Source organism: Uranotaenia lowii, chromosome 3 (assembly GCF_029784155.1).
Source record: "Uranotaenia lowii strain MFRU-FL chromosome 3, ASM2978415v1, whole genome shotgun sequence".
NCBI lineage: Eukaryota > Metazoa > Arthropoda > Insecta > Diptera > Culicidae > Uranotaenia > Uranotaenia lowii.
The window spans coordinates 152930440-153388918 of record NC_073693.1 but is presented as its reverse complement, the minus strand read 5'-3'; the positions used below and the strand labels follow the sequence as shown (position 1 = coordinate 153388918).

Below are 458479 nucleotides of genomic sequence, written 5' to 3'. Positions count from 1 at the left end.
TAAAAATCACAAAAATATAAAACTTATATTAAATTGAAGAGAAAGATTTCGTTTTTAATACGTTCACATTTTTTTTATTTGAAGACCGCTGTTAACAAAACTCATAAATTTTGCAAAACCAAAATTTGTCTCCTTAAACCTACTTTAATATCCTAGGGTCTCGAAGTTTTTTTTACATTTTTAGCTTAATTTGGTACCTACTTTTTCAAACTATTTCGATGCATTGAAAAAACAATTTAGAAATTAGAAAAACTAGAAATAATCATTCAAAAATTTAATCTCGTTTCTTACACTTTTTAAAAAACTATTAAAAATTTCTTTTTTAGAGGTCAAAAAGTTTTTTTTAGTAACCCTAATTCGTCCCGGTTTTTTTTACCCGGTAGAGTTCTTGGAGTGTCATTTAGACACTGCTTACTGCACCGCAATATCTCTATTAAATTGTTTCTCAACCGATTTGTACAAAATTTATATTTTTAAAAACCTCGTGATGTAACTCAAATATGTTTCTCAAGCAATATTCAGCTACAACCATGGCCATAGGAAAGGGGGGGGGGGGGGTTATACTCCCCCACCCCCATCCCCTCATCCCCCCATGAGGGTCCAAAAATGCCAAAAATGTTATTCTCCAAACTCAAAATTTCAAATTCTTAATCAAATTTTGATGCACGACTAAAATGAATCAAGAGTAATAATCTCGACTCAGAACTTAAGCAAAAACTTCTAAATGTTATTCCAGGTCCATAATTCTAGAACAGTTTTTCTAAAAAAATTTCACTTTTTAATTGAAATTTAGTCCCGAATATCGATTTCAGTAACATAAGACTAAACTTGCCAGATTGCCCAGATGTGGTCCGATTTGCAAAATCAAACGAAAATTTGATTTAATTCATTGGAATTGTGTGTCCCAATTTTTTGAGCAAATTTCATAAAAATTAACATAAACGATTTTTTAGAAACTTAAATATGATTTCAAACTGACTGAAGTATTTAAAAAAAAAATAGTTTTCCAAATGCTTTCTTTATGATTTGAATTGAACCATTCGGATATTGGCGGAAAATATCTGATAAGCTAGGGTTAGAATAATTTCATAATTCCGGATTTTGTGGTTTCAAACTTTTTTTTAATTTATTTATTTATTGTTCACGGTCTTCGACAACTTAATATCATTCAGGCTGATTTCTTAATCTATGCTTAAAACTATCTTTACTTATATTATAATCAAAACAAACACAAACTTGATTAAACAATTTACACGATATATCAAATGGGTTGTAAAATTCGTTTCTTCCATAATTATTTGCTTTAGAGGCTCAAAATTCCATAGAGAGCGAGATGGGACATGATACGGTATCATTTCGACGAGGTTAGCACTGTCTATATTTCCGGATATAATGTCGAATATAAACAGGCGACGAAGAAGTATAATTCGTGAGCCGATCGGTTCGATGTTCAGGATCCCACATCGGTCATGGTAAGGTGGAAGTCTCTGAGGTTCATTCCATGGTAGATTAGGGAGTGCGTACCTTAATAACCGCTTCTGGACTGATTCGAGAAGTTTCATACCACCGATTGAGTTTGGTGCCCAGACTTGTATGTTGTACTCCAAACCACAGCGAACGAGCGAGCAGTACAATGCCTTCAAAGTGGTGATATCGGTGAATCCTTTGGTGTTCCTTACCAGAAATCCCAGCACTGTTTTAGCCTTCGCTATGGTTACAGCAAGATGTTCCTTGAAATTTAGAGACTTATCCACAATCACACCCAAATCCCGAAAGGATTCAACTTTCCGAAGTACCGTGTTATCAGCTGTGTAAAGATGTGCGATCTCAACTCTGCTTCTAGTGAACGTTATAAGCTTACATTTTTTCAGATTAACTTCCATCGCATTTATTTGGCACCAGCACATAAGTTTATCGAGATCCTGCTGCGGTAACAAACAGTCTGAATATTGTGATATTGAGCGGTACATTTTTAGATCGTCAGCGTAGAATACTAATTCAGAATCAATTATATCACAAAGATCGTTCATAAACAAGTTGAAAAGTAGTGGACCCAGATGACTCCCTTGAGGAACTCCAGAAGGAACAGTGAAGTTTCGGGATTTGATGTGACCCTGTCGAACAAATGCAGTTTTGTCATGGAAATACGATTCGAGCCATTTTACGATCCAAGTTGGGAATCACATTTTTTCTAGTTTATCGATCAGGAGATCGATAAACTAGAAAAAATGGGATTCCCAACTTGGATCGTAAAATGGCTCGAATAGTATCTCCATGACAGAACTGCATTTGTTCGACAGGGTCACATCAAATCCCGAAACTTCAACTTGCTTATAAACATTAAGATTCGATATCTGGATTTCGCATTCTTTATTTAGTGTTTCGTTCTTTAAATCCAGTATGGATCAGCATTGGAAAAAACCTGATTCGAATCTTGGTTTTCCATCTCAAACCTCAACATTTTCTATTTTCGAAACTCATCATTTTGGAATGTGATTAAAAAAAAATCTTTCGCAGAATTGGAACCTAAGAAAGTATGGTAATGGTGATACAGAATTGAAAAATCTGAAACAGTTTATCGTTCGCAATGTTCATTTAGATTTACGAATTGAATTTCAAATAAATAACTGAAGAAAGAATTTTTATCAAAAGCCGAAAATTCAGAAGGGTTTTTGAGGGTTTTAGTATAAATTTTTTTTATTCATAATTAATAGAAATTATCATCTGGAACTTACATTAGAAAATCATTTTCAGATTCGGAATTCAGAATTTGAACTAACTTTCAAAGAGCAGGATTCAGATCTGGAATTGAAATTAAAATTCAGAATCAGCTCGAAGTTAAGTTTAATAATCAAGATGAAAATATCAATGTGAGAATTTCATTAGGGGTTCAAATTGCTGCAAGAGGTCGCAGGTTTCATACTTAGTTTTGATTCTGGATTCGAAATTTAAATTTAATTATCAAATAAAGTCAGCTTGAAAAAAAACCAGACGAAACCACAAATTTAAAACATAATTTGGATCAATTTTTAAGAATTCAGTTTTTTTTAATATAGATTATAATTTGGTTGGTCTGGATTGCCACAAAAACCGGGGTTTTTCGTCCGTAGCTGCAGATACCTTGCCAGATCCAACACTTTCTTGCAAACTTGTCGGCCAAAACGAATTTGAACTTGGCGGGGGCATTACCCCGACCGGTGGCTTAGTAAAATTTTTGGCCAGGAAGTCGCCCAAAATCGATCTTCACATACTTTTCGTCATCCATGAGGATGCATCCGGCGTACTTCGTTAGAACCTTGTTGTATAACCTCCGGGCCCGTCATTTGGCTTCTACATTCTTCTTCAATGTCCGGTTTGGTTGCTTACTGGCCCGATAAGATCGTATTCCTTCGCGCAGACGAATCCTTCTGACGGTGCACCGGTCGGCATCGAATTTCTTGGCGATGTCATAGCCCGACTGTCCTGGGTTTGCCTTGATCGTTTTCAACACCTTCAAATGCAGTTTCCGATCCTTAGTCTACTATTACTCTTGCATCTCACGGAAACGTTTCAGAACGCTGCACATTGTCGATTTGACCGTTTTCAAATATTTCGCGAGTTTTGAACCTTACCACGTCGTTTTGACGTGGGCGTCCAAATTAATTTTCGTTTCGCGGCTTCCATCACGTGTAACTTTACGAACAAAACGAATCGTAATGAAATTTTCAACAGTGTAGAGGAAACATTCCAAAGTACTGTCATAGCTCATCATAGTGATATGATATTCAGTGCGTCCAGATTTAAGATGAACTATGCTTTAGTCAGGAGTTTTCAAATTGACGCTCCAAGAACTCTAACGGGTAAAAAAATTGGGACGGATTTAGGTCAAGTGTAAAATATCACTCTGTTCTCGGCATTGCATTTGTTACGCCGAGTTGTTTCTTGCTGCTTATTCTGGATTGTTCAACGTCGTTTGGGGTCCAATTCTTGGGAAAACCACAACGACATATACACCCGTAGAGTAATTTTGCATTTTGTTGATCTGACAGTCTTGGTCTAGACGTGGACGCGAGCAGACGTATTCTGTGCAGCTATTCGATCAAGTTTTGTTTCATTTCCACGTGTGTGGGAACGTTTTCCTTTCACTTTTTAACGGAAACTACACAATAAACGAAAATTACCGAGTTCGGTAAATTTTTTACCGAAATCCTAACATGTGTAAATCGTTAAACTGTTCGGTAATTTTTTCGGTAAAAAATAAACGAACATCGGTAAATCGATTCTTCGTTTACCGATATTCGTTATTTTTTTACCGAACAAATTACCGAACAGTTTAACGATTTACACATGTTAGGATTTCGGTAAAAAATTTACCGAACTCGGTAATTTTCGTTTACTGTGTATAGTGCATAGTTAATTATGGATAAAACGCGTAAGAAAACGGTGAAAATAGTTTTCGCATCGCCAGCTAAAGCTCCAGCGCATTTGGACGTTTTGCGGTTCACCATGAACGTTCTGAAACTACCGGCCACATGTGTTCACTCCACCTATAAAGATGAAAATGATCAGTGTTTCTTCATCAAATTCCTTGATGAGCTTGGTTTCAACCAGTTCTTAAGCAACGTGGCGGAAGAATGTCCCTTCAAGTATAACGACGGACAGACTACAGTAGTGAAAATTAAAATTGCAAACAGACTCTTTAGATACGTTCGCATCTTCAATCTTCCTCCCGAAACGGAGGATAAAGAGATCGCAGCAGCGCTGAGCAAGTTTGGGACAATCAGACAACTTGTGCGGGAACGATACCCCTTGGACTATGGTTATGCTGTTTTCAGTGGAATCCGAGGTGTCCACATCGAGATCACCAAGGAGATACCAGCAAATTTATTTATTGGCCACTTTAAGGCTCGCCTCTATTACGACGGTCTCAAGAACAGATGTTTCTTGTGCAACCAAGAGGGACATCTGAAAGCGGACTGCCCGAGAACGCCGAAGATTCAAGGTCGACTAGAAGACGCTCACAAATCATCCCAAACAACAACCGGAAAAGAAGAATCATACCGAAACATTGTTGCTGCCGCCATTGCCAACAATAATCGACCCACATCACCAACTCCTCTGGCCTTCACATCTCTCCCAGCTGTAAATAGTAGGACCGCTTCGAAACCGAGTGGTAACAACCCGACTCCAGAAAAATCCCCGAACACCACGATGCCAGCAAAATCATCTAGCGATAAAAACTCGATGGTGGAAGAAACTTTATCTTTGATCGCAAATGAACGTGATAATCCCGAGACGAGCCGAGACGACACCAACTTTGTGCTTGTTACGAAAAAACGCGATCGAGTCCAGCAGTCATCTTCGGAAGGAAGTCCCGAATCAGATATATTGGTACGTGGCCGATCGAGAACGAATCTTCGCAGCTCCAAGCAACGATGCCACATTTTGATCGGTATTATCAGTGTATCTCTTTCTGTTATATTGAGACTTTTATGGGTGAGAATAAGATACACTGATAATACCGATCAAAATGTGGCATCGATGGCTCCAAGGTATCGCGCACGAGGTCGCGCACGAGATCAGACCCTCGCTCGCGCACAAACGTGCAGTAATCATCGTTGGTACTCGTCGAAACTCTGAATACCTTATATTGGTTCCCGTTTCTATCATTTTTATTGTTATGTTTAGTGGTACTAGATTTTCATCTCCTATTTTTTTGTTATCAAAGCATAGCATAGGAAAGATGTTCGAAAGATTTTTGAATTGTATTCAATAACTTCGGTCAAACTTGGAGAATTTTTGTATTCTCTCTTATTCGTTTCTTATTCTTTAACTGGGTGATGTCGTTTATTCGGAAAATAGCCACAGCCAATTTGAATGCTATCAATTCAGACATTAAAAAATCTCTTCTGCGCGATTTTGTTTGGAATTACGATTTGGATATTGTTTTTGTTCAGGAGCTATCGTTTGAGAACTTCTCTTTTCTACCCACTCACGTGGCTCTCGTTAACATCAGCACGGTCAAAAAAGGAACTGGAGTTTTAATCCGTAATAACATAATTTTTTCTAACGTTTTATTTAGCTGCAGTGGTCGAATATCATCTGTGCGTATCGATTCAATAAATTTCATCAACATCTACGCCCACTCAGGCAGTAACTTTAAAAAAGAGAGAGATAACTTATTTCAACATGAAATTGTCACCCATTTGGCTATCGATTCCAAGAATTTTATCATTGGTGATTTTAATTGTGTTTTGATTCCTGATGACATGACTGGCACAGTGAAAAATTTTAGTAGTAGCCTTTTAAATCTTATCAATAGTTTACACCTTAAAGATGTAGAAAAAGAAATATTGAAAACAAGAAGCAATTATACTTTTATTCGGGGATCAACAAAGTCCCGCTTGGACCGCGCGTATACCACTGATTTGATTTTAAAAAATATATCTAACATATAAACAATACCCCTCGCTTTCTCAGATCATTACAGTTTAACTTTCAAACTCAAACTAGTAGATCAATCTAATATGATTCAACCGGTCGCGGATATTGGAAACTAAACTCCCATTTTTTGAAAAATGATTACATTACTAATGATTTTGAAATATTTTATCAAAACCTTAAACATAGAAATTCGTTTATAAATTTCAGTTTCTGGTGGAACTCTGATTTTAAAAACAATGTTAAAAAGTTTTTTGAGAAAATTAGTTTTCAGAGAAGTTTACAAATAAATCAAGAAAAATCCTTTTATTATAAGTGTTTATTCGAACTTATGGAAAAGCAAAAATTAAACGAAATAGTTAATGATGAAATTTCTGTTGTGAAAAGTAAACTGATGCAAATAGAACAACAAAATATTGATTTCTACAAACATAACTTTAAACCATCTTCCATTTTGGAGGATGAAAATATGAGCATTTATCATATATCATCAAAAATAAATCAAATTACATCTTCAAAACTAATATCGCTTCGCATAAATGATCAATTAGTAACTGATACAGTTGTAATTAAAAACACAATACAGGACTTTTACAGTAAAATTTTTTCAAAAAAACGAATCAAACCCAAATAGGGCTAACGATATTCTCAATTGTTTAACTAGAAAATTAAACGAAGAGGACAAATTAAACCTTATAAAACCAATAGAAGAAGAAGAAGTTAGTTTTGTGTTAAATAATGCCTCCAAAAATACTTCTCCTGGACCCGATGGTCTTAGTTATAGTTTTTATAAAAAATATTTCGATATCCTCAAAAATGATATGATTACGCTGTTTAATATGTATCTTGGTGAGAATATTTATCCACCAGGATTATTTACAGCAGGAATCATAACTTTAATACCAAAAAAAGGAAACTCCCATGACCTTGAAAATAGAAGACCAATCAGTATGCTCAACACGGACTATAAAATTTTTACAAAAGTGTTGTGGAATAGGTTACAACCTCTCTTAAGTAAATTAATTGGTTCAGGGCAAACAGCCAGCCTCCCGGATAGTTCTTGTATTCAAAATCTTCAAATCATTCGCAATATTTTAATTCAATCTCAGAAATCACGAAGTTTTAAATGTTTACTTTTAAGCATAGACCTTGAAAAGGCTTTTGATCGCGTCGACCACAATTTTCTTTGGAGCATCCTTGAAAAATATGAGTTTCCACCTGAATTCATTACATGTCTACAACGACTTTATTTAAATGCCACATCCAAAGTACTATTTAATGGATTTCTGACAGAAGCTTTTCCAATAAAATCATCAGTCAGGCAAGGATGCCCACTAAGCATGGCACTATTTAGCTTATACGTTGAACCTTTGATTCGAATGCTTTACGATTTAATCAGTGGCTGCTTGATAGATAACCAATTTGTTAAAATAATGGCATATGCAGATGATATCACTATATTGATAAGGAATAATCACGAATTTGATAAGGCTTTAGAAATTATTAACTACTTTAGTATTTACGCTAAAATTAAAATTAATATAAAAAAGTCACAATATATGCGATTTAATAACTGCTTATCAGGGCCGCATTTGATAAAAGTAGTCGATAAAATGAAAAAATATTGGGAGTTAATTTCAATAAAACCTTTCGTAATACCGTTAAGAATAGCTATTCTGAGTTAATAAAATATATATCTCTAACAATTTCTGTTCACAGTAAACGCCATCTTAACATCATACAGAAAGTTTTTGTTTTAAACACTTATATTCTTTCTAAAATTTGGTATATTGCACAGGTTTTTCCACCCGAAAATAAACATATAGCAAAAATTAGACAGATTTGTAGTAACTTCATTTGGAAAGGCTTCATTTATAAAGTTTCGAAACAACAATTATATCTTCCAACATTCAAAGGAGGTTTGTCTTTGCAAGATATTGAAATTAAATCTAAAAGTCTTTACATAAAAAATATTTTATTCAAAAATAAGCACTTAGAGCCAGGTGATGATAGTTTCATGTTGAATCAATAATACCAATCTCACAAGAAATGCTCGCGAATGGATATCAGTTGCTTTAAATTTAAAACCCTTAACTCATCTTTTTACTTCTAAATTGATTTATGATTACCTACTAAACGAAATGAACATAGTTCCAAAATGTGTTAACGAGTTTCCTAATATGATGTGGGATAATATATACAATTTTTCAAAAAATTGTATTTCAAGTGATAGCAAAACTGCACTTTTCACAGTTTTCAATGACATAGTTCCAACGAATAGTAAAATGTTCAACCATAGAATAGGAGGAATCACGTCACCAAAGTGTTTTTGCGGAGAACTAGATTCAATCAAACATAGAATTAAACTTTGTCATCATGCTAAAATAATTTGGAATTATTTAGAAGAGATTATTCAAAATCGAATAAAAATTTTTGTTCATGATCCAGAGGAATTAATTTCTATAGTAATCGGTGAAAACAGTTGCAAACTTAAGGCTGGGCTCTGGATAACAGTTAAGGCTATGGCATATAACCTTAACCATCACGGGAAAACGAACATTGACCGGTTAAATGATTTTAAGAGACGAATACGCGAACAACGTTGGAATAATAGATATATTTTTGAAAAACACTTCAAGAACTTTTTGAACATCTTTTTATTCGATGGATATGTGATAGCATAGAGTAGAAAAAGTTTTCAGATTTACAATAACATGTAATGTTTGGCTAGTTTATAAGAAATGCTTAAATAAACAGGATATAAAAAACGAAAAAAAAACCAAACTCAATAATCAAAGAAAAATTAAAGTAGAAGGGGGTTTTTACTATAAATTTTTAAACATTAATTTGATTGTAAAGACTAATTGTTTACCTATTTTCGACAAAAACAAATGCTGAATGAATTATTTTAAAACAACACGCAACATTAAAGCTATTAAAGCTGGCTTTTGCTATATTCCATCAAGAAATTGAAAATATTTTTATGCAACAGTGCTGAAAAGTGAACTTTTTTTCCTTACAGTTACAGTCCGCGACCTACTTGATCAGAAATTTTCAGGATATTGGAAAGGACGTTCAAATGGGATGATTTGTTAAAATGTGCTCAATTAATGATTATACAGGCGATTTTTTGAATTTACATGAAATTGTGTATGCAACTTGGCAAGCCTCATTGTTGAAAAAATCCACTTTTTGCATAAATAATTACTATTCTTTTATTTTGAAAAGAAAAGAAGGTTTTTTTTCTATAAATCAAATAAAAGTTGATTTTGTTAAATTATTGTTAAACTTCTTGGATCTTCAATAATTGAGAATATTGCCAGAATTTTTTCTGGACTGAACCGGGTAATCCGGGCAATTTCATCTTAAAACCTGGAAAAATCCGGCATTCAAAATTTCAACTCAAAATCCGGGCAATTTCCGGGTAAAGTTATTTAAAACCACACAAATTTAAAAAATCAAGAAAAAAAACCTTTGAAATATTTTTTTTTTCCTAAAACACATCAACAGATTTTCAATTGTATTTTAGGCTTTCAAAAAACCGTTAATGATTTCTTAGATTAAACTTGTTAAAAAAAATAGTTTTTAGGCGCAAAATTTAAAAATTATAACATCTAAATTTGGAAATTCCTTTAGATTTTGCCAATAAAGTGAACAAATCCGGTAAAAATCCATTTTGTGTCAAATATCCGGGCAAATCCGGACAAAACAGGGCATCTGACAAGTTTAGTTTACGGCAATTCTGTGATCAACTGCGTGTGGAGTTCAATCGCCTGTATCGTCAAAAGGCAAGAACTCGAGATTTGGGAATGTTTACCAGGATGGACTGAGAGGGACTGAGTATACGCTGCGAGAGATGTGAATTCATCGTTCAACAATAGGATTTTTTTTTTCAAGGGAATGTGTCATCAAAGAAACAAAATGCAAATTTCTTCAAAATCAGTTTGTATTTTCAAATCTTTCATCTGTGATGATCCAATGCAGTTACTTTGATACGTGTACTCATAATTGTTTGCAGCAATTATTTAAATCTTTTTTTTTTTTTATTTACGTAGTATGCGTCCCTACACGTCTCTCGAGTGCGAGAAAAATGCCTCTGAACGAAAATGCTCTTCCCAAAATATAGTCCTATATTTACAAACACGCATACCGTACAATGGTTTTATAATATAGTTTTTAGTTTTCCCTCGGTTTTAGCTTCTCAGCTTAATCATCATTCGTTGCCGAACCTAAACTCTGTTGTGTAGGCCATAATCTATTATAGAGTGCCTTTGTGCTATCACTTGTTCTTTTTGTTTTATAATTTTAACAGTTAGTATAAATAAAAAAGTTTCCTTGTAGAATTTCGGTTTCATTATTATTATATTTGCTGGTCAAATCTATCATTGTTCTAGGTTTTTTTTAGTATTAATTTTTGCGATCGCCATGTGATGCATTTTTTATCTATCTAATGAGCTATCGGCCAATCAGACGATAGCTGTTTTCACCAGGCACGATTGGGAGTTGTTCCCGATCGATCCGTCCAAACTGTCCAAATCAAGAGCAGTATCTATCATGGTAGATTCCTGCAGTAATCGCAGTCGGTTAGAGCCATGGGTCATGCCGCTGGTACCATTACTAGTAGCTGAGGAGGATGCTAGTGTATTAGTTGCGGTGGGATTGGTGTTGTTGGCCGTATGGCTTACAACAGGTCCCGCAGCCTGAATGATGACGCTCGGATCGAGCGTTCGGAGGACGTCTTTCATTTCGATTGCCGTTATTGGCTGGGAACTTTTCAATGGTGGCAATGGCATGCTGCCCGTTGTTGCAGGTGCCAAAGGTAACGATGCTTCAGTCTGTCCGGACGGAGCTGCTGATTTGGACGCAAATGAACTCGACATGACTGGATCATCCAGATCCAGATCGCTTGTGATGAATGAGGAATTGATCAAAGTTTGATCGTCGACATTGAATTTACTGTTAACTCCTCCATTGCTGTTCGCGAGCTGGTGGTAGTTACTTCCACTTGAAGTACTGTGTCTCTGTTGTTCCACGGTTACGTTTCCGTTGTTAATGCTATTGCTATTTCCTGTTCCAATGTTGGAATACACATGCTGATTGGGATCAATCGATTTGTTGCCGATATCACCGTTGTGCATTACGCTTAAAGTATTTAGGCTGGTACGTTTGGGCGATACCAGCATCCCGCTAATCGGGATAGTTCCCGGAGGACTTGAGGGTATGTTACTGTAAACATTTTCATGCCCACTGACACTGGACACCATCATAAGGTCGGACGCGTTGATAATCTCATCGGAATTCTGCATATGGTCGAAGCCCTCGACGTTCAATTTGCCGTTGACGAGGGAATCTCGATATAAATTACTGTAGCTGCCATTGGAATTGGCCCTTTTTCCACCACCATTGGGAGTTCCGGTCATCTCCATTTCCACCATAGTGTCGTCATCTACCAGTATGGTTGTGGCGGTCGTATCTTCTATGGCAGAAATGTGTCCTGTCGTAGAGAGTGGTATCTCATTCTCCACCAAATGCGCTATACTATTGGACTTTTCTGTAATGTACGTCAAAGATTGGAAAACAAATTGTAGATAGTTAAAAAGATAAATGTTTACAGCTTTTCGGGATTTCTATAAAAAAAAAACTACAAAATAAGAAACGACGAAATACAACTATGATCAGTAAAAGCAACAGGGTAAGGGCAAATAAAAATAACCAAATTGTGTCAGTTTTTACAAGCGCATTAAGTGAACATATTAATTGGATGAATTTTGTTTAATTACAACATATTGCATTTATCGTGTTGTTAGTATTTTGATATTATCCAATTCTCCATCAATATTTACATTTTAGGCTAAATTTATGAAAGCGGCATAAATCATAGAATGAACATAGAAGTTTCCCCTGGAATTACGTAAACTTGAGTTGCAACTTTAGTAAAATTTTAACCTTTTCCTTCTTACAACTTATTTCTGCTTCGGAGAGGATGCAAAAGTTTTGAAGTTATCTTATTCTTACATCTTATATAGTTTCACTTTCATCTCTTTATTTCTATTCATACATTAACAAAAACTTAATTGTGATTTTAATATTGACAGAAAAAGGGTAAGAAGTAGCATCAATACAATAAATTACATGATTAACTAAAAAAAATGAAACATAGCTTCTAATAAGTTCGACATCGTAACAAAGAAGAAAAGAAATCATACTTTCAAAAGAAAACTCAAACAACCAAAAGTTTCTTATAAACTCTAATGTATGCTTACAACGTTCAATTTTGACTTAACAAATAATTATGAAAGGAATTGTTATCAATTTCTCTTGAATGGTTTTTTAAAAGTAGGTACTGAATACAGACCATGAAAGATAAATCAGGATCTTTTAAGTGACTTTGACGTGATTTGTAAAAATTTCCTTCATCTCATGTATTAATCTGAAAAAAAAAAAACATTTAAACAAGATAGGGCAGATAAGGGCATAACGAGCACCCGAGGCATAAAGCACTCCTTTTTCCACGAAAGTACGGATTTTGTGAAATAAATTTTCACGAGGAACAGTTTTGTAGTTCCTATAGTATTAATTTTCTGCATAAAAGAAATCTCCTTATTATTTTAACAGAATTATTGAATAAAACCAACTAGATTCTCAAGTGACGAAAATATTATAATTTTTGAGCACCGGAAAATAAGCTCTTATGTTCGTTAAATCATCTTGATCTCAAAAATAAGCACTGCAACATGATGTACACATTGTTCCTCAATTTTCACCATAATTAAATTTTTGATTTTTCACTATAATCAATTTGAAACAAGTTTTTACTTAAATTTGTTGACTCGGGGCGAACAGAGCACTATCAATCGGGGCACGATGAGCGTTTTCTACCGTATAATCTAGCAGCGAATTCAACTCGATGTAGTCAACTGAATTATAGAGCTACAGCTTGACTTGTTTTTATCTGACGATTGGACCTCTGATTATCTCACCGACAAAAGAATAAAGCTTGCTCTTTACTCCTACACAGATTTCCATAAGAATGACAGCTAATCGGAGTGAAATTAGAGTGAAGGCTATTGCTTTCTCTGTTTAACGCATGAAAAATCGTAAACCAGGATATCGAGTGCGCTCATTGCCTCTAGACCAAATCGACAGATGGAACTAGTCAAGTTGTAGCTCTATAATTCAGTTGACTTCATCGAGTTGAATTCGCTGCTAGATTCCCCGGCAGAGAACGCTCATCGTGCCTCGATTAATGGTTCTTATACTGCCCCAGGGGTTCTTCTTATGCAGTGACTGGTTTTCAGCATTTCAAAACTTTTTAAATACATTTTTAAACGTTTTCATCTACTTTTTCAAGTTTCAGTCAATTAGAAAATAGGCTATTTTAGTGTCTGAACATAACACAAATATGTAATTCACATATTATAGCTGTTTTCCATGGTTAAGTAAGCGTTTTCCTTTAGGTGGCCGTTATGCCCTTATCTCCCCTACATAAACAGAAAAGTATATTTGTTTTGATATCTATTATTTTTACTAAATTTAAATCTTAGAACAAGTGTATTACTGGATTCTAGAAATTTCAAGCGGTGTCATTATTTAGTTTCGCTACATGAACTAATCAATAAACTAGCACAAAAACATTTTTTTTCTGTTATATACTTATTTGTATAGTAAATTCACCTACAGCAATGATTTCGATGCAATGGCAACAGAAATTTATGACACACCGCTTTTAGGTTTAGAATAAATTTAGCTCAGAAGCGTGGCAGCGCTCTTGATTATCATTCGAGTAGGGCGGATGTTCAAATCTTGTAGCCAGCATTTTTTTTTTAAATTATTAGTTTGCCTAGATGAACCATTACGATGCTAAACACAAAACAAAGGAATGATGCTGCAGTTGTGTTACAAACACAATAATAAATAAAAGGTGTTCGAATCAAAAGTGGTCAAATTAAATTACGTGTAAATTGATTATATGTATATATGTAGGATATGTTGTCCGGGCTACAAATATTCTAAATGGAAATAAGTTATATGTCAGTTTTTGTATTTTTTTTTTTCATAATTAAACTGTTTGTTTACATTTTGTTTCATACGACATGATGAAAGCTCACGCGAGATTTGTTTATTAAAAAAATAAAATATCTTTCTTTTTGAATTTCAATATGTATTTATAAAAACAGATTGCTTTGAACTGCCTCTCGCTGCTAACAGTTGTTTGGTCTTCTTAAGGTTCTGCTTACCTATTGCCCTATATTTTCGATTGGGCGAAGTTCTGATGTGTTGGGAGGGTTTCTATCCTTGAGCACAACCTGAATGTTGTTGGCGGCATACCACCCCATGACCTTTTTTCCATAATAGTAAGATGCCAAATCCGGCCAAAACAGCACAGACAAGTCATGTTTCTTCAGGAAAGGTAGCCAAGGACTGAAAAAATCGCTCACTCAGCGAAGCGGTGAGGAATATGCATCACCCACTAGTACTCGCTATTCGCTTGTGAATTCTACTGGATCGGATTCTTGCTGCTCGTATAGCAAATAATTCACGACCGAGCATGAGAAACGGCCAGACGAATCGTTGAAGCCAGACAAATCACTAACACGCCTCACGAAAGGGGTGGTAAAATATTCGTGAGCTGGCTTATTGCTACGTAATCGTTCACTCAGGCAAATTCTTATTATAATCTTCATAAGATGCGTCTTATGAACCGATTTTGAGAGTGCAAAATTGTTTTTCATAAGAGTCTTATGCAATTCTTTTAGTTTTCATAAGAACATCTTATGAAAAATTGAAAAACGGCATTGTGAAAATATAATGAATACATTCATTCATTCCATCAGTTTTTCATCATCTAACGAAGCATTCCCTTGAAGTTTTAAGTTTTCCTTAAGTGAAATGAAATTGTGATCTTTTGAATGGTAAGTTTAATTAGAAGTTTTTCTTGTAATGCTGAATATATTTGTAAACTCAAATACTTTTTCTGGTTTACTTCGCAGCGTGCTCTCTTTTTCTCTTTTTCTCTCTCTCTCTCTTTCTCTCTGAGCACTGCACTGGTTTCTATCATTCTATCTCAAACTCTCTCATTCACCCGCACAATCAGTGATGTCAACCTTCCAAATTTTGTCTGGATCTTCCAGACTTTTTGGACTTCTGCCAGACATATTTTCAGGTTTCCAGACTTCCAGACTTTTGTCATTTCTTCCAGACAATTCCAGACTTTTGGGCTAGGACATAAATTGTTCATAGAAACTATGAAAATTCAAAATGGTCATGGTATAATACGGCAGGAAATGATTAGAATTTATTAACTATGAATTCAACAGTGGTTGAAAGTTATTAATAATGGCAAATATCTTCGAAGTGTTAAATTGAGAGTCAAACAACAGAACATGTAACTGTTAAGCGGGCCATACACAAATGGCGTGTGCAAATTCGATGATTCTACGACGATTATTTGATCTATGCTCGCCCACACACCATACAAACATATTTCGTGCGAACACAAACGATTGCTGCCAAAAACAACAACAGCAACAAAATAACCGTCTCCTCTCCAGCTGAGGCTGAGTAAATGGCCTGGATTTTTTACAAACAGCACCATACCCCATGCCACAGAGGGTGGTTTGTACAAAATATTTCGATCTGGACCGATTTCACTCAAACCGTTTGCCTCGATAATTCAAGCAGTGCCATACACGATGCAAATCGTGTTCACAGCGACAAAATTTCATCGATTTTCATCGCATTTGTACATGTTGTGTAGTCTGTGGCCCGCTTTAGTGTCAGAAACAAACGATCAGTCGCTATCTGCAACATAGAGATTTGGCGACCTAAAAAAAAGGTCACCACCTTCAAATGTAAGCTATCCAGACATTTAGGGACATTTCCATACATTCTTTAAAAATCTTCCAGACTTTTTCGAAAAACAGTTGGCAACCCTGCGCACAATTGATCCAGCGCTTTCTCATGAGAAACAACCCTCGTAAGCAGGGTTGCCAACATTTTTTTTTTCAAAAATCAGGGACTTGAAATAAAAATCAGGATATGTCAAAGAAACGGAAATTTCGCTCAAAGTTATGACCTTTTTTGGTCGTCGATCCACATTTTCACTTCATCAATGGTATCTAATGCAGTTCTTACTACCCATTTTCATAACATTCGCAAAAATCAGGCAGAATCATGCGTATTTTCAAAAAATCAGGGAAATCCAATGGCTTATCAGGTTGTCAGGCTGAGCCTCGAAAATCAGGCAAATCCTGAAAAATTAGGAACATTGGCATCTCTAGTCGTAGGGAAACAGGTTTGGTCGCTCGTATGTGTGATTTTTTTTATCTTTGAAGGCAGCAAACGCGTCTGAAGACACTCTTTCACGTGAATTTCCTGGTTGACGGTCCCGGTTGCAACGAAAACGTCGCTTTTCAAACCACATATAGATTGCCAAACGAAATATTTCTTGGCAAACTTTGATAGTTTTAACATATGCTTGACAATATCTGCCACCTTCTCCGTTGCGGTTGCTGTATAATACTCTTGTCCAGGAGCTAGGAAGCTGTCTAAAGTCTGCCTCGGCGTAGGTTTCGTCGTACATAAAATACCACACAATCAAACTTTTAGTGTTTTAGTTTATTTTCCACTGGCACAAAGGCAGTGGCAAACTTCATAAATGAACAAAATCGTTGCCTGGGACTATGCAATAACTAAAGATCTAATGTCAAAATCCAAATAGAAGCAAAATAAGAGGTGTTCTGGTTTTTCAATGAATGATTAGTAGAAAATACGACGAATTTAAGTTGACTACTTTTTGATCCGAACACCCTTTAAAGTCTGCTTCATTTAATATTGGAACCAATTCTTTTGCTCATTGTGGCGCTCCTAGTGGACGGATTTGGAAACTTTTTTCACCCACGTCGGGAAATTCATTACCATTCACCATGTATTTATGTCATAACACCAAACGATAGCATTTTGTAAACAACCGCCATGGAAGCCGAACGGAGAGATCAAATTGTGCACAGTTTTCTTGAAAATCCATTGTTGTCGGCATCGAAGCTAGCTAAACAGCTTAAAATGCCCAGAAATACCGTATGGCGTGTTATCAAGCAGTACAAGGAAACATTGACGACGGCTCGGAAGCCGCATTCGAAGCGTCGGAGTGGAACTGTCGACCGGAAACTGCGTGGGAAAGTCATCAAGGCCGTCAAGAGGAATCCCAATCTTTCAGACCGCGATTTGGCCAATAAGTTCCAGGCCGCTCACAGTACGGTGCGACGAATTCGTCTCCGGGAAGGAATAAGGTCATTCCGTGCCAGCAAACAGCCAAATCGGACGCTGAAGCAGAACAATGTGGCCAGAATCCGTGCTCGAAAGCTGTACGACCAAGTGCTGACCAAGTTCGACGGATGTATTCTGATGGACGATGAGACCTACGTGCAGGCGGACTTTGGGCAAATCCCAGGTCAAAAATTTTATTTGGCGACGGCTCGGGGGGATGTACCTGCAAAATTTAAGTTCGTGTTTGCGGATAAATTCGCCCGCAAGTACATGATTTGGCAGGGGATATGCAGTTGTGGACAGAAAACCAAAGTCTTTCTCACTGACAAGACAATGACATCAGAAGTCTACAAAAAAGAGTGCCTACAGAAACGGATGCTGCCGTTTATTCGTGCCCACGACCGTCCAGTAATGTTTTGGCCGGAACTCGCAAGCTGCCATTACAGCAAAACGGTTATGGAATGGTACGCAACGAACGGGGTCAGCGTAATACCGAAGGACCTCAACCCCCCAAACTGCCCCCAGTTCCGGCCGATAGAGAAATACTGGGCAATCACGAAGCGGAGGCTTAAGGCAAAGGGAAAACTTGTTAGGAACATGACTCAAATGAAGAACTGGTGGAATCAAATCGCCAAAACGGTGGACGAAAAGGGTGTGCGCCGCCTAATGTGCCGTATTACGGGAAAAGTACGAGAATTTCTTCGAACCAGCAATGAATAATTTTTTTAATTTTTTTTTTATGAAAGAGTAAAGAAAATACTACATTTGTATGAAAAACAAATTATGATTTCGTTAATAAATGACTGAACTACACGCAATTGTTTGTGTTCCAATATTAAATGAAGCAGACTTTAGTTAAATAAATCTCAGGGAAGTTTTAGCTCTAAGATGTTCCAGTTCAGGGAAACGGATATTTTGGAAGCAGTCCGTCCATTATTGTTTTGAACTTGAAAGGTTTAATAAGAACTTAAATTTTTTAAATTAAACAGAATTTAAACTGATTTTTTTAACTTGCTGTGAAGGCTTTTTGGATGCTTGGGACTTGCAGAATCTTTCAGAGAAGGGCTAACGTTGGTTGGTGGTGTAGGAGTTCGATTGTAGTTAAAAGTTTTGGATGAATTCGTCATAATATTCGGGGAAAAAAATTAAAAAGAGGAGATCCCATGAACCAATTGAAAGAGTGCTTTCCATAGTAGGTAGGATTATTTATGTGAGCAGTTAAATGTATTTATGAGTTTAACCTTTACCAAACTCCTTAAGTCGGTCGAAAAATAGCTTAAGTTAGCTCGACCTCAGTCGGTATCGGTTTCGGTATCCTATAAAATTAACTGGGCGTAATTAAAGTCTTAAGAATAAAGATGATTTAACCTGAACTTAAATAATTCTACAAATACTTGATAAAGTAGGAAAAGTAGCAATTTAGCAGAAAAGGTTATAAAAACTATCTTTCGTGATACGATATAACCAAGAGAAGCCGAGGCGAAACTAAACTGGAATATAGGTATAAACAATATTTAAACAAGCTATAAATTTGACTGAGAAAAAAAAACAAACATCTGTAATCATAAAGAAAAATAGGTACCGTATTATCAAATAGCGTTTAAAGGCAAGCGAATTGGCAGAATATAAAGTTTTGATAAGGAAATAGAACAGAACTTTTCAAGCCGTTTTATGTGTCAGAATAGTTTAAAAAGAGATTTTTTAAAGGAAAAAAACAATTTGGAGAATTGGAAAGAAGTTAAAAAAAACTATAAACATGGTTCAACAAAACTCACCCTGCCAATTCCGCGTCTATATGCTTCCGAAGGATCACTCAAGTGTGTTGAATGGATTCTAGGGTTTGCGTAGTGTTTGAAAAAATTGTTTTTATTTCGGTACTTTCTTTTCCAGACATTGAATAAAACTTGTCGGTTTTGTTTGGTCTGAGTGCCATTAAGCTTTTATAGTCAAAGTTTTGCCTTTTTTTTATTGTACAACGTATCTGACTATGGAGACAAAATATTGAACAAACATTTCAGATCATATATATTTTAAATTGTTTTTTTTTTCACATGGTGAATTTTTATAAACATTTAGATAAAGGTTTTTGTGCACGCTGTATGATCGGATAAGTTACATACGCTTTGCGTTGATCGGAATAGAGCACTTCTGCAATGTTTTTAACAATCTTTATTTCAATGGTGTATTTCGTATCACTAGTTTTGTATAAGAAAATATCACGAAATTACAACAATATGTAATGCATCAATATGAAAGAAATACTTTCGTTGAAACTGTAAATAATAATCGTTGTTATCGGATTCGTCCTCAATTCACCTTCTCGAAATTCTAACTGAGTTTCAGCAGCTAACTTTCTAAACGCACTACGTATGATAAATACAGAAACACAACCAATATTATTGTAGTATATTCAAATCGATTCCAGAAATTAATGGTTAACTTTTTCTTTGGTTTGATTTAGTAGTATTTAAAATTTATAACGTAGTAAACTTCAACATGAAAAACTTTAATCTGTTTGGAAGCTATTTTTTTGTTCCTATCAACTACAAGCTTAACTTGAAGAACGTATCCGGTAAACTGAGCCTTATTTGATCCCGCGCTCGCTTCATCCATAACGTTGTTCACCTTTAAAAAGATTTTCAGCATCCCTCTGCTAAACATCATACACCCTTCTTCTGCTTCTTCAATCTTACCGTAGAGAAAAGCCTAATCAATTCCTTGAGTATTTTCATTTCATCTTCTGAGACCATCGAGTTTCTGTTTTATCTTAACTTCAACCACCGAATAACCTATCTTTTTTTTTATTTCGGATTTAAATTCTAATACCTACTATACTATTATCAACAATCTCTGTGAACAAACATTCAGCAACTTCGAAATCATTTCAGTCCCTGTGTGTTTCATGCTTAGTGCTATTCACCTTAGCGTTAGTTTTCTTTTGTTTTGTTTATTGTTGAATATCATGTCATCGAAATATCAGAAAAGAAAAACCAGCTACTAAACCAACAAACACCACCTGCTGGAAACTGAAAAAGTGCACATGTGAAATCGGTATTCGTGAGGGGTACGAGTAGTATATTTGAAGTGTTCGCGTGTTTGACTGATGTACGTGAAATATTCCCAAATAACTCACTACAGTCTTGAGTTTAACAAAACAATCTACTTTTTCGAAAAGCTAAACTGAAACGACTGGCAGTAAAAAGCTTTGTTAGCGACAATAAGAATGTATGTTTACTTACTGAAAAGAGAAAAAAAAACAAGAATCGACTAAAATGAAACTAAACAAAAAAAAAACGGGAACTTCAATCAAGCAGCGTGACGTGGTTGCAACGATTTTTTTTTCTTCTCTGAAATGCATTTTTAGAAGTTTTGTAATTTTTTGTAATCTCTCCGACCCTTAGGCTGGGGATCGGCTGAAGTAAGAACAGCTTATTGTGGTAGGCCTCGAACAACGTCCAGGTGATATTGGTAAAATTTTCTGTACCAGATCAGAAATAAATCAAACCGGGAAGAAACTTGCAGCCCAACAAGTGTTTAAAAAAGTGTTAACAAACATGTTGGAAAATTGACTCGCCTCTGGCGGAATTTAGTCCTAAATTACTCTAGGCTTACCAGAATTTCTGAAAAAAAACGGAACATTTAACGAAAAAAACGGGACATTTAAGAAACTCTTAAAAACCTAATTTTTATGATCATTCCTATACATACATATGCATGTTCCTTTTGCAATAACAGTTCATAGAAAGTATTAAAATATGGATAAATGAAATTTTTTTAAAAATTGAATTTTCAAGAAAACTTCCATATTTGTACTCTGCGAACACTTCAGTCGAAAATGTTGTGATTCAGAGTAATTTTAAATCCGAATTTGAAGGAAATTTGAAGTTTTTTAACAGCCGTTTTTGATTATCTACCAAGTTTATTTAATTTAATTCGTCCATTCGTTGTTGGATTGAAAATAGTTTTTTCTTCGCTCGGTAGTGCTGTTCTATTTTATCCGGAATTGGACTTTTTCCTTAAACTTTACATTCCGGAGAAACATATGGAGCCACCATCATTTGGAAGCAACTTAACTTTCCAAAGCTGTTCGGGTCTATATGACCCGAAATGGAAATTCAGATCATCTTAATCTTCATTCTCCTATATACTGAAGAACTGAGATTTGGTCTGAGAATGTTCTATCAAAATGATAAACAAATTGAAGAAAAAAAAACTAAAATATGAGTTTAAAAAATCTGTTCATTGAGAAATGAGATTTGTTATTTGATGCAAAAATAATAAGTTAGGTTATCTTAATTTAAGTTTTTGGTTTGGATTTTGTTGATACTGTACATAAGTCCGGGCATTTTTCCTTGAAATCTGGGCAACCAGGTCGCATCGGGTTGCTTTTTTTTTTCTTCGACCGGCCAATCTGGAATGCTTAAGATAGTCATATTTATGTTCAAATTAAAACTCAATAAAACCGATCCTGATTTACAGAAGCATTCTGTACTTGTTGTTTGGCGCGTAAAAAAAACCGCGTTAATTCGAAAATCCGCGTAAAAAAACCGCGTTAATTCGAAAATCCGCGTAAAAAAACCGCGTTAATTCGGAAACCCGCGTAAAAAAATCTCGTTAATTCGAAAATCCGCGTAAAAAAACCTCAGTGTTATTTAATTTAATTTTTTTCACATCTTTTCAAATGGCATCCCTGCACTGCATGTAAGGTAGGAGCCATTATACGTTGGAATCTAGCTAGCGTTTTTTCTCATACGCAGACATGTTTTCGTGGTTGATTCGCTTTTCTTGAATGTTGGTATTTATAAGGGGTTTTTGGGCCAGAAATAGTTTATGATAAGTCAAAAACTCTTCCCACCTCAGAAAGGAGGGGGGAAGGGGGAGCTGTCCTATAGAAACCGACTCAAAATATGAAACAAATCGATCTTGTTCGACATTATTTATATTAAATTTCCGTGATTCGCCTTATAAAAAAATGAATTGTTTGTTGTAGCTGATGCGAAACTTTTTTTTGTTTCGATATCCATCTTTATAGCATTCGCGACTTTATATCAACGATGCAGTTGGCGGACAGTTATTGAAAAACTTATCCGGTACAACTCGATGTTTACTCTAGGCCTCGAACTCGCGGACATCGGCTCAGGAGGCTACTGACTTGCCAACTGAGCTATATCACAAGCCACAGGATGCGAAACATAATAAACTACCTTCCTCATTAAAAACAGGTTTTTTTTTAGATACTATTGAAAAAAAAACTCCATTTCGCTGGTAGTGAAAATGGTTAAAATGCGTTGGGCTAAAGGGAACAGGGTGCCACCTTAAAGGGAAAGGAAAAAAAAACGCGTTTTTGTCAAGAAAATTGTTTTTTTTTACTGAATAATCTTGAGTTTGTTCGGTTTTCCGATTCGAAACTGTTCTCGGCTCGTTAAGAACTAAAATCTGATTATTTCAGCAACGTTTTATTTACAATCATAAAATGAATCTTAGGTTTACAAAATTGTGTTGCGTTGAATTAAATTTTGCTTTACAACTAACTATTTATGATTCATTTCGAGTTCAATCATTTAAGGTGGATGTGAGTAGTCAATCGAGCTAAGCTAAGCTAAGCTAATCTAATTCACTGGAAAAATGATCGATTATTTTAATAATATTTTGCGTCGATTTACTATAAGAGCCACGCTTTACCATTGTTGGGTGGCCCAAAAACCCCGTTATACAAACTTTCACGACAAATATATAAGCCAACCACGAAAACATTTCTGTCTATGAGAAAACACGCCAGCTAGATTCCAACGTATAATGGCTCCTACCCAAAATGCAGCGCAGGGGTGCTATTTGAAAAGATGTGAAAAAAATCAATTTTATTTATTCAATTTTGACATGAGACCCCAACATATTTTTGCATCGATGGATAGATTTTTTTCTTGACGATTCCAAAGATCAAAGAAACACTTGAATATAGCAAAGCTATCAGAAATTATGAATAATTTTAAAATTTTTTTTTTTCGTGATTTTTTTCATTCAAAACCAACTTGGCGAACCATATCTACTTTATTTCAAAATATTAAGATATTAGAGTAAATTACCTACACGATGAATCAAAATTGGTAAACATTTGCGGCCAGGGAAACGCCAACAAACTACAGGTTAAATTTTCCCGAAACTGATATTTTGCGAACAACTTTGGAGGGTTTAAATAAGGTTGCCACAATGCACGGTTTTATCCGGGTTTTTTCCACTTTTTTGACAAATCAAACCAAAAAACGATTTTTGAAAGCCTACGATCTAAAATCTTTCGATGAGTTATGATTTAAACATTTTTTTTTTTAATTTTTTTCTTGATTCTGTTGAGTAATTTTTGGGATTTGATAAAATTTGCTCGGATATTGCCCGGATATTGCCCGGATATTGCCCGGATTTTTGATCGTCAGTTTTAAAATCAAATGCCCGGATTTTGCCAGGTTTTTATATAGCCCGGGCCCAGAATTCTGGCAACCTTAGGTTAAAGAATATTTTCTTCAATCGAAAAATATTAACATTGCTAGAACGTATTTTGAGTCAAATAACGATTTTTTCTGAGCAAATTTAATCTGAATAATCAAGAACAGTTTTTTAGAAGCCTTAAATACGGTTTAAAATCTGCTTATGTGTTTTTATGCAAAAATATATATTTAAGTGTATTCTTTTCGATTTTTATAGAATAATTCCGTAGTTTCGACAAAATTTGCCCGGATATTGCCCGGAATTTGGGTGGAAAAGAATTATAGGCATTCGAATTCTTTTTTGTGTTGAACCAATGACTTTAAATTGAGGCTAAATTTAGGCTTTTCCAGTGTAACTTAGTAAAAACTTCATAAAAGTGTTGTTTAATTTTTACAGCCTTATGAACGTCCTTTTTTTTAATAAAAAGGTTTAGGGTAGAAAATTACCGAAAATTTCGTTATGTTACATTTGAACGATTGTAAAATACGGGAATTTCAACGAATTTTTATCAAAATTTAAAACCACATTGAAATTAAGATATCTTTTAAAGCCAAAATCAAATATGTTTGCAGGTTTTTTTTACTTTATTCAGTAATGTCAGAAATACTTTTCTAAAAACTGTGTAATTTACCTTTTTTAGATCATTCATCATCATGACTATCAAAATACTATTCCTAAATTGAATGAAGTATAAAAAAACAAATTTGTATTTTTTTTAACTTTCAAACAAAATGACCGAGTTTCATAATATATTTTTTCAAATTTTCACATAAATTTATAGAAATTTACAGGCAAACTATTTTAATTTTTTTTATAACTTCATCATTTATTTTCTATTTTGAATTTTTGTGTTCTGAAAACAAAATCTTTTTAGAAGTTTATACATCTATATTTTTAATAGGAAAAACATAGTTTCTACCTTTCACAGCGACAAAATTTTCAGAGCTTGAAATTTTAAACTATAAACCAATAATCTTTTAAATGCGTTTATGATTTATTCTGTCAGTCTATGAAAAGTTCAAAAGAGCACTGAGGTTGTATAGCGGATAGGCTGGCGCGAGTCTGATAAGCCAGGTGTACTGGGTTCAATTCCCGGTATTGTCAAGAAAAAAATTTGGGTACGAATCTCATAAGTTTGCCGACAGGTAAAATGCGTTTCCACATACAAATAAATATATGAACTAAATATTCTCTTAAGGTTGAATGCCTTCCCTCGACGAACCATCGTTCGTGGAAGCCTGATAAGCAATTCGAAGGCCAAGCCACACAGCCATGCATAGGCAGGACCTTTGCTACCGGGGAACATACAATCTATGAATAGTTCGAACAATTATTCAAAGTAGCAACTTTGAAGTTAAATTTTTAATGCGCAAGGTTAACTGCTTTGTGCGGGTTAGTCCGGATATTTCATACCAAATCTTGGAGTAGTCCGGTCCGGCCCGGCAGCCCGGATTTCATTGAAAAAAGCCCAGATTTGGCCCGGATTTATTCAACTTATTTGCCAAATCGAACAAAAAAATGGGGTTACACATTTTTTAGTATTTTTTCTTTAAATAATCATTGAAGATTTTATGGAATCCTAAAATAAGATTTTATTTCTTTATTTTTGTTTTGACCAAATTTGCCAGGATATTGCCTGGATTTTTGGTCGATAATTTTGAAAACAAATGCCCGGTTTTTGCCAGGTTTTTAGGGAAAATATCCCAGATTTTTCCGGCCAGGATGTGGGCTAAAAAATTTGGCACCCTTAATTTATATCAAAACTTCCTTTATTTTTATTTTTGTCATTTTCTTATTGATTGTTCAAGAAATTGTCTATTATCCCATCTGTACTTTGTTAGTATAAGCTGAAACCCCATTTTCAAAAGAAATCGGCCGAAGGGGACCAAAGTTATTCATGAAAAACTAGATTTTTATGTGACTCCTGAACAAATGTCTCAAAATCCCATACAAACTTTAGGCTCGTTGAGCGACCCCTTCCCGTGATCCGACCTACCCCAAATTTGGCATGAGACCTTTTACCAAGCTTAGGATCAATTTAAGCCTGCAGCGCATAACTTTTCACAAGCTTGAAATTTGGGGCAGTCTATGTACAAGCTGCGAAGAAAAGATATTTCAAAACATTCCTTGATCCAAAACTACTGTCCAAAATTCTGTGGCAGCGTTTAAGAGCATGTAAAGTTAGCAAAGTAGCAACTTTTGACTTTTGAATAATTTTACAGCTGACGATATAAATGATATTTTTTTTTAAATCATTCACTTGCAATACAATAATTGGCTTGACGAGTTAATAATCAAGTTGGAACTCTTTTTCTTTTATTCCGATTCAAAAGTTGTAAGTTTGTCCGAAATCGTTTCAAACGTTGTTTTTTTAAATGATATTCCTTAAAAGTTTATAAAAAAAATTATCCTTAGCATAATTCAACCACTAACTTACTTGTTAAACAAAATAATTACAACGAACAAATATCCAATAGTTGGAAAACATCAAAAATTCTTACCATTAGAAATAAGTCAACTTACAATACTATTGTGAACTTTCGACCAATTAGCATTCTCAGTGGATTTTTGAAGGTGTTCGATTTTTTTTGAAGAAGCAAATCAGCAGTTACTTGATGGAAAACAAACTAATTAGTGATTTTCAATCTGGATACCGCCAAAACCGTTGCACCAAAACTGCAATGATAAGTGTGTTTGATGACATAAGTGTTGAATTTGATAAATCCCAATCGGTTATCCTGATTTTATTAGACTTTTCCAAAGCTTTCGATTGTATAAGCCATAGTGTTTTTCTTAAAAAACTTTCCAATAATTTCGGCTTTTCAACTTCTGCGATCAATTTAATCAGATCATATTTATCCAATCGATTCCAGTCAGTGTTCAATAATCAACAGTACTCTACTTTCTCACCAATCACATCAGCGGTACCCCAAGTTTCTATACTGGGTCCGATTCTCTTTACGATGTATATGAATGATTTATCAAATGTTCTGAAATATTGCAAAATTCACATTTCCGCAGATGACGTTCAATTTGAATGTTCTAATCTTAGTGAAGAAACTATCAATATGCAGTTAAATTTGAATTTGCAACATATTTTTACTTAGTTTATGCGAAATGCCCTTCCTTTTAATGCAAGTAAAACACAAGCCCTAATATTGAACCGCAGTAATTTATCAAATATATCCCTTTCAATAAATAATATTCCTATCCTATCTGTATCCCAAGCTATCAGTTTAGGCTTCAAAATACAGTCAAATTTCATTTGGGATACCCATATTATGCAGCAATGTGGTAAAGTTTATTCTTCTCTAAAATCACTTAATTTAAAAGCTAATTCCCTTAGCACAGAATTGAAATTAAAACTCATCAAAAGCCCCATTTTTCCGCATTTTATATCCTGCGATTTCTTACTTTTTGAAATTTCCCAAAACGCTTTGAACAAGCTTCGGGTATCAATTCCTGTGTTAGATTTGTTTATGTCAAGTTAATTCAAACTAAAGAGCCACAGTATTTATATAACAAATTAATCAAATTAGGAATTACTAGGTTTATTAATTTTTTATTACCATGTCATCGGACAATATTGTATGGTCATAGCTTTTTTGTAAGGGGTGTAATCTATTGGAACTCTCTACCTAATTCACTCACATTAGAAAAATCTAAAACATCCTTCAAAAATAAATTTATTGAGCACTTTTATTTAAGTTCATGCATTTCACTTTTCTTATTTTTTTCATTAAAAAAAATCATTATTACCACACGTCATTAAGACATCAGAATCACACTTAGTTCTACAAAAAAAATATGGAACAATTAAAAAGAATTTCATTCTTACGTTACTGAATAAAGTCAAAACAAAAAAAAAATAAAATAATTCACACAAACTTCGCCCCGATAGACTCGTTGAGGTCTACAATACATATATTGAATTTTTGAGAATGACACACTCATCTCTCGTTCCCTCCCTTCATTTTTCACGATTTTCAAAAAGTTATCATTTTCAAAATGCAATATCTCTGAACTTATAAGTCATAGAAAATAGACAAAACACTCGTGTCAAGATTTTATTAAAATCTATTGATTGATTTATTTATGCTATGAAAAAAATACGTTCAAAACGTCAAGGTATCGATCTAACATTGAAATGTTAGTTTTCTCGAGGAAAGTATATTTTTATTTTCCTTTTAATGATTGCATCGCGTTTTTGAGACAATTTCACGAACAAACCAATCAAAATTCGAATATAATATTTCTTGTTTCCTAGGTATTAAAGATTAAATATTTTTCCGATATTTTTTTGTACATAGTACTAAGTGATTCCTCTACTGTCCATGGCTTTAAAAAATTACAACGTACACTAGAATCAAAAAAACTTGGGATCTAGAGTTGCTAATTGACATGTCCAGAAGCTCCCTACCAATTTTTAGCTCATTTGGCCTACTTTAAGGGATGTCTTACCAAAGCTCAATTGCGTATGAAATTTTGACACCTTTCATTTTAGCAAAGCTCAATGAATCACCATTATGGTTCTCATAAATGTGTGTTTACATAAACAACTCTTCAAATATGATTGACTGTATCTCAACGTGATTTTGAACAAGTCTGTTGAAGTCCGTAAGATAATTCGACCTAAGACAAAAAACTTATTAGGCTTGGAAGGAAGATATTTCCGGAGAAAATATAAGCTGAATTTATTGCTTTTAGTCTCATATAGAAACGCTCTCATCTTTGCTCTCTCACGATAAATTTCATAATCAACATCGCGGCGCCTTAAAAAATGGTGGCAAATAAATCAAAAGATGATCTGACATGGCGAAGTGAAAATTGCCTAAACGGTGGATGTTGCCTCTGTGCAGAAATTGATTGGAGGCATTCGACGAAAAATTCTAGAATTCATCAGAACAGCAGACAAATAATTTTTCTAGCATTTTTTCTTTGATTTTTGTTCTCCTTCAAGAAGGACCACTTTGAAAATCAATAGGTAAGCTTGAGAATACTGGAAAATTTTGAAACCCAAAAATTTCTATTATCTACTCTGCATTTCAATAAGCTGTTGATCACTTCGCCCTCATCCGGCCGCCCGCCATCGGTCGGAAATGATTCAGCAGAGCGTAAGCATTTTGAACGACGACAAAGAAAGTGTGCTTTTCTTATCGAGAACGGCTACAAGCTCTACCAGCACCATTGCTAGCTTATAAAAAGTTACAAAACTAAAAATGCAATATATGCTAGGTTTCGTTAGTGGCATCTTCGTGTATGGAGCTTAGATCGAAATTGTTAAACTTGTACTCGTACACGTTCGAGAAGCGTCCTTGTCCTTGCTTGTCGGCACGGCGTTGCGCGTAAGGACTGCTTCCGCTAGCACTACCGTTGCCGATCATTCCGACGCCCCCGTAGCTGTGGTGAAATTGTTGATTGCCCCCACTCGACGCCACGTTGCAGTCTCCGATGGTTCCTCCACCAGCACCAACCCCACCCCCAATGGAAGTCAGCGTTCCCGTGCTGATGACGCTGCTCCGGTTGCTTTGGGCGCTCCAAAAGCTGGGACTGAACTGACTGAATGAAGAAGGCTGAGGTGACACTGGATTGGTCGTCTGCCCAGGCCCAGGTGACGCAAATTGCTGCGCCGTAGACTGGTGGTGTTTCTTGAACAATTTATAGCTTCTGTGGTGCGAGTATTGGTGTTTACTTTTTTGAAGCATGGGATCCAATTCACTGCAACTGGGACTGGCGCAACGCGTCCTAGGACTACTGGGACAGGTGTGTGGTAGGGAGTTGGGATGCTGATCGGAGATCGTATCGTAGCTGTTGAGGTACGAAGACGATCCCGATGGAAGCGTATTCTGGCTTTGTTCGTGAGATGAGGTCATGGAAGTCGACGACGAGGAGATGGTGGTGGTGGAGGACGAAGACGAATCAGTCTGTGCTAGCAGCAGATTGTTGTGAGACAGTGCACTACAGTTATTGTTCAAGCTATTGGTACTCGAGTGACTATAATAGGGTGGATAGTTTGAGTAGAACAACTTGTTCGACTGATCGTGCATTTGGAGGTCGTGAGAAGACTTCCGACCAATGATGGCACGGTTCTTATGATACGGATACCTTGGCAGAGTGAGGTTGATGTTAATATTTATCTGTTGCTGTTGTTGTTGCTGAATTTGCTGTTGCTGATTGCGGAACTGCTGGAAGTCGGTCATGAGCTGACTCGGGGCACTCGCCGTCGACGATACCACCGACGATTGCTGCTGTTGGGGAACCAACTGGTTCTGACTTTCGCTGCTGTTGTAGGTATTGTACTTTGACTGCGGAGCAAAATATTTGAAATTCGTCGGTATCGGCACTGCCGGCAGATGGTGTTGTGGTTGCAAGTAACACGGAGTTGGTTGGTAATTATTAGCGGAAGGGATATTATTGGACATTGAAGTAGTAGTGTTGTTGAGAGCAGGCGTGAAATTCGACAAATTCACATTGCATTTCGCGGAATGGTACAGTTGTGGTTGCGGTTTTTGTGAGAGATTTGCATAAGACAACGATAGATTATTATTGTACTGTGATGGAGATTGTGATAATTGAAGATGCTTAATTTGGCTACTGTTATTGCTAGTGTTAGCTTGGTTCGAGTTAGTCACATTCAAATTGGTTAGGTTATTACTGATACTGCTAAGTGAAGACTTGATGGATGGTGACTTACCATTTTGTAAGTTATCGTAACTTCGTTGTCTGAACACGCCGGTACTGGTGTTGGCCGTTTCGTTCTGGAAAGAATAAATTTTCTCATCAAAATTCAAAACAAAACACGAATCAACAGCCGAACAATAATACAGTGAGCCAAACACACGCGTCTACAATCCATCTTTTGGTATACAATTTTATATCAAACAGTCCGAAAATAATGCAGAGCCAGCATTTGTTTCCGGTTCACCTGTTTCCATGTACATATAGTCAATAAAAACCGTGAACGAAGTTATAAAACGGGGCAGCCCAATTTTTGAAAAAGTCATTAATTTCACTTTTTTCCTGCCACATATCGGGTGCAATTGGATTGAAACGGCAAAGATAATGTATTCCACCAATGAATGAGTTTTACTCGCGATTTTCTTTTATGAGTTCATTCAAACGGATCTGGCAAATACTAATTCTCCCAACCAGGTCGCTGCTGAAATAATCGGTAAGGATTGAAAATGATTGAATTTTTTATATTTAACTTCGGAACTGAGCCATGGATCGGTTTTTGTGGCAATTGATCTATTCTCTAAAGGAAATTTTCTGCTGAATATTTTTATCGACCTCCGAAACTTCGTATTAGGAAATATTATGCTGAAATTTTTTTCCGAACTTTTTAACTTAGTATTCCTTAAGATAACCAAGTTATTACCTGTTAACCGGAGGTATGTTTTTTACCATAGGCAGTTCAATTAAACACGCAAGCATGAGCGTAGCATCGAATTGCTTTACAGAAAAAATGACTTAAGCTCCATAGTCAAGGCACTTCTCGATACTCTGCAGAAAGGTTCAGTTCCAATCAACAGGCTCTAAAATCATTCCCTTGCCAGCTGGCCTGCTCCTTCGTGCCATAGGAGACAGCAAAGGCTTAGAACCCAGAATAAATACACTCTGTTCCTTATGGCCAGGTTTTTTAGAGATACTATATACCAGTTTGGAGCAATTTGTGAACGTACTTAGTGCTCGAAGAGCAGCCTTGCTTTCGAGAACTTCCTCTTCCTAAACAGGTTAAGGTGCATTCTATATTTATTTCCGTCTCACGACATCACTTGATGAACATCGCCCCTACTCTTCTGGTCTAGTGAATGCTATCACAGTAGTTTTGAAAGGGTTTTTGTTCAGTCCCTCTTCCCTGCACCCTGTCCCCGAATTATTTATGCGTCTGCAAAGCCAGTAAGCTATAGAATCATTATTTATCATTATTTATTTATTATTATTAAATCAAAAGATCATATTTTGATCCAAATGATATTCAAAAATTAAGAGACTAACTACAAATACAAATCTACACTGAACTTAGAACAATAAGAATGCTTCTTCGGAATACAACCTTCGAAACGTCAAAATTAAAATGCTATGAGAAGCGGTTAAAAGTCTTGATGACGCCAATTATAGCAAAGTTGGCCCCGTAATTGTTTAGTCTAACAGAAACGAAGAGCTGAAGATCCCGATTCCTCAAATCACGAGGTCGGACGCTAAGTGGAAGAACTTCCAAAAGTGCGGGAGAGTCGATTCTTGATGAAAGCAGATCAGTGACGAAAGAAGCACGAGTGGCGGTCCTGCGGGCTTGCAGCGTGTCGATGTCGATCAGGCTGCAGCGGCTTTCGTAGCTGGGAAGTCGAAAAGGGTCTTGCCGGGCTGTGGGGTAGCGGCATTAGAATACTACCCCGGGGTCGCTGATCCATGTCGTAAGAGGTGACTAAATGCAGCAAAACTCCCACCTGACCTACGCAAACGAACTCGGATTATGCGGAGGTCACTGGCGCAGTGGACCGTATATTTCCCTAGCTACTCGTGAGACTAAACATGAACATAAACAACAACACTAAAAACAGAAAGAACGTCGAGACAACTGATGTTAGCTCGGACGAAGGAGGAAAAAGCAGAAGAACTCAGACGGAGGTCTTTGCTAAGAGAGGACTCCTTAGGTCTCCTCTACTGAGCAAGTAGTAAAGGAGCTAGGAAAGGAGATTGGCAGGGAGGTTGCCAAGGAAGCGGGAAGAAGCCCGGTCGCTGATGGGTCCACTGAAAACCTCAGCAGTTCCCAGCAAGAGGAGCAGGTCCCAATCACAGGAAGAGGTGCACCAAGGGGCATCAAAAAATGTGGCCTTTTGGAGGCAGCCGACATGGTCGACAAGATGCAGGAGTTTGTGCGAAGCACCAATAACGTGCAAACGCACATCAAGACCTGGGTGCCAAAATTGATGGTGCTCCTGCAGAGTGCCGTCAAGGAACGAAAGGAGTTGGTGCGGAAGGCCGAGGCTGCAGAGAAGGACCTGGAGGAAGCAAAATTGGTTGCTTCTCAAGGACTTTCGAAGGAGTCCAAGCCAAGAAAAACCGCAAAAAGAGATCGCGACTCCCCCGTCGTGAACGATTCCTCCAAAAAAGGAAGGGCACGGATTATGAGGATGCCGACGGTGAAAGCAGTGCTGAAGGCTGGCGAATGGTTCGCAAAAGGAAGGAGAACGTGAAAAGAAAGGTCGTTATGAAACCAGAACCACCCCCAAAACCCAAACCTCAACGGGTGATGTCCAGGGGTGATGCGCTTATCGTGGAAGCGAAAGAAGGCACAACGTATGCGGACTTGTTCCGGAAGTTACGCGCAGAGCCAAAGTTATCTGCTCTTGGTGAGAGCGTCACCAAAACAAGACGCACCCAAAAAGGCGAACTGCTCTTCGAGCTAAAAAAAGACCCGGCGGTAAAAAGCGCCGACTTCAAGGAGCTTGTCGAAAGCACCCTAGGCGATGAAGCGACTGTCCGAGCGCTATCACAGATCGCGTCCATTGAATGTAAGGACCTTGATGAGTTTACCACTGCAGAGGAGCTCGAGAAAGCTCTCTCCAGCATACCTGGCATGAGCAACGAATCGGTAGCTATTAAAATAAGAAAGGCGTACGGTGGAATGCAGATTGCAACGATTCGCCTCTCACCAACAGCGGCCAACACGCTTCTGACGGTAGGAAGTGTAAGAGTAGGGTGGTCAACCCTAATCTGGACTCATACGTGTGGTGGGACTTAAAAAGGTCTCACGTACTCAGCTACGATCTTTCCTGCAGCAAAAGGAAGCGGAGATACCATTCGGGGTGGTCGTGTCGGGATTCTAGCTTGGTAGTTTCTCAATCGGCCATGCCTTGGTGGTTAGAAATCCTGCGAAAGTGGTTGCTGTGACGGGCGCGAGTTACTTTGAAAGCGTTACCTAACCGGCACACGTTTCGAGGTCCCCGGGATAGTGAATGCTGTGACGGGCGTGAGTTATTATGAAAGCGTTACCTAACCTGCACACGTTTCGTACCAGTCTGAAGTTGGCGATAGAGGAAAAGGAGAAGGAGGAAAAAGGAGAAAAAGGATAAAGCAGAACGATGATCAAGGAGAAATTGAGGAAAAATTGAGAAAGAGGAAAAGGGTGAGATGTATAAGTGCATGAGCACAGCCTACCCCTTGATGTAGTATCATAGGGTGAAACCAAGGGCACATCTGGCACACGAAGCCCAAGGTGGTTTTAGTGGGACGAACCCATTCACGGCAGCAAACACCCGGCTGTTATGGTTTGAAGTCAAATTTCCATCTTGTAAAAAAAGGGTCTTGCCAGTTTAAGTGTCGAAGGGCATACCTCAATAAACGTCGTTGGATGGCTTCGATGCGATCAGAACCGTTTTGATAATATGGGCACCAAACCGCAGAAGCATATTCGAGGATCGATCGAACCAGACTACAGTAAAGACTCTTCAGGCATTAGATGTCCTTAAAGTCCTTCGTCATGCGGAAAAGAAGACCCAGGCTTCAGGAGGCTTTGTCAACGATATAGTTGGTGTGATTCTTAAAATCCAGCCGCGCGTCGATGATCACACCAAGATCTTTCACGTGTTGAGCTCGAGAGATTGCATCGTTTCCAAGGAAATTATTATTATTATTTAGTTTATTAGAGACACTTTAATTTCCAAGGAAATAAACGGTTGATAACGGGCGTCGTTTGCGGGAAAATGATATTACTACACATTTATTACGGTTTAAAGGCAGGCGATTGGCATCATACCAGGAGGCAAAGAGGTTAAACTGGTTCTGCAAGAAGTTCACATCCTCGGAGCCATTGATAGAGTAGTACAGTTTCAAGTCGTCGGCATACGCCAATTTTGGTTCATCGAGGAGTTGCAGCACGTCATTAAAGTAGATTAGGAATACTAACGGCCCTAAATGACTTCCCTGAGGCACGCCTGATGAAGCTGAGAACTGCCTGGAAAAACAGTCACGTACGAACTGTCAATTTACGTCCAGTAAGGTAACTGCGGAACCAGCCAATATGAGATCCACAAAATCCTAAACGCGCGAGCTTTCCGATGGCAATATCATGGTTCACCTTGTCGAATGCGGCAGACAGGTCGGTATAGATGGCATCAGTTTAGGATTTCTTTGCAAAACTTTCATGCCCATACGAGGTAAAAGTTAGTGAGTTAGTTGTAGTTGAGCGGTGAGGCTCCATGCTGGTCGTTGGAGAGGTTGTGCTAGCAGAACACGAAAATTGGGTCTAAAACCACCAATTCGAAAAGTTTGGCTATAGCACACAGAACTGAAATTCCTCGGTAATTATTAACATCTTTCCTATCTCCCTTTTTATGAACCGGGAACATGTTAGCTTCTTTCCACAGTGAGGGGAAGGTGGCCTGGTCAAGCGAAGCTTGAAAGATAAGCCTGAAGGAGTCAACAAAGAAGGCATAAAACGCTTCAGGAAGGTAGCTGGTATCCCATCCGGGCCCGTAGAGAAGGAGTTTTTTTAGCTTAGTGGCTGCTTTAGAGATGGTTGTGTCCTCGACTGTTATACCGTTTAAAGAAAAGCCCAGTGGTGAAACACTCCTGATGGCACAATTCAGTTGGTCGTCGGTTATTGAAGATGTATCAAAGATGCTCGAGAATTTATTGGCAAAGAGATCGGAGATTCACGAGTCAGAGTTCGCCATGATGCCATCCAGGAACATGCAGGACGGTGTTCCAGGTTCATTCCGCTGATTCGTAACGTGATTCCAGAAAGATTTTGGGCTAGTCCTCAGCAAAATCTCAAGACTAGTCCAAAATCCTTCTGGAATCACGTTAAGAATCAGCGGAATGAACCTGGAACACCGTCCTGCATGTTCCTGGATGGCATCATGGCGCACTCTGACTCCGGAATCTGCGAACCTTAAGCCTATTAAGAATCTGCTAATCTCGCGTGAGCTTTCATTACGTCGTATGAAACATCTTAAGAATTCACAGAAAACTGCAGCAAAAGTTATCAAAACAACTTTAAAATTGGTATTTCACATATAGAATATGTTGTCCAGGCTACACATTCTAAATGGAAAGAACTTGTGACTAGTTTATGTCAGCTTTTGTATTTATTCGTAATAAATCTTGTTGTTTACATTTTGTTTCATACGGCATAATACGGCATTTTTGAACTCCAATGCTCGGATTTTGTCAGGTTTTAAAATAAAATAGTCCGGATTTGCCCGGCCCGGATGCGTGCCTGAAAAATTCATTCAACCTTAGGCGTGGAAAAAATCTTTCTGAATTCAATTTTTTTTTTGTCTTGCTATAAGGCTTTGTACCCTTAGGTGGTCTCGCTTTCAGCGTTCCAGCGACTGTAATTACAAGGTCACGGGTGTATTGGCCCTATTCTAATTCGGTTCAAGCCACGTCCATTCTTCGGTTTGTAAAGCCAAAACCGTTTAAGCTGACGATCTGTGTATTTAACTGCCTTCAAGAATGTCGGAGAACATTTTAACTTACCTCTAAACTGAACGTCTTATTCAGGGGATCCATTACTGGCTGCATGACGACCAGTGGGGGCACTGGCGCACTATTGTACTTATCCGGAGGTTGCATTTGCGTCCGGTACTCATCAGTCACAACACCTCGCCTAATATTGGTGAGAAAAAAAGTACAAAATTTAAGCATAATAAGTCTACTAAAATTTTAGATTTAAAATGCACCTGTCAATTAGCGACGGCGTTATCGGGCCACAGAGTATGTGGAAACAGTTTAGACAGATGTTACCCTGTGAATAAGGGTTAATTGCCTGCTGACCACCTTTGGAAGTGAAAGATCCTTTGATCTGAAACAGAAAAATCATCAAAATTCCAGTCTTGTAGAATATAAGCTGTTCTCACATCTTCATTCGTTGTCTGATCACTGGTGGTAAGGTAGGTGTGGAAGCCGGCCAAGCCGATCACTGACCACACCGAACAGAAGCATATTACAGCTATTATCACACTGAACGGAGTCTTTTTGACAATGTCAAAAAATTGATCCTCATCTTTAAATACTGCAGAGAAGGAAAAAAGTAAACAAAATGAAATTCTGATACAAATGGAGATGTAATCTGATCACTTACACAAAACTATATGTGTCGTTGTACAGGAAAATATGAATACTGCTAGGAATGCGAGAGAGACGATAAACATATAAAAGAAACGATAGTTTCGTTTTCCCACGCAATTGCCCACCTGCAATGATGAAGAGAGAAAAAAAAATTAAAATTGTAAACGAATAAGGAATCAAACTAGTGTGTCTACGTACCCAAGGGCAATGATGATCGAACCGATCGACGCAATTATCACACAAGCTACAGTGGGAAGCTCTCGGCGGTCGAAATATTTTGCAGGTAAAGCAGTATTTGAGCTTCACCGTTTGGCCCTTGACGAAGACTTCCTTGGTGCGGGGTGGAGGCCGGTACGTCGGGCTGTTCAACGAGTTTGGCACTTCGATCTGCTTCTCGATGTAGGCTGCCTCGTCCTGGGAGGCCCGCGGGATGATGCCCGGGTCACTGAACGACGTTCGGAAGAGAGAGCTCATGGTGAACACAAACAAAATGCCGCCGATGACCGGGATGGCTGGTGTTATCCGTTCGGCTAGGAAAGGACAGCTGTAAAAAAAAATGAAAACATTGGTGAAAAATGCGGTGTTTAACTCGTTAAAGATAAATAGTGTCCACGATGAAATTGCCACACTATGAACTTGCTATAACTTTTTAACCGTTGGGTAGAATTTAATGAAAATTTGGGTAGGTTTAGTTCATAGTGCATTGTTTACATCCTGCAAGTTTTTAAGTCATGTGATCAAAACTCGCCAAAATGGAGTTGAAAGAACAGCTCGTGCGTGATAAATCTTATTCATCACGAGAACAAGGATCTCTCGCATCGTTCCATCGCTAAAACGTTGGGAATCGCGAATTCCACGGTGTCGCAAGTGATTAAGCGGTTCGAGGAACGATTGACCACCGATCGAAAGCCCAGAGGTGAAGGAAAAAGTATTCCGTACAACACCAAAAATTGCAACCTCGTATTTGGGCCTCAACCGAATCCCGAACGCCTCCATTCGGGATGTGGCTAAGAACCTGCACCCAAGCCGAAGTTTTGTCCAGAAAGCCAAAACTAAGGCTGGGCTTCGAAAGTTCTAGATACAAAAGGCCCCTAATCGCGACGAGATGCAGAAGAAGTCCGCCAAAACCCATGCCAAGAAGTTGTACCTCAACATGCTGACGAAATTTGACTGCTGCATCATGGACGACAACATATGTGAAGGCCGACTTCAAACAGATCCCCGGCAACCTGTTTTTTACGGCCATGGTTCCGGAGCATGTCCGCACTCGGAAGATGTCCAAATTTCCTGGTTTGGCAAGCCATCTTTAGTGCGGAAGCGGAGTGCACCTTTCGTGACCCAGGACACGACGAACGGACAGGTGTACATGAAAGAGTGCCTCCAGAAGCGGTTGCTTCCTCTCCTGAAAGCCCAGAACGTCCCAACAATCTTCTGGCCGGATTTGGCCTCATGCCACTACTCCAAGGACGTGCTGAAGTGGTATGCGGACAATAAGGTCAATTTCGTGCCGAAAATGTTCAACACTCCGGAGCTCCGCCCATCGAAAAGTACTGGGCGATTATGAAGCAGCACCTTCTTAAACGACTTAAGGTAGTGAAGACAGTCGAGAAACTGAAGAAAGTATGGATTTACATGCAAAAAACGGTTTATTCACAGGTTGTGCAGAATCTTATGGCCGGGGTTAAGGCCAATGTGCGGGCTTTTGAGTATGGACTGTAAATTTATTTTTCAATCCCTGAAAATTTGATGGCAATCGGATGAAAACTCGAAATTTGCGAATCCATTTTGTGTGTGGCAATTTCATCGTGGACACCTTTCATATTCAAATATTTTTCTAGCAATATGTTCAGATTCTGAAGGCTTTGTGAGAGCCAAAGCTCACAGGATTTTCTCCTGTAAGTGCTATGCCTAGTTGACCCTTGGTCTTGGAGGATTTGAGCACTAAGGTAAGACCGGCCAGGATCTCACGGTTTGGAGTTCGGTTATTCCGGGGATTTTGAGGCGTAGACCCAAAGAAGCAGGTGGCCAACAGGAGACAAATACTGCTATGGCAAAGCTGAAAGAAGACTTGGTGAATATAGTTAATACCAGAACCTATCACAGAGAATAACGTCAATCCAGCATAGATTCGGAAGTTCGGACTTCACGAGTGAGTCTGCGGCTTCAAGTACTTGATCAGGTAGACGAGAGTAGATTACAGGTAAACGCCTCAGGAAGACAACAGGCTTTTGCGCGGTTGTCACCCTAACTGTGAAGAACGCAATCACAGGCGTCAGTTGGCCAGCGATAGCGTCTTCGCTCGTCCGGATGAGGATCCCAGCATATCTCTTTAGACTGGGAGAAAGGGTTTTTCGCAAGAGTTTTGTACTTGACTCAGTCCCATGGGACATATCGTATGACAAATAAGTCCGGTAGAGACATGAAGTATACACAGTAGACTAGTACAAATTGGACCAAAAAAGAAACAAAAGGGTTTTGGGTTTTGTTTAGCTCAATAACAATGATGCAAATTTACTAATATTGAAGAATTATTGTAAGCTACAATATTGTTTTACTCTTTTCTTAGGAGAATTTAACACAAAAAACCCTCGGTTAAAAAATTTCTTTTTGTTCACAGTACCTATTTTGATGCTGTATGGAATAAACAATTGTTTAAACGAAAACGGTATAAAATACTTCTATTATACTTCAAATGGAAAAGGTCATTTTCTTAAGTGAAACATTGGGGTTATATTCTGCGAGTTGCGTGACGCGACTCGTCTTCCTAACTCTTCCTTACTACAGGAAACGCTTCATGGGAGAAAAATATGTTCATCTGTTCCAAAGACCGATCGCAGCTAATCCGTCAAGCATTTCTAGCCTAAAGAGGGGCTACTGGAGTCAGCACTACGAGCTGAAATTTGCTAAGTCACGTCACGTGCCATACTGTATGTTCTATGATTAAATTTCTTGTTTCAAACGTAGCTTCAATTCCATATCAATATCGTCCCATTAATACATCATGATTGGAAACAGAGCTGAAGAACCGATACACGAGGACAAAGAGAATAAATATCTACCGTGAAAGTCGTCCATACATGATAAAGCACTTACTCGAATGCGAAAAACAGCCCACTGGTTCCGGTGATGAGCACTACGGTGAAGTAGAACACGCCCGAATTCGGGGCCGTTATCAGGTACCCATCGCAGTAGAACTTGTTGCGTCCGGCAAAGATTTCCCATTTTTTCGTAACTTTCTGACTTGGGGCCATGCTGCTTGTTCTTCTGATTCTGCTACTGCCGGAAATGTATCGTTTGTTTATAGTAAGTTGTTGGGGCTAGTCGGGTTAGTTCTCAAACGGCTTCTAGGCGCGAATATTTTACACTGTCGGGAAGTTTCTCTCTCTGGTAGCTAAAGGTTTATTTGTTTGTTCGTTTCCGTTGTACTCTGCTGGCGTTGCATGAATTGAGTTGTGTAGAGGTTTATTTCTCGCAGCTGGCGTCGGTTCTAAAAGTTTCCAAATCTGTAAGCAGCGCGAATGTCCATTCGGTGCTGCTTCACGTGTTGTAGTTATTTTGCCAGTAATGAAAACCGACTCTGTTGATTGTTGTTTCTGTAGGAGAAAGCGAAAACAAGAATTGTGCGTTAATTTGAGTCGGGGTCGGTTCAATGGATAAGATTATAAGTTCAATATTTGCTTCGTGATTAAGTCATTCCGCTAACAGCTGATTAAAGATATATGTGACGTGATAAAGGCAACAAGGCTGACTGATAATATGAGTCATCTAACTGATACTGGATAGCTAGTCAATAAATAAAGACATTATTTGCGACAGACCTCATTATACATGGCCATACGTAAACAACTTTTTTTTCTCATGAATGCAACTTTAATATCAATTTGGTAGGAAAAAGTTTGGACACGAATTAATTACAATTTACACTATGCAGGAAATCACACATTTTTTAAACCACTTTTGTGCTACCTATCCGTTGTACTACTTAACCCTTTCAATACCGAACGACGATATATCGTCGTTGCGATTTTCATGACTCTATTTGCTCATCTCGTGAAACCTATGTTCGAAAAGATAAAATCTAAACTGAATGTTGTTATATTCACGGTTCTGTATACAACACATCCTTTTTTTAAATTTTGTAAATATCACTCCTACATTCGTTTCTATTAGATTAATTTTAAACATCCGCGAAAGGGACGATTTTGCTCAATATCAAAAGGCTTAAGCCTAATCCACACTAGTCGCAGGCAGATCTTCCATGTTGTTCTGGAGGTTCAAAACCTGCAACTGGCTGCAGCACCCGAAGTAGCGCTACGAAGAACAGTTCCAAAATCTTTTGAAATTTTTGCAAAATTGTGTTAAAACCATGCTAATTCCGAAGTCCTTGTATTTAAGACAACCAGACATGTAACTTGAAACGTGAGACCTGAGAAATTAAGCCTACAACTTTAGACCTGAGATCTGAGACCTCAGACCTAAGAAATCAGACCTGAGATATGAGACCGAATACATGATACATGAGATATGACATGGCCCCAGAAGGAATACACCGAAGCAATGGCGACGACCAGGTTACTGGTGGACCTCAGAAATTGCTAAACTTCGTACTAGGTGCCTAAAAGCCAGACGACAAGCTCAACGGGCAAAACATGAAGCCGATAGAGAATCGAGAGGTACCGTTTATCGAGCAGCCAGGGTGGCACTTAAGCGAGCTATTAAATCAAGCAAAGAGAACTGTTACAGAGTGTTATGCCATAGCGTAGATGATAACTCATGGGGCCAAGCCTATTGAGTTGCACTGGCGAGATTCGTCGGCCCAAGGTCGCCGACCGAAAAGTGTCCGAAAAAAAATGAAAGAGCTCGTTGCCCATCTTTTCCCGCAGGACGACGCGGGAGCCGTTTCACAGGATGCAGGTTCTCAATACCCTCTGCAGGATAATAGGAAGCTTCTTCGAAAATCACATCCTAACATACGAAACCGCAACGGGATTACGATCTACTGCCTTAACAGGGGGTGTTCCACAAGGTTTAATACTCGGACCTGTGCTTTGGAATGCCATGTATAATGAGGTGTTAACGCTGAAACTATCAGGAGGCGTGCAGAAAGTCGAATTTGCTGACAGTGCTTCTGAAAGTTCCCCAAACCGAGAGGAGCTGAGATATGAAATGGCCCAGAAGGAATATACCGAAGTGATGGCGACGACCAAGCTTACTGGTGGACCTCAGAAATTGCTGAATTTCGTACTAAAGAGTGTTCACGATGAACTTGCCACGCTATAAAATTGCTGTAACTTTTGAACCGTTGGGTAGAATTTAATGAAAATTCGGGTGGATTTAGTTCATAGTGCATTGTTTGGGGCCTTCAACTGAAACCCGAACGTCTCCGTTCGGGATGTGACTAAGAAGCTGCACCTAAGCCGAAGTTTTGGCCTTCTGGGCTTCAAACGTTCCAGGTACAAAAGTCCCTTAATCGCGACGAGAAGCAGAACAAGTCCGCCAAAATCCGTGCCAGGAAGTTGTATGCTGCATCATGGACGACGAAACATATGTGAAGGCCGACTTCAAGCAGATCCCCGGCAACCTGTTTTTCACGGCCAAGAATAAGTTCAGCGTTCCGGAGCATGTCCGCTCTCAGAAAATGTCCAAATTTGCGAATGGTTTGGCAAGCCATTTGCACGTGCGGGAAACGGAGAGCACCTTTCGTGACCCAGGACACGATGAACGGACAGGTGTACATGCGGCTGCTTCCTCTCCTGAAGGCCCACAACGTCCCAACAATCTTCTGGCCGGATTTGGCTTCATGCCACTACTCCAAGGATGCAGATAGTCGAATTTGCTGACGATAATCGTGCCCATGATTACCGGCGAAACAAAACAATAGAGGAGGTAGAAGACCTTGCAACGGTGTCCGAAGAAAGGTTTGGCATTTACATGGAGGGAGTTAAGCTTCAGATAGCTCACCCCATAAAACCCAAGTTCTGCTCGTGACCAACAAAAAAAGTTGTGCCGCACATGGAGAATACTGTCGGAGGTCACACGACACCTTCGAAACAGCAACTGAAATACCTTGGAGTAACACGAGTTACATCGTGTGCTCCTTTTGCTGTTCATAAAGTGGCCAATCAGAGGTGATCGACATACTTGTTGATTGGAGTGATCCAAAAATAGGGCTGTGTTCCGGAATCAGGACCTTGGGTGCGGAAAGCGTTCATTGGCCGGCCAGAAGGCCCCATGCCAAATTTCAGCTCATTTGGTTAACTGTAAAAGGTTGATGAACGAGTCTCAAGTTTTGAAACCATTTGTTCTTGCGAAACATCAAAATCTACATTTTTAGCTCTGACTTATGCACATGTACGATTTCTCTACAAATTGTGTTCTCTTAATTCAGACGTTATTTCACACACTCTGCATCTGTATCTAAACAAGCTAAACAGCTAAAATTGACCAGAAATACCGTGTGGCTCATTATCAAACGGTATAAAAAAACGACGATTCGGAAGCCTCAAGGCAATCGTGGAGTGGAAAGGAAACTGCGTGGTAAGATTTTGAAGAACAGAATTTGATTTGGCCAGAAATTTGGTGCTGCCCATAGAACCGTGAGAAGAATTCGCCTCCGGGAAGGAATCAAGTCGTATCAAGCTAGCAAACAGCATAATCGGACATCGTAAAACAGAATAGTGTGGCGAAAATCCTTGCTCGGGAGCTATACGACCTGATGCTGACCAAGTTCGACGGGTGTCTTCTGATGGACGATGAAACCTATGTCAAGGCTGACTTCAGGCAAATCCCAGGTCAAAAATTTAACTTGGCAACGGCTCGAGGGATGTTCCAGCTAAAATTAAATTTGTTTTTGTCGACTAATTTGCACGAAAATGTATGATTTGGCAGGGCATTTGCAGCTGTGGCAAAAACAAAAATTTTCGTTACAAATGAGACAATGACGTCGAAACTATACCAAAAAGAGTGTCTCCATAAACGAATTTTGCCGTTCATTCGATCCCACGACCACCCCGTAATGTTTTGGCCAGATTTGGCAAGCTGTTATTACAGCAAAGTCGTTCATGAATGGTATGCAGAGAAAAAGGGGTTCAGTTTGTTCCGAAAAACCTTAACTCAGCTAAAAAGATCAACAGGAAAAAAACAAGAATTCCTTCAAAATCGCGACGAATAATTTTATCCGTATTTTTTCTTAGAAGTATGAAGAAAACGCTACATTTGAATAAAAAAAGACCATGAATTCAATTTTAAAAAATTCAAATATGTATAGTAGACTAGTTCACTTTTCGGTTTTTTTCGCTGATCGCAACGCCACTTACAGGGTTTGATCCTCATTCATTTTCAAGTACTCTGGCCAAATTTGAGCTCATTTGAGTAAGTTTCCGGCGTGCGCTAGGAGTTTTATTGAAAAAAGTCCATTTTTGTGGAAAATTTTCGTAGATGTGTTCTAGCAAGCTGTTGTTAAAATAAAATGATGGTTCTATAGTGCTCGATGATTGGTGTGACAAGCATCTGTGAGGACCTGTTTTAGATAATTGACTAAATCAAACCGAAAAAATTTAAAAATTCATAAACTACCAACTTTTACAGAAAATTTACTTACAAGTTGAGAGCTTAAAATCAGTAGTAAATAGAAAAAAAATATTTTTGATATAAACTTTTCATAAAAAGATAGCCTTATTTATAACCTTTAATTTGATGTATAACACTTAATGATCACAAGAGTGGTAGCAAAGTTATTCAAACATCTATGCAACAAATTTCATTTGATAAAATATTTTTCATTCAAGTTTGCTCCACACCAACTTGTGTACAAGAAAGGATATTTGATTCAATCAAGTACCCCATGACGGGGCCAGGAGTTAAAAAAAAGCGCGCGCTTTGATCAAGTTGTAAGCAAGTCCTCTTGATGCCACGTTTTGCAGCTTGCATGGTGCTAAAACTTGAATGGAGACAACATTATGATTCAAAGAATGTGATGTGAATGTTTGAATATCTTTGCTTGTGCTGTTGCGATAATTAAGTGTTATACATCAAATTAAAGGTTATAAATAAGGCTATCTTTTTATGAAAAGGTTATATCGAAAATATTTTTTTTTCTATTTACTACTGATTTTAAGCTCTTAACTTGTAAGTAAATTTTCCGTAAAAGTTGGTAGTTTATGAATTTTTAAATTTTTTCGGTTTGATTTAGTCAATTATCTAAAACAGGTCCATACGAATGCTTGTCATACCAATCACCGATCACTATAAAATTATTATTTTATATTAACAACAGCTTGCTAGAACACATCTACGAAAATTTTCCACAAAAATGGACTTTTTTCAATAAAACTTCTAGCGCACGCCGGAAACTTACTCAAATGAGCTCAAATTCGGCCAGAGTTCTTGAAAATGAATGAGGATCAAACCCTGTAAGTGGCGTTGTGATCAGCGAAAAAAGCTGAAAAATGAACTAGTCTAATGTATAGGCAATTGTTTTTATACCAATGGGCAATGGAATCGAAAAGTTATCATTTCTCTCCTGAAGAAAAACCCGTAAGATCTGACAAAAGTAGTGTGAAATTTTAGCTGCATCTCACTTGCACTAATGGAAAACCTGAAGCAAGCTTTTCCTTTGAAATTTCTTCTTCATAACTTCTCTTTCCACCACATTTCTTCACAGCATGTTTTTTTCAAACGTATTTCAGAAAAATTGACTACTACGATTATTTTGCCTCCGAATGCAGTAAAACAGAGTAAAAAATAGCTAAGTGAAAATGGTTACGAGTGAGACGTGATACATGAGAAGTGAAAAGGGAGGATTTACAGGAATATTTTCCCTCAGTTAGAGCAAGTTCACTCTTGTTGGGAAAAAGTAGTAGAAATTTTGACACTTGTAGCACATTTTGAAAATTTTACCATCCAAAAATGTTTTCATGATCTTTGGGCTTTGTATTTTTTTTACAGCACTGTTTCTATTTCAGCCGTATGTGATAGAAATATTGCTATTTTTGCATCACAGCATGCGAAAATACAACACGTGTTGTAAAAAAACTTGAAGGCGACAGATCTTGAAAATGTTTTTGCATGGCAAAATGTCCTAAAAGTGTCAAGATTTCTACCACTTTTTCCCAACACCAGTGAACTTGCTCTTACCGTGTTAAGGCGAAAACCGTGTAAAAACGCCGTGCCAATTGCGAAAAATCGTGTGAAAAACTAGGTACATTTGCTGACTTCATATTTCTGAAAATTCAGTAGGGCAATGTTATAGTAGAGACGCGGGCATACCAGCTCAAAATACCACGCAAATGTCCTATCAAACGATTCAATCAAATCGAATCAAAAAAATGTGACTTTTTTCCTAGGAAGCCAAAAATATTAAAGATGTGGCTGTAATTCAAACGATAATCACGACGCAAACCATTAATCATACACACACGTAAGTCTTAAAACCACTGGATACTTACATCTGAACGACATCGTTGTCTTCCGAGTTCGGGTTATGCTCTCGATGTCGATGACGTAGTAGTGGCGTGGTGATAAAATGTGGCGTTCTGACAAAGTCATGTTCACTTTCCGCGTGAATCGTTTGGATTTGGTTTATTTTTTCCTTCCTTTTTATTTTTAGCGAATGATGGTGTTCTGCTGTAATAGATATCGTCAGCGAGTCTCTCCTGCTGCTGCAATCGCTTTTGATGCCGGCCAATTATCTTTATATAGACCGGCTTCACTTTGGGGTGTTCGGAATGGTGTGATTTTTATTTTATGTTGTGTTTATATTGTCACCAGATCGTCATCAGCTTAGAACTAAACTAACAACACTATGTTAAAACCAGAAGAAAATCACACATGATGGAGGGGCAATTATTACCTGCTACTAAACTGTAGAACGGGTATAGATGGACTTTTAAATCTGGTAGCATAGATGGTTGTAAGATGTCAGCAAAATTGTTCACATTCAACATGGAGGTGAGACTCTGTAAACAGAGAAAAAAACATTGTGAGATTGTTGTAACATTTTGAATGCATTACAATATAATACTACAAATAAGTACATATGTATAACTGAAATCATCATAACTTAAATTTATTTAAATTTAGAGCCTTTTGCCATAATATTATCACGTATCTTTTACTTTGATAAAAATATATGATAATGTATTAGCTGTGTCTTGTTATTAGACAACCTCATAACGAACTGTGTTTTTCAGGGTATTTCGTATATCGTTCTTATAAAGTTAGTTCTTCGTTTTGTGCAATTTAGTAAAAAATCATGGGATTGTTCTACCAAAATATATAAGAAAATCAAGTAATGTTTGTTGCAAATCCACGAAGACACAATTGACTTCTTGCTAAACAAAGTTAGAAGAATGAACCATTTTTTTGAAAAATTATTTTGTTATTGAGTTTTGCATGAATCTCGCAAGTTTAAACGATTTCCAAATCACACAGGAGCTGAATCTTGGCAAATCATTCTATTTTATACAAAACAACCAGCAAATAAATACTTTAATATGCTAGAGCTAGGGACTTTACCACGTGCAGACATGTAAAAGGATTCAAACGATGGAATTGGTTTAAAATAGGGTTTTCATAAATTTTGTCGTCCATCAATAATCGTCTATCTCATAGCCTCGGTACCGGCTATACAGCTTACGAGCTCTGGAACTAGCAAAAATTCGTTGTTTGAGGTTAGGTTTGAATACCTTATAACTAGGCAACACTCTCAGCTTCTTAGAAAATTTTTTTCGGACATTTCAGCTATCTACACTTAGGTTTTCGCTAGATCGAAGTAAGAAATGCTTGTATGAAACTTGACTTCCCTGATGACCCTTAACCGTAGTTGCCGATCATGTGATTCACTACAATGCTTGATTTCTAATTTTTGGACATTTTTGACAGTGTTGGCATACTTTTCAGCACTCACGCACAGGAATTTTCAACATGCGTCACGTGACGTAAGATTCAACATGATTCAAGCTGGTTTGTATCTATTCCTTTTCTTCATCTTCATCTTTTTCTTCTTCTTCTAACACCAACATGGCCAAAACTTGTAGGCATCCTGGAAAATGATAAACTTGCGTTCGATTTTTTGTTTCAATATAGTAGATATCTGATACATAGAACATGCATTGCAGATACTACTACGGCCAGGCCAACCGTATAAGATACAGAAACAAGAAGGAGGAATGAAGCGTGGAGTTCTCGGCCAAACGATTCATATGATTCTATACAATTCGGGTTTGAAGTGATAATGTTCAATTTGAAAACTAAAAAAAAAATACAAAAAATGGATTGATCTTACTCGAAACTTTCACAGTTTGACGCTTGTTCCACAGGTAATCCAATCTTCAAAATTTTCACTGAACCTCAAAAAAAGCTCTCGTTTCTTTAAACTAGAGATGTACCGAATAGTGGTATTCGGCGAACGGCCGAATACCGAATATTGACCTTTTCAACTATTCGGCCAAACGAATATTCGGCCGAATATTCGGTCGAATATTTCATTGAGTTTTCAATGAAAAAAAATCTAAGCGATTATTTCAATGCTTTCCATTTCTTCCATATTAATCCCCCTCATGTTTTAGTCGATTATTCTCCACCAGATGATGTTATCGGATGATGTATTACAAGATATTTTTTAAGGAGGGGCCTTTTTCGTTGTTGTACGTTTATTTAAAGAGGGTTTTAAGCCTTAAACTTTTACCCTCAGTAGGTGTCTTGCTGATTTTTAAAATGTCAGCAATAATTGAAAAGACATCAGATGATTAGTCGCTTCTAGGACGTTTATCATCAAAGAGATTGCGTTCCTATGAAATCTGGTGTAAAACATGTCGAAACAGGTGCCAAGCTTTTTGAAATTGCTTCTCTGATATTGAATTAGATGGAGGTCGACTTTTAGCAAGGTATCTTCAAAATAGTTGTTGAAAAGATAGATGATCTCTAACCTTAAGCATACCATACTTTCAACCACACGTATCCATACAATCAGGCATTCAGGACGATTGTAAAAAAAATAAAAAGTTCAAAATTTATGTATGTTTTTAAATTTTTGAAAAATCGTTATTGAACTCAAAATCTAAATAATTTTAAAGAGGAATTTGAGTTTTTTATTTGATTTAACAAATAATCTGCTTGGAGTTTACCCAAGCAAAACTCGGGAAGATGTAAACAATATCTGGACATCCCGGCCAGATTTGACTTATCTGGATTCTTTACTGGGTTTATGAGCAAACCTGAATATATCCAGAAAATCTGGAATAAACTATAATCTGTTTTGCTGAATCCATAAGTTTTTAATGATTGTGTAGCTTTTACATCATTACTTTTGGATATTTTATAAATTATCCAAAATTATTTGAAAAATTTACAAGTCTGTAGTAGATATTCGGCCTATTCGGCCGAATACTTAGCTCAACTATTCGGTGAGCCGAATATTCGGCTTAACGGTTTTTCGGCGGTATTCGGCGCCGAATATTCGGCCGACCGAATATTCGGTACATCTCTACTTTAAACTATCATTTGGATTTTTTTATCTTCATTATGATGTAGTACATTTTTGGGAACGACTGTCAAATACATCTTCGAGCGATCGGTGCTTACTTAGATCCCTCTGGTTTGTATCTTTTCCTTTAATAAAGATTCTTTGAGAGATTGTTTAAAATCTGTGTTGAATATCCATAAAATAACCGTTGGAAAACCGTTTATTAGACCCCCAAGATTTTAACATGCAAAGTTTAATGCTCCTTGAGTAAATTAAATTAAACGAAGATCATCAGCCAACAAGCTCAGAGAAGCTCGGAATAAGACAATCAATAATTGTTAACAGAGAGTTATCATTATTGAGTTCTGAGAAGCGATCTAGCTAGACAGATATTAACTCAGTTTATTTTGTTGTATGTAATTTAAAGAATGCCGAAAAAAAACTATTACAGTCCCCCTACAATCATTAGTCAATTAACGTATCCCTTCACCATAAAATGTTCGTTTATTCGGGTGTAAGTTTTCCATATATTAAGCTTTGCATGAATTTCACTCATGAAATACTTCCTGTTTGATTTCAAATATGTTTTTATTCTCAATTTTGTTAAAAAATAACATAATTTACCGAAACAATCAACGTTTTTCAAAACCACAATTATGGGTCAAAACTGTAGCTTATAACAATTATTAGAAAATTGACCACAATTATTAGTCACAGTCCATGCCAACACCCGAATATCAACATGAAAATCAACAAATTTTGGCAACCATTCAGGGGCATTCTTCGCCAGTAGGGGAGAATGAGGATACTTGATCCCTGGGGATACTTGATTCCTTAGCTATATCTCGAGACTGGAATGTTTTACAAAGATCAAATGTTCTAGAAAAATGTGCCAAAATGAGCAAAATAACAATGCTTGCAGTTTAAAAAAATTTAACAAAATAATTGTTTGAGTAATTGAACTTCGTTTGAAAAATTTCACAAAATGTAACTTGAAGATCTTTTTTCATCACTTTAAAATGTTCCTTACATGGGAAAATTATGAAAAAAATATTTGTTCCAATGTATCAATCGTTCGAGCGTAGAATGAACTTCATAATGCCATATTTTCAAAGCAATGGAAAACTCTCAACTATTTTCAGAAAAAGTTTTCTAAAATGTTGATTATGGGTACAATTGATCCCCTAGAGTTGGGTACAATTGATCCCCCTTCCAAACGGCATATTCTTCTTCTTGAATTGATCGTTATGATTGCTGATTACGAAATTACTAATATTTATCCAAAAGCTAATATTTATCAAACAATTGTCTGGAGAATAGAGCAAAATTAATTAATTTTCTCTTAATTATAAAAAATAGCGCCTTTAAGTATGCAATGTTATTAGCGTAGAGACAAAGTTATAGAATTTTCTTCTTATGTCTGCTATAAATTGTGAAATGAGAACAAACATGACCAAAATAGTCAATTGACATTCTATCTTGGGGTTTTGTTTGATTTTTATACAAGGATTAGGGCTTCCTGAATAAAAGATCCATTCTCCTTCAATAGGGGATCAAGCCTCCCCTAACTACAGAAAAATCGCAAATTGTTAACTCCCACGAAAATGCTTTTAGTTCATCAACGGATTCAAGTATCGTTTTAATTTTTGGAGCATAGAAACTTGAAGTTACAAGCTGTCAGAAAATGTCAAAGACGGCGAGTTGCTAAATTTTTCCAAAAAGATATGGTGAAAATAAGAAAAGGGGATCAAGTATCCCCACTCTCCCCTATACATTAAAGTGGCAATTGGGTTGAGCTAGCAACCATGAAATGTTTTGTTTTGCTTGCAAAAAAGTGACCCATGATTGTGTGGAACTTGGTGGATTCTGTAACTATTATGGGTCACTTTTATTTTGCCAAATATTATTGAATTTTCGCATTACATTCGCACAGATCCACTTGGAAAATGTTAACTCGTCCTTTGTGCTTATATGGGAACAATTCATTTGATTGGAATATTTGAAATGCGCGCATAAAGGGCTTAGCGGTTTAAGATGTCAACCTTATAACATTGTAATTTTATGCGAAAGTTCGACAGCTTACAGTTCACCTATGATAAAAAGTATTCAAAGAGCAATTCTACTGTTATCAAACGCACAAATAATATTTCTAAGACTCTGTTTCTTTAAGCTCTAAATTTATTTATTTATTTATTTATTATTTATTAATTCATCGAACATGATAGTTTAAGCTCTAAATAAGGAGGGTCCCAAATTAATCGTTCGCAAACTATCTAACTTATAAAATATGATTGTTTATGCTTGATATGTTCTGGATTTATGCAAAAAACTGATTAGAAAGCCCCCCCCCCTGTCCTTCCCTTCACCCCCTGCTGAATGGAGATCGTGATCTTTAATAATCATACCCATTTTTTTTTCGTTCCCAAAAATCCTCTTATATCAAATACAGTTCCATTGGTTGAAAAGTTTTTAAGCTTTACATCAAAATTTATATGGAGGCCTCTCCTTTCTTCCCCTCTCCACACTGTAAAGCGTAAGGGTCTTTAACAATCGTAGAAACATATATCTTAACCAAGTACCTTTCCATGCCATATTTGTTTCCATTTGTTGGCTTCGTTAGCATAAATTGAGAACTTATGCTAGTAAAATTGCTCACCTCCCTCCTCCCATGTACCTACTCACTGAAAGGAGGATGGTGTGTCAAATAATCATAGAATCATACCATATCTAATGATTTTTCTTGTTAAGTTTTGTCTATTTCTCGGATTTTGTAAAAAAAAGTTAAATGTAAGCTTTCCAAATGTAAGCATAAACTTGAAAGGGGGTACCATCCCCCCTTCCTTTCTCCCCATTGAATGCAGGGATGGAACTTAATATTCATAAAAGTATTTTTCGTACTCAAATACTTTTTGATGCCAAATTTGGTTTCATTTGCTCGACTAATTCTCGTGTCATGCTAAAAAAATTGTATGGAAGCCAGTTATACTGAAAATTGTAATAGAGACCTCTTCTCAACCGTTTCATCCACCTCTTTAAAGGAGTGAGGGATACCAAATATTCATAGAAGCATTTTTCGTACCCAAATATCGTTCCGTGCCAAATTTGGTTCCATTTGCTGTTGTAGTTCTTGAGTTATGCAATAAAAATTTATTTATTTATTTATTTCAGTCTTTGTCTAAATTGTATGAAAGTTCCCTCCCTCTTTCTATTCTCCCCGCTGGAAGAAAGAAGGGGTCTCAAATAATCATTAGAACATGTCACGTTCCCAAATATCCGCCCATGCCAAATTTGGTTCCATTTGCTTGATAAGTTTTTGAGTTTTGTAAAATATTAAAAAGAGGGCCCCTCCTCCCTTTATATCTCCCTACAGGAAAGAGGGAGGGGTCTCAAATAATCATTGAAATATTTTTCGTTTCAAAATACCTTCCCGTGCCAAATTTGGTTCCAATATCTTGATTTGTTTTCGAGTTATATGAAAAATTGTAAGGTAGCCCCCCTCCACCTTTCCTATCACCCCACTGAGAGGAGGGAGGGGTACCAAATATTCATTGAAATATTCCTCGTTCCCAAATACCACCCCAAGTCAAATTTGATACCATTTGCTTGATTGGTTCTCGAGTTATGCAAAAAATTGTCTTTTGTTTGGGCCCCCCTCCCCTTCATGTTAGGGGGAGGGGTCCCAAACCATAATAGGAACCTTCCCCGGCCTCCAATACTCCCACCTGCCAAGTTTCACGTAAATCGGTTCAGTAGTTTCTGAGTCTATAGCGAACAGACAGAATGACAGACAGACAGACAGACAAAATTCATTTTTATATATATAGATCAGCAGATCTAATGATCGGTGACTAATAATTGTGTGTGACCCGTGATTGTGGGGGGACTGTATATTTAAACTCGTTTTTAAACCTCCAAAAATCAAAATTCAAAAATATGATAAGAGGAGGGGGGGTTACGTAATTTTTATAGGGGGGTACGTCGCACCATTACGATTTGTGACATACGGGGGGCAGGAGAATGAAAAATACTGTCGGGAAACGAATTAATATTTTAAAATTGAAATTATATTGAACCCTCATCAATTTCTCATCAAATAAGTTAATCACAATCTTTGACCGAAAACCTTTTCTGAAGTGAAGAATGTAAAAAAAAAAGTCCATTTGTACCGACCCTCACGATAGAGGCGGATTTAAAAGTGCACAACTAACATAAAATCAATAAAAAAAAATCATTAAAATAATTTAAAAACTACTTAGTTTCGATTACATATACTGCGAAAACATTCGGACACCTGAGAAATCGGTTGAAAACGTTGAAAACAATTTGTTCTCCGTTTGTTTCCGATACATCTTGAGGACACTTGTAAGCTGATACTGTTGCCCAATCTGCCATAATCTTGAAGTTAAATTCTCCGGAAAGCTATTCCGGCCCAACTCCATTTCAATCAAATCTGGTAAATTTGGATGCACAATTCAATTCACTTATTGTTAAAACGCAATTTGTTGAAATTTTTCTCGGACACAACAAAAATTAATTCATCACGCGCTTACGCAGCCATCCGGTTAGCAACTGTTTTTATTAAATTGTACCTATTTCGCCGAGGATTCACGGATCATTCGGTAGACATCTATACATTTCATTCCAGCCTGCACGTTAAAACGCTTTTTGACATATTCTAATCTATTTTACAATGTAATTTTTATTTATTTTTTTAATTTTTCGAGGACGGACAGAAAAACGCGTGCGGTTGACAAAAGGTATCGCCTTCTCCCATCACAACTTTTCACTGGATTAACTCAATATTTCCTCAATAAATTTATGTTAACAAGAAAGACAATTTCATACCGATTCTAGTGGTTTAAGGGGGGGGTAGGGTCTAACGGGTATAAAAAAACACCATTTTCACGATTTTTTTCTAGAGCTATCGTTCAAACAAATGTATTCAAATTTTTTGCATTATACAAAGCATTGTTAAAAGAACATTTAGTAATTTTTTCGTAGAAAAATATTGAAAAATGAGCCGGTGACGGAGCATTTTCGAGGATGCCTTTTAGAAAACAGGATTTGCGGTGGACACTGTATCTCAGCACAGAATCATCTGAAATCAAAAAATCAGAGCAAAATATTTTTAATAGATGTTTTTCTGGACCCCAACGTTTTTATTTTACTTAAAAATATTTTTATGAAATTTTTGTGGCTGTTTGAAGTAAAAACTACGATTTTTCACTTAAAAATCCGCCATTTTTCACCTCTAAAATCTCCCCAAAGTAAAAAAATGAAAAAAGCAAAACGTTGGGGTCTGGTATTTTATATGTAGAAAATATGTTCCAAATTTGAAAAGAATCGGATAAGTAGTTTTCAAATGACGATGTCCACGGACTTTAAAAATGTGCTTTCGAGAAAAACGCGTTTGAAGTTTCTGCTCTTGCTTTCTTGCAGTATTAGATAGGAGGAGATAAAGGCCTATAACTTCTACAGTTTTGCTTCAATTGACTTGAAAATTTGGCACAACATTCTTGAAATGTTTTACAATAAGAAAATTAAAAAATTAAAAAATCGATTTTTTGAAAGTGTTAGACCCTACCCCCCCCCTTAATTAGATAAGCGCTGCGATACCTTACAAAAATATGAAATGGCTTTCCGGTGAATATAAATGTCTTGCGGAAATCTTGCGTTAATGTTAATACGCAAAATCCGGTGCAAAGTTGAATTTAAGTGCAAGTAAATCTGAGAAAATGCTAATTGACAAAAAGATCGAAAACAGCTACCTTTGTTAATTCGTCAAAAATGCTTTGTTCTTCTAATTTCAGCTTTCTTGGATACTAAGTGAATTTTTTATTGAGCATTCCATAGCTGATCTGCAGTCTTTTTTCCGAAGGATGTTTTTCGGATTTTTACTGTCTGAGAAACCTATTTGAGTTACATTACGAGGTATAAAATCTATAAATTTTGTAAAAAATTACTAGGAAACAAGAGAGATATATTGGTTTTAGCCAGGAGTGTCAAATTGAGACGGGTAAAAATTTTAGGGGGCGGATGTGGGTTTAATTAAGGTTGATAAAGGAACTCGTCTATGATAGAATGAAAGTTGAAGTCATAAATCGCAAGAACATGTTTAGATGTTTGTGTCAAAATTTTAATTCAGTAGTTTGTCGATTTTATCACTGTTCGATTTTTCAATACTCACTAAATTCACGTTCCTTTTGATCACGGTTATTGTTTCAATTTTATCACGTTTTTTTAGGAAATTATTCAGAAATCAATTGAATTTTTTCCATATTTATTTCAAGTTTCGCCACATTCACGGTTTTGCCATTATCACGGTGAGTTAAGCGTGATAAAATAAAAAAAACTACTGTTTTTCTATTTTGAACAAAACAAAAGTAAACACAAGTTCAGTATGCTGCTATAATACTAACAATAGTCTTGGTAGTTCCGTCTAAGCTGAGAGATATATGTACAAATATCTTTTAAATCATTTGCCTAACGGAAAACAAGGGAAAAACGAAATTTAAATTTATACTCTTAAAGATTTGGCTCGAAATGCAGATAATTAAGCATGTTGTCCGGTTTATGTAAATCGGCAGTATTGAAAACTAGACTCAGCTAAGCAAATTACGATGGCTATGGCCGTTGTTTTGTTAATTACCTATGTTTTTTCACCTTCCTCCGTTGCATAAGGCCTGCTATATCGTGTTTCATTGATACAAATTTCTTTGCACACCGCACCGCAGCCTGACTTGAATGTTAAGAAAACTGTAGCACTTGAAGTAGCCACACGCGATACTTTATGGGTACCCTCTATGCGGTAGCTACCGATTGGTGACTTTTTCGTGTGTTTGCGGACTTGAGGCTAGGTGTGTGTTGTTTTAGATTGTGCTTAAGACGTCACGAGAAACACCACTTTTCTGTTATCTGGGTCAAGGATAAGAACTATTGCTCGGTATTGTACCTTTGAAGTAGGGCGGAAATTGTAAATTCTTTTTAAGCACACGTTTTTTCAGAAGTGTGGAATACAAAATCGCCAAACTGAAAGCTAAATTTCTCAATTATGTTACTATACATTCACAATCGTAATATTGTTACTATACATTTAAAATTCGAATCAAATTCGACAGAACAATCCCGCCTTATTATATCTCCAACTAACTACAGATTAAAAAAAAAACAACTTTCCAAGTGTTCCATTAACTTATAATCAGTCTGTAAATACGGTAGGTACCTACCTCCAAATCCAAATTTATTGCTCGGTTTTAAAAAAATGACTTCTGCTTTTTTAATTAAAATTAAAAATACAACGCGATTCATTCGGTTCCATTCAAACGATACTTTTTGGATATGGATTATTATTGGCTAATTTGGGCTTTCGTCAGAAATTAAATGTAATTTCTCTTTGTTGACAAATGTATGTCCCTACTTATCTGTACCAACTGTTTCATATTTGTTCCCCATGCTTGACGGTGCAGGGAACTTATCGTATCAGTTGCCGGTTTTGATAAGGCATTGATCCTCGTTTATCTTTTAACCCAACACGATTGTTTGCCAAATGTTGATTTGGCGCAGTGAATAAGCGCTGCCAGATTCACAGATTGGTTTCCTCACAAAGATTCGTTTGAATTGAATTAAGTACAGTACATTTTATTCTTGGAAATTGTTTTGTACACGGAGAAAACAGTTCTAGTTTAAATGTTTTTCTAGTTGTACTGAGTAGAACGTAAAATATTATGTCCAGGAAAGAGGACAACGTGAAGCAGCGGATTTGTTAATCCTGTTCCGAGACAATGTCGTACTGCAAAAAACCAAGATTATGACGCAACATGGAAAACGATTTGCTGAAAATGGTGTTATAAAACATGCAAATCGAAGAAACTACCTTCAAAAAGGTATTATTGGTTGTTGTTGAGTTGAAATCTTGTGTTTTGTGATTTATTTGGTAAAGAAACTCAACAAAACAGTTAGTATGGATGCTAATAAGCGCTATCTAATATGTTCAAACATCCACTCCTCAGAGTCTGTGATTTTTTTTTATGTATAATTTTATAGAATGTCAACCACGCTATGTTTCATTCGGGGCATCTGCTTATGCTAATTATCGCATAAAATGAGAATGCTATTCCTGGCATTTGATTCGAGCTGTGGGTGTAAAAATCGACTAAAAAAGTATTTCTCGCACACATTTTGGGTGCCCCTAAAATATATGGGTCCAAATGACCCGAAATGTACCTTTTCTACACCCATAGAAGAGGTTGCAAAAATCCAATGTCTATTTAGCAAATCTCTGTGCCGAAAATACGCTGAAAAATATACATAATGTACAAATGATACAAATGATGATTGGAAAAGAACTTCTGGCATAAAGACTCGAGCTCCCAAGCAAAATGACCTCTACATTCAAGCGAAACAAGAAAAACATTTTATAAAATTTTCATTCTATTGGATAATTCATCAAAAAAAAAATATAGTGAGAATCGAACTCTCGACAACACCTCATCTCGGCTTGCCAGTCCGGTATCTTACCCAGTGCACCATCTGAGTTAGGTAAAAATTTCGCAATATTTCGAGCAGTGTGGCAAAAGTTATTGCAGATGAAAGCCGAGAGGTTATAAACAAAAATGTGCACACATATGTGTGCAATAAAATTCACGAAAACGTTGAAAACGTTGATCGATTTTGATAATATTTGGATTTGGCCAAGAAATAAAATATACATTTTTACATAATTTCACAAAAAATCGAGATAAAAACATGAAAATTAAAAAAAAGGTTATTTTGTGAAGCGTTCTCATACCCTTTTTCAACAAAAATAACTGTATCTCTCTTTCAAGAGCCTGCAAAATGTTCAAAGTTGAATAAATGATGAATTTATAAGTTTAACTAGCTTGTATGAAAGGTTCATGAAAAAAAATCAACTGTGTAAGAAATGGCTGCCTGTCGAAATTCGAACTATGTTCGTTGCTCCGAGTAGGTATATTTCGCAACAAAATTTGCTATAGATTCATATACATCAGGCATGTCAAACTCGTTTAGGTGTGCGGGCCGCATTAAAAATTTTCTATGACGAAGAGGGCCGCAGCCAAAATCAGTTAGAAAACATAACATATTAGTTTCGCGGAGATTAGATATAATACAATGGAATAAAGTTATAAGTAAACTAGGAATCTTATTTTGCGTTAAAGCTTTCAATGTTTAACATTCTCATATTATAATGCATTATAGCTATTGTCCTGATGCTTGACATCTTTTCTGAAATACTAGTTTATAAATATCAGGTTGAAGTTTATTTGCCACTGCTTTCATTATTGATGATAAATTTGTATCAGATAATCTCGAACGATGAGGATGGAAAAAAAAATGCTCAGACAGATACAAAGCAAGAATTCGGGCAACAAATTTCCGTAACTCAAAGTAGCGTTCAGGCAAATAGCTGTAAAATTTTGGTACAGCCACTTCCATGTATTTCGCTTTTCATAAAGATTCGCACTGCAGCTCTATCAACTCTAGTTGCAAATTATCAGCAGCATTTTCAGGAGCAAATGGAGATACATACAACGAAAATTCCCGCTCGTATGAATTAAAGTCACGAAAATCGGTTTTGAATGCATCTAGTAACGATTCTAGGTGAAGTACGTATATACCAAATGATGCAGCCTCATTTGATCCTTTCAGTTCTTGACACGTAGAGAAGTGCACAAGGATTTCTTTGGAAATTTGGTTGATCCATAACCGTAACTTTGCTTAAAAGTTTTTTACATCATCACAAGCAGTTATGATTTTTTTTTCTTTGAAGTTTTAGGTTCTAATCTTACAGGTGGCTAGTGAAATCAACGGTAAATGCCAAATCCTGAACCCAGTCGTCTGCTTGAAAATGTTCAACAGGTTCACCTTTCATTTCCAAAAATTATATAATTTCCTCTCGTAGCAAAAAAAAATCTTTTTAATATTTTGTGGCAGGAAAGCCAGTGTACTTTTGTGTAGTATGGAACAAAATCGAATTCATGTCTAATGTCTTTCAAAAATGTCGAAAATTGGACTGGATTGGACAAATTATTTCGGCAGCTTTAACTACACATTCCTTAATAAAAATCACCTTCGGAAAAAGATTGGTCATGGCTTGCAATAAGATTCGATCAAATGTAGCTGACTTTAACTGCAGACTCGTTCTCGTTGCTGACTTTAACAAATACTGTTTCTTGTCTTTTTGAACTGTTTTTCATTTCAATTACTTTTTCATCTCTAAGCTTTCCGGTGTAAGCATGACACGTTTTTTTTTGTGGCTAGAGTAGTGTCGTTTGACATTGTACTCTTTTGGCACACTTATGCAGAAATTACATATCAAGCAGATTATTTTGTTTGATATCGATGTGCAAAAATAATTCAACTCCCGTTTTGCTTGAAATATTCTTGTAGATGCTGCTGTAGTAACTAATTCTTTATCTGTATTAAACTCTATTTTTCTGAGAAATTAAAAAAAAAAGCTCTGACATATTGGCTTATATGAGGCTCTTGGAGCCAAAGGGGTGTAAGTTAAAAAATGATCATTTTTAAGTTAATCACTCTAAACAATTAGTTGTATTAAAGTCTTTATTCAGTGCTTATTTCCGATTTTTATAATTTTATCTTCAAACTTTTTTGAACGGACAAACACTACAACTTCCCAAAAAGTATATGTCTCGAAAGTAGCTTTTGTGCACTTATACCTCTTTGGCTCTGAGGGCCTCATATGATGTGATAGCAATTATTTACAAAAAACTGAACTTTATTTATTGACGTCAAGTTTCAAATTTAAAATCGACCTCTGAATCCGAAAAGAAGTGAAAAATACATGCGAAGTGCAGTTTATTGGTCAGATTAAAGAAAAAGATAATTTTATGAACAGTAGCTGAAGATATATTAAAAAAAACACAACTTTTTTTCATTTTACAGAATTTAAAAAACTGCTCTAATCAGATTTTTCGGGTTTTTTTTTAATTCAGTGACCAATATGCTATTAAAAATGACTCTCAATTTACGAATTAAAAATATTGTTAACTAGTGTTAGTAGAAATGTATGCTGTTTATACTCACGTATTAGGATAGGTTTGAGACAATAAGAAGACTTCAGCGGTGGGATATGTTTTTGTTCAACTCCGGTGCAACCAACACGCTTACCACAAAATTAACTGAACGTTAGACAAGTGACTGAAGTAAAATTATTCAGAGCTACAAATTTAATCACGGAAAATTTTTGATTATGAGGCTATTTTTTTTAAATCATTATAAGGCGCTTTAAATAATGAATTTCTAGACAGTTTTTTCAGTGATAGACACTACCAAGCCCAAATTTTATAAAAGATTTACCAAAAAAAATCCTTAAACTTTATCGCTTACCACTGAATGAGTCTGAGCTTTTAGGTTAGTTGACAACGTGATTGTCGAAAAATCTTACTTTGTCTTATCAGGGGGGAAGGGGGGGTAAAAATTTCCAAAATCGTGCTTACGTAATAAGTGAACGGCCCCTATTAAGGATGTGCTTTTTAACTATGAATAATGTTGATATTCACGCTTACGTACATCTTCAATGTAAAAAATATCACAAAATGTCTGTTGTTCCTTCGGCAAAACAAAAATAATAGAACCAAAATACTTGGAAGATACCTATTTATGTTGTTTACGCTATGAATGTATACACACAATCTTACATGGAAGCGGGAATCACCACAAACTGTGGTTCAGAGCAACAATGTTACGCGTGTATTTCTAAGAGGAAATTTGAATAACGAAAAACATTTGAATTAAGTTGAAAACGTTACATTCAACTTTAGTTTTTCCAGTAATATTTTACATAAAAGTCAGGGGAGTTTCTATTTTTGTGAAAATTTAAGACGGGGCTATGCGGGCCGAATTGACCAAGGCCGCGGGCCGCATGCGGCTTGCAAACCCTTAGTTTAACATGCCTGATATAGGGGAACATGCCCTATTATGCGCCACCTAAGCGAATCGCTCATATTCTATGTATTCCACGTACAAATTGTGTTAAAAATGGGTGTAATCGTTGAAGAAAACTGTTTTCTACAAATTCCTATGATTTTTCATTACTCTAATTGCTATAGTTTCTTCAAAAACATGATTTTTAAAAACCATATTCAAAGCCACAGAACAAAACTGTGTTGCGAATACGCGCCGCTGTGTATTCAATACGCGCCTAGCAGCCGAACACACCCGAGAGCAGCCGAAGTCCGAAAACACACCAATACTTACAGACACTTTGACTGAAAAGAAAATCAAAATGGACTAATAGAAATTTAACAAAAAATGAAAAATAGATTTTTTGGGCTGAATTAACGCTCAAAATATGGTTTTAGACTTTTTGTTCATTTTCAATGAAAATTGGCATTTTTGAAAAATTAATGCTATTTTCAGCCTACTACGATTGGCGCGTTATAAAGAGCGCATGGGTCGTGATAGAACATACCCATGAAAAGCATACCTTAGCGAGTTCAGTATGATTTTTTAGCATAAAATCATAATTTAGATTCTCCTCTATCGATGTGTCAGAAAATATTGTCTTATTCGTTTTTCTCCGCTTGGTGACACCTTATTAAAAGTGTTTTAAAATTTAGATCGAAATGAAGAAAAACCTAAATTGTGAAATTATCACGACACAGGGGCATTTTAAGGAAAAATTCATACTTGCCATGACCAATCACAGCATTTGAAACAAATTGGTAATATTTTGCAGGCTTAAAATGTGTCAGATTCTTCAAAACAATAGTGGCGCGTATTAGCCACATGGGGCGTTATATGAACTTTTCCCCTACATTATAAAATCATCGCAGAAAAAACAGCATTACAAAAACAGCATACCTACTAAAGTGGAGGCAATATATATACATATTTTTAACCTCTTGCTTAAACGATACGAATTATACAAATTGGTCGATATTCAACACCTTATTCGTGCATTCTCAAAGTTTATGAGAGAGCGCAAATTTTACTCTCAATACATGCAAACCGTTGCCAGCAACAATATTTGCTGCTTCTCTCATTGGACAATTTCCCAAATGAACAATCTGATTTTTTAGAAATTTGGTTGCACTGCACGAAAAGGTTGTTTTCTCACTTGAATCCCGCGCGGGAGAGTAAATTTGCAACATGGCGGACTTTTTATCATATCCGATTAATACCGACTTTAGTAACGATTACGATCGTTTACTTACATATTTGCTAGGAATTTCAATTCGCATTAACATTGTTAACGATTTGAGATATCATTTCTAATACGATTTAATGTTAGCTGGGTCGCCCTTCGATGGTAGGTAAGTGTTGTGATTCTCTACATCAATCACATAAATCTAAGTTCATGTAGAAATAAAGAAGGCATTGGAGAAGAGAAGAAGTGATTTGACAGTTTAGGAGTGAAAACATGAAAAATAGAAGCTGAGTAATTTGACAAAAGAATAAGCATTTTCGAATCGAGAAACTTGCCCGCATATTTTTTTTGGGATTTTAAACAAATTGGTTTATTTATCCCCAATTTAATTGCCCGCATATTTGACATAAAATTTGAGGGAAGTCCGGTCCGTCTAGGTTGCACGGATTTCGTTGGAAAAAGCTCGGATTTTGTTCGGATTTGTTCACTTTTTTGTGAAATGTAACAAAAAACTAAAACCGAATTACTATAATTTTTCGATTTGACGTCCAGAAATTTTAAATGACAAGTTTTATTCAAATAATCATGACTTGTGACATCCTAAATGAAGCCTCATTATTGCAATCAACTACCTCGTAGCTGTACCACGTGCTTTGAACAGTTGAAGGTACAAAAAAGCCCGCCAAAAATTTCGCTATCAAATTTTTAATCATTAGCAGGCTTTGATTTGCTGTCCAGTACACGTGAACTCTGCTTGATGGTCGTTTCTAACCGTTTCTAATGCCCAGCCTATGTTGATGGTGAAAAATCAACCGCCAAAGGAAACGAAAATCAGTTGACAAAATGGATGCATATGACTTTTGGTTCGTGGGAATGAAAACGATATTCCCTTTTCTCAGGCAGGAGGGGCCCAAAACTATTACCTCGACCTTTCTCATGTCCAATTACATTCACTATACCAAATTTCGTTCATGGATTGCAATATTGATTTTTAGTATAACTTCAGGCGTATGATTTAACCAAAGGAAAATTTTGATTCAAATCTTGCTTTCCTCTTCCGATCAACGCGCTCCCTGTACTCGGCATGCAAACATTGCAAAATGAAACCTAATTTTGCTATCACGCTTCGAAAGCCTATTTTTCTTTAATTTTGGTTGACTTAAGAAAGTAAACAGAAAAAAGAAAGCAAAATTTTCATACGCGGACAGCAAAGTTAAGCCATTTTTGCTAGTGATATATATACAGGGTCCGGCCATTGAACTGCTACATTACTTCAACAATAATTATTTTGTTGCACACGAAACAGTATTGAACGACCCCTCGTCGCTTTGTTTACATTAAGTCTTAGCTATCATTATTACTTTTGTAATCATATGTTATTCGGAAAAATGGATCTCGAACAGAAACGTAGCGCTGTGGTTGCCTTGTTCCTAGCTGGCAAACGGCAGAAGGACATAGTTCGTGAGCTGTCCGATATAAGTGTGTGCAGAAGTTTTGTATACCGCACAGTTAAAAGATACCTAGAGACCGAAAGTGCCAAAAAACGGTATGGTGGGTGAGGCCGACCTTCTGTGGTGACACCTACCATGACGAAGATCCTTAAGAAGCGCCTTAAGAGAAATCCTCGTCGTAGTGCCACTTAATTGGCAGAGGATCTCAACATATCGGATCGAAGTCTCCGTCGGATCCTGAAAAATAAACTTCAGACCAAGCCCTACAAGATCCAAAAGGTTCAAGACCTTACGGTGAAGCAGAAACAGGGGGGGTTGCTGAAACAGGGCGAAGGGGTTGCTGAAGAGGGCCCAACTTTGGATTGCGCAACATTTTCCAGGGTTCATTTCGAGCTCCGAGTGGCCGGCGAGTTCGCCAGACCTCAACCCTATGGACTTCGCTGCTTGGAGCATGTTGGAGGCCGAAGTCTGCTCTAAGAAACATGAAGGTGTGGAGGTCCTGAAGCGACATCTCGTGGCAGCCTGGGATGAAATACCACAAGAACACCTGCGGGCCTTATACGATGCGTTCCTCGACCGTCTGCGGCGAGTGGATGAATTTGAAATAAAAAGTTGTTGTTTTGATCAATTCATATGTTTATTTCAATGTAGAACTTCAATCGCCGGACCCTGTACCTCGTTTTGCTGTCGTTTTCTCAAACGTTTTGAAAGCATAATTATGCTAAATTTAGCTATTATTGGAAATTGCGTGATACCTTATATTGGCATCATGTGCTCTCCAAGCTGTCCAAAATCAAGGTGTAGTTGGGGTCTCAGTTTGAGCAAAATTAGGTATCAGTTTGCTAACCAAGTATGAAATTTGTGCTCTCATTTTTTCTGTGTACCTTCTTATGTCAAGCAAAATGAGAGCAAATTCGACACTCAATATAAATTTAAGAACACTAGCAATAAATATTTTTACAAACTGGATAAAGATTTTAATGCTTTCTAGTATTTTCTCTCTATAAAAACGAAGGTTTCATTAAAACTGTGTAGTTGTAAAAATAATAAATCCATAAGATAGAGCTTTGTTTGCAATTCTTCCTCGGCAACAATAAGTCAAGCTAATCTAATTTCGAAAGCCTTCTTCGGCAAAAATAGTTTTTTCACTTCAATCGTCACCGACTTCCACGATAGCGATGCACAACACAGAATACGGAAGTTGCTGATAATTTCGATAGTTTCTTGCAAGATGATACGTTTTGGTCAGATACAGAAAAAAGCTTCACTCACCTTCTATGCTGGAGCCACCTTATCACACCTGATGCGAGCACAGGTGAAAATGGGAAATTTGCAACCTCGACATCATTACAGCAGTGCAGTCATTTTGCCCCTAAAGGTACACCAAAGACCAACGAGTGAAGCTTGGCCGTACATCAAGCTTGAGTATCAAACGACGACGAAAAAATCCTCACTCAGGGTCACCGAAAAGGCAGGTAATCGATCATAAAAAGAAATCAGCTCCCTTTTCGTTGTGCTTCCTCTTCGTGTTGGTCACTGGAAGAGCTGCTCTTTAGTTGTTCCCCAAAAAACGACTCACCAACCACCGTACCACTTGCGGGTATAACACATAAAAACAATCACTTGTTCAGCAGAAATTTTCTTCACACAAAATTTCGTCGAAGCAGCTGACAGAAATTCATATTTCTGCAAGTCTTCGAATGCACTCGCAATTACTTCCGCTTCCCAAGGTTTTTGCGGGTCGTTAATCGATTGTTAAACACCATTCTGAACATTTTAGCAGCCTAAAATACAGCTTTTTAGATGACTTCCGAAGAAAGATGACAACACCCCGCAACCAAATTTTGATTTTGGAACACCTTGACCACTCTTTTCCTTATATTTTGTGACCTATTCTGTGTGGCCGTTTGACATCGCTCTCTGCTTCACACGCGTAACATCTTATGAAAACACACGCACTCGCACACAGCAAAACAGTGGCGTGTCTAACTCATACAATCACAAATACCAAGGAAAAGTAACGTTTTCCCTTCAAACTTGTCACGAACTGTCAGCAGATGGTCGAAAATATACCTTGAAAATATTTTCCATTCACTTTTAGGCTGGCCACATGCTTACATTCTAATAAACCTTTGAAGTAATTTGTAACAAAACCTTAATGCCATCCCTTTGATAAGGTGTTTAGTGTGTATAAACTACTATTTCGGGGACGAAACTACGAGATCAACAATCACCACATCACATCACAGACAGCGAGCAGCACAAAACTAACTGCATAACGGAGGACACATGGATGATTAACCATCATCAGCTCGTCCGTAACGTAGCTGAACCATACGAATGCCATGAAGGAAAACACAGATTTATCGTTTGAGCCCCACAACGGACGGTGTTGCCAGAATTTATACTGTACTTTGAGATCTGCAGATTTGCGCGAATACAGACTACATCCTTCGTACAATTCGTTTCATGCCCGTTTTGCCTCTAGTGCGAGCTGTTCGAAGATAGCAATGACGTCACTTGTTTACATTCAAAAGAGTGGTTTACTCGTGGGAGTAACCTGCCTTGTCTTTTTTACCGCGATGTAGCACAATAAACCCCATCGATAGGTGGATATTGGAAAGGTCTGTTGTGTTGGCTATTGATTACATTGTTAATGTTGAGTTTTACTCTCATAATCAATGATTATTGGCGATGGCTGCGCTCGAAATTCCGGTATACAATTTCACATGTGTTAAATGGAGATTTAACAACACTCCAATTTCACTTCGATTAGCTGTCATTCTTATGGAAATCTGTGTAAGAGTAAAAAGCAAGCTTTATTCTTTTTAGCAGGTCCAAGCCCAATAGTCAATGAGTGTATCTGATTGCAATTCATAACTGGAGGTACAGGAATTGTGTGGTTCGCTGCTATTGATCTAGTTGCATCACTAAGTTTGTGATTCAAACAACTTATCATAAGCAATTTTTTTGTGACTTTCACCTCAGCGAGATTGCAGTTGAGCAGTTGAGATTGTGTAGAACCGATGTTAACTATTTACTGTTTTCCATTTTTTTTAGCTTTAGATTAGAAATAAAAATGCTTCCATCAGAAGAATCTTTCACAACATCTTTAGGTACACTGGCAATATCATATAAGTTTACAGTGATGATAATTCTTCACAATATCAATGGCACTTGAGGTTTTCCGTAATCTTCGGTGCACAGTTGCTCAATTCTGATCTGTTTCTAAGACACTGTCGCGTGCTTTTATTTTGGGGATCTTCGATTTCCCGTACAACTGATTTAATTTTTCCGCATTCATTTTCAGTTCAGTTTAGTAGTTCGTTGGTAAACAAACCTGCAAATTCAAAATGGCTGAAGCGGGAATTGGACATACGGTAACATCTCCTATATATACACACCTTTGTCGTAATTAGAGCCTAGATGCCGTTTTCTCGCCGCTGCTAGCGTCCTTTTCTGGAGTGATGTTTACACTACAATATTCGAATTAAGAATGACCAGGTTGGCACAAGCATATTCTGCAATCGAAGTGGTTTGCTCCATTCTCGCATTATGTTCACATGTTCGTCGTTGATAAGAACGTGTTCAGAAACATTTGATTTCATATGCAATGTCGTATATTCTTTTTCCTATTTTCCATTACCTTCATATCTATCCTACAACCTGTGAAAAACCGACATCAAACTACCAGAGAAAATCTCTGATTGCTCGGTTGACTTAACTCGAGAATCTATCGAGCAACATTACTGCTTGCCGCGTGAACGCCGACTGACGCGAACCCCTTCAACGGTTTTTAATGACGTGACAGGTGGTCCGAGAGCCCGTGTGAGTCGGATGCCCAGTGGGAGAAATATTCGATATATTTTGACACATAACGAGGAGTGTTCGAATGTTCGTCGATTTACACACTGAGATTAATTCATTCTTACAAATCAACTCCTCACACAACCTTGACGCTAATCATTTTGATATCCAGCCTAAATCCTGAATGATGTCACATGGCTGGCATTTTTAAGTGGAACGCAGTTAAAATTCAATCTTCATCGACCTGTTTTTTTGGACCTGCGAAAAAAAAGACTTTTGAATATAACACTAGCATGCTAAAAACGAAATATATAACAATTTAAAAAAAATCCAGTTTTGTAGCGTTTAAACATCATCCACATACCAATTTGAATCTTACACTATGTGAAAAGTACTTTTCCGAATACTTTCAGAAAAAAATGCGAAATGTGCTTTTTTTAGAAAGCTTTTAGAAAAAAAACTCCAGTGTCTCTGAATGAATTTAATAAATCATAACTTGCACTCTGAAAGTAAAAAAAAACCCTCTAGAGTGCCAACTTGATACAACTAGGCAAAAATCGCCGTATTTCTTCTAATTCTCAACCGATTAATTTTTGTAATATAACTGTAATAAGATTCACAGAAGATTTTTTGCTACGTTCATTATTGTATTTCGTTTTTACATGTTTCCGATTTACAACATTAGAAGCTCAAATTGTTTCTAGATCTAGCAGAAGCTCCATATCAATTTTGAGCGCAACGACGCTTAAGTTTGTATGGGAATATGTATGTTACTGTGAATTAAAATCAATCACTTTTTCGCAAATCAGTGCTGAAAAGTGAACTTTTGACACTGAAAACAGTATCGAAAAGTGCTACTTTTCGATACTATATTTTATCAAAATATTTCATTACAGTAGGTTATGTTTACAACAAGTTGCAAGAAGTATTTCTTTTTGAAGCCCGAGTCGTTAATTTATCCAACGAGGCTTGCAGAATTTTGCAACAAGTTGGAAACAAAATTAAAATTTTATGCAAATTCGTAAAATTCAATCTTCATCGACCTGTTTTTTAGGACCTGCTAAAAAAAGATATTTGAATATAACACTAGAATGCTAAAAATTTAATAAATCACTTATTAAAAATTCAAGTTTTGTAGCGTTTAAACATCATCCACATACCAATTCAATACACTATGTAAAAAGTACTTTTCCCGAATACTTTTAGAAAAAAATGAGAAATGTAACTTTTTTCGAAAGCTCTCCGAAAAAAAATCTCCAGTGTCTCTGATTTAATAAATCATTACTTGCACTCTGAAAGAAAAAAAGTTCAGTTGTGTTCAGTGTTACTTGAACAATAAAATTGAGATAAACTTGAAACATAATAACTGTTATGTACCGGGGAATGCGGATACACGGATTAACCTTCCCACGCCTTCGGGTCAATATGACCCGAAGCGAACTTTAAATTCATCATAACTCTTTTGAAAAAAATCGGAAAAATATCAAACTTGGAACAAATTACTTAAGCCACGAGATATATACTCTGTAGAAAACAACTTCCGGTGACCACCGGAAGTGGCCCAACTAGCATGCCAAAAAAAAAGTTACACATTTGCCGTTCGTGTCAATATTATTAATCATAATATTAGACGAAATATGAACTCTTCGTGATGTTATGAGAATAAAAAGATTATTTTACTGAATTAGTAATTGCCATATCAATTTAAAGCAAAGTCGTGTTTTAAAAGGTTAAGACATTGTGTTCCATAAAATTGTCAAATTGCAGAATACTTTGAAAGACATCTTTTTTTTTTCAGTGATATTATTTGAAATAGACATGCTTCACTTACATAAGTGTGATTTTTATTATTTTACTCATATTTTCTTCAAAAAGATTCATAATTTTAACTTTATATCAGGATTCAGTACACAAATTTAAAAAAAAAACTTCAAATAAATTATTAATAATTTCTAATTCAACTTCAGGAATTATTTTATGGATTTATAATGCTGTGTTTCGAATTGTGAGTTCCAAACTAATTTTTCGATTTTTATAATTTAAATTTTTGAATTCGCAAATATGAATTTTGCAATTCAAATTAACATTTTTCTAAGAGTTCTTATAATTATAAATTCTAATGAATAAATTAATAATTGAAAACTTAGACAAAAGAATTGCTTATTCCTAATTCTAAATTCATAACTCACGAAAAATCAGAACTCGAATTCAAATTTGACAGTTTCGAATTTAGTATCATAAATATGAAATTTACAATTTTTGAGTATGAATTTTCAATCGTGAATTTATTCTTGTTTAAATCAGGGATTAACCTTCCCATGCCGTTCGCAAAATATCCGTTTCGGGGAAATTTGAGTTGTAGTTTGATTTCGTTCTCCTGACTGTAAATGTTAACCGATTTTGATGATATTATATTCATTGTGTAGGTAATTTGTTCTTATTACTCAAAATTTTAAAATAAAGTCGATATGTATTACCAAGTTATCAGAAACTGGTTCAGAAAGTAAAAAGTCCGAAAAATCAATTTTATTTTTAAAATACTCATAACTTTTGACAGCTTTTCTGTATTTAAGTGTTTCATTGATGTTTGAAATCGTCAAGAATCCATCTTTCCGACAGTGTATAGATATGTTGGGGTCCAATGAAAGTTTTGACCGCTATCTCAGATCTTCCGGTAGAAAGAAATCTAACTTAAAAAAACGATATCCAATTTTTGCTTTGCTTAGCTGTATTTCATTTCCCAATGAACCGATTTTCAAAACTCAAATTTCAATTTTTTGACGTTAATTTGATCATTATTTTCATAGAACATACTTGGTCAGTCAAAATTCCAAGTTCTTCAGTATATTGGAATGAAGATAAGAGATTTTAAATGTGCGCTTCGGGTCATATTGACCCGAACGGCATGGGAAGGTTAAAAAAGTATGGAAAATTGCTGACTTTTATTTCAAAATTCACCATTGGAAGCTTAGTATTGTGAACAATTAATTTTTGAAAGTGAATTAGAAGCTCATAATTTCAATTTAAAAGTATTTAATAATTTCGATTTTATTGTGGACAAAGAAATATGAATCGTGAATATTGAATTATTTATTCTAAAATTTTATTCATCATTCGGATTTGAAGTTCAGATTATTAATCTGAAATATAAACAGCAAATCTTATTTTAATACGTGCAGTACCGTTCATAATTGTATAAAAATTTGAAGCTCGAGCTCTGTCATTTTGACTTTGAACTTCCATAACTTTTGTTCTCTGATGATATTTTTTCATCGAGTTCTCTGCGTAAAAAATATCATCTATATAGCTATCACAGTATCGTATCACAGAATTTGAGCTTTCTAAAGATTTTGTAGCCAGAGATAGAAAAATTCTACAAAAATCGCTTTTTTGGACTTTAACCATTCAAACTGCAATATCTCAGAAACTACGCAACGTTTTTTATTGAAATTTTGCAGAGTGATCGTTGGAATGTAAAGTTAACTAACACTGCCGTAATCTGGCAAACTGACGTATGCGCCAATATTACCGATTTGTGTTTTTTGCATTTGAACGATAGAAGATACCAAACTCAACCTAATTACATTAAAAAATGTTCAGAAATGTTAAAAAATACCATCATAACATTATGAAAACAAAATGACGTATGCGCCATTTCCACTCAAATTGACGTAAGTTTAATAAAAAATATGTTTGCAACGCTTTGATTACGTCTCAAAGTAACAGTGAATGTGAGTACCATAATAAAAGACTGTCTTTGTTTAATTCTGTAATTCGACGAATTAAAATTACTATTAAATTACTAGTGGCAGCTTCAGAACTAATAGAAATGAGGGACAAAACTGTTATACCATTATACTTGTAAACTTATTATTAATTTCAAAAGGTGTCAATGGCTTTGCCTATTAACGAGGAGGTTGGGAAGGGTGGAAGGAGGTGTGTTTCACTTTCTTTTCGCAAGAAACAAACACAATAGGACTTCATCTATCTAACCTGATGATAAGATAATATGTGAAAATATTGACAAGCTGGTTGGATTATTAGATTTTTGATTTAATTTCATAAGGTTAACGTTAATTATAGAGGAAGAATGATATAATCGATTTATTTCTAATTTATTTCTAAATTGTTGAAAGGAATGATTTTATCAATATTCAGAATTTATCAATGTTATCGTTGACTTCAAGATCTTCTAAATAATGTCGTTTGTCTTCCGGCATCAAAGGATTACTCTGCTTAATAATATGTTTCTTTCATGACTTTTCGATACCTCTATCCAAGCGATTGAATAGGAGAGTTGATTGAAGACTGAATGTTGGCTTTTGTACTTCCTTCAACTGCGATTGAGTAAATAGTTTAACTTTCCAGAATTCTCCTCCAAAACGTGTCTTGTAACTGAAATCGAAACATCCTCGCGTGAATCGGACCTGTTTCACGTCGCACAGTTTCAGACGAGGTTTCAGTTTGCTCAGAACAGATTGTTTCATCTGAATGCTGGGTTAAAAGAAGTCGCTGCAGTTCATTACGGTTAAAAATGGTTCCATTTCAACATTAGACTGCTTTACACACTCAACAAAGTCTGAGAACGTGTAGAGTTCCCCTGACTGATATTTCTTCATGCTTCGCTCGACCGCCGCATGGAATGCAACAGCCGACATAAAGGTTTGTCCTGTTTTCAAATATTTGAAGGTGACCTTATCAGTTTTGATGAGCGGTGAGTTTACTAACAATATTGTATGAATAATCAAATTCCAGTTTTTGTTTTGGCTAGAGCAATTGTCTAGGTAATACAAAACTCGACTTGAAGAAGCAATCGACATCAGTTGTTTCGTGAAAACACTCGCCAAATCCATTGCTTTCCTGCCGCTTATGGTTTCATTCCACAGAACAGTGTTGACTGCTCCGTTCTTTCCCCCTCCAAGAGGCTCGAAAGTCTCATTAAGAGCAACGATTTGCTTTGAAAATATTACGTCCTTGAAACGTTCCATTCGCGAAAGTTGGATAACCTATTGAAGAATACGCTTCGTTAGTCCAGGCACCTGTTCTATTACCGGATTATCCTCAGGCTCACTTTCGCTCTCATGCTACCGTACTCAGCTATAAACTCTATTTTTTTTTTGGTTCAGATACAGCTCCACGAGCCACGAATATTTGACCGATTGTGAAAGAAAATATCTGGAAATCGTTTGTTGCATACTACGATGGATGTACGTCATTTGGTCTTGGAAACAGTGAAAAATAATAGCTGTTTCCACAACAAAATGACGTTGGTAACATAACTTCCGTTAATAAACCTTTTTCTAAAAATTATGTATTTGGCCATGTTTTGTCATCGTTTAAACTCATAGTGTACAGAGTTGATTATTGAAATTTGCTCGGAGGCTCAATAAAAAAACGTTTTTGCAAAAAGCTCCGTACTGAAAATTTTACTCGCTGGCGCATACGTCAGATTGCCAGATTACGGCAGAACATGTCTGAATTTTTTGAAAAGTTCTATTTTTTAGATCAAAAGTAACGCGATGTACAATATTTCAGGCATGAACCTAATAATGCGATTTCTATAGAGTTTATGATGAATGTTTCCATAGAAAAATCATATTTTATGTTCACAACCAGTCAATCTGTTTCAATCAAAAACTGATATCAAATTTTGTGAGATTCCGGTTTCAAACCACAAATGGATCATTTATTCATTTTAATTTGTTCATCATTGCTTCTGTCAGACATTATTTGACTGATTTGTATATGGAAAAGATATTGTTCTCATAAATCGTCCAAAATTCTATAGAAATCGCATTTTTAGGTTCATGCTTGAAATATTGTACTTCGCGTAACTTTTGATTCCATCGATAGTACTTTTCAAAAACTTCAGACATGCTAACCTTATATTTCAACAATAACTCTGCAAAAATTCAATAAAAAAAAGATGCGTTGTTTCTGAGATATTGCAGTTTGAATGGTAAAAGTCCTAAAAGTCCGATTTGAATAGTCGGTAGGCTGTGAACGTCGATGACGGAAGTGTTTTTTTTTTGTGAGAAAAATTTTCTCTAGCGTTTTTTCTTGGAAATTTCTTCGATAAACATATTTCTATTTGTGAATTTATAAGGAAAAGACAAACAAAGTGTAGTCTAGATTGTGATAGATGCTGAAGTGCTGGAGAGAGCTCGAACTAAGCCCTCCGGATCAATCCAGCAGAAGTACTTGTCAAGCGAGTATCCGAAATGCAGGGAGAACACCGTATAGAAACTTAAGATAAGTGGTGTTTTATGTAAAAGAATTGAACAAAGATATTGTTACCACCAGAATTTCCATTTAAACATAAATTGGTATTTCAGATACGAATTTGAATTTTTGACAAGTGCTAAAAAGCTGAAAAACGATTCGTTGATCGATTTGGTTCTTTAATGTCATACTACACAAGTAAACGATAAATTTCGAGTGCGTCAGAGACTAAAATTTAAAGAATAAACCTTGAAATTACGAATGGGTGCTGGCATTACACCTTCCGGACAGACTGAGGAGTAATTTCTTCAAAGTTACCATGACGAGTATTTCCATTCTATTTTTATTTAGATGTTAGTTCTATAATATTGTTTACTTGGATGTACTGGCTAAAATTATCTATCAATACATTGCAAAGTTACTATATTAACTTTACTAATAAGCCGAAATCAAAACTTAAAGAAAAAATCATTTAAAATTTCTTGCTAATAATGTTTATAAATTAAGGTAGTGTTATAATGCTTTCGGCTTCGAACTTCCGCCAAATGAAGGAATTCTGACACGAAAATCAAACTTTCCTTTTAGTGATGCAATGAATTCTAAATTCAAATCTTATTCGTTCCGAATAACACACATACATGCATCTATTTTGATGCAATATACAATGAGATTTTAAAAAGAATTAAGCTCATTTTTAGGCTTTATTGTACAATAGCGATATTATTATTTTTTTTTTAAATTTTCATGATTTTTTTTTATTGTTATTGTTTCTGTCATTAACTGGCATTATGAAAGCTAGAAAAGCTATGCTTGGAATTTTTCATGAAAAAGGCCCTCCGTAAACAATTGTAAACATTTTTTTCTAAATTTAGTAGCCTTTTTTTCGACTAGATTGATGAGAGTTGTTTTTGGAGTTAAAATTTGAATGATAGACAGAAGAATTAATTCATTTATATAACAAAGTTGTTTAAATATTATTTATTAATTGTATCTTTGTTGATGTTTATATCACTGGCGCTATGGATAGAGTTCATTTATTAGGTAGATAAAGAACGTCTCCATTATTAAAAGTTTTTATACCTAACCATTCTATCTAAAACAGAGATTTTCAGTCTGTTATTATGAATGATCGAATTTTCAAGTTCATTCATCATCGCTTAACTTGTTGCAATTCAAATTAGGGTTTTCATAGTCAGCGCTCAAATAAAAAATCGGTTAACCGTCAACTTGATATGCCATTGGATTATGCGACTATATAAAAGAAATATTTTTACAAATTTATTTTTACACTTGGTAATAGTCGTTAATTTTTTTTATCACCATTTAACCTAACATATCATGCCTGCTTCTATAGAAACTTTATGAGTCAGGAAAATAATATTTATTGTTCACCGCAACACTAGTCAAAAGTGTCTCCTAACCAATTCCTTTAACCCCTATCCCAACCAAAATTATTTTGCTAGGATGCAGAGGTGACCTCGGTCCTAAAGCACAAAATAGATCTTTCATCCTTTTCTCTTTCTTCCAATCTATCTATTGACTACTAGGACGTGGCCGGCGCCGTTATTGACGTTAAAAGAGAGAGCATCAGTTTTGAGCAGTGTGAATGAGCTGCTAATCCCAAGCATCATTCATTTGACCTCTGATCAAAATTGATGGCCTCGGTCAATCACGGAGTAGCAACCATTGGCAATGTGGAACTTGTTCTACTGAGCCACGCCAGCGATCGTGGACCTCGAAGTGATTGTTATCATAATATGTTTTTCGAACAAGCAATGCATACATTTTCTACAACCATGCACTTCGGGTTTTACGGTTTAAGGTGGATGTGAGTAGTTAATCAAGCTAAGCTAAGCTAAGCTAAAAGTCCTAAAAGTCCGATTTTCGTAGAGTTACTGTATCTCTGGTCACACAATCTTTAGAAACCTCAAATTTTGTTATATGATAGTGTGATAGTTGATCTTACGTAGAAAATTTGATAAAAAAAATATCATCAGTGTAAAAAGTTATGGAAGTTCAAAGTCAAAGTGACATTGCGCGTGCTTCCAATTTCTATACAATTATGAACGGTACTGTATGGTTTTGAAATATTTCAAAAATTAACATCGAAAATATTCACACTTGTGTAAAAGTAGTATGTATGTATGTCAATTTTATTATATATTAATTTAGAATAAAAATCAAAAAAGGTGCCACCAAAATTATTTTGCAAAATAAGGATTATTAAAAAATATCTTAAAACATTTCTGAACTAGGTCTCTGTAACTTTGAATAGCTGAAAAACAATCAAAATGATGAAGACAATGACCTAGCTATGAGTTACGTAAAAATATTCATACGTATCAGCACAAACCACCCTACGTAGCCATGCGGGCGATTCCTTCAGTCTGCTAGGTAGGGCTAGGTGGGGTAATTATGAACAAAATTACTAAGTTTTTAATACCTACTATTAGCTCAAACAAGTAGCTCTTTAATGTTAAAATTCTGGAAAGTAATCATAAATTAATGACTAGTTCCCTTCTTCATTATATGATTATATTTATAATTTTTAAATTGCAGCTTGTGGGCGTAAAACGCCTGTTCATAATTACCCCGTTTGTTCATTATTACCCCCTTGTCTATGGGGTACTTTTGATGACTTTTGATATTTGAAACCACCTCTAAACAGTGCATTGTAGAGCTTAGTTCTTTTAGAAATTGGACACTTTCTTTTGCTAATAGCTCATTTACTAGTAATCGGACATTCAAAATTTTGGCAGCATTTTGTTGCCTGTAAAAAGTACTATCCGACCTGTTTTTTCAAAATTTATAAATGACGCGTTTTTGAGATATTTACGATACAAGAGAAAAAGGAAAAAATAATTTTGCACAGTTTCATTCAAAATCCATCATAATCAAATTGATAGTTGACAAAACCGTTGATTATTCGAAGAATTACTGTATGTGAGTGGTGGAAAAGTATGCAAATACTGTCAAAAATGTCCACAAAGTTCAAATCAAGCATTGGAGTGAAGCATATGGTCGGCAACTTCGGCTAAGGGTCATCAGGGAATCAAGTCTCATACCAGCATTTTTAATTTTCAAAAAGCAAAAAACTAAGGGTAGATCGCTGAAATTTCCAAAAAAAAATTTTTCTCCTATAAGCTCAAAGTGTTGCCTGGTAATGAGTCATTCAAACCACATCTCAAACACTAAATTTTTGCTAGTTCCAGAGCTCGTAAGCTGTATAGCCGGTTCCGAGGCTGATTTCTGATGAACGACAAAACTTTAAATTACTCTTTTTTAAACATATTCCAGCGTTTGACTCCTACACCATGTCTGCTCGTGGCAAGGTCCCGAGTATATTAAAGTATGTATTTGCTGGTTATTTTGTATAAAATATTATGATTTGCCAAAATTCTGCTCCTGTGTAAAGAAATAACAATATTCAAAACGAAAACTATGGTTTTCGCTGTTTTTAAAGGCCTAAAAAGAGTAATCTTTTATGTACCCTTTGCAAACTACGATCTATACTAACCGATTATACTTAAACTTTAATCTCATGATCGTTTTACTTCGTTATTGCCAGATTTTGCCTGCAGAAATTCCATTAAACACGTAAAAAAGTGGCTCAAAAATAATCAAATTTGTTAATTTCGAAACATCTGTATTCACTAAATTGCCCTCAGTTTCTTTTAAAAGAGAAGTATTGGTCCGAAAAGTAGCGGAAATTGAAGGAAGAGGATGAAGCCAGATTAGACGAAGTGTTAGTTTGAAAAACTGATCAATATCATGACTGAAAAAAGTGTGCGCTAGCCGATGGGAGGTACCAAGAATAAAGTAGAATTTATTCTTACAAAAAAAAGATTAATATTTTTTTTTCAAATTTTTTCACGAATAATCATAATATAATCTTCATTTCCTTCATAGAAAGTTTTTAGATCAAACGAAAGGTTTTTGAGATACACGCATTCGTAACTGTCCCATTAGACTGAGTCGATTTGGGGTCATTTTTGAATTTCTCAAACCCTGGGGTCTTAAAAGCTTCGTCTTAATCCAAAACTCATCCATGATTTTTTTGCAGAATTTTTAAGTAACGTTTACATGAGTAAATTTGAGCTTTAAGGTTTGTATGGGAAAATTGAATATTTTGTACTGAAAAATCAACATCAATTTTGTTTCTTCTGTGGTACCGAGCCAGCTGATGGTTTTGGTGCCAATTTATAAATTTCCTAAAGGAAATTTTCCGCTGAACAACTTTGTCGAAGATCGTAACTTCGTATCTTATTAGGCAAAAAAGTTATTAGTTGTTTAACAGGGGTATATCTTTTCACATTGAAAAACAATAAATTCAATTGACATCACTGATGGAGCCTCGCGAGGTATTGCATGAAAAGTAGTTATGCAATACTTTGATGGGCACCCAGCAGTGATGTCAATTGAATGTATTATTTTTCAATGCCAAAAGACATACCCCTGTTAAACAACTAATAACTTTTTTGCCTAATAAGATACGAAGTTACGGTCTTCGACAAAGCTGTTCAGCGGAAAATTTCCTTAAGGAAATTTATAAATTGGCACCAAAATCATCACCTGGCTCGGTACCACAGAAGAAACAAAATTGATGTTGATTTTTCAGTACAAAATATTCATTTTTCCCATAAAAACTTTAATGTTCATATTTACTCATGTAAACGTTACTTAAAAATTCTGCAAAAAATCATGGATGAGTTTTGGACTAAGACGAAGCTTTTAAGACCCCAGGGTTTGAGGAATTCAAAAATGACCCCAAATCGACTCAGTCTACTGTCCCATTTCTAAAAGAACTAAGCTTTAGTGAGATTTGTTGATTTTTATAATTTGCTGTTGAAGAGTTATGGGCTATTTTAAGTTTTACATAGGTGGGAGGCATCTTTTCACATTATCACAGACCCACAGTTCTAAAAAACTTATAAAGTAATTTTTGGCTTATTCTCAAGATTTGAATGTTTATCGTGATTTTTATGGTCAAAAGTGAATTTTAATCATCAACCAATGCTCAGAAAAAACGTGTTCATAACAGGGGGCTGAGATAAACGGAGAATCATCGTCAATGATCAAACAAATTTTGCAGCCAATGATTGAATTTCTGGTAATTTGTGTCAATTTGTTAGAGAGAATTAGAAGGTTTAAGTTAAAATGAGAGAAACCGGTGCTCAGAGAGATTGAAAATGTGCTAATTGTTGCAATTTGTTAAGCAGTTGTGGAATGTTGATCATTACCGTTCCAAATGCAAAGAATTTTCTCTCCACTGCAATCCCTCGGTTCATTATTACCCCGTATCTTGAAAAATATGGGGTAAATATGAACACTCCTTTGTGCGTCGGTGGACATCTTTTTCAATAGAATATCTCCTGACACCATAGGGGGAGTATCAATTACTAAACTTAAAACTTTTTAAAAAGAACATTTTATCTCCATTCACATTGACGTGGGAGTCAATTGATAAGACACGTCTCAAAACGATTTTCGTTTCTCAGAGACATGAATTTTAGTAATAACTGTAACTACAAAGTTTATATAGTTAGGTTTGCAAGTTATTACTGTAACTTATCAATAGAACGACAGATTATCACATTTGATCAGTTTTGAGACCCTACTATGACCCTAACGGCGCTTACGGCTTTTTTTGGGAATTACCCCTTGTTCATAATTACCCCACACGGAAAATAATAAAAAGGTAAAATTTACCGAGTTAGCAAAGGTGAACGCTCGTGAAAGCCAAAAAGGTAACTTCTACCTCTTCGAGGTGAAACTCACCTCACAGCGAGGTAAAATTTACCTGAATCGAAGTTGGAAAAATGGTACAATTCACCGAGAAAAAATGTGAATCCAAAAAAGGTAAATCTTACCTCGTAGCGAGGTGAAGTTCACCTCAATTGAGCTCAATAAAAAAGTATAATTCACCTAGAAAAAAAGGTAAATCCAAATAAGGTAAAACTTACCTCGTAGCAAGGTGAAATTGACCTGGATTGAGCTAAACAAAACGGTACAATTAATCTCGAACAGAAGTAACTATTTGCCGAATCCGCGTTTATTGAGGTTAAGCTGTTTGTCGTTCAGAAGGGAAGTTATGTTTCGTGCCACTATGAGAAAATCGGAACAGAATGGTAAGTTTTTCCTTATACATCATTTAGTTGTGCTGGTTCTCGTCTTAATACTATGCTTTTGTTTCAGATCGGCCCAGCTTCGAGGTATATTTCACGTCATCCTCCAGATATCATTCCGGAAAAGCCGGATCTGACTGGATTAGTCGCCATTATGGCGCGGAAGAACGTGAAGCTGAATTGCCACGAGCCTGGCGAAAAAGAATTTACCTCAATATTTTTTTTAAACACGATGATACATTACAAAAATAAATATAATGAACAGTCCCTATTTATTTCAAATAAATATAAACATTTGAATGAATTTTGTTTTCATTTTTTTTGAAAAAACCAACCAAACCAAATAGCATTTACCTTTTAAATCAGTGAATGGGAAAACGATATTATTAACTACTAGCTGATTTTACCCGGCCTTGCTCGGGTTCATATAAAATATAAATCAAAATGAATCAGTTGACTTGTCGAAATTTTGGAAGTTTTATATTCATCATTATAAAAAATTGGCCCAAGTTTGGCCATGTTAGTTTTGATAGTCTTTTTAAAGTTTTTTTTATTGAGAATATTCACTGTTCATCGTTTTCGTATTATCGAAAAATTTATAGTTTTAAGATTTTAATTAATGGAAATTAAAAAAAAAATCCTGGTGTGCTAATTCATCTTTTCATGAAAAACATTTTTTACAACCATCATTTCTTAGGAAGATTGAATTGATTTGGCCCAATATTTTTATCTTCAAAAGATTAAACTGCTTTTTTATCTTTTCCATCCCCTATCTAATCAAAATATCTGTTGAAGATTATCCCACTTTTCAATATGGATGATCTCCCTGTTAAATGGTATATTTAAGTTTCATTCACTTAGAAATTTCTTAAAAAACCTCCGAACTTTGTTGAAGCATGTTGAAAACTCAATTGCATGTGTGAATTTTTTCGCTTTTCAATTTTGCACTGTTTTATTATAAGTTTACCTTAAATGTTGAAAGTTTTACTAATAGCTTTTTATAGTTATCGAAAACAAATCATCTCGAAAACACAATTTTTTTATTATGAAAAAGGTTTTTTTTTAGTTCTGTTTTTTTTTCATGGGCACAAACATCCCATTAATGGATGGTAGAGTCGACCACATTGGTCTTCAATGATAACTCTAAAGTGAGAAAATGGTCAGTGAAATCCAATTGTATAGAACTCAAAACCTCCAATTTTATTATCTAATCAATTTTCTAATTCCCTATTAAAATCCCAATTGAAGCGTTAAAATCGCAGCCTTGAGCTTTTAACTGTGAAACCTAAAAAATATTCTTTCTCAATGAGGAATTCCAAAAATATAAAAATGGTATTCTAGTCAATATATTCCTAACAGGCTAGTTGTGTTTTTCAATCAAAATGTAGGCTTATAATTGTATCCAAATATCTCGTACCTACCGATAGCACGTGCTTTGAACAGTAGAAGGTACAAAAACACCCGCCTAAATTTTCACTTCCAAATTTTTAATGCTCAGCAAGCTTTGCTATCCAGTACATGTGAGCTCTGGATGGTCGTTGTTTATAATATCCGGCCCATGGTGATGGTGAAAATAATCCCGCCAACGAAACGAACGGAAACGAAAATCGGTTCGCAAAATGGGTGCCATGACTTTTGGTTCGTGGGAATAAAACCGTTGTTGTATGGACGACCCCCTTCAAAAGGGGTCATCCGAAAATCTAAAAACATTTTTCATCATTCCTGGTCCTAATGAGCACCCATGCCAAATTTCAGCTCTCTAGCTTTTAAGGCGGCTGAGCCTATTGAAGACAAACATACAAACGAACAAACAAACGGAAATTACTTTTTATATATATAGATTTTGCTAGGTGAATGCGAAAATGGTAATATTTACCTTTTTGCTAGGTGAATGAAAAAAAGGTAAAATTTACCTCGAAAGAGGGGTGGAAAAAAATCATCTCGAAAAAAGGTAGATTTTACCTTTTTATTATTTTCCGTGCACTTAGCCCTATATAGAAAGGCAGATTTCGAGAGCACGACCGGGAGAGCAATCGATTTTGTTCGATTTAGGCTCTCCCGGGGGGTTGTGCTTGCTTGCGAGAAAACGTTTGAAAATCTGGTCGAATTCCGACATCTTTTAGTAAATTCGGAAAACGTTGCTACAAATTTTTGAAAAACCACATAAAAAGCATATCAATCGATTGTAGAGATTAAAATCTATCGTTAGGCATATAAAAAGTGGGCAGGTTGGATGAAAAGTTTTAAGCAATCACGATAACAAAATGAGAAACGCGCGCATCGTAACAGCCGGGTACGATAACTATGATTTTTTTCATGTTTTCATTCTCGTATTACGAATAGCAGTAATATTTGAGATACTATGTGTATTCAGTGAAAATGATGATCTTGTTATCAAAATAAAACTAAAATTTGAATTTTGAAAATCGGTTCAATTAAGAATGAGATACAACGCTGCAAAGCAAAAGTTTGAAAAAAGAAGCTTTTTTCGGAAGTTCCAGGATCGCTAGGACCGAAACTTCTACATGACACTCAATTTTAATATATGATTGGAAAGGTTTATTTTCCACAATTTCAAAACATATAAAATAATTTCAATACGCCAAAGCGAGCAGAAGATATGGGAATTCTGAGAAGACATCATTTTCGGGGGTTTTTTTCCGTTCGGAGCATAATCCAGACGTTCGGATAAGTTATACCAACTGAAATTTTACAGGTTCAGAAACTAGAATAAATTTCCTAACTAATGGAACCTGGTATACCTTCAAACATGTTTTAGACGGCATCAAGGCGAACTCTGATCGTGGAATCTGCGATCTCTTCGCCCAAAAATTTTCCAGTATCTTAACTTCAGCTTCAACATCCCCAGAACATTTAGCTAGTGCTGTCAGGAACATTTCTCCATTGGGCTTCTCAATAAATGGTATTGAAATCGAGGAGGCAGTCATCTCTAAAGCAGCTGTTGCCACGGATTTAATCATCGATAAAGTGTTAGAAGCTAAGCGTGTAGGAGGTAAAAAGAGAGAAGAATAAATAGCGGAAGTAGAAGATAGGAAGAGAAGCGAAAAAGTAGTTTGTCAGATTGGTGGAGATCGAAATCGCTTTATTATAATCAACGTGGTATAAGCCGGAGTGATTACTCGCTACAATTATAGTTTAGTGTTTTTGAAACTCGTGAATTGCCTGTGGTAACGATTGGACTTGAGAAGTCAAAGATATCGAAAACCATCGTAAGTGGAAAAAACCAGCTAATTTGTGAACTTTGCCTAAAATCTTGTCTAATTCTATAGGTTAGGTTACGTTGGCAATATCACCTCGTTCACTTGCTTTATTTGCCAATATTGTAGTCGCAAGACGAATCGTAAGTTACCATCAGATAAATATGATTTGTACCTTATTTAAAACATCATTCCTAACTCTAGATTTGCTCTACCAGAGTAACAACCACGTTGATATCTAAAATTAGATTGTTGTGCGCCGAGTATACGAGTCGCCACTGATATTGTAAGTAATAATTGCTTCCCTTTTGAAATTGTATCCTAATAGAAAACCATATTTCTAGCTTTAAAGCATAATAAAAACATTATCGCTAACGGAACGGTGGTGTTGAAATTTCGGCGGCAACAAACTTTAAAGAATATCAACATCCGGATTCGGGAGGAGCAAAATGTCCTGCAACCGAATCGCAAACGTTGATGGAAATGATGAGACGCATCATAACTGCATGATGTGCTCAAAACCTGACGACGAGCAGACCATGGTGGCCTGTGATGTGTGTTCCAGGTGGGGCCATTTTTCGTGTGTCGGAGTGGATTCGTCAATCAAAGATCATCCATGGACATGCGCGGATTGTAGCGCTGCAGCTAAAAAAGGAACGTCATCTCGTTCAAGCAAGTCCGGGATGTCATCAGCTTCACGACTCACTCTTCGGATGAGAAAGTTGGACGAGGAAAAGGACGTGCAAATGCAAATTCTGGACGAAAAGGAAAAAGTGCAGCTAAATAACGTCGCCAAAAAATACGCTTTGCTGGCACAAGAAGCTTTAGCTGAAGACGGCGATGTGAGTGTTCGGAGTAGGAGAAGTTTGAAAAGCACCGACAGTAAGGTACAGCAGTGGTTATACCAAAATCCGGTTCTGCAGATGGGTACGGCAGTGGCAGAAACAACCCAAGCACCATCTGGCATCAATGCAGGTATTGGTAAACAAGCTGGGACCCAGCTGCCAGCAGTCACTTCAACGAACAACGCCGTCTACACTGGAGCAATGAAGAAGAATAGGCCAGGTATGTTGCCGACGACGCAAGTGAACCCCGGTAGTGCCGAAGCTTTGCAGTTCCCTGCATATTTACAGTTTTTGCCACCAAATTCTTTTGTCCCACAAATGACATCCACACTCCACCAACCAATTGTAACGGGAAACAATTACCCGGCTTTTCCCATGGTGTCATATTGTACGGGAGCTCCGATAGTTTCGAGTTTGCCAACCATTGGGACCAAAGTCAAACAACCGAACATTCCCGCCGGCTACAATCAACAATGGGAACCAGTGCCCCCGCCAGTGAATGCCGTGCCATTCCCTGTTGCCCATCCGATTACGTCGATGGCTCACAATCAACCGATGGAATATCAACCGAGATATCAGCATCCGACGAATTACGACCAAGGAGCAAGAGAACACGACGGGAACTGGAATCGATTCCAACGTCAGCTAGCGGCCAGGCAAGTGGGCTATAAGGAGTTACCAGTTTTCAATGGCAATCCCGAGGATTGGTCACAGTTTATTTCCAGCTATCGGAACTCAACCAGTGTTTGTGGCTTTTCGGATTCGGAGAATCTGCTGCGATTGCAGAAGTCGCTCAAGGGAAGCGCACTCGACGCGGTTCGGAGTAATTTATACGAACCTGCGTCGGTTCCACTGGTGATGTCAATGTTGGAGAATTTATTTGGAAACCCGGAACGACTAGTACAAGCTTTGCTGCAGAAAGTCAGAAGCACGCCCGCACCTAAACCCGACCGGCTTGAGACACTCATCAATTTTGGTGTTGCGGTTCAGAACCTGGTGGGCCATATGAGGTCTGCGAATCTACGGTCACATCTGACCAACCCCAGCCTGATGCACGAGCTTGTGCAAAAACTTCCAGCAAATTATCGTCTTGACTGGTCTTTGCACATGAGAAGAATGGACAAAGTGGACTTGGAAGTTTTTTGCGACTACATTTCGGTTCTTGTCTCAGCTGCCAACGATGTTACGTTCACGTATGAAGCTCCATCGAATAGATCAACGAAACCGGAAAAGAAAGATCGAGACACGGCCTTCATTCACACTCATGTTCAACCACAGGAGGCACGTAGTGATCGTTTCACCAAAAAGGAACAACCTCGGCTGCAGAACGAATCAAAACCGTGTTTTGTCTGCCGTAGTACTACGCATCGAATTCGAGACTGCCTGGACTATAAATCGTTAACAGTCCCCGATCGTTGGAAGCTAGTGTCTGAGCACAAGTTGTGCCACAAGTGCCTGATTCCACATGGGAAGTGGATTTGCAAATCGAAGCGCAGGTGTGAGATCGCTGGTTGCGATCAGGAACACCATACCCTACTACACCCAGGTCAACCGAAGGAGAGCTCTTCAGCGACGATTGCATTTCATCAGCAGATGAAATCGGCTACATTATTTCGAATTGTGCCGGTTATTTTGTACAACGGAACAGCCAAACTGCATACATTCGCCTTCCTCGACGATGGTTCGTCGACAACGCTTTTGGAACAATCCGTGGCGGATCAGCTGGGTGTTAATGGTGTTCACCTTCCGCTCTGTATGATCTGGACAGCGAACGTGACTCGACGTGAAAACAGCTCAAAAAAGGTGAATCTCGAGATTTCTGGATTGCGCAGTGAAAAGCGTGTACCACTTCAAGGCGTACGCACGGTTGAAAAACTCGACCTTCCGGTGCAATCGCTTTGCTATGATTATTTGGCTCGACGATATCCCTATTTGGGAAAACTGCCAGTGGACAGTTACCAGGACGCAATCCCGAAAATATTGATTGGACTGGACAATTTCAAGGCTGCAGTTCCAGTAAACAGACGTGAAGGTCAAGCACACGAGCCGGTGGCGTTGAAATCCAGAATAGGATGGACGATTTGTGGCAACGTTAGTGGTTCCAGCAAGTGTTCATAAGTACTGAAGGTTTCTCCGTCTTTGCACATCTCTGAGTGTCCAGAGGATAAAAATCAGCCCAATTTGCACGATCTCGTGAAAGGATTTTTCGCTGTTGAACGCCTGGGCATCTCGGCGACCCCAGTCGCGCAATCAGGAAACGATCGACGGGCGGTGGATATTTTGAACAGAACCACTCGTTTTCGTGAAGACGGGCATTACGAAACGGGCCTACTCTGGCGCTACGATAAGTTTAGCTTTCCCCCGAGCCGTAGTATGGCAGAAAGGCGGAATCAATGCCTACAGCGAAAATTGGGTAAGGATCCCGAGTTACGTGTGAAGGTGAATAAGCAGATACAAGACTACCTGGCCAAAGGGTACGCTCATAAAGCTAGCGAACAGGAGTTAAATGAGTCAGACCCCTACAGAACATGGTATCTTCCGATTAGCGTGGTCACCAACCCAAAGAAGCCTGGGAAACTACGCATCGTCTGGGATGCGGCAGCGAAATCCGGAAACGTTTGTCTGAATGATATGCTCCTGAAAGGTCCGGACATGTTAACTGCGTTGCCGACTGTTTTGTACCGTTTCCGGCAAAGACAAGTGTGCGTTACTGGGGACATTCGAGAAATGTACCACCAGGTGAAAATTCGACGGGAAGATCAGCAAGCGCAGAGATTTTTGTGGTCCGAGGAACCGAATTCGCAACCGGAAGTGTACGTGATGGACGTGGCCACGTTCGGTGCTACGTGCTCACCCTGCTCGGCACAGCACATAAAGAATTGGAACGCTAAACGATGGGAGGAGCAGTATCCAGAAGCAGTCGAGGCCATAATCGAGGGCCACTATGTGGACGACTATGCGGATAGCAGGGACACCCTGGAAGAAGTCGTTGAACTTACCCAAACGGTTCGTATGATACACTCGTCAGCAGGTATGGAGTTAAGGAATTTTCTATCGAATTCGAGTCAAGTTCTCTCTCAACTCGGACAAGAATGTGTTACGGAACCGAAGCAATTTAGCGACAATACAGTGTACCAAAGCGAACGCGTACTTGGTATGACTTGGTACCCAGACAGCGATCAGTTCGGCTACAGAGTTCTGCTACGGGATGATTTGCAACAATTGATTGCCGGAAAATTAATTCTTTCGAAAAGAATGATATTGAAATTCGTCATGAGTCTGTTTGACCCTTTAGGCTTACTTGCGCATTTGTTGATACAGGCCAAGGTGTTGATCCAAACGTTGTGGAGAAACTCTGTGGGCTGGGATGATCCAGTTCCACCGGAGATCGAATCACTATGGACGAGATGGTTAGATGTGTTCCGAGAGATGGATGTAGAGAGAATCCCACGTTGCTACTTTCCCCATTATGCGAAAGATAGTTATCAAACGTTGCAAATGCACGTATTTGTTGATGCAGGAGAGAACGCATATTCAGCTGTGGCATACTTCCGGATAGTTGACTGTGGACAGCCTCGATGTATTTTAGTGTCTTCCAAAGCCAGAGTGGCTCCATTGAAGCCGTTATCAATGCCCCGCTTAGAGCTAGAAGCAGCAGTAATCGGTAGCCGAATGTCAAAATCAATTGCCCAAGGACACTCTATTCCAATCAAGAAAAAGTTCTTCTGGAGCGATTCCAGCACGGTATTGTCATGGATCAAGTCGGATGCCATGAAGTACCGGCCGTACGTGGCGTTTCGAGTGGGTGAAATCCAAGAACTGACCAACGTTGATGAGTGGCGCTGGGTCCCTACCAAAGAAAACGTAGCGGACGAGGCGACAAAATGTGGGAAAAGGTCCCTGTTTGAAATCGGATAGCAGATGGTTCATCGGGCCAGAGTTCCTGTACCTTGCTGAAGCGGAATGGCCACAGAAGGTGGTTAAGCCAGTTGAGATCGTCGAGGAACTGCGACCGATACATGTGCATCGAGAAGTGAAGGACCAGCTGTACGATTTAGGAAAGTTTTCCAAGTGGGAACGTCTTTTGCGAACCGTGTCGTTCATGTTCAGTTGGAGGAATCACGTTAGAAAAACTGGCCAGGTGAAAAAAGCAACTACGGTAGGCGAACTGAGACAGATTGACTTCGAGTACGCTGAAAGAGCTCTATGGCGTCTTGCTCAAAGTGAGGCGTACCCGGATGAAATCATCATATTGGAAAAACTCAAGTCGGATCCCAAAAACTTAAGCTGCAAACTGGAGAAAACCAGTCCTCTTCGTAAGCTGTCGCCGTTTGTAGACGAAACGGGAATTATAAGAATGCAGAGCAGAACCGAGTATTCGCCGTTTGCTGCGTATGATGCCAAGTACCCTATCATTTTGCCCAAAGGTCATCGTGTGACGGAGTTGCTAGTAGATTGGTATCACAGAAAATATGCGCATAGTTACGGTGAGACCGTTGTGAACGAGTTGCGGCAAAAGTTCTACATTTCCGAACTCAGAGCCGTTGTACGTCGGGTGGCGAAAGGATGCTGTTGGTGTAAGGTGTACAAGGCAAAACCGGAGGCGCCACGAATGGCGCCTCTTCCGGAAGAACGAGTGACACCGGGAGGAAGGCCGTTTTCCGTAGTAGGCATCGATTACTTCGGTCCATATTCGATCAAGATTGGGCGATCCAACGTCAAGAGGTGGGTGGCCTTATTCACCTGCCTGGTGGTGAGAGCGGTGCACCTGGAAGCGGTCACGTCATTGTCAACTGAAGCCTGTAAGCTTGCTATACGCCGATTCATCGCACGCCGTGGACCCCCACTGAAGGTGTTCAGTGACAATGGCACGAACTTTGTCGGCGCGAGTCGCGAGCTCCGGAACGAAATAAAGATGCTGAATGAAGGGTTAGCTTCGACGTTCACGAACGCGGAAACCGAATGGCTCTTCAATCCCCCTTCCTCTCCGCACATGGGCGGTGCGTGGGAGAGGATGGTGCGCACGGTGAAGGTGGCAATGAATGCTTTACATGAATCTCGTTCTCCGACAGACGAAGTCTTTGTCACTGTTCTTTGTGAAGCGGAATCCATCGTCAACTCCAGGCCGTTGACACACCTCCCCTTGGAAACAGCTGACCAGGAATCTTTGACACTCAACCATTTTTTGCTGCTTAATTCCCATGGTGCTAAACAACCAGAAAAGCGTCCAACCAGCGAACGAGAAGCATTGACCAGCGGGTGGAATCAGTGTCAGAAGCTGCTAGATACGTTCTGGCAAAGATGGGTGAAAGAATATCTCCCAACACTCAATCGAAGGACGAAATGGTACGATGACGTGAAGCCTATAGTAATCGGTGACCTGGTATTCATAGCTGATGATGGTATTCGTAACCGTTGGATCCGTGGCAAGGTTGTACGTACAGTTCCAGGGAAAGATGGAAGAACGCGTCAGGCCTATGTTCAAACTGGAAACATGGGAATCATGAAAAGACCGGTGGCGAAGCTGGCAATCGTGGACGTGAGAGAATCGGGTAAAGCTGCTGATCCGGAGCATCTTTACGGGGCGGAGGATGTTGCCACGGATTTAATCATCGATAAAGTGTTAGAAGCTAAGCGTGTAGGAGGTAAAAAGAGAGAAGAATAAATAGCGGAAGTAGAAGATAGGAAGAGAAGCGAAAAAGTAGTTTGTCATATAGACACTTTAATTTCATATAGTCTGGCAAAGAGAATGACGGGAGCCAATCGAACTGTCATTGGTGCGGAGCCAATCGAGCATTCTACGATAATGTTCAAGCTCTTCATAACTCTCTTCAGTTTCAAAATAAAAAATAGTTTCTCAAATTCGTAAATAACATGCTTTTTTTGTCACTTCAACTCGAAATCGCTTTTGAAAAATATATTATGATCTATAGGTGAAAAAATAGTGAAAATTAAGCTAAATAATTTTAGTTTATGTTATCAAAATTCCAGAAAAGCCTTGTGAATCACAATACTTCAACCATGATTTTCCAATATTTAGAAAGTTTCCTCGATTGGCTCCCGCGAATGACAGTTCGATTGGCTCCCGTCATTCTCTTTGCCAGACTATATGAAATTATAGTGTCTATAGTTTGTCAGATTGGTGGAGATCGAAATCGCTTTATTATAATCAACGTGGTATAAGCCGGAGTGATTACTCGCTACAATTATAGTTTAGTTTTTTTGAAACTCGTGAATTGCCTGTGGTAACGATTGGACTTGAGAAGTCAAAGATATCGAAAACCATCGTAAGTGGAAAAAACCAGCTAATTTGTGAACTTTGCCTAAAATCTTGTCTAATTCTATAGGTTAGGTTACGTTGGCAATATCACCTCGTTCACTTGTTTTATTTGCCAATATTGTAGTCGCAAGACGAATCGTAAGTTACCATCAGATAAATATGATTTGTACCTTATTTAAAACATCATTCCTAACTCTAGATTTGCTCTACCAGAGTAACAACCACGTTGATATCTAAAATTAGATTGTTGTGCGCCGAGTATACGAGTCGCCACTGATATTGTAAGTAATAATTGCTTCCCTTTTGAAATTGTATCCTAATAGAAAACCATATTTCTAGCTTTAAAGCATAATAAAAACATTATCGCTAACGGAACGGTGGTGTTGAAATTTCGGCGGCAACAGCAGCAGCGAAGCTCAAGAATTCCTTTCTTACGAGCCCGGACGGGATACCAGCTGCTTTTTTGAAAAGTTTCATACCTGTTGACCCCTGCTGACCCCTATTCGGCTCATTTTTCAAGCTTCGCTTGATAGAGCCATCTTCCCTCTACTATGGAAGGAAGCTTTATTACATGTTCCCGGTTCATAAAAAAGAAGATAGGAGAGATATTAACAATTACCGTGGAATCTCTGCTTTATGTTCTATTGCCAAACTATTTGAATTGGTGGTCTTGGACGTCCTGCAAAAATTACATCTCCAATGATCAGCACGGATTCATGCCCAAGCGCTCTACAACAAGTAACTTGCTAACGTTCACTTCTGTTGTGCATGAAAGTTTTGCTGCCAAATCTCAAACTGATGCAATCTATACTGATCTGTCCGCTGCATTCGACAAGGTGAACCATGAGATTGCCATCGGAAAACTCGAACGCTTAGGATTCTGTGGTACGCTACTGGGTTGGTTCCGCAGTTACTCAACCGGTCGTAAATTGATTGTTCGAACGGGTGACACTTTTTCCAGGCAGTTCCCAGCCACCTCTGGTGTTCCTCAAGGTAGCCATCTAGGACCGATCATTTTCCTAATTAATTTCAACGACGTGTTGTCACTCCTCGACGTCCCCAAACTTTGCTATGCCGATGACCTAAAACTATTCTACACCATAAACGACCACGACGACATAAATTTTCTGCAGTGTCAATTTAACCTCTTCGCTGATTGGTGCGACATTAACCCTTTCCTTCCCATGGTAGCACAAGTGATCCACAACTTTGCACAGCTCGCACTTGAACTGGGCGCTTTGGATCAACATCATTTTTTCACCGAATGTGTAGATATGAGTGAAGAAACATTGCACCAAATTTGAAGAAATTCGGTTCGCTAGGTTTTGCTTGGCAGATCAAAAGCTACAAAAAAGTCGGATTATTTTCGAATTTAAATCAAGTCGTCATTTGTTGTTCAATAACTTGACAAGTTTTTATAATTTCCCTCAAATAAAAATACTGCCGTGCAGAAGATTGCATATGCAAGCAGAATCAATTGATGGTTTACTTAGATTTTAACTAAAACATATAAATTTTTGTGTAAGTAAAGTGGATCACTGGTGATACACTGGGAACAAAACGTACTTTTCTTCTTTTGAAGCTTCTAATCAATACTCATGAATATCCTTTCGTCAACAAAAAAAATCGCTTCAGGATAGTTATTTCATCTTCTTAAATGACTACATGTCTCCAAAAATTTGTAAAAGTTCGTGATTTTCTCGAAAAACGGCATGTTTTGTTTTTCTTGCGAAAAGTGTCATGGCGGCCATTGTTCAAGGCAAGAATGAAAATTTCAAATATTCAATAAATAGATTTTCGAGGGATGCGTACACCAAAGAAGATTTTTATCAAATAGGATCATGTTAGTTTGTGATCAATAAAGTGATGAAATTCCACGTTTTTTTGCAATTATTTCCTGTTTTTCATTTGCACACTATGTGTTGTTATCTTCCCAATGGAGCACATATGATCCACCTCAAAACCCAAATTTATCAAATGGATCATTAAAGTAGGCTTAAATTATGCATCTTTTGTTCTAGAACTTCAGCTGCCTGCCATCAAACCGCAACAAATGTGCAGTCATCAGCTTTTCTCGTAAGCGGCAGCCTTTAATTGCGGAGTACTTCCTAGGAGACTAACCCATCTCACGTGTGAACCACGTTAACGATCTTGGCGTTATCTTAGATCAGCGCTTGGAATTCAAGACACACACCAACTACGTGATTGACAAAGCATCCAGAAGTCTCGGTTTCATTTTTAGAGTGGCGAAGGACTTCAAGGACGTGTATTGCCTGAAAAGCCTATACTGCAGCATTGTTCGTTCCATACTTGAATACGCATCAGCTGTATTACCAGAACGGTGTCGATCGGCTCGAGGCTATTCAGCGGCGATTTTTGCGATACGCCCTTGGACACCTGAACTGGCAAGACCTGTTTCGCTTGCCTAGCTACGAAAATCGATGCCGCCTCATAGATATCGATACTCTTCAAGTTCGCAGACAAGCAACACGTGTCTCATTCGTCGACGACCTCCTGACATCTCGAATCGACTGTCCCACGCTACTGGAGGCTATTCCGCTTAGTGTACGACCCCGTGGTCTTAGAAATCTGGATCTTCAGTTGTTCATTCCCTTTCGAATGAACAATTACGGAGCTAATAGCGCCCTCATCGGCGCAATGAGATCGTTCAACAGTTTCTCGGTGCATTTCAACTTCGACGTTTCGAAGGATGTTTTCCGAAGAAAAGTGATAAGGGCCTTGAGAACCCCATAGTTAGACTTTATGTTATGTTTTTAATTTCAATTTGAAGTAATCATTTGGATCAACATGTGATCCGTTGATAAGAAATAAATAACAAATAACAAATAATGAATCTAAAATCATGAAAATCATGAAAATCGGTTAATATGTATCATCAGGGGTACGCGCGCAAACTCTCGGGTCATATTGACCCGAACGGCAAATGTGTAAGTTCGGCATTTCAGTTCGGGCACTTCCGGTGGTCACCGGAAATTGCTTTTTCTACAGTTTATGTATCTCGTGGATTTAGTAATATGTTCCAAATTTCATATTTTTATGATTTTTTTCAAAAGAGACGAATTTAAAGTTCGCTTCGGGTCATATTGACCCGAACGGCATGAGAAGGCTAATTTCTATCCTTGATTTTTTTTTTCTAAAACAGAGAATTTATGTTGGTGATTGAACAAACAACGTTTTGAATTCTGCATTTGAAAACTATAATCGATGAAGTCTTTTTATGGAAATGTCCATACAAATTTAATTCAATTAGAAAGATATTTTTACTGAAAATTCGGCAATTCCAACAAAATAACACAAACAATATCCGCATAAGTCTGCTCAAAATAGTTTTCGTTTATTTATTTCAAGCAAAGTTAATGAAATTTTCTATTTTTTATGATATTATTTAAATTTATGTTTTTCTTAGACTTTTACATTCAACGAATTTAAAAGCTTTCAATATTCACACAATTCCTCTTTGATGGAATCATCTAAAACTAAAATCGCATTTCAGAATTATCCTCAACAATCAGATATTACTATTTTTTGTAGCTGATTTTTTTCACTCATAAAGCAGTCTATTGGATAAATCATAATTAAATCAAAAAATCTGATTTAAATTAAAAAAAATCCGATTTAAATTTAAAAAAATCCGATTTAAATAAAAAAAATCCGACTTTTATGATTTTTATCCACTCTGGGAGAAAGTGACATGTAAGATTTGATCAAAGTAATCTGAAAAAAAAATAAGGAGCTACATATGAAACGAAATAAATACACAAAACAAACTTCAATACTTTATTTACTAAAGATACTTTCACTAAACTATGTCAACTAAGATAAGTCGTCTTAAGAATCATACTAGCAGTATTATATATTTACTTATTTAGGAGTTTTTTTTCTAATTTCTCGAGTTAAAATTGATTTAAAAATAAAGTTAAATTTCAATAAAGCAAACTTTCGTGCTCAACTGTCATCATCGGGGTAAAGACGAAAAAATATTTATACAAGAGAACAGTCATCATATCCAATTCGTTCGCAACTCTCTCTCAGCCTGACAGAGGACAGCTGATATCGCATTGCTGTTGTGGTGTTTTTAACTGGTTTTCGGGAAACGTCTAGTGTTGATTGTGTATTTGCCCCATCATCACTGCCTGCCTGCATCAATTTGCCGAACGAGTCTGACTACCTACAATCGACTCGAACTTTGGACTCGTGGAATTAGTCTTGACTTGACTTGGTTAAGTGAGTAACGTTACATTTATACTTTCCTTTTTGGTGGCTCTCCTTCGGGAGACTTGTCATTGAATAATAGGTTGATAAGCTATTTTTTTGTTTGTTTCTGTGTAGGTCAAGCAGCAACGCACAGTGATATAATCTGTTTTGGTAATTTTGTAAGCGACCAGCATTATCAGTTAATCAGTAAAATGTCCGAGAACGTGAGCCCGATAAAATATTTTCTATCGGGAGGGTTCGGCGGTATTTGTACGGTGTTGGCGGGTCATCCGCTGGACACAATCAAGGTACGATTACAAACTATGCCCTTGCCAAGTGCTGGCCAGGCGCCATTGTACGCAGGCACATGGGACTGTGCGCGGAAAACGGTCCAGCGGGAAGGATTCAGGGGCCTGTACAAGGGGATGTCCGCTCCGATTGCAGGTGTTGCACCGATCTTTGCGATGAGCTTTTTTGGCTTTGGTCTCGGTAAAAGGTTGCAGCAAAGGACTCCCGATGAAGAGCTCAGCAATACACAGCTGTTTGCGGCTGGTGCATTCTCGGGTATTTTTACCACCACCGTTATGGCTCCCGGTGAACGAATAAAGTGCCTTCTACAGATCCAACAGGGTGGAAACACGCCGCAGAAGTACAATGGTATGGTTGACTGTGCCAAGCAGCTATACGCCGAAGGTGGAATTCGGAGTATCTACAAGGGAGCTTTCGCTACACTACTCAGGGATGTTCCTGCCTCGGGAATGTACTTTTTGACGTACGAATACGTAAAGAAAGCCATGGCCCCGAAGCCTGGCGAGAAGCAGGACACTGGCGCCGGATTGCTGGGAACAATCTTTGCCGGTGGAATGGCCGGTATTGCCAACTGGGCCATCGGAATGCCAGCTGATGTACTGAAATCGCGTCTACAGACAGCTCCCCAGGGTACCTACAAGAACGGTATTAGGGATGTATTCAGGGAGCTGATGAAGAACGAAGGTCCGATGGCCCTGTACAAAGGCGTGACCCCGGTTATGCTGCGAGCATTCCCGGCCAATGCTGCCTGTTTCATTGGATTCGAAGTCTTTATGAACTTCTTGAACTTTGTCGCACCGAATTTGTAACGAACGAAAATAAACCGCAACCAAGACAATGACCACCATTTCATAAACTCTGATATTAAGGCTGAGGCAGTTGTATTTTTCTCTACTTTGATGTTTGTTTCTCTTAGGTTTCTTGAGTTAAAGTTTTTTTTTATTACAACCTAGGAAGTGCAGAACCCCGTAAGACGTCATGTTTCACAATGTATTATCTTTAAAACCGTTAACTTTCACCGATGAAATGTTGGAATGTATTTTAGAAACTTTATTAAATATAGTTTCGTAAAAAAAACTTACACGTCTACTTCTTTCCTTAATCTGTCTTAGAATACTGAGAACTACCCACTTATTTATTCCGCCTTTCGACTTTTATCGAATATGAGTCTTTAATCTCAATCTGAATTCTAAATCTAAAAACAGCATCAGAATTTATGATCAGAACTTCGGATCTGAATTTTAAATCAAGAATATCAAATTTGAATCTAATAATGTAGTCTGAAGTTGGACTTAGAGCCTTAAACTGAGTTTCAAAACCGAATCGGAAATTAGAATCCTAACTATGATTATACAATTTGAATCAGACAAATGAACATCAAATGAAAATCTGAAGCTGAAATCTGAATCTGAAACCTGAGTCTTAAATAAGAATCTGCATCTGAAACTTTAACAATGCTAATAGAATTAAGACAGTTTCTAGGACGTTTCTCAAACAATAAGCTTTAGCATTTACAGTTGAAGCAATGGACCTTTTATGAATAATTGATGTGAGTTACTCGTTAAACTAGGATAGAATTATTTTTTGGAATGGTAGGTAGTTGATCACTTTAGATTATTAAAGCCTATCTCTACCAAGATTTCTGTCATTCCCCAGCATTTGATAGGAAGTCTTATGGTTAATCATTGTATTGTTTCATCAAATTAAGGATTATATCCTTAATAGAACTTACCAGAAAAAATAAATATTCTCACCCGGATTAATTTGAGTCAAATTAACCATTTCTCAGAAACAATTTCAACTCGGGTTAAAATATAGTTAAAACGTTTTTTTGAAAATCCAAAACGATGTGTACATATTAAGAATAACAGTTCGTGATAATTATTTAAATTAACTGATACCTACTTCAAAACATCTCCACCAAACAGCATTCGCACGGCTCGGGAACGATCACGTGTGGAGAACCGACTCCATGACCGATGCCAGCTCCTGAACGAGGCTCAAATCTTCCGGCGGAACGACATCCTCTTCGCGACATTTGTCGACCAGCTCAAGCAGCCGTTTTTCCTCTTCTATACAGGGCCCCAGAAGTTCGTACATTTTCAGTTCGTCCTCCAACCGGGCCAAGAATACACCATCCTGACGAAATTGCTTATCCAGCTCAGCCACCTTGGTTTCGAGAGCTTTCACCTAAAGGGAAAAATGATTGAAAGATAATTCCGAATAAGTGTATGGCTCGAATCTCACCTCTTCGACCTTGTAGCCCTTTCGTTGTTGCAAATCCTGGGGCAGCAGAATGTTGTCTGGGATGGTAAACGTCTGTCTGTAAAGCTGACTGAGGTCCTCCAACTTTTCGCTGCAATCATCGAACATTTTGCTGGCCGTAGGATGACACTGGGCCCGTAGCTCGATGGCCCTGTCGGCCGGAATCCGATGCTTAGCGATAAACTCTTCGGTGAAATCAATCAACGAACGTTTGATGAATTCTTTCATGAGAACCGAATCTGAAACAGAACAAAAAAAATGTTAACTTTCCCCTTGTGACCATTGTATTTTTTGGTTAGTCAGCTTACGTTCCGCAATGATGTCCTCGGTGCACATTTGAAAATGCTGCAGTTCATATTCTACCTTTTCCGGGTCCATTTTAGACACAATTTAAAACTTGGGGTGACTATTTGAAATCTATTTTTTTGATAAAATAAGTTTAAACAAAACGATTTGTTCGCCAGTTCGCATGCAACGAATTTTTGCTGAGCGCAATTTTGTTTATCAAAGACATAAACCACTCGTATAAAATTGCTTCGATTCAGGGTTGTATTTTTTTCGAAAAAAACTTTTTTTATTGGAAATTAATACACCGTATTCGTTTTCTCCACTCGATAGTCGTTGCAATCAGATAGACCGAAATTGAAAAACCATCTGCATCAAACATGAAAAAAACTTATCCTTGATAATTGATAATTGCCGACATTGCACTTGACCAAGTTGAGCCACGAAACTCTCCGAAACAACAAAAAAATAGCGAGCATTGTAAATACTGAATTTTTAATTTTTTTCCATAAAAAATCATTTTTGAGCCAGTAATTGCGCCACTGTCCTCAAATTCGACTTTCAGGATAGCATTTCTTCAAATCGATCGATGCGCACTCTGGAATTCATATTGCGTACTGTTGAAAAATTATCCAGTAAACCAAATCGAGTGTCCAGTCAGTATGGTCAGTGCTATAATGGTCATACTCTGCACAAATACCATGAATAAAGCGAATACAAATTTTCATTCATTAATCAAAACTGAAAACATTCAAGTTAAGGTTTCGCTGGACGCTGACGATTTGTTCGAGAAACGTTTCATTTTTTTCAATGCGGGTTGTTTTGCCAGTGATGTTCACTTTATTTTTAGACGAGTTATGATGTTCGTTTGGCATTTCTTTTTGAAAGAAAGTGTTCCCAATAATTTTGAGTTTTTAAACAAACTACTGAAAGTAACTTCTTTGTATTTTAAACGTTCTTCCTTCTACATGAGTCAGGCAGGACAACCATAAATGTAATCCAAATTAAAAAAAAAAATCCAACTATTATTTTGAATCCAGATTTTCTTATTGAAATTCTTGTTATTTTCCTTAAACTTGAATTCTAAATTTCTGATAACTTCTAATCGATTAAAACCCTCTCTGGCCTCCCTGGACTTTGAACAGATCCTCGGAAAGGATTGCACGCACACATCTACAGTACGGCGATTTTTTGTTGCTTGCTTTTATGCTTGTTGGTTTTTTCGTTTGGATTGGTTTTGGTCTCTGATGGGATGGTTGACGAGGAGAAGGTGAACCGATTTTTGTATGGAACGGCACTGCTAGATGGCAAAATCTTTCTCCCGTGGTTGTGCGTCGATGTGTCGTTTGTCGCGGTCCACGAAAAATTGCAATTTCTTGTGGAAAAGTGCAATCGGAACGTCTTGAAATGTAGTGTTTGAGTAAGTTTAATGTCGGGCCAGTGAGTTATCGATAAAATCTAGCGCAGTGGGAATCGGAAAAGTAGTGAAAATTGATTTTGAAAAATCGGCCCGTCGTCCGATTCAGTGGAAATGGAAGTTTTGCTTTGGCTGCACACAAAAGAAGATCCCACAGAGTAGTCCGTGTATTGGGACAACCGACGAAATTGCGTGAAGTTTTCAATGAAAGATGGGGGGATGGTTTTTTGCTGTGATGATTCTTCTTCCATGGCTTGCTTTGGAGATAGGATTTTTTCTGTTTCCTCAATAAATGGATGAATGACGACGGGGTGCTCTGATGATGGTTGCATCAGTTCCTAGTACATGGTGTTAGATAGCCAAAAGATTGGATCTAGTTGGCCAGCTTCAGTGTAATTCAGTGTTCATCATTATCATTATTTTGTCGGCTAACACTGCCAGTGAGTGAGTCGTTCTGCTACAGTGCCTGGCCTGCTGTCATTGAAACCAATTACGGCTAAGATTCCAATATGGGATGGATGGAATGGAAGAGAGCTCAACGATTTTCGATTTATCTGGGGCCGTCCATTGAAAACGTCTGGTATGAGGCGTAGTAACTAATTTCTCCCCTGAGGGGTCATCTATAAACGACACCAGGAAGGTTTGCTACAAAACAAGTTTAAGTTTAAGATTATTATTCGAAATTACGGTAGCAAAACAACCCGTACGTTCTGTTCTTTATTACCAAATTTGTTTAATAAATTAAAATTTCGATCATTGTAATAATAATATTATCTCCAATGTTACTACGAAATAACGTTCAACAATTTCGTTATAAAAGGTGTACTTATATAGATAAAGTAATTAGCTGCATTAATGCAATGTTGGGGATATTTTAATGTTTTGATTTATTTGTTCATAATTTTAATTAAGTTTTAACATATGTTAGCATATGATATCATTCAGATGCAACCACTTTAAAATGAGGGCTTAACCCTTTCCTTCCCATGCACTGTGGTCCAAAAGGGCTAAAAGTGGAACTTTTTTCGTAGCGACTCTGTCTTTCATATTTTCTCTAAAAGGTCTTCAGAATATTTGCTTCTTCAAACATGCTTCATAACTTGAAAGCATCAAAAGTTAGTCAAAGTTCACTATAAAAAAATTGAAAATTCTAACTTTCTTATTTCAATAGATGAAGCTTTACTTTATACTACAAAGTTGTAGAATACGTGAAAATATGAAACTTTGTGGAATACATCAAAACTCTATCTCTTTTCAGAGCAGAGTTATAAAGGTTTTATTTTGAAAGTTGTTTAAAAGTTAGTTTTTTAAACTTAACTATAGTTAGATGAGGATTTACATGAATAAGATGTTCTGAACATTTGTTGGGACATTCAAATCACACGTTTTGCACAAAATTTCAACATTCTACGACGTTTCCTTGCCAACTTATTGCAACTTTAAGTTTTATTTTTACTCAACTTCACGAGCGTTTATTGCAAAAACGTGCAAGTGAATTTTCAAAACTAATGAACCACATTAAAGCTTGAACTAAGTGCAACAAATTGGTGTTGTTTTCATTTGTCTCCACGCGCTTATATTTGAACACAACAAGCATACGTTTGATGTGTTTTGCGGGTTTCCATACAAAAATTAGTTTTCAACTGCCTTCTGCCTTCGTTTTGCGTAGTATCTGCGTAGCCTAGAAATCAATTTTTCCATTTTTCGTATGGAAACACTCAAAACACATCAAACGTATGCTTGTTGTGTTCAAATATAAGCGCGTGGAGACAAATGAAAACAACACCAATTTGTTGCACTTAGTTCAAGCTTTAATGTGGTTCATTAGTTTTGAAAATTCACTTGCACGTTTTTGCAATAAACGCTCGTGAAGTTGAGTAAAAATAAAACTTAAAGTTGCAATAAGTTGGCAAGGAAACGTCGTAGAATGTTGAAATTTTGTGCAAAACGTGTAATTTGAATGCCCCAACAAATGTTCAGAACATCTTATTCATGTAAATCCTCATCTAACTACGGTTAAGTTTAAAAAACTAACTTTTAAATAACTATCAAAATAAAACCTTTATAACTCTGCTCTGAAAAGAGATAGAGTTTTGATGTATTCCACAAAGTTTCATATTTTCACGTATTCTACAACTTTGTAGCATAAAGTAAAGCTTCATCTATTGAAATAAGAAAGTTAGAATTTTCATTTTTTTTTATAGTGGACTTTGACTAACTTTTGATGCTTTCAAGTTATGGAGTATGTTTGAAGAAGCAAATGTTCTGAGGACACTTAAGAGAAAATATGAAAGACAGAGGCGCTACGAAAAAAGTTCCACTTTTAGCCCTTTTGGACCACTGTGCCATGGTAGCACAGGTGATCCACAACTTTGCACAGCTCGCATTTGAACTGGGCGCTTTGGATCAACACCATTTTTTCACCGAATGTGTAAACATTGCACGAAATTTGAAGAAAATCGGTTCGCTAGGTTTTGCTTGGCAGATCAAAAGCTGCAAAAAAGTCGGATTTTTTTCGAATTTAAATCAAGTCGTCATTTGTTTTTTTTTTTTTGTAAATCTTTATTTGAAACGGCTCATACTTTCAGGTTTTAAAGAGCCAAACTCGTTTTTGTTTTTACAATTATGTGCTTAGCTTAACACTTTTATTTTAAAGAAAAAGAGGATAAGAAAGGGAAACATGAAAATAAAAAGAATTATAGGCGAACATCGATAGCTTTTAGAAAAAGGTAGATTTCGAACATGTAGTCCAAATCTAGCACTGCTAGTACATCTCTCACTGGAACATTAGGTGGTTTTCCTCGGGCCCGAAGGGAGTCTATTAAATTCGTTCTGGCGACAAGATGGACCTCACACGACCAGACAATATGCTCGATGTCATGGTAACCTTGACCGCAATTACACAAATTGCTGCCAGCAATGTCAAAACGGTAGAGTACCGCGTCTAAGGAATAATGATTAGACATGAGACGGGAAAATATACGAATAAAATCCCGACTCAGGTCCAATCTATTAAACCAGGGTTTAAGGCTTACCTTTGGGATAATCGAGTGGAGCCACCGACCCAACTCATCCTCGTCCCATTTGCGCTGCCAGTTGACAAGAGAGTTCCTTCGAACTAAGAAGTAAAATTCGTTGAAGACGATTTCACGGTGATACGTTTCGCCTTCTATCGCCCCCACCTTTGCCAGAGAGTCCGCCCTCTCATTGCCCATTATCGAGCAATGTGAGGGGACCCAAACGAAGGTGATGGCAAAGCAACGTCTTGATAAAGTACTCAGAATTTCCCGTATCTTCCCGAGGAAATATGGTGAGTGCTTTCCCGGTCTTATTGAACGGATTGCTTCAACAGAACTAAGGCTGTCCGTTATTATATAGTAGTGTCCTACCGGCCTTGAAACGACGCTATCCAACGCCCAGTAAATGGCTCCTAATTCTGCGATGTATACCGAGCATGGTGGAAGGAGGTTATATGAGGCGGTAACTATTTCGTTAAAAACTCCAAATCCCGTTGATTCCTCTATTAGCGACCCATCTGTAAAGTACATTTTGTCAGCATCGACGTGTCTATATTTAGCATCGAAAATTCTTGGAATCAGCAGTGGACGATGCGAATCAGGGATTCCACGAATTTCTTGCTGCATAGACAAATCAAACTGGACAGAAGAGTTGTCGTAGTCAGGGATGTAAACACGAGTTGGGGAATATGAAGAAGGATTAATCTGCATGGACATGAAGACATGGTATATAGACATAAATCTGGATTGAAGATTTTGCTCAAGTAGCCTTTCGAAATTTACGATCACCAATGGGTTCATGACCTCGCACCTGATGAGGAACCGAAGTGATAATAAATTGAATCGATCTTTAAGTGGGAGTATTCCTGCCAAAACTTCAAGGCTCATGTTATGCGTTGAGGGCATACAGCCCAAGTCGTCATTTGTTGTTCAATAACTTGACAAGTTTTTATAATTTCCTTCAAATAAAATTACTGACGTGCAGAAGGTTGCTTTTGCAAGCAGAATCAAATGATGGTTTACTTAGATTTCAACTAAAACATATAAATTTTTGAGTAAGTAAAGTGGATCACTGGTGATACACTGGGAACAAAACGTACTTTTCTTCTTGTGGCGCTGCTTATCAATACTCAGGAAAATCATTTCGTCAACAAAAAAAATCGCTTCAGGATAGTTATTTTATCTGCTTAAACTGGGTTGCCAGGTGCCCAGATTTGTCTGTAAAACCAAGACTTTTGACCCTTCGTCCAGATATTGGCCAGACACAGATTTTGCCCAGATTTTTGCTCAGAGTGCCCAGATTTAACAGACTTTTGAAATTAAGTGATGAAATCAATATTTAGGTATCGGATTTGATCCGTAAGTGCCAGATTAGACTGTAGATCTCACTTGTATTCATGGGTATTCGACCAATCATTCATAAACTTTTTTTTCGGCATGGTACGTGGTAGGAAACACTGTTAGCTATGTAGTTCTCAACTCGAAAATTACCCGAATACAACACCCCCCTCTCCCAATCCTCCCAACAGGCATCGAAAATTTTTTTGTTCAGCACCAAATTTGTGATCTTCCTTGTGTACAGACACACACAGACTTTTTTTCAAAATTGACCAAATTTTTTATCCTCAACACCTGGCATCCCTGTGCTTAAATGACTACATGTCTCTTCTTCTTCTTCTTCTTTCTTGCTGCATCTACACGCTAGAAACTATTAAACCATTTATTATTCAAAAATAACCATTTTTGACCTTTTCCCGGGAAATGCCATTTTATGAGTTCTCCGTGAGAACCCATAAAATGACTTTTCGGGGAGAAGTAGAAATATGGTTGTTTTTTAACCGCATGGAAGATTACCGTAGAAATTCAAAAATGGTTATTTTTCAACCGTAAGGGCTGTTTTGTGCGATTTGATTACAATTGTTGAAGGAATTAATAAAATAAGAGTTATCAGAACATTAATTTTATTGTTTTTGTACTTAATACTTATAAACTATGCCCCATTGTAGTAATTTGAAAGCCTTTTTGTATATTATGACTGCCACCTAGCTTTAAGCAAACGCCAACAGCAGCCGAATAACCTGGTAGCAGGAGTAAAATTCCCCCACGAGCGCTACCGAAACCTGATAAGACAGCGAGCTCTTGCGGGATGGCCAATACCATTATCCCTAGTTTGCTATCTTTAACGGGGTGAAAGTGAAGGAGGCGGGTCCGGCGAATAATCTTTGACTCGCTGGTGATTTTTTTCAAATATTTTGGCCTCCTTCCGGGTGGTGCTCCAGCTCCTTCCGGGCGGTGTGAAAAACAATTCCTGTATTCCATTAGCAGTGGCTGGTAACGATGGACCGGTGTGTGAGTTCTCGTCCTATGGAATGTTGTTGGTTTATCAAACTGAATCGAATCGGCATCATCCAGTCGGCACCCTGAAATTTTTCTTTGTTCATGATGTTGGGATCGACAAATAATTGGAATAAATCACTTACCTTTCTCCATCTTCGACAAATCGGAGGTTTGTACGATTTCCAGAACTGATTTTTGAGGAAATTGAATGCTGTTCCGCGGAAGAAAAAATTTTCTTGGGCGTCCGGCTGCAGTTTGAACCGCTTTCAAAATGGCGATATCAAATTATTCAACCATTTTATGGTTTATACTCGAAAACTACCAAAATGGTTAAAATTCTTGCTAGAAAAATTATTGAAAAATAACCATATTGGCAGGGCTGGTAGCGAGTCACTTTTTAGTGACTTCGTCACTTTTTTTGGGTCAGTCACTAAAAAGTCACTTTTTTCATCATTTGGTCACTAAAGTCACTATTTTCCGAAAAATGGTCACTTTTATCACCAAGAGTCACTTTTTTCACCGAAAATAAACCAATGAAAGAGTAATTTGAATTGCGCGTGTTAATATTGACGGTAGTAACGGTAAATTACTTGATCAGTCAGTCAGAATTTTTTTTTGCCTCCGGCGGAATTTCGGCATGAATCACCCTTGGCTTGAGACATTTCGATCTACGACTTTATTTGACGTTCGTGAATTGAAACTAACTTTGATTGTAGATTCTAGATTTTAGTTCAATCAACCTTTTGTATTGGAACTCAAAACTTGATATACAAAAACCCTATCTCATTATTAGTTAGAATGGGTTTTTATTAAGAAGTGTAACTAAGATTGAGATTGAAACGAACCATTTTTTTATGAAAAAAGATCTTTTATGTCATAACAAATGTTATGATGATATGAAATATTCTTTAAAAAACAATTTCCGACTCAATTTTATTTCGTGTTTTTTGTTCTTCTATATACTTAAAAAAAAGTTGTAAAAATTTACACAAGGCCACAAAAATTACATTTTTTTAGGTGCAATGAATTTAAACGGTTATTTCAACTAATTTGGGTTCCCCGAATCTAAATAGGTATGCAATATTTCTATCAGCTTTTATATTTATTATTATTTATTTCGTCTTTGGTTTAATTACCGTACAGACTGATGACTTAAAAACTAGGAAATTCTTCTTAAGCCTATTTTAAAACGACGTTTGCACATATTAAAATTAAACAACCTAAACACTTAATTAAAAAGTTCACAACACTTGTCAATAGGGTGGTTTTGGCCATAGGCAGTACGGTGGTGAGGAATTGAAAGAAACTGACGTTGTCGAAGTGTTCTCGTTGGTACATAAATGTTAACACGTTGTAGAATGTAAGCACAGTCAATACGGTTGGTCAATGTGTCGAATATAAAACCTTGCTGCAGTTCGACGCGCCGCTTTTCGAGTGAGGTTAGACATATCAGAGCACACCTTTCCTCGTACGGTGGGTTTGTTATTGAAATGACTTTGAAAATATTTTAAAATCTTTAGAGAAGTTTCTGCACTTTCTTTTTACAAAAACTCAAATCAAAAACATATTATTTAGAAATAAAAGTTTTATATGAATTAATGAGTTTTAAATAGAATCAAGTTTTTTTTTACACTTTCTGCTGTGATATCAAAAATACTTGTAATGACCTTTTTCCATAATCAGTTATCTATCAATTTTACTAGTACTAAACTCTTTATCACCAAAACTAAATGTGTTCGGCCGAATTTGACGAAATTTCTAGTTGAGGACACTATTTACCAAATCAATAATTAAAAAAATAAGCACCAAAATGGTTATGGTGAAACATGTTTATTGAAAAAACTCTTCCTGAAATGTTTTTAAAAACTATTATTTTTTATTTTCATATTGTTTTTTCAATTTTCAAATAAATTTACCGAATTTTATTGTACGTTTTTTTTTGTCAATTTTCTAATCAACTTGCCGGATTTTTTTCAATCAAACTTTTTAAATTTTTAAGACATTTTTAACAATTGTTTCCTTGTTTTTAAATTCTGAATTTTCGTGTTCTTCAACCATAAGCCTTTAACTCCAAATTTTTAATAATAAAACATAATTTCAACCTTCTGTTCTTTCAGGACCCAATATTTTAATCAAAAGAAACAAAATACTCAGAGCTTGTAATTAAAAGCTTAAAAACCTACGATTGAAAATTTAAACACTTTTTATTAATATTTTTTATATGAAATCATGTTTTTTGGATCGATCATGATTTTTAAAATTATCTAAAAAGTTTGAAGAATTGTTCTAAGTAGCAACTTTAAAAATAAATTTTAATACGCAGTGTTAACTAACTTGATTTGTGCTTTGAATATTAATAACAAAAGTTTTGAACTCATTATTTTTAATTTTTTATCAGTTTTTATCATTCACATAATTACTCATTTACTAACATTTCTTTGTCAGTGTAGTTGAACATGGAGCATTTTACTTTATTAAAGGTTTTAAGTCTGGCTTCTATAACTGGCACTTTTAAAATAATTATAAATATATTCTTCTTTTTATAAAATTAAATTAAAACATCAAAGAATTTAATCAATTTCTGTTCAAAATTAATTTCTTATTCAGTAATTGGTAATTTACATTTTAAATCGTGATTAAATATTTTTTGTTCAAATTAAAAAATTACAGCGGAATTTCTCACTAAACTTCCAGTTAAAAATGAGGAAATAATTCTAATTTAGATGAATAAAAATTAACAATTATTATCATTTTCCTAACATCTATTCATGCTAAGTTTTGTACAAGATTTGACATTTATTTTAGAATTCAGATATTTTTTAATTTTAAATTTGCTAAGAAATTCTTTTGAAATTAATTTATTTCTTACTTTCTTGACTTATCGAAAATTTGAAACATTCATTGTAATAAGTTTCCAAAATTTTGTGAGTGACAAATGGTGTAAAGCCTAGTCCACACTAGGCAACTTGGACTGCGATTTCGGTTGCTGAGACTTGTTTATGTTTACATTTGAATTCGTCTCGTCTCATGTCTCCCGACTAGTATGGGAGACCTTCAGCAACCAAGATGTAAACATAAATAAGTCTCAGCAACCGAAATCGCAGTCCAAGTTGCCTAGTGTGGACTAGGCTTAAGAAAACCCTTTCCTTTTCAATTGTTTATTTTTGGTATTGTTATTAATTTTATTTGAATTTTGAAAACCCCCCCGGAAGGGTCCATCGCACGGGCCTGACTGGTCACATTTTTTGTACTTCAAAGTTATTTTTTTTCGTTCTACATAGTCACTATTTGGTCACTTTTTTCGATCCTCAAAGTCACTATTTGGTCACTTTTTTTCAAATTTTGGTCACTAAAGTCCCTACTATTTCATTGTCAAACCGCTACCAGCCCTGTATTGGCGATTTTGAAGTAAACATCATAAAATGGTTATTTAAGAACCATAAATGGTTATAAGAAAATGAGCGTGCACGCTAGAAATTATTAAACCATTTATGTTTCAAAAATAACCATTTTTGACCTTTTCCCGGGAAATGTCATTTTATGAGTTCTCCATGAGAAGTCATAAAATGACTTCTAGGGGAGAAGTTCGAATATGGTTATTTTTCAACCGAATGGGATTCTGGAGGAGAAGTTGAAAAATGGTTATTTTTCAACCGAAATTCAAATGAGCTGCTTTTTTAGATTCATGAGGTTTTGTTATACATTTTTCGTTCAATCGCAAAAGCAAAGAAAAGATTGGTGATAGTATTTAGCATATTTTTATTCTAAATAACTTTTTGACGACAGGAATCAAAGTCCTTCTGGGACAGTACATTGATTTTGTGCCAGCAGTTGTAGAATAGGCTCACTGCAAACTGTTCCCTGAAGCTTGCTGTAGGGCCTAGACAAATGGAAACCTTCAAACGGATTGGCTGACTGGAGGACGTTCTTTTTAGGTGCTTTCAGATTTATTTGGGCCGGATGATTGTTGGCACTGGTATCTGGTACAGGATGTGAAGCCATCATCGGTGAACGTGGCGCAAGAGGAAGTAGCTTGTAGTTGATGAATCGGCTCCTGGAAGTAGCGTACGGGGTACCAAAACATGTTCATCTTTTCAGAAGGTACGTTTACTGTTCCTGAGGCCAAATTTTTGTATCGCTGGCCAGCAGCGAAGTCAAAACAGGAAACGCTAACAGCTGCGCTGGAAGTGGTGACCTGTTATGCTTTTGATGACAATTGTACTAACACTAGAATTTCGACGTCCTAAAATTAAATGAAATATATGTAATAAATGAAACATATGTCAGAAAATATGTTACCAATTTTCGTTCCCAACGGGGCCACTTGTTTGATTGCCCTCGGAGTCTTCTTGGCAGGGACACATGATTTTGTTGTGCATTTGCGATTTTGCAATGCCAGTTTTTCTTTCTGACTTAACGCGGAGTTTACTTCCGTTAAAAGCGGAACTGCTGACGATCCACATATTGCCTGCCAGCGGTAGCCCGCTGTAGAATGTACCTGGGGGCATTTTTGTGATCCTAAACAGGATGGCCATAGCACCTGTTAGCTGACTATGAAAGGAAGAATGGTATTGAAGATCGGTCATAAGTTTCCTACAAATAAATTTTGTTACCTGTCGAATTCAAGGATAATATTAGCAATGAATTACCTTCCAGCAGCGGGTGTGCTATGTTATTTGATCCTACAATTGAAATAATTTTAACCCTTCCAGTGAAATCCATCCGATATCGAATAAAAACTTCCGAACAACGCGTACAACTTTGCCATTATACAATGTTTTTTTTCGATTGAGGTTAAATTTTCATTCTTTTTTTGGTTAATAATCCAAAAGTCAGAATATGGTTAAAATTGTAACATGAAATATTCATGAAAAATACCCATATTGGAAGTTCTGCAGAAAAAACTAAAAAATGGATATTTTTCATTCGAAAATGGTTTAATGAAAATGAGCGTGTGTATGATGCAGACTGTTTCAATGGGACCGGTGACGAGAGCATATGCCCAGCATTAGTATGTTGCATATTTGATGAGGTTTATAGATTTTCGTACTTAAACCTTTTTAATGCGACTTCCTTGGCGTGTACTTTTTCGATGGTTTTTAGTAATACAATAGTATTTGTATAATTTTCAGATGGTTATATTAAAATATGTATCAAATCGTGTAGGATAATGTAATGCAGAAATTATTGGGTGTTTGTTATAGAATTTTCCAAAATTTCAGGGTTATGGATCATATCAAAAGGTAAGAATTGTTTCGCAATATCCTTAATGTTTTCCCGGACCTGGCCTTTGGCCTGAGCGTCGTTCATGATTGCAGTGTAAAGCCTCATGATGTGTTCCTGAATGTCAATAAGGTGGTATTTTTTGGGTTGTTGCGGATCAGATTGCTGCGACTGCTGTCTTACTTTTTTTTGAACTATCTCCAACTGTTCTCCTGTCGTATTATTTTCTTTGCGCTTACCTGCGGTCAGTGCTGTTACCCATCGTTCCTTGTCTCCGACTCTCTCCGGGTTATTTAAACAGGTTCCCATTATCTCTGGCTCTTTATCACTCCTGGCGCGCTTACGGGAAAGTTCGTCGTTGACTTTGTAGGCGGGTTGTGCTATGGGATGTCGTTTATTTTCCACCTTTCTCATTGGGACATTCTTGGTAACTGTTTTGGCGAAGCTCTCCTGTGGGGTTGGTGAATCTACAAATTCTAACAACGCATTGTACTGGTTGGACGTTGGTATTGTAAATTTTTCTCTGGCTTCCAGGAATGTAAGCCCGTGTTTCGCCATTACTGCTTTCAAGGTGTTCTGGCGGGTCTTCTCCGGACACTTCACGTCGGTTGTGCTGTGTTCTGTTTTGCAATATAGGCAGAAGGGTTTCTTTTGGCAATCGTCGAATTTTCCATCTAGGTGCTGCTCTCCACAGGTGGAACATCGTTTGGCGCTTCTGCAGTCTTCAGCCTTATGGTTGTACCGTAAGCAATTGAGGCACAATATTGCTTTACGGTAGTATGGAGTTACTTTGAGTACACAGCAGTACAGCTTGATTGTTTCCGGAAGACGGTTTGTCCGAAAGGTGATTTTAACCCGATTGGTTGGTGTGGGCTTATTGTTCTCAAAACGATTGAGCCTGTAAACATCCATTACAGGAACCGCGCTTTGAATATCCTGTAGGATGTCATTATTGTTTATCTCAGTTGGGACGTCCGAGATGACCCCTGTTACTGTTAAAAGATGTTTCGGGACATAGGCCTTATATCCATAAGTTTTGACTATTTCGCTCTGTATCAAACGGTTAGCAGAGTTGTGATCGGTCAAATAGACCATCACTTTTCGTTTTCCGGCGTTTTTTATCTCCGACACAGCATTCTCTACACCGAATATCCTGCGAAGCATTCGGCCTACAGAAATCTTATTTATTCCAGCTAAGTCAGGGTGGTTTGAACTTTTGGCTCCTTCTTCTACTACTCCCTTCTCCACATAAACTCGAAAAGGCAGTTGATCCTGAGAGTTGTATGTGAAATTCATTTTCTCTTTTTCAGGTTCCGGTTTCCGTTGATCTGGCAAGAATGTTGGCTTCGGGGTGGGATCAGGTGGTTTGGGGGGATGGGGAATCTGTCCACTCGCAAATCCCATGGAAACCTCCATTTTTTCTCCGTTCATCCTATGCCAAGCTACACCATTCCAAGATGGCGGGCCGACAGGAAATTATTTTCGGAATTTCCACTAATATAGCACTTGTTTCGAAGTAATTCAACTGTTTTATGCTAAAATGGCCGGCGTAGCCAACGACGAAGAGGAGCCACTCCCAACGATGAGTGAAGTTAAGGAAGCCATTCGCCAGCTGAATAGAAACAAGTCGGCTGGGAAGGATGGCATCGCAGCTGAACTCATCAAAATGGGCCCGGACAGGTTGGCCGATTGCCTACACCGGTTGATAATCCGGATCTGGGACATAGAACAGCTACCGGAGGAGTGGAAGGAAGGGGTAATATGCCCCATCTACAAGAAGGGCGACAAATTGGACTGTGAGAACTACCGAGCGATCACTGTCCTCAATGCCGCCTACAAAGTGTTGTCCCGAATCCTACTCCGCCGCCTCACGCCACAAGCAAACAGATTCGTGGGAAGTCATCAGGCCGGCTTCATGGAGGGACGGTCTACGACGGACCAGATATTCACATTACGGCAAATCCTCCAAAAATGCCGTGAACACCAAGTCCCTACGCATCATCTATTCATCGACTTCAAAGCCGCATACGACACGATCGACCGTAACGAGCTATGGAAAATCATGGACGAGAACGGCTTTTCCGGGAAGCTAATCAGACTGATCAAGGCGACGATGGATGGAACGCAGTGCTGTGTGCGGATTTCGGGTGAATTGTCGAGTTCATTCGAATCGCGCAGGGGGCTTCGACAAGGTGATGGTCTATCCTGCATGATGTTCAACGTGGCGCTAGAAGGTGTTATTCGACGAGCGGTGGGCGAAATGCGGGGCACGATTTTCAACAGATCCAGTCAACTTATCTGCTTTGCCGATGACATTGATATAGTCGGCAGATCATCTGCGGCGGTGGAGGAGATCTACCGCAAACTGAAACGCGAAGCAGGAAGGATTGGGTTGATGATTAATACGTCCAAGACGAAGTACATGCTGGCCTGCGGATCCGAGACCGACCGAACCCGCTTGTCCAGTAATAACAAGGTCACGATCGACGGCGACGAGCTGGAGATAGTCGAAGACTTTGTCTATCTCGGCTCACTGGTGACCGCAGACAATGACACCAGCCGTGAGATCCGGAGGCGAATTATCAGCGGAAGTCGTGCCTACTATGGACTCCACAAGCAACTGCGGTCGAGAAGACTTTGCCCTCGCACGAAGTGTAACCTGTATATGACGCTTATTAGACCGGTTGTTCTCTACGGGCACGAGACATGGATATTGCTCGAGGAGGACCTGCGTACACTCGGGGTATTCGAGCGACGAGTGTTAAGAACCATCTTTGGCGGCGTACAGGAGAACGGAATGTGGAGGCGAAGGATGAACCACGAGCTCGCGCGACTCTACGGCGAACCCAGTATCCAGAAGGTGGTGAAGGCTGGCCGGATACGCTGGGCGGGACATGTTGCGAGAATGCCGGACGACTGTCCTGCAAAACAGGTGTTTGCCACGAATCCGGTAGGAACAAGACGAGCGGGGGCGCAACGAGCGAGGTGGTTAGACCAAGTGGAGCGTGATCTGGCGAACGTGGGGTGCCCGAGAAATTGGAGAACGGTTGCCATGGACCGAGTGAATTTTAGGAATTATGTTCGTCAAGTTATGTCGTGAGACGGAATACTATGTAAATAAATAAATAATGCTAAAATGACTCGCGCGTCGTCGTCCGCTATCGTTTCCGCTACAATCTATCACTTTTCGACCAAAAAAAACCGACAAAAACTTATCTCGCGAAAAAAACGTGACCTTTTTCAACCGAGGTACAGTTGCCAGCTCATTTCTTCACCGCACGAATTCCAGAACTCTTTTGACTACATGTCTCGAAATATTTTTAAAAGTTTGTGATTTTCTCGAAAAACGGCATGTTTTGTTTTCCTAGCGCAAAGTGTCATGGCGGCCATTGTTCAAAGCAAAAATGAAAATTTCAAATATTTCAATAAAAAGACTTTCGAGGGATGCGTATACCAAAGAAGTTTTTTAACAAATAGGATCGTTTTAGTTTGTGATCAATAAAGTGATATTATTCCATGTTTTTTGCAATTATTATCTGTTTTTCATTTAAACCCTATGTGTTGTTATCTTCCCAATGGAGCACATATGATCCACCTCAAATCCCAAATTTATCAAATGGATCATTAAAGTAGGCTTAAATTATGCATCTTTTGTTCTAGAACTTTAGCTGTAAATCAATATTTCTATTTTTAAAACGTAAAAAACCTCGTGGGAAGGAAAGGGTTAAACGAACATGATTTTTTTTTTCAATTTTTAAAAGCTGATCTAAATTTTTTTCTTTAATCATTGTTTTAAATTTCTCGAGTTATGCACAAAAACTCCCTCACATCCCCCCCTCTGAAAAAAACGTCCTGAATCATTGAAGTAATATTTTTCGTATGCATTTAGGCTGGAACAAATATCAATTTCTTCTTTTGTCACCCCCCCCCCCCCCCCCCCTTCGAAATTTTCAAAAACCCGAAGGGGGGAATAAATAAAGTTTGAAGGATTTAATGTAAATTTCGAAAAAAAGATTCAAGAATCCAAAAGATTACAAGACGATAAAAACAAATTTTGGAAGATGGAAGTTATTCCACCTTTTGTATTCTTGATTTTATTGAATTTTTCGATAAAATATTACATTTTTTTTTTTGATTTATTTGAGACACTTTACCATCTCTGCGGCATTCGTGTCTTATAAAATATTACATGTTTTTTAGGTTTTGTGCAATGATATTCTATGCAACTGTGTTGCATACAAGCTTTCGTGCAATTTATTCCAATTTATTTGTTTTTCGCATTATTTTTTATTGTCCCCCCCCTCGCGATGTTCCAACTCCGAGAGACAAAAGAAGGATTTGAAATTTGTTCCGGCCTTATGCTCTCACGTTGAATATGGTTCCTGCTTGATAAATTCTCGTGTTGTTACATATATTAATCTCGTATGGGAGCCCCCTTACTGTCCATCTCCTGGAAGAAAATAGAGGTCTCCTTGGCAAATTTGCTTTAACTTTCTTGATTAGTTTTTTAGCTTTACAACAGATTTTGTAGGATTAGTTCTTGAGCTACACAAAAAATATTTTTAGAGAATCTGTCCTCCCCACTGTGAGGCTGATGGGCATTTCATTGAACTTATGAGTTCTCGAGATATGACGAAAAATGTATTTTTCTCTTTCCCACTGGAAAAGAGAAGAGGGAGGGGTCTTGAATAATCATAAAAACGCCCTCATCCCAAATACATTCCCATGCCAAATTAGTTTGCTTGATTAGTTCTCGAGTTATGAAAAAAATTTATATACAGGAGCTGCTCTCTCTCCTTAGAATGTTCCGACTCAAAGGGGGATAGAGAGGAGTGCCAAATAATCATAAAAGCTCTTTTTGTACTCAAATATCCTTCTTTTGCTAATACGATTTCTGTTGATTAGTGTTTAGTCACGCAAATAAAAATATATGGAAGCCTGTCCCCACTTTTTGTTCTCCCACTGAAAAAAAACGGGAGAGGTCTAAAATCGTTGTTCAATTTGCTAGTTATTTATAGGGAAGAATGCCACAAAGTGGCAAATTCCTGGCAAAAAAAATCGAGTTATTTATAAATGTATGAGAGACCTCCTTTTCACTTCCTATTTCCACATTAAAATTATAGGAGGGTACCAAATAATCAAAGAAACATTTCTGGTGCCTTAAAATCTAAATATTCTTACCTGCCAAATTCGGTTCCATTTTCTTGATAAGTTTTCAAGTTTTACAAAAAAAATGTTTCAGAGTCCCCCTTGGCACTTTGTATTTCCCAATTAGAAAAGAAAGGGTGCTTAATCGTTTTGGAAAAAACATACCATGAACGGTACCATAATTGTATAGAAATTGGAAGTACGCGCACTGTCACTTTGACTTTGAACTTTCATAACTTTTTACTCTGATGATATTTTTTGATCAAATTTTTTGCGTTAGGTACAGAGGGATGAATGACCCCATAGATGTTAAAATCCCTATGATCAAATAAATAAAAAAAAAAGCGTTAGGTACATCAACTATCACACTATTATTTCACAAAATTTGAGCTTTCTGAAGTTTGTGTGGCCTGAGATACAGTAATTCTACGAAAATCCGACTTTTTGGACTTTTCTCATTCAACTGCAATATCTCAGAAACTACGCTTCATTTTTATTGAAATTTTGCAGAGTGATTGTTGAAATATAAAGCTAGCATGTCTGAAGTTTTCGAAAAGTTGTATCTATGGGATCAAAAGCTACACGAGGTACAATATTTCAGGCATGAACCTAAAAATGCGATTTCTATAGAATTTTGGACGATCCATGAGAACAATATCGTTTCCATCCACCAATCAGACAAAAAATGTCTGGCAAAAGCAATGAAGAAAAGAAAAAATAGAATAAATGTTCCATTTGTGTTTTGAAATCGGAATCTCGCAACATTGTTTTGATTTTTTACTTGAAATATATTTACTGGTTGTTAAACAGAAAATAGGATTTTCCTACGGAAACATTCGTCCAAAATTCTATAGAAATCGCATTTCTAGGTTCATGCCTTAAATATTGCACCTTGCGTAACTTTTTATCTCATCGATAGAACTTTTCGAAAACTTCAGACATGCTAGCTTTATATTTCAACAATCACTCTGTAAAATTTCAATAACAAATGTTGCTCAGTTTCTGAGATATTGCAGTTTGAATGAGAAAAGTCCAAAAAGTCCGATTTTCGTAGAGTTATTTACTGTATCTCAGGCCACATAAACTCCAGAATGCTTTGTTGTATAATAGTTTGATAGTTGATCTACCTAACGCAAAAAAATTGATCAAAAAATATCATCAGAGTAAAAAGTTAGGGAAGTTCAAAGTCGAAGTGACAGTGCGCGTGCTTCCAATTTCTATACAATAATGAACGGTACTGTACGTGCTCAAATATCTTCCCATGTCAAATTTGGATCGATTATTTGAAGAGTGTTCGAGTTACGCAAAAAAAGTATTACAGCGCCCCTCCTCGATTACTATCCTCCCAATGTAAGGAGGGAGGGGTCTCAAATAGTCAAAGAAACATTTCTCGTATTCAAATACCCTCCTATACCAAATTTGATTTCATTTGCTTGATTGGTTCTCGTGTTGTGCCAAAATTTTCATTGGAGACCTCCACCACCTTTCCTATCTCCCCACTGAAATGAAGGGGGTGTATAATAATCTTAAAACATTTTCCGTATATGTCAAATTTGGTTCCATTCAATCGATAAGTGTTCGGGTTGCACAAAAAAAAAAGGAGACCCCTCCCCCCTTTCTATTTTTCCACTGAAATGAAGGAGGTGTACCAAACCATCATAAAAACATTCCTCATATCAAAATACCCTTCCATGCCAAATTTTGTGTACAAGTGCAACATATGCGTATCACCATATGTTATATAAGTTATCGAGTTTTGAACAAAAAAATATATGCAAGCCCTCCCCTCTTCTATCTCTCCACTGCACACAGGGGAAAACGATGTAAAAAGGTGATCAAAATTGTTTACGCCGAAACGGAGCGTTTTAGACCCATAGTGTCTTCAGGACATTTTACCTGCATTCAAAGCACTTTAAAATGAGCTTTTGATAATAATGAATCAACCACCTAGCAGTGAGATAGAAAAATTATTTTTTGTATTTTTCATTTTAGAGCATTTATGTCTTTGGCAAGTTTTTAGATTGTAAAAAGTGTAGCAATTTTGTTGAAGACGTCAACATCGTAGAAGCTAACCGAAAAAAGTTAGAAGGGTTCAAAATAAAAAAATATTTTTTCATCAAAATTTTCAGTATTTTAACGATATCTTTCCAGGCCGAGCTTATTCGAGCAAGATATGTTTGAAAGAGTTTTGAGTCATTTAAAATCGAACAGTTTTGTGGAACACACTTAATAAAAATATTCAGACTGAAACGAGTTAGATTGGAAAAACTAAGAAAAAATAGCTGTTTTCGAACACCTGTATCTTTCTAGTTCGGTTGAGTTCGGTTCATTTTTTGGTTGCATTAGAATCAGGCAGGTTTCAACGTTGTAAAAACATAGAGTTTACAATGTTATGTTGTTTATTTTGTAGCTTTATAAATGATTAAAGTTAGCTATTTTCAAGGAATCTAGAGGACAAATTCCAAGTTTATTTAAACTGATAATCAGCACCCTTTTTTATTTTGGTGAAACTTTAGCCAAATCATTATCTCGTACGCGTATGACGTTTTTAAGCCTCCATTGACGAACCTTATCATCTACCTTTACGCTTACAATACAATATACTTGATGAATTTGTTTTTCGGTTAGCTAATTTTAAATGCAAAAAAAAAAATTCCTCTAGATTCCTTGAAAATAGCTAACTTTAATCATTTATAAAGCTACAAAACAAACAACATAACATTGTAAACTCTATGATTTTACAACGTTGAAACCTGCCTGATTCTAATGCAACTAAAAAATGAACCGAACTCAACCGAACTAGAAAGATACAGGTGTTCGAAAACAGCTATTTTTTCTTAGTTTTTCCAATCTAATTTGTTTCAGTCTGAATATTTTTATTAAGTGTGTTCCACAAAACTGTTCGATTTTAAGTGACTCAAAACTCTTTCAAACATATCTTGCTCGAATAAGCTCGGCCTGGAAAGATATCGTTAAAATACTGAAAATTTTGATAAAAAAATATTTTTTTATTTTGAACCCTTCTAACTTTTTCCGGTTAGCTTCTACGATGTTGACGTCTTCAACAAAATTGCTACACTTTTTACAATCTAAAAACTTGCCAAAGACATAAGTGCTCTAAAATGAAAAATACAAAAAATAATTTTTCTATCTCACTGCTAGGTGGTTTAATCATTTTTATCAAAAGCTCATTTTAAAGTGCTTTGAATGCAGGTAAAATGTCCTGAAGACACTATGGGTCTAAAACGCTCCGTTTCGGCGTAAACAATTTTGATCACCTTTTTACATCGTTTTCCCCTGTGTGCACTGGAAGAAATAAGGGAAATCAAACCTTAATAGAAACTTTACTCGTATTCAAATACACTCTCACGCAAATTTTGGTACCATTTACTTGGACGGTTCTCGAGTTATGCAAAAAAAATTCTTTTGTTTGGGAGGCCCCCTCCCGGCTTCCTGTGAGAGAGAGGGGTCTCAAACCATAATAGGAACCTTTCCCGGCCTCCAATATCCCCGTCTGCCAAGTTTCACACAAATCCATTTTTATGTATATCGATAATTTTGAATGGGTCCGAAAAAATAGAATCTCAGACTTTTGAACATAATCCTGCCCAGCTTATCCGGCCAGCCTTCACCACCTTCTGGATACTAAGTTTGCCGTAGAGTCGCGCCGCCAAAGATGGTTCTTAACACTCGTCGCTCGAATACTCCGAGTGTACGCAGGTCCTCCTCGAGCAATATCCATGTCGCGTGCCCGTAGAGAACAACCGGTCTAATGAGCGTCATATACAGGTTACACTGCGTGCGAGGGCTAAGTCTTTTGGACCGCATTTGCTTGTGGAGTTCATAGTAGGTACGACTTCCGCTGATCATTCACCTCCGGATTTCACGGCTGGTGTCTTAGTCTGCGGTCACCAGTGAGCTGAGATAGGCAAAGTCTTCGACAATCTCCAGCTCGTCGCCGTCGATCGTGACCTTGTTATTACTGGACAAGCGGGTTCAGCCGGTCTAGGTTCCGCAGGCAATCTTATATTTCGTCTTGGACGTATTAATTAATCATCAACTCAGTCCTTCTGTTGCGCGTTTCAGTTTGTAGTAGATGCCCTCAACCGCCGCATATGATCTCTCGACTATGTCAATCCCGTCGGCAAAGCAGATAAGTTTACTGGATCTGTTGAAAATTGCTCGTCGAATGACACCTTCTAGTTTTACGTTGAACATCATGGAGGACAGACCATCGCCTTGTCGAAGCCCCCTGTGCGATTCGAATGAACTTAACAATTCACCCGAAATCCGAACACAGCACTGTGTTCGATCCGTCGTTGCCTAAATCAGTCTGGTCAGCTTCCCGGGAAAGCCGTTCTCGTCCATGACTTTCTATAGCTCGTCACAACCGATCGGTCAGCATTTTTTGAGGATTTGCCGTAATGTAAAGATCTGGTCCGTCGTAGGCCATCCCTCCATGAAGCCGGCCTGATGACTTTCCATGAGCCTGTTTGCTTGTAGGCGGCGGAGTTGGATTCGGGACAACATTTTGAAGGCGGCATTTAGGACAATGATCGCTCGGTACTTCTCTCACAGTCAAATTTGTCGCCCTACTTAAAGGTAGGGCATATTACTTCCTCCTTCCACTCCTTCGAGAGCTGCTCTGTGTCCCAGATCCGGACCAACAACCGGTATAGGCAATCGGCCAACTTGTCCGGGCCCATTTTGATAAGTTCGGATCCTTCTAAGCCGACTTGTTGCTATTCAGCTGGTGACTGACTTCCTTAACTTTACTCATCATATTCGCGCTAGTGCGCTCCAATGCAATACTCATTAACGAGACCACTTTCAGCAAAACCTCTCAACCTTACGACTCGACGCCCGAACTCTCCTCTAACGACTTGAGAACCGACATCTCCTCGCAATGACTCGAGATTCCCACACAAACTTCTCCTCTAACGACTCGAGATCCGACCCCTCCTCGCATCGACTCGAAGTTTACCTCTCCTCTACACGATTCAAGGCCCGATCTCTCCTCAACGACTTGAGATCTGACCTCTCCTCGTAACGACTCGAGGTGATGACTTGTACCCCTCCTCTTGTTGATACAGAGCCTGGTCCTTCCTCTTACGACTCGAGACCCGACCCTCTTTCGTAAAGACTCGGGGTTGACCACACAAACCTCTCCGCCTGGAGGTTCGAGGCCTGACCTCTAACGACTCGAAGCCCGACCTCTAATCTCCTGGTTTCGAGGTTCGCACACCTTGCCCGTCGTGTGCCAAATCGAGAGCAGCTTATCCTAGATTCGCGCCTGTCACGGCACACGCGCGGGACTTAACGCAACGACTCGGATGATTCCCGACGAAGACGTCATCCTACTCCGACTCGAATGGCTCGCCCGGCGTCGAGAGCCACTCTACCCGTGGGTATTCCCCGATCGTGGAATAATCCTTTCCCAACGATTTCCACTGCGAAGAAGGTACAGTCTCATCCCCGCAGCTTCTGTCGTTGGAAACCGCCCAACTCGAATATTCCCCGAAGGTGGAGCATCCTACGCACGAACGCGGCGCACCCACGGCATCCGCTACGCAGACGGTGTTGCCTTATCTTTGTAGCTTCAAACCGTGGGGTCGGACGCACTCTACTCGACAGCCCCCCGTCGATGGGATCAGTCTACTCCGACCGTTGTCCGATCTTCTTTATCCCCCTTGGCTGGCAACCCTAGGATTTTTGGCCCGCGGATTTTTCTGCCCGTTGTGTGCCAGATCGAGAGCAGCTTGTCCTGAACTCGCGCCTGTCACGGCACACGTTCGGGACTTCGAACGCTACGACTCGGATGTTTTCCGACGGTGACGACATCCTACTCCGACTCGAGAGGCTCGCCCGGCATCGAAGCCTCTCTACCTGTGGGTATCCCCCGACAGTAGTTAACCCTCTTCCTTCGAGGTCCGCTACGAGGAAGGTATCAAGAAGTATAATCGATATATAAAGCTATCTACAGTGAAAAATACACGGGTACACCTAAAATGTTTTACTTAAATCATAAGTTTTTGGGTATTTTAAAGCTTTTTCAACATTACTTTTGGATATTTTATAAATTATCCAACATCAGTTGAAAAATTTGACAAGTCTGTTTTTGTTTAAATTTAAAAAAGAAATATTCGGCCGATTCGGCCGAATACCTAGCTCAATTGTTTGGTTAGCCGAATATTCGGCTTAACGGTTTTTGGTGGTATTTGGCACCGAATATTTGGTACATCTCTAAAATGTACAAAACCATGCTTCTTGATGGTCTCAAATACCCCACTTGTCCATGCTTATTGATAGAGATTTTTTTTAAAATCTCTTTAATATTAAAGTGTTAAACAGTTCATGATTTCATTTTCTTTTGAACCAAAAATTGTTCCCATTTTCAGAAAAAACATTGTGGCAGTGCCAACATATCAAAACAATTCGGGCTAGAAGCTACGTCCTACGTTATCGAACTGCTTAACCGATTGAACCACTAAGTGCACAATCGATAATGAGAGCATTATCTATCTAAATTTCTCCCAGAAGTCTTGTAGTGCGTCTACCGTTTTCGATTAGTGTTACACCTGGCGCAAATTCATCCGAGTCGTATACACAGATCGATTGAAATTGGACTTTGGTGGTTCGGTGAACGAGTGTTTTTTTAAAGTTTTTTTTCTAATTTCATACTTTACTCTTTGATGTGTACCTATTTGTAAGCGTTAATTTTCCCCCCAATTAAGGTAGAGCACGCAGCATTCGAAAGCATGTAAACGAGCCGTTTCGTTTTAGACGCGTAACCAATGGACGGCCCCACTCTTTGCGCAAAAAGAAGTACGGGAAAAAATCGGACGAAACTACGAAACAGCTAGAGGATTCACAGCCGAACTAGCTCGCTACCTAATATGAAGGTACTTTTCGCTCAGTCAGTAGCAGTAGAGTAAGTGTTGTGAATGGGTTTTTGGCTGAAACGGAGCTGCCGGGAAACGAACGACAACAGACGACGATGACGACGACGGACGGATGGAAGGTTCGAAGAAGAATCGGAACGTGACGAGACACGGGTGTTGGAAGCGCTCCAGTAACTTTTCTTCCTTGCTCGCTCGGGGCAATACGGGAAATTTGGCTTTGGCGAGAAGAGAGTAGCAAGTTGTGTTAGAAACGGAAAAACTAACAAGGTGCCCTGCCGGCAAAAGCACCAGTAGCACCTCTATAACGTGAAGGGGGTTTCAGTTTTCTCGGTCTTTCCGATACCGCAATCAGATTTTTCTTTAATTTTTCGCTAAAACAAGTGGAATCGGTGGAGGGGAAAAGTGTAAAATTTTCTACCGTGCCGCTTTGCAAGAAGTCTAAAGAAAAATAGAAAAGTTTAAAGGCTGTGCAAATTCTAGAAAATCCCAAAAGCAGTGATAAATTCGGGCCAACTTGAGTGGAAAGTTTTCCAATCGGATGAAGGTAGGAGGAAATTTTCTAGCCCAGTGCCGAGTGAAAATAAGGGAAAAGTGAATAATCATAACGCGAATTATTGTCGGCTACCTTCTCAAGTGTTTTTTTTTTCGTACGGTTGTACCTAATGGAATACTGCATGCTACTACTGCTCCAGGTTGAAAAGTCGAGGATTGATTTTTAGGGGGTGCGCTGCTGCTGTGTTGGGTTTATTTGTGTTTGTGTTGTTTGCCCGAAGAAGAATCATCAACAGCAACAACAGTATTCAGTTCAGCAACAACAACGACAAAAAAGCTGCCATGCAAGAGGGTTATTTTGTGTGCTCCATTTCCAAATATTTGCAGCTATCGAAGAATGTGTGATTGGAAGGCAAAAAAGGAAGCAAAAATCTCTGGGGAAATAGCATCGAATTCATACTGAATCGAATCGCTGAACATTTATATCCATGGGGGGCTTAGATTTCCAGTCAAAACAATAATATTTGACGAGCGAAACGGTCGCTCGGATTCACCTTTTCGATGACCAGTGTAAATTAATACGGGTGAAACCAAACCTGGAACAGTGATAAGCTTCTGCTTGTAGATGTGTCAATATGGTTCATTGATTACATCCTTATTGAGTTATGTATGTAGTGTCCATATTCGCATGACCGTCCTAAAGATACGAGTGGTATCTCAATAACTATAACGATTTTTAGTACCATTTATGTTTTCCACTAAAGATTTGGTCGGGTTTCAAGGAACCTTGAAGAACGTTATGCCAAACATTGGAACAATTGAACATCAAAGAAGTGCCTGGAAAAAAACTTCGTTTCACAGGGGACTTATTTAATTCTGAAGAAGAATTTTTGTTTACTGCCTGACGACAGACGACATACAGCCTGAAGCTAGGGAATCTCGTCATACGGTCTGATTACCTACGGCCTGATGGTAAAGATCTAGACAATCTATGGCTTGACGGTCAGTCAACCAACGTCCAAATGATCACGGCCTGACCTCCTACTGGCTAACGACCCACGGCCTGATGATGTACATCCTGACGACATCCTGATATTTACGGCTTGATGGATTGCGGCTTACATTCAACGGACTGAAATTTGTATGGTCTAACGAACTATTCGCATTCGCAGATACAGTCGCCTAAAATTTCGGTTGGCGCTACGCAGCAACTCTCCGATTACAGTCGGTCGGATTTGCAACATCTTCTCTTTCGAGATTGTGGTACACTTCCTGACTTATAACTTTAATAGAAGCTAAATATCCCATTTCATTGTCTCAGATTATAAAATCTCTTAAAATGGAAAACCAGCTTCCACAGAATGTTATGTGACCCAAGAATTTATGGCATGAAGCGACCTACGATCTTATGATCTAAGGCTCGACGGCTTACGGCCGGACAACAGACGAAGCTACGGTTACTTTGTAACTCGCGTTTTACGACTTGATTACGGCCTGATGGTAAACTATATGACGACTTTTGGACGGTCAGACAATCAACGGCCTGACGGTTAGTGGGCTGGAATTCGGTGACTGGACCTGTGACTTCAAACTCTATAGTGGCGATCCACGACCTTATGGCATGAAAACTCAGGTCCTGAGGATCTACGATCTTATAACCTATGACCCTGATGACCTACGTCAATTGAATTCATGGTTTATCAATCCAAAAAGACATACATCTGTTAAACAGCTAATAACTTTTTTGTCTAAAAAGATACGAAGTTACGATATTCAACAAAGTTGTTCAGCGGAAAATTTCCTGTAAGAAATTTATAAATTGGCACAAAAACCATTAGCAGGCTCGGTTCCACAGAAGAAACAAAAATGATGTTGATTTTTTAGTACAAAATATTCAATTTTCCCATACAAACCAAAAAGTTGAAATTTACTCATGTAAACGTTACTCAAAAATTCTGCAAAAAATCATGGATGAGTTTTGGACCAAAACAAAGCTTTTAAGACCCCAGGGTTTGAGAAATTCAAAAATGACCCCAAATCGACTCAGTCTAATGACCCACGCCATGAGGTCCTACTACTGAATCCTCTATTTTAAAAACGCTGGCAAAAAACCTTCAACCGGCCGACATATGATCTGACAATCTGACAAGTCCATAGGATTACGGCCTGATGACCTGGGGCATAAAAATCTACGGCCTTGAGTCTTAACGGAATGCGGCTTGACAATCTATAGCCTAGCAGCCTACGATATGACGACCTTTTGGTTGACGTCCTGCGGTTTAATAGCCTGACAACCTACGATCTGGCGGTCTTTTTTTTTGGTTACCCAGGTGGTAAAATCGAAGAAGGAATTTTACGAATTGGTCCCAATGCATGTCGAGTTCCGTGTCTACATGGGAACAATGGGTCAACTCGTTATATACTCATTCGCTGACTCCTATCAGGCTTATCTTCCAAGCTTCGCTTGACCAGGCCACCTTCCCCTCACTGTGGAAAGAAGCTTACATGTTCCCGGTTCATAAAAAGGGAGATAGGAAAGATGTTAATAATAACCGAGGAATTTCAGCTCTGTGTGCTATAGCCAAACTTTTCGAATTGGTGGTTTTTGATACCATTTTCATGTTCTGCAAGCACAACCTCTCCTACGACCAGCATGGATTTATGCCTCAAGGCTCAACTACAACTAACTTACTAACCTTTACCTCGTATGTGCATAAAAGTTTTGCAAAGAAATCCCAAACTGATGCCATCTATACCGATCTGTCTGTCGCATTCGACAAGGTGAACCTTGATATTGTCATCGGAAAGCTCGCGCGTTTATTTTGTGGATCTCTCATTGCCTGGTTCCGCAGTTACCTTACTGGACGTAAATTGACAGTTCGTACGGGTAACTGTTTTTTCCAGGCAGTTCTCAGCTTCAGGCGTGCCTCAGGGAAGTCATTTAGGGCCGTTAGTATTCCTAATCTACTTCAATGACGTGCTGCAACTCCTCGATGGACCAAAATTGGCGTATGCCGACGACTTGAAACTGTACTACTCTATCAATGGCTCCGAGGATGTGAACTTCCTGCAGAACCAGTTTAACCTCTTTGCCTCCTGGTGTGATGCCAATCGCCTTCCTTTAAACCGTGATAAATGTGTAGTAATATCATTTTCCCGCAAACGACACCCGTTCTCAGCCGTTTATTTCCTTGGAAACGCTGCCATCTCTCGATCTAAACACGTGAAAGATCTTGGTGGGATCCTCGACGCGCGGGTGGATTTTAAGAATCACACAAACTATATCGTTGACAAAGCCTCCAGAAGCCTGGGTCTTCTTTTCCGCATGACGAAGGACTTGAAGGACATCTACTGCCTGAAGAGTCTTTACTGCAGTCTGGTTCGATCGATCCTCGAATATGCTTCTGCGGTTTGGTGCCCATATTATCAAGACGATTCTGATCACATCGAAGCCATCCAACGACGTTTTTTGGGTTATGCCCTTCGACACTTAAACTGGCAAGACCCTTTTCGACTTCCCAGCTACGAAAGCCGCTGCCGCCTGATCGACATCGACACGCTGCAAGCCCGCAGGACCGCCACTCGTGCTTCTTTCGTCGCTGATCTGCTTTCATCAAGAATCGACTCTCCCGCACTTTTGGAAGTTCTTCCACTTAGCGTCCGATCTTGTGGTTTGAGTAATCGGGATCTTCAGCTCTTCGTTCCTGTTAGACTAAACAATTACGGGGCCAACTCTGCAATAATTTGCGTCATCAAGACTTTTAACTGCTTCTCAGAACATTTTGATTTTGACGTTTCGAAGGTTGTATTCCGAAGAAGAATTCTTAGTGTTCTAAGTTCAGTGTAGATTTGTATTTGTAGTTAGTCTCTTAATTTTTAAATATCATTTGGATCAATATATGATCTGTTGATTTAATAATAAATAAATAAATATACATATGCCCACCTGGGGCCTCAGACTATTTCCCAAACCGGTACCTGCCCTAAGGCAATACTTCGGTAGAGGGTGTCTAATTCACGCATATGCGCTACTTATGCAACACTCGACAAGAAGTTCATATTTAAATTAAATATCATCCTGACCGCCCAAGATCATCTTCACGTTGTGGTCCCCTCGGCTACGCTGATTGTTTTGCGTAGTTCATTTCATAGCTTCGGACTCTTTGAGCTTAGTCAAGTTTACCAACGTTATCCTACGTCAATCGCAATTTGCGTCAGTCTCCAACTCCTTTGCAAAGCAAAGCAGTCATGACGATATGGCGGTCTACAGACGAACAGCCTACGTCTACCCTTGGCTTGAAAACCTTCGTCCTGATAAACTTCGATCTGATTCCGGTATAACGAATTAGAGCCTAACGACCTTAAGCCTCAAAAACTAAACAGCCAATGATGGATGACAGAAGATGCTGACAAGCACTTCTGGGATTTCGATGCATCACCTCTTTGTGTTTTGGTTTTTCAGTTTATTAAAATTGTAACAATACTGTTTACATTACGTGTACGTTTCGGCCTTATGTCTTGGCCTTCTTCAAAGGAAATAATGCATCGTACTGTACTGTACTTGGTGGTCTCGTCTGTGCATAAAAGCTTTCGGATGGGATGACCATTTTGATCGATGATGAAAAACTGATATTTTAATAACTTATTACGTAGTGGATATGTTACCTCTTTAATTTCAATAGTCGCGAATATTACTACCAGCACTTTTGCGCCATCTGCAAATGTAGATGTGCCTAGCAGCCAAGATACTTTGCCCGGACTCTTACCCCAGGGGGGGGGGGGGGGGGGGGAGGGGGCAATTTGTTTTCGCGCTCTACAGAGGGAAGAAGCAAACTGGCAATATCGTTGGGAATATATGTAGGTCGGCTCTTTGAAAATCAATGCAATCCCAAAGATCTCAAAGGAATCAATAAAGTACAACGACTTACCAACGAATTGCCAACTACGTCTTCCGGGAGTCCAAACATAGGCCTCTTCAGTCAACAGGGGTTAGTTTTGAATCACCACACTTCCGTCGACTTCCGATACTATTACGAAGACTATCGATTTTCAACTCGCAATGTACTACGGCGACAATTCCAAACCACGGCGATTTTCTACTTCTGTTACAACTCTAAATAGCTACGACTCTTTAGCAACATCCGACTTATAAAAAGGTTCCAGGGATAGAGAGCTGGCCCATGTCTTGCCAGCTTTCAGGAAAACTTTTCCCACCGCCCTTCTTCTGAGGTTTTTCCTCAAACCCAATGCCCAGACAATGCAAAAAAGACGCGCGAGTAACTTTTTTTGGTGGTCGTAGTCGACCATCCCTTAGTAAGCCATTGCGCTTTAAGGACGCCCTCTCGATCTTAGGTCAAGAAGCGTCGCTTACACTGAGTACAAACTGCATTCACTTTAAATTATTAATTGTGCAGAACCTACTCTGGACTGTTTGTTGTAATGGCTATATTTTTGTTCACTTTGTCCATTTTAATATCAAACTGAAAAGTCAAAAAACAAAGAAGAGGACCCAGTCGTAAATTAAAGAAATATCCATCATCTCAGAATTCATATTTTAGTTATCATTCCACTAAATCACAGTTATGCAATATGGACATTACGCATACTCATAAGGATGTTTTGATCAAAATCAGAAGTAGAAGTACAGGAAGTGCTCAAATGAAATCATTTTTTTTGTGAAAAATTAATGAAAAAAAAGCAACTGAAGAAGTGAATTGTGTGGTTTGCTAAAATAGCTTTCTAATTTCTATCCGCAGTGACTTATAAGAGAAAAAATGTAAAAAGTTTTTCTGGTGTAGTTTCGAAAAAAAACAAAAGTTCAATCTTCAGTTAACAAGAAAAAAATAATACCATAAAAATACGGGAAAACTTAAGACCACCAATAGCACAGTGAGCGCCCTAGTGCGCGGAAAATTTCTCGTGGGTGGTGCAAATCCTTCTCACGTGGATAATCCTAGTTTCATAACAAACAAACAAAAACAGTTGAACAGGCAGAATAGCTACTACGATACAACAGCCGGTTCGTCCACGTGGCCCCGAAAGCCGAGCAGCAGTGGCCATGGACGGCGTACGGGCGTTGGACATCCTGCCGCTGCTGCAAGAACGGTTTGCGCTGCTGTCCGGTGGCCGGGACAATCGGGGTGGTCCCATCATCTGCTTCCCGGCCACCACCAAGCGGGAGCGGGTCAAACCCGAGGACATCAAGCGGGTCGTCAGCTACTTCATCGGCATACCCAGGTGAGTTGGAAACCCTTCTTTTTTTCAAAACATAGCTAGTTCATTTTTTAAATAATTAAAACCCATAACAACGATTATTTGACGTAAAATTTAAGCCAGATTAAAGATATCGACTGTGACAAGAAGTTTCTACTACTTACCTATACTGACAATAATATTCCACAATTTATTTGACCAATTCAGTTTGTGTTTTCAATTTACATTGCATAATATTTGATAACGGAAAAGTCCTTCACAATGCAGTTTACCGAGGGATAAAAACTTTTTTGGCCAACCACTAGAAGTCAAATTATGTTTATGGCTGCTGCCTTACCTCTTCCCTCGACTACATTTATTAGCATATACCTACGTAAAGAAGAGGTGCTCAAAACTTATCGCAGCCATACCGGCGATTGCGATACAATTTGCATGAGCAGAGCACAGTTTCCACACCGGCTAGGTTCGATATGGTGCAGATACCGTCAACGAGTCTCGAGATGTGCCAAGTTTGCGATATGAGCATAATCCACATCAACAAAATAAACGGAAAGGGGTTTCCGCTTTTCCACGTTTCTTACTTTTTTCTACAACTTTACAGTACCATGGTACACAACATACACGTTCTTCTTGTTTCAGGCCGGATGGACGAGATGAAGAAAAAAAAGAGTTCTGTTTCAGAAATAGTCTTTTCCTATCGTGTCAAGGTTATCTGTGCACCATCTACGGTATAATTTTCCTGTTCAAGCGTTGTTTTTTTTTACATTTTGCTCTAGTTGAATTTTTCCGCGGTGTGATTACTGAACCGGAAGAAGACAGATCTCAAGCGTTTTTGTTTGGTGGCGTGTTTCGATTAAAGACTCAGGCTCGGTTTAAATCGGTTTGTAATAAAGAGAAATTGTAGGTTTATAATGCGTTGATTTAGAAAAGATTTGTTCAGTGGAGACTGCAAATTACGAAATATGAAACCAATGGGACGACAAGAAAAAAATGCTTCTTCCCGCTATGTCGACCTCATGTATAAAATTAGATAGGGCTTGTGATATAGCTCAGTTGGCAAGTCTGTTGTCTCCTGAGCCGATGTCCACGAGTTCGAGCCCAAGAGTAAACATCGAACACAGTTGTACCGGACAAGTTTTTCAATAACTTTCCGCCAACTGCAACGTTGATAAAGTCGCGAATGCCATAAAGATGGTAAAACGACTATAATCGAAACAAAAAAAAATAAATAAAATAAATAAAATAAAATTCGGCGACAGAAAACCATCTCATACTGAAGTTATCCGATAGGAAGAGATTTTTTTTATAGCAGCATAATTTTCCATTTCCATTCTTCTTCTTGATTTTCGATAGACTTTTGTTACTTCCAATCTATTTATATAAAACCTTATATGTATCATAACTTCACTAGAATAAAATCATATCAAACTTGATTTTTCGATATACTTTCAATCAGAAATTTTGCAAAAAATATAAAAAATGTGGTGCAGATGTAATATACCGAAGGTGTTGTAAAATCATGTCAATGTATCCCATACGAACTCCGTTTCGCTTTCAATATTTAATAAAATGTGTGATAAAAAGTTAGTGTTTGATTGATAATGGCGATACATTTTCACGACAAATTGCATAAAATATTAATACAAATGACGATCCTATGTATGAATGTTGACCTCAATCCAATCCAATCTCAATAATCACTCAGTTATTGCGAAATATTAAACTGTTAATATGGACGACCCCTTTTTCTGTCATTCGATGCCAACATTGAAATCAGAGATCGATTGACCATGCCATAAAACCCTTGCGAGTGAATTTTCGCCTCGATCAGCATCATTTTTTTTTGCATGTTTATTTTCTCATGTAGGACGAGGAGGAGTTTATTATAGTTCTTATTTATTTATTCCTACTTGAATAACAGGAGTTATTGGAAAGTAACGCAATTATTGCAAAAACATTTGAACTGTTAATATGGACGAACCCTTTAGCCGGCTCCTTATTCTGAATTCAAATTGCTTGTAATCATTGCTTAGCATGATATTTGTAATACTCATTCAATTTAAGTACATGTTGCTCGATAAGTTTAAGAAGATAGATTTTCTTTGAAATTTGTTTTGCCTATGCTATGAACTTTTTGGTGAAAAGCAAACTATAAAAACAGTTACACGAGTAAGAATATGGCTTGAGAATAATAATCAACGAATTTTGTATGCATTGATTTGGATAATTTTGAATCATCTTTGCTAATCTTAGTGAAGAGGCACCTTTGAAAGTGTAAATAAATTTGTACGTGAAGGCGTTCAAAGCTTGTTTCCTAGCTGTTCCTTTAAAAGGAACTCTATATTACCTCAGAACAGACATCTTTCCACTTTCGTAAAGCGAAATTCGATAGTGAATTACAATGTGTAATCCTACTGTGTTGCAGGGGTGCAGCCGTAACCCCAAGACGTGCAACGATCACTTCAAAAGTCTTTTAAAATGGATGTCCGTATTTCCGAGGACCAACTATGAACCGGTAGTTCAACGAAAAGGGGCCAAGCTTCTTTATTATCACCAAGTCGATCAAAGCTAAGCAAGCCTTGGTGACAGTAAAACAGTTTCGTGAAGTAAACATGTTGAGAAATTTCAATATGCATCTATAGAGCGTTGCCGTCAAGCTGCGTGTAAAGTAGACTGAGTCGATTTGGGATCATTTTCGAATTTTTCAAACCCTGTGGTTTTAAAAGCTTCGTTTTCGTTCAAAACTCATCCAGAATTTTAATGTAACGTTCACAAAAGTAAAGGAAAATGGGCATTTGGGTTTTATTTGTGTACACGGGTGAGTAATGCATTGGTAGAAATTCCTATTTTTGCGGTTGTACTCCATTTTCCCGAAAACCATTGCCCAGAATGAAAAATCACCAGAATTTCAATCACCAGAAATCCACTTCCCCAAAAAATTTTTTCCCAGAATGCACCATTTACCAGATTTTTTTTCCCAGAAGAAAATTTACTAGAATGAACCATTTCTCAGATTTTTTTTCGCCAGAATTGCAATTTCCCAGAAAATTTAATATATTTGTCCAAACTGAAATTTAAAAAATTCAAATGGATTTTTTCACAAAAATTGGGTTCAAATAATACTATTCTTTTGCGGCAAAGCCGCAACTAACGAGGATGAAGGGTCGAGGCGGCACAAAGCCGCCGAGGTGGCCGCCGACCCGCCGTCGCACACAGGGGTAAAACATGAAAAAGGCGATCAAAACTATTTCTGCCGATACTATGCGTTTTAGACCTATAGTGTCTTCGAGACAAATGAACAACATTACTATTGCATCTAAAATGTTTAACTGAAAACATAAATTTTTGATGATTTTGAAGGTTTTTCAACATTACTTTTGGATATTTAATAAATTATCCAACATCAGTTGAAAAATTTGAGAAGACTGTTTTTGTAAATATTTGAAAACATAAATATTCGGCCTGTTCGGCCGAATACCTAGTTCAACTATTCGGTAAGCCGAATATTCGGCTTAACGGTTTTTTTTGCGGTATTCGGCGCCGAATATTCGGCCGACCGAATATTCGGTACATCTCTAGTATAAAAACTTCATTTTTGGATCTCTTCTATTGACATTTAGGTACACTATGAAGATAACAATTGGCCCCTTGAATTGTATGTTGTGTGAAAGGTGATAATTTTCTGCAAAACTGTAAAATATGTAACTGAACTCGTCCGAACTCAGGAGATATAACCAGTTAAAAATGACTATTTGTGTGAAGTATTTTGAGGATATCTTGTTTAAACTTGAAAATTGTTATACAGTATATTCAACAAAAAGGTGTAACTTTACTGTCTCCAAAACTCTCTAGAACATATTTGATAGGAAAAACCACTCGCAAAAAAGTTATGTTGAAAAAACTGAAAAATGATGATATTTTTATAAAAATTGTCATAACTTTGATACGATTATTGATACAGCAATGACTTATTCGGCAAAGTTGCTAGAATTGGTACAAACTAAAAACTTTTCTCAGACAATAAACATAGCACCAAAGTGGATATTATAAATGTTAGTTTTTCTAACTCACTGCTAGGTGGATTGATCATTTTTTTTTTCAAAAAACTGATTTTATAGCCCTTGTAATGTTGTTCATTTGTATCGAAGACACTATAGGTCTAAAATGCATAGTATCGGCAGAAAATAGTTTTGATCGCCTTTTTCATGTTTTACCTCTGTGTGCGTCGTAAGCGGCGGCCCCGCGACAAGCATCAGCGTGAAGGACAAAACGTCTTTCAAGTTCGAACGCGCAACATGAGGAGTCGGATATCAAAACGGTTTTTAAAGGACCATGAAATGCAACTGAATGGAATGAATCAAAGAAACTCTCTACGAAATTCTCAAAACCGAACGCTGGATTTGGTTTTTACGGACGAATCTATCTCAATTAGCTCGGTCACTGAGGCCATTGATGCCGTTGTTCAGATTGATATGTACCATTCTCCGTTCAATTTTGATATCTCTTTTCCAAACCCTATCGATTCGTTTTTGATGAGACGTTCGATACTTCAGCTCGCAACTTCAATCGCGCAGGTTTTGACACAATGAATCGAATCCTTTCGGAAATCGATTGGATGGATTTCCTCAATTGTACGGACGTTGATATTGTCGTGAGAGTATTTTGCTCAATTTTGGATGATGTTTTTAACGAATCGGTAACTTTGGTGCGACCTCCTCTTCGACCTCCCTGGAGTAATGGACGCCTAAGGCGGTTGAAACAGTTACGTTCTAAATTACTTAGAAAGTTCACTAGCTCCAGGTGCCCTTTCACTAATATGAAATTGAACGTTGCTACAAGAAGATATCGCAGTTACAACCGTTTTTGAAATTTTGGAAATTTGTCAACTCAAAACGAAAGGAATCCGGTCTGCCTGCGGTACTCCAACTCAATGACAGAATTGCCATTACATCATACTGCATATCAGTTTTTACATCATATTGCATATCAGAAATGGATGGCGGAAAACAAATTGATGCAATTTATACTGATATTTCGGCTGCATTCGATTCAGTGAATCACGATATTCTCCTGAAAAAATTGCAGCGTTTGGGATGTTCTGAACGACTTTGTGCTTGGATAAAAAGTTATCTTACGAATCGCCGTTCAGCTGTTGGAATTGGTTCTGCAGAATCTCCTGATTTTATTCCAAAAACTGGGGTTCTACAAGGCAGCAATTTGGGCCCTCTGTTGTTTACAATGTTCTGTAATGACATTAATTTGCTTCTAATTGGCTGTGGAGTTCTCCTGTACGCGGACGACCTAAAAATATTTTTGGTCATGAACAGTTAAGCTGATTGTTACGAGTTACAAGGCTTCCTGGACATGGTTGTGAACCTGTGTGCTGATAATTTACTGGTTTTAAGCGTTGCTAAGTGTTGTGTTATTACATTCGGTCGGAGGAAACATCCATTCCTATATGAATACAGAATACTGGGTGAGTCACTGCAACGTGTGGATCAGAATAAAGGATCTTGGAGTTTTATTGGACAGTCATATGACTTTTAAGCCCCATTACTCTGTGGTACTAGAGAAGGCCAACAGGATGCTGGGATTCATTATACGCCTGAGTACAGAATTCACCGATCCCGTCTGCCTGCGAGCTTTGTATTGCTGACTGGTTCGATCAATATTGGAGTCTGTAAATCTGGTATGGTAGCCGTTTGAGGCTTTGTGGGTTGCGCGTTTCGAAGCAATTCAACGGCGATTTGTGCGGTATGCTCTCCGTGAAATACCTTGGGAAAACCCATTAAAACTACCGCCCTATCCACAACGATGTGCTCTTCTGCTTGGACTCCATACGCTGGCGGATCGTCAATCCATTGGTCGATCACTGTTCGTGGCAAAGATCCTGAGAAATGAAATTGACTGCTGTTGGCTACTTTCCCGTTGTAATATTTATGCTCTAGAACGAACCCTTCGTAATCGAGACTGGCTCTCATTGGAACCACGAAGTACGCGCTATGGCAGTAACGACCCCCTTCGGCTGATGTCAAGCTGAGGCGACAAGCATCGCTTTGCGTTATAAATTCCAATAAGAAAGCAATGCAACGCATTGGTATGTCATGCTGGTGCGCCATGGCGCTTTCAAAATTCACTACACATCACATTATCATTTCTCTACATCTGATAATGCTTGAATCGTCTCCTTTCTTTAGGGAGCAATTAAAAACTCATCAGATCATGATCCGGATTGCGAAAAGGACGAAATTTCAACCGACAAAATTCTTTGTTTTTTTTTCCGGGAATTAAGAATTTTTGAAAATTTTCTCGTCGATTCAGATATTATTTAGTTTATTATCACAAATCTACGAACCCGAAATCACTGCTTTTAACCGAGAAAAAACAACATTCCCATTGGATTTTCTACTTGTCGCGCTTCAAAACACCCTGGCATCAGCTTTGACGCGCTTACCAATGCGCTCAGCTTGACAGGTCTGCGCTTTTTCCATGGAGATCAAATGAGAGCAGGTATGTCGTGTGAACGTGTTGCGCTGCTTGTCGCCTCAGCTTGACATCAGCCTTCGTTCCGCAAAAATATGCTTCCTCCGTTTTTATACCCTATTCGATTTTAATGTGTCCATTGCGACTTTCAAACAACGGATTGAGCAAAGCATGAGTGAACGGTTAAGAAACTAGCAAACGATTTATGTAAACCTAGATTTAGATTTTAATCATTCAGACACCCACCTTTGTCAGATGATTTCAAGATAATAAACAAATAAACAAATTATACAAAATTTAAGTACCCACACCATAAACAAAGCACAATATTGGTTGAAAAACAAATTTAGTTGGAAAATTTCAAACCTGTAGTTTCATTTAAAAAATCATTTTGAGAATACTAGGGGAAAAAATCTGGGATTTGTGCCATTCTGGGAAATGTTCCATTCTGGGGAAAAAAAATCTGGGATATGGTCGATTCTGGTAAATGGTGCATTATAGGGAATTTTTTCCTGGAAAAAGGTTCATTCTGGGTTTTGATTTCGGGTATTTGTCATTCTAAGGAAAATTTATTTTGGGCAAAAGTTTTCGGGTAAATGGGATACAATCATTTTTGCAGTTTATTCTTATCACTAATTCGAGATTTCCGTAACGAATAATTTTATCCTTTATTTTTCTTAAAAGTATGAAGAAAACGCTACATTTGTATAAAAAAAAAGATCTTGAATTCAATAAAAAGTAACGGAAATAAGGCAATTGTTTTAATTACAATTCTATCTGAAGTAAGCTTTATACTCAAATTTATCATGATCTTCGAAAACATCCCCAGGCAGAGCAGAACTGAAACTTGAGAGGAGACAGTCTCATGGTACGGATTTGATTAGTGGGAAAAGCCATAATTCAAATAATCATAATTCAAAATAACTACACAGAATTACTAGACAGTGTACTGATCCTATTTACAGAGGATATTATGAATGTAAAAATTATCTTTCTGTTAAATAATGGCATGATTCATGTCCTCAAGAAAAAAAAATGGTTGGGTTCTTCAAGAAAAAGAATAATTTTCCGTGTGAAAGTGATTATCAGAAGTTTGGATCAGTCCTTGGGCTACAAACATGAAAGATACGAAGGAACTTAAAGATTAACAATTTTTCAGTCGACTAGAACAAAACTCTTGGATAATCCAATTGAGTCAATGCCAAACCAAATCTTTGGCACAATTTTAATAATAGTGGAGTAGCTGTTATTACTGTTAACAGTTTTTAGTTTTTTAATAATTTTTTCGATGTTTTCTTAATAAAACAAGAAGTGAGCTTATATGAAATTCCCCCCCAAAAATGAATATTTTTCAATATACTCAGATAACAAAAACTCATGATGAGAATGATCCTTTAAAATGTGTGTCTCGTCTTCTTTCAACTTTTAGTTTTGTTTTGGAAAATTTAATATTTTTTTCTAAAATTAACGAGTAAGATATTTATGACTCTGGAATCGATCATTAAATCGTTGTTGTGCCAATTTATAATTTATCTAAAGCAGGGGCAACCGTTTAAAGCAACGGGCCACTTTGAATTTGAAATCTTCTCGGCGGGCCGCACTCAAAAATTAATTTTCTAATAGTTAGCAAAGCTATGCGAAAATTTTAATAAAGAAATTTATTTAACGAAAACATGACTGAATAAGGGGAAATAAAACGAATTCTTAAATTTAAAGACAACGGAAATTAAACCCGTTTTTTAAATATAAGGTGGATAATAGTAGCTGAAGCTCACTAAATCTTGATCATTTTTAAATAATTTAAATTTTTAATCGATTTGAACTTTTTCGCGAATAGGTATTGATTTTTACTAACAAAGACATAATATTGCTTCCCTTTTCATTTGAAACAAAATTTTTTAAAAGGTCTTTCTGGGAATGTTTGAACCGTTTTCTAGTTAAAACCCTGTGTAAAAAACTGTCAAAGTTACAGTTTGCATTCTTGATTCTAGAATTTTTTTAAAAGATTTCCTGAATGTTCTTAATTTAATTCAGATATCACTGAGATAGGCTTTCCTAAGCTGATTTATGAAAATCTTATGATTTTGGGAATGAGGACTGCTTGATTTCAAGTAAAAATTACACAATTCATCGATGTTTGGCTTGATCTGATATATTTCTGAAAACAGCATCATAGATATTCGTATCAAACTTTTTGTGTTGAATCACAGAATGGCATAGTATATTATTTTGTCAAAAATTAAGAATTTTTCTAGGATTTAATGCTGAGTCATGTCGATAAGAAATCTAAAATCGTTAACAGAGTCTTTGTTAATCAACTTTTCTCTAGGGCTTGTGATATAGCTCAGTTGGCACGTCAGTTGCTTTCTGAGCAGATGTTCGTGAGTTCGAGCCCAAGAGTAAACATCGATCACAGTTGTACCGTACAAGTACATCGTATGATACAACGTTGTCATTGCTTAACACGAAAGAATAATAATCTCAATAACGGACTTAGAAATGTCTGTTATCATCTGTAGCCTCCGAATATATTGTTTGCTCTCTCGATCCGCGTTCATGGGTTTGAATAAAATAATATTGCATACATGACTTTAAAAGAACACAATATGAATGATTGCATGAAAAATGCAACTACGAACAAGTGAAGTGCAGATTTAATTAAGTTACTAAAATATATATTTTTTAAAATAGGTATGGACAAGTATTTTGGGATGATTAAAAATCCGTGTTGAAAAGAAGTCAGGAAAAAAAATAATTTGAGAAAAGTCTCGCGGTCCGCACAAACATGCCTCGGGGGCCCTGATCTAACGAAAGTTTCCTGCTGAACAACTCGATTACCGTAACTTATTTAGTATCTCTCTAGATATGGAGAAGATGAGCACGGGTTGAAGAATGCATTTTGAACTGATAGAAAACCCCTCCAGATTGTTTTTTATTTCTTTTTGTTTTTTTTAATTTTCCCGATTTTTGTTGCGGACTTTTTTTTTTCTTACGTTCACCGCTATTCTGCTTGCACTTCACTTGAACTGTAAACCATGCTTGAGAAGTTATTCTAGGCCAAAAATGAAATGAATACTACATGAAATACAGTAAATTTCTGAAAAAAAAAACTATTTTTATAGCTTTCCTGCCAAACAAGTGATTTTTGAATGTGACAAGTTAATTAATAAATGCTAACAGAAACTATTGACGAAATTGGTAAAAGTTCGGTAACGTTTATTTATTGCAAAAAACCAAATAATATCTATCTAGGAGTAAAACTTAATTCAAAAGTATGGCTCGTCTAGGTTTCCAAATACAATAAAGCAATTGAAAGCAAAAACTTAATTACAAAAAGAACGGATCCAGGTTTGCTTTCCACAAACCCAGCGGCAAACGGAAATCCTCTTTCATATCCTGAAATGTGCTCAATGAGTCAGATGCATAACAATCACGACTCTGTCTGGTACTTCAGCTCAGCAAATCTCGCTGCATACCAATTATATTTCCTAGTGCATATTGTGTACATATATGAGGTATAGGGTGCGAGATTAGGTTTTGTACGATAATGTTGTGCTGAATGTTGTTTTAGTCAAAAAAAAAGTCTAGGTACCATGAATTGCATCTTGTTCCTTTTAAGGTTTCGGTAGCTAACTATTTTTGAATATTATATATTACAAATTAAATTATTAAATATGAACACAAACTAATTCTAAAATTAAGTTTTCGCTATTTATTTCAAATTTCTCAATTTTCTCAAACATTACTGATTTAAAAAAAAATGAACCTGTCTGTTTAGACAAAGTTAAACTGTACCAGAGTAAAATACTTCACTCAATTGACCCTATTGTCGGTCGTGGAAACTCGCATAGTGATACACAATCTGAAAAAAAAATCCGGCGACTCCTTTACCTTGATTCGTCCCGTGGTATAGTTTTATGTTACTCGTTTTCCAACGAGTAATGCAGCAACAGCAGTGTGGTTGGTTCGGAAGGTTGCATGAATTCTTTCCTCTAGCCAGCGCGATATCCTCTAGCTAGCGTTCACTCAATTTTCCTGCTCTTAGCTCGAGAATCTTGTGGTAGGATGCCGCTGCCGTATCAATTATGTGCAGATTGATTCAAATGTATTTGTGTAACAAACTGGGTGGTTTTTCTCGTGGAGAAGCACTTGACTCGAGCAAATGCCGTAGCTAGCTAGACACAAACAAACAAAAAAAAAAAGAAAAACCTTATAGCGTAAAAGTAAACAAGCAATCAGGAGATTTTTATTTTATCTGGTGTGTGATGACGGGGGATGTTGGACGGTGGAACATTGTTCCAGGCCCCTTTGTGCATACATATGAAAAATCCTTAGGGCGGAATTGTTAAAAAAAAGATGTTTCAAAGAACTTTGTTTGTAAGATTCATAAATAAAACTCGTCAGTTTAGAACACTACAAAAAGTTTTCAATTTCATTATGAAATTATTCTATAGCTTAACAAAAATAAAATATTTTTGGTTCGCTGGATCAATCGTCGGGTTTTTCTGATTGTGAATATTTCTGTACGTCTATTTTAGTTGACACGATGTATTTCATTATACTTGCTAGGTTATAATACCTATTGCCAAAGTGGAATTGTTTAAAATTACACCGACATTCAGCCAATTATATTTGTAGAATTGTTGATAAATGAGGATTATAATGATATTTTTTTTAGTTTTGCTAAAATAAAAGGTGCCTTAGGCTGATGTCATGCTGAACCAACTAGCAACGCAACACAACGCAACGTTCCAATAAGATTGCGTTGCAACGCATTGGTATGTCATGCTGGCGCGACCTGTCACTTTGAAATTCCCTACAAATCATCACTTCTCTACATCTAATAATGCTTTGAATCGTCTCCTTTCTTTCGGGAGCCATCAAAAACTCATCAAATCACGACCCGGATTGCAAGAATGCCGAAATTTGAACCGACAAAATTTCTTGTTTTTTTTGCCGGAACTAAGAATTCATGAAAATTTTCTCGCCGATTAAGATATTTTTTAGTTTATTATCACAAGTTCGGACAGATCTTCGTACTATTGTGCTTAAAACCCGGAATCACTGCTTCAAATCGAGAAAAAACAATATTCCTATTGGATTTCCTACTAGTCGCGCTACAAAACACATTGGCATCAGATTGGTCGCGCTATACAAAGCGACCAGCATGACAGGTCTGCGCGATTTCCATGGAGATCAAATGAGAGCTGGTTAGTCGTGTGAACGTTGCGTTGTAGGTCGCGTTGCTAGTTGCTTCAGCATGACATCAGCCTTAATGTCATACACTGGTTAAGATGTTCGAATTGGCAAGACAATATAAAAGTGGTGTTGTGAGTTCGATTCTCACTTTCCTACGGCACTGTTTTTTTTTCTATTTCTGGGATGAATTGGATAGTATGAAAATGTCATAAAATGTTTTCCTAGGTTCGCTTGAATGTAGTGGTCATGAATCATTTTGCTTGGGAGCTCGAATCCTTATGCCAGTAGTGCTTTTTCAAACATATCATCCTTGGCATAGTACACTTTTCAGCGCATGTATTCCGCATTCCTATGTTTTATGTGCAAGATATTGGTGAATAAAGATGTATCGAGAAGTGGTATTCGGTCAACGGCCGAATATCGAATATTGACCTTTTAAACTATTCGGCGAAACGAATATTCGGTCGAAGATGTAATGTTGCACTAAATGGTGAGGCGTAGATTCATCAAACAAAGCAATAACAAAATAATCTAGGTCTGTTTGTAGAATTCAAAGGATTAACACATGCCCATACATTATGTTTCTGATGTTTTGTTTGACGGATGATGCTACTAGCCGTATAATCTATATATATAAAAATGAATGTTTGTCTGTCTGTCTGTTCCCTATAGACTCGGAAACTACTGAACCGATCATCGTCAAAATTGGCATCTGAGGGTTTTTGAGGCCGGGGATGGTTTCTGTAATAGTCAAAACTCCATCCGACTTAAGGGAGGGGGAGCTTCCATACAAAATTTGTAGTTTTTCGAAACAAATTAAAGTCATGACATCCATTTTCTCGAGATTTTTTCTTCCTTTGGGCGGTTTGTTTTTCGTCTCCATGGTCGAGGTCGAGGCGTCGCGAGCCAACGTCGCGAGGATAGTAACCGTGGCATAGCATACTGATCAGTGGGAATATTTTGGCGCATATTTCACAACCAAGAATATTTTCAATGCAAGGGGTGGCGATATGAAGCCTTGATGAGATTTTTTTTCTACTTAATTCCTAGCTCATTTGTAAAGCACATGGTTATGAATGACGCCTAGATGAGACCCAGATTGAACTTTTGCCGATCGCATAAAACATTACATTTTTTTGCCAAAATCTGAAATTGAAAAGTCATGGCATCCATTTTTAGAGATTTTCTTTTACTTGAGGGGTTTGTTTTTCGTCTCTATGGTCAAGCATACGTCGTCACAAGTGGATAGTAACTAAAGCATACTGTTCATTGATCGCTGGACTAATTTAACAAACAGGCGCCTGTTTCTCAACCAAGTACCTATGTTTCTTATGCACGTGGGGGCGATATGCAACCTAGATGTGTTTTTTCTTGCTTAATTGCACGTGGTAATAAATAACGCCTAGATGTGACACGGATTGGTATTTTATCAATCGAATCGAAACCAATTGAAAGATTTGCAAAAATACTTCAAGGAACATTAGAACATGTTCAAACGTTCAACTTTTTCTGTTAAAAAAAATTAAAAATTATGTTTTATTCTAGAAATTGTTACTTCGGCCCAAATACACAACGGAAACGAATTTAGAAATGAATATGTGTTTCATGGGTGCATAAAAGAGACTTTTGATTCGCTTCGTTTTTGAAAAGCGAGACTTTAGAATTGATATTCAACTGGACGCAAATTTTTTATGAAAAAGTTTTAGTAAACCCTTAAAGTGATAAACACAATATTCCCTCCTGTCAACTTACACGGTGGGGCAAGGGCAAACGTCGAACTTTTAAGAAATTCATCTTCAAAATGATTCAATATGTTGGAAAGACCAGAAGGGGTATTCCGAATGATGAAACTGAAGCGGATATTGACAATTCTTAAATGTCTTAAATTCTTAAAAGTAGAGTAACAAACATAAATTTATACTGCAGGAATACTGCAGATATATCAGCAAAACTTGATACGTATTAAATGCATTTTAAAGCCATTACTCTGACGCATCTGTAAATAAGCTTTGCATTGACACTTGCCCCAATATACGGGACAAATGTAAACTTAGAAATTTGATTTTGCCAACATTTTTGAATATTTGACTTTCAAAAAGAAAATTAAAAAAAGCGCTGAGAACTTATTTAGTGATGCAACTGATATTTTTTTTAAATATTTATATTTTTTGCCATAGTAAATTGATTAAAAAAAAAGAAATTTGCACTGTATTTAATAGGTACATAACAAATTTAATATATTTTTTATTACCATGATAAGTGTTGTTTGGGAAAACTTCAAGCTATAATGTCTCATGTCCACGAGTTTGGAATATGGCGAAACATTTTTTAAACATAATTTTGGCGCAAAAAGGATAGATATTCAAACTGCTTCGTAGGCGAGGATGGTGAAAAAAGCTGTTTGAAAATGGTTATTTAAAATCCTTTTCATTGTTTTTTTTTTTTTTAATTTCTATAGCTTATTTTTTCAACTCCAAAAAATACACCATCTAAAGCTTATCAGGAGCTGGAAGTGCATATAATACAGAATATTAGGAATATACCCAAAAAACCGTCTCGATTCACGCTATCCATCGGTTTTAGAAATTCTATCTCCATAAAGTACAATTTGCAATACATTCCAATATGCGAATCTTTTTCTTTCAATTAGTAATTTATGTAAACTGTAGCCGGTTAAATTTGCCTACCTTCTTCAAGCAGTGGGGGACAAAATTGGAAAAGATGGGGGAGCTCCCATGTAAATTTAAGATAAAGAGCTTTTCAAAGAAGGGACCATATTTAAAAAGTTTTTTTTGGGTACAGAGTACAAATTTCAGATCTTGAAGAACGAGTTTAGAGATCAAGTCTCAGTAAATAATATATACCATCTTTGAATTGCAATTCAGAACTACAGCTGAGGCTCTCATTTCAAAGTTGTTGGTTCTGAAGTATGATGAGGTTTGATTTGAAAAAATGCTCTCTAAAATGTAAATTTGAATAAATTACAAATTACATTTATTTTCGGAAGGTGTAGCAAAGCACAACGGGTCAGCTAGTGTAACAATAAAAAAATCAATCATGAATGGTATGTGCAAAAAAAATCCCCTCGAACAGGAATCGAACTCGAGTCTACTGATTACCTCTCTGACACCTTAGGGGCCGTTCACATACCACGTGGACAACTTAGGGGGGGGGGGGGGGGGGGGGGTGGTATGGAAATGTTCATGCTTGGCCACGGAGAAGGGGGTAGGGGTTTGGGTCATGTCCTCGTGGACATACTTACTTTCAAAATATTTTCTAAAGGTGAATAAATATTAAGATGTTTAAATCAAAATCTTTAAATGTTTAAATGGCAAAGATTTCCAGTTTTAGTTTAGCAAGTGATAAATATGATAATTTAGAAAGATATTTTTTTTTTAAATTATTTTATATCAGTACATTTTTATTCGGTTTTTTCAAAATCAGCCATTTCCATAACAAAAAGGCAAAAAGTGGTGTTTTCTTACTGTCAAATTATAGGTATTTAAAAAAACTATTTCAAATCTGTCCACGTGAACATCCAGAGAGGGGGGTAGGGGTTAGTCAAATGTCCACGGTTGTCCACGGAGGGGGAGGAGGGGGTCAAAAATCTCATTTTTCTGTCTACGTGGTATCTGAACGGCCCCTTACCAATAGGCCAAATCGACAGATGAAACAAGTCAAGCTGTAGCTCTACTATTCAGTTGACTTCATCGAGTTGAATTCGCTGCTAGAATATACGGCAGAAAACGCTCATCTGGCCCTGATTAGTAGTTCTCTGTTCGCCCCAGGTCAACAAATTTAAGTAAAAACGCGTTTTAAAATGGATAAAAATGAAAAATTAAAATTTTTATGATGATGAAAATTGAGAAACAATGTGTAAATAATGTAACAGTGCGTACATTTCAGATCAAGATGATTTAAAGGTCAAAAAAGCTTATTTGGTGGTGCTCAAAAATTATAATATTTTCGTCACTTGAAAACCTAGCTGGTTATTATTTAATATTTCTGTAAAGATGAAAAGGATATTTCTTTTTTGGTGAAAAATTAATACTATAGGTAGTACGAAACAAATCCTCATGAAAATTTGTTTAAGAAAATACGTACTTTTTGTAGAAAAAAGGAGTGCTTATTATGCCCTGGGTGCTCGTTATGCCCTTATCTCCCCTATAATACATCAGATTTTTTTCAAGTAGGGTGTCTTTGATTTTCAAAATGTCACCATTAGCTGAAAGAACATCAGATAACTTGTCGCTTCTAGGACGTTAATCACCAAAGATATTGGGTTCCAGTGAAATCTGACACAAAACATGTCAAAATAGGTGCCAAGCTATTCGAAATTGCTTATTTGGTATCAAATAAGATAAAGGTCGAATTTCATCTAGATGTCTTCAATTATGCAACGATCGAGTCGAAATTTATACACGGGAGTTTTTTGACATGGTCAATTGATTCCTAATATCAAATTCAGTATCAGACGACAGAAAAAGTGATCGTCCAATATTTTTGCAATTATTACTTAACAATGAATTCTGAAGTGCATCTGGAAAATGCTTTGGAAATTGACTTTCTTCAAACTCATCTTTATCTGAAATGTACGCACTGCAACATGATCTACACATTGTTTCTCAATTTCCAACATCATAAAATTTTGGATTTTTCACTTTAATCAATTTTAAAGCGCTTTTTTACTTTAATTTGTTCACTAGGGGCGAACAGAGCACTATCAATGAAGGCATAATGAGCATTTTCTGCCGTATAATCTAGCTCAATGAAGTCAACTGAATAATAGAGCTACAGATTGACTTATTTCGTCCGTCGATTTGGCCTATTGGTAAGGTGTCAGAGAGGTAATCAGTAGACTCGAGTTCGATTCCTGTTCGAGGGGATTTTTTTTGCACATACCATTCATGATTGATTTTTTTTTTGTTAATACGGCTTATAGCATCAAAGCATCATCCGTCAAACAAAACACCAGAAACATAATGTATGAGCATGTGTTCGTTCTTTGAATTCTACAAACAGACCTAGATTATTTTGTTATTGCTTTGTTTGATGAATCTACGCCTCACCGTTTAGTGCAATCATGATCAGAGCTGGTAATGGTGACTGTTAACGACTGACATTTAACGAAAATGCCAGCTAGATCGAAATCATCATCATTTCTTGAACCCAAAGCATGCCATCATAACATGTGGTCTATCAGTCTAGAGCGTTTTCGTTGATAGCTTCGACCCATACCCAACCACTTTCTTAACTGTAGTGACGGGGTCAGTTGCTGAGATTTAGCGAGCAAACGTATGTAAATGTGCTACTGAGTTTGTGAATGACATTTTACGATCACAAATTATCACAGAAAATGGGTACCGTGATATTTAGTAAAACTCGTGTTTACATTCATGCACACGTGACTGTACGTTAAAATAGAATAGGAAATAAAAAAGGGGGAAAATCCTTGCTCTCGGAACCATGTTGCAGTCGTTTTATGCGCTATCTAGTTAGCAGCTCGACTATATAACAATAATATGAAGATTTCGCTGTTGCCAGGTTAGATGAGAAATAACAACCTATAAATATAAAAAACCGGCATGGAAGCGGAATTTTAGCGGGCTATCATCTCAATGGAAACCAATGATATTGAATATTTACTATGCTAGCTTTCATTGAGAATCAAACAAAGAGGATTATCAGCCTGTTGATGATCGCTGACTGTGGCTCGGTGCATAGTTGGAGTTTTGGGAAGTGATGATGGTTGGAAAAAAACAGTAGCCATCTTTAACTCTGTCAATTTTTTCCAGCTCTGATCATGATCTTGAATGATAAATGAAAAAAAAAATCACCTCGACCAGGAATCGAACTCGAGCCTACTGATTACCTCTCCGACATCTAACCAATAGGCCAAATCGTCAGACGATACAAATTAAGCTGTAGCTCTATTACTCAGTTGACTTCATCGAGTCGAATTCGCTGCTAGATTCCGCTGTAGCTGTAGCTCTATTACTCAGTTGACTTCATCGAGTCGAATTCGCTGCTAGAAAACGCTCATTATGCCTTCATTAATGGTGCTCATACTGCCTCGGGAGATTTCTCATTATGCCTCTACAGTAGAGTGCCTCAAATGACCCGACTTTTGAAAAAGTTATGAGCTGCAGGCTAAAATTAATCCTAGGCCTAGTGCAAGATCTCATGCCAAATTTGGGCCAGATCGGATCACGGGAAGGGGTCGCTCAACGAGCCTGAAGTTTGTATGGGATTTAGTGACATTTTGTTCGGGAGAAACATGAAAACCCAGTTTTTCATAGATAACTTTGATTTTCCTCGACCGATTTCTTTTGAAAACGGGGTTTCTTAAAGCCCAATTTATGACAAACCTTTTATCCGAAGACTGCAAATCGATTTGAGTAAAAATAAAAAAAGTTATTAGGCTACAAAAATGGGCTAACTTTTTTAGGGGTGGCGTTTCATTAGGCGTTTTCAAAAAAAATCGGTCGAAGTTATTGATGAAAAACTAGTTTTTCATGTATCTCCCGAACAAAATGTATCAAAATCCCATAAAAACTTCAGGCTCGTTGAGCAATCCCTTCCCGTGATCCGATCTGGCCCAAATTTGGCATGAGATCTTGCACTAGGCCTAGGATCAATTTTAGCCTGCAGTGCATAACATTTTACATGTTTGGATTTTCCCATACAAATTTGGGGCAGTCTACTCTACAGTGACTGGTTTTCAGCTTCCGGCAAAAATTTTTAAAATGCATTTTTAAACGTTTTTATCTACTTTTTCAAGTTACATCCAATTAGGCAATAGACTATTTGAGTGTCTGAACACGAAACAATGATGTAATTCACATATTACAGCTGTTCTCTATGGTTAAATAAGCATTTTCCTTAAGGTGGCCATTATGCCCTCATCTCCCCTATATGCCTGTCCAGCTGGCAATTGATTTAATATTCCTATTTTTTTATTCACAAAATCTCGTGATGGTTTCAATACATCTACCAATCTGCTGACAATCTGAGTTCAACTCATATTCATGAAACAATCCAAGATTCAAATATTACTACCGACATAAATTCAATATATTCAATATTATTCAATATATTCGATAAAATACTTTATTTCTTAAAATATTGTATTTTATTTTACTTTTCGAGAGTTTCAAATGATCGAAGGGGGATAGATGACAAAAGAAGAATTTGTTATTTCGGTATCGATTTTTGAATACGGCGAATGCGCCAAGACCTTTGTTTTGAGAAAAACGCATTCCAAGTTTCAGAAAATAAAATCAATTTCCTATTTAGCTGCGTACAATCATTTTCCTAAATAAGTCGCTAAAACGCTTTCAAATTGATTTAATTTTATCACCCGATCGATCAATATAGCTTTTCCGTACTAATTACTTCAAAAAATTAATAATTATAACTGTGGGCCCTTTACCACAGACTGGTGCTCTCATTTTGTTCATTCGCCAAATTGAAGCGCCCTCTAAAATTGCAGAATGACTGTTCGCCTTTTGGATCGCTCATTAAAGAAGCAATATTCAAGCAAATTTCGGCTTGAAAGCGAGTCCAAATGATCACAATAACACATTAGCACATTCAACGATCTTATAAATGCTGATTTGTGTTTCTCCTTGTCCTGGGAAAACAAATTTCAAAAACTTCAATGCCCTTTTTCCATCTCGAAATAACTATTGGCCCTTTTGTTCGCGATGAAATTTTGAGGGGAAATAGGCGAATGAACTGTGGGATTACACACTCATAAAAAAAGCTATTCGCCTTATTTAAAAAATTAAATTTAACTTCACCAAAATAAGAAAAATTAAAAGGAGATCATATTTTCGGATGTAAAATAAAGAGTTTAACGCATTTATGTGATTATCTGGATTTGTTTACAGTTGGCGCATTCGCCGTATTCAAAATTCGATACCGATTTGTTCTAGTCAGATTTGATCTCATTAAGGAAAACTTGAAAGCTACTGTAAAGGCGTTAAACTTTAACTAGTTTAAAGTTTTGTTTTAGTTCGCTTATCGTGTGCGTTTTTTTATGTTTGTATATGTAACGTCCCGGAATTCAACAGCTATCATAACTGTTTGCATTTTTTTTTTATTTTTTCACTGATTACGATACACCGTACGCTTCTGTGTTTAGCTTATCAATTGAGATTAAATGTTCTATTTACCTTTTCTCTTTTTTCAGCGATGAAAGCAAAACGCATGGCTTCACCATAATCATCGACATGCGGGGCAACAGCAACACCGCTGCAAGTGCAAAGATGATACTGAAGGTGTTGCAGGAAAATTTCGGATCAGATATAATCCATCAGGCCGTGATCATCAAGCCGGACAACTTCTGGCAGAAGCAGCGCTCATCAATCGCGAGCAGCAAGTACAAGTTCGAAACGACCACGATCTCGATTCAATCGTTGAATAAGGTCGTCGAACCGTCTCAGCTGACGTCCGATTTCGATGGATTCCTGCACTACGACCATAACCTGTGGATCGATTTGCGGGTAGCTTTCGAGGATTTCCTCTGGCAAGCCAGTGACATCCTGGACAGGATCGACGATCTTCAAGAGGACCTGCAGCATTCCGATTTCCCGGAGGACGTCAACAGTGCCAAGCACAGCAGCGAAAATCACAACGAAATGAAGCGGAAAATTTTAAAACTACCCATCGAAGACCTCGACCTGCAGGGTCAGAAGCTGCTCGGAAAATTCACCTCGTACACCAATCGAAATGACGAAAGTTGCCACTCAACGTCATCACCTTCCAAGTGTCACAATCCGGACATTTCCTCTGCGCTGAATCAGGTTAGTTGAGCGCCCAGTTAGTTGTATATTAGCGAGTGAGGGGTGGTAAAAACATAATCCTCACCCATTGCCAACGAACGAACGTTCCGAGAAAAACCCCTCTGCCGATTTCTCAAACTTGTGTTGACTGAATGTAAACAATAACTGGCTGGCTGGGCTGGGACTGGGTGGATGGAAGTGGAAGCAAATTTTGGTTTTCATTTCAAGAGCCAAACCAAAAGTATAACGAAAATTATGCCAGCAAAGGAGGAGTTGGTGTGAGAATCAGAGAGAAATTGATTGTATCTATCGTGAGCACAAGCCAAGTTGCGACGATACGACAGGAAACACGAAAAATTTCACTCTTGTTTATTCATTACAAGCGATGGCAATTAATTCGGATTTAAGCTGATTTTAGTTATACATATCTTTTCTCGCCACAATAATAATAACAACCACTAACAGTATCATCAAAAAGCGTCCGTCCGATTAAATACAGAGCGCGGGTGCCCTTGTTTGGGTTTTTTTCTTGTCGAGGGAGGTGTTGTGAAGGTGGGAGAAATTTGCAGGGAGAAGAAGTTTGTTTCTGAATGGATTCCATAAACGTTGCTCAATTTGAATGAGGCAGCCAGCTTTTGATGATCCACCAACCACACTACTCCTAAACCGCACAGTTAAGCACGGGAGCATTAGAAGCATCAATGATACGCTCGAATCGACTCGGCTCGATGGAAATTATCTAATAAATTTTCCCGGCAAACGTCGTTGTCGTCGTCGTCGAGCAGCTGATGGCTTCTGCCCGCTCGCTGGCTGATGCTTTCCAATCGGGGCATGGATGGGGTGGATTCTGTTGCAGTTTTTGCGCCGCTTTGGGGTCTCTATAATTTGTTGGAGGCGCTAATGAAGAGGACCGTAGTGGTTTGCGTATTTTTTTTTTTTTTTCGGTGGCATTACGGCGCAGGTTTGCGTACCGGCAATGTGGTTATATGGTTATGGAATGTCGTTTTTTTTATTTGTTGTCGAGAGGATTACGTTTGTTTGTATCTTCTGCGTTCTGCGTTGCAAATTATATGTATCAGTTCCATTGTGCGTTTGCTAGTGGGTGGTTGGTTTTTGACAATTTCGGGTATATTTTTAGTGGATAACTTTCCATTCGGCGTCAACAAGTGCTGCAAACCAGGTAACGTTCTATTGTCATTTCACTATCCAGTCAATTTTCGTTTTCTTTCTGGTTACATCATTTACTTTGTCTAGTCAATATCTCAATATGCCATCCATGTTATGGAAAACTATTGTTCTTTATCTTGCTCCGGTGTTCCTAGTCTAGAAACTTTCAAGTAGTCTGAGCGCGAAGAAAATAATTTACTAAGTCACATGCGACATGATCAGTGTCAAAATTTGAGTTTTTACTATTTATTTTTTTTTCTTAAAATCAAAATAAATGCTCAACCTGAGATTTTTTAGAAATATGCAAATTACGTAAGCGCTTTAATTTGCTTTTAATGTTCCCGCGCCGATCCTCCGGTGCATAGGGCCGTGGTAAAAGACCTCCACTGTTGACGATACGGAGCCAGCGTCTTCACTTGGTCCCAGTATTCTCGTCGACATTTCGGATTTCGGCGGCTAAGCTTCGGCGCCACGAGTTTCTGGGTCTGCCTCTTCTTCGATGTCCTTCTGGATTCCATTCTAGTGTCCCTCTGTACGTTCGCATCTTTTCGCAGCGTGTGCCCAATCCATTTCCACCTACGTTCCCAAGTCTCGATTCCTAGCGCCCTTTGATAACATCGGCGATGCAGTTCCTCATTTGAGATCCAGACGCCAGGCCACCAAGCGCGGATCATATTCCGCAGGCAGCGGTTTTGAAAACTTGCAGTTTTCGCGTCGTTACCGCATATGTGCATCAAGTTTCGCACCCGTACAACAATACGGATTTGACGTTTGAGTTGAAGATTCAGATTTTCGTTCGTAGAGAGCATGACCGCCAGATGTTTCGGAGACTCGCAAACGCAAATCGGGCCTTTCTGATCCGGTTTTTGATGTCTTTCTTGGTATCACCACCAGGCGTTATCTGGCTACCAAGTTACTGGAAGCACTTCACTTTCTCAACCTGTTGCCCAGCTATTTACCATGATCCTGGAGGGATTTCCTGCGTTTATCTCCATCGACTCAGTCTTTCCGACATTGACTTTGAGACCTGCTACCTTGGAGCTTTCGGTGAGGTCTTCGAGTTTGCTCTGCATATCCGGTTGTGTTTGGTCGAGCAAAATAATATCGTCTGCCAGGTCAAGGTCGTTCAGTCGCTCCATTTTTGAAGGATTCCATGGCAATCGTCAGTCGTCAGTTCGGTGCACAGTCGATCGATCCAGTCAGAATCTTATTTATTTCTGAAGTCTTTGACAATAGATACAGACTGATTGTTTAAGATTAGCTTATAATTAAATTGCATAGCAATTAAGTTAGGTAACGTCACGGATTGCACATTTAAACTTAGATTTAGTAACATGATAGTCAAACAAGTGAGAAACAGCATTGAAAACTTCACAACTTCGAAAGAGGGGGTGATTCTGGTTTGATTGCGCAGTCGGCGTGCTGGAACGTATATGTTAAATCTCTGGAGTAATTGCGGGAAGTCAATGGCATTTGTCAAGTTATTTTAGACAAAGGTGCGCTGTAGAAAAGTTCTTTTTTGGCTCAAAGACGTCATTGATAGCAAGGCACACCTCTCGGAATAGGGTGGGTACGGAATCTTGCCATGGCCATCGTCGCAGTGCGTAGTGGAGGATTTTTTTCTGAATCCTTTCGAGTCTTTCGCTGTGGGCAGAGTGGTAGGGTGCCCAGACTGGTACCACATATTCCAGAACACTGCGTACCAATGAGCAGAAAACTGTTTTCAGAGCATACGGGTCATCAAAGCTGAGTGTATTCCTGGTTGCAGTGGTCGCGGTTTGTTGAACAAATGGGAGCTTATGGTCAAACGTTAATCCGTGGTCTTTAATAAAGGTTACTCTTTCGAGAGAGGTGTCACTCAAACGTTGTCGTAGACAACAGAGGCTCTGGTTCTAAAAACAGGGTTGCTAGCGAACCGGGAAAACCGGGAATACCGGGAAAAACTTTGGAATTTCATCTCGTCACCGGGAAACCGGGAAAAAACCGGGAATTTCGGCACCTCACCGGGAAAACTGTCATGTTTGAAATTTTTTACGTAATTTCAAAAATACTTCTAAAATTATTTCTAAATTTATGAGTAGTTTTTGACAATCACGTTATAGATTTATCTCATAAACGCTTATTTTCGTTGATTAGTAAACAATAAAGTTTTGATCGCGTTTTCTTGAAGCAATATGACATAATAACTCAAATGCTACAAAATTAAATAATGAAACTATTATCGACAAAACTAAATGCAAAACTAATAACAGTCGAACCTGGACAAGTGAGAGTCAAAGGACTGAACTTTTTTTCTCGTTCAAAGATGTTTCTAACTTAACCAGGTGCTCTATTATAGAGGGTCAACAACATACAAATGCATTAAAGTGGTCTAGAAATGCAACTAAACAATGTGTATTTGATAAAAGTCCACTGATTTATAAGAAACCAGTTGAAGCAGCAGTCCGAAGTTATCTCGAGTGAGTTTCAATATGGAACTATGAATATTTTTACACTCTCACCTCAAGAGATTTTGTGCTTTTAAAGCTTGGGACCTGGTATTTTCTCTCACTTATAGAGGTTTCTCGCTTATACAGGTTCTACTGTACCAGTTTTAGTTTTAGTTCGTTTTAGTTAGTTTTTATGCAAATAGCATATAATTTTGCAGTTTGAGCATTTTTTAGCAGATTTACACCTCTTTTTCACCAGAAAAAGATATTGTATTGTATATTTCGTTTGAATTGGCCTGAGGAACGAAGCATTATGTCGCAAGTGTTTAGTTTTTAATTCTTCCTACGTAAAACTTTTGCTTAAAGTTTCCTACGCTGAACAATATGTCTTATGTAAAAATTGTATCGAAAACAAGCTCCTGTCAAAATGATACAAAATTAAATCTTACATTCTTACAAACAAACAAAAAATCTTACAAACAGTTAGAAGTTTGAGGCCCTTTGCATTGATTTTTTTATTCAACATGATTTTATAATAAAAAACGATCAATCATCATTTATAACCGGGAAAAAACCTGGGAAAAACCGGGAAAAACTTTGGAATTTCAAAACAAAAAATCGCTAGCAACCCTGTAAAAAGCTTATATACTTACATTTTTCGGCGTTAACTTCCATACCCAGACAACCAGAAGTCGTATATTATTTTACAGATTATATCGTATGAATGTTATTTAAACTCATTTTCGTATATCTGCACCTACAATGTGCAGCCCATGCATATTCTTAATCGAATATAAATGCATTGCATGTTTTTATTACGACAATTCGTATATCTGCACCTACAATGTGCGTCCTATGCATATTCTTTATCGTATTTAAATACATTGCATGATTTTATTACGACAATACAATCCTAATCAAGAATATATGTGCTAATGTACCTATATGGCCTCCAAAATTATACGTATATGCTGGTTTTACTGCATTATATACGATATGTTTACACGTATATTTGCACGTATATTTGTGTTGTAAATTTGATATACCCACCAATGGTTGTCTGGGTACCGTGTAATCCGCACCATACTAGTAATCGATCGACGCCCTCCTGAAGCGCAACACAATCCAATATTGAATCGATGGTCCGGTAGATTTTAAGATCATCTGCGAACAGAAGTTTGTGCGACTGAAAGAATGTTGCCAGGTCGTTAATAAAAATCACGAAGATGAGCGGTTCAAGATGACTACCCTGCGGAACATCAGATGGCATGTCGAACATGGAGGAGTGAGTCCCATGAATGTTTATAAATCCTTGACAATTCAGCAGATACGAATACAGCCATTTAGTTGCCCACTCGGGAAATCCATATCGATCAAGTTTTTCAATCCTCTCCGATTCTGTGAGGTACTTTGTCGAAAGCTTTGACGAAATATACGTATTTTTACCTGTTGCAGAATGCAAATCGCTGGCATAAATCATTAGAAATCTCATCCATTACGATTAGAAAAAGTAAAAGTGATAAGATACATCCCTGTCTCACTCCAGCAGTTACCGGGATTAGATCGGGCAAGACACCGTCGTATTGCCTCGTATTGTGCTTCGATGAGATAGACTAGTTTCTCTGAGACTCCTCGTCGCCTTAGAGCCGCCCAGATGTTTTCGTGGTTAAGTCGGTCGAATGCAGAAGAGAGTCCTGGAATTCGTTGATTTTTTCGGCATGTGAAGCTACAATTCCAACACCCACCAACGTTGAGAGTCTGGAAACGGCTATCCGGACCCACCAGTCGCTCTACGAGGCGATGTGCCAGGCCTACACGGAAGTGCATTCCACCAGCAAAAAGCTACTTTACCAGCTTGACCATCTGGTACAAGTATGCAATCAACCTCCGGCAGTTAATACCAGAAAAAATGTAATTGTTTTATTATTAATCTACAGATTTACAGAGTTTTTACAATCTCTTTTGCCTTTTAGGACAATACTCGATTCAACGGAGGAAATCCGGCAGCTGATTACAGTGAAGGGGCGTCTCATGTTCTAGCTGTTATACACCAAATTTTGGGACATCATCGAGCCCTGGAGAGCAAATGGCATGCGGGTAAATTGCGGTTGCACCAGAAGCTGGCCCTTAGGTTGTTCCAGGAAGACGTCAAGCAAGTGCTCGACTGGTTGCAAAATCATGGCGATGTTTTTCTGCGGAAGAATCGTGGCATTGGCAAAAGTTTACAAAAAGCTCGAATATACCAGACAAGTCATGAACACTTCGAAAACGTTGCTCAAAACACGTACCGTAACGCGGAGAAACTCCTGGCAGCTGCAGAAGAACTTGCCCGGTCGGGTGAGGTTGCCCCACAAGAGATATTTTCTGTTGTTCGAGAGTTGGAAACTAACGTTGCTTCCTTTGCCGAGAGAGTGGATCAGAGGCGTAGAAGGCTTGAATTGGCTGTCGTTTTCTACACCAACGAAAAAGAAATATCGGCATGGCTTGAGCAACTACATGCAGAAGTTGCTAACGAAGAATCAATGGAACTTGCTAACGAACATCTGGAAGGTACTGAAAGGATGCTGGAACAGTGCAAGGAACAGGAAGAAAATACTCTGAAAACCTGTATGCAAGCCATCGCTCAGGGTGAAGCTTTGCAACAAGAGCTACGTACAATAGAGGAAGAAGATTCTTCAGGGTCGCTCACAGCGGTACAAAATGCTCTCGAAAGGATACAGAAGAACCGTATCGAAATGGAAACAAGCTCCTGTCAAAATGATACAAAATTAAATCTTACATTCTTACAAACAAACAAAAAATCTTACAAACAGTTAGAAGTTTGAGGCCCTTTGCATTGATTTTTTTATTCAACATGATTTTATAATAAAAAACGATCAATCATCATTTATAACCGGGAAAAAACCTGGGAAAAACCGGGAAAAACTTTGGAATTTCAAAACAAAAAATCGCTAGCAACCCTGTAAAAAGCTTATATACTTACATTTTTCGGCGTTAACTTCCATACCCAGACAACCAGAAGTCGTATATTATTTTACAGATTATATCGTATGAATGTTATTTAAACTCATTTTCGTATATCTGCACCTACAATGTGCAGCCCATGCATATTCTTAATCGAATATAAATGCATTGCATGTTTTTATTACGACAATTCGTATATCTGCACCTACAATGTGCGTCCTATGCATATTCTTTATCGTATTTAAATACATTGCATGATTTTATTACGACAATACAATCCTAATCAAGAATATATGTGCTAATGTACCTATATGGCCTCCAAAATTATACGTATATGCTGGTTTTACTGCATTATATACGATATGTTTACACGTATATTTGCACGTATATTTGTGTTGTAAATTTGATATACCCACCAATGGTTGTCTGGGTACCGTGTAATCCGCACCATACTAGTAATCGATCGACGCCCTCCTGAAGCGCAACACAATCCAATATTGAATCGATGGTCCGGTAGATTTTAAGATCATCTGCGAACAGAAGTTTGTGCGACTGAAAGAATGTTGCCAGGTCGTTAATAAAAATCACGAAGATGAGCGGTTCAAGATGACTACCCTGCGGAACATCAGATGGCATGTCGAACATGGAGGAGTGAGTCCCATGAATGTTTATAAATCCTTGACAATTCAGCAGATACGAATACAGCCATTTAGTTGCCCACTCGGGAAATCCATATCGATCAAGTTTTTCAATCCTCTCCGATTCTGTGAGGTACTTTGTCGAAAGCTTTGACGAAATATACGTATTTTTACCTGTTGCAGAATGCAAATCGCTGGCATAAATCATTAGAAATCTCATCCATTACGATTAGAAAAAGTAAAAGTGATAAGATACATCCCTGTCTCACTCCAGCAGTTACCGGGATTAGATCGGGCAAGACACCGTCGTATTGCCTCGTATTGTGCTTCGATGAGATAGACTAGTTTCTCTGAGACTCCTCGTCGCCTTAGAGCCGCCCAGATGTTTTCGTGGTTAAGTCGGTCGAATGCAGAAGAGAGTCCTGGAATTCGTTGATTTTTTCCAGTATGATTAGTAGCGTAGTGATGTGGTCCACACATGATCGTCCGGATCGAAATCCAGCTGGTTGTTCTCGGAGTGTAGCGTCGATGTTCTCCTGGATCCTGTTCAGGATCACTTTAAGGGAGTACTTTGAGGGTTGTACAGATCAACGTTATGCCTCGCCAGTTATCGCACTCTGTCAGGTCTCGTTTCTTCGGGACATTTACGAGGATACTCTGCATCCAGTTGGCCGGGAATGTTGCAGTATCCCAGATGTCAGTGAAAAGACGGTACAACATTTGTGCTGACAAGGCAGGGTCGGCTTTCAGCCTATCAGCAGGGATGCAATCGATCCCAGGTGTTGGATTTCATATTTTTGATTGCCGCTTCTATTTCATTCAGCGAAGACGCTTCCGAGTTGACGCCATTTATGGGACTTACAGTTGGCGCTACCAGCTGCGGGTTCTGTTGGCCATCGCTATTCGTGACTCGAAAGAGTTGTCCATCGTTTGAGCTGATCTGTTCGATCAGTCAATAACTAACCTGCTCGGTCTTTTAGCGGCATCCTTGCATTAGTCCTTGCACCACTGAGGCGGCGAGAAATGTCATAAAGTAATCGGATATCTTCATTGGAGGCGGCTCTTTCTCCCTCTTCGGCTAGGGAGTTTGTCCAGGCTCTCTTGTATCGTCTACAAGCTCGTTTAACTGCTTTTTCCAGCTCCGCATATCGTAAGCAGCGGCTGCTTTGGCTAACCCGGTACATGCCTGCTCATTTCCGACTTTCGCTTTTCTACGATCATCGACCATCCTCCAAGTTTCATCCGACATCCATTCACTTCTTCCACAAACTTTACCGAGAGTGCCACGGCTCGTCGTGAAGAAGGCCTTCTTGATTCCACACCATTGTTCTTCGACTGTTCCGTATCTCGGCTATTCCGAGGCTCGGGATTCTAGCTGTTCAACGTATGTCCTTTTCATCTCTGGTTTCTCCAACCGGCAGACGTCGTATCGACACCCGACTTTCTCCTCCGCCGTTGGACACGCGCAACTCTCAGTCGTATCTCGCCAAGGACGAAGTGATGGTCAGATCCAATGTCTGCGCTTCGTTTGTTGCGGACATCAAGAAGGCTTCGGTTTCGGCTGATGCAGATGTGATTCCAGCTCCCGATAAAAAAAAAGTTTTGATTTTTTTCTTCAAGTTGCGGTCAGCTAGGAAGTAAACTACTTTAGTGTTTGAATACGATGAAACAGTAATGTAACTCACATATTATTGCTGTTTTCTATGGTAGAATAAGAGTCCTCCTTAAAGTGGCCATTATGCCCTTATCTCCTCTAAAACGTAGTGAAACTCAACGCCCCAGTATGCCAGACCAAGGCTTTGCTTCTCTGTTGGAACGCAGAATGCAAAGCAATCAACGCAAATCGGCTAACTGAGTAGTATATTTAGACTAAGCCTCGGAAAGTCTGAGTAAGCTTTGAAAATCCGTTCTATGGAACTTTTTGTAACTTGGATTATGTTCTGTTGAAGCCAAATTCATATGGCGTATTTTTTTTTGATTCCGGATTTGACTCTGGAACCGTCAGAATAAAAAAAACGAGTTTCGGGTTTCGAGTTATTCCATACGTAGGTGTGCGTGAGAACGAGCGCAATGTTTACATGCAGCTGTCATTTTGTTCTCCCTTCTGGATTTCTTCATTCGGTTCTTCACATCCGGATTGCCGTTTTTCGTGTCCGGATTGCACTGGACAGCAGATAGTACGATTTTGCTTGGCTCAGAGGTTCAAAATCGCGGCAATAATCATTTGCCTGTTCATTATTTCAACTGTTTTGCTTTCAGCCAAAAACAGCTGTTTAATGTTTTGACAACAACGTTGAGAGTATTGGTGAACTTCTCGCAAAACTGACTTTTTTCTCAGGGCGACTCCGTCCCTTTTTCGAGCGAACCTAGGTTGCCTCTCGAGCAATAAATGAGCACGATGACAGCAGTTAGAGCGAACCTAGGTTGCCTCTAGTTTGCCTCCAGATGAAAAAAATACGGTAATAGACTTCGATTTGAACAAAAAATCTACATTTCAATTTCTAGTAACAACCCTGGATTCATTGACTTCATAATCGCATTTGAGGGTGTAGTATAGCGCGCAATGTGATCGAAAAAAACTATAAAAGTATTGATTGAGAACTCTGGTTGTATAACGCAAAATTTAAAGTATCAACCTTTAATTAATTTCTTTCAAAATTCTTCTCATTAATTTCAAACCTGTCATCACGATGTTTGATAATATGATTAATTAATTTTGAAATAAGTAGGAATTAAGAAGATTAGATGGAATGGCCTTTCATCATCGAAGATTTGTTCAAGTGTTCCACGAGCTTCCAATTAAAAAAAAAAACACCGGTGAATACTTTGGCTGCAATAATCTTTAGCCAAATTACCTACTCATAGAAAATAGCTCAAAGAATAATCGTATAATTTGAGGTTAAATTATTGTTATATCAATTCATTGCTTACATAACAATTTGCAAATTATCGTCTGTTGAAAAATCGAAAACAAAAGAAACGCGTTCCGCCCTCAATCTCACGGACCGCCAAAAATAACGGCCAACGAAGAGCCAGGCAGGCAAACAGGGAGGCACCCAGCCAGCACACATCTCTCATTCTACACCTATCAATTTCCATTTGCCGGGGGTTTCAGACGAAAGTGCAAGTGATTCAATTATGTACGTATAGGTATATGGATGGGCTATTTGACGGTCGTTGCCGAATGTTGTAAGCCGACCAAAATAAAGCAGCAACAGAAAGGAAAAAAAAACAGTTGTACACCTTTGCCCGCACACGATATGGGCTATTAAATTCGTTCATCGGTTGATTATTTGGGGGAAAATTAGGTGCTAGTTTACAATAGATTTACAATGCTCGCATGCTGTGAATAGGTTGCTGATCAGTATTTGTTCGTTACAGGTTCTGCAGCAGCTTGAGACTGTCCGGAATGCCCAGCAGCAACTGCTCAACATGTGGCAACATAGGAAGACTACCTTGGACCAGTGCTTCCAGTTGCGACTTTTCGAGCAAGATTGCGAAAAAATGTTCGACTGGATCCTACATAACCGGGACGTCTTCCAAGAGACTTATGTCGAGATTGGTCATAACTATGTCCTTGCCAAAAATCTCCAGGAAGAGCACCAGCGATTTGCCATGACATCACGCAATGTATCGTTCAACATTAACAGGATATTGGCGGTGGCCGGAAAGCTGATCGAGAGTAGCCATTATGCCGCCCAGCATATTCGCACTCTAGCGACCAGACTGGACAAAACTTGGAAGGACTTCGTGACGGCCCTGGACGAGCGAACGGCTGTTCTATCGCTCTCGGTTGTGTTCCATCATAAGGCTGAACAGTACACCGAAAGTGTGAGCAGCTGGGCGGCGGCATGTGAAGCTACAATTCCAACACCCACCAACGTTGAGAGTCTGGAAACGGCTATCCGGACCCACCAGTCGCTCTACGAGGCGATGTGCCAGGCCTACACGGAAGTGCATTCCACCAGCAAAAAGCTACTTTACCAGCTTGACCATCTGGTACAAGTATGCAATCAACCTCCGGCAGTTAATACCAGAAAAAATGTAATTGTTTTATTATTAATCTACAGATTTACAGAGTTTTTACAATCTCTTTTGCCTTTTAGGACAATACTCGATTCAACGGAGGAAATCCGGCAGCTGATTACAGTGAAGGGGCGTCTCATGTTCTAGCTGTTATACACCAAATTTTGGGACATCATCGAGCCCTGGAGAGCAAATGGCATGCGGGTAAATTGCGGTTGCACCAGAAGCTGGCCCTTAGGTTGTTCCAGGAAGACGTCAAGCAAGTGCTCGACTGGTTGCAAAATCATGGCGATGTTTTTCTGCGGAAGAATCGTGGCATTGGCAAAAGTTTACAAAAAGCTCGAATATACCAGACAAGTCATGAACACTTCGAAAACGTTGCTCAAAACACGTACCGTAACGCGGAGAAACTCCTGGCAGCTGCAGAAGAACTTGCCCGGTCGGGTGAGGTTGCCCCACAAGAGATATTTTCTGTTGTTCGAGAGTTGGAAACTAACGTTGCTTCCTTTGCCGAGAGAGTGGATCAGAGGCGTAGAAGGCTTGAATTGGCTGTCGTTTTCTACACCAACGAAAAAGAAATATCGGCATGGCTTGAGCAACTACATGCAGAAGTTGCTAACGAAGAATCAATGGAACTTGCTAACGAACATCTGGAAGGTACTGAAAGGATGCTGGAACAGTGCAAGGAACAGGAAGAAAATACTCTGAAAACCTGTATGCAAGCCATCGCTCAGGGTGAAGCTTTGCAACAAGAGCTACGTACAATAGAGGAAGAAGATTCTTCAGGGTCGCTCACAGCGGTACAAAATGCTCTCGAAAGGATACAGAAGAACCGTATCGAAATGGAAACTCTATGGCAAACAAGGAAAATGAAAGTGGACATGTACCTGCGGCTACGAATGTTTGAGCGTGATGCTTTGGAGGTTTGCTCTCAGCTAGAAATGTGGGCCGAAGAACTGCAACACACAGACGTTTCCCGAGATTTTCAAAAAACGGAGCAAGTTCTACGCCTTCACAATGAGTCCGTCAGCCAAATGCAAACCACGACCTATCAGATTATCAATACCGGTCAGGAATTGATGCAGTTGTTTGAATCATCTGGAGTACTTATTATGGCTGATCCACACACGACTGCTCAAACGAGAGTTCAATATCTTTTGGAATTCTTGCATGACCGGGAATTGGATCTGGAAGATTTGGCCGAAGCTAAAAGAATCAAGTTGGAACAATCAATGCAGCTATGTCACTTTCAGAATGACGCCAACCAGGTTATTTCGTGGATTCGCAACGGAGAAGCTATGTTGATGGCCAATTTCTCGATTCCGAATAGCTATCAGGAGGCCGAGCAACTTCGGAAGGAGCATGAACAATTTCAGGTATGTGTTCCTAGGATATGTTAAAGATCGTTTTTTATATCAAACCATTATATTGAAGTAGAGATATAGTTTTTATTCAAAGGCTTAGTTTATAAGAACCGAAGATGCTCGCTTAGGTGACTAGAGTCAGTTGGCGATCGAACATTATCGCATAAGGAGCTTGACTTTTGTGTTGGGACTGTTAGGAATTGTATAGAATAACTAATTCGGAATGACTTGAAAAAGTAGTGTTTTTCAACTAAAGGGGCATGACGAACGTTTTTTTTAAATAGCTAGGAATAAAACTTAAGAAGATTACTTTTCAAAATAGTTGTTTATTTTCGAGATTATATTAAAAAGGAAACCCTTTGAACGAAAAAAATATCATTATTTTTTCGAGCACTCAGATAAGTCAGGAAATTAAACACTTCAAAAAATTCATCATTTTAAGATTTTACTGATGATTTGACTTACATATTATGTAGGTACCTGACTATCTGGTAAACAAAGGAAATTTTTTTAAAACGCTAAAACGTTCCTTCTTTCCATTTGATCCCATTTCTACTTTTATGAAAATTCCATCAAAATGAATCATTTTATTGACTGATCTTTTTATATTTATCCGCAGGTCGCAATCGAAAGGACCCACACATCAGCGGTACAGGTCAAGTATCGTGCCGACGCTCTCATGAACGCCAACCACTATGATCCACAAAGTATCAAAGACATTGCCGACGAAGTCACGAAGAAATGGCAAAAACTAGTCACCTGTGCGGAGGAGCGCCACAAACTCGTAACGGCTTCGTTGAACTTTTTCAAAACGGCAGAGCAAGTGTGCAGTGTGCTGGACAGTCTGGAGAAAGAGTATCGACGAGAGGAGGATTGGTGTGGCGGTGGCGGTTCCTCGGACAAAGGGCAACAAATAGTGCAACTGATTTCGAAACACCAAGAGCAGAAGGAAGCATTCCTGAAAGCGTGTACGCTTGCCCGACGTACAGCCGAAACATTCCTTAAGTATGCAGCTAGATCGTTGCAGTTTTATCACATCAAAACAACAGTGAATAGTGAATCGCGAGTGAAGTCTATTTTGGACAAACTGTTGACTCAGGAGACGCAGGTGCTGGAATATTGGACCCAGCGTAAAAAGCGTTTAGATCAATGCCAACAATTTGTGTTATTCGAACGATCGGCCAAACAAGCCATCGAATGGATCCATGACACCGGGGAGGCTTACTTGTCATCAAGAAATAACAAGCTATGTAGTACCCGGGAAGAAACAGAAGTGCTTTTAAAAGAGCACAATGAATTCAAGGGAACAGCGAAGGAAACGCGGGAACGCGTGAAACTGCTCATTCAGCTGGCCGACTCCCTGGTGGAGAAAGGCCATGCACACGCCAGTTCGATCAAACAATGGGTTGCAACGGTGGACAACCGTTACAAGGACTTCAGCAGTCGCATGGAACTTTATAGAACAAATCTGGAGAAATCTTTAGGCCTACCTGGTATACAACAACAAGATGACAATAATAGTAGTAGTAGTAACAGTAGCAACAGTAGCCTTAGCTGTAAATCCATTTCCTCTTCAACGACTTCTGTGTCTACAACGACATCCTCTACAAGTGGTATCTCGTCGGCATCTTCTACCACCGGAAATGCATCCGTACTCGAATATCGCCATTCAGATCCGTCACTGGAAACCAAGCTTAATGCTGCTGCCTCTGCATCCGGATCTGTCGGTGTACCCAAAGAAATGAATGAGGAGAAACGAAAGTCCGCCCGCAAGAAAGAGTTCATCATGGCTGAGCTCTTGCAAACGGAAAGAACATACGTTAAAGATCTCGAAACATGTATCAAAGTTTTTGTTACAGAGCTTAAAAGTGGTGTTGGTGTTCCGCCAAACCTGCTCGGCAAAGAACACATCTTGTTCAGCAACATCGAAGATATCTACCAGTTTCATGAAAAAATATTTCTCAGAGAGCTCGAAAAATATGAAACTATGCCCGAGGATGTGGGCCATTGTTTCGTAACTTGGGCCGCCAAGTTCGACATGTACGTATTCTACTGTCAAAACAAACCCCAATCAAACGATTATATGGTCCAGTTCGGTGGAACCTATTTTGATGAAGTGCAACGAAAACATAAACTAGAACACTCGCTGCCAGCGTTCCTGATAAAACCGGTGCAACGAATAACCAAGTACCAGTTGTTACTCAAAGATCTCCAGTCCTGCTGTGACGAAGGCCAAGGTGAAATCAAGGACGGTCTCGAAGTGATGTTGAATGTTCCGAAGAAAGCCAACGACGTGATGCATCTGTCGTTGCTCGAAGGTTGCGACGTTCCACTGGATAATCTTGGAGACGTTGTTCTGCAGGATTCGTTTCTCGTGTGGGATAATAAACAAATTCTCATAAAAAAGGGACGCGAACGTCATGTGTTCCTTTTCGAGCTGTACATCCTTTTCTCGAAAGAAGTAAAAGATACAAACGGAACGGTCAAATATATTTACAAAAGCAAATTGCTCACTTCCGGTAAGATGAAATCATAAAGGATTTTTATTACAATGTGACTAAATTTTGCCTTCTTATTCTTAGATTTTGGCGTGACAGAACACATCGAAGGTGATGAATGCAAATTTGCGATCTGGACCGGCCGAGCACCGATGCTGTCCGACTATCGTATCGTGCTGAAGGCTACCAGCCTTGAGACTAAACAGATGTGGGTCAAACGGTTGCGGGAAGTTATCCAGGAAACTTACTTCTCGGGTACCTCGTTCTCGCTATTGAAATCCCCGGCCAAGGTTGGTGCCAAGCAGCTTGGTCAGCGACTGTCCAAGGATATCGATGACACCTTGAACGATAACGACCAGGATGGTAGCTCTCTAGCTAGCTTCGGTTCCGGCAACACTACCGATAGTGAAAAGGTAAGTGATGTTTTGTTATTCATACATACCTGACCGGTGTTCTATATAAAGCTCAAAACTGCATGTGATTGAAAATACTGAAACTCGCCAATGCAGTGGTAGCGGGACCCTACTAGAGATGCATAATCGGTCTCGAAAGTTTTGGAAGTTCACGGGAAGAATCACTTAATACACTCAAACGGATTGCACACCGTGTGTGCAATGACTTTCCGAGGCTATAAGACCGATTGCACACAGTGTGTGCAATGGAAGTAGTTTGGACTTTTTCATGATTTTAAATAAACTAGTGGATGAGATGTATTGTCCATATATAAACAAATTTGCTCTTATGTAGTGCTCTTTACTGCGGTTCAAGGCCGCTATCAAACTTTTCTTTGCCCCGACTTTATCGGCTTGCCAAGTGTCGATCGTACCTGCATACCTTCGCGATCTACTACGCATGTTTTAAGTTTGTAGTTTCAGCTGCTTTCCAGCTATGGAATCGTCCATCCTACAACCTGTTGCAGGGCAACATATGCCCCCGAAGCTTATCGGCATTATAAGTAGACTTAAATCGATCTTGGGTTTTTTGCTATTCCAGGGGCGTAGACGAGGGTCGAAACGGGCACATATATTTGGTAGAGCGATAGAAAAAAGTTGTTGCAGAGAGTCTCAAGTCCTAACAACCATAGGTGCGTTGCTAGGTCGGTTGTATGACAACCATCGGATTGTTTTTGCCGTAAGAGCCTGGGTTATGACATTTTCGAAAGGTTGTAATCCACATTCAGCCATTAGAGAGATGATAGGGCTAGATCGGAAGGCTGCGCTTATGGTACGAACTCCTTGGTTGTAGGCAGGTTCAAGAATTTTGGTCACCTTGTCTCCGCCTCGGCTGAATAATCCAACTCCATACAAAATTGATGGCAGCAGCCAAGCGCGTAGAAACCTTTGAAGGATGGGACGACATGCGGAACCACAGTTTTGGCGCAGGATTTTTAGTATGTTGCTAGGACGGTTGGGGATTTCAACGGGCACTTCGCAACGTTACACAGGACGGAAGTGTCAAAACTTAACTCACTTGATTCTGGCCACGGTTCCTCCCTTTTCCTCGGCTCACTTGGGCGGACACTCCGCACACTCACAGTACTCCGAACTACTTCAAATCTTCGGTGAGGATTTCGACGTGTTTCTCGTTTCTGTGTTCCTAATTAAGTGAACGAGCCAATGGCTTCCGTTCACGCATAAGCCCAAGGTTCCCGCTCTTTCCTTTTGAGCCTATTCTGGATCCGGTGTCAGATGTATAATTTGACACCTGTCATTTGACGGTCAACCCAGATTCCGACATATTAGGCAAACTGTTTTATAGCTACTTTAAATTTAAATTTTAAACATCTAATGAGTCAAAACTAACAAAAACATATTAACAAACACGCGCAAACAAAACAAATATTTGTATTCCTCCATTGAATTGGTACCGAATGTTGACTTTGATGAATCGGTAACAATTTCCTGTAGAATTGTGGCCCGGGAAACTTTCCTGAAAAATCGCATCGCCATTAAGATTGACCAGAAACCGTTCGTAAAGTTTCTGCGTCCTTGCTTTTGCTCGAGATTGTTGCTCTACAGATTTCTTAGGGACCTTCCGGTTCTTGCACGCCTTCAAGGAGTTCCTGGCCTTGGCGATCGGTTACGTTTGAAATGAGTAATTCCTTTAGCATCCAACTGGGGCTAACTAGAACCAGGTTTTCTTCCGAATCTAGGCAGATCCTTCAAGGGCGACTCGTTGCCATATTTGTCGATGATATTTCTCACGTATGTGTGTCACTTTGAACTGTTTTGCGATTTAGTTATAGACAACACCCTTACAGTGCACCAAGTGTGCAGAATTTTCTTTCAAGTTTCAAGATCAATACGAACCATAGCAAAGATGAAAAACTACTCCGAACAAATCGATTGCACAGCACTTTTTAAGCAAACAAACTTTTGCTTGTATACGCACAGAGAAAAGTTGACCCATTTTTGAGTAAAATAGTTTTAAAGTAGCTTATGACTTTTCTATAAGTATAATTTTTACATAAAAGCCCGGCACGGAATTTAGTTTGTTGCCGTCCGAAAGTAGCGTCGATTTTCTCCTGGATCCCTTTTAGGATCACTTTGCAGAGTACTTTGAGCGTTGGACACATCAACGTTCTGCCACGCCAGTTACCACACTCTGCTATGTCCTTTTCCTGGACTTTCACGAGAATACCCTACATCATATCGGTCGGAAAAGTCTCCCAGATGTTACGAAATAGACGGTGCAACATTTTTGCCCGCTTTAATAAGCATCTCAGCGAGAATAAAATCAATTCCAGGCACTTTGTTGGATTTCATTAATTGCTGCTTCTATCTAAATTTCAAGCTGTTCAACATATGCACTTTTCATCTCTAGATTTTCCAACTCGCGAACGTTGTATCGGGATCCGACTCTCTCCTCGCGTCGTTGAACAAACGCAACTATTAAATAGTCACATTCCACCAAGGACGAGGTGATGGTCAGATGCTTAAAAAATGTCAGTGTTTCTCTGGTTGCGGACATTTAAGAGGCTCTTTCTCCGTTTTCGGCTGATGTGGTCAATCTGATTTTTGATTCGGCCATCTAGAGACCCAAGTGACCTTATGCGCTGTCCGAGGGGGAAGAGCGATCTACTGATCATCACGTTGTTGTTGCCACACGTCCTAGACCACGGCGCATGATTCTAATAATTATTAGAAACCAAACCAAACCAAACTTGGTTGTGAACACTTTTCGAGGGGCTCAGATGAAACACACCGGTAATTGGAAACGAACTTTATTGCTTGGAAACGAACCTTACTGAGTAACGATTGCGTCATAACTAACTTTATTCAAATCATTCTTACTCTCTATATATACATGACAGCTGGCGTTGATCTGTACAGTAGACTGAGTCGATTTGGGGTCATTTTTGAATTTCTCAAACCCTGGGGTCTTAAAAGCTTCGTTTTGGTCCAAAACTCATCATAGATTTTTGGCAGAATTTTTAAGTAACGTTTACATGAGTAAATTTGAACTTTTAGGTTTGTATGGGAAAATTGAATGTTTTGTACTGAAAAATCAACATCATTTTTGTTTCTTCTGTAGAACCGAGCCTGCTTATGGTGTTTGTGCCAATTTATAAATTTCTTTCAGGAAATTTTCCGCTGAACAACTTTGTCGAATATCATAACTTCGTATCTTTTTAGACAAAAAAGTTATTAGCTGTTTAACAGGTGTATGTCTTTTTGGATTGATAAACCATGAATTCAATTGACACCACTGCTTGTTCCCCACAAAGTATGGCATGAAAAGTGGTCTTGCAATACTTCGCTAGGCACCCAGCAGTGGTGTCAATTGAATTTCTTGTTTATCAATGCCTAAAGACATACACCTGTTAAAGAGCTAATAACTTTTTTGTCTAAAAAGATACGAAGTTATGATATTCGACAAAGTTGTTCAGCGGAAATTTTCCTGAAAGAAATTTATAAATTGGCACAAAAACTATTAGCAGAATCGATTCCCCAGAAGAAACAAAAATGATGTTGATTTTTCAGTACAAAATATTCAATTTTCCCATACAAACAAAAAAGTTCAAATTTACTCATGTAAACGTTACTTAAAAATTCTGCCACAAATCATGAATGAGTTTTGGACCAAAACGAAGCTTTTAAGACCCCAGGGTTTGAGAAATTCAAAAATGACCCCAAATCGACTCAGTCTACTGTACAGTGTGTATGTGGTTGTGTTGATATAATTATGGCTAACAATACTAGGGATGTCAGTGTTTTCTGGGGAGATAAACTGCTCGAATCCTAACACTGGTTTTTCATCAATAACTTTTTTCATCACTAGCCGATTGTTTTTTATGGTTACTTTTCTTAAAGCTTAAGTTGAGACAAATATGTCACTCGAAGACAGCAACACGATTGGACTTGAAGTAAAAAAGTTATTGCAGTTCGCCGCAAATTTTGTCCAACACGCAATGAGTACTTTTTACGCATTGCGTTTTATAGGAGAATAAAATACAATCTTTGAACCGCAATCAGGGATGCCAGGTGTTAAGGAGTAAAAATCTGGGCAATTTTGAAAAAAAAGTCTGTGTGTGTCTGTGCATAGGGAAAATCACATTTTTGGTACTAAACAAGAAATTTGACGATGCTTGTGAGCGGGGGGGGGGGGGGGGGGGGGTCTAGGTTATCCTGTGGCATTCGGGTTATTTTCGAGTAGAGAACTATATAACAAACACTGTTTCCTACCACGTACCATGCCGATCTTATTTAAAAAATAATTGTTTAATGAATGATTGGTTAAATACCAATGAATACAAGCGAGATTTCAGTCTAATCTGGCACTTACGGATCAAATCCGATGCATGAATATTGACTTCATCACTCAATTTTGAAAGTCTGTAAAATCTGGGCACTCTCAGCAAAAATCTGGGCAAAATCTGTGTCTGACAAATATCTGGACGAAGGGTCAAATGTCTTGGTTTTACAGACAAATCTGGGCACCTGGCAACCCAGACCGCAATAACTTTTCTGTTTCAAATCCTATCGAGTCCTATCTATTAGGCTTTAAGATAACCAACCATGAAAAACAATCGGCTAGTGATGAAAAAAGTTATTGAAGAAAAAACAGTATTTTTCGTTCCTCCCGGGCAAAATACCTTAAAATTTTATTCACTTTTGAGATTCTAGCAACCCCTCCCTATGGTCAGATCATCCTCAAATTTGGCATGTGACCTTTTGGTAAGCTTATAAATAATTTTGACTTGGAGCGAGTGAGATTTATCATGTTTCATTCTACTATGATAAGTGTACTGCGGTTCGTTAAATTATTAAAAACTGCAAAAATTTCAGTTATGGTAAAGTAGCCATAACTTCTTCAATTCTCAACCGATTTTGATGAATAACCACTTGAAATCTTTGTTTTAAGTTGACATTTAAGTGCAAAAGAAAATCAGATTTTTTAAATGCTACCATCGAGTCTAAAACTTTCGCTTTTTTATATTTTTTTCTATCATAAAGTCACTAATATCAACAATACTATTGATCATACGCAAAAACGGTGTTCAGATGATCGATAGAAAATTTATTCACTTTCAATATGCAAAAGAGGCATTTCAAATTACTGTTATGCCGTCCGAGATATTTAAATCTAAGTACAAGAACTTTTTTTATTTTTCCAAAATTTCATATTTTGAGCATAACTCAAAAACGGTTCTACTGAGTTTTTTTTGAATTTCATTTTCGGATTCAGCGCCCGATTTCACATCAAAAATGACCTTCAGTTTACTAAGTTCAAAAATGCTGTAAACTAGTGTAATCGGAGCCAATCTTTGCGTTGAAATCGTTCAAATGAATTTGAAAGTCACTTTCCGGATTTCCCGAACTACGATTTTCAGTTGACAGTAGGACTGCTTTTTCGTCTACAAATCAGCAACGTTAGTTGGCTCATAACACTTGACAGTCGTTTGGTCTCTAATCCATGTCCTAAGTCCGGTTAGGATAATACTTTTGACATTCGTCTAATGTCTAATAAGGGCCGTATGGGCCTTTGAGCTTAACAGAATACCAAATCCTCATTTTCGAGTCGCATTTTACCTTGTAGACCAGAGTAAAACAAGACTTGCCTTTTCCGGTATTAGGTTGCTCAGTCCTAAAATTTCAAGCTTCAGGCGGCTAGCTTCTCTAGCTAGATTAGCCAGCTTGCATTGTAGGGCAAAGGTTAATTAAAACGTTCCAAGTTCCAATTTGTTTCCGTGTTTTATGCTCAAAATCGTAGCCAAGGGTTTCCTTCGGTTTCCGTAACAATTTAGGAAATCGGGAGCAGTAGGTCCTTATTCCGCGATGGGGTTGCCGACTGGACTTAACTGGTGTGTACATAACATGTGTTTGTTTTTCTAAAGATTCAGAGAAATTTCAACCTTCCAAACATAACGAGAGACCGATGATTCAGTGGTTAAAACAGCTCGTTAACTAAAGCAGACTATAACGTGAGTGGATACACCGAGCTTTATTAAGTAAAGCAAAAAAAAAGGGCAGCGAAATTATGATATAAACTCTATACGTGCAGCTCGGCATCCATCCACAGCCTTTAATTCGCCCCGTACGTCGGTAGAAATTTCCTTCCGGTCCTTATATCCACCTCGTTTCACATACATATCCATCAACTTGCCGTGGGACCTTATCTTGCAAACCGAATAGCATCCCATTGGCACTGGCAAACGGGGCTTGTTCGTTTCCCACGTGCATGAACAGTGGATGGACTTACGAAAATACGTCCTTTTTGTGGATCCTGTCAGTAGAATGGTGTTTGATAATATTCTAGATTTTAATTTAAAAAAAAAAATTCTTGTGTATGTTAACGAGGCTCTCTCAAATCTAAAAAAAAACTTTTTTTTAGTGTTTTTAAGTGTACCGGTTCACCCTATGCGCCATGTACAGAAAATAACATTTATGCTCGTTTAAGAATGATACCGAAGGAATCTTGAAAATGTTCGCTCTGAATGGCACATAAAATGTCTCTTTAAAAAGCTGCACACGACAATCCTGGGGCATGTTTGATGGCACGAATGGCACACGGCGCTACAAAGAGCTTGAATTTACTGTTGTTAGTTAGGAGAAGGAAAAATCGCTCCCCGACATGTTTGTCAACCTTCATCCATACGTGTATGTATGTATGCATTTAGCCGCTTACATACAGAGTCACGTACGTGTTACATTCGTACTTACTACTATGCCGCTAACCAACTTTCCAGGTAAATTATTAAATGGGATATCACCGGCACGTTTAGAAGCTACCTCAATACGAGGGTAACTCTTGCTGCTTAAAATTAAATTACTTTAATTTTTGAAGCCGGGAAATATTTGCAGCTTTTCTGCCATTTTGTGTGCCTTTTTTTTGTTCCTTTTTTGTAAAGGTGCATCAGTTAGTCATTTTTGTCTTCAATCAAATCAGCTTTAATTAAAAATCGATCAGTTTATTGAAATCACGAGCCTACAGATTTTATTACCGCCACCCACTTCTGTTAAAAATAAATCTACACACAACCATGACCAGGGCCATCAAATTAAGCTAAAAATTTGTGATCATTTTTTGCTGCTATCACCATATTATCATCGTCCATCGTGTCGGCCATCATCAAAATGGGAATCCTCGAGCCAACCGAGTGTAATCGTCACTCAGCCGTGCTCAAACGATTCGATGAAAAAACATGAAACGTTAAAAATAGCCTGCACAAAACGTAAAAGCAAATGTTGCTGATTCCATTCATATATTCATTGTGTGCATTTTTACTTCTATCCATTTCTTTTTTATTCATTCTGTGAATTTCTAGCAGGATGAAAGTTTTTAAAAGGTTGGGGGATTGTAAACTGTGACACGAAGTTACATTCACTGTTAGCTTGATGCAGAAAAGTTGGCAGATTGCTTATGTTGAATCTTGTGTACAAAATCTTGTAAAAGTCACTAGAAAAATGTTGAAGTTTACGTAGATTTGGTTTGGGAACCCTCACATTTCTTTGCGTCTAACAGGTTTGCGCCCCGAATTTTACGCAAATCATTCAAAACTGTCCGAGTAGTGTAGTATTTTACATTGAGAAAGTAGGAAAAGCCTTTCAATAAAATGTCAGGGTGGTCACTGATTCGGAAAATGCGAGTAAAAGTCGGGATTTAAAATCCATCCGAAAGCCAGACTTAAAACTTCTAGCAATTCAAGAATGTTAAAATTGTAGAATTAAGTCATGTTGTTACCAAGAAATAGCTGGTAGTAGAAATAAGATATGAGGCCCTTGGAGCCAGAGGCGGCAATGTGACAAAATTAAAAAATCTGAGTTAAATACACGGAATCAATCTTTAAGAACCAAACACCATATGTTATTTAAATCAGAATTCAATTAACTGTTTTGTACAGATTTTACTACTTTGGAAAAAATCATACACCCAAAGAAGAGCTTGCAAAATTGCAATGCCGCTCGGCGCTAACTCCACGCCAAAAATGTGCAATAAAATGTACTGTACCGAAGATGTTAAAAGGTGTTCCAATCAAAAGTAGTCAAACTGAATTGCGTGTAAATCGTGTATTTGTTTATTAAAACAATCAAAGTATCTTTCTTTTCGAAGCTCAATATGTATAAAATGACTGGTAAAGCGGAAATTTTTTATATCATAATATTTTTGACTTTTTTCTTTTGAAATTATTTTGTTATTAATTCGATAACATTTTTGTAATAAAATGAAAATATTTTTTCACCATGGGTGCACGGAATCACCTCATTTTGGCATAGTTGACGAATGCGTGTATGTAATAAAATGAATATTTCAAATAATTATCAAAAAAATAAAACACATTATCCATATAATTATAAAATCATGTTAGATGGCTATGGGTATTGACCATGGGTGCACGGTTTCACATCAATTTTGTTTTAGTAGATATTTTCAAGTATCCATCGCTCTGAAATTGTTCAGCACGTTGCCTATAAATTATACCTGATATTGTAGGTTTTGAAGCATATTTTTTCTATAAGTAGAGCAATTTACCATGGGTGCACGGATTCACTGTCATTCTTCCAAAATTAACTGTTTTGCATGTTAAAGGTAAAGAATAAAGACTTTTATAGATTCAAAAAAAAATTGTGTTATATACATGGTTTTTCACTATGGGTGCACGGATTCACCGCGTTTTAATCAAATACACTGAGGTTTTTTTTTACGCGGTATTTGGTCCCGCGTAAAAAAAAACCCGCGTAAAAAAAACCGCGTTAATTCGAAAATCCGCGTAAAAAAAACCGCGTTAATTCGAAAATCCGCGTAAAAAAAACCGCGTTAATTCGAAAATCCGCGTAAAAAAAAACCTCGTTAATTCGAAAATCCACGTAAAAAAATCCATTTTAATTAAAAAGTTCAAACAAAACAGCACGTTACTAAAAAAACGCGTAAGAACCATGATTATTTAAAAATTTGCGTACAATGATAGTTTATTTTTAAGATAAAAAACAAAATCAATTAGATTAATAGAATAGTAGGGTCTCAGGTCTCATGTTCCATGTCTCAGGTCTTAGGTTTCATGTCTCAGGTCTCAGGTCTCATGTCTCATGTCTCATGTCTCAGGTCTCAGGTCTCATGTCTCAGGTCACATGTCTCATGTCTCATGTCTCAGGTCTCAGGTCTCATGTCTCATGTCTCATGGCTCATGTCTCATGTCTCAGGTCTCATGTCTCATGTCTCAGGTCACATGTCTCATGTCTCAGGTTTCAGGTCTCAGGTCTCATGTCTCATGTCTCATGTCTCAGGTCTCATGTCTCATGTCTCATGTCTCAGGTCTCAGGTCTCATGTCTCATGTCTCAGGTCTCAGGTCTCATGTCTCATGTCTCAGGTTTCAGGTCTCAGGTCTCATGTATCACGTTCTTAGTCTCAGAGCTAAGATTTTCCCAACTACAAAAAGATTCTAAGTGTTTTCCTTTGAAAAAGTCTTAGAATATTTTCTCTGAAAAACCGCGTTAATTCGAAAATCCGCGTAAAAAAAAACCGCGTTAATTCGAAAATCCGCGTAAAAAAAAACCGCGTTAATTCGAAAATCCGCGTAAAAAAAGCCGCGTAAAAAAAAACCGTGTAAAAAAAAACCGCGTAAAAAAAAACCTCAGTGTATTGGACTTTTTGCAAATTTTTAAAAAGCATTTAGACAAATCTTAACTAAACCAAAATCGAAACCATGTTTTCATGTTGAGACATTTCGATTTAAATAACGATTTTTATTTTAAGTTCCGTTTTTTCATTCCGGGAAAAGAAATATTTCATTTATATCTTGAAATAATAAATTTATTCATTTAATATTAAAAAAAGGTTTTTTTTCAATCGTATATTTATCTGATAAGATGGTAATTGAATCAACATCCATAAAAATCGGAAAACGGTTACTATGGACCGAGTGAATTTTAGGAATTATATGCATCAAATTATGTCGTGCGACGGAAAATAGTGAAAATAAAAATTATGAACCAACATTGTCAAATATACACGTTTATTTGTTTTTCCTTGATAGTTTTTCGATTGACCTATATTGCATTTCAAATACCTATCATGTCTAACACAAAAATATTTTGTGTTCTGAAGCAAGTTGAAAACAATTTCTTTCCATATAATTTACAACGGCAAATTTGCAGCCATTCCATGCACCCATGTTGAAATATCTTAGCGCCGATGTGGTCTAGCAGATAGGCTAGCGCGAGTCTGGTCTTGATATGCCAGGCGTACTGGGTTCGTTTCCCGGTATCGGCAAGACAACTTTTGGGTTCAAACCCCATAAGTAGCCGACAGGTAAGATGTGTTTCCTCTTATAATATGAATGTTCAATAAAAATGTTCAATCAGTTGCCAGCTAACCAGGTATATACACGAGTGCCAGAATACCTGTAAGTGAACTTGCATCGGAAATTTGTCGAACCTAATAATCTAAAAATGCATGTGAATGCATTCTTGGGCAGAAACTGCGGTGAATCCGTGCACCCATGGTGGATAACCAACATATAAAAAAAATCGGTGCACCTATGTTGTAATATCATTTAAATTATTCAGTTTCTTAGCTGATATCTTCAAATTTGAATAAATGAGTACACAATTCATAATTATTTTACTCATACTAGTTACCATAGACTAAAAATTCAGGCTCAGTATGATATTTCAAATTTAGATTCTGAATATAGATTTCGTTCAGAACTCAGAATTAAGAAGGTCGAATTAAGTTCTCTGTGCTAAGAATTGGATTGCATTCCGTCAGAAGTTGAACTGAAAATTCAGATGAATTTTTTGAATATTCTGGTATAAATTTGAGATTTCAAGTTTTGAAATCGGCCTTAAAATGAAATTTCAAAATGTAAAAATATCACTAAACTTAAGATTCTAAATTCAGACTCATTATCTGGATTTAACATACCCATTTTAGAACAGAAATAAAACCACAACTAAGAAACTAATCATCTAAATCCATAATTTATTAACCAGTACCTACACAGTACTATGATTTCAGAAATAATTGTTCCAATAACATTCGAAAATCATAACCCCATATTCAGAATCAAACAAAACAAAACATAACAATGTTAATGTTATTTATGCCATAATAATCTAAATTTCTAAGTTTAAACCTTAGGATTGGATTTCAAAATTTAAACTCAAAGTTCAAATAAGCAAATAACTTTGATACTAATATCGGCTTTTAAGAAGCAAAATTTCAATACCAAGTTGATATTTCAGAATTTGAGTTGAACTTTTCAAGTCTGAGTTTAAAAGTAAAATATATTAACAGCACCAAATAAGCTTCTATATTTATCTGAATATACTGATATGTCAGTGTTATTGAAAAATTTTGATTGATTGTTTTATTAGAGACTTGAAAATTTTTAATTTTTGTCCATTCTGGCGATTTTTTTAATTAAATTTATATTTTGAGATTTTTGAGATTGATGAACCTCTTTTCAAATGCACATTTATAGTTTTTTCACTTCCCAAGTGAAATCAAATAATTTAGCATTGAAATTTCCCAAGTTTTCAAATAAAATATAGTAAACTTCTACATGAGAAATCTAAAAAAGTATAACCTGTGTCATCAAATATTCGGCCAAATATATCATTTTCCTGACCTTTTGATGATGCAGCTTTCATTTTAAGACATCATTATGGGCTTTTCGTTTCTTTAAGAGTTATGGAGGAAATCAATTTTGAATTACAAAATTGATTCACGGAAAATTTGCAGTTTTCACATACTTTCACATACAAATATCATGAAACGTCCAGTTGTTCGGTCAATAAATCTTGTAAAAGGTACCATGAAAAACATAAAATCTCACAAGGAAAAACCGGGAAAAAACCGGGAATTTAAAAATGGAAACGCGCTGGCCACCCTGCATAGTATAAAACATGTTAATCACCTAAAACTACCCAATTACTCGAATGGACATGTATCAATTCTAACATAACTTTTACAAACCTTGATGAAATTTCGCCAAATTTAGACAGAAAGTTTGAATATAGTTGAGCAACAAAACAGACCAAAAAAATTGAGACTCAAGTGCTTGAATCCGAAAACTTTTTCTACAAATATTCATGACTTCGCATCGAAGATCAATAGTTTTATAACGAATGACACACTTCTGCCCTCTTTAAATTAACTAGGGCTCATTGTCTTGAATGTAGATTGCAAATGAAACCAAAAGCAAGCGAAATTTTTTTTATCTTGTTTGAGTTGTAGGGTTGTGAATTTTATCAGTCATTTTGACTGGTCACGGTCCGAGTGTCCATGGCGAAATTTTTCTCGCTTATAAAAAGAGCTAGTGAAATAAAAAATACACAGTTTTGTAGAGATTCAAAATTCATGAAAAGTCGTATTTTTTGCGAATTTTTAAAGCGAAGTATTTAAAAGATATTCAACAAACAAAGTGTCCAACCAGTCATTTTGACTGGTGCGGTCTTTCTAGTGTTAAAGAAAATTTCCGCCGAACAACTTTGTCGAAGACCGTAACTTCGTATCTTCTTAGGCAAAAAAGTTATTAGCTGTTTAACAGGGATATGTCTTTTGGCATTGGAAAACAATAAATTCAATTGACACCACTGCTTGTGCCCCGCGAAGTATTCCATGAAAAGTAAGCACCCAGCAGTGATACAAACCTAAAAGTTCAAATTTAGTCATGTACCTATACGTTACTTAAACATTCTGCAAAAAATCATGGATCAGTTTTGAATCAACTTTAAGATCTTAAGACCTTCGGACCGAGTCTACGGTCCAAAGTTCATCTTTAAGGATCCGTCCGCGATTTGATTCGGTATATTCAAATCTATTGCCAATTTAGTGGCACTACGTCGAAGAATTCGCTCGAGGCGCGTCTTGATGATCCTCAAATTGACTCATGTAAACGTTACTTAAAAATTCTGCAAAAAATCATGGATCAGTTTTGAATCAAAACAAAGCTTTTTAAATCCCAGAGTTTGAGAAATTCAAAAATGATCCCAAATCGACTCAATCTAATGTCCACTGTGTTGGTGAAGAAGATCTTCTGCAAACAAGTTGTTTTTCTTGATTATTTTCCTAATAAAGGTAACAATGATATTCATAAGTGATTTATTGCAATAACGCCCTCAACTACCGAACCATAAACTTATTCAGCTACCTTCCATGTCCGTGGGCCAATATATGTACCTCATTTATCCTACACGATATTGGGCACTATGAAATGATGTAACAGTTTGAGCTGCTGACTACAAACAAATAAAGGACGTCATCTGTGCGTCAAGTGGAGAGCTTTCCTCCTACCGATCTTCGTTTGTTCCTAATGGGAGACTCCGTCGAAAACTTTTTCGGAAACAGATTCGCATACGAGACTGTAATAAAACAGTTGTGCAACCAATTGGAAAGGAAGCTCTAAACATATCTTTCCATCTCAAAGCATCATCCCACCTATGTTTTCCATTATTTATATACGAACACTTTTTGCTCAGATATTAAATAAATTTGTTCGAGATAAACGAATTAAAAAGAGAAAAAAAGTGGTTATCTCAACGGAAAACCACGGACACACCACCATATGGTTTGGTTTTGAGAAAAACAAACAAACCGCTCTTCTCTGTTATTTCAAGAAAAATCTCGGAGAACCATTACCTTTAGTGTATCTACCCGTTTGGTTTGATTGATAACACTCTCTGAAGGGTCGCGGTCGTTCTTCGCATAAGCTGACTGGCATGGATGCTGTCGGTGTTTGCTGTAGTTGAAAAACGTACCGACGTTGTACCCACTACACGCCAAAACTCTGCTGGAGACGTCATTCTTTGGCTCCGGGAAATATCTCCCACTTCCCTAAGGTTCAGGTCAGGGAGCAGCAAGAGTAACACAATGCTCTGAAGCTGAACGACGAGTGCGCATTCGGTGGGATTTTCACTTTCGTTTTTCCTTCAATCTCTCGCGCTCTCAATCTCTTTTGAAAGGTTCAGTTTTCCACCCGCGCGTCCCGTTGTCGCTGCTAGGATTTTCTCTGCTAATGTTAATTTGTCAGTATGTTATTGGTTCACATGTGCATCATCAGCATGAATGTGATTGAAGGTTTTTATTTTTCAGCGAGCCAAAAATACACTCGGTCTAAGATATGAAAATATAAACAAATGTCTTTGACTGTTACACGATCTGGGTGTGATGTTTGCAAATAAAGTGTCAATCATTTCGAACTCATTTGTTAAGATTGTACTTGACATTTGGTAAAATAGGCATCCAAAATGCAAGAAATCTTAAACTAGCAAAAATTCTGTACTCAGAATTTTCAAAGAATCATCAAACAATTCTCATAGAAATATTTCTTTCGCGTATACTATTATATCGTTTGAAATCTTTGTCAAATAATACGATTATGTAAATGATAACACAGCTACAGATTTTCTCTATTGTTTGGGGAAATAGGAGCATAAATATCTCTGTAGCTGTTTTGCAAATGAAATTTTTTTCCCCAATAAATCTCTTTGAATCTACTCGTAGCCGTTGAACGTGGTTATGCTTGGTATTCGAAATTTTATTTTATCATTCCATCATTCAATATCTTTTAAAATTCAGCGTTCTACAGAAACTCTTATTGATACTGTCTTGAACCATTTAAGGTTCTAACAAATAAAAATAAGGACGATAATCCACGTTAAGATTCGTAAACACAAATATTGTTTTTTAATCAAGCCATCAATCATTCACAATTAATTTTCAATCACTGAAATTGTATGTTGGTTATGAATATCTTCCGAAAGGTATCATCTAATTTTTTTTATCAGATCTACAAACTTTTGAAGTTCTGTTTTTTTTAATTTGATCAAAATAAAACATACATTTCAAAATTATTTAAAAATCTGATGATTATCATGCAAACATGATCAAAGGAATAAGTTATGTTAGTAAAAACTAAAATTTAAAGGCACAATTTCCCCGTTTATTTAGGTAACATGCTGCTATTATTCCTACTCCTTTTCGGTTTAATTCTTTAAAAAAAACTGAAATTGAAGTTAAAACTTTATTCAAAGTATAGATGTCTTCTTAGTGTTAATGTTTTCGGAAAATATTCTCTTCAACTAAACAAGTTTATTTATTTATTTATTTATATCGAAAATCATGTAGTTTAAGGTAATTTAATTCCTTATAATTTACTACAATTTGTGCTACATAGTATTCATTTAGATAATTCTCTGCTGTATAATTTTAATTAATCTTGATAGCTACTCTACAATTCGAATTTAACTGGTATTTTTTGGTATCTGGTATTACTGGTTAAAAAATTCTTTGCAATCTCGTCTGAAAGTTATAAAAGAATTACAGGTTCGTAAGGTACTAGGAAGTTGATTCCAGAAACTTATTCCCTTGACAAAAATGGATCGACTATAAGACTCAGTATGGTGGCGAGGGATAATAAAATTTGCAACGCGAGAGCTTCGAGATCTAGTAAGTTTTTCATAAAGATAAGATGGTTTACCCGTTTGAACAACTTTGTGCAAGAACATACAAGCTCTATATTTATAGAAAACTTTAAAAGGACAACCCAGAAGCTGTTGATGATGGTGGCTCACTCTATGGAATCGATTTAAATTAAAAATATATCGTACGCAGCAATTCAAGGCTAATCGAAGACGGCTCATCAAGGACTCCGACGCATTTAAAAGTAATTCCGCTCCAAAAACAAAATGTGGAAGAATGAGGGTTTTAAACAGTTTTAATTTGATGTTAATGGGAAGTATACTTGTTTTAAGTTTGAGAGTTCGTAAAGTGTTGTAAATTTTAGTACACTGAGCGTTGACTAGTGCGTCACATTTCAAATCTCTCTGAACTATTACACCTAAGCTAGTGGCTTTATCAGCAAATTCAATATTTTGATCACCAAGACTCAATGCTGGAACATTGCGTGTGTTCAAATTGTATGGGAAAAGGATAGCTTTAGTTTTGTCATGATTGATTGGCAGTAAATTATGCAAGGACCACTGGTAAATGTTTTGTAGATCGTCATTCATTAAGCTTATTGCTTCATGGCGAACAGATGTAGATTTGAACATCATCAGCAAAAAGATGAACTTTGGTATTTGAGCAAACAGTTTCTAGGTCATTAATATACAAAGAGAATAAAAGCGGTCCAAGAATGGATCCTTGTGGAACACCCGATGTAACATAAGCAGCATTAGAGTAATCATTTCCAATAGCTACAATTTGCGTACGGTTGCTCAAGTACGATTTTAGCAAAGAAATAGCACTGCGTGAAAAATTGAATTGTATAGACAGTTTTTTCAGTAGATTGACATGAGACACTTTGTCAAATGCTTTCGAAAAATCAATCATCAGAAGAACGGCGTTTTGTTTCTTATCTATCATACAGTGAATGTCGTTGATAACTTTTATCATTGCGGATGTTGTGCTATGGTTTGCTCTGAATCCAGATTGAAATGGGCTCAATAGGTCCATACTGCTTATATATGTCTGCATTTGTTTATTCACGATACGTTCAAAAACTTTAGAAAGTGTGCTTAATATGCTGATTGGACGTAGGTTAGAAATATTTTTACAATTAGATTTTTTTAAATTGGTATAATTTTGGCAATTTTCCGAGGCTTGGGATACTTCCCTGAAACTAATATTGAATTAAACAGTTCACACATGGGAGGGAGAAGTAAAGGGAGTAACAGTTTTATAAACTTCAAGGATACGCCATCATGCCCTACAGCATTGGATTTTATAGTGCTTATAGCTAATATTACGTCATTAATATCGATTGATGCAAATTTAAAGCCACTTTGGTTAAGTGGTAAAAAAGGCAATTGTGAATTGCTATTGGAGAAATTAGATACAAAATATTCATTTATTTCATTGCTTGTGTGAGATGAAACATCATTGCAATCGGATTTGAATCTGTGAATACTTTTCAGTCTTTTCCAAAGCTCCTGATTTGAATTTGCAGATTGCATTTGATTTGAGACAAAGTCTACTTTAGCTCGTTTAATTTGATTATTCACCATATTTCTTAATCGTTTATATTGCTGGAAGTTCGAGACTGATTTAGATGATTTCCATGTCCGGTATGCTAGATCTCGGTTATGCATCGATTCACGAATCTGATTTGTGAACCAAGGATTTTGCTTAGGTCGAACTCTTCTCAAGGGTACAAAGCTGTTATACAATTCTAGAATGCGATTGTTAAAAAGCTCGACCGAAATCTCAGAGTCATTAACTCGGCTACAAAAACTCCAGTCGATCTCATTAAATGTTCGTACTAAATCAGGCATATTTATACACTGCCGGCTAAAAGTTTGGGATCACCCGCTAAAAAACATGCAAATTTTGATCGTTCATATCTCAGCCGTCTTAGGACATATTGCAAATCTTCTGATCTCATTTGAAAGATAATGAGCAATAACTATTTCGGATTTATTTTGCCCAGAAATAATGTTTTAGTTTTGCACCTAAAACTTAACCTAAAGTTAGAGCATTTTCAAAAAAAAAACGCACTCAATATTCAAAGCCGATCATCTCGCGATAGGGTGGACCAAATTTCAAAATTTGAGTTGCATTAGAATCCTTATTCTATACTTCTCAAAACACAATCAAAAAATTTTGTGCAAAAATTTAAGACTGTACTATTAATTAATAAAATAGACACTTAAGTTATCGTCCAAAAGTTTGGGATCACCCCTAGTATGGTGTATCGACCAAAAGTTTGGGATCATTTTTTCAAAAACATGCAAATTTATCTCATTCATATCTTTCTCATCTAACATCGCATTGCAGGTCTGAAGGGTGCATTTGAAAGCTTAGGAATTGTTCTTTTTTCATAAATTCATTAAAAAATTATATTGAAAATCCATAACCATAAAAAATTCACAATCATTGGTGTGAATTTTCAAAAAACAATTAATTTCAAGTAAATTGTTTATGGTTATCACTTTAAAATATAATTTTTGTATGAATTTATGGAAAAACAACAATTCCTAAGCTTTCGAATGCACCCTTCAAATCTGCAATACGATGTTAGATGAGAAAGATATGAATGAGATAAATTTGCATGTTTTTGACCGATACACCATACTGAAGGGTGATCCCAAACTTTTGGACGATAACTTAAGTGTCTATTTTATCAATTAAAAGTACATTCTTAAATTTTTGCACAAAAGTTTTGATTGTATTTTGAGAAGTATAGAAAAAGGATTCTAATGCAACTCAAATTTTGAAATTTGGTTCACCCTATCGCGAGACGATCGGCTTTGAATATTGAGTGTGTTTTTTTGAAAATGCTCTAACTTTAGGTTAAGTTTTAGGTGCAAAACTTAAACATTATTTATGGGAAAAACACCTCCGAAATAGTTATTGCTCATTATCTTTCAAATGAGATCAGAAAATTTGCAATATGTCCTAAGACGGCTGAGATATGAACGATCAAAATTTGCATGTTTTTTAGCGGGTGATCCCAAACTTTTGGCCGGCAGTGTACGTGAATAATCTCTGATAAGATTATTAGCTTGAGGTATATTTCGATCAATATCTTTTGAAGAGAAAATAATGTCATGTTTAGAGAAACCACCAGCAGAAACTTGTTTAAAATTTAATATGAAGTCTGGGTTATTAGTTATCATTAGATCGATAAGTGAACAACCTGTCGAAAAAAAGTGAGTTGGTGTATTATTGATGCATGAGAAGCCGTGTGATTCAATCATATCTTTGAATCGAAGGGTCGATTCGGTAGAGCTTAGTAAATTTGTATTAAAATCTCCTAAAAGAACAACGTTTTCATACGTAAGCGAAAAGTCACATATAAGATTGTTCAGAGTATCTACACAGTCGTTTCGAGGTGGGTTGTAAAAAACACCTAGGAAGAATGCTCTACTATAATGTGTTACTTCGATAAGCAGGTATTCAACTTTGTCTAAAATTTCGGTGGGGTGCAGAGACGACGCTAAAATGCTACATTTCAGGAAATTTTTGTAATATATACAGATTCCTCCCCCGCGAGAATGTTGTCTGTCGTGTCGTAATAGCTGATAGCCATCAATATACAGAAGATTATCGTCAATAGAGTTATTCAACCAAGATTCCGAAACACAGATTATGTCGACTTTACTATTTATAAAGCAAGAAGTAAGCTCATCAAATTTGCTCATTTGTCTTGCACAAATGCTCTGGATATTTAAATGGCATGTGTTTAAAACGTCCGTACGAAGGGTACAATTCATAATAGTACGAGGAATATTATAGTTACCATTATTGTCAAGGTTAATCCCGCGGCTAGCAAATATGAAATATGACTTCAGAAGACGAGAGAACAAAAAAAATTTTTTTACGCAATGTAGACCAGCTAAAAACTATTTGTGTTATTAACAATTTTTTTTTCTTTCAATCAATATTAACTATTCATGACCAGTAATTAATTCAACTAGGTATTAAAAAAAATAGCACATAATAACTTGTAAACAATGCAAAGAAGTCAGCAACATCCGTAGTAAGCAGCACAGTAAAACAGCAGCATCAGTAGGTATCTCGTACATGACTTTTAAAACGGATGAGGATTTATAGGTTATTCAGGGATAGGAGGAACCGGGGAGTGGGAAGGAATGTAGAGAAACTTAAAGGGATGTTGTTGTTTTTTTGATTACTTTCAGGAGCGGATGGATTCACAGGGATGAAGGATGGATGGGAGTCATAGGAAAGTAGTGGAAGGAAATGATTTAACTAGGAGGGGTTAATTCGAATAGTTGATTCACTGCAGTGATCAACCTAGCAGCGGCTCTCTCAGCTGGAACGATGTAGACAGATCCTTCTCTAGTGTATGTTGAGTGTATTTTTCCCGAACTTTTCAGCTTGAGTGCCTCGGCCCGTAATTTGCGAGTGGCTACCGAAAGATTTTCATTGATAAAAATCCTTCGGTCGACTTCGAAACCAATGTGAGCGAGAGACAAGTTACGAGACTTAGGCTGATGTCATGCTGAAGCAACTAGCAACGCGACCTACAACGCAACGTTCACACGACTAACCAGCTCTCATTTGATCTCCATGGAAATCGCGCAGACCTGTCATACTGGTCGCTTTGTGTAGCGCGACCAATCTGATGCCAATGTGTTTAGTAGCGCGACTAGTAGGAAATCCAATAGGAACATTGTTTTTTCTCGATTTGAAGCAGTGATTCCGGGTTTTAAGCACAATAGTACGAAGATCTGTCCGAACTTGTGATAATAAACTAAAAACTATCTTAATCGGCGAGAAAATTTTCATGAATTCTTAGTTCCGGCAAAAAAAAACAAGGAATTTTGTCGGTTCAAATTTCGGCATTCTTGCAATCCGGGTCGTGATTTGATGAGTTTTTGATGGCTCCGGAAAGAAAGGAGACGATTCAAAGCATTATCAGATGTAGAGAAGTGATGATTTGTAGGGAATTTCAAAGTGACAGGTCGCGCCAGTATGACATACCAATGCAATGCAACGCAATCTTATTGGAACGTTGCGTTGCGTTGCGTTGCTAGTTGTTTCAGCATGACATCAGCCTTAAGATATCTCCGATAGAAGTCATCACGCACACTTCGAAATGCAAATTGCAAAAGTATCGGAGGCGAAGTGTTAATGGTTATGGGCACTCTAGCAAATCGTTTCGCGTGGATCAGTGGCAAAACAACTCCAACATATCCAAGCGAGTGAGATATTTTCTGAAGAATATCAATTAGGTTCTCGTTCTCACGATAAGGAACTCCTGAGAGCACCAGATCCGAAGCCTTTTCAATATAGTCAACTCTCACCTTGGTAGCATCGTGTTCAGCACTTATCGTTAAAATAGAGTCGGTTACCCGTTTGATCTCGTTCATACTTTCAATCTTGTAAGCCTGGACTTCATTCCGTAGAGTGTTGATTTCAGCGCGAAGATCAGCCTTCGTTTCTTGGATTTTGGTCAAAACTTGCTGGATAGCTGCATCAATCATTGATTGGATACGGCTCAGAAGATCACCAGATTCCGCAATATCCTGAGACTTGTCGAGTTCATCCCTGGACCGTTTAGGCTTGGCACCTCTCACCATGATGTGTTCGTAGTGGTGAACAGATGTCGACGCTTCGATAAATAAAGATGGCCTGACGTACCTCAAGTTCCAGATGATTTCAAAAACTTGTTTATCGAAAATACTCCTTCTTCAACTGGACACTGCAGCAAACTCGTGTTTAATAAGATACAGCACGAGTTTCAAAATAAGAATAAACTTAAATTTGTACTTAAGTCGAAGAATTACACGGGTAAAACATTGAATTTACTGGTCACAACTTTAACGCTCAACTACTCATTGCAGACACTCAGAGAATTTTTAAAAACCAAGGACCATAACGTTACAAATTTGTAAACGAATCCATAAAAAAAAATTCGATAACCGCTAAGAAATGTCAGGAAATCATTAAACTTTTTAAATTTTTCGCCCGACACACAGTACGGTGAGCAGTGGACAAAAGTCAAAATGTGACTTTATCAGCTACAGCTACCTGATTATAAACAGTTATTTCTGTTGGTTTCTTCGAAAAAAATGCACAACTTCAGCTAGTCGGAACAAATTTGCATCACAAGACGTCACTACCATGCTCGGAAATTTTATCCTGAACATTCACTATGCATGCCCAATTATGCTGAGTCGATTGGGGTCAAGTTAGTTCGAATTTCTCAAACCCTGGGTTTTAAAAAGCTTCGTTTTGGTTCAAAACTCATCCATGATTTTTAAGTATCGTTTGCATGAGTAAATTTCAACTTGTAGGTTTGTATGGGAAAATTGAATATTTTGTACTGAAAAATCAACATCATTTCTGTTTCTTCTGTGGAACCGCTAAAGGTTTTTGTGCCAATTTATAAATTATCTGAAGGAAATTTCCTGCTGAACAACTTTGTCGAAGACGAAATTATCGTACCTTATAAGGCAAAAAAGTAATTAGTTGTCTAACGGGGGTATGTCTTTTGGCATTGAAAAACAATAATATCAATTGGCAGCACTGCTTGTGCCCCGTGAAGTATTGCGTGAAAAGTTATCATGCAATACTTCGCTTAGGTGCCCTAATAACTCAGGATTTGTCATGATTTTCGAAAGATCGTACTGATGTTCTGATTTTTCCTAATTTTTGAAAAACCGGTCTCAAATGTATGGGAGCGTGGGGAATCATGGGCCACTTTTTTTCGTTGTTCCATAACTTCTTTATAATAAAAGATAAAATGAAAATAAAAAATGGTATGGTTTTCTACATTTTCATGGTATCATAAGGATTTTTTTTAAATTTTTAATAAGTTATTTTCCCCAAATTCTGACTGTTTGAAAAAAAGCAGTATTTTTTGGATTTTGAAAAATGGTGGGGAATCGTGGGCCACCAAATCCAAATTGACCAAATAACATGCAAAGTTTATGAGTTGACCCAAAACTGTGATTTCCTAATTAATTTCGTTATTTAAAAGCAATTTCAGATGATGAAATAAAAAAGAGAGCTGTGTATGATCGCATAGATTCCAAAACCTGGCTCGCGAACGTTTTGGCAAAATTTCTTATATAAAATGGACAAAATATTTTTTATAACTCTTCATTTGGCATAAGAAAACTTTGCAGATAGATAAAACGTATTTTAAGTTCTGAATGTGTATAAAAACATAAAATATTGGTGATTCAAGATGTGTGGCCCACGATTCCCCACAAGCTAAGCCCCCCATATTTTTGTTATGCACTTTAGGTTCCCCATCGATTAAGTTAGCGGGTGTTTTTTTTAATTATGTAAGTAAATATTTTAAACTTTTTTTTGCTTGATAAATAAAAGAAGCATATGATGCGTATTTCAGTCAACAGCATATAGAAATATATGCTCACGCAAAGCGACGACGATGACAGTTGGTTTGAGATTTTTATCTCAACACATATCTGAGTTATTAAAAGTGGCCCACGTTTCTCCATGGCCCACGATACCCCACTCTCCCCTACTAAATCTTCCTGATTTTCAAAAACAAAATCTAAATTGCATTTGAATTTATATTAAAATTATCAAGATATCGAACAAATCTGTAATAAATAGTTTAACCGATAATAATGTTCGGTTTAGATGATATTTAAATGGTGTTTTTTTTTCATATAAACTGCAAGCCAGCCAAGATTTTGCTCGCCTTAGTGCATAAATTAAGGCGTGTGTTTCGCCTTCATTTATGCAATTAAAGATGAATTTGTAGTGTCCTGTAAAATCCCAATTTTTTCTTCATAGTACCCTGATTTTTGACAAAATCACCTGGCATCTCTGCGCTAGGCACCCAGCAGTGATGTCAATTGAATTTATTGTTTTTCAATGCCAAAAGACCTGCCCCTATTCAACACCTAATAACTTATTTGTCTAATAAGATACGAAGTTACGGTCTTTGACAAAATTGTTCAGTAGAAAATTTCCTTAAAAGAATTTTTAAATCGACACAAAATCTCTAGCTGCCTCGGTTCCACAGAAAAAAAAAACAAAATTGAGGTAGTTTTTTCAGTACAAAATATTCAATGTTCCCATACAAACCTAAAAATTCAAATTTATTCATGTAAACGTTACTTTGAAGTTCTACAAAAAATCATGGATGTGTTTTGAACCGAAGCGAAGCTTTTTAGATTCTTAACAAACACCCCCCCCCTCCCGTTTTGATAAATTTATAAATTACCCCAAATCGACTCAGTCTAATGCCCAGCCCAATTGCGTTTTTTTTTGCGATAACAAAGTTATTTGCATTTTACTGATGAACCTTTCCACAACATTGGAATAAGAATTTTACAAAAAAGGACCACTGCAGAAAAATTAAAACCAAAATAATTTTTAATCAAAAAGAAGGTTTGATGTGGTTGATAATAGCAAATCTTCCAAGAAAGTTAGAAGACATTTTGCGTTTAATATTTTGAAGCAAACTTAGGCCAAATTCCTGTACCTATCTATGTAGCTATTTTCTACATTTTACAATCTCAGTAGCAAGAACTCATGTTCATGAAAGCAAATTAATCGAAAAAAAGTTGAAAAATCATCTAATGTTTTGAGCAATTATACATGGATTTTGGGGGTTAAAAAATCAGAATTTAGTAAAAAGTTGAAAACATATTTAAACTAGTATATGGGATCACCGCACTGTGCGACGCTCAGTGATACCAGTCTTTTCTCAAATAAAATGTATGATATCTTCACTAATCTTCAGACGTAAAAGATAATAAGATAGAATAATGTCAAATAGCCTTTTTGGAGAAAAATATGTGTCCGAAACGTAACGCGGAAACAAACGAGCTATCTCACTAAACGATAAATATTAAAGTTTAAAAGATATTAAAATACTAGGCTCCTGATAAATTTTCCGCAGCTTTTAGCTTTTTGAAAAGTTTTTTAGATTTCCGCAAATGCCTTTTCTTAGGTAAGGTTTTTGAGTGTTAATCGAACAAAGTCTGTATACAATTTATCAGTATATTTTTGTAATCTTACGCTAACCTATGAATATGATCCACCGTCGCCCCAACGTATCCACCTCAGTACCAAAAAAGGTGGTCAACCAAAATGGAATTATGGCAGGTTAACGGGAGAAGACAAGCAGACAGGCAAAGTCCCACCAAACGACCTACCCTATCTCTCCTGTCAGCATCATATCATCATACCTACCCATCGAGAAAGGTTACGCGTTTAATTGCTCTGCAGCAACAGTACAGCAGCAGCACCAGTAAAATGCGAACGAGAGGCTGTTCCATGTTGTGGGAGCTACAGTCTGAAGGAAAATCTTCCGGAAAATAGCCCTCCCTCAGTTCTAGAGCGAGACCGAGAGCAGCAGGAGAGTTATCACAAATTATTAGAGAGAATTCTTTGGTCAGCATCTGATGGAGACGCTTGGTGGTTGATACGCGTGACGCAACAATTTAATATTCCGCGAGATTCTCCCGTGCTATCAGTAGGAACGACATACCTACAAGTTGATACCCGTTTCGGGAAATTTGGCTATCGGTCGGCGGTATGTTGTGAAGTTGTGACACACGAGGAGGTTAAATAATATCAGTTCAGTTCGGTTTCGGGAGTCAAATCTCTAGAGCTGTTGCTTGGCGTGGTGAGACTCCAAGAGATTGACCGCAGAAGCGGCGCTCTCTCGTTGCTCTTCTGGCTCTGCTGATACTGTTTTCGGGGTCCTCTAGTGTTGTGAAGGACTGATATTAGTTTTACAACACTGCTGGCCACCACCACGAGACGGCTAGGAGACTTTGTTGCTTACTGATACTAGTTTGCATTTGATTTTTCCCTTTCGGAGCAGCCAGCTCGGATTGACTGTCAAACGGGGACAAATCGCACAACTATGTTATAGTTAGTAGCTGCTCGGAATTATGTCCAACCGGTCGTGCTACGGTCTACGGTCCGTTCCCTTGGGTCCCTGAACGGGTGTCGGTTGTGAGCTTTTTTCGGATAAAAATGGTTGGTTGTTATTTTCTCGCTGTAGCGAGATCTCGCCCTTCATCGAATTCGTGATGTGTGTCTGAATGGGATAATGTCACGCTATGTAGTGTGGAAAATCCGCCGGGGAATACGCTAGTTGTGGGTGTCTGATGGATGAAAAAATAGTGATTATTCTTGGCTCTCCGTTGAAGATGTGCTTGTGAGCGAGCGAATCCGTTCAATGCTGTATGGGAAGCAGGACCCACAACATAGTAGCGGATTCAAGTGGAGAAGAAATTAGTGTGTAGTTACGTAGTTACGCGGGTGCTCGGATTCCTGAGGGTATTCTCGGGATCAAAGATGGGGTATTCAGAATTTTCTTGGGCCCTATCATCATCAGTATACGTGCGTGAAGTCGGAGAGTTGACCGTGAAATTTCGTCCATTTTATACGGCATGTGCATTTTTCGATACTCCTTAGCATCGTGGAAGAGTCTGATTCTGTTTATCGGCAGCTGAAGCTTTGCTCTGTGTTTTGCGATAGGGCGTGGAGTGTGAAAAACCGTGATATCAAGCTTCGAATTTTTCTGTACCAAGCCATTTTGTGGTGTTCATTGTCGCTAATATTTTTTCTCGGTGAACAAGATAAATATTTTCATGTTTTGGTCAATACGATAAATACCAGCTAGAGTTTCATACATCAAATTCGGTGTTGAAAAATTTCAAATATACAATGAAAATAAATCGTGTGATGGATGTACAAAATACACCATCTCAAAAGTGACGCCAGGAGCCTCCATCAGAAGAGGACTCAGAAGAAGAAAAAAGCAGAAAATTGAATTTACCAGAGCAGCAGAGTGAAGAGCAGCAAACTTTCGCTCTCGGAAGGTGCAAATGAAAACGAACGAAATTTTTCACCCACTTATTTTTACGAGACCTACCTACCTACTGAATTGTTGTGGGTTTTCCAACCTATCGACGATACTCAAATTAAGCCTCGTTAGAAAAATCTATATGCATATACTAAACTGAGTAATCGAGTAAACAGCCCATGAGTACACATTACACCTTGGCCGGACCAGTCAAGCTCAGCTTAAATGGCAACAGAAAAGAAAAAAAAAGGCCAATCAACAACATCATCAGCAACAGGAGCAGCAGCAATTCGCTCATCTTAAAAGTGCCACACTCTGGAAAATATAATCCACTTTATACTTCACGTTCGGGTTATACGATAAAACATGGATTATTACCTAAATCGAGCAACCGAGAGAGAGAGAGAATGAAATGTTTGGGGCGGGTTTTGAGCCGCCGAAGGGGGATTTCGATATCCATCACGGTCCAGTGGATCAATCAATGAAAGTAATAAAACGGTCATGGAGACGCACGATCGCAATCCCTCCTGCTATAGTCATCGTCGTCAACTCGGCGTATCATCAGGGTAGCGGCGTCTTGTTTTGATTCCTACGCTTTAAAAAGACTGTCCGAATAAGTTTGCTCCTTTTTTAAATTGAAAGATCTCTTAATCTTTCGTTCATGGCTTAGGTTAATTATTCTGAAAAAAAAATCTCACACCTGATCTAAAAAATATTAAAACATGTAGGTACCTTACCTTACGTACTCTTTATTCAAACATCGAACAGAAGAGTTATTTTGATGAGTGTTCTACATTATTTCCGTCACCATTACGTTTCTAAACGTGTATGAGATTGTCGGAATCAGCCGGTTTTTTTTGCTGTCATGACTGACTTCAACCCAACGTGGAGCATGTGTTCTGTTTTTTTAAATTCCGATGGGAAACGCTACCCCGGTATTTAATGTTATGTAATTGAAAAAAAAAGTCTGCACAAGGAAACCACTCCCGATCAATCATGCTTAGGCGTTGGGCTTTTCGAGGAAGAATATTCATAGGCCGAAATATCTTTTCTTAAGCTTACCGCAGGGGAAAAACAGATTCATATTCGTATCAATTGATAAGCTTAGCAATGTGATGGATCTTGATGCTATAATATTATACGCTGCAATAGAGAAGAAAACCGTTGTTTGTTTTTTGTTTCAATAAATGATAATTGGGTTGGAAAACGTTCACCATCGTTTTTTTTTATCGATGAGTCTCGTCTGGAAGACGTCAAATTCTGATTCTTCAAGTCTACATTGGTGTCGAAAACCACAACGCTTATGAAAAAATGTCAAAATGAAAATTCAAACTGATACCACATAAATATGGAATTGAAAATACAAAAAAAAAACAACATCCGTAGGTATTTGAGTGTGGCCCTTATTCTTGAAGTTTCTGGAAACTTATCTCCCAACCCTCAAGCCTGATTCAATCAATAATACAAACAATGCTGGCAACATTCTAACTCATTCAGATAATTTTTGAGTGACCCTCAAAGACCTTAAAATTGTTATGGAACTTCCTATGGAAAAGTGCAAATTTCCATTAACTCTTTAATGAATAGTGTTGTTTTAAAACAACACTAATCAAAATCCATATATCTCGGAAACGTTTTGATATTTTTAAGTGATGTATTGACAAAAAATATTTTAGAGATTAAAAGCATTTAGGCTATGGTATTTTCATTACGATATTTTATGTATGTGTGAGATATTAAACAAAGTATGCGGAAAAATTGCAAAAATCTTTTTTTTTTTTTGAAAAAAAGTAGTTTATGTAAAATTGCTGTTATTTCTATAGATTCTAACACATATTTTAATCTCAATCAATCACAAATACCTTCCTGCACTCAATTAAAATAGTTTGGAAGAAATTTGCAAAATCGTATTTAATAGAATTTATGAATTTATGAAATTATTTTTCAACTTTGACTTATGGCCCGTCAAAATTGGAAAATAATAATAATCAACGACTTCAAACCTGTTCAGCTGTGTTATTCGATTTAGAATGTCATTATATCACTGAATCAATAAGTGCTATTCTCATTTAAAAAACATGCATTTCGGGGTTAAAAATCAAAATTGTTTCTGGCAACATTGTCAAACCCAGAAAACTTTTGAGCTGTCAAAGTTTTCAGCTGTTGCAAAAAATTTAAAGCGTTTCACCCTTTAATGCATGGCTTTTTTTAAATGGGAATAGCAGTTAACAAACTTTAAATCCTTTTTTTTTGTTATTCGGAGTTGGAACACCGCATGAGGTAAAATTAAAAATAACGCAAAAAACAAATTGGAAAAAATGCACGAAATCTTGTATATAACTAAATTGATAGTACACAATTGCACAAAACCTATAAATCAAGTAATGTTTTGAGTAAAAATTTTGATAAAACTCCCATCTTTCCCAATTCGTTTTTTGCTTTTGCAATCTCTCGGATATTTGATACATTTTTTCGAAATTTCCATAAAATGCTTAAAACTTTATTCATTCCCCCTTCATGTTTTTTGAAAATTTCGAATAAAAGGGGGGAGGCTTGCCAATAGAAGAAATTGATATTTGTTCTAGCCTTATTGATTCAGGATATAATTACATTTTGTTCGAATAATACAACTTGTGGTAACGGTGCTATATGCTCGGAGCCTGGACTTAGAATGACGAGGTGGTATAGATCATGCACTTACCAGACTGTGTGAGGGTTGATCAGCGAGGGCGTACCTGTGAGCGTGGGAGTAGAGTATATTCAATTATGTTTATACTTACACAGAGTAACTCTACCACATCCCCCTTTCTCTAAAGAAAGAACAGAAGTTATTATTTACTGATAATTGACAGAATTATTTAGTTTTGTCTTTGACTCGATTTTAAATTATTTTGATTATGTTTGACGAATTATCATTTAAAATATTTCTGTTAAAGCAAACAATCTTAAGCTTAATATTTGTGATTTTGTTCAACGCGATGGAATCTAAGTATCACGATGACTTTCAATTTCTTGTATATTTTAGTAGCCGTGTTTATTATACTCACGTCATACATTTTATGATAAAACAATAAAATTATTATTTATATTATGTACCGCTTTTAACTGATTGCAGATTAAACCTGTTTCTAATAATTTACAGCAACATTAAATTATCTGCTCTCTTCTATTGCGCATTCTGAACTCATCCAACTTTTCGCTTAATGAATATGTAAAGATTTCGTTCTAGGTATGAGGATAGTTCATCAGTACGTTATCTCCCTTTTTTTGTACGTTAGAGATCGTCATTCCGTTTCATTAGACTGTTCGAATGTTTTTCTATTCAATCTGGATCATCAAACTCTGTACTTGAAGAGGATATTTCTATATTTCAAATAATAAAACTGTATGATGCGTAGAGAGAAACATTCTAAATACTGTTATACTAAGTTCTTGTGTTCAACCAATGTAAAGAACATTCTCATATTGTTAAGGATTAAACTATCTTGGCGTTCCACGTTTCCATTGGCTTGTGAACATTATTATAGAGTTTAGTCCAAATGGAAATTCTTTTACGAAACTTGCAAAACTTCGAGTTTAGCATTTAATAAATTCTCACACAGTTTTACATTCCCTTGTCTATCCCCAGTTTGCTAGATAAAGATCGATAATACCTTGGGTCAGGACGATCTGGAGTTTGAACAAGATGACGTCCTTCTCATTTTTTTCTCCAGATAATCCAGAGCTCTTGTCGATATTTGGTCACTAGCCCTGGTCTCTTAGGCATCATTTCATGCTCGACTATTCCAAGTTGCTTCTTTCGACTGAGCATACAGTTACGTAATGTTGTACAAATCACATGTAGAAATTAACGAATTAGGAAATTGTTTGCACGATTGCATCTCTAGCAGATTGAAAGTTCAGCTCTTATTTGAGTTTGTTTGTATTGCCTGCTTACCTTCAATAGTATTCAATAGTAAATGGAATTCATTTTATTTTATAAGTTTGGTTTTCGTTGTTTTGGTTTTGATCACCTTACGTTTCTATGGATTTTCTTTGATTGTTATTTTTCGGTGATTTATTTAATATGAAATTAAAACTTCTGTTTTTTTTTTACGTTTCGGCCTACTGAGCTTCAGCTATCTTAAGAAAAACTGTATTTAAAAAAACTGAAAAGTAATAAATTTTACGATTTTTCAAAATTTCTAATGCACACTATCTCGAAACTCGCAACTTGTTTCGCCGCGTGTTTCCCTAACTTCTGTCTCTTAATATTTGACATCGACTCCAAGAAGATGCTCTAGTCAGCCGTCGTCCCGGTTTGCTTCAAATTGATTCGTTGTCGGTTTGAAGTTTGATTTTGGGAAGAGTCGTCGGTACCAAAGTTTTGATAGCCCTTTTTTTTTAGCTTCTACACACTGGTTCTTTGTTCCAAGTCTCTTAAGCCATTGCGAACCAAACACAAGATATCTCATTTTTATTCACTCGCCGCAAGTGTGCTACACTTAGAAGCATAGTTCAAATGTTTTTATTTTATCATTAAACTTTCTTCGACAAAATTAAACACCACACCCCCCCCATCTCAAAGCAGCTAAATTTGTGAAATTTGGTTTCTATGATTTCTGAGATAAAAATAGAATGCCGAATTTCGGTCTTTCTCGGCTATGATTTTGAAACGCGGTCCGTAAAGTGTTAATTGTTATAGTTCATACTCAAAATGAATCTGCGTTTCTGATTCGAGATATCCTGTTGACGACTTGATTGTGAACGCAAGTAGGTAACTGATGTATTATTATTTAGAAACGGGCAGTTGAGCGACTTGTAGCAGGGTCGATTTTTCAAGAACGAATTAAATGCTTTAAGATGATATTTTTTTTTCCTTCAAACTTTCAAATAAATGCCTCTTATTTCTTATAATGTCTATCGGTTAAGAATCAACTTTTCGTTGCGTAGCTCTAATAACTTGATGTTACTGTTTATTTATGTGTTCATTAAATTAGAAATAGATCTTCTTTTCAGTTTACTTTTGAATAGTCACTAGCTTTTCTGTAAAGCAAAGTCATTAGAATCGTAATATTTAATTTATTAACTCCTGCAAGCCACGATTTTAGTTTGCTTAAGTTTGTTAAAAATTTGGAACTTATTATCCCGAGGAGACTAACACGTTATTTCTATGTGGTTCTAGGATGTCGACGAGATAACAGAAATCTTTTTTTTTTTTCAAGGAAGCCGTTTCTATTATTTGAACTTTAGAATAAAATAAAAACGATGTTGTTGAATTCTGTTAAAATACACTCCATAATTTTTTTTTTTTTTTTGAATTCAAGTACATTGTTCCGAACAATAACCTGGTTTTGCCGAAAAGAACCCAAATCGTAATTAAATCCGTTTTTTTTTTTTTCAGTACATTGCACATCTTCCAAAATTAGAATTTTCTATGAATTGTATGGTGAAGATCCTGTTCCTCAATTAGGTTACTGTTTAATTATTTCCCATGTCTAACAATCAATCAATTTTCAATGCTTTCTTCATTCAGGGAATGTCAGTTCCCTGTTTATTTTGCTATCGATTCAGAACCTTTTTCTTTTTTTCATATACCTCCTTCAATTTCAGACATATTTGACCCACCTCTGAAACATTTCGAATAGAAGCTTTTATTTTACATCTGTTGGATTTATTATTTGAATATTCTAGTCTTCAGTCGGATATTTGATTAGAACTAGATTCAATTAACATCTATACATACTTTTCTTTTAAAATACCTGTCACAGTGCTTGAAAGTCATACTGTCATTTGCTGTTATACTGAATTTTTTCTGATACATTAAAAATTTGAAATTTTATGAGTATAAACATTTCCAAAATTCATTTTTGACATGTTGCAAAAATCGTATTAGTTTCTTGAAAAGAACAAAAGCTTTTAACAGGGCTCTTAGTATTTCTATTTCTAGATTGACATTTGCAAATAACTTAAATAAAATATTAGCTGTAAATTCTTGACTACTTGGCAAAATACTGGTATCAGCAAGTTTTCTTTTTTTTTCCAAATCTAAGACTGAAGTCAAAGGAATTCATCGACGAAATCTTAGTTTTATTTAAACAAAAGGGTCTTCAAACCTTCTTTGCGTAATTTACTCCTTTTCTTTAACATTATGTCATACCTCACCTTTCCGCATTTAGTTAGAACATGTAGTTTTGCATGTTTCAGAAACTAAGTACTATTGTTGAAGGGTCAATTATTTTATTCACAACTATTTCTTTTTCCAAGTTATAAGTTTCTGCCTTTCATTCATGCTTTAGGACATTGTATCTGGTTTTTCAGAACAATTGTGATGATTTGGACTGAAATGCCCTTCAATTTTTTTTTTTTTTAGATAATAAACTTTTTTTTATAAGTATCAAAATTCCCGAGAAAGTACAACATTTATTAGTATTAACTATTAACCTTCAAACCAGTTTATGCACGTTTCCTTTTCTTTGTAATCCAGAAGCTGGCAGATGGACGACTCTTAATTATTACAATTTGTTAGAACTATAACTTGGAATTGGGCTTACCGCTAATTTTTCTATTGGGTCGCTTGGTATTTTCAATTTGAATATATTTTGTCATTCATTTTTTTTTTAACTCCATTCAACTGTATCACTCATTCAATGAATTTCAAGATACAAAGCCAATGTCTTAAAAAAATGAAGTGAATTTAATCACATCTACACCGTAGATCGGAACGTTTCGGATGAAAGAAATTCTTTTTTTTTTTTCAAAACCTGAAACACCAACATCATAAGAGCTTTCGAATAGTTGAATGCAAACAGAAAACCGTAAGCATTCCAATCAGATCAAACCTTCCCAATAAGACGATTTAACGTCAGAAACAACCCAATCACCAAGGGCTTTTCTTCAAAGTCAATCTTCTACTGTATTAAAATAGGTTACCTATACAACAACTCATTTAAGAGATCTTCACATGCATAACAGCATCTTACTAGTGTATTGAAACACAGCTCAAACTTGAACTCTAGCCAGTAAATTTAACCACCAACACCTTTTAGTCATTTAAGACTCTCTCTTCTCCTGTATAGAGCAATCAAATCATACCGATCATACCAAGCTTACTGGCCATAGCTTGTCAGTGTATTGAAACACATCTCATCCAGTTTGGATGCTCGCTCGAAAGTTTCTCACCTTCACCGAGAGATTCCGCTGGATGTACGAAGCTGCATGAAAGCTATCACTCCGTCTCTCCAAAGCTTTCGATGTTGATGATCACCTGATCGTCGCTGTGTTGTACGTACAACACATGCATAAAGTGTCGAGATGATTCCGTTTTCATATGTATTGATCAGTTCTTCCTAAAAGTTTACTGCCAGCTAGTTGAAATAAGACAAATATAAGTGCGGCAGGCAGGCTTCGGACGGCTCCTGAGGTGTCACTCATAAGTGCAAGAGCAAAGCTTCACAAAGAGGAGTGGAACCCACACTCTTGTGAGCGCTAAACCGCACACACTCTGCTCAGCTTCCCGAAAAATAAATCTTCGACACTCACTTGCATGAGTGATGTGTGCTCCGTCAGTGTAGCTCTTAGAGCGCGCTCTTAGTGAAATGAAGTGTGTTTTAGGAAACCGTCCTTCCAATCATGTGCGTACCAAAAAAAGACGTTCATTAATGGAATACTTTAGGCAGCGCTTTGAAAGCAAAGCGTGCAAGTGGTTGGTGCCGAGGTTCAAATTTCATGAATTTATGTAATGTAAATTTACTCAATTTCATATATCTACATTATTATGACAATAGATGAATGGGGAAAATTTCATTATCAAATAAAAAAAAACTTGTACGTTCATTTTGATGATTATTTGATGCCATATGACTTAGAAATTGCATAAAACACTGCACTGCTATTTTTTCATATCTCTGGGGGAATCATATGGAATGTTTAAGAATTTCACAACTCGCTGAAAATCACAAAATTCTTTTTTTCCATAAGGGTTGTTCGAAAATATTTGAATCTATATATAAAATTCAACACAACGAAAAATAACATCGAGTTTCAAGCAAAATGAAAATTTGATCTCAAAGATAAAAATAAAAATCTTTCGAATAACAAAATAAGCAAAATTTTGAAAACAAAAAAGACTTATAAACATTACGCAATACCTTAAGTTGGTAGTTTTTACCTTATAATCATAAATAAAGTTTTGCATTTTGGTTTTAATCTTTGTGTTATCTATCCATCTTGTTGAATTAATGAAAAATTCAGGATAAAATTGATAAAAACTTGGGTAATTTTTGAGAAAGTTTTAATAAAATTGGTAGGCATCTACGTTGCACTGAGTTCATAAGAAGTCATTTTCGAATTACTAAAACCCGTAGGTCTCAACAAATTCGTTGCAGAATTTTAAAGTAACGATTACAAGAGTAAAGTTATATATGCAGGTTTGTATGAAAAAAATTTAAATTTTGTTCAAAATAAGAAATATATTTCTCTCTTCAGCCGAGCCATCTTATCTTTTTTCCGATTTTCAAATTCTCTAAAGACATTTTTTCTACTCAAGATTAAATCTATAATGTTAGTTGCTTCACAAATCTAGCATATGTATTTGCGTTAGGATGGCAGCCAAATGGGTCAAGTCGAATTTCGAAAACTGCTCATAAACATTTTGTGGATTGGCCCAAAAAACTAACCTTGCGAAATTTCAACTCATTCGGTCTTATTTTGGGGTGCCTCACAGCGCTCAAATTTATGGTTTGCTGCCCTCAAAAATCTCCTAGGGGGGGACCAGAGAAAACAGAAAAAATCGAAATTTTAATTTTGATGCCAAAAGACTTAAAAATCTTGAAAAAAATTTACTTCATAATTTAAAAAATCACGTAATTTGGTTTGTATTTAAAAAATTTTTCTATTAGTAAAAATGTAATTTAAAAATCCCAAAATATCTGTTTTTTCCAAGGCTTGCAAACAAACAGCTCTCATGATAAAACCAAAAAGCATTTCCAAGCAAACGGGTTGTTGAATGTAAAAGAGCTATTTTTTCACTTTGTATATGTATAGTTATAGTACTATTTTTATAGTAATTTGGTGATAAATTTATGATTTAAAAAAAGGACTTTTCGAAGAGTAAGACCGTATTGGACAAATGGATAGGAACCCTATCACATGGTTAACTTTGAATGAAAATGGAAATAGTGGGAGGGCCTAGAGGAATGTGTGAAGGTAAAATTTCGTTTGTATTTTGTAGCTCAAACTATTTAGCAATTATTTTAATTTTTGCCCCTAAATGTATGCACCATAATAGTTCTATTTTTGATTAAAAATGTTTAAAAGCAAGGTAAAATTTATAAACAAGCATTTGTTAATATTATAAATGATATTTTTTTATCCTTTATGATCAAGAAAACTCGTTAAAACCGTCATCAACTTGTTTCTGGAAAACATTTTGGGCATTACTAGTATATGCTAGTGTTGGTATTCGTATTGATTTTATTTCATGAATCCAAAACAAATCTTGTTAATAACACCCTCGCTCGACACTAGATAGCGGACTGAAAAACTAACTTTCAATGTTCAATCAGCACCACTATACTGCAGATCACTTATGCTACCTTTCCCACCGTGGGGGAGCAATTTAGTTTCACCCGGTGAAGAACATTCAGATAGGTTCTAGGCGTGACTCGTTTGGTTTGTTGTTTGATAGAGACTTATATTTTACCAAAGTGTATTATACCTATTATATTATTTTCATTAATTCCGGCTTGATGTTATTATCTTTTTGATTCATTTTCGAAAAACAGCAGCTATGAACCAAAGCGAACAGCACACGACGTATTACAGGACACGACACTTAACGTTTTTACTAACGGAAAAAGGAATTAAATTTACCTTTTTTGTCGACCGGTTTCGGGCTCGATGTTGCCCATCTACAGGACGATGTCCGACTGACTAGATGAAGGAAAAACACTAATACATGTTCATACTATCCAATAGTATTCGTCGAAGGGTGGTCGGGTTGTTGAAAACTTGGTTTGAGCAGGTTGAAAAGCGGTGATATGATTGGAGCCTCATCCTCGTTCATAAGTGGCCTTTCCGATGTAGTGATATACATGGATTCCCATGCGTTTAAATGTGACGCTTTGCGTACACATTTTTTGAACTTAACCTTTCCCCAATCTATGTGATGATTAAGTTCTGACGCGTGGGCAGCTACACTTGATTCGTTGCTCCTGTTGTTATCTACTGCGTTTTTGTGCTCTTTGATTCTGGTTCTGAATTTCCGTCTGGTTTGCCCAATATAGACGGCCGGGCAGTTTTGACATGGAATCTCATAAATTCCAGATCTCTCTTCCGGTAGCACTTTGTCTTTTAGAGAAACCAGTCGATCTTTCAAAGTGTTTGAACTTTTGTAAGCCACTTTCAGACCATGTTTAGAGAGAATCTTACTGATACTATTTGTCAGTGGTGGGTGGTACGGCAGGCTGACTCTTTGGGATTCATCTCTTTCTGGTTTGAATGTGGTTGCGTTGCTACGGAGCTTTTTTCTTTCGTGTTTTCGGAGGATTTTGCTGACGAATTCTTGATCGTATCCGTTTAATTCACCAGCCTGCAAGATTTTTTGCTTTTCTAGTTCGAATTCATGGCTCTCCATCGGTATGTTGTACAGACGGTGGGCCATCGAATGAAAGGCAGCTTGCTTTTGCGCTCCAAAATGGTTTGAATCAACCGTAATATAGCGATCTGTTGACGTGGGTTTACGGTAAATTCCGAATTTCACCGTGTTATCTTCTTTTCTAGAAATTTGCTGGTTTTGAACAACCAGCATAGTTCGATTAAATTTACCGTCGAAAAAGAAGTTGATGGGAAACTTCCATTCCTCGACCTGTTAATTTCTAGAAAAGAAGATAACACGGTGAAATTCGGAATTTACCGTAAACCCACGTCAACAGATCGCTATATTACGGTTGATTCAAACCATTTTGGAGCGCAAAAGCAAGCTGCCTTTCATTCGATGGCCCACCGTCTGTACAACATACCGATGGAGAGCCATGAATTCGAACTAGAAAAGCAAAAAATCTTGCAGGCTGGTGAATTAAACGGATACGATCAAGAATTCGTCAGCAAAATCCTCCGAAAACACGAAAGAAAAAAGCTCCGTAGCAACGCAACCACATTCAAACCAGAAAGAGATGAATCCCAAAGAGTCAGCCTGCCGTACCACCCACCACTGACAAATAGTATCAGTAAGATTCTCTCTAAACATGGTCTGAAAGTGGCTTACAAAAGTTCAAACACTTTGAAAGATCGACTGGTTTCTCTAAAAGACAAAGTGCTACCGGAAGAGAGATCTGGAATTTATGAGATTCCATGTCAAAACTGCCCGGCCGTCTATATTGGGCAAACCAGACGGAAATTCAGAACCAGAATCAAAGAGCACAAAAACGCAGTAGATAACAACAGGAGCAACGAATCAAGTGTAGCTGCCCACGCGTCAGAACTTAATCATCACATAGATTGGGGAAAGGTTAAGTTCAAAAAATGTGTACGCAAAGCGTCACATTTAAACGCATGGGAATCCATGTATATCACTACATCGGAAAGGCCACTTATGAACGAGGATGAGGCTCCAATCATATCACCGCTTTTCAACCTGCTCAAACCAAGTTTTCAACAACCCGACCACCCTTCGACGAATACTATTGGATAGTATGAACATGTATTAGTGTTTTTCCTTCATCTAGTCAGTCGGACATCGTCCTGTAGATGGGCAACATCGAGCCCGAAACCGGTCGACAAAAAAGGTAAATTTAATTCCTTTTTCCGTTAGTAAAAACGTTAAGTGTCGTGTCCTGTAATACGTCGTGTGTTATTTGTGTAGCATAAGTTTTTACGTTTAGCACAACCAGTAAAATGAGTGAAAGCGAACAGCACCATCAATTAATTACTTGGGCGCACATTGTGTACACCTTAGGAGGACTCTTTAGGTGACGCTCTTATAGAGTGCTCATTTCAATTTTGAGTGTTATGTGAGTGACGAAAAACGCTCTCTGTGTGTATAGTCACTCCGCTCCAATCGACCACTTTTGCTCCGCTCACAACAAAATTTAAAGAGCGGAGCTGATTGTTACACCGCTCTTGTTGGGCTCTGAAAAGAGTCCGAAGCCTGGCGGCAGGCACGAAATATCTGGGCTATTATGAACTTTTTTTTTTTTATTATACCAAGAAACTATTATTGGACATAATCTGTTCAAGAGTGTGTCTTATTCAGAACTGTTGAAACAAAGTTTTCAGTGGTTTTGTGAAAGATTGTAGTACTAGATTGCTATCAAGATATCTTAACTCTTGAACAGAACAGAACCTTGCTTTAATTTTCTCTTATGTATGGCAACATACCTGTACTTGCAGATTGGTTGGTTTTGGTGTGGGTTTAAATTGAGCAGTTCAATTTTCAACATTAACTCGCACACCTATACATTTTCTCGCTTTCTTAGCAGACAATTTTTCACTCGATGCATCTTCCGAGAAACTCAAAATGGAGTATGTAAGCATCATAAGTGGATTCTCGAAGCACTTAACTTTTTTTTCTTTGAGTGAAACAAAAGTCCCGTTCATTAGATTGTACTTTTTATCATTTTTCTATGCATTGCTGGTACAATCTTCTTGAACAAATATGCAATTTCATTTTCATCCGAAAACCTCATATTCTTTTCACATCACGTATTTAGATTTTAGCACAATTTTTCTGACCCCTTTTTTTATGGTGTATTAGATGGATTTTTTTTCACTGAACACTTGCATTGTGTTTATTGTGTAACATGCAATTTTCCATCCTTTTGCTTATTTTAAAGATTCCCATAATTTCACTTTTAATTTCCTTGAAATTCACTACCCCACCAAGATTGCAATCAATATATAAATTTCCACACAAACTCTTAATGACATTTTTTTTTGCGCGATTTCTTGGAAAACTCACTACGCCATCTAATAAATGATGATCCGATCTGGTTTTTGTTTCAATTTCTTTTTATCAACCTTTAAACAATGCATTATAAACATGCAACTAGAAATCGAAATTTCTCAATTTCACTTTTTACCGATTTTCGAGCGCACGCGATTTTTCAGTTCTACCCGATCGTCGCCATTTGTGGTAACGGTGCTATATGCTCGGAGCCTGGACTTAGAATGACGAGGTGGTATAGATCATGCACTTACCAGACTGTGTGAGGGTTGATCAGCGAGGGCGTACCTGTGAGCGTGGGAGTAGAGTATATTCAATTATGTTTATACTTACACAGAGTAACTCTACCACACAACTAAACAGGTCAAGCCTTTCGCAATTGAGATTAAAAAATTGTTAGAATTTGGAAATTTAATAAAATAACAGCGATTTTCCAAAAACTACTCAAAAAAATAATTTGATATTTGAAATTTTTCCGTATACTTTGTTTAATATCTCAAAAATACATTGAAATATCGCAAAAAAAATACCATGGGCTCATTTCTTTTAATTTTTAGAATATTTTTTTGTGAATACATCATTAAAAAATATCCACGCGTTTGCGAGGTATTTGGATGATCTATTCCGAAACCTACAATCTTCACATTATTCAGGTTATAAAGTTTTACAATCGTGCCAGAAAAAAATATTTGTAATGAAAATGTTTTACTCTTTGTTTACACAAATTTCTTAACTTCAAGGCATCTGAGGGTCTGACTATTTTTGGTTTACTTTTTAGAACCGATATACCGTTGCGTTAAAAAAAGAATGAAATCGCGCAGAGCAGCGCACAAACTTCCAAATTTACAGAATCAATGCCATTTTTTTTAACAGTTGACCTTTTTTATGAAACTTTCACACATAGATAAACTTATAAACTTTTTACTCAATGAGTTTCGAACATTTTACGGGCACTAAAACCGGAGATACAGCTATTATAGTAAAATAAATTGGCTGTAACTTTGTCAAATTTTACGTTTTCATCTCAAAATTTAGTGAGATTATGTAAAAAGCGCACATTCTAGTATGTGGGCAATTTGTTCAAAATCGATCTACGCGATCATAATAAGTTGAAGCGGTTTTAATATGAGGTTGGATTCGGGGTAACAGGTGATTTCATTCCTATGGACTGGATGTATGATTCCATACCTCCATAGATACAATCTATAGGTAAAACTACACAAGTCAAACTATCGATATCATCTTCGATCATAGTAAAATTGAAATTTGCATGAGTTTAAAGCATTTTGAGAATAAAAAAAAATCCAACTGCGAAGAATAGAACGCAAAAACATTGATTCCACACCACATGCAACCATAAAAAAAATAAGAAAATCGCCTGTTACCCCGAACCAACCTCATATGCAATCCGCTCAAATTATTGATCGATTTTGATGAAATTTAGCTAAATACTAGAATGTACTTTTTTATTTAATCTCACCCAATTTAGCGACGAAAACATAAAATTTGACAAAGCTTTGCTAATTTTGTGAGGTAATCTCAATTTTCCCCACTTTCACTATAACAGCTGAACTTCTGTTTCTAGTGCCCGTAAAATGTTCGAAACTCATTGAGCTTATAAATTTATCTAGCTTGTGTGAAAGTTTCATGAAAAAATATCAATTGTGAGAGAAATGGCATTCTGTCAAAGTTGGAACTTTGAGCCTTGGAAAAACCTTGGGAATAAGGAGTGTATTCGAAAAAAAAAAATGCAACACTTTGTTTTGTTGATAACTTTTGAATGCATGGATGAAAATTGATGAAATTTTCATTAAAATTATTTGGTAACGTAATGTTTACATGTGCAAATTTTTGTGATATTCTGTTTAGTGGTTTTTGAGATAGCGTCCTTTGAAGAAATTTTTTTGTTTGAATTTTTGAGCAACACGTGCGTCATCTATATTGCATACTTCGAAACACCCTTTTTCAAATCAAGGCGTTTTTTGGTTCCTGAAGCTTAATCTTCAAAATATTTAAAAAATTTTAAATTTAATCGAAGTTATAACAAATTTAGCCGATTGTCCTCCTTCGGCACAACAACAACATATTTGACTTTTAATCACTCCACCACCGTTTTTGCGTAATGGCAAGATTCCAGATTCAACTTAAACAGGGTATAAACTCTGAGAACCTATTAAGTGCTTTTCAGAAAAAAACAGTCACAGTGGAGTCAGTCTTCTTTGTATTTTTAGCCATTCATCGTGCCGTGTCAATCGTTATGAAAGACTGAGTAATTTCCAGTTTCCACAGATCGTTAGCATCCTCAAGTATTAGGCATATAAATTTTCAATTTTTTCTCCTTGTTTATCTCCGGGAAATATAGGCGAAACTTGTTAACGAAAAGTTTCTGTTTTAATTCAATCCATGTGACTGCTAATGATTTTGTTTTGCTGTCCGTTGCGATTTTTTTTTTTCAAAATATCGCTCAACAAGAAGTCCAAATATTTTGCGCACGATTTGACCACCGTATTCAGTTTATTTTACAGGTAGGCAGCTTTTCTACCATTTATAAATTAAATCAGTCATAATTTTAACTCAGCTAGACGAACCAGTCAGAAAAAAATGACTTTTTTTTATCACTTCCTCTATTCATATTTTCGGATTGAGCTCGACTAAAACTTTCACATTCCCCTCACTTCATGAAATCAATCATCTTCACTTTTATTTAAAACTAGCTGATCCCATACGAACTCCGTTTCGCTTTCAACTTGGAATATGTCACGAACAGTTTGTGTGAAAGTCAATAGCCAAATATTTTCCAGATGCATTTCCGAATTAATTGTAAAGTAATAATTGCAAAAATATTTAACGAACACCTCTTCTGTCGTCTGCTACTTCATTTGAAATCAGAAATTGATTGCCCGTGCCGAAAAAAAAAACGTGTAAAAATTTCGAGTCGATTGTCGCATAACAACGTAATTATTGCCTAAAAGTTAAACTCCTTTTGGTGGCCTCTTATACAATCTTTGATATCTGAAGTCGATTGTCCGTCTCTGAAAACTACCGTTTGCAAATTTTCATCCCAATCCGATGCATAATAACTACGATATTTAAAAAATATTGATAGGTTAATTTGGACGACCCCATTGCCGGCTCCTTATGCTGAATTCAATACCTGAAATCGATTGATCGGATAAGTGAATTCAATTGTTTTTCCCAAATAACTCCTTTGTGCCTATTTTCAACCCAATTCGATGTATAAAAACGGCAAGATGATTAAGATATTGAAAATTTTATATAGAGGACCCCTTTAGCCGTCCCCTTAGTTTGAATTAGATACCTCATTTTACTACAAACATAATTTCTTGGGAAGCTTGAATAGATGTGGCCTAATAGTTTTATCTTCATAAGATTAAATTGCTTTTTTATCTTTTCCATCCCTTATCTAATGAAAATATCTGTTGAAGATTATCCCACTTTTTAATATGGATGATTTTGTTGAGCATGTAGGAAACACACTTTGCATGTTTTCAATTGCATGTGTGTATTTTTTTCGCTTTTCAATTTCGCACTGTTTAATTTTGTTTACCTTAAATGTTGGAAGTTCTACTAATAGCTTTTGAAGTTATCGAAAACAAATCATCTCGAAAACACCATTTTTATATTATGAAAAAGGTTTTTAATGAGTTCTGTTTTATTTTTTTCATGGGCACAAACATCTTATTAATAGATGGAAGAATCGACCACATTGGTCATCAATGATAACTCAAAAGTTAGAAATTGGTCAGTGAAATCGAATTGGATAAAACTCAAAACCTCAAATTTTATTATCTTATCTATTTTCTAATCCCCCATCAAAATTCCAATTGAAGCATTAAAATCGCAGCCTTGAACTTATAAACTCTGAATCTAAAAAAAATTTCTTTCTCTATGAGGAATTCCAAAAATATAAAAATGGTTGACCCTCAAAGCCCCCCAGCAGCGGTAAAGAGCACTTTGAAAGCCACTACTATTCTAGCCAATATATTCCTAACAGGCTAGTTGTATTTTTCAATCAAAATGTAGGCTTATAATTGTATCCAAATATCTCGTACCGGTAGCATGTGCTTTTAACAGTAGAAGGCACAAAAAACACCCGCCAAAATTTTCACGTTCAAATTTTTAATGCTCAGCAAGCTTTGATGTGCTATCAAGTACATGTGAGCTCTGGATGGTCGTTTCTAATAGCCTGCCCATGGTGATGGTGAAAATAATCCCGCCAACGAAACAAACGGAAACGAAAGTCGGTTCAGAAAATGGGTGCCATGACTTTTTGTTCGTGGGAATAAAACCGTTGTTGTATGGCCGACCGCCTTCAAAAGGGGTCATCCAAAAATCTAAAAACATTTTTCATCATTCCTGGTCCTAATGAGCACCCATGCCAAATTTCAGCTCTCTAGCTCTTAAGGCAGCTGAGCCTATTGAAGACAAACATACAAACGAACAAACAAACGGAAATTACTTTTTATATATATAGATAGATAGATAGATTTAGCTCACGATTGGATTATCTAAGACTTGCTAAACAATTTACCATGCAAATTTGGTCAAATAGATGATTTTCAGCTGTTTTTAAGTCTCCCACTGGAACTTTTCTGAATTTTTCTCGATTTTGCTCAACAAAATTTGTCGATGATCTTCTGTATTGGACCTACCTACCTACCTAAGGGTCCAGCGCCGATTGACCGGCGCATAGGGCTGAGATAAAAGATCTCCACTGCTGGCGATCCGGAGCCAGCGTCTTCACTTGCTGCCAGCCGAGGTTCTCGTCAACTGTGCGGATTTCAGCGGCTAGACTTCGCCGCCACGAGCTTTTGGGCCTGCCTCTTCTTCGATGCCCAACTGGATTCCAGTCAAGCGCCTCTCTGCAAATCTCGTTTTCATCTCTTCGCAGCGTGTGCCCAATCCATCTCCACTTACGTTCCCGAATCTCGATTTCTAGCGCCTTTTGATGACACCGGCGATGAAGTTCAACGTTTGAGATCCAGTTGCCAGGCCACCAAGCGCGGATGATGTTCCGCAGGCAGCGATTCACAAAAACTTGCAGTTTTCGCGTCGTCACCGCATATGTGCACCAAGTTTCACACCCGTACAGCAATACGGATTTGACGTTTGAGTTGAAGATTCGGATCTTAGTTCGTAGAGAGATCTGGCGTGACCGCCAGATGTTTCGGAGACTCGCAAACGCAAATCGGGCTTTTCTGATCCGGGTTTCGATGTCCTTCTTGGTCCCACCATCAGGCGTAATCTGGCTACCAAGATACTGGAAGCACTCCACTGTCTCAACCTGTTGTCCAGCTACCACGAAATTGGAACGATTTTCTGTATTGATTTCCATCGACTTGGTCTTTCCGACATTGATTTTGAGACCTGCTGCCTTGGAGCTTTCGGTGAGGTCGTCGAGTTTGCTCTGCATGTCTTGTTGTGTTTGGGCGAGCAAAACAATATCGTCTGCCAGGTCAAGGTCGTTTAGTTGCTCCATGGTTGAAGGATTCCACGGCAATCCTCGGTTTGGTCTACAGTCAATCGATCCAGTCAAGATCTCATCCATTACGATGAGAAAAAGCAGCGGTGACAAAATACATCCTTGTCTCACTCCAGCAGTTACCGGGATTGGTTCGGACAAGACACCGTCGTGCAAGACCTTGCACGAAAATGCCTCGTACTGTGCTTCGATGAGATGGACTAGTTTCTCTGGGACCCCTCGTCGTCTAAGAGCAGCCCAGATGTTTTCGTGGTTCAGTCGGTCAAATGCTTTTTCGAAATCAACGAACACCAGCAGAAGAGAGTCCTGGAATTCGTTGATTTGTTCCAGTATTATTCGTAGCGTTGTGATGTGGTCCACACATGATCGTCCGGATCGGAATCCAGCTTGTTGCCGTCGGAGTGTAGCGTCGATTTTCTCCTGGATCCTGTTCAGGATCACTTTGCAGAGTACTTTGAGGGTTGTACAGATCAAAGTTATGCCACGCCAGTTACCGCACTCTGTTAGGTCTCCTTTCTTTGGGACCTTTACGAGGATACCCTGCATCCAGTCGGCCGGGAATGTTGCAGTATCCCAAATGTCAGCGAATAGACGGTGCAACATTTGTGCTGACAAGGCAGGGTCGGCTTTGAGCATTTCAGCAGGAATGCAATCGATTCCAGGCGCTTTGTTGGATTTCATGTCCTTGATTGCCGCTTCTATTTCAGCCAGCGAGGGCGCTTCCGAGTTGACGCCATTAATGCGACTTACTGTGGGCGCCTCGAGCTGCGGGTTCTGTTGGCCATTGCTATTTGTAACTCGAAAAAGTTGATCAAAATGCTCAGTCCAACGCTTGAGCTGATCTGTTCGATCTGTCAGCAGCTGACCTGCTCGGTTTTTCAGCGGCATTCTTGCATTAGTCCTTGCACCACTAAGGCGGCGAGAAATATCATATAATAATCGGATATCTCCAATGGCGGCGGCTCTTTCTCCCTCTTCGGCTAGGGAGTTTGTCCAGGCTCTCTTGTCTCGTCTACAAGCTCGTTTAACTGCCTTTTCCAGCTCCGCATATCGTAAGCGGGCGGCTGCTTTGGCTGACCCGGTACATGCCTGCTCAATTCCGACTTTCGCCTTTCTCCGATCATCGATCATCCTCCAGGTTTCATCCGACATCCATTCACTTCGTCTTCCACAAACTTTACCGAGAGTACCATGGCTCGTCGTGATAAAGGCATTCTTGATTCCACACCACTGTTCTTCGACTGTTCCGTCTGTCGGCAATTCCGAGGCTCGGGATTCTAGCTGTTCAACGTATGCCCTTTTCACCTCTGGATTCTCCAACCGGCGGACGTCGTATCGACACCCGACTTTCTCCTCGCGCCGTTGGACACGCGCAACTCTCAGTCGTATCTCGCCAAGGACGAGGTGATGGTCAGATGCAATGTCTGCGCTTCGTTTGTTGCGGACATCAAGAAGGCTCCTTCTCCATTTTCGGCTGATGCAGATGTGGTCAATTTGATTTTCTGTTCGGCCATCTCGGGATACCCAAGTGACCTTATGTGCTGGTCGATGGGGGAAGAGCGATCCACCGATCACCATGTTGTTGTTGCCACAAAATTCTACAAACAGCTCTCCGTTTTCGCTCATCTGTCCTAGGCCATGGCGCCCCATGATGCGCTCAAAGTCCTGATTATCGGAGCCAATCTTTGCGTTGAAGTCGCCTAAGTGGATTTGAATGTCACCCTTCGGAATTCTCTCAACCACGCTGTTCAATTGACTGTAAAACTGCTCTTTCTCCTGCAAATCGGCAACGTCAGTTGGCGCATAACACTGGACCATTGTAAGGTTTCTAACCCGTGTTCTGAATCTGGCTACGATTATTCTTTCGTTTATCGGTTCCCATCTTATGAGGGCCGCATGGGCCTGCGGGCTTAACAGGAAACCAACTCCTCGTTCCCGAGTAGCATGTTCTCCTCGTATGCCAGAGTAAAGCAGTACTTGCCCGGACTGTGTCTTGTGTTCTCCAGTGTTAGGCCAACGGACTTCGCTCAGTCCCAATATCTCTAGCTTGAGGCGGCTAGCTTCTCTAGCAAGTTGAGCCAGCTTTCCTGGCTGGGCAAGGGTCAAAACATTCCAAGTTCCAATTCTAGTCCGTGTTTTCATGCTAAAAGTCGTTGCCAAAGTTCCAATTCGGTTATTTCTTCTCTCAGTTTCTGTAACAATAAATGATTTCAGGAGCAGTAGGTTGTTAGCCTAAAGTCCCTATCCCGCGATGGGGCTGCCATCTTGGACTTAGCTGGCGGGAGCCGCATTTCATAAATTCAGCCGCTTGCTGCAAGACAGACGCTGTTTGAGCCGCCCCTGACCTGGAGAACAGACGCTCGGTTGTTGTTGCACGCCGCCCCTGACCTGGGGAACAGACGCGTGCGGCCACCTTCTCAGTCTGCATGCGACCAAAGCATCCACCGGGGTTGGGTACCCGATCTCCGCTTAGGTTACTCGCACCCCAGCCGGCACCGCGGGGAGGTAGAGATAGGAGTTGTGAATAAGAGGTGATATGACCACTATGGGGTCTCGTGTTGCACATTATCCACCGTTTACCAGCCTCTGTATTGGACGCTACCTCAAAAACCACTTGAAAGATTGTCGTACATTTTACATTACTAGATAGCTTCACTGAAAATTTCATCAATTTATTAGGGGGTCCAGCCAGACCACCAAGCTGTAACACTGCTTTTTTCGGACATACCATTAATGCTATATTATGAAGTCTTTCAGTCCTGTTTTCCGCAAGGATTCTGCCAGGTTTTTGCACACAATGTCGTTTTTAGGATCAGATTGCTACCGTTGATCTGCGGTAAATTTTCTACCCTCACCCTCGCAAGATACTTCCACTACAGACACGTTTTTCCGGGCTTTTCTGAACTTTTATCATTATAGAGGTGAACTTGAAAATGAAAAAAAAAACAATAGTAGCGAACGGTCGCAAATTGAATTTCTTTTAAAATTAATATAATTTGGTCATTAAAAAAAATCAAGTTTTTTGTGTTGTGATCGATTACTTTTGTCACGTGAATTCACGCTAGAATTATTCATTTTTGAAATTTTACAAAAAATCAAATTTTGGGACCTTAATTCACTCATTCGTGCTGTTGTAACTCAGCAGGATTTCAACTGATTTCTATAAAATTTAGTGTTTCAGAATAGTCTCATCATTTTTAAAGAATTTTTTAAATTTTTTTTTGTAAGAAAATGTCGGAAGTTTTCTCGTAAAATTAAAAGGTTTACATTTTTTGTGACGTGAATTCACTCATTTGCGACTGTTTTTGTTCGCTTTTGAAAACAACTCCATTGGATATGAACAAATTCATTTTTCTACACAATGAGCCGGTTTTTGTTGGCTTCAAAACGTATAAAAAAATCCAAAACAAATGAATCGATATATTTTAACTAATTATTTTGCAAAAGTTGTCAACATTTACACTTTTTCCAACAAAGATACATAAAACATGTAAAATTTTTTTTCTTATTTTTCGTTGGTTTTCTGTGATTTGAATTAACAACATTATTGACAAGTTTGAGATTTTTTTTATACGCGAGCGTAATTTTAATGTCAGAAATAAATGGCATATGGAAAACAAATCGAATAAATCGGAATATGCTAGTAAAATGCTCATTATAAGCTTATCCAATTCTAAACAGACTGCATATGCTTTTTAAAACCTTTCTATATGACTTTTAGTTACTTGTGAAATCAAGACATTTCTGTGATCGAAATTTCTTGTTTTATTTTTAAACGTCGATTCCAAACAGCTTGTAAACAAAAATAAAAAGAAATTTCATACGATTTCATTTTGAATTTTCCCTAATGTGTTTTCTCAACCAACATAGTGGAAACATTTATTTTACAACCTAACGTGGCGAAAAACGGAAAATCGATATTTAGGTTCAAGATAATTTCAAAACTTTTTGTAATTTTAAAACTGCAAAACAATGCCAGAACCTTCAAGTCAGACGTGTCATTCTGACTTGAAATTCAAAGAAGAGAACAGGAAAACACAAATATGTATTGGGAACAAATAATTGTCGTCAGTCAACAATTGAGAGCTTGATCGATTCTTTCCGTTATCTTATCGCATCAACTACAACAGACATTCGCAACGGTCATTTACCACAATATTTGCCGTTCACCGATACCAACCCCATCTTTCGAAAACATTTGCATGGTGACATACATATAAAGGTGTGGAAAATCCGTATCTGTATCAATGGCGCGACTTTCAATGACAACAGACACACATTGATTTGGTTGTTGGTTTGATTTTCGACAGTGCCTTGGCAATTAAGCAAATGCCCTTTGAGGGGAGCTGTTGTTTTCCTAGGCTTCTATCGGTAAAGTGCCATACTCAAAAGTTTAGTATAGCTAGGGATACAAGTCTACATATTTAATCGTTGCTCAGTTTGGAGAAACAAACATGTATGTGCTGTACATTCGTTCGGTAGACCCCGCGGTGGTTATCTTTCGATGTTTATTTACGTCTTGAATGTCGCGGATTGATAAGGCGAACTTGAAGCCTTTGAGAAGTGTAATTCCCCCCATTCGCGAGTTCGATGGGGATATTGTTAGCTATACTTAGGTCTTACCACTACTGTATATAATAATTGGTTGCATTAACATACTGTTTGTCAATGAATTCGATTTGAGTGTTTATTAGTCGTTGTACATACCAGAAATATTTTTGATGAACAATATCCATACCGAACTAAACATAAAAATTTGCAAAAGACTTTACTTATTTAATTTTTTGATGGAAACATAAAACAATTTGTTTGGATTTTTTTTTGCTTTTTACAGGATGACTAGTAAACTGCAAATATCAGGAAAGAATTTGTTTTTTCACCGGGAAAAAAAAATATAAAATAGCCGAGAAAATGGTCATTCTTTTAAATATTTTCTATGGAATTAGTGTTTTCTTTTTGTGATTATAACACAATAATTTCGTTACTCAGTTCTACTCAGATGATTTAAAATCAGCCATGCAATATTTACGATTTTATTCACGAAACTTCAACTTAAGTGGCAAATACCAATGTTCAATGTTATAAAAGTGTCCTAGACATCTCAAAACCCTTTCATAAGCATAGAATTTATTTCCGTCAGAACATTTCAAAGTGTACAAAAATTCAGTTTTAAGACATGTGTTGATTTGGAAAATATCGACACACCGTCTTTTTAGGCATATTTTTTCCTTCGAAAGTTCAGTGGTTTGTGTAAGTCAAAGAAAAAAAAAGAAGTTTTTCTTGGCAAAAATGTTTTAACTAATAAACTGTTATCCTGGAAATTTTTAAGGTATTCTTCTTCAGAATGAAAAGAAAACTACGCGAAAATATGTTTTAGATCTCTTTATTTAAATACTGCACTTATTAATAAAGAAATTTTGTGCCGGAACAAATATAAAAATCCTCAACCATTCCCCCCCCCCCCCCCCCCCCCAACCTCTTCGATTTTTTAGAAAATACCGAAGGGGAAATTACTCAAAAATTCAAACAGCTGAATGACCGAAAATCAAACTGTGGACGTGGGAATTCTATTACTATTGGTGTTTGAGTTTTTTTTTAAATCTTCGATCTGGTGGTTTTACTTGATTTTTTAGTTTATTCAATAACATTGTATGCAAGTTAATTGCATAAAAGATTTCGGCCAATTTTTACAGTTTATTGAAAATTTGAATTATTTTTCACAATCCTCTCCCCCACTTGATAGGGGGCTATAGCTCAGTTGGAAAGTCGGTAGCTTCCTGACTCCTGAGCCGATGTCCGTGAGCTTGAGCCCAATAGTAAACATCGATCACAGTTGTACCGGATAAACTTTTCAATGACTGTCCGCCAACTGCATCGTCGATATAAGTCGCGAATGACATAAAGATGTTTAAACGACTATAATCGAAAAAAACACTTGATGTTTCAACTCAAAGCGACAAAAGAAAGATTATTAAGGAAGGAAGTTTAACTATATACACATAAAAACTAGGGATTTCCAGCTTTTTTTTAATGATGAACAAATAAATAATTTTTAATTTACTGCCTCTATTTTCAACTGTGCTGGTTTGTCTGTTTCTGTTGGGGACGAATTTAGTGAACCGATTCGATTTTCAGTGCACGTTTTTGACTAAAACCTTATTAAAATTTGCAATCGTTATGCATTTTTATGTTACCGGGTTGCTAGCGAACCGGGAAACCGGGAATACCGTGATAAACTTTGGAATTTCATCGTGTCACCGGGAAACCGGGACAAAACCGGGCATTTCTTCACCTCACCGAGTAAAATTGTCATGCATGAAATTTTTTCACGGAATTTCAAAAATATTTTCAAAATTATTTCTAATTTCAAGAGTAGTTTTTGATAGTCTCGATTCAGATTTATCCAGTGATTGAAATCCTCACCAATTTTCTCATCAGAGGCATTCAAAATACACGCTCTGAGGCTTCGCATAGCTATACAGGAGACGATACATATACATTCATTCAAACCTCCCCCATGAGGAGGATCTGCTCTGAGAGATACTATTCGTTTGCTGCCCCGAACGAACTCTCTCAACATGATGCATGAAGAAGACGAGGCACACATGCTCATTTACGTTGTTGAATTTGAATAACTCCAGCCGATAGCTGTCGTTGAGGAGAACATCTTCAACCTCGCCGAATAGGTTGAGGCAACAACAAAAACAACCGAACTTATTGCATTCCATAGGCCCGCAACGTATAGTGCAAAGAGGGGGGAGGAAAAACGAAACGAAAAAACTAGCTGCCTGCGTGCGGTTGTGCAATAATAGCAATAGCAGAAAAACCTCACACATTCGATCCAGGCACAAACGAGGAGACTCGGGTTTGCTCTGCCTTTTGAATTCGGTTCCCTCAAGAATGTAACAGGAGATGAGTGAGAGCCATTCGTTTGGTTTTTTGGATTTGCTGCCTCGAATTTATATTGCTTCATGAAGGCTGTTGAGAGCGTATACATCATCGGTTTTGTCGTTTTCGCTGCCTCAAAGCAACCTTTGCTTCCGAGTAAAGCGTTGAGCGAGATATGGTTGATCAACTCATGCTCAGCAAAATTCAATCACTGGATTTATCTCATCAACGCTTATTTTCGTTCTTTAGTAAACAATCGAAGTTTGAATCGCTTTTTTAACTCATTGCAGAGAATATGAGATATCTCATTTTTTCGCTCTCCGCAAGTGTACTACACTTACAAGCATAACTCAAATGTTATAAATTTGATAATGAACTATTATCGACAAAACTAAACACAGAACAAACTACAGTCGAGCCTTTTTAACTAAACCAAGTTCTCTTTTATAGATGGTCATCAACATAGAAATGTACTAAAGTGATCTAGAAATGCAACTATTCAATGTGTATTTGATAAAAATCCACTGATTTATAAGAAACCAGTTGATGCATCAGTTATAAGTTTTATCGAGTGAGTTATAATATGGAACTATGGATATTTGTTTTTAGGTAACCCAATATCATTTCGGTACCAAAACTTCATTACAAAAGTGATATTTTTTCTCATTTCTTTGGTCTAGTCAGGAAAACGACTCTAGGTTATAGAGGTTTTACACTCTCACTTAAACAGGTTTTGTGCTTTTGAAAGCTTTGGACTTGGTGTTTTCTCTTAATGATAGAGGTTTTTCGCTTATACAGGTTCGACTGTATTAGTTTTATTTGTCGATGTCAAATGATATCATATTTCATACAATTATTTTATGCAAAAAGCAAATAATTTGGCAACGTGAGATGTTTTTAAGCAGAATTACACCTCTTTTCACTTGAAAAAGTTTTTGGATTTTCAATGTTGTTGTGTATTTCGTTTGAATTGGCCTGAGGAATTTTTTATTCTTCCTGCGTTAAACATTTGCAGAAAGTTTCCTACGCTGGAATTTGTCTTATGTAAAAATTGTATCAAAAACAAGCTTCTGTTGAAATCTAAGGTCTTTACCCTGATACAAAATACTATCTTACATTCAAACGATTTAAGTTCAGCCCTATCTTATACACGATTTTCTATGTTTTCACGAATCTTTAGTTCAAATGACTACTACTAAAGTTATTTATTGTTTTGTAATAAAAAAAATATTTTTTTTCTAAAACATGTCTTTGGATTTGTACAAAAAATATAACTGCATTTATAAAATAACTAAATATTTTCCTACAATCTATTGATTTTAAGTTTTGTAAAATAAATCCCCAATCAAGGTGATTTGATATTATGTTTCGATGTATTTTTTTACATATTTCTATACAAACTAACATTTTTTCTAGAACTATATGAAAATTCTAGAAAAAAACACAGTGGCTAAAAAGCACTACATTATAGTTTCAAGATCAATTTAACCGTACTTATTTTTGCAAAAATGTTGAAATTGTGGAGCAAAATAACGAATAGATGATAATTTCATTAGATTCGTTTTAAAAAAATCATTAAAACCTGTAAATTTGTTACAAAATGACTACGAGTTAGAATACGCCGAAGTATTCGACATGAATTCTAACCAGTTAACCAATTTTTGGATACAATTGTTAGAAATTTGAGGCCCTTTACATCGATTTTTTTGTTATTCATCTGATTTTGTATAAAAAAAACGAGTATAATAAAATCATCATTTCTAATCGGGGAAAAACCGGGGAAAACCGAGAAAAACTTTGGAATTCCAAAACGAAAATCGCTAGCAAACCTTATGTTAATTCAGGACTAAGCAAGAAGAATATCGGTTTGAATTCTTGAAAAACTGAACTCCAAAATCTAGAGTGAAACACATGTTTTTTTTCATCTTACTGATTGAGAGGAGGCGATTTGCCAAAAATTTGATCGAATATTTAAAGTTTAATTTTCAGGTTAACTTAATTACAACAATTTAAAAAAGTTTTTTTTTATTAACTCTCATCCGTCCCAGAAATTTTTACCCGTCACAGTCCCTGTAGTGTCAATTTGACACTCCCTCTTGTTTCTCAACCGATTTGTATAAAATTTAAAGTTTTAGAAACCTCGTAATGTCACTCAAATATGTTCTCGAACAATATTCAGCTACAACTTCCATTTTTGGAAAAGAATCAGCAGCTGCTAGTGGTAGATTGTGCTGACTAATGAATATTCAGAAAGTATTTCCCATTATCATTTAACGTATTTTTGGAAAGCATTGCTGCGCGCATGTAATTATAAATTACAAGTATACTTCACTAGAACCGGTATGAAATTGCCTTTCGGGTGATTTTTAAATGTAAGAAAATCTGAAAAATTGCAAATTGACAAAATTTTCGAAAAACAGCTACCTTTGAAAATTCGTCAAAAATTCTATGTTTCGTATTTTGAAAATCTAAATATACCAATATGTGTCAAATTATGTCAACATTTTAACCTTCCAACTAAAACCATTTTGACGGTTCATTGATTGAAAAGTACGGTTTACACACCACTTTTTTACGTTTTTTGTGGTCATGATCTTAATCAAAAAAAAAAAAATCTAGTGCGCAACATTATAGCTTCTAACTTCAGCTTTCTTAGACACTAAGAGAATTTTTTTTTTGATGTATTTTGTAGCTGATCTACAGATTTTTTTTCCGAAGAATGTTTATCGGATTTCTTAGAATTTGAATAACGGAAATCTGAAGTGTTGTAGCTGAATATTGTTTCAGAACATTTCTGAATTATATTATGAGATTATGAAGACTATGAATTTTATACAAATCTGTTGAGAAACAAGAGAGATAGCTTAGATTTTAAGCGAGGAGAGCCAAATTAACACTCAAGATCTGATTAGGGATTTTTTTAAATCTGGGATTTCAGAATTGCGTCCTCGAAAAAATTAATGATGCAAAATTTAAGATTTCATTAATTCATAAAAGGGCCCAGAAGATTGATTGTTTTTTTTGATGCCCCCGAATAATAAAGCCAGCAGATCGTGGCCTAGAGGATAGCATACTTGTCTTCTAAGCCAACGTTCATGAGATCGAATCCCGGTCGTGACATAACCTGGCACACATAGTATGATGAAGGTTGGCGGTTTTAGCATTAGTGAAATGCTAGCCGTGTATACTTTGGAATTGTACGCCCCAATGATGCAGCACATGCATGTGGATGGATCTTTTCAAGGGAACTTAGATTGCACTTGGAGATCCTACCTAGTTATGTGTGTGCTCGTAGTGCTACCGGTAAACAACTGCAACTTCAACCAATAGTGCAGGGGTGTCAAGTAGCATAGCAAAGTAAAAATAGTAACGCGGGGTAATACCACAATAGATCAACTTTAATGGTCGCAGTGGACTCTCTCCCCAACAGGAAAAAAAAAATGCCCCCGAATAAAGATACACGCCGCCTTACTTCCCATAGTGTCAAATTGACACTGACGAGTGAATTAGGACTAGAGTTAGAATCTCAGTCAAGGCGATTTTTTTTTGTTAATCACTTATGATCGATACATTTTGCACTAAAGGTTGAGTCGCAGCATTCATCAAACAAAGCACAAACAGAATAATGTATGTGTGTTTGTTGAATGCAAACAATTCACTCACACACACTAATACATTATTTTCTGGTTCTTTTGGCGGATAATGCGATAAGCCGTATAATGCAACAATCAAATGATAGACCGTAAACGGTAAATGGATAAAAGTATATCTCGCCAGGAATTGAACTCGATTCCTCAAGCTACCTCTCCGACACTTTACCTTCTAGGTCAACTAGACAGATGAAATTAGACAAGCTGTAAATAGCTTCATAATTGAGTTGATTTTATCGAGTTGGATTCGCTGCTAGATTCTATGGCAAAAAATGCTCATTGGGCCCCGATCAATGGTGCTCTGTTAGCCTCCAGTCAACAAATTAAAGTAAGAAACGCATTTCAAAATTGATTATAGTAAAAAATCAGACGCTGAAACATGTGTACAACATGTAGCAGTTTGTAAACTATAGATTACGGTTATTTATCCATGCCTACAGCTTATTTTCCAGTGCTTCAAAATTGTATAATTATTTCGTAACTTGAGAACCATGTTGGTTTTTTTTTAATATTTCTGTTAAGTGTAGAAGAAGATTGCTTTTTTGCTGAAAAATAAATTACTACAGAGTAAAAATAAATAAATTTTCATAACTGTTCCTCATGAAAATTTATTTAGGAAAATTCGTACCTACTACCATAGAACCATAGAAAGCGGAGGTGCCCACTTTGTACTGGGTGTTTGTTATGCCCTTATCTTCCCTACGTAATGATTAGCGAACACTTAAGTTTTCATACAGATTTCAATTAATCGAAAATAAATACAATTTCTATTCCATTAATTTCTGTTTTTTTTATTATTGAAATAATTTGGTCCCAGTTCTGAAAAAAAGTACAAAATTAATCTTCGATATGACAGCTTACAAACGGGAACACTGATCCGAGCGAATTGCTGCTGCTTGAGCTGACCCAGAGCTGGTAGGTAGTAGTGCAAGCAAGAACAAAAAAAACCAATCTGCCAGCTCTATAGAAATGTTGCTAGTTCTCTCTAATGTTTATAACGTGTCTTTATTCACATAGAGATAACTACATATTATCAATTATTCGCTGGTCGGTTGTTGGAAACGAATATACCTGAATACAAAAGTGATAGGTTCAAGTGGTACTAAAAAGTCGTCCTCCCTACTATTGGTGAACAGAAGCAGAAGCAGCAGCAAATGCAGGCCACTGGCACTACAACGGGTTGGTAGCAGCAGAGAGTGATAATTGCCTTTTTCCTCGGTGGCGCTCAGCTTTACAATACATCTGCTTCGTTTGAGTATACCTTCTAGATGTGTGTTTATCTGTGCTGGTCTGTTGATGCTGGTGATGCGGGTGGCGGTGGGCTGCTAGTATAATAGTAGTTGGTGAAAAGTGCGCCAGGAGCCGCTAGTGATGATGCAAAATGCAAGAATAAAAATATGCTTACCCCTACCTCCCGTGGAATCTGAATAACGCGGAGAGAGAGGATCGGAGAAAAAAAAAAGCAAAGTGCTAAGAAAACGGCACTTTGAGTGAATAATAAGAGAAGCCATTGTGTTGATGTCTAAATATAAATGTTTACTAAAACTTTACTGACGGCAGCACTAGCAGCAGTATGTTGAAGTCCAGCAGCGGCAATGCTGCAGATAAAGACGGCGGCGATGTGTCCGACGCTGCTGATTCAGGAGGAGGACGAGAAGGAGGGGGAGGAGGCCAAAGAGACAGTGGAAGCAGTGGGAGTAGTGGGGGTCCTTTATCATTCCTTTCAAATTTCACTGGGGGCAATAGTAGCAATAATAGCAATAACACCGGTGGCGGAACCGGATCGAGTAAGAAGAGTGGCCGGAAGATTTCACTGCCCTGGTTTCGGCAGAGTAGTGTCACTTCGCATGCGACCCTGGCCCGGCAGCATACCATCGATTCGCCGGGATCGTTTCGGTTCTTCAGAAAAGTAGGTTTTGATTAATATTAATTTTAATGCTCTGCTCTGTACGACGAATATTTTTCATGCTAGAAGCAAATTACATTATTTTTATTTGTCCACTATTCTATTTGATGTGTTAAAACGTCTTGTTACAGTCATCACGTTGAAGTGTTGTTATTTTGGCAATATTTTGCTATGAACATTATCTGCTATGAAAATATTCGCTATGAAATTTTTTTTTGGAATATCCTCACTTCCTAAATAGCTTGGGTTCGACAGCTCTTTATACACCAATATGTACAACCCAAAATGCAAAAACCTTCCTGTTCGTTCACAGGACAGGAGAGCAGATAATGCTTTGAACGATGTCGGTTGCGATAAAGTGACACTTTCGATCGATTCTATTTGCATAAACATGAATGGATAATGAAAACAAGCAAATCTGCGGTACACGGTACCATGCATTGATGATGATTAGCTTGGCTGGATAGACAAGCTTAGAATATAGGGTTAGAATGATAAAATCTGGAAATTCTATTAGTTTAATTTATGTATTCATTCAGGTTTAAGCCTTCAGACTGTTATAATAATAATTGAACCTGGCGAGTAAAATTTTCGTTGAAGAAAGTTATTTGTTTGATTAAATCAGGATCTATATAGGAATTTGCAATACTTATTATGTATTTACGTATTGAATACTGATTACGTATTCAATACTGTATTGAAAGCTAATTCTTTGTTGATCCTCATAAGGTTTACTAAATTCTTAAGAACCAGTGTATCAGCAATTACCGTCTTGCCACGCTAAAAACTCGTCCACTGAGACGAACAAGTGACAGCATGCTAGCTGCCACTTGTAAAAGTTTGTATCCTTGAGTACGTAGATATGAAAAAATCTTTTAGGGAAACAAACTTAGGATCTCCTATGTATGAACTTAGGTAACGTAAGGTTGCACTTAGGATCTAATTTGCATTCAGGATCTAACATTTTGGTCCAGATCCAGGAATCGAGAGCAAAACATAATTTCCGATAATCCGAAGAATCAATCTTCAATCTGAAGCACTCAGAGAATAAAATGTCTAACGTCAGAGAAACGATTAATTTGAATTGCCATTCTATTCAAAACTACCAAATTTTCTCAATTTTTTTTTTGGTTGGTTGGTATGGTAATTTTAGGAATTATGTTCAGGGTTGCCAACATTTTTTTTTCAAAAATCAGGGAACTGGTGAAAAAATATCAGGCAAAATAAGGCCTAGATAAAGTAACGGAAATTTTGCTAAAAGTGATGACTTTTTTTTGTCTCCGCTCCTATTTTTCTCTCCAATATGTGTTGTGAGCATAATTCTACTAAATCAAAGCATCAAAGCAATCGACAGATTCCCTATTTAATTCCCTTTTTAATAAGAATTCAAGGGAATCTTTCGATTACTTTGATTCAGCCAATTCAGTTCTTTACTACCCATTTTTCATCACATTTGCAAAAATCAGGCATATTTTCAAAAATCAGGCAAATTCAATGGCTTGTCAGGTTGTCAGGCAGGGCCTCGACAAATCAGGCAATGCCTGAAAAATCAGGCGTATTGGCATCTCTGATTATGTTCGTCAAGTTATGTCGTTAGACGGAATACTATGTCTTGGTTGGTATGCATGCTGTGTAAATACACGGAGCTATTAAGTGAGGTTAAGCGCAATGGCATACCTTTTATTTTCCATGTAGGGTAAATGTACCCGACCTTGGCCCCTAAGGCATGGTTGACTAGATTTCTAATGATTGTAACCTTCCTGTAATGAGCGTCCTTCGAAAAATATGATTGCTCACTAGCCTGAAATGCAGTAAAAATATGTCCTAGTTTCAAAGCCGTGGATTGCTTGAGATAAATCTGATCAAACTCAAGTAAATTTACGATTCTCTGGAACATACATATTTAAAATGTCGCCCATATTAATTTTATAGCAACCGTATACGAACACTCAGTTAGCGAAACAAGACAAACTTTCACTCACTCCACCCTGATAGAAATAGGTTGCATGGTTCGCAAGGCCGGATTAAGGAGGCGGGGGGGGGGGGGTGCTGGGGGGGGGGGAAGGGGCAATTGCCCCGGGCCCCACGGCTTAGGGGGCTCCTCTAGGGAAAAACAAAGTTTTAACATCACTTTCATTATACTACCTCAATTTCTACACATCTATGCACTTGTTAGGTTTTTAAGCTTTACAACAAAATGTATATGAAGCCTCCTCCTTTCTTCCCCTCTCTACACTGTAAAGCATAAGGGTCTATAACAGTCGTAGAAACATCTCGTAATCAAGTATCTTTCTATGCCATATTTGTTTCCATTTGTTGGCTTCGTTAGCATAAATTGTGAACTTATGCTAACAAAATTGTATTGGGTTCACCTCCTTCCTCCTATCTACTTACTCACTGAAAGGAGAATTGTGAGTCAGATAATCATAGAATCATACCAAAATGATTTTCCATGTTAAGTTTTGTCCATTTTTCGGGTTTGTAAAAAAATTAAATGTAAGCCTCCTCTTCCCTTCCTATATTCCGAATTCTATCATCCTAATGCAATAAAGGAATTGTTTCGCATAGAAAAAGCATTTTTCGTTCAAATACTTTTTGGTTCCAAATTTGGTTTCATTTGCTCGATTAATTCTCGAGTTATGCAAAAAAATTATATGGAAGCTCCTCTTTCCCCCTTTATATCTTTCCGCTGAAAAAAGGTGGGATTTCAATTTATAATAGAAACATTTCTCGTATTCAAATACCCTCACATGCTAAATATATTTCCTTGATCAACTCTCCAGTTTAACTGAAAATTATAAGGGAGACCTCTCCCACCCCTCTTCATCCATGTATCAATTGTCAAGACGTGAAAAAGTAGTACTTACAGAGCTCAATTTTGTTTCCGCTATTTTTCGTTGTAATTCTTTTCGGTTCATATTCCTGTGCCGTTACAATTCAAGATCTTTCACCCGCGAACTAGTTCAAAGTGGAGTTTTACCCGGTGAACGTTTTTCCGATAAGAAAACTTCCACTGAAATCAACCGTGTGTGTCGCGACACTTTGTGTTTTTCGGTTTATTTTTGTTGTGCTTTGCTTTGCGCGGTATTCCAAACGTTGCACTATTCGGCCAGGTTTTTCTATGCGAAGTTGTATGGTTGTTGATAGCAGCTAAGTTTGGCGAAAAAAGTTTTGGAATTTGTTCGAATATTTTTTTTTTAACGACATAATGGCCAATATGAAGGAAAAGAAGCAGTGTGGAGAGTGTCAATTGGCCATAAACGATTTAGAGCCTCTTGGGTGTGGTTTTTGTGGCAATTTTTTCCACATAAGCCAACAATGTTGTGGATTCAACATTCGATTGAACAGAGAACTGTTCACACAGGGTAAGGTGATTTTCATTTGTACCCCCTGTCGTGCAGAGCTCAATGGACGAAGCATTCGCAGCTACATCGATGATCTCTCTTCGATGGATGATAATCCTCCACCAAATAGCAATGTCCTCGATAAGCTTGCGCACCAGCTCGACTTGTTGTCCAAAAAAGTCGACGATATGGCTTTGAAGCAAAATCCACCAACAACGTCATACTCTTTTCCACCACTGAATGGAACACCACAAACATTTCCGTCACCGTACATGAAGCGTCGACGCGGTAATGATGGGCTATCGCTGGTCTCCTCAACGATGACTGGGACAAAGACTGTTGATCTTAGTGATCTGTCAGTCCCGTTTATCGTTCCCCCACCACCGACTCCCAAGTTCTGGCTGTATTTAGCTGGTCTTCAGCCCCAAATTACCAATGAGGACGTTGAAAAAATTGTTACACGCTGCTTGGATTGTACCGTGCCCATTGATATGAAACGATTGCTTCCCAAAGGCGTAGATGGATCGAACAGAAAGTATATTTCATTCAAAATTGGACTGGATCCAGTTTACAAAGAAGCTGCTTTGAGTCCTACGACCTGGCCCTCGGGGATTCTGTTTCGTGAATTTGTAGACCAGCCAAAAAACTACCGCCGGCCGTTGACTCCTGTACCAGCTGGGGAAGCCATTACTCCGATTTTAAGCGGCGCTGTTCGGCTCAAAACCGCACCGGTGTTTTTGAAGTAGACTTTTCAAGATTTTTGGATGATCGTGGCAATCATCTGACTCCCACCTCTGCTTTTGACGATGATGAGACAGTTATCTTCAGATTGTTTTGTGACGTTCCACCGATTCTGGCAACCACTGCTTCTTGGGATTCTCCACTGGGACGCAACGAGCTAGGCATTACGGAGACCTCAGAGCCCTTCGTCTCAGTCGCGCAGTTTCCAGCCAGCGTCATCAGCCGTCCCAGCCCTGAGTTCGATAGTGGCGATGAGGTTCTCCAGCCTGCACATCCAGGCAAGTATTCTTCTTTTTCTTCGAGAACTTTTTCTTCGAGAACTTTTTCCTTGTGTGATAAAGTTTCACCCAGCTACAGATCCCGCGAACGCTATCATCACGCTCGGCCCGCTACTTCCACCGCCTCTACTTGTCTACCAACATCTGGGACCTCAACACCGGGACGCAACGAATTAGGAATTACGGAGACTCCTGAGCCCTTCGACTCAGTCGCGCTGTTTCCAGCCAGCGTCAACAGTCGTCCCGGCCCTGAGTTCGTCTGTGGCGAAGGAGTTCTCCAGCCTGCACGAACAGGCAAGTATCCTAGCTCATCTTTTGATTCGTTCAGTGACTGCCTTCCAACTTGCAGACCTCTCCTTTTTGATCGTCGACTGAATGAAAGATCCAGTGGAAATTCAACAACGAATGAACTCCATCATCGCGCAACTGATAGACGAACTACTGATTTGCTGTCTGGTTCTCCGGGACGCAACGAATTGAGCACAATGGAGACCCCCGAGCCCTTCGTCACAGTCGCGCAGATTCCAGCCAGCGTCAGCAGTCGTCCCGGCCCTGTGTTCGAAGAAGGCAACGGGGCTCTCCAGCCTGTGCGATCAGGCAAGTACCCGTTTTCAACTCCCAATGCGTTCAGTGATAGCCCCTCGCCTTCCAGAAACCGTCCCCTAAATCATCGTACTATTGCGTGTTCAACACATTATACTGACCCGTACGGTATGCGCCTGTATTATCAAAATGTTCGTGGGATGAAATCAAAAATCTCCGAATGTTTCATCTCAACATCGGAGCTCAGTTACGATATCTACACCTTTACTGAAACCTGGCTTGATTCTTCGGTACCTTCAAGTCAACTTTTTTGTTCAGATTACGCTGTGTTTCGTTGCGACAGAAGTATTTCCAACAGCATGCGCAGTCGGGGTGGAGGAGTTCTCGTGGCTATTTCGAGAAAACTTAGCTCATCCATCGTTACAATTGGGAATACCAGTAGCATCGAAAACTTGTGGGTGAAAGTGTCCTATGCACATCATTCGTTTTTAATCGGACTAGCGTATATTCCACCCGAAAAAAGCCAGGATATCTCCATTCTAGATCTTCATGTGAATGCTCTATCCGAAGCTAGATTGCAACATCCTTCATCTGGTGTAATTTTCCTTGGTGATTTTAACCAACCTCAATTATTGTGGATCCCTGGTCAAGGCAACAACTTGTTGATTGATCCATCATCGGTGATAAGTAGGGCAAGTGCCTCTTTAGTGGATGGAACTATTTTGAATGGAATGCATCAACGTAATGGTGTACGGAACCTTCACAATCGAACGCTGGATTTAGTCTTCACCGATGAGTCCATCTTAATCAGCACCATCATCGAGGCCAATGAAGTTGTTGTCCCCATAGACGTGCATCATCCTCCGGTTGAATTCGATATTTCGTTTCCTAATCCTGTAGCTTTTATTGAGGACTTCGACGCATCCGCTCGTGACTTCCGTCGTGCTGATTATGAGGTATTGAACCGAGCGTTATCCGAGATTGACTGGACGAATCTTCAAAGATGTGCTGATGTAGATATGGCTGTGAGTACATTCTGCTCCATTATGAGTGAAGTCTTCGATAATTCTGTACCACTGGTAAGACCTCCTCTCAGACCTCCTTGGACAAATAATCGCCTAAAACAGCTAAAACATATTCGATCGAAATGGCTACGACTGTTTAGTAGCTCCCGCTGCCCGTTTTTAAAAACAAAATTGAATGATGCTACCAGAAGATATCGGATCTACAATCGCCTTTGCTATCGTCGCTATTTAGATCGCACACAATCTAACCTTCGCCGTAATCCCAAAGCGTTCTGGAAGTTCGTTAACACCAAAAGGAAGGAGTCTGGTCTACCTGCGGTGCTTCATTTGAAAGACAGAACCGCCAAATCTTCCGCCGAGAAATGTAACCTCTTTGCCAACCACTTTTCCAGTGTTTTCCCGATACAATCCCTAAGTACAGACGAAATCAATGCAGCGGTAACATTATTACCCAGAGATGTGTTAGACCTTGACGTCTTCGCTATTACCGAAGAAATGGTTATTGATGCTATCAATAATTTGAAGTTTTCTACCTCAGCCGGTAAAGATGGCATACCTTCGTGCATTTTAAAAAGGTGTAGCGCCGTACTGGTAAAGCCACTCACTCACATATTCAACCTGTCCTTCGAACAACAAAAATTTCCTGCCATCTGGAAGAGATCATTCATGAGCCCTATCTTTAAAAAAGGTGACAAACAGGATGTGCGTAATTACCGAGGTGTCACATCGCTAGCTGCCTGCTCAAAGGTTTTGGAGAGGATCGTCAACGATGTAATGTTTTCTTCGTGCCGGAGTTGGATTTCTGAAAACCAGCATGGGTTTTTTCCCAAAAGATCAGTAACCTCAAACCTTGCAGTTTTCACATCATTCTGTTTATCCAATATCGATGGCGGCAAGCAAATTGATGCCATATATACTGACATTACTGCCGCGTTTGATTCAGTGAATCACGAAATTTTGCTCAAGAAACTACAACATTTAGGATTTTCCGAAAGACTGTGTGTATGGATTAGGAGCTACCTAACCAACCGTCGTTTAGCTGTCAGAATCGGCTCCGCTGAATCAATCGACTTCATTCCAACTTCAGGGGTACCACAAGGCAGTAATTTGGGCCCATTACTGTTTACGCTGTTCTGCAACGATATTAACATGCTTCTTGTTGGATGTGGAGTACTCCTGTATGCGGATGATCTGAAAATATTTCTGACTATAAACAGCCTTACTGATTGCCATAAATTACAACAATACCTCGATACAGTAGTGAACTGGTGTGCAGCCAACCTTCTAGTTTTGAGTGTTGCTAAGTGTTGTATCATAACATTTGGACGCAGGAAACAACCTTTCGTGCACGATTATAATATTCTGGGCGAACAATTGCATCGTGTAGACCAAATTAAAGACCTTGGTGTTATTCTAGACAGTCATATGACTTTCAAGCACCACTACTCTGCAACTATCGAGAAAGCTAACCGGATGCTGGGATTTATCTTACGTTTGAGCAAAGAATTCACTGATCCTGTCTGCCTGCGAGCTCTATACTGCTGTTTGGTTCGTTCAACATTAGAATCTGCAAGCCTAGTGTGGTGGCCATATGAAGCTGTGTGGATTGCGCGTTTTGAAGCAATTCAAAGAAGATTCGTACGATATGCTCTTCGGGAGTTGCCTTGGGAGAACCCTCTAAACCTGCCACCGTATGCACAGCGTTGTGCTTTACTGGGACTTCACACACTCTCGGATCGTCATGCCATCGGCCAGTCACTGTTCGTGGCGAAGGTTTTACGAAATGAAATCGATTGTTCATGGCTTCTTTCTCGATGTAACATCTATGCCCCTGAAAGATCTCTGCGAAATCGTGACTGGCTTTCACTAGAATCAAGAAGCACCCGGTATGGTAGTAACGACCCTTTACGTTCCGCAAAAATAAGCTTTCTACGATTTTATACGCTTTTTGACTTCAATGTAAGTACAACAACCTTTAAACGACGGATTGAATCTTATTTAAGTAATGAATTGAGAAATAATAATTAGAAACATCATCGTTCGTGAAATATATTCATGTAACCTTAATTTTAGTTTATCATTAAGACAACTATGTCAGATGGTTTTTAAAACAATAAACAAATAAACAAAATCCACCTCTTTGAAGGAGTGAGGGATATCAAATATTCATAGAAGCATTTCTCGTACCCAAATATCGTTCCATGCCAAATTTGGTTCCATATGCTGTTGTAGTTCTTGAGTTATGCAGTAAAAATTGTATGAAACTCCCTGCTCTCTTTCCTTCCTCCCCGCTGGAAGAAGGAAGAAGTATCAAACAATCATTAGAACATGTCACGTTCCCAAATACCCGCCCATGCCAAATTTGGTTCCATTTGCATTATTAGTTTTTAAGTTATGTAAATACTTATTAAAGAGGCCCCCTCCCCCCTTTATATCTCCTTACTGGAAAGAGGGAGGGGTCTCAAATAATCATTGAAATATTTCTTGTATCCAAATACCTTCCCATGCCAAATTTGGTTCCAATATCTTGATTAGTTTTCGAGTTATATGAAAAATTGTAAGGTAACCACCCTCCCCCTTCCTATCACCCCATTGAGAGGTAGGAGGGGTACTTAATATTCATAAAAATATTCCTCGTTCCCTAATACCACCCCATGCCAAATTTGATTTCATTTGCTTGATGCGTTCTCGAGTTAAGCAAAAAAATTACTTTTGCTTGGGAGCCCCCCCCCCCCCCCCCTTCATGAGAAAGGGAGGGGTCTCAAACCATAATAGGAACCTTCCCCGGCCTCCAATACCCCCACCTGCCAAGTTTCACGCAAATCGGTACAGTAGTTTCCGAGTCTATAGGGAACAGACAGACAGACAGACAGACAGACAGACAGACAGACAGACAGACAGACAGACAGACAGACAGACAGAAATTCATTTTTATATATATAGATATAGATTTAGATTTGAGACACTGGAATGAAAAATAATTTAATGATTAGAATAAACTCTTATATCTGTATCTCTATGGAATTTGAATTTAATTATTTTGTTTATTTTTTTATTTTTTATTCTATGGTTCAAATCTTCATAATACTTTCCAATTGTCAGATTTGAAGATACCAGGAACGATCTTCTACACAGACAACATGGCTATTTGAAGAGAGTATATTGAACTCACCCCATAAATCTCATCTCAGTTCTTTTAAACGTTTAAAATTTTTTGTATTCTCTGGGATATCATATGAAAAAAAAAAAACGAATCATAGGACCCCCCCGAAAAAAATGGCCCCGGGCCCCCCGATGGCTTAATCCGGCCCTGATGGTTCGGGAACCATTGTAAATGGAAGCGAAAAACTTTTTCAGGATTTTTCAGGACACCACTAAATTTCTTGGATTGCATGAATGAAGGCGAAATGTAGGTAGGGGGAAGTGCTCCTAAATGCGCATATTGGGTAATATGCGCATACAGCCGATTGACGATATGGCTGGAGATTCATCATATCTAATCAGTGCAGTTTAAGGGTAATACGCTTTTAACACATGGCATGAAAAAATTAAATTGTTATATAAAGTCAAAACTTAAAAATTCTAATAAGATGTTTGTCAGATTTGTTAAAATATATTGAACTTTAATTATCGTGCGTACAGATTCTGTGAACAAAAATTTTAATGGTTTTTCCTTCTTATTCATCTGGAAATCTGAAATTTAACAAATTGTACGTCTCGGTGGTCGAGTGGTTAGCGTGCTAAGACGGTAATCGCTGGTCCACTGATGACATGGGTTCGATTCCCATCTCGGTACTGGGTGTTTAATGTTAATCTTAAGTTATCCATGTCATTTATTCAGTCTGTAAAGCCAAAATCGGCTAAGACGGTGTGTGTCTTTTTTTAAATTGAAGCTTTTGGCAAAGTTGTAAATGAACAGATATTGGAATAAGAGACAGGTTCTGAGTGCCCATATCAAGGCAGGTTAAATTCCTATATCAAGAAAAATAGATTAGTCTTATAAGTATTTTACTTTTCATCATTTAAATATTGATTATAATTTTAATGGCATGTGCGGCGGAATGAAAACTAGAGAGAATTTATTTTATAGAATTTGAAAGAAAGGTGGATAGACAGGCATTAGTGCGCCAATAGGAGAAAGCTTGATAGGTGTTGAAATTTTAGGCTAGAGGGCATGTTGATGAAAAGCTCCCATGAATTGCTCCCGCCTTTGCTCTGCATTAGCTAACTATACATGAGAAACCCAGAATGAGAATTCCCATGTATAGCGAGCCCAATGGTTTGAGAGCGTTAAATATTAAATCTTCGCTCAAATCACGATCTTACAGCGACAAAAGAAGAACTTCATACTGATCCGATAAATATACGATATGAACAAAATATTACCATGAAATATGGCCATATGGTATACCTAACTATTTTTCATGCAAAAAAAAAATAGTGAAAACTAAAATTACGCCAAAATTTCAGCCTTGACGTATGCTTAACATCCATTTCTACCATTTTCAATTAAATAATATCAAAATATTGCAAGTGTCAATTAAATATAACTAAAAACATAAATATGAGCATTTAGCCCGCAAGTTTCGGAAATCAGCTATTATGACTTATCATAACATTATTTTCACAAAAACTCTAAGAGATTTTAACAGAAAAATTGCTCTTACGTATATATAACAGATGTCCGCTCATGTGTAAATATCTATCGGTATATGGGAGAAAATGAGTGCTTTCCTTACGCATATAGCTGCCTCTCCCCTACTATAGATTTATGCAACTGAAGCGAGCAGAACCTTGGCTGACCTGCAGCTTATTTCGAAAAACGTCATTTAGATACCATCGGAACCAAAGATTATCATTGGTTAAACTATTTTATTACAGATTTGTTTGATGTTCTCATTTTTAAACTTTAAGTTTAGTTATATTTGAGATATTCTCTTGCAAATCATGACAAATCAAGACATTTTTAAGATCATTTTTAATAAATCAGGACAATTCAAGCGTTTTTGAAAAATCAGGATGGTCTCTCGAAAATCAGGACAAATCCGTGGCACCTCTGCTGCCGAAAGCCTGCTGATGCCATTTTCACACATACATAAAAACTTCAATTATTGGAATTGCATGCCAATATTAGGCGAAAAAATTGCTTATATTTTATTCAATACTTGATAGAAAATGTACGTTGTTTGGAGTAGGTTATAATTTTATATTTTTTGTCATGTTTTCGTGATTTTTTGTGATTTTTCCATAAGGTAGTGTGTTTTTTAAATAAAGGAATTGGTGCTTTATGCGTTATGAAATGCGTTATGTTACCAAGAACTATGAATTTTTAAACATTTTCATTTGATTTTTTAATAAATTACGAAAGTTTGTTGCACATTACCCCTTTTTCTTAGTAGGGTGAAAATCGCATGTTTTTGTAAATTTAAAAATAACTGTTTAAACCACTTAAAACTTTTGATGTACGAGCGGTATGATTATCTGTGGACATAAAGTTTTACGAAGCCATTGAACAGGTTTTCATGATGCCCCAGTTGACGGTATCTAAAATTTTTCAATTCTGAAAGGTTGGTATATTTGTAATAGTTTCAGAGCTATTTATATTAAATCTCTATAATATGTGATAATCAACATGTTTACCGCTCATAACGCCATCTCTGTTCTAGGCTAAGAACAAAAGCAATATCAGTTATGTGAATCCTGCATGGTTGTATTCAGGATTATTCACGGTTGCAAAATTAACGGCCAAGGTCTATATCTAATAGCTTTATTGTCTCCTTTATGATAGTAGATACCTACCTAGTCACCAAATGAAAAGTTGTCAAAGTTCTATGTTTTTCGGCTAGTCCATCGTAAAACTTTGTGTGTGACTCGCCCCTGTTCGTTTTATGACTTGTTTTGCTACCATAACTTCCAAATATCTCTATATGATTATCCACTTAACAGTTTTCCGGTTGAAATAAACGGCAATGGGGAAATCAAAAAAATGAGTTGTGGGTGGTTTAGGTAGTTGGTCGATTAATTTATCTTTAGAGATGCTCGCCCAAGGATTGGTGAGCAGTTTTCGCGACTGTCAAGGGTACCAGACTCATGCGTTTGGTCGTTAACTACGATAACATATAGAATTAAATCCGGTCAGGATCCTAAACCTTTACATACTTCAGTTACATTATAAATTTTCCATTATTTTTCTCCATTTCCAGGGTGGCTTATCGGAAGTGACCTGGGTGATAGCGGACTATACCGCCAATCCGGGCACCTCGGAGCTGACCGTGACCAAGGGCGCCCAGGTGGAGATCATCGACATGAACTGCAGCGGGGCGCCCGAGTTCTGTCTGGTTCGGTTGCCGATCAATTCCACCGACAGCCAGGAAGGGCTGGTTCCGGTATCGGTTCTCAAGCCATTGCCATCGTCCCACAGCAAGCTGAACAACAAACAACGGGATGCCGATGCGCTGGGAGGTAAGTCCCCGACAATTTCCACTCTAGGCGTACTCGTACATACATATGTATGTTTCTGTACACAACAGCTAGCATTCAGCAAGAGTTTAGTCATAAATTTTCATTGTTATTGCCCTCGTCTCGGCGGCCGTTTGTTGGCAAAACAACGACGAGCGTTAGTTATGATTGTTTCTAGTTTGTTGATCCTAATTTGTAGGGTGCTGAAAATTGAACATTTCTACAGCGCTTTTACAACAAACATATTGTGTTTGGCTGATTTGTTAAAATGATACATGGCGAACGAAACTAGCCATTGGCAAATCTTCAAATCTTTGTTTTGCAAACATAAAGTCGTAAAAGGCATATTAGCACAGCTAAAGTTTCTACAAAGCCTTCGATTGGAAATCGTTTTGAATTATTACTGTAACTGTCACTGATATTTTTCAACCATTCCTTTCAAGTCAGCGTTAGTCTTTTTTTAAGGACCGGAAACATGAGTTCATCCTTTGAATAAAGAATCAAAGGTTCAGAAGTAGAGAATAACACTGTTGGACTATTCTGGTATAAAAAGTTATTCTGCTGCTAAGTTTATGAAGTATATGTATAAGTTCATCAAAATTAAGCGTTCTCACATGTTTCAAGGTCGAAGACGTTGATTGCGGCGTTAATTCATTTTACAATTTCTAGTGACTTAATGCGAGTTGATAGCTTCATTCTGAATCATAGAAAAATAGTTTCTGTTGGGTTTTAGAGAGTTTAAGTAAGCATTGCCTATCAAGATCGTAGAATATTTCATTCTGTAAAAAAGTGTTTAAACAAGAAACGAATTAGTGGGATGTAAAAAAGATAAACAAAATCGAATGTAGCATCCTACTGATTATGGTGAACAAATCTGTCAAGTGTGCTGTAGAAAATAAGAAAATATCTTTCTGAACTGAAGATGCAACGATCCGAATTTATGAAAAATGTATCTCCTCGTTGACAACTACTATGGCGAGATTCAATCTTTTAGCGGTTTAAGATTTTTACATTGCATTATTTGAATGAAAACCTATATGAGCGTTTGGCAGGGAACTCCCGCTTCATTCGTTTATTTGGATCTCTCAGGATCTTTTTGGCCAAATTATATAGAAGAATACTTTCTGGCTTTGTTCTAGGAAAATTTAAAAAACAATATTTCGGAAGCTTGCGAAAACTTCATGCATTATGAGTCACAAATTGACTTCGTAGTTTAATCACATTTCTCAAGGCCGACAAAGAATAAACTATGGGAATAAGATGAATCATTCAAATTCACTGACTGAATGACTGAAATAGGTTCGTTCTCGTACAATCCAACCAATCGATCAATGTAGTAACATCATAAAGAAATTGTTTATTTAGGAAACGTGGTGAATCATTTCTCAACAATTCCGGCCAAAACATCACAGACAAGTCACAGATTTTGCCATATTCAACGATTTTGTAATTCTATGTGCGTGTAGTTTGGATTTTCACGCATGTACATACAAAATTCTGATTCGTAGCTCCTTATGCTTGGACGTTATTTTGATGACTAAAGACCTTAAGTTCAAAGTCAAACAGAAGCATTATTCTACACTAAGGTTGCCAGAATTTTTTCCACTCCCATCCGGGCCTAGCAATTCCGGGCATTTTTCCAAAAAAACCTGGCAAAATCCGGGCATGGATTACAATTTTTCAAATCCAAAAACCGGGCAAAAACCGGGCAAAATTTAGATTTAATTATACATAAGAGCAAAGAAAAAATGGAAAAAAAATTGAAATTATTATTTTATTAATGTAATTGCAGACTTCCAAAAACTTGTTGGAACACTTAAATATTTAAAGGTTTATAAAGGTAAAACAGCGAAATTATTTGAAACAACCGTTGAAAATTTCCATACCGTTAATCGATTTTGCCGAAACTTACTCAAAAATTTTGATTTTTTTTTGGTTTCTTTGTGAAAATTGTGAAAAAATCCGGGCAATATCCGGACTTTTTTCACGATATCCGGGCAACCGGGCCGGACCGGACTTTCTCGAAATTTTGCATCAAATATCCGGGCAAACCCGGATAAAACCGGGCAATCTGGCAAGCTTATTCTACACATAACACCTACAGAATGAGGGGTGCTAAGGGTTTTTATATGAATGATAAGAAAAAAATACGGCGAATTTCAGTTGACCACTTTTTGATCCGAACACCTTTTAGCATCCAAGGCTGCGGAAAAAATCTGTATTTTTGATAAAAAAAAAATTTTCGAGTTCTGTGATTTGAACCCAAAAATCGGTGACTGTTTTCTGTGACGCTTTTTCTATGAAGTTCTTCGGAGAATCATGTGAAACATCAACTAATCGTGTGTGAAAAATCAATTTACATTTCCTTGTTGTTTTCATATTTTCAGGAATTAGAGTCAGAAATAAAAAGTCATGAAGTGGTATGCTGCAGATAAAGTCCAGATGATATCTAATGACATAAATCCGTTCCAAATTATGGAAGATCAATATTGAAAACGATAGTTACACAGTTGCTGTGTTTCTGGATTTCAAGAGAGTTTTTGAAACGATTGATCGGTTTAAGTTGGTAAACGTATTGGAAAGAGAAGGTATCAACGGAACGGTATTAAACTGGTTTAAGGACTACTTGAATAGTAGAATACAAAGAACAAAATATGGAACATCGTATTCCCGATATAAAGAAAATAATCTAGGTGTCCCCCAAGGAAGTGTTCTGGGTCCCTTGTTATTCATATTGTACATCAACGACATGAAAAACTGTCTTCGTTATGGTCGTCTCAAACTGTTTACTGGAGTGGTAATGACTTAGAACTAGTTATCCAAGAAGCAAATGCTGATTTGAAAAATATTTCTGAGTTTTTGAAACATAAAAAATTGTGTCTGAATCTTAATAAAACGAACTGGATAGTTATTGGTAATCGAAAAATAAGAGTTTGCCCAGAATTGCTGATTGATGGATGTTCCTTCGAAAGAGTGCGCCAGGTCAAATACTTGGGAATACAGGTTGACGAGAAGCTGAATTTCATAGCACATATTGACTATACAATCAAGAAAATCGCCAAAAAATATGGCATACTATGCCGAGTTAGCCGTTATATGACTGTCTGGTCAAAAGTAATTTATGTTAAATCTGTGATCATGCCACATTTTGATTATTGCGCTACAATATTGCTTCACGCATCTGACACACAAACAAATCGACTACAAAGAATACAAAATAAAATTATGCGAGTAGTGATTCGATGTAATCGATAACACTCCCAGTGTTTTAATGCTCGATATTCTTCAATGGTTGTCAGTGAAACAAAGAATTGTGTATAACAGTTTGATATTTATATATAAGATGAAAAATGGAATGTTACCATATTATTTAATGGATGGCCTGCAATACAGAATCGACATTCACAGATACAACACAAGAAGAGCACAAGACTTCAGACTGCCGAATACTAAAAAAAGGGATGAGCAAACGCTCTCTTTTCTACAATGGATTACAAATGTTCAACAACCTACCGACAAGCATAAAAAATTGTGTGAACATAAACACTTTTAAGAAAATGGCAATACCCCAGCAAACATGAAATCGCATTAAAAATGATGACTCAAGTCATTAAAAATGTTACTGCGAATCGTATTTCCAACTTACGCAAAATAAATGTCGTAAAAATCGTTACTCGAAGTCGTATTAAATTAGAGTTGCCACCCGTCCCGCAAAAGCGGGACATGTCCCGCTTTTTTGTTGAATGTCCCGCTGTCCCGCTTTTTCCTCCAAATGTCCCGCTTTTTTCTTGTAAAATTTTTACAAAGTTCAATAACTTGAACTGGAAGAAATTGAACTTTAGTCTCAATTTGAATTCATTGGTTCAACACAGAAAATCTCTCAAATACGTCTTTTTTTCAAAATAAGCAGTCTTTTTCATAGTTTATATAAGACAATACTGAATAACTCTAAAGTTCTTAGCATAACACTAACATTCTGATTCAGTTATGCTTTCTTGGAGCACGTTTAACCAATGTATGAAGAACATATTGTTTAGGTTGCTTCCAAATAATTTAAGATTATTATAATTTTTTTTGCCGGAATCTTAATCAAATTGTCTTATATTATAACCTATCTTTTTCGACTCGATTGTTCAAAATATTTTGAAATGGAAGCTTCCTTGAGTTTTCAATTTTTTAAACACATAAAACACAAAAATTTATACAAGTTAAACAAAAGTTTTTTACTCGGTTTCCCTCTAAATAAGTATTCGTTTGTATAAACCGTGGAAAATATCGATGCATATGGCGAATGTAGGAAAAACTTAGTGTAGTGTACTTTCTATGAACAACTTTGGCTAATGGTATATGTATACAACTAAGCTTTTTAAAGAGTTTCTAAAATGTCCCGCTTTTTTCGGCTATGTCCCGCTTTTTTTCGTGAAATGTCCCGCTTTTTCCTGAAAGTATCTGGCAAGCCTATATTAAATGGTTTAAATCGGATATGATAAAAAGTCCGCCATGTTTGCAGATTTTGAAGACGATTTCGTTCCTTTTTTTCTCTCGCGTGGGTCAAAAGAGAGAATAGCTTTGTTGTTCTCTTTGCGACCAGCAGTGCAACCAGATTGCTAAAAATCAGATGGTTTATTTGCAAGAATTGCCCAATGACAGAGGCAGCAGATATTGTCGCTGGCAACAGTTCGCATGCGTTGAGAGAAAAAAACTTGTGCTCTCTTGCATTCTTTCAGTATGTATGAATATGGTGTCGAAATCGTATACTCTTATCGCTTTAGCCAGAAGTTGAACATTTGTATGTATATTGCCTCCACTTTGGTAGGTAAATGCTGTTTTTTCGTGTTTCATACGATCGTTCTATAATGTATATGAAACGTATAATAAAGTTGTTGAGAAATATACCTACAAAAATGTTTGCTGGGACAATACATCAAACAGACTGTTTAAAAATATGACAAATCCTGACAAGGATCATATGATGAAAGTTATGGAAATCTGACGAGGATTCAGAAAAAGAATTGACAGTGATGGACATACGCGGGATTAAGACGAAAAAAGTCGTACAGAATAAGAAAATTCAAAGTAATATTAATTTATCCTAAGGATAAAATGTCCCTCCCACTTCTAAAGAAGCGTATAAGGTGGAGGAAGGACCCAAATGGTCCTACGGGGCCATCACAAAAAAAAAAACGAATACATTTGAATAAATTGCACGAAAGCTTGTATGCAACAAAATTGCATATAATATAATTGCACAAAATTTATAAATCAAGTTATTTTTTATCGAAAAATTCAATCAAATCAACTCCCATCTTCTAAAAATTGTTTTTCGTCTTGTAATTTTTCGGATATTTGCTTTTTTTTTCAAATTTGTATAACATATTTAACCTTTATTTATTCCCTCCTTCGGTTTTTTTTTGGAAATTTCGAAGTTGGGTGGCAAAAGAAGAAATTGATATTTGTTCCAGCCTTAGAAGTTTTGAAAGAAAAAATACCGTCTTCAAAAAAGTTGATCATGAATCGTTATACTTATCGCAAAAATCTTACATATTTGTTACAGATAGTTTTAAAATTATGTTTGTAAAGCCGTAACGAACAACTTTTTGAACTGTTTCCTTAACACATTAAAGCAAAGAACAATTACTGATCACTTGGAAATTTAAAGTTCGATTTGAATAATGATTGAATGATTCAAATTTTAGTCTATAAAATGTGTATAAATTAAAATAATCGATAAAATTTAAACCGAAATCCCGGAATTAGTTTCGGCTGGTTCAAAAATCTGCTAAAGCTCGTGACCTTTTTCAAAGAGTTAAAATGTATCAGAGAAAAATATATTTTAAAATGCTTTTTCTTAACAACCTATTATAAACTTAATGATTTGTAGTTGTTTGGAAGCATAAGATATATTTACTTCCATCATGCAGTCTTGTAAAGCACATCTGAATGAAAAACTAGATTATCTATAAAGATTTCTTCATCAACCAAATATAGGCTGTCAAAATATCTGCGGCAAATATAGCAATGTTCCATTCTAAAATAATAAGGAAAACACCAAATGATACATCTATTTCGGTATTGCACACGTGAAAGTTCATTGATGAACCTATTCATGTGCTAGATTCGATATGTTATTATTCTTTACCCAAGCACCTGATGAACGATAAATTTACACATTTGGTAGCAATCCAAATAGCATTACAATAATAACTTAATCCGGTCACCATCATCATCATCATCTTTATTACTCCCGCAAAACTTGCAACAAAAAGTCTAACAAAACTTGCGCTCTCTTTCTCTCTGTCTCTCGCTTCCCACAACGAAAATAATTTGTGATTTTGAATTATATTTATGGCCATGCGTCGGTACAAATGTCGATCCTTGCCACTTACTGCCATTAAGACCGTCGACGACGACCCAACGTAAAATAATACCGTCGCCCTTTGCCTTCGTCCAGTCCGTTGCTGAAGACTACTAGAGTAGAGTAGGTTTGACGGGCAAAATTTCCTGAGTGGGTGTACCTATGGTGTGAATGGTATGAATTTGGCATGACGAATCGTGGTGTGAATAATGGGCCTGGTTTCCACCACTAGAGGGGAAAAGTGATTTACTTAGTGTTTGGACACATACGGACCATCGATATGCTCCAACGTACCTTGCGCTAGAGTGACCAAATCTGGTATCACTTCGAAGTCTAACGTTGAAGAAAAGCTATTAGATAATTTATTTGACCATACGTTTTATTTAGAAAAATAGCTTCTAGAATACAACTCCTCAAAAAAGATTGGATCTATTGATAAGCGTTTCAATAATAAGGACCAAAACCGCACCTAGTAACCCTCTTAGGCCATCACCCGAAATGCAATGTGTGTGCAGAATTTATATATCACTGAGGAAAAATTTCTCATCGCGGTACCACCACCGACTGTCAGACTGATTGTTTACTGAGCCGGCAATGAGCAAGTCATTATTCTTCCACGCTCAAGTGCGCGGTGGTCACTCTGGCTGGCTGTACCGAAACCATAGTGCGATGCGATGCCGTGCTGAAATAGATAGATGAACTTGGGACGCATAATAATATCATTCTCCGAAAAACCTCAATCTATAAAATGTTGTGTACTTTTTGGGGTGCGTGTGCATTCCTGGATACAGAGATCATAAAATAAATTCGGGTGAACGTATTTTTAGAATGTTCTCTCTGGGAATAGTTATCCTATCCTAAAAATAGTTTAAAATTAATCGAAACCGTTTTACCGGTTTTAGCGGTCTTTTCGGAATTAGTAGATTGCTAAAAAAAATAATCTATAGAATTTTATCATTATGACAAGTTGTTTGTAATTTCCGTTCGCACATTGTACTTCAAAGAACGATGAGAGACCGCATGTCCCCTAATTACTGTTCCGGATCTATGGATACAATAGGAAAACTCATGGTACATGGTAACAATCGCTAGTGTAGAGTGTAGTTTTGTAAGAACCTCACTGTGATAGCAAATGAAAATTAACTCTATTCCACGACTGAAACCTGCGTTGAATTACTACTTTCAACAGGTTATTGGCCCAGATATGTCAATAAGGAACAAAGAGTTGATGAAAGGGGAACTCTCCAGTTTCAGAACGCTAGCTGAGGCTGCCAGAGCAGTTGTGATCTGCAAGGGCAGAAAGTCCGTCAGCCAGAGGTGCCAACATGCGTAGAGTAATGAGCCAGCGCAGAAACGAACCAATGCAGAGGTCACGAGATGCTTCAGCTCAGTCAGAAGGTGCCGCTGGAGTTTGAGGCCGGAAAAGCAGGTTCGATACGCTCTCCTACCATGTTAAAACCGCAGGTTTCAGTGGTGGAACAGATTTAATTCTTTATTCACTACTTCAAAAATGTCAATATGCACGTCAAGGTCAATACGCGAATTGCCATACGTGGGTTTTAACACCTTCCCTCAACCATCAGAAATCAGCAGACGAATGCTAACCTTAGTGTAGCTGTACATCGCAAGATGAGTTCTGAGCTTTTCCTCCCAAACTCAATCCTCGACAGTATTTATAGTCCTGCTTATCTCTGCAGTCAGTAATAAGGTGAGAATGGTAGCTGACAGTCGCCCAACCAACCTTCCCAAAAGTGCCAGAATGCCCTTCCAGGAGTTCAATGCGAGCTCACGTATGCTGACCACACCGTAGCACCACACCACAAGAGTAACCCTCCCGGTGAACAACTGTATCCAGGCTCGGCTCCTGGCTAAACCATTCTTGCTAGCTAACCTCTCCCGGTTTCGGATCCCATGATCCTCCTCTCAGCCGTCGGGAATGCACTCGCACTATTAACCGCAGTGTAGCTCATGACTCGAGATCCCGCCTTCCCGGCCTCGATCTCCAGTACCACCTTGGCTCGTCTTTGCGCTGGCTGGTTCTTCTAGCTGGTGGACTCCTCTGCGCTGGTAGTTGGCACATTTGCTAATCGCAAGTTCTTGCGAATACCCCTCTCGATCTAACTTTATTTCCACTTCCGGACGTATCTGTGCCCATAGCCTGTTGAAATCGCAGGTTCCAGCGATGGAACGGAGTATATTCTTTATTTACAATATCAGAAAGGTTTTTATATAGTTACTCTATACACTAGCGATTGCTAGTTCCACCTGCGATCGTCAATACGCGAATTACCAATCGTGGGTTACAACATGACCTTTTCTCATAACGATTCGAGGTCTGACCTCTTATCTTAATGACGCATTGTCTAACTGCTCCGTCAGATTTACTAAACAGCTGCGTCGACGGCTCAAACGATTTCACTGATGCTGAATATCGTTCTTTCTTTTATTAGTTGTTAACCCAGGGGGTAAATCCAATTTACGGATTGCATTCCAAGGCGCGGCGAGCCACCGCGTCCCCCCAGTTTGCTACTCTGGGTCCATGGGTGCAATTGGACGACTCATGATACAATGCTAAGGAACACTGTACCGCCTACGCCATAAAGTCCACCTGGGGCCACTGACCTTTGTTCCCACCTCGAACTGTTTGACACACTTTGCTTCAATAGTGGGAGGTCAATTCGCGCTAGTGCGCTCCAAGGCAATACTCGTTTCCGAATCCGCTGTCAGCAATACCTCATTCTAACACAACTCGATGCGCAACCCCTGACGAGTTAGGACCCGACATCTCATCGTGTGAATGAGGTCCCCACGCAGCGCAACTACTAACTTTGTGAATCCAGTCCAGGAAGTCCGGAAACACAAAGTGAGTTGTCGACGACACTTTCTCTGTTCAAACACGCGGGTAGGGGCGGTAATGACTCCTCCGAACTCACAAATAGTGTTGACTTAAGTCACCACTCAGCGCAACTACTCGATCTTCAAGTCGGGCGCTTTACTCACCCGATGCCTCTAGTGGATTTGGTGTAGTTCTCTTGGCCGTACATCTGCAATACGCCGGACTTGCAGACACGTTTCCACTCTGCACCACGGGGAGGTGGAACTACGCCGCAGAGCGCTGAATGTTGTCTACCTCGAGGGTATTGTAATCCTCTACATAGTTTCACTCGTATGTCACACATACTATGACACTCCCAGACGATGCATTTATTCTCCACCTAATAGGACTCAGATTTGGAATTGGGAAGTTAGTCGAGATGTAGAATGTATCAAGTTTTTGATTGTTTTCACCAGACGATGGAGTTTTTAAAAAAAGGTTCAGTTCAGTTCACAACAAGAGACCACTATGGATTTGCTAGGATCTGTTAGCTTGAGCCAATTTAGTCAATTGCAAAACAAAACTATCGGAGGTCACCGATCTGCGAAGGCCTGTAAAGTCTTCAATACGACGCACTTCGTACCAAGACATATCAAGTATCTTTTTGGTAATTCACTTACTCCTTACATCCGCAATATTTTAATGTTATTATTATGGTTTATTATAGACATTTTACCACTCCTGGGGTATTCGTGTCTTTTTAAAAATTACATTAATATTAAATACTAAAAAAATACAACTACTAAACTACTGCTAATTATAATTAATTTTAACCTACTTAAATAAGTTCGAATAGTTTACCCTCTTTCAGAAATTTGATGAGATTGTTTTCCTTGTCTGCATCATTCGCCAAAACCTCATAGATCGTCCCTGTTATGTTGTACTTTTTTCGGGGTTCTTCGTAGCCTTTACAGTCGATGAGGATGTGTTCAACTGTTCTTATGACGCCGCAAAAAGCAATATTTTAATGAATTCGCTTCTGTTCAACTCACAACTCGACTTCGTGGACTTGATAGAAACTCCTAGCTTCGAGACCTAGCTGAACTGTATTGAGAGGATAGATACAGTAGGCTGAACCGTAATCAAGCAGTTTCAAATTGAACCTCAAGTTCTCAATAGTAAGATCAACTCACCCCAAAAGGTTTATAATGCTACCAGGCCTGCAGACATTAGGGTTGTTCAACTTTCCTAGCATGTATCTCCGGATACTGAAGTCTAGCGGGTTCAAATCTTATGACGATGCAGGCCATTCAGATGGTCAAATGAAACCAGACAAATTCACACTATTATCACCATTAACGAAACCGTTAACACATGGACCCTTAAACGGATGACCGGATTAAATTCAGATGCGACAGCTTCCTGCTGATTTTCAATCAGAGTCGATCCTTGCAAGACCCTTATTCAATCTCTTTTTGAATCCATTGACGTTTTCCTTGAGAGCGAAACTTAACACTGACTGTATTGATATATGAATAAACTGGTAAATACAACGAGAGGCACTCGAATATGTGTATCACTTCTTTGTTGCCACCCTGGACACTTAAATAGAATTCGTCCTAGTTTGGAATAACTTTAAGATCCCCAACTTAAGGGCACTGTGTTGTGAAATCTCATTCGATTAATCGATTCTACTTAATAATTTTCCGATTTTCGATCTTCGAAATCGATTTCAATTCGATTTCTGTATGCCTTAGACTAGACTTAATCAAAGTTTTAATTCTTCGATAGATTGTTCAAGTCCCTTAGAGTATCGGCAGCGGTGCTAAGGCTATAAAAGCAATCTTTTTTGGCACCTCAACACCGCAAGGTTTCAAACCAAGTATTATCTTGCATCTGGGTGCTAAATGAGCGATTTGGAAGCTATATTTAAAGAGGCTGAGTCATTCGTCCGAAAGTCATGAGGCCGAAAGCAATTCGGCCGAGTAGGTTATCAGGTCGAATAGACCACTAGGCCAAATGGGTTATTCAGCAGACGATTATCCAGCCGAAGGCTGTTAGGTAGAAAGGACGAAAAGCCGGAAGGATCTTAGGCCGAATGGTCATTAGGCCAAATCTAGAGTTAGTTTTGATTAAGGGCATGAGCCACTCGACATGTTTTTAGAAAATTGATGTTGAAGCTCCCAATCACTTATTCAATTCTCATTTTTCATTTCTCATTCTATGATCATGCTGATGTATTCAAAATTGGCTTAAATTAAGTTTTAATGAATGCAAATATACCTACGTCCTAATGCATATCTCATTTGGCGCAAACGTCCTCTTGGTCAATCGATAAGTTTGATTCCTAAAACTGATTTTGATGTTCAGTAATGCATTCGGATTTGATTGTAGAAGAACTTAAGACAATAATCCTATCCATTCTATTCGCGGGAATTACCTTCCAAAAACCTGACATTTTTCTTCATAGGAGTGACCATGTGGAATCCACCTGGTCATTTCTGGTCACAACATGATGCGCCACTGGTCGATCGAGGAGTGCGAAAAATCATCAATTCAACTATTTTGGCTGCCTCTGTAATGACAAAAATTATGCTAGCTATTCACACAGGTAAAAGCGAAGCTGATTGTAATCACCTGTTATCAATTTATAACGTCTCACTATGCTAGATCACTAAAGATGACTTCTGTCTCAGATTCCTTTTCTTTTCCCGTCAGTTTTCAGCATTTACCGAAGCACTTTTCGCGAAGATACATTACCACCTCGTCAAACTGTTCATTTTACGTCCTTTTGCGTCCAAAAATGAGAAAGTCATCATACGTCCTAAATTTAATTCAGTTATTCATTGATTGAATGAAACCAAGTTTTTACCAAACATTGAATACAATGATATCAATCATTTGCATTCGATAGCTGAATTTGTTAATATTGGACCAAACGACCTAAACAAAACAAACTCTAGAAATGATCGTACTGAATGGTAGCTAGGGCGAAAATACATCGTTTACACTTGTCTGCATGTTAGGCCGAATGGTCGTTAGACCGAATGGATGATAGGCCGAATGGTGGTCAAGCCAGCCTAGCCATTACATGAATTACAAAAACGTTAATTCGGCTGAACGACCTTTCGGCTTCGTATCCTTTCGACCTCATATCCATTCGGCCTGATGACCATTCGGCATGGTGACCATTCGGCCTTACAGCCTTAACAAACAAACAAGCGTTAGTATGTCTTATCGGTTTAGCATCCATTCAGCCTAACAACCATTCGGCCTTACGACCATTCAGTCTAATGTCTATTCTGCCTTACGACCATTCGGCCTGATGGCCATTCCGCCAAATGTTCTTGGCCTGTTAACCCATTCGTCCTAGTGACTTTCTGCCTCACATATTGCGGTCTATCGGCCTTCGGCCGAATTTTCTTACCTTATATTTGAATATCAACCAGCACTTGTTTTGACAGGTGTGCTAAAAGGTTTAGTTTGAGTCTTTGGAAAATTTACAAAACAAAATAGCAGCCTTTATCAGTGCGATAAAACAAAAACGAAAACACCGAATGGCAAAAAGTGGTAAAAAATTTAGCTCTGATCGGTGCGTGAATGAACTGCTAAAACGATAATAAGGCCTTGAATGTGCGTATTAAGATATCTTTCGGGATAGCACTTACCGATGCTGCTCCTCTAAGCAAGGCTTGATTTAAAAAGTAAAATTGATATAAAATAGTATTGATGAATTAAGGTTGAGAATCCTATGAGATGATCCCAAAATGCAATAGAATAATAACGACTTGAGCCCAGAGATACAGAAGAATCAATCTTTACGATGGATGACCTTCGATAGAACTAGTGAAAGAAACTTTTCTCAGATCGAGTTTGGGGTGGAACAATTTGTTGGCCTGCTAGAATTCTAAGATAGCATGGTGATTTTTAGATCTGTCTCTAAGCATCTATCCCGCTCTTAAACTTTTCGAACTTTGATTGGCTCTTAACCCCAGCATTGTTAATTTTGACATTGAAAAGTACAACACAAACCAGCCGCCAAATCTCGAAACGTCAAAGCCGAATTAATCTATCATTTATATCAGATCAACCCCCCTAACTGAATAGGAATCCCCCCGAAAACAGTGATGTAGGTCTTTAGGTAATATGTTAACTGAGCTTGAGTATTCATTCTATCAATTAGCTATCGGTTTTATGGGCCGAACTAATCGAATAGTGGGTGAATAACAATAAAAAAACGGGTTTTCAAATTAGACAAACTTTTGGATAGAAATAGGTAATTATAATTTTGTCGAAAGATACATAAATGTAGATCGTCGGTTGTCCATTTTCATGAATAAACTTTCATTGAAATTAGATATCTTCCCAAACAAACTCTAACACACACTGTGTTAAACGTTCGAGTTAATCCGGGGGGATGTCCTCATATTGATGGAACTGATCATGGAAATGATCTGCAGGTTGTTCGAATGGCGCTCACGATTTAGCGGCCAGCCTGCCTCTTTTGTGTGTTGTCTGCTTCATGACCATTTTTGGCACTAAATGAATGAGCGAGCATGCTGCTGCCGGATGGCCGGTGGCCTAGCAGCTAGCAGATACAGAATTTTTTTTTTCTCCCCGAGCTTCAGATGAGGAGTTGCGCTTCTCGGGTGCCTGCCTGTGATGATAAATAATAAAGGTAAGGTGCCACCTCCAAACATGGTTTGGCAGTTTCGCTGTGTGAATGTTACTGCGCTGGTCGAAATAATTTGAAATATTTGATTTGCAATTTTATCCTTAAACCTAGCAAAATCCGAGCTTAGAGGTTTAGAATTTAAACTCAAAACCGAGAAAAATTCAACTTGAATTCAAGTGTGAATGTTAAACACATGTCGGTAATGTTACATTTTATTTTACAATTCCAAACAATGTTTGAGCGTTGATTTCGAGAAACAAGCATAAAAAAAATGTTATTTGATGCAAAAGTCATAAATAAGTAATCTAAATTTAAGTTTTTGGCTTAGATTTATTCACAAAATGTAGATAAATCCGCATTTTTTCTTTGAAATCCGGGCAACCGGGCCGGATAGGGCTTGCTTATTTTTTTTTTCTTTGATCAAATCTTCTTCAAGTACATGTGTATGAATTTCTATAGAATTAGCTGAAAAAATGATCGATTTGTGCAATATTTAGCGTCGATTTGTTATGGGAGCCACCCTTTACTGTGGTGGGGTGGCCCAAAAAACCCGTTATACAAACTTTAACGACAAATAAAGTGGTTACAAAACCACTTCTGTCCATGAGAAAAAACGCCAGCTAGATTCCAACGTATAATGGCTCCTACCAAACATGCAGTGCAGGGGTGCCATTTGAAAAGATGTGAAAAAAGAGCCCGAATCTGACCAGTGTAGATGGGTCTTAAAGAGGCACAAGTTTGAATCCCATTGCAGGGACGTTGATTTTTTTAAATGTTTTCCGACACTAAGTTTCATTTCAATCTATTCCCTGAAATTTTTAACTATTATAATGGATGAATTTTCACAAAATCCATCAATAAAATTCCGTTGCAGACTTCCTATGAACAGTTTAAGCAAAATAAAAAAGTTCCTGACTACTGATTCCAAACTTTCATTGCAAATTGAATGAAACGCAGGAACTACTAAAATTATGATCCAAATTGTCATGTTGTCCGTTCGAGATATTTTTATTTTGTCAAGCCGCTTGAATCTTTGAATAGCCGAACTCCCGATGATAAACATCCGTTGCCGTACATCACTCATAAAAATAATCTCATATTACTGCACCACATAAACACATCAATTTTTCAAGTTTGTAAAACATTCTGCGAATCATTCACAACTATGTAAACATAACAACAAATCATATTTTCGGGTCACAAACATGGCGCGTCACACCTGAACATTTCTAAACTTAAACCTCTGACAATCCTCGAGAATTATGGTCCATGTTTGCAAAGTAAGGTGTGAAGCAAGGAGGCAGCGCCGCTCGTCTCTTGATCCGAGATACGCACATTCCAACTGATCTGGCAAAACTCACACCGGCCACTTTAGTTAGGTTCCCGTCCGATGTCTACTATCGACCCTACTATATGAAGTATGCCTATAGTAGCTAGAACGAATCAAAGAGGTGGGAAAAACTCATAAATTCCAAAAATAAGTACGAGTTCATCTGAAAAATACTAATGGCGTTTTCTGGTTGTAGGACTTGAGAGATGAGTTTCTCGTTTCTATTCATGTGAAATGATGTATAGCAGGGTGCCTGAAATTTTAATTGACCTAGTCGTTTGCGGTCTATCGTAGTAGAAAGTTAATTGATTTTTAAATGTTTATTTTTATGGCATTTTTAAATGTAGAGTGGAATGTTAAAAATGGCTATCCTCTCATGAACTCTCAATAATAATCATTAAAATGAATTAACAGATAATATTTATTAAAGGTTCTACCAAAAAAAAAATGTTTTTTAATAAAAACAAACACATACAAACACAGGATCTGAGGAATGAAACTTGATGTTTCCTCGAAGAGATTACTTTTTACTTAACTCTAAGCTTACAGCTTCAAGGATATTATGGCTAGCATCTTACAAATGCTGAAACCACCAATCCATAGAAAGTGGACTATGTATACCGTGACCAGATTCGATTTCATGACTGCTGGCTTAAACGACATGAACGCTATCCTCTAGGCCACGATCGACAAATTTAAAAATGGTATTTGTGACATATTTCTCAGTTTGGAACCTATTCCGATCCATTTCTTCTAGTTTTATAATTTGCACACAGCAAGTATTTTTCTATTTTCCAAAATTCAACCACCCTAGCGAATTTTCCGATGATGACGACTGCGACGACGACGACGACGCCGACGATGATGATGAATCGGGACGTGGGAAACAGAAGTGTTTCAAGGACGTTCTTTCGGTACTGCCGCTTTGTTGATGTTATTTGCATTACACTGCCGGCCGATGACGACTGTCGGACAAAAGGTTTCCCCGACGATGACATCGGTTTTCCGGCTTCTATTGAGTGATGATGTTCCTCCAGTAGTTACTCTTACAGATAAAGAGTGAGTGGTGTGGTGGGGTTTAAAAAGAATACTTTTCTTATGTTTTTTTATGTCCAATCGGTTATTTTCATGAGTAATTTTTATTTATATCGTTCCCATCGTGTTTCTATTTGTTGAGTAGGTTTAAATACCCCCAATTAAAATAGATTTTTTCTTAAAACGAACAACAATGTTTTCTAAAAGAGGGATTCCTTAAATTAAAAATGACGCATTTTCACTGCGCTCGTTTTAAATTGAAACTTGGAAGTTTTTACAGGCATTTATTTCAACAGAGCTAATACAGGCTAAAAAATTTAATGGCTTTCGACGATTTCTCACAACAGTATCGCATGTGCACCAAAATTTATAATAGTTGGCTTTCAATCATATCTTCGGAGTTTTTTAACCGGGTTTTAGAAAATACAGTAATCCTACATGGGTGGCTATTCATTCTTTTCATCCAAATGCATGCCTTGTGATCAGACACCACCAGGTTTTCTACGAATCCGACTTTCAAGCGCCTGCTGGTAATTCAGTAACATCTTATTATGTATGGCGCTCCAGAGAAGAGGTCCGGGTATGGATCCTCGGGGAACACCTACCGTTAGATCAATATAGGTACATGGTGTTAAAAAAAACTTTCTCTAATCCTACACAAGGTTACGAGAACTTGCGATATTGAAAAGATTCTTAACGTCAATCGTTTCAATGGCATCATAGCAAACAGCTGTCTGCTTCTTTTGGTATATGCCTTTATCTCTGTTGCCAGAGGTGCCTACTATAGATCTCCCTCACCGGAACACGAATTTGTCTGTCCGACAGTTTACTTTCACTCTCTGTGCAGATCATCAACCGATTGAAGATCATCTACTATCTAGCCAAGAGACATTCATCAGACAAAAGTAATCTGTCTTCTGTATGGTACTGGATGCCCAGGAAGGTATAATACCAGCTTGACAGTTTTTCACACATTTTTTAAGCGCCACTCTGAAAGTATCCGGAATGAACTGTACCGCCCCCTTCATCACTGAGTTTAAACTTCTATCCTGATTTGAAACCTTATTCACAGTAATTCCTAAAATTCACTCGGTCCATGGCAGCCATTCTTCAATTTCTTGGAAATCCCACATTCGCCAGATCACGCTCCACTTGATTTACCCACCTCGCTCGTTGCTCCTCTACTCGTCTCGTTCCTACCAGATTCGTAAGGAACACCTGTTTTGCAGGCAGTCCAGAATTCTTGCAACATGTCTTGCCCAGCGTGTCCGGCTAGCCTTCACCACCTTCTGGATACTGGGTTCGCCGTAGAGTCGCGCGAGCTCGTGGTTCATCCTTCGCCTCCACACTACGTTCTCCTGCACGCCGCCAAAGATGGTTCTTAACACTCGTCGTTCGAATACTCCAGTGTAGGTACGCATCGTTTCTTGCCCGAGTTCTAGCAAGGAACTTGTCGATTTCTGAAGTCTACCAGTAAACCGGTCCTTGACTTGAGTACAACCCTCCTAGACAAGGTCTTGTCGCACTCCGCGAACATCATTTTCGAAAGTTGATCACCGTGCTTGTGCTGAGATACTCTCTGCATTTTTATAGCTTCAACACAGACTTCTTTGTAGTCAATTTAAATCTTCCGTCTGTTGTTGGTTCAGCGGATGCCTTGCGAACACAGGTTTCCAGCCTCTTGTGCTATAACGGACCGCCTCAAGTCGCCTCTTGGGCGTCAAAAAGTTGACGTCAATCACCGATTCAATGCTAGGTATTAAATGAGTACGATTTAAAATTAAATTTTTTCTTCAGAAAGTAGCCTTTGAAACGTCGAAGTCGAAGTACTCGGCGAAGCGGTTGAAAGTTTTTAAAATTCCAATTTAATAGAGCGCTGTTGGCACCGTATTTATTCAGCCGGATGAGAACTTAGAGCTGCAGATTTTGGTTCCTAATTCTTCGGGTCGCACACTGAGGGGAATAGCCTCCAGCAGTAAGGGAAAGTCAAGCCTCGACGCAAGGAGATCCGCTACGACTGAAGCCCGTGCAGCGTTTTGACGAATCTGAAGCGTGTCTAAATCTAAATGGGTAAACGAAATGAATCTAACCAGTTCAAGTGTCGCAGGGCATACCGTATGAATTCGTTCAGCTCCGTTCTAGTAAAATGGGCACCAAACTACAGATGCATATTCGAGAGTTGAGCGAACTATGCTGCAATACAGGCTTTTTAGACAGTACACATTTTTAAACTCCTTAGTGACGCGAAATAAGAAGCCAAGACTTTTAGATGCTTTATCAACGATGTAATTCGTATGAGTCTTAAACTCCAGTCGATAGTCTAGGATAACGTTCAGATCGTTGATGTGGTCCACCCGGGCGATGGTATCGTTCCCTAGATTGTACTCTGTGTGAAGAGAGTTCCGCTCGCGAGAAAATGAAATGACCGCACATTTGCGGTGGTTCAGAGGCAAGCAGTTGGTGTCACACCAGTGAGCGAAGGTGTTGAACTGCCTTTGCAAGAGATCGATATCGTCTTGGCCATTGATGGTGTGGAAAAGTTTAAGGTCGTCGGCATACGCAAGTTTTGGGCCGTCCAAAAGAGTGAGTACAACGTTAAAATAGATGACAAAAATTATCGGTCCCAAGTAGCTTCCCTGGGGCACACCTGAACAGTGAACAAGCGGAGAAGTAGTTTCCAGTTTGCACTGATAACTTTCGTCCCGTTAAATAGCTTCGAAACCAGTCCAGTAGGAATCCACAGAATCCTAAGCGTTCGAGTTTAGCGATAACAATATCGTGATTTACTTTATCGAAAGCAGCAGACTGATCAGTATAGTTGGCGTCAGTTGGCGTCATGGTGAAGCTATCTTGCACGAACGATGTAAAAGTCAGCAAATTTGTTGTCGTCGATAGTTTCGGCAAAAATCCGGGCTGATCGTTGGAAAAGTGTTACTTTGAGGACGAGAAAATCGAATCCAGAACAACCAATTCGAACAGTTTGGCTATCGAACACATAGATGATATTCTGCGGTAGTTGTTCACATCTCTATTATCTCCTTTTTTGTGAACAGGGAACATGTAAGCTTCTTTCTAGAGCTCTGAGGAAATGGACCCAGTGAACGCTAGAAAATTTCTCAGCAAAGAGATTGCACATTTCAAGATCGGTGTTCGCTGTGTAGCCGTTCAAAAACATTTGGGACGGAAGCCCGGATTCTTTCCGCTGATTTTTGACGTACTTCCAGAAAGATCTCGGGTTGGTCTTAAAATTACGCTGTAGCCGGTGGAGATAGTTCTGGTAGCAACGCCTACTGCTTTTTTTGTACGCCGTGTTTAGCTTGCGGTATTCTTCCTTTGTTCAGAGGGATTTGGGCTTGCTGCAGTTTCGAAGAGCACGGTTTTTAGCCGTCTTCAGTTGTCGCAGTTGATAAGTGACCCTGGGAGCTCGTGGGTTGGAGGGTAAGCTACGTTTCGGAACATGCCGGTCGATTATGTAGTTCACTATGTTTGAAAAACTCGGGATTAGATATATCGAACTCGTTCTCCCATTCGATAGAATCCAGGACAAGGGAGATAGCTTCGTAGTCGACGTTTTTGAATTCCTGGTAGAAGGAAGCGGCTTCTACTATGGGAGCGTGAATTCTAGTGGCATCAAGTGAGACGACTAAAGCTGGGTGATTAGAAACAGCTTTAACAAGAGGAGCAGGAGCTAAATCAATAGTCGGATTTCTGAAGCCTTCGTTTATGAAGCAGAAGTCTAGCATACGGTCCAGGAAGATGTTTGAAGGAACCTAGAAATAGGAGCACATAGGATCTGGGAACAACAAGCCGCCATTGGAAGGGCACCATTTCAAGCCAGGCATGTTGAAATCACCGATAACAAGTATGTAAGTATGTCATCTTCGGGAGAGCAGATTGAGCTTACTTTGGATAGGCACCGTGAGAAAGGCTCAGCTATGAACAGGTCACTAGAACGATCAGGAGGCACGTATACTACGCATAACTACAATTTCCGATCACCGAGATCAATGCGGGCCAAATCGAGCCAAGTTCCAAATCGTCCCAGGAACTATCTTCGAAAAGATGAGCCGGGAGTCTAGAGTTGACAGCAAGTAAAACTTCGCCTCCAGTTGACTTTTTGCTGTTCAGGGGGCTTCGATCGCAACGGAACACTGCTTGTTTCTGTAAAGGCGATGATTTCGTAGCAGGTGCATGACGTGGAAAGGAGGTAATCATCCAGACAGGAATTGACACCACCAACGTTCTGGTCGAAAACATTGATGGGCTCAGATGTGATGTATCGGATGCAGAACGAGAACGAAGATCCCTGGAAATGCAAATTTCATCACGCGGAAAAGGACAATTGAGTCGCAAGCTTGAAACCCCCTTTACCACAGACGAACTCAGGCCGGGACGACTGTTGTCACTCTATTGCCTACTTGGTTGAATGTTTCAACTGAATCAAAGCAATCGAAAGATTCCTGTTAATTAAACCATGGTAAATGAAAAGTTCAGATATCGGTATTTCGATAGCAACTTAGAGCAAGTTCACTGGTGTTTGGAAAAAGTGGTAGAAATTTTGACATTTTGAAAATTTTACCATGCGAAAATGTTTTCAAGATCTTAGGGCGTTGTATTTTTTTACAACACTGTTTCTATTTCAGCCGTATGTGATAGAAATATTGCTATTTTTGCATCACAGCATGCGAAAATACAACATGTGTTGTAAAAAAACTAGTAGGCCACAGATCTTGAAAATGTTTATGCATGGCAAAATTTTCAAGATGTGCCGTAAGTGTCGAAATTTCTACCACTTTTTCCAACACCGGTGAACTTGCTCTTAATATCTTCTTCAGTGATTCGCTCACTGAATCAATAAAAAAAACAAACGAAAACGCTCACTGAAAAAGATAGTAAGTTGCTATCGAAATACCGGTATCTCAACTTTTCATTTACCGTGGCTGAATTAAAAGGAATCCATCGATTGCTTTGATACGACTGTTGACACTTGCAGGAAACTGAGTCGAAGGACTCAGAGGTCTCTGTAGTTCCTGATACGTTGCGTCCCGGTGCTGGAGGCCCAGTAGATGTAGCGGAGTCAAGATGATTTTGCTGGTTTGATCTGTGATGAATCGAAAAAATGATACACGAGGAAGATGTTCTCATCATAAGGACAACTGAAGACGTAGGCAGGAAACAGCGCGACTGAGTCGAAGGGCTCTGGGGTCTTCATAAAGCTGTGTCCTGGTGCTGAAACCCAAGAAATGGCCGAGGTACTTGCGGACGGAAATGAGGGATGGTTTGCGTAGCGTCTGTGTTCCGGTGAAATACTATTACACTGAGATAAATTTCTTTAAAGGGATTAGTTGCCTGGATAAGTAGGCTGGAGGACCTCATTGTCAAAATCGAACTCAGGGCTGGGACGGAGTGGAACCCAAGAAGCACTTTCCGGAATCGATGAACCATCACAAAACAAGCGGCAGGGAGCTACGGACATTTCGTTATATTAAACGCAACAACGTTAAATTCGAGAAAACTTCATGTTATTTTTAGAAGACACAAATTTTCATAGTCATACACAAGATTCAATGAATTGTTTATGGCACATACGGCATCAACTATAGTTTGTACAAATTTATTCATAGTCTGCAGAATAAAATATTTAAAGATTCAAAAGTTCAAACATATTCATCGATGTACTGAAACTTTCGAACAGCAGTGTACAGGGGAAGCAAAAAAACTGCGTCGGCTCAATCAAACTGCGTCTCTGCGGTTTTGCCGAATCCCGTGCGGGCACACAGAAATGCCTCCAACGATTCAGTGTAGCATCGTCGTAGGTGAGAGCGCTATATCCGTTGGAACGTTCTCGTTTATATCGGGGCGGCCTTAAGTATAATCTATCCCGCCAACAGTAGCAGAAAAAAGTGCAAATTGATTCACATACCTAAACATTTTCCAGTGCCAAATTCGGGGAAGTTTTTTCGAGCGCAAGTTCCGGTGCCATATGAAGATAATCCCTAAGGGGTTTAATATTGTAGAATATTTGAAGCAGTTTTTTTTAAGTTCAGCATTAGTGTGTGAACTAAGCGATCCGAGTTAAGCCTATCGGAATAGTGAATCAATCGCGCTGTGAATGATCTGAATAGTTTCGAGGTGCATTTGCAAAGTGAAAAACTGATGTGTAATATTGTTGTAGACAGTGCCATCAATGCCAAATATAGGAAGTGTGAAAAACGCTCCAAGTGAGCACAACATGCTGGAAGAGTTAAAGTGTAAGTGCGACATGGCATGAAATTTTTGCCAAATTAGGTGGACACATTTCCTGTACTGCGAAACCTGTGTCCATTAGTGTCTAAATGTTTATCAAATTGATGCGAATATGTTTGCAAAAACAGCAAAGCACAGGGATGAAATAATGATGCTTATAGATAGGATTAAGGCGGATACATGTTTTGTTCCTTACGTTTGAACTATTTCACAATAACATGAGCTGAAAAAAGTATCAAACCTTATAGAGGATAGGTAAATATGGCACGGAAAGTTTACAATGTCAACCGACAAAAGAAACAAATTGGGCTTGTGCTCAGCAACAGTTTATGCATATAGATACCCACCTAGTATAAGTAGTAACCATACAGAGAGCGTGGGGCGGAAATGCAATAACAACACCCAATTCATTCTCGGTTTGGGTGGTGTCACACCACACAATACGCTAATGAATGGTCTTGTTGCTGCCTTTAAAGGTACTAATGAGCTTGAGCTTTTTTCTTTCGACGGATAGCTAAGAAATGTCAGAAAAGGATCGTGTTTGGCAAATTTTATTGCTCAGAATCCATTTTTAATACACTTAAATAAACAAATAAACCACCTACTGCCACGTTTGCAGGTTTTTATGATTTCCAATAGTGTCGAAGTCCTGAACTCATGTTCTGTAGTGGCAAATTAGGTGTCAATAAACATACAGAAATAAATTTATCCTGTATGTATAGTTGTGTACTTTCGATCTAGTTTTGAATCATAGATTCAATATGAGTTAGCGTAATGAGTGGAAGAGATATTTAACTAAGCATTTTCCTGTGCATAATCTGGGCAAATACGTCATTCAACAAACAAAACAACAAAAAGCCACATAAATTCAAGGGAAGCTAGATCTAACATAACATTTCCATTGAAAAAAAAATCTGGTAGGCTTGTTTTCGGCCAAACACCGGATATGATTAAACGAGACAAAAGGAAAATGAGTCATTTGGTTTTCGTATGTACAGGGATGCGCAATACACGGTTCGAAAGATCTTAACGAGACAAGAAAAAATTAATATGAAGCAAAAGAAATCTACCGTGAGAGAAAAATGGGGATTTTTGAAGCGGTAAGAGTTGTACAAAAGCCTCCACAACTAGTACAACTTCTTGAAATATTAACTTATTTTTCCCACGGTAGGTTTTTTTTGGTTCCAAATTAACTTTTTCTTGTCTCGTCAAGACTTTTCGAACCGTAAACCCGTGTACACCGGAAAACCAAGGTGCATGCGTATTTTCCCATAGTCCTGTTTGCCGCTAGTAGTATTCGTATCATACTTCAGGACGTTTCACTATCACTCTTTGATTTTGAGAATCAAAGGGGGGGGGGGGGGTGACAAAAGAAGAAATTGATATTTGTTCCAGCCTTATTTTTTAATTTTTTTTTTTATCATTTTAGCCTTTTGTTTGTATTTGTTTTTTTTTAATTTTATGAAATTTACATCATTTTTGTTGAATACTTTATAATTGTTTTTGTAGTTATGCTGTTGTATTTTATCACCATTGAAGAACTAGGGCTTGTGATATAGCTCAGTTGGCAAGTCTGTTGTCTCCTGAGCCGATGTCCGCGAGTTCGAGCCCAAGAGTAAACATCGAACACAGTTGTACCGGATAGTTTTTCAATAACGATCCGCCAACTGTAACGTTGATAAAGTCGCGAATGCCATAAAGATGGTAAAACGACTATAATCGAAACAAAAAAAAAACCATTGAAGAACTTAAAATCATATTTATAGTGGTTTTCTAAATTATATTGGTCCTGTAATAGCGAAAACTATATGGTAATGTTCTTTCTAAAAAATTTTTAATTTTGGCATATCTGCCAAAATCGAACGGAATTTGTATATTCAAAGTATCGGTATGTTTAGTGTTAAAGGCCAAGGTAGAAATGTCTAAGAATTGAATAAAATTGCAATACCATCAAGGGACCTTATATGTACAGTACGCGATAAAATAAAATACGCACCTAAGAATATCAAAATATTCTGATGAATTGTAGTATTTTTTTATACGCTAACTAATGGTGAAAAAATTTTTTCACAAAAAGTTTGATACTTTCTTCACACTTAAGCATTTGTAGTCAAAGTAAGGCTATGATCATTTAGAATCCGGGCAGTTACAAACGTGTGTATTTTAAAAACTATTCATTTGATTGAAAAACTTTCTATGGAGAAAATGAAGGTGTTAATATGACATTTAATGTAAAAATATTAAAAAAAAATTTATCAATGATTTCAAGAAATACTCTTGCTTTTTCATAAAATCTCTTTTTTTTATCTTTGCACACTTTTTTCAGTCATGTATTGATTTTTTTTTTACCACAGAAGCAAAACCTTTGCAAAACCATGATATTTTACACTAACTCACCTGAAAAAAGCAATTGGAATCTGGTTGGAACCTTTTCATGAGTAGGCATCTCGAAGAATTTGATCTCTTAAATCTGGTTTTAACATAAATTTTTTTGTCCATCAGAACACATCTGTCATATTGCATAAAAACCGGATGCACAGATTGCGATCTTTGGAACTGATCATTATTAGTTATTTACTTGGTGTCTACTAGTCAGGCAACACTTTTTGCCTGCCGGTAATGGATTTTTGGCACTATTTAAAGAGTCTGCATTCAGTTATCCCCAATAACCATAGACTTTTTACCATATTTAAGTTCAAGGGTTGCACTCCGATGGTTGGTTTGAACTTCGTGTGGATCCTAGAGTGGCTCCTTATACTTCTTAACCATTTGGTTCGAAAAAAAATCAGAAAAAATCAACAGTTCATGAGCTTTTAAGTCAACAATGAAGAATTTTCGAGGCAAAAAATGCGTAAAAGGAGCAAATTTGTGCAAAATTATTTTTACCATGTCTTTTTGCATCGTAAATATCTCAAACACACGTTAACTTAAAAATCTATCAAAAATAGGCAAGACAGTCCTTTTCTTAACCAACACAACGCTACTAAAGTTTTGCATATCCGAGCTCTTTTAACGTGGCTATCACCGAAATAAAGGGCCCGGATACTAATTTTTTTTTTTTTATGAGCAGGAAAAGCCCGCGGGAGTTGAGCTCTTTTCGAGTCCATGCTCCCGTCAGGACCCGGCAACGTTACACGATTTGTCTATGTATTGTGTGACCAACATCTTTTAAATAAGTGGTCGTGAATCTCGTTTTTAAGCTTTTTTTCCTCAGATTTAAGCTTTTCTTGCCTTGAGAGCATAGGAGATGAAAGCTCAAATCTGAAGAAAAAAGCTTAAATCTGAGGAAATCTGAGAGATGTGCTCCATACGGTTTGAATTGCGTTGCCGCCGCCTGGCTCCCGTAGGCATAAAACCTCCTCATCATTCTTTATTTTTTTTTTTGATTTCATTTTTTCAGAATATTGGTTTTACAAAGGTGTATCACTTTTTTGTGCACTTGTATGACATTATGATAAGCATATAAATGATTTAGCGATTCTTGGTGAAATAGTTGTGATGTTCTTGTTAGCGGTGGTGGCGGCGACGGTGGTGGTGGTGGCATTTGCTAGGTGTTGGCGGCGGTGGTTGGCGATGGTGGCGGTGGTGACGGTGGGTGGCGGTGGATGGCGGTGGGTGGCGGAAATTAGAGTAATAAGATGTTTTCAGCGTATTAGAGTTATTGCAACAATCATGATGGGCTTTATGGTTGATTAAGGTGCATAGGTATGGGGGGTTGATTTTGGTGACGGATATAAAGAATGAAGAGGATGAATGGGGCGGGTTGCACTCCCAGTGAGAATCATCTCTTTGAAGGGAGTACAAGGTCAGCTGTCATAAATTGGAATAAAATTGATCATCTCAATGCTGACAGTTGCGGAGTTTTAATTGAAATATGTTTCAATTTTCGCTTCTAAGTGACTTTTCAAGAGATTTTTGAACTTGACTTTTGATTTTTCCGATTTGATGTGCGGTGAAAGTGAATTATAACGAGTAATTCCATAATAGGTGAATGCATTTTTGGCTAACTCGGTCGTTGGACGTTTCGTTCTAAACGTTGTTTCGTTTCTAAGTCCATATCTATGATTTGGTCGGTTATACGATTCATTGTGGTGGGCCTGAGGATTGTTCAGATGGTTGTGGATATTTGTCAATGCCTGCTGTTCTCTCATACCTTTTTTTTTTTTTTGGTAGGATCGATTTATCAGCCTCTCTGTACAACTGTATCGTGGGATACAACCTTGGTCGTTTGTAGACTATCTTTAGACAGCGATTTTGGGCGATTTGTAGTTTTTTGATATTGGCTTCGGATGCCGCTCCCCATATAAACATCAGGTATTGCATCTTTGACTGGATAAAAGCATGATACAATAACAGCAGTTGCTTCTAGGGAACAAAACTTTTAATTTTCCACAGAAGACCACATGCGGCGTTGATATCTTTCAGCAGCGTTTCAATATGGTTGGTCCATTTGAGTGTGGAGTCGATAATTAGTCCCAGATATCGAAAATGGGTGACTTTCTCTATTTTTGAGTTATCTATCACTAGGTCATCATGAGGCAGACTATTTGTCCTAGCAGAATGTAAAATCATATATTTCGATTTTGTGAGGTTCAATGACAGCAAGTTTTCATTAAAATACTGTTTAAGTATTCGCATGTCATCAGTCATCTTTCGAACAATTGTATTTGGGTTAACATCCTCATAGCACAATGATGTATCATCTGCGAACAGTCGAGGTTTCCCGTACAGCGGTAGTTTTGGAAGATCGTTGATATACACGAGAAATAACAAAGGTCCTAGATTACTCCCTTGGGGGACACCTACTCTCAAAGGACGACGAGTACTGTTTACACCGTTTGCCGATACGTACTGATCTCTTTCATCTAAGAAACTTTCGATGAGCTGAAGAATCCGACCACGTATTCCATAAAAATTCAATTTCTGGATCAGAATATCGTGGTTTATCGTGTCGAAAGCTTTCTTCAAGTCTAAGAATAGTAGGCCGACCTGCTTTTTTGAGTCTATCGCCTCGTACACATTTTTGAACAGCTCTCCCGTAGCCGTTGCTGTACTGGATCCTGAACGAAAACCAAACTGACTCTCGTACAATATTTTCTTCGAATGAAAAAAGCTGGTGATTCGACCAACTAACATTTGCTCCAATATCTTGCTGATAACAGACAATACAGAAATAGGTCTGTAGTTGTTAACCTCCGTTTTTGCTCCTCCTTTGTGGATTGGTATCACTCTTGCAGTTTTCAAACAAGCAGGATATTTTCCATTTTCTAAACTTTCATTAAAGACGTCTCGAATAAGTTCAGAGAAGACTTGATGGTGGTATTTAATGAAGTTTGCTTGAAGACCGTCTGGACCAGCACTTTTGTTTTGGTCGAGGTTTTTGATTTTGAGAACCACTTCTTCCTTAGTTGCAGGCTCCATGTACATAGACTCAGGTATTGACGTTAGTGTTCTAAACCGATTCGCATCACGGTTAAGGCTATGATCATTTAGTATCCGGGCACTTTATTTCGGTGATAGCTACGTTATTAGAGCTCGGATATGCAAAACTTTAGCAGCGTTGTATTGGTTATGAAAAGGACTATCTTGCCTATTTTTGCCAGATTTTTAAGTTTATGTGTGTTTGAGATATTTACGATGCAAAAAGACATGGTAAAAATAATGTTGCACAAATTTGCGTCTTTCGCGCATTTTGCGCCTCGAAAACTCTTCATTTTCGACTTGAAAACTCATAAACTGTTGATTTTTATCTGATTCTTTTTGGACCGAATGGTTAGAAGTACAAGGAGCCAATCTAGAATCCACACGAAGTTCAAATCAAGCATCGGAATGGAACCCTTGATCTTAAATATAGTAAAAATTCTATGGTTATTGGGGATAACTGAATGCAGATCCCTTAAATAATGCAATTAATCCATTTCCGTCAGTCAAAAAGTGTTTTCCGACTAGTAGACACCTAGTAAATAACTAATAGTGAACAGTTCCTTAGATTGCAACATGTGCAACCGGTTTTTACGCAATATGACAGATGTGTCCTGATGGACGAAGAAATTTATGTTAAAACCGGACTTAAGAGATCAAATTTTTCGAGATGCCTACTAATGAAAAGGTTCCAACCAGATTCCAATTGCTTTTTCCAGGTGAGTTTGTGTAAAATATCATGATTTTGCAAAGGTTTTACTTCTGTGGTAAAAATAATAGATCAATACATGACTGATACAAGTGTGCCAAAATAAAAAAGAGATTTTATGAAAAAGTAAGATTATTTCTTGAAATCATTGATAAATATTTTTTTTTATATTTTTGTATTAAATGTCATATTAACACCTTCATTTCCTCCATAGAAAGTTTTTCGATCAAATGAATAGTTTTTAAAATACAATCGTTTGTAACTGCCCGGATACTAAATGATCATAGCCTTACTTGGGAAGGTGGAAGCAAGCTGAGGCCCGATGTCACTGAAGAAATGGTTGAATTTATTCGAAACTGCTGCTCCTTCGCTTACAACATTTCCATCGATTTCCAGCTTAATAACTGTTTCCAACTGATTATTTTTACCGGCAAGAGTATTTAACGTTCTCCACATATTTTTACTGTCAGATCTTTGGAAAAGTTTACCGTAGTATTCCTGCTTCGTTTGCTGTTTCAATTGGTGAAGTTTTTTGGACACATAAGAAAGCATGTCTCGAGCTTGACTATCAGCAGGATATCTTTTGCATTTGGCAAGTGCATGGTCTTTTATCTTGATCCATTTCCAGATTTCCAAGGTCATCCAAGGGCATTGGCCTTTAATTTTTGCAGTAATTTGGACTGTTTTTGAGCATTCAATTTTTAGTTTCTTATAGATATCAATGGCGCTACACAGGCGAACTTCGGCAGAAGATGAAGGTAGTTCTGTAAACGCGTTGTTAAACCGCTCGTTCAGTAGGGTGTAATTAGTTATAATCTTTTCTAATTTCCTTTCGCATAGAACCTCTTTTAGACTTAAAGCGGATACTATGATACAGTGATCACTGATATCGGAACATATTGTATGGTTGATAGTTTTCGAATGCAAAGTATCAAAGAACCTCTTTTAGACTTAAAGCGGATACTATGATACAGTGATCACTGATATCGGAACATATTGTATGGTTGATAGTTTTCGAATGCAAAGTATCAGAGGCAATAACGTGGTCAAGAATGTTGCCACTTGCCGGTCTCGTTATGTGAGAATTAGTTGCTCGGAAGCTATAGCTATTGAGAAGTTCTAAGTATTCTATCGTTTGGGGATTGTTGGATTTGTTCAAAGGTATGTTGATGTCGCCTACTATGTATGAAGACGAACCAGGATACGTACTGGCAAGCATAGCTTCTATATTAGAATAAAAATCCGCAAACGTATAATTGGGAGGTCTATATATTGCGTGGATATTGAAAGCATGTCCTCTAGACTTTAAACGTACATGAATGTGATGATAGCCATTCATATGTCTGTTCGCCAGCTCATCACAATCTAAAGTAGCTTTTACAAATACCGCAAGACCTCCTCCATTGCTGTTACTTCTGCACGAAAACATCCCTCTGTAACCAGGAAATTGTACCAAATCGATGTGGGTTTCTTTCAACCATGTTTCACCCAAGACTATGACATCGAGTTTCATAGAAATACGTTCAATGCAAGTTTAATATCATCCATTTTATCTCCATTATTAAGTCCCCGTGCATTTAATTGTAGAATATTAAGATTAAAACAGTTGTCTTTGATTCTTTTCATACTTTTATTATAATCTTCTATACTATTGTAAAGATAATTGTTTTCACTATCCATGATAAATTAATTTAAATGGTTGATCGTTTGGCCTAAGATTAGTTGCTTGAATGGAGACGTTTAGGAGATGACATGACGAAAGATGAGTTGTTCAGGAAACTTAAGGTTCGTTTATTTTTCGATTCGATGAAAGACTGCAGATCCGGTTTAGAGCTTACTTTTTCAATTCTGGGCCAGACATATTTAAAATTCAATGCTTCCTGCACCTTTCTTGCTTCTTTCAGCAAGTCTCTTCCGAAATTGGTCATTTCGTCTCGTATGGATATAGTTTGGGTTGATCCTTTGAACAAATCTCCAACTTCCGAAGCTTTTAGTACCCCGTATGCTCGCTTTTTTTCAAACAGATCTTCCTTGCGTGATTCAGCTTGAAAAACAACTAATATTGGAGCAGACCTGTTAGAAGATTTTGCGCCAATAAGTCGTTTTGCGCTGACAATTTCTCCTTCAGCTAGCTTGCAACCCACTGTGTCTGCTACCCGGTAAACGATCTGCAACACACTCTCGGTATCATTCATAGGTACACCTAAGAATACAGCGTTTTTAGATAACGATTTCCGTTGTATAGTATCTAATTCCAGCTCAAGACCATCAAGTCGACCTGCAAGTGCAACATTTTGTTGTTTGTAGTTGAACATTTCTTGTTTAAGTTCCTGATTTTCATTTTTTAAGGAAGCCAATTCAGTTTGAAACTCCTTAAGACCTCTATTAAGCATCTCAAACTTCTCGGCTAAAAATTCCTGTGAAGCTTCAATTTGTTTATTGGACTCAATCAGTTGTCCTATCTGCATCTGCATTTGTATCTGTGTTTTCTCGAACGCTATACGCATGGTTGCTGATTCCTGACGCGACTCACGCACGGCTTGTCCTAAGTCACGCATTTCTTTCAGCAGCTGCTCATTGTCAGTGACTTTCTGGTTTACACGCGAATGTCGATCGAAACAATCGTTAGAACAAAAAAACGGTTGTTTGCTCTTTGAATTGCGTTTCCACGAAGCTTTTTACACTTAAAGTGAACCGCCCTACTGCAAATGGTGCATTCAATCGTGTTTTTTGTGGGTTTGGTTCCACTTTATCACACATGAAACATATGGTAGTATTTTCGTCGTCTTCGTTGGCACTCATTTCGAGATCGTTGGCACTCAGCTAGTTCAAAACATAAATGAACACCATATACTGGAGCACTCACGAGATATGTGTGAAGAAGCTGTCAGTTATACTCCGATCGCCGCGAAACAATGGTCTACGATGTGCGGTGTAATTTTATTTTCCCGATTGTTAAATAAAATAATGTGGTCAAATACTTGGTTCCGTCGGGCGAAATACTTAGCGGTTATAGATCCTGGGCCAGCTGTCAGCTATACTTCCACCGATCCAAGGACTTCCAATAATACCGTAAGTTTTCCACCTCTATTTAGCTCTATTTGTGGGAGCTTATGCAAGATCAACCAATTCCAATTGCTTCTTCTTCTTCTTCCAAATGATCATAGCCTTACACACTCTTAATAACCGTAGCAGATCGCTATTTCTCTGCATGGTAAATAGTTCCGGATTCTTATAAGTAAAAAAGAATTCAATTCCCTGCAAACCTCGTTGGAGCTAAAAGTTTAATTATTTGTTTATCCTTTTAATGGCACGATTAAATCCGGACAGGTGGTAAAAAAGCAAGTTTCCGTTGATATTCGTAAACTCCTAGCTAAAAACCGTCAGGAAGGTAGTTAAGAAAAATTGGTTAAATAGCCTTCTTTGGACTTAAAGTTGCAAAAAGTTTCTCAAATAGCCTTTTTTGAGACATGTCCACCATTTCATGAATATGCGATGTGAACGAACATCACAAAAGGGCATTTAATCAATAATTAATTTTTTGTAGATGGGAATTGTTGAATTGTATAATTTCTATTGAAAATTCAACTCAAAACAACCTTAAAGCTAACTCAGCTAATTTATCACACATTTAAAGTCTGTTGAAGCAATTCATGAATTAAATATTCATGAATAAAATCAAAAAAATTCATAATTTTAGGCTTAATAGTTTTAAACATGGAATTCCAATTTTTTTAAAAACCGATATTATTTTAACGGATATTTGATTTATATGCAGTTTCGTAATGTTTCTGAGTAATAATTAACATGCGTGTTCGCTGCTGGCCGCTGGCTGCCCTTGCAGGTATTCTAGGGAAGTTCATTACCACTTCGAGTTTTAACTGCTGGTAAGGCAACATCTAGGCGTGGCGTCGTGGCAGCGTGTTTGGCTATCATCTCGAAGGGTCGCGGTTCAAATCTGGGGCGGGATTATGGAACTCGAAACAATCGAGGTTCGTTCGATTCGACCAACTTTGGCATTACCGATCTTGAACGAGCTCGATTCGAATGGAACGTTTCGAGATGATCTACTATACCCGGTTTACTCGAAATCTATTAGCTTGATCGATTTTTTTTACTGAATAGTGAGTTGGGAAGGAAAAATTTATCTAAAACAGACACCGTGGGCTAAACTGAAGCTGTTACCGAGGGAAGTCTTTGCCAAACAATTTGTTACAAGTGGTTGTATGATTCAATTTCATTCGCTGAAAGGAAGAATCAAACTAATCCCACAGCTTTAAAAATAACCAAACCCACGAGTTAGAATATTTGATAAGTGACGACTTTGAAAAATAACTTTGAATTGCAACCGACGACACTAGTAGTGGCTACCTGTATCTAGTGAGTAGGTATCGATACCCACTCTGGCTAGTTAGTTAGCCGGAGCAACAGTTGTTGTTGGCTGACCGAATGGCTGAGGTCTGTCCAGATTGACAGCTAGCTCTGTTGGCTCGTAGGATCCCAAAATAGGCATTATAATTGAAATTTACCTTGCCCATTTATTCAGTCAGTCAGTCGTCATCAGGTTGGTTGTGTCGTCTGATCCCTCTGACATGCAGTAGGTACTTTTCGATGTAGATATTTGCAGTGGAAAACTTTACAATTCAGTTTCACTCTTGGCACCTTCGCGGCACCAATCGGTCGCTGCAGTTTGCATTCATTCAACTGCTGCTTCTAACTGGCTTTTGGTTTGGTAAAAGACAGCAATTCGGAATTGACGTTTTCAATTAACCCACGCTGTTGCTGGTGCAGCAATACTTTGTTTCTGACTTTCAATAGAAACGCCATATGCGAAAAAGATAATTGCACAACTGCACTCGATATTTCGATGTGTAAACCATTTTTTTCCTTTTGAATTTTGAGGCTGGGAAGAATACGGATTTTGTCTCGTCATATTTCTACTTACTTATAAAAAAAGTCTTCTTGTTCGAAATCACTCCACTTAAATTCTTCGATCCACTATTTTTTTTGCTCAGTTCAGAAGAAGGACTTTAGTTGATGACGCCAATAATAATGGCGCTTGGAATCTCCCGACTCTCGATGGATACTCATTTGTACTTCTACTCCACGAGTAACTGTCGTATGGCGTTAGAAAATTTCAACAAATATGGGACAATTATCAGTACAGGAGGGGTGCAGCATAATAATTATTACCGCCATAAGTCATCCCTGTAGTTTTTGTTGTAGAGCAATGAGTGTCTCTGAATGCACCCATAATTCACCGAGAACATTGCGTGGGATTGATAGATTGAATGACTTTTTTTTAAAGACTTGCATGGATTCAAAACCAAAAATAATTTTATGGGAGAAGTTAATGAAATTCTTACGAACTTAAAAAAATTTCTAACGATTAATAATTTTTTTGACAATTTTTTCGTATTTTTTTTGCTTGTAATTAATACTAAACTTTTTTTTCTTTTCTTTACAGAAGTGCCACAGGAAAACGATTGCATTTTACCCAACCAGCACACGTCACCCGTGAACAAACGGAAAGGTTTCAGTGGGTGAGTGATTTTGAATTCCGAATTTGAAATTCTACATTTTTTATTATTTCATGACCAGAGTTGAAGGTTTTTGAAAAAAATATGACATTGAAAGTCGTACAGTAAGTCTATCAAATCACATGGAAAACACATCTTATTTACTATCGGACATTTACATATGCGATTCGAATCCAAAAAATTTCTTGCCGATATCGGGAATCAAACCCAGCTCTGGATACTGGGTTCGCCGTAGAGTCGCACGAGCTCGTGGTTCATCCTTCGCCTCCACACTCCCTTTTCCCGCACGCCGCCAAAGATGGTTCTAAACACTCGTCGCTCAAATACTCTGAGTGTCGAGTGTTTAGAACCATCTTTGGCGGCGTGCGGGAAAATGGAATGTGGATGCGAAGGATGAATCGCACCACTCTCCAAAAACATGTTGAACTTAAGTAAGCACGAGCTAAGTACTTACACAGGTCTCTTGACCGGACATTGTCCAACAAAACAACATCTCAAACGGATAAACATTATTCAAAACGACAAGTGTCAGTTCTGCGGGTTCGAAAAAGAAACTGCAAAGCATCTTCTTTGCACCTGCTGCGCCCTCCTTAAAAGGAGAGAGCGTGCTCTTGGGGCAAAGTTAATAAGCGCACAAGACATATGGTTGCATATCAGCCCTAAGAAGGTTATATCATACATCTTTGATATCATACCCGATTGGGATAAAATTCTTAGTCAGCAATCAACTATCACTTCAATCCATAGTGCAGGTGAGCCTGATAGCATACAGTAACGCGGGGTAATTACCACAATAGATCAACTACTGGTCGCAGTGCACAGTGGTCCAGAAATGAAATTTAGCGGGAAACAATTATTTGCGCTCTTGCCTTAGGTTTAAGACATTTGGTGTCCAAGACAAAGTTGTACAACATCACAAGGTGCTACCTTTGAATGAAACATTTTTAGGGTGGTTCATAAAACTCCTTAGATACGAAAATTATTTTTTTACTGTAAGGAGATATTGCTGTATTATGTTCAGCAATTATGTAGAACAACATAATTGATGGAACTTTGTAGAAGACTTTAAATGTCTATCCATTAACGTTTAGGTTTTATGATGATTTTTCGTGTACAAGTTAGGGTGGTCCTACAAAAACAAGTTTTTTTGTTATAACTTTGTTGGGTATCAACTTATCAAAATCATGTGTTCGGCAAGTATTTAGCAAATCATTATGCGCATCTTTTGTAGCAAACAGATTTCTAATATCTGCTTTTGATTCGCAGTTATCATAAACTTTGTGTTCAAAAATGGCCGTTTTGTATGAGCCATAACTTCAAATGGAGCGATCCAAAAAATTCAAACTTTAATTCGTTTGAAAGATGAGGATTCTTGATTATTAATGTGTAGAATAGACTGCCCCAAATTTGTATGGGAAATTCAAAACCTGTGAAATGTTATGCGCTGCAGGTTAAAATTGATCCTTGGCCTAGTACAAGATCTCATGCCAAATTTGGGCCAGATCGGATCACGTTTAGGGGTCGCTCAACGAGCCTGAAGTTTGTATGGGATTTTGAGACATTTTGTTCGGGCGAAACATGAAAAACCAGTTTTTCATCAATAACTTTGGTTCCCGTCGGCCGATTTCTTTCAAAAATGGGGTTTCTTAAAGCCTAAATTATGAAAAATATTTCACCCGAAGACTGCATTTCAATTAGAGTTAAGATTAGAAAGTTATAAGGCTTCAAAAATAGGCTAACTTTTTTAAGGATGGTATTCATCACTGTTAATGAGTCGAGGCGGTCGACCATATTGACGCCTCATTAACTGTGCTGAATACCACCGTTAAAAAAGTAAGCCCATTTTTGAAGCCTTATAACTTTTTTATCTTAACTTTTATCGAAATACAGTCTTCGCATGAAATATTTTTCATAGTTTAGGCTTTAAGAAAACCCGTTTTTGAAAGAAATCGGCCGATGGGAACCAAAGTTATTGATGAAAAACTGGTTTTTCATGTTTCACCCGAACAAAATGTCTCAAAATCCCATACAAACTTCAGGCTCGTTGAGCGACCCCTAAACGTGATCCGATCTGGCCCAAATTTGGCATGAGATCTTGTACTAGGCCAAGGATCAATTTTAGCCTGCAGCGTATAACTTTTTCAAAAGTCGGGTCATTTGGGGCACTCTAGTGTAGAACCATAAACTGAAAACAATGAATTACTAACTACCCAACAAGAAAGTCTTGAATTGTATTTTTCTTAGAAGGAGTTATTATTCACTTATGTCCTTTTCACTGTGAAAGCCAGTTTTGGTTTCTCCGGTGATCATTTTGATCAAACCCAAGTAAACCACACAGTTTTCAGTTCAAGAGTTTTTATTATTCGTGATTATTCGTGATGAACGTTCAAAGGAAAGTTATAGTCGTTCACTGGCTCAAAGGGTCTAGTGAAAAAGATGTGGTTGAAGTTCTGTTAAAAATGGATCCGAAGCTTTCGAAATTAACATTGAAAAAGAAATTAATTAATTAAATTAATTTGGTGGATCATAAAATGCTTCAACTGATTTTCAAATGAGGAGCATATGGTAGCTCAAACCACAGCAGGTATAAATTTATTTTGAACAAACCTTTATCTTTTGATCTTCAAATTATTTCAATATAGATTTAATCAATCATTCATTGACGAAGATGATGAAGGAGACATGCGTGAATACAGGGGTTCACACATTTTCGCGGTTTCTCTTGTTTCGTTACGTCTCGTAGATAAATCTAATGGGATACAAAACGTTATCTGGAGTAACGATTGCCCATCCTCAGTGAGTTTGTGCAGACCTATTAGCTCAAATAGTCAAGGCCGGATTAAGGGGGGGGGCAAAAGGGGGGCCCCCCAAGGGATAAAAGTTTTAACATTACTTTAATCATACCACTACAAATCTACGAGAACAATTCAAAACTAGAAAATCGGAATGAAAACCTAAAGGGGCCCCTGTGAAAAAATATCTAGAATATTTTTTTTTCTTACATAAGTTGAGGGGCCCCCTAAAGTAAGCAGTGAAGGAGTTCTTCCGCATTTTGCGAGCTGAGAATATCCAAATCTTCCTATTGAATTTCAAAATTTTCAACACAAAATATGGACAAAAACGAATTTGAAAAGAAAATAAAAAGAATATGAGGCAAAACATCTAAAATTTTTAGTTGTTTTTTTTTATCGAAATATATCCGTAAGGATATTCTGTACAGAACAGGTAAAAACAGAAAAAAACATCTCCTCATTATAATTACACACAAACGTCTTGTACAATAATAATGTTTGTTATTACGTTAATTATCCAAGTAAAGGTTACTGTACTAAAATAGCAGCTAATTTCGACAAAACTGGCTCACAGTGCTAGAAGAGAACAGAGAAGCTTTATGATAATCATTTCAGAATTTTACCCTGGCAACATCCGGGTTAATACCAGGTATTATTATAACTTTGCACTTTTCAGTCATTATTATTGAAATGTTCATTGGTTTATTAATTTTAAACCCCCTTCCTATTTTTGAAAATAAAATCATTAAAAAAAAACTGTAGTTGCTTAAATTTGATTAATCTACAGAACTGAGTTACTTTATTGAGTTTCCATCCCAATTTCTGTCTTAGACTAGAAACTCGCATTGAAACATTTTCTACTGATTTAACCAAAATTTTATCAAATTTTATCATTTAGTTTTGAATTCAGCTTATCATTTTCCAAATGATCATAATCAAATTACCATAAAATCGATCTCATTGTTGAGTTGCTAATATCATAAAAATGATAATCTTAGCATGAATATTTCAATGTTTTTAATCTTATCTTTTTTCAGATTCAATTCATTGAAATTTTCAAGTCTTGTGTTGTTTCTTCAGTTACTGTAGATCAGTTTCATAATTTTTCTGAATTTTGAGAACTCAGGACCTTTGTTTAAGGTACTAAACTCATTTGGATTCTGTGTTTCATACATTAATCTCTATTCTGATTTGTTCTTCCAAATGATCATTTTTGCACTTTTACTCCTCTGGCTTTGAGGGCATCGAATAAAACTTTGGCACATCTAAATTGTATTCTAAAACAATAATTTGACAACTATTTTTTTTATCTGATGAGAATCATATTCATAAACATCTCATTAAAGGGTTTTTTGTGTTTCAAAAATATAAAATTGAAATTCACATTTGGTGCAATGTTTGCTTTAGCTCTGATTGTAACTTTGAATTTTTTTTTTAAATTTTGTTCATATTTTGTTTTTCAAAACTTAATTTGAAATTATTATTTTGATTTCAGACGCTGAATTTTGGTTCTGAATATATCCTGATTTAAAGTGAGTTCTTAAGCTCTTATATCTGTCTCTCTATGGAATTGGAATTTAATTATTTTGTATATATTTTTGATTTTTTATGTTTTATGTTTCAAATCTTCATGATAATGTCATTGGGTAAATATTATTCGATGAAGTACAAACCAGACGATCAATGATGAAATGAGAATTACAGACCCCGTTCGATTTTGGCAACACGCTCGTACATTTTGTGTTGCCAAAATCGAATGTTGCCAAAATCGAACGGTTTTTTTTCTTCACTATTTTATCAGTTATTTTTACAAAATATCTAAAATTATTATCAAAAACGTTATTTTTAGTCAATTTCCGACCATTTCTAGTAATTTTTGATTTTTTTTCATCATGTTTTTGATGCATTTTGCACTTATCTTGTATTGTTTATAATGTTTGTTTTCATTTGTCATATTTGCTGTTTTTTTCGTGTTTCATCATTTTTTAGTTGTTTTTAGTCATTTTCAGTCTTTCGTTTGATTTTTTTTTTTAACTTTTTGAATTTTTCATCTTTTTGTAATTTTTTAGTACATAATAATTTTTTTTTAACACTTTTGTTTTAATTGTTGCATTTTATCACCATTTCAGAACACAAAAAGGTATTTGTCTGATTTAAATTGGTCCTGTTATAACGAAAACTAAATTGTAATGTTGTTTCTGAAAACCGTTCGATTTTGGCACATGTGCCAAAATCGGATGTTGCCAAAATCGAATGTTGCCAAAATCGAATGTTGCCAAAAACGAACGGGGTCTGTATTTAAAATATCTATTCGTTAATTTTTCTAAATCATTGAATTTTAGTGGGTGATAAGGGTAATAATAAAATGAGAATTTAATTTTGTATTTTGCAGCTCAAATCAGAGCTTTCATTTCTGAGAAAATTCTAATTTCTTTCCTTCCGCAATGTTTGCACGTGATTAATTAACAATTATTTAACAATGAAGACAGTATACTGATCTCATCTCCAGTTCATTTACACGTTGTGAAGGTTTATATTCTCTGGGATAGCATTAAAAAAAAATCAAATCATAGGGGCCCCTCGAGAAAAATTGCCCCGGGCCCCCCGATGGCTTAATCCGGCTCTGCAAATAGTATACTGGTTAAGATGTCGGACTGGAGAGACGATAAAGACGATGATTTGAGTTCGACTCTCCCTACGGCGCTGTGGTTTTTATTTTTATTTCCTTGTTTCTGGGATAAATTTTCCAATAGGAAATAAAATCCTATAAAATGTTTTTCTTATTTCGCATACATGCATGTATCATTTTGGTTAGGAGCTCGAGTCCTTGTGCCAGTAGTCCTTTTTCTAGATACCGTCTTCGGCACAGTGCACATTTCAGCACATTATCGGCACAGAGATTTGCTAAATAGGAATTGGATTTTTGCAACCTCTTCTATGGGTGTACCTGTATATAAAAAGCAAATTCCGTTTGTTTGTGTGTTTGTCTTCAATAGGCTCAGCCGTCTTAAGACCTAGAGAGCTGAAATGAATGAATGAATTAATGAAGGAATGAATTTTATTTTATTTTATGTAAGTGGTAGTTGCATGGACATTTACATGTTGCATGGACAGTGTCCTGTAAAAAGGTCTGTAATTGTTTTAAGATCCCTTTTCGATAGACTTAGAAGTTCACAAGTTTTCTTGGAATCGGGCTTCATGAATCTTTTAGATTGTCTAGCACCGATGGCTACAAGCCATTTGAATTTGATCTTTGAGTTCTCCCATTTTTTTAATTCACTGGTAAGAGCACAAGTAGATACTCCACAGAAAGGTTCAGGGCCAGCCATGCGCCTTTCAGATCCTTTCCTAGCGAGTTCATCTGCTTTTTCATTTCCTTTTATACCACAGTGGCCTGGAACCCAGTACAGGTTCACTTGATTTTGGATTGATAATTGATTCAAAGAATTAATACAATTACACACTAGCTTTGAATTGCACATTGCGGCTTTTAGAGCCCATATTGCTGCTTGACTGTCTGAGAATATGCAGATATTAGCGTGTCTATATTTTCTCTTCAAACATATTTCCACACAACAATATATCGCATAGACTTCTGTTTGAAAAACTGAGGGCCAACCTCCCATTGGAATCGAGATGTTTCCGGCATATATTCCGGCACCAGCATTATTATTCATTTTTGAGCCATCAGTGAAGAAATTTTTCGATCCTATCCTAGTTGTAGGGCCACCCTGTGCCCATATAGATCGATCCGTAGCAATAACTTTGAAACTTGTATAAAAATTTGGTTTAGTAATCATACAGTCTGGAACGAATGTAACCAATTAATTTATGTTGAACCTATTTAGAATTTTTAGGTGCCCTTTAAGCTCCCAATTTTGTAATAAATCAGTTCGTTTCAATCTTAAAGCTGCTTTTTCCGCCTCCAACTGCACGTACTCAGGTAGAGGCAAAAGATTCAAGATTGCGTCCAGCGCAGACGATGGAGTTGACTTTGATGCTCCAGTTATTGAAAGACATGCTAGTCTTTGTAATTTACATAGTTTTTTTCCGTGTTGTATCAAATGAATTATTTCAGGTATTAAATTTTGTGTCAGGGGTCGGCAACATACAACACACATACTGTTTTAGTGATATTGACGTTATGGTTCACTGAATTGAAATGAAAATTTGCAAACGGGGGTTTTTAGGGACGGGCAATTCATTTCTGGTATAAAATTTTGGATCAGGGGTCTGCCGAAGCGATCGTCCAAATTAACTGTTCATTGTTTTCGCGATATTGTGCACCGGATTGAGATAAAAATTTGCTCAAGGGACGGGCAATTCTTTTTGGTTATGCAATTTTGTGTCAGGGGTCTTCCATATAAACTGTTCACTCTTTTCGCTATATTGTAGTTATTATACATTGGATTGACATGAAAATTTGCGAAATTAATTAAAAAAAGGGATAATTGATTTGCGGTTACAAGTTTTGGGTCAGAGGTTGAAAAAAGGGTTCGTTCATATACACTGTTCACCGTTTTTGCGATGTTGTCGTGATTATGCATTAGACTGTGATGAATTTTTGCTCATCAGAATTTTTAGATTAGGGATATCGATTTCATGTGTCCAATTTTGGATCAAGAGTCGGAAAAAGGGGTCGTCCATATAAATTTTTCAATGTGTCGAATTTTCGATCGAGATCGGAAAAAAATATTCGTTCATACTTTCGGGTCACAGGTCTGCCGAAAGGGTTGTCTATATTAAATGTTTGTATCGAATTAAAAAAATATAGCACGAGGGAGATGTAAGGAACGGAAAGTTGGTTTCCATAATCAAATTTTGGGTCATTGAACATTAGAAAAGCACGTCCAGGTCAAGAAAAGAAGTCGTCGATATAAACAAATCAATGTTTCTGCAATAAAAGTATGATGTTGCATTGCAACCGATCGAGGTTCACTCACCAGGTGTTCTATTAGACAGTTAATGAATCTTGAATTGAATTTATAATTTTAAGTCGAAGATTAAGTAAAATAGTTATCTTTAATACTGTTGAATGTTTTATGCAATATTGCAGTGAAAATGCATAGACTTCATTATTCAAAAGCAAACTCATCTTCTCGTATTAATAGTTGAAAGCGAAACGGAGTTCGTACGGGATCCGGGATCAGCTAGTAGAATATCGCTCGCTCCATATTATTCCGTCTTACGACATAACTTGACGAACATAATTCCTAAAATTCACTCGGTCCTTGGCAACCGTTCTCCAATTTCTCGGGCACCTCACGTTCGCCAGATCACGCTCCACTTGGTCTAACCTAACCACCTTGCTCGTTACGCCCCTGCTCGTCTTGTTCCTACCGGATTCGTGGCGAACACCTGTTTTGCAGGACAGTCGTCCGGCATTCTCGCAACATGTCCCGCCCAGCGTATCCGGCCAGCCTTCACCACCTTCTGGATACTGGGTTCGCCGTAGAGTCGCGCGAGCTCGTGGTTCATCCTTCGCCTCCACACTCCGTTCAAAGATGGTTCTTAACACTCGTCGCTCGAATACTCCGAGTGTACGCAGGTCCTCCTCGAGCAATATCCATGTCTCGTGCCCGTAGAGAACAACCGGTCTAATAAGCGTCGTATACAGGTTACACTTCGTGCGAGGGCTAAGTCTTCTCGACCGCAGTTGCTTGTGGAGTCCATAGTAGGCACGACTTCCGCTGCGTTCCATCCATCGTCGCCTTGATCAGTCTGATCAGATTCCCGGAGAAGCCGTTCTCGTCCATGATTTTCCATAGCTCTTTACGGTCGATCGTGTCGTATGCGGCTTTGAAGTCGATGAATAGATGGTGCGTAGGGACTTGGTGTTCCCGGCATTTTTGGAGGATTTGCCGTAATGTGAATATCTGGTCCGTCGTAGACCGTCCCTCCATAAAGCCGGCCTGATGATTTCCCACGAATCTGTTTGCTTGTGGCGTTAGGCGGCGGAGTAGGATTCCGGACAACACTTTGTAGGCGGCATTGAGGACAGTGATCGCTCGGTAGTTCTCACAGTCCAATTTGTCGCCCTTCTTGTAGATGGGGCATATTACCCCCTCCTTCCACTCCTCCGGTAGCTGTTCTATGTCCCAGATCCGGATTATCAACCGGTGTAGGCAATCGGCCAACCTGTCCGGGCCCATTTTGATGAGTTCAGCTGCGATGCCATCCTTCCCAGCCGACTTGTTTCTATTCAGCTGGCGAATGGCTTCCTTAACTTCACTCATCGTTGGGAGTGGCTCCTCTTCGTCGTTGGCTACGCCGGCGATGTACCTTCCCCCACCGTCTTGATCTCCTGCATGTGCGCCGTTCAGGTGTTCATCGAAGTGCTGCTTCCACCTTTTGATCACCTCACGATTGTCCGTCAGGATACCCCCGTCCTTATCCCGGCACATTTCGGCTTGCGACACGAAGCCTTTGCGGGATGCGTTGAGTTTCTGATAGAACTTTCGTGTTTCTTGGGAACGATGCAGCTGCTCCAGCTCCTCGAGCTCCTCCTCCTCCAGGCGGCGCTTTTTCTCCTGGAAATGTCGGACTCGCTGCCTCTTCCGCTGTCGGTGATTTTCCACATTTCGACGAGCTAGTAGAATATAAACAGAATAAAACGAAAAAGGACATAGTAAAAATATGGATTTTAGATTTATGATTTGAGATTTATGATTTGAGATTTCGTTTTCAGAGTTTGTTCTATTATCTTCAGAATGCAGATTCAGATTTCAAATTTTGGATTTTAGATTTCAGATTCGGATTTATAATTCATATTCAGATTTCAGATTTTCAGATTCAGATTTCGAATTAAATTTTAGATTAAGGTTCCAGATTCAGATTTAAGCTTGTAAATTAAAATTTTAGAATCAGATATCGGATATTAATTTTACATAACTTTGAACAATAGTTTTCACTGTCAATTTTCCGCCATTTTAGTGAATTATACTTCTTGATGGGACTACTGGGAGAGTCAAAGCTCTGTGAAAACGATAAAATCATCAAACAAAACAGGCTCTCCAAAGGAGATTTTTATGTTAATGGTCCTTCATCCGGCTGGGGCGCTCCTAACATGTTAATTGCCGCTTTCCTTTATGAAAAGCGAAAAAGAATAGTGCCACAAAAAAAACACGATGGACAGGCCTAGGGGTGGTCGAGAAAATTATCGCAATAACGAACGAGCTACCGTGTGCCTAGACAGAGCAAAGTAAAGTGTAAAGAAATCAATAAAACGATATCATCACCATCATCATTATCGCCATTTAATCATCGCCGTACAACAACAAATACAAAAACAACAAAAACGACGTCATAGTCAACGACATGCAGTCAGTCAGTCAGCCCTCCACGGCGGCGTTAGGCACGTTAAATTTCTGTGTTATTCGAATGAATCGTCCCTCCCCCGCATCCGCCCACCCAGTAGTCTTCAATGGATGGTTGTACATGATTGGCAATTAATATACTAGTGGCATCCTGGACGACTTTAACAAACACATATTGACTTGATACCGGAGTGGATTACTGTGTGTATACCGTTAACATCCAGGTCAGGATACCTTCCTTTCATCGTGTCGTAGGTAGTCCCCGCGTACTAACACAATGTTACACTAGTTTTTTTTTCTTATTTTTTTTTGTACCTCGCTCGAGAACAACCTCAATCGAGCAAGCTAAACAAAGAGAGAGTGGAATCCTTCATCCTCGAAACCGACAACTGTGGGTTGTTAGGAGAAAAAAGAGTTAGGAATATAGTATTTTGGAAGAATTATCTAAAAACGTTCCGCTTTTTTTTAAATTACCGTCGAATCTGATTAACTTTTTTTAATGGACTGGTGTTTCGACATACCAATACATGAACAGCAGGCTTGGTGGTATCCTAGATAAGATGTCTTTTATAGTGAAACAGTTTAGTGAATTTGTTTGAGAAATTCAAAACCTATATGTATTGCCATAAGACTTATATCTGGGTAACCCAAGCAATCAAAAAACCTATAAAAAAGGTACGAAAAAGCTTACTCAGCCCCATAATTGATCTAAACTACGTTCTATGCAGTTCAAAATTTAGTTCTTATAGATACTTTCAAGTTCCAAAACAGGTCTAAATGACCTTCTTATCAGCCTCCTGCGGCCGTAAAATAAGCAAAAAATTCTATTTCTATTTAAATTTCACCCTAGAGATCAGTTTATTAACTTCTCTTAAAAATTTACTATGTTCAATACACGGTGCCGTCATGATACCGCGCGCCGTATCCCAAACTCGACAAATTGACGAGATTTGTTCAATTTGCTGCACGATTGCGTCTTTCTCACATCCTACATACATCGGAATGGTAACTCAGGTAATTCAATTACTTATTGACAAAAACTTTTCCAACTTCGGGATCGAACCCCGATCTTCGTGGTGTCAATCAAACACGCTACCACAAGACCACGCCTAGATGTAGTTCTAGCTGAAACTAAAACTTGAAGTGGTGATATGGTTTCGTAGCATACCTTCAGGCGCACCCGCCCAACCAGAAATCTAGCCAGCAGAAAGAAAGCACCTCAGTGCACTTTAAGTGAATATCGTTTAGAGTACTTTTGTACCCTTTTTGTGACTTAAGTCCCTTACAACGTACATATAAAGCACTTTTGCAACTTTCAAGTTCATTAATGAGTACACATAGTTCACTCAGGAGAACTGTGCCATTGTTTTTTCTTTGTTAGTCAATATGTAACTTTCAAAGCCTTTTTTTAAGTGAATATGTGACTTTTGGTTGGGAATTTTGTTTTCTTTAAGACAATTCAAAGCAGGTGTTTTCATTTCGCATTAATCTTCAGCGAAAAAACTCCATTAGAAGTGTAAAAAATCGCTAAATCTTTTTTTTTAACAAATTTTGAACTCATTCTGTTGGCCCGCTGTCACAAGTCAACATTGGGACAACTGAGACTAAAAGGTAGTATGGTAGCGATTCATCATTTCCTATTAACGAGCGATCCAACATAGGCGTTTAACCAACAAAAAAGTGTGGCGGACGAAATCTTCTCTCAACTCAACAAAGCCTCAACTAAACGACCAACCATCGCTTCAACAGCGCCAGGATAAACTCATAAAATGTGTTACTATCCACTCTGTTGAACGTGTATTCTCAGCGGTTTTACCTTGCTTTTTTTCTTTGGTTCAGTTGGGGACAGTGTCATTTGCGACATGAAACAATTCAACTGATTTAAAAAAAATATGTTTTGTCCAATATAAAATTAGGTAGATTGTTAAAATATCAATGCGCTGTTTACATTCACTGTCTTTCAGGTCGACACAATCGATCTTGCAAATAACATCAAACATGTAATTGCAAACCTTGAAATCGTTAGAAAAATAAAACATGTGCTGTATGGTTTAAATTTGTTCCATATGCGTAGAAGCATGTCACATTCGATTGAAATGTATAGCCAACCAGCAATGTAAAAGATCTCCCTGAGAACTGTCAATCAATTACTTCGGTTTGATTAACGTCGATACGTTCGATTGGTTTGAAACCGCAAATCTAACCGTCTGTAATTAATTAGGACTAGCTTTACTCTGGCCTTTTTTTGCGCCAAATGTTTCTCAAACCTGCGGGACATTTGGTGCTCGCTAGCTCGCTACCTAGTTAAGTTATAATAATTTCCATCTTTGGCTTGCCGATAATAGCAGCCTGTATCTGTCTTATTTAATTAGACTTTTTTGGTTCTAACTGCTAAATGTTAAACTATTTTTTTATTTAGTTGAAATAGACATTAATAGTCACCACTTATAACCAGGGACCATTTATTGACCCATTTTATGGAAATCAACTTGAATTTTCGTAACCAATCAATTTTGCTGTTTGCTTCAAATCCAAAAACCTATGACTCATAACACAAGGCAACAAAATTTACATTTTTCCGAGTTGCAAGGAACTTAAAAGCTGATTTAGACCTATTGGAGATTGATTCCAAAAATGCAATAAGTTTTTTTTTAGCAGCTCTTGTTTGCTAGATAACTTTGGAGAATAGCTATACATTCATTTAGTCAATTTGTGAGCTTTTTTTGGCAAAACTGTAGAAGACTACGGAGATTTGGAAATTAAAGGTTTTAATTCAATGATACAGAATTTTTCTTTTCATGTGTGTTTCTCCCAATTCAGCAAAATACGGCTATTTTGACGAAATTTTTAGGAAATAGAATCAGACATTTCTTAGAACCTAGGTTCAATCATTTTGCAGTCTTCGACAAAATTCTTAAATGAATTAAAGTTTTTTATATCGAATGCTCAAAGATTTATTTCAGCAGTAGCAGATATACCTAGTTGTAATCATGGCCGTAGGAACGGGAGGTGTTTTGAGAGTTAAACCTCCCCAAAAAAATATCAAGCAAAATGTACAGCTCTAAACTCAAAATTTTAAATTCAAAATAAAATTATGATGATCAACTAAAGTTAATCAAGGGCAACAATCTCGACTCAGAACTAAGACCAAAACCTCGAAATCTTATCTCAGGTCCACAATTCTACTACACATTTTAAAAATGTTTCTCACTTGTTGTTAGAAACTTAAAGACTGTACTCGTAAAACGCTATCAAAAGTTATTCACAAAATAAGATGGTACATGAATTTTGGGTACAGTCCTTAGTCTCCAATATCGAATTTTCGATAAGATAAGACTCACTAACAGGGATTGAAATGCTCTTGCTCAAGCGGCTGAGCATCACAGCTCTTGAAGCTCGAGAGCGAAGAAAGCTGGAGCCAATTCTAGCCCACCAATAAATGCTCAAATTAAGCTCATACTTCTTCTGGCTCTAGGAGACAAGGTTTTGCATTTTGCTTTGAGTTTGTTAGCTCAAGGAGCCGAAATTTCGTGAGCTTGTTGGCTCAGCAAAATTGTAACACTTGAGCCAAATGATGTGTATTGACTTTGCTATTGTGGTGCTGTGTGAGCCAACGGCTTTTTTATACACCAGAAACTGTGGAAGGGCTTGTTGGGATTAATAAAATGAATGTTAAAGATTTCTTGTAACTAGTAAAAGTTACCAGCACTAGTAACTATGAAATAGTGAAATTTCGAAATTTTCAGGAAAAACGCCAATTGAAAGGGCTTTTTGGGAGGATTATTAAAATCAATGTTAGAGAGTTCTAGTAACTAGTAAAAGTTACCAGCACTAGTAACTATGAAATAGTAAAATTTACAATTTTTCGGGAAAAACGCCAAAAGAAAGGGCTTTTTGTGAGGATTATTAAAATCAGTGTAAGAGAGTTCTAGTAACTAGTAAAAGTTACCAGCACTAGTAACTATGAAATAGTAAAATTTACAATTTTTCGGGAAGAACGCTAAATGAAAGAGCTTTTTGCGAGGATTATTAAAATCAATGTTAGAGAGTTCTAGTAACTAGTAAAAGTTACCAGCACTAGTAACTATAAAATAGTAAAATTTACAATTTTTCGGGAAAAACGCCAAATGAAAGGGCTTTTTGCGAGGATTAATAAAATTAATGTTAGAGAGTTCTAGTTACTAGTTAAAGTTACCAGCACTAGTAACTATGAAATAGTAAAATTTACATTTTTTCGGGAAAAACGCCAAATGAAAGAGCTTTTTGCGAGGATTATTAAAATCAATGTTAGAGAGTTCTAGTAACTAGTAAAAGTTACCAGCACTAGTAACTATGAAATAGTAAAATTTACAATTTTTCGGGAAAAACGCCAAATGAAAGAGCTTTTTGCGAGGATTATTAAAATCAATGTTAGAGAGTTCTAGTAACTAGTAAAAGTTACCAGCACTAGTAACTATGAAATAGTAAAATTTACAATTTTTCGGGAAAAACGCCAAAAGAAAGGGCTTTTTGTGAGGATTATTAAAATCAGTGTAAGAGAGTTCTAGTAACTAGTAAAAGTTACCAGCACTAGTAACTATGAAATAGTAAAATTTACAATTTTTCGGGAAAAACGCCAAATGAAAGGGCTTTTTGCGAGGATTACTAAAATCAATGTTAGAGAGTTCTAGTTACTAGTAAAAGTTACCAGCACTAGTAACTATGAAATAGTAAAATTTACAATTTTTCGGGAAAAACGCCAAAAGAAAAGGCTTTTTGTGAGGATTATTAAAATCAGTGTAAGAGAGTTCTAGTAACTAGTAAAAGTAACCAGCACTAGTAACTATGAAATAGTAAAATTTCGAAATTTTCGGGAAAAACGCCAAAAGAAAGGGCTTTTTGCGAGAATTATTAAAATCAATGTTAGAGAGTTCTAGTAACTAGTAAAAGTTACCAGCACTAGTAACTATGAAATAGTAAAATTTACAATTTTTCGGGAAAAACGCCAACTGAAAGGGCTTGTTGTGAGGATTATTAAAATCAATGTTAGAGAGTTTCAGTCACTAAAAAAAGTTACTAGCACTAGTAACTATGAAATAGTAAAATTTCGAAATTTTCGGGAAAACGCCAAAGGCTTGTTGCGAGTATTATTAAAATCAATGTTAGAAATTACTAGTTACTGGTAAAAGTTACCAGCACTGGTAACTATGAAATAGTCAAATTTCGAAATTTTCGGGAAAAACGCCAAATGAGAGGGCTTTTTGCCAGGATTATTGGAATCCATGTTTATGTGTTAAAAATTTGTAAGTTTTACTATTTCATAGTTACTAGTGCTGGTAACTTTTTACTAGTTACTAAAACTCTCTAACATTGATTTTAATAATCCTCTCAAAAGCCCTTTCATTTGACGTTTTTCCCGAAAATTCGTAAATTTTACTATTTCATAGTTACTAGTGCTGGTAACTTTAACTAGTAACTAAAACTCTCTAACATTGATTTTAATAATCCTCACAAAAAGCCCTTTCTTTTGGCGTTTTTCCCGAAAAATTGTAAATTTTACTATTTCATAGTTACTAGTGCTGGTAACTTTTACTAGTTACTAGAACTCTCTAACATTGATTTTAATAATCCTCGCAAAAAGCTCTTTCATTTAGCGTTTTTCCCGAAAAATTGTAAATTTTACTATATCATAGTTACTAGTGCTGGTAACTTTAACTAGTAACTAGAACTCTCTAACATTGATTTTAATAATCCTCGCAAAAAGCCCTTTCATTTGGCGTTTTTCCCGAAAAATTGTAAATTTTACTATTTCATAGTTACTAGTGCTGGTAACTTTTACTAGTTACTAGAACTCTCTAACATTGATTTTAATAATCCTCGCAAAAAGCTCTTTCATTTAGCGTTTTTCCCGAAAAATTGTAAATTTTACTATATCATAGTTACTAGTGCTGGTAACTTTAACTAGTAACTAGAACTCTCTAACATTGATTTTAATAATCCTCGCAAAAAGCCCTTTCATTTGGCGTTTTTCCCGAAAAATTGTAAATTTTACTATTTCATAGTTACTAGTGCTGGTAACTTTTACTAGTTATTTAAACCGTCCAACATTGATTTTAATAATCCTCGCAAAGAGCCCTTTCATTTGGCGTTTTTCCCGAAAAATTGTAAATTTTACTATTTCATAGTTACTAGTGCTGGTAACTTTAACTAGTAACTAGAACTCTCCAACATTGATTTTAATAATCCTCACAAAAAGCCCTTTCTTTTGGCGTTTTTCCCGAAAAATTGTAAATTTTACTATTTCATAGTTACTAGTGCTGGTAACTTTTACTAGTTACTAGAACTCTCTAACATTGATTTTAATAATCCTCGCAAAAAGCTCTTTCATTTGGCGTTTTTCCCGAAAAATTGTAAATTTTACTATATCATAGTTACTAGTGCTGGTAACTTTAACTAGTAACTAGAACTCTCTAACATTGATTTTAATAATCCTCGCAAAAAGCCCTTTCATTTGGCGTTTTTCCCGAAAATTTCGAAATTTTACTATTTCATAGTTACTAGTGCTGGTAACTTTTACTAGTTACTAGAACTCTCTAACATTGATTTTAATAATCCTCACAAAAAGCCCTTTCATTTGGCGTTTTTCCCGAAAAATTGTAAATTTTACTATTTCATAGTTACTAGTGCTGGTAACTTTTACTAGTTACTAGAACTCTCTAACATTGATTTTAATAATCCTCGCAAAGAGCCCTTTCATTCGGCGTTTTTCCAGAAAAATTGTAAATTTTACTATTTCATAGTTACTAGTGCTGGTAACTTTTACTAGTTACTAAAACCGTCCAACATTTATTTTTAAAAATCCATGCAACAAGCCCTTTTTTTAGTTACTTCACTTGTGCACAAAAAAGCAGGCGTTGGCTCGAACAGCAGCAGTGAAAACAAGCTCAACGAATTTGAATCGGTTGAGCCAACAAGCTCAAGCTCCTCTGGAGGCATGAGCCTCACGAGGGAAAAAAAGAGCTAAGGTTTCTTCCAAATAAGAGCTTAGCAATGCGAAGCTCCGGAGACAAAAACGATAGGAGCTTCGTCGATTGCTTTGTAAGCGGAGCTATGGAAATAAAGAGCTATGAAGCTCGCTCAAATGAGCTTAATTTTCAATCCCTGCTCACTAAGGTTTCCTGATTTCCCGGATTTAGCCCGAATGTTCTTACTTATTTGCAAAATCAAAGCAAAATTTAAATTGCATGATAGAAATTTTGTATATTGCGTCCAAAACAATTATTTTAAACTAATTTTATCCAAATAAACTGGTTGATGTGTTTCGATGAAAACAAACTACTTTTCGAGTTTTTCCCCCCTGATTTTTATTGAGAATTCCTAAATTTGCCCGTATGTTGCCCAGATTTTGAGTTGTAAACTATGAAATCGAATGCCCGGGTTTTGCAAACTTTTTAAATAAAATAGTCCAGATTTTCCCTGTCAGATTAGTGCGGAAAAAACTCTGGTGAGATTAGTTTTGATAAATTTTCGATGTTCTGGTTCCAATTTTTTTTATAAATCTAAATTTGTTGCCTGTGACCGGATTGTGGAATCTGTATCCAGTTTATAATTCTTGATTTTCAATTTTGTTCATCATTGGGACAAAATACTGATCCGAATCTTCGTTTTGCTTTAAAAAATTAAATAAGATTCATTTTATATGTTCGAAACTTATCATTCCGGAATTATAAAAAATATTTAAAATAACAAACTTACTTACTTAATGATCCCGCGCCGATCCTCCGGTGCATAGGGCCGTGGTAAAAGACCTCCACTGTTGACGATCCGGAGCCAGCGTCTTCACCTGGTCCCAGTCAAGATTCTCGTCGACAGTTCGGATTTCAGCAGCTAGGCTTCGCCGCCACGAGTTTCTGGGTCTGCCTCTTCTTCGATGACCTTCTGGATTCCAATCTAGCGCCTCTCTGCAAATCTCGTTTTCATCTCTTCGCAGCGTGTGCCCAATCCATCTCCACTTACGTTCCCGAATCTCGATTTCTAGCGCCCTTTGATGACACCGGCGATGTAGTTCCTCATTCGAGATCCAGTTGCCAGGCCACCAAGCGCGGATGATATTCCGCAGGCAGCAGTTTACAAATACTTGCAGTTTTCGCGTCGTTACCGCATATGTGCACCAAGCTTCGCACCCGTACAGCAATACGGATTTGACGTTTGAGTTGAAGATTCGGATTTTTGTTCGTAGAGAGATCTGGTGTGACCGCCAGATGTTTCGGAGACTCGCAAACGCAAATCGGGCCTTTCTGATCCGTGTTTCGATGTCTTTTCTGGTACCACCATCAGGCGTAATCTGGCTACCAAGATACTGGAAGCACTCCACTTTCTCAACTTGTTGCCCAGCTACCATGAAACTGGAGGGATTTCCTGTGTTGATCTCCATCGACTTGGTCTTTCCGACATTGACTTTGAGACCTGCTGCCTTGGAACTTTCGGTGAGGTCGTCGAGTTTGCTCTGCATATCTGGTTGTGTTTGGGCGAGCAAAACAATATCGTCAGCCAGGTCAAGGTCGTTCAATTGCTCCATTGTTGAAGGATTCCACGGCAATCCTCGGTTCGGTGCACAGTCAATCGATCCAATCAGAATCTCATCCATTACGATTAGAAAAAGTAGCGGTGATAGAATACATCCTTGTCTCACTCCAGCAGTTACCGGGATTGGTTCGGACAAGACACCGTCGTGCAAGACCTTGCACGAAAATGCCTCATACTGTGCTTCGATGAGATGGACTAGTTTCTCTGGGACCCCTCGTCGCCTTAGAGCCGCCCAGATGTTTTCATGGTTAAGTCGGTCGAATGCTTTTTCGAAATCAACGAACACCAGCAGAAGAGAGTCCTGGAATTCGTTGATTTGTTCCAGTATGATTCGTAGCGTTGTGATGTGGTCCACACATGATCGTCGAGATCGAAATCCAGCTTGTTGCCGTCGGAGTGTAGCGTCTATTTTCTCCTGGATCCTGTTCAGAATCAGAAATAACAAACCATTTTTTCAAATTTGAATTTGAAATTTTTACTCTTAAATCTTATGCCGAATTGAAACTTCAATAAGTTCCATAATGGTGATCCAAAAATGAAATATCAGAGTTTAATTATTCGGAATTTTTAGTCTGATTTTATAGTTGAATTGCGAATAATTAATTGAAGTAAAAATTCATATAGAAAATCAAAGATTCAAAACTCGAATAAGAAATTTCTGGTTAAGAATTCTGTGTGTTCTGTTCATAATTATTGGGAATTTTAGTTTGGACTTTATACTCAATGATAATTTATTGTTAAAGAAATAACTTGTTCTTCATCTTCGGGTTCAGGAAATATATTTTTTTGGTTTGTTGTTTAACATTATTTATATTGTAGATATTTAAAAAAAATATACTAAAATCTGAATGTATCGAGTTTACAAGAATTAAATATAAATCTTATTTGAACCCAAAAAAAGTTTTTTTTTCCAAATAAAGCTTTCACGATCCCTCATCCATTTGTTAAGGCTAAAAAAAACTTAACACTTTCAAGACTTATTTTCAAATGTAATAATTTTAAATGAATCTATTAATATAAAAGAAGTAAAAACCCGAATAATGAGATGCTCTTAGTATCACTTTTCTTATTATTCATTATCTACGCATTTTTCCAAGCGAAAATGTTCTAGGAATAATTTTGTCACCAAAACCTCCCCTATGAGGCAGTTTTTTCTACGGCCCTGGTTATAATGTTTTCTTTTAAATTTCTAAAAATTGTTGAATTTGATATTTTTAAAGCGATGCGAAAGCGATCTCTGAATCTAGAATAAGAAGTGTATTCGATAATATGCAACATTTTGTTTTATAGTTAACTTTTGTATATATGGATGGAAAATTATGCAATTTTCAGTGAAGTCACTAGTAATGTTATGTGCACCAGTAGGGGAGAGTGGGGTATCGTGGGCCATGGGGAAACGTGGGCCACTTTTAATATCTCAGTTGTGTGGTGAGATAAAAATCTCAAACCAAACTATCATCGCCGTCGCTTTGCGTGAGCATATATTTCTATATTTGTTGACTCAAATACGCATCATATGCTTCTTTAATTTATCACGCTAAAAATAGTTAGAAAAATTTACTTACATAATTAAAAAAAACATCCGCTAATTTCATCGATGGGGAACCTAAAGTGCATTACCAAAATATGCTCATGATCTTAGTTTTGTCATGATCTTTCACGTGGAAAAGGAATTTTTGATGAAACATCAATAAATCACACAAACGCAACCAATTTGCAAATCATAGCTTGTGGGGAATCGTGGGCCACACATCTTGAACCACCTATATTTTTATGTTTTTATACACATTCAGAACTTAAAATACGTTTTTCCAATTGTACAGATAAATTTTCTTATGCCAAATGAAGAGTTATGAAAAATATTTTGTCCGTCCTATATAAGAAATTTTGCCAAAACGTTCGCGAGCCAGGTTTTGGAATCTATTCGATCATACACAGCTCTCTTTTTTATTTCATCATCTGAAATTGTTTTAAAAAACGAAATGAATTAGGAAATCCCAGTCTTGGGTCAACTCATAAACTTTGCATGTTATTTGGTCAATTTGGATTTGGTGGCCCACGATTCCCCACCATTTTTCAAAATCCAAAAAATATTGCTTTTTTTCAAACAGTGAGAATTTGGGGAAAATAACTTATTAAAAATTTTAAGAAAATACCTTATGATACCTTGAAAAACCTAGTAAACCATACGATTTTTATATTCCCACTCTCCCATACATGATTTGGTATCATTCTGTCAAATGATCAACTAACAAATGGTCTGCTAATCTTTCGAAACTTTGCTGGTTATACCGATTTCAACGCTAATTTCAGATGGAAATGGTTTCATTTATTATCAAAACTAATCACACATAAGGTTATGTAGCGATGAAGTAGTCTTTGAAAATCACTTAAAAAATACACTAAATCCTTTCTACAGAACTTAAGCAACTTCTAAAACTATCATAATGTATGAAGAATTTTTTTTCCTCACTGTAACTTCTGAGGGTGATGTAAAGAACTCTAACATATTCGACAAATGTATGTATTTTGACAAAATAAACAACTTTGTCGAAGACATCAAAGCCCTAATCTAGTATTTTTCTTTGGTTGTCTGTTTTTTATATTTCAAGTTTCTATGAAAAAATATTACCGATGTTCGTTATAACACTGTTCTTTTGCAAAGGAACAAGAACGACATTAAACAAATTCCGAGATTTCTTATAACCTTGTAACTTTGCATAGAGATAGGAACGGTTATTATAAACTATTAAAACAACCCTAAGGCGGAAACCGTTACGATAAATCAAATTATTAAAATTTTCGATTTGTCATTTCTTTCTTTACATCAGGGATGACGCGCGGCACACTCGGCACACTCATGTGCGCTCGCAAAGCATTTCTCAAATTGAAATTAATTTTTCGAATCCTAAGGTAGCCTGTTTGTTATCATTCAATACAAGTCCAAACTAAACCAAAAAAAATATAATGATGACTTCATAAAACATGAACTTCACTTGACTGTATTTGCATTTGTAAAATTTTGAATACGACAAATGCGCCAACATCACTGATTCGGAAAATCGCATTCAAAATTTGTCAACTTCTTCAGCAGCCAGCAAAAATATTATTCTGATATCTTAATTTCTCGAAAAGCAAATATCCTTCAGATAACTTTTTACAATCAAAATGTAGGTCTTCGAACGTGATATTTCACTCGGCTAATAACTTGTATTGTTTACATTTGGCGCATTCGCTTCCAGAAAAATTCAGGCTTCATTCGAATAAAATCGAGAGAAAGTTGAAAGAAAATCATAATCATATTTAAATTTTAAAAAGTCAACATCAAGTTTTTTGACTAAGGCCAAAACTCATCAAATTGTTTTCAAAGCTAAAAAAAATCAAAACTTATTTTGAGAAAAATAACACGAAAAATTCATTTTTGCACCCTAAAAAAAAGATTAACTTGAATTGAATTCTTGCTTAATTTTGCGACAAATGTGAAGTAATGCGGGTGTAATCCAGGCAATTTTCTATACAATTCGGACGTTCGGGCCTGACCGAATTACTATCTTGACTAATTTTTTTTTAATTTTAAACTAACGTATTTCCGAGATAGTTTAGATGCAGAAGAAGAAGACAGAAGTAATTGTGCACAGTTTTCTTCAGAATCCATCATTATGAAATGAAAAGCTGACAAACCGTTATGTATACCTACCGAAAATTACGTTATGAAGTTATGAAAAACTATGAAACACTGTCAAGAATGTCCACAAAGTTCAAACTAAGTGTTGGAGTTTAGCACATGATTTGAAACTACTGTTTTAGGGATGCAAAACATATGTAGCATTTTGATTTATTAAAAAGCGAAAAACTCAGTGTAGATATCTGAAAGTGCTTCCCAAAAATCAATCATGTAAACTTAACCTCAAATGACATTTTTTTATTGGTTCCAGAGCTTGTAAGCTGTGTAGCCGGTGCCGAGCCAATGCGACAGTTACATTTTAGTGGACAACTTACTTACTACTTACTACTTAATGATCCCGCGTCGATCCTCCGGTGCATAGGGCCGTGGTAAAAGACCTCCACTGTTGACGATCCGGAGCCAGCGTCTTCACCTGGTCCCAGTCAAGATTCTCGTCGATTTCTCAGATTTCAGTGGCTAGGCTTCGCCGCCACGAGTTTCTGGGTCTGCCTCTTCTTCGCTGTCCTTCTGGATTCCAATCTAGCGCCTCTCTGCAAATCTCGTTTTCATCTTTTCGCAGCGTGTGCTCAATCCATCTCCACTTACGTTCCCGAATCTCGATTTCTAGCGCCTTTTGATGACACCGGCGATGAAGTTCAACGTTTGAGATCCAGTTACCAGGCCACCAAGCGCGGATGATGTTCCGCAGGCAGTGATTCACAAAAACTTGTAGTTTTCGCGTCGTCACCGCATATGTGCACCAAGTTTCACACCCGTACAGCAATACGGATTTGACGTTTGAGTTGAAGATTCGGATTTTCGTTCGTAGAGAGATCTGGCGTGACCGCCAGATGTTTCGGAGACTCGCAAACGCAAATCGGGCCTTTCTGATCCGGGTTTCGATGTCTTTCCATCAGGCGTTATCTGGTTACCAAGATACTGGAAGCACTCCACCTTCTCAACGGGTTGCCCAGCTACCATGAAACTGGAGGGATTTCCTGTGTTGATCTCCATCGACTTGGTTTTCCGACATTGACTTTAAGACCTGCTGTCTTGGAACTTTCGGTGAGGTCATCGATTTTGGTCTGCATATCCGGTTGTGGTTGGGCGAGCAAAACAATATCGTCAGCCAGGTCAAGGTCGTTCAGTTGCTCCATTGGAAGGATTCCACGGCAATCCTCGGTTCGGTGCACAGTCGATCGATCCAGTCAGAATCTCATCCATTACGATGAGAAAAAGTAGCGGTGATAAGATCCCTGTCTCACTCCAGCAGTTACCGAGAATGGTTCGGACAAGACACCATCATGCAAGGCCTTGCACGAAAACGCCTCGTATTATGCGTCGATGAGCTAGTCCATGTTTCTCTGGGACCTCTTCGTCTAAGAGCCGCCCAGATGTTTTCATGGTTAAGTCAGTCGAATGCTTTTTCGAAATCAACGAACACCAGCAGAAGAGAGTCCTGGAATAAGTTGATTTGTTCCAGTATGATTAGTAGCGTAGTGATGTGGTCCACACATGATCGTCCGGATCGGAATCCAGCTTGTTGCCGTCGGAGTGTGGCGTCAGATCAACGTTATGCCTCGCCAGTTACCGCACTCTGTCAGGTCTTCTTTCTTCGGGACCTTTACGAAGATACCCCGCATCCAGTCGGCCGGGAATGTTGCAGTATCCCAGATGTCAGCGAAAAGACGGTGCAACATTTGTGCTGACAGGGCAAGGTCGGTTTTCAGCATTTCAGCAGGGATGCAATCGATCCCATCTGCTTTGTTGGATTTCATGTTTTTGATTGCCGCTGCTATTTTAGCCAGCGAGGGCGCTTCCGAGTTGACGCCATTTATGCGGCTTACGGGTTCTGTTGGCCATCGCTATTTGTGACTCGGAAGAGTTTTTCGAAGTGTTCAGTCCATCGTTTGAGCTGATCTATTCGATCGGTCAATAACTGACCTGCTCGGTCTTTCAGCGGCATTCTTGCATTAGTCCTTGCACCACTGAGGCGGTGAGAAATGTCATAAAGTAATCGGATATCTCCATTGGCGGCGGCTCTTTCTCCCTCTTCGGCCAGGCAGTTTGTCCAGGCTCTCTTGTCTCGTCTACAAGCTCGTTTAACTGCCTTTTTCAGCTCCGCATATCGTAAGCGGGCGGCTGCTTTAGCTGACCGGGTACATTCCGACTTTCGCCTTTCTCCGATCATCGACCATCCTCCAAGTTTCATCCGACATCCATTCACTTCTTCTTCCACAAACTTTGCCGAGAGTACCATGGCTTGTCGTGATAAAGGCATTCTTGATACCACACCATTGTTCTTCGACTGTTCCGTCTGTCGGTAATTCCGAGGCTCGAGATTCTAGCTGCTCAACGTATGCCCTTTTCCCCTCTGGATTCTCCAACCGGCGGACGTCGTATCGACACCCGACTTTCTCCTCGCGCCGTTGGACACGCGCAAGTCTTAGTCGTATCTCGCCAAGGACGAGGTGATGGTCAGATGCAATGTCTGCGCTTCGTTTGTTGCGGACATCAAGAAGGCTCCTTCTCCATTTTCTGCTTTTGTAGATGTGGTTAATTTGATTTTCTGTTCGGCCATCTCGGGATACCCAAGTGACCTATGTGTTGGTTGATGGGGGAAAAGCGCTCCACCGATCACCATGTTGTTGTTGCCACAAAATTCTACAAACAGCTCTCCGTTTTCGCTCATCTGTCCTAGGCCATGGCGCCCCATGATGCGCTCAAGGTCTTGATTGTCAAAGCCAATCTTTGCGTTGAAGTCGCCCAAATGGATTTTAATGTCACCCTTCCGAATTTTCTCTACCACGCTGTTCAGTTGACTGTAAAACTGCTCTTTCTCCTGCAAGTCGGCATCGTCAGTTGGCGCATAACACTGGACCATTGTAAGGCTTCTAACCCGTGTTCTGAATCTGGCTACGATTATTTTTTCGTTTATCGGTTCCCATCTTATAAGGGCCGCATGGGCCTGCAGTCTTAATAGGAAACCAACTCCTCGTTTCCGAACTCCATGTTCTTCTCGAATGCCAGAGTAAAGCAGTACTTGCCCAGACTGTGTCTTGTGTTCTCCAGTGAGGCCAACGGGCTTCGCTCAGTCCCAAGTCCCAATATCTCTAGCTTGAGGCGGCTAGCTTCTCTAGCAAGTTGAGCCAGCTTACCTGGCTGGGCAAGGGTCAAAATATTCCAAGTTCCAATTCTAGTCCGTGTTTTCATGCTAAAAGTCGTTGCCAAAGTTACAATTCGGTTATTTCTTCTCTCAGTTTCTGTAACAATTCATCAATTTCATAGCTAAAAGCTAAAGTTTTATCAAAATCTATGTTTTTTTATAATTTTATTGAATAAAACAAAAGTAAGGGTTGCATATTATGGAGGAAGTTCATTCATTAGATGGTGGTGGTGTTTCATCATTTTCTGATAGTTTTCACCAAAAAGTCCTACCGTTAAAATAAAAAAAAAGTGCAAATTTATTTAGACCATAACTTAGTTGTCTTAAAAGTTATTGCAGATCGGTTGGCCTTATTTGAAAGCTTATAAATTGTACTGAAAGCTTACAAATCTTAACATTCCGTAACTTTATCAAAAAAAAAAAACTGTTCCACATATCGTACAAAACCCTTCCCGTGAAATAGTGTTGTTTTTCTTTCAACATTTATGTTGTTATGGTGTTGATTGTGGCAACTGAGGCTATATTTAGTTTCCTTGAAAAAAAAGAGTATAGGCGTTTGTTACATAAAACGCTAGTTTCAATTTCTGCCTTGATTTCAAAACACATGACATTTTGTATGGCACAATGTATCTGACATTTCCTTCTTGCAGTTAATTTATTCTATCGAATGTTGTCAAACTGATAGCAGCACCCATTCTGTAGATACACTACTTCAACCTGCACTGGCGGGGATCGCTCTGAATATCGCTCATGAATATCTCAAAATGGGCAATTGTGATGGCTACTAATTCGAATCCCACAAAACCAGTCGCGATCCCATCATCATCCCCGGCTGGCAAAGTGAGATAATCAAACCTACACATCAAACAACCTCACTCGACCAATTGAATGAAATGTAGTGCTGTAGTATCCACCTTCTAGGTATGGCAACCAACAGTCGTCGCCGGACGTATCGTTTCGTTGCATGCAATAATCCAGTCGAGATGTTATGATCCAGCTAGCCTCGATAAACGTTAGTATCCCGAACATTTGTTTGTTGGGGAGTAAGTGGTACTGATCCAAATGTGGTCTCAACAATTTAAGTGCTATTTTCTAGAAATATCAGGATTTTTTTAAACAGCGATTCAATGTTGGATGGGAGACCAAGTAGATAATACTCCAATGATTGAACTGCTGGAGTCCTAGAATTATCTGATTTCAGTGTTCTGTAGTGTGTGCAATATTTTTGAAATTTTGTAGGAATATTTTTTGGGACGCATTAGAATGCCATAACCCTAGCCAGGCGCTAGATGAACGACGATCTCTACGCTGCCTTGCTTGTTTCAATGTTGACGATGTCGGCAATGGCACAGGTATCTTCTAGGAGGAGTGGACACATTCATCACCTACAATATCACTCGTGCCGAGAGAAGATATCTAGAGAGGAACTTGTTTGTATTTTTAGTGAGCAAAATCTGTCCCGGAAGGTCATTCCCTATAGGCGCAGATGTTGTACGATTTCCTCCATGAGTGGTTGTTCGGTCAGTTTACTGGGTTCCGCGGACTGAATTCAGTGCTTTGCAAAATGGTTTAGCAGCAAAAGTTTTTGGTCGTGTATACTTGTCCAAGTGTTATTATTTAAAGGAGAAAAAAGTGTGCTTTCTAGTCTACCGTTCAACATTTAGCTAACAAGAACGAAGATTGTCAAACCTTTTGAACCACTTCCGGAGCGTTCCCTGGAACTGAAAGTGTGTTTCGAAATTCCCAATGTGGCTGTGCAAATAGAGACGGCGCGGGGCAATTAGCGACTCGATATAGTTAGCTGTTCACAGCCGCTTATCGTTTATTGCACGCGGCTTGGTCGTTTCCCAGCTTAGAGTTAGTGTGTGGTTGTTGTGATTGGGAGTTCCCCTTACATCGTACCCATTCACTCGTAGTATCGTATGCTCAGTACCTGCTCGACGGCTGTTAAAATGACGCTTTTTTGCAACTACAATCAGAACGTTTGTTTCCGGCACATCAAATTCAGGTATGAGTTGCAGAAAAAAAAACAAAAATGTTTGCATCATAGGTTTTTTTCTATTACAATTTTATCGAAAACAAAACTAGCGTTAGTTTCAAACCCTTCTATTACTAATCATACATAGCTAATCAAATAATATTATCATCCATTTTTTTAAAACTCAACTAATTTTAAACCAAAACTCAGAGTAGGTAGCAAATCGTGAAAACTGGTAATTCGTTTAATCGAAATACTTTCTATGAAGGAAATGAAGGCAATCTTTTGATAATTCATGAAAAAAAAAATGGAAAAAATTATCGTTTTTTGGAAGAAATATTTCTACTTTATTCTTCCCCTCTGTAATCTCCGAAATCTGTATTTTGTGTGGCTGCATCCTCCTCTTTCAATTTCCGGTACTTTTTGGTCCAATACTTCTCTTTGGAAAGAAACTGAAGGAAATTTGGTGGAAGCAGCTGTTTGATTATTTGTGTGCCGCTAAAAACGTTTTTACTAGAATGTCTACAGGCAAAATCTGACAAAAACGAAGCAAAATTATCATGAGATGAATTTGCGGCTTTATCGGTGAGGGTTAAAGAGTTGAAATGAAAGACGGATAGAAGATCAGAAGAAAATTCTAAGGTGGTGAAAAGAGCGAAGAGCATTTGAAATATAAGCTTGACCACATACTAAATTCTTTGTCCCACACCAATTAACTGTATTGAAGAAGTAGTACCCAATAGAGAAGGCACTACATTTTTCGATACAGTTAATTATGGATGGTTCGACCGCCATGTGAGTGTGCACATGTGCCGAACGGACAAAAAATTTAGCATGTGGTTGCTCTGTTAAGTCTTCTATTATGCGATATCGTTCCATCGATGGCTAGGTAGATTTCTTATTTTCGTTTTGTGCGGATGTTCCAACTGGATTGAGTTGTCGCATACGGTCAACGGTCAGAAATCTTGGCCTAACTATTTTCGATTATCGGAACGATGTTTTGTAATTGATTTTTATAGCCGAATTATTTTTTTATTTTAAGAGGAGAAATCACCGTGAATTTGTTTTATGAAATGAATTTGCGGCTTTATCGGTGAGGGTTAAAGAGTTGAAATGAAAGACGGATAGAAGATCAGAAGAAAATTCTAAGGTGGTGAAAAGAGCGAAGAGCATTTGAAATAGAAGCTTGACCACATACTAAATTCTTTGTCCCACACCAATTAACTGTATTGAAGAAGTAGTACCCAATAGAGAAGGCACTACATTTTTCGATACAGTTAATTATGGATGGTTCGACCGCCATGTGAGTGTGCACATGTGCCGAACGGACAAAAAATTTAGCATGTGGTTGCTCTGTTAAGTCTTCTATTATGCGATATCGTTCCATCGATGGCTAGGTAGATTTCTTATTTTCGTTTTGTGCGGATGTTCCAACTGGATTGAGTTGTCGCATACGGTCAACGGTCAGAAATCTTGGCCTAACTATTTTCGATTATCGGAACGATGTTTTGTAATTGATTTTTATAGCCGAATTATTTTTTTTTATTTTAAGAGGAGAAATCACCGTGAATTTGTTTTATGAAATGAATTTGCGGCTTTATCGGTGAGGGTTAAAGAGTTGAAATGAAAGACGGATAGAAGATCAGAAGAAAATTCTAAGGTGGTGAAAAGAGCGAAGAGCATTTGAAATAGAAGCTTGACCACATACTAAATTCTTTGTCCCACACCAATTAACTGTATTGAAGAAGTAGTACCCAATAGAGAAGGCACTACATTTTTCGATACAGTTAATTATGGATGGTTCGACCGCCATGTGAGTGTGCACATGTGCCGAACGGACAAAAAATTTAGCATGTGGTTGCTCTGTTAAGTCTTCTATTATGCGATATCGTTCCATCGATGGCTAGGTAGATTTCTTATTTTCGTTTTGTGCGGATGTTCCAACTGGATTGAGTTGTCGCATACGGTCAACGGTCAGAAATCTTGGCCTAACTATTTTCGATTATCGGAACGATGTTTTGTAATTGATTTTTATAGCCGAATTATTTTTTTTTATTTTAAGAGGAGAAATCACCGTGAATTTGTTTTATGAAATGAATTTGCGGCTTTATCGGTGAGGGTTAAAGAGTTGAAATGAAAGACGGATAGAAGATCAGAAGAAAATTCTAAGGTGGTGAAAAGAGCGAAGAGCATTTGAAATAGAAGCTTGACCACATACTAAATTCTTTGTCCCACACCAATTAACTGTATTGAAGAAGTAGTACCCAATAGAGAAGGCACTACATTTTTCGATACAGTTAATTATGGATGGTTCGACCGCCATGTGAGTGTGCACATGTGCCGAACGGACAAAAAATTTAGCATGTGGTTGCTCTGTTAAGTCTTCTATTATGCGATATCGTTCCATCGATGGCTAGGTAGATTTCTTATTTTCGTTTTGTGCGGATGTTCCAACTGGATTGAGTTGTCGCATACGGTCAACGGTCAGAAATCTTGGCCTAACTATTTTCGATTATCGGAACGATGTTTTGTAATTGATTTTTATAGCCGAATTATTTTTTTTTATTTTAAGAGGAGAAATCACCGTGAATTTGTTTTATGAAATGAATTTGCGGCTTTATCGGTGAGGGTTAAAGAGTTAAAATGAAAGACGGATAGAAGATCAGAAGAAAATTCTAAGGTGGTGAAAAGAGCGAAGAGCATTTGAAATAGAAGCTTGACCACATACTAAATTCTTTGTCCCACACCAATTAACTGTATTGAAGAAGTAGTACCCAATAGAGAAGGCACTACATTTTTCGATACAGTTAATTATGGATGGTTCGACCGCCATGTGAGTGTGCACATGTGCCGAACGGACAAAAAATTTAGCATGTGGTTGCTCTGTTAAGTCTTCTATTATGCGATATCGTTCCATCGATGGCTAGGTAGATTTCTTATTTTCGTTTTGTGCGGATGTTCCAACTGGATTGAGTTGTCGCATACGGTCAACGGTCAGAAATCTTGGCCTAACTATTTTCGATTATAGGCCAAGTTAGGCCAAGATTTCTGACCGTTGACCGTATGCGACAACTCAATCCAGTTGGAACATCCGCACAAAACGAAAATAAGAAATCTACCTAGCCATCGATGGAACGATATCGCATAATAGAAGACTTAACAGAGCAACCACATGCTAAATTTTTTGTCCGTTCGGCACATGTGCACACTCACATGGCGGTCGAACCATCCATAATTAACTGTATCGAAAAATGTAGTGCCTTCTCTATTGGGTACTACTTCTTCAATACAGTTAATTGGTGTGGGACAAAGAATTTAGTATGTGGTCAAGCTTCTATTTCAAATGCTCTTCGCTCTTTTCACCACCTTAGAATTTTCTTCTGATCTTCTATCCGTCTTTCATTTTAACTCTTTAACCCTCACCGATAAAGCCGCAAATTCATTTCATAAAACAAATTCACGGTGATTTCTCCTCTTAAAATAAAAAAAAATAATTCGGCTATAAAAATCAATTACAAAACATCGTTCCGATAATCGAAAATAGTTAGGCCAAGATTTCTGACCGTTGACCGTATGCGACAACTCAATCCAGTTGGAACATCCGCACAAAACGAAAATAAGAAATCTACCTAGCCATCGATGGAACGATATCGCATAATAGAAGACTTAACAGAGCAACCACATGCTAAATTTTTTGTCCGTTCGGCACATGTGCACACTCACATGGCGGTCGAACCATCCATAATTAACTGTATCGAAAAATGTAGTGCCTTCTCTATTGGGTACTACTTCTTCAATACAGTTAATTGGTGTGGGACAAAGAATTTAGTATGTGGTCAAGCTTCTATTTCAAATGCTCTTCGCTCTTTTCACCACCTTAGAATTTTCTTCTGATCTTCTATCCGTCTTTCATTTCAACTCTTTAACCCTCACCGATAAAGCCGCAAATTCATTTCATAAAACAAATTCACGGTGATTTCTCCTCTTAAAATAAAAAAAAATAATTCGGCTATAAAAATCAATTACAAAACATCGTTCCGATAATCGAAAATAGTTAGGCCAAGATTTCTGACCGTTGACCGTATGCGACAACTCAATCCAGTTGGAACATCCGCACAAAACGAAAATAAGAAATCTACCTAGCCATCGATGGAACGATATCGCATAATAGAAGACTTAACAGAGCAACCACATGCTAAATTTTTTGTCCGTTCGGCACATGTGCACACTCACATGGCGGTCGAACCATCCATAATTAACTGTATCGAAAAATGTAGTGCCTTCTCTATTGGGTACTACTTCTTCAATACAGTTAATTGGTGTGGGACAAAGAATTTAGTATGTGGTCAAGCTTCTATTTCAAATGCTCTTCGCTCTTTTCACCACCTTAGAATTTTCTTCTGATCTTCTATCCGTCTTTCATTTCAACTCTTTAACCCTCACCGATAAAGCCGCAAATTCATTTCATAAAACAAATTCACGGTGATTTCTCCTCTTAAAATAAAAAAAAATAATTCGGCTATAAAAATCAATTACAAAACATCGTTCCGATAATCGAAAATAGTTAGGCCAAGATTTCTGACCGTTGACCGTATGCGACAACTCAATCCAGTTGGAACATCCGCACAAAACGAAAATAAGAAATCTACCTAGCCATCGATGGAACGATATCGCATAATAGAAGACTTAACAGAGCAACCACATGCTAAATTTTTTGTCCGTTCGGCACATGTGCACACTCACATGGCGGTCGAACCATCCATAATTAACTGTATCGAAAAATGTAGTGCCTTCTCTATTGGGTACTACTTCTTCAATACAGTTAATTGGTGTGGGACAAAGAATTTAGTATGTGGTCAAGCTTCTATTTCAAATGCTCTTCGCTCTTTTCACCACCTTAGAATTTTCTTCTGATCTTCTATCCGTCTTTCATTTCAACTCTTTAACCCTCACCGATAAAGCCGCAAATTCATTTCATAAAACAAATTCACGGTGATTTCTCCTCTTAAAATAAAAAAAAATAATTCGGCTATAAAAATCAATTACAAAACATCGTTCCGATAATCGAAAATAGTTAGGCCAAGATTTCTGACCGTTGACCGTATGCGACAACTCAATCCAGTTGGAACATCCGCACAAAACGAAAATAAGAAATCTACCTAGCCATCGATGGAACGATATCGCATAATAGAAGACTTAACAGAGCAACCACATGCTAAATTTTTTGTCCGTTCGGCACATGTGCACACTCACATGGCGGTCGAACCATCCATAATTAACTGTATCGAAAAATGTAGTGCCTTCTCTATTGGGTACTACTTCTTCAATACAGTTAATTGGTGTGGGACAAAGAATTTAGTATGTGGTCAAGCTTCTATTTCAAATGCTCTTCGCTCTTTTCACCACCTTAGAATTTTCTTCTGATCTTCTATCCGTCTTTCATTTCAACTCTTTAACCCTCACCGATAAAGCCGCAAATTCATTTCATAAAACAAATTCACGGTGATTTCTCCTCTTAAAATAAAAAAAAATAATTCGGCTATAAAAATCAATTACAAAACATCGTTCCGATAATCGAAAATAGTTAGGCCAAGATTTCTGACCGTTGACCGTATGCGACAACTCAATCCAGTTGGAACATCCGCACAAAACGAAAATAAGAAATCTACCTAGCCATCGATGGAACGATATCGCATAATAGAAGACTTAACAGAGCAACCACATGCTAATTTTTTTGTCCGTTCGGCACATGTGCACACTCACATGGCGGTCGAACCATCCATAATTAACTGTATCGAAAAATGTAGTGCCTTCTCTATTGGGTACTACTTCTTCAATACAGTTAATTGGTGTGGGACAAAGAATTTAGTATGTGGTCAAGCTTCTATTTCAAATGCTCTTCGCTCTTTTCACCACCTTAGAATTTTCTTCTGATCTTCTATCCGTCTTTCATTTCAACTCTTTAACCCTCACCGATAAAGCCGCAAATTCATTTCATAAAACAAATTCACGGTGATTTCTCCTCTTAAAATAAAAAAAAATAATTCGGCTATAAAAATCAATTACAAAACATCGTTCCGATAATCGAAAATAGTTAGGCCAAGATTTCTGACCGTTGACCGTATGCGACAACTCAATCCAGTTGGAACATCCGCACAAAACGAAAATAAGAAATCTACCTAGCCATCGATGGAACGATATCGCATAATAGAAGACTTAACAGAGCAACCACATGCTAAAAATTTTTTGTCCGTTCGGCACATGTGCACACTCACATGGCGGTCGAACCATCCATAATTAACTGTATCGAAAAATGTAGTGCCTTCTCTATTGGGTACTACTTCTTCAATACAGTTAATTGGTGTGGGACAAAGAATTTAGTATGTGGTCAAGCTTCTATTTCAAATGCTCTTCGCTCTTTTCACCACCTTAGAATTTTCTTCTGATCTTCTATCCGTCTTTCATTTCAACTCTTTAACCCTCACCGATAAAGCCGCAAATTCATTTCATAAAACAAATTCACGGTGATTTCTCCTCTTAAAATAAAAAAAAATAATTCGGCTATAAAAATCAATTACAAAACATCGTTCCGATAATCGAAAATAGTTAGGCCAAGATTTCTGACCGTTGACCGTATGCGACAACTCAATCCAGTTGGAACATCCGCACAAAACGAAAATAAGAAATCTACCTAGCCATCGATGGAACGATATCGCATAATAGAAGACTTAACAGAGCAACCACATGCTAAATTTTTTGTCCGTTCGGCACATGTGCACACTCACATGGCGGTCGAACCATCCATAATTAACTGTATCGAAAAATGTAGTGCCTTCTCTATTGGGTACTACTTCTTCAATACAGTTAATTGGTGTGGGACAAAGAATTTAGTATGTGGTCAAGCTTCTATTTCAAATGCTCTTCGCTCTTTTCACCACCTTAGAATTTTCTTCTGATCTTCTATCCGTCTTTCATTTCAACTCTTTAACCCTCACCGATAAAGCCGCAAATTCATTTCATAAAACAAATTCACGGTGATTTCTCCTCTTAAAATAAAAAATTATCATGAGATTGAACTTCAAGTTTAATCGGTTAGTTAAGATCGTAGGTTGCGAAATATACATACACGACAACTTTTTTAAGCTTTTAAGAACACCGAAAACCAAAGTTTTTGTTTTGAAAATTGTTGTTTTTTCCACAGAAGCAGGGTCTTGACAAATCGGATTATCGGAGAAAAATTTGCGCGAAATTTCAGCGATCTTAGTACACTTATATACTTAATTTTTCGCTTATTGAAAATTTAAAATTCTGGTATGAGCCTTGACTTTCCTGATGACCGTAATGGCCGATCATGTACTTCACTCCAAAGCATGATTCGATCTTTGTAGACATTTTTGACAGGTGTTTGCATACTACCACGCACAGACATTTTTTTGAATAATCAACGGTTTTGCCAGCTATCGATTTCAATATGACGAATTTTTGAAGGAAACTGTGCAAAATGTGTTTTTTCATTCTAAAATTTTGTATGTCCGATAATTAGGAAATAACTATCAGCAAAAGAAGTGTCCCATTTCCAAAAGAACTAAGCTGTAGCAGGAATATTTTAGCAAAATCTCGGAATGTTTTTCTTAGACAGGTTTTCGTCAAGAGATTTTGATTTCGAATAAAATAATCTAATCCATGGCCGTAGGAATGGGGGTTTGGGTTAAACCTCCCCATGAGGGTCAAAAAATGCCAAGCGCCATGTTCATCACTAAACTCAAAATTTCAAATTCCTTAGCAAATTTTGAAAAACGACCAAAATAATTCAAGACTAACAATCTCGACCCGAAACTTAAGCCAAAACAGGAAAATCTTATCCTAGCTCCACAATTCTTCAAAAGTTTTTTTTCTTAATTTTGTCACTTGTTGAAAATTAGTCCCGAATATCGATTTTCAATAACATTAGAATTAGCTTGTCAGATTACCCAGATTTTACCCGATTTGTTCCACTTTTTTGCCAAATCAAACGAAAATCATATGAAAATTTTTCGTAAATAAAGTAATTTTAGATATCCCTTGAGAAAAGCCCCCAGCTAATATGAAACCTTATTAAAAAATGATAAGTCTGTCGCCAAAAAAATATTCTCATTCGATATTCACGATTTAAGCTATAATATCTAAACGTGAACTGATAAATGGAGGCGTTTTCTTTGTAACACCCCCGCGTATAAACGGACTGTCGGAATGAAGTGAAATTTTATATCCGAGGGATTTTTCGGGTCAGAGATGATTTGTATATAATAGTTTCAAGAATCTCACTTTTACGGAAGGGGAGCAATTTTAAATGGGACACAAGTGAAAGAAATTTTATATGTTTTTTATTAAAAAAAAGATTTTCGAGCCCGAAGAAGTTGGAGACGCAAGACGAAATTAAACATTTAGGTATAACGATTTATTAATTTAAAGGAAAAACTAACTTTACCGAGTCAGCTAGTTTACGATCTCGCCCAATCTTCCCGTGACAAAATCGTAAAATGAAAATCTCACCTAAAGAGCTTTAGCATGGCATATATCAACCGATAAGTTGGCTTTGTGGTAAGATCACAGAGAGCCAGAGGTGTAAGAACCAACCGTGATTTCAAATGATTCACCGCCATTTTCTTCAACTTAACTAAGAGCCGGTGGTGGTGTCGTTAGCGGAACTATTTTTTTTCTCTTTTTTCTACACGCTCAGAAAATAGTACTCTCTACTAATGACAAAAGCATTCAAAACCAAATCAATTTTTCTGAGTTTCAATCATGAGTATGAAAATAGTATAATTTATAAATATTTTAGGTATGAAAATAGTATAATTTTTACAATATAAGTTCAACGAATAGTTTAATGATAATTTTCCCCAAATTTGTTTTTATCTCGGTAAAAAAATTAGGGTGTTATGTTGTTTCTGTAATGAGAATAACAGAAGGATAGAATATGAAATTGTAAAATTTTTATGTCGAGTTGGTTTAAATCCCATATAAAATCTCATAGATTAAAGTTATGTAGGTACGAAACTATTATTGAAAATATCCATACTAAAATTGAAACGACCGTTTATAATGTGGTTTCACATGAATTGACCTCAATCAAAACAGATATGAGATCAGTTACTACTGCGATAGAGGCTTCGCAGGAATTTTTGTCCACGAAATTCGATGAAATTCAGACTGATTTCAAAGACATAAAACTCCGAAACGATGCTCTTGAAAAAGAAGTAACTGACCTCAAATCTAAGCATTCAAATCTTTCTAATCAGGTCCTTAAATTAGAAGTAAACCTCGACCGATTTAACCGGGAAGCTGTTTCTAAAAACCTCATGATCTTCGGAATGCCATACAAAAATGGAGAAAATACACAAGAACTTGTACGCAAAACATGTGGCACTTTTGACTACGAGCTTAAAACTGAGTCCATTTTAAACGCTGTTAGGTTAATATCCTCGAACAAACCCAATGAAAAGTGTCCACCGATCAAAGTTTTTTTAAAAGATACAGTCATAAAAGAAGAAATTTTTAGTAAAAAAAAATTTTTTGGGAAACTTGCCTCTTCTTCAATAGATCCTTTATTAGTAGTTGATGGTAAAGCGCTTAACGTCACAATAAGGGATGAATTGACGCCCTTATCTATGGAAATTCTAACTGAATTGCGCGAATATCAAGATTTAATTGGAGCCAAATACATCTGGCCCGGAAGAAATGGTGCCATTCTGGTCAAACAAACAGAAAATTCAAAACCTGATATAATTAAAACTAAACTCGAAATGAATCGTTATATGAGCATGCATGTCACTCAGCAAGGAAATAACACATCTACGATTCCAAATGAAAGTCCTTCACCCAAACGAAAAAGGAACAATGCTGATCCACGATCAAAATAAGATCTTAAATCTACAACTGTTTGAAACTTTTATATATTTTATTCAATGGATAGTTTAATTAATAGATACCACGAAAATGTAGAAGATTTTAATTTAAGTAGTTTTAATAATGATTCAAGATCCTTTAGAATTTTGCAATGGAATGTACGTAGTATGAATAATTTAGATAAATTTGATTGCATATTACAAACTATTGATCATTTTAATCTTTGTATCGATGTTATTGTTATTTGTGAAACTTGGCTTGGTAAAGATAACTGTTGTATTTACAACATTCCGGGATATACATCTATTTTCTCTTGCCGTGATCAACCATATGGAGGCCTAGCTATGTATATAAAAACAAATTTGAATTTTAAAACTACTGAAAATATAACTTTTGATGGCTTTCACCGAATAAGTGTCGAAATCTGTACAAGTGGTCAAGTAATTTGTGTTCATGGCGTATATAGACCCCCTGCATTTTCGTTTAACAAGTTTTGTGATCAAATTGAATCTCTTCTAACGTCTGTTGCTGATAATCACTCCTGCTTTATTGTAGGTGATTTAAACGTTCCTGTGAATCTGGTTAATTTGAATACCGTAGCAAAATATAGATCTATCTTAGAATCTTTTGGATACGCTTGTACAAACACATTTCCTACTAGGCCAACAACTCGGAATATTCTAGATCACGTAATATCGAAGCAAATTGACTTAGATCGATTGAAAAATGATACAATCTTTTCTGATGTTAGTGACCATCTACAAATACTCACGTCCTTCAATTTATTAGGTGATAAAAATGTAACAATTCTAAGAAAAGAGATAGTTGACTACGCTAAACTAAACAGCTTATTTGTGAATTATTTAAACAGTATTCAACTACCAGAAAGTGTTGATGAAGGCCTACAAGAAATCACATCAACTTACAATCGCTTTGTGAAAGTTTCTACTCGTACACTTAATAAAAGGGTAAAACTTAAAGGTAATTGCTGTCCGTGGATGACATTTGACCTGTGGACACTCATCAAAATAAAAGATAATTATTTAAAACGATCAAAAAAGCATCCTAATGATAACAATTTGAAAGAGATGTTAATTCATTTAAACAAAAAAGTGAGTGCAAAAAAACAAGAATGTAAAAGGCTCTATTACGAGCGCTTATTAAATAATTCTCCGCATTCTAAGCTCTGGAAAAACATAAATACGCTCTTAGGTAAATCTAAAACGACTTCCTCAATCAACCTTTCAGATGAAAGAGGTGTTATAACCAATAGTACACAGATTTGTGAGAAATTTAACAAACACTTTTCCACAATTGGAAAGAACCTGGCTAAAGAGATTCCAATAGACACTGAAAATGATCATTTGTCTCATATCGCACAGGTAGAAAATACAATCTTCTTACGACCCGCTAATGTAAACGAGGTTCGATTAGTTATTTTTTCACTTAAAAATAAAAAGGGTCATGGACCAGATGGCTTCTCTGTTAATGTCCTAAAAAACAACCATGAAACATTCTCGTACATACTCACACAATATTTTAACCAAATATTAGAGTCAGGAGTTTTCCCGAACTGTCTAAAAATTGCGAAAGTCATCCCTGTTTTTAAGGCTGGCGATTCGCTTGACGTCAATAACTATCGTCCTATCTCGATCTTAAGCGTTTTTAGTAAAGTGTTCGAGAAGCTTCTTGTTAATAGGATTGTAGACTTTCTAAATCAGAACAATATACTCTATAAACTGCAATATGGATTTAGATCAGGCTCGAGCACTCAAATTGCCATCTCAGAATTAGTGGAATCTATCATATGTAAAATAGAGTCAAAAAATGTTGTTGGGGCATTGTTTTTGGATCTCAAAAAAGCTTTCGACACTCTAAATCATGACATATTATTGTCCAAATTGCATAAATACGGGATAAGAGGAACAGCAAATAATATCCTTCGTAGCTACCTAGAAGATCGCAAGCAGTTTGTGGCTATTGAAAATACAAGAAGCGAATTAAGAAATATTGATATCGGTGTACCACAAGGGAGTAATATCGGGCCATTACTTTTCCTCTTATATGTAAATGATTTATGTACCCTTCAACTTAAAGGCACAGCACGTTTATTTGCCGATGATACAGCAATTTTTTATTCAGAAACTTCACCTGATATTATAATTCAGCACATTGAAGACGACCTAAAACTGCTTTCAAAATATTTCAATTCAAACCTACTTTCACTTAATTATACCAAAACCAAATACATGTTGTTTCGTTCTTCACATAAAAAACTGCCTCGTACTAATGACCCAGCTATGAATGGTAATACGATTGAGAGAGTTAGTTGTTTCAAATACTTAGGAATTTACTTAGATGAAACTCTTTCATGGAATCGTCAAATTGAACACCTGGAAAAAAAAATACTCCTCTTTGCGGTGTTCTTTGGAAACTGAGAAATTTTGTTCCCCAACATGTTCTCTTTAAATTTTATTTTGCGTTTATTCACTCTCATTTGAACTACCTTGTTATGATATGGGGAAGAGCTTCTTTGTCTCACTTACAGAAACTTCAAACGCTCCAGAATAGATGCTTGAAAAACATCTTAAAACTCCCTTTGTTATTCCCTACCTTTCAGCTATACTCTTTAAGAACGCATAACGTTCTTCCAATATCTGAACTCTGTGATTTGCAAACTGTTATATTAAGCTTGCCAGATTGCCCGGTTTTATCCGGGTTTGCCCGGATATTTGATGCAAAATTTCGAGAAAGTCCGGTCCGGTCCGGTTGCCCGGATATCGTGAAAAAAGTCCGGATATTGCCCGGATTTTTTCACAATTTTCACAAAGAAACCCAAAAAAAATCAAAGTTTTTGAGTGAGTTTCAGCAAAATCGATTATCGGTATGGAAATTTTCAACGGTTGTTTCAAATAATTTCGATGATTTACTTTTATAAACCTTTAAATATTTAAGTGTTCCAAAAAGTTGTTGGAAGTCTGCAATTACATTAATAAAATATTAATTTCGATTTTTTTTTGCATTTTTTCTCTGCTTTTATACATAATAACACCTGAATTTTGCCCGGTTTTTGAATTTGAAAAATTGAAATCCATGCCCGGATTTTGCCAGGTTTTTTTGAAAAAATGCCCGGAATTGCTAGGCCCGGATGGTAGTGAAAAAAATTCTGGCAACCTTATGTTATATATATCTATGATAATCTACACTCAACTGAAAATATTCAAAACCTCCATTTTACTACGGGGTTGCGAACTCATAACACTCGCCAGTCAGATTTCTTGCAACGAAGCCGATCCACAACATCATTAGGGCAAAAAAGAATTTCGTTTATTGGACCTACTAAATACAACACCTTACCAACTGATATTAAAAACATAACCAATCGTTCCATGTTCAAAACCAAAGTGATACAGCTTTTGAAAGAAAAATTGAACCATTAAAACAGTCGATCATCAACCAGTCTTTGTTTTGCTTACCTTTTGCATATTTGTAGCGTTAATTTCTAATATTATTATTCTTTAAAAAAATGTAGTTTGTATTTTTATCTTATTAAATTATTGAACATAACTTGATAAAATTAGTAAATATAATTAGTGTAATAGTAAATATAGTATAATGAATCTCTTCAAAGGAAATTATTTTCCATTGAGATTCATATTGTTGTCAATTTAGTTAAATAATACATTTCCTCGCACGACATTAAACAATTTTGTGTTCTCAGCATGATTAAAATTTGCTCGCGTTAACTTTTATTATTCATTGCTGCCAGACATGCTGAGAACAGTAGCGTCCATTACCAGGGGGCTCAATTGAGCCTTTTGGTGTGGGGGAGTGTGGTGGGCCGCTACAAAAAAAAAAAAAAAGTTATTATACAAACTCTAGAACCAAAACACTCACTACGTTCATAGAACATTTCGGTGGTGTCCTATTGACTTAAATTCTCATAAACTGTCCGGACGATTTCGATGCAATTACTTCAGTCTGATCATGGACAAGCCAATAGCACTATGGCAGTAGCTCAATGCAAAACATGTACTAAATGAGACAACATTGCCAATAGAAAAAGATTTCGTTTTACGAGCATATTAATGAAGTTGACAATTTTATTTAGCCGCTTTTTCTACACTCCAAAAACTAGAAAACTAGCTAAACTTTGTTTTATGCTACCTGGAAGCCAATTTTGGATTATTTATGTTCTGAGTGTTCTCAAATGTGGACAATCAAAATCGCTGAATTATTTAGCTAAGAGCCTGGCTACCTGGAAGCCATTGTGTTGTTTTAAGGCCATCTTTAACGGTTTTAAAATGGCCGACCATTTGAATTCTTACACACGAATTTGACACACTTTTGTTAGGGGCCTGTTCTCTGGTTCTCTGTGGTAAGATGCCGGACAGCGAACTCGGAGGGTTGGAGTTCAATTCTCGGTCGAGGATTTTTTTTCATTTTATTCAAATTACTTATAACCGTTTATTTTGCTTTTTGTTGAGAATTTAATTCGTCATTTTAGATAGCTGTAGCTGTAGGGGAAATAAGGGCATAATAAGCACTCCTTATTCTACAAAAGTACGTATTTTCGTAAATAATTTTTCATGAGAATTTGTTTCGTACTTCCTATAGTATTAATTTTTCAAAAAAAAAGGAATCTCCTTATCATCTTTACAGAGATGTTTAAAAAAATCAGCTAGGTTCTCTAGTGACGAAAATGTTATAATTTTTGAGCATCACAAAAGAAGCTCTTATGATCTTTAAATCATCTTGATCTATAATTTATGCACTGCAACATGATGTACATATTGTTTCTCAATTTTCACCATCATAACATTTTTGATTTTTCACTTTAATCGTTTTTAAAACACGTTTTACTCTAATTTGTTGGCTCGTGGCGAACAGAGCACTATTAATCGGGGCACGATGAGCGTTTCCTGTCGTAGAATTTAGCAGTGGATTCAACTCGATGTTGTCAACTGAATTATAGTGCCTCATCGTGCCCTGATTAATAGTGTTTATACTGCCCCAGGAGGGGTTCTCATTATAAGACTGATTTTCAGCTTTTGGCAATTTTTTTTTTTTCAAATGCATATTTAAACGTTTTTATCTAGTTTTTCAAGTTTCAGCCAGTTAGGAAATAGACTATTTTAGTGTTCGAACAGGAAACAATGATGTAATTCACATGTTATAGCTGTTTTCTATGGTTAAGCAAGCGTTTTCCTTAAGGTGGCCATTATGCCCTTATCTCCTCTATGCTATTTTGATAAGTTCAAAACAATCATTTCATCTGATTTATTTGTTTGAGTAATTTTGTTGTGCCTGCGATATATGTAGGATAAATGTTGGCTGGGTCAAGACCAAGTTGTAAATTAAGTAGGGTAGGTGTTCCTAATTTGGCATGTGCACCTAATGTTAACATACTTTTCAATTTTGACTGTTTATGACGTTATTTTTCACTTATCACAATTATAAAAAAAATTATAATGTAACAGATCATGTGAACTTTCATTTTACAAACAAATTAGTTTTCTAACTCACAGGATTTTTCGTAAAATCCAGTTTGTTTCAAAGTATGTCCAAATAGAATAGAATTGTTAGCAAATTTCTTAAAAAACACCTGTTCAGAAATGGAAAATCAAAGCTGAATTTGTCAACCGATTTTTTTTCAAATTTTTCGTCGGATTGTTTTTAATCATGATTTAAGTAACAAGTATGTTAGAACCATGTTTTTTTCGTGTAAAAGCTGAAAAAAGCATATGTCCACAATTAGGAACACTATTTTCAATGTGTTCCTAATTATGGACATAGTCAAAGTTTTCCAAACTATATCAAAGTCATAGAATGTATTTCAGATAAATTTGATTGATTGAATTGTGTTTTAACTTAATTTTCAACGATCCGTTAAAATAAACTCTTTTGAGCTAATAACACATGATTTTTTTTACTTCAGTGTATCTCAAAGTTAAAAATGTTGAAAAATTATTTTCGCCAAGTTCTAAAGAACGCACATTTCGCGACAGAGAAGGAAACCATCAAATTACAGAGAGCTTCTCAACGAGAACAGAATCGAAAGGAAGAATCCAAAAAAGAAATCTCAATAAAATACGTTGTATACCGTCATCTGGAGCATCATGCAACACTTTTAAACTTCAATGGTTTCTAAAAACCTAATGTCCACAGAAAATCCTACCATTTGTACATCAAAAGTTTTAAGGTTAATGAAACATCAAACTAACTTAGTCAAAAAAAATAATTGGTTTCACCAGTTATTTTTAAATTTACAAAACATGCGATTTTCACCCTACTAAGAAAAATGGGTAAGTTGCAAAAACCTTTGTTTTTAATGAAAAATAAAAAAAAAAAGTTTGAATAGTTATAGTTTTTGACATATTTGTGATGTCGTTACGCATAAAGCACGATCTGCAGTTATTTTTGGTTTTGTTAGAATTAAAGTTTATATATTTTTCTGTCAAAGATTTTTTTTAAGAAAGCATAAGGGTGCTGTATACATTCAGGGATAAAAAATACTACAATTTTACATCATATTCAAGCATATGGAAACAACATTTAAACCACTGACCATACTGACTGAACACTCGTTTTCGTTTGTTGGATAATTTTTCCAACAGTACGCAATGTCGATTCCAGAGTGCGCCACCCAACATTCAAAAAAATATAGGCAATTTCTACGATAAAATCGGGCTAAACAGGTACATTTTTCCTATAGGGCATTTTTTTGTAAAATTTTGCAGGTTCGCCACCTACCGTCGGTATTGAAATCGGAAATCGGTATTAAAATTTGAAAAAAAAACATTAGCCACAAAATATCCAAATTTTTGTTCTAAGTGGCATGTCAGTGTGATCAGTGTTTAAACTGTGAATCATTGATTTGCATGTCGATGCATTTTAGCCAAAACGGAATTTTAATTTTTTTTTAAATTCAATGATTGTCCGAAAAATACTTATACATAAACAGTGTTGATATAGGATAATAAAATCAATATAGAGTTTGTAGGTTATATCATTAAGCCAATCTGTCACAATGTGTAAAGTTTTTACAGCATCAAAAGTGCAAAAATTTCGATTTTTCAAATTTTCTTTGTCAAAAACTTTAACAAACTATCTCACAATGTGAGAAACTATGGCATCATCATTTTGTTATCATAAAATGATAATTATATTCCATTATATTAAAATAAAAGTTAAATAAGTGTTGTGGTACACAAATGTTGCATCGAACCATGCTGTTGTATGATACTCTATTTGACTGTACTTATTTGTATCCATTACGATGAATTTTCTACTTTTTGAAATATAGTATATGTATCCATTGGAAAAGTAAAAGTTTGAATTTCAAAAAGCTCAACATCCACTACTTTCTTCAAAACTAGCGTAAAGGAATATTGTGTAGGATTTAAATAGTCCTCATTTCTCTATTCATATTCCATAAACGTTGTAAAATTTAAAAAAGGTGAGTTTTGAGATTTTTCTCATTAAAGTATTAAAAAAAACAGACCCATATGCAAAATCAGGAACAAATAGTGTAATACTGGGTACGCTGACATATTTTTCCTCATATGTTCACATTAGGAACACCCATATGTTAACATTAGGAACAATTAGTGCCATATTAGGAACATCCACACACTTTATAAAACATGATATTTTTCGTAAATTAAGGCTTGAAATAATTATTTCAGATCAGAACAGAGTATGTATGTATGTTGGTAATCCACCATGGGTGCACGGATTCACCGCAGTTTCTGCCAAAGTATGGGTTCACATACATTCCTTAGATTATTAGGTTCGACGAATCTCCAATGCAGCGCGCCACCATACCCGGACCCCATGGCTTCGTATGAACTGTTATGTGGTGAATGTATTGCGTGTGTTGATGTAGGTATATTTTGGAAGAACGAATCAATCAGATGGGCTAGTTTACTTACAGGTATTCCGGCATCCGTGTATATACCTGGCCAGCTGGCAACTGATTGAACATTCCAATTATATATTATATAGTCAGTTATATAATGAAACACATCTTACCTGTCGGCCCGCTTATGGGATTCGAACCCAAAAGTTTTTCTTGCCGATACCGGGAATCGAACCCAGTACGCCTGGCGTACCAATACCAGACTCGCGCCAGCCTATCCACTAGACCACATCGGCGCTACTATTATTTCAGATCAAAACAGAGTTCAGAAAAAAATTTGGAACTTAATTATCAAAAAATTGTATATCTTATCTAAAAACCTCTGACAAAATATAGCGAAATTAGGCTCACTTACCCTATTTGTTTCCTTTTGACTAAAATCTCAATTAAAATTTAAATAAATTGAGTGAAGAATTATGTATTTTGCGTCCAATTTTTTTGTGAAAATTTTATAAAAAATGAACATGAATGATCTTTTTGGGCAGTTTAAAATATTTGATAAAATAGTATATCAATTAGGGATGTACCTAATATTTGGTCTTGTGGTCCTTGTGAACCACCTGCACGTTGTTGGCGACATACCACTCCGTGGTCATTTTACCGTAATGGCAAGATGCCAAATTCGGCCAAAACAGTACAGAACCACCGTGTTTCTTCAGGAAAAGCAGCAGACGTTTATTCAAACACTCTTTCACGTAAATTTCTTGGTTGACAGTCCCGGAAGCCATAAAAATGCTGCTTTTAAGCCACAGGTACAGATGGCTTGCCAAACCAGATATTTCTTCGCGAATTTTGACAGTTTCATGTGCTTGAAAATATCTGCTGCCTTTCCCCTTCCTTTTGCCGTTTAAAACTCCTGTCCCGGAAGCTGCTCGTAGTCGGCTTTGACGTAGGTTTCGTCGTCCATTACCACGCAGTAAAACTTCGTCAGCATCGTCGTGTACAGCCTCCGGGATCGCGCTTTGGCCGTCGTATTTTGTTTATCATCGCGATTTGGAATCACTACCTTCTTGTAAGTCGATAGTCCGGCTCGTTTTTTGGCTTGATGCACGGTTGTAGACGATACACCCAGCTTATTTGCGGCATCTCGGAGGTTTCGATTGAAACTACCGCCAACTCTTTTGGTCGTCTCAGCGGCTTCCAGTTTTCTATCTCCCCCGATCCAGACTTTCTGGCTGTCGACAAACGTTCCCCAAACACTTTAATTACATTTGTAACGGTTAATTTGGCAACTTTTAGCAATTTTGCCAGCTTTGCGTGCGAGTAGCTCGGATTTTCGCGATGCGCGAGCAAAGTTTTGATAAGCTGCTCTTCTTCCTTGGACGGCATTTTGACAACTGAAGAGTGAATTCCAAAATTAAAATAGGAGCAACATTCTACAAACACACCTTCAAAATGAGGGGTGTTCAGGTTTTTTAAATGCAAATTTGAAAGAAATACGTCAAGTTTATATTGACCAAATTTTGACCGTATCACCCTTTAAATATTCGGTCGAATAGGTCAAATATTTATTTTTAAAATATGTAAAATAACATAATTTTTTAAATTATGTTATTTTATATATTTTAATATGATTTTGGATAATTTATAAAATATCCGAAAGTAATGTTGAAAAAGCTACATAATCATACAAAATTTATGGTATCAGTAAAAGATCATACCTTATATCTTTCGTTGTAGATAGCTTTATACTTTGATTATCGTTTATTCCAGATTTTCTTGATGTATCCAGGCTTGCCCATAAATCCAATAAAGAAATCGAGATAATTCAAATTTAACCAAATTTTTCTTCATTTTGAAACATTTTTTTACCTTTCTTTGAAAATTTTTAAATTTTGAAAAAATCAAAGTGAACATAAATGTTTGTTTTATCTATAGATAGGATTGCTTTGAATTGCCTGATAGAAAGCATAGTATGCTTAAGGTTAAATATCATCGTTCTTTCTTTAAACATCTATTTTGAAGATATCTTGCTCAAATTTGAATTTTATCCTCATTACTTTTTTAATTATGAATTATAAAATTATATAAATATTATATAAATTTGAATTTCATCATCATTACTTTTTTATTTATTAAATATAAAATTCCAATTAATTAATTGCTTTGCACCAGAAGCAATCACAAATATGCCTAAACAAATGGATTCATTTTAAAGATTTCGTGTTTTAAAAAATATAGAATTATATTTTGAAAAAATATTCACTTGATTCTAATTGTTAATCAATTATAATTAATGCTAAATTTTTGTTGGTCAAAGAACTTCAAGTGAAGGTTCTGCTAGCAATATATTTAATTCATTTGTTGTTTAACATCTTCTTTTAATGAAATTTACAAGAGTAGAAAAAAATCTAAAAATTTATGGATGTGGTTAAAAAAGAATAAGCTTTAGTTACCTGTTAATTTGAGTAAATACAAAAATCTCAAATCAAGTTGTTATAAGTTTTGATTTTTGCGTCCAAAACGATTTTTGTTAACAAATGTTATCAAAATAATCAAGAACGATTTTTCGGAAGCCCTATAAATTGAGTTGAAACTGGCTGTTGCGATACGATTAAAAAAAAGAAAATCAGCTCAGCTTTTGAGCCGTACCTTACTACGCATCTGAATTAAATAAATGTCTTTAAGATGAAATTGTTTTTTTTTTTCTATTTGTTCTTGCTACCAATACCCTTAAGCGTAAGGAAAGTACTTTCTCATTGTGGTTCTATTTTATTTCCAATACATAAAAAGTTAATTAGAACTGATAGACAACGCCTGGCGGGCGATAAATACTACACATTTAATTGTGCAAAAATGAACTAAAAGGAAAAAAACAGCATGAAAAATATGATAAAGTTTGTCTAGCACTCGACTTGTGCAAAATCGTTCACACAACGAGAAGACACAAGTGGCGCGCTTCTATCTGCTTTCTGCTGCGGTCTTATGTCTGTAAGGGTAGGTAAACCCTAACTAGCTTCATAGCTCTACTCTAGACCACCAGACCACCACGCGAGGTGTGCTGCGCGTTTGTTGTCGATGAAGGTAGTTGGTGAGGGTTTTTCGTGTTGTCGTCTTTTTGGCCTATATCATGTGTGTTCAATGGAAGTTAGTCGAAACAGGTTGAAATAGGTCGAAACAAGTAGGAATGGATTTTGACAGTTGATAATCTGTCTCTTTCCAATTGACTTCTACCGATTTCAACCAGGTCGTCCGTTGAACATACGTTCACCAATACTAATGCGTGTTTTGTGCGTTGTACACACGAATTTCCAGACAGACCGTTTTCATTCAAAAATTTTTGGAACCAGCGAAACGATTACATTTATGCTTTTCTAAAATTCAATTTGGTTTAAAATTTCTTTCAAAATTCATTAAATGAGCAAAAGTCATCAAATAGAAAACTTCTATAGCTTTTTTCGCAGAGTTATTTGAAGTATTAAGGAGAGTTTGATAATTGATTCAAAACTTTTATTCTAGAATGTCACGTTTTTGTTTTCAATTTTTGTCAAAAAGCGTTAAATTATTTTTCAAACTATGTTCTTATTCAGTTACACTTCTTAATTAAAACCCATTCAAATGACGAGCTAGTGTTTTTGTATGTCTTATTTAGAGTTTCAATTAAAACAAAAGGTTAATTGAATTGCAATTTAAAATTTACAATTTAACATATTTTAAATTATAATGTCGTCAAATAAAATTAGGTTGATTAAAGTGTTAATTCAACACTTATTATTAAACACCTTTTAAGGTCAAGTAATATTCCGGAACTCTACGAAAATTTTACTTGGAAAAAATCTCCATGGGGGGCGGGTTCGCACGGCTTTGGTTGGTACCTAAAAAGTTCATAAGCATCTCCCGCAAGCACCACATCAAACCGTTTGATTGCGGTGCCAGCAGAGATCATGCATGAAAAATTAATTGCTGGAAGCACAGCGACAATCCCGACCCGAAACACACAGGACCGAGACCGACCGCCGACTGAATCCAAACATCCAGAGCACGAAAGTGAAATGGCGAAAACGAAACAAAAACATGCTCTCTGTCTAACACATACGCTGCATGTGTGTTAGTGTTGTAGAAATGAATCCTGCTTTCGAGCTGGATCGATTTCGACTAGTTTCGATCGATTTCAACTTGCTCCGTTGAACAACGACCAGATCTGTTTCGACCAAAACATCAGCCGATTGAACAACGACCACTTAACAGAAACTAGTCGAAACCAATCGCTACTAACGATTGAACGCAGCTATCATCAACCAACCACACGGTCTAGATTTCGGTTCGCAAAATTATCACGACAGGAATTAAAACAGGGTGACAGTTTGTACACCCTCACTTGGATTGTCAGTTGCGTGCGGTTTCTACAACAATGAAAACTATTAGAAATGGATATGCTGAAAGTTGAAAAGTTCTGCCCACCTCAAGTGTGGTCTACGTAGTTGGTAAAAAATAAGCTTTAAAACTTCTATTGGTGCAAAACTTTAAGTGAAGTAAATCGAGTGATAACGTTCTATGTTCCAATTGACGACAACCCAGGTTCTTTCGAAGAAATTGGCCATCAAAATTCGCACAGCTGCCCGGCAGCAAATGTTAACGAGAACGGGATTAGGATGTGTCTGGTGTGTTTGATTCAATATTTATGCTGCTGCAGATATTGTACTAACTGCGGCATTTGGCGGCATCTTTATCGAGCAAACGGCAACAACGAAAATGCCCTAACTAGCAATAGCAGCAGCAGCAACAGCAGATGTAGCGTCTACGAGCGGAGGTAAATACGCAAAAACGCAACTGTGAGCTGATTGTGAGAACACACTCTGGGCTTACTGTTGGTTTTGTTTTTGTTGCTGCGCTACGAGGCGCAAGTGTGTGACGATGCATGATTATTTTCACAAGAAAATTCAACGCCTCGCGATAAAAGTGATTCAAACACATTGGGTGGACGATAAAAATGGAACCATAACAACGATGCGATAACCACACAACAAACGCAGAACGGATTGGATTTTTGGCGAATCAAACCTAAACTCTTGCCCCCGTATAATGCCCAATGAAGTCAAGGGGGAATGTGGTATTTAGCCTTGTAATTGCAAATATCTATAAAGTGTTGATAGTATTTCTGACCCACTTAATGTTTTTCGGTACCTACTAAGCTTATCGGTCAAAGGTTTTTAATACGACCAACTGTTTTCAGTCTGAAGTAAGGTCAAGTGAATCACGGCTTCAAGAAGTGCTTCGATAAAAAAAAGTCTTAAAGAAACGAAACTCAAATATGTAAAAAAATAACTTCTTGAACATTTTTGTAACCGAATGATAGTTTTTTATGCAATATTTATTAAATAATCGTTACTGTACACAGTGAAATATGAAGTGAACCTTGAATTTTTTTTTTCCAATAACCCTTTAACTCTTTAACGTTATTTTTAACTATGCTACTTGACATCCCTGCACTATTGGTTGAAGTTGCAGTTGTTTGCCGGTAGCACTACATGTGCTGCATCATTTAAGCGTACAGTTACAAGTATACCCGGTTAGCATTTCATTAATGCCAAAAACCGCCTACCTTCATCATACTATGTGTGCCAGGTTATTTCACGACCGGGATTCGATCTCATGACCGTAAGTTTAGAAGATAAGGATGCTATTCTCTAGGCCACGTTAGTTAGGACAAATGTATGACCCTTTTCAAAAGCTTTCCAAAAGCTCCCTAACTAATCCAAACTCTTCTAAGGAGGTCATGGTGTCGCAAGTGTTTGCTTAATAACTCCGATTTTCTGTCCTTTTCAGGTGGGGCACGGTGTCTCTAGGAGAAAACTTTATTTATCGAAAATTAGCATCGCTAATTTTTGCACCATTCAAAAGCTGGGACTTTCTCCTTTCATTTGAGCCCAAATTTGAAATAATCCACCGGGGGGTCTAGAACATTTGATTTTTTTGAAGATTTTTTAACCTTTTTAACGGATTTTTCAAAGACAAAATCATACTAATCACTGTGAAAACGCTCGTCTTACCTTAAGCGTAAATCCAACGTCATATGTCAATAACATGATTTAATAGGAAATTTCCCTGGCTACAATTTTGTAAAAGACATCAAAGTAATACAAATTGAGAGAAAAGAGTTGGAATGTCACAAACAGAGTGATTATTATTTCATTTGAAAAATCTAATAAAACTTATCACCACTGATTGTACTAAGACCAGAAAAAGTATTCTACGAGCTTAGTTATTGATTGTAGAGTGTATAAATGTTCAAAACGATTTATTTTCATTCAAAAATCAATCTTTTACATGAAATTTTACCAGGATTATGTGAAGTTATGAGCATTTGTAGGGTTTTATTCTGGAAAAAATGTCTTTCGCCTTTCTTGAAAATTGAGTTATTCATATTTTGAGCTAAGTTAGTTTGAATACTTTATTTAAAAAAACATCTTGGACTAGGAAGCAAATTAGATTTACTTCTTACATATAAGCCCAAATTTTAAATAATTCACATGGGTTTCAAAATCAAAACATCTTTGTTGAAAATCTTTCATCCTGTTTGATGATTTCTGAAGGCTTTCATACTTTGATTGTAGATGTAGATTGATGGTATAACCTTAGACATGGGTATCACAAGCATGATAAAGTGTCGTATATAAAATTTAAAAATCAACCTATTTTTTTGTGTTTGATTTAATAAATTTGTGTTTTTGGTGGTACTCGTGTATGTAAAAATGTGGTCGAATTTAAGTTTTCAATCAAAAATTCTAGTTTGTTCATTTTTTTTCAAAAGAACACAAACCGAACCTAATGCCTTTCATTGATGTTTTTGATAAAAAGGAAAAAGAAGATTACAAAATCTCAACATCAACTTTGTTTTCAACAATTTTAAGAGGTTGATTTGATGTAATACTATTATCTGAAATTATTCTCTCGAATTCACTTGAAGTTGTCAGATCTGAAGTCATCAGATTTTTTTAGAATTTTTTTTATTTCGTTGTCTGAAAATTTTGCATTTGTTCAAATTGATGTTTTTTTTCAAACTTCCTAGATAAAATAAAGAAAAACATGGGTTTTTACCTGATCGTATTGAACACTGCAAACATTTGTCTGTGGGTTTCTGCATTTTTGGCTTTCTTCCTGAAATTTTTTTTTCTTCTATGAAAACAAAAAATAACATCGTGTCATGAACAGTATTTAAAGGGGTGGCTTGAAATGCTTAAAATAATTTTTCTACATATATTTTCCCAGATTAGGCACTTATTCCAAATGTTACATTGCTAAAAGTATGAAAAGAGAAACAACATTTTCAAGTCAAACAGATGCCATCTTTTCTTTATATGGCCGGAACAAATTTGAAATCTATCTTTTGCCATTTGGAGTCGAAACATCACGAAGAGGAGGGCGGAGGGGGGGGGGGGGGGGGAGGGAGGATTCAAAATAAAAATTTATTCAAATTTTCAATACATTGGAAAAAAATTGAATCAAAGCTGGCTTGCAACAAACTTGTATTCAATCTATAATGCACAAAATCAAACAATCGAGAAACTTTTGATCAAACATTTGAAATTTTTTTCTGAACGACAGGTGATATCTCTCCCATCTTCTACAGTTTGGTTTTCACTCTTTCAACTGTTGGAATTTTCGAAGAATGTATCAAAATACCTCAAACTTTATTTATTTACCATTTCGGGATGTTTGGAAAAATCGGAGTGATAAAAAAAAAGTTTGGTATTTGTTCCGGAATGATAAAACCCCAAAAACGCTCATAACTTCAGATAATCCTGATAAATTTTATGTAAAAGATTGATTTTTGAAAGAAAATAAATCGTTTTGAACATTTATACACTCTACAATCAATAACTAAGCTCGTAGAATACTTTTTCTGGTCTTAGTACAATCAGTGGTGATAAGTTTTATTAGATTTTTCAAATGAAATAATAATCACTCTGTTTGTGACATTATAACTCTTTTCACTCAATTTGTATCACTTTGATGTCTTCTACAAAATTGTAGCCAGGGAAATTTCCTATTAAATCCCCCCTTATTCTGCACCGCGCGTGAGGTGACGATAGTCGAGTCGAGTCGGAGTCACGTGAGTCTTGTCACCTTATTCCCGAAGCCGATGTGACAGAGCATACGATTTGTAACTCACGGTGACTACTAGATTAGGATAAAAACTCAAAAAGTTCATTCTAAAAGACGTTTCTCACCTAAAGCGACTACTGGAATCGGGTGACTCGACTATCATCACCTCACGCGCGGCGCAGAATAAGGGGGATCATGTTATTGACATATGATGTTGGATTTACGCTTAAGGTAAGACGAGCGTTTTCACAGTGATTAGTATGATTTTGTCTTTGAAAAATCCGTTAAAAAGGTTAAAAAATCTTCAAAAATATAAAATGTTCTAAACCCCCCGGTGGATTATTTCAATTTTGGGCTCAAATGAAAGGGGAAAGTCCCAGCTTTTGAATGGTGCAAAAATTAGTGATGCTAATTTTCGATAAATAAAATCGTTCCATCAGACACACCGTGTGGGGACGAGATAGAAATTCAAGAAAAATTTAAGTACATAGGAATAGTTAGTCTCTGAACAGTAAATAACTCTTAAGTATCAGATGTTCGGAAACATTTGAACAACTTTACTTGTGTTTTTAAGGTTTTAAATTGCTTATAAGAAAAATCAGATAAAACCATCGGTCGCGAGAATTTTGATTCTTGCAAAAGTACTGTTTCAAAAGAAGACAAATCTTTTTTAATATTCGCTCAGCCCCGACAGTTCTTGTAAGGTTCTACCGGGAGTCGGTGCTGCATAATTTCCGGCGGTAGTAAACTGCTGTTTTCACACTTACGGTAGCTTCCCAGAAACAAAACTGGCCATATGGCCTAAAACTAGTTAAAACGGAAACAATCACTTTTTAGCATTATATCATTTTTGTTATTTGTAGGTTAAATTATGTCTCAAAAAATCGCCACCATTTAAGTGACAAGTTTTGTATGTTTTTTTTCTATTCTTCTTTTTTATTATTTTACGAATAACATTAATGATAAATAATTGGAAAACTCCAGTGAAATATCAAGTTTAAGAAAGCTTAAAAACACATTCAAATTGTGCACACGTGGTTGTTTATTATGCAATCCAATTGTTAAAAATTTATTTATTACCTGTGTATATAAACATAAATTTCTGACTGTTAACGGTGCTTTTTCAAACAATCACAACGTCGACATCGCTTCGCTCGAACTTTCAAATAAATTCAACCGTACAGCAGGGGATTTTGAAACAATTTTATCGCTTGGGAACTAGCCTAAAATATGATAAATTTATAAAAAAATCTTCGATGTTCTGCAAAAAAAAAAAATGAGAGATATATAGCAAAAATTAGAAAAAATTGAATCAAAGTAATCAAAAGATTCCTTTTAATTCAACCACGGTAACCGTGGTTGAATTAAAAAGAATCTTTCGATTGCTTTGATTCAGTTGAATCATTCAACCAAGTAGGCTCACAACACAACAGAGAGAAAAAATTGATAATAAAATGACAAAGCCATGTTCAAAATATAAAAAAATAAAAATAAAAATATAGCAGATGGTAGAAATTTGACAATGAAATGAAAAAAAAAAATCTGCCAAATGTACAGTTATCGAAATAGAAATAATGCCACTATGTGTTTTGTTTGTTGAAATATGAATGATTGAAAATCACGAAAATTTTCTTCTACAGTTTGTTCTGAAAGTTTAGTTTTTTTGGACGTAGCAATTGGCGTTGAGGCCCAAAAATGTGAAAAAGGGTGAAGTGAATAGAACCACTTGAGATTTTCAACAAAAACAAGATTATTTTAAAAAAAACTGTGTAAAAGTGAGTAATAATGCTTCTACGCATTATTTGAATAGATAACTGCATTTCAACGAGTTTTCTAGAATTCCAAAGGTTTTCAAAGGTTTTAAAAGAGGGTTTTAAGAGATGCTCCTCTAGCGTTAAGGCATTTTATAGTTGAGCTGTAATTCTTTAGGTTTATTTAGGCCCATATTCATTATTTTGAGGTATTTTCCCATCACAGTTTTGTGTAAGTTCACGCTGCAGAAAGCTTTTCCGGTAAATCACCAGCACAAGGATATACCACCGCCAAAATTCCTGCTCATCTCAACTTCCGATTCAATTGCAAATCATACCAATAATACTGCTAGTCGTCTGGTCCATCAAGTTCCATCGGAAAGTACACCATTATTCTGATTATCGGTCCACGAAATTCACTTTTAGTGACCTTGATGAAATTCTAATGATTTGATTTTGTTATCTTAGAATTTCCAAGGCGGTCACACGGTACCAAGTACTTATTTCTTGACCAAAATTATCCAGCACACCTGAATAACTCCCATCAAATTGAATTAAATGAGCATCAATTCGATCTAATTGCATGTTAGTGCTGCCATCTATAACTTGAAACCAGAGAAATAGTGTTTGACTATTTAAAAACATTAGTATTTTTGAATTTGAAGCCTGTTTTTTGGATTCAAATTCAGCCTCAAATCTATGTTTCGTCATTTTGCATCATACTAATGGATGATGCTTTGATAAAGTATTTTAGCTCAAATATCAAATTCCTAAACACTAGAGGAGCATCTCTAAAAACCCCCTCATAAAATCTTTGAATACCTTTGAAATTCTAGAAATCGCCGAAAAATGTAGTTATCTATTTAAATAGTTCGTAGCATCATTATTATTTACTTTTACACAGTAAATTTCTAGAAAAAATCTTGTTTTTGTTGAAAAACACAATTGGTACAATTCTTATTTCGCACCCTTTTTCATATTTTTGGTTCTCAACGCCAATTGCAACGTCCAAAAAAGGTAAACTTATGCTTGATTTATCCGTTAAACAGGGGGAGTGTGGTGGGTCGCTACAACATTTTAACAAGCAAAGCACATAGTGGTACTATTCTTATTTCGCTCACTGTATATCAAAAACCACTCATCAGATCGCCACAAAATTTAATTTAGCACACGTAAAATTTGAATTTATAGGTAGCATTACGGCGAATTTAATAAATTTTCATCCATGAATTCGAAAGTTATTCACAAATGAAAGTGTTGCTTTTTTTCCAAATATACAGCCGTTCTAAGCAAGAATGTCCCATGTGACTTTTGGGTCATTTTCATTTTTTTGCTGGAAATGGTCTCTTTTAGTGTTAACTATCGAATAAAAACACAAACAAGTATACTTTGTTCTGAACTTATTCGAAATTTTCATCAAGGTCGTTGTCTCTATGTTGATAGTTATACGCAAGAAAGTCACACTAGAGAAAATTCTATGAAAAATGCAAATTTTATCAAAAAATTGTCTTAGGATGAGTTTAAACTGTTGAATTTAATGTTATTCACTGAAAAGAACACTAAAATAGAGGGCAGAGGAGGAGCGAGAAGCCTTGAGTGTTTTATTCAGAGAAATTTTCACTAAACACTTTTCGGTAGGCACTACTTACAAGATCCATACTCAACTATACATTTTTATAAACAAAGAGAAACGTATTTCTCAAATTAAGGTTTAGCATGAGTTTATGGGAAAAAATAAACTACGCAAGCTTTTAAAATGATAGAAAAATTGTAGCCGTGTGACAGTTTTTCGTAGAACCAGCATCGGAATGCGTTCTGATTCTACGCAAAAGTGTCACACGGAGCATTTTTGGCTATAATTTGCTGTTTTTTTTGTACGAAATGTAATTTTTTTTGGCAGAAAACATTGTAAAATGATTAACTTGAACTGTTCACTACGAAAAAACTGTCGGTGAATTTTTAGTTTGAGAGAAAAATTGGAAATATAGCTGATATTTCAATCGCGTTTTTCTCGTTTGCACGTTTTTCCACATGGGACAATCTTGCTTACAACGGCAGTATAGTCCTTAGAAGCAGTGTTGGAGTGATTTTCAAACAGCTAGGTACAAACAGCTTTAGGAAAAATATCAAAATTGACCAAATCTATGGGTTCAACGATGGCTCCAGAGAAATTTCTCATGAGCCACTTTTGCCTTGAAAACCATGTTTCCTGGAATGTTTAAGTCGAGTTGAACGGAATACCAATACCATATAAGAAAAAATCTAAAATTCTAAGCATAACTTGTGACAGTTTTGAAAAGTTAGCTTATTGAGTCTCTAGCTCGGCCAAAGTTAGTGATCGCTGATCGTTAACTGAGATTTAGTTTGTATATTTAGAGGACATACTCTTCCAAACGACGCAGTAGAAGAAGAAAAATTTTATGTTACCTACTTGTTTAACAAATTTTGTAATAATAATAAACATTTTTCAAAGGAAAACTATAAGGCTCCCTTACAAAATATCAAAAATTGTGTTTGCTCAATTGAAAAGGTTTGTATTATAGATTGAAAAACCTTCCTTCTTCAGATTGAAAAATTGAAAAGTAGGGGGATTTAAAGTTTTTGCATAACTTGTGAGCTACTGTACTTACGTGAAATGTTCACATGATTATTATTGACCCGTCTCAATTGGACAGATACGAAGCGTAAGAGGAGCTCTCATCTTTTCACAATTTGCTCTCTAATCAAATTCGACTCGGGAGAGTATTTAAGTAGGTAAGAGAAATGTTTCTTTAATAGGTCGAGACCTATTTCTTCTGTCTCTTTCCTGTAGAGAGATGTTAGGAGGGAAGGGATCTCCCATATTTTTTTTCGCATAGAAATTATCGAGCAAATGGAACCAAATTAGGCACGAGCAAGTTTTGGAGCACGCCAAATGTTTTCTTGATTATTCTATAGACTTCTCCCTTCTTTCTGTGGACGGACACAAAAGCGAAAAGGGCCCCCATAATTTTTTTTTTAAATGACTTGCGTCAACCAAATGGAACTAAATTCGGCATGGGAAAGTATTTGTTGAAAATCACAATAACACATTTGTTTTTATATTGCAAATCGAAACTCAAGTTACAGCTCTCATTTCAATCTCTTAACCTTCTGAAATATGTTGAAAATCAATTCAATATTATGTATAATTACTTAAAATCTAAATGATTTTCAATTTTTTTTTAATGAGTCACTTCTAAAATTATTTCGTACAATTATTTATAAACTCTACAACTTTTCATTGTTCCGTTGCAGGAAAAAATGGCTACCAACGCAGTTCCGCAAGCTATCCCACGGCAAATCGGATAAGTTACCACCTGTCGATAAGCCTCTCATCGGTAAAAAGGGCTCGGACAAGAAAGCCAAGGTAAGAAAGGGGATCTTTTAGCCGATAAAAATGCTGAAATTTCACATTGCTGTACCTAATGACTCTCTTTTTCCAATTCGTTCTAGGAGAAACCACTCGAGGAACCATCCACAACGACTCCACAAAACGAGTTGGAGAACGAGGAAGAACCAACTATCGAACTGCCCCCGCCAATGAAACCGATACAGGATTCCTCAACGACGCTTTCCGGGACTCCGGCGTCCAACCTGGCCTCGGTCGAAGATCAGTCCTGTACCAGTGACAAGCTGACAAAAGCGATGTCGCTGAAATCGTTAGAGGAACCGGCGGCTGCTGTAAATCAGACCGCGGACGTGGCTGAAATCGAACGGATAGTCAAAGAAAAGGTGCAGAATTTCAAATATCTGGAGAACGATTCCACCACCGGTAGCACCGAGCCCGGCAGCTGTTCCATCGGGGACATCGGGAGCGGCGTCGTTGGAAGCAGTAGTATTCCGCTGGAAGTTGGTGTGCCATCAGTGAGCAACGGAGGTATCGGTAGCAGTGGCACTTCCGTGCTCATGAAACCGGTAATGTCGCCGCAGATTTCCGAGAACGAAGCCACCGATGACAATCTAACCGACGAGCAGGGCATCGAGGACATTCTGCGGAAGCGGATGTTTGCCCTGCGCGAACTGGTCGCAACCGAGGAAGCCTACGTCAACGATCTGTCGCAGATAGTCAATGGGTAAGTGCACCCAAAATAATTTTCACTTAAAAAATAAGTGACACCTGTAGTAAATTCTCGCCATACGTAATTTCATTTGAATTTTGAGTGATGGGTCAAGTGAATTCACTTAAGTGACCGGTCAAGTGAATTACACTATGACGTTCGAGTGAAATTTATCTGAGTTTCTAAGTAAGTTTCTAGTTAATTATCTCTAGCGTTTTTAAATAAAAGAACATTTATAGAACAGCACTACGATTTCAAATTCTTACATTACGCTTTCGCCATAAATTTATGGCGAAAGAAAAATTCCATCGCAATCCCAAGGCAGATCGGTTACTGCGGATAGTGCGACTTCTAAATCTTCCCTGCTGCATACCAGAAAATCTGTCCCGTTCAACCCACAAGCTGAAACATGATAACACCCTTAAATAACTTTTTCTTACATCACGTTTAACACAAACTACCGCCAAAATCGCCTATTAAAGAATTGGGAAAATCCAAATTCAGCATAAGCTTTGAACGCTGCTCTTTAGAATTTGCCATTTTGAACTCTGAAAATAAACACAATTACAACCTGACATTCACTTGAAATTCAAGTGATGGGGAAGTGAATATTTTTTCTCAGTTTTTAAGTGAAAAATCATGTGTATTTTAAGAGTGAATTTGGGTTCAGTGTGGAATCTATCGTTGGAACTTATGGTTTACTCAATTGAATGGGAGAATTTTTCAATTACATACATTAATAAATTTGTTCTAAAATCTGTTTCAGTTGATGGACAAATTCTAAAAAAAAAATCAAATGGCTTGCCTTTATTTTTTTTTTAAAATGAATTTTTAACCTGCAACATATGTATGTATCACCTGTTTCTCTTTCTCAACTCGCCAGTCGCTTTCAATGGCAGCATACGTGTACATATTTATGTACATACTACATACGTTGCTTGAAGGTGTCCACAAAACACGGTAGGGCCTTTGCCTTATGACTGTCTGCCTCCATTTGCAACAAGTCGTGGAGCAGTTTTCATTAACATACGGTGTCACGCAATCACCTAGCAATTTGTCGGGGAGGATGACAATCCTTAGTTTCCTTCCATTGTGTTGCATATAGATCTTCAACCGGTGGCGCTCTGTTGTGAAGAAGGTTTCAACCTGAAATGTGTTGTAACTTCTAGGCTCGTAGTTTTTTTCATGTGGTGCTTTAAACCCAGAATTTATTATCCTGCTGTTGGAGATTTTAGTTGAGGCTCCCTAAAACATTCGGTATGAGCCTTTTCAAATAAACGAAATTGTATTAAAAGGATTTACTTCTTTTCGTTATTGGGTGTGGCTAGTTTTTAAAACAGTAAATTACTGGGACTCTATTACATTGTTTTTACTAATTTTCGCAATTTTTTTTTATGATGCATATTTTAGGTACATTGCGGAGATTAGGAATCCAGCCAGTTTGGTGCTGATTCCAGAAGACCTAAAAGGTGGCAAGGAGCGAATGGTTTTTGGCAACATAGAAGCAATCTACGAGTGGCATCGAGAGTAAGTGTTCTTTTTTCAATTATTATGGTTTTTGCAAAAATGTGGTCTTATTAAGAAAACTACTACCTATAACTAATTTAAAAAAAAAAACAGAAGAAAAGAGTTTTTTGATTTTCATACATTCTGCCATTTTCAGTCACTTTCTGAAATCTCTACAAAAATGTTTGCAAAATCCTCATGAACTCGGGCTACTTATAAAGCGAAGCGAGCGAAAGCTGCACATGTACGTAGTCTACTGTCAAAACAAACCTGTTTCGGAGCACATTGTGCAGGAGCATATGAGTTATTTTGATGAATTACGCTTAAAATTAAAGTATAAATTATGTGTAAGTATTAGATCTTTTGCCATTCTTATCAATGGGAAATTTTAATCTCATTACATTGTTCTTTATTTCAGTTAGGAGATATGCTCATTAAACCTGTCCAAAGAATAATGAAGTACGAATTACTGTTGAAGGATATCTTGAAGCACACTCAGCGGGCCGGTCTCACCGAGGAAATTTCAGGATTACAAGATGCAATGCATATAATGCGAGTAGTTCCTAAGGCGGCCAACGATATGATGGATGTCGGAAGGTTGCAAAAATTCGAGGTGAATTGAACGTCTTGTTTTGCTCATAGCACAAAATAACCTAATTTTTCCACAAACAAATAGGGTAAAATAACGGCACAGGGCAAGCTGATATTGCATGGGCCGCTATACTGTGTTGAAGGTGCCAGTAGTAGTGATAAGAATTCGTACAACACCCAGAAGCCCAAAGAACTGCATGTCTTTCTGTTCGAGCAGAACATCATCTTCGCGGAGATCGTCGGCAAAAAGACGCAGTTCACGAGCCCGAGCTACATCTATAAAGCACACATTCAGGTGAGTAAGAAGCAAAGAAAAGTTCTGGAATCTTTTCCGATACTCTTACTTGAAATTAAGTTGCGAAACATTGCGTAACTTGATCAAAATTTGTCAACGTTTCCTTTAAATTCGCAGGTGAACAAAATGAAAATGGAAAACCTTTCTGATCAGACCAACGGAAATCGGTTTTCGCTCTGCTCAAGCGATCCACATCGTCTCAATATAAGCTTTATATGTACCGCCCCCACGATCGAACTGCATAACGAGTGGCTCAACACGATTCACAACATTCTGCAGACACAGAACGATTTTCTCAGAGCAATACAAAGTCCTATCGCGTACCAAAAAGAGTTGACGAAGGACTCCTAAACTGGTGTTACACACACCAAATGGAAAGGAAAAAAACCAACAAAACACATATAGAACAAAGAACAAAAGACCGCTGTATTTATTTGATATAAGTGGAATAAAGCGGTGCAACTTTTAATTCGATAAGGATACCAGCAATGCCATCTATTTACACTCTTGGACGGTGAGTCTAACAGGATCAAGCGATAGGACGAGGAGGAAAGCTGTTGATAGGTGGGATCAACGGGGCACGATTCGAAATGTGACAAAATGTAGATTTCCCAAAGCTGACTCACATTCACTCGGCAAAGCATACGAAAAGGAATCAATTTTAAGAACACCCAATATGCAAATTTTACGATAAGTCAATAATAAAAACATACATTATTTGTAATAAAACATTTATACATATTAAACCGAAATGTGCGATGCACTGTGCAATGCTTTGTCAAAAAATACCAAACCGCAAAGGCGAACCAAAATCTCTTCGCTGGATAGCAAGCAAATTCGAATGTCAGAGTTTACAAAGATAAAACATCACTTGAGCAAGCTAGAGCATTTCTCCAAGCAGTAAAACCAAAATTTATCGAACATGGGTAAATAAAAGTATATTTTACTAACAGCATTATATTCAACAACAAAAATACAATGTGACAAAAATAAAACTAAAGTTTAAAATAAAGAACACAAGCAGTAGTAGCATAAGTGAAAATACTTTATCTGGAAAACGATCATCACTCTCTAGGAAAAGATAAAAAAAGTACACCAGTGAGATGTCAGACATCAACCACAAAGCAAACAAACAAATAATTAGATCAACAGAGAAAATCATATTTTTCGATCATTTTGAATCGTAGCTGACACAACAATTAGTTGATCCGTTCGTCCTCAAGTAAGGTGGAAAGCAGAATGCATCGCCGATCGAAAGTTTTGAGCTAATGTGTCCCAGAGGAAACTAAACCCAAATTAGTTGAACATCATTTTTATGGTTCGATGATTTTTCGAATCTGTCTAGAAATGGACTTAAAAAAATTCCAACTGATTACGTTCACATTTCAAACTTTGCCATACATATGGCAAGCCGAGATAAAGGAGTGATGGGACTGTTAATTCAAAACCGATAATATGACTGCATGAGAAGAATATCTACCGAAACTCAAAGCTCAGAGAAAGGCAACTCAGCATTAAACTTATGCTTCGTTCCCTAGATAACTTTTTCATTGATCTTCTGATTGCTACTCACTGTATGTTTTTGTCGGAAGGGTCGATCCATGAGCAGTAAGCACACCTTGAATCATCATTTTAACATGACTATTCAAGATGTATGTCTATAATGCCTTCAAGGATCACGTGTAAGAGTTGAAGGTCGCAAAAGATGTTTTTCCCTTAAGCATGTATGTGTATGTGAGCGAATATATTTAACACAAGAAGCTATTCAACCCGACCAGGTGCTGCTATTTTTCATGAGATCACAATTCGATGGCAACTATTGATAACTGTTTGACCCGATCAGTATTATTTATAGTTATCTTTATTTTTAATCCCAAACAAAAAAATCAGCAAAAATTCTGGAAGCAAACTAATTTTGTTACAAGGGTGAGTTGCATTTCATCTACCTAATTCTTGTGCATTTTAAACCGCGTATCTCATGAAAAAAGTTTGCACACTTAACGGATAAAATGTACAGATTTATAAATGTTTCCCTAGAAGTGACACTGCATTGTACATTTTTGGCTTTAGATAAAGAAAAATTTCCCTATAAACTCAATGGTTCGCCCTAGTTCAAACGTGTAAGACCAATCTCTAGTGGAAAGACAGCAATACAAATCCGGAATAAACTTTGAACGCTGAAATTGACCATTTCTAGAAATGAAAGGCGAAGTAGCAAACTGAAACAAACATTTCAAATTAATACCACCGAGATTTCTTTGACTTATATACATTTATCCCCAAACTCTCGTCCTAATCTTTTCAATCTAGCCTTTTTCGAAAGTTGACACTACGCGAAATCATTGCTCACTCCGGTAAACTCAATGGAATAATGAAAGTTCAACAAATGACCTATCATACGAATGATTTAAGATTGGGGTCAGTGATCAGTAATAATATTGTTTTAAAAAAAACTTATCAAATTTGCTATTCGCAAACAAAATTTAACTTCTGTATACATGAAATGTGAGAAAGTATATATTTTTTCTCGCTCTTCTTCCGAAATGGTCTTATTAACCAATTATAATAATTTTATTTTACCAATCTGTGATCAGTCAGGAAAACGGACGAGTGAAAAACGTGACTGCGGGGCAGTTCTTGCTGCACCGTTTAAGCTTTTGTTCGCTTGAGTCTCAAAAAACGTGAAATGAACATGTGGTCGATGTTTGCAACTTTCCCTTGATTCTGAGTTTAATTTTTTGATCGAAAACTTATCAACAACGTGAGTGTGGTGTATGAATTGAGCCCTCCCTTCCCATACGGATCTCCTTTCAGGGGTCTTTCTTCAAATCAGTTTTTGTGATGCTTTTGCAGAAATAAGCGAGTAGCAAACAACAAAAATACCTAAATCACAAAAGGAATGTAATAAATTATACAGGAATATTTTGTGGGCGCGAAAGGAATAAGTGGAAAAGGAATCGCAGATGAAAGCTCTGTAAAATTTGTGTGATAATATTGACTAGTAATATGTTACGTTTAATTTATGAATTTATTCTGATTAAAAATTACAATCATCCGAGGAAGAGACAAAAATTTGAGAAAAAAGAAACAAAACAAACACATTGAGCCGATTCAAAATTGTAGGAACAGTTACAGTTCTTTGTAAAATGATAAGAGTAACAGTATCTGAAACAAAATCGTGAATAAAACTGTATAAAAATCGCAACTAAAATACGACGAAATGATGTATTTATCAGCTAAAACATATCCATTTTCCGTTTATGAATTCTACACCAACTACCAAATTTTAGATGATTTATTATCCTACAACTGTCAAGCAGAACAATACTTCGCACAAAACTGACCGTGCCCAACTTTAGACAGGTGAATTGACAAAACGGGAAAACAGAACAATTCTAAGAATTAATCCAACAAACCTACAGCAGTAAAAATTACGCCAAACTCTGCTATTGTTAGGTAGCAAAACGTAATTTTAAAAAGGTAAGTGTTTCTTTTTTTTTTTTCTAATTGACAGCAGAGTAGGTTTAACATGTTTTTAAAGAATGAAAATCTCGACTTTCCAAAGATAATGGTACATTTTTCATTTCTTTCAAAAAATTTCTAGAGTAAAAATAAGAATATTGGGATTTGGTAATTTGGTTTATTGAGAAATTTATAATAAAAGCACAAACCTTAGATTGTAGGGGAATGTGGGGAAACGTGGGCCACTCTAAATATCTGAGCTGCGTGTTGAGATAAAAATCTCAATCCAACTGTCGTCGTCGTCGCTTTGCGTAAGCATGTTTTTCTATATGTTGTTGCTCATTCGCTTATGATCTTAGTTTTGTCATGATCTTTCATGTGGGAAAGAAATTTTTGATGAAACATCCATAAGTCACTCACACAAACGCAATCAATATGTAAATCATTACTTGTGAGGAATCATGGGTCACATTTTTTGGGGTATCTTGGGCTACCTATATATTGGTGTTTTTATACACATTCAGAACATAAAATACGGTATTACTAGGTATCTGTAAAGTTTTTTTTATGCCAAATGAAAAGTTATGAAAAATGTTTTGTCCAACTTTTCTAATGCGATAGAGAAAAACATCAATCATGTTTAAGGAATTTAGCCGAAACGTTAGCAAGCCAGGATTTAGGAACTATTCGATCATACAGAACTCTCTTTTTTATTTCATCTGAAATTGCTTTAAAATAACTAAATGAATTATGAAATTTCAGTTTTGGGTCAACTCACAAATTTTGCACACGTTATCTAGTCAATTTGGATTAGGTGGCCCACGTTTCACCACAGTTTTTCAAAATAAAAAAAATACTTTTTTTAAACAGTCAGAACTCGGGAAACTTATGTATTTAAAAAATTTAAAAAATGCCTAATGATACCTTAAAAATGTAGAAAACCTTTTCATTTATTTTTTTCTTTTGTAAGTTATGTTATGAAGTTATGAAGCAAAGAAAAAAAGTGGCCGATGATACCCCACTCACCCCTACCTATTGGAATTATTTCAAGTATTTAGATATAAGCAAATATAATAATGGGCGATGGAAGCGAAAAGTTATTCTTTCTCTCCTTAAGAAAAACCCGTAAGATCTGTCAAAAGTTGGGTGAAAATTTAGCTGCATCCCACTTGCACTTATGGAAAACCATCACCCAAATTCGGCAGTGATTCCATCGCCTATAAATATTTAGGGGAGAATGGGTTATCGTGGGCCATGGGTCACTCTTAATATGTCGGATGTGTGTTGAGATAAAAATCTCAATCCAACTGTCATCGTCGTCGCTCTGCGTAAACCTATATTTTCATATGTTATAAACTTGTGTACGCATCATATGCTTCTTTTATTTAACTAGCCTAGAAAAATGCACTTACATAAGTAAACAAGCACCCGCCAATTACATCGGTGGGAGACCTGAAGCTGGGGGAGGAAGACTGAATGAAAAAAGAAAAAAATCTTTAAAACATCAAATTTCTCTCATCAATCTACCGACCAGTGCGAAGGTTCAAAATTTTACTTTCGTATTTAGAGATTTTCAATAAAACTTTTATGATGCTGAAAAGCACTGGTTTTACATTAAACAATTATATAATTAGGTTTTGTTTCACTCTGGCAAATTCTTGCATGTTCATGCGTATTAAGTCGCTCAAATTTCGTTGCAGTTTTTGAAGCTGGTAAATAAAAATTGTTCGATTAATGGTTGTTTTTAAAAATAGCTAAAATAACAGAATTAGATTTTAGGTAGTTCCCATGGACCGAACAACATTTTTATATAGTTCAAAGTTTATATTTAAGACTGGTATTGGATAACCTAGCTGGTGTATTCGATTTCGATGTTTACTTTTCAATCTGCAGCAATTAACTCAAAAGACTTAAATTTAGCATCTAAACAACTGAGTTACATGACTCGCTACACAAAACTGAAAATCGAAAGTTAAAATTTGAACGATTACAAATCTTTTGAACCATAGCTGGTTTTTTGCCGAACAGTAAAAAAACGATACAGAAAACGATACACCGAATTTTAGTCTTCCTCCCCCAGACCTGAAGTACATAACAAAAATATGCTCATATGCTAATGGTCATAGTTTTGTCTTGCTCTTTCACGTGGAAAAGGAATTTCTCATGAATTATCAATAAGTCACTCAAATGCAACCAATTTGCAAACCATAGTTTGTGGGGAATCATGGGGCACATAATGTGGGGTATCTTAGGCCGCCGGATCACGGAGTAGCAACCATTGGCGATGTGGAACTTGTTCTATTGAGCCACGCCAGCGATCGTGGAACGCGTACCAAGACGAATTCAGAACATTAGATTTTGTTGAGTTCAATTTTTCTTTTAAATATTTGTAGCAAAACGGTAAACGGTCAATTCAAAATGGAATGCCATAGAATTATAGCAACACGCTTAACCTAAATTAGCGCAGTCGTTATTTACTACACGCTCTACCTAAAACCCGCACCGCGCTGCCAAACTTCATCTGACAGTTCAAGAATACGCATGTCGATATGCACGATTTTTGCCCAGATTCAGGTACAACCAAATCTTGGTATCTCTTTTATGCTGCCATTCGGCTTCTGTTGGGGGAACAGTGATAGAACGACCGAAATGGTCACAGGGTGTGCGTTATAGCCAAATTCGTTCTGTTCTGTTCCATTCAAGTCGTGTGTTTCGACATGCGGTACCAGCAGCTGCCTTGGTGAAGAGAAAAAATGTGACTGTGCTTTCAAATGGGAAATTAAAAATCCGTAAATTCACCGTAAATACGATCCAAAATAGCATGACTATTACGTTAATTTTTACATCTTGATAACCAGAACGCAACATCAAATAGTCATTGTAAAGTGAATCAACAACATCTGAGTTTTTCCAATTCGTAAAAAAGTGTAGTCTTTTGAGTGAAAAAATTAGCAGGAAGAGATAACAACATGGCTGACCAGCAAGTCGTGAATGTACCAGAACAGCAGCAGCCGCCCCAACAGCAAAACCAGCAACAACAGCAGCCGCAGCAGCAACCGGAACAACAACCTTCGGTTAACAACAAACCTGTCATCGTCCAGCAGCCGAAAGTAGTGATTGCGACCAAGGTAACCGGTGTGGTCAAATGGTTCAACGTGAAGAGCGGATATGGATTCATCAACCGTAGTGACACAAAGGAGGATGTCTTTGTGCACCAATCTGCCATTGCCCGTAACAACCCGAAGAAGGCGGTACGTTCCGTGGGTGATGGAGAATTTGTGGAGTTTGATGTCGTCATCGGAGAGAAGGGCAACGAAGCCGCAAATGTGACCGGTCCCCAGGGAGAACCGGTGAAGGGCAGCCCATATGCCGCCGACAAACGACGCAGCTATCGCCAGTGGTGGCAGAAGCGAGGAGGAAAACGTCTCCCAGGATCGAAGGATCATATTGATGAAGATAATATTCCGGAAGGACAGATAGAAGTTCAGCAACATCAACAGCAACCTCCCCAGCATCAGCAAATTAAACAACAGCAGCCGCCACAACAGCGCCGGTTCCGCCCACGTGGTAGAGGAGGGTATTCGTACTCGTATCGTCCTCCGCCGCGGGGACCTCGCCGTGATGGCCCCCCACCAATGCAAGATAACGGTCCTATGGATCAGAACCAAATAATCGAAGGACAGAACGGTGGTCCTCGTCAAGGTGGTCGTGGAGGTGGTGGTCCGAGGCGTTTCTTCCGTCGTGACTACCGTGCCGGAGGACGCGGAATGGGTGGATCCGGTGGCCCACCAAGGCGCGGTGGATACCGTGGAGATTATCAGCAGAATGGCCCCGAACAACCACGTCGTATGCCGCCTGGCCGGGGTGGTGGTCGTCCTCGCTATCCTCGCCGTGGTGGAGTTCGAACTCAGAGGCCAAGAAACGACGCCGGAGCTGGTGGCAACAATAACGCTGTTCAAAACACTACCACTGAAAGCTCTGCTTAAACATCTGGGAGCATCACACTTAAAAAAAAGGGCAGAGAAAAGGCGCGGATTGGTTTTGTTTTCAACACCATTTGTCTACATACACTCTTCAACACCAACCAGAAGAACTTGAACCCGTTTAAAACAACACAGGTTCCCAACATCTCTTGTATGTACATGTCTCTTTGAAGTAAGTCTCTTACGCGTGAAAAAAACAACCTATAGAATATAGAGAAGTATAAAAATCTATACTGTTTAAATATAATTGTTCAATTGACAACCAAATTGAATATTGGATCGTGTTAAACAAAAAACGGAAAAATGTTTAAATTTTGAATCGAATCGGAAAAGCAACTAACAAGATAAAAACAAACATTGCAACTAATCAGAAAAAAGTAGCAGCAGCTCGTTTGAAAGAGATGTGCACTAACTTTGCAGCACACCGGGTTAGGTTGAACTAGAGCGAAAATTTCCGCTAGCAGATCAATTGCGTTCCAATCAGCTCAACACAATTCGGACGATGGGTTCTTCATTCAAACTAACATCTTGTTAATTAAAATCTAAAATCATCATTCTTTTTAACAAGCAAAAAGAGAAGAAACAATGATGCACAGTCGCATAAGAAACAGCCTGTTAAACAACGTGAGGCTTTTTCGAAATCATAGAAGAGCCAATTCGTCGAATTGTCAAGTCGAAAACCGGAAACATCCTGGCATGGTGCAACAACCGCGGTTTACACCGGAACACCAGCAGTAGTTGGAACGAGCTTTTGACATCTCCTGTTCGACATAAAACATGTATTGTATTGTTTTTTCGTATCGTTTTCTGAAATTTAGAACACGCACTTTTGTTGGTTCGACCGGTTTCGCAACTGGTCTCCCGACTAAGTAGAAAAAAACTTTTAAATTGACCGAAATAAAAGTAAAAGTATTGAAATTTGAATCATATAAAAACAACCAATATTCGGTTTGGTTCCAAATATAAATTTTGATTTGCTAAACATAAAAGAGTTCGTGTTCCCGAAAGTTGAAAAAACCAAAACTAAAAGAATAACCATTCATAAATGATCATGTGAATCAGCAAAAGTAGTAGAGGAAAATGTTACAGTAAGGTACAGCATAATCTTGAGAGAAAAGATAGAGATTACTCAAAAGGTAAAGTTTTAATTTAGTGTTCACGTTGTAGGACGGCCGCGACAAGCGAGAAGATGTGATCTTTCTCGGCGTAGTCGATTTGTGGTTTCCTTTTTCTTTTCGAGCTGTAATATCGTTCGTGTTATTTTTGTTTGTTTTGTGTTTGCTTTACCGGATAGTCACGAGCAAGATATTTTTAGTATTTGAAACAGGCGCACTAATCGCGTATCGTTTTTTTTATTTTAAAACTTGCTTTTTCACACATACACTATATTGCGTAGACACAAACATTATAATACTTACAAAAAACACTAAGAATACCAGAAAAGTGTAGGCGAAAAATTATGGCATTTTGTATCGATGTGTTTTCAACCATAGAAATATCATTTTAACAAATATCTAACCCCCTCTTTCAATCTACAAGTAATATTCACTGAAGAAAACAAAACGAGGCAAGGCATTGCAGAGTCTTGAAAAAAACATCAACAATTGATATTGTGGACAGCATAAGTAGAAAGCACGAAAATATTAAAATACGGAGTGAAGTAAGATGATGATTAAGAAGAAACCGTTACATAAAACATGCTATAATCAGTAAGGAATGATAACATAAACTACTTAAATAAGGAAGAAAAATGTACTAGTAATAAAGAAAAAATCACGTTTGTTTGCTCCAAGACAACATAACAAAATGATAAAAAATCAGAAGAAGTATACTAGAGGCAACGCGGAGAGAACTTCCAACACAAAATTAATACCCCTTCAAAGAGACATTCGCTAACCATTCTGCCAAAAGAAAATCAGATACCAGCAAAGCAGAACAATAAAACAGAAAGTTGCTATCATTGGTTCATAAAAATTACAAAAAATGGATTAAATCTGCAAAAAAATTGAAAAAATTAAACCGAGCGTGTTATATTTTATGAAAGAAACTGTATACCAAATATTTTTTTTATTATATTGGAATTTGGAAACTTTAATGAATCGATTCAAGCTTATAGCAGACTCTCAGTAGTTTTTGGGTTCATGAATAAAGTGCTAAGTTTGTTGGTTAATTTCTTAGTTATTGACGTTGAATGGTTGTGGAAAGGCTACAATAGATAATTCCGATTCTTAATGGCTGTATTAGCCTTAAAGTGCTCAGATAAGCCTTTCCCCTTGTTTTTCTTATCACTTTTATCGATATTCTTCATCATTTTCTCATGATCGGGTATTGAAGACTTCCCCACAGTTTCTGATGAGAATTTTAGCATTGGGTTTTGTGGTTGCCATCGTAAGTAGGGTCGTTACACTAAACCCATCTTAGGTTAAAACCTGATGTGCCTTTTGGTTTTTGTCTAGGGTACCTACATTGTCCATGGGAGGCTGTGCTCTTGAACCTATAGCGGTGAAGTTCATATGACGCCCGATTAGGCTAATGCGCGTCTCTCGTGTAATTTAAGCATGAACAAAAAATTGTTTTGAATATTTGGATTGATCATTTCAAGTATAATTTTCTTTATAGTACCCCTGGTATTTTATAATATGCGCTCGATATTGTACGCCACTTTCAAAATGTTTAAAAAAAATTTCATTTTTCAGAATGCCAAATTCAAACCAAAGGTAAACCAAAAAGTGTTTGAACATTTGTCAGACATTAATCCGCCCAAATAAACTTTTAATTTTTTTTTAAATTTATTTTAATCCATTTTAATTTTGTCTTTCAGTCAAAATGTCATGCTGCATTAGGGTATTTTTTCATCATCTGACATTCTACCGCCGCGGGGTTCTTCATTCTGCATAAATCACTTTTACTGCAAACTCTGAACAAAGCACGAAAAAATAGTAGGAGGTACCATTTCTTCTTTGCTTCATAACTACTTTATAATAAAAGAAAAAAATAAATTGAAAGATTACATTTTTAAGGTATCATTAGGCCATTTTTTTATTTTTTTAAATAAATTAGTTTCCCTGAATTCTGTCTGTTTAAAAAAAAGTAGATTTTTTTTTGGATTCTGAAAAATTGTGAGTAATCGATCGTAGACCACCAAATCCAAATTGACTAGATAACGTGCAAAGTTTATGAGTTGACCCAAAACTGAAATTTCAATAATTCATTTAGTTATTTTAAAGCAATTTCAGATGAGGAAATAAAAAAGAGAGTTGTATATGATCATATATTTTCTAAATCCTGGCTCGCGAACGTTTCGGCAAATTTCCCTAAAACTTAAAATCAATGTTCGGAAAATCGTTCAAGAAAAGCAATCAGGATTCGTTTAAAGCTAGAATACATATACCTCCGAGTGCTCTGATACGCACGTGGTAAAAGTTTCCGTTAAATCTTTGTCAATTTCAAGAAAAACCAGGAGAGTCCATTGCGGTTACCTAGTAATGATTCTATTCTTTAACGCAAAGCAAAAAATTAAGAATCATCTGGTAGCCTCCACAGATCGCCCAAAAGTGAAACATATCAGTTGTGACCTAGATGGCTGAAAATCATCAAGGAAGGCAATCTTCATCGAGACGTTCGATACAAGGCCGTGCGAACGGGGGGGGGGGGGGGGGGGGGTTTAGGGGTTTAACCCCTCCCATGGAGGTTTTTTCCAAGTCATATTTTTAGTTCAAGAAAGAAATTTACCGTATATGTCAGAAAATTTAATGCTAAATCACTCAAGGCCTTAGACATTTTATTTTAAGACGTTTCCAAATTGATACTTATGTTTAATTGTAAGTTGCAGTTTGTAATTCAATAGATCATCTGTATTGAAACTCAAATCTCGACACAAAAAGTGGATTGTATTTAGAATGGGTTTATTAAGAAGTGTAACCAACTAAATTCAGAGTTTTAGCATCAACTTTGTTTTTTTTTTTGATTTTCTAATACTCAACTCCACATTCAAAAGGTTTATTATAAATTACACAAGGCCACAAAATTCACATCTTTCCTTTTTAATATAACTTTATAATGTTTAAAAATCATATCAACATCATCATCATCATCAACATCATCAAATCATAACTATCTGAATTTTGAGAGAAATTTTAAAATTTTGAGAAAAAAAAATCAATAAAGTTTTAAATTTAATTATCAACTTTTTCTAAGACCGTAAGTTCCGTACCCTAAGTTGCAATGGGTTAACGGCTGCGGTGTGTATGTTTGTGAAAATGATAGATCAAACCATCATTTTCCTGACAGTGTCGTTACACACAATCTTATTAAACATGGTGTCATAATATGGCCTAAATTAGAGGAGGAGCTGGACATCTTTATTTAGTTTAAATTCAGCAGTAGGTTCAAAGATGTCTATTTTTTTCATGATCCATGTTGATAAGATGAATGGGAGTTGAAACACTTGCCCTCCCTTCCGCAGAACAATCGCAACATTTGGTAGTGAAAGTATCACAATTTACCATAATAAAAGTTGATACTTTCAATAGGGCATAATTCGTTTGGTTAGGTAGTTAGTTGGTTTAGTCTTATAGAATTAAAAATAGAGAAAACGTGTGCTTGTAATGGATGTTAGGTAAAGGTTATGGTATTCGCCTCCCCAATGCTCTAGTAAGTGTGTATTTGCGGTTTATGAATTTCGTTGGCTTATTCTTAAATCAAGCATTTTACAAGAACTAGAGGCTCATTGGATGGACATGCTGTTGTTGAAGAATGTTATATTTCATTTGGTTAGACGTTTTTTTGCTTTTTATTTAATTATTCACTTTTAGCAGATCTTTACGTTTTTCGGTTAGGTTTGAAATTCATCTATGGAAGTATATAATAGAATGTACGGTTTTGAAGAATAACAATGAGTAGGTAGTCCAAATCACTGATTTCGGGCATTTTAAATAGGCACACGATATATATTAAAATAGAACCCCTATGTAGACTTAGCATAGTTTGTCAAAGAGGCTGACCAGAATAAGTGATTAGGTTTTAGAAGAACAGAATTGTGCATTTCCAGTTCTTTTGATAAGTAGACGATCAAGATATTAAAGCTAGATTATTATTGGTTTGAGCTAGGCTTCATATTATATATTGATAGATAAAATGAACTAATATCCCATTTTTCTTTTCTTTTTTTCTCTTTTTTTTTATTTCTTTGCATGTGACCTTCTGATGATGACGAACGAGCCTTCAAGCCATATCCTCTCAACATTGGACCCCTAAGATGGCTTCGAATCCCAAGGATTTAATGAACACCTATAACAGTGTTCTATAACATGGTGAGAGCGTTCTATTTTATTTTATTGTTTTAAATTATATATAAATACTGTAGTTAGTTTCGTTGGGATTAATTAAGCGACCTGTCTCAAACCGCCAACGTATTTCCTCCAACTGGTATCATGAGGGGTTAGTTCACTATCTTGTTCTGCTTTAAGTTCATATTCCTCCGAAGTGGACTTAAGGAAGTGCAAGATGGTTTAGCCAACGTCTCAAGATCGCTTACTATTCTAAGCTGCCTACTCTAAACTTTTATTTCCCTGACCCCTCTACCCACATTTCCTTTTCAGCGTCAACTTCTCACAGCTATTTAAACGCCACAAAAAAAAAAAAACTTTTTCTAAGACCGTAAGTTATTTTGACTTCTGTGAAAAAGTGAGACAAGTTTTCTGTTTAATAAGAGAATTTAAAAAAAATATGAAAAGATTCAACGAAAATTAAATTTTAGATATTAGCAAAAATAGATAATTTAGTAGGCTCAACAAATAGGTTTAATTTAATGAAACCTTTCTATTGTTATGATATTTGTAAATTTTTTAAAACTGTTTAATTCATTAATTTTAGATTATTGATCATCTTCATGATCAGAATATTCTTAGTCAAATAAAATAAACAAATTCAGTGTCAGTTTTTGTTCTTTTATGTAGATTTCTTAGTTCATCAGTTATCAATGATTGATTTAACTAATCACTGATTGATTTTATGTAAAGAATGCAGATTCAGAAAAGGGAGGAAATTTCAGGAGAATTCGAAATCTACCAAATTAACAAAGGCATAAAATGCTGTTTTCTTTAGCTATCACTAGAATTCAATGAATTGATTTTCTGAAATTGTAAGAAGTTTTTATTGAAAAAAATCTTCTTAAAAGCATATGTGTTTGAATTTCATATCTCGTTTGTATTTTTTAAATAACTTCACCAAATTTTATTATATAGTTTTTTGAAATTTTCAAATAAATTGTGAAAGAACGATTTAAATTTTTTGAAATATTTAATAATAAGTTTTTTTTTCTTTTTTTTAATCCTGAATTTGTATTTTCTGAAAACAGAATATTCATATTTTCATAGGGAAAAACACAATTTCGACTCGCACTCTTTCGAAAAACAAGACCTAGTCACGATTCAGTATTTTAATTGGCAGCGAAAAAAAAGTTCAGAGCTTGAAATTCTAAACTATCTGATAGGCATTTTAAAGTTTATAAACGTTTCATTTATTTTTATTGTTTTCAATCATCTTTTTTAAATCGATCATGATTTCATAGATTAAAAGTTTCAAAAATAATCACAAGTAGCAACTTTCGAGCTAAATTTAAATTTTTTTGGAATTGCTTTATTTTTTTTAAACATTTACAACAAAACATGGAATGACATAATTTTGAATATTTTTTCAATGAATTTTCGGATTTATTGTGGATTTTTGGTGTTGATATAATTTCTAGCTAAATCTGAAATTCGAAAACCCCCCCCATGGACGGGTCCTTCGCACGGGCCTGGTTCGATAGCTGATATTCTGCGTCCTTTTTTACAACATCATGTTTTGCAATAATTTTTCAAATGCAGATGTTCGATTTTTTTACTTACTTACTTACTTTACAACTTACTTTACAATGAATAAAAATGCAATGAATGAAAATGATTGAATTTCGGAACATTGCTTTAAGTGTTACTTGGGGATATCCCCATTATTGTGCAGAAGTCGAATTTTCATCGTTTTATTGTTGCCTGACTGAGCCCACTGCGATGTTTAAATAAATCATGCAAAAATGACACGCACTAATATTTGATTCAAGATTATTGGGGCGCATGGTTTAATGAGTATTTTCGATGAAGACACCATTTGTCTATCTCTTATTGTATCTTCGTAATTCATTTTGTCACGATAAATTTTCGTTCTGGACCACTGGGGATCTAAGCAAGCCTTGGTCGAGTGCTTTTAATAATAATTTCTTACTGTAGTGAAGTTCGGTTTGATCGAAATGTTCTTCGTCTGATTGCAGTAATAAGGAAAATGTTTTTCCGGGATTCAAATTCCGTATCGGCTTCGTGCGTTATTGTTCTCCTGTTTCAATTATTGGAGTGGAGTGTGAGGTGAAGTTACTAGAGTGAAAAACTAGAGAAAATAATACATGAGGAAACGGCAGAAAACGGTTGGAAATCTGATTAAAGTACAGCATTCTAATTAGCATTGCAGCAACAGCAAAAAAAATCTCTATTCCCTCCTACCACTGGTATGAAAAACGGAGGTTAACAACACGCGTCAAGTTAGAGTCATTTTAACGGATTCCGGATGACATGCAAAAGAAATGAAGGAATTACAAAGGACCGGAAGTGACAATGCACAGCAGCCAGGATACAGTGAGCGAAATAAATATAGCACCACTATGTGTTTTGCTTGTTAAAATATGAATGAATTGATTTGGAATTCTGGAAAACTCCTAAAATGCAGTTATCTATTCAAATAATTTGTAGAAGCATTATTATTCAATTTTACACAGTAAATTTTTAAAAATAATCTTGTTTTTGTTGAAAAACTCAAGTGGTGCTATTCTTATTTCGCACCTTTTTTTCACATTTTTGGTCCTCAACGCCAATTGCTACGTCCAAAAAAAAGTAAACTTTTGCTTACGCTAAATTATTGTGATTTTCAATCATTCATATTTTAACAAGCATAACAAATAGTGGTGCTATTCTTATTTCGCTCACTGTAGTGGATGGTTGATTCATCGCAGCATCGATTCCATCATTTCAAGTTATCCACGAACTCAGTTGGTACAAAAAATTGGTGAGCTCTTTCCATTTTTATTTGTGTATTTGTGATATTTTGAAAAATATGTTGTTCATCAATCCTATCTGCCAAGTAGGATTTCCTATAAACATAAATAACCCTTTCATTACCTTTCTGAAATTGAATCCAGGTACTCATTTTGGCATCTTGTGTTGGGCTTAATTATTAGTTGTACCTTGTGTAGGGGAGGAGCGGGCTATATGCGCCTATTAAGCAGAACACTGATTTAATCAAATATCACATCGAATATGCGTACAAAAACTATAAACACGTGTGCAGGCATCTGTTTTCTATTCATTGGAGTAATTTTTAAGTTAAAATTCTCTTCTGTTTCCAAGAAAATGATTTTATTATAAGTGTTGTCTAAAATGCCGAACCTCAAACCGTGCGGGCTAAATTAGGGTTACCATATCATGCAACGCCAAAAAGAGTACATTGAAAAAAATTAAAAATTGTAAAGAAACACGCCATTTATAAAAAAAACTATTCAAAAACCGCCAATTTTTTGCAAGATACATGACTTACATGACAAATGCTCAAAATTTTAAGTTGGATTACTCAATGTTGTCGATTATCTGCTGCGAAAGCACACCAAAGTTGATAAAAAACGGCATTTACACTGCAACTGCAAATAGTTTTTTTTTATAGAGGCGTATTTTTTTTCTTTGAAAACAATATTGATGATTCGTGCGCGTTTGTTTTGAGCACTATGCTTTTCAGCAAGTTGTTGTAATGCATATTGTCTACTGTCCGGGAGTTCATTGCATACTCAAAGGCGCTTATTTTGAACGAAAAATCCCGATTGAAATCGTGAATATACTTGTGATTCCTTCTACTGGTATCCATTCTTTGAAACATTCAACAAAAGAAGCAAAACTTAGGTGTTGTGCAACGAATCCATAAAAAATTGAATCTCTTGTATTTATAAGGATACAATATTTATGTATTGGAAGAAGTGTTAATTTGTATAAGAAAGTTTTATTTAGTTTCTTTCTTAAAGAAAGAGTACATTTCGAAAAATTTCACAAAAAGAAGAGTACGCTCAATTCTCGATCGAAAAAGAGTACATGTACTCTTAAAAGAGTACGTATGGTAACCCTAGGCTAAATGCGCCTATTTATGTTTTGAACAAAATTTCTGTTTTTTGGGCAATATTTCCGTATAATTTCATTGAAACTGCTAGAAAGTAATAATTTTCGTACGACAAAGCTGAAGTTTTATAAAAATCTATGTAAATTATAATTTTATGGATAAAACAAAAGTTAGGGTTTTCATACTATGGAGGCAGTTCGTCCATGAGAAAAACTTTATCAAATCTGTTTTTAGATCTTCAATTCTCTCTTAAGATGTTATTCCAAAAGATCTTCAATTCTCTCTTAAGATGTTATTCAGAGCTTAGATTTGAAGGTTCAATGATAAAAATCATTTATTTATTCTACTAGCTGACCCGTTGTGCTTTGCTACACCTTCCGGAAATAAATGTAATTTGTAAAAATTTACTAAAATTTAGATTTTGGAGAGCATTGTTTTAAATCAAACCTCATCATCAGAACCAACAACTTTGAAATGAGAGCTGCAGCTGCATTTCTGAATAGCAATTTAAAGATGGTATATATTATTTACTGATCTCTAAACTCGTTTTTCAAGATCTGAAATTTGTACTCTGTACCCAAAAAAACCTTTTTAAATATCGTCCCTTCTTTGAAAAGCTCTTTATCTAATATTTACATGGGAGCTCTCCCATCTTTTTCAATTTTGTTCCCCACTGCTTGAAGAAGGTAGGCAAATCTAACCGGCTCGATACCCAAACAGCACTTATCATGGTAATGAAAAATATATTAAATTAGTTATGTATTAAATACAGTGCAAATTTCTTTTTTTTTTTAAAATAAATTTACTACGGTAAACATATAAATATTTAAAAAAATATCAGTTGCATCACTAAATAAGTTCTCAGCGTTTTTTTTTAATTTTTTCTTTGAAAGTCAAATTTTCAAAAATTTAGTTAAAAACAAATTTCTAAGTTTACATTTGTCCCGCATATTGAGGCAAGTGTCAATGCAAAGCTTATTTACAGATGCGTCAGAGTAATGGCTTTAAAATGGATTTAATACGAATTCCTGTTTTTTGTTTTATCAAGTTTCACTTATACCTCTGCAGTATTCCTGCAATATAAATTTATGTTTGTTACTCCACTTTTAACGAATGCTGTTCAAAGGGAATGACCTTCATTTACAAAGACATTTAAGAATTTTCAATATCCGCTGCAGTTTCAACATTCGGAATACCCCTTCTGGTCTTTTCAACATATTGAATCAATTTGAAGATGAATTTCTTAAAAGTTCGACGTTTGCCCTTGCCCCACCGTGTAAGTTGACAGAGAGGAATATTGTTTTTAACACTTTAAGGGTAAACTAAAAATTTATTTTAAAAATTTTGCGTCCAGTTGAATATCGGTTCTAAAGTCTTGCTTTTCAAAAACGAAGCGGATTAAAAGTCTCTTTTATGCAGCCATGTAACACAAAAACACTTTTCATGTTAATTACGTACTTGAATTGGTATGTAAGCAAAAAGTACAATGGTTTTTTCAGAATTATTTAAAATAAAAAGCTCCCATTTTTATTTCTAAATTCGTTTCAGTTGTGTATTTGGGCCGAAGTAACAATTTCTAGAAGAAAACCAAATTTTTAATTATTTTTTTAACAGAAAAAGTTGAACGTTTGAACATGTTCTAATGTTCCTTGAATGAAAAGTCGAATGCTACCTACATTAACACGAACTAAATATGGAAGTATTTTAGCAAATCTTTCAATTGGTTTTGATTCGATTAATAAAATATCAATCCGTGTCACATCTAGGCGTCATTTATTACAACGTGCTGTGTACAAATCGAATAAGCTAGAAAAAAACACATGTAGGTTGCATATCGCCCCACGTGTTTGAGAAACAGGCGCCTTATTGTTAAATTTTCCAGCAATCAATGAACAGTGTGCTTTGGTTACCATCTTCTTGCGACGACGTTTGCTCGCCCATGGAGACGAAAAACAAACCCCTCAAAGAAAATATGCTTGGTTGAGAAATACGCGCCAAAATATTCCTACTGATCAGTATGCTATGCCTGGGTTACTATCCTTTTGCGACGTTGGCCGCGACGCCTCGACCATAGAGACGAAAAACAAACCGCCCAAAGGAAAAAAAATCTCAAGAAAATGGATGTCATGACTTTAATTTGTTTCGAAAAACTACAAATTTTGTATGGAAGCCTCTCCTTCCTTAAGTCGGATGGAGTTTTGACTATTACAGAAACCATCCCGGCCTCAAAAACCCTCAGATGCCAGTTTTGACGATGATCGGTTCAGTAGTTTCCGAGTCTATAGGGAACAGACAGACAGACAAACATTCATTTTTATATATATAGATTAACCTGTTATTTTTCGATGGAGGCATTTTGCAAACATGATGGGGGCATACAAAAACACTCTATTATTCCGCTATATAATCATTATTAAACCTCCACAAAAACTGAAATATGTTTAATTTCTTAAGTTCATTTGAGTAAGAATAAAAAATCATTCTAGTTTTTATTTTCACCTTCTTTACGTATAATTTTCAAAAGTCGAAATATTACATCAAAATGTATCAAAACCTTGCCTGATTTTTTAAATTTTTTTGAGTTTGTTAATTCATAAAATTCTTTCTTGCCTTATGTTCTAAGCATATCACCCTCAAAATGCATTGGTCAGATAAGCTGTCTAGTCAGCCATTTCATCAAACAGTCGTAGGGTCATTTAACCCGATAGGCCCATTTAGGAAACCTTCCCCCTATCAGTCAATTCAAGATGTGTGTAGTCACCCAATGATATGCTATAATTTTTCGTTCTGCACCACTGTGCTCTGGCGCGAGATTTGGCCACCATATTCCTCGTATTGAGGTCCACGTTGTCCACGTATTGACGACGCTAGACATCTACCTTGCCTCAAAGACATTATTATGGTGACCAAAACTGTTTTCAGCGCTTTGACAATCTCGCTCACATCAAATTGACAGAAATTTAGACCGGGTAGTCATGGTCACCGATCATTTATTTTGATTGGCTAGTTTTCATCTCTCTTTTACGACCATGCAGGGCATCGCCATATTCTTGTAACTGGCAAAATGCCTCTTTGTAGTGAAAAGTAGTTTTGAGGAAATTTTTTTTTTTTTAATATAATATTTATTTTTCTTTCGAAGGCTCGACTGCTCAAAGGCCTAAAGAGCCGAGTGACGTTTATACATCCTTTTAAGGGAAAGTCCCTACTTGCCCTTCGTGAAGGGGTGTAAAAATAGCTGTTGTTTTTCTCACATCATGAGGGATTAACAATAATGTTGTAATACAATTTTAAACTTATTTCTGATGTCTCGGTTCTTCCAAAATGTCTGTCGACACCACCTTTACCGCTTGGTGCCACATGTTGACTTAGGTGCCTGCTTCCGATTGCCCGGTGGTTCAGCGCTTGCACAGTGTGATCCATCATAAAATATCGGGGATCGAATCCAGAATAATCGCACAAACGCAAACAAACTAGTTTTAGGAAAGGAAACACATAAAGGGAAATAATTCAGGAGATAACAACTAAATAACATGGATGATGTTGTTTTGAAGTTAGACACGCAGTTTTGTGAATCATCGTCAATCCATAACCTGTATTGTATTAGAAAAGCTCATCAGAATTGGACTCCGATCGTTTTTATAAATAGGGTGGTCGGATTTACCGGTTTTTTTCAAATCCGGTATTTCGGTATTTGGAATTTTCAAAACCGATAAAACCGGTAAAACCGGTATTTTTCAAAGTATATCGAATTCAAGAAAAGGTTTCGTCTAATTGCAGTAGTAATGGCATAAAATACGCAGAATTTATAACGCAATAGATTTTGCAACATTTTCAATTGAAAAACATTGCATTAAGTCTTTGAATTATTACTTTGTAATAAATCTATCATTATCCTCATGATAATCATGATATTTATCATCATCATTTTATTATTTTAATTTCACATTGAGGATGCAGAAATAATAGAAGTTTCATATAGTTTGCGACGATTTTTTATCCTAAACTCTGTAGAACAGTATTGAAGAATAGATTTTACAGATTTAGTAAAAGTTTTTATAATCTTTCATGAAAATGATACGAAATTTGATATACCAAAAGATTTTCCGTTAAAAAATGACTTAATCAATTACCAAACAAAACTCAAACACTGTCACAAAGTTTTTGGTTGACTCACAAAATTACAGATTATTGGTGTCTTAAATACGGATGTTTTCCTCGCAACCTAGGTCGTGATAGCATTATTTTTGCCTTTCCAAAATTAAAACAAACAAATAGAAAAGAAAATCTTTTAAAAACCAGTCAAAGTTTAGCCATAAATATAGTTGTTTGGATCTGATCCATACGCTCTTTGTTGCTATAATACTGTTGCAAATTTATATAAACTTTTTTACTGCTTTGTCGGAAAAAGAAAATGCTTCAACAGCATTAAAAATAAAAACAACAGAGTTTCATCAATTAACTTGAAAATATAGATAGAGAAATTTCATACAAATATTTCAACATGTGTTTAAATGCTGGCTCTATTGAAACATTTTAATTTTTAAAACAAAGTAGGAAGTTTCTAATCAACATTTTTGGTTTTTAATTTTTGAAAGCCCTTCACCGTTTAGAAAGATTTTGAAAAAATTGGCCTGTTTATAGATAAAACATGTTCGCATTTTTTGACCAAATTCCAGTTTTTCAATGAAAACTACTGTGATAAAATATAATCAAGCAATCTTAAATTTCTTGTTGCTCTTTCTTTTTTCAGTCATTGTTCACTTGTACAGTCTTGAAATGTTGTGAAGCGTTAGTTCGATAGCTGAACTGAAATGTGTAAAGTTTCATGAAAATATTTCATCTGAGTGAGAGATGGCAGCTTGTCAATGCTTTTTTAAACGCCACTCTAACTTTAATTCAAAAAGTACATCGGCAAGTTTTAGCAACAATCATATCTCACATACTTAAACCTTGTAGCAAGGTTTATTGAGCTTAGAGTTTGAAACTGATTGAACAAAATATAAGTATTTGTTCTCATACATATTTGGTAAAAAAAAACATTTAGCTGTGTCAATTTTGTAACAGTGCCGTTGATGAAAAGATGATGAAAAGTTGATGAAAAATTTACCGGAAATCCCGGTTTTTTACCGTCCCAAAAGTCGGTATTTCCGGTATTGAAAAATGGACGGTTTTACCGGTTTTACCGGTTTCGGTAAAACCGGTTAGACCACCCAAAATCATATAACAGCTTCATGAATTCAAGGTCTTGTCGGGCCAAAACATCTCGAATTGGGGTTTCTGGCATCTTTCCGTTGTGTTGGAGGTCAACTAAAAATTTCACCCTTGCATCAATATGCTGGGGACATACCCACACGATATGGTCTATGTCATCATACGAGTCTCCACAACCACATAAATTCGTGTCCGACATGTTAATTCTAAAATGGTGCGCGTTTGACCTGAAGTGGTTCGACTTAATCCGAGACATCACGCGGATGAAATCCCTGGTCAAATCCAGTCCCTTAAACCAGGGTTTCATTTTGACCTTTGGATGAATTGAATATAGAAATCTTCCTTTTTGGCTTTCATCCCATGATTTCTGCCATTCATTCAGCACCAATTGATGGGCAGATGGGAAATACTCCTTGTATGCTATAGGACGTTCATAAGTATTACCGTGTTTTGCTCCTTTTTTTGCCATTTCATCAGCTAGTTCGTTTCCTACAATTGAACAATGCGCAGGTATCCATACTATAGAGATCTTGAATGATTTCAACCCTAGTAAAGTAAGTCGATTCCTAATTTTAAGAACGAAGTACGTTCCATGGCTCTTAAATTGAATGTTTTTAATTGCTTCGATTGAACTGAGGCTGTCAGTGAAGATAAAATAGTGATTCGGAGGAAAGTTTTCAATAAGCTCTAGAGCCCGGTTAATTGCGGCCAACTCTGCAACATACACAGAAGCTGGTTCTACCAGTTTGTGAAATTCGTTGTACGAGGAATTTACGACACCAAATCCGATACCTCTGTCAATACTTGAGCCATCAGTGTAGAACGTGTAGATAGAATCGATTTGGCTATATTTATCATTAAACAGACCTGGTATTACTAACGACTTCAAATGTTCAGGTATCCCGAGCAGACTTTTATGGCAAAATTATACCTAATTTTGCTATCATGCCTTGAAAGTAAAATGAGGTATCATTTTGCCCGAATAAAGGTGGTACAATGCCAAAATTTGGGTCTCACTTTTCATATATGGATACCTCAATCATGTCAAGTGTAGGTTTCAATGAGACCTTAATGATACCTTATTTAGCCAACGTTTAAAAACGATTTTCGAGGGCATATTGATGCCACTTTTAGGTATAATTCACAGCCAAAATTTGGCATCGTTGTGATATCAAATCCGCTGCCAAACGAGGCATCATTGAGCTTCTTTAAAAATAAAATTTGGCATCACTGTGCCATATTTCTATTTAAATCGATACTCAAATTTTGGTAATTTAACACCATTTTTCGGGCGAAATAACACCAAATTCGACATTCAGGGCATGATAGCAAAATTATGATTATTTTGCCAGTAAAGTCTGCTCGGGAATAACTTGTGACATAAATCACAAATAATTATTGCAATCGCCAGTGTTGGAATGAATCATCCAATCCTTGCAAAAAATCGCCTGTTCTTATGCAATTACCCTGCATTACACTAGCAATATGCGATGAATATTCATACTTTAAAATCGCCTTCAGTTATGCAGCGTATATAACACTTTCCACGAGAACGTGTCGTAATTTTTTTTTTAGTTTTAATCTTTTTTTAATGTGATTTTAGTTGAGCGATGTGTGAAATATGAGAAAATCTCGTAAACAAAGTCTTTGGAAATTTGTTTTTTTGTAAACTAAAGTTCTTCACATGTAATCTTATTGTGATTACTACAATCGTATTACATTAACGCCTGAGTACAGAAAACGATTATGGGTGATTCTGGATAAAAAAAACATAGTGATAATTTGTTTTCCTTAAAATCGTTTCCCAGCTAGGGCTACGCCCAAAACCGCTTAACTGCCTAAGTATATGATAACATCATAACCAAGTTAACCACAATAGTAGGTCATCATTTAGCTACTGGTTCTTTTTATCGATTAGTTAAGTCAATGAAGCACGTTATCATATTAATTACATAATTTAAGGCACAACTAAACTATCGATATTAAGGCATTTAGAATTTATGGTCAGTAACTCGAACGAATAAAAATTTTTAGGTTCATCAATAAGAGCATAACATTTAATTATTTTTTTGTAGCAGTGCTATGAATTTTGTATACATTCAGGCGTTATGCTGTGACACATTTTTTATGCATTTTTAAGACTTATTTACACTTTTGGTGGCTACCAGTAATCACTGATTTTTCATTTCATTCGGGAGACTTTATACATGTAATTTTCTTAATTTCTATTCGATAAATAACTTTTTCCTAACTACACAATTTTCCTATGACACCTTTTTCTTTGTTTTTCTATATAAAATATTGTTCCCAAGTAGTTTCGGAGGCCTTGCAGTCTGTAATTAAATAAAAACATACATTAGCAAAGTGAGGTTTTTGAAAACAGTTGAATTATTATTATTATTATATATTAAATGCAATTTTAACACTTATGGAAAAATAAATCATTTGGAAAAAAAATTGAATATAAGTTGCATTTTTTGCCTTGATTAATTTGAAAAAAAGTTTAATTTTCAGTATGCATGTGAAAAAAAACAGAACAAATGCTGACTCAAAAACAAATACAAACAAAAAAAACTTCGGTTAAGTACATTACACACTAACATTGCAATTTTTTACTAAAACTTATTCCATACATTTAGAAGATGTTTTGCTTGAACTACTGCAGAGATTATTATTTAATAATCTACACAGTAAGATTAGCATCACAACAGTAATACAGAGGACTTTCTTACCAGATAATGTGTTCCTTTTGTTTGAACTTGTTACAACAATATGGGCATTACTAGAGCGACTGTATTACCGAACATGGTCCGTTAGGTGCCACTTCTGGTTAAAGCTTTTTTTGGTAACAGCTTTGCTGATGGGTTTGCTGTTGACGGATGTAGTTTACTGGAAGTAAAAAAGTGAAATGCTTGAGTTGTGTTTAATGGTTTAGTGAAGATTTCAGTTCTGTGCCTAGCGATTTACTTAGACTACATAATTTATATCGTTTTTAGGATACATTTGTGAATTAAAAAGCAATTTCAAAATTACAAATTACATTCAATTGTCTAAAATTATTGCTACAACCAAACTAGCAAAACAATAGTTACTTTAAAGATAGACAACTAAAAGATGATGATCTACTATACGAATTGAACATTTCAACCCTATAAGTTGATTATAAAAGCCATACATGAAATTCAAAAACGCTCTTCGAGTTGGTAAGCAATATTCTAGAAGTTAATATCCCAAGTAGTGGCCTAAAGTAATGAGTTTGACGTGGTATGGTCTGTATCAGAAACCGATTTCAATACTATAAATTCAGGCGTATTCAGAATGTATTATCCATCAAAAAGAACTATTGTTTCGAATTAAAAAAAATGAAATCTTAAATGATGAAAATTGCTCTGTTGGCTCAAGAACGTTCGCATAAGCACCTAAGATTTTTAGAAACAAATCAAAATAGCAACTTACATTCATAATAACTATGGCGAACCCTGGCCATAGTATTCTGGTCGCAAACGGTTGAATTAAGCCCATTAACGGTCTAGTTGACTGGCCCATTAGCAACATCACGGAACGCTCTTTAATTTTGAGCGTTGGAATCCTTGTGATAGGGTGAAACATCGAACTTCGTTTGCTGGGATCGAACACTTCCGGAACGTGAATTTCGGCAGTCGATCCGTTTCGGTGTTGCACATGGGTCGGTAACAACATCTTGAACTTTGGCTTCACTTCCGGAAGATGTTACAGCGGTGACGTGTGTGGGAGGGATGGGAAGTTCCTTGAGCGGACACGTGTGATGCACACTACCGCTGCGGCCGGATGAGTTAGCGCAAATTCTGTAACTCGGAATGATCGCTCAGCTTTTTTGATAAAAAAAAATTATTACTGCTGAAAAGACACTGAACATCACTGTTACCTATAGGCGATTCGAAATAACAACTGCCGGTACTGCAGCAGATCCAAAGAGATCCGTAAACAATATTGATCCTGAAATAAGTATTAGGTACAAATAAAAAGGTTAGTCAGTTTGTAAAGATAATCAAATGGTTCACTCACCAGAAACGGAATCAAATTATCGCTCGCCTTCGAGAATACTTTCGATCCACTAGTAAACAAAAACTTGTGTTTACATTTCTTGCGATGAATGTTTGGATCAGTGACACTCTATGTATGTCCAATACGATTGTTATGTTTTAAATGAGCTCAGCTTAAGTAATTAATGTCTCGATTAGTTTCCATAATTTTCTGTACAGAATTGAATAAAATTTTAAGTTACGGTAAAAGCGTTCCTTGAAAGAACAATAATTTGCTCAATGGAATGCTCTTACGTTCTGTGAAAACAACATTGTAAACGAACTGTTTAGAAGTTTGTGCCTGTCTTAAAACAGGCTTTTAAGAAGCTTAATTTCAGCGGGCTTTCCCCGTCCAAGGAAAAACAAAAAGGAACGTGACAATTTTGAAACTTGGATTATAAGTTTTAATAATGTGATTCATTTTTTCCTTTTTGCTCGCGTTGCTTCGATCCTGCAGCTTGAATATTTGACTAAATACAAGGTTATTGGTTTGAGAAGCGAAGATATCCACTTAATTATTTTACAGTGATTTTGAATTTTAACACTTATTCATCGTAAGCTATTTACTGGAGTTAATAATAGATTCAGTAAAATCCGTTTCAATCTAAGATATACATCAGTTTGATGGAATTTTCAGCGCTAAAAAAAGTTATTGCCGTTTTTTTAAGAAACATTACATGATATGTTTCGCTTTTGCAGACTAATATGATTTAGACAAACGCTGTTAATATGTTTTAATATTCTTTAGTGTTGATTAAATATAACAACTATAACAAAAACTATAAAGATAGTAGAAAATACTGACGAATGGTAAAAAAAAATTAAAAATTTAATTACAAATACAAACAAAAGATTGAAAATGACAAAGCTAACTAAGAACTTATGAAAATCATAAATGTAATCAAAATAGCGAATATTTAAAACAATAGACAAAAGGTACTAAGTGCTCCTAAAACATGATAAAAAATAGCAATGGTTGAAAATTGGTAATATATAACGTCAATGACAATAACGTTTTATTATGCAAATATTTAAAAGAAAGTTGAGAAAAAACCCGTTTGATTTTGACAACACATTTTTTCAAGTCTTCATCTACAAGCATAGGTGTAACTTCAGATTTCGAAATAATGATACCTTAATGATGCCTATTTTTGCAATCACTGAAAAATCAATAATAGAAATGCGCGCACTATGCCAGCAACAAACAAATAAACAAATAAATCTGCTTTTTGTGTTCAGTTTGATTAAATTTTGAACATTTAATAAAAAATGATTTTTCATCACAGAAAATCGAATACCAAATCATGCTTTCATTTTGATCTCACTTTTCCGCCTTATTGTAATAAATGAAACCTTAATGATACCTTGTTTTGTTATCTTGGAAAAAACCAAACCAAATAATGCTTTCATTTTGGTCTCAATGCCTTATTTAAGTATTGATTTGGCATCAAATTTCAATATATTGATGCTTTAATGAAACCTAATTTTGCAATTGGGAGAAAAGCGATACTAAATATTGCTATCAATTTGGCATTGATAGCTCATTTTGGTTACTGCTTGCTATCGATTCAGGCATCAAAGTCTACTCGGGATATCTTTTATTTCATTTTTCATGGAAAGGTCAAATGAAACGTGCTCTGTGTTCGTATCTATATTACTAAAATGATCAGGATGGTCAACTGTTGCTATTTCTAGAGTCGAAAAATGATTGTATGCTCTTAGAAACTTGGATTGTTGATTGAGATTAAGCAATACTTCAAAGTTCTCGATGATTTTTTGGTTTTTTACACTTGAACGAATCAAAAACCTTAAGGTAAGTTCAAGGAATCTGCATTTCAGAGGAAGTACCCCTGCCAATACCTCCAAACAATTTACATGCGTTGAATGCATACTACCAAGTGAAATACGAAGGCATCTGTACTGAATTCTCTCTAACTTGATTATGTGCGTATCAGCAGCATCCTTGAAGCAGAAACTACCATATTCTAAAACTGACAACAAAGTAGTTTTGAATAAACGGATTAAAGATTCGGGATGTGCTCCCCACCATGTTCCAGTAATAGTCCTTAAGAAATTAATTCTTGGTTGGCATTTTTGCTTCAAATATTCAACATGAGTTCTCCATTTGCATTTGGAGTCGAAAAATATTCCTAGATATTTATGTGAGTAAGCTTGGGTTACAGCCTCACCCAAAAGGGAAAGATTAAGTAAAGATGGCTTATGTTTCCGAGAAAAGACAACTAATTTGGTTTTCTCCGGAGAAAATTCTATTCCCAGATCCATTGACCAATTGGATAGACAATTCAGAGTGTCCTGAAGAGGCTCTTGCATATCATTGGTTCCAATTATCGAAACAACAGCATCGTCAGCTAGTTGCAATAATTTACAAGAACCTCTTAGGCAATCATCAATGCTACTAGTGTAGATGTTGTATAGAAAAGGACTGAGGCATGATCCCCGAGGAACACCCATGTAACTGGTTCGACTTACAACTGATGTTCCATATCTAAAGTGCATACACTTTTCCGATAGCAAGTTGGTTAAGAAGTTGTTGAGGCTTAGTGAGAGGCCACACCGATTCAGTTTTTCAGAAAGAACAGATACCACCACATTGTCAAAAGCGCCTTTTAAGTCTAAGAAAACCGATGCCATTTCCTTTTTGCTTTCGAAAGCTATTTGTGCTTCTGTTGTTAATAGACCGAGACAATCAAGAGTGCCTTTGCCTCTGCGGAAACCGAATTGGGTGGCAGAAAACAATTTATTGCATTCTGCCCAGTCATATAAACGATTCAGAACCATTTTCTCCATTAGCTTTCTTAAACAAGAGAGCATGGAAATTGGCCTGTACGAGTTATGATCGGAAGCAGGTTTACCAGGTTTCTGGATGGCGATCATTTTTACTTGTCTCCACTCGGTGGGAATAATATTTTGTTCAAATAACCTGTTATATAATTTGAGAACTCGTCTCTTGGCAATATCTGGCAAATTTTTCAATAAGTTGAATTTAATGCCATCTAACCCCGGGGAGGTATTATTGCATGAGAGCAATGCCATAGAGAATTCAATCATTGAAAACTCAGGATCTCTCATGTTATCAACAGAATCAAACAACCGTATATTAGGTTTTACTGAATCTGGGCAAACCTTTTTGACAAAGTGGTGTATCCACCTTTCCGAATGTTCAACAATATTGTTTTGAGGTGGAACGTGATTTCGCAAGTTTCTCGCCGTTCTCCATAGTGTACTCATAGTTGTATCTTTCGTTAAACCTTCAACGAAATGCCTCCAATAGCCCTGTTTTTTATTAGCACATAAACGTTTGAGTCTACGCTCTAACGCTTGATAACGATTGAAATCTATTAAGGATCCATGTTTGCGAAATATTCTAAATGCTTCAGTTTTGGATTTGTAGAGCTCTGTACATTCAATATCCCACCACGGAGCTGATGGCCTTCTTTTGATTGTGGAAATCTGTGGTTTACTTTGAGCTTGGATTGCACTTTCGTAAATGGTAGACGAAATAAATTTGTATTCTTCCAAAGGTTGTAGGTCTTCTACTGCGTTCATTCGTTCAGAAATATACACCATATATTTTTTTCCAATCGATATGACGAGTTAAATCATATGATGTCTCAATATAACTGTCCCGTTGATTTTCTTTGTGAATTACTACCAGTATCGGCAAATGGTCACTTCCATGAGGATCTTGAAGTACTTCCCAGGTGCAATCTAGAGCTAAGGAAGTAGAACAAAGAGAAAGACCTATTCGACTCGCTCTACTTGGTGGTCTCGGTATTCTTGTAACTTCTCCAGTATTCAAAATTGTCATTCTGTAGGTGTCACAAATGTCATATATTAGACGAGCTCTGGAGTCATCTTCTGCTTCGCCCCATTCTGTACCATGTGAGTTAAAATCCCCTAGTAGAAGTCTTGGTTCGGGCAAAGATTCTACAACACCAGAAAATTGATCCTTAGTAATATTGGCACTTGGACTGATATAAACAGAAGCAATACATAAGTCTTCACCTCTTATTTTCACCTGGCATGCAACAGCTTCAAACCCGGAAGCAGTTGGAAGCTGAGCTCTGTAGAAAGTGTGTTGCGTTTTTATACCTAATAATACACCACCATATGAGTCTCTTCTATCTAACCTAACAACGTTGTACCATCGAATATTAACATTTGTCTCACGAGAAAGCCAAGTTTCTGAAAGAGCAAATACATCACAGTCAATATCTGCTATAAGGTGCTTAAATGAGTCGTAACGGGGCATAAAACTCCTACAATTCCATTGTAGAATTTTTATCCCTGGCATTATTGTTCTTCGATTAGGCATTAAAATCGATAAGCTCTCTTAAAAGGGGCCATTTTGAAGCAATGCACGAGCATATTTTTTGTACTAAGGGGAACAAATGTTTGACAATTTTAGATATTGAATCCGGAAGATCAAGAAACTGTGTTATCAATTCGATCAAAGATAAAAGAGTTATAAGTTCGGTTGAACTCGGTGTATCCCTAGACGATATTGGTTTAGGGGTAGGAGCGAAGGATTGAGGGAATTTTGAGGTAGATTTTTGGGATTTAGAGGAGGAAAAGTCAGGAGTGGGGAATTCTTCATTGTATCGTGGATTGTTGGAAGAGGGGGGAACAGGTTTCTTGGTTGGGAATTCCTTGGCAGTATGTTCATGATTTCGGATGAGCTTATTAGAAATGACATTCGAGGAGATTTTCTTCCTCTTCGAAGCTTGTTTCCTACTCTGTAAATTGAAATTTTCCTCTCCTGAGCTAATGCAATGTTCATCTTCCTCGCCAGATTCATCTGTTAAAACCTCGTATCGGTTTCGCTCCACGGTCTTAACAATTTCTGCAAAGGATCGTTGGGAACGTTTCATTAAACTTTCTTTAAGCTTAGTTGAACGTTCCATATATTTGGGACATTCGACCAGGACATGTTGGGTCCCTCCACAGTGAAGACACTTTTCTGACGATTGATCACATTTTTCATCCTTATGAAGGCCACCGCACTTAGAGCATTTACTTTTATTGCCACAATAGCTTGCTGTATGTCCCAACTGCTGACAGTTTTTGCAGTTCATAACTTTTGGTCGATACAAGCGAACTGGTAAGCGCAGCTTGCCGACCAAAATGTAATCTGGTAGAGCAGACCCTTTGAAAGTTAAACAGAATGATGAAGTTGGTATAAAGACTTTATTTTCCCCTTCCCCCTCTGCTGTTCTCATTTGCCGGTATTCTATAATGTCGACAGATGGAAGCCCTGGTTTCCGAAAAAATCCCTTAACACCCATAAGATCCTCCATGCTAAGAGAATCCTCTGTCACTACTCCATCGATCTCGACAACATGTGCAGGGATCCAAACACGGTAAGTCGAGGAAAACAATGTATCCATAACAATACCGTTCGCACTCTTGGCATTGTTAACGATAACGACCATTTTGTTATTGTTGATACGCCGAATTGATTCAATGCCTGTGTGGCGTTTATCCAAATCTCTAGCTATTTGAATACGGTTGAGCTTGTTTTCCCCTTTCGGACGAAAATAAACGACGTATTGTTTATCCTGACCTTGAGAATACTGACGAATGCGTGAGGATTTATTGTCACAAGATTCTGCAGATGGAGATAAAATCTCGTTGGAAGAGTTTTGCCCTAAATGGCCCAGAAGGTTTCGATTACTTTTTGGGTAAGCACCCGTAGAAATCGGTATTTGGGAAGTGTGACCTTCATTTGATGCACTAGGTGCCGACATATTTGTTTTTTCAACAGCTTGATCGGAAGAAACCAATTGAGAATGAGCATTTCTGTTGTTCCGATTTCTTTTCCGGCTTTTCACCGGGATAAAGCAACCATTGACAGAGTCAGAAGATTCAGGAAGATCCGGAACCTCGTCATCGCTGGGTACAGCAGATGATGGGGCCGATAAAACCGCATCTTCCAACTCCTTCCCTCCACCATCCATATTTGGCCAACCGGCGAAAATATCCGCCAGTTCGGCCATCAAAATTTAAAACAATTGTATAGGTAATAGGGAATTAAACAACACAAAGGAAGAAAAATGGGACGTTTATTTACGCTTGTACGATTACCTTCGATTTCGATTTCACTCCTGCCTCGTTGTCGGGTTGGATGGATCGCACACTCTCGCTTTCGGGTTGAGTTCGGGTCAGTCCTCGGTAAAAGAATCGCTTTCAGCTTCGGATAAGTTTGGGAAGAATCCAAAACACTGCTTCCTCCACTCGCGGAAACCACAAGTCCTCCTAGCTAATTTCCAGGAAATCTCGACTCAGCAAACTACCGCTTTCAAAGGCAAATAAAAACTCTCGTGCTGAAACTACCAACGAACTAAAAACGCGTCCGTCGCACACGAACGTTGGAAGCCGAATGAGGAAATTTTTAAGGACATTATAAAAATTTTGATCATCATAAAGGGTGTCCACGATGAAATTGCCACACACAAAATTGATTCGCAAAATTCGAGTTTTCATCCGATTTCCATCAAATTTTCAGGGATTGAAAAATATCTATTAAACTTCATTTTACCATTTTAATCGTATTTTATTTACAGTCCATACGCAAATGACCGCACCATGGCCTTAACTTCGGCCATAAGTGTTACGTCTTTAAGTTACTTTATTTTGATCTGATTGGTATTGAGACCAATATAGAACTGACTAAATTTTCACTCCATGTGCTTGGTGTTAAAATCATGGATTGCCTCGATACTCGATACACTACTTTATGTTTTCATGATTGCTTCGATATATCATTTCTTCCCCGCTAAAACATCCAGTACCCTTCTAGCTTGGATGGTAGCCGCAGGAGACATTTTGGCCGTGCTGGAACCTCTTCCGAAACTTTGGCTTCACCTTCATCCGATTTGAGCGATTCATCGCCTGTTACGAGAGATGAATTAAAATGGGGTTCTGCGCCATCTTCCGGTTCCGGAACTGCTTCATCGGCTTGAGGTACAGGTCGTAAAGTTTGCGGAATTTCAAGACCAAATTCATCCAGGAAAATCGATACCGAAGACTCGATTTTGGATTCCACCTCTTCGGACGGGCGTGATTGGCATGGGACCTGATGAGAAGTTGGGATTTTTGAAGCTGAACGTTGTTATTCACATTGCCAATCCGCTCGATGACCACCCCGGCTTTCCAGGACCAAGAGTTCTTGTGAAGAACCTGCGTGTAAACTGTGTCACCGGGCTTGAACTGTTTTCGGTTGAATGTTTCAGTTTGGCGGTTCATCACGGAGCTGGGCCTCACATAAGTTGGCTTAGGAGGAAGTAGAAGTTATGAAACGGTTCGCATCGGTCTTCCCGTCATCCTCTGTGCAGGTGACTGTCCATCTTCGGTTGGTGTTGAGCGATAAACAGTCAGGAACGTTCGAAGTGCATCCTCGAGAGTTTCTTCCATCAACCGTTTTTTGCATGTAAACCCATACTTTCTTCATTTTCTCGACTGTCTTCACTACCTTAGGTCGTTTAAGAAGGTGCTGCTTCATAATCGCCCAGTTCCAGAAGGCCAAAACTAAGGCTGGGCTTCGAACATTCAAGGTATAAAAGGCTCCTAATAGCGACGAGAAGTAGAACAAGTCCGCCAAACCAGGAATTTCTTCGCAAATTTGGTCATCTTCTAAAAGCGGACATGCTCCGGAACACTGAACTCATCCTTTTCCGTGAAAAACAGGTTGCCGGGGATCTGTTTGAAGTCGGCCTTTACATATGTTTCGTCATCCATGATGCAGCATTCAACTTTAATCAGCATGTTGAGGTACAACTTCCTGGCACGGGTTTTGGCGGACTTTTTCTGCTTCTCGTCGCGATTAGGGGCGTTTTTTAACTTGAACATTCGAAGCCCAGCCTTAGCTTTGGCCTTCTGGAACTGGGCGATTAGGAAGCAGCACCTTCTTAAACGACCTAAGGTAGTGGAGACAGTCGAAAACTGAAGAGAGTATCGGTTTACACGCAAAAAACTGTTGATTCACAGGTTGTGCAGAATCTTATGGCCGGGGTTAAGGCCATGGTGAGGGCATTTGCGTATGGACTGTAAATAAAATATGAGTAAAATGGTAAAATGAGGTTTAATAGTTATTTTTCAATCCCTGAAAATTGGATGGCAATCGGATGAAAACTCGAATTTTACGAATCAATTTTGTGTGTGGCAATTTCATTGTGGACACCCTTTAGGTGCAACGTAGTCTGATTTATTGTATTTATGTTCGAATAACTATATAAAATTGTTTAACTCCTTGACTTGAGGAGGTTTGTCTTCTTGAATTTTCTCCAACATGTGAGATTGTCCAATTCGTTTGATGGGTGTTTCGAATTTTCTTTCCTTGTCAATAAAATGCAGAATACTTTCACCCAAAAAGTTTATTATATAATAATATCCATCACCATTCCACATACAATCACTAAAATAATAACTAAATTTACACTGCATACAGTGGCTAAATATTCATTTGATTATCCTCTTATGACTTCTCCTCAAACGATTCCAGGGTAGAATCGTCATTAATGTGGGCAGCCTTGTCGAATATTTCTGTTACCTATAAAAGTGAACAAATAAAGAAGGTTCATTAATCGTGCAACTAATACGTTCAGATCCACTCACCCCCTTATCGATCAACGGTCTCGGCTGTCCTCTGATGCCGATCGGAACATCCGACAAGTCATCAGTAAACGGTGCATCCAGAATAGAGGCATCTGCTGTCGGCTTGGCTCGAGCGTGTTTCAAGTTGATGCAAAGCCACAGGAGCGGCAGCAAAATCTAACGTAATGAAAAATTCAAACAAATTTTTAAAGATTCCTAAACGATTGTTTTCCCCTAGCAAACATACCCATAATTGGTGTCTCATGATGGCCGGCAATGGCAGAATCGACACAACCTCCCACAAAACAGCGCCGGTATTGACGGGGATAATTTCTTCTGCAAACTGTTCAATCAACGCACATTGCTGCCGCTCTTATAGAATTCGGAGAAAACCCAAAAACATTCTTAGACATCTTGCCACCGAGTAGGTAGGCAGTTGGAACGAAGCTCGTTTTAAGAGAACATCGATAAAATAAAAACTAGTATATACGGGATGCACAATCAGTTACGAAATCGTTTGTTTTGAGCTTTTGATCAGTATATGGGATAGCCAATTTTGGCACAACGAAAGCTCGATGCTGCTGTATAGATCACCCGCGTGAAACGTGAAACCGAACCGTTAAGCTTTTATTCGTTACCGAAAACAGCGTGTGTCCAGATTGTTGACCAGGAAGATTTATGTTAAAAGAAAACGCATAGACAAATCATCCTTAAGGAAGGAAATCCCAAAACATCTTAGAAATAAATTAAGTGAATCAATAACCAGCAGGATTGAATCTGCTTCGAAATCCCAAATTTGGTTTGGATTTTTAAGAAAAAGTTGAATTTAACTATAAAATTATTAACATAGCTTAGCTTAACACTAAACGTACCGGAGGCGGTCAAATGACGGTTTTTGAACTTTTAGCGATGATTACGCCTTATATAATTGTTTTTTTGGCAAATTTAACGACAGGACTATTTTTGTTTTTGAAATGCAAGTATTTTTGCGTTTTTAATTTTTTTTTAAGTGTTACGGTTTTCGAATAACGTATGTGGTATACCTATTCATACCGCGAGCGGTCAAATGACGGCAAACACCGTTTTCGCTATAACTCCCTTGTTTCTCAACCGATTTCTACCAATAATTTTGAAAAGCTTATAATTCGACTCAAATATGTTTCTCAGACAATTTTCAGCTACAATCAATAACTTTAAAGTTATTTACAGTACAAGAAAAATTTTATGAAAAAATATGCTTCAGGAAAAAGGTTGTAAATCAGTTATTAAGTGCTCGAAAATAATTCACTTAGTGCCTGAGAAAGCTGAAGTTAGAAGCTATATGTTGCACATATGGAAAAAAAATTTGAAAATTTTCTAAGATCATGGCCACAAAAAATGTAAAAAAGTTGTGTAAAACCCGTACTTTTCAATCAATCAACCGCCAAAGCTGTTCCTGTTACAGTAGAAAATTTTTAAAAAGTGAATTGAAAAGTAGACGTAATTTGTCACATTTTGGCATCTTTAGATTTTTTGAAATACGAAGTACATAATTTATGACGACTTTTCAAAGGTAGCTGTTTTTCGAACTTTTTATCAATTTGGATTTTCTGAGACAATTCCTACACCTAAGCTCAGCTTTGCACTGGATTTTGAGTACGTTAACGTAAGGTTTAGGCAATAAAATTATATGCAAAAGAAAGCTTATTTCATACCGGTTCTAGTGGGGTAACTGCATTGGCGGTTCAATGCTTAGCAAAAATATGATAAATAAAACAGTGAAGTAGTTTCTGAATTTTGAGAAGTCAGCACAAATTCTTGCTTGGCAGACGGGCGCAGTGGGTGGTAATATCTCAAAGCTATTTTGCACACGAAGACGGATGAAAGGAAACGAAAAAACAAACGAGCATTCGCTCAAATTTTCTGGTTTTACTTTCAGAAATATATTTATTATATTTTTGTAAAGCATTGCACCGCCAATGCAGTTACATCACTAGAACCGGCATGAAATTTGCTTTCTTTTGCATATAGTATTATTGCCTAAACTATACGTTAACGTACTCAAAATCCAGTGCAAAGCTGAATTTGGGTGTAGGGATTGTCTCAGAAAATGCAGATTCATAAAAAGTTCGCAAAACAACTACCTTTGAAAAGCCGTCAAAAGTTATGTATTTAGTATTTTAAAAATCTAAAGATGCCAAAATGTGACAAATTACGTCTACTTTTCAATTCACTTTTTCAAAATTTTCTACTGTAACAGGAACAGCTTTGCCAGTTGATTGATTGAAAAGTACGGGTTTTACACAACTTTTTTACATTTTTTGTGGCCATGATCTTAGAAAATTTTTAAAATTTTTTTCCATATGTGCAACATATAGCTTCTAACTTCAGCTTTCTCAGGCACTAAGTGAAATTTTTTTTCGAGCACTTAATAACTGATTTACAACCTTTGTCCTGAAGCATGTTTTTTCATAAAATTTTTCTTGTACTGTAAATAACTTTAAAGTTATTGATTGTTGCTGAAAATTGTCTGAGAAACATATTTGAGTCGAATTATAAGCTTTTCAAAATTATTGGTAGAAATCGGTTGAGAAACAAGGGAGTTATAGCGAAAACGGTGTTTGCCGTCATTTGACCGCTCGCGGTTTGAATAGGTATATACAAAGTGTCGGTATGTTTAGTGTTAAAGTAGCTTAGCTTTTATCCGTGTTAGCTTAACTCGGTTGACTACTCACATCCGCTTTAAGTCATTCAACCCGAAATGCCGCCTTAAGCTATTACTGAAACTGATTTGATACTTTTTTGTTCGACTTTTTTCCGTCATCATTAATACTTAAACATTTCGGATTGCATAACCGCAGGCTTGGCTAAGTAGAAAGAATTCCACATCGCAAATGGTTGCTACCCCGTGATTGACCGAGACCATCAATTTTGTCCAGAGGTCAAAAGAATGATGTCTGGGACAGCATATTCTGAATGAACAGAACTCTGTATACCAGTGATTGAATTTTGCTGAGCATGAATTGATCAACCATCTCTCGCTCAACGCTTTACTCGGAAGCAAAGGTTGCTTTGAGGCAGCGAAAACGACAAAACCGATGATGCATACGCTCTCACATGGCCCGCCTTCAAGAAGCAATATACATTCGAGGCAGCGAACCCAAAAAACCAAACGAATGGCTCTCACTCATCTCCTGTTACATTCTTGAGGGAACCGAATTCAAAAGGCAGAGCAAACCCGAGTCTCCTCGTTTGTGACTGGATCGAATACCCGAGGTTTTTCTGCAATTGCTATTATTGCACAGCAACCGCACGCAGGCAGCTTGTTTTTTCGTTTCTTTTCCTCCCCTCTCCTTGCTCCATACGTTGCGGGCCTATGCAATGCAATAAGTTCGGTTGTTGTCGTTGTTGCCTCAACCTTTACGGCGAGGTTGAAGATGTTCTCCTCAACACAGCTATCGGCTTGAGTCCATCAAATTCAATAACGTAAATGAGTATGTGTGCCTCGTCTACTTCATGCACAGCGATGCCACACATACCGATTTTCCGGTATTTATACCGATTTTTGAGCAAAATTTTGACCAAGAATCGGTATATACCGATTACCGATTTTTGGCAAAACATACCGATTTCATACCGATTTTTAAAATTTTAAATCAAACTACATTCCACTTCCACATTCCCACTTAATTCAAGCTATCCTCGTAAAGGTCCCGTAGAAAGGAGACAAAGTGCGGTAGCTGGCGTGGCGTAAGTTGATTTGTACAACTATTAAAGTACCCTGCAAAGATCTCCACGGCTCCCTCTCTTAATTCGTTCAGTTGTTCGCGCTGTTTTGTTCCTATATGTTCTGTCAAATGATGCACTATTATAGTGCTCAACCTCAAAGCCAATGGACTCAGCTCAAGGCTAACATTTGACCTTCTGCGACTGCCAGTAGAAGGTAGAAATTTCTAAATATATTGACCATTGATAATGCTCTTGTCTCCTGAGACGCTAACTTTTCAAGGGAATACACCGTTGGAATATAATCCTTGTTCAACTTGTCCCCAGATGTGGTATGCCAAGATTTGAAGTGCAATCAGATACACGGTTTGTCATATCATCGGTATAATCTTCAATCCTTCTCCATCTTGTTAGTCAAGTAAATGATATCCTATGTACCTAACTGCAGAGATCGCCAGGCCACGCCAGGCAAAATGAGTATTTTCAGTTTTAGAAAAACTACGTATTTAAAAAAAAAATTTTTTTTTTAAATACTTTTCTTTCTTTTAGAACACGTTTCTCATTTATTTTCGAATAAATTCTTGGGTTTTCATATAACTAATGCGTGATTTTTCAAAAAATAAAACTAATTTTCTATTGGCTGAAAAAAAGATTAAGCAACAACTCTCTCAACTTTCTGCAATCATTTCTTTTTAATCGCTAGAACTCATATCTAATACTTAAGGCTTTGAAAGCTGAAATGGCCAGTTTGGCAAAAAAAAACATCAACCAAACGAAGAACATCGACTTGGGCCCATGTTTACCTCGAACATCAAAAAGCCATTGGATTTGTAAGTGCTTACTAAATTAAAATTTAGTAATAGATAAAGATAAGGCCTTTACTTTATTGCCTTATCTAATTTATCAAATTTACATCCAACTTTAGCTAAACATCAATTAAAGTATCATGTTTTAACTACATTAATATGCCTAAACCACGTGTAACCTGAAGGTGATCGCCATGCCCTTATTTTTTCTTATCAAACGGTAACTTTTAAACTAGATTTCCATTCAATTATGAGTACTGGAAAGAAATAGTAAGGAGGAAAGGAAATTGGAAAGTACGTTAGGAAGTTGAAAAGTAAGCATTTTTGAATATCCACCTCTAATACCGATTTTCATACCGATTTTTGGGATTTCCATACCGATAAAAGATTTTTTTGGGTTTTAAAATACCGATAAAAATGTGGCATCACTGTTCATGCATCATGTAGCGACCGAACGTTGAGAGAGTTCGTTCTGAGCAGCGAACGGATAGTGTCTCTCGGAGCAGATCCTCCTCATGGGGGGAGGTTTGAATGAATGTATATGTATCGTCTCCTGTATTACTATACGAGGCCTCAAAGTGTGTATTTTGAATGCCTCTGATGAGAAAATGGTTGAGGATTTCAATCACTGCTGTATACATCAATAACGGTGCCGGCCACGTCCTAGTAGTCAATAAATAGAGAGGAAAATAAAAGAAAAGGATGAAAGGAAACAAATTTATGCTTTAGGACCGAGGTCACCTCTGCATTCTAACAAAACAATTTTGGTGCGGATCAGAGGAAAAGGAATCTGATCAGGATACACTTTTGACATGCGTAATGATCTTATTTTCGAAACCTATTTCCCTAGCTATACTTCTATTGTTTACTATCAGAATCCTTATTTTCGAAGTATCTAAAAAGAATGTAATTGGCACTGTCATAATCCAAATAAAAAATAATGCAAAGGTATATGTTTAAGAATAAATAGGTGCTTGAATTTTTATGAGTGATTGAACTCGCTGAGATTTTTAAAAACACTACGTTCAATGAAAAAAGGAAATACAGTCCCCCCACAATCATGGGTCACACACAATTATTAGTCACCGATCATTAGAACTGCTGATATCTACTAAACCAAAAGAAATTATATCATATTATTATTTTTAGTTAATCGACAATATCATCAAAATGCATTAAAAATATTATTTGTGCGTTTTATGACAGTAAAATTCCTGTTTGAATACTTTTTATCAAAGGTGAACTATAAGCTGTGGAACTATCGCATAAAATTCCAATGTTATAAGGTTGACATCTTAAACCGTTAAGCCCCTTATGCGGGTATTTCAAAGATTCCAACCAAATGAATTGGTCCCATATAAGCACAAAAGAAGAGTTTACATTTTCCAAATAAAACTGAGCGAATGAAATGCGAAAATTCAATAATATTTAGCAAAATAAAAGTGTCCCATAATTGTTACAGAATCCACCAAGTTCCACACTATCATGGGTCACTTTTTCGCAAGCAAAACAAAACATTTCTGGGTTGCTAGCTCAACCCAAATTCCCCTTGAACGTATACTAGCGAAGAATGCCCCTGAATGTTTGCCAGAAACTTGTTGATTTTCATGTTGATATTCGGGTGTTGCCATGGACTTTTTTGTGACTAATAATTGTTACAAGCTTCAATTTTGACCCATAATTGTGGTTTTGAAAAACGTTTATTGTTTCGATAAAATATTTTATTTTTCAACAAAATTGGAAACAAAATCATGTTTGAAATCAAAGAGGGAATATTGAATGACAAATTCATGCAAAGCTTGATGTTTGGTCCACTATCACCCGAATGAACGAACATTTTGTGGTGAAATGATAACGTTAAGTGACTAATGATTGTGGGGGGACTGTATTCTTTCAATTTTTTTCAGAAAATAATCACGCACCAAACCACTTGTATGCATCCTGGAGAATGAAAAACTTGCGTTCCTACTTTTTCTTTTTAACATAGTTTCTGATACATGGAACATGCATTGCAGATGCTACTACGGCCAGGCCAACCATGTGATGAAAACGCAAAAGATACAGGAACGAGGGAGGGATGAAGCGTAGAGTTCCCTGCAAAACGCTTCTTACGGTTAAATAAGTTTTAAAGTGCCAATGTATTTGTAAAGTTGAAATGAGACAAATAAAATGGTTTGATCTCACCCGAAACTTCCAAAGTTTGACGCCAATTCAAACAGGTAATCTAATTTTTTACAGCAAGCAAGAATTTTTATATTGGTTATTTCTTGCAGACAACTGTTTGTCATAATCGTTTTTACTAAAAATCTTTGTCAGTTCTTCTCAGGTCCTTGTCAAAATTTCATCACTTTCACATAACCTTTATTTTCCAGATTCTTCTTACATATCAGCAATCGTTGCAAGCTACGAAAAGTGTTGCGTCTTCTTAAAAGCTCACATGTTACAACCAGAAAAATTTAGCTCTGGGTGTTGGGGAAAATTTATGGACACTTAACTAATCACTGACTTGTAGCAATTCTTGTTGAAGGAACAAATTGCAACACATTTCCGTCATTTTCAGATGCCACGATTCCTTCTTTTCAAACACCTTTTGGAGGGTTGGCCGTTAACGTGACAGAAGAAACTTCGCCGATCTCGAGCAAAACAACATGAAAAAAACTTGAATAAACTACGGCTGATAGAACTTTTAAATTTGCTTTCTTAAGAAGTAAATAACCGAAACAGATAACACTTTTATAAGGAATAGTTTGTCTCTTCATCAGCATAAAAAACACACAAGCTCTTCGAAATTTTTCAAACTCCGATCACCAGCAGCCATCAGCCGGGAACACTACATTTTTCCGGGAAGGAACTCTAAATGAAATTCCTTATTAATATTATTTAAAAAAATAGCCCCTGGCCTTCCGGTAATGACTCAAATGATAAACCGCAGTGGTGGTTGCACTTCTTCGTCGTTTAACTTTAATTTTTGTAACTAAAATTTAATTGAAACAAAACTTTTGCGGACGGCGAAAAAAACGCGTGCGGCTCCGTAAACTGAAGGAAAATTATTATAAACACTTATCTTAACGAGTCTTCCGAAGGTTGCCGTCTTTCACGTAGGAAGATGATCCTGGGTCAGTCTGGAAGGCGTAGCACTAGTCCCTTAGACTCGGTTTAGTACAAATCTCAATTCTTCAAAAATAATTTCATTTTCGGGAGCAAAAATTTGCAGCTGAAAAAAAACACCCGTCAAACGGTGACAGCCTCCTAAGACCTCCTAAACTATGAATCATAAGAGCAAGTTCACTGGTGTTGGGAAAAAGTGGTAGAAATTTTGTCACTTTTTGCACATTTTGAAAATTTTGCCATACAAAAACATTTTCAAGTTCTGTGGCCGTCAAGTTTTTCTACAACACGTGTTGTATTTTCGAATGCTGTGATGCAAAAATAGCAATACTTGTATCACATACGGCTGAAATAGAAACAGTGCTGTAAAAAATACAACGCCCAGAGATCTTGAAAACATTTTTGTATGGAAAAATTTTCAAAATGTCAAAATTTCTACCACTTTTTCCCAACACCAGTAAACTCTAATAAGGCTCTAATAAGGCTGGAACAAATATCAATTTCTTCTTGTATCACGAACCACCCTCCCCCCCCCCCCCCTCCCCCTCTTCGAGAAATTTCCGAAAACAAACCGAAGGTAGGAAATAAATTAAGTTTGAAGCATTTTATGTAAATTTCGAAAAAAAAATTGAAGTATCAAGACAAAGAGGAAGGAAACAAATTGAAGGATTTCAAGACAAACAACAAATATTGGAAGATGGGAGTTTTTTGTCACCTTTAATATTCTTGGTTTTATTTAATTTTTCGATAAAAAATTACTTGATTTATAGGTTTTGCGCAATGATATAGTATGTAACTTCGTGCAATTTAACCCAATTTAATTTTTTTCGCATTATTTTTTATTATTCCCCCCTCGCGATGTTCCAACTCCGAATGACAAAAGAAGGATTTGAAATTTGTTCCGGCCTAACTGTAAAACCTCATTTGAGTTTAATTTCTAATTTAGAATTTTAAATTTCAAATCTGATTCATTTCAAATTCAGTTTTTAACTTTAGGTGTTCTGGCATACGAAACCGTTTACTTATCTTAGTAATCAGGAAACAACGAGTTCGGTTATTGACAGTATCTAGCTTCGATTCGGAAAGACAGTATCTAGCTTTTTAAGATTGTGGAACGTTTCTCAGTAAATCAGAATCATGATGAATGCTTACAGTGAACTAATTAAATACACAAGTCAAATACTTTATCATACTCGAACTTATTGATTTCAAATAGAAAAGATTGTATCAACAATAACTTGAAGATAAAGAATTGTAGTGAGCTTCGATGCTAGAAAAAATGGATTAAATACATATTGGTTAGGCTATCCTTTTGATTAAGCCATGGCATTGAAATCAGATCAAAATCTGAAGTCAGAAAAAAAATTTGACCGAATCCAGACTTTTCTCACTCAAGCTTGATATGTTCATTATATCAAGAGAAAAGAGTTAGCCATGAATTTTTGACATCGGACGCAATTTTTTCGTGCTCCGTGAAAATTTTCCAAAATGATAGTTCAAATAGTCAAAAATTCGTTAAATTGTGCATAGACATTATTAATGAATTGCAGTGCATATAATTAAAGGGGGGTTAGCAAGTTAAGCCAATACTGGAACAACGCCCTGCGATCCTATCTTGGAAATTTCCAATCCAAGACGAACGTAGACCTTCGAGATAACTGCCGATGGATTTTCAGCTAAGTGTTTTCTATGATTTCTATCCATTTGATTTGATTTCTCATGTTTTCGGCAAATTTCTCTTAACAAAATATAGCAGTAAGATGATTTTTACAAATTACGAAACATTTCACAAGGGATGTTTCCCCGATGAAATTGTGTGCAATTTTAAATTTTTAAATTATATATTTAGGCATTCCCACATCAAACTGCTTGATTTATGCATATGAAATAATCAAATAATAATTTCAGTAACTGGATGTAAACAAGGTAGTATTGTAACTTTTTTGCGTGAAAAAATTCTTTAAGATTCATGAGGACAGAGAACCTTTATGAAAATTTTTCAATTTATAGCTGTCAGAACTACATTTCAGGATATTATTTCTGTCATGTTACTGTTACCATTAAATAAATAGCAATTTAGAAATTTATTTAGAAATATAAAGGATGCATTTTGTCCAGATATTTTTTCAAACGTGTTTTTAAAATCGATTTTTTTAAATTCTCATGCATCTAGTTTAAATGTTCGACATCAGCTCGAAACAGTTAGCTTGTGAGAAATTTGAATGATTGCTTTTCTAATTATTTGAGTGTTCATAATTGTTTTTGGATTTTCAAATTAATAACACACCGTAGTCCGTAGGTATTAATAGGAGATTTCTCAAGAAATGTCTAGGAACATAGGAGGTGTAGGTAAAACGAAGATCGTACTATTTTCCAAAAATGGCTCCTGATTCAAACCTCTCCCTTACTAACACAACCCTTTCTGAGATACTTGAATATAGATTCGCAGACGTATAGACGGTTTCTATAGGTAGCTGGTGATACTGAATAATCATTGTTTCAGAGTTTTTTAAAACAAGCTTTTTAAGAAAACTGGAATAACAGATTTATGATTGATCCTAAAAAGTATCTTACTAACAATCCTTCCTTCATCCCTCATGGATTACTAGGACGTGGCCGGCGTCGTTATTGATCATATTTTAAAGGGAGAGCGTGAGTTTTGTGCATTGAGAATGAATTGCTCCCAAGCTGCATTCTTTTGGCCCTTGCACAAAATTGATAACCTCGATCAATCACGGAGTAGCAACCATTGGCGATGTGGAACTCATTCTACTTAGCCACGCCAGCGATCATGGAGCTTGAAATGTATTCTACATGTTTTTTGTTTCAAATAATCAAAAAATTATAATATTAGGATAACAATGTTAGAGAAGCATTTCGGGTTCAATGATTTAAGGTGGATATGAGTAGTCAAACAAGCTAAGCTAAGCTAAGCTAAGCCATAATGAGCATATCAATAGTATGTAAGAATTTATTAAAAGCAATTTTTCCCCATAATACTTACGGGAGAAATGATAGGTATGCAAGAAGTTCTACCAAGGCGGGATTTCCCTGTTAAAACATCAAAACAAGAAAAAACTTCCCAGGCATCAAGAAGAATTCTAAATGTTAGTAAATTCTAGGATGTTAATTAATACACAATTTCCAATGTTTCCCACAATGTTGTTCCTAAATGTTCCAGCTTTGTGAAAAAATCAAGGTGCAATCAGCGTCAATTTGCGTGGAAATTCCAGGAAAAAAATCATACAATATTGTACCAAATTTATGCCGCCTAATTGATTGCCGCCAAGAAATTCGAATTACTTGCTCACAAAGATTGAGTTGCCTACTCTGGCTTAGCCATGCTACAGGGGGAGTTTCCCCGGAGAGTTTTTTTTTGTAGGTCTCTCAAGACGACTCAACCAACGGCAAACGTGTTGATCTGTGAGGCGGTTAGGCGCCCGTGAATCCATCTGCAAGTGACATCAACTCTGGAAGCACGTGCTTTTGCGCGACGAACCCTCAAAAATTCGCAGTCACGCGCTTTAGCCGTTTTTTTTTGGTTTTGATTTCGGAAAACCTGCCCATCCATCCAATCACACACCTCCAATATGCGAATGACAGGTCTGTGGTTCTCAAGTTATGCTTCTATCAGAAAAAAGAATCGATTAAAAAAAAAAATTCTGATTTTCAAAACATGCTCTTTAAAATTCTTAACCTTTTAAACAATTTTATTTTTGACATCAAATATTTTTACGACTTCTTTATTGGATTCCTGTTGCTTGAGAAGCACTGATCTGGAGGTATCAAATTCAACAAACCGTTTTCCGTCTCCAGCATAACGATGACGTTTCGCGTCGCATCTGACCTCTCGAGGAAGAACATGTTGATGGCGTATGAGCTTGGGATTTCGGTAATACCGGCAGTCGCGCTCAGTACCGGTCAATGTCGATTCTGCTGGCAATCCGGTTGATGGCGTTTAGCCTGTGCCGGTCAACGGCTATGGCTAATGTATACGCCGCTATTTGGCCAACCAAGCCTCCGTAGTATAAAACCGATTCGATTCTGAGAATCGAGGATCAGTTCCGAAAAGTTTGTGAAAAGTACAATTCGTTCGGAGTAAAATTTAATATTTTGCAGAAACAAAAAAAAACAATGTATTTCCGTATTACATTTTTGACACTAGCTTGCGTAGCTTGGGATGTGCTAGTTCCCAAAGGACAATGTGCTCCGATGCCGAACATCCTGGACGCCCCTAAAGCTAGCAGCGCCGCCGAAGTTCCCGTGGCTATTTCCGGCAAACGGCGACCCTTGTTGGACGAAGAGGTTTGTTAATTCATCAAAAGAAGATAAATAGAAAAAAATATTAATTCGTCTATTTTGTCATCCCAAAGGGTCAACAGAGAATCTACGATTTGGCCAGTAAGATAACCGATGACGACGATATGGACATGGCCAGTTCAAGCCATCTATTGGAAGCTCTCGTGGAGGGACACTTGCTGCAGAAACCAAAACGACACCTCGGGGGAGTTTATCATCAGCGCCGGCATCGCCATCATCCCAATCAGGCGCACAATCATCATCCCCATCATCATCGAATCAATTGGTGATTTAAACTACTAAAAACAAAAGACCATGAGACTGATAGTTGTTTAAGATAATAATCCTCAAAGTACGCTGGATCGTATTCAAGTAAGCATAGGGGCCTTAAGCCCTCTTATCATGCCCCACTGATGGAGAATTCAAAACAAAATGTTATTGTTAAATTTAAAAGTGTTGAATGAAAAAAGTTCATTTGTAGATCAAATGATAATTTTTGATTAATAAAATTAATCAGAATTATTTGTGTTTTTTTTTTTTGGTATTGTACTTTTCTTTTCCTTATTTTTATTTTCAAAACATTTTTTCCTCCAGACGTTTCCCAACCTCGAATTGGCTGTTGTTGTGGGAGTTGATGTCAATATCCAATGCTCAAATGAATATTCAGATTCAGACAACAGCGTTTAGATTATTACCTTTAAAAATTATTTGTTAGTGTGAGCTTTTTCGACCACAAGCTTTTTTCAATAGTAAATCATGCAATTTATTTAATGTTCAAACGTTTAATTATAAATTGGATCTTTATCGAGCAGTTCCTGAAATACAATTCATAATCATTTTGAAATTTTATAAACGATACAAAAATAGCACACTAATTTTTTAGTTGTTAAAAATGTTTGATTGATTATTTAAACTTGTTATGCCCTTATCAACCCAAGAAGCAAACAAAAATTTAATAATTTTAGAAAAAAAAAAATTAAAACTTGTGAAAACAAATCTAATGATTCTATTTTGGTAGGTTTCGTACCTAAAATTTATAAAATTTTCAAGGTGATGGACATTTTGAGAGAGGCAAGAAGATTAAAGAAAAGGAAGAACCTAAGCCGTAAAGATAACCAATTTCTCGAAAAATATACAACAACAGCTCACCGACAAGACTTAAACTCGCAATCTCGAAATCATTTTTTACATAAAAAAATGCGATAGTATACGTGAGTCGAGATTCTTATCTGTGAAATCAAAATTAAGCAAAAGTATTAAAATTCGAGAAATTGATAATACATGACATCCAACATACTAAGTGTCAAGCCATTCATTTTACTGATACGGCTTTTCTTATGTTAAGAATCATTTGAAGGATTTTTGCGAGATTTTGTTTCTAGCGCTAACGATCAGCAAATAACTATTTTTCCTGTTTCAAGTCACAGATGGCACCAATATCTTAACGGTAGACTGAATTCAGACTCAATATAGGTTTTTCGGATAAATGTTAAGTTTTCTGAATTCATTTTTTTCATAATTCTTATGTGAGGGAAGCAGGCGTTGACGGAATCAGACGTATTTTTTTCCACGTGTGCAAAATTCGTTGTCGGAAAAATATATTTTCTTCATCTTATTCAACAAAAAGTGAAATCATTACACAGGGCAGTGTCCATTGATAGCGTAGCTGGATCAATCTTTTAGACCGTCGGATGCCGATGCTTATCTTCCCCGAATGTTCTATTGCGAGTGAGCTACACTAGCCAGTAGGACGTAGTGTTGTTTCCCAGGCCGGGTGTGGCCTAGCAGTTCCAGATTGCGGACGTGTCTGCACAGTCCTTTTTTGCACAAATTGAAAGAATGAATAAGTGAATCGATGCTAAATACCCCTTTTCTTTCACGTAGGCATAATTTGAAAAGTAAAGCGATTTGCGATAAACATTAATTGCTTTAAGAAGCATGCATGAAGAATTTTCTTTATTTTTTTCTGACCATTCTGATGTTCTAGCTGAAATTCGAGTTCTATTTTAAGCACTTTTCAGTTCGTTTGATTAAATCAGTGACGTTCCTCTAGTCGGATTTATTTTTTATCATATCATGATTTTTAGATCCTACAGTTTGCCTTATGTTATTTGTACCACATGTTAAGCGGTAGTCAACATTCACATGGTGAAAATACAGTGGAAGGATTACGATGGTTGCTGTGATTGAAAAAAAAATTAAAAAACTGAACGAAATGGCGATGTGCATCAAAATTTTGAAAAATCAGCCAAGTATCTTTCCTATCATACATTTCATTTTTTTGCGAATGTTTTATTATTTTGAAATAGTCACAAGGTAAGATTATTAACAAGAGTAAGAATTAGTACCCTAAGTTTTTTTTTTACAAGTGTTGTTTTTTTCGATTCTTCTAACAAGGTTCTATTTTACATGGTTTTTTTTATAGACACTATAATTTCAATTCAATAATTATAATTCAAATTATAGTGTCTATAGTTTTTTTTGCCACTAGCTTAGTTCTTTTACACGTTTCTCGCGATTTACTCCTCTTTTGCACACGAGCCTATTGGGATTGGGCCTGCTAAAAAAGATAAAGCTTGCTCTTTTCTCTTACACAGATTTCCATAAGAATGACAGCTAATCGGAGTAAAATTGGTGTGAAATCTATTGCTTTCTTTGTTTAACACACGAGAAATCGTATACCCGGGTTGCGAGTGCGCCCATCGCCCATACTGTGAGGGGCAAAATAAAGTGTCCAAATTATTTTTTTTATCATTTCTTTTATTTGTCTGGTTAAAATTCAACGAAAACACATCGTAATGATTTTTAAAATATTGTTTATTATGTCCTTTCCAATTTTTGTTAATGTTGCGCTGGTAAAAAAGAAAAGTTTTCTGATAAAAAAAAAATGGGCAAAATAAAGTGTCCAACTCGAAAATCAATATAATTTCGATGAGTTTCCATCGCGAGGCCCCTCGAATTTGTTTGTTTTGTGTATTTTAACGTTTCATAAACAACTGGCTTGGCTCTGGAGTACTCAACGGGTATCTACATTCGAATAAGTTGTAAAATATGGAGAACGCATAAATTTCTGGTTCCATTCCGTTGTCCATCCGGAAACTGATTGTTCGTGATGTGAATAACGGTCAAACGCACCGGGAAGTGGCCAAGCACTGCGAAATCAGCAAGACAGCGGTATCAAAAATCATGAAGAAGATGAAAACGTTCGGATCGGTAGTGGATCGCCCGGGAAGAGGACTGAAGCTCAAGACAGATGCCAGAACGGACAAGAAAATCATTCTTGAAAAGAAGAAAAACGCAATAATAACGATCCGGCAGATACAGGAAGAGCTCCAATTTTCGGTATTGCGTCGTACTGTCCGTCGCCGCATCCATGCAAAGGAGTACCAAAGCAAGCCGGGTGAGGAGCTCCAAGACCGCCATATACAAGGAACAGTCAAGTACGGAGGAGGTAACGTGTTGGTTTGGGGGTGCTTTTCTTGGGGTGGGGTGAGCAATTTGGTAAAAATTGACGGAATCATGACTTCCTCGGTGGGGGCAACGTTGTCCCAAAGCCTTCGCCCCCCGTCGGCTGCCCAACATGATCCTGGGACGCCAGATGTGCGTTGGAAGCATGTCGTACGGGGGCACCCGGGACACTTGCGGGTAAGTTCCTCAAACTCAACTTTCCGAACAGTTTCAAATGCGATTCAACTCCCCAGGTCATTCCCCACTCTGCTTCGTCCACTGAACATGAACCAACCGACAGTACGACACATCCACACGACACCCAGATGGGATCCCGGCGAAGGTACGAGCAGAGGACCTGTTCACAGAAACCCAACACCCACGCAAGTATCACGACCACGACCCGTTCGTTCCCGGGGACAGTTTCTTGTCCTCCAATGGAATGTTCGTGGTTTCTGGTGTAACGAGGCTGAACTAACACGGATGATCTGGGGTAAGTTACCAATTTGTATCATGCTACAGGAGACCATGACAGACATCTACAGCGCTCTGCTGACAAAAAATTACTGTATGTACACATCCAAATTTTGTCCGGGAAGAAGGAAAGGTCCAGCTGTCATGTGCATTTTGAAGGAGGCGCCACATGAACCGATTGAAGTAGAGACGGGAATCCCAGCGGTAGCAGTCAGGCTACTTTCCCCAGTGAAAGTAACCTTGATCTGTATTTACAACCATTTTAAGTCAGGCTATTACAACACAGCGGACAGGGCGTTGAGAGATCTGATGACCAACCTCTCCCCCCCATACCTTGTTGGAGGAGATTTCAATAGTCGACACGCCACCGGGGACAATTTCACGAACAACATGGGTGAAACTGTTGCCAGGTGGGCTGCTGATCATGAAATGGCACCGCTAAATGACGGATCCAAAACCAGATTCAGTCCCAATCAAAATCAACAGGATACTGCAATTGACATTACTTTTGCTTCAACTAATATCATAGGCAAATTCAAATGGTCCCCTCTATCTGACCCTAGCAACAGTGATCACCTTCCCATACAAGTTGAGCTAGACAGCATCTGTCCCCCAGTTCCTGTTGTTAAAAAATGGAAGCTTAAAGAGGCCAATTGGGAAAATTATTCCCAAGAAATAGGCGACGAACTCCTTACAATCTCAAACCCAAATATTGAAAACATAACACAAACAATTTTTCAAACTGCTAAACGGTCTATACCGCGAACGACTGGAAACACTTCTTCCAAGTTTGCTCCTTGGTGGACAGAAGAAATTGGCAAGCTAATTCAAAACCGGAAAGATAAATGGAAAATACTACGGAAAACTGATAAAACAGCAAGTGAGTGGGAAGCCCGAAACAATGATTTTAAAAAAGCCAGATCAGAAGCGAGATCAGCTGTAGAGAAAGGCAAAAATGACTCGTGGAGTGAATTTTGCAGTTCTTTCAACCCAAGTACCCCGGTTTCAGAAATGTGGCAAAGATTTAGTAAAATCACTTGACGAAAAGCGAATAGAATGAGAAGAATGACGGTCGAAGGAAAATTCACTGATGATCCGAAAATAATAGCCAACCATCTAGCAGATACCTTTGAAAAAAAGCTTCAACATCAGCGAATATCCTGAAACGCTATCTGAATACTTGCCTCCGCCACATATTCCCAAAAATGAAGGTCTGGACATTGATTTTTCAGGAGTCGAACTAAATACAGCCCTCAGTAAATGCACTGGGAAATCAACAGGCTTCGACGAGATCACCTACAGTATGATCAAAAATATGCCCCCAGAAGCAAAGAAAGTTGTGTTGGAAGTATTCAACAAACTTTGGGAGTTTGGTGAATATCCTAAAGAATGGAGGAAGAGCATCATCATCCCAATCCCAAAACCAGGAGAGTTGAACAGTTTCCGACCAATTGCCCTGACATCATGTCTGGGAAAAATATATGAACGAATGATCAACCGACGACTACAACAGCACCTGGAAAGAAACAACATTCTGCATCCTAACCAACACGCATTTCGGAGTGGCAAAGGAACAACCAGTCACCTAAGCCAGCTTAAAGACATCCTTACCGAACACCGACACGAAAACCTACACTCTGAGTTGACTTCACTTGATCTTTCTAAGGCTTTCGATCGAACATGGAGACCAGGTATTTTGAAAGCTCTTAAAAAAGCCCGAGTCGGAAACCGACTATACCAGGTTGTTAAAAATTCCCTACAAGACAGAACATTTTGTGTAGCTGTAGGTGGAGTTTTCTCCTCAGACCGACCCCAGGAAACTGGAGTTCCGCAAGGTTCAGTGCTGTCCCCAACACTTTTCATTTTGGTGATAAATGATGTGTTCAGTTTCATCCCAAAAAACGTATCTGTGCTCATTTATGCAGATGACATTTTGTTGATTTGCGGAAGTAAATTTGTAGCAATATGTCGGAAAAGACTTCAATATAGTATTGATCAAATTATAACGTGGGCGAATAAAAATGGCTTTGTGATAAACGCCAAAAAAAGCATCTTGCTGCACACATGCCACGGCACGAAGGGAAGGCATCGATTTGCAAAACTAAAAAAAATCTTTGCTAACGGTATTGAGATAAAAAAAAGTAGAACAGCAAAAATCTTGGGTGTAGAAATCAACTCAAAAGGTAATCCAAGTAACCATACGAAGATGTTAAAAAAAGAATGCTCAGTACGCATCCGTTTCCTAAAGATAATAAGCTGTCTAGGAAACAGAGAAACCTTACTGAAAATTGGTTTCTCAACAGTCATGTCGAAGCTTTTTTACGGATGGGAGCTGTTTGAACCTGAAAACATGATGATGCTAAAAACTGTTTATAATAAAATGCTCAGAACAATATCAGGGCATTCTGCTCAACACCGATCGAAGCTCTTTATGTAGAAAACGGCGTAGCTCCATTCGAACATCTAGTTGCAGAAAATTGGGCTAGAAAGGCAATATGGATTGCCGAAAGAGCAAACAGTAGTGAAAACTATTTGATGAACAGAGCAAATCGATTATTATCAGAAACGATAAACGAATATATCCCTCCAATTTATCCACTTCGTACCGAAACGACCAGAAACTGGAATGAAAACCCACCCAAAATCGACTGGGCAATAAAACACCAGTTTAAAACAGGCGGCAACAAAAGGTCAGCAGTCAATATGTTCGCCCACCTGAAAGCCACCAAATACCGATTCAGAAATGAATTATATACCGACGGATCACTTGCAGATGGAAGGGTTGGCTTTGGCATCTACAACCCTGAGGAGGAGGAAAACATTTTCCGGAATCTTCCGAAAAGGCTATCAATCTTCTCAGCAGAAGCAATCGCTATCGACGCAGCGATAGAACTAGCTAATTCTCCAACAGTAATATACACCGATTCGGCAAGTGTTCTAACTGCCCTAGAATCAGGAACGAAACACCCAATCATCCAAAGCATACTACACAAGAAAAATCTGAAAAACGTTACGATGGTCTGGGTTCCTAGTCATGTAGGTATCTCTGGCAACGAAAAAGCGGATCGACTGGCGAACTTAGGCAGAAATGGAGAAAGATACAATTCAAAAATTCCTAAAGTGGACGCGCTAAAATGGATTAAAAAAGAGTTGAAGATGAAACAAGAACGGAATTGGCACCAACAGCAAAACGTGAAACTGAAAGAAGTAAAAGCAACAACAGAAAAATGGAAGGATGTAAGCAGCAAACGAGAACAGAAAGTCCTTACCCGACTAAGGAATGGTCACACCTGGATAACGCACAAATACCTAATGGAAGGAGAAAACACACCAATATGCGAAACATGTGGTATCCAGCTTACGGTGAAACACATTTTACTTGAATGCCGGAAATACGACAACCAAAGACGAAATCTACTACCCGAAGGCAGCCTGGCAGACAAACTGGAAAACAACAAAATTAAGGAAAAACAAATCATTCGTTTCCTTAAACAGTGTGATCTATTCAATGTGATATAATTATTAATTTATTTATTTTTTCTTTGAGGGTGAAAACATTAGGTGAATCCCTCTTTAAATAAAGCGTACAAAAAAAAAAATGACCGTTGAGTCATATTGCAATATCCTGCGGGAAAACCTCGAGGTATCCCTCATCAAGACGGGCCTCGAAGAGCGCTTCGTTTTACAGCAGGATAACGATCCGAAGCATACGGCCAATCTGACGAAGTCATTTTTCCGTTCCTGCCGCATCAAACCCCTTGAATGGCCCCTATAAAGTCCTGATCTGAACCCCATCGAAAATCTGTGGGCCATCCTCGATGCTCTGATTGATAAGACTAGTGTGACAAATAAAAATACTTATTATGATGCCCTGGAGCATGCGTGGGAAGAACTCGACCCACAACACTTGCACAACCTTGTTGAAAGTATGCCGACGCGCTTGCAGGAGGTGTTGAAGGCTGAAGGTGGCCATACCCATTATTAAATCGTTCTTGTTTGCCTTCAGTTTGACTTATTTAAACCTGTACTGATCTGGACACTTTAATTTGTCCCTGTTTTTTTGTGGAATATTAACTGTTTTTTTTTCTATCAGAAAAACTTTCTTTTTTTACCAGCGCAACATTAACAAAACCATATTTGAAAATTATTACGATGTGTTTTCGTTGAATTTTATCCAGAAAAATGTAAGAAATTGTAAAAAAAAAATAATTTGGACACTTTATTTTGCACCTTACTGTATATGTCCTTTTATATATGTGCATCTTTTAGCATAAGGTTGCCAGAATTTTTTACACTCCCATCCGGGCCTAGCAATTCCGGGCATTTTTTCAAAAAGACCTGGCAAAATCCGGGCATGAATTTCAATTTTTCAAATCCAAAAACCGGGCAAAAACCGGGCAAATTTTAGGTGTTACTATGCATAAAAGCAAAGAAAAAATGCAAAAACAAAATGAAATAAATATTTTATTAATGTAATTGCAGACTTCTAAAAACTTTTTGGAACACTTAAATATTTAAAGGTTTATAAAAGTAAATCAGCGAAATTATTTGAAACAACCGTTGAAAATTTCCATACCGTTAATCGATTTTGCTCAAACTTACTCGAAAAATTTGATTTTTTTTTGGTTTCTTTGTGAAAATTGTAAAAAAATCCGGGCAATATCCGGACTTTTTTCACGATATCCGGGCAACCGGGCCGGACCGGACTTTCTCAAAATTTTACATCAAATATCCGGGCAAACCCGGATAAAACCGGGCAATCTGGCAAGCTTATTTTAGCATAATTCAGTACTGTAAAAAAAATCACATGATAAATTCGACTACCTTTAAGAAAAAATTTAATGAAATTATGCGTTGTTTTACTTCGTGCGTTGTAAAATTGATAAATTTCATAATAAAACCAGTATGTGCTATGCGATAGAGATTAGTATGCATGAGGATCTTGATTTAAATAGTAAAAATACTATGCATTATGACATTATTAAACTGCAGCATGATATCTGGAAAAGGATAAAATGTTAAAGTTCCTTAGGGAAACCAAACTCACAGAACTTATTTGAATTATAAAAATAAAAAAAAACAAAACATAAAAAACCCAATAAAGAAAATAAAGAAAAAAAACTTAATAAACACCATACAGTTGAAACGGAGGAAAAGGATGAATTACTCATAAGAGTAAAAATCCTAGGAAAAAAATGCAGCATAATATACTTTGCGCTATGGTAATTTTCAGGTTTTTATTTCAAATTCATTGGATTTTACCCGAAGATTTTTGCATTACAATGCAGCGTCAAGAATCATAGCAACCAAAAGTTTGTTTTGATTCGCTTATTTCGTTCCGTTGTTTTGTATGTCTGATTTGTTGTCACGAAAAGAAACCCAGTTCAATTTCTCCGGATCGTACGTCTCGGTGGTCGAGAGGTTAGCGTGGTAAGACGGTAATCGCTGATCCACTGATGGCATGGGTTCTATTCCCATCTCGGTACTGGGTGGTTAAATGTTAATATTAAGTTGTCCACGTCATTTATTCAGTCTGTAAAGCCTAAATCGTCTAAGACGGTGTAGGTCTTTTGAAAAAACTTACGCTGATTGGAGGACGGCAGCTGCCTCCCAGAAGGAAAATAAGCCTCGGAAATTTTTTTCTTCATCAAACGATGCAGCAGGTAAGAAATTTGAACTAATACTGAAATATTTAAATAAACCGATTTTTAATATTGATTTCTTTTCTGTCTCAGGGTATGCTACATCGTATGAATCGACCTCCAGTTAATTTGCCGTATCTTCGGAAGCCGATCGGTTGCGGAAACGATCTGAATCGGTCGACAGTTGAAGCTGTGGAACGGACTAGATCAGTTCAACTACTCAACTACACGCTGTTTACGAAAAAAAAAATATGAAAGGAGAGGGAGAATGAAAGGTTGGCATTAATGTAAGTAGATTAATGTAATTTTAAATGTAAATATAGTTATACATGTATTGGCTTCGAATGATTAGGGGAGATAAGGGCATAACGAGCACCCAGGGCATAATAAGCACTTCTTTTTTCTACAAAAGTACGAATTTTCTTAAACTAATTTTCATGAGGATTTGTTTCGTACTACCTATAGTATTAATTTTTCATCAAAAAAGAAATATCCATTTCATCTTTCCGTACCCTAGGCTGTAATGGGTCGCGGCGACGGCGTGCATTACTGTGTTTATGGAAGTTGAAGGTTTGGAAACAGACTCTAAACTAACATAAACCTGAGAGGGCGGTTGCACGTAGCCTTATTCGATATGAGATCATAGAAAATAAATTAAAAGATGTGCGTTTTTGCCGGGGAATCTAGCAGCGAATTCAATTCGATGAAGTGAGGTGAGTCGTAGATTCATCAAACAAAGCAATAAGAAAATAATCTAGGTCTGTTTGTAGAATACAAACAATTCACGCACGCTCATACATTAAGTGCTTTGTTCGGAGGATGATGCTACTAGCCGTATAATGTAACAATAAAAAAATCGATCATGAATTTTGAATGGAAAAAAATCACCTCGAACAGAAATCTAACTCTAGTCTTTTGATTACCTCTCCGACACCTTACCAATAGGCTAAATTGTCGGATGAAAACTAGTCAAGGTGTGGCGCTATAAATCAATTTTAATTCGCTGCTAGATTCTACGGCAGAAAATGCTCATTATGCCTCGATAATATGGTGCTCTATATGCCCCTAGTCAACAAATTTAAGTAAAAACGTGTTTTAAAATTGATAAAAGTGAAAAATCAAAAATTTTTTGATGGTAAAAATTGAGAAATAATGTGTACATCATGTTGCAGTGCGTACATTATAGATCAAGGTTATTTTAAGATCATAAGAGCTTATTTCGTGGTGCTCAAAAATTATAATATTTTCGTAACTTGAGAACCAAGCTAGTTTTTTTAAATATCTCTGTAAAGATGATAAGGAGATTCCTTTTTTTGTGAAAAATTAATACTATAGGAAGTACGAAACAAATCCTCATGAAAATTTATTTAAGAAAATACGCACTTTCGTAGAAAAGCGTAGTTCTCATTATGCCTCGGGTGCTCGTTATGCCCTCATCTCCCCTACATTACATTTTCGAACAGCAGTTATATTCCCGTTTTATCTTTCCAGATTTCAGATTTTAAATTTTTCACGGGTTGAATGATTGAAGATGAATGTAATTATTTAATGAATGTAAACTTTGCAAGTATTTTAAATTAAGGCAGCTGGCTTTATCGATTTTAAATGCAGTTAGTTGAAAAAAATTGTAAACTGCTCTTTCATTTTTCTAAAGAAACAAAAAAAATTGGAAATTCCGCAACCACATCACTTGGCAACTTCCAAAAAAGCACAACCAATAGCCTTGCCCTTATCCAATATTCCTGTTCATGACACACATTGTATATGCTCAAAACTCGAAAGAAGCTTTTCTGCGGGATATTCCCCAAGATTGTGTGACGTCAAGCTACAGTTGCACAATTCCTAGCTTCATTTTGAAAAAAGCAGCATCTTAAGATTTACGATATTGGAAGCAAAAAATGACCAACAGAAAACCAATTTTTTACAACTCCAAATCGGTATTACTGTTGGGTTTTCCACCGAATGGAATAACCTGTCATAATCTAAAATTTCTTGATTGACAGAAATATGTATCGATACACTCTCTTCTGCTTTCCTCAAGACCAACCTAAATTAAGTTTTTCAGTGCTTCTGTTTGTTTATTATTTTTGTAGGATTCAGCTTGTAAAACGATTTGCACCGAATGCAAACATACGAGGAAAAAAATAACCGCCGAAATCATTTACATATTTCTCACGCTTCATCTGCTGCAATGATTTGGGACAGCACCATAAAATATGCTAATTATGGAGTTTCAGGTTTTTTTTCTGGTGCGGGCATTTTAGTCATGTGCCGGCATCAACGAAAACGACGGTTATCTCAATCCAAATGTGACAGCTTAGTGACGGAAAAAGCACGTGCTTGGTGGATTTCCTCGCCGAAAACGGCAATCGATCGCCCCGGTGCCAAGATGAAGTGTCATCGAAACGTCTCGACAGCGATGATGGATTCGAATCGAGTGGATAATGCTTTCAGCCAGTCTGGCAATCGAGGAGAATTGAGTTTGAGTTCCTGAGATGGATTTATGAATATCGATTTAGGGGAAATTCGGCTCATTGGTTATCTCACGTGATTTTTTCTCATTCAAATCTAATGCGTTGTCTATATGCAATCTGTCTTTGACATCGATTTGTAGTATAGATTCATATGCTTTCTTTCAATTTAATTTGTAAAATATTTTCCAATATTCATTGAAGAAAATTTTTTGCTTCAGACCTATCAAAACTCTGCTATAAAGGATAATTTATTTTTCATAAGATAAGATGTGAAGGTGTTCCAACTTCATCAGTCGATTCGTTATTGTTCATCGCTTTCTGCATGGTCCACTCCATTCGAGACACTCATCTCCGTATCGTCGTTTACTTTCCGAGCTAAATCGTACACTTTGTGGCTCTTCTGAAAATATAAAATTTGGTTATTTCGGCGTGTGGATTGACTGTCAGACTGTTGTCGAATATTTATAGCAATTAACAGAATAGCTTGGTCGGTCTAAAATTAGATCAAAAAGGTAGTTCAGGCACGCTGATAAGAAAACAAACAAAACTTAAAAGACAGAAAAAATATCCTTATTCTTCCATAGTTCAAAATGTATGTAACAAGGCAAGACTGCTAAAAATTTAGAAAAAAAAACCATTTTAACTATAGGCGAATTTTTTTTTCGCATGTTTTTCAACATAAATGTTCTGCTTATCAAGTCCCTGAAATTTCAACGCACATCTGCAAATACTGCTGAATATATTTGATCTTTGATAATATGCATTCCACAACTGATAGAAAGATAAACTTCACAATCGGAGAATCAATGTTGAATATCCTTGACTGGGCCTTAAAAAGGCTTTTCAATAATCATACCTACATAGCTTTTGTTATTAAAATTAGACTTTTCTTGAAATTTTTTTTTTATTTCATATTAAAAAATAATACGGACCTTCAAATCTGTCGGTATTTCTGTCTGTATGTCTTTCTGTTCCCTGTAGACTCGGAAACTACGGAACCGATTTGCTTGAAACTTACCAGGTGAATTTTTTGTATCCCAGGGAAGGTTCATATTATGGTTTGAGTCCCCTCTCTCTTACTGGAAGAAGAGAGGTCTCCCAAGTAAAAAACAAATGATTGTATAACTCGAGAACCGATCAAGCAAATGGTATGGGAGAGTGGGGAATCATGGGCCACTTTTTTACGATGTTCCATAACTTCTTTATTATAAAAGATAAAATGATTATAAAAAATGGTATGGTTTTCTATATTTTCAAGGTATCATAAGGTATTTTTTAAAAATTTTTAAAAAGTTATTTTGCCCAAATTCTGACTTTTTGAAAAAAAGCAATATTTTTTGAATTTTGAAAAATGGTGGGGAATCGTGGGCCACCAAATCCAAATTGACCAAATAACATGCAAAGTTTATGAGTTGACCCAAAACTGTGATTTCCTAATTCATTTCGTTATTTTAAAGCAATTTCAGATGATGAAATAAAAAAAAGCTGTGTATGATCGCATATATTCCAAAATCTGGCTCGCGAACGTTTTGGCAAAATTTCTTATATGGGATGGACAAAATATTTTTTATAACTCTTCATTTGGCATAAGAAAACTTTACAGATAGGTAAAACGTATTTTCAGTTCTGAATGTGTATAAAATCATAAAAATATAGGTGAATCAAGATGTGTGGCCCACGATTCCCCACAAGGTATGATTTGCAAATTGGTTGCGTTTGTGTGACTTATTGAAGTTTCATCAAAAATTCCTTTTCCATGTGAAAGATCATGACAAAACTAAGATCATAAGCGTATGAGCATATTTTTGTTATGCACTTTAGGTTCCCCATCGATGAAATTAGCGGGTGTTTTTTTAATTATGTAAGCAAATTTTTCTAACTTTTTTTAGCTTGATAAATAAAAGAAGCATATGATACGTATTTCAGTCAACAACATATAGGAACATATGCTCACGCAAAGCGACGACGATGACAATTGGTTTGAGATTTTTATCTCAACACACATCTGAGATATTAAAAGTGGCCCACGTTTCCCCATGGCCCACGATACCCCACTCTCCCCTACCAAATTTGGCATAGGAGTGTATTTGGGTACGAAAAATGTTTCTATGATTAATTAAGTGTCATGCTTTCATGCAGCGGAGAGACATGAAGGGTGGAGGGAAGCTTCGATACAACCTTATTTTTATAATTTGAAGCTAATCGCGCAAATGAATACGAGGATTGTTCTATGAATATTTGCTTCAGTGTTCCATCCAATGGTTACATAGGAAGAGGGAAAGGGAATCTCTGATCAAATTCTTCCTATAGGTACAAGTTTTTTTTTGCATAATTTGAACTTTCATCAAGCCAAAGGGAACATATTCTATAAGAGAAGTTGTTTTTTTTTTAATGGCACGCCACACTCCCCCACACCAAAAAACTCAACTGAGTCTCCTGGTAATGGACACTTCAGTTCTCAACATGTCTGGCAGCAAAAATTTACAAATGAACGCGAGCCAAAAATTCAAGCATGTTGAGAACACAAATATATTTAATGCGAGGAAATGTTATTATATATAGGAAATATATATTATATATAGGAAATATTAAGATTAAAGTATTATGCTATAATTCTAATTTGAGATCCATCACTTTTTTTCAGGGCGAAGTAAAGAAGATGGCAGGCAGATTTATACGTATTTTATTTGGCATAGCTCGAAAACTTATCAAGCAAATAGAGCTAAATGTTGCCTGTGACGTAATTAAGATACTAAAAATATTTCTATGGTACCTAGTTCGTGAGTCCCCGTCCCCGCATTCTAAGAGGGAGATATAGGGGAGAGTGGGGATACTTGATCCCCTTTTCTTATTTTCACCATATCTTTCTGGAAAAATTTAGCAACTCGCCGTCTTTGACATTTTCTGACAGCTTGTAACTTCAAGTTTCTATGCTCCTAAAATTAGATGGATACTTGAACCCGTTGATGAACTAGAAGCATTTTCGTGGGAGTAAAAAAAATGCGATTTTTCTGTTCTGTTCTGTTCTGTTCTGAAGTTAGGGGAGATTTGATCCCCTATTGAAGGAGACTTGATCTTTTATTCAGGAAGCCGTAATCCTTGTATAAAAATCAATCAAAACCCCAAGATAGCATGTTAATTGACTATTTTGGTCATGTTTGTTCTCATTTCACAATTTATAGCAGACATAAAGAGAAAATTCTATAGCTTTGTCTCAACGCTATTAACATTGCATACTTAAAGGCGCTATTTTTTATAATTAAAAGAAAATTAATTATTTTTGCTCTTTTCTTCAGACAATTGTTTGATAAATATTAGATTTTGGATAAATATTAGTAATTTCGTAATCAGCAATTATAACGATCAATTCAGAAGAAGAATATGCCATTTGGAAGGGGGATCAATTGTACCCAACTCTAGGGGATCAATTGTACCCATAATCAACATTTTAGAAAACTTTTTCTGAAAAAAATTGAGAGTTTTCCATTGCTTTGAAAATATGGCATTATGAAGTTCATTTTACGCTCGAACGATTGATACATTGGAACAAATATTTTTTTCATAATTTTCCCATGTAAGGAGCATTTTAAAGTGATGAAAAAAGATCTTCAAGTTACATTTTGTGAAATTTTTCAAACAAAGTTCAACTACTCAAACAATTATTTTGTTAAAATTTTTTAAACTACAAGCATTGTTATTTTGCTCATTTTGGCACATTTTTCTAGAACATTTGATCTTTGTAAGACATTCCAGTTTGGAGATATAGCTAAGGAATCAAGTATCCCCAGGGATCAAGTATCCTCATTCTCCCCTACATATCACTAAAAAAAACTAGAAAAACTAATTTGGAGGATAAATTTAAGAAAGTTAGATCATCTTTGTATTGCAGTTGGAAACTCTTACTGCATTTGCTCTATTTTAAAAGGGGTTGCTACTGACTTAAATGAAAATTTGACTTATTTTTTTACAATTTGTTTATTCAAAACGGCCCATACTTGATTTAATATGATCCTCATAAGAAAAATCTAAATTTGAATGATTTTTACAAATTTTATTTATTTTTCGAAGGTGTAGCAAGGCACACTGGGCCAGCTAGTTCTTTATAATGATTGAAATTCAAAATACCTTTCGAATTCAGATATTTTGAATTTTAATCATTTTAAAGAACTAGCTGACCCAGTGTGCCTTACACCTTCGAAAAATAAATAAAATTTGTAAAAATCATTCAAATTTAGATGTTTCTTGTGACCTACCTAACCTACCTAAGGGTCCAGCGCCGATTGACCGGCGCATAGGGCTGAGATAAAAGATCTCCACTGCTGACGATCCGGAGCCAGCGTCTTCACTTGCTGCTAGCCAAGGTTCTCGTCAACTGTGCGGATTTCAGCGGCTAGACTTCGCCGCCACGAGCTTTTGGGCCTGCCTCTTCTTCGATGCCCATCTGGATTCCAGTCAAGCGCCTCTCTGCAAATCTCGTTTTCATCTCTTCGCAGCGTGTGCCCAATCCATCTCCACTTACGTTCCCGAATCTCGATTTCTAGCGCCTTTTGATGACACCGGCGATGAAGTTCAACGTTTGAGATCCAATTGCCAGGCCACCAAGCGCGGATGATGTTCCGCAGGCAGCGATTCACAAAAACTTGCAGTTTTCGCGTCGTCACCGCATATGTGCACCAAATTTCACACCCGTACAGCAATACGGATTTGACGTTTGAGTTGAAGATTCGGATCTTAGTTCGTAGAGAGTGCCACCAGATGTTTCGGAGACTCGCAAACGCAAATCGGGCTTTTCTGATCCGGGTTTCGATGTCCTTCTTGGTACCACCATCAGGCGTAATCTGACTACCAAGATACTGGAAGCACTCCACTGTCTCAACCTGTTGTCCAGCTACCACGAAATTGGAACGATTTTCTGTATTGATTTCCATCGACTTGGTCTTTCCGACATTGATTTTGAGACCTGAGGATCATATTAAATCAAGTATGAACCGTTTTTTTTCAATAAAGAGATTTATTTTAAGTTTTTAATTCATACATTTGTATATTTTTACAGGTTTGTTTAATGAAGCATTTGAATCTCGTGGAACTAAAATTAGGAAATCGTATTGAGGTGCTTAGGATCAAATAAGTGGTCAAAATCTTCTTCGAAGTAAGCATGTTACAATGATTGGAAAAGCATCTGGTGATGCCAAAAAGGATCCTGGAACTTAACTGCCATTTTTTAATTCATTTCGATTGATGTCATAATGATTAATTTATAACTACTGCAAGTAAGCGCCTGAATGTATACTTTGAAGAAGTTGAATTACAAATAATCAGCAAAACTAAACAGTATTCACTATTCAGATTCCATATAGAGATCTTCAATTGTTATTGTTCAAAATTCACACTCAAAATTCATATTCAGAACTCAGATTCGGTGAAAAGTGATGTCCTTTTTAAGTAAGAACATATAAGGATTACTTTTTGTACCCAATCGATAGATCTGAGTTAAAGGGTTTTATTGAAAAATTTGTGAAAAGTTGTGAATCTTTTTCAAAAAGTTAATCTTGGGACACCCTTCAACCGACCATCAACTGCAATGAAGCCGTGTTTGATACGAGGATGAACGAAGTAAATCAGGCAGCTAAGTACACTGAGGTTTTTTTGCGCGGTTTTTTTTTTCACGGTATATTTTTACGCGGATTTTCGAATTAACGCGGTTTTTTTTACGCGGATTTTCGAATTTACGCGGTTTTTCAGAGAAAATATTCTAAGACTTTTTCAAAGGAAAACACTTAGAATCTTTTTGTAGTTGGGAAAATCTTAGCTCTGAGACTAAGAACGTGATACATGAGATCTGAGACCTGAGACCTGAGACTTGAGACATGAGACCTGAGACATGAGACCTGAGATTTGAGACCTGAAATATGAGACTCGAGATCTGAGACACGAAACATGAGACATGAGACCTGAGACTTGAGACCAGGGAAGCAAATCGAACTGATCTGATACTGATAACTGATTTATCCCTTGTGTTACACTTAGCGATAAATATGAGAAAGCGATTGCTTCTCATCTGTTTCCATTGACGATAAAGATAACTCGCTACAAGTTATTTTGTCTCCGACGGTCCACCAACAGATGAAAAAAATTTCAAAATGCTCACACTGAAGCCAACCGACTGAATCGATTATAAAATCAGCAGAAAAGGCTAACTGAAATAGTTAAATAGATAAGTGGTAAATTTTGAAATTCTCGGGCGTAACGTCTAAAGAAAGCGCTCGTCGCAATGATTAATCAATGTTTGAGGGTTTTGGTAACTACTAATAGTCAAAACAAATTAGTGATGATTAACGGCACAAGTACCGCGAGAAATGAGTTTAGCTCCGATTAAGACTTGCGACCCCTCTAGTGAAAGGGTTTGACTCGTAGATGACGAAAAAAAGTGTCGCGAGATCGCTAGTACAAGCTACTAGTGTTAGTACCGCGAGAAATTAGTTTAGGTCTGATTTCAACTTGCGACCCCTCTAGTGAAAGGGTTTGACTTGTCGATGACGAAAAATAGTATCGCGAGATCGCTAGTACAAGCTACTAGTGTTAGTACCGCGAGACATTAGTTTAGCTCCGATTTCAACTTTCGACCGGTCAAGTGAAAGGGTTTGACTTGTAGATGACGAAAAAAAGTGTCGCGAGATCGCTAGTACAAGCTACTAGTGTTAGTACCGCGAGAAATTAGTTTAGCTTCGATTTCAACTTGCGACCTTTCAAGTGAAAGGGTTTGACTTGTAGATGACTAAAAAAAGTGTCGCGAGATCGCTACACAGAGAACAGAGGTCTGGCCCAGAACAAAAATGAGCCGAAAACGTGTGTAAGAATTCGAACTCAAATACGTTAGTATTTCGTTCAAATATTACTCGGCATATAGCCACTAGATGGTGCTGATTGCTAAGTGAACGAAAACTAAACGAACTGCCCCGTTACTCAACAGGGGTGCCAGTTGTTTTTTGAAAAACTGCGTTCAGTCTTATGCAACTAATCCTCAACTTCCTAAGAATCCGACAGCAACCATTCACAATTTCATAATTAGGTTAATTTTTAGAGGGATTTATATTTTTGATTGGAATTGGAATTCATTGGATGTGAAATCAAAGATGGTTTTTGGGTATGTTTAAGACAGTAACAAAATCCAAAACGTCACATAATTAACCTTTCCAGAACGTATCTAGGCCGATCAAACCCGGTCATTTTACCAGTTCCAATGCAAAATCCGCGTATTGGAAGTCTGAATTTCACACATAAAAAATTATTTCTTCTCGAGACACCTTAGTGGCATTGATCTTATTTATAATTGAAAACAATGGTTATAAGTTCAATTTGATGAAACAAAAATTGTTATTGGACGCAAAAATCATATGAGGTCCTTGGAGCCAAAGGGGTATAAGTGCATAAAAGTATATTTCGAGAAAACACGCTTTACAGTTATTGTGTTTGGCCATTTTTCATATATTTTTCGTAAATTTGTGTTTTTCTTTCGATCGTAAAAGTATGAAAATAAAATTCAAAAAATCTGGATGAAGAACCGTTTGGCATCATTAACTAAAAATTGAGCATTTTATCACTTATACCCCTTTAGTTCTGATGGCCTCATATATCGTTAATTTTATTCGAGCTTTTGGTTTTGATTTCGCCAAAATTGTGGAATCCAGACCACCCCCAAACATCGCTTTCCTAATTTTTTTTTTCTTTGAAAATCCGTGTAAACTCGTAAATAAGACCAGCCAATCTGGTATCATTACCCTCGATACCATTTCTTTAAAGGAATTCATAATCCCAAAGTAATGTAAATCGAATTGTGGCCCAAGATTTTTAAAGTATAAGAAATTTTCATCAAATTGGCATCCCTGATAATGTTTTGAATTTTCGTCGCCACGTGGTCGAAAATTATTGTTTACATAAAAATTTCCAATTCACACGCTCCAATTTTCTCACTTATTTTAATTTATTAACTAGTTGTACATTTTACTCACATAAAACGTTTTTGTAGGAATCATTTATAAAAAATAGTTGGCTAGAGTTTAAATGGTTAGAATCATGAAGCTCAAATGAGTGTTTTTATCAGTTCAAATCATACAATCATTCAATAGTTGTTTTTGAATACTGTTTAAAACTTACAAAGCAAGCATAATTTTTGTTTCCTACGGTTCAAAACATATTTTTAAGCGTCTAGTATTCTGAATTCTAATATTTTGGTGCTTGTCTGGCCAGGAAGTCGAAAACCCTGAGGTAGCTATCGAAACCACAGCTACAGGAAGCCAGCACCGGACCCTAACGGAAACTGTTCTTGGAAGTGACCCCGGTTAATCCCCTTTCCTTTCCTATAATAAGTTGAATTAACAGTTGAGTAGCCGCGACGATTACGGCCCCCCTCTTAAAAACCCAAAGTTAGGAAAAATACTCCCGGCACATAAAAACTTTATATGTAAAATGCCTTAATAAAACCTTTTGTAAATTTAAAATTTTGGTGCTTGGAAATGCTGAAATTCATCAGTTTCTAGTAAATTAATCATTAGTAAGTGATAAACCAACACACCTTTATGAAACAATACTGATTTTGAATCAATTTGTTATCCTCTAATCAATTAATGTTTCTTTATTTTTCCTAGATGCAGGGCTGGTAGCGAGTCACTTTTTAGTGACTTGGTCACTTTTTTTGGGTCAGTCACTAAAAAGTCACTTTTTTCATCATTTGGTCACTAAAGTCACTATTTTCCGAAAAATGGTCACTTTTATCACCAAAAGTCACTTTTTTCACCGATAATAAACCAATGAAAGAGTAATTTGAATTGCGCGTGTTAATATTGACGGTAGTAACGGTAAATTACTTGATCAGTCAGTCAGAAATTTTTTTCGCCTCCGGCGGAATTTCGGCATGAATCATCCTTGGCTTGAGACATTTCGATCTACGACATTATTTGACGTTCGTGAATTGAAACTAACTTTGATTGTAGATTCTAGTTTTTAGTTCAATCAACCTTTTGTATTGGAACTCAAAACTTGATATACAAAAACCCTATCTCGTCTTTAGTTAGAATGGGTTTTTATTAAGAAGTGTAACTAAGATTGAGATTGAAACGAATCATTTTTTTTATGAAAAAAAAATCTTTTATGTCATAACAAATGTTATGATGATATGAAATATTCTTTAAAAAACAATTTCAGACTCAATTTTATTTCGTGTTTTTTGTTCTTCTAAATACTTAAAAAAAAGGGTTGTAAAAATTTACACAAGACCACAAAAATTACATTTTTTTAGGTGCAATGAATTTAAACGGTAATTTCAACTAATTTGGGTTCCCCGAATCTAAATATGTATGCAATATTTCTATCAGCTTTTATATTTATTATTATTTATTTCGTCTTTGGTTTAATTACCGTACAGACTGATGACTTAAAAACTAGGAAATTCTTCTTAAGCCTAACACTTATACACTAAATTGAAAAGTTCACAACACTTGTCAATAGGGTGTTTTTGGCCATAGGCAGTACGGTGGTGAGGAATTGAAAGAGACTGACGTTGTCGAAGTGTTCTCGTTGGTACATAAATGTTCACACGTTGTAGAATGTAAGCACAGTCAATACGGTTGGTCAATGTGTCGAATATAAAACCTTGCTGCAGTTCGACGCGCCGCTTTTCGAGTGAGGTTAGACATATCAGAGCACACCTTTCCTCGTACGGTGGGTTTGTTATTGAAATGAAAATAACTTAAAATCTTTAGAGAAGTTTCTGCACTTTCTTTTTACAAAAACTCAAATCAAAAACATATTATTTAGAAACAAAAGTTTTATATGAATTAATGAGCTTTAAATAGAATCAAGTTTTTTTTACACTTTCTGCTGTGATGTCAAAAATACTTGTAATGACATTTTTCCATAATCAGTTATCTATCAATTTTACTAGTAATAAACTCTTTATTACCAAAACTTAATGGCCGAATTTGACAAAATTTCTAGTTGAGGACACTATTTACCAAATCAATAATTGAAAAAATAAGCACCAAAATGGTTATGATGAAACATGTTTATTGAAAAAACTCTTCCTGAAATGTTTTTAAAAACTAATCTTTTTTTATTTCCATACTGTTTTTTCAATTTTTTAAATAAATCTACCGAATTTTATTGTACAGTTTTTTTTCAATTTTATAATCAACTTGCCGGATTTTTTTTAATCAAACTTTTTAAATTTTTAAGACATATTTTTAACAATTGTTTCCTTGTTTTTAAATTCTAAATTTTCGTGTTCTTCAACCATAAGCCTTTAACTCCAAATTTTAAATAAAAAAAACATAATTTCAACCTTCTGTTCTTTCAGGACCCAATATTTTAATCAAAAGAGACAAAATACTCAGAGCTTGTAATTCAAAGCTTAAAAACCTGCGATTGAAACTTTAAAAACTTTTTATTAATATTTTTTATATGAAATCATATTTTTGGATCGATCATGATTTTTAAATTAATCTAAAAAGTTTGAAAAATTGTTCTAAGTAGCAACTTTCAAAGTAAATTTTAATACGCAGTGTTAATAACAAAAGTTTTGAACTCATTATTTTTAATTTTTTATCAGTTTTTATCATTCACATAATTACTCATTTTCTAACATTTCTTTGTCAGTGTAGTTGAACATGGAGGATTTTACTTTATTAAAGCACGCAGAAAAATCAAATTTAGTTTCAAAGGAAAGTGTCGCAAAAACAAAGCATTTTTTCCTTTGATTTTGGGACAAATAAAAATTCCTTTGATTCAAATGCATTTTCTTTTGTTTCAAAGAAATGCTTTCCTTTGAATCAAAACTTTTTCTTTGTTTCAAAAAACAAAATGCTTTTGATTCAAAAGCCTTTTCGTTTGATTTTATATAATTTTCCTTTAATTCAACGGTATTTGGATTTCAACTTTAAAGCATTTGTTCTTCAATTTTATGTTTTATGCCTAAAAATTCTAGTACTACATATTAATTTTCGTCCTATTGGAAATAAAAAGAAATCAATTCTGGTTTGAAACATTTTATTTCTCTGTAAGTAGATGTTCTATCTTTTACCACTTCACATCATCGATTTTCCCTTATATTGAATTTTTAAACCACGGTTCATCTGTAAATAAAGAGTAGAACAAAATGTACACATGAATTTTTTACATAGCGCACATAATACAAATTTATTACAATTACGACATTAAACAAAATAATTCTAACAATGAAGAAAATATTTTTTTTTACATACTGAACTTGTACTTACTGAACGATATTTGTTTGTAGCCAGTTGCCAAAAGGGTTTTGGCGTCAGCCGTTGTCTCCCTGGACCGGATCGGAACCGATTGCAACCGCTTATAGCCGGAGGATTGAACAGTCAGTACAGTTTCCTCTTCAAATTGGTTGGATGAATGGTTGCCCTAAAAATTTTTGACATGTTGACAGTTTATTTAAAATTGAATTGATTTTAAAAGACCTACCTTGGAGTCCACTTTCGTTTGCCCTCTCATAGCTGTCGGAATTTTACGACGCCGGATCTCTTGAATCCGATGCTGTCTGGGGTTGCACGGCAGGAAGATTCCGCTCATATAAATAGTCTGACTGGTTATCGAAAAGCTTTTCTCCGACCCGTTCACCAAACAGAAGCTAATGAAGATGTGTCAACTATTTGAAGAAAAAATACTTTGATTCAAAAAAAACATTCATCTAAATCAATGAATTTTTACATTGATTCTGCGTCAAAAAATAAATTCTTTAAATTTAAATTCAATACTTTGATTTAAAAACTTGGAAGATTTGTTTAAAGGAAAAATAGTTCGGTTCAATATAAAATTTACTTAAATCAAGGAAATAGGATTTTGTTTCAATGTACACAAGGTTTTTGAATCAAAGATGTATTTTTTTATATTCATGGTACTACTTTTCGCTGCGTGAGGTTTTATGTCTGGCTTCTATAACTGGCACTTTTAAAATAATTATTAATATATTCTTCTTTTTATAAAATTAAATTAAAACATCAAACATTGAATAAAATCTGTTCAAAATTCATTTCTTATTCAGTAATCGGTAATTTACATTTTAAATCGTGATTAAATATTTTTTGTTCAATTTAAAAAATTACAGAGGAATTTCTCACTAAACTTCCAGTTAAAAATGAGGAAAAGAATTCCAAATTTAGATAAATAAAAATTAACAATTATTATCATTTTCCTAACATCTATTCATGGTAAGTTTTGTACAAGATTTGACATTTATTTTAGAATTCAGATATTTTTTAATTTTAAATTTGCTAAGAAATTCTTTTGAAACTAATTTATTTCTTACTTTCTTGACTTATCGAAAATTTTAATCATTCATTGTAATATGTTTCCAAAATTTTGTTTATCAGTCATTTTTTTAGTTTTTGTGTTGAACATGAGTGACAAATGGTGTAAGAAAACCCTTTCCTTTTCAATTGTTTATTTTTGGTATTGTTGTTAATTTTATCTAAATTTGAATTTCGAAAACCCCCCCGGAAGGGTCCATCGCACGGGCCTGACTGGTCACATTTTTTGTACTTCAAAGTTATTTTTTCGTTCTACATAGTCACTATTTGGTCACTTTTTTCGGTCCTCAAAGTCACTATTTGGTCATTTTTTTTTCAAATTTTGGTCACTAAAGTCCCTACTATTTCATTGTCAAACCGCTACCAGCCCTGTAGATGTTGTAGTTTCAAAGGTTTATATAATTCTCCAAATTTCAGACAACTTATTAAAAAAATTTAACGTTGCGTGGCATTTAAGTCTACAAATTTTTTTCAAGGATTTCTCTTGAAGGTCTCGAACTATATGCATCTCGGAAAAAGTAAATTTTGTAGACCTGTGTTATCAATACCTCTGTAAAAATTGTAAAATTGTGTTTTTCTTGTTGATAATTATAGTTCATCAAGTTGGATAAAGCTTGAACAGTAAAATGCAAACAAAAGATAAAGATTTTACAGCTGTTAATTTAAAATGTTGGATCGATAGCTTTTCAACTGCAGATCAAGTTAGTGAGTAAATCATCTAAAACTTTGCCGTTTGTATACAAAATGAAACCTTTTAAATATTTTATTTAATTTGATAAGTTCATGCTATGTAGTTAAATACAATAACCATTTAAAAATGTTCAGACAGGTTGTATATTATGGCTTGGAAGTTATTTTTACCTTAGCGTGCATATTTAACGAAAATAAACAAATCTTCGTTAAGTTTGTTTTTAACGACATCTAGTGGCTATATGCTGAGTTATTTTTTTCTTTAAAATAACGGTTGGCATTTTTACACAAGATTTTAGCTCCAGCCCGACCTCTGTTCTCTGTGATCGCTAGTACAAGCTACTAGAGTTAGTACCGCGAGAAATTAGTTTAGCTCCGATTTCAATTTTCGACCGGTCAAGTGGAAGGGTTTGACTTGTAAATGACGAGAAATAGTTCCGCGAGTTCGCTAGTACAAGCTACTAGTGCCGCGAGAAGTTTTTCGTTGTAATCGGAGTTAGTTTAAACTAGTTAGCTCAGCTCCGATTTCAACTTTCGACCGGTCAAGTGAAAGGCTTTGACTTCTAGGTGACGAAAATTTGAAACGTGAGTTCGCTTGACCAGGTTACTAGTGTCATTACTGGCAGAAATAATCTACTAGTACTTAGTTGTACAAGCTTGTATCAAGAAACTGCTTAAATAAATTCTCATCAATCTCTTCCCTTTTAATAATCGGGTCGCAAGTTGAAATCGAAGCTAACCTATTTCCTGTCGATTTTAACTCTAGTAGCTTGTACTAGCGGATTCACGACACTAGTTGTCGTTGTTCTGATTTCTCGCGGTGCTAACACTAGTAGCTTGTACTAGCGATCTCGCGACACTTTTTTTCGTCACCTGCTAGTCAAACTCTTTCACTTGACCGGTCGAAAGTTGAAATCGGAGCTAAACTAATTTCTCGCGGTACTAACACTAGTAGCTTGTACTAGCGATCTCGCGATCCTTTTTTTCGTCATCTACAATTCAAACCCTTTCACTTGACCGGTCGAAAGTTGAAATCGAAGCTTAACTAATTTCTCGCGGTACTAACACTAGTAGCTTGTACTAGCGATCTCGCGATACTATTTTTCGTCATTGACAAGTCAAACCCTTTCACTAGAGGGGCGCAAGTTGAAATCGGAGCTAAACTAATTTCTCGCGGTACTAAAACTAGTAGCTTGTACTAGCGATCTCGTGACACTATTTTTCATCACTTACAAGTCAAACCCTTTCACTAGAGGGGTCGCAAGTTGAAATCGGTGCTAAACTAATTTCTCGCGGTACTAACACTAGTAGCATGTACTAGCGATCTCGCGACACTTTTTTTCGTCACCTGCTAGTCAAACCCTTTCACTAGAGGGGTCGCAAGTTAAAATCGGGGCTTATCTAATTTCTCGCGGTACTAGCACTAGAAACTTGTACTAGCGATCAGCTAACACTAATTTTGTCACCTCAAAGTCAAACCCTCTCACTAGACGGGTCGCAAATTACAATCGGAGGTTAAATAAACGAAACCATCTATTGAATTCAACAAATAAATATGAATGCAAAAAATGGCCAATCTTTTCTTGTTACTACTTGCGAAGAAGGAAGAACTTATCCTTAACGTTACACTTACCGATAAGTTTGAATCGGAATGCAAAACTTATCGAGAGCAAATTTGTTAATGATGAGTATGAGTACAGTACACTGGTGGATGAAAATCTCCTTCACGGGTGTTTTCATCGGCAAGTTCTATCGAAAGATAACGATTTTTTGATTCCCTGCTTGAGACCTGAGACATGAGACATGAGACATGAGACATGAGACATGAGACATGAGACATGAGACATGAGACATGAGACATGAGACATGAGACATGAGACATGAGACATGAGACATGAGACATGAGACATGAGACATGAGACATAAGACATGAGACATGAGACATGAGACATGAGACATGAGACATGAGACATGAGACATGAGACATGAGACATGAGACATAAGACATGAGACCTGAGACAAGAGAAATGAGACCTGAGACCTGAGACATGAGACATGAGACCTGAGACATGAGACCTGAGACAAGAGACCTGAGACATGAGACCTGAGACATGAGACATGAGACATGAGACCTGAGACCTGAGACCTGAGACATGAGACATGAGACATGAGACATGAGACCTGAGACCTGAGACATGGAAAATGAGACCTGAGACATGAGACATGAGACGATCTGAATTCCACACTGTCAAATAAGCCTCACTATATTCTACTATTCTTTAATCTAATTGATTTTGTTTTTTTTATCTTAAAAATAAACTAGGTATCATTGTACGCAAATTTTTAGATAATCATGGTTCTTACGCGTTTTAGTAACGTGCTTTTTTGCGCAAATTTTTTAATTAAAATGGATTTTTTACGTGGATTTTCGAATTTTGGGTTTTTTTTACGTGTATTTTCGAATTAACGAGGTTTTTTTTACGCGGATTTTCGAATTAACGCGGTTTTTTTACGCGGATTTTCGAATTAACGCGGTTTTTTTTTACGCGGGACGAAATACCGCGTAAAAAAACCTCAGTGTACAATTTTATTATACAAAACTTTAATGAGAAGCTACCATCAGACTGTTACCGCGAAGAGGCGAGCTTTTGAAAATCAAAGCCAATTTCAATTTTGGAAAACTTTCGTCGTAAAACATCGATAAGTTCGTCGATATATTTTAGACAGTTATTTAATTGTGAGACTTCTGGTTAACTTTATGTTCCTGTCTTGTTCACCATCGATTGGATCTATAGTTGAAGATTCCTCCATGTGATTTCATGTTTATGTTTATAAGTAGGTAAAAAGTTTAGCTTTTGTTCCAGTCTTCGGAGGCTTTTAGGAATTGGAATCTAAGCTCATCCAAAAATCATCAAAAAGCCCATTTAATTGAAAACCCCCCACTTGTATTGACAAGAGGTAACTGTTATAAAGTCACGACAGTAACATCGGTCGTATTAGGGTTCATGAATGCCAAATTATAAGACATCCAAGTCGATGTTTTTGTCTACTTCTATAACCTGTTAATTTTTGCTCACGCTCCACGATAAATATACTTTAATAAGCCTGATCAAGGCCGTATCTTTCACTTACATATCTATTGCTAGCGTTTTGTCATATTTCCGGGTTTTTCACCCTATTTTTTCAGTTTTTATTTACACTATTAAAATTTTTGATTTAGATTTTTTTTTAAATAAAATAAAGATTCTTTAGACTTAAGAATGGGCAAAACAAAAATTGAGAAAATTATTTAATTTCAAATTATCTGGCCTTAGTTTAGCAAACAAGTCTTGTGATTGCAAAATGGATAAAATTTTAAAAATATTTAAATTGATTTAAATTTAAATTTTAAATCGAGCTAAAAGTTGACAACAAAAGTCAGTTTTCTATCTTGACTAAAGTATATAAAAGATTTATGCTTTAAGGGGGGGTAGGGTCTAACGGGTAAAAAAAACACCATTTTCACGATTTTTTTCTAGAGCTATCGTCCAAACAAATGTATTCAAATTTATTGCATTATACATAGCATTGTTAGAAGAACATTTAGTAATTTTTTCGTAGAAAAATATTGAAAAATGAGCCGGTGACGGAGCACTTTCGAGGATGCCTTTTAGAAAACAGGATTTGCGGTGGACACTGTATCTCAGCACAGAATCATCTGAAGTCAAAAAATCAGAGCAAAATATTTTAATAGATGTTTCTTTGGACCCCAACGTTTTTATTTAACTTAAAAAAAAATTATGAAATTTTTGTGGCTGTTTGAAGTAAAAACTACGATTTTTTACGAAAAAATCCGCCATTTTTTATCTGTAAAATCTCCCCAAAGTAAAAAAGAAAAACGCTGGGGTCTGGTATTTTATGTATGTATGTATGTATGTATGTATGGAACCCACCAGTGGCTGATAGGTCTTTCGACCCTAGGCGGTACGTCGTTGTTCATTCTTAACCCATCAACAATAATTGCAGCACAACCAAGGGGTCCGTTACCACTGGCTTGGGACAGGTTTAACTCATCTTACTTTCTTCCAACTGTTCGAAACAAATAAAGAATCCTGAAAAGGTACCTAAGTACCCTACCCATAATTCTAAATTTGTCGAGATACTCCGGCTGGCTTGAACCCACAATCCATTGTATATCAGTCTTCCAATTGTTTAATGTCCTGTCCATTCCCCCCACTAAACCCCACAATAGAGTTAAGCTATTTCATTATATAATGAATTAATAATATTGTTTCATATCTTACCTTATTACCACCTGCAATTCCATTTCATTGATAGTTATTTTCCCTGTTTTGAAAGGAACTCCAGAATCTCTTTATAAAATTAAAAAAAAAACAAAATCAATCGCAATTCTTTAGTCTTTTGAAATTGAATAACATAGTCGAAAAAATTAAACATTCTTATTATTTCACCAAAGGTTTCAAAATCTATACTGGATAAATTTGAGAAGCAGCAAACTGTTATGGTCGCAGCAAGCTTAGCATTGATAAACTGCACTTTGACAATATCATGAAAAAAAACTTCCCCAAACCGGCGATCGCTAGTTTTTTTTTACCTTTGTTTCCAATTTTGAATCTTTATGGATTTTCATACACAATATGATAAACTTTACAACAAAATTAGCGCTTTACACAGCTTCATTTCAAGACGGAATTGCAGATGGTAATAGAAAAAATTATTGCAAGGAACGAGCTCACCAATTTATAAGCTGCAAAATCCGCATCGGCTGGCAAACATTCTCTTAGGTTTCTTCCCACCATTTGACGTATCACAATTCATTTTATCAATTAAAAAACACGCAGATAATGCAACATATTTCGTAGTTTTAAAATAGAAAGTTAATTGGATTGATCTCACCGAAACTTCTAATGGAAGCAATTTTGCTAGTGTTCATTTTAAGCTTCCAAAATATCCCATCGCTCGATCCATCTAATTTCATTTTCATCTTTTAGCTGATTTGCGACCACTTCTTCACTTTATTCCAACACTGATACTAAACATTGTTTGAATAAGTGTTCAAACGAATAAAGGAATTTTAATTTCCTCACAAAACAAAACTTATGGAAAAAATTTACCGGAGCACAAACTTTTCCAAACTTCACCGTTCAAGCACACGCCTACTTCTCACGTTGGGGTCTGGTATTTTATATGTAGAAAATATGTTCCAAATTTGAAAAGAATCGGATAAGTAGTTTTCAAATGACGATGTCTACGGACTTTAAAAATTTGCTTTCGAGAAAAACGCGTTTGAAGTTTCTGCTCTTGCTTTCTTGCAGTATTAGATAGGAAGAGATAAAGGCCTATAATTTCTACAGTTTTGCTTCAATTGACTTGAAAATTTGACACAACATCCTTGAAATGTTTTACAATAAAAAAATCGATTTTTTGAAAGCGTTAGACCCTACCCCCCCTTAAGAAAAAATGCCTTTTTAGAGATTTCATTTGGTTATAATAGGATAGTTTTCACTTCAATAACATAGCTGAGATTCATTTTATTTGATTTAGAGGCCAACAATAGAAAACAATTATGACATAAGATCACAAACACGAATGCCAAAGCGTTGGTAAAGTGTCACAAATAAACAAACATAAGATCACAACACAGTCAAAAGTGTCTCCATGATCATATCCTTTAACCTATATTCCCAACCAAAATTGTTTTGCAGAGGTGACCTCGGTTCTAAAGCATGATTTTTTCTGTCATTCCTTTCTCTCTTTTCAATTCTATCTATTGACTACTAGGACGTGGCCGGCGCCGTTATTGATGTAGAAAGAGAGAGCATCAGCTTTGGGCATTGTGAATGTGCTGTCAATCCCAGACACCATTCTTTTGACCTTTGAACAAAATTGATGGCCTCGGTCAATCACGGAGTAGCAACCATTGGCGATGTGGAACTTGTTCTACTGAGCCACGCCTGCGATGATGGAGTTCGAAATGTTCGATTCTGAAACAGATTTAATCTATATGACTTATTTTACTCCCTTAATTTAAATGAATTCTAACAGTCAATCAAGTATGTATGATTTCATAAAATATATAACATTTCGGGCTCAATGATTAATGGTGGATGTGAGTAGTCAATCAAGTTAAGCTAAGCTAATCGATAGATCTGAGTTAAAGGGACCTTTTCTGAGTGATCACATACCACCTTTTTGTTCGTTCTCACCGTAACTTTTCGCTTGGCCTACTAATGTGTGGTGGTAGATGCAACTCTATCTGTATCCACCACTTCACAGTAGTTGGCCCGTGCCGAACAAAATTTTTGTATGTGATAATAATGCTTCTAATAAATTCTACCCGCTCATTTTCATCATCGTCATATTTCTTCTAATTTTCTATCCGTTTATAAAATTTCATTATCTTAATATGTTCTTACTAAAAAGGACATCACTTTTCACCGATATGGCTTATGTAACAAACATAAGTTACGGTGATAAATCTCTTCATAGAACTCAGATTTATAATTCAGATTCGGAATTCAGATTGAGAATTCAGATTTCGGTAACTCAAATTCAAAATTCAAAACCCCAATTGTCAATTGTGATTTAAACATCTTTTTATATTTAAGTTGAATCGATAAATGAAGCGTAACCGACACGATTCCCAACTGAATTTTGTGAAAAACAGCGACGATCTTTTAAATAGCAAATTTTTATAACTACATATAACAATCATATCCTTAATCAAAATCACCGATTCCAGATCTACGATTCATGAACTATCATACCTTTCCAGAGCTATCGACCAGAGGCTTAGGTTTGCCGGCAATGGCCACCGGAATGTTATGCCCACTGGAAGCCATCGGGGCATCCAAAATGTGTGGTATTGGAACACCGTTCGCTGGCATCCAGACAGCCAGCGCTGCAAAAATCAGAGAGGTAACCAAAATTTGTCTCAACCGCATGCTTCACATCAAGCCAAAATGACTGACTACATCCACGAATGCTTCTTCTGCCAACGGTTTATTGGATACTGACTACTGATTTCAGATTTTTGATTTTGAGAATATCCCTGAATAAACGAACCTGGTTCGGAATTACCCCTCGGAGTACGGGAAAACAGTCATTAATTAATTCCCAATCCTTTGCTGTTCCAGGTGATAATCAAAGCTGATAACTGAACGGACGTCAATCCATAACGGCGTGACGAGCTATACTGGATGGATCTTGAAACTTCTCTTCGGGCAGATGGATTATCCGTTTTGTCCGTGTGGCATTAAACAAGCGTCGTTGTCGTCGTCGTCGTCGTTTTTCGAAAGGGGTTCGTCGCTTGCTCACTCGCCAAAAGCACGTGCTCTATTAAGTGATGTCACCGGCCGGTAAGCGGCAAACCTGAATCAATGTCGCGTGATAGCATTCTTCGGGGATGCCTTTCTACATAGTGAGTTTGTCTGTCGGTTTTTTGCTCTCTAAACGGCGTGAGTACCTAATACGATATCTACTGGACACCATTAGTGCCAATTCAAATAAAATGCGCATAAGATTGCTCAATAGTTTTCTACACATCTACATACACATAAAATGGATCAATAGAGGGAGAAAATCAAACACGTAGTATAATGACATGGCCACAAAATCTATGAAAAAATACCTATCTTAAGTGAAAATGTCCGCAGAATCGATTGGGTCTATTTCCAACGCCGCACGATCTTACGAACGGAGATTTAATGCCTTTTTAACCCCTAATTCCCCTATATTTTGTAAATAAGCCACAAAAAAGCTAATTTGGACTAGAATTTTTTTTAACAAAAATAGACATGTCTCGTGGGTTTTTTTTTCCGAAAAATCTAATGGAGGCTGTTTGATCCACCGCCCGCTTTGAAAAATGTAGTTATGGCTGTTTTAATCCTCAAATCTTCTACACTATTCATTTCTTTCAGATAAAAGCATTTCTGGACTCGAACATTTTTAATCAAATGAAACCACCAAAACGGCGTATTATAATTTTTAGTCATCACTCCCTTTCTTTATCAATTGTGTGTGTGCAAAATTTTCGAGTCCGTACATGCTTTTTTCACTTTTTTAATTTTTACTTTGAACTATTTCCCATTCTCTGGCCCTGTGATATCTGTTAATTGAATAAAAATACGTGTGCTGTCGTTCGTGTGTCACTTAAGACTAATCTATTTGCTACTTTCTTTACAGTGCTGCGTGCGGTGACCGACCGAACATAGTACAGTCCGAAAGTGCGGAGTCAGCGTCTTGCGCTGAGCCCTCACATTGGACTTTGTTCGATATACAGTTTGTTTATGCTTTGCATGCATAAACGAACTGTAATATTGATAAATACAATGTTGCGGGTCCACCACACGCCCTTCCTTAATAAATTTAAAAATTAGTTTATAGATTTAATTTTTAAATTATACGTATGATTCGTATTTAATAAAATGTAAAATAGTGTTGTTATGTTATGTTTATGATGTTTATAATGTTAAGTCCTTATTCTATCCACCACACGCTCTGGTTTTATTCCCTAAATATCTTTATCCTAGATTTATGAACTATTTCTTCCTTATTTTTGATTATTATTTTCAAATTTGAATTTAAATCTTCAACTACTTGGTATGGTCCTACATATATATTTTCCATCTTGGACCCAGTTTCATTTTTTAATAACACTAAGTCTCCTTTGTTAAAATTCATTTGTTTCGCCAAGTTGTTGAATTTTTCAACTCGTTTTATTTTTTCTTGTATTATTCTGTCCCTGATTGCTTGTTGCGAAGATTTCAATTTAATTTTTAAAATTTTTGAATAATCCTCAATGTCATATATTGGGTCAACTGTCTCGGCGTCAGATAGGTTTGATGGCAAATTACAGATTTTACCGAAAACTAGCTCAAATGGTGTTTTGTTTGTCGTTGTGTGGACTGTAGTATTGAACGCAAACTGGTAGTATTTTAACCAACTGTCCCAATACAAGGGTGATTTCTCACTATATATACGTAAGAAATTTCCCAAGTTTTTATGAGAATTTTCTAGTCCACCGATTGTTTCGTGGTGATATGCTGTTGAATTCAGTTTTTCTATTTCGAGTAATTTGCATATATCCGAAAATAGATTCGACATGAATTCTTTGCCTCTATCTGTTACGATTCTTTTTGGAATCCCATAGTTTAAAACAATGGTTTCTACAAAAGCTTTCGCTACCGTTTCTGTCTCTTTGTTTTTAATGGCTGTTGCCGTAATAAACTTTGTCAGGTCGCATTGCGTTGTTAATATATATCGGTTACCTTCTGCACTAGGCAGTAAAGGACCAACAAGATCTAAGTAAATTATTTCAAACGCAGTTTCAGCTGTTGTTGTGATTATCATTGGTGTTTTGGGTTTATTTATGATTCTGTTTTTCTGGCATAACTGGCACGAATCAATGAAAACTTTGATATCTTTTTTCATATTCTTCCAATAGAATCTTTGCTGGATAGTGTGCAGAGTTCTATTGATGCCTGCATGGCCTGCCGTTGGTAGTACATGATAATCGTTCATTATTATCTTTTTCTGTATGTCTTCTTTTATCACTTTTATGTGCTCCCCTATAATAATTATATCCGGTATATCCTTCATTTTTATTTCATGGATATTTTCCATAAGATGTTGAGCGCTCTTTTTTCTTTTTAATAGTATGCATACGTTCATTTTTAAATTTTTTATATAATCCGCTACCTTTTTCATTACTCCCCGTAGGTGAGTTAACGTTTGAGTTTGCGGTATTCTTATTTTTTGTGGGGTTATTTCAATTTCTTTTATATTTGGACATACTTCCATTTCCATATATTCCACATTTGACTCCTGAGGCTGATCAGTTCCTTCCGTGTCAGTGGTTTCTTTGATTTGTTTTGATTTTGACCGTGTTATCATTGTCATTGTTGTTTCTGTCATAGTTTTTAGATCGGAAATCGAAATGCGTGATAACGCGTCCGCTATCACATTATTTCTTCCGGGAATATAATTAATTTGAAAATTGTACTCCTCAAGTGCCAACCGGAATTTGGTTAGTCTACTTGAAGGATCCGTTAAAGAAAACAGGTAAACTAACGGCCTGTGATCAGTATGAACAATAAACTTTCTTCCGTAAAGGTACGGTCGGAAATGTCTAATTGCCCACACCAAAGCCAACAGTTCCTTCTCTATAGTTGGATATCTAGTCTCAGCCTGGTTTAAGGATTTACTAGCATATGCAACCGGTCTGCCATTTCCATTGGAAAGAACTGCACCAATTGCATACCCAGATGCATCCGTATGTAACGTAAAGGTATTATTTTTACCAAAATCAGGAAAATCAAGTACAGGTGGATTTATAAATTTTTCTCTTAAAGTATTGAAGGCTTCATTGCATTCAATGCTCCAATTGAATTGTGTATTCTTTCTTGTTAGAAGATTTAGTGGTGCGCATATTGCTGCAAAATTTCTAACATGTTTGCGATAATAATTCGCAAACGCTACGAAACGCTTCACCTCGTCCGCATTTTTCGGAATAGGCCATTTTTTCACTGCTTCTATTTTAGCAGGATCGGGCTTTATTCCTTCAGCGGATATGAAGTGTCCTAAGTAGATTAACTCTGTTTTAAAGAAATTACATTTCTTAGGATTCAATTTTAGATTGACTTTTCGAAGTTTTTCAAAAACTGCGATGAGGTTCCTATTGTGTTCCTCAATTGACTTACCAAAGACAATAATGTCATCTAAATAGACAAGACATTTTGTCATATCTAACCCTGACATCGCTATCGTCATAAGACGGGAAAATGATGAGGGGCTTATTTTGAGACCCATCGGCAGTCTCGTCATTTGATACTGTCCGGATGGTGTCGAAAAAGCTGTCACTGGTCTATCTTCTGGACGTAGGGTGCATTGATAGTATCCTTGTGACAAGTCTAAATGCGAAAAATAACGAGCACCTGAAAGTGTATCGATTATGTCTTCAATATTAGGCAAAGGGAATTTATCATCCTCAATTACCGTATTTAGCTTCCTGTAATCTATAACAAGTCTCCACTTTTTCTTGTCATTTGAAGATTTTTTGGGCACTAGCAATATTGGACTATTCCATGCGGAAGTGGCTTTCTCAATAATTTGGTTCTTTACCATCTTTTGAATTTGCTTTTCTACTTCCGACTTTTGCATTTGCGGCAATTTATAGGGTTTACTATAAATTGGCTGGGCTTCTTTATTTATTTTAACCACTGGACTGTAGATATCTGTTACAGTCAGATTGTCGTTTTCAAGACAAAATATATCAGCATATTTTGTGCAAATTTGTTCCATATGCTGTTTCTCTGTTTTTGGCAAAAGACTCAAATCCAATTCTTTGAAAAGCTGTTGGATTCTGTCTGACTTATCATTCTTATAATCCATCGCTAGTATCAAATACTCACTGGCTGGCTTGATTGTTGGTTTCAGATTTGAAATTCGAACTGGTTTGTTTTTAACATTGACCATTCGGATGGGTATTTTTCCGTTTGACGGTTGTACAATAGCATTTGCAACAAATACTTGTGGTTGTATTTCCTCATTCAATACAACACACGTTTCAAAAAAATTAGTTTCGATGTATCTAACAATTTCCGTTCTAGCCGGTATTGTAAAATACTCGTGATTTGGGTTTTTGAGTTCCATCTTCATTCTTGCGAAATCAATGTTTGCTCCGAACTCCTTAAGGAAATTTGTACCAATTAAACCATTAACTGTATCCGGTAAACTCTCTATTATATTAAACTTAATGGGATATTCTACAGAATTGTATCCTACAAAAGTTTCAACGTATCCCAGCGTGCTGGTAACTCCGTTTACACCACTTATTTCCAATGTTTGTGAATTATTTATATTGAAAATTTCAGGGAGACATCTTTTGTCCAAAATACAACAAGATGCTCCACTGTCAATTATTAGTTCTACTTCCTTACCAAATAATAAAAATTTTATTCTGAGAGCCTTTTTCGCATTAAAATTAGCGAAAAAGATCAATTAGATTGGCTTCTTCCCTTTCTCGTTCTTGTCTTTGGGGTTGTGGTTGTTGTTGTTGAATTTGTTGTTGTTGTCCTTCGGCAATGTTTGCCAAGTGTGGACCGTTTCGACCTCTTCGATTATTCCCTCTTTGGTTTTGGTTGCTATGGTTATTACCATAGTTGTTATTGTTGTAACCACGGTTGTAGTTGGTATAATGGTTACCTCTTCCACGGTATCCATTATTCCCTCTGTAGGAACCATGTCCTCTAGGGTGGCCTCTGTTTCTCCATTGATTTTGTCCATTGCCTCTATATGACGGTTTTCCGGTTGTGCACCAGAGTGCCATTAGAGTGTCAACACAGTTTTCCTGATGGGGTGTTGCTTGACACTCCAGAGCATCTGAAACCGCTTTGTTTAAAGTTGTCGGGTTTCGTGCTCTTAATAAAAATTTTACTGATGGATCTTTAAGCCCATCAACAAATGCGCGCACAGCAACCGTTTCTACCAGGTTGCTGGCGGCTGACTCGCTGGCAAACGTTCCTTGCGAAACGTAAGCAGCGGCCAATTTGGACGATAATTTTGTGATTTCGTCTCCGAAATCAGTTAGTGTCTTGTTGCTTTGGCGTTTGGAAAGCATCTCACTTTCCACCGCCTTCGGAGTGAGCTTGACTCCGAATTTTTGTTTCAATGCCTCAATGGCGGCATCGACGGTTGCAACACTGTCGAATGCCCCACGGGCAGTTCCGGTCAATGTAATTTTCAGAAATTTTATCAGCTCTGCGGGAGGTACTCCTTCCGCATAGTCTTTTAAAAGTTCTATACTTTCGATGTAGCTCTGCAGGTTAACTGCGGAACCATCGAAAGATTTTACTACCTTTAAAGCTATGTTTAAGTCTAGCTTTGGTGGCATTTTGTCGTTTGGTTCTTCTTCTTCTGAATCAGACTCTATCTCGGATTCTTCTTCGTCTTCTCCAGTGTCGTCTTCTTCGTCGTCGGTTTCCTGTTCTCCTTCGGGTCTAGTGCTTTTAGAAATACCTGGTCCTTCAGAACCTTTGGTAACTTTTTCTAGTAGGACTACTTCTAGTTCTGTTTTTTCTAAATTATCTGATTTTAATATTGCCAAACAACTTCTGGCAACATTTTTCAAATGTACATATCTTTTATTTATATTTTGTTCGTTTTCTTTTCCTCTTTGCCTTATAACAAAGTTTTTTGCATCAGACAAGGTATCTTTAATCTGTAAGATTTTAAGATTCCTTGTCTTTTTGCTTAACTTATTATTCTTTTTGAGGTTTATCAGAAGCTGGTTAAGTAAATCTCCCGCTTCTAAAAATCTATCCATTCCCTGAGTAGGGAAGAAGCACTATTTCTAAAAAATACAGTTTCTACTTACGATTATTATTTTTTTTTTTCTGTCTTTCATTTCTCTTCATTTGTTCTCTTCCTCTGTTGGTTGTTTTGGTTTTCCATGTTTTGTTTTTCTGTTTGTTGTTTGTTCCTAAAAGTCGAAATATTATTTTAGCTTTTTGACTACTCTATACATTAAAAACATTATTTTAATTTTTTTTTTTTTTTTAAATTAAACCTATAGATACTTATCTAGATCCGGTTCCAATTCTCAGGTGCGTTTCCAACGTCCCCGACGGCATTGTCAACAATAATCCCGTTTGCTCAGTGGAAGAAGTATTCATACTATCGTCTGTAAGATTCCCGATGTATTTATCAGCTCGAGAGTCTGTCTTGGGCTGTGAACGGATCTTCCTTCAGCCGTAGCATTAGTTGTTCCCTTATCGCTTCCAGTTGTTGCTTGCATATTTTAATCAGAATTTCGTTCTGTTCGTAGTTTGTTGTTGTACTCATTGTTCATTGATTGTCTTTTGTTTCTGACTCACTAGATTAGCACACTTCTTTTCCCCGTTAACATTTTTTTTTTTTTTTTTTACTTTTTAAGGTGTTGCCGATAAGTTGTTCATTTGGATCGCACGAGTGGCTACTCGTTCCGTTTGTTGGCGGTGCAGTTTTATTATCACCTTAACTGAAATATATCCGATAGCGGCTGCCGCAATCGCACACAGTGCCACTGTTTGGGCTACTTGATTTTGCTCGCACGCACTGTTCGTCACCGGCGCGACGATTTCGTCCGCGCTGAACCATCCCATTGTAAAGTGCTAGTTAAGTTTTTGTACTTTTTAAGGGAATATTTTTGACACTTGCACTTTTAACTAGTTTTACTTTTCCGAACGTCGCGTGTCACCAAGTAATAAAAACCGGGCAGGATCGCCATGAACTATTTCCCATTCTCTGGCCCTGTGATATCTGTTAATTGAATAAAAATACGTGTGCTGTCGTTCGTGTGTCACTTAAGACTAATCTATTTGCTACTTTCTTTACAGTGCTGCGTGCGGTGACCGACCGAACATAGTACAGTCCGAAAGTGCGGAGTCAGCGTCTTGCGCTGAGCCCTCACATTGGACTTTGTTCGATATACAGTTTGTTTATGCTTTGCATGCATAAACGAACTGTAATATTGATAAATACAATGTTGCGGGTCCACCACAACTTAAAATTAATCAAAGCGAATGTGAAACATAATTTTAGCATTGAATTTATTAGATTTGCTTAGTTATATTAGTTTTGGGCAGTTAAAATTCAATAATTCTTTTTATACTGCTTAAAACTAATGTAAATGAGGAAAACTAATAAATTGAAGGCTAATATTATGTTTTACTACAGTGACCGAAATAAGAATAGTACCACTATGTGTTTCGCTTGTAAAAATATGAACGATTGTAAATATCATCAAAATTTTCTTCAACAATTGGATTTGAATTGTTTAACAGATAAATCAAGCATAAGTTTACTTTCTTTGAACAATTGGCGTTGAGGACCACCATATGAAAAAAGGGTGCGAAATAAGAATGGTACCACTTGTGTTTTTCAACAAAAACAAGATGATTTCTAAAAACTTACTGTGTAAAAGTGAATAATAATGCTTCTAATAATTATTTGAATAGATAACTGCATTTTAAGGAGTTTTGTAGAATTCCAAAAGTTTTCAAAGGTTTTAGAAGGGGGTTTAAAGAGATGTTCCTCTGGTGTTAAGGAATTTGATATTTGAGCTATAATACTTTATCAAACTGCTTGATTTCTTCATTATTTTGAATCATTTTGAATGATGAATGATGAAACATAGATTTGAGGATGAATTTGAATCCATAAAACAGGCTTCAATTCAATAATACTAATGTTTTTAAATAGTCAAACACTATTTCTCCAGTTTTAACCGAATTAATGCCATTTTCAAATATCCGGGATTAATGCTGGATGATTTTGGTCAAGAAATAAGATCACCGAATCAAAAAATTAGAATTGCATCAAGGTGAAATGTAAATGTGAATTTCTTGGATCGATAATCAGAATAATGTTGTACTTTCCGATAGAGCTTGATGGACCCGACAGCTAGCAGTTTTATTGGTATGATTTGCAATTGAATCGAAAGTTGAGATAAGCAGGAATTTTGGCGGTGGTATATATGGGCCTAAATAAACCTGGAAAATCAATATTGAGATTTAATTTGGTTGTAACTGCAAGAAAGTGCTGTCATCTATGATTTGAAGCTGAAAAAGTGTGGTTCACTGAAAAAAATCTAAGTTTTTGAATTTCAACCTGTTATTTCTGAATCAAAATAAATCCAGAATGTTTGTTACACCATTTCACGTCATTTTTATATGAAGAGAGTAAGTAGTTTGATAAAGAATTGTAGCTCAAAAATCAAATTTCTTAGTTCTAGAAGTGCATCTTTTGAAATCTTTAAAAACCTTTGGAATTCTAGAAAACTCCTTAAAATGCAGTTATCTATTCAAATCATCCGTAGAAGCATTATTATTCACTTTTACGCAGTAAGTTTTTAGAAACAATATGGTTTTGTTGAAAAACACATATGGCACCCTTTTTCTCATATTTTTGTCCTCAACGCCAATTGCTACGTCCAAAAAATAAAGTAAACTTATGCTTGATTTATCCGTTAAACAATTTTTAACAAATTGTAGAGAAAATTTTGGTAAATTTTCCATCATTCATATTTTAACAAGCAAAACACACAGTGATACTATTCTTGTTTCGCTCACTGTAAAGTTTTGAATAATTTAAAATTATAAGATAAAATACAAAAAGTAAAAAACCGTTCGGTTTTGGCAACACAAAATTTACGATCGTGTTGCCAATAGGTGAATTTAACGTTTTTATTTCGGCTGAGTGTAACGTGTGGGTGACATCAACATTGACATGTTTACTCCGTCTGATAAAGTGAATGATTATTATAATATTTTAGTAAGTTATGGATTCCTTATATCCAATATACATGAAACTCGGCCTGCAAGTCAAGCACTTCTTGACCATGTGTGTTTTAACCTTTTTGAAAAATTTCCCATTTTGAACGACACTATATTTAATTCTAATAGTGATCATAATTACGTCTACACTCATTTTCCATATGCACCTCACAGGCAGCACAAGGAAAGACTCAAGTACAGAACCGATTTTCAAAGAATGAATCAACTACTTACAATGCGATTTTCACCAGCTTATATGTGTACCTTTGAAGATCCGAATCAATTTTATGATTACTTTTCATCTACAGTTTCAAATACGCTACGCGAGTGCACCAAAATAATAAAACTAAAATCATCATCCGAAAGAATCAGTCCATGGATGTCTGAACAATTATTAAAACTTATTAACTGGAATAAGAATTTGAGGAACAAAAAGAAGAAATATTTAAGACTGGGGAAGTCAGTTGACATAATCAATATGAAAATATATGAATTAAATAACAGAATTAAAAGCTATTCGCAAAGTTTGAAAGAATGTTATTATACAAAGAAATTCACCAATTCGAAAAGCTCAAAGGAAACTTGGAACAACATTAATGAAGTCTTAGGTCGAACGGTCAGTAGCTCTTCAGTAAATGAACTTCATTTATTAGATTCTAACTCAACAGTTACTTGTAAACAATCAATTTGCAATGAGTTCAATAAATATTTCTCTTCCATTGGACAAGTCATGGCTTCCAAACATGCATCTAATAGCACCGATTCAATAAATAAATACAATACACTAAATCACAACAATAATACATTGTTTCTTGTACCTACAGATGAATTGGAAATAGCTTGTCTTATAAAATCGTTTTATAATAACACGAGTGCTGGCCCAGATAATTTTAGCGTTTATCTCCTTAAAGCTGTTATTGATGTTATCTGTCCAGTTCTTAGAGATATTTTTAATCTTTGTATGCAAAACGGTATATATCCTAAAACATTAAAAATTGCTAAGGTTACACCAGTTTTTAAATCAAGCGATCCATCACTTTGCAGTAATTATAGACCGATTTCAGTCCTATCAACAATAAATAAAATTTTTGAAAAAATACTTTCAGCACGATTGACTTCCTTCCTAAATAATAATTCTTTCTTTTATTCCATGCAATATGGCTTTAGAGAGAAATCATCTACTACTAACGCTGTAATAGAATTGACAAACAGTATACAATTAAGCCTAGATAAAAAAGAACATGTATTAGGACTTTTTCTGGATCTATCAAAAGCATTTGATACCGTAGATAGAGATATTCTTTTAGAGAAGTTGTTTTTTGCTGGCATTCGTGGTACACCTCTTAGCTTATTTAAAAGTTATTTGACTGATAGATATCAATACGTCAAGTTAAACAACTATCAAAGTTCTACTCTACCTATAAACATTGGTGTTCCACAAGGCTCAGTCTTGGGACCATTATTTTTTATTATTTACTTAAATGACATGGCTCTCTTGCCCCTGAAAGGAGTACTGCGACTTTTTGCTGATGATTCATCCACATTTTACCACAGCGATAGTCATTCAACCAACGATATCAATTTATGCAGTGACCTTATTTTATTGAGTGATTATTTCCGAATCAATAAATTAACTCTAAACTTGGATAAATCAAATATTTTAAATTTTAAATCTAGCCATCGTTCATTAACAAATCTCTTACCGGTTACTAAATTAACATTTCCTAGTATTAAAGTTGTCTCTGAATGTAAATATCTTGGAATTATTCTTGACGAGCAATTGAATTGGAATCTACATATTAGTCACCTTTTAAAAAAATTAAATAAAATAAATGGAATTATTTGCAAAATAAGAAGAAGAGTGCCACTGAATGTATTACTTATAATTTATCATTCACTTTTCCATTCAATGTTGACTTACTTAGTTTCGACATGGGGTACCGCAAGCAATAACCTTATTAACAGAGTTCAGATCACACAAAACAGAATACTACGCATAATCTACCATCTTCCTCCCCGCAGCCATACAATAAATCTTTACAATAATGTCAATAATATAATTCCTGTAAGAGGCTTATACATAATTCAAATCTGTAGCTTTATTTTTCAATGTCTTAATCAAACTACTCACTGCAATATTACATTTAGTCGCACTAATCACCATTATCTCACACGAAACAGAAACATGCTTGATCGACCCACCATTATTTCTACCATAGGTGAACGTTCTCTTGCTTTTCGTGGAGTTAAATTTTTCAATCACTTTGAGGATAAATGTGGAACTTTTAATGATAACGTACACCTTAAAAAACAGATAAGAGTATGTATTTTGCAAACTAGCTACTTGTCAACACTTCTGAAATCTTATGATATCTTTTCATTGTAATTTCGATATTGTTCAAGATCATTAATGAGAGAAAACCCAAATGTATTAGAGAAAATTTGTTTTTGTTATTGAAATTTTGTTAGAATGTAGTGAAATTAGTTTAGGTATAGATATATAGGATTTAGGCACTCCTCAAGCGGCTTGACCAATGGAGTGTTAAAAAAAACCATGTAAATAGTACACTTATAAATAAATAAACCATTAATTCAATTCAAACGAACGTCTGCATTGAAAAATGTTGGAGAATTGAAGGTAAAACAGTCATAACTTAATTTTCCGAAAAGTTTCTGTTTTTTTTTTGTTTTTTTGAAGGATTATTGATCCGCCACTAAATACGCTCCATAGAGACATTTCGCTATCTGGAAAGGGCTCGTTCAAATGGTCAGAAACTTGGAAGTTGTTTCAGCGATTGAGTGCAGTAGATCAAGGCCTGACATGTGATAAAGGATGACATGTTAAATTTCCAAAATTCAATTCTCTGGAAAGAATTCCGACGCGACTTCATAGCTGGATTTTCGTGGTTTTAAATGCCAAATACGTCTCAGATAGGAATAAAAACTTTCGGATCCGTAACTGAAACTACTTCATCTTTATGGAGACAAACACATTTATATTCTATTTGTTCGTGAAACACATCTCATTTGTTCAATATATATTCTTACATCATCGGGTGGAGTTTTGTTTTATGGTCGCTTAGCAGTAAATCGAATGGTCATTTTTTGGATTTATACATAAAGCCCCACGCTTGGTTTGCAATCGCGCCTGTTGTCCTCTGTGTTTACAAATAAATTAGTGATAGAAGTTTCCGAAGGTTGCGGCATACGCTGTTTCAAGATGTTTTTAAAAACATTTTTTCAAGCTAAATGCAACCATTGTACACTTCTTCCAGCAATGAATGAGATTTTACATAGGACGAGTGGCGGCTTTTTTGCTCATTGACTAGGTATAAAAATAGCTTAATATTATTCTTATTCTGCATTGAACTTTACCTTTCCAGGATTAATTTTTTTTGTAGGGATTAATTTTCAGATTTTTTGTTTATGCATATAAAATTATTAATTCAAAGCTAGTAGAAACGGGGATAACTAATACTGTGGTTGTTATGAATACTATACAACTGATATTTTGAACAACACGCTTGAATATAAAAACGGTAATTGGGAAATGGATTTGAACCAACTGCTATATATGTTATAGGTAGTCGTAAATGCACAATTGTTATTCATTAGTCTACAGTTCTTCGGTTTCTTGAAACTTATTTCTATTTCTACTGGTTTTAATGCGTTGATCAGACAGAGGGGTATCATTAAATTATTGTTCAGTTCATTTTTTAAATAGCTAGTTTGGTTTTGTGAATGTATTATACTTTAACATCAATGATATGCAGAATGAGAGATGAAAAAGTTAAAATAAACCGATGATGAAATAACGCGACGAACCTTTTTTATGTTAGCTTGGTGTTTTAAAGCCATCCAAAGTGGATAGGCCGATGCAAGCTTATTCATTATTTGGAAAGGTTTTTGAATAAAAGTGTTCCTCTTGCATCTGGTTGTCGGGATTTTCAACAGCCGCAAGCTAACTCGTTACAAGCATTCTAAATATTTAAGGTGTATCTATCAAAATCAATATCCGCGTAACTATTGAATAAATAAATTCGATTGTAAAATAAGTATAAAAACAAAATCAGTCAAAAAGGAGTTAAAATAATCGATTAACTATTCATAATGCAAATAAGTGCATAAAATGTCATGCTCAAGATGAGATTATCATGTTGACTACTACATCAACATCTTGCCATCAAAATCGGCTCGTATCTGTTGAAGTTTCTGATATATAGAGGGAAAGCTAGGTCGATCGACTGGTTTCCTACTCCAACATTTTCGCATCAAATCATACACCGTGAGTGGTGTGTTTTCTGGACAACTTAGCATATTTCCTTCCTTGACAAATTTGACGACCTCTTCGTGGGTCATTCCGTAATACGGTTGCATGGCGAATGAGAAAATTTCCCAAAGACATACTCCATACGCCCAAACATCTGACTCAATCGTGTATTTATTATATAAAATACTTTCCAAAGGCATCCAACGAATTGGTATGGCATCATTCTCATCACCCTTGTAATAATCTTGAAGATAGATTTTATGCGACAGACCAAAATCGGCTATCTTAACAACCATATTATCGTCAATTAAACAGTTACGTGTAGCTAGATCTCGATGCACAAATTTTCTCTCCGACAAGTACACCATACCGGAAGCTATTTGGAAAGCTATACTGAGAAGATCGCCATGTGAAAGCTCGGTGCTTATGTTATCGGCTCGGTTCTGGTGAGCAAAAGGAGAGCATTGGCGTAAGAATTCATTCAAATCTCCACGAGCCATGAACTCGAAAAGCAAACACATGGGTCTTCCAATAGCACAGACTCCCAAAAGCTTCACAATATGCGGATGATCGAATTCAGCCAACAGGCAAGCCTCGCGTTCGAAATCGACCTGTAAATCTTGACTAGCTTCGTCCTTTAACATCTTTACGGCTACTAATGTAAAGTCTTCTCCTGAAACCAACCCGGGTGCTTTGGCTTGGAAAACTCGCCCAAACGCGCCCTGTCCTAAATCTTTGATGTAAATAATATTGTTCCGCGGAAATTCTAGCTTTTCTAACTTGGGATTGAGCTGAGCACCAGTTCTGTGATAGTTAACATTGCTAGGCAGTTTGTTTATATCTATTCCTTGCGTATCCTGAGTGGACGTTGTATTATAGCCTGTACTACCTTGTCGTCTGTTACGATTATAGCGAGTAATTCGATAGCACAGAAATACCATCAGATGAAGTAATACAATTGCGACAAATCCAATTCCTGATAGAAGAAATATCATCGATGGTGTGAACACTGACTCCATAACTATGCTGACCGGTCTCTTGGTAGCACTCATGTCGGTCGAATTGGCTGCGAATAAAAAAAATGTTTTAATAAACAAAAAATAAGGAGAATAATACAACCAACTTACGGCACAGTGGAATATCGCAAGCCTGCCAACGAACGGTTTTGTCCATAGTGTAGCACCAGGGGGTCGGCTCTTCTCCACCAGCATTTCGGCAGTAATTTTCAGCATCCAACAACTCCGCAAACACTAAGGGCGGTTTGTGGTGTGAATGTGGTTCCTGTGAGTCCCATTTCTGACAAGGAATGCCAGTAGACGTTGTGTTTGCCGTACCCAAGTAATAACGACCGTTACCCATCCGACAATCGTCTGAAATAGAACCCAAAAGAATGTTCTGCTTATTACTGGGAGGAACAAGTGATTCGAATTTTCATTACTCACATGTGACTTCTTCCTGGATCAGTTCTGTTAAACCAACGTGAGAGCAGGTTGATGGGCGCGCGCTTCTATTGTATCGTGGAAGATCTTCACAGTTTGGTAGACGAAAGTGTCCCCGAGACTTTATGATATCTCCTCTTTCCTTCTTCTCCTCAATCAGAGCCCAGTCGTTGTAGCAGAACTGCAAATGGGTTGCGACACAATCTTCGTAACATAGCGGAAGACGCACCGTAACGCCATCTTTTATCACACATTGCGGAAAAGCGTATGCACATAAGAGTTTCTGTAAAGATTAAGCAAAGATTAAATTTGTAGTTTATTGTTCACAAACTTCTTAGGAAAACACTTGTGTACAAATATAAGGTAACGGACTTATTCTGGACAACCTTGTCTAGCTCTTATAAGAAGAAACTTATCATGAAAAAAATTAGTGCTATGTACCTATTTAGTGTCCAAGCTTCAATTTGTTAAAAAATTTCATAATAGATTGCTTTATAGGAGAGCTAAATAAGGTGGTCCAACATAAGTCCCCTGTCCCAACATAAGTTAACAAGAAAACATAAAAACTGTTCAAAGCCCTCTTGAAAACAATCCAGTGAATAAGCCTGCTTTTTCGATGAAGGATATCACAGCTAAGGATATGTTTTCTTGCGAGCATACTAGTTTTCCTCCGTCTCAGGTCGTACACAGGTTCGTCCGAATCGTAGTTCTTCCGACTCCATTGTTTAATTTGATTATGCCAACACGTCGATGGACTTCGGTCCATTCGTGTATATTTAAAGATCATCAACTTAAAGCTGATGATATCTGAACTTCAATAAAGAAGGAATGCTTTTAATATCAAACTCACCTCAGCTGCCGGTCTGCAATAATCGGTCAAATCATTAATGAGATCCCTGAATAATGCCGCGGTAATTTTTTCATTTTCCCATCCTCCTGTGCCATCGGTTCGGCTGTACCACACCTGGCGGCTGTTGACAAACGATTTGCATACTTTCCCATTGTACGGAGCACAATATCCGGCTTCCTCATCGGGCGGATCGTCCCAATCTTCAATCCCCACCCCAATGGCGCCAGCAGCCGCCGCCGTTATTGACGGCAGCCTTCCTCTGTCATCCTTGTCTCTGAGTTGTTTACCCCCATCATTTGCTGCATATCCGGGTGTGGTTCCAATTAGTAGCAGCAGTAACACAGCCAGCCAAAACAATGCCACCGGTTGTTTCATCGAGAGAGTATTTATCTTGTCTTGTTAGCTTTTTCTGCCTGGTGCAAATTTCTTCCTCCACCGAAGCCCAGTTAGAAGAATGTATTTTTTGCTGCTTCTGCGTCCACCCGTTGTCCTTTTTCTGACTTTTACTGAAAGAAGACGGAGGGAAAGCCCTTTTTGTTATCCTCGATATATCGATGAACCATATCCATAATGAAAGAAAACCATCAATGTAATATACACACCTATCGTTCCATTGTGAAACTTATCATTAACAGCAGTTTTCAAAGAATTCTCACAAGGAAAAAAGCAATTTTTAGCTAAACTTTTCTTTTGAGTTCACTGGCATCAAAATGTGTACACTTTTTTCTTTTTCTTTTTGACGTTCGTGCAAAGCACAAACACCAATGCACAGCGACGTTTTAAGGTGCAGTAGAAATATTTTTTATAGGAGATGCTGAACATGTTTGATTCAGAGATTCTCCATTATTGTTTAAGAATTTTAAAATTAAGCATTCTTCAATGTTAAAAATCACTTTACAAAGATTTTATTCTTTCCAGAAAAGTTTGCTTCACCCGTTTTAGCATCAGCGCCAATGCATCCTTAAGCTTCATTTAGTGTCGATTAGCGCTACTTTTAAAGGACCATTTACAGTTCGTGTGTAAATGAAGATGAAAAATCTGTTGCATAACTGCCATGGTTTTGTAACATAATGGAATCGGTCAAAAAAGTTTAAACGAAATTCCAACTGGTCTTAGTGTTTTTTTTATTATTATTTTAAAACTTAGTGTTTAAAACCTAAAGAATTGTTTTTTTTTCGATTCCCCGCCATGATTAAACTCCGCAAGAAAATCAGGGAATTGGAAACAATAACAGTTCTAAGGGGTTTTAATTGTTTTAATTTCGTCGGTGGTAATTTTGTCTTTCATCCATTCCCCAACGATTCCAAGATGATGCAGCAGCTTCAGGTTGTTGATCAGTATCTGCTAATTAAAGAGATTATAGGCACAGAGAACAGAGTTCGGGCTGGAGCTCAAAACGTGTGTGAGAAAATCAACCTAAGTTTCAAACCAAATTCGTAAGTGGACTAACATCCATAAGATGTCGCTAGCAATAACCCTATTTTTTTCATTTTATCGACACACTTAGAAATTAATACTCATCGCTTATCTCAAAGGAGGCCAGTGCAATATATGATAGTAACACATTTTTTTGTGTAATAAATTATAAAAACATCATGATTTAAAAAAATGCAAATCGTATTTCAATCACACTTTAATCGCTGTCATATTCCCCAGCTTATGTTCCATATTGAATTGAAAGTTGAATTCCAAGTTTGAAAGAATGGGCTGGGATTTTACTATCAGTACAGAGTTTTCTAGAACAGAAAATGTGAACATAAATGTTATAATTGTAAATTATGGGTCGATATTCCGGTTGATGTTGCCTGAGATGGATACATGAAGACTTGTAACTCAGTAATCAGTAGAAATGAATAAAGTTATTATTATTAATCATGAGTTACAAGTCCTCATGTATCGATCTCAGGTAACATCAACCGGAATATCGACCCATAATTTACAATTATAACATTTATGTTCACATTCTCTGTTCTAGAAAACTTGGAATTCAACTTTAAATTCAGCGTCTATATTGATTGAACAATATGGGGCATATGACAGCGATTAAAGTTTGAATGAAATATGATTTGCATTTTTTTTAAATCATGATGTTTTTAAAATTTGCTACACAAAAATTTGTGTTAATGTCATATATTGCACTGGCCTCCTTTGAGATAAGCGATGAGTATTAATTTCTAAGCGTGTCGAAAAAATGAAAAAATAGGTGTACTGGTAGCGACATCTTATGGATGTTAGTCCACTTACGAATTTGGTTTGAAACTTAGGTTGGTATTCTCACACACGTTTTCAACACATTTTTGTTCGGGGCTCGATGTCTGTTCTCTGTGTTATAGGCTCGTTACTGCTAATGCCTCCTTTAGCGTCATCTGGTGTCGACCAGGGTTCAACAAAACGCACTCTTTCAAACGCGCGCGGCACACGCAAACCATTTCTCTCGAGCGAAACACTTCTTCGTTTGCGTTCTGGCCGTTGACGCGCTCTCGCTCGAAACAAAAACACGCTCGCTCAATCTTTTCCCCTCGTTCTCGTCGACGAGATGCTCTATCCGAAATCTGCGCGAGCAGCCGAGTCAAACAGGCACGGCTAGCTCTCGCGCGTCCTAATCGAGCGGCGGGTGAGGCCTCTCTTTTGGATCAAAGAACAGCACGCAGCGGCCCACAATGAAGCGCGCAGCGGCTCTCCGAATTGGCCGAGGCGGCCCTCTTTTTGTCACCGGGCGGCGCGCACGGGCTCGAGTGAGGGCCTTTTGTTCGTTCATGTTTCTGTTTGCAGTGCCGATTGAGAAATCTGTGTGTATGATTTTATCAACAGGATAGTTGAAACATATGTAAGCGCGCAATGGGATATGGCGGAGGGTTATAAGAATTGATGTAGGTGGTTAACGTTACCCATTACCAGTTACCAGCACTAGTAACTATGAAAAATTTACCATGAAATAGTAAAGATTCGCGAAAAACGCCAAATGAGGCTCTTTCACAAGGATTGTTAAAATGAATGTTAAAATGTTTTAGCCACTAGTAATAGTTACCAGCACTAGTAACTATGAAAAATTTACCATGAAATAGTAAAGATTCGCGAAAAACGCCAAATGAGGCTCTTTCACAAGGATTGTTAAAATGAATGTTAAAAATATTCTAGCCACTAGTAATAGTTACCAGCACTAGTAACTATGAAAAATTTACCATGAAATAGTAAAATTTCGCGAAAAACGCCAAATGAAAGAGCTTCACACAAGGATTGTTAAAATGAATGTTAAAAATGTTTTAGCCACTAGTAATAGTTACCAGCACTAGTAACTATGAAAAATTTACCATGAAATAGTAAAATTTCGCGAAAAACGCCAAATGAAAGAGCTTCACACAAGGATTGTTAAAATGAATGTTAAAAATGTTTTAGCCACTAGTAATAGTTACCAGAACTAGTAACTATGAAAAATTTACCATGCAATAGTAAAATATCGCAAAAAAAACGCCAAATGAAAGAGCTTTACACAAGGATTGCTAAAATGAATGTTAAAAATGTTTTAGCCACTAGTAATAGTTACCAGCACTAGTAACTATGAAAAATTTACCATGAAATAGTAAAATTTCGCGAAAAACGCCAAATGAAAGAGCTTTACACAAGGATTGTTAAAATGAATGTTAAAAATGTTTTAGCCACTAGTAATAGTTACCAGCACTAGTAACTATGAAAAATTAACCATGAAATAGTAAAATTTCGCGAAAAACGCCAAATGAAAGAGCTTTACACAAGGAATGTTAAAATGAATGTTAAAAATGTTTTAGCCACTAGTAATAGTTACCAGCACTAGTAACTATGAAAAATTTACCATGAAATAGTAAAATTTCGCGAAAAACGCCAAATGAAAGAGCTTCACACAAGGATTGTTAAAATGAATGTTAAAAATGTTTTAGCCACTAGTAATAGTTACCAGAACTAGTAACTATGAAAAATTTACCATGCAATAGTAAAATATCGCAAAAAAAACGCCAAATGAAAGAGCTTTACACAAGGATTGCTAAAATGAATGTTAAAAATGTTTTAGCCACTAGTAATAGTTACCAGCACTAGTAACTATGAAAAATTTACCATGAAATAGTAAAATTTCGTGAAAAACGCCAAATGAAAGAGCCTCACACAAGGATTGTTAAAATGAATGTTAAAAATATTCTAGCCACTAGTTATAGTTACCAGCACTAGTAACTATGAAAAATTAACCATGAAATAGTAAAATTTCGCGAAAAACGCCAAATGAAAGAGCTTTACACAAGGATTGTTAAAATGAATGTTAAAAATGTTTTAGCCACTAGTAATAGTTACCAGCACTAGTAACTATGAAAAATTTACCATGAAATAGTAAAATTTCGCGAAAAACGCCAAATGAAAGAGCTTTACACAAGGATTGTTAAAATGAATGTTAAAAATATTCTAGCCACTAGTAAAAGTTACCAGCACTAGTAACTATGCAATAGTAAAATTTTCAGGAAAAACGCGAAATGAAAGGGCTTTTTAGGAGGATTATTAAAATCAATGTTAGAGAGTTCTAGTTACTAGTTAAAGTTACCAGCACTAGTAACTATGAAATAGTAAAATTTACAATTTTTCCGGAAGAACGCCAAATGAAAGGGCTTTTTCCGAGGATTATTAAAATCAATGTTGGAGAGTTCTAGTTTCTAGTTAAAGTTACCAGCACTAGTAACTATGAAATAGTAAAATTTACAATTTTTCGGGAAAAACGCCAAATGAAAGGGATTTTTGGGAGGATTATTAAAATCAATGTTAGAGAGTTCTAGTTACAAGTAAAAGTTACCAGCACTAGTAACTATGAAATAGTAAAATTTACAATTTTTCGGGAAAAACGCCAAATGAAAGGGCTTTTTGCGAGGATTATAAAAATCAATGTTAATGTGTTAAAAATAAGTAAGTATTACTACTCCATAGTTTCTAGTGCTGGTAACTTTAACTAGTTACTAAAACTCTCTGACATTGATTTTAATAATCCTCACAACAAGCCCTTTCATTTGGAGTTTTTCCCAAAAATTTGTAAATTTTACTTTTTCATAGTAACTAGAGCTGGTAACTTTTACTAGTTACTAAAACTCTCAAACATTGATTTTAATACTCCTCGCAAAAAGCCCTTTCATTTCGCGTGTATCCCGAAAAATAATAAATTTTTCTATTTCATAGTTACTAGTGCTGGTAACTTTAACTAGTAACTAGAACTCTCTAACACTGATTTGAATAATCCTCCCAAAAAGCCCTTTCATTTGGCGTTTTTCCCGAAAAATTGTAAATTTTACTATTTAATAGTTACTAGTGCTGGTAACTTTAACAAGAAACTAGAACCTTCTTACATTGATTTTAATAATCCTCGGAAAAAGCCCTTTCATTTGGCGTTTTTCCCGAAAAATTGTAAATTTTTCTATTTCATAGTTACTAGTGCTGGTAACTTTAACTAGTAACTAGAACTCTCTAACATTGATTTTAATAATCCTCACAACAAGCCCTTTCATTTGGCGTTTTTCCCGAAAAATTGTAAATTTTACTATTTCATAGTTACTAGTGCTGGTAACTTTAACTAGTAACTTGAACTCTCTAACATTGATTTTAATAATCCTCGGAAAAAGCCCGTTCATTTGGCGTTTTTCCCGAAAAATTGTAAATTTTACTATTTCATAGTTACTAGTGCTGGTAACTTTAACTAGTAACTAGAACTCTCTAACATTGATTTTAATAATCCTCGGAAAAAGCCCGTTCATTTGGCGTTTTTCCCGAAAAATTGTAAATTTTACTATTTCATAGTTACTAGTGCTGGTAACTTTAACTAGTAACTAGAACTCTCTAACATTGATTTTAATAATCCTCACAACAAGCCCTTTCATTTGGCGTTTTTCCCGAAAAATTGTAAATTTTACTATTTCATAGTTACTAGTGCTGGTAACTTTTACTAATTACTAAAACCGTCCAACATTTATTTTAAAAATCCATGCGACAAGCCCTTTTTTTAGTTACTTCACTTGTGCTCGCTTTGATTTGGCGTTTTTGCGAAATTTCACTATTGCATGGTAAATTTTTTATAGTTACTAGTGCTATTTACTATTACTAGTATGTATTTTAAAACTTCTAACATTGATTGTTATAACCCTCCTCTCAAGGCTATTGCGTGCTTTTTTTCTATTTTACCATATCTATTGATTTAATTATTCGCACAGATTATTCCGTCGGCCCTTAATAACAAAAACACGGCGAACACTCCGTGTGCTAAAGAGAGCCGCGCGCGCCGTCCGGTGAGCCGCCGTGTCCTCTCGGTAGATGGTCGGTGTTCCTACACGCACGCGGCAGAAAAACGCAAACGCAGTTTCCGAACCGTTCGCGCTCTCGAAAGGCGCGCGCGAATTCGCTCTGCTCAAAAATTTTCAATCTGCGTTTTGGTCGACTGCTGTTAAATGCGCAAGCAGTGAGTGATTCGCGCAAGCAAAATGAGTGACCAATTTTGTCTCTTTGGCAGCACGGCTTAAAGAATACTTGCAAGCAATTTTGGCTCACGTCTAACTTGTTATACTCAAAATTGGGAAATTTGAAGATAATAATTGCATAATTTGAGTTAGCAAATAAAGTTATAATGTAAAAATTCGCTGATAATCTACATAACATAAATATGCAAGGGAACAAACATGTCATATTCTTAAATTAAAACGTTGCTGATGTAAAAAATGATCCTTAATACTCTGGTTATCATATCATTCCATAAATTAATTAAGAATTTTAAATTATGTATGAAAGCATTTGTTTTAAAACTTCAGCATTTGTGATTTTTTTATTTATGTATATCTATATAAATAATCTGTTATTTTATAATTAAACACTTTAAAATTTGAACCAAACATCTCTTCAAAGAAACAAAATACAACACTTACTCATCAAAAGTATATTTAAGCAAGGCTTCTGGCAATAAAACTTGTTCCAAAATTACTACCGAAGTGCATGCGTACAAAAAAAAATTTCCAACAAAATCAAATGTGGCACGAATTGTTTAAACCGATATGGGGCCGTTCACATACCACGTGGACAACTTATGGAAAGGAGGGTGTATGGAAATGTTCACGCTTGTCCACGGAGAGGGGAGTAGGAGTTTTGGTCATGTCCACTTGGACATACATACTTCCAAAATATTTTCTAAAGGTGAAAAAATGTTAAGATGTTTAAATCAAAATCTTAAATTGCAAAGCTTTCCAGTTTAAGTTTAAACAACTAGTAGCCACTCGAAGGCAAATGATATATGTATATGAAAGTTTAGAAATTTAAAATTTATAAAATTATTTGATATCAGGAAATGCTTTTTCGTTTTTTTTTTTAAATCATCCATTTCAACAACAAAAAGGCAAGAAGTAGTGTTTTCTGTCAAATTAGATTTAGAAAATAAAAACAATTTCAAATCTGTCCACGTGGACATCCGGGGAGGGGGTAGGGGTTTGCTAAATGTCCACGCTTGTCCACGTTGGGTGAGGAGGGGGTAAAAAAATTCAGTTTTCTGTCCACGTGATATCTTATGATATCGGAATTTCCCAATGCATAGTGAACGAAATGTTAGATTTTTCAATATTCCAGCATAATTTGAAAAGTTTGCTCAACAACAAAAATTCGCAATAAGCAACTGTGTTGATTTCGAATCTTTTGAGAAAACTTTAATATCAGAATTTTCCCTTAACCTGAAACTTTTCCGAAATTTTCACAAAAGTGGGTGGAATGTTTTGATTTTCCCATGCCGCGACGCCCGAGGAACTCAGGGTGAGTGGTGTTTGTTGGTTGAGCAGGCTAAGAGAGCGTTAACTGCCTCTCAAATGTCTCTTTTCGCTTACTTGAACGCAAGTGGTTCATTCTTTGCTAATGTTTGTTTACTTTTCCAAAATGTCAATAAATGAATTATGCTCCAAAATGATGAAAAAATGAAACATGAAGAAAAAATCCAAGGAATATTTAAAGAAGGTAGTGCCAAGGCAGCCCTGCTCTAGTATTGGTACAGACTGTGTCGTCATAATCACGATAAATCTGTCAAATTACTGGGAAATTTTCCTTTTCGTTGATAATTCGAAGAATTTGCGAGAAACATTTCATTTTTAAAACTTGTTTTTCGAGAAGAATTCCTGCTCTTCAAGATCGGTACAAAAAAGTTGGATTTTCGGGTAATTTTTATATAAAATAGGCCATCAAAGTTCGAAATATAATGGGTCTTCCCTACTCAAATTTGCAAAACTTTAAAATTAGTTCAAAGTCTTCCATGGAAATGTTCAAGTCCATGCAGTTTAAGATCTAAGTTTCTATCGATCGTGCAGACATCTGTGGCCATCGATTTGTGAACAGAGGTCGTTTTTCTCTAGCTAATTGATAAGGTTCATTCTAATGCTAAGCTTTTCAACTGTCTTGACTTTCTGTGATTTCTTTCCACAATTAAAACTTGTCGTCAAAGCCTAGTTTTTTTTCCTACAAACGGTAAAAACTCGTTTTTTCAATTAAAGTTCAAAATTGGATCATTGCATTGAGATGTTGAGCAAGGTTTTAAAAATCACAGAAAAATATTCCAATTTCACATATATTTAGCAACTATCTTCAAAACTACATTTCTGATTCTAGAATTTTTTTCCAGATTTTTATTATTTTAATCTTATTTAGATATCATTGGGATACGGTTTCTAAGCTATATTACAACTTTTGTCATGTGGACTGCTAATTAAAAATAAAATACTCAATTTATCGATGTTTATTATAAATTTTCATTCAAATTTCTGAAAAAAAGCATCCCAGATAAACGTCGAAGACCTTTTGAATCGAATCACAGAATTTTAGATGTCTATTGTTTTTATCTACGATGTTTTTTTTTGACGACTGTTACTTTAATTTAAGGTGATTTTTCGGCTTTCAGTCTGTTCAAATAGCAAAAACGACTATTTATTTAACGTTTCAACGTTTCAATCCATATAGGATCGTTCCTGATGACGATCCTATATGGATTGAAACGTTGAAACATTAAATAAATTGTTGTTTTTGCTAAGGCTATGATCATTTAGTATCCGGGCAGTTACTAACGTGTGTATTTTAAAAACTATTCATTTGATCGAAAAACTTTCTATGGAGGAAATGAAGGTGTTAATATGACATTTAATGTAAAAATATTTAAAAAATATATTTATCAATGATTTCAAGAAATACTCTAACTTTTTCATAAAATATCTTTTTTATCTTTGCACATTTTTTTCAGTCATGTATTGATTTTTGTTTTTACTACAGAAGCAAAACCTTTGCAAAATCATGCTATTTTACACAAACTCACCTGGAAAAAGCAATTGGAATCGTGTTGGAACCTTTTCATGAGTCTTTCGAAGAATTTGATCTCTTAAATCCGGTTTTAACAAAATTTTTTTTGTCCATCAGAACACATCTGTCATATTGCGTAAAAACCAGATGTACAGATTACAATCTTTGGAAATGATCATTATTAGTTATTTACTTGGTGTCTACTAGTCAGGTAACACTTTTTGCCTGCCGGAAATGGATTTTTTGCATTATGTAAGGAGTCTGCATTCAGTTATCCCCATTAACCATAGACTTTTTACCATATTTAAGATCAAGGGTTCCACTAAGATGCTTGGTTTGAACTTCGTGAGCATCCTAGAGTGGCTCTTTATACTTCTTAACCATTTGGTCCGAAAAAAAAATCAGAAAAAATCAACAGTTCATGAGCTTTCAAGTCAACAATGAAAAATTTTCGAGGCGCAAAATGCGTAAAAGGAGAAAATTTGTGCAAAATTATATTTATCATGTCTTTTTGCGTCGTAAGTATCTCAAACACACGATAACTTAAAAATCTATCAAAAATAGGCAAGATAGTCATTTTCATAACGCTACTAAAGTTATTCAACGCTACTAAAGTTTTGCATTTAATTTTTTGGTTTGGTTTTGGTTTAATTTTTTTTTGCCAGTAGGGGAAAACTGTACAAGACGCATCAACGGGGTAAGATGGCCCATGTCATTCTTTCTCAAATATACACTAACCTACGGCTTCCAATGATGTTTTTCTTCATTTTTAATGTAGCAAACAACTTTTTTCATCATTCAATAGATGAAAAGTTCACAAAATCTACTTTAGTTCTTAGAAACAGAGGAATTAATGGAATCAGCGTGAAACTTGTAATTTTTCATAAATAACATATAAGGTTTTATGGTAAAACAGCCTGCGCAATCTGACCAAACTACAGCTTATCGTTTTACCACTCATGTGCACTTTCGGAAGACTATAAATAATTTGTTGTATTTTATTCACTTCCTACAAATTTTATCAAAAATCAATCATATGAAAATTGGGGCAGAATGCCCACAAGACCACGTGTTTTACGCTCAAATTTTGTATGCTGTTAAATTTTGAGAAAACCCGAATATCAAAACAAAATGCCATTCTTTTTATTTGCTGACTCCCAAATTACGATAACAATGCATAATTATAACAAATTTTGTCCTTGTTCGAGTTAAAATGGTGCACCAATATTCGATTCGAAAAAATAATCGGCCGCCATGTTTGCCGCGATATCACTATATTAGTCAAAAAAATTGAATTTCGTTGCCTACTTGAAGGCGTTTTAAATATAAGAATATTAAAAAGTGTATTTTGAAAAGCGAAATTTTCGATGAGATTAGCAATTCTAAATGCTTTTCAGCCAAATAATGGTAGTTCACAAAAATACGATGAACACGTAATTAAACATTTGGTGTTACAATAATTACATTCCGTATAATCATTGTTCTATTTCTTACCACCCTTCCTGTTTGGTGCGTTCTGTCCACTAGTTTTGGCATTCTACCCCGCAGTTTGTTTTCTGGCTGTTTTAATTTTTTTACAAAAATATAGTCAAAATCGAGTTTTTATCATATTTTTTCTTTTCGATAATACGTAAATTTCATCCTTGAATCGTCGTCAACTTTCAATTTGGTTCTTAAATGATTGGTACCGCTATAAATAGCAATTTTGCTTAGCTGGTGCGTTTTGTACAGTTTTACCCTATTTGAATGTTAACATAGCAAGTCTTTTTTTCCGAATTGGATAGAATAATTAAAAAAAATATCATACAATTTTATTTTTGTTTGGAACCAAAATATGGACTTCACTGACGGACTTCGAAATTCCATTGATCATCTACAGTTACCGATTTTTGGCTGCTCTTCCAACTCACTTTAATGGATCTTGCTTTTCAAAGTGATAGGAGTTAAATATTTAAGAGAAATGTATCGTGAAGAAAAAACTCCAATACTTTATGCCAATAAACAATATTGCATTTATGCCTTGAACAGAACATAAAAAATGCTTAAAAGGTTGACAATCTGAATGATGGTGAGGCAAATACAGATAAGTGCATATTTCATCAAGTCATATAAATTTTCCTGACAATCCATTGCAGAAAAAAGAAAAAAACATAAAAATTTGAAAAAAGCTGAGTCCAAAAAGAAAAATTTCTTTTGAATCTAGGACGATTTTTTTAGTTTCTATTAAATTTCAATCGATAATTTTTAAAAACCATGAAATCCTGATTTTGAAACTGGAATAGACAATTCATTTTTCGTTATATTTTTCCAGAATTTTTTTTTGTGACAGATTAGTGGATGGAAAACATGTTGTTTCCTAAAACTGTCCAAAATTATATATAAATCACATATTTCAGGCCAAGCCTAAATTATTGAACCTTGAATAATTTTTAATCCTGTTTCCTGTTTTTTAATAATTTTCTAGAACGATATCAGAAATATTGAATCTTAACTATATGTACTTAACTATGCCGTATAAATACTAAAGATATTTTTATGTCAGATGAATTTTTAATTCAAATTCTCGTAACTTATTTCTTTTGTCTTTTGTTTCGATTCTGATTCCTAATCATGAAGTTAATTTTTTAAAAGCTTCGTCTTCTCATCGAAATTTTACAGGTAATAAATTTTTCTTTAAAACAATTTTTGCTTTGAGAAAGTGACTTTTAAACAAATTTTTCTTGTCTAAGTTTTAATTCTAACCATTTTTTTATTTAATCTTCATAAAATATATTGTATTCTTGCTAACCTTTTCAATTCCCTTTTGATATTGCCTTCATCGTCCTCAAATCACTCGTTTTGCTTTTGATAATTTGTTCCACGTTATATATTTCTCAACTTATTTTCATCATTATCTTTTAATTTTAGAGCTATTTTTATGCTTCGCAAGCATTTTGTTTTAACTTAGTTTTCATAAATCCTTTTTTCAAATTGAAATTTCTTTCAAGTTTTCAAAGCTTTCATAATACGTTTTTGTCATTTTTTCCTTATCATGCCATATGAATTTTTCTATATAGTATCTATATTATATTTTTTATCCAATCTTCTTCTTGAACCCTCAACTTTAAAAATTTCATCTCAATTGAGTTTTTATTATTTTGTAACTTAATATTTTTAAACCAATTGCTCGTAGAAATTATCCTTTCCAGGAATTGCAAATAATAAAATTTTCACCGTTAAGAACAAGCATAATTTCTTTTCAAAGTTTTGTTTTTATTAAGTTTTCAATATCATTTTTTAAATTCACTTTATTTCAAAACGAAATTTCTTTAAATTTTTTTAAATATTTCGCAATTTTTGTTACTTTTTGCCATATCACCTTCATCATTCATTCATTCATGCCTAATTATTTTTGTTTCAATCTCCTTTTTGTTGCCTGAACTTAAAAATTTGAACTCATTTAAAAACCATTATGGGTTCTTCGTTATAATCTTCGATTTTTTTTAAATTTTACTTTTTTATGTTGTTATGTAACTAAATTGTTTTTTGAACAACTGTTTTCGTAGCACTTAATCTTTCCTGGATTTGAAATCAATTAAATTTCACTTAGGCCAAAATTTTTTTTTCATTTTTTTTTTGTTTTATTGCAGAATTTTTTAATTAATACTTATTTTTTCATTCCTTTTTAAACTTTTTTTTTGTTTTTAAGCTTTCTTCTCGTTTGCCGTTACATCACGGTCTGCAATTGACACATTATTTTTTGCTTTACAAATTGTTCTTTTGATTTGTTTTCTTTTATATTTTTCAATTTTTTTCCTGTAATGTAAAAATGTATTTTTTTGTTCTGAATAGTTGGTTGATACCTCAGAAGCTTTCCTTTTTTTTTTAATTCGCATTGATTAATTCATTTATCTTTGTTTTAGAACTCGAAATTCTACAGTGAAAAAAAATATTCGACTTAGCCTTCCCATCGAAGTCAAAGATTGTTTAATATGAACTTCGCCTTCCCATCGAAGTCCGTTCAATCATTTATTATTTTTTTTTTCAAAGTTATATTTTTGAAAGTGAAACTATTTTTCTTTCAGAATTATCGAAGTTTCATGAACTATTCTGGTGCATACATTTAGGGGCAAAAAAATAATTTGCTAAATTTTACCTTCACACATTCCTGTAGGCCCTCCCACTATTTCCATTTTCATTTTTTCTTCAAAGTTCATCATTTTATAGGGTTCCTAACCATTTGTCCAATACGAGCTTACTCTTGGAAAAGGTCCTTATTTTTTAAATTATAGAAAAATTATCACTAAATAACAATAAAAATAGCACTATAAATAGCTAGGCGAGCTGTTTGTTTGCGAGCATTAGAAAACATAGATATTTTGGGATTTTGAAATAACATTTTTACATTAGAAATAATTTCAAATACAAACAAAATTTTGCCAATTTGATACTCAAAAATAGACTTTCAAATGTAGAAAGCAGTTTTAAAAAATTCAAAATATAGACTGAGTTATTGATGATAATGTACAAAAATTTACCGTTATTTAGTCAAAGTTACCCCGGTGATCAAAGTTACCCCGTTTTACGGTACTTTATTTTATTTTTATTCATCATTCATTAGGATCTTCGGTTTTGAAAAAAGCATTAACAAAAAGAATTAAATTCAAACAAACAAACAAACAAAATTCGAACATTTCTTTAATTTAATTTAAAATAATTTACTGTCTGTTCCTATTGAGGGATGAGCTTCTAAGATTGGGTGGTTAAAAGGACTCTTATAAATTTTAATAATAATAAAAATCAAAATTTTCGTTGTTATTATAAATATTTTTTAGAGACCCTTTAACAATTTTCATTCGGGTCCAAGTATTTATTAACGGTAGTGTGAGTGTAGGTATAGTAAATCATTAGATTTTCAAATATCTGATACTAGGTATGTTGATATTGATTCTGGAACCAAAACGTATTATTCAAATTTTTTCCTAGCCCCGTGAATGTTGAAATGTTGGACTTTTCTAAGAACTTTTTTTGAAAAGTTTGTTAAACAAAAAAAAATGCATTAAGCCAATCATATCGAGAAAAATAAGATAGTCATTGAAATAGCCTTATACTGTAAATTTCTTCCAGTATAAAGTTATTCCAGGATTTTTTTATATTGAAAAGTTCGTTCAATGAATCCCAATATCAACTGAGTTGATTTAGATCCTAGAAAAGAAACTTGGCACTCAGAATTTTCCCGAACCCCGTTAATTTTCCAGAATTTTCACACAAAAAGAATATAAGTTGAAATATTGGAGTTGTCACGACACTAACTTAGTTAAAAGTTTGACCAACAAAACAAATGAAGCAAGACATCTTGATTTGGATCCTCATAATAATACTTAGCACACATAATTTAAGTTTACCCCGTGATTTTTTCGGAATTTCCACTTGAGTGAAAAAATATATGTTAGTATGCATTTTTAAATATTGGATCCGTAACTAAATCTTCCAATTAATTTTAAGGTTTGTGGAACAAACAAAATATTAAAATAAACAATTAGTAAAGTCTTGAGAATAAAATTCCATACTGAAAATTTCCCTATACCCCGTGAATTTTCCGAATTCTCCTCCCTGGTGTGAAAATATCCATTTTTCAACATGATCAAATGTATTAGAAATATTTGATAAACAAAGAAAACGCAGTACTAAATTAATAATACCGAATGAGAACGACAAGATTCCCAGCTCCAAGACCTTTTACACAGGAGTTTCTTCTACTAGTAGATTTTTTTTTGAATTTTCCGGAAAAAAGTAATCTGAAAAAATGTGTTGCAGTTTTCTAAACAGCGACGTCGGTACGCCTGAGGAACTCATAATGAGTGTCAAGAATGAAAAACGTGAGAAAAGAGAGCGCAAGCAGTTTCTCAATTTTCTTGTTTTCCTAATTTGCATTTAAGTGGTTCATTAGTTCATTCAAAATCTAGGGAAGCGTGCACGGAAAAATTGAGTTATTCTTTAAATGTGTTACGATTACACCTTCAAAATAACTTATTGATTGTTGTTCAAAATTTGTATACTCCCAATTCAGTTTTGGGTAATTTTGGGTCACCAATATACAGATGCGAACTAAAACTTTATTATTCAGCTCTGTATAAAAAGTTTGCTGTTGTTGGAAAGCTTTGAACGGGGATGTCGAAACGAAAAAAGAAAAAAAAACGTGAACTGTTTGACGATGCGGCAGAAATTTTTATCTTAAATAGACTGTAAATTATGAAAAATCATGCAGTTTAAAAATTTGGTTCCAGAATACGTTGGTTGAGTTTGCTTGTACTTCAGGACTAGGTAGGTAAGTGTTAAAATTTTCTGTTTACTTCAAATTGCTTAAACATTTTGTTCTTTTGTAGAACGGTACGAAACGAAGAAAAACTCCCGCGGTACGAATATATTGTCAGAAGAAGAACTGGTGTAGTAGTCTTCTCGGATAGCAATCGACATTTGATGGAAGCAAATCGGACTAAGTATGAAGAGGAACATAGGCTCAGCCGGAGTCTAAATACTGGTTCTTTAATTCCCAAGGCAAATCATCCGGATCACCATCATATAACAATGGTAGAGGACGAAAAAAGACTGAAACAAACTCGAGATTTGTTGGACAATCTCAACCTAAAAATTATTCGAATAGTGCCAGGAAAACTTTCGCTTGAACTCCACTCGTGAGCAGACCAGGTAAAATTAAACAACAACAACATTCTGATAAAGGTATAATTTGTTAATTTTTTTTTTCTTTAGCTTTTGGAACCGGATAAGAATGCATAGTTTAGTGCGCAGGATAAGTGCTTGGCAGAGAAAAATTACTATTGGTATATAGGAGCTATCCGATGGTTAACATATTGTATAAACCGAGGATTACGATTTACAATTATTCCGTATTACATGGGCATTTTTATTTGGTACGTATTTGGATTTCATTTTCTGATGAACAAGTCATGAGTATTTGTTATCTTTTTAGTGGCGCTACTCTATCCGATTACAAAACCTAGGCACCTGGATAAGCTGAGCACTTAGCTAAGAAAACGACACTGGGGAATTTCAGAAACTGGAAAGTTACAGCTTTGACGCGTTCAAATAGTGTAAATGTAGAACTCTGAATCCCTCTGAATGATGTACTTGTACGAAATAAACAACTTATTTTCGAGAAAAAAGACTTCTTTTTTCCAAAATATTCATTTCATTTTACTTTTGCAAAGAAAATTTCAAACTGCATGGGCATCCCCATGTCAAAATATACAGAATTGACTAACTGGCTGAAAGCTTTCGAATGTGTAAAAGCTTTTTGCTCACGCTCTGTGTAAAGCGCCCAAACATAAAACTAAGTGGAGACACTTTTCTCGATTCTGTATGGATTTTTATACAGAACAGAGTAACTTTGTTTACCGTGTGGGGAAAAGTGGGCTACTAAATATCTCAGATGTGTGTTGAGATAAAAATCTCAATCCAACTGTCATCGACGTTGCTTTTCGTAAGCATGATTTTCTATATGTTGTTGACTTATGTACGTATCATATGCTTCTTTTATTTAACTAGCCTAGAAAAATGTACTTACATAATTAAACAAGCATCCGCAAATTGCATCCGTGGGAGACCTAAAGTATATAACAAAAATATGCTCATACGCTTATGATCTTGGTTTTGCCATGTCCTTTCAACTAGAAAAGTGATTTTTGATGAACCATCAATAAGTCACAAAAACGCAACCAATTTGCAAATCATAGCTTGTGGGGAATCGTGGGCCACATTTAGTGGGGTATCTTGAGCCACCCATATTTTGATGTTTTTACACACATTCAGAACTTAAAATACGTTTTTCCTAACTGCATTGTTTTTAATGCCAAATAAAGAGTTGTGAAAAATATTTTCTCCATTTTTTCCAATGCGATAGAGACGAACATTTTGCCGAAACGTTCGCGAGAAAGGAATTGGGAACTATTCGATCATACACAACTCTCTTTTTTATTTCCTTATCTGAATATCTAAATGAATTATTAAATTTCAGTATAGGGTTAACTCATAACATTTGAAAGTTATTCAGTCAATTTGGATTTGGTGGCCCACGGTTTATCAAAATCCAAAAATAAAATACTTTTTTCAAAACAGTCATAACTTGGGAAATTAATGTATTTAATAAATAAATGCCTTACTTTAGAAATGTAGAAAACCTTTCCACTTATTTTTTCATTTTCTTTTATAATGAAAAAGTTATGAAGCAAAGAAAAAACAGTGGACCACGATACCCCACACTCCCTTACTGATTTCAAATAGTAAATAATTCAATTTCTTTAATTTAGAAAAAAATGTATTATTTATTATAGTGCGGAAATATTCAAAACATGAAAAACCAATTTCATAAAAAAATTGCTTCATATGAGCATTTGGAATCTTATATAAATTTACACTTTTTAAATTCTTCAACGTGGAATCATGTGTTCAGATTTAGATCATATTAATTTCATTTTCTTCTGAATAATTTACACTAGCTTGAAACATGCAGAACCATATTAATTTGCACCACTTCACAATTTAAATTATTATAAGAATCCCTTCTTCGATGGCGTTTATGTCGATAGAGGCTTGAAGACCAAATTTTTCCTTAGGCAGCTTTACAATGTAACTGTGCATGCCACATTCCGGTCGATCATTTTTGGCTGTAGCGGATCCGATTCGATCATTTTAGATACTGCAATCGTCTGGAATGAAAATGATTGCAGTAAAGTATTTTAGTAGAAGCGACCCTCCCAACTCCAATCAAAATGTACTTACCATAGCAGACCTCTCGCAGATCGCTAACAAGCAATAACCATTGAATAGAGAATCTATTGCTCGGCAACTTCTCCTCAAATCAAACCTTAGATATCGGCTTAAATAATAATAATGTAATAATAACATGTTATGTTCTTTTAAAGTGGCTACAGACTATAAAAAATTATTCGAATCAAATCCATGGAACGAAATCAACAAATAGATTGATTTGATGAACCAGGATGAACCCAAAACAATGTTACCTATAATGACAGCTCATAGATGAACACGGAAAATATCCACTGAAATTAGTGCTCATGTTGAAATTGTATGTTTCACTACGAGGATATAAGTGAATAGCAACAACAAATTCCTTACTTTTTGTTAAACTAATGAGTAAAGTGAAAGTGTGCAATATAATGCGCCAGATTCCACGGGAAACAAAAATTTGTTGACTTTTAAATAACTATAAATTTATATTTACATAAAAAAGTAGGTATTTACTTGAATATGAATGTAACTGTGAAGTGAAATACATTTTATCTCATTAAATATAATAGTTATGATATATTTCTTTCAACTTGAACTTTAAAAATTTATAGGTTCTTAAATCTTTACTGCTCAAACACTAGTCCATGACACTGTTTTTTTGTAAATTCTTTATTTGAAACGGCTCAATCCCTGACAAGTGAAAATTCCTACAGATTTAAAAAATTTCATAATTTTGAAATTCTAAATTTCTCAATAATCAAATTCTTAAATTCTAAAATAATAAAAACCATGCTTTCTTAAAGTCTAGAGTTATTAAATTCTTAAATAAATCAATTATTAAATAATTCAATTATTAAATTATTAAATTCTTTTATTCTTTAATTCTTTAATCGCTTTATCCCTTCTATTCTTTGTAAGAAATGACAAAAGAAAGAATATCAATAAACTATGTCGAAAGCTAATAAAAATATTTAAGGATAAATAGTATGTGAACACACAAATGTAATCTTGCTCGAAGATTTATATAACAGTTTATTCTGAAGTGAGTACACTTGTCATTCAATCTTCAAACATTTAAGATAGTATTCTTATAATGAGTTGCTGTCAGTAACAAAATACACTGATTATTTTTCATGAGATTTTTATAAAATTCATTATACCAATAAATTCACAATTAACATAATTGTACAAGTAAATTTGACAGTTATTTTAAGTTCGGTGTAAGCTCCAAATGAAACTTACAAATGAATCCTACCAGACAAACTTGCACGCAACAAATAATTGTATCCAATATTTCTGAGGTATAAAACACTATGATTTCGAATAATAAATTATTGGGTGATTATGGGGCTAACCTTATGGAATGCTCAGTTTTGACCACATTTCAGACTACATTACTCAAAACATGCATACAAAACGTAAAATCAATTTATTTTGTAGAAATACTTTTTTGCGGAAAGATCATTGGATGACTGAAAATTATGTTGTTTTGAGTATCAGAATCAACATACCTATTCAAGTTACTAAGCACCACATATTTTTGTTGAACAAAGTGTTTCATTAAAGTTAAATATGTTGAAAAAAGCAAAAATTGACATGTACTTACTTAAGTGGAAATTCCGGAAAATTCCAAGCAAAGCGGGAAATTCTGAGTACTACGTTTTGTTGCTGGGACTATCAGCAACATACAGTATCAGTGCTTCGGTGATGCAATGCCATTTTTTGAACAAAGTTTTTCTTCAAAGTTAAATATGTTGAAAAATGCAAAAATTGACATGTACTTACTTAAGTGGAAATTCCGGGAAATTCCAAGCAAAGCGGGAAATTCTGAGTACTACGTTTTGTTGCTGGGACTATCAGCAACATACAGTATCAGTGCTTCGGTGATGCAATGCCATTTTTTGAACAAAGTTTTTCTTCAAAGTTAAATATGTTGAAAAATGCAAAAATTGACATGTACTTACTTAAGTGGAAATTCCGGGAAATTCCAAGCAAAACGGGAAATTCTGAGTACTACGTTTTGTTGCTGGGACTATCAGCAACATACAGTATCAGTGCTTCGGTGATGCAATGCCATATTTTGAACAAAGTTTTTCTTCAAAATTAAATATGTTGAAAAATCAAAATATCGACATGTACTTACTTAAGTGGAAATTCCGGAAAATTCCAAGCAAAGCGGGAAATTCTGAGTACTACGTTTTGTTGCTGGGACTATCAGCAACATACAGTTTCAGTGCTTCGGTGATGCAATGCCATTTTTTGAACAAAGTTTTTTTTCAAAGTTAAATATGTTGAAAAATGCAAAAATTGACATGTACTTACTTAAGTGGAAATTCCGGGAAATTCCAAGCAAAGCGGGAAATTCTGAGTACTACGTTTTGTTGCTGGGACTATCAACAACATACAGTATCAGTGCTTCGGTGATGCAATGCCATTTTTTGAACAAAGTTTTTCTTCAAAGTTGAATATGTTGAAAAATCAAAATATCAACATGTACTTACTTAAGTGGAAATTCCGGGAAATTCCAAGCAAAGCGGGAAATTCTGAGTACTACGTTTTGTTGCTGGGACTATCAACAACATACAATATCAGTGCTTCGGTGATGCAATGCCATTTTTTGAACAAAGTTTTTCTTCAAAGTTAAATATGTTGAAAAATGCAAAAATTGACATGTACTTACTTAAGTGGAAATTCCGGGAAATTCCAAGCAAAGCGGGAAATTCTGAGTACTACGTTTTGTTGCTGGGACTATCAGCAACATACAGTATCAGTGCTTCGGTGATGCAATGCCATTTTTTGAACAAAGTTTTTCTTCAAAGTTGAATATGTTGAAAAATCAAAATATCAACATGTACTTACTTAAGTGGAAATTCCGGGAAATTCCAAGCAAAACGGGAAATTCTGAGTACTGCGTTTTGTTGCTGGGACTATCAGCAACATACAGTATCAGTGCTTCGGTGATGCAATGCCAGTTTTTGAACAAAGTTTTTCTTCAAAGTTAAATATGTTGAAAAATGCAAAAATTGACATGTACTTACTTAAGTGGAAATTCCGGGAAATTCCAAGCAAAGCGGGAAATTCTGAGTACTACGTTTTGTTGCTGGGACTATCAGCAACATACAGTATCAGTGCTTCGGTGATGCAATGCCATTTTTTGAACAAAGTTTTTCTTCAAAATTAAATATGTTGAAAAATCAAAATATCGACATGTACTTACTTAAGTGGAAATTGCGGAAAATTCCAAGCAAAGCGGGAAATTCTGAGTACTACGTTTTGTTGCTGGGACTATCAGCAACATACAGTATCAGTGCTTCGGTGATGCAATGCCAGTTTTTGAACAAAGGTTTTCTTCAAAGTTAAATATGTTGAAAAATGCAAAAATTGACATGTACTTACTTAAGTGAAAATTCCGGGAAATTCCAAGCAAAGCGGGAAATTCTGAGTACTACGTTTTGTTGCTGGGACTATCAGCAACATACAATATCAGTGCTTCGGTGATGCAATGCCATTTTTTGAACAAAGTTTTTCTTCAAAGTTGAATATGTTGAAAAATCAAAATATCAACATGTACTTACTTAAGTGGAAATTCCGGAAAATTCCAAGCAAAGCGGGAAATTCTGAGTACTACGTTTTGTTGCTGGGACTATCAGCAACATACAGTATCAGTGCTTCGGTGATGCAATGCCATATTTTGAACAAAGTTTTTCTTCAAAGTTAAATATGTTGAAAAATGCAAAAATTGACATGTACTTACTTAAGTGGAAATTCCAAGCAAAGCGGGAAATTCTGAGTACTACGTTTTGTTGCTGGGACTATCAGCAACATACAGTATCAGTGCTTCGGTGATGCAATGCCATTTTTTGAACAAAGTTTTTCTTCAAAGTTAAATATGTTGAAAAATCAAAATATCAACATGTACTTACTTAAGTGGAAATTCCGGAAAATTCCAAGCAAAGCGGGAAATTCTGAGTACTACGTTTTGTTGCTGGGACTATCAGCAACATACAGTATCAGTGCTTCGGTAATGCAATGCCATTTTTTGAACAAAGTTTTTCTTCAAAGTTAAATATGTTGAAAAATGCAAAAATTGACATGTACTTACTTAAGTGGAAATTCCGGGAAATTCCAAGCAAAGCGGGAAATTCTGAGTACTACGTTTTGTTGCTGAGACTATCAGCAACATACAATATCAGTGCTTCGGTGATGCAATGCCATTTTTTGAATAAACTTTTTCTTTAAATTTCAGTATGTATATTTTTTTAAAATACGGTTTTAATGGAAATTATAAGAGGTGCCACGTATTTTTTTGTGATGCCTTATTTTTCAGTTTATTTCCAACTTTGTCTGGTTAGTAAACAGTCCATGATATACTTTTCAGCTTAATTTATGTTTTAAAACTTATTTTTTTGAAATTTTCACAACCGCCAGTTTAAAAAAAAATCACCCAAGAGTTCATCATGTTCATTCTTGCATGCAAGTTTAGCCTACGCCGTGCTGCCAAAACCGGAAAAATGAGTGAGTACTTGCGCTCTCTCTGCTTGCGCATTTAACACAGGTTTTTGGTCGCAGATTTCTCGAGAGAATTTCGAGCAATCAAATGTGCCCGTGAACCGAGAACGAAAGAGCTGCGTTTTATTTGCTCTTTCTCAATCGACGCACTCCTGCGTGTTGAACCCTGGTGTCGACTAGTGCCGAGTTGACTATGTTGGTTGCATTCGCTCCGTTCTGTTGTACGGATATGTACCTAAAGTGGTAGGTACAATTAACTAAACTAAACGAAACAGAAACAAGCAGTTGCAAAAAATTTTAGCTTACATTAAGCAATGTAAGCAAAAGAGGCAAATCAGCAAAAGTGCTAAATCACAAGTAGGAAAGCAATCTGGGTTCAGTTGCATAGCAAATGTAAAATTTTGTGCTCAATTTTTCTGTATGGCTTTCACAATTATTTAAAAGGGAAGTCATCTCATTCATATAAAGCGAGGGTTGAAAATGAAAGTATAGTGTATTGTTTATTAAGAACGTTATTATCAAAAAGTTCTCAAAAGCATACTCAGCACCTGTTTCTTTCCAAACTAAAGAGATAGTCTACGCTTTCGTTTACACCGTTCATATTCCTCCAGACGTTCCTCGCATTTCTTAAGTTTTTTCTCATACTCCTCCAACTTGGCTTCATTTTGTTCTTCATCACATTCCATATCCGCCACAAGAGCCTTTAGGCGTTCGTTCTTCTCTTCGAGTTGACTTATCTGAAAATACATTGTTACAAAAGAATTAGAGTTTGCAGGCACCCCAGTCAATGTAATCAAACTACCTGGAATTTGAACGGAACGATTGCCGCTTTGCAAGCCTGTTCCAGGCGAGTTTTGAAGTTTACTTCTCGTTGAGCGCTGTATGTTTCGAAATCATCAACAAGTTCGTTACGCAGCTGCAGTTCTTGCTGGAACAAGTCTCGTTTCAGCAACTGTATCTCTAAATCTTTTTCTGCTAGCTGTTCCCGATAAACGTTAATCTGCTGAGCTTGGTGATCCAGTTCCTGTCGCAAGCTACGGAGTAGATATTTTTCCAAGATATAAAATAATTGCAAGATGTTAAAATTTTTAAAAATACCTTTCATTTTCGACTATTAATCTCTGGCTGTCTAAACGAGATAAGGGACTGCTTGTAGCCTGGGCCAGGAAAAACGAATAACGTGTGGCACGATCAGTCCTCTGAGTCGGCTTTTTCTGAAGAACAATTTGTTTGGCTATAGACGAAAAGTTCAGGACGTTCAAATTTTCCTCATAAAACTCTTCGGTTGGATAAAGGTTCACGATCATTGTAAGCTTTTCTTTGCCCAATAACGCAGACTGGATCAGCATGGTCAGCTTTGAGTCGCGAACTGGAACGAGATCTGCAAGTTTTTTTGTTTTTTGATTTTTATGTACTGTTTCCAAGCATCGTCCTAGCACCATTAACGAGGTATTGATTTTTTGGGCTTCCTTCAAACGATCTCCAACGGTACCAGTTTTCTTGAGACGTTCTGACCCAGCCAAATCGCAAAATTTATAAGCTGAATACAGGATCTGTTGACTATCTAAGCAGTAAGAAACTGCAGTCAGCGTAAATATGCTATGAGATCGACTTGAGTTTCTGTTGACATCGGTCGAACCGTAACTGGCACTTTGTAACCCAAACTGTAAAATGTGATAAGCGTCTTCGCTGTTCCTGGCAAAGACTGAAGTCAAATCTTTGACGTATGCGTTTCCTTCGTTTGATAAAATCTTCATGGCCCTACGCTTTCCGAAAATAGAATCCTGAGCCAGCAGGTCATACACATTCTCGTTGTAGATTTCAACAAATGAAACCCAAATAAAAACATGAACGTTGGAATTGTTCTTCGGTTGGAATGAATGTTCCTTGCGTATGATTGATTTCATTTTCGTATTATTTGCATCATTGCTTTGAAGATTCCGTTTCATGTTGTCTATTTTCTTAAGTTCTCTATAAATCGAATCATCGTCCAAAAAACAGATGCCAGTTTTTTCAATTTTTAGTGCCGGGTGCTGATTAATGGCAGGCTCGTTCTCCATAAATATCTGCTCAATAGCGCGAGGAATTATGCCAGGGTTTCCATTATTTCCGTATAAGGTGTAAGTTTTTCCAGAGCCAGATGTACCATAAGTTAAAAATGTGGCTCCTCGTTCGCCTGTAATGGACTGTCTGATGCAGTTTTCATAAACCATTGCCTGGGTTTCGCTATCACCATAGATCTGACTAAACGTAAACTGGCGTTCGGTAGATAAGTCATCAAAGTTCCTTGCTAATAACACGTTATCCTGAATCTTGAAAGGCTGTCTAGATGTTGAACATTTGAGATGAGGTCTTAAGCGAAGGCAAACTTTAACCGTTTCTTCCTCCTTCACTTGTAACGGTTGAACATTCTCGGGTATATCGTCCACCAGATGCGCCTCCGGAGATGGGCTGCGTGACGAACATAGCGACGAGTTTGCCTCGCTTTCGTTTGACATTAGAGATTCTAGATTTACCCGGTTGTTTGGGCGAGGGCGCATCCTACGGTCGACACTATTTTCTCTAGCATGCAAAAAAGAAGGTTGAGCTCGTTTCATTGCGTTTCAGAGTTCTAGAATACAGTGCAAGCATGAGATAAACAAGAATTGGTCTTGTTTAAAAGGACAAACATTTAATAAAAATTTGTTAGAATTGTTTTCATAACGATCATATATCTCCTTGACCCTAACTATGATTTTATATCGTTGGGCTGACGTAAAATCAATAAAGAACAATATTACAATCAGTTATGATGAGTTGAACGGATTATTCAATACAATGTTTCATGTTTTCATGTTATTCATATTTATCAGCAGAATCAAACAATTGAATACGAGAAGCTTTAAAAGAAATTTTAAACTTTCCCTATAATTATTTTTAAATTTATTGATTTATAACAATGAATGAACAATTACAAAGCTTAAGTTAAGAATTAAAATTGTAAATGTAAAATTGTATTATGAACTTTTTATGAAAATAAATAGGTAAGAACAAGAATGAAATGAAAGTTACTTGTTAAAATTCTGCTTCACATACTGGTAGTTTTTGGAATATTTGGATCAAGAAATTGTCATAATTCTCGATGTGTAAGATTTTTGTTTTTAAATAAAATATATACATTATAAATAAAAAAGTTCTTTTGATTTGACGATAAAACCAGCTAAAAAAAGGTGTTATGCTATTTCCTGAAAAAAAAATCATAGCTACAAAACGATTAAAAAAAGATCATGAACAAAATTTCGACGTTCTTTTTTACTGAAGTGAATCGAGTCTTTCCAATGCCTTGCAACGTATAAATTATCAAACACTAAAACTTACCGAAATAACGTCTACTTGCGATTTCTTGGAATAATTTAAACTGTACCTTCAAAACAACACAAATTACTGCTAAATATCAACACAATGTACTAAATTATAAACAAATTTTAATTAATAGTTTTCTGAAAATCAACCGCCAGTTACGAAAAATCTATTCGGGTTTATTTTTGTTTAAATTTAGGGTAACCAGAATTCGCGCTCCCTAAATGGACTTGAAAAATTTTGTCTCCCAGTTTTTTTTCTTGCTCGCGCTGTCGCTTAAACACTGAAAAAAGTGTCTTTAATTTTTCTCTTAAACAAAACAAGCGTGTTGGTGGTGTTTCTTATGGCGTATTTTTTTTTAATTCCGGATTTGGCTCTGAAAATGTCAGAATAAAAAAATGATATTCGGGTTTCGAGTTATTCCATACGTAGGTGTGCGTGAGAACGAGCGCAATGTTTACATGCAGCTGTCATTTTGTTCTCCCTTCTGGATTTCTTCATTCGGTTCTTCACATCCGGATTGCCTCTTTCCGTGTCCGGATTGCACTGGACAGCAGATAGTACGATTTTGCTTGGCTGAGAGGTTCAAAATCGCGGCAATAATCATTTTCCCATTCATTATTTCAACTGTTTTGCTTGCAGCAAAAAACAGCTGTTTAATGTTTTGACAACAACGTTGAGAGTATTGGTGAACTTCTCGCAAAACTGACATTCTTCTCAGGGCGACTCCATCCCTTTTTCGAGCGAACCTAGGTTGCCTCTCGAGCAATAAATGAGCACGATGACAGCAGTTAGAGCGAACCTAGGTTGCCTCTAGTTTGCCTCCAGGTGAAAAAAAATACGGTATTATATTATACTTCCTTATTTCTCATGCGGGCGTGAAAACTTTATAGAAACTTCTATAACATTTCTGGATCGATAGGTCTGGCCAAAAAGAGAGGAAAAAAAAACTTCTATAAAAACAGGATTCGTAAACAGTCAACCGATATTTAATGGATCTGGCCATTACGCGGTTAAACAAAAATATGTACTCCTAGCGACCTGACCGAGATTGTGTTAATTAAAACCTAAAAAAAAAACAAACAAATCCAAACAAAGGCCATCTGTTGTTGATAGAAAGGAACGAAGAGAAGGAATTATTTTTCTCTATTTAGTTCTTAACCCTTTAATTTACCTTTCTAGTATCCAAGCTGTGTTTTTATGGTGTTTTTACATCTCGTTTGAGCTCAAATAATTTACAGGTTTTTGAAAAGATATATTTGAAAAAAAAAATTAAGTAAATAGTGAATACAAAAACATCATTCTTAAAATAATCTTTTTCGTGTCGGCAGTTTAGCTTTACTTTTTTAAGTAACTAAGCAGCTATTAAAAAGAGTGATACATTTATGAAATTTTGTTTAAGAAAATTTTTCTTCTACTTTGCAGAGGTATTAAATTTTTAGGGCAAATTTAGTTCAGTGTAATATCAGGAGCGCGTTGCCAACATAACAACATTAAAACTGTCAAATCTTCGCGCACCGCTGCCCACATGTTTTGGTAATTAAATTTTCTTTCCACAACGTGCGCGCACGTTGTTTTCTTGTTCGTTCTCCGGCTCCGTTGCAATAAGACGTGCTCAAGTGAGCTGAGCACTTAAAAATCTTGAATAAATACCGGTTGACTGTTTCCTTAAGAATTTTCAGCTTAGGTAATTAATTCATCGTGTTAAATAGTGCACGAAATAAATCAAAAATATCAGGACTAGAAAACAGTAAACACTGCCACAGCACTTACACGTTGAAAAACGTGTTCGTTGTGTAGTGTTTAGTAAACACATTGGTGCAAGTGCTTCTTTCAAGTCAGTAGAAGTGTCCATCTTTTCACGTTTCAAACATGGCTGCGGCTAGTGAGGCTGTTCTGGATGCTCTGGTTCTCGATTACCTTACGAGAAAAGATAAAACCTTCGGCGAAGTTTTTCACAAGAAATTCAAAACGGTAAGTTTGCCTCTATTGATTTTTAGTAGAATTAGGCGCCTGCCTATGTTGGTTTTGGCTTGGGGAAACAATCGCGGCGGGAGGTTAATACACAGTCGGGAGAAATACACGTGTTAGGTGTCGGCATGTTCAATTTTCAAATATTCCGCATTAGATTGATGTTTATATTTCCCTGGAATGAAATTTTCAGTATTTGTTAACCTTTGGTGATATTTCGTAGGCTAGAACTCCATTAACGAAATTTTTTTTTTAATTATCCAATATTTGCGGAAGATGAGAAAGACCTTGAAATATACGCACAACTCAATATGTTATAGCGGTAGAAAAAAAAGTGCGCAAGATCAAACTGCGTTCTAAGTTTGAAATCTCTAATTTTTGCAATTAATAATTTTATTAAATTGGGTTTCCATTTCCCAATAGCATTTTCTATGTACAATATTCTGTAATAAGTAAGTTTCGTACCACAAGAACTGTCCAGAATATCTCGAAGAAACAGTACAACGAACGCAGAGTGAAAGATCCAGATCGTTTATTGTGCCCCGGAATACCACCACTATACTGGTCTACGGCTCTTCCACTTCAATCCATATCGGCGGCAGAGGAGGCTTCGGCAGTGATTCTATTTTAAGAGCGAAATTTCAAGAATCCGTATATTTTTTTTGTAATCTCACTTAAAGTTTTCTATCCTTCTATCCTCTATCCATTAAACTGTTATACAAAGTTAAATGTAACTTCAAGGCTACCGTAATTTCGAAAAATATTTAAACTAAACTAAACTTTCTTGTTCTATGATCTATAAAAAAGATAATTTAAATTTAAAAAAAATACATGCGATTTTTTCATATCTCAAGTACCATCAAGACGCCATTCACCGCCCAGACACCATTTACCGCCCAAAATCACCCTTTTGTGTGTATTTTGAAAAAACTGGGATGTTTTCTCCAAATATAAGACCTGTGTTCTGTGTCGGCATCATTGTTCGACCATTTCACTGAGAAAACATCACTTAATTATGCTAACTATAGCCAGAAATAAAATATTTCGTTTTTCGTTTCCGGTCAAATTATTGAATTCGACGCCTGTTAGCGAACTAAGCAATACTGTACTCCTAGGACAAAAAGGGTTTTTGTTTACTAGATAGTACCTACTGGAACTAAAATTGACTTGAAACGATAGTTTTATTTTCGTAGAATAGATTTGCATCAAAAATTTTTCGATTTTTTCAATAGTTGTAGTTTTTTGAAGCGTTTAGTTATGGGCGGTAATTGGTGTATAAAAAAAAGTGTGGGTTCCTAATGGCCGGTCACGCACAATTTCTTTGTTTTTAACGCATGTATTGTGACAAATGTGTAAATTGTAAGAAGCATTTAGTTTGATTATGTTAGAAAATGATGTTTTATCGCTGAAAGTAACCGGTTACTTGAGGTTGTTTGCCGGGAATCATCATTTTGTCAGTCAACGCACTTTGTTAAAATTTGTACAAAATTTGCGGAAAAAATTTCACAAAATGTATTCTCTAAAGAGCCAAAATATGGTTTTGACAGCTCGTTGTATGGAAAATACTAAAAAGAACAGTTTCCGTGTTGTTTAGATAGTTTTTCCTTAAGAAAACATTATCGATACCCGAAAAAGTCGAGTGGGCGGTAATAGGGCCAGTTGAACACCCCAAAGTTTAGTTAATTATTTTGAAAAGCGTACATTTTTCGCATTCCACTAAATTTTTTATTTAAAGTAAAGCAGTTTTGGGATGTATTGGGAAAGAAAGCGAATAAAAATCTGCCGTCGTTTTTTTATTACACATGTTTGAAGTTGAAAAACCGCTTAACTGGGCGGTGAATGGCGTCTTGATGGTAATTTTTCATAGTTTTCAAGAATTTTTACTTATCTGATGCGAAAATGTTCAGAAGTATCTTGTATATACCGCGTTCCCTTGTTCCCGCGTCAGTAATAGCTAACTCGATGCACCGACTGCGTTTAAATGAATACATAACATTGGTTAAATATGTTGTTGATTCTAAAACCTATATCCTCTACTTAATTTTCAGGCTGGCCTTGCCAAGGGTTCTCCCCGTCTGGAAGATGCGATAAAACAGTTTCAGGTTTCCGCTCCCAAAAAAATTGTCATTTCAAAGGCAGCAGAATCTTCGGACTCGGACGATTCTTCTGAGGACGAAGAAGCGGCAGCAAAAACCCCAGCCAAGAAACCAATTGCAAATGGGAAACCGGTAACTAATGGTAAAGCTCCAGCAGCCGTAAACGGAAACGGAGTCAAGAAACAACAGGATTCGTCAAGTTCGGAAGACAGCTCAGAGGAAGAGGAGGAAAAACCGGTGCCGGTCAAGACTCTAGCTAAAACACCAGCTAAAACGCCAGCTAAAGCTACACCCGCTGTTTCTGCCAAGAAAGCTAAGGAATCTAGCAGTGAAGATTCTTCGTCCGAAGAAGAAGGAGCAAAACCAGTTGCTAAGGCACCAGTCAAGCAGACACCAGCTAAAGCACCGGTCAAAGCGGCCTCTGCTGCTAAAAAACAAGAATCATCTAGTGATGATAGTTCATCCGAAGAGGAAACACCTAAAACACCGGTTAAGCCAGCTTCTGCTAAAGCACCAGCGAAGGCTACACCTGCAGTTGCCAAAAAGGCGGAAACAAGCGATAGCGAATCGGATTCGGATGAATCCGAAGAGGAAAAACCTGCTGCTAAGACGCCGGTTAAACCTTCGGTAAAAGCAACACCTGCTAAGGCTACACCGGCTGCTAAAGTTGCTGCTAAAAAAGAGGAGTCTTCGGACGACAGTTCAGATGATGATGAGGAAGAATCCAAACCAGCCGTCGTTAAAAAGGCTGTTCCGACAAAACCAGCTGGTAAAGCACAAGAGTCCTCGGATGACTCCAGCTCCGATGAGGAAGAAACTCCTGCAGTAAAACCTCTGGTGAATAAGAAGCCAACCCCGACTGTAGCTAAGAAACAAGAATCCAGTGATGACTCTGATTCTGACGAAGAAGAGGAAACTCCTAAACAGGCACCAGCTACTAAACCAGGTGCTAAGCGACCAGTCCCTGCTCAGGAGGAAGAATCGAGCGATGATTCCAGCGAAGAAGATCAACCACCCGCGAAAAAGCCTGCGGCCACTCCAGTTCCCAAGAAAGCAGCCCCTGCTAAGAAAGCTGAATCCAGTGACGATTCTTCGGACTCCGACGAGGACGAAGCGCCAGCTGCCCAGAAAAAGGCTGCCGTGACCCCAGCCAAGAAGGCAGTCCCTAAGAAGCAGGAAGAAGAAGAAGAATCATCTTCGGAAGAGGACTCCGATGAAGAACCGGAGGAAAAGCCAGTGGCGAAAAAACCAGCTACTCCTGCGGCGAAACCAGGCAAAAAACGTAAAGCCGAACAGGAGGAGGAGGAGGTGGAAGAAGAGGCCGAGGAAGAGTCTCCCCCAGCAAAGAAGGCCAATTATAGCAACTTTGTTAAAGCGGGCGAGGGCAACAAAAATAATAAGGTACGTAAACATTTTTTCAAATTATTAATAGGTACCTAGGTATTCGAAACTTCCTAAATTCCTAAATTATGTTTGTGAAATAAACAAATTTGATTTTTCTTCTGGGTCAAAGATTGCAATGCAGTAGTAAAAATTTATTTCAAAAAGTATATAAACGCTCTATTCAAAGATGTGAAACAAGCTTAATCTACACTATCAAAATTTTTTCACATGAATTTTTTGATTTTTTTTTTGTTTTGCATCAAATTTTCGACTCTGAAAGATGATGTTCAATATCTAATGTTTGTTTGTTTTTCGATCAAATTTTATGAAAGGGTTACTTATATATCCCTGCTCAACGATATAGATAGCAGACATTCAGACGATTTCTGAATGGCATTATGATATTGCCATAAGCCTTTAAAGGGCTACGGAAGATGTTCAGGAGTACCCCAGGGATCATCCTACCCTCGGGCACTTAATTAATTCTTCCAGAGCAAACAACAGTAAACAGTTATTTTCTCAATGTGGTCTAGTTCCATGATGGCATTGGTCATAACCGTTTTCTACATCACTGATGTGAGTGTTTACACAGAAAATCGTGAGAAAACCTGTGTCAGCTGCTTCCTCAATAGACTTTATTCCACTCTCAAATAGAAAGGAAAGAAATAGAGAAAAGGGAAGCACTACACATTTGTTTCTATTTTCAGCTTTTTGTGATTTGTTAAAAGAAAATGACACATTAAATTATCACGATTCATGAAAGTGTGCTAACTTTTCTCAATTTCTTTTCTTTCTTTCTATGTTCTCGGTTTTGTTCGCGAATGATCTGCGTGCAGCAACAGAATGGCAAAGGTGATCGCAAGTCATTTGGAGGATTCAACAACAAGGGTGGCGGAGAGCAATGGGAGTGCGACAAATGTGGTGTTGCTAATGAAGCCCACTTCCGCATGTGCAAGGAATGCAAAAATTTCAACAAAAATGCTGATAGCTCGAACGATTGGGAATGCTCGTGTGGATTCAAAAATTTCCCCAACCGTTGGTCATGTTTCAAATGTCAAACGCCCAACCCCAATGGCGGTGGAAACCGGAAAAGCTTTGGTGGTGGTCAAAGGAACAACGACGGTGGCGAAAAGAAGACCTTCCCTGGAGATTGGGACTGTCCGAGCTGCGGTGTTTCAAACTTTGCTAAGCGTGGAACGTGCTTCAAATGTCAAACTGCCAACCCGAGTGGAGGCTTTGGAGATAATTGGGATTGTGCTGATTGTAATTTCTCAAACTTCCCAAGCAGAGGATCTTGCTTCAAGTGCCAGAAGCCAAATCCTAATGGAGGAGGCGGCGGAGGCGGAGGTTTCCAGCGTAAAAGCTTCGGCGGTGGAGGCCGAGGAGGACGGGGAGGTAGAGGAGGCGGTGGTCAGCGCGGTGGACGACCAAGCTTCGGAGGAAACCGAAATTCCGGTGGAGACAGCACGCCGAACAACAAGAAGATCACCTTTGACGAGTAGAATTTAGTTGATAGGCATTAGGCGGCTAAATGCGTCTATAGATTCGATAGTTCTATTTCACTCGTAAGGATTGAAAGTAAATACATATATTTCCTGACAAAATGCGATGATGAAAATAACATGTTGAATTAACGATTATTTCATTGCTTAAAGTTTTTACAAGGTTTTGTTAAGAATCACCGGAACAATACTTTCTGATCCAAGTCGCTTGTTTTAAACTTTTATGTAGTGATTATAAAGCATAGTTACTATGTATAACTACCTATATACAAATATATCTTCTTGTAAGTTAAAAATGGTTTATTAATTTTTGATGACAATTTTTCGATAACCACCGAAATCTATTGCCTTGAAAGAAGTGTTGCAGTAAAATGAACATTTGTATTCGTTACATTTTTCCAGTTTTCGACACCACCCAACAAACATCAGAACCCATTCGATCAGAATGGCAGTGCTGGTAGTCGAAAAACCTTTACGAACAGTGATGAAAAACGCGGCGTTCAACGGTTCCGCCGTATCAAAGAAGAGGAAATCGCAATAGACGACCGTTTACGAGATAATTCTTACAATGCTAAGGTATGTTTTTAGAAAAATAGGTTGCGTGAGTTGATTCAAAATACTCGTTTCGCCACCTGTTACAGTCCTGTAGGCGCTCCAGAAATTGAAAATGTTTTTTCGTATAGAGTCAGGCGAAGCGAGTGTTCTTAAAGTCATGCGCCGCGCGAAAAAACTTTTTTTTCCGTAAGCTAACTTAATAATGTTTCACTTCTCGCGCCTCTTGCTAACATTGTCAATGCAAATTGGTACTATGTCTGTTTTGTAACTTTTTTTTATATATATTCTCACCAGATAAACTCTCGTGGATCTTTCGGTGAACGAGCAAATGAAATCCTGAAGCACACCCGTGGAAAATCCTTCCGCCATGAAAAAACCAAGAAGAAACGTAGCGGCTATCGGGGTGGTTTTATTGACATGGGAGTTAATTCCATCAAGTTTACCGACTAACCAGGAAAAGTTCTGTTTTTATGATAAACCTATATATCATAAGTTAGATGATAAACTCATATGTAGGCATATTAAAGTAAAAACGATGTGAAAAATTTCACTTCATGTGTCTATATTAAATTAGGTTTTAAACGCTCTGCTCTAAATAAAGTGCTACCGCTACAAACTGGTAAACAAATATTTTTTTCTGAGAAAGATTAGTTTAATTTCACGTACATTTTAGAGAGGAAATGGATAGACTACAACTTCGTCTGATGATGGTGGGATGTTAACTTCCTGCGCTTGAATAGTAAAAGAATCTCTCCTTGTAAAGTAGAGTCCGGTTTCTGCACGTCGTGTGCACAATTTTCCCGGATTGCGGCTAGGCACAATTTTCCCGTATGTCTGGATAACGTGCCGCTATTAAGCCTACCCCCATTCTGAACATTGTTTTTTT

At 36.8% G+C, this 458479-nt stretch overlaps 9 protein-coding genes and 1 long non-coding RNA gene across 24 annotated transcripts; 6 read left to right on the top strand and 4 right to left on the bottom strand.

The window, feature by feature from the left end:
- Positions 1–10348: 10348 nt before the first annotated feature.
- On the bottom strand, positions 10349–66592 carry LOC129750898 (palmitoyltransferase app). 8 transcript variants are annotated; one of them, XM_055746061.1, is made up of 11 exons: positions 65558–66585; positions 47093–47198; positions 46689–47033; positions 40336–40835; positions 37441–37786; positions 37256–37367; positions 37032–37186; positions 36855–36976; positions 36652–36781; positions 30860–30923; positions 10349–11971 (listed from the first exon to the last, which is right to left on the bottom strand). In XM_055746061.1, the coding sequence occupies exons 4-11, from the start codon at positions 40491–40493 to the stop codon at positions 10887–10889; spliced, it is 2172 nt and encodes a 723-aa protein (XP_055602036.1). In that variant the 5' UTR covers positions 40494–40835; positions 46689–47033; positions 47093–47198; positions 65558–66585; the 3' UTR covers positions 10349–10886. The 8 variants fall into 8 exon arrangements, with proteins under 8 accessions (XP_055602036.1, XP_055602032.1, XP_055602033.1 ...); XM_055746057.1 differs by having other exon boundaries at positions 46689–47028; XM_055746058.1 differs by having other exon boundaries at positions 46689–47198; positions 65558–66069; positions 66359–66585.
- A 17514-nt stretch (positions 66593–84106) lies between these two features.
- Positions 84107–90167, top strand: LOC129752745 (uncharacterized). Its single transcript, XM_055748514.1, has 3 exons — positions 84107–86593; positions 86657–88388; positions 88462–90167. Exons 1-3 carry the CDS (start codon positions 84107–84109, stop codon positions 90165–90167), a joined length of 5925 nt encoding a protein of 1974 aa, XP_055604489.1.
- Positions 90168–94824: 4657 nt separating this feature from the next.
- On the top strand, positions 94825–96364 carry LOC129755000 (congested-like trachea protein). Of its 2 annotated transcripts, none has more exons than XM_055751288.1 (2): positions 94825–95027; positions 95098–96364. In XM_055751288.1, the coding sequence occupies exon 2, from the start codon at positions 95210–95212 to the stop codon at positions 96113–96115; it is 906 nt and encodes a 301-aa protein (XP_055607263.1). In that variant the 5' UTR covers positions 94825–95027; positions 95098–95209; the 3' UTR covers positions 96116–96364. The 2 variants fall into 2 exon arrangements, with proteins under 2 accessions (XP_055607263.1, XP_055607262.1); XM_055751287.1 differs by having other exon boundaries at positions 94826–95027; positions 95133–96364.
- Positions 96365–96823: 459 nt separating this feature from the next.
- On the bottom strand, positions 96824–98051 carry LOC129757003 (protein MIS12 homolog). The gene is made up of 3 exons (XM_055754088.1): positions 97880–98051; positions 97554–97810; positions 96824–97496 (listed from the first exon to the last, which is right to left on the bottom strand). Exons 1-3 carry the CDS (start codon positions 97947–97949, stop codon positions 97257–97259), a joined length of 567 nt encoding a protein of 188 aa, XP_055610063.1. The 5' UTR covers positions 97950–98051; the 3' UTR covers positions 96824–97256.
- A 1064-nt stretch (positions 98052–99115) lies between these two features.
- LOC129757320 (triple functional domain protein) lies at positions 99116–333027 on the top strand. Of its 2 annotated transcripts, none has more exons than XM_055754504.1 (16): positions 99116–99276; positions 128149–128629; positions 148482–149094; positions 159653–160315; positions 160378–161673; positions 162281–164180; positions 164244–164572; positions 233877–234135; positions 268186–268261; positions 326622–326733; positions 326820–327439; positions 328835–328951; positions 329088–329277; positions 329349–329543; positions 329607–329816; positions 329934–333027. In XM_055754504.1, exons 2-16 carry the CDS (start codon positions 128451–128453, stop codon positions 330165–330167), a joined length of 6993 nt encoding a protein of 2330 aa, XP_055610479.1. In that variant the 5' UTR covers positions 99116–99276; positions 128149–128450; the 3' UTR covers positions 330168–333027. The 2 variants fall into 2 exon arrangements, with proteins under 2 accessions (XP_055610479.1, XP_055610480.1); XM_055754505.1 differs by lacking the exon at positions 99116–99276 and adding an exon at positions 122193–122444.
- A 2916-nt stretch (positions 333028–335943) lies between these two features.
- On the top strand, positions 335944–339280 carry LOC129755432 (Y-box factor homolog). The gene has a single exon (XM_055751928.1). The coding sequence runs from the start codon at positions 336248–336250 to the stop codon at positions 337262–337264; it is 1017 nt and encodes a 338-aa protein (XP_055607903.1). The 5' UTR covers positions 335944–336247; the 3' UTR covers positions 337265–339280.
- Positions 339281–420627: 81347 nt separating this feature from the next.
- On the bottom strand, positions 420628–424918 carry LOC129751771 (tyrosine-protein kinase transmembrane receptor Ror2). 2 transcript variants are annotated; one of them, XM_055747473.1, is made up of 5 exons: positions 424781–424918; positions 424179–424684; positions 423332–423611; positions 423017–423259; positions 420628–422955 (listed from the first exon to the last, which is right to left on the bottom strand). In XM_055747473.1, exons 2-5 carry the CDS (start codon positions 424551–424553, stop codon positions 421784–421786), a joined length of 2070 nt encoding a protein of 689 aa, XP_055603448.1. In that variant the 5' UTR covers positions 424554–424684; positions 424781–424918; the 3' UTR covers positions 420628–421783. The 2 variants fall into 2 exon arrangements, with proteins under 2 accessions (XP_055603448.1, XP_055603449.1); XM_055747474.1 differs by having other exon boundaries at positions 424179–424708; positions 424781–424904.
- Positions 424919–439668: 14750 nt separating this feature from the next.
- On the top strand, positions 439669–440596 carry LOC129751363 (uncharacterized). 2 transcript variants are annotated; one of them, XR_008738689.1, is made up of 4 exons: positions 439669–439797; positions 439856–440177; positions 440241–440401; positions 440461–440596. It is a non-coding gene; the product is annotated as an uncharacterized LOC129751363 (long non-coding RNA). The 2 variants fall into 2 exon arrangements; XR_008738688.1 differs by having other exon boundaries at positions 439675–439793.
- A 6625-nt stretch (positions 440597–447221) lies between these two features.
- LOC129757194 (kinesin-like protein subito) lies at positions 447222–450269 on the bottom strand. 3 transcript variants are annotated; one of them, XM_055754327.1, is made up of 4 exons: positions 450105–450269; positions 447846–449397; positions 447550–447781; positions 447222–447484 (listed from the first exon to the last, which is right to left on the bottom strand). In XM_055754327.1, the coding sequence occupies exons 2-4, from the start codon at positions 449342–449344 to the stop codon at positions 447311–447313; spliced, it is 1905 nt and encodes a 634-aa protein (XP_055610302.1). In that variant the 5' UTR covers positions 449345–449397; positions 450105–450269; the 3' UTR covers positions 447222–447310. The 3 variants fall into 3 exon arrangements, with proteins under 3 accessions (XP_055610302.1, XP_055610301.1, XP_055610303.1); XM_055754326.1 differs by having other exon boundaries at positions 447846–449358; XM_055754328.1 differs by having other exon boundaries at positions 447846–449309.
- A 1375-nt stretch (positions 450270–451644) lies between these two features.
- On the top strand, positions 451645–458209 carry LOC129756027 (nucleolar and coiled-body phosphoprotein 1-like). 2 transcript variants are annotated; one of them, XM_055752780.1, is made up of 4 exons: positions 451645–452060; positions 454106–455554; positions 457441–457614; positions 457888–458209. In XM_055752780.1, exons 1-4 carry the CDS (start codon positions 451959–451961, stop codon positions 458041–458043), a joined length of 1881 nt encoding a protein of 626 aa, XP_055608755.1. In that variant the 5' UTR covers positions 451645–451958; the 3' UTR covers positions 458044–458209. The 2 variants fall into 2 exon arrangements, with proteins under 2 accessions (XP_055608755.1, XP_055608754.1); XM_055752779.1 differs by lacking the exons at positions 457441–457614; positions 457888–458209 and adding an exon at positions 456373–457333 and having other exon boundaries at positions 451648–452060.
- The last annotated feature ends 270 nt before the right edge of the window (positions 458210–458479 follow it).

What these genes read in the sequence shown, in the direction of transcription:
- LOC129752745 (XM_055748514.1), top strand. Translation starts at nt 84,107, where the DNA reads ATGTCCTGCAACCGAATCGCAAACGTTGATGGAAATGATGAGACGCAT. An exon ending in GATGGACGATTTGTGGCAAC is followed by an intron (nt 86,594 to 86,656) that starts GTTAGTGGTTCC and finishes CACATCTCTGAG; the next exon opens with TGTCCAGAGGATAAAAATCA. An exon ending in AGCGGACGAGGCGACAAAAT is followed by an intron (nt 88,389 to 88,461) that starts GTGGGAAAAGGT and finishes ACCTTGCTGAAG; the next exon opens with CGGAATGGCCACAGAAGGTG.
- LOC129751771 (XM_055747473.1), bottom strand. Translation starts at nt 424,553, where the DNA reads ATGAAACAACCGGTGGCATTGTTTTGGCTGGCTGTGTTACTGCTGCTA. An exon ending in GATCCAGGAAGAAGTCACAT is followed by an intron (nt 423,260 to 423,331) that starts GTGAGTAATGAA and finishes GTTCTATTTCAG; the next exon opens with ACGATTGTCGGATGGGTAAC. An exon ending in TTGCGATATTCCACTGTGCC is followed by an intron (nt 422,956 to 423,016) that starts GTAAGTTGGTTG and finishes TTTTATTCGCAG; the next exon opens with CCAATTCGACCGACATGAGT.
- LOC129756027 (XM_055752779.1), top strand. Translation starts at nt 451,959, where the DNA reads ATGGCTGCGGCTAGTGAGGCTGTTCTGGATGCTCTGGTTCTCGATTAC. An exon ending in TTCACAAGAAATTCAAAACG is followed by an intron (nt 452,061 to 454,105) that starts GTAAGTTTGCCT and finishes CTTAATTTTCAG; the next exon opens with GCTGGCCTTGCCAAGGGTTC. An exon ending in AGGGCAACAAAAATAATAAG is followed by an intron (nt 455,555 to 456,372) that starts GTACGTAAACAT and finishes ATCTGCGTGCAG; the next exon opens with CAACAGAATGGCAAAGGTGA.
- LOC129757194 (XM_055754327.1), bottom strand. Translation starts at nt 449,344, where the DNA reads ATGAAACGAGCTCAACCTTCTTTTTTGCATGCTAGAGAAAATAGTGTC. An exon ending in TTAATAGTCGAAAATGAAAG is followed by an intron (nt 447,782 to 447,845) that starts GTATTTTTAAAA and finishes TCTACTCCGTAG; the next exon opens with CTTGCGACAGGAACTGGATC. An exon ending in TCGTTCCGTTCAAATTCCAG is followed by an intron (nt 447,485 to 447,549) that starts GTAGTTTGATTA and finishes ATGTATTTTCAG; the next exon opens with ATAAGTCAACTCGAAGAGAA.
- LOC129757320 (XM_055754504.1), top strand. Translation starts at nt 128,451, where the DNA reads ATGGACGGCGTACGGGCGTTGGACATCCTGCCGCTGCTGCAAGAACGG. An exon ending in ACACTACCGATAGTGAAAAG is followed by an intron (nt 164,573 to 233,876) that starts GTAAGTGATGTT and finishes CTCCATTTCCAG; the next exon opens with GGTGGCTTATCGGAAGTGAC. An exon ending in CTGTCGCAGATAGTCAATGG is followed by an intron (nt 327,440 to 328,834) that starts GTAAGTGCACCC and finishes TGCATATTTTAG; the next exon opens with GTACATTGCGGAGATTAGGA.
- LOC129757003 (XM_055754088.1), bottom strand. Translation starts at nt 97,949, where the DNA reads ATGGACCCGGAAAAGGTAGAATATGAACTGCAGCATTTTCAAATGTGC. An exon ending in CGAGGACATCATTGCGGAAC is followed by an intron (nt 97,811 to 97,879) that starts GTAAGCTGACTA and finishes GTTCTGTTTCAG; the next exon opens with ATTCGGTTCTCATGAAAGAA. An exon ending in AGGGCTACAAGGTCGAAGAG is followed by an intron (nt 97,497 to 97,553) that starts GTGAGATTCGAG and finishes TTTTCCCTTTAG; the next exon opens with GTGAAAGCTCTCGAAACCAA.
- LOC129755432 (XM_055751928.1), top strand. Translation starts at nt 336,248, where the DNA reads ATGGCTGACCAGCAAGTCGTGAATGTACCAGAACAGCAGCAGCCGCCC.
- LOC129750898 (XM_055746061.1), bottom strand. Translation starts at nt 40,493, where the DNA reads ATGGCCCCAAGTCAGAAAGTTACGAAAAAATGGGAAATCTTTGCCGGA. An exon ending in GGGCTGTTTTTCGCATTCGA is followed by an intron (nt 37,787 to 40,335) that starts GTAAGTGCTTTA and finishes TTTTTTTTACAG; the next exon opens with CTGTCCTTTCCTAGCCGAAC. An exon ending in ATAAGACGTTCAGTTTAGAG is followed by an intron (nt 30,924 to 36,651) that starts GTAAGTTAAAAT and finishes TATTCTTTCCAG; the next exon opens with AACGAAACGGCCAACACCAG.
- LOC129755000 (XM_055751288.1), top strand. Translation starts at nt 95,210, where the DNA reads ATGTCCGAGAACGTGAGCCCGATAAAATATTTTCTATCGGGAGGGTTC.